This window comes from Ambystoma mexicanum, chromosome 2p (assembly GCF_040938575.1).
Source record: "Ambystoma mexicanum isolate Mex_15411 chromosome 2p, UKY_AmexF1_1, whole genome shotgun sequence".
Taxonomy (NCBI): Eukaryota; Metazoa; Chordata; class Amphibia; order Caudata; family Ambystomatidae; genus Ambystoma; species Ambystoma mexicanum.
Genome location: NC_090923.1, coordinates 1,497,492,338 through 1,498,069,053, shown reverse-complemented (window position 1 = coordinate 1,498,069,053; position 576,716 = coordinate 1,497,492,338).

Sequence of the window (576,716 nt, the reverse complement as noted above, 5' to 3'; positions counted from 1 at the left end):
TCCTTCCTATGACATGAGATGTGATATCCAAATCCTTCCCATTCCAATCCTGAGACCCTTCCTATAGCAAGAGATGTGATATCCAAATCCTTCCCATTCCAATCCTGAGACCCTTCCTATAACATGAGATGTGATATTCAACTCCTTCCCATTCCAACCTGAGACACTTCCTATAGCATGAGAAGGGATATCCAACTCCTTCCCAATCCAATCCTGAGAACCTTCCGATAGCAGAGATGTGATATCTCAATGCTTATACCAAACCTGAGACCCTTCCTATGGCATGAGATGTGATATCCAACTCCTTGCCATTCAAATCCTGAGACCCTTCCTATAGCATGAGATGTGATTTCTCAATGCTTCTACCAAACCTGAGACCCTTCCTTTAGCATGAGATGTGATATCCAAATCCTTCACATTCCAATCCTGAGACCCTTCATATAGCATGAGATGTGATATCTCAATGCTTCTAATACCAAACCTGAGATCCTTCCTATAACATGAGATGTGATATCCAATTCCTTCCCATTCCAAACCTGAGACCCTTCCTATTGGATGAGATGTGATATCCAACTCCTTCCCATTCCAACCCTGAGACCCTTCCTATACCATGAGATGTGATATCTCAATGCTTCTAATACCAAACCTGGGAACCGTCCTATAACATGAGATGTGATATCTCAATGTTTCTAATAAAAAACTTGAGACCCTTCCTATAACATGAGATGTGATATCCAATTCCTTCCCATTCCAAACCTGAGACCCTTCCTATTGGATGAGATGTGATATCCAAATCCTTCCCCTTCCAAACCTGAGACCCTTCCTTTAGCATGAGATGTGATATCCAAATACTTCCCATTCCAATCCTAAAACCCTTCCTATAGCATGAGATTTGATATCTCAAGGTTTCTAATAAAAAACCTGAGACCCTTCCTATAGCAAGAGATGTGATATCCAAATCCTTCCCATTCCAATCCTGAGACCCTTCCTGTATATAACATGAGATGTGATATCCAACTCCTTCCCATTCCAACCTGAGACCCTTCCTATAGCATGAGATGTGATATCCAACTCCTTACCATTCAAATCCTGAGACCCTCCTTATAACAAGAGATGTCATATCCAACTCCTTCCCATTCCAAACCTGAGACCCTTCCTATAACATGAGATGTGATATCCAACTCCTTCCCATTCCAAACCTGAGACCCTTCCGATAGCATGAGTTGTGATATCTCAATGCTTCAAAAACCAAACATGAGAACCATCCTATAACATGAGATGTGAAATCCAAATCCTTCCCTTCCCAAACCTGAGACTCTTCCTATAGCATGAGATGTGATATCTCAATGCTTCTACCAAACCTGAAACCCTTCCTATAGCATGAGATGTGATATCCAACTCCTTCCCATTCCAATCCTGAGACACATCCTATAGCATGAGATGTGATATCACAATGCTTCTAATACCAAACCTGAGACCCGTCCTATAACATGAGATGTGATATCCAAATCCTTCCCCTTCCAAACCTGAGACCCTTCCTTTAGCATGAGGTGTGATATCCAGCTCCTCCCATTCCAATCCTGAGTCCCTTCCGATAGCAGAGATGTGATATTTCAATGCTTATACCAAACCTGAGACCCTTCCCATAGCATGAGATGTGATATCCAACTCCTTCCCATTCCAATCCTGAGACCCTTCCTATAGCATGAGATGTGATATCTCAATGCTTCTAATACCAAACCTGAGATCCTTCCTATAACATGAGATGTGATATCCAACTCCTTCCCATTCCAATCCCGAGACCCTTCCTATAGCATGAGATGTGATATCTCAATGCTTCTAATACCAAACCTAAGGTCCTTCCTATAACATGAGATGTGATATCCAAATCCTTCCCATTCCAAACCTGAGACCCTCCCTTTAGCATGAGATGTGATATCCAACTCCTTCCCATTCCAATCCTGATACCCTTCTGATAGCATGAGATGTGATATCTCAATGCCTCTAATACCAAACCTGAGATCCTACCTCTAACATGAAATGTGATATCCAACTCCTTCCTTTTCCAAACCTGAGACCCTTCCTACAGCATGAGATGTGATATCCAAGTCCTTCCCATTCCAATCCTGAGACCCTTCCTATAACATGAGATGTGATATCCAACTCCTTCTATTCCAACTTGAGACCCTTCCTATAGCATGAGATGGGATATCCAACTCCTTCCAAATCCAATCCTGATACCCTTCCGATAGCATGAGATGTGATATCCCAATGCTTCTACAAAACCTGAGACCCATACCATGGCATGAGATGTGATATCAAACTCCCGTCCTATACCATGAGACTTGATATCTCAATGCTTCTAATACCAAACCTGAGACCGGTCCAATAACATGAGATGTGATATCCAAATCCTTCCCCTTCCAAACCTTAGACCCTTCCTTTATCATGAGATGTGATATCCAAGTCCTTCCCATTCCATTCCTGAGACCCTTCCTATAGCATGAGATGTGATATCTCAATGCTTCTAATACCAAACCTGAGACCCTTCCTATAACATGAGATGTGATATCTCAATGCTTCTAATACCAAACTGGAGACCCTTCCTATAACATGAATTGTGATATCCAAATCCTTCCCATTCCAATCCTGAGACCCTTCCGATAGCAGAGATGTGATATCTCAATGCTTATACCAAACCTAAGACCCTTCCGATAGCATGAGATGTGATATCTCAATGCTTCTAATACCAAACCTGAGATCCTTCCAATAACATGAGATATGATGTCCAAATCCCTCCCCTTCCAAACCTTAGACCATCCCTTTAGCATGAGATTTGATATCCAACTCCTTCCCATTCCAATCCTGAGACCCTTCTGATGGCATGAGATGTGATATCTCAATGCCTCTAAAACCAAACCTGAGATCCTACCTCTAACATGAAATGTGATATCCAACTCCTTTCCCTTCCAACCCTGAGAGCCTTCCTATAGAATGAGATGTGATATCCAAGTCCTTCCCATTCCAATCCTGAGACCCTTCCTATAACATGAGATGTGATATCCAACTCCTTCCCATTCCAATCATGAGACCCTTCCTATAGCTTGAGATGTGATATCCAACTCCTTCTCATTCCAATTCTGAGACCCGTCCTATACCATGAGACTTGATATCTCAATGCTTCAAATACCAAACCTGAGACCGGTCCTATAACATGAGATGTGATACCCAAATCCGTCCCCTTCCAAACCTTAGACCCTTCCTATAGCATGAGATGTGATATCTCATTGCTTCTAATACCAAACCTGAGACCCTTCCTATAACGAGATGGGATATACAACTCCTTCCCATTCCAATCCTGAGACCCTTCAGATAGCAGAGATGTGATATCCAACTCCTTCCCATTCCAAACCTGAGACCCTTCCTATAGCATGAGATGTTATAATTTAATGCTTCTAAAACCAAACCTGAGAACCATCCTATAACCTGTGAAATCCAAATCCTTCCCTTTCCAAACCTGAGACCCTTCCGATAGCATGAGATGTGATATCTCAATGCTTCTAAAACCAAACATGAGAACCATCCTATAACATGAGATGTGAAATCCAAATCCTTCCCTTTCCAAACCTGAGACCCTTCCTATAGCTTGAGATGAAATATCAAACTCCTTCCCATTCCAATCCTGAGATAGCTTGAGATGTGATATCCAACTCCATCCCATTCCAATCCTGAGACCCTTCCGATAGCATGAGATGTGATAGCTCAATGCTTCTAATATCAAAACTGAGACCCTCCCAATAGTATGAGATGTGAATTCTAAGTCCTTCCCATTCCTATCCTGAGACCCTTCCGATAGCAGAGATGTGATATCTCAATGCTTATACCAAACCTGATGACCCTTCCTATGGCATTAGATGTGATATCCAACTCCTTCCCATTCCAATCCTGAGTTCCTTCCTATAGCATGAGATGTGATATCTCAATGCTTCTATCAAACCTGATACCCTTCCTTTAGCATGAGATGTGATATTCAACTCCTTCCCATTCCAATCCTGAGACCCTTCCTATAACATGAGACGTGATATCCAACTCCTTCCCATTCCAATCCTGAGACTCCTCCTATAGCATGAGATGTGATATCCAACTCCTTCCCATTCCAATCATGAGACCCTTCCTATAGCTTGAGATGTGATATCTCAATGCTTCTAATACCAAACCTGGGACCCGTCCTATAACATGAGATACGTTCTATAACATGAGATATGATATCCAAATCCTTCCCCTTCCAAACCTGAGACCCTTCCTTTAGCATGAGATGTGATATCCAAATCCTTCCCATTCCAATACTGAAACCCTTCCTATAGCATGAGATGTCATATCTCAATGTTTCTAATAGAAAACCTGAGACCCTTCCTATAGCAAGAGATGTGATATCCAAATCCTTCCCATTTCAATCTTGAGACCCTTCCTATAACATGAGATGTGATATCCAACTCCTACCCATTCCAACCTGAGACCCTTCCTATAGCATGAGAAGGGATATCCAATTCCTTCCCAATCCAATCCTTAGACCCTTCCGATAGCAGAGATGTGATATCTCAATGCTTATACCAAACCTGAGACCCTTCCTTTAGCATGAGATGTGATATCCAAATCCTTCACATTCCAATCCTGAGACCCTTCCTATAGCATGAGATGTGATATCTCAATGCTTCTAATACAAAACCTGAGATCCTTCCTATAACATGAGATGTGATATCCAAGTCCTTCCCATTCCAATCCTGAGACCCTTCCTATAACATGAGATGTGATATCCAACTCCTTCTATTCCAACCTGAGACCCTTCCTATAACATGAGACGTGATATCCAACTCCTTCCCAATCCAATCCTTAGACCCTTCCGATAGCAGAGATGTGATATCTCAATGCTTATACCAAACCTGATGACCCTTCCTATGGCATTAGATGTGATATCCAACTCCTTCCCATTCCAATCCTGAGTTCCTTCCTATAGCATGAGATGTGATATCTGAATGCTTCTATCAAACCTGATACCCTTCCTTTAGCATGAGATGTGATATTCAACTCCTTCCCATTCCAATCCTGAGACCCTTCCTATAACATGAGACGTGATATCCAACTCCTTCCCATTCCAATCCTGAGACTCCTCCTATAGCATGAGATGTGATATCTCAATGCTTCTAATACCAGCCCTGGGACCGGTCCTATAACATGAGATATGATATCCAAATCCTTCCCCTTCCAAACCTGAGACCCTTCCTATAGCAAGAGATGTGATATCCAATTCCTTCCCATTCCAATCCTGAGACCCTTCCTATAACGAGATGTGATATCCAACTCCTTCCCATTCCAACCTGAGACCCTTCCTGTAGCATGAGAAGGGAGATCCAACTCCTTCCCATTCCAATCGTGAGACCCTTCCTATACCATGAGATGTGATATCTCAATGCTTCTAATACCAAACCTGGGACCCGTCCTATAACATGAGATACGTCCTATAACATGAGATATGATATCCAAATCCTTCCCCTTCCAAACCTGAGACCCTTCCTTTAGCATGAGATGTGATATCCAAATCCTTCCCATTCCAATACTGAAACCCTTCCTATAGCATGAGATGTCATATCACAATGTTTCTAATAGAAAACCTGAGACCCTTCCTATAGCAAGAGATGTGATATCCAAATCCTTCCCATTTCAATCTTGAGACCCTTCCTATAACATGAGATGTGATATCCAACTCCTACCCATTCCAACCTGAGACCCTTCCTATAGCATGAGAAGGGATATCCAATTCCTTCCCAATCCAATCCTTAGACCCTTCCGATAGCAGAGATGTGATATCTCAATGCTTATACCAAACCTGAGACCCTTCCTTTAGCATGAGATGTGATATCCAAATCCTTCACATTCCAATCCTGAGACCCTTCCTATAGCATGAGATGTGATATCTCAATGCTTCTAATACAAAACCTGAGATCCTTCCTATAACATGAGATGTGATATCCAAGTCCTTCCCATTCCAATCCTGAGACCCTTCCTATAACATGAGATGTGATATCCAACTCCTTCTATTCCAACCTGAGACCCTTCCTATAGCATGAGATGGGATATCCAACTCCTTCCAAATCCAATCCTGATACCCTTCCGATAGCATGAGATGTGATATCCCAATGCTTCTACAAAACCTGAGACCCATACCATGGCATGAGATGTGATATCAAACTCCCGTCCTATACCATGAGACTTGATATCTCAATGCTTCTAATACCAAACCTGAGACCGGTCCAATAACATGAGATGTGATATCCAAATCCTTCCCCTTCCAAACCTTAGACCCTTCCTTTATCATGAGATGTGATATCCAAGTCCTTCCCATTCCATTCCTGAGACCCTTCCTATAGCATGAGATGTGATATCTCAATGCTTCTAATACCAAACCTCAGATCCTTCCAATAACATGAGATGTGATGTCCAAATCCTTCCCCTTCCAAACCTTAGACCCTCCCTTTAGCATGAGATGTGATATCCAACTCCTTCCCATTCCAATCCTGAGACCCTTCTGATGGCATGAGATGTCATATCTCAATGCCTCTAATAGCAAACCTGAGATCCTACCTCTAACATGAGATGTGATATCAAACTCCTTCCCATTCCAAACCTGAGACCCTTCCGATAGCATGAGATGTGATATTTCAATGCTTCTAAAACCAAACATGAGAACCATCCTATAACATGAGATGTGAAATCCAAATCATTCCCTTTCCAAACCTGAGGCCCTTCCTATAGCTTGAGATGTGATATCAAACTCCTTCCCATTCAATGTGATATCCAACTCCTTCCCATTCCAATCCTGGGACCCTTCCTATACCATGAGATGTGATATTTCAATGCTTCTAATACCAAACCTGAGACCCGTCCTAAAACATGAGATGTGAGATCCAAATCCTTCCCCTTCCAGACCTGAGACCTTTCCTTTAGCATGAGATGTGATATCCAACTCCTTCCCATTCCAAACCTGAGACCCTTCCCATAGCATGAGATGTGATATCTCAATGCTTCTAAAACCAAACATGAGAACCATCCTATAACATGAGATGTGAAATCCAACTCCTTCCCGTTCCAAACCTGATACCCTTCCTATAGCATGAGATGTGATATCCAATTCCTTCCCATCCCAATCCTGAGACACCTCCGATAGCAGAGATGTGAAATCTCAATGCTTATACCAAACCTGAGACTCTTAATATAACATGAGATGTGATATCTAACTCCTTCCCGTTCCAAACCTGAGACCCTTCCTATAGCATGAGATGCAATATCCAACTCCTTCCCATTCCAATCCTGAGACCCTTCCCATAGCATGAGATGTGATATCTCAATGCTTCTAATACCAAACCTGTGAACCTTCCTATAACAAGAGATGTGATATCCAAATCCTTCCCCTTCCAAATCTGAGACCCTCCCTTTAGCATGAGATGTGATATCTCAATGCCTCTAATACCAAACCTGAGATCCTTCCGATAGCATGAGATGTGATATCTCAATGCTTCTAATACCAAACCTAAGATCCTTCCTATAACATGAGATGTAATATCCAAATCCTTCCCCTTCCATTCCTGAGACCCTCCTTTTAGCATGAGATGTTATATCCAACTCCTTCCCATTCCAATCCTGAGACCCTTCTGATAGCATGAGATGTGATATCTCAATGCCTCTAATACCAAACCTGAGATCCTACATCTAACATGAAATGTGATATCCAACTCCTTCCCTTTCCAAACGTGAGACCCTCCCTATAGAATGAGATGTGATATCCAAGTCCTTCCCATTCCAATCCTGAGACCCTTCCTATAGCATGAGATGTGATATCTCAATGCTTCTAATACCAAACCTGAGACCCTTCCTATAACGTAAGATGGGATATCCAACTCCTTCCCATTCCAATCCTGAGACCCTTCCGATAGCAGAGATGTGATATCTCAATGCTTATACCAAACCTGAGACCCTTCCTGTGGCATGAGATGTCATATACAACTCCTTCCCATTCCAATCCTGAGACCCTTCCTATAGCATGAGATGTGATATCTCAATGCTTCTAATACCAAACCTGAGACCCTTCCTATAACGTAAGATGGGATATCCAACTCCTTCCCATTCCAATCCTGAGACCCTTCCGATAGCAGAGATGTGATATCTCAATGCTTATACCAAACCTGAGACCCTTCCTGTGGCATGAGATGTCATATACAACTCCTTCCCATTCCAAACCTGAGACCCTTCCTATAGCATGAGATGTGATATCCAACTCCTTCCTATTCCAATCCTGAGACCCTTCCTATAACATGAGATGTTATGTCTCAATGCTTCTAATACCAAACCTGAGATCCTTCCTATGGCATGAGATGTCATATAAAACTCCTTCCCATTCCAATCCTGAGACCCTTCCCATAGCATGAGATGTGATATCCAACTCCTTCTCATTCCAATTCTGAGACCCGTCCTATACCATGAGACTTGATATCTCAATGCTTCAAATACCAAACCTGAGACCGGTCCTATAACATGAGATGTGATACCCAAATCCGTCCCCTTCCAAACCTTAGACCCTTCCTATAGCATGAGATGTGATATCTCATTGCTTCTAATACCAAACCTGAGACCCTTCCTATAACGAGATGGGATATACAACTCCTTCCCATTCCAATCCTGAGACCCTTCAGATAGCAGAGATGTGATATCCAACTCCTTCCCATTCCAAACCTGAGACCCTTCCTATAGCATGAGATGTTATAATTTAATGCTTCTAAAACCAAACCTGAGAACCATCCTATAACCTGTGAAATCCAAATCCTTCCCTTTCCAAACCTGAGACCCTTCCGATAGCATGAGATGTGATATCTCAATGCTTCTAAAACCAAACATGAGAACCATCCTATAACATGAGATGTGAAATCCAAATCCTTCCCTTTCCAAACCTGAGACCCTTCCTATAGCTTGAGATGAAATATCAAACTCCTTCCCATTCCAATCCTGAGATAGCTTGAGATGTGATATCCAACTCCATCCCATTCCAATCCTGAGACCCTTCCGATAGCATGAGATGTGATAGCTCAATGCTTCTAATATCAAAACTGAGACCCTCCCAATAGTATGAGATGTGAATTCTAAGTCCTTCCCATTCCTATCCTGAGACCCTTCCGATAGCAGAGATGTGATATCTCAATGCTTATACCAAACCTGATGACCCTTCCTATGGCATTAGATGTGATATCCAACTCCTTCCCATTCCAATCCTGAGTTCCTTCCTATAGCATGAGATGTGATATCTCAATGCTTCTATCAAACCTGATACCCTTCCTTTAGCATGAGATGTGATATTCAACTCCTTCCCATTCCAATCCTGAGACCCTTCCTATAACATGAGACGTGATATCCAACTCCTTCCCATTCCAATCCTGAGACTCCTCCTATAGCATGAGATGTGATATCCAACTCCTTCCCATTCCAATCATGAGACCCTTCCTATAGCTTGAGATGTGATATCTCAATGCTTCTAATACCAAACCTGGGACCCGTCCTATAACATGAGATACGTTCTATAACATGAGATATGATATCCAAATCCTTCCCCTTCCAAACCTGAGACCCTTCCTTTAGCATGAGATGTGATATCCAAATCCTTCCCATTCCAATACTGAAACCCTTCCTATAGCATGAGATGTCATATCTCAATGTTTCTAATAGAAAACCTGAGACCCTTCCTATAGCAAGAGATGTGATATCCAAATCCTTCCCATTTCAATCTTGAGACCCTTCCTATAACATGAGATGTGATATCCAACTCCTACCCATTCCAACCTGAGACCCTTCCTATAGCATGAGAAGGGATATCCAATTCCTTCCCAATCCAATCCTTAGACCCTTCCGATAGCAGAGATGTGATATCTCAATGCTTATACCAAACCTGAGACCCTTCCTTTAGCATGAGATGTGATATCCAAATCCTTCACATTCCAATCCTGAGACCCTTCCTATAGCATGAGATGTGATATCTCAATGCTTCTAATACAAAACCTGAGATCCTTCCTATAACATGAGATGTGATATCCAAGTCCTTCCCATTCCAATCCTGAGACCCTTCCTATAACATGAGATGTGATATCCAACTCCTTCTATTCCAACCTGAGACCCTTCCTATAACATGAGACGTGATATCCAACTCCTTCCCAATCCAATCCTTAGACCCTTCCGATAGCAGAGATGTGATATCTCAATGCTTATACCAAACCTGATGACCCTTCCTATGGCATTAGATGTGATATCCAACTCCTTCCCATTCCAATCCTGAGTTCCTTCCTATAGCATGAGATGTGATATCTGAATGCTTCTATCAAACCTGATACCCTTCCTTTAGCATGAGATGTGATATTCAACTCCTTCCCATTCCAATCCTGAGACCCTTCCTATAACATGAGACGTGATATCCAACTCCTTCCCATTCCAATCCTGAGACTCCTCCTATAGCATGAGATGTGATATCTCAATGCTTCTAATACCAGCCCTGGGACCGGTCCTATAACATGAGATATGATATCCAAATCCTTCCCCTTCCAAACCTGAGACCCTTCCTATAGCAAGAGATGTGATATCCAATTCCTTCCCATTCCAATCCTGAGACCCTTCCTATAACGAGATGTGATATCCAACTCCTTCCCATTCCAACCTGAGACCCTTCCTGTAGCATGAGAAGGGAGATCCAACTCCTTCCCATTCCAATCGTGAGACCCTTCCTATACCATGAGATGTGATATCTCAATGCTTCTAATACCAAACCTGGGACCCGTCCTATAACATGAGATACGTCCTATAACATGAGATATGATATCCAAATCCTTCCCCTTCCAAACCTGAGACCCTTCCTTTAGCATGAGATGTGATATCCAAATCCTTCCCATTCCAATACTGAAACCCTTCCTATAGCATGAGATGTCATATCACAATGTTTCTAATAGAAAACCTGAGACCCTTCCTATAGCAAGAGATGTGATATCCAAATCCTTCCCATTTCAATCTTGAGACCCTTCCTATAACATGAGATGTGATATCCAACTCCTACCCATTCCAACCTGAGACCCTTCCTATAGCATGAGAAGGGATATCCAATTCCTTCCCAATCCAATCCTTAGACCCTTCCGATAGCAGAGATGTGATATCTCAATGCTTATACCAAACCTGAGACCCTTCCTTTAGCATGAGATGTGATATCCAAATCCTTCACATTCCAATCCTGAGACCCTTCCTATAGCATGAGATGTGATATCTCAATGCTTCTAATACAAAACCTGAGATCCTTCCTATAACATGAGATGTGATATCCAAGTCCTTCCCATTCCAATCCTGAGACCCTTCCTATAACATGAGATGTGATATCCAACTCCTTCTATTCCAACCTGAGACCCTTCCTATAGCATGAGATGGGATATCCAACTCCTTCCAAATCCAATCCTGATACCCTTCCGATAGCATGAGATGTGATATCCCAATGCTTCTACAAAACCTGAGACCCATACCATGGCATGAGATGTGATATCAAACTCCCGTCCTATACCATGAGACTTGATATCTCAATGCTTCTAATACCAAACCTGAGACCGGTCCAATAACATGAGATGTGATATCCAAATCCTTCCCCTTCCAAACCTTAGACCCTTCCTTTATCATGAGATGTGATATCCAAGTCCTTCCCATTCCATTCCTGAGACCCTTCCTATAGCATGAGATGTGATATCTCAATGCTTCTAATACCAAACCTCAGATCCTTCCAATAACATGAGATGTGATGTCCAAATCCTTCCCCTTCCAAACCTTAGACCCTCCCTTTAGCATGAGATGTGATATCCAACTCCTTCCCATTCCAATCCTGAGACCCTTCTGATGGCATGAGATGTCATATCTCAATGCCTCTAATAGCAAACCTGAGATCCTACCTCTAACATGAGATGTGATATCAAACTCCTTCCCATTCCAAACCTGAGACCCTTCCGATAGCATGAGATGTGATATTTCAATGCTTCTAAAACCAAACATGAGAACCATCCTATAACATGAGATGTGAAATCCAAATCATTCCCTTTCCAAACCTGAGGCCCTTCCTATAGCTTGAGATGTGATATCAAACTCCTTCCCATTCAATGTGATATCCAACTCCTTCCCATTCCAATCCTGGGACCCTTCCTATACCATGAGATGTGATATTTCAATGCTTCTAATACCAAACCTGAGACCCGTCCTAAAACATGAGATGTGAGATCCAAATCCTTCCCCTTCCAGACCTGAGACCTTTCCTTTAGCATGAGATGTGATATCCAACTCCTTCCCATTCCAAACCTGAGACCCTTCCCATAGCATGAGATGTGATATCTCAATGCTTCTAAAACCAAACATGAGAACCATCCTATAACATGAGATGTGAAATCCAACTCCTTCCCGTTCCAAACCTGATACCCTTCCTATAGCATGAGATGTGATATCCAATTCCTTCCCATCCCAATCCTGAGACACCTCCGATAGCAGAGATGTGAAATCTCAATGCTTATACCAAACCTGAGACTCTTAATATAACATGAGATGTGATATCTAACTCCTTCCCGTTCCAAACCTGAGACCCTTCCTATAGCATGAGATGCAATATCCAACTCCTTCCCATTCCAATCCTGAGACCCTTCCCATAGCATGAGATGTGATATCTCAATGCTTCTAATACCAAACCTGTGAACCTTCCTATAACAAGAGATGTGATATCCAAATCCTTCCCCTTCCAAATCTGAGACCCTCCCTTTAGCATGAGATGTGATATCTCAATGCCTCTAATACCAAACCTGAGATCCTTCCGATAGCATGAGATGTGATATCTCAATGCTTCTAATACCAAACCTAAGATCCTTCCTATAACATGAGATGTAATATCCAAATCCTTCCCCTTCCATTCCTGAGACCCTCCTTTTAGCATGAGATGTTATATCCAACTCCTTCCCATTCCAATCCTGAGACCCTTCTGATAGCATGAGATGTGATATCTCAATGCCTCTAATACCAAACCTGAGATCCTACATCTAACATGAAATGTGATATCCAACTCCTTCCCTTTCCAAACGTGAGACCCTCCCTATAGAATGAGATGTGATATCCAAGTCCTTCCCATTCCAATCCTGAGACCCTTCCTATAGCATGAGATGTGATATCTCAATGCTTCTAATACCAAACCTGAGACCCTTCCTATAACGTAAGATGGGATATCCAACTCCTTCCCATTCCAATCCTGAGACCCTTCCGATAGCAGAGATGTGATATCTCAATGCTTATACCAAACCTGAGACCCTTCCTGTGGCATGAGATGTCATATACAACTCCTTCCCATTCCAATCCTGAGACCCTTCCTATAGCATGAGATGTGATATCTCAATGCTTCTAATACCAAACCTGAGACCCTTCCTATAACGTAAGATGGGATATCCAACTCCTTCCCATTCCAATCCTGAGACCCTTCCGATAGCAGAGATGTGATATCTCAATGCTTATACCAAACCTGAGACCCTTCCTGTGGCATGAGATGTCATATACAACTCCTTCCCATTCCAAACCTGAGACCCTTCCTATAGCATGAGATGTGATATCCAACTCCTTCCTATTCCAATCCTGAGACCCTTCCTATAACATGAGATGTTATGTCTCAATGCTTCTAATACCAAACCTGAGATCCTTCCTATGGCATGAGATGTCATATAAAACTCCTTCCCATTCCAATCCTGAGACCCTTCCCATAGCATGAGATGTGATATCGAACTCCTTCCCATTCCAATCCTGCGACCCTTCCTATAGCATGAGATTTGATATCTCAATGCTTCTAATACCAAACCTGAGATCCTTCCGATAGCATGAGATGTGATGTCTGAATGCTTCTAATACCAAACCTGAGATCATTCCTATAACACGAGATGTAATATCCAAATCCCTCCCCTTCCAAACCTGAGACCCTCCCTTTAGCATGAGATGTGATATTCAACTACTTTCCATTCCAATCCTGAGACCCTTCCTATAGCATGAGATGTGATGTCTCAATGCTTCTAATACCAAACCTGAGATCCTTCCTATAACATGAGATGTGATATCCAACTCCTTCCCATTCCAATCCTGAGACACTTCCTATAGCATGAGAAGTGATATCTCCATGCTTATACCAAACCTGAGACCCTTCCTATAGCATGAGATGTGATATCCAAATCCTTCCCATTCCAATCCTGAGACCCTTCCTATAGCATGAGATGTGATATCTCAATGCTTATACCAAACCTGAGAGCCTACCTATAGCATGAGATGTGATATCCAACTCCTTCCCGTTCCAAACCTGAGACCCTTCCTATAGCATATGTGATATCCAACTCCTTCCCATTCCAAACATGAGACCCTTCCTATAGCAAGAATGTAATATCCAACTCCTACCCATTCCAATCCTGAGACCATTCCAATAGCATGAGATGTGATATCTCAATGCTTCTAATACCAAACCTGAGATACTTCCTATGACATGAGATGTGATATCCAATTCCTTCCCATTCCAAACCTGAGATCCTTCCTACAGCATGCGATGTGATATCTCAATGCTTCAAATACCAAACCTGAGACCCGTCCTATAACATGAGATGGGATATCCAACTCCTTCCCGTTCCAAACCTGATACCCTTCCTGTAGCATGAGATGTGATATCCAACTCCTTCCCATCCCAATCCTGAGACACCTCCGATAGCAGAGATGTGATATCTCAATGCTTATACCAAACCTGAGACTCTTCCTTTAACATGAGATATGATATCCAACTCCTTCCCGTTCCAAACCTGAGACCCTTTCTATAGCATGAGATGTGATATCCAACTCCTTCCCATTCCAATCCTGAGACCCTTCTGATAGCATGATATGTGATATCTCAATGCTTCTAATACCAAACCTGTGATCCTTCCTATAGCATGAGATGTGATATCCAACTCCTTCCAATTCCAATCCTGAGACCCTTCCTACAGCATGAGATGTGATATCTCAATGCTTCTAATACAAAACCTGAGACCCTTCCTATAACATGAGATGGGAATATCCAACTCCTTCCCATTCCAATCCTGAGACCCTTCCGATAGCAGAGATGTGATATCTCAATGCTTATACCAAACCTGAGATCCTTCCTATAACATGAGATGTGATATCCAACTCCTTCCCTTTCCAATCCTGAGACCCTTCCTATAGTATGAGATGTGATATCTCACTGCTTATACCAAACCTGAGACCCTTCCTATAGCATGAGATGTGATATCCAACTCCTTCCCATTCCAATCCTGAGACCCTTCCTATAGCATGAGATGTGATATCTCAATGCTTCTAATATCAAACTTGAGACCCTCCCTATAGCATGAGATATGATATCCAAGTCCTTCCCATTCCAATCCTGAGACACTTCCTATAGCATGATATGTGATATCCAATGCTTCTAATACCAAACCTGAGACTCTTCCTATAACATGAGATGGGATATCCAACTCCTTCCCATTCCAATCCTGAGACCCTTCCGATAGCAGAGATGTGATATCTCAATGCTTATACGAAACCTGAGACCCTTCCTACGGCATGAGATGTCATATACAACTCCTTCCCATTCCAATCCTGAGACCCTTCCTATAGCATGAGATGTGATATCTCAATGCTTATACCAAACCTGAGACCCTTCCTATAGCATGAGATGTGATATCCAACTCCTTCCCATTCCAATCCTGAGACCCTTCCTATAGCATGAGATGTGATGTCTCAATGCTTCTAATACCAAACCTGAGATCCTTCCTATAACATGAGATGTGATATCCAACTCCTTCCATTCCAATCCTGAGACCCTTCCTATAGCATGAGATGTTATATCTAATACTTATACCAATCCTGAGACCCTTCCTATAGCATGAGATGTGATACCCAACTCCTTCCCATTCCAATCCTGAGACGCTTCCTATAGCATGAGATGTGATATCTCAATGCCTCTAATACCAAACCTGAGATCCTTCCTCTAACATGAAATGTGATATCCAACTCCTTCCCTTTCCAAATCTGAGAGCCTATCTATAGCATGAGATGTGATATCCAAGTCCTTCCCATTCCAATCCTTAGACCCTTCCTGCAGCGTGCAATATGATATCTCAATGATTCTAATAACAAACCTGAGACCCGTCCTATAACATGAGATGGGATATCCAACTCCTTCCCATTCCAATCTTGAGACACTTCTGATAGCAGAGATGTGATATCTCACTGCTTATACCAAACCTGAGACCCTTCCTATAACATGAGATCGGATATCCAACTCCTTCCCGTTCCAAACCTGAGACCCTTCCTATAGCATATGTGATATCCAACTCCTTCCCATTCCAAACATGAGACCCTTCCGATAGCATGAGATGTGATATCTGAATGCTTCTAATACCAAACCTGAGATCATTCCTATAACACGAGATGTAATATCCAAATCCTTCCCCTTCCAAACCTGAGACCCTCCCTTTAGCATGAGATGTGATATTCAACTACTTCCCATTCCAATCCTGAGACCCTTCCTATAGCATGAGATGTGATGTCTCAATGCTTCTAATACCAAACCTGAGATCCTTCCTATAACATGAGATGTGATATCCAACTCCTTCCCATTCCAATCCTGAGACACTTCCTATAGCATGAGAAGTGATATCTCCATGCTTATACCAAACCTGAGACCCTTCCTATAGCATGAGATGTGATATCCAAATCCTTCCCATTCCAATCCTGAGACCCTTCCTATAGCATGAGATGTGATATCTCAATGCTTATACCAAACCTGAGAGCCTACCTATAGCATGAGATGTGATATCCAACTCCTTCCCGTTCCAAACCTGAGACCCTTCCTATAGCATATGTGATATCCAACTCCTTCCCATTCCAAACATGAGACCCTTCCTATAGCAAGAATGTAATATCCAACTCCTACCCATTCCAATCCTGAGACCATTCCAATAGCATGAGATGTGATATCTCAATGCTTCTAATACCAAACCTGAGATACTTCCTATGACATGAGATGTGATATCCAATTCCTTCCCATTCCAAACCTGAGATCCTTCCTACAGCATGCGATGTGATATCTCAATGCTTCAAATACCAAACCTGAGACCCGTCCTATAACATGAGATGGGATATCCAACTCCTTCCCGTTCCAAACCTGAGACCCTTCCTATAGCATGAGATGTGATATCCAACTCCTTCCCATTCCAATCCTGAGACCCTTCTGATAGCATGAGATGTGATATCTCAATGCTTCTAATACCAAACCTGTGATCCTTCCTATAGCATGAGATGTGATATCCAACTCCTTCCAATTCCAATCCTGAGACCCTTCCTACAGCATGAGATGTGATATCTCAATGCTTCTAATACAAAACCTGAGACCCTTCCTATAACATGAGATGGGAATATCCAACTCCTTCCCATTCCAATCCTGAGACCCTTCCGATAGCAGAGATGTGATATCTCAATGCTTATACCAAACCTGAGATCCTTCCTATAACATGAGATGTGATATCCAACTCCTTCCCTTTCCAATCCTGAGACCCTTCCTATAGTATGAGATGTGATATCTCACTGCTTATACCAAACCTGAGACCCTTCCTATAGCATGAGATGTGATATCCAAGTCCTTCCCATTCCAATCCTGAGACACTTCCTATAGCATGATATGTGATATCCAATGCTTCTAATACCAAACCTGAGACTCTTCCTATAACATGAGATGGGATATCCAACTCCTTCCCATTCCAATCCTGAGACCCTTCCGATAGCAGAGATGTGATATCTCAATGCTTATACGAAACCTGAGACCCTTCCTACGGCATGAGATGTCATATACAACTCCTTCCCATTCCAATCCTGAGACCCTTCCTATAGCATGAGATGTGATATCTCAATGCTTATACCAAACCTGAGACCCTTCCTATAGCATGAGATGTGATATCCAACTCCTTCCCATTCCAATCCTGAGACCCTTCCTATAGCATGAGATGTGATGTCTCAATGCTTCTAATACCAAACCTGAGATCCTTCCTATAACATGAGATGTGATATCCAACTCCTTCCATTCCAATCCTGAGACCCTTCCTATAGCATGAGATGTTATATCTCAATACTTATACCAATCCTGAGACCCTTCCTATAGCATGAGATGTGATACCCAACTCCTTCCCATTCCAATCCTGAGACGCTTCCTATAGCATGAGATGTGATATCTCAATGCCTCTAATACCAAACCTGAGATCCTTCCTCTAACATGAAATGTGATATCCAACTCCTTCCCTTTCCAAATCTGAGAGCCTATCTATAGCATGAGATGTGATATCCAAGTCCTTCCCATTCCAATCCTTAGACCCTTCCTGCAGCGTGCAATATGATATCTCAATGATTCTAATAACAAACCTGAGACCCGTCCTATAACATGAGATGGGATATCCAACTCCTTCCCATTCCAATCTTGAGACACTTCTGATAGCAGAGATGTGATATCTCACTGCTTATACCAAACCTGAGACCCTTCCTATAACATGAGATCGGATATCCAACTCCTTCCCGTTCCAAACCTGAGACCCTTCCTATAGCATATGTGATATCCAACTCCTTCCCATTCCAAACATGAGACCCTTCCTATAGCAAGAATGTAATATCCAACTCCTTCCCATTCCAACCCTGAGACCATTCCTATAGCATGAGATGTGATATCTCAATGCTTCTAATACCAAACCTGAGATCCTTCCTATGACATGAGATGTGATATCCAATTCCTCCCCATTCCAAACCTGAGAACCTTCCTACAGCATGCGATGTGATATCTCAATGCTTCTAATACCAAACCTGAGACCAGTCCTATAACATGAGATTGGATATCCAACTCCTTCCCCTTCCAAACCTGAGACCCTTCCTATAGCATGAGATGTGATATCCAACTTCTTCCCATTCCAATCCTGAGACCCTTCCTATAACATGAGATGTGATGTCTCAATGCTTCTAATACCAAACCTGAGATCTTTCCTATAACATGAGATGTGATATCCAACTCCTTCCCATTCCAATCCTGAGACCCTTCCTATAGCATGAGATGTGATATCTCAATGCTTATACCAAACCTGAGACCCTTCCTATAGCTTGAGATGTGATATCCAACTCCTTCCCATTCCAATCCTGAGACCCTTCCTATAGCATGAGATGTGATATCTCAAGGCCTCTAATACCAAACCTGAGATCCTTCCTCTAACATGAAATGTGATATCCAACTCCTTCCCCTTCCAAACCTGAGTGCCTTCCTATAGCATGAGATATGATATCCAAGTCCTTCCCATTCCAATCCTGAGACCCTTCCTATAACATGAAATGTGATATCCAACTCCATCCCATTCCAACCTGAGACCTTTCCTATAGCATGAGATGGGATATCCAACTCCTTCCAAATCCAATACTGATACCATTCCGATAGCATGAGATGTGATATCCCAATGCTTCTACCAAATCTGAGACCCATACTATGGCATGAGATGTGATATCAAACTCCTTCCCATTCCAATCCTGAGACCCTTCCTATAGCTTGAGATGTGATATCCAACTTCTTCCCATTCCAATTCTGAGACCCTTCCTATACCATGAGACTTGATATCTCAATGCTTCTAATACCAAACCTGAGACCCGTCCTATAACATGAGATGTCATATCCAAATCCTTCCCCTTCCAAACCTTAGACCCTTCCTTTATCATGAGATGTGATATCCAACTCCTTCCCATTCCAATCCTGAGACCCTTCCGATATCATGACATTTGTTATCTCAATGCTTCTAATATCAAACTTGAGACCCTCCCTATAGCATGAGATGTGACATCCAAGTCCTCCCCATTCCAATCCTGAGACCCTTCCTATAGCATGAGATGTGATATCTCAATGCTTCTAATACCAAACCTGAGACCCTTCCTATAACATGAGATGGGATATCCAACTCAGATGGGATATCCAACTCCTTCCCATTCCAATCCTGAGACCCTTCCGATAGCAGAGATGTGATATCTCAATGCTTATATCAAACCTGAGACCCTTCCTATGGCCTGAGATGTCATATACAACTCCTTCCCATTCCAATCCTGAGACCGTTGCTATAGCATGAGATGTGATATCTCAATGCTTATACCAAATCTGAGACCCTTCCTATAGCATGAGATGTGATATCCAACTCCTTCCCATTCCAATCCTGAGACCCTTCCTATAGCATGAGATGTGATGTCTCAATGCTTCCAATACCAAACCTGAGATCCTTCCTATAACATGAGATGTGATATCCAACTCCTTCCCATTCCAATCCTGAGACCCTTATGATAGCATGAGATGTGATATCTCAATGCCTCTTATATCAAACCTGAGATCCTTCCGATAGCATGAGATGTGATATCTCAATGCTTCTAATACCAAACCTGAGATCCTTCCTATAATATGAGATGTGATTTCCAAATCCTTCCCCTTCCAAACCTGAGACCCTCCCTTTAGCATGAGATGTGATATCCAACTCCTTCCCATTCCATTCCTGAGACCCTTCTGATAGCATGAGATGTGATATCTCAATGCCTCTAATACCAAACCTGAGATCCTACCTCTAACATGAAATGTGATATCCATCTCCTTCCCTTTCCAAACCTGAGACCCTGCCTATAGCATGATATGTGATATCCAAGTCCTTCCCATTCCAATCCTGAGACCCTTCCTATAGCATGTGATGTGATATCTCAATGCTTATACCAAACCTGAGACCCTTCCTATGGCATGAGATGGCATATACAACTCCTTCCCATTCCAATCCTGAGACCCTTCCTATAGCATGAGATGTGATATCTCAATGCTTATACCAAACCTGAGACCCTTCCTATAGCATGAGATGTGATATCCAACTTCTTCCCATTCCAATCCTGAGACCCTTCCTATAGCATGAGATGTGATATCTCAATGCTTATACCAAACCTGAGACCCTTCCCATAGCTTGAGATGTGATATCCAACTCCTTCCCATTCCAATCCTGAGACCCTTCCTATAGCATGAGATATGATATCCAAGTCCTTCCCATTCCAATCCTGAGACCCTTCCGATATCATGAGATGTGATATCTCAATGCTTATACCAAATCTGAGACACTTCCTATGGCCTGAGATGTCATATACAACTCCTTCCCATTCCAATCCTGAGACCCTTCCTATAGCATGAGATGTGATATCTCAATGCTTATACCAAACCTGAGACCCTTCCTATAGCATAAGATGTGATATCCAAATCCTTCCCATTCCAATCCTGAGACCCTTCCTATAGCATGAGATGTGATATCTCAATGCTTATACCAAACCTGAGACCCTTCCTATAGCATGAGATGTGATATCCAACTCCTTCCCATTTCAATCCTGAGAACCTTCCTATAGCATGAGATGTGATGTCTCAATGCTTCTAATACCAAACCTGAGATCCTTCCTATAACATGAGATGTGATATCCAACTCCTTCCCATTCCAATCCTGAGACCCTTATGATAGCATGAGATGTGATATCTCAATGCCTCTTATACCAAACCTGAGATCCTTCCGATAGCATGAGATGTGATATCTTAATGCTTCTAATACCAAACCTGAGATCCTTCCTATAATATGATGTGATTTCCAAATCCTTCCCCTTCCAAACCTGAGACTCTCCCTTTAGCATGAAATGTGATATCCAACTCCTTCCCATTCCAATCCTGAGACCCTTCTGATAGCATGAGATGTGATATCTCAATGCCTCTAATACCAAACCTGAGATCCTACCTCTAACATGAAATGTGATATCCATCTCCTTCCCTTTCCAAACCGAGACCCTGCCTATAGCATGAGATGTGATATCCAAGTCCTTCCCATTCCAATCCTGAGACCCTTCTTATAGCATGTGATGTGATATCTCAATGCTTATACCAAACCTGAGACCCTTCCTATGGCATGAGATGTCATATACAACTCCTTCCCATTCCAACCCTGAGACCCTTCCTATAGCATGAGATGTGATATCTCAATGCTTATACCAAACCTGAGACCCTTCCTATAGCATGAGATGTGATATCCAACTTCTTCCCATTCCAATCCTGAGACCCTTCCTATAGCATGAGATGTGATATCTCAATGCTTATACCAAACCTGAGACCCTTCCTATAGCATAAGATGTGATATCTCAATGCTTATACCAAACCTGAGACCCTTCCTATAGCATGAGATGTGATATCCAACTCCTTCCCATTCCAATCCTGAGACCCTTCCTATAGCATGAGATGTGATATCTCAATGCTTATACCAAACCTGAGACCCTTCCTATAGCATGAGATGTGATATCCAACTCCTTCCCATTCCAATCCTGAGACCCTTCCTATAGCATGAGATGTGATGTCTCAATGCTTCTAATACCAAACCTGAGATCCTTCCTATAACATGAGATGTGATATCCAACTCCTTCCCATTCCAATCCTGAGACCCTTCCTATAGCATGAGATGTGATATCTCAATGCCTCTTATACCAAACCTGAGATCCTTCCGATAGCATGAGATGTGATATCTCAATGCTTCTAATACCAAACCTGAGATCCTTCCTATAATATGAGATGTGATTTCCAAATCCTTCCCCTTCCAAACCTGAGACCCTCCCTTTAGCATGAAATGTGATATCCAACTCCTTCCCATTCCAATCCTGAGACCCTTCTGATAGCATGAGATGTGATATCTCAATGCCTCTAATACCAAACGTGAGATCCTACCTCTAACATGAAATGTGATATCCATCTCCATCCCTTTCCAAACCTGAGACCCTGCCTATAGCATGAGATGTGATATCCAAGTCCTTCCCATTCCAATCCTGAGACCCTTCCTATAGCATGTGATGTGATATCTCAATGCTTATACCAAACCTGAGACCCTTCCTATGGCATGAGATGTCATATACAACTCCTTCCCATTCCAACCCTGAGACCCTTCCTATAGCATGAGATGTGATATCTCAATGCTTATACCAAACCTGAGACCCTTCCTATAGCATGAGATGTGATATCCAACTTCTTCCCATTCCAATCCTGAGACCCTTCCTATAGCATGAGATGTGATATCTCAATGCTTATACCAAACCTGAGACCCTTCCTATAGCTTGAGATGTGATATCCAACTCCTTCCCATTCAATCCTGAGACCCTTCCTATAGCATGAGATGTGATATCTCAAGGCCCCTAATACCAAACCTGAGATCCTTCCTCTAACATGAAATGTGATATCCAACTCCTTCCCCTTCCAAACCTGAGAGCCTTCCTATAGCATGAGATATGATATCCAAGTCCTTCCCATTCCAATCCTGAGACCCTTCCTATAACATGAAATGTGATATCCAACTCCTTCCCATTCTAACCTGAGACCCTTCCTATAGCATGAGATGGGATATCCAACTTCTTCCAAATCCAATACTGATACCCTTCCGATAGCATGAGATGTGATATCCCAATGCTTCTACCAAACCTGAGACCCATACTATGGCATGGGATGTGATATCAAACTCCTTCCCATTCCAATCCTGAGACGCTTCCTATAACTTGAGATGTGATATCCAACTCCTTCCCATTCCAATTCTGAGACCCTTCTTATACCATGAGACTTGATATCTCAATGCTTCTAATACCAAACCTGAGACCCGTCCTATAACATGAGATGTGATATCCAAATCCTTCCCCTTCCAAACCTTAGACCCTTCCTTTATCATGAGATGTGATATCCAACTCCTTCCCATTCCAATCCTGAGACCCTTCCGATATCATGAGATTTGTTATCTCAATGCTTCTAATATCAAACTTGAGACCCTCCCTATAGCATGAGATGTGACATCCAAGTCCTTCCCATTCCAATCCTGAGACCCTTCCTATAGCATGAGATGTGATATCTCAATGCTTCTAATACCAAACCTGAGACCCTTCCTATAACATGAGATGGGATATCCAACTCCTTCCCATTCCAATCCTGAGACCCTTCCGATAGCAGAGATGTGATATCTCAATGCTTATACCAAACCTGAGACCCTTCCTAAGGCCTGAGATGTCATATACAACTCCTTCCCATTCCAATCCTGAGACCCTTCCTATAGCATGAGATGTGATATCTCAATGCTTATACCAAATCTGAGACCCTTCCTATAGCATGAGATGTGATATCCAACACCTTCCCATTCCAATCCTGAGACCCTTCCTATAGCATGAGAAGTGATATCTCCATGCTTATACCAAACCTGAGACCCTTCCTATAGCATGAGATGTGATATCCAAATCCTTCCCATTCCAATCCTGAGACCCTTCCTATAGCATGAGATGTGATTTCTCAATGCTTATACCAAACCTGAGAGCCTACCTATAGCATGAGATGTGATATCCAAGTCCATCCCATTCCAATCCTTAGACCCTTCCTACAGCATGCGATGTGATATCTCAATGATTCTAATACCAAACCAGAGACCCGTCCTTTAACATGAGATGGGATATCCAACTCCTTCCCATTCCAATCCTGAGCCACTCCTGATAACAGAGATGTGATATCTCAATGCTTATACCAAACCTGAGACCCTTCCTATAACATGAGATGTGATATCCAACTCCTTCCCGTTCCAAACCTGAGACACTTCCTATAGCATATGTGATATCCAACTCCTTCCCATTCCAAACATGAGACCCTTCCTATAGCAAGAATGTAATATCCACCTCCTACCCATTCCAATCCTGAGACCATTCCTATAGCATGAGATGTGATATATCAATGCTTCTAATACCAAACCTGAGATCCTTCCTATGACATGAGATGTGATATCCATATCCTTCCCATTCCAATCCTGAGACCCTTCCTATAGCAAGAGATGTGATATCCAAATCCTTCCCATTCCAATCCTGAGACCCTTCCTATAACATGAGATGTGATATTCAACTCCTTCCCATTCCAACTTGAGACACTTCCTATAGCATGAGAAGGGATATCCAACTCCTTCCCAATCCAATCCTGAGAACCTTCCGATAGTAGAGATGTGATATCTCAATGCTTATACCAAACCTGAGACCCTTCCTATGGCATGAGATGTGATATCCAACTCCTTGCCATTCAAATCCTGAGACCCTTCCTATAGCATGAGATGTGATTTCTCAATGCTTCTACCAAACCTGAGACCCTTCCTTTAGCATGAGATGTGATATCCAAATCCTTCACATTCCAATCCTGAGACCCTTCCTATAGCATGAGATGTGATATCTCAATGCTTCTAATACCAAACCTGAGATCCTTCCTATAACATGAGATGTGATATCCAATTCCTTCCCATTCCAAACCTGAGACCCTTCCTATTGGATGAGATGTGATATCCAACTCCTTCCCATTCCAACCCTGAGACCCTTCCTATACCATGAGATGTGATATCTCAATGCTTCTAATACCAAACCTGGGAACCGTCCTATAACATGAGATGTGATATCTCAATGTTTCTAATAAAAAACCTGAGACCCTTCCTATAACAAGAGATGTGATATCCAATTCCTTCCCATTCCAAACCTGAGACCCTTCCTATTGGATGAGATGTGATATCCAAATCCTTCCCCTTCCAAACCTGAGACCCTTCCTTTAGCATGAGATGTGATATCCAAATACTTCCCATTCCAATCCTAAAACCCTTCCTATAGCATGAGATTTGATATCTCAATGTTTCTAATAAAAAACCTGAGACCCTTCCTATAGCAAGAGATGTGATATCCAAATCCTTCCCATTCCAATCCTGAGACCCTTCCTGTATATAACATGAGATGTGATATCCAACTCCTTCCCATTCCAACCTGAGACCCTTCCTATAGCATGAGATGTGATATCCAACTCCTTACCATTCAAATCCTGAGACCCTCCCTATAACAAGAGATGTCATATCCAACTCCTTCCCATTCCAAACCTGAGACCCTTCCTATAACATGAGATGTGATATCCAACTCCTTCCCTTTCCAAACCTGAGACCCTTCCGATAGCATGAGCTGTGATATCTCAATGCTTCAAAAACCAAACATGAGAACCATCCTATAACATGAGATGTGAAATCCAAATCCTTCCCTTCCCAAACCTGAGACTCTTCCTATAGCATGAGATGTGATATCTCAATGCTTCTACCAAACCTGAAACCCTTCCTATAGCATGAGATGTGATAACTCAATGCTTATACCAAACCTGAGACCCTTCCTATGGCATGAGATGTCATATACAACTCCTTCCCATTCCAACCCTGAGACCCTTCCTATAGCATGAGATGTGATATCTCAATGCTTATACCAAACCTGAGACCCTTCCTATAGCATGAGATGTGATATCCAACTTCTTCCCATTCCAATCCTGAGACCCTTCCTATAGCATGAGATGTGATATCACAATGCTTCTAATACCAAACCTGAGACCCGTCCTATAACATGAGATGTGATATCCAAATCCTTCCCCTTCCAAACCTGAGACCCTTCCTTTAGCATGAGGTGTGATATCCAGCTCCTCCTATTCCAATCCTGAGACCCTTCCGATAGCAGAGATGTGATATTTCAATGCTTATACCAAACCTGAGACCCTTCCCATAGCATGAGATGTGATATCCAACTCCTTCCCATTCCAATCCTGAGACCCTGCCTATAGCATGAGATGTGATATCCAAGTCCTTCCCATTCCAATCCTGAGACCCTTCCTATAGCATGTGATGTGATAACTCAATGCTTATACCAAACCTGAGACCCTTCCTATGGCATGAGATGTCATATACAACTCCTTCCCATTCCAACCCTGAGACCCTTCCTATAGCATGAGATGTGATATCTCAATGCTTATACCAAACCTGAGACCCTTCCTATAGCATGAGATGTGATATCCAACTTCTTCCCATTCCAATCCTGAGACCCTTCCTATAGCATGAGATGTGATATCTCAATGCTTATACCAAACCTGAGACCCTTCCTATAGCTTGAGATGTGATATCCAACTCCTTCCCATTCCAATCCTGAGACCCTTCCTATAACATGAGATGTGATATCTCAATGCTTCTAATACCAAACCTGAGACCCTTCCTATAACATGAGATGTGATATCCAATTCCTTCCCATTCCAAACCTGAGACCCTTCCTATTGGATGAGATGTGATATCCAAATCCTTCCCCTTCCAAACCTGAGACCCTTCCTTTAGCATGAGATGTGATATCCAAATACTTCCCATTCCAATCCTAAAACCCTTCCTATAGCATGAGATTTTATATCTCAATGTTTCTAATAAAAAACCTGAGACCCTTCCTATAGCAAGAGATGTGATATCCAAATCCTTCCCATTCCAATCCTGAGACCCTTCCTGTATATAACATGAGATGTGATATCCAACTCCTTCCCATTCCAACCTGAGACCCTTCCTATAGCATGAGATGTGATATCCAACTCCTTACCATTCAAATCCTGAGACCCTCCCTATAACAAGAGATGTCATATCCAACTCCTTCCCATTCCAAACCTGAGACCCTTCCTATAACATGAGATGTGATATCCAACTCCTTCCCATTCCAAACCTGAGACCCTTCCGATAGCATGAGCTGTGATATCTCAATGCTTCAAAAACCAAACATGAGAACCATCCTATAACATGAGATGTGAAATCCAAATCCTTCCCTTCCCAAACCTGAGACTCTTCCTATAGCATGAGATGTGATATCTCAATGCTTCTACCAAACCTGAAACCCTTCCTATAGCATGAGATGTGATAACTCAATGCTTATACCAAACCTGAGACCCTTCCTATGGCATGAGATGTCATATACAACTCCTTCCCATTCCAACCCTGAGACCCTTCCTATAGCATGAGATGTGATATCTCAATGCTTATACCAAACCTGAGACCCTTCCTATAGCATGAGATGTGATATCCAACTTCTTCCCATTCCAATCCTGAGACCCTTCCTATAGCATGAGATGTGATATCACAATGCTTCTAATACCAAACCTGAGACCCGTCCTATAACATGAGATGTGATATCCAAATCCTTCCCCTTCCAAACCTGAGACCCTTCCTTTAGCATGAGGTGTGATATCCAGCTCCTCCTATTCCAATCCTGAGACCCTTCCGATAGCAGAGATGTGATATTTCAATGCTTATACCAAACCTGAGACCCTTCCCATAGCATGAGATGTGATATCCAACTCCTTCCCATTCCAATCCTGAGACCCTGCCTATAGCATGAGATGTGATATCCAAGTCCTTCCCATTCCAATCCTGAGACCCTTCCTATAGCATGTGATGTGATAACTCAATGCTTATACCAAACCTGAGACCCTTCCTATGGCATGAGATGTCATATACAACTCCTTCCCATTCCAACCCTGAGACCCTTCCTATAGCATGAGATGTGATATCTCAATGCTTATACCAAACCTGAGACCCTTCCTATAGCATGAGATGTGATATCCAACTTCTTCCCATTCCAATCCTGAGACCCTTCCTATAGCATGAGATGTGATATCTCAATGCTTATACCAAACCTGAGACCCTTCCTATAGCTTGAGATGTGATATCCAACTCCTTCCCATTCCAATCCTGAGACCCTTCCTATAGCATGAGATGTGATATCTCAAGGCCCCTAATACCAAACCTGAGATCCTTCCTCTAACATGAAATGTGATATCCAACTCCTTCCCCTTCCAAACCTGAGAGCCTTCCTATAGCATGAGATATGATATCCAAGTCCTTCCCATTCCAATCCTGAGACCCTTCCTATAACATGAAATGTGATATCCAACTCCTTCCCATTCCAATCCTGAGACCCTTCCTATAACATGAGACGTGATATCCAACTCCTTCCCATTCCAATCCTGAGACTCCTCCTATAGCATAAGATGTGATATCCAACTCCTTCCCATTCCAATCATGAGACCCTTCCTATAGCTTGAGATGTGATATCTCAATGCTTCTAATACCAAACCTGGGACCCGTCCTATAACATGAGATACGTTCTATAACATGAGATATGATATCCAAATCCTTCCCCTTCCAAACCTGAGACCCTTCCTTTAGCATGAGATGTGATATCCAAATCCTTCCCATTCCAATACTGAAACCCTTCCTATAGCATGAGATGTCATATCTCAATGTTTCTAATAGAAAACCTGAGACCCTTCCTATAACATGAGATGTGATATCCAAATCCTTCCCATTTCAATCTTGAGACCCTTCCTATAACATGAGATGTGATATCCAACTCCTACCCATTCCAACCTGAGACCCTTCCTATAGCATGAGAAGGGATATCCAATTCCTTCCCAATCCAATCCTTAGACCCTTCCGATAGCAGAGATGTGATATCTCAATGCTTATACCAAACCTGAGACCCTTCCTTTAGCATGAGATGTGATATCCAAATCCTTCACATTCCAATCCTGAGACCCTTCCTATAGCATGAGATGTGATATCTCAATGCTTCTAATACAAAACCTGAGATCCTTCCTATAACATGAGATGTGATATCCAAGTCCTTCCCATTCCAATCCTGAGACCCTTCCTATAACATGAGATGTGATATCCAACTCCTTCTATTCCAACCTGAGACCCTTCCTATAACATGAGACGTGATATCCAACTCCTTCCCAATCCAATCCTTAGACCCTTCCGATAGCAGAGATGTGATATCTCAATGCTTATACCAAACCTGATGACCCTTCCTATGGCATTAGATGTGATATCCAACTCCTTCCCATTCCAATCCTGAGTTCCTTCCTATAGCATGAGATGTGATATCTGAATGCTTCTATCAAACCTGATACCCTTCCTTTAGCATGAGATGTGATATTCAACTCCTTCCCATTCCAATCCTGAGACCCTTCCTATAACATGAGACGTGATATCCAACTCCTTCCCATTCCAATCCTGAGACTCCTCCTATAGCATGAGATGTGATATCTCAATGCTTCTAATACCAGCCCTGGGACCGGTCCTATAACATGAGATATGATATCCAAATCCTTCCCCTTCCAAACCTGAGACCCTTCCTATAGCAAGAGATGTGATATCCAATTCCTTCCCATTCCAATCCTGAGACCCTTCCTATAACGAGATGTGATATCCAACTCCTTCCCATTCCAACCTGAGACCCTTCCTGTAGCATGAGAAGGGAGATCCAACTCCTTCCCATTCCAATCGTGAGACCCTTCCTATACCATGAGATGTGATATCTCAATGCTTCTAATACCAAACCTGGGACCCGTCCTATAACATGAGATACGTCCTATAACATGAGATATGATATCCAAATCCTTCCCCTTCCAAACCTGAGACCCTTCCTTTAGCATGAGATGTGATATCCAAATCCTTCCCATTCCAATACTGAAACCCTTCCTATAGCATGAGATGTCATATCACAATGTTTCTAATAGAAAACCTGAGACCCTTCCTATAGCAAGAGATGTGATATCCAAATCCTTCCCATTTCAATCTTGAGACCCTTCCTATAACATGAGATGTGATATCCAACTCCTACCCATTCCAACCTGAGACCCTTCCTATAGCATGAGAAGGGATATCCAATTCCTTCCCAATCCAATCCTTAGACCCTTCCGATAGCAGAGATGTGATATCTCAATGCTTATACCAAACCTGAGACCCTTCCTTTAGCATGAGATGTGATATCCAAATCCTTCACATTCCAATCCTGAGACCCTTCCTATAGCATGAGATGTGATATCTCAATGCTTCTAATACAAAACCTGAGATCCTTCCTATAACATGAGATGTGATATCCAAGTCCTTCCCATTCCAATCCTGAGACCCTTCCTATAACATGAGATGTGATATCCAACTCCTTCTATTCCAACCTGAGACCCTTCCTATAGCATGAGATGGGATATCCAACTCCTTCCAAATCCAATCCTGATACCCTTCCGATAGCATGAGATGTGATATCCCAATGCTTCTACAAAACCTGAGACCCATACCATGGCATGAGATGTGATATCAAACTCCCGTCCTATACCATGAGACTTGATATCTCAATGCTTCTAATACCAAACCTGAGACCGGTCCAATAACATGAGATGTGATATCCAAATCCTTCCCCTTCCAAACCTTAGACCCTTCCTTTATCATGAGATGTGATATCCAAGTCCTTCCCATTCCATTCCTGAGACCCTTCCTATAGCATGAGATGTGATATCTCAATGCTTCTAATACCAAACCTCAGATCCTTCCAATAACATGAGATGTGATGTCCAAATCCTTCCCCTTCCAAACCTTAGACCCTCCCTTTAGCATGAGATGTGATATCCAACTCCTTCCCATTCCAATCCTGAGACCCTTCTGATGGCATGAGATGTCATATCTCAATGCCTCTAATAGCAAACCTGAGATCCTACCTCTAACATGAGATGTGATATCAAACTCCTTCCCATTCCAAACCTGAGACCCTTCCGATAGCATGAGATGTGATATTTCAATGCTTCTAAAACCAAACATGAGAACCATCCTATAACATGAGATGTGAAATCCAAATCATTCCCTTTCCAAACCTGAGGCCCTTCCTATAGCTTGAGATGTGATATCAAACTCCTTCCCATTCAATGTGATATCCAACTCCTTCCCATTCCAATCCTGGGACCCTTCCTATACCATGAGATGTGATATTTCAATGCTTCTAATACCAAACCTGAGACCCGTCCTAAAACATGAGATGTGAGATCCAAATCCTTCCCCTTCCAGACCTGAGACCTTTCCTTTAGCATGAGATGTGATATCCAACTCCTTCCCATTCCAAACCTGAGACCCTTCCCATAGCATGAGATGTGATATCTCAATGCTTCTAAAACCAAACATGAGAACCATCCTATAACATGAGATGTGAAATCCAACTCCTTCCCGTTCCAAACCTGATACCCTTCCTATAGCATGAGATGTGATATCCAATTCCTTCCCATCCCAATCCTGAGACACCTCCGATAGCAGAGATGTGAAATCTCAATGCTTATACCAAACCTGAGACTCTTAATATAACATGAGATGTGATATCTAACTCCTTCCCGTTCCAAACCTGAGACCCTTCCTATAGCATGAGATGCAATATCCAACTCCTTCCCATTCCAATCCTGAGACCCTTCCCATAGCATGAGATGTGATATCTCAATGCTTCTAATACCAAACCTGTGAACCTTCCTATAACAAGAGATGTGATATCCAAATCCTTCCCCTTCCAAATCTGAGACCCTCCCTTTAGCATGAGATGTGATATCTCAATGCCTCTAATACCAAACCTGAGATCCTTCCGATAGCATGAGATGTGATATCTCAATGCTTCTAATACCAAACCTAAGATCCTTCCTATAACATGAGATGTAATATCCAAATCCTTCCCCTTCCATTCCTGAGACCCTCCTTTTAGCATGAGATGTTATATCCAACTCCTTCCCATTCCAATCCTGAGACCCTTCTGATAGCATGAGATGTGATATCTCAATGCCTCTAATACCAAACCTGAGATCCTACATCTAACATGAAATGTGATATCCAACTCCTTCCCTTTCCAAACGTGAGACCCTCCCTATAGAATGAGATGTGATATCCAAGTCCTTCCCATTCCAATCCTGAGACCCTTCCTATAGCATGAGATGTGATATCTCAATGCTTCTAATACCAAACCTGAGACCCTTCCTATAACGTAAGATGGGATATCCAACTCCTTCCCATTCCAATCCTGAGACCCTTCCGATAGCAGAGATGTGATATCTCAATGCTTATACCAAACCTGAGACCCTTCCTGTGGCATGAGATGTCATATACAACTCCTTCCCATTCCAATCCTGAGACCCTTCCTATAGCATGAGATGTGATATCTCAATGCTTCTAATACCAAACCTGAGACCCTTCCTATAACGTAAGATGGGATATCCAACTCCTTCCCATTCCAATCCTGAGACCCTTCCGATAGCAGAGATGTGATATCTCAATGCTTATACCAAACCTGAGACCCTTCCTGTGGCATGAGATGTCATATACAACTCCTTCCCATTCCAAACCTGAGACCCTTCCTATAGCATGAGATGTGATATCCAACTCCTTCCTATTCCAATCCTGAGACCCTTCCTATAACATGAGATGTTATGTCTCAATGCTTCTAATACCAAACCTGAGATCCTTCCTATGGCATGAGATGTCATATAAAACTCCTTCCCATTCCAATCCTGAGACCCTTCCCATAGCATGAGATGTGATATCGAACTCCTTCCCATTCCAATCCTGCGACCCTTCCTATAGCATGAGATTTGATATCTCAATGCTTCTAATACCAAACCTGAGATCCTTCCGATAGCATGAGATGTGATGTCTGAATGCTTCTAATACCAAACCTGAGATCATTCCTATAACACGAGATGTAATATCCAAATCCTTCCCCTTCCAAACCTGAGACCCTCCCTTTAGCATGAGATGTGATATTCAACTACTTTCCATTCCAATCCTGAGACCCTTCCTATAGCATGAGATGTGATGTCTCAATGCTTCTAATACCAAACCTGAGATCCTTCCTATAACATGAGATGTGATATCCAACTCCTTCCCATTCCAATCCTGAGACACTTCCTATAGCATGAGAAGTGATATCTCCATGCTTATACCAAACCTGAGACCCTTCCTATAGCATGAGATGTGATATCCAAATCCTTCCCATTCCAATCCTGAGACCCTTCCTATAGCATGAGATGTGATATCTCAATGCTTATACCAAACCTGAGAGCCTACCTATAGCATGAGATGTGATATCCAACTCCTTCCCGTTCCAAACCTGAGACCCTTCCTATAGCATATGTGATATCCAACTCCTTCCCATTCCAAACATGAGACCCTTCCTATAGCAAGAATGTAATATCCAACTCCTACCCATTCCAATCCTGAGACCATTCCAATAGCATGAGATGTGATATCTCAATGCTTCTAATACCAAACCTGAGATACTTCCTATGACATGAGATGTGATATCCAATTCCTTCCCATTCCAAACCTGAGATCCTTCCTACAGCATGCGATGTGATATCTCAATGCTTCAAATACCAAACCTGAGACCCGTCCTATAACATGAGATGGGATATCCAACTCCTTCCCGTTCCAAACCTGATACCCTTCCTGTAGCATGAGATGTGATATCCAACTCCTTCCCATCCCAATCCTGAGACACCTCCGATAGCAGAGATGTGATATCTCAATGCTTATACCAAACCTGAGACTCTTCCTTTAACATGAGATATGATATCCAACTCCTTCCCGTTCCAAACCTGAGACCCTTTCTATAGCATGAGATGTGATATCCAACTCCTTCCCATTCCAATCCTGAGACCCTTCTGATAGCATGAGATGTGATATCTCAATGCTTCTAATACCAAACCTGTGATCCTTCCTATAGCATGAGATGTGATATCCAACTCCTTCCAATTCCAATCCTGAGACCCTTCCTACAGCATGAGATGTGATATCTCAATGCTTCTAATACAAAACCTGAGACCCTTCCTATAACATGAGATGGGAATATCCAACTCCTTCCCATTCCAATCCTGAGACCCTTCCGATAGCAGAGATGTGATATCTCAATGCTTATACCAAACCTGAGATCCTTCCTATAACATGAGATGTGATATCCAACTCCTTCCCTTTCCAATCCTGAGACCCTTCCTATAGTATGAGATGTGATATCTCACTGCTTATACCAAACCTGAGACCCTTCCTATAGCATGAGATGTGATATCCAACTCCTTCCCATTCCAATCCTGAGACCCTTCCTATAGCATGAGATGTGATATCTCAATGCTTCTAATATCAAACTTGAGACCCTCCCTATAGCATGAGATATGATATCCAAGTCCTTCCCATTCCAATCCTGAGACACTTCCTATAGCATGATATGTGATATCCAATGCTTCTAATACCAAACCTGAGACTCTTCCTATAACATGAGATGGGATATCCAACTCCTTCCCATTCCAATCCTGAGACCCTTCCGATAGCAGAGATGTGATATCTCAATGCTTATACGAAACCTGAGACCCTTCCTACGGCATGAGATGTCATATACAACTCCTTCCCATTCCAATCCTGAGACCCTTCCTATAGCATGAGATGTGATATCTCAATGCTTATACCAAACCTGAGACCCTTCCTATAGCATGAGATGTGATATCCAACTCCTTCCCATTCCAATCCTGAGACCCTTCCTATAGCATGAGATGTGATGTCTCAATGCTTCTAATACCAAACCTGAGATCCTTCCTATAACATGAGATGTGATATCCAACTCCTTCCATTCCAATCCTGAGACCCTTCCTATAGCATGAGATGTTATATCTAATACTTATACCAATCCTGAGACCCTTCCTATAGCATGAGATGTGATACCCAACTCCTTCCCATTCCAATCCTGAGACGCTTCCTATAGCATGAGATGTGATATCTCAATGCCTCTAATACCAAACCTGAGATCCTTCCTCTAACATGAAATGTGATATCCAACTCCTTCCCTTTCCAAATCTGAGAGCCTATCTATAGCATGAGATGTGATATCCAAGTCCTTCCCATTCCAATCCTTAGACCCTTCCTGCAGCGTGCAATATGATATCTCAATGATTCTAATAACAAACCTGAGACCCGTCCTATAACATGAGATGGGATATCCAACTCCTTCCCATTCCAATCTTGAGACACTTCTGATAGCAGAGATGTGATATCTCACTGCTTATACCAAACCTGAGACCCTTCCTATAACATGAGATCGGATATCCAACTCCTTCCCGTTCCAAACCTGAGACCCTTCCTATAGCATATGTGATATCCAACTCCTTCCCATTCCAAACATGAGACCCTTCCGATAGCATGAGATGTGATATCTGAATGCTTCTAATACCAAACCTGAGATCATTCCTATAACACGAGATGTAATATCCAAATCCTTCCCCTTCCAAACCTGAGACCCTCCCTTTAGCATGAGATGTGATATTCAACTACTTCCCATTCCAATCCTGAGACCCTTCCTATAGCATGAGATGTGATGTCTCAATGCTTCTAATACCAAACCTGAGATCCTTCCTATAACATGAGATGTGATATCCAACTCCTTCCCATTCCAATCCTGAGACACTTCCTATAGCATGAGAAGTGATATCTCCATGCTTATACCAAACCTGAGACCCTTCCTATAGCATGAGATGTGATATCCAAATCCTTCCCATTCCAATCCTGAGACCCTTCCTATAGCATGAGATGTGATATCTCAATGCTTATACCAAACCTGAGAGCCTACCTATAGCATGAGATGTGATATCCAACTCCTTCCCGTTCCAAACCTGAGACCCTTCCTATAGCATATGTGATATGCAACTCCTTCCCATTCCAAACATGAGACCCTTCCTATAGCAAGAATGTAATATCCAACTCCTACCCATTCCAATCCTGAGACCATTCCAATAGCATGAGATGTGATATCTCAATGCTTCTAATACCAAACCTGAGATACTTCCTATGACATGAGATGTGATATCCAATTCCTTCCCATTCCAAACCTGAGATCCTTCCTACAGCATGCGATGTGATATCTCAATGCTTCAAATACCAAACCTGAGACCCGTCCTATAACATGAGATGGGATATCCAACTCCTTCCCGTTCCAAACCTGAGACCCTTCCTATAGCATGAGATGTGATATCCAACTCCTTCCCATTCCAATCCTGAGACCCTTCTGATAGCATGAGATGTGATATCTCAATGCTTCTAATACCAAACCTGTGATCCTTCCTATAGCATGAGATGTGATATCCAACTCCTTCCAATTCCAATCCTGAGACCCTTCCTACAGCATGAGATGTGATATCTCAATGCTTCTAATACAAAACCTGAGACCCTTCCTATAACATGAGATGGGAATATCCAACTCCTTCCCATTCCAATCCTGAGACCCTTCCGATAGCAGAGATGTGATATCTCAATGCTTATACCAAACCTGAGATCCTTCCTATAACATGAGATGTGATATCCAACTCCTTCCCTTTCCAATCCTGAGACCCTTCCTATAGTATGAGATGTGATATCTCACTGCTTATACCAAACCTGAGACCCTTCCTATAGCATGAGATGTGATATCCAAGTCCTTCCCATTCCAATCCTGAGACACTTCCTATAGCATGATATGTGATATCCAATGCTTCTAATACCAAACCTGAGACTCTTCCTATAACATGAGATGGGATATCCAACTCCTTCCCATTCCAATCCTGAGACCCTTCCGATAGCAGAGATGTGATATCTCAATGCTTATACGAAACCTGAGACCCTTCCTACGGCATGAGATGTCATATACAACTCCTTCCCATTCCAATCCTGAGACCCTTCCTATAGCATGAGATGTGATATCTCAATGCTTATACCAAACCTGAGACCCTTCCTATAGTATGAGATGTGATATCCAACTCCTTCCCATTCCAATCCTGAGACCCTTCCTATAGCATGAGATGTGATGTCTCAATGCTTCTAATACCAAACCTGAGATCCTTCCTATAACATGAGATGTGATATCCAACTCCTTCCATTCCAATCCTGAGACCCTTCCTATAGCATGAGATGTTATATCTCAATACTTATACCAATCCTGAGACCCTTCCTATAGCATGAGATGTGATACCCAACTCCTTCCCATTCCAATCCTGAGACGCTTCCTATAGCATGAGATGTGATATCTCAATGCCTCTAATACCAAACCTGAGATCCTTCCTCTAACATGAAATGTGATATCCAACTCCTTCCCTTTCCAAATCTGAGAGCCTATCTATAGCATGAGATGTGATATCCAAGTCCTTCCCATTCCAATCCTTAGACCCTTCCTGCAGCGTGCAATATGATATCTCAATGATTCTAATAACAAACCTGAGACCCGTCCTATAACATGAGATGGGATATCCAACTCCTTCCCATTCCAATCTTGAGACACTTCTGATAGCAGAGATGTGATATCTCACTGCTTATACCAAACCTGAGACCCTTCCTATAACATGAGATCGGATATCCAACTCCTTCCCGTTCCAAACCTGAGACCCTTCCTATAGCATATGTGATATCCAACTCCTTCCCATTCCAAACATGAGACCCTTCCTATAGCAAGAATGTAATATCCAACTCCTTCCCATTCCAACCCTGAGACCATTCCTATAGCATGAGATGTGATATCTCAATGCTTCTAATACCAAACCTGAGATCCTTCCTATGACATGAGATGTGATATCCAATTCCTCCCCATTCCAAACCTGAGAACCTTCCTACAGCATGCGATGTGATATCTCAATGCTTCTAATACCAAACCTGAGACCAGTCCTATAACATGAGATTGGATATCCAACTCCTTCCCCTTCCAAACCTGAGACCCTTCCTATAGCATGAGATGTGATATCCAACTTCTTCCCATTCCAATCCTGAGACCCTTCCTATAACATGAGATGTGATGTCTCAATGCTTCTAATACCAAACCTGAGATCTTTCCTATAACATGAGATGTGATATCCAACTCCTTCCCATTCCAATCCTGAGACCCTTCCTATAGCATGAGATGTGATATCTCAATGCTTATACCAAACCTGAGACCCTTCCTATAGCTTGAGATGTGATATCCAACTCCTTCCCATTCCAATCCTGAGACCCTTTCTATAGCATGAGATGTGATATCTCAAGGCCTCTAATACCAAACCTGAGATCCTTCCTCTAACATGAAATGTGATATCCAACTCCTTCCCCTTCCAAACCTGAGTGCCTTCCTATAGCATGAGATATGATATCCAAGTCCTTCCCATTCCAATCCTGAGACCCTTCCTATAACATGAAATGTGATATCCAACTCCATCCCATTCCAACCTGAGACCTTTCCTATAGCATGAGATGGGATATCCAACTCCTTCCAAATCCAATACTGATACCATTCCGATAGCATGAGATGTGATATCCCAATGCTTCTACCAAATCTGAGACCCATACTATGGCATGAGATGTGATATCAAACTCCTTCCCATTCCAATCCTGAGACCCTTCCTATAGCTTGAGATGTGATATCCAACTTCTTCCCATTCCAATTCTGAGACCCTTCCTATACCATGAGACTTGATATCTCAATGCTTCTAATACCAAACCTGAGACCCGTCCTATAACATGAGATGTCATATCCAAATCCTTCCCCTTCCAAACCTTAGACCCTTCCTTTATCATGAGATGTGATATCCAACTCCTTCCCATTCCAATCCTGAGACCCTTCCGATATCATGACATTTGTTATCTCAATGCTTCTAATATCAAACTTGAGACCCTCCCTATAGCATGAGATGTGACATCCAAGTCCTCCCCATTCCAATCCTGAGACCCTTCCTATAGCATGAGATGTGATATCTCAATGCTTCTAATACCAAACCTGAGACCCTTCCTATAACATGAGATGGGATATCCAACTCAGATGGGATATCCAACTCCTTCCCATTCCAATCCTGAGACCCTTCCGATAGCAGAGATGTGATATCTCAATGCTTATATCAAACCTGAGACCCTTCCTATGGCCTGAGATGTCATATACAACTCCTTCCCATTCCAATCCTGAGACCGTTGCTATAGCATGAGATGTGATATCTCAATGCTTATACCAAATCTGAGACCCTTCCTATAGCATGAGATGTGATATCCAACTCCTTCCCATTCCAATCCTGAGACCCTTCCTATAGCATGAGATGTGATGTCTCAATGCTTCCAATACCAAACCTGAGATCCTTCCTATAACATGAGATGTGATATCCAACTCCTTCCCATTCCAATCCTGAGACCCTTATGATAGCATGAGATGTGATATCTCAATGCCTCTTATATCAAACCTGAGATCCTTCCGATAGCATGAGATGTGATATCTCAATGCTTCTAATACCAAACCTGAGATCCTTCCTATAATATGAGATGTGATTTCCAAATCCTTCCCCTTCCAAACCTGAGACCCTCCCTTTAGCATGAGATGTGATATCCAACTCCTTCCCATTCCATTCCTGAGACCCTTCTGATAGCATGAGATGTGATATCTCAATGCCTCTAATACCAAACCTGAGATCCTACCTCTAACATGAAATGTGATATCCATCTCCTTCCCTTTCCAAACCTGAGACCCTGCCTATAGCATGATATGTGATATCCAAGTCCTTCCCATTCCAATCCTGAGACCCTTCCTATAGCATGTGATGTGATATCTCAATGCTTATACCAAACCTGAGACCCTTCCTATGGCATGAGATGGCATATACAACTCCTTCCCATTCCAATCCTGAGACCCTTCCTATAGCATGAGATGTGATATCTCAATGCTTATACCAAACCTGAGACCCTTCCTATAGCATGAGATGTGATATCCAACTTCTTCCCATTCCAATCCTGAGACCCTTCCTATAGCATGAGATGTGATATCTCAATGCTTATACCAAACCTGAGACCCTTCCCATAGCTTGAGATGTGATATCCAACTCCTTCCCATTCCAATCCTGAGACCCTTCCTATAGCATGAGATATGATATCCAAGTCCTTCCCATTCCAATCCTGAGACCCTTCCGATATCATGAGATGTGATATCTCAATGCTTATACCAAATCTGAGACACTTCCTATGGCCTGAGATGTCATATACAACTCCTTCCCATTCCAATCCTGAGACCCTTCCTATAGCATGAGATGTGATATCTCAATGCTTATACCAAACCTGAGACCCTTCCTATAGCATAAGATGTGATATCCAAATCCTTCCCATTCCAATCCTGAGACCCTTCCTATAGCATGAGATGTGATATCTCAATGCTTATACCAAACCTGAGACCCTTCCTATAGCATGAGATGTGATATCCAACTCCTTCCCATTTCAATCCTGAGAACCTTCCTATAGCATGAGATGTGATGTCTCAATGCTTCTAATACCAAACCTGAGATCCTTCCTATAACATGAGATGTGATATCCAACTCCTTCCCATTCCAATCCTGAGACCCTTATGATAGCATGAGATGTGATATCTCAATGCCTCTTATACCAAACCTGAGATCCTTCCGATAGCATGAGATGTGATATCTTAATGCTTCTAATACCAAACCTGAGATCCTTCCTATAATATGATGTGATTTCCAAATCCTTCCCCTTCCAAACCTGAGACTCTCCCTTTAGCATGAAATGTGATATCCAACTCCTTCCCATTCCAATCCTGAGACCCTTCTGATAGCATGAGATGTGATATCTCAATGCCTCTAATACCAAACCTGAGATCCTACCTCTAACATGAAATGTGATATCCATCTCCTTCCCTTTCCAAACCGAGACCCTGCCTATAGCATGAGATGTGATATCCAAGTCCTTCCCATTCCAATCCTGAGACCCTTCTTATAGCATGTGATGTGATATCTCAATGCTTATACCAAACCTGAGACCCTTCCTATGGCATGAGATGTCATATACAACTCCTTCCCATTCCAACCCTGAGACCCTTCCTATAGCATGAGATGTGATATCTCAATGCTTATACCAAACCTGAGACCCTTCCTATAGCATGAGATGTGATATCCAACTTCTTCCCATTCCAATCCTGAGACCCTTCCTATAGCATGAGATGTGATATCTCAATGCTTATACCAAACCTGAGACCCTTCCTATAGCATAAGATGTGATATCTCAATGCTTATACCAAACCTGAGACCCTTCCTATAGCATGAGATGTGATATCCAACTCCTTCCCATTCCAATCCTGAGACCCTTCCTATAGCATGAGATGTGATATCTCAATGCTTATACCAAACCTGAGACCCTTCCTATAGCATGAGATGTGATATCCAACTCCTTCCCATTCCAATCCTGAGACCCTTCCTATAGCATGAGATGTGATGTCTCAATGCTTCTAATACCAAACCTGAGATCCTTCCTATAACATGAGATGTGATATCCAACTCCTTCCCATTCCAATCCTGAGACCCTTCCTATAGCATGAGATGTGATATCTCAATGCCTCTTATACCAAACCTGAGATCCTTCCGATAGCATGAGATGTGATATCTCAATGCTTCTAATACCAAACCTGAGATCCTTCCTATAATATGAGATGTGATTTCCAAATCCTTCCCCTTCCAAACCTGAGACCCTCCCTTTAGCATGAAATGTGATATCCAACTCCTTCCCATTCCAATCCTGAGACCCTTCTGATAGCATGAGATGTGATATCTCAATGCCTCTAATACCAAACCTGAGATCCTACCTCTAACATGAAATGTGATATCCATCTCCATCCCTTTCCAAACCTGAGACCCTGCCTATAGCATGAGATGTGATATCCAAGTCCTTCCCATTCCAATCCTGAGACCCTTCCTATAGCATGTGATGTGATATCTCAATGCTTATACCAAACCTGAGACCCTTCCTATGGCATGAGATGTCATATACAACTCCTTCCCATTCCAACCCTGAGACCCTTCCTATAGCATGAGATGTGATATCTCAATGCTTATACCAAACCTGAGACCCTTCCTATAGCATGAGATGTGATATCCAACTTCTTCCCATTCCAATCCTGAGACCCTTCCTATAGCATGAGATGTGATATCTCAATGCTTATACCAAACCTGAGACCCTTCCTATAGCTTGAGATGTGATATCCAACTCCTTCCCATTCAATCCTGAGACCCTTCCTATAGCATGAGATGTGATATCTCAAGGCCCCTAATACCAAACCTGAGATCCTTCCTCTAACATGAAATGTGATATCCAACTCCTTCCCCTTCCAAACCTGAGAGCCTTCCTATAGCATGAGATATGATATCCAAGTCCTTCCCATTCCAATCCTGAGACCCTTCCTATAACATGAAATGTGATATCCAACTCCTTCCCATTCTAACCTGAGACCCTTCCTATAGCATGAGATGGGATATCCAACTTCTTCCAAATCCAATACTGATACCCTTCCGATAGCATGAGATGTGATATCCCAATGCTTCTACCAAACCTGAGACCCATACTATGGCATGAGATGTGATATCAAACTCCTTCCCATTCCAATCCTGAGACGCTTCCTATAACTTGAGATGTGATATCCAACTCCTTCCCATTCCAATTCTGAGACCCTTCTTATACCATGAGACTTGATATCTCAATGCTTCTAATACCAAACCTGAGACCCGTCCTATAACATGAGATGTGATATCCAAATCCTTCCCCTTCCAAACCTTAGACCCTTCCTTTATCATGAGATGTGATATCCAACTCCTTCCCATTCCAATCCTGAGACCCTTCCGATATCATGAGATTTGTTATCTCAATGCTTCTAATATCAAACTTGAGACCCTCCCTATAGCATGAGATGTGACATCCAAGTCCTTCCCATTCCAATCCTGAGACCCTTCCTATAGCATGAGATGTGATATCTCAATGCTTCTAATACCAAACCTGAGACCCTTCCTATAACATGAGATGGGATATCCAACTCCTTCCCATTCCAATCCTGAGACCCTTCCGATAGCAGAGATGTGATATCTCAATGCTTATACCAAACCTGAGACCCTTCCTAAGGCCTGAGATGTCATATACAACTCCTTCCCATTCCAATCCTGAGACCCTTCCTATAGCATGAGATGTGATATCTCAATGCTTATACCAAATCTGAGACCCTTCCTATAGCATGAGATGTGATATCCAACACCTTCCCATTCCAATCCTGAGACCCTTCCTATAGCATGAGAAGTGATATCTCCATGCTTATACCAAACCTGAGACCCTTCCTATAGCATGAGATGTGATATCCAAATCCTTCCCATTCCAATCCTGAGACCCTTCCTATAGCATGAGATGTGATTTCTCAATGCTTATACCAAACCTGAGAGCCTACCTATAGCATGAGATGTGATATCCAAGTCCATCCCATTCCAATCCTTAGACCCTTCCTACAGCATGCGATGTGATATCTCAATGATTCTAATACCAAACCAGAGACCCGTCCTTTAACATGAGATGGGATATCCAACTCCTTCCCATTCCAATCCTGAGCCACTCCTGATAACAGAGATGTGATATCTCAATGCTTATACCAAACCTGAGACCCTTCCTATAACATGAGATGTGATATCCAACTCCTTCCCGTTCCAAACCTGAGACACTTCCTATAGCATATGTGATATCCAACTCCTTCCCATTCCAAACATGAGACCCTTCCTATAGCAAGAATGTAATATCCACCTCCTACCCATTCCAATCCTGAGACCATTCCTATAGCATGAGATGTGATATATCAATGCTTCTAATACCAAACCTGAGATCCTTCCTATGACATGAGATGTGATATCCATATCCTTCCCATTCCAATCCTGAGACCCTTCCTATAGCAAGAGATGTGATATCCAAATCCTTCCCATTCCAATCCTGAGACCCTTCCTATAACATGAGATGTGATATTCAACTCCTTCCCATTCCAACTTGAGACACTTCCTATAGCATGAGAAGGGATATCCAACTCCTTCCCAATCCAATCCTGAGAACCTTCCGATAGTAGAGATGTGATATCTCAATGCTTATACCAAACCTGAGACCCTTCCTATGGCATGAGATGTGATATCCAACTCCTTGCCATTCAAATCCTGAGACCCTTCCTATAGCATGAGATGTGATTTCTCAATGCTTCTACCAAACCTGAGACCCTTCCTTTAGCATGAGATGTGATATCCAAATCCTTCACATTCCAATCCTGAGACCCTTCCTATAGCATGAGATGTGATATCTCAATGCTTCTAATACCAAACATGAGATCCTTCCTATAACATGAGATGTGATATCCAATTCCTTCCCATTCCAAACCTGAGACCCTTCCTATTGGATGAGATGTGATATCCAACTCCTTCCCATTCCAACCCTGAGACCCTTCCTATACCATGAGATGTGATATCTCAATGCTTCTAATACCAAACCTGGGAACCGTCCTATAACATGAGATGTGATATCTCAATGTTTCTAATAAAAAACCTGAGACCCTTCCTATAGCATGAGATGTGATATCCAATTCCTTCCCATTCCAAACCTGAGACCCTTCCTATTGGATGAGATGTGATATCCAAATCCTTCCCCTTCCAAACCTGAGACCCTTCCTTTAGCATGAGATGTGATATCCAAATACTTCCCATTCCAATCCTAAAACCCTTCCTATAGCATGAGATTTGATATCTCAATGTTTCTAATAAAAAACCTGAGACCCTTCCTATAGCAAGAGATGTGATATCCAAATCCTTCCCATTCCAATCCTGAGACCCTTCCTGTATATAACATGAGATGTGATATCCAACTCCTTCCCATTCCAACCTGAGACCCTTCCTATAGCATGAGATGTGATATCCAACTCCTTACCATTCAAATCCTGAGACCCTCCCTATAACAAGAGATGTCATATCCAACTCCTTCCCATTCCAAACCTGAGACCCTTCCTATAACATGAGATGTGATATCCAACTCCTTCCCATTCCAAACCTGAGACCCTTCCGATAGCATGAGCTGTGATATCTCAATGCTTCAAAAACCAAACATGAGAACCATCCTATAACATGAGATGTGAAATCCAAATCCTTCCCTTCCCAAACCTGAGACTCTTCCTATAGCATGAGATGTGATATCTCAATGCTTCTACCAAACCTGAAACCCTTCCTATAGCATGAGATGTGATAACTCAATGCTTATACCAAACCTGAGACCCTTCCTATGGCATGAGATGTCATATACAACTCCTTCCCATTCCAACCCTGAGACCCTTCCTATAGCATGAGATGTGATATCTCAATGCTTATACCAAACCTGAGACCCTTCCTATAGCATGAGATGTGATATCCAACTTCTTCCCATTCCAATCCTGAGACCCTTCCTATAGCATGAGATGTGATATCACAATGCTTCTAATACCAAACCTGAGACCCGTCCTATAACATGAGATGTGATATCCAAATCCTTCCCCTTCCAAACCTGAGACCCTTCCTTTAGCATGAGGTGTGATATCCAGCTCCTCCTATTCCAATCCTGAGACCCTTCCGATAGCAGAGATGTGATATTTCAATGCTTATACCAAACCTGAGACCCTTCCCATAGCATGAGATGTGATATCCAACTCCTTCCCATTCCAATCCTGAGACCCTGCCTATAGCATGAGATGTGATATCCAAGTCCTTCCCATTCCAATCCTGAGACCCTTCCTATAGCATGTGATGTGATAACTCAATGCTTATACCAAACCTGAGACCCTTCCTATGGCATGAGATGTCATATACAACTCCTTCCCATTCCAACCCTGAGACCCTTCCTATAGCATGAGATGTGATATCTCAATGCTTATACCAAACCTGAGACCCTTCCTATAGCATGAGATGTGATATCCAACTTCTTCCCATTCCAATCCTGAGACCCTTCCTATAGCATGAGATGTGATATCTCAATGCTTATACCAAACCTGAGACCCTTCCTATAGCTTGAGATGTGATATCCAACTCCTTCCCATTCCAATCCTGAGACCCTTCCTATAGCATGAGATGTGATATCTCAATGCTTCTAATACCAAACCTGGGAACCGTCCTATAACATGAGATGTGATATCTCAATGTTTCTAATAAAAAACCTGAGACCCTTCCTATAACATGAGATGTGATATCCAATTCCTTCCCATTCCAAACCTGAGACCCTTCCTATTGGATGAGATGTGATATCCAAATCCTTCCCCTTCCAAACCTGAGACCCTTCCTTTAGCATGAGATGTGATATCCAAATACTTCCCATTCCAATCCTAAAACCCTTCCTATAGCATGAGATTTGATATCTCAATGTTTCTAATAAAAAACCTGAGACCCTTCCTATAGCAAGAGATGTGATATCCAAATCCTTCCCATTCCAATCCTGAGACCCTTCCTGTATATAACATGAGATGTGATATCCAACTCCTTCCCATTCCAACCTGAGACCCTTCCTATAGCATGAGATGTGATATCCAACTCCTTACCATTCAAATCCTGAGACCCTCCCTATAACAAGAGATGTCATATCCAACTCCTTCCCATTCCAAACCTGAGACCCTTCCTATAACATGAGATGTGATATCCAACTCCTTCCCATTCCAAACCTGAGACCCTTCCGATAGCATGAGCTGTGATATCTCAATGCTTCAAAAACCAAACATGAGAACCATCCTATAACATGAGATGTGAAATCCAAATCCTTCCCTTCCCAAACCTGAGACTCTTCCTATAGCATGAGATGTGATATCTCAATGCTTCTACCAAACCTGAAACCCTTCCTATAGCATGAGATGTGATAACTCAATGCTTATACCAAACCTGAGACCCTTCCTATGGCATGAGATGTCATATACAACTCCTTCCCATTCCAACCCTGAGACCCTTCCTATAGCATGAGATGTGATATCTCAATGCTTATACCAAACCTGAGACCCTTCCTATAGCATGAGATGTGATATCCAACTTCTTCCCATTCCAATCCTGAGACCCTTCCTATAGCATGAGATGTGATATCACAATGCTTCTAATACCAAACCTGAGACCCGTCCTATAACATGAGATGTGATATCCAAATCCTTCCCCTTCCAAACCTGAGACCCTTCCTTTAGCATGAGGTGTGATATCCAGCTCCTCCTATTCCAATCCTGAGACCCTTCCGATAGCAGAGATGTGATATTTCAATGCTTATACCAAACCTGAGACCCTTCCCATAGCATGAGATGTGATATCCAACTCCTTCCCATTCCAATCCTGAGACCCTGCCTATAGCATGAGATGTGATATCCAAGTCCTTCCCATTCCAATCCTGAGACCCTTCCTATAGCATGTGATGTGATAACTCAATGCTTATACCAAACCTGAGACCCTTCCTATGGCATGAGATGTCATATACAACTCCTTCCCATTCCAACCCTGAGACCCTTCCTATAGCATGAGATGTGATATCTCAATGCTTATACCAAACCTGAGACCCTTCCTATAGCATGAGATGTGATATCCAACTTCTTCCCATTCCAATCCTGAGACCCTTCCTATAGCATGAGATGTGATATCTCAATGCTTATACCAAACCTGAGACCCTTCCTATAGCTTGAGATGTGATATCCAACTCCTTCCCATTCCAATCCTGAGACCCTTCCTATAGCATGAGATGTGATATCTCAAGGCCCCTAATACCAAACCTGAGATCCTTCCTCTAACATGAAATGTGATATCCAACTCCTTCCCCTTCCAAACCTGAGAGCCTTCCTATAGCATGAGATATGATATCCAAGTCCTTCCCATTCCAATCCTGAGACCCTTCCTATAACATGAAATGTGATATCCAACTCCTTCCCATTCTAACCTGAGACCCTTCCTATAGCATGAGATGGGATATCCAACTCCTTCCAAATCCAATACTGATACCCTTCCGATAGCATGAGATGTGATATCCCAATGCTTCTACCAAACCTGAGACCCATACTATGGCATGAGATGTGATATCAAACTCCTTCCCATTCCAATCCTGAGACGCTTCCTATAGCTTGAGATGTGATATCCAACTCCTTCCCATTCCAATTCTGAGACCCTTCTTATACCATGAGACTTGATATCTCAATGCTTCTAATACCAAACCTGAGACCCGTCCTATAACATGAGATGTGATATCCAAATCCTTCCCCTTCCAAACCTTAGACCCTTCCTTTATCATGAGATGTGATATCCAACTCCTTCCCATTCCAATCCTGAGACCCTTCCGATATCATGAGATTTGTTATCTCAATGCTTCTAATATCAAACTTGAGACCCTCCCTATAGCATGAGATTTGACATCCAAGTCCTTCCCATTCCAATCCTGAGACCCTTCCTATAGCATGAGATGTGATATCTCAATGCTTCTAATACCAAACCTGAGACCCTTCCTATAACATGAGATGGGATATCCAACTCCTTCCCATTCCAATCCTGAGACCCTTCCGATAGCAGAGATGTGATATCTCAATGCTTATACCAAACCTGAGACCCTTCCTATAGCATGAGATGTGATATCCAACTTCTTCCCATTCCAATCCTGAGACCCTTCCTATAGCATGAGATGTGATATCTCAATGCTTATACCAAATCTGAGACCCTTCCTATAGCATGAGATGCGATATCCAACACCTTCCCATTCCAATCCTGAGACCCTTCCTATAGCATGAGAAGTGATATCTCCATGCTTATACTAAACCTGAGACCCTTCCTATAGCATGAGATGTGATATCCATATCCTTCCCATTCCAATCCTGAGACCCTTCCTATAGCAAGAGATGTGATATCCAAATCCTTCCCATTCCAATCCTGAGACCCTTCCTATAACATGAGATGTGATATTCAACTCCTTCCCATTCCAACTTGAGACACTTCCTATAGCATGAGAAGGGATATCCAACTCCTTCCCAATCCAATCCTGAGAACCTTCCGATAGCAGAGATGTGATATCTCAATGCTTATACCAAACCTGAGACCCTTCCTATGGCATGAGATGTGATATCCAACTCCTTGCCATTCAAATCCTGAGACCCTTCCTATAGCATGAGATGTGATTTCTCAATGCTTCTACCAAACCTGAGACCCTTCCTTTAGCATGAGATGTGATATCCAAATCCTTCACATTCCAATCCTGAGACCCTTCCTATAGCATGAGATGTGATATCTCAATGCTTGTAATACCAAACCTGAGATCCTTCCTATAACATGAGATGTGATATCCAATTCCTTCCCATTCCAAACCTGAGACCCTTCCTATTGGATGAGATGTGATATCCAACTCCTTCCCATTCCAACCCTGAGACCCTTCCTATACCATGAGATGTGATATCTCAATGCTTCTAATACCAAACCTTGGAACCGTCCTATAACATGAGATGTGATATCTCAATGTTTCTAATAAAAAACCTGAGACCCTTCCTATAACATGAGATGTGATATCCAATTCCTTCCCATTCCAAACCTGAGACCCTTCCTATTGGATGAGATGTGATATCCAAATCCTTCCCCTTCCAAACCTGAGACCCTTCCTTTAGCATGAGATGTGATATCCAAATACTTCCCATTCCAATCCTAAAACCCTTCCTATAGCATGAGATTTGATATCTCAATGTTTCTAATAAAAAACCTGAGACCCTTCCTATAGCAAGAGATGTGATATCCAAATCCTTCCCATTCCAATCCTGAGACCCTTCCTGTATATAACATGAGATGTGATATCCAACTCCTTCCCATTCCAACCTGAGACCCTTCCTATAGCATGAAATGTGATATCCAACTCCTTACCATTCAAATCCTGAGACCCTCCCTATAACAAGAGATGTCATATCCAACTCCTTCCCATTCCAAACCTGAGACCCTTCCTATAACATGAGATGTGATATCCAACTCCTTCCCATTCCAACCTGAGACCCTTCCTATAGCATGAGATGTGATATCCAACTCCTTACCATTCAAATCCTGAGACCCTCCCTATAACAAGAGATGTCATATCCAACTCCTTCCCATTCCAAACCTGAGACCCTTCCTATAACATGAGATGTGATATCCAACTCCTTCCCATTCCAAACCTGAAACCCTTCCTATAGCATGAGATGTGATAACTCAATGCTTATACCAAACCTGAGACCCTTCCTATGGCATGAGATGTCATATACAACTCCTTCCCATTCCAACCCTGAGACCCTTCCTATAGCATGAGATGTGATATCTCAATGCTTATACCAAACCTGAGACCCTTCCTATAGCATGAGATGTGATATCCAACTCCTTCCCATTCCAATCCTGAGACCCTTCTGATAGCATGAGATGTGATATCTCAATGCCTCTAATACCAAACCTGAGATCCTACCTCTAACATGAAATGTGATATCCATCTCCTTCCCTTTCCAAACCGAGACCCTGCCTATAGCATGAGATGTGATATCCAAGTCCTTCCCATTCCAATCCTGAGACCCTTCTTATAGCATGTGATGTGATATCTCAATGCTTATACCAAACCTGAGACCCTTCCTATGGCATGAGATGTCATATACAACTCCTTCCCATTCGAACCCTGAGACCCTTCCTATAGCATGAGATGTGATATCTCAATGCTTATACCAAACCTGAGACCCTTCCTATAGCATGAGATGTGATATCCAACTTCTTCCCATTCCAATCCTGAGACCCTTCCTATAGCATGAGATGTGATATCTCAATGCTTATACCAAACCTGAGACCCTTCCTATAGCATAAGATGTGATATCTCAATGCTTATACCAAACCTGAGACCCTTCCTATAGCATGAGATGTGATATCCAACTCCTTCCCATTCCAATCCTGAGACCCTTCCTATAGCATGAGATGTGATATCTCAATGCTTATACCAAACCTGAGACCCTTCCTATAGCATGAGATGTGATATCCAACTCCTTCCCATTCCAATCCTGAGACCCTTCCTATAGCATGAGATGTGATGTCTCAATGCTTCTAATACCAAACCTGAGATCCTTCCTATAACATGAGATGTGATATCCAACTCCTTCCCATTCCAATCCTGAGACCCTTCCTATAGCATGAGATGTGATATCTCAATGCCTCTTATACCAAACCTGAGATCCTTCCGATAGCATGAGATGTGATATCTCAATGCTTCTAATACCAAACCTGAGATCCTTCCTATAATATGAGATGTGATTTCCAAATCCTTCCCCTTCCAAACCTGAGACCCTCCCTTTAGCATGAAATGTGATATCCAACTCCTTCCCATTCCAATCCTGAGACCCTTCTGATAGCATGAGATGTGATATCTCAATGCCTCTAATACCAAACCTGAGATCCTACCTCTAACATGAAATGTGATATCCATCTCCATCCCTTTCCAAACCTGAGACCCTGCCTATAGCATGAGATGTGATATCCAAGTCCTTCCCATTCCAATCCTGAGACCCTTCCTATAGCATGTGATGTGATATCTCAATGCTTATACCAAACCTGAGACCCTTCCTATGGCATGAGATGTCATATACAACTCCTTCCCATTCCAACCCTGAGACCCTTCCTATAGCATAAGATGTGATATCTCAATGCTTATACCAAACCTGAGACCCTTCCTATAGCATGAGATGTGATATCCAACTTCTTCCCATTCCAATCCTGAGACCCTTCCTATAGCATGAGATGTGATATCTCAATGCTTATACCAAACCTGAGACCCTTCCTATAGCTTGAGATGTGATATCCAACTCCTTCCCATTCAATCCTGAGACCCTTCCTATAGCATGAGATGTGATATCTCAAGGCCCCTAATACCAAACCTGAGATCCTTCCTCTAACATGAAATGTGATATCCAACTCCTTCCCCTTCAAAACCTGAGAGCCTTCCTATAGCATGAGATATGATATCCAAGTCCTTCCCATTCCAATCCTGAGACCCTTCCTATAACATGAAATGTGATATCCAACTCCTTCCCATTCTAACCTGAGACCCTTCCTATAGCATGAGATGGGATATCCAACTCCTTCCAAATCCAATACTGATACCCTTCCGATAGCATGAGATGTGATATCCCAATGCTTCTACCAAACCTGAGACCCATACTATGGCATGAGATGTGATATCAAACTCCTTCCCATTCCAATCCTGAGACGCTTCCTATAACTTGAGATGTGATATCCAACTCCTTCCCATTCCAATTCTGAGACCCTTCTTATACCATGAGACTTGATATCTCAATGCTTCTAATACCAAACCTGAGACCCGTCCTATAACATGAGATGTGATATCCAAATCCTTCCCCTTCCAAACCTTAGACCCTTCCTTTATCATGAGATGTGATATCCAACTCCTTCCCATTCCAATCCTGAGACCCTTCCGATATCATGAGATTTGTTATCTCAATGCTTCTAATATCAAACTTGAGACCCCACCTATAGCATGAGATGTGACATCCAAGTCCTTCCCATTCCAATCCTGAGACCCTTCCTATAGCATGAGATGTGATATCTCAATGCTTCTAATACCAAACCTGAGACCCTTCCTATAACATGAGATGGGATATCCAACTCCTTCCCATTCCAATCCTGAGACCCTTCCGATAGCAGAGATGTGATATCTCAATGCTTATACCAAACCTGAGACCCTTCCTAAGGCCTGAGATGTCATATACAACTCCTTCCCATTCCAATCCTGAGACCCTTCCTATAGCATGAGATGTGATATCTCAATGCTTATACCAAATCTGAGACCCTTCCTATAGCATGAGATGTGATATCCAACACCTTCCCATTCCAATCCTGAGACCCTTCCTATAGCATGAGAAGTGATATCTCCATGCTTATACCAAACCTGAGACCCTTCCTATAGCATGAGATGTGATATCCAACTCCTTCCCATTCCAATCCTGAGACCCTTCCGATATCATGAGATTTGTTATCTCAATGCTTCTAATATCAAACTTGAGACCCCACCTATAGCATGAGATGTGACATCCAAGTCCTTCCCATTCCAATCCTGAGACCCTTCCTATAGCATGAGATGTGATATCTCAATGCTTCTAATACCAAACCTGAGACCCTTCCTATAACATGAGATGGGATATCCAACTCCTTCCCATTCCAATCCTGAGACGCTTCCTATAACTTGAGATGTGATATCCAACTCCTTCCCATTCCAATTCTGAGACCCTTCTTATACCATGAGACTTGATATCTCAATGCTTCTAATACCAAACCTGAGACCCGTCCTATAACATGAGATGTGATATCCAAATCCTTCCCCTTCCAAACCTTAGACCCTTCCTTTATCATGAGATGTGATATCCAACTCCTTCCCATTCCAATCCTGAGACCCTTCCGATATCATGAGATTTGTTATCTCAATGCTTCTAATATCAAACTTGAGACCCCACCTATAGCATGAGATGTGACATCCAAGTCCTTCCCATTCCAATCCTGAGACCCTTCCTATAGCATGAGATGTGATATCTCAATGCTTCTAATACCAAACCTGAGACCCTTCCTATAACATGAGATGGGATATCCAACTCCTTCCCATTCCAATCCTGAGACCCTTCCGATAGCAGAGATGTGATATCTCAATGCTTATACCAAACCTGAGACCCTTCCTAAGGCCTGAGATGTCATATACAACTCCTTCCCATTCCAATCCTGAGACCCTTCCTATAGCATGAGATGTGATATCTCAATGCTTATACCAAATCTGAGACCCTTCCTATAGCATGAGATGTGATATCCAACACCTTCCCATTCCAATCCTGAGACCCTTCCTATAGCATGAGAAGTGATATCTCCATGCTTATACCAAACCTGAGACCCTTCCTATAGCATGAGATGTGATATCCAAATCCTTCCCATTCCAATCCTGAGACCCTTCCTATAGCATGTGATGTGATATCTCAATGCTTATACCAAACCTGAGAGCCTACCTATAGCATGAGATGTGATATCCAAGTCCATCCCATTCCAATCCTTAGACCCTTCCTACAGCATGCGATGTGATATCTCAATGATTCTAATACCAAACCAGAGACCCGTCCTTTAACATGAGATGGGATATCCAACTCCTTCCCATTCCAATCCTGAGCCACTCCTAATAGCAGAGATGTGATATCTCAATGCTTATACCAAACCTGAGACCCTTCCTATAACATGAGATGTGATATCCAACTCCTTCCCGTTCCAAACCTGAGACACTTCCTATAGCATATGTGATATCCAACTCCTTCCCATTCCAAACATGAGACCCTTCCTATAGCAAGAATGTAATATCCACCTCCTACCCATTCCAATCCTGAGACCATTCCTATAGCATGAGATGTGATATATCAATGCTTCTAATACCAAACCTGAGATCCTTCCTATGACATGAGATGTGATATCCATATCCTTCCCATTCCAATCCTGAGACCCTTCCTATAGCAAGAGATGTGATATCCAAATCCTTCCCATTCCAATCCTGAGACCCTTCCTATAACATGAGATGTGATATTCAACTCCTTCCCATTCCAACTTGAGACACTTCCTATAGCATGAGAAGGGATATCCAACTCCTTCCCAATCCAATCCTGAGAACCTTCCGATAGCAGAGATGTGATATCTCAATGCTTATACCAAACCTGAGACCCTTCCTATGGCATGAGATGTGATATCCAACTCCTTGCCATTCAAATCCTGAGACCCTTCCTATAGCATGAGATGTGATTTCTCAATGCTTCTACCAAACCTGAGACCCTTCCTTTAGCATGAGATGTGATATCCAAATCCTTCACATTCCAATCCTGAGACCCTTCCTATAGCATGAGATGTGATATCTCAATGCTTCTAATACCAAACCTGAGATCCTTCCTATAACATGAGATGTGATATCCAATTCCTTCCCATTCCAAACCTGAGACCCTTCCTATTGGATGAGATGTGATATCCAACTCCTTCCCATTCCAACCCTGAGACCCTTCCTATACCATGAGATGTGATATCTCAATGCTTCTAATACCAAACCTGGGAACCGTCCTATAACATGAGATGTGATATCTCAATGTTTCTAATAAAAAACCTGAGACCCTTCCTATAACATGAGATGTGATATCCAATTCCTTCCCATTCCAAACCTGAGACCCTTCCTATTGGATGAGATGTGATATCCAAATCCTTCCCCTTCCAAACCTGAGACCCTTCCTTTAGCATGAGATGTGATACCCAAATACTTCCCATTCCAATCCTAAAACCCTTCCTATAGCATGAGATTTGATATCTCAATGTTTCTAATAAAAAACCTGAGACCCTTCCTATAGCAAGAGATGTGATATCCAAATCCTTCCCATTCCAATCCTGAGACCCTTCCTGTATATAACATGAGATGTGATATCCAACTCCTTCCCATTCCAACCTGAGACCCTTCCTATAGCATGAGATGTGATATCCAACTCCTTACCATTCAAATCCTGAGACCCTCCCTATAACAAGAGATGTCATATCCAACTCCTTCCCATTCCAAACCTGAGACCCTTCCTATAACATGAGATGTGATATCCAACTCCTTCCCATTCCAAACCTGAGACCCTTCCGATAGCATGAGCTGTGATATCTCAATGCTTCAAAAACCAAACATGAGAACCATCCTATAACATGAGATGTGAAATCCAAATCCTTCCCTTCCCAAACCTGAGACTCTTCCTATAGCATGAGATGTGATATCTCAATGCTTCTACCAAACCTGAAACCCTTCCTATAGCATGAGATGTGATAACTCAATGCTTATACCAAACCTGAGACCCTTCCTATGGCATGGGATGTCATATACAACTCCTTCCCATTCCAACCCTGAGACCCTTCCTATAGCATGAGATGTGATATCTCAATGCTTATACCAAACCTGAGACCCTTCCTATAGCATGAGATGTGATATCCAACTCCTTCCCATTCCAATCCTGAGACCCTTCTGATAGCATGAGATGTGATATCTCAATGCCTCTAATACCAAACCTGAGATCCTACCTCTAACATGAAATGTGATATCCATCTCCTTCCCTTTCCAAACCGAGACCCTGCCTATAGCATGAGATGTGATATCCAAGTCCTTCCCATTCCAATCCTGAGACCCTTCTTATAGCATGTGATGTGATATCTCAATGCTTATACCAAACCTGAGACCCTTCCTATGGCATGAGATGTCATATACAACTCCTTCCCATTCCAACCCTGAGACCCTTCCTATAGCATGAGATGTGATATCTCAATGCTTATACCAAACCTGAGACCCTTCCTATAGCATGAGATGTGATATCCAACTTCTTCCCATTCCAATCCTGAGACCCTTCCTATAGCATGAGATGTGATATCTCAATGCTTATACCAAACCTGAGACCCTTCCTATAGCATAAGATGTGATATCTCAATGCTTATACCAAACCTGAGACCCTTCCTATAGCATGAGATGTGATATCCAACTGCTTCCCATTCCAATCCTGAGACCCTTCCTATAGCATGAGATGTGATATCTCAATGCTTATACCAAACCTGAGACCCTTCCTATAGCATGAGATGTGATATCCAACTCCTTCCCATTCCAATCCTGAGACCCTTCCTATAGCATGAGATGTGATGTCTCAATGCTTCTAATACCAAACCTGAGATCCTTCCTATAACATGAGATGTGATATCCAACTCCTTCCCATTCCAATCCTGAGACCCTTCCTATAGCATGAGATGTGATATCTCAATGCCTCTTATACCAAACCTGAGATCCTTCCGATAGCATGAGATGTGATATCTCAATGCTTCTAATACCAAACCTGAGATCCTTCCTATAATATGAGATGTGATTTCCAAATCCTTCCCCTTCCAAACCTGAGACCCTCCCTTTAGCATGAAATGTGATATCCAACTCCTTCCCATTCCAATCCTGAGACCCTTCTGATAGCATGAGATGTGATATCGCAATGCCTCTAATACCAAACCTGAGATCCTACCTCTAACATGAAATGTGATATCCATCTCCATCCCTTTCCAAACCTGAGACCCTGCCTATAGCATGAGATGTGATATCCAAGTCCTTCCCATTCCAATCCTGAGACCCTTCCTATAGCATGTGATGTGATATCTCAATGCTTATACCAAACCTGAGACCCTTCCTATGGCATGAGATGTCATATACAACTCCTTCCCATTCCAACCCTGAGACCCTTCCTATAGCATGAGATGTGATGTCTCAATGCTTCTAATACCAAACCTGAGATCCTTCCTATAACATGAGATGTGATATCCAACTCCTTCCCATTCCAATCCTGAGACCCTTCCTATAGCATGAGATGTGATATCTCAATGCCTCTTATACCAAACCTGAGATCCTTCCGATAGCATGAGATGTGATATCTCAATGCTTCTAATACCAAACCTGAGATCCTTCCTATAATATGAGATGTGATTTCCAAATCCTTCCCCTTCCAAACCTGAGACCCTCCCTTTAGCATGAAATGTGATATCCAACTCCTTCCCATTCCAATCCTGAGACCCTTCTGATAGCATGAGATGTGATATCGCAATGCCTCTAATACCAAACCTGAGATCCTACCTCTAACATGAAATGTGATATCCATCTCCATCCCTTTCCAAACCTGAGACCCTGCCTATAGCATGAGATGTGATATCCAAGTCCTTCCCATTCCAATCCTGAGACCCTTCCTATAGCATGTGATGTGATATCTCAATGCTTATACCAAACCTGAGACCCTTCCTATGGCATGAGATGTCATATACAACTCCTTCCCATTCCAACCCTGAGACCCTTCCTATAGCATGAGATGTGATATCTCAATGCTTATACCAAACCTGAGAGCCTACCTATAGCATGAGATGTGATATCCAAGTCCATCCCATTCCAATCCTTAGACCCTTCCTACAGCATGCGATGTGATATCTCAATGATTCTAATACCAAACCAGAGACCCGTCCTTTAACATGAGATGGGATATCCAACTCCTTCCCATTCCAATCCTGAGCCACTCCTGATAGCAGAGATGTGATATCTCAATGCTTATACCAAACCTGAGACCCTTCCTATAACATGAGATGTGATATCCAACTCCTTCCCGTTCCAAACCTGAGACACTTCAGATAGCATATGTGATATCCAACTCCTTCCCGTTCCAAACCTGAGACACTTCAGATAGCATATGTAATATCCAACTCCTACCCATTCCAATCCTGAGACCATTCCTATAGCATGAGATGTGATATATCAATGCTTCTAATACCAATCCTGAGATCCTTCCTATGACATGAGATGTGATATTCAAATCCTTCCCATTCCAATCCTGAGACCCTTCCTATAGCAAGAGATGTGATATCCAAATCCTTCCCATTCCAATCCTGAGACCCTTCCTATAACATGAGATGTGATATTCAACTCCTTCCCATTCCAACCTGAGACCCTTCTGATAGCATGAGATGTGATATCGCAATGCCTCTAATACCAAACCTGAGATCCTACCTCTAACATGAAATGTGATATCCATCTCCATCCCTTTCCAAACCTGAGACCCTGCCTATAGCATGAGATGTGATATCCAAGTCCTTCCCATTCCAATCCTGAGACCCTTCCTATAGCATGTGATGTGATATCTCAATGCTTATACCAAACCTGAGACCCTTCCTATGGCATGAGATGTCATATACAACTCCTTCCCATTCCAACCCTGAGACCCTTCCTATAGCATGAGATGTGATATCTCAATGCTTATACCAAACCTGAGACCCTTCCTATAGCATGAGATGTGATATCCAACTTCTTCCCATTCCAATCCTGAGACCCTTCCTATAGCATGAGATGTGATATCTCAATGCTTATACCAAACCTGAGACTCTTCCTATAGCTTGAGATGTGATATCCAACTCCTTCCCATTCAATCCTGAGACCCTTCCTATAGCATGAGATGTGATATCTCAAGGCCCCTAATACCAAACCTGAGATCCTTCCTCTAACATGAAATGTGATATCCAACTCCTTCCCCTTCCAAACCTGAGAGCCTTCCTATAGCATGAGATATGATATCCAAGTCCTTCCCATTCCAATCCTGAGACCCTTCCTATAACATGAAATGTGATATCCAACTCCTTCCCATTCTAACCTGAGACCCTTCCTATAGCATGAGATGGGATATCCAACTCCTTCCAAATCCAATACTGATACCCTTCCGATAGCATGAGATGTGATATCCCAATGCTTCTACCAAACCTGAGACCCATACTATGGCATGAGATGTGATATCAAACTCCTTCCCATTCCAATCCTGAGACGCTTCCTATAACTTGAGATGTGATATCCAACTCCTTCCCATTCCAATTCTGAGACCCTTCTTATACCATGAGACTTGATATCTCAATGCTTCTAATACCAAACCTGAGACCCGTCCTATAACATGAGATGTGATATCCAAATCCTTCCCCTTCCAAACCTTAGACCCTTCCTTTATCATGAGATGTGATATCCAACTCCTTCCCATTCCAATCCTGAGACCCTTCCGATATCATGAGATTTGTTATCTCAATGCTTCTAATATCAAACTTGAGACCCTCCCTATAACATGAGATGGGATATCCAACTCCTTCCCATTCCAATCCTGAGACCCTTCCGATAGCAGAGATGTGATATCTCAATGCTTATACCAAACCTGAGACCCTTCCTAAGGCCTGAGATGTCATATACAACTCCTTCCCATTCCAATCCTGAGACCCTTCCTATAGCATGAGATGTGATATCTCAATGCTTATACCAAATCTGAGACCCTTCCTATAGCATGAGATGTGATATCCAACACCTTCCCATTCCAATCCTGAGACCCTTCCTATAGCATGAGAAGTGATATCTCCATGCTTATACCAAACCTGAGACCCTTCCTATAGCATGAGATGTGATATCCAAATCCTTCCCATTCCAATCCTGAGACCCTTCCTATAGCATGAGATGTGATATCTCAATGCTTATACCAAACCTGAGAGCCTACCTATAGCATGAGATGTGATATCCAAGTCCATCCCATTCCAATCCTTAGACCCTTCCTACAGCATGCGATGTGATATCTCAATGATTCTAATACCAAACCAGAGACCCGTCCTTTAACATGAGATGGGATATCCAACTCCTTCCCATTCCAATCCTGAGCCACTCCTGATAGCAGAGATGTGATATCTCAATGCTTATACCAAACCTGAGACCCTTCCTATAACATGAGATGTGATATCCAACTCCTTCCGGTTCCAAACCTGAGACACTTCCTATAGCATATGTGATATCCAACTCCTTCCCATTCCAAACATGAGACCCTTCCTATAGCAAGAATGTAATATCCACCTCCTACCCATTCCAATCCTGAGACCATTCCTATAGCATGAGATGTGATATATCAATGCTTCTAATACCAAACCTGAGATCCTTCCTATGACATGAGATGTGATATCCATATCCTTCCCATTCCAATCCTGAGACCCTTCCTATAGCAAGAGATGTGATATCCAAATCCTTCCCATTCCAATCCTGAGACCCTTCCTATAACATGAGATGTGATATTCAACTCCTTCCCATTCCAACTTGAGACACTTCCTATAGCATGAGAAGGGATATCCAACTCCTTCCCAATCCAATCCTGAGAACCTTCCGATAGTAGAGATGTGATATCTCAATGCTTATACCAAACCTGAGACCCTTCCTATGGCATGAGATGTGATATCCAACTCCTTGCCATTCAAATCCTGAGACCCTTCCTATAGCATGAGATGTGATTTCTCAATGCTTCTACCAAACCTGAGACCCTTCCTTTAGCATGAGATGTGATATCCAAATCCTTCACATTCCAATCCTGAGACCCTTCCTATAGCATGAGGTGTGATATCTCAATGCTTCTAATACCAAACCTGAGATCCTTCCTATAACATGAGATGTGATATCCAATTCCTTCCCATTCCAAACCTGAGACCCTTCCTATTGGATGAGATGTGATATCCAACTCCTTCCCATTCCAACCCTGAGACCCTTCCTATACCATGAGATGTGATATCTCAATGCTTCTAATACCAAACCTGGGAACCGTCCTATAACATGAGATGTGATATCTCAATGTTTCTAATAAAAAACCTGAGACCCTTCCTATAACATGAGATGTGATATCCAATTCCTTCCCATTCCAAACCTGAGACCCTTCCTATTGGATGAGATGTGATATCCAAATCCTTCCCCTTCCAAACCTGAGACCCTTCCTTTAGCATGAGATGTGATATCCAAATACTTCCCATTCCAATCCTAAAACCCTTCCTATAGCATAAGATTTGATATCTCAATGTTTCTAATAAAAAACCTGAGACCCTTCCTATAGCAAGAGATGTGATATCCAAATCCTTCCCATTCCAATCCTGAGACCCTTCCTGTATATAACATGAGATGTGATATCCAACTCCTTCCCATTCCAACCTGAGACCCTTCCTATAGCATGAGATGTGATATCCAACTCCTTACCATTCAAATCCTGAGACCCTCCCTATAACAAGAGATGTCATATCCAACTCCTTCCCATTCCAAACCTGAGACCCTTCCTATAACATGAGATGTGATATCCAACTCCTTCCCATTCCAAACCTGAGACCCTTCCGATAGCATGAGCTGTGATATCTCAATGCTTCAAAAACCAAACATGAGAACCATCCTATAACATGAGATGTGAAATCCAAATCCTTCCCTTCCCAAACCTGAGACTCTTCCTATAGCATGAGATGTGACATCTCAATGCTTCTACCAAACCTGAAACCCTTCCTATAGCATGAGATGTGATAACTCAATGCTTATACCAAACCTGAGACCCTTCTTATGGCATGAGATGTCATATACAACTCCTTCCCATTCCAACCCTGAGACCCTTCCTATAGCATGAGATGTGATATCTCAATGCTTATACCAAACCTGAGACCCTTCCTATAGCATGAGATGTGATATCCAACTTCTTCCCATTCCAATCCTGAGACCCTTCCTATAGCATGAGATGTGATATCACAATGCTTCTAATACCAAACCTGAGACCCGTCCTATAACATGAGATGTGATATCCAAATCCTTCCCCTTCCAAACCTGAGACCCTTCCTTTAGCATGAGGTGTGATATCCAGCTCCTCCCATTCCAATCCTGAGACCCTTCCGATGGCAGAGATGTGATATTTCAATGCTTATACCAAACCTGAGACCCTTCCCATAGCATGAGATGTGATATCCAACTCCTTCCCATTCCAATCCTGAGACCCTGCCTATAGCATGAGATGTGATATCCAAGTCCTTCCCATTCCAATCCTGAGACCCTTCCTATAGCATGTGATGTGATAACTCAATGCTTATACCAAACCTGAGACCCTTCCTATGGCATGAGATGTCATATACAACTCCTTCCCATTCCAACCCTGAGACCCTTCCTATAGCATGAGATGTGATATCTCAATGCTTATACCAAACCTGAGACCCTTCCTATAGCATGAGATGTGATATCCAACTTCTTCCCATTCCAATCCTGAGACCCTTCCTATAGCATGAGATGTGATATCTCAATGCTTATACCAAACCTGAGACCCTTCCTATAGCTTGAGATGTGATATCCAACTCCTTCCCATTCCAATCCTGAGACCCTTCCTATAGCATGAGATGTGATATCTCAAGGCCCCTAATACCAAACCTGAGATCCTTCCTCTAACATGAAATGTGATATCCAACTCCTTCCCCTTCCAAACCTGAGAGCCTTCCTATAGCATGAGATATGATATCCAAGTCCTTCCCATTCCAATCCTGAGACCCTTCCTATAACATGAAATGTGATATCCAACTCCTTCCCATTCTAACCTGAGACCCTTCCTATAGCATGAGATGGGATATCCAACTCCTTCCAAATCCAATACTGATACCCTTCCGATAACATGAGATGTGATATCCCAATGCTTCTACCAAACCTGAGACCCATACTATGGCATGAGATGTGATATCAAACTCCTTCCCATTCCAATCCTGAGACGCTTCCTATAGCTTGAGATGTGATATCCAACTACTTCCCATTCCAATTCTGAGACCCTTCTTATACCATGAGACTTGATATCTCAATGCTTCTAATACCAAACCTGAGACCCGTCCTATAACATGAGATGTGGTATCCAAATCCTTCCCCTTCCAAACCTTAGACCCTTCCTTTATCATGAGATGTGATATCCAACTCCTTCCCATTCCAATCCTGAGACCCTTCCGATATCATGAGATTTGTTATCTCAATGCTTCTAATATCAAACTTGAGACCCTCCCTATAGCATGAGATGTGACATCCAAGTCCTTCCCATTCCAATCTTGAGACCCTTCCTATAGCATGAGATGTGATATCTCAATGCTTCTAATACCAAACCTGAGACCCTTCCTATAACATGAGATGGGATATCCAACTCCTTCCCATTCCAATCCTGAGACCCTTCCGATAGCAGAGATGTGATATCTCAATGCTTATACCAAACCTGAGACCCTTCCTAAGGCCTGAGATGTCATATACAACTCCTTCCCATTCCAATCCTGAGACCCTTCCTATAGCATGAGATGTGATATCTCAATGCTTATACCAAATCTGAGACCCTTCCTATAGCATGAGATGTGATATCCAACACCTTCCCATTCCAATCATGAGACCCTTCCTATAGCATGAGAAGTGATATCTCCATGCTTATACCAAACCTGAGACCCTTCCTATAGCATGAGATGTGATATCCAAATCCTTCCCATTCCAATCCTGAGACCCTTCCTATAGCATGAGATGTGATATCTCAATGCTTATACCAAACCTGAGAGCCTACCTATAGCATGAGATGTGATATCCAAGTCCATCCCATTCCAATCCTTAGACCCTTCCTACAGCATGCGATGTGATATCTCAATGATTCTAATACCAAACCAGAGACCCGTCCTTTAACATGAGATGGGATATCCAACTCCTTCCCATTCCAATCCTGAGCCACTCCTGATAGCAGAGATGTGATATCTCAATGCTTATACCAAACCTGAGACCCTTCCTATAACATGAGATGTGATATCCAACTCCTTCCCGTTCCAAACCTGAGACACTTCAGATAGCATATGTGATATCCAACTCCTTCCCATTCCAAACATGAGACCCTTCCTATAGCAAGAATGTAATATCCAACTCCTACCCATTCCAATCCTGAGACCATTCCTATAGCATGAGATGTGATATATCAATGCTTCTAATACCAATCCTGAGATCCTTCCTATGACATGAGATGTGATATTCAAATCCTTCCCATTCCAATCCTGAGACCCTTCCTATAGCAAGAGATGTGATATCCAAATCCTTCCCATTCCAATCCTGAGACCCTTCCTATAACATGAGATGTGATATTCAACTCCTTCCCATTCCAACTTGAGACACTTCCTATAGCATGAGAAGGGATATCCAACTCCTTCCCAATCCAATCCTGAGAACCTTCCGATAGTAGAGATGTGATATCTCAATGCTTATACCAAACCTGAGACCCTTCCTATGGCATGAGATGTGATATCCAACTCCTTGCCATTCAAATCCTGAGACCCTTCCTATAGCATGAGATGTGATTTCTCAATGCTTCTACCAAACCTGAGACCCTTCCTTTAGCATGAGATGTGATATCCAAATCCTTCACATTCCAATCCTGAGACCCTTCCTATTGGATGAGATGTGATATCCAAATCCTTCCCCTTCCAAACCTGAGACCCTTCCTTTAGCATGAGATGTGATATCCAAATACTTCCCATTCCAATCATAAAACCCTTCCTATAGCATGAGATTTGATATCTCAATGTTTCTAATAAAAAACCTGAGACCCTTCCTATAGCAAGAGATGTGATATCCAAATCCTTCCCATTCCAATCCTGAGACCCTTCCTATAGCATGAGATGTGATATCCAACTCCTTACCATTCAAATCCTGAGACCCTCCCTATAACAAGAGATGTCATATCCAACTCCTTCCCATTCCAAACCTGAGACCCTTCCTATAACATGAGATGTGATATCCAACTCCTTCCCATTCCAAACCTGAGACCCTTCCGATAGCATGAGCTGTGATATCTCAATGCTTCAAAAACCAAACATGAGAACCATCCTATAACATGAGATGTGAAATCCAAATCCTTCCCTTCCCAAACCTGAGACTCTTCCTATAGCATGAGATGTGATATCTCAATGCTTCTACCAAACCTGAAACCCTTCCTATAGCATGAGATGTGATAACTCAATGCTTATACCAAACCTGAGACCCTTCCTATGGCATGAGATGTCATATACAACTCCTTCCCATTCCAACCCTGAGACCCTTCCTATAGCATGAGATGTGATATCTCAATGCTTATACCAAACCTGAGACCCTTCCTATAGCATGAGATGTGATATCCAACTTCTTCCCATTCCAATCCTGAGACCCTTCCTATAGCATGAGATGTGATATCACAATGCTTCTAATACCAAACCTGAGACCCGTCCTATAACATGAGATGTGATATCCAAATCCTTCCCCTTCCAAACCTGAGACCCTTCCTTTAGCATGAGGTGTGATATCCAGCTCCTCCCATTCCAATCCTGAGACCCTTCCGATAGCAGAGATGTGATATTTCAATGCTTATACCAAACCTGAGACCCTTCCCATAGCATGAGATGTGATATCCAACTCCTTCCCATTCCAATCCTGAGACCCTGCCTATAGCATGAGATGTGATAACTCAATGCTTATACCAAACCTGAGACCCTTCCTATGGCATGAGATGTCATATACAACTCCTTCCCATTCCAACCCTGAGACCCTTCCTATAGCATGAGATGTGATATCTCAATGCTTATACCAAACCTGAGACCCTTCCTATAGCATGAGATGTGATATCCAACTTCTTCCCATTCCAATCCTGAGACCCTTCCTATAGCATGAGATGTGATATCTCAATGCTTATACCAAACCTGAGACCCTTCCTATAGCTTGAGATGTGATATCCAACTCCTTCCCATTCCAATCCTGAGACCCTTCCTATAGCATGAGATGTGATATCTCAAGGCCCCTAATACCAAACCTGAGATCCTTCCTCTAACATGAAATGTGATATCCAACTCCTTCCCCTTCCAAACCTGAGAGCCTTCCTATAGCATGAGATATGATATCCAAGTCCTTCCCATTCCAATCCTGAGACCCTTCCTATAACATGAAATGTGATATCCAACTCCTTCCCATTCTAACCTGAGACCCTTCCTATAGCATGAGATGGGATATCCAACTCCTTCCAAATCCAATACTGATACCCTTCCGATAGCATGAGATGTGATATCCCAATGCTTCTACCAAACCTGAGACCCATACTATGGCATGAGATGTGATATCAAACTCCTTCCCTTTCCAATCCTGAGACGCTTCCTATAGCTTGAGATGTGATATCCAACTACTTCCCATTCCAATTCTGAGACCCTTCTTATACCATGAGACTTGATATCTCAATGCTTCTAATACCAAACCTGAGACCCGTCCTATAACATGAGATGTGGTATCCAAATCCTTCCCCTTCCAAACCTTAGACCCTTCCTTTATCATGAGATGTGATATCCAACTCCTTCCCATTCCAATCCTGAGACCCTTCCGATATCATGAGATTTGTTATCTCAATGCTTCTAATATCAAACTTGAGACCCTCCCTATAGCATGAGATGTGACATCCAAGTCCTTCCCATTCCAATCTTGAGACCCTTCCTATAGCATGAGATGTGATATCTCAATGCTTCTAATACCAAACCTGAGACCCTTCCTATAACATGAGATGGGATATCCAACTCCTTCCCATTCCAATCCTGAGACCCTTCCGATAGCAGAGATGTGATATCTCAATGCTTATACCAAACCTGAGACCCTTCCTAAGGCCTGAGATGTCATATACAACTCCTTCCCATTCCAATCCTGAGACCCTTCCTATAGCATGAGATGTGATATCTCAATGCTTATACCAAATCTGAGACCCTTCCTATAGCATGAGATGTGATATCCAACACCTTCCCATTCCAATCCCGAGACCCTTCCTATAGCATAAGTGATATCTCCATGCTTATACCAAACCTGAGACCCTTCCTATAGCATGAGATGTGATATCCAAATCCTTCCCATTCCAATCCTGAGACCCTTCCTATAGCATGAGATGTGATATCTCAATGCTTATACCAAACCTGAGAGCCTACCTATAGCATGAGATGTGATATCCAAGTCCATCCCATTCCAATCCTTAGACCCTTCCTACAGCATGCGATGTGATATCTCAATGATTCTAATACCAAACCAGAGACCCGTCCTTTAACATGAGATGGGATATCCAACTCCTTCCCATTCCAATCCTGAGCCACTCCTGATAGCAGAGATGTGATATCTCAATGCTTATACCAAACCTGAGACCCTTCCTATAACATGAGATGTGATATCCAACTCCTTCCCGTTCCAAACCTGAGACACTTCAGATAGCATATGTGATATCCAACTCCTTCCCATTCCAAACATGAGACCCTTCCTATAGCAAGAATGTAATATCCAACTCCTACCCATTCCAATCCTGAGACCATTCCTATAGCATGAGATGTGATATATCAATGCTTCTAATACCAATCCTGAGATCCTTCCTATGACATGAGATGTGATATTCAAATCCTTCCCATTCCAATCCTGAGACCCTTCCTATAGCAAGAGATGTGATATCCAAATCCTTCCCATTCCAATCCTGAGACCCTTCCTATAACATGAGATGTGATATTCAACTCCTTCCCATTCCAACCTGAGACACTTCCTATAGCATGAGAAGGGATATCCAACTCCTTCCCAATCCAATCCTGAGAACCTTCCGATAGCAGAGATGTGATATCTCAATGCTTATACCAAACCTGAGACCCTTTCTATGGCATGAGATGTGATATCCAACTCCTTGCCATTCAAATCCTGAGACCCTTCCTATAGCATGAGATGTGATTTCTCAATGCTTCTACCAAACCTGAGACCCTTCCTTTAGCATGAGATGTGATATCCAAATCCTTCACATTCCAATCCTGAGACCCTTCCTATAGCATGAGATGTGATATCTCAATGCTTCTAATACCAAACCTGAGATCCTTCCTATAACATGAGATGTGATATCCAATTCCTTCCCATTCCAAACCTGAGACCCTTCCTATTGGATGAGATGTGATATCGAACTCCTTCCCATTCCAACCCTGAGACCCTTCCTATACCATGAGATGTGATATCTCAATGCTTCTAATACCAAACCTGGGAACCGTCCTATAACATGAGATGTGATATCTCAATGTTTCTAATAAAAAACTTGAGACCCTTCCTATAACATGAGATGTGATATCCAATTCCTTCCCATTCCAAACCTGAGACCCTTCCTATTGGATGAGATGTGATATCCAAATCCTTCCCCTTCCAAACCTGAGACCCTTCCTTTAGCATGAGATGTGATATCCAAATACTTCCCATTCCAATCCTAAAACCCTTCCTATAGCATGAGATTTGATATCTCAAGGTTTCTAATAAAAAACCTGAGACCCTTCCTATAGCAAGAGATGTGATATCCAAATCCTTCCCATTCCAATCCTGAGACCCTTCCTGTATATAACATGAGATGTGATGTCCAACTCCTTCCCATTCCAACCTGAGACCCTTCCTATAGCATGAGATGTGATATCCAACTCCTTGCCATTCAAATCCTGAGACCCTTCCTATAGCATGAGATGTGATTTCTCAATGCTTCTACCAAACCTGAGACCCTTCCTTTAGCATGAGATGTGATATCCAAATCCTTCACATTCCAATCCTGAGACCCTTCCTATAGCATGAGATGTGATATCTCAATGCTTCTAATACCAAACCTGAGATCATTCCTATAACATGAGATGTGATATCCAATTCCTTCCCATTCCAAACCTGAGACCCTTCCTATTGGATGAGATGTGATATCCAACTCCTTCCCATTCCAACCCTGAGACCCTTCCTATACCATGAGATGTGATATCTCAATGCTTCTAATACCAAACCTGGGAACCGTCCTATAACATGAGATGTGATATCTCAATGTTTCTAATAAAAAACTTGAGACCCTTCCTATAACATGAGATGTGATATCCAATTCCTTCCCATTCCAAACCTGAGACCCTTCCTATTGGATGAGATGTGATATCCAAATCCTTCCCCTTCCAAACCTGAGACCCTTCCTTTAGCATGAGATGTGATATCCAAATACTTCCCATTCCAATCCTAAAACCCTTCCTATAGCATGAGATTTGATATCTCAAGGTTTCTAATAAAAAACCTGAGACCCTTCCTATAGCAAGAGATGTGATATCCAAATCCTTCCCATTCCAATCCTGAGACCCTTCCTGTATATAACATGAGATGTGATATCCAACTCCTTCCCATTCCAACCTGAGACCCTTCCTATAGCATGAGATGTGATATCCAACTCCTTACCATTCAAATCCTGAGACCCTCCTTATAACAAGAGATGTCATATCCAACTCCTTCCCATTCCAAACCTGAGACCCTTCCTATAACATGAGATGTGATATCCAACTCCTTCCCATTCCAAACCTGAGACCCTTCCGATAGCATGAGCTGTGATATCTCAATGCTTCAAAAACCAAACATGAGAACCATCCTATAACATGAGATGTGAAATCCAAATCCTTCCCTTCCCAAACCTGAGACTCTTCCTATAGCATGAGATGTGATATCTCAATGCTTCTAATACCAAACCTGAGACCCGTCCTATAACATGAGATGTGATATCCAAATCCTTCCCCTTCCAAACCTGAGACCCTTCCTTTAGCATGAGGTGTGATATCCAGCTCCTCCCATTCCAATCCTGAGTCCCTTCCGATAGCAGAGATGTGATATTTCAATGCTTATACCAAACCTGAGACCCTTCCCATAGCATGAGATGTGATATCCAACTCCTTCCCATTCCAATCCTGAGACCCTTCCTATAGCATGAGATGTGATATCTCAATGCTTCTAATACCAAACCTGAGATCCTTCCTATAACATGAGATGTGATATCCAACTCCTTCCCATTCCAATCCCGAGACCCTTCCTATAGCATGAGATGTGATATCTCAATGCTTCTAATACCAAACCTAAGGTCCTTCCTATAACATGAGATGTGATATCCAAATCCTTCCCATTCCAAACCTGAGACCCTCCCTTTAGCATGAGATGTGATATCCAACTCCTTCCCATTCCAATCCTGATACCCTTCTGATAGCATGAGATGTGATATCTCAATGCCTCTAATACCAAACCTGAGATCCTACCTCTAACATGAAATGTGATATCCAACTCCTTCCCCTTCCAAACCTTAGACCCTTCCTTTATCATGAGATGTGATATCCAAGTCCTTCCCATTCCATTCCTGAGACCCTTCCTATAGCATGAGATGTGATATCTCAATGCTTCTAATACCAAACCTGAGACCCTTCCTATAACATGAGATGTGATATCCAAATCCTTCCCATTCCAATCCTGAGACCCTTCCGATAGCAGAGATGTGATATCTCAATGCTTATAACAAACCTGAGACCCTTCCGATAGCATGAGATGTGATATCTCAATGCTTCTAATACCAAACCTCAGATCCTTCCAATAACATGAGATGTGATGTCCAAATCCTTCCCCTTCCAAACCTTAGACCCTCCCTTTAGCATGAGATGTGATATCCAACTCCTTCCCATTCCAATCCCGAGACCCTTATGATGGCATGAGATGTCATATCTCAATGCCTCTAATACCAAACCTGAGATCCTACCTCTAACATGAGTTGTGATATCAAACTCCTTCCCATTCCAAACCTGAGACCCTTCCGATAGCATGAGATGTGATATTTCAATGCTTCTAAAACCAAACATGAGAACCATCCTATAACATGAGATGTGAAATCCAAATCATTCCCTTTCCAAACCTGAGGCCCTTCCTATAGCTTGAGATGTGATATCAAACTCCTTCCCATTCAATGTGATATCCAACTCCTTCCCATTCCAATCCTGGGACCCTTCCTATACCATGAGATGTGATATTTCAATGCTTCTAATACCAAACCTGAGACCCGTCCTAAAACATGAGATGTGAGATCCAAATCCTTCCCCTTCCAGACCTGAGACCTTTCCTTTAGCATGAGATGTGATATCCAACTCCTTCCCATTCCAAACCTGAGACCCTTCCCATAGCATGAGATGTGATATCTCAATGCTTCTAAAACCAAACATTAGAACCATCCTATAACACGAGATGTGAAATCCAAATCCTTCCCTTTCCAAACCTGAGACCCTTCCTATAGCTTGAGATGAAATATCAAACTCCTTCCCATTCCAATCCTGAGATAGCTTGAGATGTGAGATCCAAATCCTTCCCCTTCCAAACCTCAGACCCTTCCTATAGCTTGATATGTGATATCAAACTCCTTCCCATTACAATCCTGAGATAGCTTGAGATGTGATATCCAACTCCATCCCATTCCAATCCTGAGACCCTTCCGATAGCATGAGATGTGATAGCTCAATGCTTCTAATATCAAAACTGAGACCCTCCCTATAGTATGAGATGTGAAATCTAAGTCCTCCCCATTCCTATCCTGAGACCCTTCCTATAACATGAGACGTGATATCCAACTCCTTCCCATTCCAAACCTGAGACCTTTCCTTTAGCATATGTGATATCCAACTACTTCCCATTCCAATCCTGAGACCCTTCCGATAGCATGAGATGTGATATCCAACTCCTTCCAATTCCAATACTGAGACCCTCCCAATAGCATATGTGATATCTCAATGCTTCTAATATCAAAACTGAGACCCTCCCTATAACATGTGATGTGATATCCAACTCCTTCCCATTCCAATACTGAGACCCTTCCAATAGCATGTGATATCTCAATGCTTCTAATATCAAAACTGAGACCCTCCCTATAACATGAGATGTGATATCCAACTCCTTCCCGTTCCAATCGAGACCCTTCCTATAACATGAGATGTGATAACTCTATGCTTCTAATACCAAACCTGAGGCCCTTCCCGTAGTATATGTGAAATCCAACTCCTTCCCATTCCAAACTTGTGACCCTTCCTGTAGCATGAAATGTGATTTTTCACCCCTTCCAATACCATACCCGAGACCATTCCCACAGCCTGAGATTTGAAATCTCATTTCTTCCAATACCAAACCTGAGACCCTTCCGATAGGATGTGATTTGATATCTCAGTGCTTCTAATACCAAACCTGAGACCCTCCCTATAACAAGAGATATCATATCCAACTCCTTCCCATTCCAATCATGAGACTCTTCCTATAGCATGACATGTGATATCGAACTTCCCATTCAAATCCTGAGACTCAGACCTACCCGTCTAACCTCACCACTCCTAGCTCCCGGATTGATAATGCACTCCTGCTGTGTCTTCTCCCTTCTTCTGCTTCCTTTCCTCTCTCCTTCCTCATGTGCCCTAGGTCAGGCTCCTTCTACACCTCCGCAAGGATTACTGATTTGTACCCCTCCCCACTCTCAACTCTCACTCAGTTAACACTCATCTGACATCTGCCATTTCCTGGAAGAACCCGACCTTGATGTCCTTGGTCTAACCGAGACATGGATGACGGCCAGCGCTGTCTCGAGCTCTGACACTTTCCTCCCTGATGACAAGTTCCTCTCCATGCCCAGATCCAACCGTTCTTGAGGGGGAGTATCCTTGATTCCTGTAGTAAATTGCTTTCCTTTGCAGGCCGACTCCTCTCACGAATGCCTTGTCTGCATGCATTCTCTCTTTCCTGGCCATTCTCTCACCGTGGCTATTTGCCTACCGCCTTCCTCTCTCAGTGGTTGGACTTCTCCATCCTAGCCTCCTACCACTCAACTCCGCCTACTTGGAGAATTCAAAATGAACCTGTATGCTTCCTGACCTGGACTTTTACGAGATCTGCAACTCTTCATGTCTCTGGCCCTACACACTGCAGGGAATACTCAGGATTTTCTGATCTCAGACATCCCCCTATGTAACCCTCTCAACAATCCTCTCCCATGGTGATCAAGTTCTCATCTCCAAAGAAGGCTAACTACCAGCTGTTCCTCCTCAGTGGAGTTCTCCCTTTCTGTCCCTGCTCTCTGCACCGTTTCGCGTTGCAAACACTCGCTTCCCTGCTCTCTGGTTTAGACGCTTTTCCTTCTTCCTTTCTGTGCTTGTTCTCTGCATCGTTTCGCGTTGCAGAGAACAACTTGCTTCCCAGCTCTCTGGTTTAGACGTGTGTTCCCTGTCTTCTCTCCTCTTCCCGCTGCCTTCAAATCAACAAATGAGCTTCAAAAGATACACGGTGCTCAGAATGCTTTATAACACCCATTATTCAAGATATAGCTGTAACCCGCTAGACGTATTGAAAAGTGCTAAAAACTAGCAAAAATAGCTAGAACATGTTCTTTCCTCGCGTTTTGGTAAATACGAATTCTGGTGGATTCCCATTTTGTACTCTGTTCGTGCATTTGTTCAGTCGAATCCTGATGTTTTTAACCACTCGTCACCCATACAAGGGGGGGATCAAAATCTACTGTTCACAGGCTGAATGTATACTGCTGAAATCGTCAATGCATTATCGGGTAAACCGACTGTTCTGGAAAGTGTATTTGCCATCTGTTATTCCAGTCAGCATGTTTTCATCGTCCCTTCTTGTTTCAAGGCTGCACTCCCGTGGTGATCACATTCTCCTCTCCAGAGCAGGCTAACTACCAGCTGCTCCTCCTCAGAGGCGTTCCACCTTTCTGTCCCTGCTCCCTGCACCGTTTCGCGTTGCATGTACTCGCTTCCCAGCTCTCTGGTTTCGATGCGTGTTCCCTGCCTTCTCTCCTCTTCCCACAGCCTTCCAATGAGCTCCACAAGATAGTGTTCAGAATGCTTTATAAACCCATTATTCAACATATAGCTGTAACCCGCTAGACGTATTGAAACGTGCTAAAAACTAGCAAAAATAGCTAGAAAATGTACTTCCCTCGCGTTTTTGTAAATGCGAATTCTGGTGGGTTCCCATGTTGTATGTACTGTGTCCGTGCGTTTGTGTCGAATCCTGAAGTTTTTAACCACTGTTCTCCCATACTAGGGAGGGGGGGGTCAACATCTACTGCTGTTCACAGGCTGAATGTATACGGCTGAAATCTTCAAGGCATTATCAGCTTTCCTGACTGTTTTGGAACGTGTATTTGCCATCTGTTAATGCAGTCGCCCTTTGTTCATCGTTCCTTCTAGTTTACAGGCTGCACTCCCCTAGTGATCACATTCTTCTCTCCTATGCAGGCTAACTACCAGCTGCTCTTCCTCATAGGTTTTCATCCTTTCTGTCCCTGCTCCCTGCACCGTTTCGCGTTGCATGTACTCGCTTCCCAGCTCTCTGGTTGAGATGCGTGTTCCCTGCCTTCTCTCCTCTTGCTACAGCCTTCCAATTTGCTCCACAAGATACAGTGTTCAGAATGCTTTATAACACCCATTATTCAACATATAGCTGTAACCCGCTAGACGTATTGAAACGTGCTAAAAACTAGCAAAAACAGCTAGAAAATGTACTTCCCTCGCGTTTTGGTAAATGCAGGGTACACGCGTCTAAACCAGAGAGCAGGGAAGCGAGCATTTCAGCAGTATAAATTCAGCCTGTGAACAACACATTTTGACCCTCCCTTGTATGGGAGAAGAGTGGTTCAAAAGACCAGGATTCGACTGAACAAACGCACGAACAGAGTACAAAATGGGAATCCACCAGAATTCGCATTTACCAAAACGCGAGGAAAGTACATTTTCTAGCTGTTTCTGCTCGTTTTTAGCACGTTTCAATACGTCTAGCGGGTTACACCTATATGTTGAATAATGGGTGTTATAAAGCATTCTGAACACTGTATCTTGTGGAGCTCATTGGAAGGCTGTCGGAAGAGGAGAGAAGGCAGGGAACACGCATCTAAACCAGAGAGCTGGGAAGCGAGTACATGCAACGCGAAACGGTGCAGGGAGCAGGGACAGAAAGGATGAACGCCTATGAGGAGGAGCAGCTGGTAGTCAGCCTGCTCTGGAGAGGCGAATGTGATCACCAGGGGAGTGCAGCCTGTAAAGTAGAAGGGACGATGAACACAGGGCGACTGCATTAACAGATGGCAAATGCACGTTCCAAAACAGTCAGGAAAGCTGATAATGCCTTGAAGATTTCAGCCGTATACATTCAGCCTGTGAACAGCAGTAGACGTTGACCCCCCCCCGTGTATGGGAGAACAGTGGTTAAAAACTTCAGGATTCGACAACAAACGCACGGACAGTACATACATGGGAACCCATCAGAATTAGCATTTACAAAAACGCGAGGAAAGTACATTTTCTAGCTTTTTTTTGCTAGTTTACAGCACGTTTCAATACGTCTAGCGGGTTACGGCTATATGTTGAATAATGGGTGTTATAGAGCATTCTGAGCACTGTGTATCTTTTGGAGCTCATTTTTTGATTTGAAGGCAGCGGGAAGAGGAGAGAAGGCAGGGAACACGCGTCTAAACCAGAGAGCTGGGAAGAGAGTACTTGCAACGCGAAAAGGGCAGAAAGGAAGAAGGCCTCTGAGAAGGAAAAGCGTCTAAACCAGAGAGCAGGGAAGCGAGTGTTTGCAACGCGAAACGGTGCAGGGAGCAGGGACAGAAAGGGAGAACTCCTCTGAGGAGGAACAGCTGGCAGTTAGCCTTCTTTGGAGATGAGAACTTGATCACCACGGGAGAGGATTGTTGAGAGGGTTACAGAGGGGGAGGTCTGAGATCAGAAAATCCTGAGTATTCCCTGCAGTGTGTAGGGCCAGCGACATGAAGAGTTGCAGATCTCGTAAAAGTCCAGGTCAGGAAGCATACAGGTTCATGTTGAATTCTCCAAGTAGGCGGAGTTGAGTGGTAGGAGGCTAGGATGGAGAAGTCCATCCACTGAGAGAGGAAGGGGGTAGGCAAATAGCCACGCTGAGAGAATGGCCAGGAGAGAATGCATGCAGACAAGGCATTCGTGACAGGAGTCGGCCTGCAAAGGAAATCAATTTACTACAGGAATCAAGGATAAGCATTGAGATATCACATCTCATGCTATAGGAATGTCTCAGGATTGGAATGGGAAGGACTTAGATATCACATATGCTATAGGGAGGGTCTCAGTTTTGATATTTGAAGCAATGAGATATCACATCTCATGCTATCGGAAGTGTCTCAGGATTGGAATGGGAAGGAGCTGGATATCACATCTCATGCTAAAGGAAGGGTCTCAGGTTTGGAACGGGAAGGAGTTGGATATCACATCTCATGTTATAGGAAGGGTCTCAGGTTTGGTATAAACATTGAGATATCACATCTCTGCTATCGGAAGTGTCTCAGGATTGGAATGGGAAGGAGTTGGATATCCCATCTCATGTTATAGGACGGGTCTCAGGTTTTTTATTAAAATCATTGAGATATCATATTGCATGCTGTAGGAAGGGTCTAAGGATTGGAATGGGAAGGACTTGGATATCACATCTCATGCGATAGATAGGCTCTCAGGTTTGGAAATTGAAGGAGTTGGATATCACATTTCATGTTAGAGGAAGGATCTCAGGTTTGGTATTAGAGGCATTGAGATATCACATCTCAGGCTATAGGAAGGGTCTCAGGATTGGAATGGGAAGGAGTTGGATATCACATCTCATGCTATAGGAAGGGTCTCAGGTTTTGTTATAAGCATTGAGATATCACATCTCATGCTATAGGAAGGGTCTCAGGATTGGAATGGGAAGGACTTGGATATCACATCTCATGCTATAGATAGGCTCTCAGGTTTGGAAAGTGAAGGAGTTGGATATCACATTTCATGTTAGAGGAAGGATCTCAGGTTTGGTATTAGAGGCATTGAGATATCACATCTCAGGCTATAGGAAGGGTCTCAGGATTGGAATGGGAAGGAGTTGGATATCACATCTCATGCTATAGGAAGGGTCTCAGGTTTTGTTATAAGCATTGAGATATCACATCTCATGCTATAGGAAGGGTCTCAGGATTGGAATGGAAGGAGTTGGATATCACATCTCATGTTATAGGAAGGATCTCAGGTTTGGTATTAGAAGCATTGAGACATCACATCTCATGCTATAGGAAGGGTCTCAGGATTGGAATGGGAAGGAGTTGGATATCACATCTCATGCTATAGGAAGGGTCTCAGGATTGGAATGGGAAGGAGTTGTATATGACATCTCATGCCGTAGGGAGGGCCTCAGGTTTGGTATAAACATTGAGATATCACATCTCTGCTATCGAAAGGGTCTCAGGATTGGAATGGGAAGGAGTTGGATATCCCATCTCATGTTATAGGAAGAGTCTCAGGTTTGGTATTAGAAGCATTGAGATATCACATCTCATGCTATAGGAAGTGTCTCAGGATTGGAATGGGAAGGACTTGGGTATCACATCTCATGCTATAGGGAGGGTCTCAAGTTTGATATTAGAAGCATTGAGATATCACATCTCATGCTATAGGAAGGGTCTCAGGATTGGAATGGGAAGGAGTTGGATATCACATCTCATGCTATAGGAAGGGTCTCAGGTTTGGTATAAGCAGTGAGATATCACATCTCATGCTATAGGAAGTGTCTCAGGATTGGAATGGGAAGGAGTTGGATATCACATCTCATGTTATAGGAAGGATCTCAGGTTTGGTATAAGCATTGAGATATCAGATCTCTGCTATCGGAAGGGTCTCAGGACTGGAAAGGGAAGGAGTTGGATATTCCCATCTTATGTTATAGGAAGGGTCTCAGGTTTGGTATTAGAAGCATTGAGATATCACATCTCATGCTATAGAAAGGGTCTCAGGATTGGAATGGGAAGGACTTGGATATCACATCTCTTGCTATAGGGAGGGTCTCAAGTTTGATATTAGAAGCATTGAGGTATCACATTTCATGATATCGGAAGGGTCTCAAGATTGGAATGGGAAGGAGTTGGATATCACATCTCATGATAAAGGAAGGGTCTAAGGTTTGGAAGGGGAAGGATTTGGATATCACATCTCATGTTATAGGACGGGTCTCAGGTTTGGTATTAGAAGCATTGAGATATCAAGTCTCATGGTATAGGAAGGGTCTCAGGATTGGAATGGGATGGAGTTGGATATCACATCTCAAGCTATAGGAAGGGTCTCAGGATTAGAATGGGAAGGAGTTTGTTATCACATCTCATGCCATAGTATGGGTCTCAGGTTTGGTAGAAGCATTGGGATATCACATCTCATGCTATCGGAAGGGTATCGGGATTGGATTTGGAAGGAGTTGGATATCCCATCTCATGCTATAGGAAGGGTCTCAGGTTGGAATGGGAAGGAGTTGGATATCACATCTCATGTTATAGGAAGGGTCTCAGGATTGGAATGGGAAGTACTTGGATATCACATCTCATGCTATAGGAAGGCTCTCAGGTTTGCAAGGGGAAAGAGTTGGATATCACATTTCATGCTATCAGAAGGATCTCAGGTTTGGTATAGAAGCATTGAGATATCATATCTTATGCTATCAGAAGAGTCTCAGGATTGGAATGGGAAGGAGTTGGATATCACATCTCATGCTAAAGGGAGGGTCTCAGGTTTGGAAGATAAGGATTTGGATATCACATCTCATGTTATAGGAAGGATCTCAGGTTTGGTATTAGAAGTATTGAGATATCACATCTCATGCTATCGGAAGGATCTCAGGTTTGGTATACAAGCATTGAGATATATCTTATGCTATCAGAAGGGTCTCAGGATTGGAATGGGAAGGAGTTGGATATCACATCTCATGCTAAAGGGAGGGTCTCAGGTTTGGAAAGGGAAGGAGTTGGATATCACATTTCATGTTATAGGAAGGGTCTCAGGTTGGAATGGGAAGGAGTTGGATATCACATTTCATGTTATAGGAAGGGTCTCAGGATTGGAATGGGAAGGAGTTGGATATCACATCTCAAGCTTTAGGAAGGGTCTCAGGTTTGGTATAAGCATTGAGATAGCACATCCCATGCTATAGGAAGGGTCTCAGGATTGGAATGGGAAGGAGTTGGATATCACATCTCATGTTATAGGAAAGATCTCAGGTTTGGTATTCGAAGCATTGAGACATCACATCTCATGTTATAGGAAGGGTCTCAGGATTGGAATGGGAAGAAGTTGGATATCACATCTCATGCTATAGGAAGGGTCTCAGGTTTGGAAGGGGAAGGAGTTGGATATCCAATCTCATGTTATAGGACTGGTCTCAGGTTTGGTATTAGAAGCATTGAGATATCCCATCGCATGCTGTAGGAAGGTTCTCAGGTTTGGAATGGGGAGGAATTGTATATCACATCTCATGTCATAGGAAGGATCTCAGGTTTGGTATTAGAAGCATTGAGATATCACATCTCATGCTATAGGAATGGTCTCAGGATTGGAATGGGAAGGAGTTGGATATTACATTCCTGCTATAGGAAGGGTCTCATGTTTGGAATGGGAATGTGTTGGATATCACATATGCTATAGGAAGGGTCTCAGGTTTGGAACGGGAAGGAGTTGGATATCACATCTCATGTTATAGGAAGGGTCTCAGGTTTGGTATAAGCATTGAGATATCACATCTCTGCTATCGGAAGTGTCTCAGGATTGGAATGGGAAGGTGTTGGATATCCCATCTCATGTTATAGGACGGGTCTCAGGTTTGTTATTAGAATCATTGAGATATCATATTGCATGCTGTAGGAAGGGTCTAAGGATTGGAATGGGAAGGAGTTGGATATCCCATCTCATGTTATAGTAAGAGTCTCAAGTTTGGTATTAGAAGCATTTAGATATCACATCTCATGCTATAGGAAGTGTCTCAGGATTGGAATGGGAAGGAGTTGGATATCACATTTCATGTTAGAGGAAGGATCTCAGGTTTGGTATTAGAGGCATTGAGATATCACATCTCATGCTCTAGGAAGGGTCTCAGGATTGGAATGCGAAGGAGTTGGATATCACATCTCATGCTATAGGAAGGGTCTCAGGTTTGGTATAAGCATTGAGATATCACATCTCATGCTATAGGAAGGGTCTCAGGATTGGAATGGGAAGGAGTTGGATATCACATCTCATGTTATAGGAAGGATCTCAGGTTTGGTATTAGAAGCATTGAGACATCACATCTCATGCTATCGGAAGGGTCTCAGGATTGGAATGGGAAGGACTTGGATATCACATCTCATGCTATAGGGAGGGTCTCAAGTTTGATATTAGAAGCATTGAGATATCATATCTCATGCTATAGGAAGGGTCTCAGGATTGGAAAGGGAAGGAGTTGGATATCACATCTCATGCTATAGGAAGGGTCTCAGGTTTGGTATAAGCAGTGAGATATCACATCTCATGCTATAGGAAGTGTCTCAGGATTGGAATGGGAAGGAGTTGGATATCACATCTCATGTTATAGGAAGGATCTCAGGTTTGGTATAAGCATTGAGATATCACATCTCTACTATCGGAAGGGTCTCAGGATTGGAATGGGAAGGACTTGGATATCACATCTCATGCTATAGGAAGGGTCTCAGGTTTGGTATAAGCATTGAGATATCACATCTCATGCTATAGAAAGGGTCTCAGGATTGGAATGGGAAGGAGTTGGATATCACATCTCATGTTATAGGAAGGATCTCAGGTTTGGTATTAGAAGCATTGAGACATCACATCTCATGCTATCGGAAGGGTCTCAGGATTGGAATGGGAAGGACTTGGATATCACATCTCATGCTATAGGGAGGGTCTCAAGTTTGATATTAGAAGCATTGAGATATCACATCTCATGATTTGGGAAGGGTCTCAGGGATGGAATGGGAAGGAGTTGGATATCACATCTCATGCTATAGGAAGGGTCTCAGGTTTGGTATAAGCAGTGAGATATCACATCTCTGCTATCGGAAGTGTCTCAGGATTGGAATGGGAAGGAGTTGGATATCCCATCTCATGTTATAGGACGGGTCTCAGGTTTTTTATTAAAATCATTGAGATATCATATTGCATGCTGTAGGAAGGGTCTAAGGATTGGAATGGGAAGGACTTGGATATCACATCTCATGCTATAGATAGGCTCTCAGGTTTGGAAATTGAAGGAGTTGGATATCACATTTCATGTTAGAGGAAGGATCTCAGGTTTGGTATTAGAGGCATTGAGATATCACATCTCAGGCTATAGGAAGGGTCTCAGGATTGGAATGGGAAGGAGTTGGATATCACATCTCATGCTATAGGAAGGGTCTCAGGTTTTGTTATAAGCATTGAGATATCACATCTCATGCTATAGGAAGGGTCTCAGGATTGGAATGGGAAGGACTTGGATATCACATCTCATGCTATAGATAGGCTCTCAGGTTTGGAAAGTGAAGGAGTTGGATATCACATTTCATGTTAGAGGAAGGATCTCAGGTTTGGTATTAGAGGCATTGAGATATCACATCTCAGGCTATAGGAAGGGTCTCAGGATTGGAATGGGAAGGAGTTGGATATCACATCTCATGCTATAGGAAGGGTCTCAGGTTTTGTTATAAGCATTGAGATATCACATCTCATGCTATAGGAAGGGTCTCAGGATTGGAATGGAAGGAGTTGGATATCACATCTCATGTTATAGGAAGGATCTCAGGTTTGGTATTAGAAGCATTGAGACATCACATCTCATGCTATAGGAAGGGTCTCAGGATTGGAATGGGAAGGAGTTGTATATGACATCTCATGCCGTAGGGAGGGTCTCAGGTTTGGTATAAACATTGAGATATCACATCTCTGCTATCGAAAGGGTCTCAGGATTGGAATGGGAAGGAGTTGGATATCCCATCTCATGTTATAGGAAGAGTCTCAGGTTTGGTATTAGAAGCATTGAGATATCACATCTCATGCTATAGGAAGTGTCTCAGGATTGGAATGGGAAGGACTTGGGTATCACATCTCATGCTATAGGGAGGGTCTCAAGTTAGATATTAGAAGCATTGAGATATCACATCTCATGCTATAGGAAGGGTCTCAGGATTGGAATGGGAAGGAGTTGGATATCACATCTCATGCTATAGGAAGGGTCTCAGGTTTGGTATAAGCAGTGAGATATCACATCTCATGCTATAGGAAGTGTCTCAGGATTGGAATGGGAAGGAGTTGGATATCACATCTCATGTTATAGGAAGGATCTCAGGTTTGGTATAAGCATTGAGATATCAGATCTCTGCTATCGGAAGGGTCTCAGGATTGGAAAGGGAAGGAGTTGGATATTCCCATTTTATGTTATAGGAAGGGTCTCAGGTTTGGTATTAGAAGCATTGAGATATCACATCTCATGCTATAGAAAGGGTCTCAGGATTGGAATGGGAAGGACTTGGATATCACATCTCTTGCTATAGGGAGGGTCTCAAGTTTGATATTAGAAGCATTGAGGTATCACATCTCATGATATCGGAAGGGTCTCAAGATTGGAATGGGAAGGAGTTGGATATCACATCTCATGATAAAGGAAGGGTCTAAGGTTTGGAAGGGGAAGGATTTGGATATCACATCTCATGTTATAGGACGGGTCTCAGGTTTGGTATTAGAAGCATTGAGATATCAAGTCTCATGGTATAGGAAGGGTCTCAGGATTGGAATGGGATGGAGTTGGATATCACATCTCAAGCTATAGGAAGGGTCTCAGGATTAGAATGGGAAGGAGTTTGTTATCACATCTCATGCCATAGTATGGGTCTCAGGTTTGGTAGAAGCATTGGGATATCACATCTCATGCTATCGGAAGGGTATCGGGATTGGATTTGGAAGGAGTTGGATATCCCATCTCATGCTATAGGAAGGGTCTCAGGTTGGAATGGGAAGGAGTTGGATATCACATCTCATGTTATAGGAAGGGTCTCAGGATTGGAATGGGAAGTACTTGGATATCACATCTCATGCTATAGGAAGGCTCTCAGGTTTGCAAGGGGAAAGAGTTGGATATCACATTTCATGCTATCAGAAGGATCTCAGGTTTGGTATAGAAGCATTGAGATATCATATCTTATGCTATCAGAAGAGTCTCAGGATTGGAATGGGAAGGAGTTGGATATCACATCTCATGCTAAAGGGAGGGTCTCAGGTTTGGAAGATAAGGATTTGGATATCACATCTCATGTTATAGGAAGGATCTCAGGTTTGGTATTAGAAGTATTGAGATATCACATCTCATGCTATCGGAAGGATCTCAGGTTTGGTATAGAAGCATTGAGATATATCTTATGCTATCAGAAGGGTCTCAGGATTGGAATGGGAAGGAGTTGGATATCACATCTCATGCTAAAGGGAGGGTCTCAGGTTTGGAAAGGGAAGGAGTTGGATATCACATTTCATGTTATAGGAAGGGTCTCAGGTTGGAATGGGAAGGAGTTGGATATCACATTTCATGTTATAGGAAGGGTCTCAGGATTGGAATGGGAAGGAGTTGGATATCACATCTCAAGCTTTAGGAAGGGTCTCAGGTTTGGTATAAGCATTGAGATAGCACATCCCATGCTATAGGAAGGGTCTCAGGATTGGAATGGGAAGGAGTTGGATATCACATCTCATGTTATAGGAAAGATCTCAGGTTTGGTATTCGAAGCATTGAGACATCACATCTCATGTTATAGGAAGGGTCTCAGGATTGGAATGGGAAGAAGTTGGATATCACATCTCATGCTATAGGAAGGGTCTCAGGTTTGGAAGGGGAAGGAGTTGGATATCCAATCTCATGTTATAGGACTGGTCTCAGGTTTGGTATTAGAAGCATTGAGATATCCCATCGCATGCTGTAGGAAGGTTCTCAGGTTTGGAATGGGGAGGAATTGTATATCACATCTCATGTCATAGGAAGGATCTCAGGTTTGGTATTAGAAGCATTGAGATATCACATCTCATGCTATAGGAATGGTCTCAGGATTGGAATGGGAAGGAGTTGGATATTACATTCCTGCTATAGGAAGGGTCTCATGTTTGGAATGGGAATGTGTTGGATATCACATATGCTATAGGAAGGGTCTCAGGTTTGGAACGGGAAGGAGTTGGATATCACATCTCATGTTATAGGAAGGGTCTCAGGTTTGGTATAAGCATTGAGATATCACATCTCTGCTATCGGAAGTGTCTCAGGATTGGAATGGGAAGGTGTTGGATATCCCATCTCATGTTATAGGACGGGTCTCAGGTTTGTTATTAGAATCATTGAGATATCATATTGCATGCTGTAGGAAGGGTCTAAGGATTGGAATGGGAAGGAGTTGGATATCCCATCTCATGTTATAGTAAGAGTCTCAAGTTTGGTATTAGAAGCATTTAGATATCACATCTCATGCTATAGGAAGTGTCTCAGGATTGGAATGGGAAGGAGTTGGATATCACATTTCATGTTAGAGGAAGGATCTCAGGTTTGGTATTAGAGGCATTGAGATATAACATCTCATGCTCTAGGAAGGGTCTCAGGATTGGAATGGGAAGGAGTTGGATATCACATCTCATGCTATAGGAAGGGTCTCAGGTTTGGTATAAGCATTGAGATATCACATCTCATGCTATAGGAAGTGTCTCAGGATTGGAATGGGAAGGAGTTGGATATCACATCTCATGTTATAGGAAGGATCTCAGGTTTGGTATAAGCATTGAGATATCACATCTCTACTATCGGAAGGGTCTCAGGATTGGAATGGGAAGGACTTGGATATCACATCTCATGCTATAGGAAGGGTCTCAGGTTTGGTATAAGCATTGAGATATCACATCTCATGCTATAGAAAGGGTCTCAGGATTGGAATGGGAAGGAGTTGGATATCACATCTCATGTTATAGGAAGGATCTCAGGTTTGGTATTAGAAGCATTGAGACATCACATCTCATGCTATCGGAAGGGTCTCAGGATTGGAATGGGAAGGACTTGGATATCACATCTCATGCTATAGGGAGGGTCTCAAGTTTGATATTAGAAGCATTGAGATATCACATCTCATGATTTGGGAAGGGTCTCAGGGATGGAATGGGAAGGAGTTGGATATCACATCTCATGCTATAGGAAGGGTCTCAGGTTTGGTATAAGCAGTGAGATATCACATCTCTGCTATCGGAAGTGTCTCAGGATTGGAATGGGAAGGAGTTGGATATCCCATCTCATGTTATAGGACGGGTCTCAGGTTTTTTATTAAAATCATTGAGATATCATATTGCATGCTGTAGGAAGGGTCTAAGGATTGGAATGGGAAGGACTTGGATATCACATCTCATGCTATAGATAGGCTCTCAGGTTTGGAAATTGAAGGAGTTGGATATCACATTTCATGTTAGAGGAAGGATCTCAGGTTTGGTATTAGAGGCATTGAGATATCACATCTCAAGGCTATAGGAAGGGTCTCAGGATTGGAATGGGAAGGAGTTGGATATCACATCTCATGCTATAGGAAGGGTCTCAGGTTTTGTTATAAGCATTGAGATATCACATCTCATGCTATAGGAAGGGTCTCAGGATTGGAATGGGAAGGACTTGGATATCACATCTCATGCTATAGATAGGCTCTCAGGTTTGGAAAGTGAAGGAGTTGGATATCACATTTCATGTTAGAGAAAGGATCTCAGGTTTGGTATTAGAGGCATTGAGATATCACATCTCAGGCTATAGGAAGGGTCTCAGGATTGGAATGGGAAGGAGTTGGATATCACATCTCATGCTATAGGAAGGGTCTCAGGTTTTGTTATAAGCATTGAGATATCACATCTCATGCTATAGGAAGGGTCTCAGGATTGGAATGGAAGGAGTTGGATATCACATCTCATGTTATAGGAAGGATCTCAGGTTTGGTATTAGAAGCATTGAGACATCACATCTCATGCTATAGGAAGGGTCTCAGGATTGGAATGGGAAGGAGTTGGATATCACATCTCATGCTATAGGAAAGGTCTCAGGATTGGAATGGGAAGGAGTTGTATATGACATCTCATGCCGTAGGGAGGGCCTCAGGTTTGGTATAAACATTGAGATATCACATCTCTGCTATCGAAAGGGTCTCAGGATTGGAATGGGAAGGAGTTGGATATCCCATCTCATGTTATAGGAAGAGTCTCAGGTTTGGTATTAGAAGCATTGAGATATCACATCTCATGCTATAGGAAGTGTCTCAGGATTGGAATGGGAAGGACTTGGGTATCACATCTCATGCTATAGGGAGGGTCTCAAGTTTGATATTAGAAGCATTGAGATATCACATCTCATGCTATAGGAAGGGTCTCAGGATTGGAATGGGAAGGAGTTGGATATCACATCTCATGCTATAGGAAGGGTCTCAGGTTTGGTATAAGCAGTGAGATATCACATCTCATGCTATAGGAAGTGTCTCAGGATTGGAATGGGAAGGAGTTGGATATCACATCTCATGTTATAGGAAGGATCTCAGGTTTGGTATAAGCATTGAGATATCAGATCTCTGCTATCGGAAGGGTCTCAGGATTGGAAAGGGAAGGAGTTGGATATTCCCATCTTATGTTATAGGAAGGGTCTCAGGTTTGGTATTAGAAGCATTGAGATATCACATCTCATGCTATAGAAAGGGTCTCAGGATTGGAATGGGAAGGACTTGGATATCACATCTCTTGCTATAGGGAGGGTCTCAAGTTTGATATTAGAAGCATTGAGGTATCACATTTCATGATATCGGAAGGGTCTCAAGATTGGAATGGGAAGGAGTTGGATATCACATCTCATGATAAAGGAAGGGTCTAAGGTTTGGAAGGGGAAGGATTTGGATATCACATCTAATGTTATAGGACGGGTCTCAGGTTTGGTATTAGAAGCATTGAGATATCAAGTCTCATGGTATAGGAAGGGTCTCAGGATTGGAATGGGATGGAGTTGGATATCACATCTCAAGCTATAGGAAGGGTCTCAGGATTAGAATGGGAAGGAGTTTGTTATCACATCTCATGCCATAGTATGGGTCTCAGGTTTGGTAGAAGCATTGGGATATCACATCTCATGCTATCGGAAGGGTATCGGGATTGGATTTGGAAGGAGTTGGATATCCCATCTCATGCTATAGGAAGGGTCTCAGGTTGGAATGGGAAGGAGTTGGATATCACATCTCATGTTATTAGAAGGGTCTCAGGATTGGAATGGGAAGTACTTGGATATCACATCTCATGCTATAGGAAGGCTCTCAGGTTTGCAAGGGGAAAGAGTTGGATATCACATTTCATGCTATCAGAAGGATCTCAGGTTTGGTATAGAAGCATTGAGATATCATATCTTATGCTATCAGAAGAGTCTCAGGATTGGAATGGGAAGGAGTTGGATATCACATCTCATGCTAAAGGGAGGGTCTCAGGTTTGGAAGATAAGGATTTGGATATCACATCTCATGTTATAGGAAGGATCTCAGGTTTGGTATTAGAAGTATTGAGATATCACATCTCATGCTATCGGAAGGATCTCAGGTTTGGTATAGAAGCATTGAGATATATCTTATGCTATCAGAAGGGTCTCAGGATTGGAATGGGAAGGAGTTGGATATCACATCTCATGCTAAAGGGAGGGTCTCAGGTTTGGAAAGGGAAGGAGTTGGATATCACATTTCATGTTATAGGAAGGGTCTCAGGTTGGAATGGGAAGGAGTTGGATATCACATTTCATGTTATAGGAAGGGTCTCAGGATTGGAATGGGAAGGAGTTGGATATCACATCTCAAGCTTTAGGAAGGGTCTCAGGTTTGGTATAAGCATTGAGATAGCACATCCCATGCTATAGGAAGGGTCTCAGGATTGGAATGGGAAGGAGTTGGATATCACATCTCATGTTATAGGAAAGATCTCAGGTTTGGTATTCGAAGCATTGAGACATCACATCTCATGTTATAGGAAGGGTCTCAGGATTGGAATGGGAAGAAGTTGGATATCACATCTCATGCTATAGGAAGGGTCTCAGGTTTGGAAGGGGAAGGAGTTGGATATCCAATCTCATGTTATAGGACTGGTCTCAGGTTTGGTATTAGAAGCATTGAGATATCCCATCGCATGCTGTAGGAAGGTTCTCAGGTTTGGAATGGGGAGGAATTGTATATCACATCTCATGTCATAGGAAGGATCTCAGGTTTGGTATTAGAAGCATTGAGATATCACATCTCATGCTATAGGAATGGTCTCAGGATTGGAATGGGAAGGAGTTGGATATTACATTCCTGCTATAGGAAGGGTCTCATGTTTGGAATGGGAATGTGTTGGATATCACATATGCTATAGGAAGGGTCTCAGGTTTGGAACGGGAAGGAGTTGGATATCACATCTCATGTTATAGGAAGGGTCTCAGGTTTGGTATAAGCATTGAGATATCACATCTCTGCTATCGGAAGTGTCTCAGGATTGGAATGGGAAGGTGTTGGATATCCCATCTCATGTTATAGGACGGGTCTCAGGTTTGTTATTAGAATCATTGAGATATCATATTGCATGCTGTAGGAAGGGTCTAAGGATTGGAATGGGAAGGAGTTGGATATCCCATCTCATGCTATAGGAAGGGTCTCAGGATTGGAATGGGAAGGAGTTGGATATCACATTTCATGTTAGAGGAAGGATCTCAGGTTTGGTATTAGAGGCATTGAGATATCACATCTCATGCTCTAGGAAGGGTCTCAGGATTGGAATGGGAAGGAGTTGGATATCACATCTCATGCTATAGGAAGGGTCTCAGGTTTGGTATAAGCATTGAGATATCACATCTCATGCTATAGGAAGGGTCTCAGGATTGGAATGGGAAGGAGTTGGATATCACATCTCATGTTATAGGAAGGATCTCAGGTTTGGTATTAGAAGCATTGAGACATCACATCTCATGCTATCGGAAGGGTCTCAGGATTGGAATGGGAAGGACTTGGATATCACATCTCATGCTATAGGGAGGGTCTCAAGTTTGATATTAGAAGCATTGAGATATCATATCTCATGCTATAGGAAGGGTCTCAGGATTGGAAAGGGAAGGAGTTGGATATCACATCTCATGCTATAGGAAGGGTCTCAGGTTTGGTATAAGCAGTGAGATATCACATCTCATGCTATAGGAAGTGTCTCAGGATTGGAATGGGAAGGAGTTGGATATCACATCTCATGTTATAGGAAGGATCTCAGGTTTGGTATAAGCATTGAGATATCACATCTCTACTATCGGAAGGGTCTCAGGATTGGAATGGGAAGGACTTGGATATCACATCTCATGCTATAGGAAGGGTCTCAGGTTTGGTATAAGCATTGAGATATCACATCTCATGCTATAGAAAGGGTCTCAGGATTGGAATGGGAAGGAGTTGGATATCACATCTCATGTTATAGGAAGGATCTCAGGTTTGGTATTAGAAGCATTGAGACATCACATCTCATGCTATCGGAAGGGTCTCAGGATTGGAATGGGAAGGACTTGGATATCACATCTCATGCTATAGGGAGGGTCTCAAGTTTGATATTAGAAGCATTGAGATATCACATCTCATGATTTGGGAAGGGTCTCAGGGATGGAATGGGAAGGAGTTGGATATCACATCTCATGCTATAGGAAGGGTCTCAGGTTTGGTATAAGCAGTGAGATATCACATCTCTGCTATCGGAAGTGTCTCAGGATTGGAATGGGAAGGAGTTGGATATCCCATCTCATGTTATAGGACGGGTCTCAGGTTTTTTATTAAAATCATTGAGATATCATATTGCATGCTGTAGGAAGGGTCTAAGGATTGGAATGGGAAGGACTTGGATATCACATCTCATGCTATAGATAGGCTCTCAGGTTTGGAAATTGAAGGAGTTGGATATCACATTTCATGTTAGAGGAAGGATCTCAGGTTTGGTATTAGAGGCATTGAGATATCACATCTCAGGCTATAGGAAGGGTCTCAGGATTGGAATGGGAAGGAGTTGGATATCACATCTCATGCTATAGGAAGGGTCTCAGGTTTTGTTATAAGCATTGAGATATCACATCTCATGCTATAGGAAGGGTCTCAGGATTGGAATGGGAAGGACTTGGATATCACATCTCATGCTATAGATAGGCTCTCAGGTTTGGAAAGTGAAGGAGTTGGATATCACATTTCATGTTAGAGGAAGGATCTCAGGTTTGGTATTAGAGGCATTGAGATATCACATCTCAGGCTATAGGAAGGGTCTCAGGATTGGAATGGGAAGGAGTTGGATATCACATCTCATGCTATAGGAAGGGTCTCAGGTTTTGTTATAAGCATTGAGATATCACATCTCATGCTATAGGAAGGGTCTCAGGATTGGAATGGAAGGAGTTGGATATCACATCTCATGTTATAGGAAGGATCTCAGGTTTGGTATTAGAAGCATTGAGACATCACATCTCATGCTATAGGAAGGGTCTCAGGATTGGAATGGGAAGGAGTTGGATATCACATCTCATGCTATAGGAAGGGTCTCAGGATTGGAATGGGAAGGAGTTGTATATGACATCTCATGCCGTAGGGAGGGTCTCAGGTTTGGTATAAACATTGAGATATCACATCTCTGCTATCGAAAGGGTCTCAGGATTGGAATGGGAAGGAGTTGGATATCCCATCTCATGTTATAGGAAGAGTCTCAGGTTTGGTATTAGAAGCATTGAGATATCACATCTCATGCTATAGGAAGTGTCTCAGGATTGGAATGGGAAGGACTTGGGTATCACATCTCATGCTATAGGGAGGGTCTCAAGTTTGATATTAGAAGCATTGAGATATCACATCTCATGCTATAGGAAGGGTCTCAGGATTGGAATGGGAAGGAGTTGGATATCACATCTCATGCTATAGGAAGGGTCTCAGGTTTGGTATAAGCAGTGAGATATCACATCTCATGCTATAGGAAGTGTCTCAGGATTGGAATGGGAAGGAGTTGGATATCACATCTCATGTTATAGGAAGGATCTCAGGTTTGGTATAAGCATTGAGATATCAGATCTCTGCTATCGGAAGGGTCTCAGGATTGGAAAGGGAAGGAGTTGGATATTCCCATCTTATGTTATAGGAAGGGTCTCAGGTTTGGTATTAGAAGCATTGAGATATCACATCTCATGCTATAGAAAGGGTCTCAGGATTGGAATGGGAAGGACTTGGATATCACATCTCTTGCTATAGGGAGGGTCTCAAGTTTGATATTAGAAGCATTGAGGTATCACATTTCATGATATCGGAAGGGTCTCAAGATTGGAATGGGAAGGAGTTGGATATCACATCTCATGATAAAGGAAGGGTCTAAGGTTTGGAAGGGGAAGGATTTGGATATCACATCTCATGTTATAGGACGGGTCTCAGGTTTGGTATTAGAAGCATTGAGATATCAAGTCTCATGGTATAGGAAGGGTCTCAGGATTGGAATGGGATGGAGTTGGATATCACATCTCAAGCTATAGGAAGGGTCTCAGGATTAGAATGGGAAGGAGTTTGTTATCACATCTCATGCCATAGTATGGGTCTCAGGTTTGGTAGAAGCATTGGGATATCACATCTCATGCTATCGGAAGGGTATCGGGATTGGATTTGGAAGGAGTTGGATATCCCATCTCATGCTATAGGAAGGGTCTCAGGTTGGAATGGGAAGGAGTTGGATATCACATCTCATGTTATAGGAAGGGTCTCAGGATTGGAATGGGAAGTACTTGGATATCACATCTCATGCTATAGGAAGGCTCTCAGGTTTGCAAGGGGAAAGAGTTGGATATCACATTTCATGCTATCAGAAGGATCTCAGGTTTGGTATAGAAGCATTGAGATATCATATCTTATGCTATCAGAAGAGTCTCAGGATTGGAATGGGAAGGAGTTGGATATCACATCTCATGCTAAAGGGAGGGTCTCAGGTTTGGAAGATAAGGATTTGGATATCACATCTCATGTTATAGGAAGGATCTCAGGTTTGGTATTAGAAGTATTGAGATATCACATCTCATGCTATCGGAAGGATCTCAGGTTTGGTATAGAAGCATTGAGATATATCTTATGCTATCAGAAGGGTCTCAGGATTGGAATGGGAAGGAGTTGGATATCACATCTCATGCTAAAGGGAGGGTCTCAGGTTTGGAAAGGGAAGGAGTTGGATATCACATTTCATGTTATAGGAAGGGTCTCAGGTTGGAATGGGAAGGAGTTGGATATCACATTTCATGTTATAGGAAGGGTCTCAGGATTGGAATGGGAAGGAGTTGGATATCACATCTCAAGCTTTAGGAAGGGTCTCAGGTTTGGTATAAGCATTGAGATAGCACATCCCATGCTATAGGAAGGGTCTCAGGATTGGAATGGGAAGGAGTTGGATATCACATCTCATGTTATAGGAAAGATCTCAGGTTTGGTATTCGAAGCATTGAGACATCACATCTCATGTTATAGGAAGGGTCTCAGGATTGGAATGGGAAGAAGTTGGATATCACATCTCATGCTATAGGAAGGGTCTCAGGTTTGGAAGGGGAAGGAGTTGGATATCCAATCTCATGTTATAGGACTGGTCTCAGGTTTGGTATTAGAAGCATTGAGATATCCCATCGCATGCTGTAGGAAGGTTCTCAGGTTTGGAATGGGGAGGAATTGTATATCACATCTCATGTCATAGGAAGGATCTCAGGTTTGGTATTAGAAGCATTGAGATATCACATCCCATGCTATAGGAATGGTCTCAGGATTGGAATGGGAAGGAGTTGGATATTACATTCCTGCTATAGGAAGGGTCTCATGTTTGGAATGGGAATGTGTTGGATATCACATATGCTATAGGAAGGGTCTCAGGTTTGGAACGGGAAGGAGTTGGATATCACATCTCATGTTATAGGAAGGGTCTCAGGTTTGGTATAAGCATTGAGATATCACATCTCTGCTATCGGAAGTGTCTCAGGATTGGAATGGGAAGGTGTTGGATATCCCATCTCATGTTATAGGACGGGTCTCAGGTTTGTTATTAGAATCATTGAGATATCATATTGCATGCTGTAGGAAGGGTCTAAGGATTGGAATGGGAAGGAGTTGGATATCCCATCTCATGTTATAGTAAGAGTCTCAAGTTTGGTATTAGAAGCATTTAGATATAACATCTCATGCTATAGGAAGTGTCTCAGGATTGGAATGGGAAGGAGTTGGATATCACATTTCATGTTAGAGGAAGGATCTCAGGTTTGGTATTAGAGGCATTGAGATATCACATCTCATGCTCTAGGAAGGGTCTCAGGATTGGAATGGGAAGGAGTTGGATATCACATCTCATGCTATAGGAAGGGTCTCAGGTTTGGTATAAGCATTGAGATATCACATCTCAAGCTATAGGGAGGGTCTCAGGATTGGAATGGGAAGGAGTTGGATATCACATCTCATGTTATAGGAAGGATCTCAGGTTTGGTATTAGAAGCATTGAGACATCACATCTCATGCTATCGGAAGGGTCTCAGGATTGGAATGGGAAGGACTTGGATATCACATCTCATGCTATAGGGAGGATCTCAAGTTTGATATTAGAAGCATTGAGATATCATATCTCATGCTATAGGAAGGGTCTCAGGATTGGAAAGGGAAGGAGTTGGATATCACATCTCATGCTATAGGAAGGGTCTCAGGTTTGGTATAAGCAGTGAGATATCACATCTCATGCTATAGGAAGTGTCTCAGGATTGGAATGGGAAGGAGTTGGATATCACATCTCATGTTATAGGAAGGATCTCAGGTTTGGTATAAGCATTGAGATATCACATCTCTACTATCGGAAGGGTCTCAGGATTGGAATGGGAAGGACTTGGATATCACATCTCATGCTATAGGAAGGGTCTCAGGTTTGGTATAAGCATTGAGATATCACATCTCATGCTATAGAAAGGGTCTCAGGATTGGAATGGGAAGGAGTTGGATATCACATCTCATGTTATAGGAAGGATCTCAGGTTTGGTATTAGAAGCATTGAGACATCACATCTCATGCTATCGGAAGGGTCTCAGGATTGGAATGGGAAGGACTTGGATATCACATCTCATGCTATAGGGAGGGTCTCAAGTTTTATATTAGAAGCATTGAGATATCACATCTCATGATTTGGGAAGGGTCTCAGGGATGGAATGGGAAGGAGTTGGATATCACATCTCATGCTATAGGAAGGGTCTCAGGTTTGGTATAAGCAGTGAGATATCACATCTCTGCTATCGGAAGTGTCTCAGGATTGGAATGGGAAGGAGTTGGATATCCCATCTCATGTTATAGGACGGGTCTCAGGTTTTTTATTAAAATCATTGAGATATCATATTGCATGCTGTAGGAAGGGTCTAAGGATTGGAATGGGAAGGACTTGGATATCACATCTCATGCTATAGATAGGCTCTCAGGTTTGGAAATTGAAGGAGTTGGATATCACATTTCATGTTAGAGGAAGGATCTCAGGTTTGGTATTAGAGGCATTGAGATATCACATCTCAGGCTATAGGAAGGGTCTCAGGATTGGAATGGGAAGGAGTTGGATATCACATCTCATGCTATAGGAAGGGTCTCAGGTTTTGTTATAAGCATTGAGATATCACATCTCATGCTATAGGAAGGGTCTCAGGATTGGAATGGGAAGGACTTGGATATCACATCTCATGCTATAGATAGGCTCTCAGGTTTGGAAAGTGAAGGAGTTGGATATCACATTTCATGTTAGAGGAAGGATCTCAGGTTTGGTATTAGAGGCATTGAGATATCACATCTCAGGCTATAGGAAGGGTCTCAGGATTGGAATGGGAAGGAGTTGGATATCACATCTCATGCTATAGGAAGGGTCTCAGGTTTTGTTATAAGCATTGAGATATCACATCTCATGCTATAGGAAGGGTCTCAGGATTGGAATGGAAGGAGTTGGATATCACATCTCATGTTATAGGAAGGATCTCAGGTTTGGTATTAGAAGCATTGAGACATCACATCTCATGCTATAGGAAGGGTCTCAGGATTGGAATGGGAAGGAGTTGGATATCACATCTCATGCTATAGGAAGGGTCTCAGGATTGGAATGGGAAGGAGTTGTATATGACATCTCATGCCGTAGGGAGGGTCTCAGGTTTGGTATAAACATTGAGATATCACATCTCTGCTATCGAAAGGGTCTCAGGATTGGAATGGGAAGGAGTTGGATATCCCATCTCATGTTATAGGAAGAGTCTCAGGTTTGGTATTAGAAGCATTGAGATATCACATCTCATGCTATAGGAAGTGTCTCAGGATTGGAATGGGAAGGACTTGGGTATCACATCTCATGCTATAGGGAGGGTCTCAAGTTTGATATTAGAAGCATTGAGATATCACATCTCATGCTATAGGAAGGGTCTCAGGATTGGAATGGGAAGGAGTTGGATATCACATCTCATGCTATAGGAAGGGTCTCAGGTTTGGTATAAGCAGTGAGATATCACATCTCATGCTATAGGAAGTGTCTCAGGATTGGAATGGGAAGGAGTTGGATATCACATCTCATGTTATAGGAAGGATCTCAGGTTTGGTATAAGCATTGAGATATCAGATCTCTGCTATCGGAAGGGTCTCAGGATTGGAAAGGGAAGGAGTTGGATATTCCCATCTTATGTTATAGGAAGGGTCTCAGGTTTGGTATTAGAAGCATTGAGATATCACATCTCATGCTATAGAAAGGGTCTCAGGATTGGAATGGGAAGGACTTGGATATCACATCTCTTGCTATAGGGAGGGTCTCAAGTTTGATATTAGAAGCATTGAGGTATCACATTTCATGATATCGGAAGGGTCTCAAGATTGGAATGGGAAGGAGTTGGATATCACATCTCATGATAAAGGAAGGGTCTAAGGTTTGGAAGGGGAAGGATTTGGATATCACATCTCATGTTATAGGACGGGTCTCAGGTTTGGTATTAGAAGCATTGAGATATCAAGTCTCATGGTATAGGAAGGGTCTCAGGATTGGAATGGGATGGAGTTGGATATCACATCTCAAGCTATAGGAAGGGTCTCAGGATTAGAATGGGAAGGAGTTTGATATCACATCTCATGCCATAGTATGGGTCTCAGGTTTGGTAGAAGCATTGGGATATCACATCTCATGCTATCGGAAGGGTATCGGGATTGGATTTGGAAGGAGTTGGATATCCCATCTCATGCTATAGGAAGGGTCTCAGGTTGGAATGGGAAGGAGTTGGATATCACATCTCATGTTATAGGAAGGGTCTCAGGATTGGAATGGGAAGTACTTGGATGTCACATCTCATGCTATAGGAAGGCTCTCAGGTTTGCAAGGGGAAAGAGTTGGATATCACATTTCATGCTATCAGAAGGATCTCAGGTTTGGTATAGAAGCATTGAGATATCATATCTTATGCTATCAGAAGAGTCTCAGGATTGGAATGGGAAGGAGTTGGATATCACATCTCATGCTAAAGGGAGGGTCTCAGGTTTGGAAGATAAGGATTTGGATATCACATCTCATGTTATAGGAAGGATCTCAGGTTTGGTATTAGAAGTATTGAGATATCACATCTCATGCTATCGGAAGGATCTCAGGTTTGGTATAGAAGCATTGAGATATATCTTATGCTATCAGAAGGGTCTCAGGATTGGAATGGGAAGGAGTTGGATATCACATCTCATGCTAAAGGGAGGGTCTCGGGTTTGGAAAGGGAAGGAGTTGGATATCACATTTCATGTTATAGGAAGGGTCTCAGGTTGGAATGGGAAGGAGTTGGATATCACATTTCATGTTATAGGAAGGGTCTCAGGATTGGAATGGGAAGGAGTTGGATATCACATCTCAAGCTTTAGGAAGGGTCTCAGGTTTGGTATAAGCATTGAGATAGCACATCCCATGCTATAGGAAGGGTCTCAGGATTGGAATGGGAAGGAGTTGGATATCACATCTCATGTTATAGGAAAGATCTCAGGTTTGGTATTCGAAGCATTGAGACATCACATCTCATGTTATAGGAAGGGTCTCAGGATTGGAATGGGAAGAAGTTGGATATCACATCTCATGCTATAGGAAGGGTCTCAGGTTTGGAAGGGGAAGGAGTTGGATATCCAATCTCATGTTATAGGACTGGTCTCAGGTTTGGTATTAGAAGCATTGAGATATCCCATCGCATGCTGTAGGAAGGTTCTCAGGTTTGGAATGGGGAGGAATTGTATATCACATCTCATGTCATAGGAAGGATCTCAGGTTTGGTATTAGAAGCATTGAGATATCACATCTCATGCTATAGGAATGGTCTCAGGATTGGAATGGGAAGGAGTTGGATATTACATTCCTGCTATAGGAAGGGTCTCATGTTTGGAATGGGAATGTGTTGGATATCACATATGCTATAGGAAGGGTCTCAGGTTTGGAACGGGAAGGAGTTGGATATCACATCTCATGTTATAGGAAGGGTCTCAGGTTTGGAATAAGCATTGAGATATCACATCTCTGCTATCGGAAGTGTCTCAGGATTGGAATGGGAAGGTGTTGGATATCCCATCTCATGTTATAGGACGGGTCTCAGGTTTGTTATTAGAATCATTGAGATATCATATTGCATGCTGTAGGAAGGGTCTAAGGATTGGAATGGGAAGGAGTTGGATATCCCATCTCATGTTATAGTAAGAGTCTCAAGTTTGGTATTAGAAGCATTTAGATATCACATCTCATGCTATAGGAAGTGTCTCAGGATTGGAATGGGAAGGAGTTGGATATCACATTTCATGTTAGAGGAAGGATCTCAGGTTTGGTATTAGAGGCATTGAGATATCACATCTCATGCTCTAGGAAGGGTCTCAGGATTGGAATGGGAAGGAGTTGGATATCACATCTCATGCTATAGGAAGGGTCTCAGGTTTGGTATAAGCATTGAGATATCACATCTCATGCTATAGGAAGGGTCTCAGGATTGGAATGGGAAGGAGTTGGATATCACATCTCATGTTATAGGAAGGATCTCAGGTTTGGTATTAGAAGCATTGAGACATCACATCTCATGCTATCGGAAGGGTCTCAGGATTGGAATGGGAAGGACTTGGATATCACATCTCATGCTATAGGGAGGGTCTCAAGTTTGATATTAGAAGCATTGAGATATCATATCTCATGCTATAGGAAGGGTCTCAGGATTGGAAAGGGAAGGAGTTGGATATCACATCTCATGCTATAGGAAGGGTCTCAGGTTTGGTATAAGCAGTGAGATATCACATCTCATGCTATAGGAAGTGTCTCAGGATTGGAATGGGAAGGAGTTGGATATCACATCTCATGTTCTAGGAAGGATCTCAGGTTTGGTATAAGCATTGAGATATCACATCTCTACTATCGGAAGGGTCTCAGGATTGGAATGGGAAGGACTTGGATATCACATCTCATGCTATAGGAAGGGTCTCAGGTTTGGTATAAGCATTGAGATATCACATCTCATGCTATAGAAAGGGTCTCAGGATTGGAATGGGAAGGAGTTGGATATCACATCTCATGTTATAGGAAGGATCTCAGGTTTGGTATTAGAAGCATTGAGACATCACATCTCATGCTATCGGAAGGGTCTCAGGATTGGAATGGGAAGGACTTGGATATCACATCTCATGCTATAGGGAGGGTCTCAAGTTTGATATTAGAAGCATTGAGATATCACATCTCATGATTTGGGAAGGGTCTCAGGGATGGAATGGGAAGGAGTTGGATATCACATCTCATGCTATAGGAAGGGTCTCAGGTTTGGTATAAGCAGTGAGATATCACATCTCTGCTATCGGAAGTGTCTCAGGATTGGAATGGGAAGGAGTTGGATATCCCATCTCATGTTATAGGACGGGTCTCAGGTTTTTTATTAAAATCATTGAGATATCATATTGCATGCTGTAGGAAGGGTCTAAGGATTGGAATGGGAAGGACTTGGATATCACATCTCATGCTATAGATAGGCTCTCAGGTTTGGAAATTGAAGGAGTTGGATATCACATTTCATGTTAGAGGAAGGATCTCAGGTTTGGTATTAGAGGCATTGAGATATCACATCTCAGGCTATAGGAAGGGTCTCAGGATTGGAATGGGAAGGAGTTGGATATCACATCTCATGCTATAGGAAGGGTCTCAGGTTTTGTTATAAGCATTGAGATATCACATCTCATGCTATAGGAAGGGTCTCAGGATTGGAATGGGAAGGACCTGGATATCACATCTCATGCTATAGATAGGCTCTCAGGTTTGGAAAGTGAAGGAGTTGGATATCACATTTCATGTTAGAGGAAGGATCTCAGGTTTGGTATTAGAGGCATTGAGATATCACATCTCAGGCTATAGGAAGGGTCTCAGGATTGGAATGGGAAGGAGTTGGATATCACATCTCATGCTATAGGAAGGGTCTCAGGTTTTGTTATAAGCATTGAGATATCACATCTCATGCTATAGGAAGGGTCTCAGGATTGGAATGGAAGGAGTTGGATATCACATCTCATGTTATAGGAAGGATCTCAGGTTTGGTATTAGAAGCATTGAGACATCACATCTCATGCTATAGGAAGGGTCTCAGGATTGGAATGGGAAGGAGTTGGATATCACATCTCATGCTATAGGAAGGGTCTCAGGATTGGAATGGGAAGGAGTTGTATATGACATCTCATGCCGTAGGGAGGGTCTCAGGTTTGGTATAAACATTGAGATATCACATCTCTGCTATCGAAAGGGTCTCAGGATTGGAATGGGAAGGAGTTGGATATCCCATCTCATGTTATAGGAAGAGTCTCAGGTTTGGTATTAGAAGCATTGAGATATCACATCTCATGCTATAGGAAGTGTCTCAGGATTGGAATGGGAAGGACTTGGGTATCACATCTCATGCTATAGGGAGGGTCTCAAGTTTGATATTAGAAGCATTGAGATATCACATCTCATGCTATAGGAAGGGTCTCAGGATTGGAATGGGAAGGAGTTGGATATCACATCTCATGCTATAGGAAGGGTCTCAGGTTTGGTATAAGCAGTGAGATATCACATCTCATGCTATAGGAAGTGTCTCAGGATTGGAATGGGAAGGAGTTGGATATCACATCTCATGTTATAGGAAGGATCTCAGGTTTGGTATAAGCATTGAGATATCAGATCTCTGCTATCGGAAGGGTCTCAGGATTGGAAAGGGAAGGAGTTGGATATTCCCATCTTATGTTATAGGAAGGGTCTCAGGTTTGGTATTAGAAGCATTGAGATATCACATCTCATGCTATAGAAAGGGTCTCAGGATTGGAATGGGAAGGACTTGGATATCACATCTCTTGCTATAGGGAGGGTCTCAAGTTTGATATTAGAAGCATTGAGGTATCACATTTCATGATATCGGAAGGGTCTCAAGATTGGAATGGGAAGGAGTTGGATATCACATCTCATGATAAAGGAAGGGTCTAAGGTTTGGAAGGGGAAGGATTTGGATATCACATCTCATGTTATAGGACGGGTCTCAGGTTTGGTATTAGAAGCATTGAGATATCAAGTCTCATGGTATAGGAAGGGTCTCAGGATTGGAATGGGATGGAGTTGGATATCACATCTCAAGCTATAGGAAGGGTCTCAGGATTAGAATGGGAAGGAGTTTGATATCACATCTCATGCCATAGTATGGGTCTCAGGTTTGGTAGAAGCATTGGGATATCACATCTCATGCTATCGGAAGGGTATCGGGATTGGATTTGGAAGGAGTTGGATATCCCATCTCATGCTATAGGAAGGGTCTCAGGTTGGAATGGGAAGGAGTTGGATATCACATCTCATGTTATAGGAAGGGTCTCAGGATTGGAATGGGAAGTACTTGGATATCACATCTCATGCTATAGGAAGGCTCTCAGGTTTGCAAGGGGAAAGAGTTGGATATCACATTTCATGCTATCAGAAGGATCTCAGGTTTGGTATAGAAGCATTGAGATATCATATCTTATGCTATAGGAAGGGTCTCAGGATTGGAATGGGAAGAAGTTGGATATCACATCTCATGCTATAGGAAGGGTCTCAGGATTGGAATGGGAAGGACTTGGATATCACATCTCATGCTATAGGCAGGGTCTCGGTTTGGAAAGGGAAGGAGATGGATATCACATTTCATGTTAGAGGTAGGATCTCAGGTTTGGTATTAGAGGCATTGAGATATCACATCTCATGCTATCAGAAGGGTCTCAGGATTGGAATGGGAAGGAGTTGGATATCACATCTCATGCTATAGGAAGGGTCTCAGGTTTGGTATAAGCATTGAGATATCACATCTCATGCTATAGGAAGGGTCTCAGGGTTGGAATGGGAAGGAGTTGTATATGACATCTCATGCCATAGGAAGGGTCTCAGGTTTGGTATAAGCATTGAGTTATCACATCTCATGCTATAGGAAGGGTTTCAGGTTTGGTAGAAGCATTGAGATATCACATCTCATGCTATAGGAAGAGTCTCAGGTTTGGGAAGGGAAGGATTTGGATTTCACATCTCATGTTATAGGATGGTTCTCATGTTTGGTTTTTGAAGCATTGAGATATCACAGCTCATGCTATCGGAAGGGTCTCAGGTTTGGAATGGGAAGGAGTTGGATATCACATCTCATGTTATAGGAAGGGTCTCAGGTTTGGAATGGGAAGGAGTTGGATATGACATCTCTTGCTATAGGGAGGGTCTCAGGATTTGAATGGTAAGGAGTTGGATTTCACATCTCATGCTATAGGAAGGGTCTCAGGTTGGAATGGGAAGGAGTTGGATATCACATCTCATGTTATATACAGGAAGGGTCTCAGGATTGGAATGGGAAGGATTTGGATATCACATCTCTTGCTATAGGAAGGGTCTCAGGTTTTTTATTAGAAACATTGAGATATCAAATCTCATGCTATAGGAAGGGTTTTAGGATTGGAATGGGAAGTATTTGGATATCACATCTCATGCTAAAGGAAGGGTCTCAGGTTTGGAAGGGGAAGGATTTGGATATCACATCTCATCCAATAGGAAGGGTCTCAGGTTTGGAATGGGAAGGAATTGGATATCACATCTCATGTTATAGGAAGGGTCTCAGGTTTTTTATTAGAAACATTGAGATATCACATCTCATGTTATAGGACGGTTCCCAGGTTTGGTATTAGAAGCATTGAGATATCACATCTCATGGTATAGGAAGGGTCTCAGGGTTGGAATGGGAAGGAGTTGGATATCACATCTCATCCAATAGGAAGGGTCTCAGGTTTGGAATGGGAAGGAATTGGATATCACATCTCATGTTATAGGAAGGATCTCAGGTTTGGTATTAGAAGCATTGAGATATCACATCTCATGCTATAGGAAGGGTCTCAGGATTGGAATGTGAAGGATTTGGATATCACATCTCATGCTAAAGGAAGGGTCTCAGGTTTGGTTGAAGCATTGAGAAATCACATCTCATGCTATAGGAAGGGTCTCAGGATTTGAATGGCAAGGAGTTGGATATCACATCTCATGCCATAGGAAGGGTCTCAGGTTTGGTATAAGCATTGAGATATCACATCTCTGCTATCGGAAGGTTCTCAGGATTGGATTGGGAAGGAGTTGGATATCCCTTCTCATGCTATAGGAAGTGTCTCAAGTTGGAATGGGAAGGAGTTGAATATCACATCTCATGTTATAGGAAGGGTCTCAGGATTGGAATGGGAAGGATTTGGATATCACATCTCTTGCTATAGGAAGGGTCTCAGGATTGGAATGGGAAGGATATGGATATCACATCTCATGTCATAGGAAGGATCTCAGGTTTGGTATTAGAAGCATTGATATATCACATCTCATGCTATAGGAATGGTCTCAGGATTGGAATGGGTAGGAGGTGGATATTACATTCTTGCTATAGGAAGGGTCTCATGTTTGGAATGGGAAGGAGTTGGATATCACATATGCTATAGGAAGTGTCTCAGGTTTGGAACGGGAAGGAGTTGGATATCACATCTCATGTTATAGGAAGGGTCTCAGGTTTGGTATAAGCATTGAGATATCACATCTCTGCTATCAGGAGTGGCTCAGGATTGGAATGGGAAGGAGTTGGATATCCCATTTCATGTTAAAGGACGGGTCTCTGGTTTGGTATTAGAATCATTGAGATATCACATCACATGCTGTAGGAAGGGTCTAAGGATTGGAATGGGATGGACTTGGATATCACATCTCATGCTATAGGTAGGCTCTCAGGTTTGGTATAAGCATTGAGATATCACATCTCATGCTATAGGAAGGGTCTCAGGATTGGAATGGGAAGGATTTGGATATCACATCTCATGCTATAGGAAGGGTCTCAGGTTTGGTATAAGCATGGAGATATCACTTCTCATGCTATAGGAAGGGTCTCAGGATTGGAATGGGAAGGTGTTGGATATCACATCTCATGCTATAGGAAGGGTCTCAGATTTGGTATAAGCATTGAGATATCACATCTCATGCTATAGGAAGGGTCTCAGGATTGGAATGGGAAGGAGTTGTATATGACATCTCAGGCCTTAGGAAGGGTCTCAGGTTTGGTATAAGCATTGAGATATCACATCTCTGCTATCGGAAGGGTCTCAGGATTGGAATGGGAAGGAGTTGGATATCCCATCTCATGTTATAGGAAGGGTCTCAGGTTTGGTATTAGAAGCATTGAGATATCACATCTCATGCTATAGGAAGGGTCTCAGGATTGGAATGGGAAGGACTTGGATGTCACATCTCATGCTATAGGGAGGGTCTCAAGTTTGATATTAGAAGCATTGAGATAACAAATCTCATGATATCGGAAGGGTCTCAGGATTGGAATGGGAAGGAGTTGGATATCACATCTCATGATAAAGGAAGGGTCTAAGGTTTGGAAGGGGAAGGATTTGGATATCACATCTCATGTTATAGGACGGGTCTCAGGTTTGGTATTAGAAGCATTGAGATATCAAGTCTCATGGTATAAGAAGGGTCTCAGAATTGGAATGGGAAGGAGTTGGATATCACATCTCAAGTTATAGGAAGCGTCTCAGGATTGGAATGGGAAGGAGTTTGATATCACATCTCATGCCATAGTATGGGTCTCAGGTTTGGTAGAAGCATTGGGATATCACATCTCATGCTATCGGAAGGGTATCAGTATTGGATTTGGAAGGAGTTGGATATCCCATCTCATGCTATAGGAAGGGTTTCAGGTTAGAATGGGAAGGAGTTGGATATCACATTTCATGTTATAGGAAGGGTCTCAGGATTGGAATGGGAAGGACTTGGATATCATATCTCATGCTATAGGAAGGCTCTCAGGTTTGGAAGGGGAAGGAGTTGGATATCACATTTCATGTTAGAGGAAGGATCTCAGGTTTGGTATTAGGGGCCTTGAGATATCACATCTCATGCTATAGGAAGGGTCTCAGGATTGAATGGGAAGGAGTTGGATATCACATCTCAAGCTATAGGAAGGGTCTCAGGTTTGGTATAAGCATTGAGATATCACATCTCATGCTATAGGAAGGGTCTCAGGATTGGAATGGGAAGAAGTTGGATATCACATCTCATGCTATAGGAAGGGTCTCAGGTTTGGTATAAGCATTGAGATATCACATCTCATGCTATAGGAAGGGTCTCAGGATTGGAATGGGAAGGACTTGGATATCACATCTCATGCTATAGGCAGGGTCTCAGGTTTGGAAAGGGATGGAGATGGATATCACATTTCATGTTAGAGGTAGGATCTCAGGTTTGGTATTAGAGGCATTGAGATATCACATCTCATGCTATCAGAAGGGTCTCAGGATTGGAATGGGAAGGAGTTGGATATCACATTTCATGCTAAAGGGAGGGTCTCAGGTTTGGAAGGGGAAGGATTTGGAAATCACATCTCATATTATAGGAAGGATCTCAGGTTTGGTATTAGAAGCATTGAGATATCACATCTCATGCTATCGGAAGGATCTCAGGTTTGGTATAAGAGGCATTGAGATATCACATCTCATGCTATAGGAAGGGTCTCAGGATTGGAATGGGAAGGAGTTGGATATCACATCTCATGTTACAGGAAGGATCTCAGGTTTGGTATTAGAAGCATTGAGACATCACATCTCATGCTATAGGAAGGGTCTCAGGATTGGAATGGGAAGGAGTTGGATATCACATCTCATGCTATAGGAAGGGTCTCAGGTTTGGTATAAGCATTGAGATATCACATCTCATGCTATAGGAAGGGTCTCAGGATTGGAATGGGAAGGAGTTGGATATCACATCTCATGCTATAGGAAGGGTCTCAGGTTTGGTATAAGCATTGAGATATCACATCTTATGCTATAGGAAGGGTCTCAGGTTTGGTATAAGCATTGAGATATCACATCTCATGCTATAGGAAGGGTCTCAGGATTGGAATGGGAAGAAGTTGGATATCACATCTCATGCTATAGGAAGGGTCTCAGGTTTGGTATAAGCATTGAGATATCACATCTCATGCTATAGGAAGGGTCTCAGGGTTAGAATGGGAAGGAGTTGTATATGACATCTCATGCCATAGGAAGGGTCTCAGGTTTGGTATAAGCATTGAGATATCACATCACATGCTATAAGAAGGGTCTCAGGATTGGAATGGGAAGGACTTGGATATCACATCTCATGCTATAGGCAGGGTCTCGGTTTGAAAAGGGAAGGAGATGGATATCACATTTCATGTTAGAGGTAGGATCTCAGGTTTGGTATTAGAGGCATTGAGATATCACATCTCATGCTATCAGAAGGGTCTCAGGATTGGAATGGGAAGGAGTTGGATATCACATCTCATGCTATAGGAAGGGTCTCAGGTTTGGTATAAGCATTGAGATATCACATCTCATGCTATAGGAAGGGTCTCAGGGTTGGAATGGGAAGGAGTTGTATATGACATCTCATGCCATAGGAAGGGTCTCAGGTTTGGTATAAGCATTGAGTTATCACATCTCATGCTATAGGAAGGGTTTCAGGTTTGGTAGAAGCATTGAGATATCACATCTCATGCTATAGGAAGAGTCTCAGGTTTGGGAAGGGAAGGATTTGGATTTCACATCTCATGTTATAGGATGGTTCTCATGTTTGGTTTTTGAAGCATTGAGATATCACAGCTCATGCTATCGGAAGGGTCTCAGGTTTGGAATGGGAAGGAGTTGGATATCACATCTCATGTTATAGGAAGGGTCTCAGGTTTGGAATGGGAAGGAGTTGGATATGACATCTCTTGTTATAGGGAGGGTCTCAGGATTTGAATGGTAAGGAGTTGGATATCACATCTCATGCTATAGGAAGGGTCTCAGGTTGGAATGGGAAGGAGTTGGATATCACATCTCATGTTATATACAGGAAGGGTCTCAGGATTGGAATGGGAAGGATTTGGATATCACATCTCTTGCTATAGGAAGGGTCTCAGGTTTTTTATTAGAAACATTGAGATATCAAATCTCATGCTATAGGAAGGGTTTTAGGATTGGAATGGGAAGTATTTGGATATCACATCTCATGCTAAAGGAAGGGTCTCAGGTTTGGAAGGGGAAGGATTTGGATATCACATCTCATCCAATAGGAAGGGTCTCAGGTTTGGAATGGGAAGGAATTGGATATCACATCTCATGTTATAGGAAGGGTCTCAGGTTTTTTATTAGAAACATTGAGATATCACATCTCATGTTATAGGACGGTTCCCAGGTTTGGTATTAGAAGCATTGAGATATCACATCTCATGGTATAGGAAGGGTCTCAGGGTTGGAATGGGAAGGAGTTGGATATCACATCTCATCCAATAGGAAGGGTCTCAGGTTTGGAATGGGAAGGAATTGGATATCACATCTCATGTTATAGGAAGGATCTCAGGTTTGGTATTAGAAGCATTGAGATATCACATCTCATGCTATAGGAAGGGTCTCAGGATTGGAATGTGAAGGATTTGGATATCACATCTCATGCTAAAGGAAGGGTCTCAGGTTTGGTAGAAGCATTGAGAAATCACATCTCATGCTATAGGAAGGGTCTCAGGATTTGAATGGCAAGGAGTTGGATATCACATCTCATGCCATAGGAAGGGTCTCAGGTTTGGTATAAGCATTGAGATATCACATCTCTGCTATCGGAAGGTTCTCAGGATTGGATTGGGAAGGAGTTGGATATCCCTTCTCATGCTATAGGAAGTGTCTCAAGTTGGAATGGGAAGGAGTTGAATATCACATCTCATGTTATAGGAATGGTCTCAGGATTGGAATGGGAAGGATTTGGATATCACATCTCTTGCTATAGGAAGGGTCTCAGGATTGGAATGGGAAGGATATGGATATCACATCTCATGTCATAGGAAGGATCTCATGTTTGGTATTAGAAGCATTGATATATCACATCTCATGCTATAGGAATGGTCTCAGGATTGGAATGGGTAGGAGGTGGATATTACATTCTTGCTATAGGAAGGGTCTCATGTTTGGAATGGGAAGGAGTTGGATATCACATATGCTATAGGAAGTGTCTCAGGTTTGGAACGGGAAGGAGTTGGATATCACATCTCATGTTATAGGAAGGGTCTCAGGTTTGGTATAAGCATTGAGATATCACATCTCTGCTATCAGGAGTGGCTCAGGATTGGAATGGGAAGGAGTTGGATATCCCATCTCATGTTAAAGGACGGGTCTCTGGTTTGGTATTAGAATCATTGAGATATCACATCGCATGCTGTAGGAAGGGTCTAAGGATTGGAATGGGATGGACTTGGATATCACATCTCATGCTATAGGTAGGCTCTCAGGTTTGGTATAAGCATTGAGATATCACATCTCATGCTATAGGAAGGGTCTCAGGATTGGAATGGGAAGGATTTGGATATCACATCTCATGCTATAGGAAGGGTCTCAGGTTTGGTATAAGCATGGAGATATCACTTCTCATGCTATAGGAAGGGTCTCAGGATTGGAATGGGAAGGTGTTGGATATCACATCTCATGCTATAGGAAGGGTCTCAGATTTGGTATAAGCATTGAGATATCACATCTCATGCTATAGGAAGGGTCTCGGGATTGGAATGGGAAGGAGTTGTATATGACATCTCAGGCCTTAGGAAGGGTCTCAGGTTTGGTATAAGCATTGAGATATCACATCTCTGCTATCGGAAGGGTCTCAGGATTGGAATGGGAAGGAGTTGGATATCCCATCTCATGTTATAGGAAGGGTCTCAGGTTTGGTATTAGAAGCATTGAGATATCACATCTCATGCTATAGGAAGGGTCTCAGGATTGGAATGGGAAGGACTTGGATGTCACATCTCATGCTATAGGGAGGGTCTCAAGTTTGATATTAGAAGCATTGAGATAACAAATCTCATGATATCGGAAGGGTCTCAGGATTGGAATGGGAAGGAGTTGGATATCACATCTCATGATAAAGGAAGGGTCTAAGGTTTGGAAGGGGAAGGATTTGGATATCACATCTCATGTTATAGGACGGGTCTCAGGTTTGGTATTAGAAGCATTGAGATATCAAGTCTCATGGTATAAGAAGGGTCTCAGAATTGGAATGGGAAGGAGTTGGATATCACATCTCAAGTTATAGGAAGCGTCTCAGGATTGGAATGGGAAGGAGTTTGATATCACATCTCATGCCATAGTATGGGTCTCAGGTTTGGTAGAAGCATTGGGATATCACATCTCATGCTATCGGAAGGGTATCAGTATTGGATTTGGAAGGAGTTGGATATCCCATCTCATGCTATAGGAAGGGTCTCAGGTTAGAATGGGAAGGAGTTGGATATCACATTTCATGTTATAGGAAGGGTCTCAGGATTGGAATGGGAAGGACTTGGATATCATATCTCATGCTATAGGAAGGCTCTCAGGTTTTGAAGGGGAAGGAGTTGGATATCACATTTCATGTTAGAGGAAGGATCTCAGGTTTGGTATTAGGGGCCTTGAGATATCACATCTCATGCTATAGGAAGGGTCTCAGGATTGAATGGGAAGGAGTTGGATATCACATCTCAAGCTATAGGAAGGGTCTCAGGTTTGGTATAAGCATTGAGATATCACATCTCATGCTATAGGAAGGGTCTCAGGATTGGAATGGGAAGAAGTTGGATATCACATCTCATGCTATAGGAAGGGTCTCAGGTTTGGTATAAGCATTGAGATATCACATCTCATGCTATAGGAAGGGTCTCAGGGTTGGAATGGGAAGGAGTTGTATATGACATCTCATGCCATAGGAAGGGTCTCAGGTTTGGTATAAGCATTGAGATATCACATCACATGCTATAGGAAGGGTCTCAGGATTGGAATGGGAAGGACTTGGATATCACATCTCATGCTATAGGCAGGGTCTCAGGTTTGGAAAGGGATGGAGATGGATATCACATTTCATGTTAGAGGTAGGATCTCAGGTTTGGTATTAGAGGCATTGAGATATCACATCTCATGCTATCAGAAGGGTCTCAGGATTGGAATGGGAAGGAGTTGGATATCACATTTCATGTTAAAGGGAGGGTCTCAGGTTTGGAAGGGTAAGGATTTGGAAATCACATCTCATATTATAGGAAGGATCTCAGGTTTGGTATTAGAAGCATTGAGATATCACATCTCATGCTATCGGAAGGATCTCAGGTTTGGTATAAGAGGCATTGAGATATCACATCTCATGCTATAGGAAGGGTCTCAGGATTGGAATGGGAAGGAGTTGGATATCACATCTCATGTTATAGGAAGGATCTCAGGTTTGGTATTAGAAGCATTGAGACATCACATCTCATGCTATAGGAAGGGTCTCAGGATTGGAATGGGAAGGAGTTGGATATCACATCTCATGCTATAGGAAGGGTCTCAGGTTTGGTATAAGCATTGAGATATCACATCTCATGCTATAGGAAGGGTCTCAGGATTGGAATGGGAAGGAGTTGGATATCACATCTCATGCTATAGGAAGGGTCTCAGGTTTGGTATAAGCATTGAGATATCACATTTTATGCTATAGGAAGGGTCTCAGGTTTGGTATAAGCATTGAGATATCACATCTCATGCTATAGGAAGGGTCTCAGGATTGGAATGGGAAGAAGTTGGATATCACATCTCATGCTATAGGAAGGGTCTCAGGTTTGGTATAAGCATTGAGATATCTCATCTCATGCTATAGGAAGGGTCTCAGGGTTGGAATGGGAAGGAGTTGTATATGACATCTCATGCCATAGGAAGGGTCTCAGGTTTGGTATAAGCATTGAGATATCACATCACATGCTATAAGAAGGGTCTCAGGATTGGAATGGGAAGGACTTGGATATCACATCTCATGCTATAGGCAGGGTCTCGGTTTGGAAAGGGAAGGAGATGGATATCACATTTCATGTTAGAGGTAGGATCTCAGGTTTGGTATTAGAGGCATTGAGATATCACATCTCATGCTATCAGAAGGGTGTCAGGATTGGAATGGGAAGGAGTTGGATATCACATCTCATGCTATAGGAAGGGTCTCAGGTTTGGTATAAGCATTGAGATATCACATCTCATGCTATAGGAAGGGTCTCAGGGTTGGAATGGGAAGGAGTTGTATATGACATCTCATGCCATAGGAAGGGTCTCAGGTTTGGTATAAGCATTGAGTTATCACATCTCATGCTATAGGAAGGGTTTCAGGTTTGGTAGAAGCATTGAGATATCACATCTCATGCTATAGGAAGAGTCCCAGGTTTGGGAAGGGAAGGATTTGGATTTCACATCTCATGTTATAGGATGGTTCTCATGTTTGGTTTTTGAAGCATTGAGATATCACAGCTCATGCTATCGGAAGGGTCTCAGGTTTGGAATGGGAAGGAGTTGGATATCACATCTCATGTTATAGGAAGGGTCTCAGGTTTGGAATGGGAAGGAGTTGGATATGACATCTCTTGTTATAGGGAGGGTCTCAGGATTTGAATGGTAAGGAGTTGGATATCACATCTCATGCTATAGGAAGGGTCTCAGGTTGGAATGGGAAGGAGTTGGATATCACATCTCATGTTATATACAGGAAGGGTCTCAGGATTGGAATGGGAAGGATTTGGATATCACATCTCTTGCTATAGGAAGGGTCTCAGGTTTTTTATTAGAAACATTGAGATATCAAATCTCATGTTATAGGACGGTTCCCAGGTTTGGTATTAGAAGCATTGAGATATCACATCTCATGGTATAGGAAGGGTCTCAGGTTTGGAAGGGGAAGGATTTGGATATCACATCTCATCCAATAGGAAGGGTCTCAGGTTTGGAATGGGAAGGAATTGGATATCACATCTCATGTTATAGGAAGGGTCTCAGGTTTTTTATTAGAAACATTGAGATATCACATCTCATGTTATAGGACGGTTCCCAGGTTTGGTATTAGAAGCATTGAGATATCACATCTCATGGTATAGGAAGGGTCTCAGGGTTGGAATGGGAAGGAGTTGGATATCACATCTCATCCAATAGGAAGGGTCTCAGGTTTGGAATGGGAAGGAATTGGATATCACATCTCATGTTATAGGAAGGATCTCAGGTTTGGTATTAGAAGCATTGAGATATCACATCTCATGCTATAGGAAGGGTCTCAGGATTGGAATGTGAAGGATTTGGATATCACATCTCATGCTAAAGGAAGGGTCTCGGGTTTGGTAGAAGCATTGAGAAATCACATCTCATGCTATAGGAAGGGTCTCAGGATTTGAATGGCAAGGAGTTGGATATCACATCTCATGCCATAGGAAGGGTCTCAGGTTTGGTATAAGCATTGAGATATCACATCTCTGCTATCGGAAGGTTCTCAGGATTGGATTGGGAAGGAGTTGGATATCCCTTCTCATGCTATAGGAAGTGTCTCAAGTTGGAATGGGAAGGAGTTGAATATCACATCTCATGTTATAGGAAGGGTCTCAGGATTGGAATGGGAAGGATTTGGATATCACATCTCTTGCTATAGGAAGGGTCTCAGGATTGGAATGGGAAGGATATGGATATCACATCTCATGCTATAGGAAGGGTCTCAGGTTTGGTATAAGCATGGAGATATCACTTCTCATGCTATAGGAAGGGTCTCAGGATTGGAATGGGAAGGTGTTGGATATCACATCTCATGCTATAGGAAGGGTCTCAGATTTGGTATAAGCATTGAGATATCACATCTCATGCTATAGGAAGGGTCTCAGGATTGGAATGGGAAGGAGTTGTATATGACATCTCAGGCCTTAGGAAGGGTCTCAGGTTTGGTATAAGCATTGAGATATCACATCTCTGCTATCGGAAGGGTCTCAGGATTGGAATGGGAAGGAGTTGGATATCCCATCTCATGTTATAGGAAGGGTCTCAGGTTTGGTATTAGAAGCATTGAGATATCACATCTCATGCTATAGGAAGGGTCTCAGGATTGGAATGGGAAGGACTTGGATGTCACATCTCATGCTATAGGGAGGGTCTCAAGTTTGATATTAGAAGCATTGAGATAACAAATCTCATGATATCGGAAGGGTCTCAGGATTGGAATGGGAAGGAGTTGGATATCACATCTCATGATGAAGGAAGGGTCTAAGGTTTGGAAGGGGAAGGATTTGGATATCACATCTCATGTTATAGGACGGGTCTCAGGTTTGGTATTAGAAGCATTGAGATATCAAGTCTCATGGTATAAGAAGGGTCTCAGAATTGGAATGGGAAGGAGTTGGATATCACATCTCAAGCTATAGGAAGCGTCTCAGGATTGGAATGGGAAGGAGTTTGATATCACATCTCATGCCATAGTATGGGTCTCAGGTTTTGTAGAAGCATTGGGATATCACATCTCATGCTATCGGAAGGGTATCAGTATTGGATTTGGAAGGAGTTGGATATCCCATCTCATGCTATAGGAAGGGTCTCAGGTTAGAATGGGAAGGAGTTGGATATCACATTTCATGTTATAGGAAGGGTCTCAGGATTGGAATGGGAAGGACTTGGATATCATATCTCATGCTATAGGAAGGCTCTCAGGTTTGGAAGGGGAAGGAGTTGGATATCACATTTCATGTTAGAGGAAGGATCTCAGGTTTGGTATTAGGGGCCTTGAGATATCACATCTCATGCTATAGGAAGGGTCTCAGGATTGGAATGGGAAGGAGTTGGATATCACATCTCAAGCTATAGGAAGGGTCTCAGGTTTGGTATAAGCATTGAGATATCACATCTCATGCTATAGGAAGGGTCTCAGGATTGGAATGGGAAGAAGTTGGATATCACATCTCATGCTATAGGAAGGGTCTCAGGTTTGGTATAAGCATTGAGATATCACATCTCATGCTATAGGAAGGGTCTCAGGGTTGGAATGGGAAGGAGTTGTATATGACATCTCATGCCATAGGAAGGGTCTCAGGTTTGGTATAAGCATTGAGTTATCGCATCACATGCTATAGGAAGGGTCTCAGGATTGGAATGGGAAGGACTTGGATATCACATCTCATGCTATAGGCAGGGTCTCAGGATTGGAATGGGAAGGAGTTGGATATCACATCTCATGCTATGGGAAGGGTCTCAGGTTTGGTATAAGCATTGAAATATCACATCTCTGCTATCGGAAGGGACTCAGGATTGGAATGGGAGGAGCTGGATATCACACCTCATGCTAAAGGAAGGGTCTCAGGTTTGGAAGGGGAAGGATTTGGATATCACATCTCATGTTATAGGACGGGTCTCAGGTTTGGTATTAGAAGCATTGTGATATCACATCTCATGCTATAGGAAGGGTCTCAGGATTGGAATGGGAAGAAGTTGGATATCACATCTCATGCTATAGGAAGGGTCTCAGGTTTGGTATAAGCATTGAGATATCACATCTCATGCTATAGGAAGGGTCTCAGGGTTGGAATGGGAAGGAGTTGTATATGACATCTCATGCCATAGGAAGGGTCTCAGGTTTGGTATAAGCATTGAGTTATCACATCTCATGCTATAGGAAGGGTTTCAGGTTTGGTAGAAGCATTGAGATATCACATCTCATGCTATAGGAAGAGTCTCAGGTTTGGGAAGGGAAGGATTTGGATTTCACATCTCATGTTATAGGATGGTTCTCATGTTTGGTTTTTGAAGCATTGAGATATCACAGCTCATGCTATCGGAAGGGTCTCAGGTTTGGCATGGGAAGGAGTTGGATATCACATCTCATGTTATAGGAAGGGTCTCAGGTTTGGAATGGGAAGGAGTTGGATATGACATCTCTTGTTATAGGGAGGGTCTCAGGATTTGAATGGTAAGGAGTTGGATATCACATCTCATGCTATAGGAAGGGTCTCAGGTTGGAATGGGAAGGAGTTGGATATCACATCTCATGTTATATACAGGAAGGGTCTCAGGATTGGAATGGGAAGGATTTGGATATCACATCTCTTGCTATAGGAAGGGTCTCAGGTTTTTTATTAGAAACATTGAGATATCAAATCTCATGCTATAGGAAGGGTTTTAGGATTGGAATGAGAAGTATTTGGATATCACATCTCATGCTAAAGGAAGGGTCTCAGGTTTGGAAGGGGAAGGATTTGGATATCACATCTCATCCAATAGGAAGGGTCTCAGGTTTGGAATGGGAAGGAATTGGATATCACATCTCATGTTATAGGAAGGGTCTCAGGTTTTTTATTAGAAACATTGAGATATCACATCTCATGTTATAGGACGGTTCCCAGGTTTGGTATTAGAAGCATTGAGATATCACATCTCATGGTATAGGAAGGGTCTCAGGGTTGGAATGGGAAGGAGTTGGATATCACATCTCATCCAATAGGAAGGGTCTCAGGTTTGGAATGGGAAGGAATTGGATATCACATCTCATGTTATAGGAAGGATCTCAGGTTTGGTATTAGAAGCATTGAGATATCACATCTCATGCTATAGGAAGGGTCTCAGGATTGGAATGTGAAGGATTTGGATATCACATCTCATGCTAAAGGAAGGGTCTCAGGTTTGGTAGAAGCATTGAGAAATCACATCTCATGCTATAGGAAGGGTCTCAGGATTTGAATGGCAAGGAGTTGGATATCACATCTCATGCCATAGGAAGGGTCTCAGGTTTGGTATAAGCATTGAGATATCACATCTCTACTATCGGAAGGTTCTCAGGATTGGATTGGGAAGGAGTTGGATATCACGTTTTTCGCACTGAACCCAAAATGGTGGCCTGGCTCCCAAAATGGCCAGACCACGAGGCTCCTTTGTCTTGTCCACTGACCGTCTTGCTCCCGTCACCTTCCCCAGGTCGAGCGACCCGGGGCCTTCCTTATTTGGGCATGTACTTTCCCGCGAAACGTGGTTGCTTTCGCGGGCTTCTACATGTCGTTTGTGTGCCTCCAGGGTGTGCGCTGGGATGTCTGGTCCCAATACACATCCTGGGTGCCAGAGAGTCTAGGGTGGTGTGAATGCCTGGGACCACCGTGGTCCGTGATTGGTCCACGTATGGTATGTGTGTTGATGAGCGGATCTCCCATTGGCTCCCCTCCGTTTTGGCGCGAAGGGAACCGTGGATAAGAGGGGGCTGAAAACACCACTACCATGTCGATCTCCTGAGTTCTCACGAACGAAGGAATACAGGAGCCAAGTATCCTGCAACTACGAGGCTGGATCGAGGAATCGCTGGTGACCCGCTGAAGGAATCCTCCTTTGCACTGCTGTCGTCCTGTGAAACCCTTTCCTCCTTGGATCGAACCAGAAGGCCTGTACTGGTGCTTCGACCTTTGGAATAGCAGGAACAGCTATTCCCGGCGACTTCATCAACTCCTGCCAAGTAAGCCTTCGGAAGTGTCTCTGGGCCATCCAGTTGACTGACCAGCTTACAAGGGAGTCCTGCTCTGTAACTGCCGCCAGGTTGTGTTGTATTTCGAGTCCTGGTCACTCTCCCACGCTTCGTACGCTTAGCGTTCCCAAGTCTGAAGGGAGGAGTGTACATTTGGCTCGAATACACACGGCCGCTCCGTTGTCCTGCTGCGGCAACAAAACTGTGCTGGTTTCGTCGATTGGGACGTCTTTTTGCTCTACACGACTACGAGGCGTTCCCTGCTCTTCTGAACCTGCCAGCTGCTGAAACTAACGTGGAGAAGCCTGGGTCTGCTTGCTTCGGGGACCGGTGAGTAGCTTAGCTAGGATCTGGTCGCATTCCTGCAGTATCCCATTGCTTTTCCCTGCTGTGTAAAAACAGCACCCTTTTGGCCGTACTCGCGCTCTGCTTCTGCCCGCTGTGGAGGCTGCGCTTGAGTTGCGGAACCTGTTCTCCTTCTGCTGTGCACTAACCCGAACTGCCTGACTTCCTCCGAAGAGCTTCCCCTTTTGCCCGTTGGCACCGGCGTGGCAGGTACTTTGAGCACAAGGCTCCACTCTTCTCAGGGCTCGGACTTCCATCTAGTTAGGTGCCTCTGAAGGCGAACTGAGTCTAAAGCGTTATCGCACTGCCTGTTTTCCTTTCCTTTCAGGTGGACTGCATATTTCGTGCTTTAAACGCTTGCGACTGTGTATTTGTATATATATTGTGTTGATATGGTATGTGTTGGTTTAATATTGTGATATTGTGATTTTCTCGCTCCGGTCATTATTTTAAAGGCCTTAAAATAAATGTGTATCTATTTTTGATATAACAACTGTTTGGAGTAGTTTGTAAGCGCTAATGCTTTGTGTGCTCACTGCGGGCTTTCAGTCACAATCACCCCTCTTGAGACCTAGTCTTGACCGCCGCGATCGCTACCTTGATTGGTCTGGCTTGTCCAGAGGTTACCCTGTTCCAAGTAATTAGGTTGGCCTTCTGAACTTCTGCGCCACCAGGACAGAGTTCAGAAATCCGTCTTAACAGGAAGGGTCTCAGGATTGGAATGGGAAGGACTTGGATATCACATCTCATGCTATAGGCAGGGCCTCAGGTTTGGAAAGGGAAGGAGATGGATATCACATTTCATGTTAGAGATAGGATCTCAGGTTTGGTATTAGAGGCATTGAGATATCACATCTCATGCTATCAGAAGGGTCTCAGGATTGGAATGGGAAGGAGTTGTATATCACATCTCATGCTAAATGGAGGGTCTCAGGTTTGGAAGGGGAAGGATTTGGAAATCACATCTCATGTTATAGGAAGGATCTCAGGTTTGGTATTAGAAGCATTGAGATATCACATCTAATGCTATCGGAAGTATCTCAGGTTTGGTATTAGAGGCATTGAGATATCACATCTCATGCTATCATAAGGGTCTCAGGATTGGAATGGGAAGGCGTTGGATATCACATCTCATGTTATTGGAATGATCTCAGGTTTGGTATTAGAAGCATTGAGACATCACATCTCATGCTATAGGAAGGGTCTCAGGATTGGAATGGGAAGGAGTTGGATATCACATCTAATGCTATAGGAAGGGTCTCAGATTTGGTATAAGCATTGAGATATCACATCTCATGCTATAGGAAGGGTCTCAGGATTGGATTGGGAAGGAGTTGTATATGACATCTCATGTTATAGGAAGGGTCTCAGGTTTGGTATTAGAAGCATTGAGATATCACATCTCATGCTATAGGAAGGGTCTCAGGATTGCAATGGGGAGGACTTGGATGTCACATCTCATGCTATAGGGAGGGTCTCAAGTTTGATATTAGAAGCATTGAGATAACAAATCTCATGATATCGGAAGGGTCTCAGGATTGGAATGGGAAGGAGTTGGATATCACATCTCATGATAAAGGAAGGGTCTAAGGTTTGGAAGGGGAAAGATTTGGATATCACATCTCATGTTATAGGACGGGTCTCAGGTTTGGTATTAGAAGCATTGAGATATCAAGTCTCATGGCATAGGAAGGGTCTCAGAATTGGAATGGGAAGTAGTTGGATATCATATCTCATGCTATAGGAAGGCTCTCAGGTTTGGAAGGGGAAGGAGTTGGATATCACATTTCATGTTAGAGGAAGGATCTCAGGTTTGGTATTAGAAGCATTGAGACATCACATCTCATGTTATAGGAAGGGTCTCAGGATTGGAATGGGAAGGAGTTGGATATCACATTTCATGTTAGAGGAAGGATCTCAGGTTTGGTATTAGAGGCATTGAGATATCACATCTCATGCTCTAGGAAGGGTCTCAGGATTGGAATGGGAAGGAGTTGGATATCACATCTCATGCTATAGGAAGGGTCTCAGGTTTGGTATAAGCATTGAGATATCACATCTCAAGCTATAGGGAGGGTCTCAGGATTGGAATGGGAAGGAGTTGGATATCACATCTCATGTTATAGGAAGGATCTCAGGTTTGGTATTAGAAGCATTGAGACATCACATCTCATGCTATCGGAAGGGTCTCAGGATTGGAATGGGAAGGACTTGGATATCACATCTCATGCTATAGGGAGGATCTCAAGTTTGATATTAGAAGCATTGAGATATCATATCTCATGCTATAGGAAGGGTCTCAGGATTGGAAAGGGAAGGAGTTGGATATCACATCTCATGCTATAGGAAGGGTCTCAGGTTTGGTATAAGCAGTGAGATATCACATCTCATGCTATAGGAAGTGTCTCAGGATTGGAATGGGAAGGAGTTGGATATCACATCTCATGTTATAGGAAGGATCTCAGGTTTGGTATAAGCATTGAGATATCACATCTCTACTATCGGAAGGGTCTCAGGATTGGAATGGGAAGGACTTGGATATCACATCTCATGCTATAGGAAGGGTCTCAGGTTTGGTATAAGCATTGAGATATCACATCTCATGCTATAGAAAGGGTCTCAGGATTGGAATGGGAAGGAGTTGGATATCACATCTCATGTTATAGGAAGGATCTCAGGTTTGGTATTAGAAGCATTGAGACATCACATCTCATGCTATCGGAAGGGTCTCAGGATTGGAATGGGAAGGACTTGGATATCACATCTCATGCTATAGGGAGGGTCTCAAGTTTTATATTAGAAGCATTGAGATATCACATCTCATGATTTGGGAAGGGTCTCAGGGATGGAATGGGAAGGAGTTGGATATCACATCTCATGCTATAGGAAGGGTCTCAGGTTTGGTATAAGCAGTGAGATATCACATCTCTGCTATCGGAAGTGTCTCAGGATTGGAATGGGAAGGAGTTGGATATCCCATCTCATGTTATAGGACGGGTCTCAGGTTTTTTATTAAAATCATTGAGATATCATATTGCATGCTGTAGGAAGGGTCTAAGGATTGGAATGGGAAGGACTTGGATATCACATCTCATGCTATAGATAGGCTCTCAGGTTTGGAAATTGAAGGAGTTGGATATCACATTTCATGTTAGAGGAAGGATCTCAGGTTTGGTATTAGAGGCATTGAGATATCACATCTCAGGCTATAGGAAGGGTCTCAGGATTGGAATGGGAAGGAGTTGGATATCACATCTCATGCTATAGGAAGGGTCTCAGGTTTTGTTATAAGCATTGAGATATCACATCTCATGCTATAGGAAGGGTCTCAGGATTGGAATGGGAAGGACTTGGATATCACATCTCATGCTATAGATAGGCTCTCAGGTTTGGAAAGTGAAGGAGTTGGATATCACATTTCATGTTAGAGGAAGGATCTCAGGTTTGGTATTAGAGGCATTGAGATATCACATCTCAGGCTATAGGAAGGGTCTCAGGATTGGAATGGGAAGGAGTTGGATATCACATCTCATGCTATAGGAAGGGTCTCAGGTTTTGTTATAAGCATTGAGATATCACATCTCATGCTATAGGAAGGGTCTCAGGATTGGAATGGAAGGAGTTGGATATCACATCTCATGTTATAGGAAGGATCTCAGGTTTGGTATTAGAAGCATTGAGACATCACATCTCATGCTATAGGAAGGGTCTCAGGATTGGAATGGGAAGGAGTTGGATATCACATCTCATGCTATAGGAAGGGTCTCAGGATTGGAATGGGAAGGAGTTGTATATGACATCTCATGCCGTAGGGAGGGTCTCAGGTTTGGTATAAACATTGAGATATCACATCTCTGCTATCGAAAGGGTCTCAGGATTGGAATGGGAAGGAGTTGGATATCCCATCTCATGTTATAGGAAGAGTCTCAGGTTTGGTATTAGAAGCATTGAGATATCACATCTCATGCTATAGGAAGTGTCTCAGGATTGGAATGGGAAGGACTTGGGTATCACATCTCATGCTATAGGGAGGGTCTCAAGTTTGATATTAGAAGCATTGAGATATCACATCTCATGCTATAGGAAGGGTCTCAGGATTGGAATGGGAAGGAGTTGGATATCACATCTCATGCTATAGGAAGGGTCTCAGGTTTGGTATAAGCAGTGAGATATCACATCTCATGCTATAGGAAGTGTCTCAGGATTGGAATGGGAAGGAGTTGGATATCACATCTCATGTTATAGGAAGGATCTCAGGTTTGGTATAAGCATTGAGATATCAGATCTCTGCTATCGGAAGGGTCTCAGGATTGGAAAGGGAAGGAGTTGGATATTCCCATCTTATGTTATAGGAAGGGTCTCAGGTTTGGTATTAGAAGCATTGAGATATCACATCTCATGCTATAGAAAGGGTCTCAGGATTGGAATGGGAAGGACTTGGATATCACATCTCTTGCTATAGGGAGGGTCTCAAGTTTGATATTAGAAGCATTGAGGTATCACATTTCATGATATCGGAAGGGTCTCAAGATTGGAATGGGAAGGAGTTGGATATCACATCTCATGATAAAGGAAGGGTCTAAGGTTTGGAAGGGGAAGGATTTGGATATCACATCTCATGTTATAGGACGGGTCTCAGGTTTGGTATTAGAAGCATTGAGATATCAAGTCTCATGGTATAGGAAGGGTCTCAGGATTGGAATGGGATGGAGTTGGATATCACATCTCAAGCTATAGGAAGGGTCTCAGGATTAGAATGGGAAGGAGTTTGATATCACATCTCATGCCATAGTATGGGTCTCAGGTTTGGTAGAAGCATTGGGATATCACATCTCATGCTATCGGAAGGGTATCGGGATTGGATTTGGAAGGAGTTGGATATCCCATCTCATGCTATAGGAAGGGTCTCAGGTTGGAATGGGAAGGAGTTGGATATCACATCTCATGTTATAGGAAGGGTCTCAGGATTGGAATGGGAAGTACTTGGATGTCACATCTCATGCTATAGGAAGGCTCTCAGGTTTGCAAGGGGAAAGAGTTGGATATCACATTTCATGCTATCAGAAGGATCTCAGGTTTGGTATAGAAGCATTGAGATATCATATCTTATGCTATCAGAAGAGTCTCAGGATTGGAATGGGAAGGAGTTGGATATCACATCTCATGCTAAAGGGAGGGTCTCAGGTTTGGAAGATAAGGATTTGGATATCACATCTCATGTTATAGGAAGGATCTCAGGTTTGGTATTAGAAGTATTGAGATATCACATCTCATGCTATCGGAAGGATCTCAGGTTTGGTATAGAAGCATTGAGATATATCTTATGCTATCAGAAGGGTCTCAGGATTGGAATGGGAAGGAGTTGGATATCACATCTCATGCTAAAGGGAGGGTCTCGGGTTTGGAAAGGGAAGGAGTTGGATATCACATTTCATGTTATAGGAAGGGTCTCAGGTTGGAATGGGAAGGAGTTGGATATCACATTTCATGTTATAGGAAGGGTCTCAGGATTGGAATGGGAAGGAGTTGGATATCACATCTCAAGCTTTAGGAAGGGTCTCAGGTTTGGTATAAGCATTGAGATAGCACATCCCATGCTATAGGAAGGGTCTCAGGATTGGAATGGGAAGGAGTTGGATATCACATCTCATGTTATAGGAAAGATCTCAGGTTTGGTATTCGAAGCATTGAGACATCACATCTCATGTTATAGGAAGGGTCTCAGGATTGGAATGGGAAGAAGTTGGATATCACATCTCATGCTATAGGAAGGGTCTCAGGTTTGGAAGGGGAAGGAGTTGGATATCCAATCTCATGTTATAGGACTGGTCTCAGGTTTGGTATTAGAAGCATTGAGATATCCCATCGCATGCTGTAGGAAGGTTCTCAGGTTTGGAATGGGGAGGAATTGTATATCACATCTCATGTCATAGGAAGGATCTCAGGTTTGGTATTAGAAGCATTGAGATATCACATCTCATGCTATAGGAATGGTCTCAGGATTGGAATGGGAAGGAGTTGGATATTACATTCCTGCTATAGGAAGGGTCTCATGTTTGGAATGGGAATGTGTTGGATATCACATATGCTATAGGAAGGGTCTCAGGTTTGGAACGGGAAGGAGTTGGATATCACATCTCATGTTATAGGAAGGGTCTCAGGTTTGGAATAAGCATTGAGATATCACATCTCTGCTATCGGAAGTGTCTCAGGATTGGAATGGGAAGGTGTTGGATATCCCATCTCATGTTATAGGACGGGTCTCAGGTTTGTTATTAGAATCATTGAGATATCATATTGCATGCTGTAGGAAGGGTCTAAGGATTGGAATGGGAAGGAGTTGGATATCCCATCTCATGTTATAGTAAGAGTCTCAAGTTTGGTATTAGAAGCATTTAGATATCACATCTCATGCTATAGGAAGTGTCTCAGGATTGGAATGGGAAGGAGTTGGATATCACATTTCATGTTAGAGGAAGGATCTCAGGTTTGGTATTAGAGGCATTGAGATATCACATCTCATGCTCTAGGAAGGGTCTCAGGATTGGAATGGGAAGGAGTTGGATATCACATCTCATGCTATAGGAAGGGTCTCAGGTTTGGTATAAGCATTGAGATATCACATCTCATGCTATAGGAAGGGTCTCAGGATTGGAATGGGAAGGAGTTGGATATCACATCTCATGTTATAGGAAGGATCTCAGGTTTGGTATTAGAAGCATTGAGACATCACATCTCATGCTATCGGAAGGGTCTCAGGATTGGAATGGGAAGGACTTGGATATCACATCTCATGCTATAGGGAGGGTCTCAAGTTTGATATTAGAAGCATTGAGATATCATATCTCATGCTATAGGAAGGGTCTCAGGATTGGAAAGGGAAGGAGTTGGATATCACATCTCATGCTATAGGAAGGGTCTCAGGTTTGGTATAAGCAGTGAGATATCACATCTCATGCTATAGGAAGTGTCTCAGGATTGGAATGGGAAGGAGTTGGATATCACATCTCATGTTCTAGGAAGGATCTCAGGTTTGGTATAAGCATTGAGATATCACATCTCTACTATCGGAAGGGTCTCAGGATTGGAATGGGAAGGACTTGGATATCACATCTCATGCTATAGGAAGGGTCTCAGGTTTGGTATAAGCATTGAGATATCACATCTCATGCTATAGAAAGGGTCTCAGGATTGGAATGGGAAGGAGTTGGATATCACATCTCATGTTATAGGAAGGATCTCAGGTTTGGTATTAGAAGCATTGAGACATCACATCTCATGCTATCGGAAGGGTCTCAGGATTGGAATGGGAAGGACTTGGATATCACATCTCATGCTATAGGGAGGGTCTCAAGTTTGATATTAGAAGCATTGAGATATCACATCTCATGATTTGGGAAGGGTCTCAGGGATGGAATGGGAAGGAGTTGGATATCACATCTCATGCTATAGGAAGGGTCTCAGGTTTGGTATAAGCAGTGAGATATCACATCTCTGCTATCGGAAGTGTCTCAGGATTGGAATGGGAAGGAGTTGGATATCCCATCTCATGTTATAGGACGGGTCTCAGGTTTTTTATTAAAATCATTGAGATATCATATTGCATGCTGTAGGAAGGGTCTAAGGATTGGAATGGGAAGGACTTGGATATCACATCTCATGCTATAGATAGGCTCTCAGGTTTGGAAATTGAAGGAGTTGGATATCACATTTCATGTTAGAGGAAGGATCTCAGGTTTGGTATTAGAGGCATTGAGATATCACATCTCAGGCTATAGGAAGGGTCTCAGGATTGGAATGGGAAGGAGTTGGATATCACATCTCATGCTATAGGAAGGGTCTCAGGTTTTGTTATAAGCATTGAGATATCACATCTCATGCTATAGGAAGGGTCTCAGGATTGGAATGGGAAGGACCTGGATATCACATCTCATGCTATAGATAGGCTCTCAGGTTTGGAAAGTGAAGGAGTTGGATATCACATTTCATGTTAGAGGAAGGATCTCAGGTTTGGTATTAGAGGCATTGAGATATCACATCTCAGGCTATAGGAAGGGTCTCAGGATTGGAATGGGAAGGAGTTGGATATCACATCTCATGCTATAGGAAGGGTCTCAGGTTTTGTTATAAGCATTGAGATATCACATCTCATGCTATAGGAAGGGTCTCAGGATTGGAATGGAAGGAGTTGGATATCACATCTCATGTTATAGGAAGGATCTCAGGTTTGGTATTAGAAGCATTGAGACATCACATCTCATGCTATAGGAAGGGTCTCAGGATTGGAATGGGAAGGAGTTGGATATCACATCTCATGCTATAGGAAGGGTCTCAGGATTGGAATGGGAAGGAGTTGTATATGACATCTCATGCCGTAGGGAGGGTCTCAGGTTTGGTATAAACATTGAGATATCACATCTCTGCTATCGAAAGGGTCTCAGGATTGGAATGGGAAGGAGTTGGATATCCCATCTCATGTTATAGGAAGAGTCTCAGGTTTGGTATTAGAAGCATTGAGATATCACATCTCATGCTATAGGAAGTGTCTCAGGATTGGAATGGGAAGGACTTGGGTATCACATCTCATGCTATAGGGAGGGTCTCAAGTTTGATATTAGAAGCATTGAGATATCACATCTCATGCTATAGGAAGGGTCTCAGGATTGGAATGGGAAGGAGTTGGATATCACATCTCATGCTATAGGAAGGGTCTCAGGTTTGGTATAAGCAGTGAGATATCACATCTCATGCTATAGGAAGTGTCTCAGGATTGGAATGGGAAGGAGTTGGATATCACATCTCATGTTATAGGAAGGATCTCAGGTTTGGTATAAGCATTGAGATATCAGATCTCTGCTATCGGAAGGGTCTCAGGATTGGAAAGGGAAGGAGTTGGATATTCCCATCTTATGTTATAGGAAGGGTCTCAGGTTTGGTATTAGAAGCATTGAGATATCACATCTCATGCTATAGAAAGGGTCTCAGGATTGGAATGGGAAGGACTTGGATATCACATCTCTTGCTATAGGGAGGGTCTCAAGTTTGATATTAGAAGCATTGAGGTATCACATTTCATGATATCGGAAGGGTCTCAAGATTGGAATGGGAAGGAGTTGGATATCACATCTCATGATAAAGGAAGGGTCTAAGGTTTGGAAGGGGAAGGATTTGGATATCACATCTCATGTTATAGGACGGGTCTCAGGTTTGGTATTAGAAGCATTGAGATATCAAGTCTCATGGTATAGGAAGGGTCTCAGGATTGGAATGGGATGGAGTTGGATATCGCATCTCAAGCTATAGGAAGGGTCTCAGGATTAGAATGGGAAGGAGTTTGATATCACATCTCATGCCATAGTATGGGTCTCAGGTTTGGTAGAAGCATTGGGATATCACATCTCATGCTATCGGAAGGGTATCGGGATTGGATTTGGAAGGAGTTGGATATCCCATCTCATGCTATAGGAAGGGTCTCAGGTTGGAATGGGAAGGAGTTGGATATCACATCTCATGTTATAGGAAGGGTCTCAGGATTGGAATGGGAAGTACTTGGATATCACATCTCATGCTATAGGAAGGCTCTCAGGTTTGCAAGGGGAAAGAGTTGGATATCACATTTCATGCTATCAGAAGGATCTCAGGTTTGGTATAGAAGCATTGAGATATCATATCTTATGCTATAGGAAGGGTCTCAGGATTGGAATGGGAAGAAGTTGGATATCACATCTCATGCTATAGGAAGGGTCTCAGGATTGGAATGGGAAGGACTTGGATATCACATCTCATGCTATAGGCAGGGTCTCGGTTTGGAAAGGGAAGGAGATGGATATCACATTTCATGTTAGAGGTAGGATCTCAGGTTTGGTATTAGAGGCATTGAGATATCACATCTCATGCTATCAGAAGGGTCTCAGGATTGGAATGGGAAGGAGTTGGATATCACATCTCATGCTATAGGAAGGGTCTCAGGTTTGGTATAAGCATTGAGATATCACATCTCATGCTATAGGAAGGGTCTCAGGGTTGGAATGGGAAGGAGTTGTATATGACATCTCATGCCATAGGAAGGGTCTCAGGTTTGGTATAAGCATTGAGTTATCACATCTCATGCTATAGGAAGGGTTTCAGGTTTGGTAGAAGCATTGAGATATCACATCTCATGCTATAGGAAGAGTCTCAGGTTTGGGAAGGGAAGGATTTGGATTTCACATCTCATGTTATAGGATGGTTCTCATGTTTGGTTTTTGAAGCATTGAGATATCACAGCTCATGCTATCGGAAGGGTCTCAGGTTTGGAATGGGAAGGAGTTGGATATCACATCTCATGTTATAGGAAGGGTCTCAGGTTTGGAATGGGAAGGAGTTGGATATGACATCTCTTGCTATAGGGAGGGTCTCAGGATTTGAATGGTAAGGAGTTGGATTTCACATCTCATGCTATAGGAAGGGTCTCAGGTTGGAATGGGAAGGAGTTGGATATCACATCTCATGTTATATACAGGAAGGGTCTCAGGATTGGAATGGGAAGGATTTGGATATCACATCTCTTGCTATAGGAAGGGTCTCAGGTTTTTTATTAGAAACATTGAGATATCAAATCTCATGCTATAGGAAGGGTTTTAGGATTGGAATGGGAAGTATTTGGATATCACATCTCATGCTAAAGGAAGGGTCTCAGGTTTGGAAGGGGAAGGATTTGGATATCACATCTCATCCAATAGGAAGGGTCTCAGGTTTGGAATGGGAAGGAATTGGATATCACATCTCATGTTATAGGAAGGGTCTCAGGTTTTTTATTAGAAACATTGAGATATCACATCTCATGTTATAGGACGGTTCCCAGGTTTGGTATTAGAAGCATTGAGATATCACATCTCATGGTATAGGAAGGGTCTCAGGGTTGGAATGGGAAGGAGTTGGATATCACATCTCATCCAATAGGAAGGGTCTCAGGTTTGGAATGGGAAGGAATTGGATATCACATCTCATGTTATAGGAAGGATCTCAGGTTTGGTATTAGAAGCATTGAGATATCACATCTCATGCTATAGGAAGGGTCTCAGGATTGGAATGTGAAGGATTTGGATATCACATCTCATGCTAAAGGAAGGGTCTCAGGTTTGGTTGAAGCATTGAGAAATCACATCTCATGCTATAGGAAGGGTCTCAGGATTTGAATGGCAAGGAGTTGGATATCACATCTCATGCCATAGGAAGGGTCTCAGGTTTGGTATAAGCATTGAGATATCACATCTCTGCTATCGGAAGGTTCTCAGGATTGGATTGGGAAGGAGTTGGATATCCCTTCTCATGCTATAGGAAGTGTCTCAAGTTGGAATGGGAAGGAGTTGAATATCACATCTCATGTTATAGGAAGGGTCTCAGGATTGGAATGGGAAGGATTTGGATATCACATCTCTTGCTATAGGAAGGGTCTCAGGATTGGAATGGGAAGGATATGGATATCACATCTCATGTCATAGGAAGGATCTCAGGTTTGGTATTAGAAGCATTGATATATCACATCTCATGCTATAGGAATGGTCTCAGGATTGGAATGGGTAGGAGGTGGATATTACATTCTTGCTATAGGAAGGGTCTCATGTTTGGAATGGGAAGGAGTTGGATATCACATATGCTATAGGAAGTGTCTCAGGTTTGGAACGGGAAGGAGTTGGATATCACATCTCATGTTATAGGAAGGGTCTCAGGTTTGGTATAAGCATTGAGATATCACATCTCTGCTATCAGGAGTGGCTCAGGATTGGAATGGGAAGGAGTTGGATATCCCATTTCATGTTAAAGGACGGGTCTCTGGTTTGGTATTAGAATCATTGAGATATCACATCACATGCTGTAGGAAGGGTCTAAGGATTGGAATGGGATGGACTTGGATATCACATCTCATGCTATAGGTAGGCTCTCAGGTTTGGTATAAGCATTGAGATATCACATCTCATGCTATAGGAAGGGTCTCAGGATTGGAATGGGAAGGATTTGGATATCACATCTCATGCTATAGGAAGGGTCTCAGGTTTGGTATAAGCATGGAGATATCACTTCTCATGCTATAGGAAGGGTCTCAGCATTGGAATGGGAAGGTGTTGGATATCACATCTCATGCTATAGGAAGGGTCTCAGATTTGGTATAAGCATTGAGATATCACATCTCATGCTATAGGAAGGGTCTCAGGATTGGAATGGGAAGGAGTTGTATATGACATCTCAGGCCTTAGGAAGGGTCTCAGGTTTGGTATAAGCATTGAGATATCACATCTCTGCTATCGGAAGGGTCTCAGGATTGGAATGGGAAGGAGTTGGATATCCCATCTCATGTTATAGGAAGGGTCTCAGGTTTGGTATTAGAAGCATTGAGATATCACATCTCATGCTATAGGAAGGGTCTCAGGATTGGAATGGGAAGGACTTGGATGTCACATCTCATGCTATAGGGAGGGTCTCAAGTTTGATATTAGAAGCATTGAGATAACAAATCTCATGATATCGGAAGGGTCTCAGGATTGGAATGGGAAGGAGTTGGATATCACATCTCATGATAAAGGAAGGGTCTAAGGTTTGGAAGGGGAAGGATTTGGATATCACATCTCATGTTATAGGACGGGTCTCAGGTTTGGTATTAGAAGCATTGAGATATCAAGTCTCATGGTATAAGAAGGGTCTCAGAATTGGAATGGGAAGGAGTTGGATATCACATCTCAAGTTATAGGAAGCGTCTCAGGATTGGAATGGGAAGGAGTTTGATATCACATCTCATGCCATAGTATGGGTCTCAGGTTTGGTAGAAGCATTGGGATATCACATCTCATGCTATCGGAAGGGTATCAGTATTGGATTTGGAAGGAGTTGGATATCCCATCTCATGCTATAGGAAGGGTTTCAGGTTAGAATGGGAAGGAGTTGGATATCACATTTCATGTTATAGGAAGGGTCTCAGGATTGGAATGGGAAGGACTTGGATATCATATCTCATGCTATAGGAAGGCTCTCAGGTTTGGAAGGGGAAGGAGTTGGATATCACATTTCATGTTAGAGGAAGGATCTCAGGTTTGGTATTAGGGGCCTTGAGATATCACATCTCATGCTATAGGAAGGGTCTCAGGATTGAATGGGAAGGAGTTGGATATCACATCTCAAGCTATAGGAAGGGTCTCAGGTTTGGTATAAGCATTGAGATATCACATCTCATGCTATAGGAAGGGTCTCAGGATTGGAATGGGAAGAAGTTGGATATCACATCTCATGCTATAGGAAGGGTCTCAGGTTTGGTATAAGCATTGAGATATCACATCTCATGCTATAGGAAGGGTCTCAGGATTGGAATGGGAAGGACTTGGATATCACATCTCATGCTATAGGCAGGGTCTCAGGTTTGGAAAGGGATGGAGATGGATATCACATTTCATGTTAGAGGTAGGATCTCAGGTTTGGTATTAGAGGCATTGAGATATCACATCTCATGCTATCAGAAGGGTCTCAGGATTGGAATGGGAAGGAGTTGGATATCACATTTCATGCTAAAGGGAGGGTCTCAGGTTTGGAAGGGGAAGGATTTGGAAATCACATCTCATATTATAGGAAGGATCTCAGGTTTGGTATTAGAAGCATTGAGATATCACATCTCATGCTATCGGAAGGATCTCAGGTTTGGTATAAGAGGCATTGAGATATCACATCTCATGCTATAGGAAGGGTCTCAGGATTGGAATGGGAAGGAGTTGGATATCACATCTCATGTTACAGGAAGGATCTCAGGTTTGGTATTAGAAGCATTGAGACATCACATCTCATGCTATAGGAAGGGTCTCAGGATTGGAATGGGAAGGAGTTGGATATCACATCTCATGCTATAGGAAGGGTCTCAGGTTTGGTATAAGCATTGAGATATCACATCTCATGCTATAGGAAGGGTCTCAGGATTGGAATGGGAAGGAGTTGGATATCACATCTCATGCTATAGGAAGGGTCTCAGGTTTGGTATAAGCATTGAGATATCACATCTTATGCTATAGGAAGGGTCTCAGGTTTGGTATAAGCATTGAGATATCACATCTCATGCTATAGGAAGGGTCTCAGGATTGGAATGGGAAGAAGTTGGATATCACATCTCATGCTATAGGAAGGGTCTCAGGTTTGGTATAAGCATTGAGATATCACATCTCATGCTATAGGAAGGGTCTCAGGGTTAGAATGGGAAGGAGTTGTATATGACATCTCATGCCATAGGAAGGGTCTCAGGTTTGGTATAAGCATTGAGATATCACATCACATGCTATAAGAAGGGTCTCAGGATTGGAATGGGAAGGACTTGGATATCACATCTCATGCTATAGGCAGGGTCTCGGTTTGAAAAGGGAAGGAGATGGATATCACATTTCATGTTAGAGGTAGGATCTCAGGTTTGGTATTAGAGGCATTGAGATATCACATCTCATGCTATCAGAAGGGTCTCAGGATTGGAATGGGAAGGAGTTGGATATCACATCTCATGCTATAGGAAGGGTCTCAGGTTTGGTATAAGCATTGAGATATCACATCTCATGCTATAGGAAGGGTCTCAGGGTTGGAATGGGAAGGAGTTGTATATGACATCTCATGCCATAGGAAGGGTCTCAGGTTTGGTATAAGCATTGAGTTATCACATCTCATGCTATAGGAAGGGTTTCAGGTTTGGTAGAAGCATTGAGATATCACATCTCATGCTATAGGAAGAGTCTCAGGTTTGGGAAGGGAAGGATTTGGATTTCACATCTCATGTTATAGGATGGTTCTCATGTTTGGTTTTTGAAGCATTGAGATATCACAGCTCATGCTATCGGAAGGGTCTCAGGTTTGGAATGGGAAGGAGTTGGATATCACATCTCATGTTATAGGAAGGGTCTCAGGTTTGGAATGGGAAGGAGTTGGATATGACATCTCTTGTTATAGGGAGGGTCTCAGGATTTGAATGGTAAGGAGTTGGATATCACATCTCATGCTATAGGAAGGGTCTCAGGTTGGAATGGGAAGGAGTTGGATATCACATCTCATGTTATATACAGGAAGGGTCTCAGGATTGGAATGGGAAGGATTTGGATATCACATCTCTTGCTATAGGAAGGGTCTCAGGTTTTTTATTAGAAACATTGAGATATCAAATCTCATGCTATAGGAAGGGTTTTAGGATTGGAATGGGAAGTATTTGGATATCACATCTCATGCTAAAGGAAGGGTCTCAGGTTTGGAAGGGGAAGGATTTGGATATCACATCTCATCCAATAGGAAGGGTCTCAGGTTTGGAATGGGAAGGAATTGGATATCACATCTCATGTTATAGGAAGGGTCTCAGGTTTTTTATTAGAAACATTGAGATATCACATCTCATGTTATAGGACGGTTCCCAGGTTTGGTATTAGAAGCATTGAGATATCACATCTCATGGTATAGGAAGGGTCTCAGGGTTGGAATGGGAAGGAGTTGGATATCACATCTCATCCAATAGGAAGGGTCTCAGGTTTGGAATGGGAAGGAATTGGATATCACATCTCATGTTATAGGAAGGATCTCAGGTTTGGTATTAGAAGCATTGAGATATCACATCTCATGCTATAGGAAGGGTCTCAGGATTGGAATGTGAAGGATTTGGATATCACATCTCATGCTAAAGGAAGGGTCTCAGGTTTGGTAGAAGCATTGAGAAATCACATCTCATGCTATAGGAAGGGTCTCAGGATTTGAATGGCAAGGAGTTGGATATCACATCTCATGCCATAGGAAGGGTCTCAGGTTTGGTATAAGCATTGAGATATCACATCTCTGCTATCGGAAGGTTCTCAGGATTGGATTGGGAAGGAGTTGGATATCCCTTCTCATGCTATAGGAAGTGTCTCAAGTTGGAATGGGAAGGAGTTGAATATCACATCTCATGTTATAGGAAGGGTCTCAGGATTGGAATGGGAAGGATTTGGATATCACATCTCTTGCTATAGGAAGGGTCTCAGGATTGGAATGGGAAGGATATGGATATCACATCTCATGTCATAGGAAGGATCTCAGGTTTGGTATTAGAAGCATTGATATATCACATCTCATGCTATAGGAATGGTCTCAGGATTGGAATGGGTAGGAGGTGGATATTACATTCTTGCTATAGGAAGGGTCTCATGTTTGGAATGGGAAGGAGTTGGATATCACATATGCTATAGGAAGTGTCTCAGGTTTGGAACGGGAAGGAGTTGGATATCACATCTCATGTTATAGGAAGGGTCTCAGGTTTGGTATAAGCATTGAGATATCACATCTCTGCTATCAGGAGTGGCTCAGGATTGGAATGGGAAGGAGTTGGATATCCCATCTCATGTTAAAGGACGGGTCTCTGGTTTGGTATTAGAATCATTGAGATATCACATCGCATACTGTAGGAAGGGTCTAAGGATTGGAATGGGATGGACTTGGATATCACATCTCATGCTATAGGTAGGCTCTCAGGTTTGGTATAAGCATTGAGATATCACATCTCATGCTATAGGAAGGGTCTCAGGATTGGAATGGGAAGGATTTGGATATCACATCTCATGCTATAGGAAGGGTCTCAGGTTTGGTATAAGCATGGAGATATCACTTCTCATGCTATAGGAAGGGTCTCAGGATTGGAATGGGAAGGTGTTGGATATCACATCTCATGCTATAGGAAGGGTCTCAGATTTGGTATAAGCATTGAGATATCACATCTCATGCTATAGGAAGGGTCTCGGGATTGGAATGGGAAGGAGTTGTATATGACATCTCAGGCCTTAGGAAGGGTCTCAGGTTTGGTATAAGCATTGAGATATCACATCTCTGCTATCGGAAGGGTCTCAGGATTGGAATGGGAAGGAGTTGGATATCCCATCTCATGTTATAGGAAGGGTCTCAGGTTTGGTATTAGAAGCATTGAGATATCACATCTCATGCTATAGGAAGGGTCTCAGGATTGGAATGGGAAGGACTTGGATGTCACATCTCATGCTATAGGGAGGGTCTCAAGTTTGATATTAGAAGCATTGAGATAACAAATCTCATGATATCGGAAGGGTCTCAGGATTGGAATGGGAAGGAGTTGGATATCACATCTCATGATAAAGGAAGGGTCTAAGGTTTGGAAGGGGAAGGATTTGGATATCACATCTCATGTTATAGGACGGGTCTCAGGTTTGGTATTAGAAGCATTGAGATATCAAGTCTCATGGTATAAGAAGGGTCTCAGAATTGGAATGGGAAGGAGTTGGATATCACATCTCAAGTTATAGGAAGCGTCTCAGGATTGGAATGGGAAGGAGTTTGATATCACATCTCATGCCATAGTATGGGTCTCAGGTTTGGTAGAAGCATTGGGATATCACATCTCATGCTATCGGAAGGGTATCAGTATTGGATTTGGAAGGAGTTGGATATCCCATCTCATGCTATAGGAAGGGTCTCAGGTTAGAATGGGAAGGAGTTGGATATCACATTTCATGTTATAGGAAGGGTCTCAGGATTGGAATGGGAAGGACTTGGATATCATATCTCATGCTATAGGAAGGCTCTCAGGTTTTGAAGGGGAAGGAGTTGGATATCACATTTCATGTTAGAGGAAGGATCTCAGGTTTGGTATTAGGGGCCTTGAGATATCACATCTCATGCTATAGGAAGGGTCTCAGGATTGAATGGGAAGGAGTTGGATATCACATCTCAAGCTATAGGAAGGGTCTCAGGTTTGGTATAAGCATTGAGATATCACATCTCATGCTATAGGAAGGGTCTCAGGATTGGAATGGGAAGAAGTTGGATATCACATCTCATGCTATAGGAAGGGTCTCAGGTTTGGTATAAGCATTGAGATATCACATCTCATGCTATAGGAAGGGTCTCAGGGTTGGAATGGGAAGGAGTTGTATATGACATCTCATGCCATAGGAAGGGTCTCAGGTTTGGTATAAGCATTGAGATATCACATCACATGCTATAGGAAGGGTCTCAGGATTGGAATGGGAAGGACTTGGATATCACATCTCATGCTATAGGCAGGGTCTCAGGTTTGGAAAGGGATGGAGATGGATATCACATTTCATGTTAGAGGTAGGATCTCAGGTTTGGTATTAGAGGCATTGAGATATCACATCTCATGCTATCAGAAGGGTCTCAGGATTGGAATGGGAAGGAGTTGGATATCACATTTCATGTTAAAGGGAGGGTCTCAGGTTTGGAAGGGTAAGGATTTGGAAATCACATCTCATATTATAGGAAGGATCTCAGGTTTGGTATTAGAAGCATTGAGATATCACATCTCATGCTATCGGAAGGATCTCAGGTTTGGTATAAGAGGCATTGAGATATCACATCTCATGCTATAGGAAGGGTCTCAGGATTGGAATGGGAAGGAGTTGGATATCACATCTCATGTTATAGGAAGGATCTCAGGTTTGGTATTAGAAGCATTGAGACATCACATCTCATGCTATAGGAAGGGTCTCAGGATTGGAATGGGAAGGAGTTGGATATCACATCTCATGCTATAGGAAGGGTCTCAGGTTTGGTATAAGCATTGAGATATCACATCTCATGCTATAGGAAGGGTCTCAGGATTGGAATGGGAAGGAGTTGGATATCACATCTCATGCTATAGGAAGGGTCTCAGGTTTGGTATAAGCATTGAGATATCACATTTTATGCTATAGGAAGGGTCTCAGGTTTGGTATAAGCATTGAGATATCACATCTCATGCTATAGGAAGGGTCTCAGGATTGGAATGGGAAGAAGTTGGATATCACATCTCATGCTATAGGAAGGGTCTCAGGTTTGGTATAAGCATTGAGATATCTCATCTCATGCTATAGGAAGGGTCTCAGGGTTGGAATGGGAAGGAGTTGTATATGACATCTCATGCCATAGGAAGGGTCTCAGGTTTGGTATAAGCATTGAGATATCACATCACATGCTATAAGAAGGGTCTCAGGATTGGAATGGGAAGGACTTGGATATCACATCTCATGCTATAGGCAGGGTCTCGGTTTGGAAAGGGAAGGAGATGGATATCACATTTCATGTTAGAGGTAGGATCTCAGGTTTGGTATTAGAGGCATTGAGATATCACATCTCATGCTATCAGAAGGGTGTCAGGATTGGAATGGGAAGGAGTTGGATATCACATCTCATGCTATAGGAAGGGTCTCAGGTTTGGTATAAGCATTGAGATATCACATCTCATGCTATAGGAAGGGTCTCAGGGTTGGAATGGGAAGGAGTTGTATATGACATCTCATGCCATAGGAAGGGTCTCAGGTTTGGTATAAGCATTGAGTTATCACATCTCATGCTATAGGAAGGGTTTCAGGTTTGGTAGAAGCATTGAGATATCACATCTCATGCTATAGGAAGAGTCCCAGGTTTGGGAAGGGAAGGATTTGGATTTCACATCTCATGTTATAGGATGGTTCTCATGTTTGGTTTTTGAAGCATTGAGATATCACAGCTCATGCTATCGGAAGGGTCTCAGGTTTGGAATGGGAAGGAGTTGGATATCACATCTCATGTTATAGGAAGGGTCTCAGGTTTGGAATGGGAAGGAGTTGGATATGACATCTCTTGTTATAGGGAGGGTCTCAGGATTTGAATGGTAAGGAGTTGGATATCACATCTCATGCTATAGGAAGGGTCTCAGGTTGGAATGGGAAGGAGTTGGATATCACATCTCATGTTATATACAGGAAGGGTCTCAGGATTGGAATGGGAAGGATTTGGATATCACATCTCTTGCTATAGGAAGGGTCTCAGGTTTTTTATTAGAAACATTGAGATATCAAATCTCATGTTATAGGACGGTTCCCAGGTTTGGTATTAGAAGCATTGAGATATCACATCTCATGGTATAGGAAGGGTCTCAGGTTTGGAAGGGGAAGGATTTGGATATCACATCTCATCCAATAGGAAGGGTCTCAGGTTTGGAATGGGAAGGAATTGGATATCACATCTCATGTTATAGGAAGGGTCTCAGGTTTTTTATTAGAAACATTGAGATATCACATCTCATGTTATAGGACGGTTCCCAGGTTTGGTATTAGAAGCATTGAGATATCACATCTCATGGTATAGGAAGGGTCTCAGGGTTGGAATGGGAAGGAGTTGGATATCACATCTCATCCAATAGGAAGGGTCTCAGGTTTGGAATGGGAAGGAATTGGATATCACATCTCATGTTATAGGAAGGATCTCAGGTTTGGTATTAGAAGCATTGAGATATCACATCTCATGCTATAGGAAGGGTCTCAGGATTGGAATGTGAAGGATTTGGATATCACATCTCATGCTAAAGGAAGGGTCTCGGGTTTGGTAGAAGCATTGAGAAATCACATCTCATGCTATAGGAAGGGTCTCAGGATTTGAATGGCAAGGAGTTGGATATCACATCTCATGCCATAGGAAGGGTCTCAGGTTTGGTATAAGCATTGAGATATCACATCTCTGCTATCGGAAGGTTCTCAGGATTGGATTGGGAAGGAGTTGGATATCCCTTCTCATGCTATAGGAAGTGTCTCAAGTTGGAATGGGAAGGAGTTGAATATCACATCTCATGTTATAGGAAGGGTCTCAGGATTGGAATGGGAAGGATTTGGATATCACATCTCTTGCTATAGGAAGGGTCTCAGGATTGGAATGGGAAGGATATGGATATCACATCTCATGCTATAGGAAGGGTCTCAGGTTTGGTATAAGCATGGAGATATCACTTCTCATGCTATAGGAAGGGTCTCAGGATTGGAATGGGAAGGTGTTGGATATCACATCTCATGCTATAGGAAGGGTCTCAGATTTGGTATAAGCATTGAGATATCACATCTCATGCTATAGGAAGGGTCTCAGGATTGGAATGGGAAGGAGTTGTATATGACATCTCAGGCCTTAGGAAGGGTCTCAGGTTTGGTATAAGCATTGAGATATCACATCTCTGCTATCGGAAGGGTCTCAGGATTGGAATGGGAAGGAGTTGGATATCCCATCTCATGTTATAGGAAGGGTCTCAGGTTTGGTATTAGAAGCATTGAGATATCACATCTCATGCTATAGGAAGGGTCTCAGGATTGGAATGGGAAGGACTTGGATGTCACATCTCATGCTATAGGGAGGGTCTCAAGTTTGATATTAGAAGCATTGAGATAACAAATCTCATGATATCGGAAGGGTCTCAGGATTGGAATGGGAAGGAGTTGGATATCACATCTCATGATAAAGGAAGGGTCTAAGGTTTGGAAGGGGAAGGATTTGGATATCACATCTCATGTTATAGGACGGGTCTCAGGTTTGGTATTAGAAGCATTGAGATATCAAGTCTCATGGTATAAGAAGGGTCTCAGAATTGGAATGGGAAGGAGTTGGATATCACATCTCAAGCTATAGGAAGCGTCTCAGGATTGGAATGGGAAGGAGTTTGATATCACATCTCATGCCATAGTATGGGTCTCAGGTTTTGTAGAAGCATTGGGATATCACATCTCATGCTATCGGAAGGGTATCAGTATTGGATTTGGAAGGAGTTGGATATCCCATCTCATGCTATAGGAAGGGTCTCAGGTTAGAATGGGAAGGAGTTGGATATCACATTTCATGTTATAGGAAGGGTCTCAGGATTGGAATGGGAAGGACTTGGATATCATATCTCATGCTATAGGAAGGCTCTCAGGTTTGGAAGGGGAAGGAGTTGGATATCACATTTCATGTTAGAGGAAGGATCTCAGGTTTGGTATTAGGGGCCTTGAGATATCACATCTCATGCTATAGGAAGGGTCTCAGGATTGGAATGGGAAGGAGTTGGATATCACATCTCAAGCTATAGGAAGGGTCTCAGGTTTGGTATAAGCATTGAGATATCACATCTCATGCTATAGGAAGGGTCTCAGGATTGGAATGGGAAGAAGTTGGATATCACATCTCATGCTATAGGAAGGGTCTCAGGTTTGGTATAAGCATTGAGATATCACATCTCATGCTATAGGAAGGGTCTCAGGGTTGGAATGGGAAGGAGTTGTATATGACATCTCATGCCATAGGAAGGGTCTCAGGTTTGGTATAAGCATTGAGTTATCGCATCACATGCTATAGGAAGGGTCTCAGGATTGGAATGGGAAGGACTTGGATATCACATCTCATGCTATAGGCAGGGTCTCAGGATTGGAATGGGAAGGAGTTGGATATCACATCTCATGCTATGGGAAGGGTCTCAGGTTTGGTATAAGCATTGAAATATCACATCTCTGCTATCGGAAGGGACTCAGGATTGGAATGGGAGGAGCTGGATATCACACCTCATGCTAAAGGAAGGGTCTCAGGTTTGGAAGGGGAAGGATTTGGATATCACATCTCATGTTATAGGACGGGTCTCAGGTTTGGTATTAGAAGCATTGTGATATCACATCTCATGCTATAGGAAGGGTCTCAGGATTGGAATGGGAAGAAGTTGGATATCACATCTCATGCTATAGGAAGGGTCTCAGGTTTGGTATAAGCATTGAGATATCACATCTCATGCTATAGGAAGGGTCTCAGGGTTGGAATGGGAAGGAGTTGTATATGACATCTCATGCCATAGGAAGGGTCTCAGGTTTGGTATAAGCATTGAGTTATCACATCTCATGCTATAGGAAGGGTTTCAGGTTTGGTAGAAGCATTGAGATATCACATCTCATGCTATAGGAAGAGTCTCAGGTTTGGGAAGGGAAGGATTTGGATTTCACATCTCATGTTATAGGATGGTTCTCATGTTTGGTTTTTGAAGCATTGAGATATCACAGCTCATGCTATCGGAAGGGTCTCAGGTTTGGCATGGGAAGGAGTTGGATATCACATCTCATGTTATAGGAAGGGTCTCAGGTTTGGAATGGGAAGGAGTTGGATATGACATCTCTTGTTATAGGGAGGGTCTCAGGATTTGAATGGTAAGGAGTTGGATATCACATCTCATGCTATAGGAAGGGTCTCAGGTTGGAATGGGAAGGAGTTGGATATCACATCTCATGTTATATACAGGAAGGGTCTCAGGATTGGAATGGGAAGGATTTGGATATCACATCTCTTGCTATAGGAAGGGTCTCAGGTTTTTTATTAGAAACATTGAGATATCAAATCTCATGCTATAGGAAGGGTTTTAGGATTGGAATGAGAAGTATTTGGATATCACATCTCATGCTAAAGGAAGGGTCTCAGGTTTGGAAGGGGAAGGATTTGGATATCACATCTCATCCAATAGGAAGGGTCTCAGGTTTGGAATGGGAAGGAATTGGATATCACATCTCATGTTATAGGAAGGGTCTCAGGTTTTTTATTAGAAACATTGAGATATCACATCTCATGTTATAGGACGGTTCCCAGGTTTGGTATTAGAAGCATTGAGATATCACATCTCATGGTATAGGAAGGGTCTCAGGGTTGGAATGGGAAGGAGTTGGATATCACATCTCATCCAATAGGAAGGGTCTCAGGTTTGGAATGGGAAGGAATTGGATATCACATCTCATGTTATAGGAAGGATCTCAGGTTTGGTATTAGAAGCATTGAGATATCACATCTCATGCTATAGGAAGGGTCTCAGGATTGGAATGTGAAGGATTTGGATATCACATCTCATGCTAAAGGAAGGGTCTCAGGTTTGGTAGAAGCATTGAGAAATCACATCTCATGCTATAGGAAGGGTCTCAGGATTTGAATGGCAAGGAGTTGGATATCACATCTCATGCCATAGGAAGGGTCTCAGGTTTGGTATAAGCATTGAGATATCACATCTCTACTATCGGAAGGTTCTCAGGATTGGATTGGGAAGGAGTTGGATATCACGTTTTTCGCACTGAACCCAAAATGGTGGCCTGGCTCCCAAAATGGCCAGACCACGAGGCTCCTTTGTCTTGTCCACTGACCGTCTTGCTCCCGTCACCTTCCCCAGGTCGAGCGACCCGGGGCCTTCCTTATTTGGGCATGTACTTTCCCGCGAAACGTGGTTGCTTTCGCGGGCTTCTACATGTCGTTTGTGTGCCTCCAGGGTGTGCGCTGGGATGTCTGGTCCCAATACACATCCTGGGTGCCAGAGAGTCTAGGGTGGTGTGAATGCCTGGGACCACCGTGGTCCGTGATTGGTCCACGTATGGTATGTGTGTTGATGAGCGGATCTCCCATTGGCTCCCCTCCGTTTTGGCGCGAAGGGAACCGTGGATAAGAGGGGGCTGAAAACACCACTACCATGTCGATCTCCTGAGTTCTCACGAACGAAGGAATACAGGAGCCAAGTATCCTGCAACTACGAGGCTGGATCGAGGAATCGCTGGTGACCCGCTGAAGGAATCCTCCTTTGCACTGCTGTCGTCCTGTGAAACCCTTTCCTCCTTGGATCGAACCAGAAGGCCTGTACTGGTGCTTCGACCTTTGGAATAGCAGGAACAGCTATTCCCGGCGACTTCATCAACTCCTGCCAAGTAAGCCTTCGGAAGTGTCTCTGGGCCATCCAGTTGACTGACCAGCTTACAAGGGAGTCCTGCTCTGTAACTGCCGCCAGGTTGTGTTGTATTTCGAGTCCTGGTCACTCTCCCACGCTTCGTACGCTTAGCGTTCCCAAGTCTGAAGGGAGGAGTGTACATTTGGCTCGAATACACACGGCCGCTCCGTTGTCCTGCTGCGGCAACAAAACTGTGCTGGTTTCGTCGATTGGGACGTCTTTTTGCTCTACACGACTACGAGGCGTTCCCTGCTCTTCTGAACCTGCCAGCTGCTGAAACTAACGTGGAGAAGCCTGGGTCTGCTTGCTTCGGGGACCGGTGAGTAGCTTAGCTAGGATCTGGTCGCATTCCTGCAGTATCCCATTGCTTTTCCCTGCTGTGTAAAAACAGCACCCTTTTGGCCGTACTCGCGCTCTGCTTCTGCCCGCTGTGGAGGCTGCGCTTGAGTTGCGGAACCTGTTCTCCTTCTGCTGTGCACTAACCCGAACTGCCTGACTTCCTCCGAAGAGCTTCCCCTTTTGCCCGTTGGCACCGGCGTGGCAGGTACTTTGAGCACAAGGCTCCACTCTTCTCAGGGCTCGGACTTCCATCTAGTTAGGTGCCTCTGAAGGCGAACTGAGTCTAAAGCGTTATCGCACTGCCTGTTTTCCTTTCCTTTCAGGTGGACTGCATATTTCGTGCTTTAAACGCTTGCGACTGTGTATTTGTATATATATTGTGTTGATATGGTATGTGTTGGTTTAATATTGTGATATTGTGATTTTCTCGCTCCGGTCATTATTTTAAAGGCCTTAAAATAAATGTGTATCTATTTTTGATATAACAACTGTTTGGAGTAGTTTGTAAGCGCTAATGCTTTGTGTGCTCACTGCGGGCTTTCAGTCACAATCACCCCTCTTGAGACCTAGTCTTGACCGCCGCGATCGCTACCTTGATTGGTCTGGCTTGTCCAGAGGTTACCCTGTTCCAAGTAATTAGGTTGGCCTTCTGAACTTCTGCGCCACCAGGACAGAGTTCAGAAATCCGTCTTAACAGGAAGGGTCTCAGGATTGGAATGGGAAGGACTTGGATATCACATCTCATGCTATAGGCAGGGCCTCAGGTTTGGAAAGGGAAGGAGATGGATATCACATTTCATGTTAGAGATAGGATCTCAGGTTTGGTATTAGAGGCATTGAGATATCACATCTCATGCTATCAGAAGGGTCTCAGGATTGGAATGGGAAGGAGTTGTATATCACATCTCATGCTAAATGGAGGGTCTCAGGTTTGGAAGGGGAAGGATTTGGAAATCACATCTCATGTTATAGGAAGGATCTCAGGTTTGGTATTAGAAGCATTGAGATATCACATCTAATGCTATCGGAAGTATCTCAGGTTTGGTATTAGAGGCATTGAGATATCACATCTCATGCTATCATAAGGGTCTCAGGATTGGAATGGGAAGGCGTTGGATATCACATCTCATGTTATTGGAATGATCTCAGGTTTGGTATTAGAAGCATTGAGACATCACATCTCATGCTATAGGAAGGGTCTCAGGATTGGAATGGGAAGGAGTTGGATATCACATCTAATGCTATAGGAAGGGTCTCAGATTTGGTATAAGCATTGAGATATCACATCTCATGCTATAGGAAGGGTCTCAGGATTGGATTGGGAAGGAGTTGTATATGACATCTCATGTTATAGGAAGGGTCTCAGGTTTGGTATTAGAAGCATTGAGATATCACATCTCATGCTATAGGAAGGGTCTCAGGATTGCAATGGGGAGGACTTGGATGTCACATCTCATGCTATAGGGAGGGTCTCAAGTTTGATATTAGAAGCATTGAGATAACAAATCTCATGATATCGGAAGGGTCTCAGGATTGGAATGGGAAGGAGTTGGATATCACATCTCATGATAAAGGAAGGGTCTAAGGTTTGGAAGGGGAAAGATTTGGATATCACATCTCATGTTATAGGACGGGTCTCAGGTTTGGTATTAGAAGCATTGAGATATCAAGTCTCATGGCATAGGAAGGGTCTCAGAATTGGAATGGGAAGTAGTTGGATATCATATCTCATGCTATAGGAAGGCTCTCAGGTTTGGAAGGGGAAGGAGTTGGATATCACATTTCATGTTAGAGGAAGGATCTCAGGTTTGGTATTAGAAGCATTGAGACATCACATCTCATGTTATAGGAAGGGTCTCAGGATTGAAATGGGAAGAAGTTGGATATCACATCTCAAGCTATAGGAAGGGTCTCAGGTTTGGAAGGGGAAGGAGTTGGATATCCAATCTCTGGTTATAGGACTGGTCTCAGGTTTGGTATTAGAAGCATTGAGATATCACATCGCATGCTGTAGGAAGGTTCTCAGGTTTGGAATGGGGAGGAATTGGATATCACATCTCATGTCATAGGAAGGATCTCAGGTTTGGTATTAGAAGCATTGAGATATCACATCTCATGCTATAGGAATGGTCTCAGGATTGGAATGGGAAGGAGTTGGATATTACATTCTTGCTATAGGAAGGGTCTCATGTTTGGAATGGGAAGGAGTTGGATATCACATATGCTATAGGAAGGGTCTCAGGTTTTGGAAAAGCATTGAGATATCACATCTCTGCTATCGGAAGTGTCTCAGGATTGGAATGGGAAGGTGTTGGATATCCCATCTCATGTTATAGGACGGGTCTCAGGTTTGTTATTAGAATCATTGAGATATCATATTGCATGCTGTAGGAAGGGTCTAAGGATTGGAATGGGAAGGAGTTGGATATCCCATCTCATGTTATAGGAAGAGTCTCAAGTTTGATATTAGAAGCATTGAGACATCACATCTCATGCTATAGGAAGGGTCTCAGGATTGGAATGGGAAGGAGTTGGATATCACATCTCAGGCCATAGGAAGGGTCTCAGGTTTGGTATAAGCATTGAGATATCACATCTCTGCTATCAGAAGGGTCTCAGGATTGGAATGGGAAGGATTTGGAAATCACATCTCATGTTATAGGAAGGATCTCAGGTTTGGTATTAGAAGCACTGAGATATCACATCTCATGCTTTCATAAGGGTCTCAGGATTGGAATGGGAAGGAGTTGGATATCACATCTCATGTTCTAGGAAGGATCTCAGGTTTGGTATTAGAAGCATTGAGACATCACATCTCATGCTATAGGAAGGGTCTCAGGATTGGAATGGGAAGGAGTTGGATATCACATCTCAGGCCATAGGAAGGGTCTCAGGTTTGGTATAAGCATTGAGATATCACATCTCTGCTATCAGAAGGGTCTCAGGATTGGAATGGGAAGGAATTGGATATCACATCTCATGTTATAGGAAGGATCTCAGGTTTGGTATTAGAAGCATTGAGATATCCCTTCTCATGCTATAGGAAGGGTCTCAGGATTGGAATGTGAAGGATTTGGATATCACATCTCATGCTAAAGGAAGGGTCTCAGGTTTGGTAGAAGCATTGAGATATCACGTCTCTGCTATCGGAAGGGTCTCAGGATTGGATTGGGAAGGAGTTGGATATCACTTCTCATGCTATAGGAAGGGTCTCAGGTTTGGTATAAGCATTGAGATATCACATCTCTGCTATCGGAAGGGTCTCAGGATTGGATTGGGAAGGAGTTGGATATCCCTTCTCATGCTATAGGAAGTGTCTCAGGTTTGGTATAAGCATTGAGATATCACATCTCTGCTATCAGAAGGGTCTCAGGATTGGAATGGGAAGGAATTGGATATCACATCTCATGTTATAGGAAGGATCTCAGGTTTGGTATTAGAAGCATTGAGATATCCCTTCTCATGCTATAGGAAGGGTCTCAGGATTGGAATGTGAAGGATTTGGATATCACATCTCATGCTAAAGGAAGGGTCTCAGGTTTGGTAGAAGCATTGAGATATCACGTCTCTGCTATCGGAAGGGTCTCAGGATTGGATTGGGAAGGAGTTGGATATCACTTCTCATGCTATAGGAAGGGTCTCAGGTTTGGTATAAGCATTGAGATATCACATCTCTGCTATCGGAAGGGTCTCAGGATTGGATATGGAAGGAGTTGGATATCCCTTCTCATGCTATAGGAAGTGTCTCAGGTTGGAATGGGAAGGAGTTGGATATCACATCTCATGTTATAGGAAGGGTCTCAGGATTGGAATGGGAAGGATTTGGATATCACATCTCTTGCTATAGGAAGGGTCTCAGGATTGCAATGGGTAGGAGTTGGATATTACTTTCTTGCTATAGGAAGGGTCTCATGTTTGGAATAGGAAGGAGTTGGATATCACATATGCTATAGTTAGTGTCTCAGGTTTGGAACGGGAAGGAGTTGGATATCACATCTCATGTTATAGGAAGGGTCTCAGGTTTGGTATAAGCATTGAGATATCACATCTCTGCTATCGGAAGTGGCTCAGGATTGGAATGGGAAGGAGTTGGATATCCCATCTCATGTTATAGGACGAGTCTCTGGTTTGGTATTAGAATCATTGAGATATCACATTGCATGCTGTAGGAAGGGTCTAAGGATTGGAATGGGATGGACTTGGATATCACATCTCATGCTATAGGTAGGCTCTCAGGTTTGGTATAAGCATTGAGATATCACATCTCATGCTATAGGAAGGGTCTCAGGATTGGAATGGGAAGGAATTGGATATCACATCTCATGCTATAGGAAGGGTCTCAGATTTGGTATAAGCATTGAGATATCACATCTCATGCTATAGGAAGGGTCTCCAGATTGGAATGGGAAGGAGTTGTATATGACATCCCAGGCCATAGGAAGGGTCTCAGGTTTGGTATAAGCATTGAGATATCACATCTCTGCTATCGGAAGGGTCTCAGGATTGGAATGGGAAGGAGTTGGATATCACATTTCATGTTAGAGGAAGGATCTCAGATTTGGTATTAGAGGCATTGAGATATCACATCTCTGCTATCGGAAGTGTCTCAGGATTGGAATGGGAAGGTGTTGGATATCCCATCTCATGTTATAGGACGGGTCTCAGGTTTGTTATTAGAATCATTGAGATATCATATTGCATGCTGTAGGAAGGGTCTAAGGATTGGAATGGGAAGGAGTTGGATATCCCATCTCATGTTATAGGAAGAGTCTCAAGTTTGGTATTAGAAGCATTTAGATATCACATCTCATGCTATAGGAAGTGTCTCAGGATTGGAATGGGAAGGAGTTGGATATCACATTTCATGTTAGAGGAAGGATCTCAGGTTTGGTATTAGAGGCATTGAGATATCACATCTCATGCTATAGGAAGGGTCTCAGGATTGGAATGGGAAGGAGTTGGATATCACATCTCATGCTATAGGAAGGGTCTCAGGTTTGGTATAAGCATTGAGATATCATATCTCATGCTATAGGAAGGGTCTCAGGATTGGAATGGGAAGGAGTTGGATATCACATCTCATGTTATAGGAAGGATCTCAGGTTTGGTATTAGAAGCATTGAGACATCACATCTCATGCTATCGGAAGGGTCTCAGGATTGGAATGGGAAGGACTTGGATATCACATCTCATGCTATAGGGAGGGTCTCAAGTTTGATATTAGAAGCATTGAGGTATCATATCTCATGCTATAGGAAGGGTCTCAGGATTGGAATGGGAAGGAGTTGGATATCACATCTCATGCTATAGGAATGGTCTCAGGTTTGGTATAAGCAGTGAGATATCACATCTCATGCTATAGGAAGTGTCTCAGGATTGGAATGGGAAGGAGTTGGATATCACATCTCATGTTATAGGAAGGATCTCAGGTTTGGTATAAGCATTGAGATATCACATCTCTACTATCGGAAGGGTCTCAGGATTGGAATGGGAAGGAGTTGGATATTCCCATCTCATGTTATAGGAAGGGTCTCAGGTTTGGTATTAGAAGCATTGAGATATCACATCTCATGCTATAGGAAGGGTCTCAGGATTGGAATGGGAAGGACTTGGATATCACATCTCATGCTTTAAGGAGGGTCTCAAGTTTGATATTAGAAGCATTGAGATATCACATCTCATGATATCGGAAGGGTCTCAGGGATGGAATGGGAAGGAGTTGGATATCACATCTCATGATAAAGGAAGTGTCTAAGGTTTGGAAGGGGAAGGAGTTTGATATCACATCTCATGCCATAGTATGGGTCTCAGGTTTGGTAGAAGCATTGGGATATCAAATCTCATGCTATCGGAAGGGTATCAGGATTGGATTTGGAAGGAGTTGGATATCCCATCTCATGCTGTAGGAAGGGTCGCAGGTTGGAATGGGAAGGAGTTGGATATCACATCTCATGTTATAGGAAGGGTCTCAGGATTGGAATTAGAAGGACTTGGATATCACATCTCATGCTATAGGAAGGCTCTCAGGTTTGGACGGGGAAAGAGTTGGATATCACATTTCATGTTAGAGGTAGGATCTCAGGTTTGGTATTAGAGGCATTGAGATATCACATCTCATGCTATAGGAAGGGTCTCAGGATTGGAATGGGAAGAAGTTGGATATCACATCTCTTGCTATAGCAAGGGTCTCAGATTTGGTATAAGCATTGAGATATCACATCTCATGCTATAGGAAGGGTCTCAGGATTGGAATGGGAAGGAGTTGTATATGACATCTCATGCCATAGGAAGGGTCTCAGGTTTGGTATAAGCATTGAGATATCACATCACATGCTATAGGAAGGGTCTCAGGATTGGAATGGGAAGGACTTGGATATCACATCTCATGCTATAGGCAGTGTCTCAGGTTTGGAAAGGGAATGAGATGGATATCACATTTCATGTTAGAGGTAGGATCTCAGGTTTGGTATTAGAGGCATTGAGATATCACATCTCATGCTATCAGAAGGGTCTCAGGATTGGAATGGGAAGGAGTTGGATATCACATCTCATGCTAAAGGGAGGGTCTCAGGTTTGGAAGGGGAAGGATTTGGAAATCACATCTCATGTTATAGGAAGGATCTCAGGTTTGGTATTAGAAGCATTGAGATATCACATCTCATGCTTTCATAAGGGTCTCAGGATTGGAATGGGAAGGAGTTGGATATCACATCTCATGTTATAGGAAGGATCTCAGGTTTGGTATTAGAAGCATTGAGACATCACATCTCATGCTATAGGAAGGGTCTCAGGATTGGAATGGGAAGGAGTTGGATATCACATCTCATGCTATATGAAGGGTCTCAGATTTGGTATAAGCATTGAGATATCACACCTCATGCTATAGGAAGGGTCTCAGGATTGGAATGGGAAGGAGTTGTATATGACATCTCAGGCCATAGGAAGGGTCTCAGGTTTGGTATAAGCATTGAGATATCACATCTCTGCTATCGGAAGGGTCTCAGGATTGGAATGGGAAGGAATTGGATATCACATCTCATGTTATAGGAAGGATCTCAGGTTTGGTATTAGAAGCATTGAGATATCCCTTCTCATGCTATAGGAAGGGTCTCAGGATTGGAATGTGAAGGATTTGGATATCACATCTCATGCTAAAGGAAGGGTCTCAGGTTTGGTAGAAGCATTGAGATATCACGTCTCTGCTATCGGAAGGGTCTCAGGATTGGATTGGGAAGGAGTTGGATATCCCTTCTCATGCTATAGGAAGGGTCTCAGGTTTGGTATAAGCATTGAGATATCACATCTCTGTTATCGGAAGGGTCTCAGGATTGGATTGGGAAGGAGTTGGATATCCCTTCTCATGCTATAGGAAGTGTCTCAGGTTGGAATGGGAAGGAGTTGGATATCACATCTCATGTTATAGGAAGGGTCTCAGGATTGGAATGGGAAGGATTTGGATATCACATCTCTTGCTATAGGAAGGGTCTCAGGATTGCAATGGGTAGGAGTTGGATATTACTTTCTTGCTATAGGAAGGGTCTCATGTTTGGAATGGGAAGGAGTTGGATATCACATATGCTATAGTTAGTGTCTCAGGTTTGGAACGGGAAGGAGTTGGATATCACATCTCATGTTATAGGAAGGGTCTCAGGTTTGGTATAAGCATTGAGATATCACATCTCTGCTATCGGAAGTGGCTCAGGATTGGAATGGGAAGGAGTTGGATATCCCATCTCATGTTATAGGACGAGTCTCTGGTTTGGTATTAGAATCATTGAGATATCACATCGCATGCTGTAGGAAGGGTCTAAGGATTGGAATGGGATGGACTTGGATATCACATCTCATGCTATAGGTAGGCTCTCAGGTTTGGTATAAGCATTGAGATATCACATCTCATGCTATAGGAAGGGTCTCAGGATTGGAATGGGAAGGAATTGGATATCACATCTCATGCTATAGGAAGGGTCTCAGATTTGGTATAAGCATTGAGATATCACATCTCATGCTATAGGAAGGGTCTCAGGATTGGAATGGGAAGGAGTTGTATATGACATCCCAGGCCATAGGAAGGGTCTCAGGTTTGGTATTAGAAGCATAGAGATATCACATCTCATGCTATAGGAAGGGTCTCAGGATTGGAATGGGAAGGACTTGGATGTCACATCTCATGCTATAGGGAGGGTATCAAGTTTGATATTAGAAGCATTGAGATAACAAATCTCATGATATCGGAAGGGTCTCAGGATTGGAATGGGAAGGAGTTGGATATCACATCTCATGATAAAGGAACGGTCTGAGGTTTGGAAGGGGAAGGATTTGGATATCACATCTCATGTTATAGGACGGGTCTCAGGTTTGGTATTAGAAGCATTGAGATATCAAGTCTCATGGTATAAGAAGGGTCTCAGAATTGGAATGGGAAGGAGTTGGATATCACACCTCAAGCTATAGGAAGGGTCTCAGGATTGGAATGGGAAGGAGTTTGATATCACATCTCATGCCATAGTATGGGTCTCAGGTTTGGTAGAAGCATTGGGATATCACATCTCATGCTATCGGAAGGGTATCAGTATTGGATTTGGAAGGAGTTGGATATCCCATCTCATGCTGTAGGAAGGGTCTCAGGTTGGAATGGGAAGGAGTTGGATATCACATTTCATGTTATAGAAAGGGTCTCAGGATTGGAATGGGAAGGACTTGAATATCATATCTCATGCTATAGGAAGGCTCTCAGGTTTGGAAGGGGAAGGAGTTGGATGTCACATTTCATGTTAGAGGAAGGATCTCAGATTTGGTATTAGAGGCATTGAGATATCACATCTCTGCTATCGGAAGTGTCTCAGGATTGGAATGGGAAGGTGTTGGATATCCCATCTCATGTTATAGGACGGGTCTCAGGTTTGTTATTAGAATCATTGAGATATCATATTGCATGCTGTAGGAAGGGTCTAAGGATTGGAATGGGAAGGAGTTGGATATCCCATCTCATGTTATAGGAAGAGTCTCAAGTTTGGTATTAGAAGCATTTAGATATCACATCTCATGCTATAGGAAGTGTCTCAGGATTGGAATGGGAAGGAGTTGGATATCACATTTCATGTTAGAGGAAGGATCTCAGGTTTGGTATTAGAGGCATTGAGATATCACATCTCATGCTATAGGAAGGGTCTCAGGATTGGAATGGGAAGGAGTTGGATATCACATCTCATGCTATAGGAAGGGTCTCAGGTTTGGTATAAGCATTGAGATATCATATCTCATGCTATAGGAAGGGTCTCAGGATTGGAATGGGAAGGAGTTGGATATCACATCTCATGTTATAGGAAGGATCTCAGGTTTGGTATTAGAAGCATTGAGACATCACATCTCATGCTATCGGAAGGGTCTCAGGATTGGAATGGGAAGGACTTGGATATCACATCTCATGCTATAGGGAGGGTCTCAAGTTTGATATTAGAAGCATTGAGGTATCATATCTCATGCTATAGGAAGGGTCTCAGGATTGGAATGGGAAGGAGTTGGATATCACATCTCATGCTATAGGAATGGTCTCAGGTTTGGTATAAGCAGTGAGATATCACATCTCATGCTATAGGAAGTGTCTCAGGATTGGAATGGGAAGGTGTTGGATATCCCATCTCATGTTATAGGACGGGTCTCAGGTTTGTTATTAGAATCATTGAGATATCATATTGCATGCTGTAGGAAGGGTCTAAGGATTGGAATGGGAAGGAGTTGGATATCCCATCTCATGTTATAGGAAGAGTCTCAAGTTTGGTATTAGAGGCATTGAGATATCACATCTCATGCTATAGGAAGGGTCTCAGGATTGGAATGGGAAGGAGTTGGATATCACATCTCATGCTATAGGAAGGGTCTCAGGTTTGGTATAAGCATTGAGATATCATATCTCATGCTATAGGAAGGGTCTCAGGATTGGAATGGGAAGGAGTTGGATATCACATCTCATGTTATAGGAAGGATCTCAGGTTTGGTATTAGAAGCATTGAGACATCACATCTCATGCTATCGGAAGGGTCTCAGGATTGGAATGGGAAGGACTTGGATATCACATCTCATGCTATAGGGAGGGTCTCAAGTTTGATATTAGAAGCATTGAGGTATCATATCTCATGCTATAGGAAGGGTCTCAGGATTGGAATGGGAAGGAGTTGGATATCACATCTCATGCTATAGGAATGGTCTCAGGTTTGGTATAAGCAGCGAGATATCACATCTCATGCTATAGGAAGTGTCTCAGGATTGGAATGGGAAGGAGTTGGATATCACATCTCATGTTATAGGAAGGATCTCAGGTTTGGTATAAGCATTGAGATATCACATCTCTACTATCGGAAGGGTCTCAGGATTGGAATGGGAAGGAGTTGGATATTCCCATCTCATGTTATAGGAAGGGTCTCAGGTTTGGTATTAGAAGCATTGAGATATCACATCTCATGCTATAGGAAGGGTCTCAGGATTGGAATGGGAAGGACTTGGATATCACATCTCATGCTTTAAGGAGGGTCTCAAGTTTGATATTAGAAGCATTGAGATATCACATCTCATGATATCGGAAGGGTCTCAGGGATGGAATGGGAAGGAGTTGGATATCACATCTCATGATAAAGGAAGTGTCTAAGGTTTGGAAGGGGAAGGAGTTTGATATCACATCTCATGCCATAGTATGGGTCTCAGGTTTGGTAGAAGCATTGGGATATCAAATCTCATGCTATCGGAAGGGTATCAGGATTGGATTTGGAAGGAGTTGGATATCCCATCTCATGCTGTAGGAAGGGTCGCAGGTTGGAATGGGAAGGAGTTGGATATCACATCTCATGTTATAGGAAGGGTCTCAGGATTGGAATTAGAAGGACTTGGATATCACATCTCATGCTATAGGAAGGCTCTCAGGTTTGGACGGGGAAAGAGTTGGATATCACATTTCATGTTAGAGGTAGGATCTCAGGTTTGGTATTAGAGGCATTGAGATATCACATCTCATGCTATAGGAAGGGTCTCAGGATTGGAATGGGAAGAAGTTGGATATCACATCTCTTGCTATAGCAAGGGTCTCAGATTTGGTATAAGCATTGAGATATCACATCTCATGCTATAGGAAGGGTCTCAGGATTGGAATGGGAAGGAGTTGTATATGACATCTCATGCCATAGGAAGGGTCTCAGGTTTGGTATAAGCATTGAGATATCACATCACATGCTATAGGAAGGGTCTCAGGATTGGAATGGGAAGGACTTGGATATCACATCTCATGCTATAGGCAGGGTCTCAGGTTTGGAAAGGGAATGAGATGGATATCACATTTCATGTTAGAGGTAGGATCTCAGGTTTGGTATTAGAGGCATTGAGATATCACATCTCATGCTATCAGAAGGGTCTCAGGATTGGAATGGGAAGGAGTTGGATATCACATCTCATGCTAAAGGGAGGGTCTCAGGTTTGGAAGGGGAAGGATTTGGAAATCACATCTCATGTTATAGGAAGGATCTCAGGTTTGGTATTAGAAGCATTGAGATATCACATCTCATGCTTTCATAAGGGTCTCAGGATTGGAATGGGAAGGAGTTGGATATCACATCTCATGTTATAGGAAGGATCTCAGGTTTGGTATTAGAAGCATTGAGACATCACATCTCATGCTATAGGAAGGGTCTCAGGATTGGAATGGGAAGGAGTTGGATATCACATCTCATGCTATATGAAGGGTCTCAGATTTGGTATAAGCATTGAGATATCACACCTCATGCTATAGGAAGGGTCTCAGGATTGGAATGGGAAGGAGTTGTATATGACATCTCAGGCCATAGGAAGGGTCTCAGGTTTGGTATAAGCATTGAGATATCACATCTCTGCTATCGGAAGGGTCTCAGGATTGGAATGGGAAGGAATTGGATATCACATCTCATGTTATAGGAAGGATCTCAGGTTTGGTATTAGAAGCATTGAGATATCCCTTCTCATGCTATAGGAAGGGTCTCAGGATTGGAATGTGAAGGATTTGGATATCACATCTCATGCTAAAGGAAGGGTCTCAGGTTTGGTAGAAGCATTGAGATATCACGTCTCTGCTATCGGAAGGGTCTCAGGATTGGATTGGGAAGGAGTTGGATATCCCTTCTCATGCTATAGGAAGGGTCTCAGGTTTGGTATAAGCATTGAGATATCACATCTCTGTTATCGGAAGGGTCTCAGGATTGGATTGGGAAGGAGTTGGATATCCCTTCTCATGCTATAGGAAGTGTCTCAGGTTGGAATGGGAAGGAGTTGGATATCACATCTCATGTTATAGGAAGGGTCTCAGGATTGGAATGGGAAGGATTTGGATATCACATCTCTTGCTATAGGAAGGGTCTCAGGATTGCAATGGGTAGGAGTTGGATATTACTTTCTTGCTATAGGAAGGGTCTCATGTTTGGAATGGGAAGGAGTTGGATATCACATATGCTATAGTTAGTGTCTCAGGTTTGGAACGGGAAGGAGTTGGATATCACATCTCATGTTATAGGAAGGGTCTCAGATTTGGTATAAGCATTGAGATATCACATCTCATGCTATAGGAAGGGTCTCAGGATTGGAATGGGAAGGAGTTGTATATGACATCCCAGGCCATAGGAAGGGTCTCAGGTTTGGTATTAGAAGCATAGAGATATCACATCTCATGCTATAGGAAGGGTCTCAGGATTGGAATGGGAAGGACTTGGATGTCACATCTCATGCTATAGGGAGGGTATCAAGTTTGATATTAGAAGCATTGAGATAACAAATCTCATGATATCGGAAGGGCCTCAGGATTGGAATGGGAAGGAGTTGGATATCACATCTCATGATAAAGGAACGGTCTGAGGTTTGGAAGGGGAAGGATTTGGATATCACATCTCATGTTATAGGACGGGTCTCAGGTTTGGTATTAGAAGCATTGAGATATCAAGTCTCATGGTATAAGAAGGGTCTCAGAATTGGAATGGGAAGGAGTTGGATATCACACCTCAAGCTATAGGAAGGGTCTCAGGATTGGAATGGGAAGGAGTTTGATATCACATCTCATGCCATAGTATGGGTCTCAGGTTTGGTAGAAGCATTGGGATATCACATCTCATGCTATCGGAAGGGTATCAGTATTGGATTTGGAAGGAGTTGGATATCCCATCTCATGCTATAGGAAGGGTCTCAGGTTGGAATGGGAAGGAGTTGGATATCACATTTCATGTTATAGAAAGGGTCTCAGGATTGGAATGGGAAGGAATTGAATATCATATCTCATGCTATAGGAAGGCTCTCAGGTTTGGAAGGGGAAGGAGTTGGATGTCACATTTCATGTTAGAGGAAGGATCTCAGGTTTGGTATTAGAGGCCTTGAGATATCACATCTCATGCTATAGGAAGGGTCTCTGGATTGGAATGGGAAGGAGTTGGATATCACATCTCAAGCTATAGGAAGGGTCTCAGGTTTGGTATAAGCATTGAGATATCACATCTCATGCTATAGGAAGGGTCTCAAGATTGGAATGGGAAGGAGTTGGATATCACATCTCATATTATAGGAAATATCTCAGGTTTGGTATTAGAAGCATTGAGACATCACATCTCATGTTATAGGAAGGGTCTCAGGATTGGAATGGGAAGAAGTTGGATATCACATCTCATGCTATAGGAAGGGTCTCAGGTTTGTTAAATGCATTGAGATATCACATCTCATGCTATAGGAAGGGTCTCAGGATTGGAATGGGAAGGAGTTGTATATGACATCGCATGCCATAGGAAGGGTCTCAGGTTTGGTATAAGCATTGAGATATCACATCACATGCTATAGGAAGGGTCTCAGGATTGGAATGGGAAGGACTTGGATATCACATATCATGCTATAGGCAGGGTCTCAGGTTTGGAAAGGGAAGGAGATGGATATCACATTTCATGTTAGAGATAGGATCTCAGGTTTGGTATTACAGGCATTGAGATATCACATCTCATGCTATCAGAAGGGTCTCAGGATTGGAATGGGAAGGAGTTGTATATCACATCTCATGCTAAAGGGAGGGTCTCAGGTTTGGAAGGGGAAGGATTTGGAAATCACATCTCATGTTAAAGGAAGGGTTTCAGGTTTGGTATTAGAAGCATTGAGATATCACATCTCATGCTATAGGAAGCGTCTCAGGATTGGAATGGGGAGAACTTGGATGTCACATCTCATGCTATAGGGAGGGTCTCAAGTTTGATATTAGAAGCATTGAGATAACAAATCTCATGATATCGGAAGGGTCTCAGGATTGGAATGGGAAGGAGTTGGATATCACATCTCATGATAATGGAAGGGTCTAAGGTTTGGAAGGGGAAAGATTTGGATATCACATCTCATGTTATAGGACGGGTCTCAGGTTTGGTATTAGAAGCATTGAGATATCAAGTCTCATGGCACAGGAAGGGTCTCAGAATTGGAATGGGAAGGAGTTGGATATCACATCTCAAGCTATAGGAAGAGTCTCAGGATTGGAATGGGAATGAGTTTGATATCACATCTCATGCCATAGTATGGGTCTCAGGTTTGGTAGAAGCATTGGGATATCACATCACATGCTCTTGGAAGGGTATCAGTATTGGATTTGGAAGGAGTTGGATATCCCATCTCATGCTATAGTATGGGTCTCAGGTTTGGTAGAAGCATTGGAATATCACATCTCATGCTATTGGAAGGGTATCAGTATTGGATTTGAAAGGAGTTGGATATCCCATCTCATGCTATAGGAAGGGTCTCAGATTTGGTATAAGCATTGAGATATCACATCTCATGCTATAGGAAGGGTCTCAGGATTGGATTGGGAAGGAGTTGGATATCCCTTCTCATGCTATAGGAAGGGTCTCAGGTTTGGTATAAGCATTGAGATATCACATCTCTGCTATCGGAAGGGTCTCAGGATTGGATTGGGAAGGAGTTGGATATCCCTTCTCATGCTATAGGAAGTGTCTCAGGTTGGAATGGGAAGGAGTTGGATATCACATCTCATGTTATAGGAAGGGTCTCAGGATTGGAATGGGAAGGATTTGGATATCACATCTCTTGCTATAGGAAGGGTCTCAGGATTGCAATGGGTAGGAGTTGGATATTACTTTCTTGCTATAGGAAGGGTCTCATGTTTGGAATGGGAAGGAGTTGGATATCACATATGCTATAGTTAGTGTCTCAGGTTTGGAACGGGAAGGAGTTGGATATCACATCTCATGTTATAGGAAGGGTCTCAGGTTTGGTATAAGCATTGAGATATCACATCTCTGCTATCGGAAGTGGCTCAGGATTGGAATGGGAAGGAGTTGGATATCCCATCTCATGTTATAGGACGAGTCTCTGGTTTGGTATTAGAATCATTGAGATATCACATCGCATGCTGTAGGAAGGGTCTAAGGATTGGAATGGGATGGACTTGGATATCACATCTCATGCTATAGGTAGGCTCTCAGGTTTGGTATAAGCATTGAGATATCACATCTCATGCTATAGGAAGGGTCTCAGGATTGGAATGGGAAGGAATTGGATATCACATCTCATGCTATAGGAAGGGTCTCAGATTTGGTATAAGCATTGAGATATCACATCTCATGCTATAGGAAGGGTCTCAGGATTGGAATGGGAAGGAGTTGTATATGACATCCCAGGCCATAGGAAGGGTCTCAGGTTTGGTATAAGCATTGAGATATCACATCTCTGCTATCGGAAGGGTCTCAGGATTGGAATGGGAAGGAGTTGGATATCCCATCTCATGTTATAGGAAGGGTCTCAGGTTTGGTATTAGAAGCATAGAGATATCACATCTCATGCTATAGGAAGGGTCTCAGGATTGGAATGGGAAGGACTTGGATGTCACATCTCATGCTATAGGGAGGGTCTCAAGTTTGATATTAGAAGCATTGAGATAACAAATCTCATGATATCGGAAGGGTCTCAGGATTGGAATGGGAAGGAGTTGGATATCACATCTCATGATAAAGGAACAGTCTGAGGTTTGGAAGGGGAAGGATTTGGATATCACATCTCATGTTATAGGACGGGTCTCAGGTTTGGTATTAGAAGCATTGAGATATCAAGTCTCATGGTATAAGAAGGGTCTCAGAATTGGAATGGGAAGGAGTTGGATATCACACCTCAAGCTATAGGAAGGGTCTCAGGATTGGAATGGGAAGGAGTTTGATATCACATCTCATGCCATAGTATGGGTCTCAGGTTTGGTAGAAGCATTGGGATATCACATCTCATGCTATCGGAAGGGTATCAGTATTGGATTTGGAAGGAGTTGGATATCCCATCTCATGCTATAGGAAGGGTCTCAGGTTGGAATGGGAAGGAGTTGGATATCACATTTCATGTTATAGAAAGGGTCTCAGGATTGGAATGGGAAGGACTTGAATATCATATCTCATGCTATAGGAAGGCTCTCAGGTTTGGAAGGGGAAGGAGTTGGATGTCACATTTCATGTTAGAGGAAGGATCTCAGGTTTGGTATTAGAGGCCTTGAGATATCACATCTCATGCTATAGGAAGGGTCTCTGGATTGGAATGGGAAGGAGTTGGATATCACATCTCAAGCTATAGGAAGGGTCTCAGGTTTGGTATAAGCATTGAGATATCACATCTCATGCTATAGGAAGGGTCTCAAGATTGGAATGGGAAGGAGTTGGATATCACATCTCATATTATAGGAAATATCTCAGGTTTGGTATTAGAAGCATTGAGACATCACATCTCATGTTATAGGAAGGGTCTCAGGATTGGAATGGGAAGAAGTTGGATATCACATCTCATGCTATAGGAAGGGTCTCAGGTTTGTTATATGCATTGAGATATCACATCTCATGCTATAGGAAGGGTCTCAGGATTGGAATGGGAAGGAGTTGTATATGACATCTCATGCCATAGGAAGGGTCTCAGGTTTGGTATAAGCATTGAGATATCACATCACATGCTATAGGAAGGGTCTCAGGATTGGAATGGGAAGGACTTGGATATCACATATCATGCTATAGGCAGGGTCTCAGGTTTGGAAAGGGAAGGAGATGGATATCACATTTCATGTTAGAGATAGGATCTCAGGTTTGGTATTACAGGCATTGAGATATCACATCTCATGCTATCAGAAGGGTCTCAGGATTGGAATGGGAAGGAGTTGTATATCACATCTCATGCTAAAGGGAGGGTCTCAGGTTTGGAAGGGGAAGGATTTGGAAATCACATCTCATGTTAAAGGAAGGGTTTCAGGTTTGGTATTAGAAGCATTGAGATATCACATCTCATGCTATAGGAAGCGTCTCAGGATTGGAATGGGGAGAACTTGGATGTCACATCTCATGCTATAGGGAGGGTCTCAAGTTTGATATTAGAAGCATTGAGATAACAAATCTCATGATATCGGAAGGGTCTCAGGATTGGAATGGGAAGGAGTTGGATATCACATCTCATGATAATGGAAGGGTCTAAGGTTTGGAAGGGGAAAGATTTGGATATCACATCTCATGTTATAGGACGGGTCTCAGGTTTGGTATTAGAAGCATTGAGATATCAAGTCTCATGGCACAGGAAGGGTCTCAGAATTGGAATGGGAAGGAGTTGGATATCACATCTCAAGCTATAGGAAGAGTCTCAGGATTGGAATGGGAATGAGTTTGATATCACATCTCATGCCATAGTATGGGTCTCAGGTTTGGTAGAAGCATTGGGATATCACATCACATGCTCTTGGAAGGGTATCAGTATTGGATTTGGAAGGAGTTGGATATCCCATCTCATGCTATAGTATGGGTCTCAGGTTTGGTAGAAGCATTGGAATATCACATCTCATGCTATTGGAATGGTATCAGTATTGGATTTGAAAGGAGTTGGATATCCCATCTCATGCTATAGGAAGGGTCTCAGATTTGGTATAAGCATTGAGATATCACATCTCATGCTATAGGAAGGGTCTCAGGATTGGATTGGGAAGGAGTTGTATATGACATCTCAGGCCATAGGAAGGGTCTCAGGATTGGTATAAGCATTGAGATATCACATCTCTGCTATCCGAAGGGTCTCAGGATTGGAATGGGAAGGAGTTGGATATCCCATCTCATGTTATAGGAAGGGTCTCAGGTTTGGTATTAGAAGCATTGAGATATCACATCTCATGCTATAGGAAGGGTCTCAGGATTGGAATGGGGAGGACTTGGATGTCACATCTCATGCTATAGGGAGGGTCTCAAGTTTGATATTAGAAGCATTGAGATAACAAATCTCATGATATCGGAAGGGTCTCAGGATTGGAATGGGAAGGAGTTGGATATCACATCTCATGATAAAGGAAGGGTCTAAGGTCTGGAAGGGGAAAGATTTGGATATCACATCTCATGTTATAGGACGGGTCTCAGGTTTGGTATTAGAAGCATTGAGATATCAAGTCTCATGGCATAGGAAGGGTCTCAGAATTGGAATGGGAAGGAGTTGGATATCACATCTCAAGCTATAGGAAGAGTCTCAGGATTGGAATGGGAAGGAGTTTGATATCACATCTCATGCCATAGTATGGGTCTCAGGTTTGGTAGAAGCATTGGGATATCACATCTCATGCTATTGGAAGGGTATCAGTATTGGATTTGGAAGGAGTTGGATATCCCATCTCATGCTATAGGAAGGGTCTCAGGTTGGAATGGGAAGGAGTTGGATATCACATTTCATGTTATAGGAAGGGTCTCAGGATTGGAATGGGAAGGACTTGGATATCATATCTCATGCTATAGGAAGGCTCTCAGGTTTGGAAGGGGAAGGAGTTGGATATCACATTTCATGTTAGAGGAAGGATCTCAGGTTTGGTATTAGAGGCCTTGAGATATCACATCTCATGCTATAGGAAGGGTCTCAGGATTGGAATGGGAAGGAGTTGGATATCACATCTCAAGCTTTAGGAAGGGTCTCAGGTTTGGTATAAGCATTGAGATAGCACATCTCATGCTATAGGAAGGGTCTCAGGATTGGAATGGTAAGGAGTTGGATATCACATCTCATGTTATAGGAAAGATCTCCGGTTTGGTATTAGAAGCATTGAGACATCACATCTCATGTTATAGGAAGGGTCTCAGGATTGGAATGGGAAGAAGTTGGATATCACATCTCATGCTATAGGAAGGGTCCCAGGTTTGGAAGGGGAAGGAGTTGGATATCCAATCTCATGTTATAGGACTGGTCTCAGGTTTGGTATTAGAAGCATTGAGATATCACATCACATGCTGTAGGAAGGTTCTCAGGTTTGGTATTAGAAGCATTGAGACATCACATCTCATGCTATAGGAAGGGTCTCAGGATTGGAATGGGAAGGAGTTGGATATCACATCTCATGTTATAGGAAGGATCTCAGGTTTGGTATTAGAAGCATTGAGACATCACATCTCATGCTATAGGAAGGGTCTCAGGATTGGAATGGGAAGGAGTTGGATATCACATCTCATGCTATAGGAAGGGTCTCAGATTTGGTATAAGCATTGAGATATCACATCTCATGCTATAGGAAGGGTCTCAGGATTGGATTGGGAAGGAGTTGTATATGACATCTCAGGCCATAGGAAGGGTCTCAGGATTGGTATAAGCATTGAGATATCACATCTCTGCTATCGGAAGGGTCTCAGGATTGGAATGGGAAGGAGTTGGATATCCCATCTCATGTTATAGGAAGGGTCTCAGGTTTGGTATTAGAAGCATTGAGATATCACATCTCATGCTATAGGAAGGGTCTCAGGATTGGAATGGGGAGGACTTGGATGTCACATCTCATGCTATAGGGAGGGTCTCAAGTTTGATATTAGAAGCATTGAGATAACAAATCTCATGATATCGGAAGGGTCTCAGGATTGGAATGGGAAGGAGTTGGATATCACATCTCATGATAAAGGAAGGGTCTAAGGTTTGGAAGGGGAAAGATTTGGATATCACAGCTCATGTTATAGGACGGGTCTCAGGTTTGGTATTAGAAGCATTGAGATATCAAGTCTCATGGCATAGGAAGGGTCTCAGAATTGGAATGGGAAGGAGTTGGATATCACATCTCAAGCTATAGGAAGAGTCTCAAGATTGGAATGGGAAGGAGTTTGATATCACATCTCATGCCATAGTATGGGTCTCAGGTTTGGTAGAAGCATTGGGATATCACATCTCATGCTATTGGAAGGGTATCAGCATTGGATTTGGAAGGAGTTGGATATCCCATCTCATGCTATAGGAAGGGTCTCAGGTTGGAATGGGAAGGAGTTGGATATCACATTTCATGTTATAGGAAGGGTCTCAGGATTGGAATGGGAAGGACTTGGATATCATATCTCATGCTATAGGAAGGCTCTCAGGTTTGGAAGGGGAAGGAGTTGGATATCACATTTCATGTTAGAGGAAGGATCTCAGGTTTGGTATTAGAGGCCTTGAGATATCACATATCATGCTATAGGAAGGGTCTCAGGATTGGAATGGGAAGGAGTTGGATATCACATCTGAAGCTTTAGGAAGGGTCTCAGGTTTGGTATAAGCATTGAGATAGCACATCTCATGCTATAGGAAGGGTCTCAGGATTGGAATGGGAAGGAGTTGGATATTACATCTCATGTTATAGCAAAGATCTCAGGTTTGGTATTAGAAGCATTGAGACATCACATCTCATGTTATAGGAAGGGTCTCAGGATTGGAATGGGAAGAAGTTGGATATCACATCTCATGCTATAGGAAGGGTCTCAGGTTTGGAAAGGGAAGGAGTTGGATATCCAATCTCATGTTATAGGACTGGTCTCAGGTTTGGTATTAGAAGCATTGAGATATCACATCGCATGCTGTAGGAAGGTTCTCAGGTTTGGTATTAGAAGCATTGAGACATCACATCTCATGCTATAGGAAGGGTCTCAGGATTGGAATGGGAAGGAGTTGGATATCACATCTCATGTTATAGGAAGGATCTCAGGTTTGGTATTAGAAGCATTGAGACATCACATCTCATGCTATAGGAAGGGTCTCAGGATTGGAATGGGAAGGAGTTGGATATCACATCTCATGCTATAGGAAGGGTCTCAGATTTGGTATAAGCATTGAGATATCACATCTCATGCTATAGGAAGGGTCTCAGGATTGGATTGGGAAGGAGTTGTATATGACATCTCAGGCCATAGGAAGGGTCTCAGGATTGGTATAAGCATTGAGATATCACATCTCTGCTATCGGAAGGGTCTCAGGATTGGAATGGGAAGGAGTTGGATATCCCATCTCATGATAAAGGAAGGGTCTAAGGTTTGGAAGGGGAAAGATTTGGATATCACATCTCATGTTATAGGACGGGTCTCAATTTTGATATTAGAAGCATTGAGACAACAAATCTCATGATATCGGAAGGGTCTCAGGATTGGAATGGGAAGGAGTTGGATATCACATCTCATGATAAAGGAAGGGTCTAAGGTTTGGAAGGGGAAAGATTTGGATATCACATCTCATGTTATAGGACGGGTCTCAGGTTTGGTATTAGAAGCATTGAGATATCAAGTCTCATGGTATAGGAAGGGTCTCAGAATTGGAATGGGAAGGATTTCGGATATCACATCTCAAGCTATAGGAAGAGTCTCAGGATTGGAATGGGAAGGAGTTTGATATCACATCTCATGCCATAGTATGGTTCTCAGGTTTGGTAGAAGCATTGGGATATCACATCTCATGCTATTGGAAGGTTATCAGTATTGGATTTGGAAGGAGTTGGATATCCCATCTCATGCTATAGGAAGGGTCTCAGGTTGGAATGGGAAGGAGTTGGATATCACATTTCATGTTATAGGAAGGGTCTCAGGATTGGAATGGGAAGGAGTTGGATATCACATCTCAAGCTTTAGGAAGGGTCTCAGGTTTGGTATAAGCATTGAGATAGCACATCTCATGCTATAGGAAGGGTCTCAGGATTGGAATGGGAAGGAGTTGGATATCACATCCCATGTTATAGGAAAGATCTCAGGTTTGGTATTAGAAGCATTGAGACATCACATCTCATGTTATAGGAAGGGTCTCAGGATTGGAATGGGAAGAAGTTGGATATCACATCTCATGCTATAGGAAGGGTCTCAGGTTTGGAAGGGGAAGGAGTTGGATATCCAATCTCATGTTATAGGACTGGTCTCAGGTTTGGTATTAGAAGCATTGAGATATCACATCGCATGCTGTAGGAAGGTTCTCAGGTTTGGAATGGGGAGGAATTGGATATCACATCTCATGTCATAGGAAGGATCTCAGGTTTGGTATTAGAAGCATTGAGATATCACATCTCATGCTATAGGAATGGTCTCAGGATTGGAATGGGAAGGAGTTGGATATTACATTCTTGCTATAGGAAGGGTCTCATGTTTGGAATGGGAAGGAGTTGGATATCACATATGCTATAGGAAGGGTCTCAGGTTTGAAACGGGAAGGAGTTGGATATCACATCTCATGTTATAGGAAGGGTCTCAGGTTTGTTATAAGCATTGAGATATCACATCTCTGCTATCGGAAGTGTCTCAGGATTGGAATGGGAAGGTGTTGGATATCCCATCTCATGTTATAGGACGGGTCTCAGGTTTGTTATTAGAATCATTGAGATATCATATTGCATGCTGTAGGAAGGGTCTAAGGATTGGAATGGGAAGGACTTGGATATCACATCTCATGCTATAGGTAGGCTCTCAGGTTTGGAAAGGGAAGGAGTTCGATATCACATTTCATGTTAGAGGAGGGATCTCAGGTTTGGTATTAGAGGCATTGAGATATCACATATCATGCTATAGGAAGGGTCTCAGGATTGGAATGGGAAGGAGTTGGATATCACATCTCAAGCTTTAGGAAGGGTCTCAGGTTTGGTATAAGCATTGTGATAGCACATCTCATGCTATAGGAAGGGTCTCAGGATTGGAATGGGAAGGAGTTGGATATTACATCTCATGTTATAGGAAAGATCTCAGGTTTGGTATTAGAAGCATTGAGACATCACATCTCATGTTATAGGAAGGGTCTCAGGATTGGAATGGGAAGAAGTTGGATATCACATCTCATGCTATAGGAAGGGTCTCAGGTTTGGAAGGGGAAGGAGTTGGATATCCAATCTCATGTTATAGGACTGGTCTCAGGTTTGGTATTAGAAGCATTGAGATATCACATCGCATGCTGTAGGAAGGTTCTCAGGTTTGGTATTAGAAGCATTGAGACATCACATCTCATGCTATAGGAAGGGTCTCAGGATTGGAATGGGAAGGAGTTGGATATCACATCTCATGTTATAGGAAGGATCTCAGGTTTGGTATTAGAAGCATTGAGACATCACATCTCATGCTATAGGAAGGGTCTCAGGATTGGAATGGGAAGGAGTTGGATATCACATCTCATGCTATAGGAAGGGTCTCAGATTTGGTATAAGCATTGAGATATCACATCTCATGATATAGGAAGGGTCTCAGGATTGGAATGGGGAGGACTTGGATGTCACATCTCATGCTATAGGGAGGGTCTCAAGTTTGATATTAGAAGCATTGAGATAACAAATCTCATGATATCGGAAGGGTCTCAGGATTGGAATGGGAAGGAGTTGAATATCACATCTCATGATAAAGGAAGGGTCTAAGGTTTGGAAGGGGAAAGATTTGGATATCACAGCTCATGTTATAGGACGGGTCTCAGGTTTGGTATTAGAAGCATTGAGATATCAAGTCTCATGGCATAGGAAGGGTCTCAGAATTGGAATGGGAAGGAGTTGGATATCACATCTCAAGCTATAGGAAGAGTCTCAAGATTGGAATGGGAAGGAGTTTGATATCACATCTCATGCCATAGTATGGGTCTCAGGTTTGGTAGAAGCATTGGGATATCACATCTCATGCTATTGGAAGGGTATCAGTATTGGATTTGGAAGGAGTTGGATATCCCATCTCATGCTATAGGAAGGGTCTCAGGTTGGAATGGGAAGGAGTTGGATATCACATTTCATGTTATAGGAAGGGTCTCAGGATTGGAATGGGAAGGACTTGGATATCATATCTCATGCTATAGGAAGGCTCTCAGGTTTGGAAGGGGAAGGAGTTGGATATCACATTTCATGTTAGAGGAAGGATCTCAGGTTTGGTATTAGAGGCCTTGAGATATCACATATCATGCTATAGGAAGGGTCTCAGGATTGGAATGGGAAGGAGTTGGATATCACATCTCAAGCTTTAGGAAGGGTCTCAGGTTTGGTATAAGCATTGAGATAGCACATCTCATGCTATAGGAAGGGTCTCAGGATTGGAATGGGAAGGAGTTGGATATTACATCTCATGTTATAGGAAAGATCTCAGGTTTGGTATTAGAAGCATTGAGACATCACATCTCATGTTATAGGAAGGGTCTCAGGATTGGAATGGGAAGAAGTTGGATATCACATCTCATGCTATAGGAAGGGTCTCAGGTTTGGAAAGGGAAGGAGTTGGATATCCAATCTCATGTTATAGGACTGGTCTCAGGTTTGGTATTAGAAGCATTGAGATATCACATCGCATGCTGTAGGAAGGTTCTCAGGTTTGGTATTAGAAGCATTGAGACATCACATCTCATGCTATAGGAAGGGTCTCAGGATTGGAATGGGAAGGAGTTGGATATCACATCTCATGTTATAGAAAGGATCTCAGGTTTGGTATTAGAAGCATTGAGACATCACATCTCATGCTATAGGAAGGGTCTCAGGATTGGAATGGGAAGGAGTTGGATATCACATCTCATGCTATAGGAAGGGTCTCAGATTTGGTATAAGCATTGAGATATCACATCTCATGCTATAGGAAGGGTCTCAGGATTGGATTGGGAAGGAGTTGTATATGACATCTCAGGCCATAGGAAGGGTCTCAGGATTGGTATAAGCATTGAGATATCACATCTCTGCTATCGGAAGGGACTCAGGATTGGAATGGGAAGGAGTTGGATATCCCATCTCATGATAAAGGAAGGGTCTAAGGTTTGGAAGGGGAAAGATTTGGATATCACATCTCATGTTATAGGACGGGTCTCAATTTTGATATTAGAAGCATTGAGATAACAAATCTCATGATATCGGAAGGGTCTCAGGATTGGAATGGGAAGGAGTTGGATATCACATCTCATGATAAAGGAAGGGTCTAAGGTTTGGAAGGGGAAAGATTTGGATATCACATCTCATGTTATAGGACGGGTCTCAGGTTTGGTATTAGAAGCATTGAGATATCAAGTCTCATGGTATAGGAAGGGTCTCAGAATTGGAATGGGAAGGATTTCGGATATCACATCTCAAGCTATAGGAAGAGTCTCAGGATTGGAATGGGAAGGAGTTTGATATCACATCTCATGCCATAGTATGGTTCTCAGGTTTGGTAGAAGCATTGGGATATCACATCTCATGCTATTGGAAGGGTATCAGTATTGGATTTGGAAGGAGTTGGATATCCCATCTCATGCTATAGGAAGGGTCTCAGGTTGGAATGGGAAGGAGTTGGATATCACATTTCATGTTATAGGAAGGGTCTCAGGATTGGAATGGGAAGGAGTTGGATATCACATCTCAAGCTTTAGGAAGGGTCTCAGGTTTGGTATAAGCATTGAGATAGCACATCTCATGCTATAGGAAGGGTCTCAGGATTGGAATGGGAAGGAGTTGGATGTCACATCTCATGTTATAGGAAAGATCTCAGGTTTGGTATTAGAAGCATTGAGACATCACATCTCATGTTATAGGAAGGGTCTCAGGATTGGAATGGGAAGAAGTTGGATATCACATCTCATGCTATAGGAAGGGTCTCAGGTTTGGAAGGGGAAGGAGTTGGATATCCAATCTCATGTTATAGGACTGGTCTCAGGTTTGGTATTAGAAGCATTGAGATATCACATCGCATGCTGTAGGAAGGTTCTCAGGTTTGGAATGGGGAGGAATTGGATATCACATCTCATGTCATAGGAAGGATCTCAGGTTTGGTATTAGAAGCATTGAGATATCACATCTCATGCTATAGGAATGGTCTCAGGATTGGAATGGGAAGGAGTTGGATATTACATTCTTGCTATAGGAAGGGTCTCATGTTTGGAATGGGAAGGAGTTGGATATCACATATGCTATAGGAAGGGTCTCAGGTTTGAAACGGGAAGGAGTTGGATATCACATCTCATGTTATAGGAAGGGTCTCAGGTTTGTTATAAGCATTGAGATATCACATCTCTGCTATCGGAAGTGTCTCAGGATTGGAATGGGAAGGTGTTGGATATCCCATCTCATGTTATAGGACGGGTCTCAGGTTTGTTATTAGAATCATTGAGATATCATATTGCATGCTGTAGGAAGGGTCTAAGGATTGGAATGGGAAGGACTTGGATATCACATCTCATGCTATAGGTAGGCTCTCAGGTTTGGAAAGGGAAGGAGTTCGATATCACATTTCATGTTAGAGGAGGGATCTCAGGTTTGGTATTAGAGGCATTGAGATATCACATATCATGCTATAGGAAGGGTCTCAGGATTGGAATGGGAAGGAGTTGGATATCACATCTCAAGCTTTAGGAAGGGTCTCAGGTTTGGTATAAGCATTGCGATAGCACATCTCATGCTATAGGAAGGGTCTCAGGATTGGAATGGGAAGGAGTTGGATATTACATCTCATGTTATAGGAAAGATCTCAGGTTTGGTATTAGAAGCATTGAGACATCACATCTCATGTTATAGGAAGGGTCTCAGGATTGGAATGGGAAGAAGTTGGATATCACATCTCATGCTATAGGAAGGGTCTCAGGTTTGGAAGGGGAAGGAGTTGGATATCCAATCTCATGTTATAGGACTGGTCTCAGGTTTGGTATTAGAAGCATTGAGATATCACATCGCATGCTGTAGGAAGGTTCTCAGGTTTGGTATTAGAAGCATTGAGACATCACATCTCATGCTATAGGAAGGGTCTCAGGATTGGAATGGGAAGGAGTTGGATATCACATCTCATGTTATAGGAAGGATCTCAGGTTTGGTATCAGAAGCATTGAGACATCACATCTCATGCTATAGGAAGGGTCTCAGGATTGGAATGGGAAGGAGTTGGATATCACATCTCATGCTATAGGAAGGGTCTCAGATTTGGTATAAGCATTGAGATATCACATCTCATGATATAGGAAGGGTCTCAGGATTGGAATGGGGAGGACTTGGATGTCACATCTCATGCTATAGGGAGGGTCTCAAGTTTGATATTAGAAGCATTGAGATAACAAATCTCATGATATCGGAAGGGTCTCAGGATTGGAATGGGAAGGAGTTGGATATCACATCTCATGATAAAGGAAGGGTCTAAGGTTTGGAAGGGGAAAGATTTGGATATCACAGCTCATGTTATAGGACGGGTCTCAGGTTTGGTATTAGAAGCATTGAGATATCAAGTCTCATGGCATAGGAAGGGTCTCAGAATTGGAATGGGAAGGAGTTGGATATCACATCTCAAGCTATAGGAAGAGTCTCAAGATTGGAATGGGAAGGAGTTTGATATCACATCTCATGCCATAGTATGGGTCTCAGGTTTGGTAGAAGCATTGGGATATCACATCTCATGCTATTGGAAGGGTATCAGTATTGGATTTGGAAGGAGTTGGATATCCCATCTCATGCTATAGGAAGGGTCTCAGGTTGGAATGGGAAGGAGTTGGATATCACATTTCATGTTATAGGAAGGGTCTCAGGATTGGAATGGGAAGGACTTGGATATCATATCTCATGCTATAGGAAGGCTCTCAGGTTTGGAAGGGGAAGGAGTTGGATATCACATTTCATGTTAGAGGAAGGATCTCAGGTTTGGTATTAGAGGCCTTGAGATATTACATATCATGCTATAGGAAGGGTCTCAGGATTGGAATGCGAAGGAGTTGGATATCACATCTCAAGCTTTAGGAAGGGTCTCAGGTTTGGTATAAGCATTGAGATAGCACATCTCATGCTATAGGAAGGGTCTCAGGATTGGAATGGGAAGGAGTTGGATATTACATCTCATGTTATAGGAAAGATCTCAGGTTTGGTATTAGAAGCATTGAGACATCACATCTCATGTTATAGGAAGGGTCTCAGGATTGGAATGGGAAGAAGTTGGATATCACATCTCATGCTATAGGAAGGGTCTCAGTTTTGGAAAGGGAAGGAGTTGGATATCCAATCTCATGTTATAGGACTGGTCTCAGGTTTGGTATTAGAAGCATTGAGATATCACATCGCATGCTGTTGGAAGGTTCTCAGGTTTGGTATTAGAAGCATTGAGACATCACATCTCATGCTATAGGAAGGGTCTCAGGATTGGAATGGGAAGGAGTTGGATATCACATCTCATGCTATAGGAAGGGTCTCAGATTTGGTATAAGCATTGAGATATCACATCTCATGCTATAGGAAGGGTCTCAGGATTGGATTGGGAAGGAGTTGTATATGACATCTCAGGCCATAGGAAGGGTCTCAGGATTGGTATAAGCATTGAGATATCACATCTCTGCTATCGGAAGGGTCTCAGGATTGGAATGGGAAGGAGTTGGATATCCCATCTCATGATAAAGGAAGGGTCTAAGGTTTGGAAGGGGAAAGATTTGGATATCACATCTCATGTTATAGGACGGGTCTCAATTTTGATATTAGAAGCATTGAGATAACAAATCTCATGATATCGGAAGGGTCTCAGGATTGGAATGGGAAGGAGTTGGATATCACATCTCATGATAAAGGAAGGGTCTAAGGTTTGGAAGGGGAAAGATTTGGATATCACATCTCATGTTATAGGACGGGTCTCAGGTTTGGTATTAGAAGCATTGAGATATCAAGTCTCATGGTATAGGAAGGGTCTCAGAATTGGAATGGGAAGGATTTCGGATATCACATCTCAAGCTATAGGAAGAGTCTCAGGATTGGAATGGGAAGGAGTTTGATATCACATCTCATGCCATAGTATGGTTCTCAGGTTTGGTAGAAGCATTGGGATATCACATCTCATGCTATTGGAAGGGTATCAGTATTGGATTTGGAAGGAGTTGGATATCCCATCTCATGCTATAGGAAGGGTCTCAGGTTGGAATGGGAAGGAGTTGGATATCACATTTCATGTTATAGGAAGGGTCTCAGGATTGGAATGGGAAGGAGTTGGATATCACATCTCAAGCTTTAGGAAGGGTCTCAGGTTTGGTATAAGCATTGAGATAGCACATCTCATGCTATAGGAAGGGTCTCAGGATTGGAATGGGAAGGAGTTGGATATCACATCTCATGTTATAGGAAAGATCTCAGGTTTGGTATTAGAAGCATTGAGACATCACATCTCATGTTATAGGAAGGGTCTCAGGATTGGAATGGGAAGAAGTTGGATATCACATCTCATGCTATAGGAAGGGTCTCAGGTTTGGAAGGGGAAGGAGTTGGATATCCAATCTCATGTTATAGGACTGGTCTCAGGTTTGGTATTAGAAGCATTGAGATATCACATCGCATGCTGTAGGAAGGTTCTCAGGTTTGGAATGGGGAGGAATTGGATATCACATCTCATGTCATAGGAAGGATCTCAGGTTTGGTATTAGAAGCATTGAGATATCACATCTCATGCTATAGGAATGGTCTCAGGATTGGAATGGGAAGGAGTTGGATATTACATTCTTGCTATAGGAAGGGTCTCATGTTTGGAATGGGAAGGAGTTGGATATCACATATGCTATAGGAAGGGTCTCAGGTTTGAAACGGGAAGGAGTTGGATATCACATCTCATGTTATAGGAAGGGTCTCAGGTTTGTTATAAGCATTGAGATATCACATCTCTGCTATCGGAAGTGTCTCAGGATTGGAATGGGAAGGTGTTGGATATCCCATCTCATGTTATAGGACGGGTCTCAGGTTTGTTATTAGAATCATTGAGATATCATATTGCATGCTGTAGGAAGGGTCTAAGGATTGGAATGGGAAGGACTTGGATATCACATCTCATGCTATAGGTAGGCTCTCAGGTTTGGAAAGGGAAGGAGTTCGATATCACATTTCATGTTAGAGGAGGGATCTCAGGTTTGGTATTAGAGGCATTGAGATATCACATATCATGCTATAGGAAGGGTCTCAGGATTGGAATGGGAAGGAGTTGGATATCACATCTCAAGCTTTAGGAAGGGTCTCAGGTTTGGTATAAGCATTGCGATAGCACATCTCATGCTATAGGAAGGGTCTCAGGATTGGAATGGGAAGGAGTTGGATATTACATCTCATGTTATAGGAAAGATCTCAGGTTTGGTATTAGAAGCATTGAGACATCACATCTCATGTTATAGGAAGGGTCTCAGGATTGGAATGGGAAGAAGTTGGATATCACATCTCATGCTATAGGAAGGGTCTCAGGTTTGGAAGGGGAAGGAGTTGGATATCCAATCTCATGTTATAGGACTGGTCTCAGGTTTGGTATTAGAAGCATTGAGATATCACATCGCATGCTGTAGGAAGGTTCTCAGGTTTGGTATTAGAAGCATTGAGACATCACATCTCATGCTATAGGAAGGGTCTCAGGATTGGAATGGGAAGGAGTTGGATATCACATCTCATGTTATAGGAAGGATCTCAGGTTTGGTATAAGCATTGAGATATCACATCGCATGCTGTAGGAAGGTTCTCAGGTTTGGTATTAGAAGCATTGAGACATCACATCTCATGCTATAGGAAGGGTCTCAGGATTGGAATGGGAAGGAGTTGGATATCACATCTCATGCTATAGGAAGGGTCTCAGATTTGGTATAAGCATTGAGATATCACATCTCATGATATAGGAAGGGTCTCAGGATTGGATTGGGAAGGAGTTGTATATGACATCTCAGGCCATAGGAAGGGTCTCAGGATTGGTATAAGCATTGAGATATCACATCTCTGCTATCGGAAGGGTCTCAGGATTGGAATGGGAAGGAGTTGGATATCCCATCTCATGATAAAGGAAGGGTCTAAGGTTTGGAAGGGGAAAGATTTGGATATCACATCTCATGTTATAGGACGGGTCTCAATTTTGATATTAGAAGCATTGAGATAACAAATCTCATGATATTGGAAGAGTCTCAGGATTGGAATGGGAAGGAGTTGGATATCACATCTCATGATAAAGGAAGGGTCTAAGGTTTGGAAGGGGAAAGATTTGGATATCACATCTCATGTTATAGGACGGGTCTCAGGTTTGGTATTAGAAGCATTGAGATATCAAGTCTCATGGTATAGGAAGGGTCTCAGAATTGGAATGGGAAGGATTTGGATATCACATCTCAAGCTATAGGAAGAGTCTCAGGATTGGAATGGGAAGGAGTTTGATATCACATCTCATGCCATAGTATGGTTCTCAGGTTTGGTAGAAGCATTGGGATATCACATCTCATGCTATTGGAAGGGTATCAGTATTGGATGTGGAAGGAGTTGGATATCCCATCTCATGCTATAGGAAGGGTCTCAGGTTGGAATGGGAAGGAGTTGGATATCACATCTCATGCTAAAGGGAAGATCTCAGGTTTGGAACGGGAAGGATTTGGATCTCACATCTCATGTTTTAGGACGGGTGTCAGGTTTGGTATTAGAAGCATTGAGATATCACATCTCATGGTATAGGAAGGGTCTCAGGATTGGAATAGGAAGGAGTTGGATATCACATCTCAAGCTATCTCAGGATTGGAATGGGAAGGAGTTTGATATCACATCTCATGCAATCGGAAGGGTCTCAGGTTTGGAATGGGAAGGAGTTGGATATCACATCTCATGTTATAGGAAGGATCTCAGGTTTATTATTAGAAGCATTGAGATATCACATCTCATGCTATAGGAAGGGTCTCAGGATTGGAATCGGAAGGAGTTGTATTTGACATCTCATGCCATAGGAAGGGTCTCAGGTTTGGTATAAGCATTGAGATATCACATCTCTGCTATCGGAAGGGTCTCAGGATTGGAATGGGAAGGAGTTGGATATCCCATCTCATTATAGGAAGGGTCTCAGGTTTGGTATTAGAAGCATTGAGATATCACATCTCATGCTATAGGAAGGGTCTCAGGATTGGAATGGGAAGGACTTGAATATCACATCTCATGTTATAGCAAGGGTCTCAGGTTTGGTATTAGAAGCATTGAGATATCACATCTCATGCTATAAGAAGGGTCTCAAGATTGGAATGGGAACGACTTGGATATCACATCTCATGATAAAGGAAGGGTCTAAGGTTTGGAAGGGGAAGGATTTGGATATCACATCTCATGTTATAGGACCGGTCTCAGGTTTGGTATTAGAAGCATTGAGATATCAAGTCCCATGGTATAGGACGGGTCTCAGAATTGGAATGGGAAGGAGTTGGATATCACATCTCAAGCTATAGGAATGGTGTCAGGATTGGAATGGGAAGGAGTTTGATATCACATCTCATGCCATGGTATGGGAGTCAGGTTTTGTAGAAGCATTGGAATATCACATCTCATGCTATCGGAAGGGTATCAGGATTGGATTTGGAAGGAGTTGGATATCCCATCTCATGCTATAGGAAGGGTCTCAGGTTGGAATGGGAAGGAATTGGATATCACATCTCATGTTATAGGAAGGGTATCAGGATTGGAATGGGAAGGACTTGGATATCACATCTCATGCCATGGTATGGGTCTCAGGTTTTGTAGAAGCATTGGGATATCACATCTCATGCTATCAGAAGGGTATCAGGATTGGATTTGGAAGGAGTTGGATATCCCATCTCATGCTATAGGAAGGGTCTCAGGTTGGAATGGGAAGGAGTTGGATATCACATTTCATGTTATAGGAAGGGTCTCAGGATTGGAATGGGAAGGAGTTGGATATCACATCTCAAGCTTTAGGAAGGGTCTCAGGTTTGGTATAAGCATTGAGATAGCACATCTCATGCTATAGGAAGGGTCTCAGAATTAGAATGGGAAGGAGTTGGATATCACATCTCATGTTATAGGAAATATCTCAGGTTTGGTATTAGAAGCATTGAGACATCACATCTCATGTTATAGGAAGGGTCTCAGGATTGGAATGGGAAGAAGTTGGATATCACATCTCATGCTATAGGAAGGGTCTCAGGTTTGGAAGGGGAAGGAGTTGGATATCCAATCTCATGTTATAGGACTGGTCTCAGGTTTGGTATTAGAAGCATTGAGATATCACATCGCATGCTGTAGGAAGGTTCTCAGGTTTGGAATGGGGAGGAATTGGATATCACATCTCATGTCATAGGAAGGATCTCAGGTTTGGTATTAGAAGCATTGAGATATCACATCTCATGCTATAGGAAGGGTCTCAGGATTGGAATGGGAAGGAGTTGGATATCACATCTCAAGCTTTAGGAAGGGTCTCAGGTTTGGTATAAGCATTGAGATAGCACATCTCATGCTATAGGAAGGGTCTCAGGATTGGAATGGGAAGGAGTTGGATATTACATCTCATGTTATAGGAAAGATCTCAGGTTTGGTATTAGAAGCATTGAGATATCACATCTCATGCTATAGGAAGTGTCTCAGGATTGGAATGGGAAGGACTTGGGTATCACATCTCATGCTATAGGGAGGGTCTCAAGTTTGATATTAGAAGCATTGAGGTATCACATCTCATGCTATAGGAAGTGTCTCAGGATTGGAATGGGAAGGACTTGGGTATCACATCTCATGCTATAGGGAGGGTCTCAAGTTTGATATTAGAAGCATTGAGATATCACATCTCAAGCTTTAGGAAGGGTCTCAGGTTTGGTATAAGCATTGAGATAGCACATCTCATGCTATAGGAAGGGTCTCAGGATTGGAATGGGAAGGAGTTGGATATTACATCTCATGTTATAGGAAAGTTCTCAGGTTTGGTATTAGAAGCATTGAGACATCACATCTCATGTTATAGGAAGGGTCTCAGGATTGGAATGGGAAGAAGTTGGATATCACATCTCATGCTATAGGAAGGGTCTCAGGTTTGGAAGGGGAAGGAGTTGGATATCCAATCTCATGTTATAGGACTGGTCTCAGGTTTGGTATTAGAAGCATTGAGATATCACATCGCATGCTGTAGGAAGGTTCTCAGGTTTGGTATTAGAAGCATTGAGACATCACATCTCATGCTATAGGAAGGGTCTCAGGATTGGAATGGGAAGGAGTTGGATATCACATCTCATGTTATAGGAAGGATCTCAGGTTTGGTATTAGAAGCATTGAGACATCACATCTCATGCTATAGGAAGGGTCTCAGGATTGGAATGGGAAGGAGTTGGATATCACATCTCATGCTATAGGAAGGGTCTCAGATTTGGTATAAGCATTGAGATATCACATCTCATGCTATAGGAAGGGTCTCAGGATTGGATTGGGAAGGAGTTGTATATGACATCTCAGGCCATAGGAAGGGTCTCAGGATTGGTATAAGCATTGAGATATCACATCTCTGCTATCGGAAGGGTCTCAGGATTGGAATGGAAAGGAGTTGGATATCCCATCTCATGATAAAGGAAGGGTCTAAGGTTTGGAAGGGGAAAGATTTGGATATCACATCTCATGTTATAGAACGGGTCTCAGGTTTGGTATTAGAAGCATTGAGATATCAAGTCTCATGGTATAGGAAGGGTCTCAGAATTGGAATGGGAAGGATTTCGGATATCACATCTCAAGCTATAGGAAGAGTCTCAGGATTGGAATTGGAAGGAGTTTGATATCACATCTCATGCCATAGTATGGTTCTCAGGTTTGGTAGCAGCATTGGGATATCACATCTCATGCTATTGGAAGGGTATCAGTATTGGATTTGGAAGGAGTTGGATATCCCATCTCATGCTATAGGAAGGGTCTCAGGTTGGAATGGGAAGGAGTTGGATATCACATTTCATGTTATAGGAAGGGTCTCAGTATTGGAATGGGAAGGAGTTGGATATCACATCTCAAGCTTTAGGAAGGGTCTCAGGTTTGGTATAAGCATTGGGATAGCACATCTCATGCTATAGGAAGGGTCTCAGGATTGGAATGGGAAGGAGTTGGATATCACATCTCATGTTATAGGAAAGATCTCAGGTTTGGTATTAGAAGCATTGAGACATCACATCTCATGTTATAGGAAGGGTCTCAGGATTGGAATGGGAAGAAGTTGGATATCACATCTCATGCTATAGGAAGGGTCTCAGGTTTGGAAGGGGAAGGAGTTGGATATCCAATCTCATGTTATAGGACTGGTCTCAGGTTTGGTATTAGAAGCATTGAGATATCACATCGCATGCTGTAGGAAGGTTCTCAGGTTTGGAATGGGGAGGAATTGGATATCACATCTCATGTCATAGGAAGGATCTCAGTTTGGTATTAGAAGCATTGAGATATCACATCTCATGCTATAGGAATGGTCTCAGGATTGGAATGGGAAGGAGTTGGATATTACACTCTTGCTATAGGAAGGGTCTCATGTTTGGAATGGGAAGGAGTTGGATATCACATATGCCACAGGAAGGGTCTCAGGTTTGGTATAAGCATTGAGATATCACATCTCTGCTATCGGAAGGGTCTCAGGATTGGAATGGGAAGGAGTTGGATATCCCATCTTATGTTATAGGAAGGGTCTCAGGTTTGGTGTTAGAAGCATTGAGATATCACATCTCATGCTATCAGAAGGGACTCAGGATTGGAATGGGAAGGAGTCGGATATCACATCTCATGATAAAGGGAGGGTCTCAGGTTTGGTATTAGAAGCATTGAGATATCACATCTCATGTTATAGGAAGAATCTCTGGTTTGGTATTAGAGGCATTGAGATATCACATCTCATGCTATCAGAAGGGTCTCAGGATTGGAATGGGAAGGATTTGGATATCACATCTCTTGCTATAGGAAGAGTCTCAGGTTTTTTATTAGAAACATTGAGATATCACATCTCATGCTATAGGAAGGGTTTCAGGATTGGAATGGGACGGATTTGGATATCACATCTCATGCTAAAGGAAGGGTCTCAGGTTTGGAAGGGGAAGGATTTGGATATCATATCTCATGTTATAGGACGGGTCCCAAGTTTGGTATTAGAAGCTTTGAAACATCACATCTCATGCTATAGGAAGGGTCTCAGGATTGGAATGGGAAGGAGTTGGATATCACATCTCATGCTAAAGGAAGGGACTCAGGTTTGATAGAAGCATTGAGATATCACATCTCATGCTATAGGAAGGGTCTCAGGATTGGAATGGGAAGGAGTTGGATATCACATCTCATGTCATAGGAAGGGTCTCAGGTTTGGTCCAAGCATTGAGATATCACATCTCTGCTATCGGAAGGGTCTCAGGATAGGAATGGGAAGGACTTAGATATCACATCCCATGCTATAGGGAGGGTCTCAGGTTTGGAAATGGAAGGATTTGGATTTCACATCTCATGTTATAGGATGGTTCTCATGTTTGATTTTAGAAGCATTGAGATATCACATGTAATGCTATCGGAAGGGTCTCAGGTTTGGAAGGGGAAGGAGTTGGATATCCAATCTCATGTTATAGGACTGGTCTCAGGTTTGGTATTAGAAGCATTGAGATATCACATCGCATGCTGTAGGAAGGTTCTCAGGTTTGGTATTAGAAGCATTGAGACATCACATCTCATGCTATAGGAAGGGTCTCAGGATTGGAATGGGAAGGAGTTGGATATCACATCTCATGTTATAGGAAGGATCTCAGGTTTGGTATTAGAAGCATTGAGACATCACATCTCATGCTATAGGAAGGGTCTCAGGATTGGAATGGGAAGGAGTTGGATATCACATCTCATGCTATAGGAAGGGTCTCAGATTTGGTATAAGCATTGAGATATCACATCTCATGATATAGGAAGGGTCTCAGGATTGGAATGGGGAGGACTTGGATGTCACATCTCATGCTATAGGGAGGGTCTCAAGTTTGATATTAGAAGCATTGAGATAACAAATCTCATGATATCGGAAGGGTCTCAGGATTGGAATGGGAAGGAGTTGAATATCACATCTCATGATAAAGGAAGGGTCTAAGGTTTGGAAGGGGAAAGATTTGGATATCACAGCTCATGTTATAGGACGGGTCTCAGGTTTGGTATTAGAAGCATTGAGATATCAAGTCTCATGGCATAGGAAGGGTCTCAGAATTGGAATGGGAAGGAGTTGGATATCACATCTCAAGCTATAGGAAGAGTCTCAAGATTGGAATGGGAAGGAGTTTGATATCACATCTCATGCCATAGTATGGGTCTCAGGTTTGGTAGAAGCATTGGGATATCACATCTCATGCTATTGGAAGGGTATCAGTATTGGATTTGGAAGGAGTTGGATATCCCATCTCATGCTATAGGAAGGGTCTCAGGTTGGAATGGGAAGGAGTTGGATATCACATTTCATGTTATAGGAAGGGTCTCAGGATTGGAATGGGAAGGACTTGGATATCATATCTCATGCTATAGGAAGGCTCTCAGGTTTGGAAGGGGAAGGAGTTGGATATCACATTTCATGTTAGAGGAAGGATCTCAGGTTTGGTATTAGAGGCCTTGAGATATCACATATCATGCTATAGGAAGGGTCTCAGGATTGGAATGGGAAGGAGTTGGATATCACATCTCAAGCTTTAGGAAGGGTCTCAGGTTTGGTATAAGCATTGAGATAGCACATCTCATGCTATAGGAAGGGTCTCAGGATTGGAATGGGAAGGAGTTGGATATTACATCTCATGTTATAGGAAAGATCTCAGGTTTGGTATTAGAAGCATTGAGACATCACATCTCATGTTATAGGAAGGGTCTCAGGATTGGAATGGGAAGAAGTTGGATATCACATCTCATGCTATAGGAAGGGTCTCAGGTTTGGAAAGGGAAGGAGTTGGATATCCAATCTCATGTTATAGGACTGGTCTCAGGTTTGGTATTAGAAGCATTGAGATATCACATCGCATGCTGTAGGAAGGTTCTCAGGTTTGGTATTAGAAGCATTGAGACATCACATCTCATGCTATAGGAAGGGTCTCAGGATTGGAATGGGAAGGAGTTGGATATCACATCTCATGTTATAGAAAGGATCTCAGGTTTGGTATTAGAAGCATTGAGACATCACATCTCATGCTATAGGAAGGGTCTCAGGATTGGAATGGGAAGGAGTTGGATATCACATCTCATGCTATAGGAAGGGTCTCAGATTTGGTATAAGCATTGAGATATCACATCTCATGCTATAGGAAGGGTCTCAGGATTGGATTGGGAAGGAGTTGTATATGACATCTCAGGCCATAGGAAGGGTCTCAGGATTGGTATAAGCATTGAGATATCACATCTCTGCTATCGGAAGGGACTCAGGATTGGAATGGGAAGGAGTTGGATATCCCATCTCATGATAAAGGAAGGGTCTAAGGTTTGGAAGGGGAAAGATTTGGATATCACATCTCATGTTATAGGACGGGTCTCAATTTTGATATTAGAAGCATTGAGATAACAAATCTCATGATATCGGAAGGGTCTCAGGATTGGAATGGGAAGGAGTTGGATATCACATCTCATGATAAAGGAAGGGTCTAAGGTTTGGAAGGGGAAAGATTTGGATATCACATCTCATGTTATAGGACGGGTCTCAGGTTTGGTATTAGAAGCATTGAGATATCAAGTCTCATGGTATAGGAAGGGTCTCAGAATTGGAATGGGAAGGATTTCGGATATCACATCTCAAGCTATAGGAAGAGTCTCAGGATTGGAATGGGAAGGAGTTTGATATCACATCTCATGCCATAGTATGGTTCTCAGGTTTGGTAGAAGCATTGGGATATCACATCTCATGCTATTGGAAGGGTATCAGTATTGGATTTGGAAGGAGTTGGATATCCCATCTCATGCTATAGGAAGGGTCTCAGGTTGGAATGGGAAGGAGTTGGATATCACATTTCATGTTATAGGAAGGGTCTCAGGATTGGAATGGGAAGGAGTTGGATATCACATCTCAAGCTTTAGGAAGGGTCTCAGGTTTGGTATAAGCATTGAGATAGCACATCTCATGCTATAGGAAGGGTCTCAGGATTGGAATGGGAAGGAGTTGGATGTCACATCTCATGTTATAGGAAAGATCTCAGGTTTGGTATTAGAAGCATTGAGACATCACATCTCATGTTATAGGAAGGGTCTCAGGATTGGAATGGGAAGAAGTTGGATATCACATCTCATGCTATAGGAAGGGTCTCAGGTTTGGAAGGGGAAGGAGTTGGATATCCAATCTCATGTTATAGGACTGGTCTCAGGTTTGGTATTAGAAGCATTGAGATATCACATCGCATGCTGTAGGAAGGTTCTCAGGTTTGGAATGGGGAGGAATTGGATATCACATCTCATGTCATAGGAAGGATCTCAGGTTTGGTATTAGAAGCATTGAGATATCACATCTCATGCTATAGGAATGGTCTCAGGATTGGAATGGGAAGGAGTTGGATATTACATTCTTGCTATAGGAAGGGTCTCATGTTTGGAATGGGAAGGAGTTGGATATCACATATGCTATAGGAAGGGTCTCAGGTTTGAAACGGGAAGGAGTTGGATATCACATCTCATGTTATAGGAAGGGTCTCAGGTTTGTTATAAGCATTGAGATATCACATCTCTGCTATCGGAAGTGTCTCAGGATTGGAATGGGAAGGTGTTGGATATCCCATCTCATGTTATAGGACGGGTCTCAGGTTTGTTATTAGAATCATTGAGATATCATATTGCATGCTGTAGGAAGGGTCTAAGGATTGGAATGGGAAGGACTTGGATATCACATCTCATGCTATAGGTAGGCTCTCAGGTTTGGAAAGGGAAGGAGTTCGATATCACATTTCATGTTAGAGGAGGGATCTCAGGTTTGGTATTAGAGGCATTGAGATATCACATATCATGCTATAGGAAGGGTCTCAGGATTGGAATGGGAAGGAGTTGGATATCACATCTCAAGCTTTAGGAAGGGTCTCAGGTTTGGTATAAGCATTGCGATAGCACATCTCATGCTATAGGAAGGGTCTCAGGATTGGAATGGGAAGGAGTTGGATATTACATCTCATGTTATAGGAAAGATCTCAGGTTTGGTATTAGAAGCATTGAGACATCACATCTCATGTTATAGGAAGGGTCTCAGGATTGGAATGGGAAGAAGTTGGATATCACATCTCATGCTATAGGAAGGGTCTCAGGTTTGGAAGGGGAAGGAGTTGGATATCCAATCTCATGTTATAGGACTGGTCTCAGGTTTGGTATTAGAAGCATTGAGATATCACATCGCATGCTGTAGGAAGGTTCTCAGGTTTGGTATTAGAAGCATTGAGACATCACATCTCATGCTATAGGAAGGGTCTCAGGATTGGAATGGGAAGGAGTTGGATATCACATCTCATGTTATAGGAAGGATCTCAGGTTTGGTATCAGAAGCATTGAGACATCACATCTCATGCTATAGGAAGGGTCTCAGGATTGGAATGGGAAGGAGTTGGATATCACATCTCATGCTATAGGAAGGGTCTCAGATTTGGTATAAGCATTGAGATATCACATCTCATGATATAGGAAGGGTCTCAGGATTGGAATGGGGAGGACTTGGATGTCACATCTCATGCTATAGGGAGGGTCTCAAGTTTGATATTAGAAGCATTGAGATAACAAATCTCATGATATCGGAAGGGTCTCAGGATTGGAATGGGAAGGAGTTGGATATCACATCTCATGATAAAGGAAGGGTCTAAGGTTTGGAAGGGGAAAGATTTGGATATCACAGCTCATGTTATAGGACGGGTCTCAGGTTTGGTATTAGAAGCATTGAGATATCAAGTCTCATGGCATAGGAAGGGTCTCAGAATTGGAATGGGAAGGAGTTGGATATCACATCTCAAGCTATAGGAAGAGTCTCAAGATTGGAATGGGAAGGAGTTTGATATCACATCTCATGCCATAGTATGGGTCTCAGGTTTGGTAGAAGCATTGGGATATCACATCTCATGCTATTGGAAGGGTATCAGTATTGGATTTGGAAGGAGTTGGATATCCCATCTCATGCTATAGGAAGGGTCTCAGGTTGGAATGGGAAGGAGTTGGATATCACATTTCATGTTATAGGAAGGGTCTCAGGATTGGAATGGGAAGGACTTGGATATCATATCTCATGCTATAGGAAGGCTCTCAGGTTTGGAAGGGGAAGGAGTTGGATATCACATTTCATGTTAGAGGAAGGATCTCAGGTTTGGTATTAGAGGCCTTGAGATATCACATATCATGCTATAGGAAGGGTCTCAGGATTGGAATGGGAAGGAGTTGGATATCACATCTCAAGCTTTAGGAAGGGTCTCAGGTTTGGTATAAGCATTGAGATAGCACATCTCATGCTATAGGAAGGGTCTCAGGATTGGAATGGGAAGGAGTTGGATATTACATCTCATGTTATAGGAAAGATCTCAGGTTTGGTATTAGAAGCATTGAGACATCACATCTCATGTTATAGGAAGGGTCTCAGGATTGGAATGGGAAGAAGTTGGATATCACATCTCATGCTATAGGAAGGGTCTCAGGTTTGGAAAGGGAAGGAGTTGGATATCCAATCTCATGTTATAGGACTGGTCTCAGGTTTGGTATTAGAAGCATTGAGATATCACATCGCATGCTGTTGGAAGGTTCTCAGGTTTGGTATTAGAAGCATTGAGACATCACATCTCATGCTATAGGAAGGGTCTCAGGATTGGAATGGGAAGGAGTTGGATATCACATCTCATGCTATAGGAAGGGTCTCAGATTTGGTATAAGCATTGAGATATCACATCTCATGCTATAGGAAGGGTCTCAGGATTGGATTGGGAAGGAGTTGTATATGACATCTCAGGCCATAGGAAGGGTCTCAGGATTGGTATAAGCATTGAGATATCACATCTCTGCTATCGGAAGGGTCTCAGGATTGGAATGGGAAGGAGTTGGATATCCCATCTCATGATAAAGGAAGGGTCTAAGGTTTGGAAGGGGAAAGATTTGGATATCACATCTCATGTTATAGGACGGGTCTCAATTTTGATATTAGAAGCATTGAGATAACAAATCTCATGATATCGGAAGGGTCTCAGGATTGGAATGGGAAGGAGTTGGATATCACATCTCATGATAAAGGAAGGGTCTAAGGTTTGGAAGGGGAAAGATTTGGATATCACATCTCATGTTATAGGACGGGTCTCAGGTTTGGTATTAGAAGCATTGAGATATCAAGTCTCATGGTATAGGAAGGGTCTCAGAATTGGAATGGGAAGGATTTCGGATATCACATCTCAAGCTATAGGAAGAGTCTCAGGATTGGAATGGGAAGGAGTTTGATATCACATCTCATGCCATAGTATGGTTCTCAGGTTTGGTAGAAGCATTGGGATATCACATCTCATGCTATTGGAAGGGTATCAGTATTGGATTTGGAAGGAGTTGGATATCCCATCTCATGCTATAGGAAGGGTCTCAGGTTGGAATGGGAAGGAGTTGGATATCACATTTCATGTTATAGGAAGGGTCTCAGGATTGGAATGGGAAGGAGTTGGATATCACATCTCAAGCTTTAGGAAGGGTCTCAGGTTTGGTATAAGCATTGAGATAGCACATCTCATGCTATAGGAAGGGTCTCAGGATTGGAATGGGAAGGAGTTGGATATCACATCTCATGTTATAGGAAAGATCTCAGGTTTGGTATTAGAAGCATTGAGACATCACATCTCATGTTATAGGAAGGGTCTCAGGATTGGAATGGGAAGAAGTTGGATATCACATCTCATGCTATAGGAAGGGTCTCAGGTTTGGAAGGGGAAGGAGTTGGATATCCAATCTCATGTTATAGGACTGGTCTCAGGTTTGGTATTAGAAGCATTGAGATATCACATCGCATGCTGTAGGAAGGTTCTCAGGTTTGGAATGGGGAGGAATTGGATATCACATCTCATGTCATAGGAAGGATCTCAGGTTTGGTATTAGAAGCATTGAGATATCACATCTCATGCTATAGGAATGGTCTCAGGATTGGAATGGGAAGGAGTTGGATATTACATTCTTGCTATAGGAAGGGTCTCATGTTTGGAATGGGAAGGAGTTGGATATCACATATGCTATAGGAAGGGTCTCAGGTTTGAAACGGGAAGGAGTTGGATATCACATCTCATGTTATAGGAAGGGTCTCAGGTTTGTTATAAGCATTGAGATATCACATCTCTGCTATCGGAAGTGTCTCAGGATTGGAATGGGAAGGTGTTGGATATCCCATCTCATGTTATAGGACGGGTCTCAGGTTTGTTATTAGAATCATTGAGATATCATATTGCATGCTGTAGGAAGGGTCTAAGGATTGGAATGGGAAGGACTTGGATATCACATCTCATGCTATAGGTAGGCTCTCAGGTTTGGAAAGGGAAGGAGTTCGATATCACATTTCATGTTAGAGGAGGGATCTCAGGTTTGGTATTAGAGGCATTGAGATATCACATATCATGCTATAGGAAGGGTCTCAGGATTGGAATGGGAAGGAGTTGGATATCACATCTCAAGCTTTAGGAAGGGTCTCAGGTTTGGTATAAGCATTGCGATAGCACATCTCATGCTATAGGAAGGGTCTCAGGATTGGAATGGGAAGGAGTTGGATATTACATCTCATGTTATAGGAAAGATCTCAGGTTTGGTATTAGAAGCATTGAGACATCACATCTCATGTTATAGGAAGGGTCTCAGGATTGGAATGGGAAGAAGTTGGATATCACATCTCATGCTATAGGAAGGGTCTCAGGTTTGGAAGGGGAAGGAGTTGGATATCCAATCTCATGTTATAGGACTGGTCTCAGGTTTGGTATTAGAAGCATTGAGATATCACATCGCATGCTGTAGGAAGGTTCTCAGGTTTGGTATTAGAAGCATTGAGACATCACATCTCATGCTATAGGAAGGGTCTCAGGATTGGAATGGGAAGGAGTTGGATATCACATCTCATGTTATAGGAAGGATCTCAGGTTTGGTATTAGAAGCATTGAGACATCACATCTCATGCTATAGGAAGGGTCTCAGGATTGGAATGGGAAGGAGTTGGATATCACATCTCATGCTATAGGAAGGGTCTCAGATTTGGTATAAGCATTGAGATATCACATCTCATGCTATAGGAAGGGTCTCAGGATTGGATTGGGAAGGAGTTGTATATGACATCTCAGGCCATAGGAAGGGTCTCAGGATTGGTATAAGCATTGAGATATCACATCTCTGCTATCGGAAGGGTCTCAGGATTGGAATGGAAAGGAGTTGGATATCCCATCTCATGATAAAGGAAGGGTCTAAGGTTTGGAAGGGGAAAGATTTGGATATCACATCTCATGTTATAGAACGGGTCTCAGGTTTGGTATTAGAAGCATTGAGATATCAAGTCTCATGGTATAGGAAGGGTCTCAGAATTGGAATGGGAAGGATTTCGGATATCACATCTCAAGCTATAGGAAGAGTCTCAGGATTGGAATTGGAAGGAGTTTGATATCACATCTCATGCCATAGTATGGTTCTCAGGTTTGGTAGCAGCATTGGGATATCACATCTCATGCTATTGGAAGGGTATCAGTATTGGATTTGGAAGGAGTTGGATATCCCATCTCATGCTATAGGAAGGGTCTCAGGTTGGAATGGGAAGGAGTTGGATATCACATTTCATGTTATAGGAAGGGTCTCAGTATTGGAATGGGAAGGAGTTGGATATCACATCTCAAGCTTTAGGAAGGGTCTCAGGTTTGGTATAAGCATTGGGATAGCACATCTCATGCTATAGGAAGGGTCTCAGGATTGGAATGGGAAGGAGTTGGATATCACATCTCATGTTATAGGAAAGATCTCAGGTTTGGTATTAGAAGCATTGAGACATCACATCTCATGTTATAGGAAGGGTCTCAGGATTGGAATGGGAAGAAGTTGGATATCACATCTCATGCTATAGGAAGGGTCTCAGGTTTGGAAGGGGAAGAAGTTGGATATCCAATCTCATGTTATAGGACTGGTCTCAGGTTTGGTATTAGAAGCATTGAGATATCACATCGCATGCTGTAGGAAGGTTCTCAGGTTTGGAATGGGGAGGAATTGGATATCACATCTCATGTCATAGGAAGGATCTCAGTTTGGTATTAGAAGCATTGAGATATCACATCTCATGCTATAGGAATGGTCTCAGGATTGGAATGGGAAGGAGTTGGATATTACACTCTTGCTATAGGAAGGGTCTCATGTTTGGAATGGGAAGGAGTTGGATATCACATATGCCACAGGAAGGGTCTCAGGTTTGGTATAAGCATTGAGATATCACATCTCTGCTATCGGAAGGGTCTCAGGATTGGAATGGGAAGGAGTTGGATATCCCATCTTATGTTATAGGAAGGGTCTCAGGTTTGGTGTTAGAAGCATTGAGATATCACATCTCATGCTATCAGAAGGGACTCAGGATTGGAATGGGAAGGAGTCGGATATCACATCTCATGATAAAGGGAGGGTCTCAGGTTTGGTATTAGAAGCATTGAGATATCACATCTCATGTTATAGGAAGAATCTCTGGTTTGGTATTAGAGGCATTGAGATATCACATCTCATGCTATCAGAAGGGTCTCAGGATTGGAATGGGAAGGATTTGGATATCACATCTCTTGCTATAGGAAGAGTCTCAGGTTTTTTATTAGAAACATTGAGATATCACATCTCATGCTATAGGAAGGGTTTCAGGATTGGAATGGGACGGATTTGGATATCACATCTCATGCTAAAGGAAGGGTCTCAGGTTTGGAAGGGGAAGGATTTGGATATCATATCTCATGTTATAGGACGGGTCCCAAGTTTGGTATTAGAAGCTTTGAAACATCACATCTCATGCTATAGGAAGGGTCTCAGGATTGGAATGGGAAGGAGTTGGATATCACATCTCATGCTAAAGGAAGGGACTCAGGTTTGATAGAAGCATTGAGATATCACATCTCATGCTATAGGAAGGGTCTCAGGATTGGAATGGGAAGGAGTTGGATATCACATCTCATGTCATAGGAAGGGTCTCAGGTTTGGTCCAAGCATTGAGATATCACATCTCTGCTATCGGAAGGGTCTCAGGATAGGAATGGGAAGGACTTAGATATCACATCCCATGCTATAGGGAGGGTCTCAGGTTTGGAAATGGAAGGATTTGGATTTCACATCTCATGTTATAGGATGGTTCTCATGTTTGGTTTTAGAAGCATTGAGATATCACATGTAATGCTATCGGAAGGGTCTCAGGTTTGGAAAGGGAAGGATTTTGATTTCACATATGTTATTGGATGGTTCTCAAGTTTGGTTTTAGAAGCATTAAGATATCACATCTCAGGCTATAGGAAGGGTCTCAGGTTTGGAATGGGAAGGAGTTGGATACACATCTCATGTTATAGGAAGGATCTCAGGTTTGGTATTAGAAAAATTGTGATATCACATATCATGCTATAGGAAGGGTCTCAGGATTGGAATGGGAAGGAGTTGGATATCACATCTCATGCTAAAGGGAAGATCTCAGGTTTGGAACGGGAAGGATTTGGATCTCACATCTCATGTTTTAGGACGGGTGTCAGGTTTGGTATTAGAAGCATTGAGATATCACATCTCATGGTATAGGAAGGGTCTCAGGATTGGAATGGGAAGGAGTTGGATATCACATCTCAAGCTATCTCAGGATTGGAATGGGAAGGAGTTTGATATCACATCTCATGCAATCGGAAGGGTCTCAGGTTTGGAATGGGAAGGAGTTGGATATCACATCTCATGTTATAGGAAGGATCTCAGGTTTATTATTAGAAGCATTGAGATATCACATCTCATGCTATAGGAAGGGTCTCAGGATTGGAATCGGAAGGAGTTGTATTTGACATCTCATGCCATAGGAAGGGTCTCAGGTTTGGTATAAGCATTGAGATATCACATCTCTGCTATCGGAAGGGTCTCAGGATTGGAATGGGAAGGAGTTGGATATCCCATCTCATTATAGGAAGGGTCTCAGGTTTGGTATTATAAGCATTGAGATATCACATCTCATGCTATAGGAAGGGTCTCAGGATTGGAATGGGAAGGACTTGAATATCACATCTCATGTTATAGCAAGGGTCTCAGGTTTGGTATTAGAAGCATTGAGATATCACATCTCATGCTATAGGAAGGGTCTCAAGATTGGAATGGGAACGACTTGGATATCACATCTCATGATAAAGGAAGGGTCTAAGGTTTGGAAGGGGAAGGATTTGGATATCACATCTCATGTTATAGGACCGGTCTCAGGTTTGGTATTAGAAGCATTGAGATATCAAGTCCCATGGTATAGGACGGGTCTCAGAATTGGAATGGGAAGGAGTTGGATATCACATCTCAAGCTATAGGAATGGTGTCAGGATTGGAATGGGAAGGAGTTTGATATCACATCTCATGCCATGGTATGGGAGTCAGGTTTTGTAGAAGCATTGGAATATCACATCTCATGCTATCGGAAGGGTATCAGGATTGGATTTGGAAGGAGTTGGATATCCCATCTCATGCTATAGGAAGGGTCTCAGGTTGGAATGGGAAGGAATTGGATATCACATCTCATGTTATAGGAAGGGTATCAGGATTGGAATGGGAAGGACTTGGATATCACATCTCATGCCATGGTATGGGTCTCAGGTTTTGTAGAAGCATTGGGATATCACATCTCATGCTATCAGAAGGGTATCAGGATTGGATTTGGAAGGAGTTGGATATCCCATCTCATGCTATAGGAAGGGTCTCAGGTTGGAATGGGAAGGAGTTGGATATCACATTTCATGTTATAGGAAGGGTCTCAGGATTGGAATGGGAAGGAGTTGGATATCACATCTCAAGCTTTAGGAAGGGTCTCAGGTTTGGTATAAGCATTGAGATAGCACATCTCATGCTATAGGAAGGGTCTCAGGATTAGAATGGGAAGGAGTTGGATATCACATCTCATGTTATAGGAAATATCTCAGGTTTGGTATTAGAAGCATTGAGACATCACATCTCATGTTATAGGAAGGGTCTCAGGATTGGAATGGGAAGAAGTTGGATGTCACATCTCATGCTATAGGAAGGGTCTCAGGTTTGGAAGGGGAAGGAGTTGGATATCCAATCTCATGTTATAGGACTGGTCTCAAGTTTGGTATTAGAAGCATTGAGATATCACATCGCATGCTGTAGGAAGGTTCTCAGGTTTGGAATGGGGAGGAATTGGATATCACATCTCATGTCATAGGAAGGATCTCAGGTTTGGTATTAGAAGCATTGAGATATCACATCTCATGCTATAGGAATGGTCTCAGGATTGGAATGGGAAGGAGTTGGATATTACACTCTTGCTATAGGAAGGGTCTCATGTTTGGAATGGAAAGGAGTTGGATATCACATATGCCACAGGAAGGGTCTCAGGTTTGGTATAAGCATTGAGATATCACATCTCTGCTATCGGAAGGGTCTCAGGATTGGAATGGGAAGGAGTTGGATATCCCATCTTATGTTATAGGAAGGGTCTCAGGTTTGGTGTTAGAAGCATTGAGATATCACATCTCATGCTATCAGAAGGGTCTCAGGATTGGTATTAGAAGCATTGAGATATAACATCTCATGTTATAGGAAGAATCTCTGGTTTGGTATTAGAGGCATTGAGATATCATTCTCATGCTATCAGAAGGGTCTCAGGATTGGAATGGGAAGGAGTCGGATATCACATCTCATGCTAAAGGGAAGGTCTCAGGTTTGGTATTAGAAGCATTGAGATATCACATCTCATGTTATAGGAAGAATCTCTGGTTTGGTATTAGAGGCATTGAGATATCATTCTCATGCTATCAGAAGGGTCTCAGGATTGGAATGGGAAGGAGTCGGATATCACATCTCATGCTAAAGGGAAGGTCTCAGGTTTGGTATTAGAAGCATTGAGATATCACATCTCATGTTATAGGAAGAATCTCAGGTTTGGTATTAGAGGCATTGAGATATCACATCTCATGTTATAGGAAGGGTCTCAGGATTGGAATGGGAAGGATTTGGATATCACATCTCTTGCTATAGGAAGAGTCTCAGGTTTTTTATTAGAAACATTGAGATATCACATCTCATGCTATAGGAAGGGTTTCAGGATTTGAATGGGAAGGATTTGGATATCACATCTCATGCTAAAGGATGGGTCTCAGGTTTGGAAGGGGAAGGATTTGGATATCATATCTCATGTTATAGGACGGGTCCCAGGTTTGGTATTAGAAGCTTTGAAATATCACATCTCATGCTATAGGAAGGGTCTCAGGATTGGAATGGGAAGGAGTTGGATATCACTTCTCATGCTAAAGGAAGGGACTCAGGTTTGATAGAAGCATTGAGATATCACATCTCATGCTATAGGAAGGGTCTCAGGATTGGAATGGGAAGGAGTTGGATATCACATCTCATGTCATATGAAGGGTCTCAGGTTTGGTCCAAGCATTGAGATATCACATCTCTGCTATCGGAAGGGTCTCAGGATAGGAATGGGAAGGACTTAGATATCACATCCCATGCTATAGGGAGGGTCTAAGGTTTGGAAAGGGAAGGATTTGGATTTCACATCTCATGTTATAGGATGGTTCTCATGTTTGGTTTTAGAAGCATTGAGATATCACATGTAATGCTATCGGAAGGGTCTCAGGTTTGGAAAGGGAAGGATTTGGATTTCACATATGTTATTGGATGGTTCTCAGGTTTGGTTTTAGAAGCATTAAGATATCACATCTCGGGCTATAGGAAGGGTCTCAGGTTTGGAATGGGAAAGAGTTAGATACACATCTCATGTTATAGGAAGGATCTCAGGTTTGGTATTAGAAAAATTGTGATATCACATATCATGCTATAGGAAGGGTCTCAGGATTGGAATGGGAAGGAGTTGGATATCACATCTCATGCTAAAGGAAAGATCTCAGGTTTGGAAGGGGAAGGATTTGGATCTCACATCACATGTTTTAGGACGGGTGTCAGGTTTGGTATTAGAAGCATTGAGATATCACATCTCATGGTATAGGAAGGGTCTCAGGATTGGAATGGGAAGGAGTTGGATATCACATCTCAAGCTATCTCAGGATTGGAATGGGAAGGAGTTTGATATCACATCTCATGCAATCGGAAGGGTCTCAGGTTTGGAATGGGAAGGAGTTGGATATCACATCTCATGTTATAGGAAGGATCTCAGGTTTATTATTAGAAGCATTGAGATATCACATCTCATGCTATAGGAAGGGTCTCAGGATTGGAATCGGAAGGAGTTGTATTTGACATCTCATGCCATAGGAAGGGTCTCAGGTTTGGTGTAAGCATTGAGATATCACATCTCTGCTATCGGAAGGGTCTCAGGATTGGAATGGGAAGGAGTTGGATATCCCATCTCATTATAGGAAGGGTCTCTGGTTTGGTATTAGAAGCATTGAGATATCTCATCTCATGCTATAGGAAGGGTCTCAGGATTGGAATGGGAAGGACTTGAATATCACATCTCATGTTATAGCAAGGGTCTCAGGTTTGGTATTAGAAGCATTGAGATATCACATCTCATGCTATAGGAAGGGTCTCAGGATTGGAATGGGAACGACTTGGATATCACATCTAATGATAAAGGAAGGGTCTAAGGTTTGGAAGGGGAAGGATTTGGATATCACATCTCATGTTATAGGACCGGTCTCAGGTTTGGTATTAGAAGCATTGAGATATCAAGTCCCATGGTATAGGACGGGTCTCAGAATTGGAATGGGAAGGAGTTGGATATCACATCTCAAGCTATGGGAAGGGTGTCAGGATTGGAATGGGAAGGAGTTTGATATCACATCTCATGCCATGGTATGGGTCTCAGGTTTTGTAGAAGCATTGGGATATCACATCTCATGCTATCGGAAGGGTATCAGGATTGGATTTGGAAGGAGTTGGATATCCCATCTCATGCTATAGGAAGGGTCTCAGGTTGGAATGGGAAGGAATTGAATATCACATCTCATGTTATAGGAAGGGTATCAGGATTGGAATGGGAAGGACTTGGATATCACATCTCATGCTATAGGAAGGCTATCAGGTTTGGAAGGGGAAGGAGTTGCATATCAAATTTCATTTTAGAGGTAGGATCTCAGGTTTGGTATTAGAGGCATTGAGATATCACATCTCATGCTATAGGAAGGGTCTCAGGATTGGAATGGGAAGGAGTTGGATATCCCATCTCATTATAGGAAGGGTCTCAGGTTTGGTATTAGAAGCATTGAGATATCACATCTCATGCTATAGGAAGGGTCTCAGGATTGGAATGGGAAGGACTTGAATATCACATCTCATGTTATAGCAAGGGTCTCAGGTTTGGTATTAGAAGCATTGAGATATCACATCTCATGCTATAGGAAGGGTCTCAGGATTGGAATGGGAACGACTTGGAGATCACATCTCATGATAAAGCAAGGGTCTAAGGTTTGGAAGGGGAAGGATTTGGATATCACATCTCATGTTATAGGACCGGTCTCAGGTTTGGTATTAGAAGCATTGAGATATCAAGTCCCATGGTATAGGACGGGTCTCAGAATTGGAATGGGAAGGAGTTGGATATCACATCTCAAGCTATAGGAATGGTGTCAGGATTGAAATGGGAAGGAGTTTGATATCACATCTCATGCCATGGTATGGGTCTCAGGTTTTGTAGAAGCATTGGAATATCACATCTCATGCTATCGGAAGGGTATCAGGATTGGATTTGGAAGGAGTTGGATATCCCATCTCATGCTATAGGAAGGGTCTCAGGTTGGAATGGGAAGGAATTGGATATCACATCTCATGCCATGGTATGGGTCTCAGGTTTTGTAGAAGCATTGGGATATCACATCTCATGCTATCGGAAGGGTATCAGGATTGGATTTGGAAGGAGTTGGATATCCCATCTCATGCTATAGGAAGGGTCTCAGGTTGGAATGGGAAGGAGTTGGATATCACATTTCATGGTATAGGAAGGGTCTCAGGATTGGAATGGGAAGGAGTTGGATATCACATCTCAAGCTTTAGGAAGGGTCTCAGGTTTGGTATAAGCATTGAGATAGCACATCTCATGCTATAGGAAGGGTCTCAGGATTAGAATGGGAAGGAGTTGGATATCACATCTCATGTTATAGGAAATATCTCAGGTTTGGTATTAGAAGCATTGAGACATCACATCTCATGTTATAGGAAGGGTCTCAGGATTGGAATGGGAAGAAGTTGGATATCACATCTCATGCTATAGGAAGGGTCTCAGGTTTGGAAGGGGAAGGAGTTGGATATCCAATCTCATGTTATAGGACTGGTCTCAGGTTTGGTATTAGAAGCATTGAGATATCACATCGCATGCTGTAGGAAGGTTCTCAGGTTTGGAATGGGGAGGAATTGGATATCACATCTCATGTCATAGGAAGGATCTCAGGTTTGGTATTAGAAGCATTGAGATATCACATCTCATGCTATAGGAATGGTCTCAGGATTGGAATGGGAAGGAGTTGGATATTACACTCTTGCTATAGGAAGGGTCTCATGTTTGGAATGGGAAGGAGTTGGATATCACATATGCCAGAGGAAGGGTCTCAGGTTTGGTATAAGCATTGAGATATCACATCTCTGCTATCGGAAGGGTCTCAGGATTGGAATGGGAAGGAGTTGGATATCCCATCTTATGTTATAGGAAGGGTCTCAGGTTTGGTGTTAGAAGCATTGAGATATCACATCTCATGCTATCAGAAGGGTCTCAGGATTGGTATTAGAAGCATTGAGATATAACATCTCATGTTATAGGAAGAATCTCTGGTTTGGTATTAGAGGCATTGAGATATCATTCTCATGCTATCAGAAGGGTCTCAGGATTGGAATGGGAAGGAGTCGGATATCACATCTCATGCTAAAGGGAAGGTCTCAGGTTTGGTATTAGAAGCATTGAGATATCACATCTCATGTTATAGGAAGAATCTCTGGTTTGGTATTAGAGGCATTGAGATATCATTCTCATGCTATCAGAAGGGTCTCAGGATTGGAATGGGAAGGAGTCGGATATCACATCTCATGCTAAAGGGAAGGTCTCAAGTTTGGTATTAGAAGCATTGAGATATCACATCTCATGTTATAGGAAGAATCTCAGGTTTGGTATTAGAGGCATTGAGATATCACATCTCATGTTATAGGAAGGGTCTCAGGATTGGAATGGGAAGGATTTGGATATCACATCTCTTGCTATAGGAAGAGTCTCAGGTTTTTTATTAGAAACATTGAGATATCACATCTCATGCTATAGGAAGGGTTTCAGGATTTGAATGGGAAGGATTTGGATATCACATCTCATGCTAAAGGAAGGGTCTCAGGTTTGGAAGGGGAAGGATTTGGATATCATATCTCATGTTATAGGACGGGTCCCAGGTTTGGTATTAGAAGCTTTGAAATATCACATCTCATGCTATAGGAAGGGTCTCAGGATTGGAATGGGAAGGAGTTGGATATCACATCTCATGCTAAAGGAAGGGACTCAGGTTTGATAGAAGCATTGAGATATCACATCTCATGCTATAGGAAGGGTCTCAGGATTGGAATGGGAAGGAGTTGGATATCACATCTCATGCTAAAGGAAGGGACTCAGGTTTGATAGAAGCATTGAGATATCACATCTCATGTCATAGGAAGGGTCTCAGGTTTGGTCCAAGCATTGAGATATCACATCTCTGCTATCGGAAGGGTCTCAGGATAGGAATGGGAAGGACTTAGATATCACATCCCATGCTATAGGGAGGGTCTAAGGTTTGGAAAGGGAAGGATTTGGATTTCACATCTCATGTTATAGGATGGTTCTCATGTTTGGTTTTAGAAGCATTGAGATATCACATGTAATGCTATCGGAAGGGTCTCAGGTTTGGAAAGGGAAGGATTTGGATTTCACATATGTTATTGGATGGTTCTCAGGTTTGGTTTTAGAAGCATTAAGATATCACATCTCGGGCTATAGGAAGGGTCTCAGGTTTGGAATGGGAAAGAGTTAGATACACATCTCATGTTATAGGAAGGATCTCAGGTTTGGTATTAGAAAAATTGTGATATCACATATCATGCTATAGGAAGGGTCTCAGGATTGGAATGGGAAGGAGTTGGATATCACATCTCATGCTAAAGGAAAGATCTCAGGTTTGGAAGGGGAAGGATTTGGATCTCACATCTCATGTTTTAGGACGGGTGTCAGGTTTGGTATTAGAAGCATTGAGATATCACATCTCATGGTATAGGAAGGGTCTCAGGATTGGAATGGGAAGGAGTTGGATATCACATCTCAAGCTATCTCAGGATTGGAATGGGAAGGAGTTTGATATCACATCTCATGCAATCGGAAGGGTCTCAGGTTTGGAATGGGAAGGAGTTGGATATCACATCTCATGTTATAGGAAGGATCTCAGGTTTATTATTAGAAGCATTGAGATATCACATCTCATGCTATAGGAAGGGTCTCAGGATTGGAATCGGAAGGAGTTGTATTTGACATCTCATGCCATAGGAAGGGTCTCAGGTTTGGTGTAAGCATTGAGATATCACATCTCTGCTATCGGAAGGGTCTCAGGATTGGAATGGGAAGGAGTTGGATATCCCATCTCATTATAGGAAGGGTCTCAGGTTTGGTATTAGAAGCATTGAGATATCACATCTCATGCTATAGGAAGGGTCTCAGGATTGGAATGGGAAGGACTTGAATATCACATCTCATGTTATAGCAAGGGTCTCAGGTTTGGTATTAGAAGCATTGAGATATCACATCTCATGCTATAGGAAGGGTCTCAGGATTGGAATGGGAACGACTTGGATATCACATCTAATGATAAAGGAAGGGTCTCAGGTTTGGAAGGGGAAGGATTTGGATATCACATCTCATGTTATAGGACCGGTCTCAGGTTTGGTATTAGAAGCATTGAGATATCAAGTCCCATGGTATAGGACGGGTCTCAGAATTGGAATGGGAAGGAGTTGGATATCACATCTCAAGCTATGGGAAGGGTGTCAGGATTGGAATGGGAAGGAGTTTGATATCACATCTCATGCCATGGTATGGGTCTCAGGTTTTGTAGAAGCATTGGGATATCACATCTCATGCTATCGGAAGGGTATCAGGATTGGATTTGGAAGGAGTTGGATATCCCATCTCATGCTATAGGAAGGGTCTCAGGTTGGAATGGGAAGGAATTGAATATCACATCTCATGTTATAGGAAGGGTATCAGGATTGGAATGGGAAGGACTTGGATATCACATCTCATGCTATAGGAAGGCTATCAGGTTTGGAAGGGGAAGGAGTTGCATATCAAATTTCATTTTAGAGGTAGGATCTCAGGTTTGGTATTAGAGGCATTGAGATATCACATCTCATGCTATAGGAAGGGTCTCACGATTGGAATGGGAAGGATTTGGATATCACATCTCATGCTATAGGAAGGGTCTCAGGTTTGGTATAAGCATTGAGATATCACATCTCATGCTATAGAAACGGTCTCAAGATTGCAATGGGAAGGAGTTGGATATCACATCTCATGTTATAGGAAGGATCTCAGATTTGGTATTAGAAGCATTGAGACATCACATCTCATGCTATAGGAAGGGTCTCAGGATTGGAATGGGAAGGAGTTGGATATCACATCTCATGTTATAGGAAGGGTCTCAGGATTGGAATGGGAAGCACTTCGATATCACATCTCATGTTATAGGAAGGCTCCCAGGTTTAGAAGGAGAAGGAGTTGGATATCACATTTCATGTTAGAGGTAGGATCTCAGGTTTGGTATTAGAGGCATTGAGATATAACATCGCATGCTATCAGAAGGGTCTCAGGATTGGAATGGGAAGGAGTTGGATATCACATCTCATGCTAAAGGGAGGGTCTCAGGTTTGGAAGGGGAAGGATTTGGATATCACATCTCATGCTATAGGAAGGGTCTCAGGATTGGAATGGGAAGGATTTGGATATCACATCTCATGCTATAGGAAGGGTCTCAGGTTTGGTATAAGCATTGAGATATCACATCTCATGCTATAGGAAGGGTCTCAGGATTGGAATGGGAAGGAGTTGGATATCACATTTCATGCTATAGGTAGGCTCTCAGTTTTGGAAAGGGAAGGTTTTGGATATCACATCTCATGCTATTGGAAGGGTCTCACGATTGGAATGGGAAGGATTTGGATATCACATCTCATGCTATAGGAAGGGTCTCAGGATTGGAATGGGAAGGAGTTGGATATCACATCTCATGCTATACGAAGGGTCTCAGGAATGGAATGGGAAGGAGTTTTATATGACATCTCATGCCATAGGAAGGATCTCAGGTTTGGTATTAGAAGCATTGAGACATCACATCTCATGTTATAGGAAGGGTCTCAGGATTGGAATGGGAAGGAGTTGGATATCACATCTCATGCTATAGGAAGGGTCTCAGGTTTGGTATACGCATTGAGATATCACATCTCATGCTATAGGAAAGGTCTCAGGATTGGAATGGGAAGGAGTTGTATATGACATCTCATGCCATAGGAAGGGTCTCAGGTTTGGTATCAGCATTGAGATATCACATCTCTGCTATCGGAAGGGTCTCAGGATTGGAATGGGAAGGAGTTGGATATCCCATCTTATGTTATAGGAAGGGTCTCAGGTTTGGTATTAGAAGCATTGAGATATCACATCTCATGCTATAGGAAGGGTCTCAGGATTGGAATGGGAAGGACTTGAATATCCCATCTCATGCTATAGGGAGGCTCTCACGTTTGGAAAGGGAAGGAGTTGGATATCACATTTCATGTTAGAGGTAGGATCTCAGGTTTGGTATTAGAGGCATTGAATATCACATCTCATGCTATCAGAAGGGTCTCAGGATTGGAATGGGAAGGAGTTGGATATCACATCTCATGCTAAAGGGAGGGTCTCAGGTTTGGAAGGGGAAGGATTTTGATATCACATCTCATGTTATAGGAAGGATCTCAGGTTTGGTATTAGAGGGATTGAGATATCACATCTCATGCTATCGGAAGGGTATCAGGATTGGATTTGGAAGTAGTTGGATATCCCATCTCATGCTATAGGAAGGGTCTCAGGTTGGAATGGGAAGGAGTTGGATATCACATCTCATGTTATAGGAAGGGTCTCAGGATTGGAATGGGAAATACTTCGATATCACATCTCATGCTATAGGAAGGCTCTCAGGTTTGCAAGGGGAAGGAGTTGGATATCACATCTCATGTCATAGGAAGGATCTCAGGTTTGGTATTAGAAGCATTGAGATATCACATCTCATGCTATAGGAATGGTCTCGGGATTGGAATGGGAAGGAGTTGGATATTAGATTCTTGCTATAGAAAGGGTCTCAGGTTTGGAACGGGAAGGAGTTGGATATCACATCTCATGTTATAGGAAGGGTCTCAGGTTTGGTCTAAGCATTGAGATATCACATCTCTGCTATCAGAAGGTTCTCAGGATTGAAATGGGAAGGAGTTGGATATCCCATCTCATTATAGGAAGGGTCTCAGGTTTGGAATGGGAAGGACTTGAATATCACATCTCATGTTATAGCAAGGGTCTCAGGTTTGGTATTAGAAGCATTGAGATATCACATCTCATGCTATAGGAAGGGTCTGAGGATTGGAATGGGAACGACTTGAATATCACATCTAATGATAAAGGAAGGGTCTAAGGTTTGGAAGGGGAAGGATTTGGATATCACATCTCATGTTATAGGACCGGTCTCAGGTTTGGTATTAGAAGCATTGAGATATCAAGTCCCATGGTATAGGACGGGTCTCAGAATTGGAATGGGAAGGAGTTGGATATCACATCTCAAGCTATGGGAAGGGTGTCAGGATTGGAATGGGAAGGAGTTTGATATCACATCTCATGCCATGGTATGGGTCTCAGGTTTTGTAGAAGCATTGGGATATCACATCTCATGCTATCGGAAGGGTATCAGGATTGGATTTGGAAGGAGTTGGATATCCCATCTCATGCTATAGGAAGGGTCTCAGGTTGGAATGGGAAGGAATTGAATATCACATCTCATGTTATAGGAAGGGTATCAGGATTGGAATGGGAAGGACTTGGATATCACATCTCATGCTATAGGAAGGCTATCAGGTTTGGAAGGGGAAGGAGTTGCATATCAAATTTCATTTTAGAGGTAGGATCTCAGGTTTGGTATTAGAGGCATTGAGATATCACATCTCATGCTATAGGAAGGGTCTCACGATTGGAATGGGAAGGATTTGGATATCACATCTCATGCTATAGGAAGGGTCTCAGGTTTGGTATAAGCATTGAGATATCACATCTCATGCTATAGAAACGGTCTCAAGATTGCAATGGGAAGGAGTTGGATATCACATCTCATGTTATAGGAAGGATCTCAGATTTGGTATTAGAGGCATTGAGATATCACATCTCATGTTATAGGAAGGGTCTCAGGATTGGAATGGGAAGGATTTGGATATCACATCTCTTGCTATAGGAAGAGTCTCAGGTTTTTTATTAGAAACATTGAGATATCACATCTCATGCTATAGGAAGGGTTTCAGGATTTGAATGGGAAGGATTTGGATATCACATCTCATGCTAAAGGAAGGGTCTCAGGTTTGGAAGGGGAAGGATTTGGATATCATATCTCATGTTATAGGACGGGTCCCAGGTTTGGTATTAGAAGCTTTGAAATATCACATCTCATGCTATAGGAAGGGTCTCAGGATTGGAATGGGAAGGAGTTGGATATCACATCTCATGCTAAAGGAAGGGACTCAGGTTTGATAGAAGCATTGAGATATCACATCTCATGCTATAGGAAGGGTCTCAGGATTGGAATGGGAAGGAGTTGGATATCACATCTCATGCTAAAGGAAGGGACTCAGGTTTGATAGAAGCATTGAGATATCACATCTCATGTCATAGGAAGGGTCTCAGGTTTGGTCCAAGCATTGAGATATCACATCTCTGCTATCGGAAGGGTCTCAGGATAGGAATGGGAAGGACTTAGATATCACATCCCATGCTATAGGGAGGGTCTAAGGTTTGGAAAGGGAAGGATTTGGATTTCACATCTCATGTTATAGGATGGTTCTCATGTTTGGTTTTAGAAGCATTGAGATATCACATGTAATGCTATCGGAAGGGTCTCAGGTTTGGAAAGGGAAGGATTTGGATTTCACATATGTTATTGGATGGTTCTCAGGTTTGGTTTTAGAAGCATTAAGATATCACATCTCGGGCTATAGGAAGGGTCTCAGGTTTGGAATGGGAAAGAGTTAGATACACATCTCATGTTATAGGAAGGATCTCAGGTTTGGTATTAGAAAAATTGTGATATCACATATCATGCTATAGGAAGGGTCTCAGGATTGGAATGGGAAGGAGTTGGATATCACATCTCATGCTAAAGGAAAGATCTCAGGTTTGGAAGGGGAAGGATTTGGATCTCACATCTCATGTTTTAGGACGGGTGTCAGGTTTGGTATTAGAAGCATTGAGATATCACATCTCATGGTATAGGAAGGGTCTCAGGATTGGAATGGGAAGGAGTTGGATATCACATCTCAAGCTATCTCAGGATTGGAATGGGAAGGAGTTTGATATCACATCTCATGCAATCGGAAGGGTCTCAGGTTTGGAATGGGAAGGAGTTGGATATCACATCTCATGTTATAGGAAGGATCTCAGGTTTATTATTAGAAGCATTGAGATATCACATCTCATGCTATAGGAAGGGTCTCAGGATTGGAATCGGAAGGAGTTGTATTTGACATCTCATGCCATAGGAAGGGTCTCAGGTTTGGTGTAAGCATTGAGATATCACATCTCTGCTATCGGAAGGGTCTCAGGATTGGAATGGGAAGGAGTTGGATATCCCATCTCATTATAGGAAGGGTCTCAGGTTTGGTATTAGAAGCATTGAGATATCACATCTCATGCTATAGGAAGGGTCTCAGGATTGGAATGGGAAGGACTTGAATATCACATCTCATGTTATAGCAAGGGTCTCAGGTTTGGTATTAGAAGCATTGAGATATCACATCTCATGCTATAGGAAGGGTCTCAGGATTGGAATGGGAACGACTTGGATATCACATCTAATGATAAAGGAAGGGTCTAAGGTTTGGAAGGGGAAGGATTTGGATATCACATCTCATGTTATAGGACCGGTCTCAGGTTTGGTATTAGAAGCATTGAGATATCAAGTCCCATGGTATAGGACGGGTCTCAGAATTGGAATGGGAAGGAGTTGGATATCACATCTCAAGCTATGGGAAGGGTGTCAGGATTGGAATGGGAAGGAGTTTGATATCACATCTCATGCCATGGTATGGGTCTCAGGTTTTGTAGAAGCATTGGGATATCACATCTCATGCTATCGGAAGGGTATCAGGATTGGATTTGGAAGGAGTTGGATATCCCATCTCATGCTATAGGAAGGGTCTCAGGTTGGAATGGGAAGGAATTGAATATCACATCTCATGTTATAGGAAGGGTATCAGGATTGGAATGGGAAGGACTTGGATATCACATCTCATGCTATAGGAAGGCTATCAGGTTTGGAAGGGGAAGGAGTTGCATATCAAATTTCATTTTAGAGGTAGGATCTCAGGTTTGGTATTAGAGGCATTGAGATATCACATCTCATGCTATAGGAAGGGTCTCACGATTGGAATGGGAAGGATTTGGATATCACATCTCATGCTATAGGAAGGGTCTCAGGTTTGGTATAAGCATTGAGATATCACATCTCATGCTATAGAAACGGTCTCAAGATTGCAATGGGAAGGAGTTGGATATCACATCTCATGTTATAGGAAGGATCTCAGATTTGGTATTAGAAGCATTGAGACATCACATCTCATGCTATAGGAAGGGTCTCAGGATTGGAATGGGAAGGAGTTGGATATCACATCTCATGTTATAGGAAGGGTCTCAGGATTGGAATGGGAAGCACTTCGATATCACATCTCATGTTATAGGAAGGCTCCCAGGTTTAGAAGGAGAAGGAGTTGGATATCACATTTCATGTTAGAGGTAGGATCTCAGGTTTGGTATTAGAGGCATTGAGATATAACATCGCATGCTATCAGAAGGGTCTCAGGATTGGAATGGGAAGGAGTTGGATATCACATCTCATGCTAAAGGGAGGGTCTCAGGTTTGGAAGGGGAAGGATTTGGATATCACATCTCATGCTATAGGAAGGGTCTCAGGATTGGAATGGGAAGGATTTGGATATCACATCTCATGCTATAGGAAGGGTCTCAGGTTTGGTATAAGCATTGAGATATCACATCTCATGCTATAGGAAGGGTCTCAGGATTGGAATGGGAAGGAGTTGGATATCACATTTCATGCTATAGGTAGGCTCTCAGTTTTGGAAAGGGAAGGTTTTGGATATCACATCTCATGCTATTGGAAGGGTCTCACGATTGGAATGGGAAGGATTTGGATATCACATCTCATGCTATAGGAAGGGTCTCAGGATTGGAATGGGAAGGAGTTGGATATCACATCTCATGCTATACGAAGGGTCTCAGGAATGGAATGGGAAGGAGTTTTATATGACATCTCATGCCATAGGAAGGATCTCAGGTTTGGTATTAGAAGCATTGAGACATCACATCTCATGTTATAGGAAGGGTCTCAGGATTGGAATGGGAAGGAGTTGGATATCACATCTCATGCTATAGGAAGGGTCTCAGGTTTGGTATACGCATTGAGATATCACATCTCATGCTATAGGAAGGGTCTCAGGATTGGAATGGGAAGGAGTTGTATATGACATCTCATGCCATAGGAAGGGTCTCAGGTTTGGTATCAGCATTGAGATATCACATCTCTGCTATCGGAAGGGTCTCAGGATTGGAATGGGAAGGAGTTGGATATCCCATCTTATGTTATAGGAAGGGTCTCAGGTTTGGTATTAGAAGCATTGAGATATCACATCTCATGCTATAGGAAGGGTCTCAGGATTGGAATGGGAAGGACTTGAATATCCCATCTCATGCTATAGGGAGGCTCTCACGTTTGGAAAGGGAAGGAGTTGGATATCACATTTCATGTTAGAGGTAGGATCTCAGGTTTGGTATTAGAGGCATTGAATATCACATCTCATGCTATCAGAAGGGTCTCAGGATTGGAATGGGAAGGAGTTGGATATCACATCTCATGCTAAAGGGAGGGTCTCAGGTTTGGAAGGGGAAGGATTTTGATATCACATCTCATGTTATAGGAAGGATCTCAGGTTTGGTATTAGAGGGATTGAGATATCACATCTCATGCTATCGGAAGGGTATCAGGATTGGATTTGGAAGTAGTTGGATATCCCATCTCATGCTATAGGAAGGGTCTCAGGTTGGAATGGGAAGGAGTTGGATATCACATCTCATGTTATAGGAAGGGTCTCAGGATTGGAATGGGAAATACTTCGATATCACATCTCATGCTATAGGAAGGCTCTCAGGTTTGCAAGGGGAAGGAGTTGGATATCACATCTCATGTCATAGGAAGGATCTCAGGTTTGGTATTAGAAGCATTGAGATATCACATCTCATGCTATAGGAATGGTCTCGGGATTGGAATGGGAAGGAGTTGGATATTAGATTCTTGCTATAGAAAGGGTCTCAGGTTTGGAACGGGAAGGAGTTGGATATCACATCTCATGTTATAGGAAGGGTCTCAGGTTTGGTCTAAGCATTGAGATATCACATCTCTGCTATCAGAAGGTTCTCAGGATTGAAATGGGAAGGAGTTGGATATCCCATCTCATTATAGGAAGGGTCTCAGGTTTGGAATGGGAAGGACTTGAATATCACATCTCATGTTATAGCAAGGGTCTCAGGTTTGGTATTAGAAGCATTGAGATATCACATCTCATGCTATAGGAAGGGTCTGAGGATTGGAATGGGAACGACTTGAATATCACATCTAATGATAAAGGAAGGGTCTAAGGTTTGGAAGGGGAAGGATTTGGATATCACATCTCATGTTATAGGACCGGTCTCAGGTTTGGTATTAGAAGCATTGAGATATCAAGTCCCATGGTATAGGACGGGTCTCAGAATTGGAATGGGAAGGAGTTGGATATCACATCTCAAGCTATGGGAAGGGTGTCAGGATTGGAATGGGAAGGAGTTTGATATCACATCTCATGCCATGGTATGGGTCTCAGGTTTTGTAGAAGCATTGGGATATCACATCTCATGCTATCGGAAGGGTATCAGGATTGGATTTGGAAGGAGTTGGATATCCCATCTCATGCTATAGGAAGGGTCTCAGGTTGGAATGGGAAGGAATTGAATATCACATCTCATGTTATAGGAAGGGTATCAGGATTGGAATGGGAAGGACTTGGATATCACATCTCATGCTATAGGAAGGCTATCAGGTTTGGAAGGGGAAGGAGTTGCATATCAAATTTCATTTTAGAGGTAGGATCTCAGGTTTGGTATTAGAGGCATTGAGATATCACATCTCATGCTATAGGAAGGGTCTCACGATTGGAATGGGAAGGATTTGGATATCACATCTCATGCTATAGGAAGGGTCTCAGGTTTGGTATAAGCATTGAGATATCACATCTCATGCTATAGAAACGGTCTCAAGATTGCAATGGGAAGGAGTTGGATATCACATCTCATGTTATAGGAAGGATCTCAGATTTGGTATTAGAAGCATTGAGACATCACATCTCATGCTATAGGAAGGGTCTCAGGATTGGAATGGGAAGGAGTTGGATATCACATCTCATGTTATAGGAAGGGTCTCAGGATTGGAATGGGAAGCACTTCGATATCACATCTCATGTTATAGGAAGGCTCCCAGGTTTAGAAGGGGAAGGAGTTGGATATCACATTTCATGTTAGAGGTAGGATCTCAGGTTTGGTATTAGAGGCATTGAGATATAACATCGCATGCTATCAGAAGGGTCTCAGGATTGGAATAGGAAGGAGTTGGATATCACATCTCATGCTAAAGGGAGGGTCTCAGGTTTGGAAGGGGAAGGATTTGGATATCACATCTCATGCTATAGGAAGGGTCTCAGGATTGGAATGGGAAGGATTTGGATATCACATCTCATGCTATAGGAAGGGTCTCAGGTTTGGTATAAGCATTGAGATATCACATCTCATGCTATAGGAAGGGTCTCAGGATTGGAATGGGAAGGAGTTGGATATCACATTTCATGCTATAGGTAGGCTCTCAGTTTTGGAAAGGGAAGGTTTTGGATATCACATCTCATGCTATTGGAAGGGTCTCACGATTGGAATGGGAAGGATTTGGATATCACATCTCATGCTATAGGAAGGGTCTCAGGATTGGAATGGGAAGGAGTTGGATATCACATCTCATGCTATACGAAGGGTCTCAGGAATGGAATGGGAAGGAGTTTTATATGACATCTCATGCCATAGGAAGGATCTCAGGTTTGGTATTAGAAGCATTGAGACATCACATCTCATGTTATAGGAAGGGTCTCAGGATTGGAATGGGAAGGAGTTGGATATCACATCTCATGCTATAGGAAGGGTCTCAGGTTTGGTATACGCATTGAGATATCACATCTCATGCTATAGGAAGGGTCTCAGGATTGGAATGGGAAGGAGTTGTATATGACATCTCATGCCATAGGAAGGGTCTCAGGTTTGGTATCAGCATTGAGATATCACATCTCTGCTATCGGAAGGGTCTCAGGATTGGAATGGGAAGGAGTTGGATATCCCATCTTATGTTATAGGAAGGGTCTCAGGTTTGGTATTAGAAGCATTGAGATATCACATCTCATGCTATAGGAAGGGTCTCAGGATTGGAATGGGAAGGACTTGAATATCCCATCTCATGCTATAGGGAGGCTCTCACGTTTGGAAAGGGAAGGAGTTGGATATCACATTTCATGTTAGAGGTAGGATCTCAGGTTTGGTATTAGAGGCATTGAATATCACATCTCATGCTATCAGAAGGGTCTCAGGATTGGAATGGGAAGGAGTTGGATATCACATCTCATGCTAAAGGGAGGGTCTCAGGTTTGGAAGGGGAAGGATTTTGATATCACATCTCATGTTATAGGAAGGATCTCAGGTTTGGTATTAGAGGGATTGAGATATCACATCTCATGCTATCGGAAGGGTATCAGGATTGGATTTGGAAGTAGTTGGATATCCCATCTCATGCTATAGGAAGGGTCTCAGGTTGGAATGGGAAGGAGTTGGATATCACATCTCATGTTATAGGAAGGGTCTCAGGATTGGAATGGGAAATACTTCGATATCACATCTCATGCTATAGGAAGGCTCTCAGGTTTGCAAGGGGAAGGAGTTGGATATCACATCTCATGTCATAGGAAGGATCTCAGGTTTGGTATTAGAAGCATTGAGATATCACATCTCATGCTATAGGAATGGTCTCGGGATTGGAATGGGAAGGAGTTGGATATTAGATTCTTGCTATAGAAAGGGTCTCAGGTTTGGAACGGGAAGGAGTTGGATATCACATCTCATGTTATAGGAAGGGTCTCAGGTTTGGTCTAAGCATTGAGATATCACATCTCTGCTATCAGAAGTTTCTCAGGATTGAAATGGGAAGGAGTTGGATATCCCATCTCATGTTATAGGACGGGTCTCAGGTTTGGTAATAGAATCATTGAGATATCACATCTCATGCTGTAGGAAGTGTCTAAGGATTGGAATGGGAAGGACTTGGATATCACATCTCATGCTATAGGTAGACTCTCAGGCTTGGAAAGGGAAGGAGTGGGATATCACATTTCATGTTCAAGGAAGGATATCAGGTTTGGTATTAGAGGCATTGAGATATCACATCTCATACTATAGGAAGGGTCTCAGGATTGGAATGGGAAGGATTTGGATATCACATCTCATGCTATAGGAAGGGTCTCAGGTTTGGTATAAGCATTGAGATATCACATCTCATGCTATAGGAAGGGTCTCAGGATTGGAATGGGAAGGAGTTGGATATCACATCTCATGCCATAGGAAGGGTCTCAGGTTTGGTACAAGCATTGAGATATCACATCTCTGCTATCGGAAGGGTCTCAGGATAGGAATGGGAAGGAGTTGGATATCACATCTCAAGCTATCTCAGGATTGGAATGGGAAGGAGTTTGATATCACATCTCAAGCTATAGGAAGGTTCTCAGGTTTGGAGGGGGAAGGATTTGGATCTCACATCTCATGTTTTAGGACGGGTCTCAGGTTTGGTATTAGAAGCATTGAGATATCACATCTCATGGTATAGGAAGGGTCTCAGGATTGGAATGGGAAGGAGTTGGATATCACATCTCAAGCTATCACAGGATTGGAATGGGAAGGAGTTTGATATCACATCTCAAGCTATAGGAAGGGTCTCAGGTTTGGAAAGGGAAGGATTTGGATTTCACATCTCATGTTATAGGATGGTTCTCATGTTTGGTTTTAGAAGCATTGAGATATCACATCTAATGCTATCGGAAGGGTCTCAGGTTTGGAAAGGGAAGGATTTGGATTTCACATATGTTATTGGATGGTTCTCAGGTTTGGTTTTAGAAGCATTAAGATATCACATCTCATGCTATAGGAAGGGTCTCAGGTTTTGGAATGTGAAGGAGTTGGATACACATCTCATGTTATAGGAAGGATCTCAGGTTTGGTATTAGAAAAATTGTGATATCACATATCATGCTATAGGAAGGGTCTCAGGATTGGAATGGGAAGGAGTTGGATATGACATCTCATGCCACAGGAAGGGTCTCAGGTTTGGTATAAGCATTGAGATATCACATCTCTGCTATCGGAAGGGTTTTAGGATTGGAATGGGAAGGAGTTGGATATCCCATCTTATGTTATAGGAAGGGTCTCAGGTTTGGTATTAGAAGCATTGAGATATCACATCTCATGCTATCAGAAGGGTCTCAGGATTGGAATGGGAAGGAGTTGGATATCACATCTCATGCTATACGAAGGGTCTCAGGAATGGAATGGGAAGGAGTTTTATATGACATCTCATGCCATAGGAAGGATCTCAGGTTTGGTATTAGAAGCATTGAGACATCACATCTCATGTTATAGGAAGGGTCTCAGGATTGGAATGGGAAGGAGTTGGATATCACATCTCATGCTATAGGAAGGGTCTCAGGTTTGGTATACGCATTGAGATATCACATCTCATGCTATAGGAAGGGTCTCAGGATTGGAATGGGAAGGAGTTGTATATGACATCTCATGCCATAGGAAGGGTCTCAGGTTTGGTATCAGCATTGAGATATCACATCTCTGCTATCGGAAGGGTCTCAGGATTGGAATGGGAAGGAGTTGGATATCCCATCTTATGTTATAGGAAGGGTCTCAGGTTTGGTATTAGAAGCATTGAGATATCACATCTCATGCTATAGGAAGGGTCTCAGGATTGGAATGGGAAGGACTTGAATATCCCATCTCATGCTATAGGGAGGCTCTCACGTTTGGAAAGGGAAGGAGTTGGATATCACATTTCATGTTAGAGGTAGGATCTCAGGTTTGGTATTAGAGGCATTGAATATCACATCTCATGCTATCAGAAGGGTCTCAGGATTGGAATGGGAAGGAGTTGGATATCACATCTCATGCTAAAGGGAGGGTCTCAGGTTTGGAAGGGGAAGGATTTTGATATCACATCTCATGTTATAGGAAGGATCTCAGGTTTGGTATTAGAGGTATTGAGATATCACATCTCATGCTATCGGAAGGGTATCAGGATTGGATTTGGAAGTAGTTGGATATCCCATCTCATGCTATAGGAAGGGTCTCAGGTTGGAATGGGAAGGAGTTGGATATCACATCTCATGTTATAGGAAGGGTCTCAGGATTGGAATGGGAAATACTTCGATATCACATCTCATGCTATAGGAAGGCTCTCAGGTTTGCAAGGGGAAGGAGTTGGATATCACATCTCATGTCATAGGAAGGATCTCAGGTTTGGTATTAGAAGCATTGAGATATCACATCTCATGCTATAGGAATGGTCTCGGGATTGGAATGGGAAGGAGTTGGATATTAGATTCTTGCTATAGAAAGGGTCTCAGGTTTGGAACGGGAAGGAGTTGGATATCACATCTCATGTTATAGGAAGGGTCTCAGGTTTGGTCTAAGCATTGAGATATCACATCTCTGCTATCAGAAGTTTCTCAGGATTGAAATGGGAAGGAGTTGGATATCCCATCTCATGTTATAGGACGGGTCTCAGGTTTGGTAATAGAATCATTGAGATATCACATCTCATGCTGTAGGAAGTGTCTAAGGATTGGAATGGGAAGGACTTGGATATCACATCTCATGCTATAGGTAGACTCTCAGGCTTGGAAAGGGAAGGAGTGGGATATCACATTTCATGTTCAAGGAAGGATCTCAGGTTTGGTATTAGAGGCATTGAGATATCACATCTCATACTATAGGAAGGGTCTCAGGATTGGAATGGGAAGGATTTGGATATCACATCTCATGCTATAGGAAGGGTCTCAGGTTTGGTATAAGCATTGAGATATCACATCTCATGCTATAGGAAGGGTCTCAGGATTGGAATGGGAAGGAGTTGGATATCACATCTCATGCCATAGGAAGGGTCTCAGGTTTGGTACAAGCATTGAGATATCACATCTCTGCTATCGGAAGGGTCTCAGGATAGGAATGGGAAGGAGTTGGATATCACATCTCAAGCTATCTCAGGATTGGAATGGGAAGGAGTTTGATATCACATCTCAAGCTATAGGAAGGTTCTCAGGTTTGGAGGGGGAAGGATTTGGATCTCACATCTCATGTTTTAGAACGGGTCTCAGGTTTAGTATTAGAAGCATTGAGATATCACATCTCATGGTATAGGAAGGGTCTCAGGTTTGGAAAGGGAAGGATTTGGATTTCACATATGTTATTGGATGGTTCTCAGGTTTGGTTTTAGAAGCATTAAGATATCACATCTCATGCTATAGGAAGGGTCTCAGGTTTTGGAATGGGAAGGAGTTGGATATCCCATCTTATGTTATAGGAAGGATCTCAGGTTTGGTGTTAGAAGCATTGAGATATCACATCTCATGCTATCAGAAGGGTCTCAGGATTGGAATGGGAAGGAGTTGGATATGACATCTCATGCCACAGGAAGGGTCTCAGGTTTGGTATAAGCATTGAGATATCACATCTCTGCTATCGGAAGGGTCTCAGGATTGGAATGGGAAGGAGTTGGATATCCCATCTTATGTTATAGGAAGGGTCTCAGGTTTGGTATTAGAAGCATTGAGATATCACATCTCATGCTATCAGAAGGGTCTCAGGATTGGAATGGGAAGGAGTCGGATATCACATCTCATGCTAAAGGGAGGGTCTCAGGTTTGGTATTAGAAGCATTGAGATATCACATCTCATGTTATAGGAAGAATCTCTGGTTTGGTATTAGAGGCATTGAGATATCACATCTCATGCTATCAGAAGGGTCTCGGGATTGGAATGGGAAGGAGTCGGATATCACATCTCATGCTAAAGGGAGGGTCTCAGGTTTGGTATTAGAAGCATTGAGATATCACATCTCATGTTATAGGAAGAATCTCAGGTTTGGTATTAGAGGCATTGAGATATCACATCTCATGTTATAGGAAGGGTCTCAGGATTGGAATGGGAAGGATTTGGATATCACATCTCTTGCTATAGGAAGAGTCTCAGGTTTTTTATTAGAAACATTGAGATATCACATCTCATGCTAAAGGAAGGGTCTCAGGTTTGGAAGGGGAAGGATTTGGATATCATATCTCATGTTATAGGACGGGTCCCAGGTTTGGTATTAGAAGCTTTGAAATATCACATCTCATGCTATAGGAAGGGTCTCAGGATTGGAATGGGAAGGAGTTGGATATCACATCTCATGCTAAAGGAAGGGACTCAGGTTTGATAGAAGCATTGAGATATCACATCTCATGCTATAGGAAGGGTCTCAAGATTGGAATGGGAAGGAGTTGGATATCACATCTCATGCCATAGGAAGGGTCTCAGGTTTGGTCCAAACATCGAGATATCACATCTCTGCTATCGGAAGGGTCTCAGGATAGGAATGGGAAGGACTTAGATATCACATCTCATGCTATAGGGAGGGCCTCAGGTTTGGAAAGGGAAGGATTTGGATTTCACATCTCATGTTATAGGATGGTTCTCATGTTTGGTTTTAGAAGCATTGAGATATCACATCTAATGCTATCGGAAGGGTCTCAGGTTTGGAAAGGGAAGGATTTGGATTTCACATATGTTATTGGATGGTTCTCAGGTTTGGTTTTAGAAGCATTAAGATATCACATCGCAGGCTATAGGAAGGGTCTCAGGTTTGGAATGGGAAGGAGTTGGATACACATCTCATGTTATAGGAAGGATCTCAGGTTTGGTATTAGAAAAATTGTGATATCACATATCATGCTATAGGAAGGGTCTCAGGATTGGAATGGGAAGGAGTTGGATATCACATCTCATGCTAAAGGAAAGATCTCAGGTTTGGAAGGGGAAGGATTTGGACATCACATCTCATGTTTTAGGACGGGTGTCAGGTTTGGTATTAGAAGCATTGAGATATCACATCTCATGGTATAGGAAGGGTCTCAGGATTGGAATGGGAAGGAGTTGGATATCACATCTCATGCTAAAGGAAAGATCTCAGGTTTGGAAGGGGAAGGATTTGGACATCACATCTCATGTTTTAGGACGGGTGTCAGGTTTGGTATTAGAAGCATTGAGATATCACATCTCATGGTATAGGAAGGGTCTCAGGATTGGAATGGGAAGGAGTTTGATATCACATCTCATGCAATCGGAAGGGTCTCAGGTTTGGAATGGGAAGGAGTTGGATATCACATCTCATGTTATAGGAAGGATCTCAGGTTTATTATTAGAAGCATTGAGATATCACATCTCATGCTATAGGAAGGGTCTCAGGATTGGAATCAGAAGGAGTTGTATTTGACATCTCATGCCATAGGAAGGGTCTCGGGTTTGGTATAAGCATTGAGATATCACATCTCTGCTATCGGAAGGGTCTCAGGATTGGAATGGGAAGGAGTTGGATATCCCATCTCATTATAGGAAGGGTCTCAGGTTTGATATTAGAAGCATTGAGATATCAGATCTCATGCTATAGGAAGGGTCTCAGGATTGGAATGGGAAGGACTTGAATATCACATCTCATGTTATAGCAAGGGTCTCAGGTTTGGTATTAGAAGCATTGAGATATCACATCTCATGCTATAGGAAGGGTCTCAGGATTGGAATGGGAACGACTTGGATATCACATCTCATGATAAAGGAAGGGTCTAAGGTTTGGAAGGGGAAGGATTTGGATATCACATCTCATGTTATAGGACCGGTCTCAGGTTTGGTATGAGAAGCATTGATATATCAAGTCCCATGGTATAGGGCGGGTCTCAGAATTGGAATGGGAAGGAGTTGGATATCACATCTCAAGCTATAGGAAGGGTGTCAGGATTGGAATGGGAAGGAGTTTGATATCACATCTCATGCCATGGTATGGGTCTCAGGTTTTGTAGAAGCATTGGGATATCACATCTCATGCTATCGGAAGGGTATCAGGATTGGATTTGGAAGGAGTTGGATATCCCATCTCATGCTATAGGAAGGGTCTCAGGTTGGAATGGGAAGGAGTTGGATATCACATCTCATGTTATAGGAAGGGTATCAGGATTGGAATGGGAAGGAGTTGGATATCACATCTCATGCTATAGGAAGGCTATCAGGTTTGGAAGGGGAAGGAGTTGCATATCAAATTTCATTATAGAGGTAGGATCTCAGGTTTGGTATTAGAGGCATTGAGATATCACATCTCATGCTATAGGAAGGGTCTCACGATTGGAATGGGAAGGATTTGGATATCACATCTCATGCTATAGGAAGGGTCTCAGGTTTGGTATAAGCATTGAGATATCACATCTCATGCTATAGAAACGGTCTCAAGATTGCAATGGGAATCAGTTGGATATCACATCTCATGTTATAGGAAGGATCTCAGATTTGGTATTAGAAGCATTGAGACATCACATCTCATGCTATAGGAAGGGTCTCAGGATTGGAATGGGAAGGAGTTGGATATCACATCTCATGTTATAGGAAGGGTCTCAGGATTGGAATGGGAAGCACTTCGATATCACATCTCATGTTATAGGAAGGCTCCCAGGTTTAGAAGGGGAAGGAGTTGGATATCACATTTCATGTTAGAGGTAGGATCTCAGGTTTGGTATTAGAGGCATTGAGATATAACATCTCATGCTATCAGAAGGGTCTCAGGATTGGAATGGGAAGGAGTTGGATATCACATCTCATGCTAAAGGGAGGGTCTCAGGTTTGGAAGGGGAAGGATTTGGATATCACATCTCATGCTATAGGAAGGGTCTCAGGATTGGAATGGGAAGGATTTGGATATCACATCTCATGCTATAGGAAGGGTCTCAGGTTTGGTATAAGCATTGAGATATCACATCTCATGCTATAGGAAGGGTCTCAGGATTGGAATGGGAAGGAGTTGGATATCACATCTCATGCTATAGGTAGGCTCTCAGTTTTGGAAAGGGAAGGTTTTGGATATCACATCTCATGCTATAGGAAGGGTCTTACGATTGGAATGGGAAGGATTTGGATATCACATCTCATGCTATAGGAAGGGTCTCAGGATTGGAATGGGAAGGAGTTGGATATCACATCTCATGCTATAGGAAGGGTCTCAGGATTGGAATGGGAAGGAGTTGGATATCCCATCTTATGTTATAGGAAGGGTCTCAGGTTTGGCATTAGAAGCATTGAGATATCACATCTCATGCTATAGGAAGGGTCTCAGGATTGGAATGGGAAGGACTTGAATATCCCATCTCATGCTATAGGGAGGCTCTCACGTTTGGAAAGGGAAGGAGTTGGATATCACATTTCATGTTAGAGGTAGGATCTCAGGTTTGGTATTAGAGGCATTGAATATCACATCTCATGCTATCAGAAGGGTCTCAGGATTGGAATGGGAAGGAGTTGGATATCACATCTCATGCTAAAGGGAGGGTCTCAGGTTTGGAAGGGGAAGGATTTTGATATCACATCTCATGTTATAGGAAGGATCTCAGGTTTGGTATTAGAGGGATTGCGATATCACATCTCATGCTATCGGAAGGGTATCAGGATTGGATTTGGAAGTAGTTGGATATCCCATCTCATGCTATAGGAAGGGTCTCAGGTTGGAATGGGAAGGAGTTGGATATCACATCTCATGTTATAGGAAGGGTCTCAGGATTGGAATGGGAAATACTTCGATATCACATCTCATGCTATAGGAAGGCTCTCAGGTTTGCAAGGGGAAGGAGTTGGATATCACATTTCATGTTAGAGGTAGGATCTCAGGTTTGGTATTAGAGGCATTGAGATATCACATCTCATGCTATCAGAAATGTCTCAGGATTGGAATGGGAAGGAGTTGGATATCACATCTCATGCTAAAGGGAGGGTCTCTGGTTTGGAAGGGGAAGGATTTGGATATCACATCTCATGTTATAGGAAGGATCTCAGGTTTGGTATTAGAAGCATTGAGATATCACATCTCATGCTATAGGAAGGGTCTCAGGTTTGGAATGGGAAGGAATTGGATATCACATCTCATGTCATAGGAAGGATCTCAGGTTTGGTATTAGAAGCATTGAGATATCACATCTCATGCTATAGGAATGGTCTCAGGATTGGAATGGGAAGGAGTTGGATATTAGATTCTTGCTATAGAAAGGGTCTCAGGTTTGGAACGGGAAGGAGTTGGATATCACATCTCATGTTATAGGAAGGGTCTCAGGTTTGGTCTAAGCATTGAGATATCACATCTCTGCCATCGGAAGTTTCTCAGGATTGAAATGGGAAGGAGTTGGATATCCCATCTCATGTTATAGGACGGGTCTCAGGTTTGGTAATAGAATCATTGAGATATCACATCTCATGCTGTAGGAAGTGTCTAAGGATTGGAATGGGAAGGACTTGGATATCACATCTCATGCTATAGGTAGACTCTCAGGTTTGGAAAGGGAAGGAGTGGGATATCACATGTCATGTTCAAGGAAGGATCTCAGGTTTGGTATTAGAGGCATTGAGATATCACATCTCATGCTATAGGAAGGGTCTCAGGATTGGAATGGGAAGGATTTGGATATCACATCTCATGCTATAGGAAGGGTCTCAGGTTTGGTATAAGCATTGAGATATCACATCTCATGCTATAGGAAGAGTCTCAGGATTGGAATGGGAAGGAGTTGGATATCACATCTCATGCTATAGGTAGGCTCTCAGGTTTGGAAAGGGAAGGATTTGGATATCACATTTCATGTTAGAGGAAGGATCTCAGGTTTGGTATTAGAGGCATTGAGATATCACATCTCATGCTATCGGAAGGGTCTCACGATTGGAATGGGAAGGATTTGGATAGCACATCTCATGCTATAGGAAGGGTCTCAGGTTTGGTATAAGCATTGAAATATCACATCCCATGCTATAGGAAGGGTCTCAGGATTGGAATGGAAGGAGTTGGATATCACATCTCATGTTATAGGAAGGATCTCAGGTTTGGTATGAGAAGCATTGATATATCAAGTCCCATGGTATAGGACGGGTCTCAGAATTGGAATGGGAAGGAGTTGGATATCACATCTCAAGCTATAGGAAGGGTGTCAGGATTGGAATGGGAAGGAGTTTGATATCACATCTCATGCCATGGTATGGGTCTCAGGTTTTGTAGAAGCATTGGGATATCACATCTCATGCTATCGGAAGGGTATCAGGATTGGATTTGGAAGGAGTTGGATATCCCATCTCATGCTATAGGAAGGGTCTCAGGTTGGAATGGGAAGGAGTTGGATATCACATCTCATGTTATAGGAAGGGTATCAGGATTGGAATGGGAAGGACTTGGATATCACATCTCATGCTATAGGAAGGCTATCAGGTTTGGAAGGGGAAGGAGTTGCATATCAAATTTCATTATAGAGGTAGGATCTCAGGTTTGGTATTAGAGGCATTGAGATATCACATCTCATGCTATAGGAAGGGTCTCACGATTGGAATGGGAAGGATTTGGATATCACATCTCATGCTATAGGAAGGGTCTCAGGTTTGGTATAAGCATTGAGATATCACATCTCATGCTATAGAAACGGTCTCAAGATTGCAATGGGAATCAGTTGGATATCACATCTCATGTTATAGGAAGGATCTCAGATTTGGTATTAGAAGCATTGAGACATCACATCTCATGCTATAGGAAGGGTCTCAGGATTGGAATGGGAAGGAGTTGGATATCACATCTCATGTTATAGGAAGGGTCTCAGGATTGGAATGGGAAGCACTTCGATATCACATCTCATGTTATAGGAAGGCTCCCAGGTTTAGAAGGGGAAGGAGTTGGATATCACATTTCATGTTAGAGGTAGGATCTCAGGTTTGGTATTAGAGGCATTGAGATATAACATCTCATGCTATCAGAAGGGTCTCAGGATTGGAATGGGAAGGAGTTGGATATCACATCTCATGCTAAAGGGAGGGTCTCAGGTTTGGAAGGGGAAGGATTTGGATATCACATCTCATGCTATAGGAAGGGTCTCAGGATTGGAATGGGAAGGATTTGGATATCACATCTCATGCTATAGGAAGGGTCTCAGGTTTGGTATAAGCATTGAGATATCACATCTCATGCTATAGGAAGGGTCTCAGGATTGGAATGGGAAGGAGTTGGATATCACATCTCATGCTATAGGTAGGCTCTCAGTTTTGGAAAGGGAAGGTTTTGGATATCACATCTCATGCTATAGGAAGGGTCTCACGATTGGAATGGGAAGGATTTGGATATCACATCTCATGCTATAGGAAGGGTCTCAGGATTGGAATGGGAAGGAGTTGGATATCACATCTCATGCTATAGGAAGGGTCTCAGGATTGGAATGGGAAGGAGTTGGATATCCCATCTTATGTTATAGGAAGGGTCTCAGGTTTGGCATTAGAAGCATTGAGATATCACATCTCATGCTATAGGAAGGGTCTCAGGATTGGAATGGGAAGGACTTGAATATCCCATCTCATGCTATAGGGAGGCTCTCACGTTTGGAAAGGGAAGGAGTTGGATATCACATTTCATGTTAGAGGTAGGATCTCAGGTTTGGTATTAGAGGCATTGAATATCACATCTCATGCTATCAGAAGGGTCTCAGGATTGGAATGGGAAGGAGTTGGATATCACATCTCATGCTAAAGGGAGGGTCTCAGGTTTGGAAGGGGAAGGATTTTGATATCACATCTCATGTTATAGGAAGGATCTCAGGTTTGGTATTAGAGGGATTGCGATATCACATCTCATGCTATCGGAAGGGTATCAGGATTGGATTTGGAAGTAGTTGGATATCCCATCTCATGCTATAGGAAGGGTCTCAGGTTGGAATGGGAAGGAGTTGGATATCACATCTCATGTTATAGGAAGGGTCTCAGGATTGGAATGGGAAATACTTCGATATCACATCTCATGCTATAGGAAGGCTCTCAGGTTTGCAAGGGGAAGGAGTTGGATATCACATTTCATGTTAGAGGTAGGATCTCAGGTTTGGTATTAGAGGCATTGAGATATCACATCTCATGCTATCAGAAATGTCTCAGGATTGGAATGGGAAGGAGTTGGATATCACATCTCATGCTAAAGGGAGGGTCTCTGGTTTGGAAGGGGAAGGATTTGGATATCACATCTCATGTTATAGGAAGGATCTCAGGTTTGGTATTAGAAGCATTGAGATATCACATCTCATGCTATAGGAAGGGTCTCAGGTTTGGAATGGGAAGGAATTGGATATCACATCTCATGTCATAGGAAGGATCTCAGGTTTGGTATTAGAAGCATTGAGATATCACATCTCATGCTATAGGAATGGTCTCAGGATTGGAATGGGAAGGAGTTGGATATTAGATTCTTGCTATAGAAAGGGTCTCAGGTTTGGAACGGGAAGGAGTTGGATATCACATCTCATGTTATAGGAAGGGTCTCAGGTTTGGTCTAAGCATTGAGATATCACATCTCTGCCATCGGAAGTTTCTCAGGATTGAAATGGGAAGGAGTTGGATATCCCATCTCATGTTATAGGACGGGTCTCAGGTTTGGTAATAGAATCATTGAGATATCACATCTCATGCTGTAGGAAGTGTCTAAGGATTGGAATGGGAAGGACTTGGATATCACATCTCATGCTATAGGTAGACTCTCAGGTTTGGAAAGGGAAGGAGTGGGATATCACATGTCATGTTCAAGGAAGGATCTCAGGTTTGGTATTAGAGGCATTGAGATATCACATCTCATGCTATAGGAAGGGTCTCAGGATTGGAATGGGAAGGATTTGGATATCACATCTCATGCTATAGGAAGGGTCTCAGGTTTGGTATAAGCATTGAGATATCACATCTCATGCTATAGGAAGAGTCTCAGGATTGGAATGGGAAGGAGTTGGATATCACATCTCATGCTATAGGTAGGCTCTCAGGTTTGGAAAGGGAAGGATTTGGATATCACATTTCATGTTAGAGGAAGGATCTCAGGTTTGGTATTAGAGGCATTGAGATATCACATCTCATGCTATCGGAAGGGTCTCACGATTGGAATGGGAAGGATTTGGATAGCACATCTCATGCTATAGGAAGGGTCTCAGGTTTGGTATAAGCATTGAAATATCACATCCCATGCTATAGGAAGGGTCTCAGGATTGGAATGGAAGGAGTTGGATATCACATCTCATGTTATAGGAAGGATCTCAGATTTGGTATTAGAAGCATTGAGACATCACATCTCATGCTATAGGAAGGGTCTCAGGATTGGAATGGGAAGGAGTTGAATATCCCATCTCATGCTATAGGGAGGCTCTCACGTTTGGAAAGGGAAGAAGTTGGATATCACATTTCATGTTAGAGGTAGGATCTCAGGTTTGGTATTAGAGGCATTGAATATCACATCTCATGCTATCAGAAGGGTCTCAGGATTGGAATGGGAAGGAGTTGGATATCACATCTCATGCTAAAGGGAGGGTCTCAGGTTTGGAAGGGGAAGGATTTTGATATCACATCTCATGTTATAGGAAGGATCTCAGGTTTGGTATTAGAGGGATTGAGATATCACATCTCATGCTATCGGAAGGGTATCAGGATTGGATTTGGAAGTAGTTGGATATCCCATCTCATGCTATAGGAAGGGTCTCAGGTTGGAATGGGAAGGAGTTGGATATCACATCTCATGTTATAGGAAGGGTCTCAGGATTGGAATGGGAAATACTTCAATATCACATCTCATGCTATAGGAAGGCTCTCAGGTTTGCAAGGGGAAGGAGTTGGATATCACATTTCATGTTAGAGGTAGGATCTCAGGTTTGGTATTAGAGGCATTGAGATATCACATCTCATGCTATCAGAAATGTCTCAGGATTGGAATGGGAAGGAGTTGGATATCACATCTCATGCTAAAGGGAGGGTCTCTGGTTTGGAAGGGGAAGGATTTGGATATCACATCTCATGTTATAGGAAGGATCTCAGGTTTGGTATTAGAAGCATTGAGATATCACATCTCATGCTATAGGAAGGGTCTCAGGTTTGGAATGGGAAGGAATTGGATATCACATCTCATGTCATAGGAAGGATCTCAGGTTTGGTATTAGAAGCATTGAGATATCACATCTCATGCTATAGGAATGGTCTCAGGATTGGAATGGGAAGGAGTTGGATATTAGATTCTTGCTATAGAAAGGGTCTCAGGTTTGGAACGGGAAGGAGTTGGATATCACATCTCATGTTATAGGAAGGGTCTCAGGTTTGGTCTAAGCATTGAGATATCACATCTCTGCTATCGGAAGTTTCTCAGGATTGAAATGGGAAGGAGTTGGATATCCCATCTCATGTTATAGGACGGGTCTCAGGTTTGGTAATAGAATCATTGAGATATCACATCTCATGCTGTAGGAAGTGTCTAAGGATTGGAATGGGAAGGACTTGGATATCACATCTCATGCTATAGGTAGACTCTCAGGTTTGGAAAGGGAAGGAGTGGGATATCACATTTCATGTTCAAGGAAGGATCTCAGATTTGGTATTAGAGGCATTGAGATATCACATCTCATGCTATAGGAAGGGTCTCAGGATTGGAATGGGAAGGATTTGGATATCACATCTCATGCTATAGGAAGGGTCTCAGGTTTGGTATAAGCATTGAGATATCACATCTCATGCTATAGGAAGAGTCTCAGGATTGGAATGGGAAGGAGTTGGATATCACATCTCATGCTATAGGTAGGCTCTCAGGTTTGGAAAGGGAAGTATTTGGATATCACATTTCATGTTAGAGGAAGGATCTCAGGTTTGGTATTAGAGGCATTGAGATATCACATCTCATGCTATCGGAAGGGTCTCGCGATTGGAATGGGAAGGATTTGGATAGCACATCTCATGCTATAGGAAGGGTCTCAGGTTTGGTATAAGCATTGAAATATCACATCCCATGCTATAGGAAGGGTCTCAGGATTGGAATGGAAGGACTTTGATATCACATCTCATGTTATAGGAAGGCTCCCAGGTTTGGAAGGGGAAGGAGTTGGATATCACATTTCATGTTAGAGGTAGAATCTCAGGTTTGGTATTAGAGGCATTGAGATATAACATCTCATGCTATCAGAAGGGTCTCAGAATTGGAATGGGAAGGAGTTGGATATCACATCTCATGCTAAAGGGAGGGTCTCAGGTTTGGAAGAGGAAGGATTTGAATATCACATCTCGTGTTATAGGAAGGATCTCAGGTTTGGTATAAGAAGAATTGACATATCACATCTCATGCTATCGGAAGGATCTCAGGTTTGGTATTAGAAGCATTGAGATATCACATCTCATGCTATCAGAACAGTCTCAGGATTGGAATGGGAAGGAGTTGGATATCACATCTCATGCTAAAGGGAGGGTCTCTGGTTTGGAAGGGGAAGGATTTGGATATCACATCTCATGTTATAGGAAGGATCTCAGGTTTGTTATTAGAAGCATTGAGATATCACATCTCATGCTATAGGAAGGGTCTCAGGATTGGAATGGGAAGGAGTTTTATATGACATCTCATGCCATAGGAAGGATCTCATGTTTGGTATTAGAAGCATTGAGACATCACATCTCATGTTATAGGAAGGGTATCAGGATTGGAATGGGAAGGAGTTGGATATCACATCTCATGCTATAGGAAGGGTCTCAGGTTTGGTATAAGCATTGAGATATCACATCTCATGCTATAGAAAGGGTCTCAGGATTGGAATGGGAAGGAGTTGTATATGACATCTCATGCCATAGGAAGGGTCTCAGGTTTGCTATAAGCATTGAGATATCACATCTCTGCTATCGGAAGGGTCTCAGGATTGGAATGGGAAGGACTAGGATATCACATCTCATGCTATAGGAAGGGTCTCAGGATTGGAATGGGAAGGACTTGGATATCACATCTCATGTTATAGGAAGGGTCTCAGGTTTGGTATTAGAAGCATTGAGATATCACATCTCATGCTATAGGAAGGGTCTCAGGAATGGAATGGGAAGGACTTGGATATCACATCTCATGATAAAGGAAGGGTCTAAGGTTTAGAAGGGGAAGGATTTGGATATCACATCTCATGTTATAGGACGGGTCTCAGGTTTGGTATTAGAAGCATTGTGATATCACATCTCATGCTATAGGAAGTGTCTCAGGATTGGAATGGGAAGGAGTTAGATATCACATCTCATGCTATAGGAAGGGTTTCAGGTTTGGTAGAAGCATTGAGATATCACATCTCATGCTATAGGAAGAGTCTCAGGTTTGGGAAGGGAAGGATTTGGATTTCACATCTCATGTTATAGGATGGTTCTCATGTTTGGTTTTTGAAGCATTGAGATATCACATCTCATGCTATCGGAAGGGTCTCAGGTTTGGAATGGGAAGGAGTTGGATATCACATCTCATGTTATAGGAAGGATCTCATGTTTGGTATTAGAAGCATTGAGATATCACATCTCATGTTATAGGAAGGGTATCAGGATTGGAATGGGAAGGAGTTGGATATCACATCTCATGCTATAGGAAGGGTCTCAGGTTTGGTATAAGCATTGAGATATCACATCTCATGCTATAGGAAGGGTCTCAGGATTGGAATGGGAAGGAGTTGTATATGACATCTCATGCCATAGGAAGGGTCTCAGGTTTGCTATAAGCATTGAGATATCACATCTCTGCTATCGGAAGGGTCTCAGGATTGGAATGGGAAGGACTAGGATATCACATCTCATGCTTTAGGAAGGGTCTCAGGATTGGAATGGGAAGGACTTGGATATCACATCTCATGTTATAGGAAGGGTCTCAGGTTTGGTATTAGAAGCATTGAGATATCACATCTCATGCTATAGGAAGGGTCTCAGGAATGGAATGGGAAGGACTTGGATATCACATCTCATGATAAAGGAAGGGTCTAAGGTTTGGAAGGGGAAGGATTTGGATATCACATCTCATGTTATAGGACGGGTCTCAGGATTGGAATGGGAAGGAGTTAGATATCACATCTCATGCTATAGGAAGGGTTTCAGGTTTGGTAGAAGCATTGAGATATCACATCTCATGCTATAGGAAGAGTCTCAGGTTTGGGAAGGGAAGGATTTGGATTTCACATCTCATGTTATAGGATGGTTCTCATGTTTGGTTTTTGAAGCATTGAGATATCACATCTCATGCTATCGGAAGGGTCTCAGGTTTGGAATGGGAATTAGTTGGATATCACATCTCATGTTATAGGAAGGATCTCATGTTTGGTATTAGAAGCATTGAGATATCACATCTCATGCTATTGGAAGGGTCTCCGGATTGGAATGTGAAGGATTTGGATATTACATCTCATGCTAAAGGAAGGGTCTCAGGTTTGGAATGGGAAGGAGTTGGATATGACATCTCTTGTTATAGGGAGGGTCTCAGGATTTGAATGGCAAGGAGTTGGATATCACATCTCATGCCATAGGAAGGGTCTCAGGTTTGGTATAAGCATTGAGATATCACATCTCTGCTATCGGAAGGGTCTCAGGATTGGATTGGGAAGGAGTTGGATATCCCTTCTCATGCTATAGGAAGGGTCTCAGGTTGGAATGGGAAGGAGTTGGATATCACATCTCATGTTATAGGAACGGTCTCAGGATTGGAATGGGAAGGATTTGGATATCGCATCTCTTGCTATAGGAAGGGTCTCAGGTTTTTTATTAGAAACATTGAGATATCACATCTCATGCTATAGGAAGGGTTTTAGGATTGGAATGGGAAGTATTTGGATATCACATCTCATGCTAAAGGAAGGGTCTCAGGTTTGGAAGGGGAAGGATTTGGATATCATATCTCATGTTATAGGACGGGACCCAGGTTTGGTATTAGAAGCATTGAGATATCACATCTCATGGTATAGGAAGGGTCTCAGGGTTGGAATGGGAAGGAGTTGGATATCACATCTCATCCAATAGGAAGGGTCTCAGGTTTGGAATGGGAAGGAATTGGATATCACATCTCATGTTATAGGAAGGGTCTCAGGTTTGGTAGAAGCGTTGAGATATCACATCTCTGCTATCGGAAGGGTCTCAGGATTGGATTGGGAAGGAGTTGGATATCCCTTCTCATGCTATAGGAAGGGTCTCAGGATTTGAATGGCAAGGAGTTGGATATCACATATCATGCCATAGGAAGGGTCTCAGGTTTGGTATAAGCATTGAGATATCACATCTCTGCTAACGGAAGGGTCTCCGGATTGGATTGGGAAGGAGTTGGATATCCCTTCTCATGCTATAGGAAGTGTCTCAGGTTGGAATGGGAAGGAGTTGGATATCACATCTCATGTTATAGGAAGGGTCTCAGGATTGGAATGGGAAGGATTTGGATATCACATCTCTTGCTATAGGAAGGGTCTCAGGATTGGAATGGGTAGGAGTTGGATATTACATTCTTGCTATAGGAAGGGTCTCATGTTTGGAATGGGAAGGAGTTGGATATCACATATGCTATAGGAAGTGTCTCAGGTTTGGAACGGGAAGGAGTTGGATATCACATCTCATGTTAGAGGAAGGATCTCAGGTTTGGTATTAGAGGCCTTGAGATATCACATCTCATGCTATAGGAAGGGTCTCAGGTTTGGTATAAGCATTGAGATATCACATCTCATGCTATAGGAAGGGTCTCAGGATTGGAATGGGAAGAAGTTGGATATCACATCTCATGCTATAGGAAGGGTCTCAGGTTTGGTATAAGCATTGAGATATCACATCTCATGCTATAGGAAGGGTCTCAGGATTGGAATGGGAAGGAGTTGTATATGACATCTCATGCCATAAGAAGGGTCTCAGGTTTGGTATAAGCATTGAGATATCACATCACATGCTATAGGAAGGGTCTCAGGATTGGAATGGGAAGTACTTGGATATCACATCTCATGCTATAGGCAGGGTCTCAGGTTTGGAAAGGGAAGGAGATGGATATCACATTTCATGTTAGAGGTAGGATCTCAGGTTTGGTATTAGAGGCATTGAGATATCACATCTCATGCTAAAGGGAGGGTCTCAGGTTTGGAAGGGGAAGGATTTGGAAATCACATGTCATGTTATAGGAAGGATCTCAGGTTTGGTATTAGAAGCATTGAGATATCACATCTCATGCTATCGGAAGTATCTCAGGTTTGGTATTAGAGGCATTGAGATATCACATCTCATGCTATCATAAGGGTCTCAGGATTGGAATGGGAAGGAGTTGGATATCACATCTCATGTTATAGGAAGGATCTCAGGTTTGGTATTAGAAGCATTGAGATATCACATCTCATGCTATAGGAAGGGTCTCAGGATTGGAATGGGAAGGAGTTGGATATCACATCTCATGCTATAGGAAGGGTCTCAGATTTGGTATAAGCATTGAGATATCACATCTCATGCTATAGGAAGGGTCTCAGGATTGGATTGGGAAGGAGTTGTATATGACATCTCAGGCCATAGGAAGGGTCTCAGGTCTGGTATACGCATTGAGATATCACATCTCTGCTATCGAAAGGGTCTCAGGATTGGAATGGGAAGGAGTTGGATATCACATCTCATGATAAAGGAAGGGTCTAAGGTTTGGAAGGGGAAGGATTTGGATATCACATCTCATGTTATAGGACGGGTCTCAGGTTTGGTATTAGAAGCATTGAGATATCAAGTCTCATGGTATAGGAAGGGTCTCAGAATTGGAATGGGAAGGCGTTCGATATCACATCTCAAGCTATAGGAAGGGTCTCAGGATTGGAATGGGAAGGAGTTTGATATCACATCTTATGCCATAGTATGGGTCTCAGGTTTGGTAGAAGCATTGGGATATCACATCTCATGCTATTGGAAGGGTATCAGTATTGGATTTGGAAGGAGTTGGATATCCCATCTCATGCTATTGGAAGGGTCTCAGGTTGGAATGGGAAGGAGTTGGATATCACATCTCATGCTATAGGAAGGGTCTCAGGTTTGGTATAAGCATTGAGATATCACATCTCATGCTATAGGAAGGGTCTCAGGATTGGAATGGGAAGGAGTTGTATATGACATCTCATGCCATAAGAAGGGTCTCAGGTTTGGTATAAGCATTGAGATATCACATCACATGCTATAGGAAGGGTCTCAGGAGTGGAATGGGAAGAAGTTGGATATCACATCTCATGCTATAGGAAGGGTCTCAGGTTTGGTATAAGCATTGAGATATCACATCTCATGCTATAGGAAGGGTCTCAGGATTGGAATGGGAAGGAGTTGTATATGACATCTCATGCCATAAGAAGGGTCTCAGGTTTGGTATAAGCATTGAGATATCACATCACATGCTATAGGAAGGGTCTCAGGATTGGAATGGGAAGGACTTGGATATCACATCTCATGCTATAGGCAGGGTCTCAGGTTTGGAAAGGGAAGGAGATGGATATCACATTTCATGTTAGAGGTAGGATCTCAGGTTTGGTATTAGAGGCATTGAGATATCACATCTCATGCTAAAGGGAGGGTCTCAGGTTTGGAAGGGGAAGGATTTGGAAATCACATGTCATGTTATAGGAAGGATCTCAGATTTGGTATTAGAAGCATTGAGATATCACATCTCATGCTATCGGAAGTATCTCAGGTTTGGTATTAGAGGCATTGAGATATCACATCTCATGCTATCATAAGGGTCTCAGGATTGGAATGGGAAGGAGTTGGATATCACATCTCATGTTATAGGAAGGATCTCAGGTTTGGTATTAGAAGCATTGAGATATCACATCTCATGCTATAGGAAGGGTCTCAGGATTGGAATGGGAAGGAGTTGGATATCACATCTCATGCTATAGGAAGGGTCTCAGATTTGGTATAAGCATTGAGATATCACATCTCATGCTATAGGAAGGGTCTCAGGATTGGATTGGGAAGGAGTTGTATATGACATCTCAAGCCATAGGAAGGGTCTCAGGTTTGGTATACGCATTGAGATATCACATCTCTGCTATCGAAAGGGTCTCAGGATTGGAATGGGAAGGAGTTGGATATCACATCTCATGATAAAGGAAGGGTCTAAGGTTTGGAAGGGGAAGGATTTGGATATCACTACTCATGTTATAGGACGGGTCTCAGGTTTGGTATTAGAAGCATTGAGATATCAAGTCTCATGGTATAGGAAGGGTCTCAGAATTGGAATGGGAAGGAGTTGGATATCACATCTCAAGCTATAGGAAGGGTCTCAGGATTGGAATGGGAAGGAGTTTGATATCACATCTTATGCCATAGTATGGGTCTCAGGTTTGGTAGAAGCATTGGGATATCACATCTCATGCTATTGGAAGGGTATCAGTATTGGATTTGGAAGGAGTTGGATATCCCATCTCATGCTATTGGAAGGGTCTCAGGTTCGAATGGGAAGGAGTTGGATATCACATTTCATGTTATAGGAAGGGTCTCAGAATTGGAATGGGAAGGACGTGGATATCATATCTCATGCTATAGGAAGGCTCTCAGGTTTGGAAGGGGAAGGAGTTGGATATCACATTTCATGTTAGAGGAAGGATCTCAGGTTTGGTATTAGAGGCCTTGAGAAATCACATCTCATGCTATAGGAAGGGTCTCAGGATTGGAATGGGAAGGAGTTGGATATCACATCTCAAGCAATAGGAAGGGTCTCAGGTTTGGTATACGCATTGAGATATCACATCTCATGCTATAGGAAGGGTCTCAGGATTGGATTGGGAAGGAGTTGTATATGACATCTCAGGCCATAGGAAGGGTCTCAGGTTTGCTATACGCATTGAGATATCACATCTCTGCTATCGGAAGGGTCTCAGGATTGGAATGGGAAGGAGTTGGATATCCCATCTCATGTTATAGGAAGGGTCTCAGGTTTGGTATTAGAAGCATTGAGATATCACATCTCATGCTATAGGAAGGGTCTCAGGATTGGAATGGGGAGGACTTGGATGTCACATCTCATGCTATAGGGAGGGTCTCAAGTTTGATATTAGAAGCATTGAGATAACAAATCTCATGATATCGGAAGGGTCTCAGGATTGGAATGGGAAGGAGTTGGATATCACATCTCATGATAAAGGAAGGGTCTAAGGTTTGGAAGGGGAAGGATTTGGATATCACATCTCATGTTATAGGACGGGTCTCAGGTTTGGTATTAGAAGCATTGAGATATCAAGTCTCATGGTATAGGAAGGGTCTCAGAATTGGAATGGGAAGGAGTTGGATATCACATCTCAAGCTATAGGAAGGGTCTCAGGATTGGAATGGGAAGGAGTTTGATATCACATCTTATGCCATAGTATGGGTCTCAGGTTTGGTAGAAGCATTGGGATATCACATCTCATGCTATTGGAAGGGTATCAGTATTGGATTTGGAAGGAGTTGGATATCCCATCTCATGCTATAGGAAGGGTCTCAGGTTGGAATGGGAAGGAGTTGGATATCACATTTCATGTTATAGGAAGGGTCTTAGGATTGGAATGGGAAGGACTTGGATATCATATCTCATGCTATAGGAAGGCTCTCAGGTTTGGAAGGGGAAGGAGTTGGATATCACATTTCATGTTAGAGGAAGGATCTCAGGTTTGGTATTAGAGGCCTTGAGATATCACATCTCATGCTATAGGAAGGGTCTCAGGATTGGAATGGGAAGGAGTTGGATATCACATCTCAAGCTTTAGGAAGGGTCTCAGGTTTGGTATAAGTATTGAGATAGCACATCTCATGCTATAGGAAGGGTCTCAGGATTGGAATGGGAAGGAGTTGGATATCACATCTCATGTTATAGGAAAGATCTCAGGTTTGGTATTAGAAGCATTGAGACATCACATCTCATGTTATAGGAAGGGTCTCAGGATTGGAATGGGAAGGAGTTGGATATCACATCTCATGCTATAGGAAGGGTCTCAGGTTTGGAACGGGAAGGAGTTAGATATCACATCTCATGTTATAGGAAGAGTCTCAGGTTTGGTATAAGCATTGAGATATCACATCTCTGCTATCGGAGAAGTCTCAGGATTGGGATGGGAAGGAGTTGGATATCCCTTCTCATGCTATAGGAAGGGTCTCAGGATTTGAATGGCAAGGAGTTGGATATCACATCTCATGCTATAGGAAGGGTCTCAGGTTTGGAACGGGAAGGAGTTAGATATCACATCTCATGTTATAGGAAGAGTCTCAGGTTTGGTATAAGCATTGAGATATCACATCTCTGCTATCGGAGAAGTCTCAGGATTGGGATGGGAAGGAGTTGGATATCCCTTCTCATGTTATAGGAAGGGTCTCAGGATTGGAATGGGAAGGATTTGGATATCACATCTCTTGATATAGGAAGGGTCTCAGGATTGGAATGGGTAGGAGTTGGATATTACATTCTTGCTATAGGAAGGGCCTCATGTTTGGAATGGGAAGGAGTTGGATATCACATATGCTATAGGAAGTGTCTCAGGTTTGGAACGGGAAGGAGTTGGATATCACATCTCATGTTAGAGGAAGGATCTCAGGTTTGGTATTAGAGGCCTTGAGATATCACATCTCATGCTATAGGAAGGGTCTAAGGTTTGGTATAAGCATTGAGATATCACATCTCATGCTATAGGAAGGGTCTCAGGATTGGAATGGGAAGAAGTTGGATATCACATCTCATGCTATAGGAAGGGCCTCAGGTTTGGTATAAGCATTGAGATATCACATCTCATGCTATAGGAAGGGTCTCAGGTTGGAATGGGAAGGAGTTGGATATCACATCTCATGTTATAGGAAGGGTATCAGGATTGGAATGGGAAGGACTTGGATATCACATCTCATGCTATAGGAAGGCTATCAGGTTTGGAAGGGGAAGGAGTTGCATATCAAATTTCATTTTAGAGGTAGGATCTCAGGTTTGGTATTAGAGGCATTGAGATATCACATCTCATGCTATAGGAAGGGTCTCACGATTGGAATGGGAAGGATTTGGATATCACATCTCATGCTATAGGAAGGGTCTCAGGTTTGGTATAAGCATTGAGATATCACATCTCATGCTATAGGAAGGGTCTCAGGATTGGAATGGGAAGGAGTTGTATATGACATCTCATGCCATAGGAAGGGTCTCAGGTTTGGTATCAGCATTGAGATATCACATCTCTGCTATCGGAAGGGTCTCAGGATTGGAATGGGAAGGAGTTGGATATCCCATCTTATGTTATAGGAAGGGTCTCAGGTTTGGTATTAGAAGCATTGAGATATCACATCTCATGCTATAGGAAGGGTCTCAGGATTGGAATGGGAAGGACTTGAATATCCCATCTCATGCTATAGGGAGGCTCTCACGTTTGGAAAGGGAAGGAGTTGGATATCACATTTCATGTTAGAGGTAGGATCTCAGGTTTGGTATTAGAGGCATTGAATATCACATCTCATGCTATCAGAAGGGTCTCAGGATTGGAATGGGAAGGAGTTGGATATCACATCTCATGCTAAAGGGAGGGTCTCAGGTTTGGAAGGGGAAGGATTTTGATATCACATCTCATGTTATAGGAAGGATCTCAGGTTTGGTATTAGAGGGATTGAGATATCACATCTCATGCTATCGGAAGGGTATCAGGATTGGATTTGGAAGTAGTTGGATATCCCATCTCATGCTATAGGAAGGGTCTCAGGTTGGAATGGGAAGGAGTTGGATATCACATCTCATGTTATAGAAAGGGTCTCAGGATTGGAATGGGAAATACTTCGATATCACATCTCATGCTATAGGAAGGCTCTCAGGTTTGCAAGGGGAAGGAGTTGGATATCACATTTCATGTTAGAGGTCGGATCTCAGGTTTGGTATTAGAGGCATTGAGATATCACATCTCATGCTATCAGAAATGTCTCAGGATTGGAATGGGAAGGAGTTGGATATCACATCTCATGCTAAAGGGAGGGTCTCTGGTTTGGAAGGGGAAGGATTTGGATATCACATCTCATGTTATAGGAAGGATCTCAGGTTTGGTATTAGAAGCATTGAGATATCACATCTGATGCTATAGGAAGGGTCTCAGGTTTGGAATGGGAAGGAATTGGATATCACATCTCATGTCATAGGAAGGATCTCAGGTTTGGTATTAGAAGCATTGAGATATCACATCTCATGCTATAGGAATGGTCTCAGGATTGGAATGGGAAGAAGTTGGATATTAGATTCTTGCTATAGAAAGGGTCTCAGGTTTGGAACGGGAAGGAGTTGGATATCACATCTCATGTTATAGGAAGGGTCTCAGGTTTGGTCTAAGCATTGAGATATCACATCTCTGCTATCGGATGTTTCTCAGGATTGAAATGGGAAGGAGTTGGATATCCCATCTCATGTTATAGGACGGGTCTCAGGTTTGGTAATAGAATCATTGAGATATCACATCTCATGCTGTAGGAAGTGTCTAAGGATTGGAATGGGAAGGACTTGGATATCACATCTCATGCTATAGGTAGACTCTCAGGTTTGGAAAGGGAAGGAGTGGGATATCACATTTCATGTTCAAGGAAGGATCTCAGGTTTGGTATAAGCATTGAGATATCACATCTCATGCTATAGGAAGGGTCTCAGGATTGGAATGGGAAGGAGTTGGATATCACATCTCATGCTATAGGTAGGCTCTCAGGTTTGGAAAGGGAAGGATTTGGATATCACATTTCATGTTAGAGGAAGGATCTCAGGTTTGGTATTAGAGGCATTGAGATATCACATCTCATGCTATAGGAAGGGTCTCACGATTGGAATGGGAAGGATTTGGATATCACATCTCATGCTATAGGAAGGGTCTCAGGTTTGGTATAAGCATTGAAATATCACATCCCATGCTATAGGAAGGGTCTCAGGATTGGAATGGAAGGAGTTGGATATCACATCTCATGTTATAGGAAAGATCTCAGGTATGGTATTAGAAGCATTGAGACATCACATCTCATGTTATAGGAAGGGTCTCAGGATTGGAATGGGAAGGAGTTGGATATCACATCTCATGCTATAGGAAGGGTCTCAGGTTTGGAACGGGAAGGAGTTAGATATCACATCTCATGTTATAGGAAGAGTCTCAGGTTTGGTATAAGCATTGAGATATCACATCTCTGCTATCGGAGAAGTCTCAGGATTGGGATGGGAAGGAGTTGGATACCCCTTCTCATGCTATAGGAAGGGTCTCAGGATTTGAATGGCAAGGAGTTGGATATCACATATCATGCCATAGGAAGGGTCTCAGGTTTCGTATAAGCATTGAAATATCACATCTCTGCTATCGGAAGGGTCTCCGGATTGGATTGGGAAGGAGTTGGATATCCCTTCTCATGCTATAGGAAGTGTCTCAGGTTGGAATGGGAAGGAGTTGGATATCACATCTCATGTTATAGGAAGGGTCTCAGGATTGGAATAGGAAGGATTTGGATATCACATCTCTTGATATAGGAAGGGTCTCAGGATTGGAATGGGTAGGAGTTGGATATTACATTCTTGCTATAGGAAGGGCCTCATGTTTGGAATGGGAAGGAGTTGGATATCACATATGCTATAGGAAGTGTCTCAGGTTTGGAACGGGAAGGAGTTGGATATCACATCTCATGTTAGAGGAAGGATCTCAGGTTTGGTATTAGAGGCCTTGAGATATCACATCTCATGCTATAGAAAGGGTCTCAGGTTTGGTATAAGCATTGAGATATCACATCTCATTCTATAGGAAGGGTCTCAGGATTGGAATGGGAAGAAGTTGGATATCACATCTCATGCTATAGGAAGGGCCTCAGGTTTGGTATAAGCATTGAGATATCACATCTCATGCTATAGGAGGGTCTCAGGTTGGAATGGGAAGGAGTTGGATATCACATCTTATGTTATAGGAAGGGTATCAGGATTGGAATGGGAAGGACTTGGATATCACATCTCATGCTATAGGAAGGCTATCAGGTTTGGAAGGGGAAGGAGTTGCATATCAAATTTCATTTTAGAGGTAGGATCTCAGGTTTGGTATTAGAGGCATTGAGATATCACATCTCATGCTATAGGAAGGGTCTCACGATTGGAATGGGAAGGATTTGGATATCACATCTCATGCTATAGGAAGGGTCTCAGGTTTGGTATAAGCATTGAGATATCACATCTCATGCTATAGGAAGGGTCTCAGGATTGGAATGGGAAGGAGTTGTATATGACATCTCATGCCATAGGAAGGGTCTCAGGTTTGGTATCAGCATTGAGATATCACATCTCTGCTATCGGAAGGGTCTCAGGATTGGAATGGGAAGGAGTTGGATATCCCATCTTATGTTATAGGAAGGGTCTCAGGTTTGGTATTAGAAGCATTGAGATATCACATCTCATGCTATAGGAAGGGTCCCAGGATTGGAATGGGAAGGACTTGAATATCCCATCTCATGCTATAGGGAGGATCTCAGGTTTGGTATTAGAAGCATTGAGATATCACATCTCATGCTATAGGAAGGGTCTCAGGATTGGAATGGGAAGGAGTTGGATATCACATCTCATGCTATAGGAAGGGTCTCAGATTTGGTATAAGCATTGAGATATCACATCTCATGCTATAGGAAGGGTCTCAGGATTGGATTGGGAAGGAGTTGTATATGACATCTCAAGCCATAGGAAGGGTCTCAGGTTTGGTATACGCATTGAGATATCACATCTCTGCTATCGAAAGGGTCTCAGGATTGGAATGGGAAGGAGTTGGATATCACATCTCATGATAAAGGAAGGGTCTAAGGTTTGGAAGGGGAAGGATTTGGATATCACTACTCATGTTATAGGACGGGTCTCAGGTTTGGTATTAGAAGCATTGAGATATCAAGTCTCATGGTATAGGAAGGGTCTCAGAATTGGAATGGGAAGGAGTTGGATATCACATCTCAAGCTATAGGAAGGGTCTCAGGATTGGAATGGGAAGGAGTTTGATATCACATCTTATGCCATAGTATGGGTCTCAGGTTTGGTAGAAGCATTGGGATATCACATCTCATGCTATTGGAAGGGTATCAGTATTGGATTTGGAAGGAGTTGGATATCCCATCTCATGCTATTGGAAGGGTCTCAGGTTCGAATGGGAAGGAGTTGGATATCACATTTCATGTTATAGGAAGGGTCTCAGAATTGGAATGGGAAGGACGTGGATATCATATCTCATGCTATAGGAAGGCTCTCAGGTTTGGAAGGGGAAGGAGTTGGATATCACATTTCATGTTAGAGGAAGGATCTCAGGTTTGGTATTAGAGGCCTTGAGAAATCACATCTCATGCTATAGGAAGGGTCTCAGGATTGGAATGGGAAGGAGTTGGATATCACATCTCAAGCAATAGGAAGGGTCTCAGGTTTGGTATACGCATTGAGATATCACATCTCATGCTATAGGAAGGGTCTCAGGATTGGATTGGGAACGAGTTGTATATGACATCTCAGGCCATAGGAAGGGTCTCAGGTTTGCTATACGCATTGAGATATCACATCTCTGCTATCGGAAGGGTCTCAGGATTGGAATGGGAAGGAGTTGGATATCCCATCTCATGTTATAGGAAGGGTCTCAGGTTTGGTATTAGAAGCATTGAGATATCACATCTCATGCTATAGGAAGGGTCTCAGGATTGGAATGGGGAGGACTTGGATGTCACATCTCATGCTATAGGGAGGGTCTCAAGTTTGATATTAGAAGCATTGAGATAACAAATCTCATGATATCGGAAGGGTCTCAGGATTGGAATGGGAAGGAGTTGGATATCACATCTCATGATAAAGGAAGGGTCTAAGGTTTGGAAGGGGAAGGATTTGGATATCACATCTCATGTTATAGGACGGGTCTCAGGTTTGGTATTAGAAGCATTGAGATATCAAGTCTCATGGTATAGGAAGGGTCTCAGAATTGGAATGGGAAGGAGTTGGATATCACATCTCAAGCTATAGGAAGGGTCTCAGGATTGGAATGGGAAGGAGTTTGATATCACATCTTATGCCATAGTATGGGTCTCAGGTTTGGTAGAAGCATTGGGATATCACATCTCATGCTATTGGAAGGGTATCAGTATTGGATTTGGAAGGAGTTGGATATCCCATCTCATGCTATAGGAAGGGTCTCAGGTTGGAATGGGAAGGAGTTGGATATCACATTTCATGTTATAGGAAGGGTCTTAGGATTGGAATGGGAAGGACTTGGATATCATATCTCATGCTATAGGAAGGCTCTCAGGTTTGGAAGGGGAAGGAGTTGGATATCACATTTCATGTTAGAGGAAGGATCTCAGGTTTGGTATTAGAGGCCTTGAGATATCACATCTCATGCTATAGGAAGGGTCTCAGGATTGGAATGGGAAGGAGTTGGATATCACATCTCAAGCTTTAGGAAGGGTCTCAGGTTTGGTATAAGTATTGAGATAGCACATCTCATGCTATAGGAAGGGTCTCAGGATTGGAATGGGAAGGAGTTGGATATCACATCTCATGTTATAGGAAAGATCTCAGGTTTGGTATTAGAAGCATTGAGACATCACATCTCATGTTATAGGAAGGGTCTCAGGATTGGAATGGGAAGGAGTTGGATATCACATCTCATGCTATAGGAAGGGTCTCAGGTTTGGAACGGGAAGGAGTTAGATATCACATCTCATGTTATAGGAAGAGTCTCAGGTTTGGTATAAGCATTGAGATATCACATCTCTGCTATCGGAGAAGTCTCAGGATTGGGATGGGAAGGAGTTGGATATCCCTTCTCATGCTATAGGAAGGGTCTCAGGATTTGAATGGCAAGGAGTTGGATATCACATATCATGCCATGGGAAGGGTCTCAGGTTTCGTATAAGCATTGAAATATCACATCTCTGCTATCGGAAGGGTCTCCGGATTGGATTGGGAAGGAGTTGGATATCCCTTCTCATGCTATAGGAAGTGTCTCAGGTTGGAATGGGAAGGAGTTGGATATCACATCTCATGTTATAGGAAGGGTCTCAGGATTGGAATGGGAAGGATTTGGATATCACATCTCTTGATATAGGAAGGGTCTCAGGATTGGAATGGGTAGGAGTTGGATATTACATTCTTGCTATAGGAAGGGCCTCATGTTTGGAATGGGAAGGAGTTGGATATCACATATGCTATAGGAAGTGTCTCAGGTTTGGAACGGGAAGGAGTTGGATATCACATCTCATGTTAGAGGAAGGATCTCAGGTTTGGTATTAGAGGCCTTGAGATATCACATCTCATGCTATAGGAAGGGTCTCAGGTTTGGTATAAGCATTGAGATATCACATCTCATGCTATAGGAAGGGTCTCAGGATTGGAATGGGAAGAAGTTGGATATCACATCTCATGCTATAGGAAGGGCCTCAGGTTTGGTATAAGCATTGAGATATCACATCTCATGCTATAGGAAGGGTCTCAGGTTGGAATGGGAAGGAGTTGGATATCACATCTCATGTTATAGGAAGGGTATCAGGATTGGAATGGGAAGGACTTGGATATCACATCTCATGCTATAGGAAGGCTATCAGGTTTGGAAGGGGAAGGAGTTGCATATCAAATTTCATTTTAGAGGTAGGATCTCAGGTTTGGTATTAGAGGCATTGAGATATCACATCTCATGCTATAGGAAGGGTCTCACGATTGGAATGGGAAGGATTTGGATATCACATCTCATGCTATAGGAAGGGTCTCAGGTTTGGTATAAGCATTGAGATATCACATCTCATGCTATAGGAAGGGTCTCAGGATTGGAATGGGAAGGAGTTGTATATGACATCTCATGCCATAGGAAGGGTCTCAGGTTTGGTATCAGCATTGAGATATCACATCTCTGCTATCGGAAGGGTCTCAGGATTGGAATGGGAAGGAGTTGGATATCCCATCTTATGTTATAGGAAGGGTCTCAGGTTTGGTATTAGAAGCATTGAGATATCACATCTCATGCTATAGGAAGGGTCTCAGGATTGGAATGGGAAGGACTTGAATATCCCATCTCATGCTATAGGGAGGCTCTCACGTTTGGAAAGGGAAGGAGTTGGATATCACATTTCATGTTAGAGGTAGGATCTCAGGTTTGGTATTAGAGGCATTGAATATCACATCTCATGCTATCAGAAGGGTCTCAGGATTGGAATGGGAAGGAGTTGGATATCACATCTCATGCTAAAGGGAGGGTCTCAGGTTTGGAAGGGGAAGGATTTTGATATCACATCTCATGTTATAGGAAGGATCTCAGGTTTGGTATTAGAGGGATTGAGATATCACATCTCATGCTATCGGAAGGGTATCAGGATTGGATTTGGAAGTAGTTGGATATCCCATCTCATGCTATAGGAAGGGTCTCAGGTTGGAATGGGAAGGAGTTGGATATCACATCTCATGTTATAGAAAGGGTCTCAGGATTGGAATGGGAAATACTTCGATATCACATCTCATGCTATAGGAAGGCTCTCAGGTTTGCAAGGGGAAGGAGTTGGATATCACATTTCATGTTAGAGGTCGGATCTCAGGTTTGGTATTAGAGGCATTGAGATATCACATCTCATGCTATCAGAAATGTCTCAGGATTGGAATGGGAAGGAGTTGGATATCACATCTCATGCTAAAGGGAGGGTCTCTGGTTTGGAAGGGGAAGGATTTGGATATCACATCTCATGTTATAGGAAGGATCTCAGGTTTGGTATTAGAAGCATTGAGATATCACATCTGATGCTATAGGAAGGGTCTCAGGTTTGGAATGGGAAGGAATTGGATATCACATCTCATGTCATAGGAAGGATCTCAGGTTTGGTATTAGAAGCATTGAGATATCACATCTCATGCTATAGGAATGGTCTCAGGATTGGAATGGGAAGAAGTTGGATATTAGATTCTTGCTATAGAAAGGGTCTCAGGTTTGGAACGGGAAGGAGTTGGATATCACATCTCATGTTATAGGAAGGGTCTCAGGTTTGGTCTAAGCATTGAGATATCACATCTCTGCTATCGGAAGTTTCTCAGGATTGAAATGGGAAGGAGTTGGATATCCCATCTCATGTTATAGGACGGGTCTCAGGTTTGGTAATAGAATCATTGAGATATCACATCTCATGCTGTAGGAAGTGTCTAAGGATTGGAATGGGAAGGACTTGGATATCACATCTCATGCTATAGGTAGACTCTCAGGTTTGGAAAGGGAAGGAGTGGGATATCACATTTCATGTTCAAGGAAGGATCTCAGGTTTGGTATAAGCATTGAGATATCACATCTCATGCTATAGGAAGGGTCTCAGGATTGGAATGGGAAGGAGTTGGATATCACATCTCATGCTATAGGTAGGCTCTCAGGTTTGGAAAGGGAAGGATTTGGATATCACATTTCATGTTAGAGGAAGGATCTCAGGTTTGGTATTAGAGGCATTGAGATATCACATCTCATGCTATAGGAAGGGTCTCACGATTGGAATGGGAAGGATTTGGATATCACATCTCATGCTATAGGAAGGGTCTCAGGTTTGGTATAAGCATTGAAATATCACATCCCATGCTATAGGAAGGGTCTCAGGATTGGAATGGAAGGAGTTGGATATCACATCTCATGTTATAGGAAAGATCTCAGGTATGGTATTAGAAGCATTGAGACATCACATCTCATGTTATAGGAAGGGTCTCAGGATTGGAATGGGAAGGAGTTGGATATCACATCTCATGCTATAGGAAGGGTCTCAGGTTTGGAACGGGAAGGAGTTAGATATCACATCTCATGTTATAGGAAGAGTCTCAGGTTTGGTATAAGCATTGAGATATCACATCTCTGCTATCGGAGAAGTCTCAGGATTGGGATGGGAAGGAGTTGGATACCCCTTCTCATGCTATAGGAAGGGTCTCAGGATTTGAATGGCAAGGAGTTGGATATCACATATCATGCCATAGGAAGGGTCTCAGGTTTCGTATAAGCATTGAAATATCACATCTCTGCTATCGGAAGGGTCTCCGGATTGGATTGGGAAGGAGTTGGATATCCCTTCTCATGCTATAGGAAGTGTCTCAGGTTGGAATGGGAAGGAGTTGGATATCACATCTCATGTTATAGGAAGGGTCTCAGGATTGGAATAGGAAGGATTTGGATATCACATCTCTTGATATAGGAAGGGTCTCAGGATTGGAATGGGTAGGAGTTGGATATTACATTCTTGCTATAGGAAGGGCCTCATGTTTGGAATGGGAAGGAGTTGGATATCACATATGCTATAGGAAGTGTCTCAGGTTTGGAACGGGAAGGAGTTGGATATCACATCTCATGTTAGAGGAAGGATCTCAGGTTTGGTATAAGCATTGAGATATCACATCTCATTCTATAGGAAGGGTCTCAGGATTGGAATGGGAAGAAGTTGGATATCACATCTCATGCTATAGGAAGGGCCTCAGGTTTGGTATAAGCATTGAGATATCACATCTCATGCTATAGGAGGGTCTCAGGTTGGAATGGGAAGGAGTTGGATATCACATCTTATGTTATAGGAAGGGTATCAGGATTGGAATGGGAAGGACTTGGATATCACATCTCATGCTATAGGAAGGCTATCAGGTTTGGAAGGGGAAGGAGTTGCATATCAAATTTCATTTTAGAGGTAGGATCTCAGGTTTGGTATTAGAGGCATTGAGATATCACATCTCATGCTATAGGAAGGGTCTCACGATTGGAATGGGAAGGATTTGGATATCACATCTCATGCTATAGGAAGGGTCTCAGGTTTGGTATAAGCATTGAGATATCACATCTCATGCTATAGGAAGGGTCTCAGGATTGGAATGGGAAGGAGTTGTATATGACATCTCATGCCATAGGAAGGGTCTCAGGTTTGGTATCAGCATTGAGATATCACATCTCTGCTATCGGAAGGGTCTCAGGATTGGAATGGGAAGGAGTTGGATATCCCATCTTATGTTATAGGAAGGGTCTCAGGTTTGGTATTAGAAGCATTGAGATATCACATCTCATGCTATAGGAAGGGTCCCAGGATTGGAATGGGAAGGACTTGAATATCCCATCTCATGCTATAGGGAGGCTCTCACGTTTGGAAAGGGAAGGAGTTGGATATCACATTTCATGTTAGAGGTAGGATCTCAGGTTTGGTATTAGAGGCATTGAATATCACATCTCATGCTATCAGAAGGGTCTCAGGATTGGAATGGGAAGGAGTTGGATATCACATCTCATGCTAAAGGGAGGGTCTCAGGTTTGGAAGGGGAAGGATTTTGATATCACATCTCATGTTATAGGAAGGATCTCAGGTTTGGTATTAGAGGGATTGAGATATCACATCTCATGCTATCGGAAGGGTATCAGGATTGGATTTGGAAGTAGTTGGATATCCCATCTCATGCTATAGGAAGGGTCTCAGGTTGGAATGGGAAGGAGTTGGATATCACATCTCATGTTATAGGAAGGGTCTCAGGATTGGAATGGGAAATACTTCGATATCACATCTCATGCTATAGGAAGGCTCTCAGGTTTGCAAGGGGAAGGAGTTGGATATCACATTTCATGTTAGAGGTCGGATCTCAGGTTTGGTATTAGAAGCATTGAGATATCACATCTCATGCTATAGGAATGGTCTCAGGATTGGAATGGGAAGGAGTTGGATATTAGATTCTTGCTATAGAAAGGGTCTCAGGTTTGGAACGGGAAGGAGTTGGATATCACATCTCATGTTATAGGAAGGGTCTCAGGTTTGGTCTAAGCATTGAGATATCACATCTCATGCTATCAGAAATGTCTCAGGATTGGAATGGGAAGGAGTTGGATATCACATCTCATGCTAAAGGGAGGGTCTCTGGTTTGGAAGGGGAAGGATTTGGATATCACATCTCATGTTATAGGAAGGATCTCAGGTTTGGTATTAGAAGCATTGAGATATCACATCTGATGCTATAGGAAGGGTCTCAGGTTTGGAATGGGAAGGAATTGGATATCACATCTCATGTCATAGGAAGGATCTCAGGTTTGGTATTAGAAGCATTGAGATATCACATCTCATGCTATAGGAATGGTCTCAGGATTGGAATGGGAAGGAGTTGGATATTAGATTATTGCTATAGAAAGGGTCTCAGGTTTGGAAGGGGAAGGAGTTGGATATCACATCTCATGTTATAGGAAGGGTCTCAGGTTTGGTCTAAGCATTGAGATATCACATCTCTGCTATCGGAAGTTTCTCAGGATTGAAATGGGAAGGAGTTGGATATCACATCTCATGCTATAGGTAGACTCTCAGGTTTGGAAAGGGAAGGAGTGGGATATCACATTTCATGTTCAAGGAAGGATCTCAGGTTTGGTAATAGAATCATTGAGATATCACATCTCATGCTGTAGGAAGTGTCTAAGGATTGGAATGGGAAGGACTTGGATATCACATCTCATGCTATAGGTAGACTCTCAGGTTTGGAAAGGGAAGGAGTGGGATATCACATTTCATGTTCAAGGAAGGATCTCAGGTTTGGTATTAGAGGCATTGAGATATCACATCTCATGCTATAGGAAGGGTCTCAGGATTGGAATGGGAAGGATTTGGATATCACATCTCATGCTATAGGAAGGGTCTCAGGTTTGGTATAAGCATTGAGATATCACATCTCATGCTATAGGAAGGGTCTCAGGATTGGAATGGGAAGGAGTTGGATATCACATCTCATGCTATAGGTAGGCTCTCAGGTTTGGAAAGGGAAGGAGTTGGATATCACATTTCATGTTAGAGGAAGGATCTCAGGTTTGGTATTAGAGGCATTGAGATATCACATCTCATGCTATAGGAAGGGTCTCACGATTGGAATGGGAAGGATTTGGATATCACATCTCATGCTATAGGAAGGGTCTCAGGTTTGGTATAAGCATTGAAAAATCACATCCCATGCTATAGGAAGGGTCTCAGGATTGGAATGGAAGGAGTTGGATATCACATCTCATGTTATAGGAAGGATCTCAGATTTGGTATTAGAAGCATTGAGACATCACATCTCATGCTATAGGAAGGGTCTCAGGATTGGAATGGGAAGGAGTTGGATATCACATCTCATGTTATAGGAAGGGTCTCAGGTTTGGTATAAGCATTGAGATATCACATCTCATGCTATAGGAAGGGTCTCAGGATTGGAATGGGAAGGAGTTGGATATCACATCTCATGCTATAGGTAGGCTCTCAGGTTTGGAAAGGGAAGGATTTGGATATCACATTTCATGTTAGAGGAAGGCTCCCAGGTTTGGAAGGGGAAGGAGTTGGATATCACATCTCATGTTATAGGAAGGATCTCAGATTTGGTATTAGAAGCATTGAGACATCACATCTCATGCTACAGGAAAGGTCTCAGGATTGGAATGGGAAGGAGTTGGATATCACATCTCATGTTATAGGAAGGGTCTCAGGATTGGAATGGGAAGGACTTCGATATCACATCTCATGTTATAGGAAGGCTCCCAGGTTTGGAAGGGGAAGGAGTTGGATATCACATTTCATGTTAGAGGTAGAATCTCAGGTTTGGTATTAGAGGCATTGAGATATAACATCTCATGCTATCAGAAGGGTCTCAGGACTGGAATGGGAAGGAGTTGGATATAACATCTCATGCTAAAGGGAGGGTCTCAGGTTTGGAAGGGGAAGGATTTGAATATCACATCTCGTGTTATAGGAAGGATCTCAGGTTTGGTATTAGAAGAATTGAAATATCACATCTCATGCTATCGGAAGGATCTCAGGTTTGGTATTAGAAGCATTGAGATATCACATCTCATGCTATCAGAACGGTCTCAGGATTGGAATGGGAAGGAGTTGGATATCACATCTCATGCTAAAGGGAGGGTCTCTGGTTTGGAAGGGGAAGGATTTGGATATCACATCTCATGTTATAGGAAGGATCTCAGGTTTGTTATTAGAAGCATTGAGATATCACATCTCATGCTATAGGAAGGGTCTCAGGATTGGAATGGGAAGGAGTTGGATATCATATCTCATGCTATAGGAAGGGTCTCAGGAATGGAATGGGAAGGAGTTTTATATGATATCTCATGCCATAGGAAGGATCTCATGTTTGGTATTAGAAGCATTGAGACATCACATCTCATGTTATAGGAAGGGTATCAGGATTGGAATGGGAAGGAGTTGGATATCACATCTCATGCTATAGGAAGGGTCTCAGGTTTGGTATAGGCATTGAGATATCACATCTCATGCTATAGGAAGGGTCTCAGGATTGGAATGGGAAGGAGTTGTATATGACATCTCATGCCATAGGAAGGGTCTCAGGTTTGGTATAAGCATTGAGATATCACATCTCTGCTATCGGAAGGGTCTCAGGATTGGAATGGGAAGGACTAGGATATCACATCTCATGCTTTAGGAAGGGTCTCAGGATTGGAATGGGAAGGACTTGGATATCACATCTCATGTTATAGGAAGGGTCTCAGGTTTGGTATTAGAAGCATTGAGATATCACATCTCATGCTATAGGAAGGGTCTCAGGAATGGAATGGGAAGGACTTGGATATCACATCTCATGATAAAGGAAGGGTCTAAGGTTTGGAAGGGGAAGGATTTGGATATCACATCTCATTTTATAGGACGGGTCTCAGGTTTGGTATTAGAAGCATTGTGATATCACATCTCATGCTATAGGAAGTGTCTCAGGATTGGAATGGGAAGGAGTTGGATATCACATCTCATGCTATAGGAAGGGTTTCAGGTTTGGTAGAAGCATTGAGATATCACATCTCATGCTATAGGAAGAGTCTCAGGTTTGGGAAGGGAAGGATTTGGATTTCACATCTCATGTTATAGGATGGTTCTCATGTTTGGTTTTTGAAGCATTGAGATATCACATCTCATGCTATCGGAAGGGTCTCAGGTTTGGAATGGGAAGGAGTTGGATATCACATCTCATGTTTTAGGAAGGATCTCATGTTTGGTATTAGAAGCATTGAGATATCACATCTTATGCTATAGGAAGGGTCTCCGGATTGGAATGTGAAGGATTTGGATATTACATCTCATGCTAAAGGAAGGGTCTCAGGTTTGGAATGGGAAGGAGTTGGATATGACATCTCTTGTTATAGGGAGGGTCTCAGGATTTGAATGGCAAGGAGTTGGATATCACATCTCATGCCATAGGAAGGGTCTCAGGTTTGGTATAAGCATTGAGATATCACATCTCTGCTATCGGAAGGGTCTCAGGATTGGATTGGGAAGGAGTTGGATATCCCTTCTCATGCTATAGGAAGGGTCTCAGGATTGGAATGGGAAGGATTTGGATATCGCATCTCTTGCTATAGGAAGGGTCTCAGGTTTTTTTTTAGAAACATTGAGATATCACATCTCATGCTATAGGATGGGTTTTAGGATTGGAATGGGAAGTATTTGGATATCACATCTCATGCTAAAGGAAGGGTCTCAGGTTTGGAAGGGGAAGGATTTGGATATCACATCTCTTGCTATAGGAAGGGTCTCAGGATTGGAATGGGTAGGAGTTGGATATTACATTCTTTCTATAGGAAGGGTCTCATGTTTGGAATGGGAAGGAGTTGGATATCACATATGCTATAGGAAGTGTCTCAGGTTTGGAACGGGAAGGAGTTGGATATCACATCTCATGTTAGAGGAAGGATCTCAGGTTTGGTATTAGAGGCCTTGAGATATCACATCTCATGCTATAGGAAGGGTCCCAGGTTTGGTATAAGCATTGAGATATCACATCTCATGCTATAGGAAGGGTCTCAGGATTGGAATGGGAAGAAGTTGGATATCACATCTCATGCTATAGGAAGGGTCTCAGGTTTGGTATAAGCATTGAGATATCACATCTCATGCTATAGGAAGGGTCTCAGGATTGGAATGGGAAGGAGTTGTATATGACATCTCATGCCATAAGAAGGGTCTCAGGTTTGGTATAAGCATTGAGATATCACATCACATGCTATAGGAAGGGTCTCAGGATTGGAATGGGAAGGACTTGGATATCACATCTCATGCTATAGGCAGGGTCTCAGGTTTGGAAAGGGAAGGAGATGGATATCACATTTCATGTTAGAGGTAGGATCTCAGGTTTGGTATTAGAGGCATTGAGATATCACATCTCATGCTAAAGGGAGGGTCTCAGGTTTGGAAGGGGAAGGATTTGGAAATCACATGTCATGTTATAGGAAGGATCTCAGGTTTGGTATTAGAAGCATTGAGATATCACATCTCATGCTATCGGAAGTATCTCAGGTTTGGTATTAGAGGCATTGAGATATCACATCTCATGCTATCATAAGGGTCTCAGGATTGGAATGGGAAGGAGTTGGATATCACATCTCATGTTATAGGGAGGATCTCAGGTTTGGTATTAGAAGCATTGAGATATCACATCTCATGCTGTAGGAAGGGTCTCAGGATTGGAATGGGAAGGAGTTGGATATCACATCTCATGCTATAGGAAGGGTCTCAGATTTGGTATAAGCATTGAGATATCACATCTCATGCTATAGGAAGGGTCTCAGGATTTGATTGGGAAGGAGTTGTATATGACATCTCAGGCCATAGGAAGGGTCTCAGGTTTGGTATACGCATTGAGATATCACATCTCTGCTATCGAAAGGGTCTCAGGATTGGAATGGGAAGGAGTTGGATATCCCATCTCATGTTATAGGAAGGGTCTCAGGTTTGGTATTAGAAGCATTGAGATATCACATCTCATGCTATAGGGAAGGTCTCAAGTTTGATATTAGAAGCATTGAGATAACAAATCTCATGATATCGGAAGGGTCTCAGGATTGGAATGGAAAGGAGTTGGATATCACATCTCATGATAAAGGAAGGGTCTAAGGTTTGGAAGGGGAAGGATTTGGATATCACATCTCATGTTATAGGACGGGTCTCAGGTTTGGTGTTAGAAGCATTGAGATATCAAGTCTCATGGTATAGGAAGGGTCTCAGAATTGGAATGGGAAGGAGTTGGATATCACATCTCAAGCTATAGGAAGGGTCTCAATATCCAACTCCTTCCCATTCCAATCCTGAGACCCTTCCTATAGCATGAGATGTGATGTCTCAATGCTTCTAATACCAAATCTGAGATCCTTCCTATAACATGAAATGTGATATCCAACTCCTTCCCATTGCAATCTTGAGACCGTTTCTATAGCATGAGATGTGATATCTCAATGCTTATACCAAACCTGAGACCCTTCCTATAGCATGAGATGTGATATCCAAATCCTTCCCATTCCAATCGTGAGACCCTTCCTATAGCATGAGATGTGATATCTCAATGCCTCTAATACCAAACCTGAGATCCTACCTCTAAAATGAAATTTGATATGCAACTCCTTCCCCTTCCAAACCTGATAGCCTTCCTATAGCATGAGATGTGATATCCAAGTCCTTCCCATTCCAATCCTGATACCCTTCCTATAACATGAGATGTGATATCCAACTCCTTCCCATTCCAACCTGAGACCCTTCCTATAGCATGAGATGTGATATCTCAATGCTTATACCAAACCTGAGGCCCTTCCTATAGCATGAGATGTGATATCCAACTTCTTCCCATTCCAATCCTGAGACTCTTCCTATAGCATGAGATGTGATATCTCAATGCTTTTACCAAACCTGAGACCCTTCCTATAGCATGAGATGTGATATCTCAAGGCCTCTAATACCAAACCTGAGATCCTTCCTCTAACATGAGATGTGATATCCAAATCCTTCCCGTTCCAAACCTGAGACACTTCCTATAGCATATGTGATATCCAACTCCTTCCCATTCCAAACATGAGGCCCTTCCTATAGCAAGAATGTAATATCCAACTCCTACCCATTCCAATCCTGAGACCCTTCCTATAGCAAGAGATGTGATATCCAAATCCTTCCCATTCCAATCCTGAGACCCTTCCTATAACATGAGATGTGATATCCAACTCCTTCCCATTCCAACCTGAGACACTTCCTATAGCATGAGAAGGGATATCCAACTCCTTCCCAATCCAATCTGGAGACCCTTCCGATAGCAGATATGTGATATTTCAATGCTTATACGAAACCTGAGACCCTTCCTATGGCATGATATGTGATATCCAACTCCTTGCCATTCAAATCCTGAGACCCTTCCTATAGCATGAGAAGGGATATCCAACTCCTTCCCATCCCAATCCTGAGACTTCTCCGATAGCAGAGATGTGATATCTCAATGCTTATACCAAACCTGAGACTCTTCCTATAACATGAGATGTGATATCTAACTCCTTCCCGTTCCAAACCTGAGACCCTTCCTATAGCTTGAGATGTGATATCCAACTCCTTCCCATTCCAATCCTGAGACCCTTCCTATAACATGAGATGTGATGTCTCAATGCTTCTAATACCAAACCTGAGATCTTTCCTATAACATGAGATGTGATATCCAACTCCTTCCCATTCCAATCCTGAGACCCTTCCTATAGCATGAGATGTGCTATCTCAATGCTTATACCAAACCTGAGACCCTTCCTAAAGCTTGAGATGTGATATCCAACTCCTTCCCATTCCAATCCTGAGACCCTTCCTATAGCATGAGATGTGATATCTCAAGGCCTCTAATACCAAACCTGAGATCCTTCCTCTAACATGAAATGTGATATCCAACTCCTTCCCCTTCCAAACCTGAGAGCCTTCCTATAGCATGAGATATGATATCCAAGTCCTTCCCATTCCAATCCTGAGACCCTTCCTATAACATGAAATGTGATATCCAACTCCTTCCCATTCCAACCTGAGACCCTTCCTATAGCATGAGATGGGATATCCAACTCCTTCCAAATCCAATACTGATACCCTTCCAATAGCATGAGATGTGATATCCCAATGCTTCTACCAAACCTGAGACCCATACTATGGCAGAAGATGTGATATCAAACTCCTTCCCATTCCAATCCTGAGACCCTTCCTATAGGTTGAGATGTGATATCCAACTCCTTCCCATTCCAATTCTGAGACCCTTCCTATACCATGAGACTTGATATCTCAATGCTTCTAATACCAAACCTGAGACCCGTCCTATAACATGAGATGTGATATCCAAATCCTTCCCCTTCCAAACCTTAGACCCTTCCTTTATCATGAGATGTGATATCCAACTCCTTCCCATTCCAATCCTGAGACTCTTCCGATATCATGAGAGTTGTTATCTCAATGCTTCTAATATCAAACTTGAGACCCTCCCTATAGCATGAGATGTGACATCCAAGTCCTCCCCATTCCAATCCTGAGACCCTTCCTATAGCATGAGATGTGATATCTCAATGCTTCTAATACCAAACCTGAGACCCTTCCTATAACATGAGATGGGATATCCAACTCCTTCCCATTCCAATCCTGAGACCCTTCCGATAGCAGAGATGTGATATCTCAATGCGTATAGCAAACCTGAGACCCTTCCTATGGCCTGAGATGTCATATACAACTCCTTCCCAATCCAATCCTGAGACCCTTCCTATAGCATGAGATGTGATATCTCAATGCTTATACCAAATCTGAGACCCTTCCTATAGCATGAGATGTGATATCCAACTCCTTCCCATTCCAATCCTGAGACCCTTCCTATAGCATGAGATGTGATATCTCAATGCTTCTAATACCAAACCTGAGATCCTTCCTATAACATGAGATGTGATATCCAACTCCTTCCCATTCCAATTCTGAGACCCTTATGATAGCATGAGATGTGATATCTCAATGCCTCTAATACCAAACCTGAGATACTTCCGATAGCATGAGATGTGATATCTCAATGCTTCTAATACCAAACCTGAGATCCTTCCTATAACATGAGATGTGATTTCCAAATCCTTCCCCTTCCAAACCTGAGACCCTCCCTTTAGCATGAGATGTGATATACAACTCCTTCCCATTCCAATCCTGAGACCCTTCTGATAGCATGAGATGTGATATCTCAATGCCTCTAATACCAAACCTGAGATCCTACCTCTAACATGAAATGTGATATCCATCTCCTTCCCTTTCCAAACCTGAGACCCTGCCCATAGCATGAGATGTGATATCCAAGTCCTTCTCATTCCAATCCTGAGACCCTTCCTATAGCATGTGATGTGATATCTCAATGCTTATATCAAACCTGAGACCCTTCCTATGGCATGAGATGTCATATACAACTCCTTCCCATTCCAATCCTGAGACCCTTCCTATAGCATGAGATGTGATATCTCAATGCTTATACCAAACCTGAGACCCTTCCTATAGCATGAGATGTGATATCCAACTTCTTCCCATTCCAATCCTAAGACCCTTCCTATAACATGAGATGTGATGTCTCAATGCTTCTAATACCAAACCTGAGATCTTTCCTATAACATGAGATGTGATATCCAACTCCTTCCCATTCCAATCCTGAGACCCTTCCTATAGCATGAGATGTGATATCTCAATGCGTATACCAAACCTGAGACCCTTCTTATAGCTTGAGATGTGATATCCAACTCCTTCCCATTCCAATCCTGAGACCCTTCCTATAGCATGAGATGTGATATCTCAAGGCCTCTAATACCGAACCTGAGATCCTTCCTCTAACATGAAATGTGATATCCAACTCCTTCCCCTTCCAAACCTGAGAGCCTTCCTATAGCATGAGATATGATATCCACGTCCTTCCCATTCCAATCCTGAGACCCTTCCTATAACATGAAATGTGATATCCAACTCCTTCCCATTCCAACCTGAGACCCTTCCAATAGCATGAGATGGGATATCCAACTCCTTCCAAATCCAATACTGATACCCTTCCAATAGCATGAGATGTGATATCCCAATGCTTCTACCAAACCTGAGACCCATACTATGGCATAAGATGTGATATCAAACTCCTTCCCATTCCAATCCTGAGACCCTTCCTATAGCTTGAGATGTGATATCCAACTCCTTCCCATTCCAATTCTGAGACCCTTCCTATACCATGAGACTTGATATCTCAATGCTTCTAATACCAAACCTGAGACCCGTCCTATAACATGAGATGTGATATCCAAATCCTTCCCCTTCCAAACCTTAGACCCTTCCTTTATCATGAGATGTGATATCCAACTCCTTCCCATTCCAATCCTGAGACCCTTCCGATATCATGAGATTTGTTATCTCAATGCTTCTAATATCAAACTTGAGACCTTCCCTATAGCATGAGATGTGATATCTCAATGCTTCTAATACCAAACCTGAGACGCTTCCTATAACATGAGATGGGATATCCAACTCCTTCCCATTCCAATCCTGAGACCCTTTCGATAGCAGAGATGTGATATCTCAATGCATATACCAAACCTGAGACCCTTCCTATGGCCTGAGATGTCATATACAACTCCTTCCCAATCCAATCCTGAGACCCTTCCTATAGCATGAGCTGTGATATCTCAAAGCTTATACCAAATCTGAGACCCTTCCTATAGCATGAGATGTGATATCCAACTCCTTCCCATTCCAATCCTGAGACCCTTCCTATAGCATGAGATGTGATATCTCACTGCTTCTAATACCAAACCTGAGATCCTTCCTATAACATGAGATGTGATATCCAACTCCTTCCCATTCCAATCCTGAGACCCTTATGATAGCATGAGATGTGATATCTCAATGCTTCTAATACCAAACCTGAGATACTTCCGATAGCATGAGATGTGATATCTCAATGCTTCTAATACCAAACCTGAGATACTTCCTATAGCATGAGATGTGATATCTCAAGGCCTCTAATACCAAACCTGAGATCCTTCCTCTAACATGAGATGTGATATCCAACTCCTTCCCGTTCCAAACCTGAGACACTTCCTATAGCATATGTGATATCCAACTCCTTCCCATTCCAAACATGAGACCCTTCCTATAGCAAGAATGTAATATCCAACTCCTACCCATTCCAATCCTGAGACCCTTCCTATAGCAAGAGATGTGATATCCAAATCCTTCCCATTCCAATCCTGAGACCCTTCCTATAACATGAGATGTGATATCCAACTCCTTCCCATTCCAACCTGAGACACTTCCTATAGCATGAGAAGGGATATCCAACTCGTTCCCAATCCAATCCGGAGACCCTTCCGATAGCAGAGATGTGATATCTCAATGCTTATACCAAACCTGAGACCCTTCCTATGGCATGATATGTGATATCCAACTCCTTGCCATTCAAATCCTGAGACCCTTCCTATAGCATGAGAAGGGATATCCAACTCCTTCCCAATCCAATCCTGAGACCCTTCCGATAGCAGAGATGTGATATCTCAACGCTTCTACCAAACCTGAGACTCTTCCTATAACATGAGATGTGATATCCAATTCCTTCCCATTCCAAACCTGAGACCCTTCCTATTGGAAGAGATGTGATATCCAACTCCTTCCCATTCCAACCCTGAGACCCTTCCTATACCATGAGATGTGATATCTCAATGCTTCTAATACCAAACCTGGGTCCCGTCCTATAACATGAGATTTGATATCCAAATCCTTCCCCTTCCAAACCTGAGACCCTTCCTTTAGCATGAGATGTGATATCCAAATACTTCCCATTCCAATCCTAAAACCCTTCCTATAGCATGAGATGTGATATCTCAATGTTTCTAATAAAAAACCTGAGACCCTTCCTATAGCAAGAGATGCGATATCCAAATCCTTCCCATTCCAATCCTGAGACCCTTCCTATAACATGAGATGTGATATCCAACTCCTTCCCATTCCAACCTGAGACCCTTCCTATAGCATGAGAAGGGATATCCAACTCCTTCCCAATCCAATCCTGAGACCCTTCCGATAGCAGAGATGTGATATCTCAATGCTTATACCAAACCTGAGACCCTTCCTATGGCATGAGATGTGATATCCAACTCCTTGCCATTCAAATCCTGAGACCCTCCCTATAACAAGAGATGTCATATCCAACTCCTTCCCATTCCAAACCTGAGACCCTTCCTTTAGCATGAGATGTAATATCCAAATTATTCACATTCCAATCCGGAGACCCTTCCTATAGCATGAGATGTGATATCTCAATGCTTCTAATACCAAACATGAGATCCTTCCTATAACATGAGATGTGATATCCAACTCCTTCCCATTCCAAACCTGAGACCCTTCCGATAGCATGAGATGTGATATCTCAATGCTTCTACCAAACCTGAAACCCTTCCTATAGCATGAGATGTGATATCCAACTCCTTCCCATTCCAATCCTGAGACACTTCCTATAGCATGAGATGTGATATCACAATGCTTCTAATACCAAACCTGAGACCCGTCCTATAAGATGAGATGTGATATCCAAATCCTTCCCCTTCCAAACCTTAGACCCTTCCTTTATCATGAGATGTGATATCAAAGTCCTTCCCATTCCATTCCTGAGACCCTTCCTATAGCATGAGATGTGATATCTCACTGCTTCTAATACCAAACCTGAGATCCTTCCTATAACATGAGATGTGATATCCAACTCCTTCCCATTCCAATCCTGAGACCCTTATGATAGCATGAGATGTGATATCTCAATGCTTCTACCAAACCTGAAACCCTTCCTATAGCATGAGATGTGATATCCAACTCCTTCCCATTCCAATCCTGAGACCCTTCCGATAGCAGAGATGTGATATCACAATGCTTCTAATACCAAACCTGAGACCCTTCCTATGGCCTGAGATGTCATATGCAACTCCTTCCCATTCCAATCCTGAGACCCTTCCTATAGCATTAGATGTGATATCTCAATGCTTATACCAAATCTGAGACCCTTCCTATAGCATGAGATGTGATATCTCAATGCTTCTAATACCAAACCTGAGACCCTTCCTATAACATGAGATGTGATATCCAAGTCCTTCCCATTCCAATCCTGAGACCCTTCCTATAGCATGAGATGTGATATCCTATTCCTTCCCATTCCAATCCTGAGACCCTGCCTATAGCATGAGATGTGATATCCAAGTCCTTCCCATTCCAATCCTGAGACCCTTCCTATAGCATGTGATGTGATATCTCAATGCTTATACCAAATCTGAGACCCTTCCTATAGCATGAGATGTGATATCCAACTCCTTCCCATTCCAATCCTGAGACCCTTCCTATAGCATGAGATGTGATGTCTCAATGCTTCTAATACCAAACCTGAGATCCTTCCCATTCCAATGCTATATCCTTTCCATTCCAATCCTGAGACCCTTCCTATAGCATGTGATGTGATATCTCAATGCTTATACCAAACCTGAGACCCTTCCTATGGCATGAGATGTCATATACAACTCCTTCCCATTCCAATCCTGAGACCCTTCCTATAGCATGAGATGTGATATCTCAATGCTTATACCAATCCTGAGACCCTTCCTATAGCATGAGATGTGATATCTCAATGCTTATACCAAACCTGAGACCCTTCCTATAGCTTGAGATGTGATATCCAACTTCTTCCCATTCCAATCCTGAGACCCTTCCTATAGCATGAGATGTGATATCTCAAGGCCTCTAATACCAAACCTGAGATCCTTCCTCTAACATAAAATATGATATATCCAACTCCTTCCCCTTCCAAACCTGAGAGCCTTCCTATAGCATGAGATATGATATCCAAGTCCTTCCCATCCAATCCTGAGACCCTTCCTATAACATGAAATGTGATATCCAACTCCTTCCCATTCCAACCTGAGACCCTTCCTATAGCATGAGATGGGATATCCAACTCCTTCCAAATCCAAACTGATAAGGAAAGATCTCAGGTTTGGTATTAGAAGCATTGCGACATCCCATCTCATGTTATAGGAAGGGTCTCAAGATTGGAATGGGAAGAAGTTGGATATCACATCTCATGCTATAGGAAGGGTCTCAGGTTTGGTATAAGCATTGAGATATCACATCTCATGCTATAGGAAGGGTCTCAGGATTGGAATGGGAAGGAGTTGTATATGACATCTCATGCCATAGGAAGGGTCTCAGGTTTGGTATAAGCATTGAGATATCACATCACATGCTATAGGAAGGGTCTCAGGATTGGAATGGAAAGGACTTGGATATCACATCTCATGCTAAAGGGAGGGTCTCAGGTTTGGAAGGGGAAGGATTTGGAAATCACATCTCATGTTATAGGAAGGATCTCAGGTTTGGTATTAGAAGCATTGAGATATCACATCTCATGCTATCGGAAGTATCTCAGGTTTGGTATTAGAGGCATTGAGATATCACATCTCATGCTATCATAAGGGTCTCAGGATTGGAATGGGAAGGAGTTGGATATCACATCTCATGTTATAGGAAGGATCTCAGGTTTGGTATTAGAAGCATTGAGACATCACATCTCATGCTATAGGAAGGGTCTCAGGATTGGAATGGGAAGGAGTTGGATATCACATCTCATGCTATAGGAAGGGTCTCAGATTTGGTATAAGCATTGAGATATCACATCACATGCTATAGGAAGGGTCTCAGGATTGGAATGGGAAGGACTTGGATATCACATCTCATGCTATAGGCAGGGTCTCAGGTTTGGAAAGGGAAGGAGATGGATATCACATTTCATGTTAGAGGTAGGATCTCAGGTTTGGTATTAGAGGCATTGAAATATCACATCTCATGCTATCAGAAGGGTCTCAGGATTGGAATGGGAAGGAGTTGGATATCACATCTCATGCTATAGGAAGGGTCTCAGGTTTGGTATAAGCATTGAGATATCACATCTAATGCTATAGGAAGGGTCTCAGGATTGGAATGGGAAGGAGTTGCATATGACATCTCAGGCCATAGGAAGGGTCTCAGGTTTGGTATAAGCATTGAGATATCACATCTCTGCTATCGGAAGGGTCTCAGGATTGGAATGGGAAGGAGTTGGATATCCCAAATCATGTTATAGGAAGGGTCTCAGGTTTGGTATTAGAAGCATTGAGATATCACATCTCATGCTATAGGAAGGGTCTCAGGATTGGAATGGGGAGGACTTGGATGTCACATCTCATGTTATAGGGAGGGTCTCAAGTTTGATATTAGAAGCATTGAGATAACAAATCTCATGATATCGGAAGGGTCTCAGGATTGGAATGGGAAGGAATTGGATATCACATCTCATGATAAAGGAAGGGTCTAAGGTTTGGAAGGGGAAGGATTTGGATATCACATCTCATGTTATAGGACGGGTCTCAGGTTTGGAATGGGAAGGAGTTGGATATCACATCTCAAGCTATAGGTAGGGTCTCAGGATTGGAATGGGAAGGAGTTTGATATCACATCTCATGCCATAGTATGGGTCTCAGGTTTGGTAGAAGCATTGGGATATCACATCTCATGCTATCGGAAGTGTATCAGTATTGGATTTGGAAGGAGTTGGATATCCCATCTCATGCTATAGGAAGGGTCTCAGGTTGGAATGGGAAGGAATTGGATATCACATTTCATGTTATAGGAAGGCTCTCAGGTTTGGAAGGGGAAGGAGTTGGATATCACATTTCATGTTAGAGGAAGGATCTCAGGTTTGGTATTAGAGGCCTTGAGATATCACATCTCATGCTATAGGAAGGGTCTCAGGATTGGAATGGGAAGGAGTTGGATATCACATCTCAAGCTATAGGAAGGGTCTCAGGTTTGGTATAAGCATTGAGATATCACATCTCATGCTATAGGAAGGGTCTCAGGATTGGAATGGGAAGGAGTTGGATATCACATCTCATGTTATAGGAAAGATCTCAGGTTTGGTATTAGAAGCATTGAGACATCACATCTCATGTTATAGGAAGGGTCTCAGGATGGAATGGGAAGAAGTTGGATATCACATCTCATGCTATAGGAAGAGTCTCAGGTTTGGAAGGGGAAGGAGTTGGATATCCAATCTCATGTTATAGGACTGGTCTCGGGTTTGGTATTAGAAGCATTGAGATATCACATCGCATGCTGTAGGAAGGTTTTCAGGTTTGGAATGGGGAGGAATTGGATATCACATCTCATGTCATAGGAAGGATCTCAGGTTTGGTATTAGAAGCATTGAGATATCACATCTCATGCTATAGGAATGGTCTCAGGATTGGAATGGGAAGGAGTTGGATATTACACTCTTGCTATAGGAAGGGTCTCATGTTTGGAATGGGAAGGAGTTGGATATCACATATGCTATAGGAAGGGTCTCAGGTTTGGACCGGGAAGGAGTTGGATATCACATCTCATGTTATAGGAAGGGTCTCAGGTTTGGTATAAGCATTGAGATATCACATCTCTGCTATCAGAAGTGTCTCAGGATTGGAATGGGAAGGAGTTGGATATCCCATCTCATGTTATAGGACGGGTCTCAGGTTTGTTATTAGAATCATTGAGATATCATATTGCATGCTGTAGGAAGGGTCTAAGGATTGGAATGGGAAGGACTTGGATATCACATCTCATGCTATAGGTAGGCTCTCAGGTTTGGAAAGGGAAGGAGTTGGATATCACATTTCATGTTAGAGGAAGGATCTCAGGTTTGGTATTAGAGGCATTGAGATATCACATCTCATGCTATAGGAAGAGTCTCAGGATTGGAATGGGAAGGAGTTGGATATCACATCTCATGCTATAGGAAGGGTCTCAGGTTTGGTATAAGCATTGAGATATCACATCTCATGCTATAGGAAGGGTCTCAGGATTGGAATGGGAAGGAGTTGGATATCACATCTCATGTTATAGGAAGGATCTCAGGTTTGGTATTAGAAGCATTGAGACATCACATCTCATGCTATAGGAAGGGTCTCAGGATTGGAATGGGAAGGAGTTGGATATCACATCTCATGCTATAGGAAGGGTCTCAGGTTTGGTATAAGCATTGAGATATCACATCTCATGCTATAGGAAGGGTCTCAGGATTGGAATGGGAAGGAGTTGTATATGACATCTCATGCCATAGGAAGGGTCTTAGGTTTGGTATAAGCATTGAGATATCACATCTCTGCTATCGGAAGGGTCTCAGGATTGGAATGGGAAGGAGTTGGATATCCCATCTCATGTTATAGGAAGAGTCTCAGGTTTGGTATTAGAAGCATTGAGACATCACATCGCATGCTGTAGGAAGGGTCTCAGGATTGGAATGGGAAGGACTTGGGTATCACATCTCATGCTATAGGGAGGGTCTCAAGTTTGATATTAGAAGCATTGAGATATCACATCTCATGCTATAGGAAGGGTCTCAGGATTGGAATGGGAAGGAGTTGGATATCACATCTCATGCTATAGGAAGGGTCTCAGGTTTGGTATAAGCAGTGAGATATCACATCTCATGCTATAGGAAGTGTCTCAGGATTGGAATGGGAAGGAGTTGGATATCACATCTCATGTTATAGGAAGGATCTCAGGTTTGGTATAAGCATTGAGATATCACATCTCTGCTATCGGAAGGGTCTCAGGATTGGAATGGGAAGGAGTTGGATATTCCCATCTCATGTTATAGGAAGGGTCTCAGGTTTGGTATTAGAAGCATTGAGATATCACATCTCATGCTATAGGAAGGGTCTCAGGATTGGAATGGGAAGGACTTGGATATCACATCTCATGCTATAGGGAGGGTCTCAAGTTTGATATTAGAAGCATTGAGATATCACATCTCATGATATCGGAAGAGTCTCAGGATTGGAATGGGAAGGAGTTGGATATCACATCTCATGATAAAGGAAGGGTCTAAGGTTTGGAAGGGGAAGGATTTGGATATCACATCTCATGTTATAGGACGGGTCTCAGGTTTGGTATTAGAAGCATTGAGATATCAAGTCTCATTGTATAGGATGGGTCTCAGAATTGGAATGGGAAGGAGTTGGATATCACATCTCAAGCTATAGGAAGGGTCTCAGGATTGGAATGGGAAGGAGTTTGATATCACTTCTCATGCCATAGTATGGGTCTCAGGTTTGGTAGAAGCATTGGGATATCACATCTCATGCTATCGGAAGGGTATCAGGATTGGATTTGGAAGGAGTTGGATATCCCATCTCATGCTATAGGAAGGGTGTCAGGTTGGAATGGGAAGGAGTTGGATATCACATCTCATGTTATAGGAAGGGTCTCAGGATTGGAATGGGAAGGACTTGGATATCACATCTCATGCTATAGGAAGGCTCTCAGGTTTGCAACGGGAAAGAGTTGGATATCACATTTCATGTTAGAGGTAGGATCTCAGGTTTGGTATTAGAGGCATTGAGATATCACATCTCATGCTATCAGAAGAGTCTCAGAATTGGAATGGGAAGGAGTTGGATATCACATCTCATGCCATAGTATGGGTCTCAGGTTTGGTAGAAGCATTGGGATATCACATCTCATGCTATCGGAAGGGTATCAGGATTGGATTTGGAAGGAGTTGGATATCCCATCTCATGCTATAGGAAGGGTCTCAGGTTGGAATGGGAAGGAGTTGGATATCACATCTCATGTTATAGGAAGGGTCTCAGGATTGGAATGGAAAGGACTTGGATATCATATCTCATGCTATAGGAAGGCTCTCAGGTTTGGAAGGGGAAGGAGTTGGATATCACATTTCATGTTAGAGGAAGGATCTCAGGTTTGGTATTAGAGACATTGAGATATCACATCTCATGCTATAGGAAGGGTCTCAGGATTGGAATGGGAAGGAGTTGGATATCACATCTCAAGCTATAGGAAGGGTCTCAGGTTTGGTATAAGCATTGAGATATCACATCTCATGCTATAGGAATGGTCTCAGGATTGGAATGGGAAGGAGTTGGATATCACATCTCATGTTATAGGAAAGATCTCAGGTTTGGTATTAGAAGCATTGAGATATCACATCTCATGCTATAAGCAGGGTCTCAGGATTGGAATGGGAAGGAGTTGTATATGGCATCTCATGCCATAGGAAGGGTCTCAGGTTTGGTATAAGCATTGAGATATCACATCTCATGCTATAGGAAGGGTCTCAGGATTGGGATGGGAAGGACTTGGATATCACATCTCATGCTATAGACAGGATCTCAGGTTTGGAAAGGGAAGGAGTTGGATATCATATTTCATGTTAGAGGTAGGATCTCAGGTTTGGTATTAGAGGCATTGAGATATCACATCTCATGCTATCAGAAGGGTCTCAGGATTGGAATGGGAAGGAGTTGGATATCACATCTCATGCTAAAGGGAGGGTCTCAGGTTTGGAAGGGGAAGGATTTGGATATCACATCTCATGTTATAGGAAGGATCTCAGGTTTGGTATTAGAAGCATTGAGATATCACATCTCATGCTATCGGAAGTATCTCAGGTTTGGTATTAGAGGCATTGAGATATCACATCTCATGCTATCATAAGGGTCTCAGGATTGGAATGGGAAGGAGTTGGATATCACATTTCATGCTAAAGGGAGGGTCTCAGGTTTGGAAGGGGAAGGATTTGGATATCACACCACATGTTATAAGAAGGATCTCAGGTTTGGTATTAGAAGCATTGAGATATCACATCTCATGCTATCGGAAGGGTCTCAGGATTGGAATGGGAAGGAGTTGGATATCACATCTTATGCTATAGGAAGGGTCTCAGGTTTGGAACGGGAAGGAGTTGGATATCACATCTCATGTTATAGGAAGAGTCTCAGGTTTGGTATAAGCATTGAGATATCACATCTCTGCAATCGGAAGTGTCTCAGGATTGGGATGGGAAGGAGTTGGATATCACATCTCATGCTATAGGAAGGGTCTCAGGTTTGGAACGGGAAGGAGTTGGATATCCCATCTCATGTTATAGGACGGGTCTCAGGTTTGGTATTAGAAGCATTGAGATATCACATCGCATGCTGTAGGAAGGGTCTCAGGATTGGAATGGGAAGGAGTTGGATATTACATTCTTGCTATAGGAAGGGTCTCATGTTTGGAATGGGAAGGAGTTGGATATCACATATGCTATAGGAAGGGTCTCAGGTTTGGAACGGGAAGGAGTTGGATATCACATCTCATGCTATAGGAAGGGTCTCAGTTTTGGAATAAGCATTGAGATATCACATCTCTGCTATCGGAAGTGTCTCAGGATTGGAATGGGAAGGAGTTGGATATCACATCTCATGTTATAGGACGGGTCTCAGGTTTGTTATTAGAATCATTGAGATATCATATTGTATGCTGTAGGAAGGGTCTAAGGATTGGAATGGGAAGGTCTTGGATATCACATCTCATGCTATAGGTAGGCTCTCAGGTTTGGAAAGGGAAGGAGTTGGATATCACATTTCATGTTAGAGGAAGGATCTCAGGTTTGGTATTAGAGGCATTGAGATATCACATCTCATGCTATAGGAAGGGTCTCAGGATTTGAATGGGAAGGAGTTGGATATCACATCTCATGCTATAGGAAGGGTCTCATGTTTGGAATGGGAAGGAGTTGGATATCACATATGCTATAGGAAGGGTCTCAGGTTTGGAACGGGAAGGAGTTGGATATCACATCTCATGCTATAGGAAGGGTCTCAGGTTTGGAATAAGCATTGAGATATCACATCTCTGCTATTGGAAGTGTCTCAGGATTGGAATGGGAAGGAGTTGGATATCACATCTCATGTTATAGGACGGGTCTCAGGTTTGTTATTAGAATCATTGAGATATCATATTGTATGCTGTAGGAAGGGTCTAAGGATTGGAATGGGAAGGTCTTGGATATCACATCTCATGCTATAGGTAGGCTCTCAGGTTTGGAAAGGGAAGGAGTTGGATATCACATTTCATGTTAGAGGAAGGATCTCAGATTTGGTATTAGAGGCATTGAGATATCACATTTCATGCTATAGGAAGGGTCTCAGGATTGGAATGGGAAGGAGTTGGATATCACATCTCATGCTATAGGAAGGGTCTCAGGTTTGGTATAAACATTGAGATATCACATCTCATGCTATAGGAAGGGTCTCAGGATTGGAATGGGAAGGAGTTGGATATCACATCTGATGTTATAGGAAGGATCTCAGGTTTGGTATTAGAAGCATTGAGACATCACATCTCATGCTATAGGAAGGGTCTCAGGATTGAAATGGGAAGGAGTTGGATATCACATCTCATGCTATAGGAAGGGTCTCAGGTTTGGTATAAGCATTGAGATATCACATCTCATGCTATAGGAAGGGTCTCAGGATTGGAATGGGAAGGAGTTGTATATGACATCTCATGCCATAGGAAGGGTCTCAGGTTTGGTATAAGCATTGAGATATACCATCTCTGCTATCGGAAGGGTCTCAGGATTGGAATGGGAAGGAGTTGGATATCCCATCTCATGTTATAGGAAGAGTCTCAGGTTTGGTATAAGAAGCATTGAGATATCACATCTCATGCTATAGGAAGGGTCTCAGGATTGGAATGGGAAGGAGTTGTATATGACATCTCATGCCATAGGAAGGGTCTCAGGTTTGGTATAAGCATTGAGATATCACATCACATGCTATAGGAAGGGTCTCAGGATTGGAATGGAAAGGACTTGGATATCACATCTCATGCTAAAGGGAGGGTCTCAGGTTTGGAAGGGGAAGGATTTGGAAATCACATCTCATGTTATAGGAAGGATCTCAGGTTTGGTATTAGAAGCATTGAGATATCACATCTCATGCTATCGGAAGTATCTCAGGTTTGGTATTAGAGGCATTGAGATATCACATCTCATGCTATCATAAGGGTCTCAGGATTGGAATGGGAAGGAGTTGGATATCACATCTCATGTTATAGGAAGGATCTCAGGTTTGGTATTAGAAGCATTGAGACATCACATCTCATGCTATAGGAAGGGTCTCAGGATTGGAATGGGAAGGAGTTGGATATCACATCTCATGCTATAGGAAGGGTCTCAGATTTGGTATAAGCATTGAGATATCACATCACATGCTATAGGAATGGTCTCAGGATTGGAATGGGAAGGACTTGGATATCACATCTCATGCTATAGGCAGGGTCTCAGGTTTGGAAAGGGAAGGAGATGGATATCACATTTCATGTTAGAGGTAGGATCTCAGGTTTGGTATTAGAGGCATTGAAATATCACATCTCATGCTATCAGAAGGGTCTCAGGATTGGAATGGGAAGGAGTTGGATATCACATCTCATGCTATAGGAAGGGTCTCAGATTTGGTATAAGCATTGAGATATCACATCTAATGCTATAGGAAGGGTCTCAGGATTGGAATGGGAAGGAGTTGCATATGACATCTCAGGCCATAGGAAGGGTCTCAGGTTTGGTATAAGCATTGAGATATCACATCTCTGCTATCGGAAGGGTCTCAGGATTGGAATGGGAAGGAGTTGGATATCCCAAATCATGTTATAGGAAGGGTCTCAGGTTTGGTATTAGAAGCATTGAGATATCACATCTCATGCTATAGGAAGGGTCTCAGGATTGGAATGGGGAGGACTTGGATGTCACATCTCATGTTATAGGGAGGGTCTCAAGTTTGATATTAGAAGCATTGAGATAACAAATCTCATGATATCGGAAGGGTCTCAGGATTGGAATGGGAAGGAATTGGATATCACATCTCATGATAAAGGAAGGGTCTAAGGTTTGGAAGGGGAAGGATTTGGATATCACATCTCATGTTATAGGACGGGTCTCAGGTTTGGAATGGGAAGGAGTTGGATATCACATCTCAAGCTATAGGTAGGGTCTCAGGATTGGAATGGGAAGGAGTTTGATATCACATCTCATGCCATAGTATGGGTCTCAGGTTTGGTAGAAGCATTGGGATATCACATCTCATGCTATCGGAAGGGTATCAGTATTGGATTTGGAAGGAGTTGGATATCCCATCTCATGCTATAGGAAGGGTCTCAGGTTGGAATGGGAAGGAATTGGATATCACATTTCATGTTATAGGAAGGCTCTCAGGTTTGGAAGGGGAAGGAGTTGGATATCACATTTCATGTTAGAGGAAGGATCTCAGGTTTGGTATTAGAGGCCTTGAGATATCACATCTCATGCTATAGGAAGGGTCTCAGGATTGGAATGGGAAGGAGTTGGATATCACATCTCAAGCTATAGGAAGGGTCTCAGGTTTGGTATAAGCATTGAGATATCACATCTCATGCTATAGGAAGGGTCTCAGGATTGGAATGGGAAGGAGTTGGATATCACATCTCATGTTATAGGAAAGATCTCAGGTTTGGTATTAGAAGCATTGAGACATCACATCTCATGTTATAGGAAGGGTCTCAGGATTGGAATGGGAAGAAGTTGGATATCACATCTCATGCTATAGGAAGAGTCTCAGGTTTGGAAGGGGAAGGAGTTGGATATCCAATCTCATGTTATAGGACTGGTCTCGGGTTTGGTATTAGAAGCATTGAGATATCACATCGCATGCTGTAGGAAGGTTTTCAGGTTTGGAATGGGGAGGAATTGGATATCACATCTCATGTCATAGGAAGGATCTCAGGTTTGGTATTAGAAGCATTGAGATATCACATCTCATGCTATAGGAATGGTCTCAGGATTGGAATGGGAAGGAGTTGGATATTACACTCTTGCTATAGGAAGGGTCTCATGTTTGGAATGGGAAGGAGTTGGATATCACATATGCTATAGGAAGGGTCTCAGGTTTGGACCGGGAAGGAGTTGGATATCACATCTCATGTTATAGGAAGGGTCTCAGGTTTGGTATAAGCATTGAGATATCACATCTCTGCTATCAGAAGTGTCTCAGGATTGGAATGGGAAGGAGTTGGATATCCCATCTCATGTTATAGGACGGGTCTCAGGTTTGTTATTAGAATCATTGAGATATCATATTGCATGCTGTAGGAAGGGTCTAAGGATTGGAATGGGAAGGACTTGGATATCACATCTCATGCTATAGGTAGGCTCTCAGGTTTGGAAAGGGAAGGAGTTGGATATCACATTTCATGTTAGAGGAAGGATCTCAGGTTTGGTATTAGAGGCATTGAGATATCACATCTCATGCTATAGGAAGAGTCTCAGGATTGGAATGGGAAGGAGTTGGATATCACATCTCATGCTATAGGAAGGGTCTCAGGTTTGGTATAAGCATTGAGATATCACATCTCATGCTATAGGAAGGGTCTCGGGATTGGAATGGGAAGGAGTTGGATATCACATCTCATGTTATAGGAAGGATCTCAGGTTTGGTATTAGAAGCATTGAGACATCACATCTCATGCTATAGGAAGGGTCTCAGGATTAGAATGGGAAGGAGTTGGATATCACATCTCATGCTATAGGAAGGGTCTCAGGTTTGGTATAAGCATTGAGATATCACATCTCATGCTATAGGAAGGGTCTCAGGATTGGAATGGGAAGGAGTTGTATATGACATCTCATGCCATAGGAAGGGTCTTAGGTTTGGTATAAGCATTGAGATATCACATCTCTGCTATCGGAAGGGTCTCAGGATTGGAATGGGAAGGAGTTGGATATCCCATCTCATGTTATAGGAAGAGTCTCAGGTTTGGTATTAGAAGCATTGAGACATCACATCGCATGCTGTAGGAAGGGTCTCAGGATTGGAATGGGAAGGACTTGGGTATCACATCTCATGCTATAGGGAGGGTCTCAAGTTTGATATTAGAAGCATTGAGATATCACATCTCATGCTATAGGAAGGGTCTCAGGATTGGAATGGGAAGGAGTTGGATATCACATCTCATGCTATAGGAAGGGTCTCAGGTTTGGTATAAGCAGTGAGATATCACATCTCATGCTATAGGAAGTGTCTCAGGATTGGAATGGGAAGGAGTTGGATATCACATCTCATGTTATAGGAAGGATCTCAGGTTTGGTATAAGCATTGAGATATCACATCTCTGCTATCGGAAGGGTCTCAGGATTGGAATGGGAAGGAGTTGGATATTCCCATCTCATGTTATAGGAAGGGTCTCAGGTTTGGTATTAGAAGCATTGAGATATCACATCTCATGCTATAGGAAGGGTCTCAGGATTGGAATGGGAAGGACTTGGATATCACATCTCATGCTATAGGGAGGGTCTCAAGTTTGATATTAGAAGCATTGAGATATCACATCTCATGATATCGGAAGAGTCTCAGGATTGGAATGGGAAGGAGTTGGATATCACATCTCATGATAAAGGAAGGGTCTAAGGTTTGGAAGGGGAAGGATTTGGATATCACATCTCATGTTATAGGACGGGTCTCAGGTTTGGTATTAGAAGCATTGAGATATCAAGTCTCATTGTATAGGATGGGTCTCAGAATTGGAATGGGAAGGAGTTGGATATCACATCTCAAGCTATAGGAAGGGTCTCAGGATTGGAATGGGAAGGAGTTTGATATCACATCTCATGCCATAGTATGGGTCTCAGGTTTGGTAGAAGCATTGGGATATCACATCTCATGCTATCGGAAGGGTATCAGGATTGGATTTGGAAGGAGTTGGATATCCCATCTCATGCTATAGGAAGGGTGTCAGGTTGGAATGGGAAGGAGTTGGATATCACATCTCATGTTATAGGAAGGGTCTCAGGATTGGAATGGGAAGGACTTGGATATCACATCTCATGCTATAGGAAGGCTCTCAGGTTTGCAACGGGAAAGAGTTGGATATCACATTTCATGTTAGAGGTAGGATCTCAGGTTTGGTATTAGAGGCATTGAGATATCACATCTCATGCTATCAGAAGAGTCTCAGAATTGGAATGGGAAGGAGTTGGATATCACATCTCATGCCATAGTATGGGTCTCAGGTTTGGTAGAAGCATTGGGATATCACATCTCATGCTATCGGAAGGGTATCAGGATTGGATTTGGAAGGAGTTGGATATCCCATCTCATGCTATAGGAAGGGTGTCAGGTTGGAATGGGAAGGAGTTGGATATCACATCTCATGTTATAGGAAGGGTCTCAGGATTGGAATGGAAAGGACTTGGATATCATATCTCATGCTATAGGAAGGCTCTCAGGTTTGGAAGGGGAAGGAGTTGGATATCACATTTCATGTTAGAGGAAGGATCTCAGGTTTGGTATTAGAGACATTGAGATATCACATCTCATGCTATAGGAAGGGTCTCAGGATTGGAATGGGAAGGAGTTGGATATCACATCTCAAGCTATAGGAAGGGTCTCAGGTTTGGTATAAGCATTGAGATATCACATCTCATGCTATAGGAATGGTCTCAGGATTGGAATGGGAAGGAGTTGGATATCACATCTCATGTTATAGGAAAGATCTCAGGTTTGGTATTAGAAGCATTGAGATATCACATCTCATGCTATAAGCAGGGTCTCAGGATTGGAATGGGAAGGAGTTGTATATGGCATCTCATGCCATAGGAAGGGTCTCAGGTTTGGTATAAGCATTGAGATATCACATCTCATGCTATAGGAAGGGTCTCAGGATTGGGATGGGAAGGACTTGGATATCACATCTCATGCTATAGACAGGATCTCAGGTTTGGAAAGGGAAGGAGTTGGATATCATATTTCATGTTAGAGGTAGGATCTCAGGTTTGGTATTAGAGGCATTGAGATATCACATCTCATGCTATCAGAAGGGTCTCAGGATTGGAATGGGAAGGAGTTGGATATCACATCTCATGCTAAAGGGAGGGTCTCAGGTTTGGAAGGGGAAGGATTTGGATATCACATCTCATGTTATAGGAAGGATCTCAGGTTTGGTATTAGAAGCATTGAGATATCACATCTCATGCTATCGGAAGTATCTCAGGTTTGGTATTAGAGGCATTGAGATATCACATCTCATGCTATCATAAGGGTCTCAGGATTGGAATGGGAAGGAGTTGGATATCACATTTCATGCTAAAGGGAGGGTCTCAGGTTTGGAAGGGGAAGGATTTGGATATCACACCACATGTTATAAGAAGGATCTCAGGTTTGGTATTAGAAGCATTGAGATATCACATCTCATGCTATCGGAAGGGTCTCAGGATTGGAATGGGAAGGAGTTGGATATCACATCTTATGCTATAGGAAGGGTCTCAGGTTTGGAACGGGAAGGAGTTGGATATCACATCTCATGTTATAGGAAGAGTCTCAGGTTTGGTATAAGCATTGAGATATCACATCTCTGCAATCGGAAGTGTCTCAGGATTGGGATGGGAAGGAGTTGGATATCACATCTCATGCTATAGGAAGGGTCTCAGGTTTGGAACGGGAAGGAGTTGGATATCCCATCTCATGTTATAGGACGGGTCTCAGGTTTGGTATTAGAAGCATTGAGATATCACATCGCATGCTGTAGGAAGGGTCTCAGGATTGGAATGGGAAGGAGTTGGATATTACATTCTTGCTATAGGAAGGGTCTCATGTTTGGAATGGGAAGGAGTTGGATATCACATATGCTATAGGAAGGGTCTCAGGTTTGGAACGGGAAGGAGTTGGATATCACATCTCATGCTATAGGAAGGGTCTCAGTTTTGGAATAAGCATTGAGATATCACATCTCTGCTATCGGAAGTGTCTCAGGATTGGAATGGGAAGGAGTTGGATATCACATCTCATGTTATAGGACGGGTCTCAGGTTTGTTATTAGAATCATTGAGATATCATATTGTATGCTGTAGGAAGGGTCTAAGGATTGGAATGGGAAGGTCTTGGAAATCACATCTCATGCTATAGGTAGGCTCTCAGGTTTGGAAAGGGAAGGAGTTGGATATCACATTTCATGTTAGAGGAAGGATCTCAGATTTGGTATTAGAGGCATTGAGATATCACAGCTCATGCTATAGGAAGGGTCTCAGGATTGGAATGGGAAGGAGTTGGATATCACATCTCATGCTATAGGAAGGGTCTCATGTTTGGAATGGGAAGGAGTTGGATATCACATATGCTATAGGAAGGGTCTCAGGTTTGGAACGGGAAGGAGTTGGATATCACATCTCATGCTATAGGAAGGGTCTCAGGTTTGGAATAAGCATTGAGATATCACATCTCTGCTATTGGAAGTGTCTCAGGATTGGAATGGGAAGGAGTTGGATATCACATCTCATGTTATAGGACGGGTCTCAGGTTTGTTATTAGAATCATTGAGATATCATATTGTATGCTGTAGGAAGGGTCTAAGGATTGGAATGGGAAGGTCTTGGATATCACATCTCATGCTATAGGTAGGCTCTCAGGTTTGGAAAGGGAAGGAGTTGGATATCACATTTCATGTTAGAGGAAGGATCTCAGATTTGGTATTAGAGGCATTGAGATATCACATCTCATGCTATAGGAAGGGTCTCAGGATTGGAATGGGAAGGAGTTGGATATCACATCTCATGCTATAGGAAGGGTCTCAGGTTTGGTATAAACATTGAGATATCACATCTCATGCTATAGGAAGGGTCTCAGGATTGGAATGGGAAGGAGTTGGATATCACATCTGATGTTATAGGAAGGATCTCAGGTTTGGTATTAGAAGCATTGAGACATCACATCTCATGCTATAGGAAGGGTCTCAGGATTGAAATGGGAAGGAGTTGGATATCACATCTCATGCTATAGGAAGGGTCTCAGGTTTGGTATAAGCATTGAGATATCACATCTCACGCTATAGGAAGGGTCTCAGGATTGGAATGGGAAGGAGTTGTATATGACATCTCATGCCATAGGAAGGGTCTCAGGTTTGGTATAAGCATTGAGATATACCATCTCTGCTATCGGAAGGGTCTCAGGATTGGAATGGGAAGGAGTTGGATATCCCATCTCATGTTATAGGAAGAGTCTCAGGTTTGGTATAAGAAGCATTGAGATATCACATCTCATGCTATAGGAATGGTCTCAGTATTGGAATGGGAAGGAGTTTGATATCACATCTCATGCCATGTATGGGTCTCAGGTTTGGTATAAGCATTGAGATATCACATCTCATGCTATAGGAAGGGTCTCAGGATTGGAATGGGAAGGAGTTGTATATGACATCTCATGCCATAGGAAGGGTCTCAGGTTTGGTATAAGCATTGAGATATCACATCTCTGCTATCGGAAGGGTCTCAGGATTGGAATGGGAAGGAGTTGGATATCCCATCTCATGTTATAGGAAGAGTCTCAGGTTTGGTATTAGAAGCATTGAGATATCACATCTCATGCTATAGGAAGTGTCTCAGGATTGGAATGGGAAGGAGTTTGATATCACATCTCATGCCATGTATGGGTCTCAGGTTTTGTAGAAGCATTGGGATATCACATCTCATGCTATCGGAAGGGTATCAGGATTGGATTTGGAAGGATTTGGATATCACATTTCATGTTATAGGAAGGATCTCAGGTTTGGTATTAGAAGCATTGAGATATCACATCTCATGCTATCGGAAGGATCTCAGGTTTGGTAATATAGGCATTGAGATATCACATCTCATGCTATCAGAAGGGTCTCAGGATTGGAATGGGAAGGAGTCGGATATCACATCTCATGCTAAAGGGAGGGTCTCAGGTTTGGAAGTGGAAGGATTTGGATGTCACATCTCATGTTATAGGAAGGATCTCAGGTTTGGTATTAGAAGCATTGAGATATCACATCTATATAGTCTCAGGATTGGAATGGGAAGGAGTTGGATATCACATCTCAAGCTATAGGAAGGGTCTCAGGATTGGAATGAGAAGGAGTTGGATATCACATCTCATGCTATAGGAAGGGTCTCAGGTCTGGAATCGGAAGGAGTTGTATATGACATTTCATGCCATAGGAAGGGTCTCAGGTTTGGTATAAGCATTGAGATATGACATCTCTGCTATTGGAAGGGTCTCAGGATTGGAATGGGAAGGAGTTGGATATCCCATCTCATTATAGGAAGGGTCTCAGGTTTGGTATTAGAAGCATTGAGATATCACATCTCATGGTATAGGACGGGTCTCAGGATTGGAATGGGAAGGACATGGATATCACATCTCTTGTTATAGGAAGGGTCTCAGGTTTGGTATTAGAAGCATTGAGATATCACATCTCATGCTATAGGAAGGGTCTCAGGATTGGAATGGGAAGGACTTGGATATCCCATCTCATGTTATAGGAAGGGTCCCAGGTTTGGTATTAGAAGCATTGAGATATCACATCTCATGCTATAGGAAGGGTCTCAGAATTGGAATGGGGAGGAGTTGGATATCACATCTCAAGCTATAGGAAGGGTCTCAGGATTGGAATGGGAAGGACTTGGATATCACATCTCATGCTATAGGAAGGCTCTCAGGTTTGGAAGGGGAAGGAGTTGGATATCACATTTCATGTTAGAGGTAGGATCTCAGGTTTGGTATTAGAGGCATTGAGATATCACATCTCATGCTATCAGAAGGATCTCAGGATTGGAATGGAAAGGAGTTGGATATCACATCTCATGCTAAAGGGAGGGTCTCAGGTTTGGAAGGGGAAGGATTTGGATATTACATCTCGTGTTATAGGAATGATCTCAGGTTTGGTATTAGAAGCATTGAGATATCACATCTCATGCTATCGGAAGGATCTCAGGTTTGGTGTTAGAAGCATTGAGATATCAAATCTCATGCTATAGGAAGGGTCTCAGGATTGGAATGGGAAGGAGTTGGATATCACATCTCATGCTATAGGAAGGGTCTCAGGATTGGAATGGGAAGGAGTTGTATATGACATCTCATGCCACAGGAAGGGTCTCAGGTTTGGTATAAGCATTGAGATATCACATCTCTGCTATCGGAAGGGTCTCAGGATTGGAATGGGAAGGAGTTGGATATCCCATCTTATGTTATAGGAAGGGTCTCAGGTTTGGTATTAGAAGCATTGAGATATCACATCTCATGCTATCAGAAGGGTCTCAGGATTGGAATGGGAAGGAGTCGGATATCACATCTCATGCTAAAGGGAGGGTCTCAGGTTTGGTATTAGAAGCATTGAGATACCACATCTCATGTTATAGGAAGAATCTCAGGTTTGGTATTAGAGGCATTGAGATATCACATCTCATGCTATAGGAAGGGTCTCAGGATTGGAATGGGAAGGAGTTGGATATCACATCTCATGCTAAAGGAAGGGTCTCAGTTTTGGTAGAAGCATTGAGATATCACATCTCATGGTATAGGAAGGGTCTCAGTATTGGAATGGGAGGAAGTTGGATATCACATCTCATCCAATAGGAAGGATCTCAGGATTGGAATGGGAAGGATTTGGATGTCACATCTCTTGCTATAGGAAGGGTCTCAGTTTTTTTATTAGAAACATTGAGATATCACATCTCATGCTATAGGAAGGGTTTCAGGATTGGAATGGGAAGGATTTGTATATCACATCTCATGCTAAAGGAAGGGTCTCAGGTTTGGAAGGGGAACGATTTGGATATCATATCTCATGTTATAGGACGGGTCGCAGGTTTGGTATTAGAAGCTTTGAGATATCACATCTCATGCTATAGGAAGGTCTCAGGATTGGAATGGGAAGGAGTTGGATATCCCTTCTCATGCTATAGGAAGGTTCTCAGGTTGGAATGGGAAGGAGTTGGATATCACATCTCATGTTATAGGAAGGGTCTCAGGATTGGAATGGGAAGGATTTGGATATCACATCTCTTGCTATAGGAAGGGTCTCAGGTTTTTTATTAGAAACATTGAGATATCACATCTCATGCTATAGGAAGGGCTTCAGGTTTGGAAGGGGAAGGATTTGGATATCATATCTCATGTTATAGGACGGGTCCCAGGTTTTGTATTAGAAGCTTTGAGATATCACATCTCATGCTATAGTAATTGTCTCAGGATTGGAATGGGAAGGAGTTGGATATCACATCTCATGCTAAAGGAAGGGACTCAGGTTTGATAGAAGCATTGAGATATCACATCTCATGCTATAGGAAGGGTCTCAGGATTGGAATGGGAAGGAGTTGGATATCACATCTCATGCCATAGGAAGGGTCTCAGGTTTGGTACAAGCATTGAGATATCACATCTCTGCTATCGGAAGGGTCTCAGGATAGGAATGGGAAGGAGTTGGATATCACATCTCAAGCTATCTCAGGATTGGAATGGGAAGGAGTTTGATATCACATCTCAAGCTATAGGAAGGTTCTCAGGTTTGGAAGGGGAAGGATTTGGATCTCACATCTCATGTTTTAGGACGGGTCTCAGGTTTGGTATTAGAAGCATTGAGATATCACATCTCATGGTATAGGAAGGGTCTCAGGATTGGAATGGGAAGGAGTTGGATATCACATCTCAAGCTATCACAGGATTGGAATGGGAAGGAGTTTGATATCACATCTCAAGCTATAGGAAGGGTCTCAGGTTTGGAAAGGGAAGGATTTGGATTTCACATCTCATGTTATAGGATGGTTCTCATGTTTGGTTTTAGAAGCATTGAGATATCACATCTAATGCTATCGGAAGGGTCTCAGGTTTGGAAAGGGAAGGATTTGGATTTCACATATGTTATTGGATGGTTCTCAGGTTTGGTTTTAGAAGCATTAATATATCACATCTCATGCTATAGGAAGGGTCTCAGGTTTTGGAATGGGAAGGAGTTGGATACACATCTCATGTTATAGGAAGGATCTCAGGTTTGGTATTAGAAAAATTGTGATATCACATATCATGCTATAGGAAGGGTCTCAGGATTGGAATGGGAAGGAGTTGGATATGACATCTCATGCCACAGGAAGGGTCTCAGGTTTGGTATAAGCATTGAGATAACACATCTCTGCTATCGGAAGGGTCTCAGGATTGGAATGGGAAGGAGTTGGATATCCCATCTTATGTTATAGGAAGGGTCTCAGGTTTGGTGTTAGAAGCATTGAGATATCACATCTCATGCTATCAGAAGGGTCTCAGGATTGGTATGGGAAGGAGTCGGATATCACATCTCATGCTAAAGGGAGAGTCTCAGGTTTGGTATTAGAAGCATTGAGATATCACATCTCATGTTATAGGAAGAATCTCAGGTTTGGTATTAGAGGCATTGAGATATCACATCTCATGCTATAGGAAGGGTCTCAGGATTGGAATGGGAAGGAGTTGGATATCACATCTCATGCTAAAGGAAGGGTCTCAGTTTTGGTAGAAGCATTGAGATATCACATCTCATGTTATAGGAAGAATCTCAGGTTTGGTATTAGAGGCATTGAGATATCACATCTCATGTTATAGGAAGGGTCTCAGGATTGGAATGGGAAGGATTTGGATATCACATCTCTTGCTATAGGAAGAGTCTCAGGTTTTTTATTAGAAACATTGAGATATCACATCTCATGCTATAGGAAGGGTTTCAGGATTGGAATGGGAAGGATTTGGATATCACATCTCATGCTAAAGGAAGGGTCTCAGGTTTGGAAGGGGAAGGATTTGGATATCATATCTCATGTTATAGGACGGGTCCCAGGTTTGGTATTAGAAGCTTTGAAATATCACATCTCATGCTATAGGAAGGGTCTCAGGATTGGAATGGGAAGGAGTTGGATATCACATCTCATGCTAAAGGAAGGGACTCAGGTTTGATAGAAGCATTGAGATATCACATCTCATGCTATAGGAAGGGTCTCAGGATTGGAATGGGAAGGAGTTGGATATCACATCTCATGTCATAGGAAGGGTCTCAGGTTTGGTCCAAGCATTGAGATATCACATCTCTGCTATCGAAAGGGTCTCAGGATAGGAATGGGAAGGACTTAGATATCACATCCCATGCTATAGGGAGGGTCTCAGGTTTGGAAAGGGAAGGATTTGGATTTCACATCTCATGTTATAGGATGGTTCTCATGTTTGGTTTTAGAAGCATTGAGATATCACATGTAATGCTATCGGAAGGGTCTCAGGTTTGGAAAGGGAAGGATTTGGATTTCACATATGTTATTGGATGGTTCTCAGGTTTGGTTTTAGAAGCATTAAGATATCACATCTCAGGCTATAGGAAGGGTCTCAGGTTTGGAATGGGAAGGAGTTGGATACGCATCTCATGTTATAGGAAGGATCTCAGGTTTGGTATTAGAAAAATTGTGATATCACATATCATGCTATAGGAAGGGTCTCAGGATTGGAATGGGAAGGAGTTGGATATCACATCTCATGCTAAAGGAAAGATCTCAGGTTTGGAAGGGGAAGGATTTGGATCTCACATCTCATGTTTTAGGACAGGTGTCAAGTTTGGTATTAGAAGCATTGAGATATCACATCTCATGGTATAGGAAGGGTCTCAGGATTGGAATGGGAAGGAGTTGGATATCACATCTCAAGCTATCTCAGGATTGGAATGGGAAGGAGTTTGATATCACATCTCATGCAATCGGAAGGGTCTCAGGTTTGGAATGGGAAGGAGTTGGATATCACATCTCATGTTATAGGAAGGATCTCAGGTTTATTATTAGAAGCATTGAGATATCACATCTCATGCTATAGGAAGGGTCTCAGGATTGGAATCGGAAGGAGTTGTATTTGACATCTCATGCCATAGGAAGGGTCTCAGGTTTGGTATAAGCATTGAGATATCACATCTCTGCTATCGGAAGGGTCTCAGGATTGGAATGGGAAGGAGTTGGATATCCCATCTCATTATAGGAAGGGTCTCAGGTTTGGTATTAGAAGCATTGAGATATCACATCTCATGCTATCGGAAGGGTATCAGGATTGGATTTGGAAGGAGTTGGATATCCCATCTCATGCTATAGGAAGGGTCTCAGGTTGGAATGGGAAGGAATTGGATATCACATCTCATGTTATAGGAAGGGTATCAGGATTGGAATGGGAAGGACTTGGATATCACATCTCATGCTATAGGAAGGCTATCAGGTTTGTAAGGGGAAGGAGTTGCATATCAAATTTCATTTTAGAGGTAGGATCTCAGGTTTGGTATTAGAGGCATTGAGATATCACATCTCATGCTATAGGAAGGGTCTCACGATTGGAATGGGAAGGATTTGGATATCACATCTCATGCTATAGGAAGGGTCTCAGGTTTGGTATAAGCATTGAGATATCACATCTCATGCTATAGAAACGGTCTCAAGATTGCAAAGGGAAGGAGTTGGATATCACATCTCATGTTATAGGAAGGATCTCAGATTTGGTATTAGAAGCATTGAGACATCACATCTCATGCTATAGTAAGGGTCTCAGGATTGGAATGGGAAGGAGTTGGATATCACATCTCATGTTATAGGAAGGCTCCCAGGTTTAGAAGGGGAAGGAGTTGGATATCACATTTCATGTTAGAGGTAGGATCTCAGGTTTGGTATTAGAGGCATTGAGATATAACATCTCATGCTATCAGAAGGGTCTCAGGATTGGAATGGGAAGGAGTTGGATATCACATCTCATGCTAAAGGGAGGGTCTCAGGTTTGGAAGGGGAAGGATTTGGATATCACATCTCATGCTATAGGAAGGGTCTCAGGATTGGAATGGGAAGGATTTGGATATCACATCTCATGCTATAGGAAGGGTCTCAGGTTTGGTATAAGCATTGAGATATCACATCTCATGCTATAGGAAGGGTCTCAGGATTGGAATGGGAAGGAGTTGGATATCACATCTCATGCTATAGGTAGGCTCTCAGTTTTGGAAAGGGAAGGTTTTGGATATCACATCTCATGCTATAGGAAGGGTCTCACGATTGGAATGGGAAGGATTTGGATATCACATCTCATGCTATAGGATGGGTCTCAGGATTGGAATGGGAAGGAGTTGGATATCACATCTCATGCTATAGGAAGGGTCTCAGGAATGGAATGGGAAGGAGTTTTATATGACATCTCATGCCATAGGAAGGATCTCAGGTTTGGTATTAGAAGCATTGAGACATCACATCTCATGTTATAGGAAGGGTCTCAGGATTGGAATGGGAAGGAGTTGGATATCACATCTCATGCTAAAGGAAAGATCTCAGGTTTGGAAGGGGAAGGATTTGGATCTCACATCTCATGTTTTAGGACGGGTGTCAGGTTTGGTATTAGAAGCATTGAGATATCACATCTCATGGTATAGGAAGGGTCTCAGGATTGGAATGGGAAGGAGTTGGATATCACATCTCAAGCTATCTCAGGATTGGAATGGGAAGGAGTTTGATATCACATCTCATGCAATCGGAAGGGTCTCAGGTTTGGAATGGGAAGGAGTTGGATATCACATCTCATGTTATAGAAAGGATCTCAGGTTTATTATTAGAAGCATTGAGATATCACATCTCATGCTATAGGAAGGGTCTCAGGATTGGAATCGGAAGGAGTTGTATTTGACATCTCATGCCATAGGAAGGGTCTCAGGTTTGGTATAAGCATTGAGATATCACATCTCTGCTATCGGAAGGGTCTCAGGATTGGAATGGGAAGGAGTTGGATATCCCATCTCATTATAGGAAGGGTCTCAGGTTTGGTATTAGAAGCATTGAGATATCACATCTCATGCTATAGGAAGGGTCTCAGGATTGGAATGGGAAGGACTTGAATATCACATCTCATGTTATAGCAAGGGTCTCAGGTTTGGTATTAGAAGCATTGAGATATCACATCTCATGCTATAGGAAGGGTCTCAGGATTGGAATGGGAACGACTTGGATATCACATCTCATGATAAAGGAAGGGTCTAAGGTTTGGAAGGGGAAGGATTTGGATATCACATCTCATGTTATAGGACCGGTCTCAGGTTTGGTATTAGAAGCATTGAGATATCAAGTCCCATGGTATAGGACGGGTCTCAGAATTGGAATGGGAAGGAGCTGGATATCACATCTCAAGCTATAGGAAGGGTGTCAGGATTGGAATGGGAAGGAGTTTGATATCACATCTCATGCCATGGTATGGGTCTCAGGTTTTGTAGAAGCATTGGGATATCACATCTCATGCTATCGGAAGGGTATCAGGATTGGATTTGGAAGGAGTTGGATATCCCATCTCATGCTATAGGAAGGGTCTCAGGTTGGAATGGGAAGGAATTGGATATCACATCTCATGTTATAGGAAGGGTATCAGGATTGGAATGGGAAGGACTTGGATATCACATCTCATGCTATAGGAAGGCTATCAGGTTTGTAAGGGGAAGGAGTTGCATATCAAATTTCATTTTAGAGGTAGGATCTCAGGTTTGGTATTAGAGGCATTGAGATATCACATCTCATGCTATAGGAAGGGTCTCACGATTGGAATGGGAAGGATTTGGATATCACATCTCATGCTATAGGAAGGGTCTCAGGTTTGGTATAAGCATTGAGATATCACATCTCATGCTATAGAAACGGTCTCAAGATTGCAAAGGGAAGGAGTTGGATATCACATCTCATGTTATAGGAAGGATCTCAGATTTGGTATTAGAAGCATTGAGACATCACATCTCATGCTATAGTAAGGGTCTCAGGATTGGAATGGGAAGGAGTTGGATATCACATCTCATGTTATAGGAAGGCTCCCAGGTTTAGAAGGGGAAGGAGTTGGATATCACATTTCATGTTAGAGGTAGGATCTCAGGTTTGGTATTAGAGGCATTGAGATATAACATCTCATGCTATCAGAAGGGTCTCAGGATTGGAATGGGAAGGAGTTGGATATCACATCTCATGCTAAAGGGAGGGTCTCAGGTTTGGAAGGGGAAGGATTTGGATATCACATCTCATGCTATAGGAAGGGTCTCAGGATTGGAATGGGAAGGATTTGGATATCACATCTCATGCTATAGGAAGGGTCTCAGGTTTGGTATAAGCATTGAGATATCACATCTCATGCTATAGGAAGGGTCTCAGGATTGGAATGGGAAGGAGTTGGATATCACATCTCATGCTATAGGTAGGCTCTCAGTTTTGGAAAGGGAAGGTTTTGGATATCACATCTCATGCTATAGGAAGGGTCTCACGATTGGAATGGGAAGGATTTGGATATCACATCTCATGCTATAGGAAGGGTCTCAGGATTGGAATGGGAAGGAGTTGGATATCACATCTCATGCTATAGGAAGGGTCTCAGGAATGGAATGGGAAGGAGTTTTATATGACATCTCATGCCATAGGAAGGATCTCAGGTTTGGTATTAGAAGCATTGAGACATCACATCTCATGTTATAGGAAGGGTCTCAGGATTGGAATGGGAAGGAGTTGGATATCACATCTCATGCTAAAGGAAAGATCTCAGGTTTGGAAGGGGAAGGATTTGGATCTCACATCTCATGTTTTAGGACGGGTGTCAGGTTTGGTATTAGAAGCATTGAGATATCACATCTCATGGTATAGGAAGGGTCTCAGGATTGGAATGGGAAGGAGTTGGATATCACATCTCAAGCTATCTCAGGATTGGAATGGGAAGGAGTTTGATATCACATCTCATGCAATCGGAAGGGTCTCAGGTTTGGAATGGGAAGGAGTTGGATATCACATCTCATGTTATAGGAAGGATCTCAGGTTTATTATTAGAAGCATTGAGATATCACATCTCATGCTATAGGAAGGGTCTCAGGATTGGAATCGGAAGGAGTTGTATTTGACATCTCATGCCATAGGAAGGGTCTCAGGTTTGGTATAAGCATTGAGATATCACATCTCTGCTATCGGAAGGGTCTCAGGATTGGAATGGGAAGGAGTTGGATATCCCATCTCATTATAGGAAGGGTCTCAGGTTTGGTATTAGAAGCATTGAGATATCACATCTCATGCTATAGGAAGGGTCTCAGGATTGGAATGGGAAGGACTTGAATATCACATCTCATGTTATAGCAAGGGTCTCAGGTTTGGTATTAGAAGCATTGAGATATCACATCTCATGCTATAGCAAGGGTCTCAGGATTGGAATGGGAACGACTTGGATATCACATCTCATGATAAAGGAAGGGTCTAAGGTTTGGAAGGGGAAGGATTTGGATATCACATCTCATGTTATAGGACCGGTCTCAGGTTTGGTATTAGAAGCATTGAGATATCAAGTCCCATGGTATAGGACGGGTCTCAGAATTGGAATGGGAAGGAGCTGGATATCACATCTCAAGCTATAGGAAGGGTGTCAGGATTGGAATGGGAAGGAGTTTGATATCACATCTCATGCCATGGTATGGGTCTCAGGTTTTGTAGAAGCATTGGGATATCACATCTCATGCTATCGGAAGGGTATCAGGATTGGATTTGGAAGGAGTTGGATATCCCATCTCATGCTATAGGAAGGGTCTCAGGTTGGAATGGGAAGGAATTGGATATCACATCTCATGTTATAGGAAGGGTATCAGGATTGGAATGGGAAGGACTTGGATATCACATCTCATGCTATAGGAAGGCTATCAGGTTTGTAAGGGGAAGGAGTTGCATATCAAATTTCATTTTAGAGGTAGGATCTCAGGTTTGGTATTAGAGGCATTGAGATATCACATCTCATGCTATAGGAAGGGTCTCACGATTGGAATGGGAAGGATTTGGATATCACATCTCATGCTATAGGAAGGGTCTCAGGTTTGGTATAAGCATTGAGATATCACATCTCATGCTATAGAAACGGTCTCAAGATTGCAAAGGGAAGGAGTTGGATATCACATCTCATGTTATAGGAAGGATCTCAGATTTGGTATTAGAAGCATTGAGACATCACATCTCATGCTATAGTAAGGGTCTCAGGATTGGAATGGGAAGGAGTTGGATATCACATCTCATGTTATAGGAAGGCTCCCAGGTTTAGAAGGGGAAGGAGTTGGATATCACATTTCATGTTAGAGGTAGGATCTCAGGTTTGGTATTAGAGGCATTGAGATATAACATCTCATGCTATCAGAAGGGTCTCAGGATTGGAATGGGAAGGAGTTGGATATCACATCTCATGCTAAAGGGAGGGTCTCAGGTTTGGAAGGGGAAGGATTTGGATATCACATCTCATGCTATAGGAAGGGTCTCAGAATTGGAATGGGAAGGATTTGGATATCACATCTCATGCTATAAGAAGGGTCTCAGGTTTGGTATAAGCATTGAGATATCACATCTCATGCTATAGGAAGGGTCTCAGGATTGGAATGGGAAGGAGTTGGATATCACATCTCATGCTATAGGTAGGCTCTCAGTTTTGGAAAGGGAAGGTTTTGGATATCACATCTCATGCTATAGGAAGGGTCTCACGATTGGAATGGGAAGGATTTGGATATCACATCTCATGCTATAGGAAGGGTCTCAGGATTGGAATGGGAAGGAGTTGGATATCACATCTCATGCTATAGGAAGGGTCTCAGGAATGGAATGGGAAGGAGTTTTATATGACATCTCATGCCATAGGAAGGATCTCAGGTTTGGTATTAGAAGCATTGAGACATCACATCTCATGTTATAGGAAGGGTCTCAGGATTGGAATGGGAAGGAGTTGGATATCACATCTCATGCTATAGGAAGGGTCTCAGGTTTGGTATAAGCATTGAGATATCACATCTCATGCTATAGGAAGGGTCTCAGGATTAGAATGGGAAGGAGTTGTATATGACATCTCATGCCATAGGAAGGGTCTCAGGTTTGGTATCAGCATTGAGATATCACATCTCTGCTATCGGAAGGGTCTCAGGATTGGAATGGGAAGGAGTTGGATATCCCATCCTATGTTATAGGAAGGGTCTCAGGTTTGGTATTAGAAGCATTGAGATATCACATCTCATGCTATAGGAAGGGTCTCAGGATTGGAATGGGAAGGAGTTGGATATCACATCTCATGCTATAGGTAGGCTCTCAGTTTTGGAAAGGGAAGGTTTTGGATATCACATCTCATGCTATAGGAAGGGTCTCACGATTGGAATGGGAAGGATTTGGATATCACATCTCATGCTATAGGAAGGGTCTCAGGATTGGAATGGGAAGGAGTTGGATATCACATCTCATGCTATAGGAAGGGTCTCAGGAATGGAATGGGAAGGAGTTTTATATGACATCTCATGCCATAGGAAGGATCTCAGGTTTGGTATTAGAAGCATTGAGACATCACATCTCATGTTATAGAAAGGGTCTCAGGATTGGAATGGGAAGGAGTTGGATATCACATCTCATGCTATAGGAAGGGTCTCAGGTTTGGTATAAGCATTGAGATATCACATCTCATGCTATAGGAAGGGTCTCAGGATTGGAATGGGAAGGAGTTGTATATGACATCTCATGCCATAGGAAGGGTCTCAGGTTTGGTATCAGCATTGAGATATCACATCTCTGCTATCGGAAGGGTCTCGGGATTGGAATGGGAAGGAGTTGGATATCCCATCTTATGTTATAGGAAGGGTCTCAGGTTTGGTATTAGAAGCATTGAGATATCACATCTCATGCTATAGGAAGGGTCTCAGGATTGGAATGGGAAGGACTTGAATATCCCATCTCATGCTATAGGGAGGCTCTCACGTTTGGAAAGGGAAGGAGTTGGATATCACATTTCATGTTAGAGGTAGGATCTCAGGTTTGGTATTAGAGGCATTGAATATCACATCTCATGCTATCAGAAGGGTCTCAGGATTGGAATGGGAAGGAGTTGGATATCACATCTCATGCTAAAGGGAGGGTATCAGGTTTGGAAGGGGAAGGATTTTGATATCACATCTCATGTTATAGGAAGGATCTCAGGTTTGGTATTAGAGGGATTGAGATATCACATCTCATGCTAGCGGAAGGGTATCAGGATTGGATTTGGAAGTAGTTGGATATCCCATCTCATGCTATAGGAAGGGTCTCAGGTTGGAATGGGAAGGAGTTGGATATCACATCTCATGTTATAGGAAGGGTCTCAGGATTGGAATGGGAAATACTTCGATATCACATCTCATGCTATAGGAAGGCTCTCAGGTTTGCAAGGGGAAGGAGTTGGATATCACATTTCATGTTAGAGGTAGGATCTCAGGTTTGGTATTAGAGGCATTGAGATATCACATCTCATGCTATCAGAAATGTCTCAGGATTGGAATGGGAAGGAGTTGGATATCACATCTCATGCTAAAGGGAGGGTCTCTGGTTTGGAAGGGGAAGGATTTGGATATCACATCTCATGTTATAGGAAGGATCTCATGTTTGGTATTAGAAGCATTGAGATATCACATCTCATGCTATAGGAAGGGTCTCAGGTTTGGAATGGGAAGTAATTGGATATCACATCTCATGTCATAGGAAGGATCTCAGGTTTGGTATTAGAAGCATTGAGATATCACATCTCAGGCTATAGGAAGGGTCTCAGGTTTGGAATGGGAAGGATTTGGATACACATCTCATGTTATAGGAAGGATCTCAGGTTTGGTATTAGAAAAATTGTGATATCACATATCATGCTATAGGAAGGGTCTCAGGATTGGAATGGGAAGGAGTTGGATATCACATCTCATGCTAAAGGAAAGATCTCAGGTTTGGAAGGGGAAGGATTTGGATCTCACATCTCATGTTTTAGGACGGGTGTCAGGTTTGGTATTAGAAGCATTGAGATATCACATCTCATGGTATAGGAAGGGTCTCAGGATTGGAATGGGAAGGAGTTGGATATCACATCTCAAGCTATCTCAGGATTGGAATGGGAAGGAGTTTGATATCACATCTCATGCAATCGGAAGGGTCTCAGGTTTGGAATGGGAAGGAGTTGGATATCACATCTCATGTTATAGGAAGGATCTCAGGTTTATTATTAGAAATATTGAGATATCACATCTCATGCTATAGGAAGGGTCTCAGGATTGGAATCGGAAGGAGTTGTATTTGACATCTCATGCCATAGGAAGGGTCTCAGGTTTGGTATAAGCATTGAGATATCACATCTCTGCTATCGGAAGGGTCTCAGGATTGGAATGGGAAGGAGTTGGATATCCCATCTCATTATAGGAAGGGTCTCAGGTTTGGTATTAGAAGCATTGAGATATCACATCTCATGCTACAGGAAGGGTCTCAGGATTGGAATGGGAAGGACTTGAATATCACATCTCATGTTATAGCAAGGGTCTCAGGTTTGGTATTAGAAGCATTGAGATATCACATCTCATGCTATAGGAAGGGTCTCAGGATTGGAATGGGAACGACTTGGATACGACATCTCATGATAAAGGAAGGGTCTAAGGTTTGGAAGGGGAAGGATTTGGATATCACATCTCATGTTATAGGACCGGTCTGAGGTTTGGTATTAGAAGCATTGAGATATCAAGTCCCATGGTATAGGACGGGTCTCAGAATTGGAATGGGAAGGAGCTGGATATCACATCTCAAGCTATAGGAAGGGTGTCAGGATTGGAATGGGAAGGAGTTTGATATCACATCTCATGCCATGGTATGGGTCTCAGGTTTTGTAGAAGCATTGGGATATCACATCTCATGCTATCGGAAGGGTACCAGGATTGGATTTGGAAGGAGTTGGATATCCCATCTCATGCTATAGGAAGGGTCTCAGGTTGGAATGGGAAGGAATTGGATATCACATCTCATGTTATAGGAAGGGTATCAGGATTGGAATGGGAAGGACTTGGATATCACATCTCATGCTATAGGAAGGCTATCAGGTTTGGAAGGGGAAGGAGTTGCATGTCAAATTTCATTTTAGAGGTAGGATCTCAGGTTTGGTATTAGAGGCATTGAGATATCACATCTCATGCTATAGGAAGGGTCTCACGATTGGAATGGGAAGGATTTGGATATCACATCTCATGCTATAGGAAGGGTCTCAGGTTTGGTATAAGCATTGAGATATCACATCTCATGCTATAGAAACGGTCTCAAGATTGCAAAGGGAAGGAGTTGGATATCACATCTCATGTTATAGGACGGATCTCAGATTTGGTATTAGAAGCATTGAGACATCACATCTCATGCTATAGTAAGGGTCTCAGTATTGGAATGGGAAGGAGTTGGATATCACATCTCATGTTATAGGAAGGCTCTCGGGATTGGAATGGGAAGCACTTCGATATCACATCTCATGTTATAGGAAGGCTCCCAGGTTTAGAAGGGGAAGGAGTTGGATATCACATTTCATGTTAGAGGTAGGATCTCAGGTTTGGTATTAGAGGCATTGAGATATAACATCTCATGCTATCAGAAGGGTCTCAGGATTGGAATGGGAAGGAGTTGGATATCACATCTCATGCTAAAGGGAGGGTCTCAGGTTTGGAAGGGGAAGGATTTGGATATCACATCTCATGCTATAGGAAGGGTCTCAGGATTGGAATGGGAAGGATTTGGATATCACATCTCATGCTATAGGAAGGGTCTCAGGTTTGGTATAAGCATTGAGATATCACATCTCATGCTATAGGAAGGGTCTCAGGATTGGAATGGGAAGGAGTTGGATATCACATCTCATGCTATAGGTAGGCTCTCAGTTTTGGAAAGGGAAGGTTTTGTATATCACATCTCATGCTATAGGAAGGGTCTCACGATTGGAATGGGAAGGATTTGGATATCACATCTCATGCTATAGGAAGGGTCTCAGGATTGGAATGGGAAGGAGTTGGATATCACATCTCATGCTATAGGAAGGGTCTCAGGAATGGAATGGGAAGGAGTTTTATATGACATCTCATGCCATAGGAAGGATCTCAGGTTTGGTATTAGAAGCATTGAGACATCACATCTCATGTTATAGGAAGGGTCTCAGGATTGGAATGGGAAGGAGTTGGATATCACATCTCATGCTATAGGAAGGGTCTCAGGTTTGGCATAAGCATTGAGATATCACATCTCATGCTATAGGAAGGGTCTCAGGATTGGAATGGGAAGGAGTTGTATATGACATCTCATGCCATAGGAAGGGTCTCAGGTTTGGTATCAGCATTGAGATATCACATCTCTGCTATCGGAAGGGTCTCAGGATTGGAATGGGAAGGAGTTGGATATCCCATCTTATGTTATAGGAAGGGTCTCAGGTTTGGTATTAGAACCATTGAGATATCACATCTCATGCTATAGGAAGGGTCTCAGGATTGGAATGGGAAGGAGTTGGATATCACATCTCATGCTATAGGTAGGCTCTCAGTTTTGGAAAGGGAAGGTTTTGGATATCACATCTCATGCTATAGGAAGGGTCTCACGATTGGAATGGGAAGGATTTGGATATCACATCTCATGCTATAGGAAGGGTCTCAGTATTGGAATGGGAAGGAGTTGGATATCACATCTCATGCTATAGGAAGGGTCTCAGGAATGGAATGGGAAGGAGTTTTATATGACATCTCATGCCATAGGAAGGATCTCAGGTTTGGTATTAGAAGCATTGAGACATCACATCTCATGTTATAGAAAGGGTCTCAGGATTGGAATGGGAAGGAGTTGGATATCACATCTCATGCTATAGGAAGGGTCTCAGGTTTGGTATAAGCATTGAGATATCACATCTCATGCTATAGGAAGGGTCTCAGGATTGGAATGGGAAGGAGTTGTATATGACATCTCATGCCATAGGAAGGGTCTCAGGTTTGGTATCAGCATTGAGATATCACATCTCTGCTATCAGAAGGGTCTTGGGATTGGAATGGGAAGGAGTTGGATATCCCATCTTATGTTATAGGAAGGGTCTCAGGTTTGGTATTAGAAGCATTGAGATATCACATCTCATGCTATAGGAAGGGTCTCAGGATTGGAATGGGAAGGACTTGAATATCCCATCTCATGCTATAGGGAGGCTCTCACGTTTGGAAAGGGAAGGAGTTGGATATCACATTTCATGTTAGAGGTAGGATCTCAGGTTTGGTATTAGAGGCATTGAATATCACATCTCATGCTATCAGAAGGGTCTCAGGATTGGAATGGGAAGGAGTTGGATATCACATCTCATGCTAAAGGGAGGGTCTCAGGTTTGGAAGGGGAAGGATTTTGATATCACATCTCATGTTATAGGAAGGATCTCAGGTTTGGTATTAGAGGGATTGAGATATCACATCTCATGCTATCGGAAGGGTATCAGGATTGGATTTGGAAGTAGTTGGATATCCCATCTCATGCTATAGGAAGGGTCTCAGGTTGGAATGGGAAGGAGTTGGATATCACATCTCATGTTATAGGAAGGGTCTCAGGATTGGAATGGGAAATACTTCGATATCACATCTCATGCTATAGGAAGGCTCTCAGGTTTGCAAGGGGAAGGAGTTGGATATCACATTTCATGTTAGAGGTAGGATCTCAGGTTTGGTATTAGAGGCATTGAGATATCACATCTCATGCTATCAGAAATGTCTCAGGATTGGAATGGGAAGGAGTTGGATATCACATCTCATGCTAAAGGGAGGGTCTCTGGTTTGGAAGGGGAAGGATTTGGATATCACATCTCATGTTATAGGAAGGATCTCAGGTTTGGTATTAGAAGCATTGAGATATCACATCTCATGCTATAGGAAGGGTCTCAGGTTTGGAATGGGAAGGAATTCGGATATCACATCTCATGTCATAGGAAGGATCTCAGGTTTGGTATTAGAAGCATTGAGATATCACATCTCAGGCTATAGGAAGGGTCTCAGGTTTGGAATGGGAAGGAGTTGGATACACATCTCATGTTATAGGAAGGATCTCAGGTTTGGTATTAGAAAAATTGTGATATCACATATCATGCTATAGGAAGGGTCTCAGGATTGGAATGGGAAGGAGTTGGATATCACATCTCATGCTAAAGGAAAGATCTCAGGTTTGGAAGGGGAAGGATTTGGATCTCACATCTCATGTTTTAGGACGGGTGTCAGGTTTGGTATTAGAAGCATTGAGATATCACATCTCATGGTATAGGAAGGGTCTCAGGATTGGAATGGGAAGGAGTTGGATATCACATCTCAAGCTATCTCAGGATTGGAATGGGAAGGAGTTTGATATCACATCTCATGCAATCGGAAGGGTCTCAGGTTTGGAATGGGAAGGAGTTGGATATCACATCTCATGTTATAGGAAGGATCTCAGGTTTATTATTAGAAGCATTGAGATATCACATCCCATGCTATAGGAAGGGTCTCAGGATTGGAATCGGAAGGAGTTGTATTTGACATCTCATGCCATAGGAAGGGTCTCAGGTTTGGTATAAGCATTGAGATATCACATCTCTGCTATCGGAAGGGTCTCAGGATTGGAATGGGAAGGAGTTGGATATCCCATCTCATTATAGGAAGGGTCTCAGGTTTGGTATTAGAAGCATTGAGATATCACATCTCATGCTATAGGAAGGGTCTCAGGATTGGAATGGGAAGGACTTGAATATCACATCTCATGTTATAGCAAGGGTCTCAGGTTTGGTATTAGAAGCATTGAGATATCACATCTCATGCTATAGGAAGGGTCTCAGGATTGGAATGGGAACGACTTGGATATCACATCTCATGATAAAGGAAGGGTCTAAGGTTTGGAAGGGGAAGGATTTGGATATCACATCTCATGTTATAGGACCGGTCTCAGGTTTGGTATTAGAAGCATTGAGATATCAAGTCCCATGGTATAGGACGGGTCTCAGAATTGGAATGGGAAGGAGCTGGATGTCACATCTCAAGCTATAGGAAGGGTGTCAGGATTGGAATGGGAAGGAGTTTGATATCACATCTCATGCCATGGTATGGGTCTCAGGTTTTGTAGAAGCATTGGGATATCACATCTCATGCTATCGGAAGGGTATCAGGATTGGATTTGGAAGGAGTTGAATATCCAATCTCATGCTATAGGAAGGGTCTCAGGTTGGAATGGGAAGGAATTGGATATCACATCTCATGTTATAGGAAGGGTATCAGGATTGGAATGGGAAGGACTTGGATATCACATCTCATGCTATAGGAAGGCTATCAGGTTTGGAAGGGGAAGGAGTTGCATATCAAATTTCATTTTAGAGGTAGGATCTCAGGTTTGGTATTAGAGGCATTGAGATATCACATCTCATGCTATAGGAAGGGTCTCACGATTGGAATGGGAAGGATTTGGATATCACATCTCATGCTATAGGAAGGGTCTCAGGTTTGGTATAAGCATTGAGATATCACATCTCATGCTATAGAAACGGTCTCAATATTGCAAAGGGAACGAGTTGGATATCACATCTCATGTTATAGGAAGGATCTCAGATTTGGTATTAGAAGCATTGAGACATCACATCTCATGCTATAGTAAGGGTCTCAGGATTGGAATGGGAAGGAGTTGGATATCACATCTCATGTTATAGGAAGGCTCTCAGGATTGGAATGGGAAGCACTTCGATATCACATCTCATGTTATAGGAAGGCTCCCAGGTTTAGAAGGGGAAGGAGTTGGATATCACATTTCATGTTAGAGGTAGGATCTCAGGTTTGGTATTAGAGGCATTGAGATATAACATCTCATGCTATCAGAAGGGTCTCAGGATTGGAATGGGAAGGAGTTGGATATCACAACTCATGCTAAAGGGAGGGTCTCAGGTTTGGAAGGGGAAGGATTTGGATATCACATCTCATGCTATAGGAAGGGTCTCAGGATTGGAATGGGAAGGATTTGGATATCACATCTCATGCTATAGGAAGGGTCTCAGGTTTGGTATAAGCATTGAGATATCACATCTCATGCTATAGGAAGGGTCTCAGGATTGGAATGGGAAGGAGTTGGATATCACATCTCATGCTATAGGTAGGCTCTCAGTTTTGGAAAGGGAAGGTTTTGGATATCACATCTCATGCTATAGGAAGGGTCTCACGATTGGAATGGGAAGGATTTGGATATCACATCTCATGCTATAGGAAGGGTCTCAGGATTGGAATGGGAAGGAGTTGGATATCACATCTCATGCTATAGGAAGGGTCTCAGGAATGGAATGGGAAGGAGTTTTATATGACATCTCATGCCATAGGAAGGATCTCAGGTTTGGTATTAGAAGCATTGAGACATCACATCTCATGTTATAGGAAGGGTCTCAGGATTGGAATGGGAAGGAGTTGGATATCACATCTCATGCTATAGGAAGGGTCTCAGGTTTGGTATAAGCATTGAGATATCACATCTCATGCTATAGGAAGGGTCTCAGGATTGGAATGGGAAGGAGTTGTATATGACATCTCATGCCATAGGAAGGGTCTCAGGTTTGGTATCAGCATTGAGATATCACATCTCTGCTATCGGAAGGGTATCAGGATTGGAATGGGAAGGAGTTGGATATCCCATCTTATGTTATAGGAAGGGTCTCAGGTTTGGTATTAGAAGCATTGAGATATCACATCTCATGCTATAGGAAGGGTCTCAGGATTGGAATGGGAAGGAGTTGGATATCACATCTCATGCTATAGGAAGGGTCTCAGGATTGGAATGGGAAGGAGTTGTATATGACATCTCATGCCATAGGAAGGGTCTCAGGTTTGGTATCAGCATTGAGATATCACATCTCTGCTATCAGAAGGGTCTCGGGATTGGAATGGGAAGGAGTTGAATATCCCATCTCATGCTATAGGGAGGCTCTCACGTTTGGAAAGGGAAGGAGTTGGATATCACATTTCATGTTAGAGGTAAGATCTCAGGTTTGGTATAAGCATTGAGATATCACATCTCATGCTATAGGAAGGGTCTCAGGATTGGAATGGGAAGGAGTTGTATATGACATCTCATGCCATAGGAAGGGTCTCAGGTTTGGTATCAGCATTGAGATATCACATCTCTGCTATCAGAAGGGTCTCGGGATTGGAATGGGAAGGACTTGAATATCCCATCTCATGCTATAGGGAGGCTCTCACGTTTGGAAAGGGAAGGAGTTGGATATCACATTTCATGTTAGAGGTAAGATCTCAGGTTTGGTATTAGAGGCATTGAATATCACATCTCATGCTATCAGAAGGGTCTCAGGATTGGAATGGGAAGGAGTTGGATATCACATCTCATGCTAAAGGGAGGGTCTCAGGTTTGGAAGGGGAAGGATTTTGATATCACATCTCATGTTATAGGAAGGATCTCAGGTTTGGTATTAGAGGGATTGAGATATCACATCTCATGCTATCGGAAGGGTATCAGGATTGGATTTGGAAGTAGTTGGATATCCCATCTCATGCTATTGGAAGGGTCTCAGGTTGGAATGGGAAGGAGTTGGATATCACATCTCATGTTATAGGAAGGGTCTCAGGATTGGAATGGGAAATAATTCGATATCACATCTCATGCTATAGGAAGGCTCTCAGGTTTGCAAGGGGAAGGAGTTGGATATCACATTTCATGTTAGAGGTAGGATCTCAGGTTTGGTATTAGAGGCATTGAGATATCACATCTCATGCTATCAGAAATGTCTCAGGATTGGAATGGGAAGGAGTTGGATATCACATCTCATGCTAAAGGGAGGGTCTCTGGTTTGGAAGGGGAAGGATTTGGATATCACATCTCATGTTATAGGAAGGATCTCAGGTTTGGTATTAGAAGCATTGAGATATCACATCTCATGCTATAGGAAGGGTCTCAGGTTTGGAATGGGAAGGAATTGGATATCACATCTCATGTCATAGGAAGGATCTCAGGTTTGGTATTAGAAGCATTGAGATATCACATCTCATGCTATAGGAATGGTCTCAGGATTGGAATGGGAAGGAGTTGGATATTAGATTCTTGCTATAGAAAGGGTCTCAGGTTTGGAACGGGAAGGAGTTGGATATCACATCTCATGTTATAGGAAGGGTCTCAGGTTTGGTCTAAGCATTGAGATATCACATCTCTGCTATCAGAAGTTTCTCAGGATTGAAATGGGAAGGAGTTGGATATCCCATCTCATGTTATAGGACGGGTCTCAGGTTTGGTAATAGAATCATTGAGATATCACATCTCATGCTGTAGGAAGTGTCTAAGGATTGGAATGGGAAGGACTTGGATATCACATCTCATGCTATAGGTAGACTCTCAGGTTTGGAAAGCGAAGGAGTGGGATATCACATTTCATGTTCAAGGAAGGATCTCAGGTTTGGTATTAGAGGCATTGAGATATCACATCTCATGCTATAGGAAGGGTCTCAGGATTGGAATGGGAAGGATTTGGATATCACATCTCATGCTATAGGAAGGGTCTCAGGTTTGGTATAAGCATTGAGATATCACATCTCATGCTATAGGAAGGGTCTCAGGATTGGAATGGGAAGGAGTTGGATATCACATCTCATGCTATAGGTAGGCTCTCAGGTTTGGAAAGGGAAGGGTTTGGATATCACATTTCATGTTAGAGGAAGGATCTCAGGTTTGGTATTAGAGGCATTGAGATATCACATCTCATGCTATAGGAAGGGTCTCACGATTGGAATGGGAAGGATTTGGATATCACATCTCATGCTATAGGAAGGGTCTCAGGTTTGGTATAAGCATTGAAATATCACATCCCATGCTATAGGAAGGGTCTCAGGATTGGAATGGAAGGAGTTGGATATCACATCTCATGTTATAGGAAGGATCTCAGATTTGGTATTAGAAGCATTGAGACATCACATCTCATGCTATAGGAAGGGTCTCAGGATTGGAATGGGAAGGAGTTGGATATCACATCTCATGTTATAGGAAGGGTCTCAGGATTGGAATGGGAAGGACTTCGATATCACATCTCATGTTATAGGAAGGCTCCCAGGTTTGGAAGGGGAAGGAGTTGATTATCACATTTCATGTTAGAGGTAAAATCTCAGGTTTGGTATTAGAGGCATTGAGATATAACATCTCATGCTATCAGAAGGGTCTCAGGATTGGAATGGGAAGGAGTTGGATATCACATCTCATGCTAAAGGGAGGGTCTCAGGTTTGGAAGGGGAAGGATTTGAATATCACATCTCGTGTTATAGGAAGGATCTCAGGTTTGGTATTAGAAGAATTGAAATATCACATCTCATGCTATCGGAAGGATCTCAGGTTTGGTATTAGAAGCATTGAGATATCACATCTCATGCTATCGGAACGGTCTCAGGATTGGAATGGGAAGGAGTTGGATATCACATCTCATGCTAAAGGGAGGGTCTCTGGTTTGGAAGGGGAAGGATTTGGATATCACATCTCATGTTATAGGAAGGATCTCAGGTTTGTTATTAGAAGCATTGAGATATCACATCTCATGCTATAGGAAGGGTCTCAGGATTGGAATGGGAAGGAGTTGGATATCATATCTCATGCTATAGGAAGGGTCTCAGGAATGGAATGGGAAGGAGTTTTATATGACATCTCATGCCATAGGAAGGATCTCACCTTTGGTATTAGAAGCATTGAGACATCACATCTCATGTTATAGGAAGGGTATCAGGATTGGAATGGGAAGGAGTTGGATATCACATCTCATGCTATAGGAAGGGTCTCAGGTTTGGTATAAGCATTGAGATATCACATCTCATGCTATAGGAAGGGTCTCAGGATTGGAATGGGAAGGAGTTGTATATGACATCTCATGCCATAGGAAGGGTCTCAGGTTTGGTATAAGCATTGAGATATCACATCTCATGCTATAGGAAGGGTCTCAGGAATGGAATGGGAAGGACTTGGATATCACATCTCATGATAAAGGAAGGGTCTAAGGTTTGGAAGGGGAAGGATTTGGATATCACATCTCATGTTATAGGACGGGTCTCAGGTTTGGTATTAGAAGCATTGTGATATCACATCTCATGCTATAGTAAGTGTCTCAGGATTGGAATGGGAAGGAGTTAGATATCACATCTCATGCTATAGGAAGGGTTTCAGGTTTGGTAGAAGCATTGAGATATCACATCTCATGCTATAGGAAGAGTCTCAGGTTTGGGAAGGGAAGGATTTGGATTTCACATCTCATGTTATAGGATGGTTCTCATGTTTGGTTTTTGAAGCATTGAGATATCACATCTCATGCTATCAGAAGGGTCTCAGGATTGGAATGGGAAGGACTAGGATATCACATCTCATGCTATAGGAAGGGTCTCAGGATTGGAATGGGAAGGACTTGGATATCACATCTCATGTTATAGGAAGGGTCTCAGGTTTGGTATTAGAAGCATTGAGATATCACATCTCATGCTATAGGAAGGGTCTCAGGAATGGAATGGGAAGGACTTGGATATCACATCTCATGATAAAGGAAGGGTCTAAGGTTTGGAAGGGGAAGGATTTGGATATCACATCTCATGTTATAGGACGGGTCTCAGGTTTGGTATTAGAAGCATTGTGATATCACATCTCATGCTATAGGAAGAGTCTCAGGTTTGGGAAGGGAAGGATTTGGATTTCACATCTCATGCTATAGGAAGGGTTTCAGGTTTGGTAGAAGCATTGAGATATCACATCTCATGCTATAGGAAGAGTCTCAGGTTTGGGAAGGGAAGGATTTGGATTTCACATCTCATGTTATAGGATGGTTCTCATGTTTGGTTTTTGAAGCATTGAGATATCACATCTCATGCTATCGGAAGGGTCTCAGGTTTGGAATGGGAAGGAGTTGGATATCACATCTCATGTTATAGGAAGGATCTCATGTTTGGTATTAGAAGCATTGAGATATCACATCTCATGCTATAGGAAGGGTCTCCAGATTGGAATGTGAAGGATTTGGATATTACATCTCATGCTAAAGGAAGGGTCTCAGGTTTGGAATGGGAAGGAGTTGGATATGACATCTCTTGTTATAGGGAGGGTCTCAGGATTTGAATGGCAAGGAGTTGGATATCACATCTCATGCCATAGGAAGGGTCTCAGGTTTGGTATAAGCATTGAGATATCACATCTCATGTTATAGGAAGGGTCTCAGGTTTGGTATTAGAAGCATTGAGATATCACATCTCATGCTATAGGAAGGGTCTCAGGAATGGAATGGGAAGGACTTGGATATCACATCTCATGATAAAGGAAGGGTCTAAGGTTTGGAAGGGGAAGGATTTGGATATCACATCTCATGTTATAGGACGGGTCTCAGGTTTGGTATTAGAAGCATTGTGATATCACATCTCATGCTATAGGAAGTGTCTCAGGATTGGAATGGGAAGGAGTTAGATATCACATCTCATGCTATAGGAAGGGTTTCAGGTTTGGTAGAAGCATTGAGATATCACATCTCATGCTATAGGAAGAGTCTCAGGTTTGGGAAGGGAAGGATTTGGATTTCACATCTCATGTTATAGGATGGTTCTCATGTTTGGTTTTTGAAGCATTGAGATATCACATCTCATGCTATCGGAAGGGTCTCAGGTTTGGAATGGGAAGGAGTTGGATATCACATCTCATGTTATAGGAAGGATCTCATGTTTGGTATTAGAAGCATTGAGATATCACATCTCATGCTATAGGAAGGGTCTCCGGATTGGAATGTGAAGGATTTGGATATTACATCTCATGCTAAAGGAAGGGTCTCAGGATTGGAATGGGAAGGAGTTGGATATGACATCTCTTGTTATAGGGAGGGTCTCAGGATTTGAATGGCAAGGAGTTGGATATCACATCTCATGCCATAGGAAGGGTCTCAGGTTTGGTATAAGCATTGAGATATCACATCTCTGCTATCGGAAGGGTCTCAGGATTGGATTGGGAAGGAGTTGGATATCCCTTCTCATGCTATAGGAAGGGTCTCAGGTTGGAATGGGAAGGAGTTGGATATCACATCTCATGTTATAGGAAGGGTCTCAGGATTGGAATGGGAAGGATTTGGATATCGCATCTCTTGCTATAGGAAGGGTCTCAGGTTTTTTATTAGAAACATTGAGATATCACATCTCATGCTATAGGAAGGGTTTTAGGATTGGAATGGGAAGTATTTGGATATCACATCTCATGCTAAAGGAAGGGTCTCAGGTTTGGAAGGGGAAGGATTTGGATATCATATCTCATGTTATAGGACGGGACCCAGGTTTGGTATTAGAAGCATTGAGATATCACATCTCATGGTATAGGAAGGGTCTCAGGGTTGGAATGGGAAGGAGTTGGATATCACATCTCATTCAATAGGAAGGGTCTCAGGTTTGGAATGGGAAGGAATTGGATATCACATCTCATGCTAAAGGAAGGGTCTCAGGTTTGGCAGAAGCGTTGAGATATCACATCTCTGCTATCGGAAGGGTCTCAGGATTGGATTGGGAAGGAGTTGGATATCCCTTCTCATGCTATAGGAAGGGTCTCAGGATTTGAATGGCAAGGAGTTGGATATCACATATCATGCCATAGGAAGGGTCTCAGGTTTGGTATAAGCATTGAGATATCACATCTCTGCTATCGGAAGGGTCTCCGGATTGGATTGGGAAGGAGTTGGATATCCCTTCTCATGCTATAGGAAGTGTCTCAGGTTGGAATGGGAAGGAGTTGGATATCACATCTCATGTTATAGGAAGGGTCTCAGGATTGGAATGGGAAGGATTTGGATATCAAATCTCTTGCTATAGGAAGGGTCTCAGGATTGGAATGGGTAGGAGTTGGATATTACATTCTTGGTATAGGAAGGGTCTCATGTTTGGAATGGGAAGGAGTTGGATATCACATATGCTATAGGAAGTGTCTCAGGTTTGGTACGGGAAGGAGTTGGATATCACATCTCATGTTAGAGGAAGGATCTCAGGTTTGGTATTAGAGGCCTTGAGATATCACATCTCATGCTATAGGAAGGGTCTCAGGTTTGGTATAAGCATTGAGATATCACATCTCATGCTATAGGAAGGGTCTCAGGTTTGGAATGGGAAGGAATTGGATATCACATCTCATGCTAAAGGAAGGGTCTCAGGTTTGGCAGAAGCGTTGAGATATCACATCTCTGCTATCGGAAGGGTCTCAGGATTGGATTGGGAAGGAGTTGGATATCCCTTCTCATGCTATAGGAAGGGTCTCAGGATTTGAATGGCAAGGAGTTGGATATCACATATCATGCCATAGGAAGGGTCTCAGGTTTGTTATAAGCATTGAGATATCACATCTCTGCTATCGGAAGGGTCTCCGGATTGGATTGGGAAGGAGTTGGATATCCCTTCTCATGCTATAGGAAGTGTCTCAGGTTGGAATGGGAAGGAGTTGGATATCACATCTCATGTTATAGGAAGGGTCTCAGAATTGGAATGGGAAGGAGTTGGATATCACATCTCAAGCTATAGGAAGGGTCTCAGGATTGGAATGGGAAGGAGTTTGATATCACATCTTATGCCATAGTATGGGTCTCAGGTTTGGTAGAAACATTGGGATATCACATCTCATGCTATTGGAAGGGTATCAGTATTGGATTTGGAAGGAGTTGGATATCCCATCTCATGCTATTGGAAGGGTCTCAGGTTGGAATGGGAAGGAGTTGGATATCACATTTCATGTTATAGGAAGGGTCTCAGAATTGGAATGGGAAGGACGTGGATATCATATCTCATGCTATAGGAAGGCTCTCAGGTTTGGAAGGGGAAGGAGTTGGATATCACATTTCATGTTAGAGGAAGGATCTCAGGTTTGGTATTAGAGGCCTTGAGATATCACATCTCATGCTATAGGAAGGGTCTCAGGATTGGAATGGGAAGGAGTTGGATATCACATCTCAAGCTATAGGAAGGGTCTCAGGTTTGGTATACGCATTGAGATATCACATCTCATGCTATAGGAAGGGTCTCAGGATTGGAATGGGAAGGAGTTGGATATCACATCTCATGTTATAGGAAAGATCTCAGGTTTGGTATTAGAAGCATTGAGACATCACATCTCATGTTATAGGAAGGGTCTTAGGATTGGAATGGGAAGAAGTTGGATATCACATCTCATGCTATAGGAAGGGTCTCAGGTTTGGTATAAGCATTGAGATATCACATCTCATGCTATAGGAAGGGTCTCAGGATTGGAATGGGAAGGAGTTGTATATGACATCTCATGCCATAGGAAGGGTCTCAGGTTTGGTATAAGCATTGAGATATCACATCACATGCTATAGGAAGGGTCTCAGGATTGGAATGAGAAGGACTTGGATATCACATCTCATGCTATAGGCAGGGTCTCAGGTTTGGAAAGGGAAGGAGATGGATATCACATTTCATGTTAGAGGTAGGATCTCAGGTTTGGTATTAGAGGCATTGAGATATCACATCTCATGCTATCGGAAGTATCTCAGGTTTGGTATTAGAGGCATTGAGATATCACATCTCATGCTATCATAAGGGTCTCAGTATTGGAATGGGAAGGAGTTGGATATCACATCTCATGTTATAGGAAGGATCTCAGGTTTGGTATTAGAAGCATTGAGATATCACATCTCATGCTATAGGAAGGGTCTCAGGATTGGAATGGGAAGGAGTTGGATATCACATCTCATGCTATAGGAAGGGTCTCAGATTTGGTATAAGCATTGAGATATCACATCTCATGCTATAGGAAGGGTCTCAGGTTTGGAATGGGAAGGAATTGGATATCACATCTCATGCTAAAGGAAGGGTCTCAGGTTTGGCAGAAGCGTTGAGATATCACATCTCTGCTATCGGAAGGGTCTCAGGATTGGATTGGGAAGGAGTTGGATATCCCTTCTCATGCTATAGGAAGGGTCTCAGGATTTGAATGGCAAGGAGTTGGATATCACATATCATGCCATAGGAAGGGTCTCAGGTTTGGTATAAGCATTGAGATATCACATCTCTGCTATCGGAAGGGTCTCCGGATTGGATTGGGAAGGAGTTGGATATCCCTTCTCATGCTATAGGAAGTGTCTCAGGTTGGAATGGGAAGGAGTTGGATATCACATCTCATGTTATAGGAAGGGTCTCAGAATTGGAATGGGAAGGAGTTGGATATCACATCTCAAGCTATAGGAAGGGTCTCAGGATTGGAATGGGAAGGAGTTTGATATCACATCTTATGCCATAGTATGGGTCTCAGGTTTGGTAGAAACATTGGGATATCACATCTCATGCTATTGGAAGGGTATCAGTATTGGATTTGGAAGGAGTTGGATATCCCATCTCATGCTATTGGAAGGGTCTCAGGTTGGAATGGGAAGGAGTTGGATATCACATTTCATGTTATAGGAAGGGTCTCAGAATTGGAATGGGAAGGACGTGGATATCATATCTCATGCTATAGGAAGGCTCTCAGGTTTGGAAGGGGAAGGAGTTGGATATCACATTTCATGTTAGAGGAAGGATCTCAGGTTTGGTATTAGAGGCCTTGAGATATCACATCTCATGCTATAGGAAGGGTCTCAGGATTGGAATGGGAAGGAGTTGGATATCACATCTCAAGCTATAGGAAGGGTCTCAGGTTTGGTATACGCATTGAGATATCACATCTCATGCTATAGGAAGGGTCTCAGGATTGGAATGGGAAGGAGTTGGATATCACATCTCATGTTATAGGAAAGATCTCAGGTTTGGTATTAGAAGCATTGAGACATCACATCTCATGTTATAGGAAGGGTCTTAGGATTGGAATGGGAAGAAGTTGGATATCACATCTCATGCTATAGGAAGGGTCTCAGGTTTGGTATAAGCATTGAGATATCACATCTCATGCTATAGGAAGGGTCTCGGGATTGGAATGGGAAGGAGTTGTATATGACATCTCATGCCATAGGAAGGGTCTCAGGTTTGGTATAAGCATTGAGATATCACATCACATGCTATAGGAAGGGTCTCAGGATTGGAATGAGAAGGACTTGGATATCACATCTCATGCTATAGGCAGGGTCTCAGGTTTGGAAAGGGAAGGAGATGGATATCACATTTCATGTTAGAGGTAGGATCTCAGGTTTGGTATTAGAGGCATTGAGATATCACATCTCATGCTATCGGAAGTATCTCAGGTTTGATATTAGAGGCATTGAGATATCACATCTCATGCTATCATAAGGGTCTCAGTATTGGAATGGGAAGGAGTTGGATATCACATCTCATGTTATAGGAAGGATCTCAGGTTTGGTATTAGAAGCATTGAGATATCACATCTCATGCTATAGGAAGGGTCTCAGGATTGGAATGAGAAGGACTTGGATATCACATCTCATGCTATAGGCAGGGTCTCAGGTTTGGAAAGGGAAGGAGATGGATATCACATTTCATGTTAGAGGTAGGATCTCAGGTTTGGTATTAGAGGCATTGAGATATCACATCTCATGCTATCGGAAGTATCTCAGGTTTGGTATTAGAGGCATTGAGATATCACATCTCATGCTATCATAAGGGTCTCAGTATTGGAATGGGAAGGAGTTGGATATCACATCTCATGTTATAGGAAGGATCTCAGGTTTGGTATTAGAAGCATTGAGATATCACATCTCATGCTATAGGAAGGGTCTCAGGATTGGAATGGGAAGGAGTTGTATATGACATCTCATGCCATAGGAAGGGTCTCAGGTTTGGTATAAGCATTGAGATATCACATCACATGCTATAGGAAGGGTCTCAGGATTGGAATGAGAAGGACTTGGATATCACATCTCATGCTATAGGCAGGGTCTCAGGTTTGGAAAGGGAAGGAGATGGATATCACATTTCATGTTAGAGGTAGGATCTCAGGTTTGGTATTAGAGGCATTGAGATATCACATCTCATGCTATCGGAAGTATCTCAGGTTTGGTATTAGAGGCATTGAGATATCACATCTCATGCTATCATAAGGGTCTCAGTATTGGAATGGGAAGGAGTTGGATATCACATCTCATGTTATAGGAAGGATCTCAGGTTTGGTATTAGAAGCATTGAGATATCACATCTCATGCTATAGGAAGGGTCTCGGGATTGGAATGGGAAGGAGTTGGATATCACATCTCATGCTAAAGGGAGGGTCTCAGGTTTGGAAGGGGAAGGAATTGAATATCACATCACATGTTATAGGAAGGATCTCAGGTTTGGTATTAGAGGCATTGAGATATCACATCTCATGCTATCGGAAGGGTCTCAGGATTGGAATGGGAAGGAGTTGGATATCACATCTCATGCTATAGGAAGGGTCTTAGGTTTGGAACGGGAAGGAGTTGTATATCACATCTCATGTTATAGGAAGAGTCTCAGGTTTGGTATAAGCATTGAGATATCACATCTCTGCAATCGGAAGTGTCTCAGGATTGGAACGGGAAGGAGTTGGATATCCCATCTCATGTTATAGGACTGGTCTCAGGTTTGGTATTAGAAGCATTGAGATATCACATCGCATGCTGTAGGAAGGGTCTCAGGTTTGGAATGGAAGGAATTGGATATCACATCTCATGTCATAGGAAGGATCTCAGGTTTGGTATTAGAAGCATTGAGATATCACATCTCATGCTATCGGAAGTATCTCAGGTTTTGTATTAGAGGCATTGAGATATCACATCTCATGCTATCATAAGGGTCTCAGGATTGGAATGGGAAGGAGTTGTATATCACATCTCATGCTAAAGGGAGGGTCTCAGGTTTGGAAGGGGAAGGATTTGGAAATCACATCTCATGTTATAGGAAGGATCTCAGGTTTGGTATTAGAAGCATTGAGATATCACATCTCATGCTATCGGAAGTATCTCAGGTTTGGTATTAGAGGCATTGAGATATCACATCTCATGCTATCATAAGGGTCTCAGTATTGGAATGGGAAGGAGTTGGATATCACATCTCATGTTATAGGAAGGATCTCAGGTTTGGTATTAGAAGCATTGAGATATCACATCTCATGCTATAGGAAGGGTCTCAGGATTGGAATGGGAAGGAGTTGGATATCACATCTCATGCTATAGGAAGGGTCTCAGATTTGGTATAAGCATTGAGATATCACATCTCATGCTATAGGAAGGGTCTCAGGATTGGATTGGGAAGGAGTTGTATATGACATCTCAGGCCATAGGAAGGGTCTCAGGTTTGCTATACGCATTGAGATATCACATCTCTGCTATCGGAAGGGTCTCAGGATTGGAATGGGAAGGAGTTGGATATCCCATCTCATGTTATAGGAAGGGTCTCAGGTTTGGTATTAGAAGCATTGAGATATCACATCTCATGCTATAGGAAGGGTCTCAGGATTGGAATGGGGAGGACTTGGATGTCACATCTCATGCTATAGGGAGGGTCTCAAGTTTGATATTAGAAGCATTGAGATAACAAATCTCATGATATCGGAAGGGTCTCAGGATTGGAATGGGAAGGAGTTGGATATCACATCTCATGATAAAGGAAGGGTTTAAGGTTTGGAAGGGGAAGGATTTGGATATCACATCTCATGTTATAGGACGGGTCTCAGGTTTGGTATTAGAAGCATTGAGATATCAAGTCTCATGGTATAGGAAGGGTCTCAGAATTGGAATGGGAAGGAGTTGGATATCACATCTCAAGCTATAGGAAGGGTCTCAGGATTGGAATGGGAAGGAGTTTGATATCACATCTTATGCCATAGTATGGGTCTCAGGTTTGGTAGAAGCATTGGGATATCGCATCTCATGCTATTGGAAGGGTATCAGTATTGGATTTGGAAGGAGTTGGATATCCCATCTCATGCTATAGGAAGGGTCTCAGGTTGGAATGGGAAGGAGTTGGATATCACATTTCATGTTATAGGAAGGGTCTCAGGATTGGAATGGGAAGGACTTGGATATCATATCTCATGCTATAGGAAGGCTCTCAGGTTTGGAAGGGGAAGGAGTTGGATATCACATTTCATGTTAGAGGAAGGATCTCAGGTTTGGTATTAGAGGCCTTGAGATATCACATCTCATGCTATAGGAAGGGTCTCAGGATTGGAATGGGAAGGAGTTGGATATCAAATCTCATGCTATAGGAAGGGTCTCAGGTTTGGAACGGGAAGGAGTTAGATATCACATATCATGCCATAGGAAGGGTCTCAGGTTTCGTATAAGCATTGAAATATCACATCTCTGCTATCGGAGAAGTCTCAGGATTGGGATGGGAAGGAGTTGGATATCCCTTCTCATGCTATAGGAAGGGTCTCAGGATTTGAATGGCAAGGAGTTGGATATCAGATATCATGCCATAGGAAGGGTCTCAGGTTTCGTATAAGCATTGAAATATCACATCTCTGCTATCGGAAGGGTCTCCGGATTGGATTGGGAAGGAGTTGGATATCCCTTCTCATGCTATAGGAAGTGTCTCAGGTTGGAATGGGAAGGAGTTGGATATCACATCTCATGTTATAGGAAGGGTCTCAGGATTGGAATGGGAAGGATTTGGATATCACATCTCTTGCTATAGGAAGGGTCTCAGGATTGGAATGGGTAGGAGTTGGATATTACATTCTTGCTATAGGAAGGGCCTCATGTTTGGAATGGAAAGGAGTTGGATATCACATATGCTATAGGAAGTGTCTCAGGTTTGGAACGGGAAGGAGTTGGATATCACATCTCATGTTAAAGGAAGGATCTCAGGTTTGGTATTAGAGGCCTTGAGATATCACATCTCATGCTATAGGAAGGGTCTCAGGTTTGGTAGAAGCATTGAGATATCACATCTCATGCTATAGGAAGGGTCTCAGGTTGGAATGGGAAGTAGTTGGATATCACATCTCATGTTATAGGAAGGGTATCAGGATTGGAATGGGAAGTACTTGGATATCACATCTCATGCTATAGGAAGGCTATCAGGTTTGGAAGGGGAAGGAGTTGCATATCAAATTTCATTTTAGAGGTAGGATCTCAGGTTTGGTATTAGAGGCATTGAGATATCACATCTCATGCTATAGGAAGGGTCTCACGATTGGAATGGGAAGGATTTGGATATCACATCTCATGCTATAGGAAGGGTCTCAGGTTTGGTATAAGCATTGAGATATCACATCTCATGCTATAGGAAGGGTCTCAGGATTGGAATGGGAAGGAGTTGTATATGACATCTCATGCCATAGGAAGGGTCTCAGGTTTGGTATCAGCATTGAGATATCACATCTCTGCTATCGAAAGGGTCTCAGGATTGGAATGGGAAGGAGTTGGATATCCCATCTTATGTTATAGGAAGGGTCTCAGGTTTGGTATTAGAAGAATTGAGATATCACATCTCATGCTATAGGAAGGGTCTCCGGATTGGAATGGGAAGGACTTGAATATCCCATCTCATGCTATAGGGAGGCTCTCACGTTTGGAAAGGGAAGGAGTTGGAAATCACATTTCATGTTAGAGGTAGGATCTCAGGTTTGGTATTAGAGGCATTGAATATCACATCTCATGCTATCAGAAGGGTCTCAGGATTGGAATGGGAAGGAGTTGGATATCACATCTCATGCTAAAGGGAGGGTCTCAGGTTTGGAAGGGGAAGGATTTTGATATCACATCTCATGTTATAGGAAGGATCTCAGGTTTGGTATTAGAGGGATTGAGATATCACATCTCATGCTATCGGAAGGGTATCAGGATTGGATTTGGAAGTAGTTGGATATCCCATCTCATGCTATAGGAAGGGTCTCATGTTGGAATGGGAAGGAGTTGGATATCACATCTCATGTTATAGGAAGGGTCTCAGGATTGGAATGGGAAATACTCCGATATCACATCTCATGCTATAGGAAGGCTCTCAGGTTTGCAAGGGGAAGGAGTTGGATATCACATTTCATGTTAGAGGTAGGATCTCAGGTTTGGTACTAGAGGCATTGAGATATCACATCTCATGCTATCAGAAATGTCTCAGGATTGGAATGGGAAGGAGTTGGATATCACATCTCATGCTATAGGAAGGGTCTCAGGTTTGGTATAAGCATTGAGATATCACATCTCATGCTATAGGAAGGGTCTCAGGATTGGAATGGGAAGGAGTTGTATATGACATCTCATGCCATAGGAAGGGTCTCAGGTTTGGTATCAGCATTGAGATATCACATCTCTGCTATCGAAAGGGTCTCAGGATTGGAATGGGAAGGAGTTGGATATCCCATCTTATGTTATAGGAAGGGTCTCAGGTTTGGTATTAGAAGAATTGAGATATCACATCTCATGCTATAGGAAGGGTCTCAGGATTGGAATGGGAAGGACTTGAATATCCCATCTCATGCTATAGGGAGGCTCTCACGTTTGGAAAGGGAAGGAGTTGGAAATCACATTTCATGTTAGAGGTAGGATCTCAGGTTTGGTATTAGAGGCATTGAATATCACATCTCATGCTATCAGAAGGGTCTCAGGATTGGAATGGGAAGGAGTTGGATATCACATCTCATGCTAAAGGGAGGGTCTCAGGTTTGGAAGGGGAAGGATTTTGATATCACATCTCATGTTATAGGAAGGATCTCAGGTTTGGTATTAGAGGGATTGAGATATCACATCTCATGCTATCGGAAGGGTATCAGGATTGGATTTGGAAGTAGTTGGATATCCCATCTCATGCTATAGGAAGGGTCTCATGTTGGAATGGGAAGGAGTTGGATATCACATCTCATGTTATAGGAAGGGTCTCAGGATTGGAATGGGAAATACTCCGATATCACATCTCATGCTATAGGAAGGCTCTCAGGTTTGCAAGGGGAAGGAGTTGGATATCACATTTCATGTTAGAGGTAGGATCTCAGGTTTGGTATTAGAGGCATTGAGATATCACATCTCATGCTATCAGAAATGTCTCAGGATTGGAATGGGAAGGAGTTGGATATCACATCTCATGCTAAAGGGAGGGTCTCTGGTTTGGAAGGGGAAGGATTTGAATATCACATCTCATGTTATAGGAAGGATCTCAGGTTTGGTATTAGAAGCATTGAGATATCACATCTCATGCTATAGGAAGGGTCTCAGGTTTGGAATGGGAAGGAATTGGATATCACATCTCATGTCATAGGAAGGATCTCAGGTTTGGTATTAGAAGCATTGAGATATCACATCTCATGCTATAGGAATGGTCTCAGGATTGGAATGGGAAGGAGTTGGATATTAGATTCTTGCTATAGAAAGGGTCTCAGGTTTGGAACGGGAAGGAGTTGGATATCACATCTCATGTTATAGGAAGGGTCTCAGGTTTGGTCTAAGCATTGAGATATCACATCTCTGCTATCGGACGTTTCTCAGGATTGAAATGGGAAGGAGTTGGATATCCCATCTCATGTTATAGGACGGGTCTCAGGTTTGGTAATAGAATCATTGAGATATCACATCTCATGCTATAGGAAGGGTCTCAGGATTGGAATGGGAAGGACTTGAATATCCCATCTCATGCTATAGGGAGGCTCTCACGTTTGGAAAGGGAAGGAGTTGGAAATCACATTTCATGTTAGAGGTAGGATCTCAGGTTTGGTATTAGAGGCATTGAATATCACATCTCATGCTATCAGAAGGGTCTCAGGATTGGAATGGGAAGGAGTTGGATATCACATCTCATGCTAAAGGGAGGGTCTCAGGTTTGGAAGGGGAAGGATTTTGATATCACATCTCATGTTATAGGAAGGATCTCAGGTTTGGTATTAGAGGGATTGAGATATCACATCTCATGCTATCGGAAGGGTATCAGGATTGGATTTGGAAGTAGTTGGATATCCCATCTCATGCTATAGGAAGGGTCTCATGTTGGAATGGGAAGGAGTTGGATATCACATCTCATGTTATAGGAAGGGTCTCAGGATTGGAATGGGAAATACTCCGATATCACATCTCATGCTATAGGAAGGCTCTCAGGTTTGCAAGGGGAAGGAGTTGGATATCACATTTCATGTTAGAGGTAGGATCTCAGGTTTGGTATTAGAGGCATTGAGATATCACATCTCATGCTATCAGAAATGTCTCAGGATTGGAATGGGAAGGAGTTGGATATCACATCTCATGCTAAAGGGAGGGTCTCTGGTTTGGAAGGGGAAGGATTTGAATATCACATCTCATGTTATAGGAAGGATCTCAGGTTTGGTATTAGAAGCATTGAGATATCACATCTCATGCTATAGGAAGGGTCTCAGGTTTGGAATGGGAAGGAATTGGATATCACATCTCATGTCATAGGAAGGATCTCAGGTTTGGTATTAGAAGCATTGAGATATCACATCTCATGCTATAGGAATGGTCTCAGGATTGGAATGGGAAGGAGTTGGATATTAGATTCTTGCTATAGAAAGGGTCTCAGGTTTGGAACGGGAAGGAGTTGGATATCACATCTCATGTTATAGGAAGGGTCTCAGGTTTGGTCTAAGCATTGAGATATCACATCTCTGCTATCGGACGTTTCTCAGGATTGAAATGGGAAGGAGTTGGATATCCCATCTCATGTTATAGGACGGGTCTCAGGTTTGGTAATAGAATCATTGAGATATCACATCTCATGCTGTAGGAAGTGTCTAAGGATTGGAATGGGAAGGACTTGGATATCACATCTCATGCTATAGGTAGACTCTCAGGTTTGGAAAGGGAAGGAGTGGGATATCACATTTCATGTTCGAGGAAGGATCTCAGGTTTGGTATTAGAGGCATTGAGATATCACATCTCATGCTATAGGAAGGGTCTCAGGATTGGAATGGGAAGGATTTGGATATCACATCTCATGCTGTAGGAAGGGTCTCAGGTTTGGTATAAGCATTGAGATATCACATCTCATGCTATAGGAAGGGTCTCAGGATTGGAATGGGAAGGAGTTGGATATCACATCTCATGCTATAGGTAGGCTCTCAGGTTTGGAAAGGGAAGGATTTGGATATCACATTTCATGTTAGAGGAAGGATCTCAGGTTTGGTATTAGAGGCATTGAGATATCACATCTCATGCTATAGGAAGGGTCTCACGATTGGAATGGGAAGGATTTGGATATCACATCTCATGCTATAGGAAGGGTCTCAGGTTTGGTATAAGCATTGAAATATCACATCCCATGCTATAGGAAGGGTCTCAGGATTGGAATGGAAGGAGTTGGATATCACATCTCATGTTATAGGAAGGATCTCAGATTTGGTATTAGAAGCATTGAGACATCACATCTCATGCTATAGGAAGGGTCTCAGGATTGGAATGGGAAGGAGTTGGATATCACATCTCATGTTATAGGAAGGCTCCCAGGTTTGGAAGGGGAAGGAGTTTGATATCACATTTCATGTTAGAGGTAGAATCTCAGGTTTGGTATTAGAGGCATTGAGATATAACATCTCATGCTATCAGAAGGGTCTAAAGATTTGAATGGGAAGGAGTTGGATATCACATCTCATGCTAACGGGAGGGTCTCAGGTTTGGAAGGGGAAGGATTTGAATATCACATCTCGTGTTATAGGAAGGATCTCAGGTTTGGTATTAGAAGAATTGAAATATCACATCTCATGCTATCGGAAGGATCTCAGGTTTGGTATTAGAAGCATTGAGATATCACATCTCATGCTATCAGAACGGTCTCAGGATTGGAATGGGAAGGAGTTGGATATCACATCTCATGCTAAAGGGAGGGTCTCTGGTTTGGAAGGGGAAGGATTTGGATATCACATCTCATGTTATAGAAAGGATCTCAGGTTTGTTATTAGAAGCATTGAGATATCACATCTCATGCTATAGGAAGGGTCTCAGGATTGGAATGGGAAGGAGTTGGATATCACATCTCATGCTATAGGAAGGGTCTCAGGTTTGGTATAAGCATTGAGATATCACATCTCATGCTATAGGAAGGGTCTCAGGATTGGAATGGGAAGGAGTTGTATATGACATCTCATGCCATAGGAAGGGTCTCAGGTTTGGTATAAGCATTGGGATATCACATCTCTGCTATCGGAAGCGTCTCAGGATTGGAATGGGAAGGACTAGGATATCACATCTCATGCTATAGGAAGGGTCTCAGGATTGGAATGGGAAGGACTTGGATATCACATCTCATGTTATAGGAAGGGTCTCAGGTTTGGTATTAGAAGCATTGAGATATCACATCTCATGCTATAGGAAGGGTCTCAGGAATGGAATGGGAAGGACTTGGATATCACATCTCATGATAAAGGAAGGGTCTAAGGTTTGGAAGGGGAAGGATTTGGATATCACATCTCATGTTATAGGACGGGTCTCAGGTTTGGTATTAGAAGCATTGTGATATCACATCTCATGCTATAGGAAGTGTCTCAGGATTGGAATGGGAAGGAGTTGGATATCACATCTCATGCTATAGGAAGGGTTTCAGGTTTGGTAGAAGCATTGAGATATCACATCTCATGCTATCGGAAGGGTCTCAGGTTTGGAATGGGAAGGAGTTGGATATCACATCTCATGTTATAGGAAGGATCTCATGTTTGGTATTAGAAGCATTGAGATATCACATCTCATGCTATAGGAAGGGTCTCCGGATTGGAATGTGAAGGATTTGGATATTACATCTCATGCTAAAGGAAGGGTCTCAGGTTTGGAATGGGAAGGAGTTGGATATGACATCTCTTGTTATAGGGAGGGTCTCAGGATTTGAATGGCAAGGAGTTGGATATCACATCTCATGCCATAGGAAGGGTCTCAGGATTGGAATGGGAAGGAGTTGGATATCACATCTCATGATAAAGGAAGGGTCTAAGGTTTGGAAGGGGAAGGATTTGGATATCACATCTCATGTTATAGGACGGGTCTCAGGTTTGGTATTAGAAGCATTGAGATATCAAGTCTCATGGTATAGGAAGGGTCTCAGAATTGGAATGGGAAGGAGTTGGATATCACATCTCAAGCTATAGGAAGGGTCTCAGGATTGGAATGGGAAGGAGTTTGATATCACATCTTATGCCATAGTATGGGTCTCAGGTTTGGTAGAAGCATTGGGATATCACATCTCATGCTATTGGAAGGGTATCAGTATTGGATTTGGAAGGAGTTGGATATCCCATCTCATGCTATAGGAAGGGTCTCAGGTTGGAATGGGAAGGAGTTGGATATCATATCTCATGCTATAGGAAGGCTCTCAGGTTTGGAAGGGGAAGGAGTTGGATATCACATTTCATGTTAGAGGAAGGATCTCAGGTTTGGTATTAGAGGCCTTGAGATATCACATCTCATGCTATAGGAAGGGTCTCAGGATTGGAATGGGAAGGAGTTGGATATCACATCTCAAGCTTTAGGAAGGGTCTCAGGTTTGGTATAAGCATTGAGATAGCACATCTCATGCTATAGGAAGGGTCTCAGGATTGGAATGGGAAGGAGTTGGATATCACATCTCATGTTATAGGAAAGATCTCAGGTTTGGTATTAGAAGCATTGAGACATCACATCTCATGTTATAGGAAGGGTCTCAGGATTGGAATGGGAAGGAGTTGGATATCACATCTCATGCTATAGGAAGGGTCTCAGGTTTGGAACGGGAAGGAGTTAGATATCACATCTCATGTTATAGGAAGAGTCTCAGGTTTGGTATAAGCATTGAGATATCACATCTCTGCTATCGGAGAAGTCTCAGGATTGGGATGGGAAGGAGTTGGATATCCCTTCTCATGCTATAGGAAGGGTCTCAGGATTTGAATGGCAAGGAGTTGGATATCACATATCATGCCATAGGAAGGGTCTCAGGTTTCGTATAAGCATTGAAATATCATATCTCTGCTATCGGAAGGGTCTCCGGATTGGATTGGGAAGGAGTTGGATATCCCTTCTCATGCTATAGGAAGTGTCTCAGGTTGGAATGGGAAGGAGTTGGATATCACATCTCATGTTATAGGAAGGGTCTCAGGATTGGAATGGGAAGGATTTGGATATCACATCTCTTGCTATAGGAAGGGTCTCAGGATTGGAATGGGTAGGAGTTGGATATTACATTCTTGCTATAGGAAGGGCCTCATGTTTGGAATGGGAAGGAGTTGGATATCACATATGCTATAGGAAGTGTCTCAGGTTTGGAACGGGAAGGAGTTGGATATCACATCTCATGTTAGAGGAAGGATCTCAGGTTTGGTATTAGAGGCCTTGAGATATCACATCTCATGCTATAGGAAGGGTCTCAGGTTTGGTATAAGCATTGAGATATCACATCTCATGCTATAGGAAGGGTCTCAGGATTGGAATGGGAAGAAGTTGGATATCACATCTCATGCTATAGGAAGGGCCTCAGGTTTGGTATAAGCATTGAGATATCACATCTCATGCTATAGGAAGGGTCTCAGGTTGGAATGGGAAGGAGTTGGATATCACATCTCATGTTATAGGAAGGGTATCAGGATTGGAATGGGAAGGACTTGGATATCACATCTCATGCTATAGGAAGGCTATCAGGTTTGGAAGGGGAAGGAGTTGCATATCAAATTTCATTTTAGAGGTAGGATCTCAGGTTTGGTATTAGAGGCATTGAGATATCACATCTCATGCTATAGGAAGGGTCTCACGATTGGAATGGGAAGGATTTGGATATCACATCTCATGCTATAGGAAGGGTCTCAGGTTTGGTATAAGCATTGAGATATCACATCTCATGCTATAGGAAGGGTCTCAGGATTGGAATGGGAAGGAGTTGTATATGACATCTCATGCCATAGGAAGGGTCTCAGGTTTGGTATCAGCATTGAGATATCACATCTCTGCTATCGGAAGGGTCTCAGGATTGGAATGGGAAGGAGTTGGATATCCCATCTTATGTTATAGGAAGGGTCTCAGGTTTGGTATTAGAAGCATTGAGATATCACATCTCATGCTATAGGAAGGGTCTCAGGATTGGAATGGGAAGGACTTGAATATCCCATCTCATGCTATAGGGAGGCTCTCACGTTTGGAAAGGGAAGGAGTTGGATATCACATTTCATGTTAGAGGTAGGATCTCAGGTTTGGTATTAGAGGCATTGAATATCACAACTCATGCTATCAGAAGGGTCTCAGGATTGGAATGGGAAGGAGTTGGATATCACATCTCATGCTAAAGGGAGGGTCTCAGGTTTGGAAGGGGAAGGATTTTGATATCACATCTCATGTTATAGGAAGGATCTCAGGTTTGGTATTAGAGGGATTGAGATATCACATCTCATGCTATCGGAAGGGTATCAGGATTGGATTTGGAAGTAGTTGGATATCCCATCTCATGCTATAGGAAGGGTCTCAGGTTGGAATGGGAAGGAGTTGGATATCACATCTCATGTTATAGGAAGGGTCTCAGGATTGGAATGGGAAATACTTCGATATCACATCTCATGCTATAGGAAGGCTCTCAGGTTTGCAAGGGGAAGGAGTTGGATATCACATTTCATGTTAGAGGTAGGATCTCAGGTTTGGTATTAGAGGCATTGAGATATCACATCTCATGCTATCAGAAATGTCTCAGGATTGGAATGGGAAGGAGTTGGATATCACATCTCATGCTAAAGGGAGGGTCTCTGGTTTGGAAGGGGAAGGATTTGGATATCACATCTCATGTTATAGGAAGGATCTCAGGTTTGGTATTAGAAGCATTGAGATATCACATCTCATGCTATAGGAAGGGTCTCAGGTTTGGAATGGGAAGGAATTGGATATCACATCTCATGTCATAGGAAAGATCTCAGGTTTGGTATTAGAAGCATTGAGATATCACATCTCATGCTATAGGAATGGTCTCAGGATTGGAATGGGAAGGAGTTGGATATTAGATTCTTGCTATAGAAAGGGTCTCAGGTTTGGAACGGGAAGGAGTTGGATATCACATCTCATGTTATAGGAAGGGTCTCAGGTTTGGTCTAAGCATTGAGATATCACATCTCTGCTATCGGACGTTTCTCAGGATTGAAATGGGAAGGAGTTGGATATCCCATCTCATGTTATAGGACGGGTCTCAGGTTTGGTAATAGAATCATTGAGATATCACATCTCATGCTGTAGGAAGTGTCTAAGGATTGGAATGGGAAGGACTTGGATATCACATCTCATGCTATAGGTAGACTCTTAGGTTTGGAAAGGGAAGGAGTGGGATATCACATTTCATGTTCGAGGAAGGATCTCAGGTTTGGTATTAGAGGCATTGAGATATCACATCTCATGCTATAGGAAGGGTCTCAGGATTGGAATGGGAAGGATTTGGATATCACATCTCATGCTGTAGGAAGGGTCTCAGGTTTGGTATAAGCATTGAGATATCACATCTCATGCTATAGGAAGGGTCTCAGGATTGGAATGGGAAGGAGTTGGATATCACATCTCATGCTATAGGTAGGCTCTCAGGTTTGGAAAGGGAAGGATTTGGATATCACATTTCATGTTAGAGGAAGGATCTCAGGTTTGGTATTAGAGGCATTGAGATATCACATCTCATGCTATAGGAAGGGTCTCACGGTTGGAATGGGAAGGATTTGGATATCACATCTCATGCTATAGGAAGGGTCTCAGGTTTGGTATAAGCATTGAAATATCACATCCCATGCTATAGGAAGGGTCTCAGGATTGGAATGGAAGGAGTTGGATATCACATCTCATTTTATAGGAAGGATCTCAGATTTGGTATTAGAAGCATTGAGACATCACATCTCATGCTATAGGAAGGGTCTCAGGATTGGAATGGGAAGGAGTTGGATATCACATCTCATGTTATAGGAAGGGTCTCAGGATTGGAATGGGAAGGACTTCGATATCACATCTCATGTTATAGGAAGGCTCCCAGGTTTGGAAGGGGAAGGAGTTGGATATCACATTTCATGTTAGAGGTAGAATCTCAGGTTTGGTATTAGAGGCATTGAGATATAACATCTCATGCTATCAGAAGGGTCTCAGGATTGGAATGGGAAGGAGTTGAATATCACATCTCATGCTAAAGGGTGGGTCTCAGGTTTGGAAGGGGAAGGATTTGAATATCACATCTCGTGTTATAGGAAGGATCTCAGGTTTGGTATTAGAAGAATTGAAATATCACATCTCATGCTATCGGAAGGATCTCAGGTTTGGTATTAGAAGCATTGTGATATCACATCTCATGCTATCAGAACGGTCTCAGGATTGGAATGGGAAGGAGTTGGATATCACATCTCATGCTAAAGGGAGGGTCTCTGGTTTGGAAGGGGAAGGATTTGGATATCACATCTCATGTTATAGGAAGGATCTCAGGTTTGTTATTAGAAGCATTGAGATATCACATCTCATGCTATAGGAAGGGTCTCAGGATTGGAATGGGAAGGAGTTGGATATCATATCTCATGCTATAGGAAGGGTCTCAGGAATGGAATGGGAAGGAGTTTTATATGACATCTCATGCCATAGGAAGGATCTCATGTTTGGTATTAGAAGCATTGAGACATCACATCTCATGTTATAGGAAGGGTATCAGGATTGGAATGGGAAGGAGTTGGATATCACGTCTCATGCTATAGGAAGGGTCTCAGGTTTGGTATAAGCATTGAGATATCACATCTCATGCTATAGGAAGGGTCTCAGGATTGGAATGGGAAGGAGTTGTATATGACATCTCATGCCATAGGAAGGGTCTCAGGTTTGGTATAAACATTGAGATATCACATCTCTGCTATCGGAAGGGTCTCAGGATTGGAATGGGAAGGAATAGGATATCACATCTCATGCTATAGGAAGGGTCTCAGGATTGGAATGGGAAGGACTTGGATATCACATCTCATGTTATAGGAAGGGTCTCAGGTTTGGTATTAGAAGCATTGAGATATCACATCTCATGCTATAGGAAGGGTCTCAGGAATGGAATGGGAAGGACTTTGATATCACATCTCATGATAAAGGAAGGGTCTAAGGTTTGGAAGGGGAAGGATTTGGATATCACATCTCATGTTATAGGACGGGTCTCAGGTTTGGTATTAGAAGCATTGTGATATCACATCTCATGCTATAGGAAGTGTCTCAGGATTGGAATGGGAAGGAGTTGGATATCACATCTCATGCTATAGGAAGGGTTTCAGGTTTGGTAGAAGCATTGAGATATCACATCTCATGCTATCGGAAGGGTCTCAGGTTTGGAATGGGAAGGAGTTGGATATCACATCTCATGTTATAGGAAGGATCTCATGTTTGGTATTAGAAGCATTGAGATATCACATCTCATGCTATAGGAAGGGTCTCCGGATTGGAATGTGAATAATTTGGATATTACATCTCATGCTAAAGGAAGGGTCTCAGGTTTGGAATGGGAAGGAGTTGGATATGACATCTCTTGTTATAGGGAGGGTCTCAGGATTTGAATGGCAAGGAGTTGGATATCAGATCTCATGCCATAGGAAGGGTCTCAGGTTTGGTATAAGCATTGAGATATCACATCTCTGCTATCGGAAGGGTCTCAGGATTGGATTGGGAAGGAGTTGGATATCCCTTCTCATGCTATAGGAAGGGTCTCAGGTTGGAATGGGAAGGAGTTGGATATCACATCTCATGTTATAGGAAGGGTCTCAGGATTGGAATGGGAAGGATTTGGATATCGCATCTCTTGCTATAGGAAGGGTCTCAGGTTTTTTATTAGAAACATTGAGATATCACATCTCATGCTATAGGAAGGGTTTTAGGATTGGAATGGGAAGTATTTGGATATCACATCTCATGCTAAAGGAAGGGTCTCAGGTTTGGAAGGGGAAGGATTTGGATATCAAATCTCATGTTATAGGACGGGACCCAGGTTTGGTATTAGAAGCATTGAGATATCACATCTCATGGTATAGGAAGGGTCTCAGGGTTGGAATGGGAAGGAGTTGGATATCACATCTCATCCAATAGGAAGGGTCTCAGGTTTGGAATGGGAAGGAATTGGATATCACATCTCATGTTATAGGAAGAGTCTCAGGTTTGGTAGAAGCGTTGAGATATCACATCTCTGCTATCGGAAGGGTCTCAGGATTGGATTGGGAAGGAGTTGGATATCCCTTCTCATGCTATAGGAAGGGTCTCAGGATTTGAATGGCAAGGAGTTGGATATCACATATCATGCCATAGGAAGGGTCTCAGGTTTGGTATAAGCATTGAGATATCACATCTCTGCTATCGGAAGGGTCTCCGGATTGGATTGGGAACGAGTTGGATATCCCTTCTCATGCTATAGGAAGTGTCTCAGGTTGGAATGGGAAGGAGTTGGATATCACATCTCATGTTATAGGAAGGGTCTCAGGATTGGAATGGGAAGGATTTGGATATCACATCTCTTGCTATAGGAAGGGTCTCAGGATTGGAATGGGTAGGAGTTGGATATTACATTCTTGCTATAGGAAGGGTCTCATGTTTGGAATGGGAAGGAGTTGGATATCACATATGCTATAGGAAGTGTCTCAGGTTTGGAACGGGAAGGAGTTGGATATCACATCTCATGTTAGAGGAAGGATCTCAGGTTTGGTATTAGAGGCCTTGAGATATCACATCTCATGCTATAGGAAGTATCTCAGGTTTGGTATTAGAAGCATTGAGATATCACATCTCATGCTATCGGAAGTATCTCAGGTTTGGTATTAGAAGCATTGAGATATCACATCTCATGCTATCATAAGGGTCTCAGGATTGGAATGGGAAGGAGTTGGATATCACATCTCATGTTATAGGAAGGATCTCAGGTTTGGTATTAGAAGCAGTGAGATATCACATCTCATGCTATAGGAAGGGTCTCAGGATTGGAATGGGAAGGAGTTGGATATCACATCTCATGCTATAGGAAGGGTCTCAGATTTGGTATAAGCATTGAGATATCACATCTCATGCTATAGGAAGGGTCTCAGGATTGGATTGGGAAGGAGTTGTATATGACATCTCAGGCCATAGGAAGGGTCTCAGGTTTGGTATATGCATTGAGATATCACATCTCTGCTATCGAAAGGGTCTCAGGATTGGAATGGGAAGGAGTTGGATATCCCATCTCATGTTATAGGAAGCGTCTCAGGTTTGGTATTAGAAGCATTGAGATATCACATCTCATGCTATAGGGAAGGTCTCAAGTTTGACATTAGAAGCATTGAGATAACAAATCTCATGATATCGGAAGGGTCTCAGGATTGGAATGGGAAGGAGTTGGATATCACATCTCATGATAAAGGAAGGGTCTAAGGTTTGGAAGGGGAAGGATTTGGATATCACATCTCATGTTATAGGACGGGTCTCAGGTTTGGTATTAGAAGCATTGAGATATCAAGTCTCATGGTATAGGAAGGGTCTCAGAATTGGAATGGGAAGGAGTTGGATATCACATCTCAAGCTATAGGAAGGGTCTCAGGATTGGAATGGGAAGGAGTTTGATATCACATCTTATGCCATAGTATGGGTCTCAGGTTTGGTAGAAGCATTGGGATATCACATCTCATGCTATTGGAAGAGTATCAGTATTGGATTTGGAAGGAGTTGGATATCCCATCTCATGCTATTGGAAGGGTCTCAGGTTGGAATGGGAAGGAGTTGGATATCACATTTCATGTTATAGGAAGGGTCTCAGGATTGTAATGGGAAGGACGTGGATATCATATCTCATGCTATAGGAAGGCTCTCAGGTTTGGAAGGGGAAGGAGTTGGATATCACATTTCATGTTAGAGGAAGGATCTCAGGTTCGGTATTAGAGGCCTTGAGATATCACATCTCATGCTATAGGAAGGGTCTCAGGATTGGAATGGGAAGGAGTTGGATATCACATCTCAAGCTATAAGAAGGGTCTCAGGTTTGGTATACGCATTGAGATATCACATCTCATGCTATAGGAAGGGTCTCAGGATTGGAATGGGAAGGAGTTGGATATCACATCTCATGTTATAGGAAAGATCTCAGGTTTGGTATTAGAAGCATTGAGACATCACATCTCATGTTATAGGAAGGGTCTTAGGATTGGAATGGGAAGAAGTTGGATATCACATCTCATGCTATAGGAAGGGTCTCAGGTTTGGTATAAGCATTGAGATATCACATCTCATGCTATAGGAAGGGTCTCAGGATTGGAATGGGAAGGAGTTGTATATGACATCTCATGCCATAGGAAGGGTCTCAGGTTTGATATAAGCATTGAGATATCACATCACATGCTATAGGAAGGGTCTCAGGATTGGAATGAGAAGGACTTGGATATCACATCTCATGCTATAGGCAGGGTCTCAGGTTTGGAAAGGGAAGGAGATGGATATCACATTTCATGTTAGAGGTAGGATCTCAGGTTTGGTATTAGAGGCATTGAGATATCACATCTCATGCTATCAGAAGGGTCTCAGGATTGGAATGGGAAGGAGTTGTATATCACATCTCATGCTATCAGAAGGGTCTCAGGTTTGGAAGGGGAAGGATTTGGAAATCACATCTCATGTTATAGGAAGGATCTCAGGTTTGGTATTAGAAGCATTGAGATATCACATCTCATGCTATCGGAAGTATCTCAGGTTTGGTATTAGAGGCATTGAGATATCACATCTCATGCTATCATAAGGGTCTCAGAATTGGAATGGGAAGGAGTTGGATATCACATCTCATGTTATAGGAAGGATCTCAGGTTTGGTATTAGAAGCATTGAGATATCACATCTCATGCTATAGGAAGGGTCTCAGGATTGGAATGGGAAGGAGTTGGATATCACATCTCATGCTATAGGAAGGGTCTCAGATTTGGTATAAGCATTGAGATATCACATCTCATGCTATAGGAAGGGTCTCAGGATTGGATTGGGAAGGAGTTGTATATGACATCTCAGGCCATAGGAAGGGTCTCAGGTTTGCTATACGCATTGAGATATCACATCTCTGCTATCGGAAGGGTCTCAGGATTGGAATGGGAAGGAGTTGGATATCCCATCTCATGTTATAGGAAGGGTCTCAGGTTTGGTATTAGAAGCATTGAGATATCACATCTCATGCTATAGGAAGGGTCTCAGGATTGGAATGGGGAGGACTTGGATGTCACATCTCATGCTATAGGGAGGGTCTCAAGTTTGATATTAGAAGCATTGAGATAACAACTCTCATGATATCGGAAGGGTCTCAGGATTGGAATGGGAAGGAGTTGGATATCACATCTCATGATAAAGGAAGGGTCTAAGGTTTGGAAGGGGAAGGATTTGGATATCACATCTCATGTTATAGGACGGGTCTCAGGTTTGGCATTAGAAGCATTGAGATATCAAGTCTCATAGTATAGGAAGGGTCTCAGAATTGGAATGGGAAGGAGTTGGATATCACATCTCAACCTATAGGAAGGGTCTCAGGATTGGAATGGGAAGGAGTTTGATATCACATCTTCTGCCATAGTATGGGTCTCAGGTTTGGGAGAAGCATTGGGATATCACATCTCATGCTATTGGAAGGGTATCAGTATTGGATTTGGAAGGAGTTGGATATCCCATCTCATGCTATAGGAAGGGTCTCAGGTTGGAATGGGAAGGAGTTGGATATCACATTTCATGTTATAGGAAGGGTCTCAGGATTGGAATGGGAAGGACTTGGATATCATATCTCATGCTATAGGAAGGCTCTCAGGTTTGGAAGGGGAAGGAGTTGGATATCACATTTCATGTTAGAGGAAGGATCTCAGGTTTGGTATTAGAGGCCTTGAGATATCACATCTCATGCTATAGGAAGGGTCTCAGGATTGGAATGGGAAGGAGTTGGATATCACATCTCAAGCTTTAGGAAGGGTCTCAGGTTTGGTATAAGCATTGAGATAGCACATCTCATGCTATAGGAAGGGTCTCAGGATTGGAATGGGAAGGAGTTGGATATCACATCTCATGTTATAGGAAAGATCTCAGGTTTGGTATTAGAAGCATTGAGACATCACATCTCATGTTATAGGAAGGGTCTCAGGATTGGAATGGGAAGGAGTTGGATATCACATCTCAAGCTATAGGAAGGGTCTCAGGTTTGGAACGGGAAGGAGTTAGATATCACATCTCATGTTATAGGAAGAGTCTCAGGTTTGGTATAAGCATTGAGATATCACATCTCTGCTATCGGAGAAGTCTCAGGATTGGGATGGGAAGGAGTTGGATATCCCTTCTCATGCTATAGGAAGGGTCTCAGGATTTGAATGGCAAGGAGTTGGATATCACATATCATGCCATAGGAAGGGTCTCAGGTTTCGTATAAGCATTGAAATATCACATATCTGCTATCGGAAGGGTCTCCGGATTGGATTGGGAAGGAGTTGGATATCCCTTCTCATGCTATAGGAAGTGTCTCAGGTTGGAATGGGAAGGAGTTGGATATCACATCTCATGTTATAGGAAGGGTCTCAGGATTGGAATGGGAAGGATTTGGATATCACATCTCTTGCTATAGGAAGGGTCTCAGGATTGGAATGGGTAGGAGTTGGATATTACATTCTTGCTATAGGAAGGGCCTCATGTTTGGAATGGGAAGGAGTTGGATATCACATATGCTATAGGAAGTGTCTCAGGTTTGGAACGGGAAGGATTTGGATATCACATCTCATGTTAGAGGAAGGATCTCAGGTTTGGTATTAGAGGCCTTGAGATATCACATCTCATGCTATAGGAAGGGTCTCAGGTTTGGTATAAGCATTGAGATATCACATCTCATGCTATAGGAAGAGTCTCAGGATTGGAATGGGAAGAAGTTGGATATCACATCTCATGCTATAGGAAGGGCCTCAGGTTTGGTATAAGCATTGAGATATCACATCTCATGCTATAGGAAGGGTCTCAGGTTGGAATGGGAAGGAGTTGGATATCACATCTCATGTTATAGGAAGGGTATCAGGATTGGAATGGGAAGGACTTGGATATCACATCTCATGCTATAGGAAGGCTATCAGGTTTGGAAGGGGAAGGAGTTGCATATCAAATTTCATTTTAGAGGTAGGATCTCAGGTTTGGTATTAGAGGCATTGAGATATCACATCTCATGCTATAGGAAGGGTCTCACGATTGGAATGGGAAGGATTTGGATATCACATCTCATGCTATAGGAAGGGTCTCAGGTTTGGTATAAGCATTGAGATATCACATCTCATGCTATAGAAACGGTCTCAAGATTGCAATGGGAAGGAGTTGGATATCACATTTCATGTTATAGGAAGGATCTCAGATTTGGTATTAGAAGCATTGAGACATCACATCTCATGCTATAGGAAGGGTCTCAGGATTGGAATGGGAAGGAGTTGGATATTGAGACCCTTCCTATAGCTTGAGATGTGATATCCAACTCCTTCCCATTCCAATTCTGAGACCCTTCCTATACCATGAGACTTGATATCTCAATGCTTCTAACACCAAACCTGAGACCCGTCCTATAACATGAGATGTGATATCCAAATCCTTCCCCTTCCAAACCTTAGACCCTTCCTTTATCATGAGATGTGATATCCAACTCCTTCCCATTCCAATCCTGAGACCCTTCCGATATCATGAGATTTGTTATCTCAATGCTTCTAATATCAAACTTGAGACCTTCCCTATAGCATGAGATGTGATATCTCAATGCTTCTAATACCAAACCTGAGACCCTTCCTATAACATGAGATGGGATATCCAACTCCTTCCCATTCCAATCCTGAGACCCTTTCGATAGCAGAGATGTGATTTCTCAATGCGTATACCAAACCTGAGACCCTTCCTATGGCCTGAGATGTCATATACAACTCCTTCCCAATCAAATCCTGAGACCCTTCCTATAGCATGAGATGTGATATCTCAATGCTTATACCAAATCTGAGACCCTTCCTATAGCATGAGATGTGATATCCAACTCCTTCCCATTCCAATCCTGAGACCCTTCCTACAGCATGAGATGTGATATCTCAATGCTTCTAATACCAAACCTGAGATCCTCCCTATAACATGAGATGTGATATCCAACTCCTTCCCATTCCAATCCTGAGACTCTTATGATAGCATGAGATGTGATATCTCAATGCCTCTAATACCAAACCTGAGATACTTCCGATAGCATGAGATGTGATATCTCAATGCTTCTAATACCAAACCTGAGATCCTTCCTATAACATGACATGTGATTTCCAAATCCTTCCCCTTCCAAACCTGAGACCCTCCCTTTAGCATGAGATGTGATATCTCAATGCCTCTAATACCAAACCTGAGATCCTACCTCTAACATGAAATGTGATATCCATCTCCTTCCCTTTCCAAACCTGAGACCCTGCCTATAGCATGAGATGTGATATCCAAGTCCTTCCCATTCCAATCCTGAGACCCTTCCTATAGCATGTGATGTGATATCTCAATGCTTATACCAAACCTGAGACCCTTCTTATGGCATGAGATGTCATATACAACTCCTTCCCATTCCAATCCTGAGACCCTTCCTATAGCATGAGATGTGATATCTCAATGCTTATACCAAACCTGAGACCCTTCCTATAGCATGAGATGTGATATCCAACTTCTTCCCATTCCAATCCTGAGACCCTTCCTATAGCATGAGATGTGATATCTCAATGCTTATACCAAACCTGAGACCCTTCCTATAGCATGAGATGTGATATCTCAAGGCCTCTAATACCAAACCTGAGATCCTTCCTCTAACATGAGATGTGATATCCAACTCCTTCCCGTTCCAAACCTGAGACACTTCCTATAGCATATATGATATCCAACTCCTTCCCATTCCAAACATGAGACCCTTCCTATAGCAAGAATGTAATATCCAACTCCTACCCATTCCAATCCTGAGACCCTTCCTATAGCAAGAGATGTGATATCAAAATCCTTCCCCTTCCAAACCTGAGACCCTTCCTTTAGCATGAGATGTGATATCCAAATACTTCCCATTCCAATCCTAAAACCCATCCTATAGCATGAGATGTGATATCTCAATGTTTCTAAAAAAAAACCTGAGACCCTTCCTATAGCAAGAGATGCGATATCCAAATCCTTCCCATTCCAATCCTGAGACCCTTCCTATAGCATGAGAAGGGATATCCAACTCCTTCCCAATCCAATCCTGAGACCCTTCCGATAGCAGAGATGTGATATCTCAATGCTTATACCAAACCTGAGACCCTTCCTATGGCATGAGATGTGATATCCAACTCCTTGCCATTCAAATCCTGAGACCCTCCCTATAACAAGAGATGTCATATCCAACTCCTTCCCATTCCAAACCTGAGACCCTTCCTTTAGCATGAGATGTAATATCCAAATCCTTCACATTCCAATCCGGAGACCCTTCCTATAGCATGAGATGTGATATCTCAATGCTTCTAATACCAAACATGAGATCCTTCCTATAACATGAGATGTGATATCCAACTCCTTCCCATTCCAAACCTGAGACCCTTCCGATAGCATGAGATGTGATATCTCAATGCTTCAAAAACCAAACATGAGAACCATCCTATAACATGAGATGTGAAATCCAAATCCTTCCCTTCCCAAACCTGAGACTCTTCCTATAGCATGAGATGTGATATCTCAATGCTTCTACCAAACCTGAAACCCTTCCTATAGCATGAGATGTGATATCCAACTCCTTCCCATTCCAATCCTGAGACACTTCCTATAGCATGAGATGTGATATCACAATGCTTCTAATACCAAACCTGAGACCCGTCCTATAACATGAGATGTGATATCCAAATCCTTCCCCTTCCAAACCTTAGACCCTTCCTTTATCATGAGATGTGATATCCAAGTCCTTCCCATTCCATTCCTGAGACCCTTCCTATAGCATGAGATGTGATATCTCAATGCTTCTAATACCAAACCTGAGACCCTTCCTATAACATGAGATGTGATATCCAAGTCCTTCCCATTCCAATCCTGAGACCCTTCCTATAGCATGAGATGTGATATCCTAGTCCTTCCCATTCCAATCCTGAGACCCTTCCGATAGCAGAGATGTGATATCTCAATGCTTATACCAAACCTGAGACCCTTCCTATGGCATGAGATGTCATATACAACTCCTTCCCATTCCAATCCTGAGACCCTTCCTATAGCATGAGATGTGATATCTCAATGCCTATACCAAACCTGAGACCCTTCCTATAGCATGAGATGTGATATCCAACTCCTTCCCATTCCAATCCTGATACCCTTCCTATAACATGAGATGTGATGTCTCAATGCTTCTAATACCAAACATGAGATCCTTCCTATGGCATGAGATATCATATAAAACTCCTTCCCATTCCATTCCTGAGACCCTTCCTATAGCATGAGATATGATATCCAACTCCTTCCCATTCCAATCCTGAGACCCTTCCTATAGCATGAGATGTGATATCTCAATGCTTCTAATAACAAACCTGAGATCCTTCCTATAACATGAGATGTGATATCCAAATCCTTCCCCTTCCAAACCAGAGACCCTCCCTTTAGCATGAGATGTGATATCCAACTCCTTCCCATTCCAATCCTGAGACCGTTCTGATAGCATGAGATGTGATATCTCAATGCTTCTAATACCAAACCTGAGATCCTTCCGATAGCATGAGATGTGATATTTCAATTCTTCTAATACCAAACCTGAGATCCTTCCTATAACACGAGATGTGATATTCAAATCCTTCCCCTTCCAAACCTGAGACCCTCCCTTTAGCATGAGATGTTATATCCAACTCCTTCCCATTCCAGTCCTGAGACCCTTCTGATAGCATGAGATGTTATATCTCAATGCCTCTAATACCAAACCTGAGATTCTACCTCTAACATGAAATGTGATATCCAACTCCTTCCCCTTCCAAACCTGGGAGCCTTCCTATAACATGAGATGTGATATCGAAGTCCTTCCCATTCCAATCCTGAGACCCTTCCTATAACATGAGATGTGATATCCAACTCCTTCCCATTCCAATCCTGAGACCCTTCCTATAGCATGAGATGTGATGTCTCAATGCTTCTAATACCAAATCTGAGATCCTTCCTATAACATGAGATGTGATATCCAACTCCTTCCATTCCAATCCTGAGACCCTTCCTATAGCATGGGATGTGATTTTTCAATGCTTATACCAAACCTGAGACCCTTCCTATAGCATGAGATGTGATATCCAAATCCTTCCCATTCCAATCGTGAGACCCTTCCTATAGCATGAGATGTGATATCTCAATGCCTCTAATACCAAACCTGAGATCCTTCCTCTAACATGAAATGTGATATCCAAATCCTTCCCTTTCCAAACCTGAGAGCCTACCTATAGCATGAGATGTGATATCCAACTCCTTCCCATTCCAATCCTGAGACCCTTCCTATAGCATGAGATGTGATATCTCAATGCTTATACCAAACCTGAGACCCTTCCTATAACATGAGATGTGATATCCAACTCCTTCCCATTCCAATCCTGAGACCCTTCCTATAGCATGAGATGTGATGTCTCAATGCTTCTAATACCAAATCTGAGATCCTTCCTATAACATGAGATGTGATATCCAACTCCTTCCATTCCAATCCTGAGACCCTTCCTATAGCATGGGATGTGATTTTTCAATGCTTATACCAAACCTGAGACCCTTCCTATAGCATGAGATGTGATATCCAAATCCTTCCCATTCCAATCGTGAGACCCTTCCTATAGCATGAGATGTGATATCTCAATGCCTCTAATACCAAACCTGAGATCCTTCCTCTAACATGAAATGTGATATCCAACTCCTTCCCTTTCCAAACCTGAGAGCCTACCTATAGCATGAGATGTGATATCCAACTCCTTCCCATTCCAATCCTGAGACCCTTCCTATAGCATGAGATGTGATATCTCAATGCTTATACCAAACCTGAGACCCTTCCTATAGCATGAGATGTGATATCCAAATCCTTCCCATTCCAATCCTGAGACCCTTCCTATAGCATGAGATGTGATATCTCAATGCCTCTAATACCAAACCTGAGATCCTTCCTTGAACATGAAATGTGATATCCCACTCCTTCCCTTTCCAAACCTGAGAGTCTACCTATAGCATGAGATGTGATATCCAAGTCCTTCCCATTCCAATCCTTAGACACTTCCTACAGCATGAGATGTGATATCTCAATGATTCTATTACCAAACCTGAGATCCTTCCTTGAACATGAAATGTGATATCCCACTCCTTCCCTTTCCAAACCTGAGTGTCTACCTATAGCATGAGATGTGATATCCAACTCCTTCCCATTTCAATCCTGAGAAACTTCCGATAGCAGAGATGTGATATCTCAATGCTTAGACCAAACCTGAGACCCTTCCTATAACATGAGATGTGATATCCAACTCCTTCCCGTTCCAAACCTGAGACCCTTTCTATAGCAAGAATCTAATATCCAACTCCTTCCCATTCCAATCCTGAGACCATTCCTATAGCATGAGATGTGATATCTCAATGCTTCTAATACCAAACCTGAGATCCTTCCTATGACATGAGATGTGATATCCAATTCCTTCCCATTCCAAACCTGAGACCCTTCCTATAGCATCAGATGTGATATCTCAATGCTTCTAATACCAAACCTGAGATCCTTCCTATAACATGAGATGTGATATCCAAATCCTTCCCCTTCCAAACCAGAGACCCTCCCTTTAGCATGAGATGTGATATCCAACTCCTTCCCATTCCAATCCTGAGACATTTCTGATAGCATGAGATGTGATATCTCAATGCTTAGACCAAACCTGAGACCCTTCCTATAACATGAGATGTGATATCCAACTCCTTCCCGTTCCAAACCTGAGACCCTTTCTATAGCAAGAATCTAATATCCAACTCCTTCCCATTCCAATCCTGAGACCATTCCTATAGCATGAGATGTGATATCTCAATGCTTCTAATACCAAACCTGAGATCCGACCTCTAACATGAAATGTGATATCCAACTCCTTCCCCTTGCAAACCTGAGAGCCTTCCTATAGCATGAGATGTGATATCGAAGTATTTCCCATTCCAATCCTGAGACCCTTCCTATAACATGAGATGTGATATCCAACTCCTTCCCATTCCAACCTGAGACCCTTCCTATAGCATGAGATGGGATATCCAACTACTTCCAAATCCAATCCTGATACCCTTCCTATAGCATGAGATGTGATATCTCAATCCCTCTAATACCAAACCTGAGATCCTTCCTATAACATGAGATGTGATATCAAAATCCTTCCCCTTCCAAACCTGAGACCCTCCCTTTAGCATGAGATGTGATATCCAACTCCTTCCCATTCCAATCATGAGACCCTTCTGATAGCATGAGATGTGATATTCAATGCCTCTAATACCAAACCTGAGATCCTACCTCTAACATGAAATGTGATATCCAACTCCTTCCCTTTCCAAACGTGAGAGCCTCCCTATAGCATGAGATGGGATATTCAAGTCCTTCCCATTCCAATCCTGAGACCCTTCCTATAGCATGAGATGTGATATCTCAATGCTTCTAATACCAAACCTGAGACCCTTCCTATAACATAAGATGGGATATCCAACTCCTTCCCATTCCAATCCTGAGACCCTTCCGATAGCAGAGATGTGATATCTCAATGCTGATACCAAACCTGAGACCCTTCCTATGGCATGAGATGTCATATACAACTCCTTCCCATTCCAATCCTGAGACCCTTCCTATAGCATGAGATGTGATATCTCAATGCTTATACCAAACCTGAGACCCTTCCTATAGCATGAGATGTGATATCCAAATCCTTCCCATTCCAATCGTGAGACCCTTCCTATAGCATGAGATGTGATATCTCAATGCCTCTAATACCAAACCTGAGATCCTACCTCTAAAATGAAATTTGATATGCAACTCCTTCCCCTTCCAAACCTGATAGCCTTCCTATAGCATGAGATGTGATATCCAAGTCCTTCCCATTCCAATCCTGATACCCTTCCTATAACATGAGATGTGATATCCAACTCCTTCCCATTCCAACCTGAGACCCTCCTATAGCATGAGATGTGATATCTCAATGCTTATACCAAACCTGAGGCCCTTCCTATAGCATGAGATGTGATATCCAACTTCTTCCCATTCCAATCCTGAGACCCTTCCTATAGAATGAGATGTGATATCTCAATGCTTATACCAAACCTGAGACCCTTCCTATAGCATGAGATGTGATATCTCAAGGCCTCTAATACCAAACCTGAGATCCTTCCTCTAACATGAGATGTGATATCCAACTCCTTCCGGTTCCAAACCTGAGACACTTCCTATAGCATATGTGATATCCAACTCCTTCCCATTCCAAACATGAGGCCCTTCCTATAGCAAGAATGTAATATCCAACTCCTACCCATTCCAATCCTGAGACCCTTCCTATATCAAGAGATGTGATATCCAAATCCTTCCCATTCCAATCCTGAGACCCTTCCTATAACATGAGATGTGATATCCAACTCCTTCCCATTCCAACCTGAGACACTTCCTATAGCATGAGAAGGGATATCCAACTCCTTCCCAATCCAATCCGGAGACCCTTCCGATAGCAGAGATGTGATATTTCAATGCTTATACGAAACCTGAGACCCTTCCTATGGCATGATATGTGATATCCAACTCCTTGCCATTCAAATCCTGAGACCCTTCCTATAGCATGAGAAGGGGTATCCAACTCCTTCCCATCCCAATCCTGAGACTTCTCCGATAGCAGAGATGTGATATCTCAATGCTTATACCAAACCTGAGACTCTTCCTATAACATGAGATGTGATATCTAACTCCTTCCCGTTCCAAACCTGAGACCCTTCCTATAGCATGAGATGTGATATCCAACTCCTTCCCATTCCAATCCTGAGACCCTTCCTATAACATGAGATGTGATGTCTCAATGCTTCTAATACCAAACCTGAGATCTTTCCTATAACATGAGATGTGATATCCAACTCCTTCCATTCCAATCCTGAGACCCTTCCTATAGCATGGGATGTGATATTTCAATGCTTATACCAAACCTGAGACCCTTCCTATAGCATGAGATGTGATATCCAAATCCTTCCCATTCCAATCGTGAGACCCTTCCTATAGCATGAGATGTGATATCTCAATGCCTCTAATACCAAACCTGAGATCCTTCCTCTAACATGAAATGTGATATCCAAATCCTTCCCTTTCCAAACCTGAGAGCCTACCTATAGCATGAGATGTGATATCTCAATGCTTATAAAAAACCTGAGATCCTTCCTTGAACATGAAATGTGATATCCCACTCCTTCCCTTTCCAAACCTGAGAGTCTACCTATAGCATGAGATGTGATATCCAAGTCCTTCCCATTCCAATCCTTAGACACTTCCTACAGCATGAGATGTGATATCTCAATGATTCTATTACCAAACCTGAGACCCGTCCTATAACATGAGATGGGATATCCAACTCCTTCCCATTTCAATCCTGAGAAACTTCCGATAGCAGAGATGTGATATCTCAATGCTTAGACCAAACCTGAGACCCTTCCTATAACATGAGATGTGATATCCAACTCCTTCCCGTTCCAAACCTGAGACCCTTTCTATAGCAAGAATCTAATATCCAACTCCTTCCCATTCCAATCCTGAGACCATTCCTATAGCATGAGATGTGATATCTCAATGCTTCTAATACCAAACCTGAGATCCTTCCTATGACATGAGATGTGATATCCAATTCCTTCCCATTCCAAACCTGAGACCCTTCCTATAGCATCAGATGTGATATCTCAATGCTTCTAATACCAAACCTGAGATCCTTCCTATAACATGAGATGTGATATCCAAATCCTTCCCCTTCCAAACCAGAGACCCTCCCTTTAGCATGAGATGTGATATCCAACTCCTTCCCATTCCAATCCTGAGACATTTCTGATAGCATGAGATGTGATATCTCAATGCCTCTAATACCAAACCTGAGATCCGACCTCTAACATGAAATGTGATATCCAACTCCTTCCCCTTGCAAACCTGAGAGCCTTCCTATAGCATGAGATGTGATATCGAAGTATTTCCCATTCCAATCCTGAGACCCTTTCTATAACATGAGATGTGATATCCAACTCCTTCCCATTCCAACCTGAGACCCTTCCTATAGCATGAGATGGGATATCCAACTACTTCCAAATCCAATCCTGATACCCTTCCGATAGCATGAGATGTGATACCTCAATCCCTCTAATACCAAACCTGAGATCCTTCCTATAACATGAGATGTGATATCAAAATCCTTCCCCTTCCAAACCTGAGACCCTCCCTTTAGCATGAGATGTGATATCCAACTCCTTCCCATTCCAATCCTGAGACCCTTCTGATAGCATGAGATGTGATATTCAATGCCTCTAATACCAAACCTGAGATCCTACCTCTAACATGAAATGTGATATCCAACTCCTTCCCTTTCCAAACGTGAGAGCCTCCCTATAGCATGAGATGGGATATTCAAGTCCTTCCCATTCCAATCCTGAGACCCTTCCTATAGCATGAGATGTGATATCTCAATGCTTCTAATACCAAACCTGAGACCCTTCCTATAACATAAGATGGGATATCCAACTCCTTCCCATTCCAATCCTGAGACCCTTCAGATAGCAGAGATGTGATATCTCAATGCTGATACCAAACCTGAGACCCTTCCTATGCCATGAGATGTCATATACAATTCCTTCCCATTCCAATCCTGAGACCCTTCCTATAGCATGAGATGTGATATCTCAATGCTTATACCAAACCTGAGACCCTTCCTATAGCATGAGATGTGATATCCAAATCCTTCCCATTCCAATCGTGAGACCCTTCCTATAGCATGAGATATGATATCTCAATGCCTCTAATACCAAACCTGAGATCCTACCTCTAAAATGAAATTTGATATGCAACTCCTTCCCCTTCCAAACCTGATAGCCTTCCTATAGCATGAGATGTGATATCCAAGTCCTTCCCATTCCAATCCTGATACCCTTCCTATAACATGAGATGTGATATCCAACTCCTTCCCATTCCAACCTGAGACCCTTCCTATAGCATGAGATGTGATATCTCAATGCTTATACCAAACCTGAGGCCCTTCCTATAGCATGAGATGTGATATCCAACTTCTTCCCATTCCAATCCTGAGACCCTTCCTATAGCATGAGATGTGATATCTCAATGCTTATACCAAACCTGAGACCCTTCCTATAGCATGAGATGTGATATCTCAAGGCCTCTAATACCAAACCTGAGATCCTTCCTCTAACATGAGATGTGATATCCAACTCCTTCCCGTTCCAAACTTGAGACACTTCCTATAGCATATGTGATATCCAACTCCTTCCCATTCCAAACATGAGGCCCTTCCTATAGCAAGAATGTAATATCCAACTCCTACCCATTCCAATCCTGAGACCCTTCCTATATCAAGAGATGTGATATCCAAATCCTTCCCATTCCAATCCTGAGACCCTTCCTATAACATGAGATGTGATATCCAACTCCTTCCCATTCCAACCTGAGACACTTCCTATAGCATGAGAAGGGATATCCAACTCCTTCCCAATCCAATCCGGAGACCCTTCCGATAGCAGAGATGTGATATTTCAATGCTTATACGAAACCTGAGACCCTTCCTATGGCATGATATGTGATATCCAACTCCTTGCCATTCAAATCCTGAGACCCTTCCTATAGCATGAGAAGGGATATCCAACTCCTTCCCATCCCAATCCTGAGACTTCTCCGATAGCAGAGATGTGATATCTCAATGCTTATACCAAACCTGAGACTCTTCCTATAACATGAGATGTGATATCTAACTCCTTCCCGTTCCAAACCTGAGACCCTTCCTATAGCATGAGATGTGATATCCAACTCCTTCCCATTCCAATCCTGAGACCCTTCCTATAACATGAGATGTGATGTCTCAATGCTTCTAATACCAAACCTGAGATCTTTCCTATAACATGAGATGTGATATCCAACTCCTTCCCATTCCAATCCTGAGACCCTTCCTATAGCATGAGATGTGCTATCTCAATACTTATACCAAACCTGAGACCCTTCCTAAAGCTTGAGATGTGATATCCAACTCCTTCCCATTCCAATCCTGAGACCCTTCCTATAGCATGAGATGTGATATCTCAAGGCCTCTAATACCAAACCTGAGATCCTTCCTCTAACAGGAAATGTGATATCCAACTCCTTCCCCTTCCAAACCTGAGAGCCTTCCTATAGCATGAGATATGATATCCAAGTCCTTCCCATTCCAATCCTAAGACCCTTCCTATAACATGAAATGTGATATCCAACTCCTTCCCATTCCAACCTGAGACCCTTCCTATAGCATGAGATGGGATATCCAACTCCTTCCAAATCCAATACTGATACCCTTCCAATAGCATGAGATGTGATATCCCAATGCTTCTACCAAACCTGAGACCCTTCCGTTATCATGAGATGTGATATCCAACTCATTCCCATTCCAATCCTGAGACCCTTCCGATATCATGAGATTTGTTATCTCAATGCTTCTAATATCAAACTTGAGACCCTCCCTATAGCATGAGATGTGACATCCAAGTCCTCCCCATTCCAATCCTGAGACCCTTCCTATAGCATGAGATGTGATATCTCAATGCTTCTAATACCAAACCTGAGACCCTTCCTATAATATGAGATGGGATATCCAACTCCTTCCCATTCCAATCCTGAGACCCTTCCGATAGCAGAGATGTGATATCTCAATGCGTATAGCAAACCTGAGACCCTTCCTATGGCCTGAGATGTCATATACAACTCCTTCCCAATCCAATCCTGAGACCCTTCCTATAGCATGAGATGTGATATCTCAATGCTTATACCAAATCTGAGACCCTTCCTATAGCATGAGATGTGATATCTCAAGGCCTCTAATACCAAACCTGAGATCCTTCCTCTAACATGAAATGTGATATCCAACTCCTTCCCCTTCCAAACCTGAGAGCCTTCCTATAGCATGAGATATGATATCCACGTCCTTCCCATTCCAATTCTGAGACCCTTCCTATAACATGAAATGTGATATCCAACTCCTTCCCATTCCAACCTGAGACCCTTCCAATAGCATGAGATGGGATATCCAACTCCTTCCAAATCCAATACTGATACCCTTCCAATAACATGAGATGTGATATCCCAATGCTTCTACCAAACCTGAGACCCATACTATGGCATAAGATGTGATATCAAACTCCTTCCCATTCCAATCCTGAGACCCTTCCTATAGCTTGAGATGTGATATCCAACTCCTTCCCATTCCAATTCTGAGACCCTTCCTATACCATGAGACTTGATATCTCAATGCTTCTAATACCAAACCTGAGACCCGTCCTATAACATGAGATGTGATATCCAAATCCTTCCCCTTCCAAGCCTTAGACCCTTCCTTTATCATGAGATGTGATATCCAACTCCTTCCCATTCCAATCCTGAGACCCTTTCGATAGCAGAGATGTGATATCTCAATGCGTATACCAAACCTGAGACCCTTCCTATGGCCTGAGATGTCATATACAACTCCTTCCCAATCCAATCCTGAGACCCTTCCTATAGCATGAGATGTGATATCTCAATGCTTATACCAAATCTGAGACCCTTCCTATAGCATGAGATGTGATATCCAACTCCTTCCCATTCCAATCCTGAGACCCTTCCTATAGCATGAGATGTGATATCTCAATGCTTCTAATACCAAACCTGAGATCCTTCCTATAACATGAGATGTGATATCCAACTCCTTCCCATTCCAATCCTGAGACCCTTATGATAGCATGAGATGTGATATCTCAATGCCTCTAATACCAAACCTGAGATACTTCCGATAGCATGAGATGTGATATCTCAATGCTTCTAATACCAAACCTGAGATCCTTCCTATAACATGACATGTGATTTCCAAATCCTTCCCCTTCCAAACCTGAGACCCTCCCTTTAGCATGAGATGTGATATCTCAATGCCTCTAATACCAAACCTGAGATCCTACCTATAACATGAAATGTGATATCCATCTCCTTCCCTTTCCAAACCTGAGACCCTTCCTATAGCATGAGATGTGATATCTCAAGGCCTCTAATACCAAACCTGAGATCCTTCCTCTAACATGAGATGTGATATCCAACTCCTTCCCGTTCCAAACCTGAGACACTTCCTATAGCATATGTGATATCCAACTCCTTCCCATTCCAAACATGAGACCCTTCCTATAGCAAGAATGTAATATCCAACTCCTACCCATTCCAATCCTGAGACCCTTCCTATAGCAAGAGATGTGATATCCAAATCCTTCCCATTCCAATCCTGAGACCCTTCCTATAACATGAGATGTGATATCCAACTCCTTCCCATTCCAACCTGAGACACTTCCTAAAGCATGAGAAGGGATATCCAACTCCTTCCCAATCCAATCCGGAGACCCTTCCGATAGCAGAGATGTGATATCTCAATGCTTATACCAAACCTGAGACCCTTCCTATGGCATGATATGTGATATCCAACTCCTTGCCATTCAAATCCTGAGACCCTTCCTATAGCATGAGAAGGGATATCCAACTCCTTCCCAATCCAATCCTGAGACCCTTCCGATAGCAGAGATGTGATATCTCAATGCTTCTAATACCAAACCTGAGATCCTTCCTATAACATGAGATGTGATATCCAATTCCTTCCCATTCCAATCCTGAGACCCTTATGATAGCATGAGATGTGATATCTCAATGCCTCTAATACCAAACCTGAGATACTTCCGATAGCATGAGATGTGATATCTCAATGCTTCTAATACCAAACCTGAGATCCTTCCTATAACATGAGATGTGATTTCCAAATCCTTCCCCTTCCAAACCTGAGACCCTCCCTTTAGCATGAGATGTGATATACAACTCCTTCCCATTCCAATCCTGAGACCCTTCTGATAGCATGAGATGTGATATCTCAATGCCTCTAATACCAAACCTGAGATCCTACCTCTAACATGAAATGTGATATCCATCTCCTTCCCTTTCCAAACCTGAGACCCTGCCTATAGCATGAGATGTGATATCCAAGTCCTTCTCATTCCAAACCTGAGACCCTTCCTATAGCATGTGATGTGATATCTCAATGCTTATACCAAACCTGAGACCCTTCCTATGGCATGAGATGTCATATACAACTCCTTCCCATTCCAATCCTGAGACCCTTCCTATAGCATGAGATGTGATATCTCAATGCTTATACCAAACCTGAGACCCTTCCTAAAGCATGAGATGTGATATCCAACTTCTTCCCATTCCAATCCTAAGACCCTTCCTATAACATGAGATGTGATGTCTCAATGCTTCTCATACCAAACCTGAGATCTTTCCTATAACATGAGATGTGATATCCAACTCCTTCCCATTCCAATCCTGAGACCCTTCCTATAGCATGAGATGTGATATCTCAATGCGTATACCAAACCTGAGACCCTTCCTATAGCTTGAGATGTGATATCCAACTCCTTCCCATTCCAATCCTGAGACCCTTCCTATAGCATGAGATGTGATTTCTCAAGGCCTCTAATACCAAACCTGAGATCCTTCCTCTAACATGAAATGTGATATCCAACTCCTTCCCCTTCCAAACCTGAGAGCCTTCCTATAGCATGAGATATGATATCCACGTCCTTCCCATTCCAATTCTGAGACCCTTCCTATAACATGAAATGTGATATCCAACTCCTTCCCATTCCAACCTGAGACCCTTCCAATAGCATGAGATGGGATATCCAACTCCTTCCAAATCCAATACTGATACCCTTCCAATAGCATGAGATGTGATATCCCAATGCTTCTACCAAACCTGAGACCCATACTATGGCATAAGATGTGATATCAAACTCCTTCCCATTCCAATCCTGAGACCCTTCCTATAGCTTGAGATGTGATATCCAACTCCTTCCCATTCCAATTCTGAGACCCTTCCTATACCATGAGACTTGATATCTCAATGCTTCTAATACCAAACCTGAGACCCGTCCTATAACATGAGATGTGATATCCAAATCCTTCCCCTTCCAAACCTTAGACCCTTCCTTTATCATGAGATGTGATATCCAACTCCTTCCCATTCCAATCCTGAGACCCTTTCGATAGCAGAGATGTGATATCTCAATGCGTATACCAAACCTGAGACCCTTCCTATGGCCTGAGATGTCATATACAACTCCTTCCCAATCCAATCCTGAGACCCTTCCTATAGCATGAGATGTGATATCTCAATGCTTATACCAAATCTGAGACCCTTCCTATAGCATGAGATGTGATATCCAACTCCTTCCCATTCCAATCCTGAGACCCTTCCTATAGCATGAGATGTGATATCTCAATGCTTCTAATACCAAACCTGAGATCCTTCCTATAACATGAGATGTGATATCCAACTCCTTCCCATTCCAATCCTGAGACCCTTATGATAGCATGAGATGTGATATCTCAATTCCTCTAATACCAAACCTGAGATACTTCCGATAGCATGAGATGTGATATCTCAATGCTTCTAATACCAAACCTGAGATCCTTCCTATAACATGACATGTGATTTCCAAATCCTTCCCCTTCCAAACCTGAGACCCTCCCTTTAGCATGAGATGTGATATCTCAATGCCTCTAATACCAAACCTGAGATCCTACCTCTAACATGAAATGTGATATCCATCTCCTTCCCTTTCCAAACCTGAGACCCTGCCTATAGCATGAGATGTGATATCCAAGTCCTTCCCATTCCAATCCTGAGACCCTTCCTATAGCATGTGATGTGATATCTCAATGCTTATACCAAACCTGAGACCCTTCTTATGGCATGAGATGTCATATACAACTCCTTCCCATTCCAATCCTGAGACCCTTCCCATAGCATGAGATGTGATATCTCAATGCTTATACCAAACCTGAGACCCTTCCTATAGCATGAGAAGGGATATCCAACTCCTTCCCAATCCAATCCGGAGACCCTTCCGATAGCAGAGATGTGATATCTCAATGCTTATACCAAACCTGAGACCCTTCCTATGGCATGATATGTGATATCCAACTCCTTGCCATTCAAATCCTGAGACCCTTCCTATAGCATGAGAAGGGATATCCAACTCCTTCCCAATCCAATCCTGAGACCCTTCCGATAGCAGAGATGTGATATCTCAATGCTTCTAATACCAAACCTGAGATCCTTCCTATAACATGAGATGTGATATCCAATTCCTTCCCATTCCAACCTGAGACACTTCCTAAAGCATGAGAAGGGATATCCAACTCCTTCCCAATCCAATCCGGAGACCCTTCCGATAGCAGAGATGTGATATCTCAATGCTTATACCAAACCTGAGACCCTTCCTATGGCATGATATGTGATATCCAACTCCTTGCCATTCAAATCCTGAGACCCTTCCTATAGCATGAGAAGGGATATCCAACTCCTTCCCAATCCAATCCTGAGACCCTTCCGATAGCAGAGATGTGATATCTCAATGCTTCTAATACCAAACCTGAGATCCTTCCTATAACATGAGATGTGATATCCAATTCCTTCCCATTCCAATCCTGAGACCCTTATGATAGCATGAGATGTGATATCTCAATGCCTCTAATACCAAACCTGAGATACTTCCGATAGCATGAGATGTGATATCTCAATGCTTCTAATACCAAACCTGAGATCCTTCCTATAACATGAGATGTGATTTCCAAATCCTTCCCCTTCCAAACCTGAGACCCTCCCTTTAGCATGAGATGTGATATACAACTCCTTCCCATTCCAATCCTGAGACCCTTCTGATAGCATGAGATGTGATATCTCAATGCCTCTAATACCAAACCTGAGATCCTACCTCTAACTTGAAATGTGATATCCATCTCCTTCCCTTTCCAAACCTGAGACCCTGCCTATAGCATGAGATGTGATATCCAAGTCCTTCTCATTCCAAACCTGAGACCCTTCCTATAGCATGTGATGTGATATCTCAATGCTTATACCAAACCTGAGACCCTTCCTATGGCATGAGATGTCATATACAACTCCTTCCCATTCCAATCCTGAGACCCTTCCTATAGCATGAGATGTGATATCTCAATGCTTATACCAAACCTGAGACCCTTCCTAAAGCATGAGATGTGATATCCAACTTCTTCCCATTCCAATCCTAAGACCCTTCCTATAACATGAGATGTGATGTCTCAATGCTTCTCATACCAAACCTGAGATCTTTCCTATAACATGAGATGTGATATCCAACTCATTCCCATTCCAATCCTGAGACCCTTCCTATAGCATGAGATGTGATATCTCAATGCGTATACCAAACCTGAGACCCTTCCTATAGCTTGAGATGTGATATCCAACTCCTTCCCATTCCAATCCTGAGACCCTTCCTATAGCATGAGATGTGATTTCTCAAGGCCTCTAATACCAAACCTGAGATCCTTCCTCTAACATGAAATGTGATATCCAACTCCTTCCCCTTCCAAACCTGAGAGCCTTCCTATAGCATGAGATATGATATCCACGTCCTTCCCATTCCAATTCTGAGACCCTTCCTATAACATGAAATGTGATATCCAACTCCTTCCCATTCCAACCTGAGACCCTTCCAATAGCATGAGATGGGATATCCAACTCCTTCCAAATCCAATACTGATACCCTTCCAATAGCATGAGATGTGATATCCCAATGCTTCTACCAAACCTGAGACCCATACTATGGCATAAGATGTGATATCAAACTCCTTCCCATTCCAATCCTGAGACCCTTCCTATAGCTTGAGATTTGATATCCAACTCCTTCCCATTCCAATTCTGAGACCCTTCCTATACCATGAGACTTGATATCTCAATGCTTCTAATACCAAACCTGAGACCCGTCCTATAACATGAGATGTGATATCCAAATCCTTCCCCTTCCAAACCTTAGACCCTTCCTTTATCATGAGATGTGATATCCAACTCCTTCCCATTCCAATCCTGAGACCCTTTCGATAGCAGAGATGTGATATCTCAAGGCGTCTACCAAACCTGAGACCCTTCCTATGGCCTGAGATGTCATATACAACTCCTTCCCAATCCAATCCTGAGACCCTTCCTATAGCATGAGATGTGATATCTCAATGCTTATACCAAATCTGAGACCCTTCCTATAGCATGAGATGTGATATCCAACTCCTTCCCATTCCAATCCTGAGACCCTTCCTATAGCATGAGATGTGATATCTCAATGCTTCTAATACCAAACCTGAGATCCTTCCTATAACATGAGATGTGATATCCAACTCCTTCCCATTCCAATCCTGAGACCCTTATGATAGCATGAGATGTGATATCTCAATTCCTCTAATACCAAACCTGAGATACTTCCGATAGCATGAGATGTGATATCTCAATGCTTCTAATACCAAACCTGAGATCCTTCCTATAACATGACATGTGATTTCCAAATCCTTCCCCTTCCAAACCTGAGACCCTCCCTTTAGCATGAGATGTGATATCTCAATGCCTCTAATACCAAACCTGAGATCCTACCTCTAACATGAAATGTGATATCCATCTCCTTCCCTTTCCAAACCTGAGACCCTGCCTATAGCATGAGATGTGATATCCAAGTCCTTCCCATTCCAATCCTGAGACCCTTCCTATAGCATGTGATGTGATATCTCAATGCTTATACCAAACCTGAGACCCTTCTTATGGCATGAGATGTCATATACAACTCCTTCCCATTCCAATCCTGAGACCCTTCCTATAGCATGAGATGTGATATCTCAATGCTTATACCAAACCTGAGACCCTTCCTATAGCATGAGATGTGATATCCAACTTCTTCCCATTCCACTCCTGAGACCCTTCCTATAGCATGTGATGTGATATCTCAATGCTTATACCAAACCTGAGACCTTCTTATGGCATGAGATGTCATATACAACTCCTTCCCATTCCAATCCTGAGACCCTTCCTATAGCATGAGATGTGATATCTCAATGCTTATACCAAACCTGAGACCCTTCCTATAGCATGAGATGTGATATCCAACTCCTTCCCATTCCAACCTGAGACCCTTCCAATAGCATGAGATGGGATATCCAACTCCTTCCAAATCCAATACTGATACCCTTCCAATAGCATGAGATGTGATATCCCAATGCTTCTACCAAACCTGAGACCCATACTATGGCATAAGATGTGATATCAAACTCCTTCCCATTCCAATCCTGAGACCCTTCCTATAGCTTGAGATGTGATATCCAACGCCTTCCCATTCCAATTCTGAGACCCTTCCTATACCATGAGACTTGATATCTCAATGCTTCTAATACCAAACCTGAGACCCGTCCTATAACATGAGATGTGATATCCAAATCCTTCCCCTTCCAAACCTTAGACCCTTCCTTTATCATGAGATGTGATATCCAACTCCTTCCCATTCCAATCCTGAGACCCTTTCGATAGCAGAGATGTGATATCTCAATGCGTATACCAAACCTGAGACCCTTCCTATGGCCTGAGATGTCATATACAACTCCTTCCCAATCCAATCCTGAGACCCTTCCTATAGCATGAGATGTGATATCTCAATGCTTATACCAAATCTGAGACCCTTCCTATAGCATGAGATGTGATATCCAACTCCTTCCCATTCCAATCCTGAGACCCTTCCTATAGCATGAGATGTGATATCTCAATGCTTCTAATACCAAACCTGAGATCCTTCCTATAACATGAGATGTGATATCCAACTCCTTCCCATTCCAATCCTGAGACCCTTATGATAGCATGAGATGTGATATCTCAATGCCTCTAATACCAAACCTGAGATACTTCCGATAGCATGAGATGTGATATCTCAATGCTTCTAATACCAAACCTGAGATCCTTCCTATAACATGACATGTGATTTCCAAATCCTTCCCCTTCCAAACCTGAGACCCTCCCTTTAGCATGAGATGTGATATCTCAATGCCTCTAATACCAAACCTGAGATCCTACCTCTAACATGAAATGTGATATCCATCTCCTTCCCTTTCCAAACCTGAGACCCTGCCTATAGCATGAGATGTGATATCCAAGTCCTTCCCATTCCAATCCTGAGACCCTTCCTATAGCATGTGATGTGATATCTCAATGCTTATACCAAACCTGAGACCCTTCTTATGGCATGAGATGTCATATACAACTCCTTCCCATTCCAATCCTGAGACCCTTCCTATAGCATGAGATGTGATATCTCAATGCTTATACCAAACCTGAGACCCTTCCTATAGCATGAGATGTGATATCCAACTTCTTCCCATTCCAATCCTGAGACCCTTCCTATAGCATGAGATGTGATATCTCAATGCTTCTAATAACAAACCTGAGATCCTTCCTATAACATGAGATGTGATATCCAAATCCTTCCCCTTCCAAACCAGAGACCCTCCCTTTAGCATGAGATGTGATATCCAACTCCTTCCCATTCCAATCCTGAGACCGTTCTGATAGCATGAGATGTGATATCTCAATGCTTCTAATACCAAACCTGAGATCCTTCCGATAGCATGAGATGTGATATTTCAATTCTTCTTATACCAAACCTGAGATCCTTCCTATAACACGAGATGTGATATTCAAATCCTTCCTCTTCCAAACCTGAGACCCTCCCTTTAGCATGAGATGTGATATCCAACTCCTTCCCATTCCAATTCTGAGACCCTTCTGATAGCATGAGATGTTATATCTCAATGCCTCAAATACCAAACCTGAGATTCTACCTCTAACATGAAATGTGATATCCAACTCCTTCCCCTTCCAAACCTGGGAGCCTTCCTATAACATGAGATGTGATATCGAAGTCCTTCCATTCCAATCCTGAGACCCTTCCTATAGCATGGGATGTGATATTTCAATGCTTATACCAAACCTGAGACCCTTCCTATAGCATGAGATGTGCTATCCAAATCCTTCCCATTCCAATCGTGAGACCCTTCCGATAGCATGAGATGTGATATCTCAATGCCTCTAATACCAAACCTGAGATCCTTCCTCTAACATGAAATGTGATATCCAAATCCTTCCCTTTCCAAACCTGAGAGCCTACCTATAGCATGAGATGTGATATCCAACTCCTTCCCATTCCAATCCTGAGACTCTTCCTATAGCATGAGATGTGATATCTCAATGCTTATACCAAACCTGAGACCCTTCCTATAACATGAGATGTGATATCCAAATCCTTCCCATTCCAATCCTGAGACCCTTCCTATAGCATGAGATGTGATATCTCAATGCCTCTAATACCAAATCTGAGATCCTTCCTACAGCATGAGATGTGATATCTCAATGATTCTATTACCAAACCTGAGACCCGTCCTATAACATGAGATGAGATATCCAACTCCTTCCCATTTCAATCCTGAGAAACTTCCGATAGCAGAGATGTGATATCTCAATGCTTAGACCAAACCTGAGACCCTTCCTATAACATGAGATGTGATATCCAACTCCTTCCCGTTCCAAACCTGAGACCCTTTCTATAGCAAGAATCTAATATCCAACTCCTTCCCATTCCAATCCTGAGACCATTCCTATAGCATGAGATGTGATATCTCAATGCTTCTAATACCAAACCTGAGATCCTTCCTAGGACATGAGATGTGATATCCAATTCCTTCCCATTCCAAACCTGAAACCCTTCCTATAGCATGAGATGTGATATCTCAATGCTTCTAATACCAAACCTGAGATCCTTCCTATAACATGAGATGTGATATCCAAATCCTTCCCCTTCCAAACCAGAGACCCTCCCTTTAGCATGAGATGTGATATCCAACTCCTTCCCATTCCAATCCTGAGACATTTCTGATAGCATGAGATGCGATATCTCAATGCCTCTAATACCAAACCTGAGATCCTACCTCTAACATGAAATGTGATATCCAACTCCTTCCCCTTGCAAACCTGAGAGCCTTCCTATAGCATGAGATGTGATATCGAAGTATTTCCCATTCCAATCCTGAGACCCTTCCTATAACATGAGATGTGATATCCAACTCCTTCCCATTCCAACCTGAGACCCTTCCTATAGCATGAGATGGGATATCCAACTACTTCCAAATCCAATCCTGATACCCTTCCGATAGCATGAGATGTGATATCTCAATCCCTCTAATACCAAACCTGAGATCCTTCCTATAACATGAGATGTGATATCAAAATCCTTCCCCTTCCAAACCTGAGACCCTCCCTTTAGCATGAGATGTGATATCCAACTCCTTCCCATTCCAATCCTGAGACCCTTCTGATAGCATGAGATGTGATATTCAATGCCTCTAATACCAAACCTGAGATCCTACCTCTAACATGAAATGTGATATCCAACTCCTTCCCTTTCCAAACGTGAGAGCCTCCCTATAGCATGAGATGGGATATTCAACTCCTTCCCATTCCAATCCTGAGACCCTTCCTATAGCATGAGATGTGATGTCTCAATGCTTCTAATACCAAATCTGAGATCCTTCCTATAACATGAGATGTGATATCCAACTCCTTCCATTCCAATCCTGAGACCCTTCCTATAGCATGGGATGTGATATTTCAATGCTTATACCAAACCTGAGACCCTTCCTATAGCATGAGATGTGCTATCCAAATCCTTCCCATTCCAATCGTGAGACCCTTCCGATAGCATGAGATGTGATATCTCAATGCCTCTAATACCAAACCTGAGATCCTTCCTCTAACATGAAATGTGATATCCAAATCCTTCCCTTTCCAAACCTGAGAGCCTACCTATAGCATGAGATGTGATATCCAACTCCTTCCCATTCCAATCCTGAGACTCTTCCTATAGCATGAGATGTGATATCTCAATGCTTATACCAAACCTGAGACCCTTCCTATAGCATGAGATGTGATATCCAAATCCTTCCCATTCCAATCCTGAGACCCTTCCTATAGCATGAGATGTGATATCTCAATGCCTCTAATACCAAACCTGAGATCCTTCCTTGAACATGAAATGTGATATCCCACTCCTTCCCTTTCCAAACCTGAGAGTCTACCTATAGCATGAGATGTGATATCCAAGTCCTTCCCATTCCAATCCTTAGACACTTCCTACAGCATGAGATGTGATATCTCAATGATTCTATTACCAAACCTGAGACCCGTCCTATAACATGAGATGGGATATCCAACTCCTTCCCATTTCAATCCTGAGAAACTTCAGATGGCAGAGATGTGATATCTCAATGCTTAGACCAAACCTGAGACCCTTCCTATAACATGAGATGTGATATCCAACTCCTTCCCGTTCCAAACCTGAGACCCTTTCTATAGCAAGAATCTAATATCCAACTCCTTCCCATTCCAATCCTGAGACCATTCCTATAGCATGAGATGTGATATCTCAATGCTTCTAATACCAAACCTGAGATCCTTACTATAACATGAGATGTGATATCCAAATCCTTCCCCTTCCAAACCAGAGACCCTCCCTTTAGCATGAGATGTGATATCCAACTCCTTCCCATTCCAATCCTGAGACATTTCTGATAGCATGAGATGTGATATCTCAATGCCTCTAATACCAAACCTGAGATCCTACCTCTAACATGAAATGTGATATCCAACTCCTTCCCCTTGCAAACCTGAGAGCCTTCCTATAGCATGAGATGTGATATCGAAGTATTTCCCATTCCAATCCTGAGACCCTTCCTATAACATGAGATGTGATATCCAACTCCTTCCCATTCCAACCTGAGACCCTTCCTATAGCATGAGATGGGATATCCAACTACTTCCAAATCCAATCCTGATACCCTTCCGATAGCATGAGATGTGATATCGCAATCCCTCTAATACCAAACCTGAGATCCTTCCTATAACATGAGATGTGATATCAAAATCCTTCCCCTTCCAAACCTGAGACCCTCCCTTTAGCATGAGATGTGATATCCAACTCCTTCCCATTCCAATCCTGAGACCCTTCTGATAGCATGAGATGTGATATTCAATGCCTCTAATACCAAACCTGAGATCCTACCTCTAACATGAAATGTGATATCCAACTCCTTCCCTTTCCAAACGTGAGAGCCTCCCTATAGCATGAGATGGGATATTCAAGTCCTTCCCATTCCAATCCTGAGACCCTTCCTATAGCATGAGATGTGATATCTCAATGCTTCTAATACCAAACCTGAGACTCTTCCTATAGCAAGAGATGTGATATCCAAATCCTTCCCATTCCAATCCTGAGACCCTTCCTATAACATGAGATGTGATATCTCAATGCCTCTAATACCAAACCTGAGATTCTTCCTATAACATGAGATGTGATATTTCAATGCTTCTAATACCAAACCTGAGACCCTCCCTTTAGCATGAGATGTGATATCCGACTCCTTCCCATTCCAATCCCGAGACCCTTCTGATAGCATGAGATGTGATATCTCAATGCCTCTAATACCAAACCAGAGATTCTTCCTATAACATGAGATGTGATATCTCAATGCTTCTAATACCAAACCTGAGACCCTCCCTTTAGCATGAGATGTGATATCCGACTCCTTCCCATTCCAATCCTGAGACCCTTCTGATAGCATGAGATGTGATATCTCAATGCTTCTAATACCAAACCTGAGACCCTTCCTATAACATAAGATGGGATATCCAACTCCTTCCCATTCCAATCCTGAGACCCTTCCGATAGCAGAGATGTGATATCTCAATGCTTATACCAAACCTGAGACCCTTCCTGTGGCATGAGATGTCATATCCAACTCCTTCCCATTCCAATCCTGAGACCCTTCCTATAGCATGATATGTGATATCACAATTTTTCTAATACCAAACCTGAGATCCTTCCTATAACATGAGATGTGTATCCAACTCCTTCCCATTCCAAAACCTGAGACCCTTCCTATAGCATGAGATGTGATATCTTAATGCTTCTAAAACCAAACCTGAGAACCATCCAATAACATATGTGAAATCCAAATCCTTCCCTTTCCAAACCTGAGACCCTTCCTATACCATGAGATGTGATATCTCAATGCTTCTAATACCAAACCTGAGACCCGTCCTAAAACATGAGATGTGAGATCCAAATCCTTCCCCCTCCAAACCTGAGAACCTTCCTTTAGCTTGAGATGTGATATCAAACTCCTTCCCATTCCAATCCTGAGATAGCTTGAGATGTGATATCCAACTCCTTCCCATTCCTATCCTGAGACCCTTCCGATAGCAGAGATGTGATATCTCAATGCTTGTACCAAACCTGAGACCCTTCCTATGGCATGAGATGTGATATCCAACTCCTTCCCATTCCAATCCTGAGACCCTTCCTATAGCATGAGATGTGATATCTCAATGCTTATACCAAACCTGAGACCCTTCCTATAGCATGAGATGTGATATCCAAATCCTTCCCATTCCAATCCTGAGACCCTTCCTATAGTATGAGATGTGATATCTCAATGCCTCTAATACCAAACCTGAGATCCTTCCTTGAACATGAAATGTGATATCCCACTCCTTCCCTTTCCAAGCCTGAGAGTCTACCTATAGCATGAGATGTGATATCCAAGTCCTTCCCATTCCAATCCTTAGACACTTCCTACAGCATGAGATGTGATATCTCAATGATTCTATTACCAAACCTGAGACCCGTCCTATAACATGAGATGGGATATCCAACTCCTTACCATTTCAATCCTGAGAAACTTCTGATAGCAGAGATGTGATATCTCAATGCTTAGACCAAACCTGAGACCCTTCCTATAACATGAGATGTGATATCCAACTCCTTCCCGTTCCAAACCTGAGACCCTTTCTATAGCAAGAATCTAATATCCAACTCCTTCCCATTCCAATTCCGAGACCATTCCTATAGCATGAGATGTGATATCTCAATGCTTCTAATACCAAACCTGAGATCCTTCCTATGACATGAGATGTGATATCCAACTCCTTCCCCTTGCAAACCTGAGAGCCTTCCTATAGCATGAGATGTGATATCGAAGTATTTCCCATTCCAATCCTGAGACCCTTCCTATAACATGAGATGTGATATCCAACTCCTTCCCATTCCAACCTGAGACCCTTCCTATAGCATGAGATGGGATATCCAACTACTTCCAAATCCAATTCTGATACCCTTCCGATAGCATGAGATGTGATATCTCAATCCCTCTAATACCAAACCTGAGATCCTTCCTATAACATGAGATGTGATATCAAAATCCTTCCCCTTCCAAACCTGAGACCCTCCCTTTAGCATGAGATGTGATATCCAACTCCTTCCCATTCCAATCCTGAGACCCTTCTGATAGCATGAGATGTGATATTCAATGCCTCTAATACCAAACCTGAGATCCTACCTCTAACATGAAATGTGATATCCAACTCCTTCCCTTTCCAAACGTGAGAGCCTCCCTATAGCATGAGATGGGATATTCAAGTCCTTCCCATTCCAATCCTGAGACCCTTCCTATAGCATGAGATGTGATATCTCAATGCTTCTAATACCAAACCTGAGACCCTTCCTATAACATAAGATGGGATATCCAACTCCTTCCCATTCCAATCCTGAGACCCTTCCGATAGCAGAGATGTGATATCTCAATGCTGATACCAAACCTGAGACCCTTCCTATGGCATGAGATGTCATATACAACTCCTTCCCATTCCAATCCTGAGACCCTTCCTATAGCATGAGATGTGATATCTCAATGCGTATACCAAATCTGAGACCCTTCCTATAGCATGAGATGTGATATCCAACTCCTTCCCATTCCAATCCTGAGACCCTTCCTATAACATGAGATGTGATGTCTCAATGCTTCTAATACCAAACCTGAGATCCTTCCTATGGCATGAGATGTCATATAAAACTCCTTCCCATTCCATTCCTGAGACCCTTCGTATAGCATGAGATGTGATATCCAACTCCTTCCCATTCCAATCCTGAGACCCTTCCTATAGCATGAGATGTGATATCCAAATCCTTCCCATTCCAATCGTGAGACCCTTCCTATAGCATGAGATGTGATATCCAAAACCTTCCCTTTCCAAAACTGAGAGCCTACCTATAGCATGAAATGTGATATCCAACTCCTTCCCATTCCAATCCTGAGACCCTTCCTATAGCATGAGATGTGATATCTCAATGCTTATACCAAACCTGAGACCCTTCCTATAGCATGAGATGTGATATCCAAATCCTTCCCATTCCAATCCTGAGACCCTTCCTATAGCATGAGATGTGATATCCAAATCCTTCCCCTTCCAAACCTGAGACCCTCCCTTTAGCATGAGATGTGATATCCGACTCCTTCCCATTCCAATCCCGAGACCCTTCTGATAGCATGAGATGTGATATCTCAATGCCTCTAATACCAAACCAGAGATTCTTCCTATAACATGAGATGTGATATCTCAATGCTTCTAATACCAAACCTGAGACCCTCCCTTTAGCATGAGATGTGATATCCGACTCCTTCCCATTCCAATCCTGAGACCCTTCTGATAGCATGAGATGTGATATCTCAATGCTTCTAATACCAAACCTGAGACCCTTCCTATAACATAAGATGGGATATCCAACTCCTTCCCATTCCAATCCTAAAACCCTTCCGATAGCAGAGATGTGATATCTCAATGCTTATACCAAACCTGAGACCCTACCTGTGGCATGAGATGTCATATCCAACTCCTTCCCATTCCAATCCTGAGACCCTTCCTATAGCATGATATGTGATATCACAATTTTTCTAATACCAAACCTGAGATCCTTCCTATAACATGAGATGTGTATCCAACTCCTTCCCATTCCAAAACCTGAGACCCTTCCTATAGCATGAGATGTGATATCTTAATGCTTCTAAAACCAAACCTGAGAACCATCCAATAACATATGTGAAATCCAAATCCTTCCCTTTCCAAACCTGAGACCCTTCCGATAGCATTAGATGTGATATCTCAATGCTTCTAAAACCAAACATGAGAACCATCCTATAACATGAGATGTGAAATCCAAATCCTTCCCTTTCCAAACCTGAGACCCTTCCTATAGCTTGAGATGTGATATCAAACTCCTTCCCATTCCAATCCTGTGATAGCTTGAGATGTGATATCCAACTCCTTCCCATTCCAATCCTGAGACCCTTCCTATACCATGAGATGTGATATCTCAATGCTTCTAATACCAAATCTGAGACCCGTCCTAAAACATGAGATGTGATATCCAAATCCTTCCCCTTCCAAACCTTAGACCCTTCCTTTATCATGAGATGTGATATCCAATTCCTTCCCATTCCAATCCTGAGACCCTTCCGATATCATGAGATTTGTTATCTCAATGCTTCTAATATCAAACTTGAGACCCTCCCTATAACATGAGATGTGACATCCAAGTCCTCCCCATTCCAATCCTGAGACCCTTCCTATAGCATGAGATGTGATATCTCAATGCTTCTAATACCAAACCTGAGACCCTTCCTATAACATGATTTGGGATATCCAACTCCTTCCCATTCCAATCCTGAGACCCTTCCGATAGCAGAGATGTGATATCTCAATGCTTATACCAAACCTGAGACCCTTCCTATGGCCTGAGATGTCATATGCAACTCCTTCCCATTCCAATCCTGAGACCCTTCCTATAGCATTAGATGTGATATCTCAATGCTTATACCAAATCTGAGACCCTTCCTATAGCATGAGATGTGATATCCAAATCCTTCCCATTCCAATCCTGAGACCCTTCTGATAGCATGAGATGTGATATTTCAATGCCTCTAATACCAAACCTGAGATCCTACCTCTAACATGAAATGTGATATCCATCTCCTTCCCTTTCCAAACCTGAGACCCTGCCTATAGCATGAGATGTGATATCCAAGTCCTTCCCATTCCAATCCTGAGACCCTTCCTATAGCATGTGATGTGATATCTCAATGCTTATACCAAATCTGAGACCCTTCCTATAGCATGAGATGTGATATCCAACTCCTTCCCATTCCAATCCTGAGACCCTTCCTATAGCATGAGATGTGATGTCTCAATGCTTCTAATACCAAACCTGAGATCCTTCCTATAACATGAGATGTGATATCCAACTCCTTCCCATTCCAATCCTGAGACCCTTATGATAGCATGAGATGTGATATCTCAATGCCTCTAATACCAAACCTGAGATACTTCCGATAGCATGAGATGTGATATCTCAATGCTTCTAATACCAAACCTGAGATCCTTCCTATAACATGAGATGTGATTTCCAAATCCTTCCCCTTCCAAACCTGAGACCCTCCCTTTAGCATGAGATGTGATATCCAAGTCCTTTCCATTCCAATCCTGAGACCCTTCCTATAGCATGTGATGTGATATCTCAATGCTTATACCAAACCTGAGACCCTTCCTATGGCATGAGATGTCATATACAACTCCTTCCCATTCCAATCCTGAGACCCTTCCTATAGCATGAGATGTGATATCTCAATGCTTATACCAAACCTGAGACCCTTCCTATAGCATGAGATGTGATATCCAACTTCTTCCCATTCCAATCTTGAGACCCTTCCTATAACATGAGATGGGATGTCGCAATGCTTCTAATACCAAACCTGAGATCTTTCCTATAACATGAGATGTGATATCCAACTCCTTCCCATTCCAATCCTGAGACCCTTCCTATAGCATGAGATGTGATATCACAATGCTTATACCAAACCTGAGACCGTTCCTATAGCTTGAGATGTGATATCCAACTCCTTCCCATTCCAATCCTGAGACCCTTCCTATAGCATGAGATGTGATATCTCAAGGCCTCTAATATCAAACCTGAGATCGTTCCTCTAACATGAAATGTGATATCCAACTCCTTCCCCTTTCAAACCTGAGAGCCTTCCTATAACATGAGATGTGACATCCAAGTCCTCCCCATTCCAATCCTGAGACCCTTCCTATAGCATGAGATGTGATATCTCAATGCTTCTAATACCAAACCTGAGACCCTTCCTATAACATGATTTGGGATATCCAACTCCTTCCCATTCCAATCCTGAGACCCTTCCGATAGCAGAGATGTGATATCTCAATGCTTATACCAAACCTGAGACCCTTCCTATGGCCTGAGATGTCATATGCAACTCCTTCCCATTCCAATCCTGAGACCCTTCCTATAGCATTAGATGTGATATCTCAATGCTTATACCAAATCTGAGACCCTTCCTATAGCATGAGATGTGATATCCAACTTCTTCCCATTCCAATCCTGAGACCCTTCCTATAGCATGAGATGTGATGTCTCAATTCTTCTAATACCAAACCTGAGATCCTTCCTATAACATGAGATGTGATATCCAACTCCTTCCCATTCCAATCCTGAGACCCTTATGATAGCATGAGATGTGATATCTCAATGCCTCTAATACCAAACCTGAGATACTTCTGATAGCATGAGATGTGATATCTCAATGCTTCTAATACCAAACCTGAGATCCTTCCTATAACATGAGATGTGATTTCCAAATCCTTCCACTTCCAAACCTGAGACCCTCCCTTTAGCATGAGATGTGATATCCAACTCCTTCCCTTTCCAATCCTGAGACCCTTCTGATAGCATGAGATGTGATATTTCAATGCCTCTAATACCAAACCTGAGATCCTACCTCTAACATGAAATGTGATATCCATCTCCTTCCCTTTCCAAACCTGAGACCCTGCCTATAGCATGAGATGTGATATCCAAGTCCTTCCCATTCCAATCCTGAGACCCTTCCTATAGCATGTGATGTGATATCTCAATGCTTATACCAAACCTGAGACCCTTCCTATGGCATGAGATGTCATATACAACTCCTTCCCATTCCAATCCTGAGACCCTTCCTATAGCATGAGATGTGATATCTCAATGCTTATACCAAACCTGAGACCCTTCCTATAGCATGAGATGTGATATCCAACTTCTTCCCATTCCAATCCTGAGACCCTTCCTATAACATGAGATGTGATGTCTCAATGCTTCTAATACCAAACCTGAGACCCTTCCTATAACATGAGATGGGATATCCAACTCCTTCCCATTCCAATCCTGAGACCCTTCCGATAGCAGAGATGTGATATCTCAATGCTTTTACAAAACCTGAGACCCTTCCTATGGCCTGAGATGTCATATACAACTCCTTCCCATTCCAATCCTGAGACCCTTCCTATAGCATGAGATGTGATATCTCAATGCTTATACCAAATCTGAGACCCTTCCTATAGCATGAGATGTGATATCCAACTCCTTCCCATTCCAATCCTGAGACCCTTCCTATAGCATGAGATGTGATGTCTCAATGCTTATAATACCAAACCTGAGATCCTTCCTATAACATGAGATGTGATATCCAACTCCTTCCCATTCCAATCCTGAAACCCTTATGATAGCATGAGATGTGATATCTCAATGCCTCTAATACCAAACCTGAGATAATTCCGATAGCATGAGATGTGATATCTCAATGCTTCTAATACCAAACCTGAGATCCTTCCTATAACATGAGATGTGATTTCCAAATCCTTCCCCTTCCAAACCTGAGACCCTCCCTTTAGCATGAGATGTGATATCCAACTCCTTCCCATTCCAATCCTGAGACCAATCTGATAGCATGAGATGTGATATTTCAATGCCTCTAATACCAAACCTGAGATCCTACCTCTAACATGAAATGTGATATCCATCTCCTTCCCTTTCCAAACCTGAGACCCTGCCTATAGCATGAGATGTGATATCCAAGTCCTTTTCATTCCAATCCTGAGACCCTTCCTATAGCATGTGATGTGATATCTCAATGCTTATACCAAACCTGAGACCCTTCCTATGGCATGAGATGTCATATACAACTCCTTCCCATTCCAATCCTGAGACCCTTCCTATAGCATGAGATGTGATATCTCAATGCTTATACCAAACCTGAGACCCTTCCTATAGCATGAGATGTGATATCCAACTTCTTCCCATTCCAATCCTGAGACCCTTCCTATAACATGAGATGTGATGTCGCAATGCTTCTAATACCAAACCTGAGATCTTTCCTATAACATGAGATGTGATATCCAACTCCTTCCCATTCCAATCCCGAGACCCTTCCTATAGCATGAGATGTGATATCTCAATGCTTATACCAAACCTGAGACCCTTCCTATAGCATGAGATGTGATATCCAACTCCTTCCCATTCCAATCCTGAGACTCTTCCTATAGCATGAGATGTGATATCTCAATGCCTCTAATACCAAACCTGAGATCCTTCCTCTAACATGAAATGTGATATCCAACTCCTTCCCTTTCCAAACCTGAGAGCCTACCTATAGCATGAGATGTGATATCCAACTCCTTCCCATTCCAATCCTGAGACTCTTCCTATAGCATGAGATGTGATATCTCAATGCCTCTAATACCAAACCTGAGATCCTTCCTCTAACATGAAATGTGATATCCAACTCCTTCCCTTTCCAAACCTGAGAGCCTACCTATAGCATGAGATGTGATATCCAACTCCTTCCCATTCCAATCCTGAGACACTTCCGATAGCAGAGATGTGATATCTCAATGCTTATACCAAACCTGAGACCCTTCCTATAACATGAGATGTGATATCCAACTCCTTCCCGGTCCAAACCTGAGACCCTTCATATAGCATATGTGATATCCAACTCCTTCCCATTCCAAACATGAGACCCTTCCTATAGCAAGAGTGTAATATCCAACTCCTTCCCATTCCAATCCTGAGACCATTCCTATAGCATGAGATGTGATATCTCAATGCTTCTAATACCAAACCTGAGATCCTTCCTATGACATGAGATGTGATATCCAATTCCTCCCCATTCCAAACCTGAAAACCTTCCTACAGCATGCGATGTGATATCTCAATGCTTCTAGTACCAAACCCGAGACCAGTCCTATAACATGAGATTGGATATCCAACTCCTTCCCCTTCCAAACCTGAGACTCTTCCTATAGCATGAGATGTGATATCCAACTTCTTCCCATTCCAATCCTGAGACCCTTCCTATAACATGAGATGTGATGTCTCAATGCTTCTAATACCAAACCTGAGATCTTTCCTATAACATGAGATGTGATATCCAACTCCTTCCCATTCCAATCCTGAGACCCTTCCTATAGCATGAGATGTGATATCTCAATGCTTATACCAAACCTGAGACCCTTCCTATAGCTTGAGATGTGATATCCAACTCCTTCCCATTCCAATCCTGAGACCCTTCCTATAGCATGAGATGTGATATCTCAAGGCCTCTAATACCAAACCTGAGATCCTTCCTCTAACATGAAATGTGATATCCAACTCCTTCCCCTTCCAAACCTGAGAGCCTTCCTATAACATGAAATGTGATATCCAATTCCTTCCCATTCCAACCTGAGACCCTTCCTATAGCATGAGATGGGATATCCAACTCCTTCCAAATCCAATACTGATACCCTTCCGATAGCATGAGATGTGATATCCCAATGCTTCTACCAAACCTGAGACCCATACTATGGCATGAGATGTGATATCAAACTCCTTCCCATTCCAATCCTGAGACCCTACCTATAGCTTGAGATGTGATATCCAACTCCTTCCCATTCCAATTCTGAGACCCTTCCTATACCATGAGACTTGATATCTCAATGCTTCTAATACCAAACCTGAGACCCGTCCTATAACATGAGATGTGATATCCAAATCCTTCCCCTTCCAAACCTTAGACCCTTCCTTTATCATGAGATGTGATATCCAATTCCTTCCCATTCCAATCCTGAGACCCTTCCGATATCATGAGATTTGTTATCTCAATGCTTCTAATATCAAACTTGAGACCCTCCCTATAACATGAGATGTGACATCCAAGTCCTCCCCATTCCAATCCTGAGACCCTTCCTATAGCATGAGATGTGATATCTCAATGCTTCTAATACCAAACCTGAGACCCTTCCTATAACATGATTTGGGATATCCAACTCCTTCCCATTCCAATCCTGAGACCCTTCCGATAGCAGAGATGTGATATCTCAATGCTTATACCAAACCTGAGACCCTTCCTATGGCCTGAGATGTCATATGCAACTCCTTCCCATTCCAATCCTGAGACCCTTCCTATAGCATTAGATGTGATATCTCAATGCTTATGCCAAATCTGAGACCCTTCCTATAGCATGAGATGTGATATCCAACTTCTTCCAATTCCAATCCTGAGACCCTTCCTATAGCATGAGATGTGATGTCTCAATTCTTCTAATACCAAACCTGAGATGCTTCCTATAACATGAGATGTGATATCCAACTCCTTCCCATTCCAATCCTGAGACCCTTATGATAGCATGAGATGTGATATCTCAATGCCTCTAATACCAAACCTGAGATACTTCTGATAGCATGAGATGTGATATCTCAATGCTTCTAATACCAAACCTGAGATCCTTCCTATAACATGAGATGTGATTTCCAAATCCTTCCACTTCCAAACCTGAGACCCTCCCTTTAGCATGAGATGTGATATCCAACTCCTTCCCATTCCAATCCTGAGACCCTTCTGATAGCATGAGATGTGATATTTCAATGCCTCTAATACCAAACCTGAGATCCTACCTCTAACATGAAATGTGATATCCATCTCCTTCCCTTTCCAAACCTGAGACCCTGCCTATAGCATGAGATGTGATATCCAAGTCCTTCCCATTCCAATCCTGAGACCCTTCCTATAGCATGTGATGTGATATCTCAATGCTTATTCCAAATCTGAGACCCTTCCTATAGCATGAGATGTGATATCCAACTCCTTCCCATTCCAATCCTGAGACCCTTCCTATAGCATGAGATGTGATGTCTCAATGCTTCTAATACCAAACCTGAGATCCTTTCTATAACATGAGATGTGATATCCAACTCCTTCCCATTCCAATCCTGAGACCCTTATGATAGCATGAGATGTGATATCTCAATGCCTCTAATACCAAACCTGAGATACTTCCGATAGCATGAGATGTGATATCTCAATGCTTCTAATACCAAACCTGAGATCCTTCCTATAACATGAGATGTGATTTCCAAATCCTTCCCCTTCCAAACCTGAGACCCTCCCTTTAGCATGAGATGTGATATCCAACTCCTTCCCATTCGAATCCTGAGACCCATCTGATAGCATGAGATGTGATATTTCAATGCCTCTAATACCAAACCTGAGATCCTACCTCTAACATGAAATGTGATATCCATCTCCTTCCCTTTCCAAACCTGAGACCCTGCCTATAGCATGAGATGTGATATCCAAGTCCTTTCCATTCCAATCCTGAGACCCTTCCTATAGCATGTGATGTGATATCTCAATGCTTATACCAAACCTGAGACCCTTCCTATGGCATGGGATGTCATATACAACTCCTTCCCATTCCAATCCTGAGACCCTTCCTATAGCATGAGATGTGATATCTCAATGCTTATACCAAACCTGAGACCCTTCCTATAGCATGAGATGTGATATCCAACTTCTTCCCATTCCAATCTTGAGACCCTTCCTATAACATGAGATGGGATGTCGCAATGCTTCTAATACCAAACCTGAGATCTTTCCTATAACATGAGATGTGATATCCAACTCCTTCCCATTCCAATCCCGAGACCCTTCCTATAGCATGAGATGTGATATCACAATGCTTATACCAAACCTGAGACCGTTCCTATAGCTTGAGATGTGATATCCAACTCCTTCCCATTCCAATCCTGAGACCCTTCCTATAGCATGAGATGTGATATCTCAAGGCCTCTAATACCAAACCTGAGATCGTTCCTCTAACATGAAATGTGATATCCAACTCCTTCCCCTTCCAAACCTGAGAGCCTTCCTATAACATGAGATGTGACATCCAAGTCCTCCCCATTCCAATCCTGAGACCCTTCCTATAGCATGAGATGTGATATCTCAATGCTTCTAATACCAAACCTGAGACCCTTCCTATAACATGATTTGGGATATCCAACTCCTTCCCATTCCAATCCTGAGACCCTTCCGATAGCAGAGATGTGATATCTCAATGCTTATACCAAACCTGAGACCCTTCCTATGGCCTGAGATGTCATATGCAACTCCTTCCCATTCCAATCCTGAGACCCTTCCTATAGCATTAGATGTGATATCTCAATGCTTATACCAAATCTGAGACCCTTCCTATAGCATGAGATGTGATATCCAACTTCTTCCCATTCCAATCCTGAGACCCTTCCTATAGCATGAGATGTGATGTCTCAATTCTTCTAATACCAAACCTGAGATCCTTCCTATAACATGAGATGTGATATCCAACTCCTTCCCATTCCAATCCTGAGACCCTTATGATAGCATGAGATGTGATATCTCAATGCCTCTAATACCAAACCTGAGATACTTCTGATAGCATGAGATGTGATATCTCAATGATTCTAATACCAAACCTGAGATCCTTCCTATAACATGAGATGTGATTTCCAAATCCTTCCACTTCCAAACCTGAGACCCTCCCTTTAGCATGAGATGTGATATCCAACTCCTTCCCATTCCAATCCTGAGACCCTTCTGATAGCATGAGATGTGATATTTCAATGCCTCTAATACCAAACCTGAGATCCTACCTCTAACATGAAATGTGATATCCATCTCCTTCCCTTTCCAAACCTGAGACCCTGCCTATAGCATGAGATGTGATATCCAAGTCCTTCCCATTCCAATCCTGAGACCCTTCCTATAGCATGTGATGTGATATCTCAATGCTTATACCAAATCTGAGACCCTTCCTATAGCATGAGATGTGATATCCAACTCCTTCCCATTCCAATCCTGAGACCCTTCCTATAGCATGAGATGTGATGTCTCAATGCTTCTAATACCAAACCTGAGATCCTTCCTATAACATGAGATGTGATATCCAACTCCTTCCCATTCCAATCCTGAGACCCTTATGATAGCATGAGATGTGATATCTCAATGCCTCTAATACCAAACCTGAGATACTTCCGATAGCATGAGATGTGATATCTCAATGCTTCTAATACCAAACCTGAGATCCTTCCTATAACATGAGATGTGATTTCCAAATCCTTCCCCTTCCAAACCTGAGACCCTCCCTTTAGCATGAGATGTGATATCCAACTCCTTCCCATTCGAATCCTGAGACCCATCTGATAGCATGAGATGTGATATTTCAATGCCTCTAATACCAAACCTGAGATCCTACCTCTAACATGAAATGTGATATCCATCTCCTTCCCTTTCCAAACCTGAGACCCTGCCTATAGCATGAGATGTGATATCCAAGTCCTTTCCATTCCAATCCTGAGACCCTTCCTATAGCATGTGATGTGATATCTCAATGCTTATACCAAACCTGAGACCCTTCCTATGGCATGAGATGTCATATACAACTCCTTCCCATTCCAATCCTGAGACCCTTCCTATAGCATGAGATGTGATATCTCAATGCTTATACCAAACCTGAGACCCTTCCTATAGCATGAGATGTGATATCCAACTTCTTCCCATTCCAAACTTGAGACCCTTCCTATAACATGAGATGGGATGTCGCAATGCTTCTAATACCAAACCTGAGATCTTTCCTATAACATGAGATGTGATATCCAACTCCTTCCCATTCCAATCCTGAGACCCTTCCTATAGCATGAGATGTGATATCACAATGCTTATACCAAACCTGAGACCGTTCCTATAGCTTGAGATGTGATATCCAACTCCTTCCCATTCCAATCCTGAGACCCTTCCTATAGCATGAGATGTGATATCTCAAGGCCTCTGATACCAAACCTGAGATCGTTCCTCTAACATGAAATGTGATATCCAACTCCTTCCCCTTCCAAACCTGAGAGCCTTCCTATAACATGAGATGTGACATCCAAGTCCTCCCCATTCCAATCCTGAGACCCTTCCTATAGCATGAGATGTGATATCTCAATGCTTCTAATACCAAACCTGAGACCCTTCCTATAACATGATTTGGGATATCCAACTCCTTCCCATTCCAATCCTGAGACCCTTCCGATAGCAGAGAAGTGATATCTCAATGCTTATACCAAACCTGAGACCCTTCCTATGGCCTGAGATGTCATATGCAACTCCTTCCCATTCCAATCCTGAGACCCTTCCTATAGCATTAGATGTGATATCTCAATGCTTATACCAAATCTGAGACCCTTCCTATAGCATGAGATGTGATATCCAACTTCTTCCCATTCCAATCCTGAGACCCTTCCTATAGCATGAGATGTGATGTCTCAATTCTTCTAATACCAAACCTGAGATCCTTCCTATAACATGAGATGTGATATCCAACTCCTTCCCATTCCAATCCTGAGACCCTTATGATAGCATGAGATGTGATATCTCAATGCCTCTAATACCAAACCTGAGATACTTCTGATAGCATGAGATGTGATATCTCAATGCTTCTAATACCAAACCTGAGATCCTTCCTATAACATGAGATGTGATTTCCAAATCCTTCCACTTCCAAACCTGAGACCCTCCCTTTAGCATGAGATGTGATATCCAACTCCTTCCCATTCCAATCCTGAGACCCTTCTGATAGCATGAGATGTGATATTTCAATGCCTCTAATACCAAACCTGAGATCCTACCTCTAACATGAAATGTGATATCCATCTCCTTCCCTTTCCAAACCTGAGACCCTGCCTATAGCATGAGATGTGATATCCAAGTCCTTCCCATTCCAATCCTGAGACCCTTCCTATAGCATGTGATGTGATATCTCAATGCTTATACCAAACCTGAGACCCTTCCTATGGCATGAGATGTCATATACAACTCCTTCCCATTCCAATCCTGAGACCCTTCCTATAGCATGAGATGTGATATCTCAATGCTTATACCAAACCTGAGACCCTTCCTATAGCATGAGATGTGATATCCAACTCCTTCCCATTCCAATCCTGAGACCCTTCCTATAACATGAGATGTGATGTCTCAATGCTTCTAATACCAAACCTGAGACCCTTCCTATAACATGGAATGGGATATCCAACTCCTTCCCATTCCAATCCTGAGACCCTTCCGATAGCAGAGATGTGATATCTCAATGCTTTTACCAAACCTGAGACCCTTCCTATGGCCTGAGATGTCATATACAACTCCTTCCCATTCCAATCCTGAGACCCTTCCTATAGCATGAGATGTGATATCTCAATGCTTATACCAAATCTGAGACCCTTCCTATAGCATGAGATGTGATATCCAACTCCTTCCCATTCCAATCCTGAGACCCTTCCTATAGCATGAGATGTGATGTCTCAATGCTTCTAATACCAAACCTGAGATCCTTCCTATAACATGAGATGTGATATCCAACTCCTTCCCATTCCAATCCTGAGACCCTTATGATAGCATGAGATGTGATATCTCAATGCCTCTAATACCAAACCTGAGATACTTCCGATAGCATGAGATGTGATATCTCAATGCTTCTAATACCAAACCTGAGATCCTTCCTATAACATGAGATGTGATTTCCAAATCCTTCCCCTTCCAAACCTGAGACCCTCCCTTTAGCATGAGATGTGATATCCAACTCCTTCCCATTCCAATCCTGAGACCAATCTGATAGCATGAGATGTGATATTTCAATGCCTCTAATACCAAACCTGAGATCCTACCTCTAACATGAAATGTGATATCCATCTCCTTCCCTTTCCAAACCTGAGACCCTGCCTATAGCATGAGATGTGATATCCAAGTCCTTTCCATTCCAATCCTGAGACCCTTCCTATAGCATGTGATGTGATATCTCAATGCTTATACCAAACCTGAGACCCTTCCTATGGCATGAGATGTCATATACAACTCCTTCCCATTCCAATCCTGAGACCCTTCCTATAGCATGAGATGTGATATCTCAATGCTTATACCAAACCTGAGACCCTTCCTATAGCATGAGATGTGATATCCAACTTCTTCCCATTCCAATCCTGAGACCCTTCCTATAACATGAGATGTGATGTCGCAATGCTTCTAATACCAAACCTGAGATCTTTCCTATAACATGAGATGTGATATCCAACTCCTTCCCATTCCAATCCTGAGACCCTTCCTATAGCATGAGATGTGATATCACAATGCTTATACCAAACCTTAGACCGTTCCTATAGCTTGAGATGTGATATCCAACTCCTTCCCATTCCAATCCTGAGACCCTTCCTATAGCATGAGATGTGATTTCTCAAGGCCTCTAATACCAAACCTGAGATCGTTCCTCTAACATGAAATGTGATATCCAACTCCTTCCCCTTCCAAACCTGAGAGCCTTCCTATAACATGAGATGTGATATCCAACTCCTTCCCATTCCAATCCTGAGACCCTTATGATAGCATGAGATGTGATATCTCAATGCCTCTAATACCAAACCTGAGATACTTCCGATAGCATGAGATGTGATATCTCAATGCTTCTAATACCAAACCTGAGATCCTTCCTATAACATGAGATGTGATTTCCAAATCCTTCCCCTACCAAACCTCAGACCCTCCCTTTAGCATGAGATGTGATATCCAACTCCTTCCCATTCCAATCCTGAGACCCTTCTGATAGCATGAGATGTGATATTTCAATGCCTCTAATACCAAACCTGAGATCCTACCTCTAACATGAAATGTGATATCCATCTCCTTCCCTTTCCAAACCTGAGACCCTTCCTATGGCATGAGATGTCATATACAACTCCTTCCCATTCCAAACCTGAGACCCTTCCTATAGCATGAGATGTGATATCTCAATGCTTATACCAAACCTGAGACCCTTCCTATAACATGAGATGTGATATCCAACTCCTTCCCATTCCAATCCCGAGACCCTTCCTATAGCATGAGATGTGATATCTCAATGCTTATACCAAACCTGAGACCCTTCCTATAGCATGAGATGTGATATCCAACTCCTTCCCATTCCAATCCTGAGACTCTTCCTATAGCATGAGATGTGATATCTCAATGCCTCTAATACCAAACCTGAGATCCTTCCTCTAACATGAAATGTGATATCCAACTCGTTCCCTTTCCAAACCTGAGAGCCTACCTATAGCATGAGATGTGATATCCAAGTCCTTCCCATTCCAATCCTTAGATCCTTCCTACAGCATGCAATATGATATCTCAATGATTCTAATAACAAACCTGAGACCCGTCCTATAACATGAGATGGGATATCCAACTCCTTCCCATTCCAATCCTGAGACACTTCCGATAGCAGAGATGTGATATCTCAATGCTTATACCAAACCTGAGACCCTTCCTATAACATGAGATGTGATATCCAACTATTTCCCGGTCCAAACCTGAGACCCTTCCTATAGCATATGTGATATCCAACTCCTTCCCATTCCAAACATGAGACCCTTCCTATAGCAAGAGTGTAATATCCAACTCCTTCCCATTCCAATCCTGAGACCATTCCTATAGCATGAGATGTGATATCTCAATGCTTCTATTACCAAACCTGAGATCCTTCCTATGACATGAGATGTGATATCCAATTCCTCCCCATTCCAAACCTGAAAACCTTCCTACAGCATGCGATGTGATATCTCAATGCTTCTAATACCAAACCCGAGACCAGTCCTATAACATGAGATTGGATATCCAACTCCTTCCCCTTCCAAACCTGAGACTCTTCCTATAGCATGAGATGTGATATCCAACTTCTTCCCATTCCAATCCTGAGACCCTTCCTATAACATGAGATGTGATGTCTCAATGCTTCTAATACCAAACCTGAGATCTTTCCTATAACATGAGATGTGATATCCAACTCCTTCCCATTCCAATCCTGAGACCCTTCCTATAGCATGAGATGTGATATATCAATGCTTATACCAAATCTGAGACCCTTCCTATAGCATGAGATGTGATATCCAACTCCTTCCCATTCCAATCCTGAGACCCTTCCTATAGCATGAGATGTGATGTCTCAATGCTTCTAATACCAAACCTGAGATCCTTCCTATAACATGAGATGTGATATCCAACTCCTTCCCATTCCAATCCTGAGACCCTTATGATAGCATGAGATGTGATATCTCAATGCCTCTAATACCAAACCTGAGATACTTCCGATAGCATGAGATGTGATATCTCAATGCTTCTAATACCAAACCTGAGATCCTTCCTATAACATGAGATGTGATATCCAACTCCTTCCCATTCCAATCCTGAGACCCTTATGATAGCATGAGATGTGATATCTCAATGCCTCTAATACCAAACCTGAGATACTTCTGATAGCATGAGATGTGATATCTCAATGCTTCTAATACCAAACCTGAGATCCTTCCTATAACATGAGATGTGATTTCCAAATCCTTCCCCTTCCAAACCTGAGACCCTCCCTTTAGCATGAAATGTGATATCCAACTCCTTCCCATTCCAATCCTGAGACCAATCTGATAGCATGAGATGTGATATTTCAATGCCTCTAATACCAAACCTGAGATCCTACCTCTAACATGAAATGTGATATCCATCTCCTTCCCTTTCCAAACCTGAGACCCTGCCTATAGCATGAGATGTGATATCCAAGTCTTTTCCATTCCAATCCTTAGACCCTTCCTATAGCATGTGATGTGATATCTCAATGCTTATACCAAACCTGAGACCCTTCCTATGGCATGAGATGTCATATACAACTCCTTCCCATTCCAATCCTGAGACCCTTCCTATAGCATGAGATGTGATATCTCAATGCTTATACCAAACCTGAGACCCTTCCTATAGCATGAGATGTGATATCCAACTTCTTCCCATTCCAATCCTGAGACCCTTCCTATAACATGAGATGTGATGTCGCAATGCTTCTAATACCAAACCTGAGATCTTTCCTAAAACATGAGATGTGATATCCAACTCCTTCCCATTCCAATCCTGAGACCCTTCCTATAGCATGAGATGTGATATCACAATGCTTATACCAAACCTTAGACCGTTCCTATAGCTTGAGATGTGATATCAAACTCCTTCCCATTCCAATCCTGAGACCCTTCCTATAGCATGAGATGTGATATCTCAAGGCCTCTAATACCAAACCTGAGATCGTTCCTCTAACATGAAATGTGATATCCAACTCCTTCCCCTTCCAAACCTGAGAGCCTTCCTATAACATGAGATGTGATATCCAACTCCTTCCCATTCCAATCCTGAGACCCTTATGATAGCATGAGATGTGATATCTCAATGCCTCTAATACCAAACCTGAGATACTTCCGATAGCATGAGATGTGATATCTCAATGCTTCTAATACCAAACCTGAGATCCTTCCTATAACATGAGATGTGCGTTTCCAAATCCTTCCCCTTCCAAACCTGAGACCCTCCCTTTAGCATGAGATGTGATATCCAACTCCTTCCCATTCCAATCCTGAGACCCTTCTGATAGCATGAGATGTGATATTTCAATGCCTCTAATACCAAACCTGAGATCCTACCTCTAACATGAAATGTGATATCCATCTCCTTCCCTTTCCAAACCTGAGACCCTGCCTATAGCATGAGATGTGATATCCAAGTCCTTTCCATTCCAATGCTGAGACCCTTCCTATAGCATGTAATGTGATATCTCAATGCTTATACCAAACCTGAGACCCTTCCTATGGCATGAGATGTCATATACAACTCCTTCCCATTCCAAACCTGAGACCCTTCCTATAGCATGAGATGTGATATCTCAATGCTTATACCAAACCTGAGACCCTTCCTATAACATGAGATGTGATATCCAACTCCTTCCCATTCCAATCCCGAGACCCTTCCTATAGCATGAGATGTGATATCTCAATGCTTATACCAAACCTGAGACCCTTCCTATAGCATGAGATGTGATATCCAACTCCTTCCCATTCCAATCCTGAGACTCTTCCTATAGCATGAGATGTGATATCTCAATGCCTCTAATACCAAACCTGAGATCATTCCTCTAACATGAAATGTGATATCCAACTCCTTCCCTTTCCAAACCTGAGACCCTGCCTATAGCATGAGATGTGATATCCAAGTCCTTTCCATTCCAATCCTGAGACCCTTCCTATAGCATGTGATGTGATATCTCAATGCTTATACCAAACCTGAGACCCTTCCTATGGCATGAGATGTCATATACAACGCCTTCCCATTCCAAACCTGAGACCCTTCCTATAGCATGAGATGTGATATCTCAATGCTTATACCAAACCTGAGACCCTTCCTATAACATGAGATGTGATATCCAACTCCTTCCCATTACAATCCCGAGACCCTTCCTATAGCATGAGATGTGATATCTCAATGCTTATACCAAACCTGAGACCCTTCCTATAGCATGAGATGTGATATCCAACTCCTTCCCATTCCAATCCTGAGACTCTTCCTATAGCATGAGATGTGATATCTCAATGCCTCTAATACCAAACCTGAGATCCTTCCTCTAACATGAAATGTGATATCAAACTCCTTCCCTTTCCAAACCTGAGAGCCTACCTATAGCATGAGATGGAATATCCAAGTCCTTCCCATTCCAATCCTTAGACCCTTCCTACAGCATGCAATATGATATCTCAATGATTCTAATAACAAACCTGAGACCCGTCCTATAACATGAGATGGGATATCCAACTCCTTCCCATTCCAATCCTGAGACACTTCCGATAGCAGAGATGTGATATCTCAATGCTTATACCAAACCTGAGACCCTTCCTATAACATGAGATGTGATATCCAACTATTTCCCGGTCCAAACCTGAGACCCTTCCTATAGGATATGTGATATCCAACTCCTTCCCATTCCAAACATGAGACCCTTCCTATAGCAAGAGTGTAATATCCAACTCCTTCCCATTCCAATCCTGAGACCATTCCTATAGCATGAGATGTGATATCTCAATGCTTCTAATACCAAACCTGAGATCCTTCCTATGACATGAGATGTGATATCCAATTCCTCCCCATTCCAAACCTGAAAACCTTCCTATAGCATGAGATGTGATATCACAATGCTTATACCAAACCTTAGACCGTTCCTATAGCTTGAGATGTGATATCCAACTCCTTCCCATTCCAATCCTGAGACCCTTCCTATAGCATGAGATGTGATATCTCAAGGCCTCTAATACCAAACCTGAGATCGTTCCTCTAACATGAAATGTGATATCCAACTCCTTCCCATTCCAATCCTGAGACCCTTATGATAGCATGAGATGTGATATCTCAATGCCTCTAATACCAAACCTGAGATACTTCCGATAGCATGAGATGTGATATCTCAATGCTTCTAATACCAAACCTGAGATCCTTCCTATAACATGAGATGTGATTTCCAAATCCTTCCCCTTCCAAACCTGAGACCCTCCCTTTAGCATGAGATGTGATATCCAACTCCTTCCCCTTCCAATCCTGAGACCCTTCTGATAGCATGAGATGTGATATTTCAATGCCTCTAATACCAAACCTGAGATCCTACCTCTAACATGAAATGTGATATCCATCTCCTCCCCTTTCCAAAACTGAGACCCTGCCTATAGCATGAGATGTGATATCCAAGTCCTTTCCATTCCAATCCTGAGACCCTTCCTATAGCATGTGATGTGATATCTCAATGCTTATACCAAACCTGAGACCCTTCCTATGGCATGAGATGTCATATACAACTCCTTCCCATTCCAAACCTGAGACCCTTCCTATAGCATGAGATGTGATATCCCAATTTGCTTATACCAAACCTGAGACCCTTCCTATAACATGAGATGTGATATCCAACTCCTTCCCATTCCAATCCCGAGACCCTTCCTATAGCATGAGATGTGATATCTCAATGCTTATACCAAACCTGAGACCCTTCCTATAGCATGAGATGTGATATCCAACTCCTTCCCATTCCAATCCTGAGACTCTTCCTATAGCATGAGATGTGATATCTCAATGCCTCTAATACCAAACCTGAGATCCTTCCTCTAACATGAAATGTGATATCCAACTCCTTCCCTTTCCAAACCTGAGAGCCTACCTATAGCATGAGATGTGATATCCAAGTCCTTCCCATTCCAATCCTTAGACCCTTCCTACAGCATGCAATATGATATCTCAATGATTCTAATAACAAACCTGAGACCCGTCCTATAACATGAGATGGGATATCCAACTCCTTCCCATTCCAATCCTGAGACACTTCCGATAGCAGAGATGTGATATCTCAATGCTTATACCAAACCTGAGACCCTTCCTATAACATGAGATGTGATATCCAACTATTTCCCGGACCAAACCTGAGACCCTTCCTATAGCATATGTGATATCCAACTCCTTCCCATTCCAAACATGAGAACCTTCCTATAGCAAGAGTGTAATATCCAACTCCTTCCCATTCCAATCCTGAGACCATTCCTATAGCATGAGATGTGATATCTCAATGCTTCTAATACCAAACCTGAGATCCTTCCTATGACATGAGATGTGATATCCAATTCCTCCCCATTCCAAACCTGAAAACCTTCCTACAGCATGCGATGTGATATCTCAATGCTTCTAATACCAAACCCGAGACCAGTCCTATAACATGAGATTGGATATCCAACTCCTTCCCCTTCCAAACCTGAGACTCTTCCTATAGCATGAGATGTGATATCCAACTTCTTCCCATTCCAATCCTGAGACCCTTCCTATAACATGAGATGTGATGTCTCAATGCTTCTAATACCAAACCTGAGATCTTTCCTATAACATGAGATGTGATATCCAACTCCTTCCCATTCCAATCCTGAGACCCTTCCTATAGCATGAGATGTGATATCTCAATGCTTATACCAAATCTGAGACCCTTCCTATAGCATGAGATGTGATATCCAACTCCTTCCCATTCCAATCCTGAGACCCTTCCTATAGCATGAGATGTGATGTCTCAATGCTTCTAATACCAAACCTGAGATCCTTCCTATAACATGAGATGTGATATCCAACTCCTTCCCATTCCAATCCTGAGACCCTTATGATAGCATGAGATGTGATATCTCAATGCCTCTAATACCAAACCTGAGATACTTCCGATAGCATGAGATGTGATATCTCAATGCTTCTAATACCAAACCTGAGATCCTTCCTATAACATGAGATGTGATTTCCAAATCCTTCCCCTTCCAAACCTGAGACCCTCCCTTTAGCATGAGATGTGATATCCAACTCCTTCCCATTCCAATCCTGAGACCAATCTGATAGCATGAGATGTGATATTTCAATGCCTCTAATACCAAACCTGAGATCCTACCTCTAACATGAAATGTGATATCCATCTCCTTCCCTTTCCAAACCTGAGACCCTGCCTATAGCATGAGATGTGATATCCAAGTCCTTTCCATTCCAATCCTGAGACCCTTCCTATAGCATGTGATGTGATATCTCAATGCTTATACCAAACCTGAGACCCTTCCTATGGCATGAGATGTCATATACAACTCCTTCCCATTCCAATCCTGAGACCCTTCCTATAGCATGAGATGTGATATCTCAATGCTTATACCAAACCTGAGACCCTTCCTATAGCATGAGATGTGATATCCAACTTCTTCCCATTCCAATCCTGAGACCCTTCCTATAACATGAGATGTGATGTCGCAATGCTTCTAATACCAAACCTGAGATCTTTCCTATAACATGAGATGTGATATCCAACTCCTTCCCATTCCAATCCTGAGACCCGTCCTATAGCATGAGATGTGATATCACAATGCTTATACCAAACCTTAGACCGTTCCTATAGCTTGAGATGTGATATCCAACTCCTTCCCATTCCAATCCTGAGACCCTTCCTATAGCATGAGATGTGATATCTCAAGGCCTCCAATACCAAACCTGAGATCGTTCCTCTAACATGAAATGTGATATCCAACTCCTTCCCCTTCCAAACCTGAGAGCCTTCCTATAACATGAGATGTGATATCCAACTCCTTCCCATTCCAATCCTGAGACCCTTATGATAGCATGAGATGTGATATCTCAATGCCTCTAATACCAAACCTGAGATACTTCCGATAGCATGAGATGTGATATCTCAATGCTTCTAATACCAAACCTGAGATCCTTCCTATAACATGAGATGTGATTTCCAAATCCTTCCCCTTCCAAACCTCAGACCCTCCCTTTAGCATGAGATGTGATATCCAACTCCTTCCCATTCCAATCCTGAGACCCTTCTGATAGCATGAGATGTGATATTTCAATGCCTCTAATACCAAACCTGAGATCCTACCTCTAACATGAAATGTGATATCCATCTCCTTCCCTTTCCAAACCTGAGACCCTGCCTATAGCATGAGATGTGATATCCAAGTCCTTTCCATTCCAATCCTGAGACCCTTCCTATAGCATGTGATGTGATATCTCAATGCTTATACCAAACCTGAGACCCTTCCTATGGCATGAGATGTCATATACAACTCCTTCCCATTCCAAACCTGAGACCCTTCCTATAGCATGAGATGTGATATCTCAATGCTTATACCAAACCTGAGACCCTTCCTATAACATGAGATGTGATATCCAACTCCTTCCCATTCCAATCCCGAGACCCTTCCTATAGCATGAGATGTGATATCTCAATGCTTATACCAAACCTGAGACCCTTCCTATAGCATGAGATGTGATATCCAACTCCTTCCCATTCCAATCCTGAGACTCTTCCTATAGCATGAGATGTGATATCTCAATGCCTCTAATACCAAACCTGAGATCCTTCCTCTAACATGAAATGTGATATCCAACTCGTTCCCTTTCCAAACCTGAGAGCCTACCTATAGCATGAGATGTGATATCCAAGTCCTTCCCATTCCAATCCTTAGACCCTTCCTACAGCATGCAATATGATATCTCAATGATTCTAATAACAAACCTGAGACCCGTCCTATAACATGAGATGGGATATCCAACTCCTTCCCATTCCAATCCTGAGACACTTCCGATAGCAGAGATGTGATATCTCAATGCTTATACCAAACCTGAGACCCTTCCTATAACATGAGATGTGATATCCAACTATTTCCCGGTCCAAACCTGAGACCCTTCCTATAGCATATGTGATATCCAACTCCTTCCCATTCCAAACATGAGACCCTTCCTATAGCAAGAGTGTAATATCCAACTCCTTCCCATTCCAATCCTGAGACCATTCCTATAGCATGAGATGTGATATCTCAATGCTTCTAATACCAAACCTGAGATCCTTCCTATGACATGAGATGTGATATCCAATTCCTCCCCATTCCAAACCTGAAAACCTTCCTACAGCATGCGATGTGATATCTCAATGCTTCTAATACCAAACCCGAGACCAGTCCTATAACATGAGATTGGATATCCAACTCCTTCCCCTTCCAAACCTGAGACTCTTCCTATAGCATGAGATGTGATATCCAACTTCTTCCTATTCCAATCCTGAGACCCTTCCTATAACATGAGATGTGATGTCTCAATGCTTCTAATACCAAACCTGAGATCTTTCCTATAACATGAGATGTGATATCCAACTCCTTCCCATTCCAATCCTGAGACCCTTCCTATAGCATGAGATGTGATATCTCAATGCTTATACCAAATCTGAGACCCTTCCTATAGCATGAGATGTGATATCCAACTCCTTCCCATTCCAATCCTGAGACCCTTCCTATAGCATGAGATGTGATGTCTCAATGCTTCTAATACCAAACCTGAGATCCTTCCTATAACATGAGATGTGATATCCAACTCCTTCCCATTCCAATCCTGAGACCCTTATGATAGCATGAGATGTGATATCTCAATGCCTCTAATACCAAACCTGAGATACTTCCGATAGCATGAGATGTGATATCTCAATGCTTCTAATACCAAACCTGAGATCCTTCCTATAACATGAGATGTGATATCCAACTCCTTCCCATTCCAATCCTGAGACCCTTATGATAGCATGAGATGTGATATCTCAATGCCTCTAATTCCAAACCTGAGATCCTACCTCTAACATGAAATGTGATATCCATCTCCTTCCCTTTCCAAACCTGAGACCCTGCCTATAGCATGAGATGTGATATCCAAGTCCTTCCCATTCCAATCCTGAGACCCTTCCTATAACATGAGATGTGATGTCTCAATGCTTCTAATACCAAAGCTGAGATCTTTCCTATAACATGAGATGTGATATCCAACTCCTTCCCATTCCAATCCTGAGACCCTTCCTATAGCATGAGATGTGATATCACAATGCTTATACCAAACCTGAGACCGTTCCTATAGCTTGAGATGTGATATCCAACTCCTTCCCATTCCAATCCTGAGACCCTTCCTATAGCATGAGATGTGATATCTCAAGGCCACTAATACCAAACCTGAGATCCTTCCTCTAACATGAAATGTGATATCCAACTCCTTCCCCTTCCAAACCTGAGACCCTTCCTATAGCATATGTGATATCCAACTCCTTCCCATTCCAAACATGAGACCCTTCCTATAGCAAGAGTGTAATATCCAACTCCTTCCCATTCCAATCCTGAGACCATTCCTATAGCATGAGATGTGATATCTCAATGCTTCTAATACCAAACCTGAGATCCTTCCTATGACATGAGATGTGATATCCAATTCCTCCCCATTCCAAACCTGAAAACCTTCCTATAGCATGAGATGTGATATCACAATGCTTATACCAAACCTTAGACCGTTCCTATAGCTTGAGATGTGATATCCAACTCCTTCCCATTCCAATCCTGAGACCCTTCCTATAGCATGAGATGTGATATCTCAAGGCCTCTAATACCAAACCTGAGATCGTTCCTCTAACATGAAATGTGATATCCAACTCCTTCCCCTTCCAAACCTGAGAGCCTTCCTATAACATGAGATGTGATATCCAACTCCTTGCCATTCCAATCCTGAGACCCTTATGATAGCATGAGATGTGATATCTCAATGCCTCTAATACCAAACCTGAGATACTTCCGATAGCATGAGATGTGATATCTCAATGCTTCTAATACCAAACCTGAGATCCTTCCTATAACATGAGATGTGATTTCCAAATCCTTCCCCTTCCAAACCTGAGACCCTCCCTTTAGCATGAGATGTGATATCCAACTCCTTCCCATTCCAATCCTGAGACCCTTCTGATAGCATGAGATGTGATATTTCAATGCCTCTAATACCAAACCTGAGATCCTACCTCTAACATGAAATGTGATATCCATCTCCTTCCCTTTCCAAAACTGAGACCCTGCCTATAGCATGAGATGTGATATCCAAGTCCTTTCCATTCCAATCCTGAGACCCTTCCTATAGCATGTGATGTGATATCTCAATGCTTATACCAAACCTGAGACCCTTCCTATGGCATGAGATGTCAAATACAACTCCTTCCCATTCCAAACCTGAGACCCTTCCTATAGCATGGGATGTGATATCTCAATGCTTATACCAAACCTGAGACCCTTCCTATAACATGAGATGTGATATCCAACTCCTTCCCATTCCAATCCCGAGACCCTTCCTATAGCATGAGATGTGATATCTCAATGCTTATACCAAACCTGAGACCCTTCCTATAGCATGAGATGTGATATCCAACTCCTTCCCATTCCAATCCAGAGACTCTTCCTATAGCATGAGATGTGATATCTCAATGCCTCTAATACCAAACCTGAGATCCTTCCTCTAACATGAAATGTGATATCCAACTCCTTCCCTTTCCAAACCTGAGAGCCTACCTATAGCATGAGATGTGATATCCAAGTCCTTCCCATTCCAATCCTTAGACCCTTCCTACAGCATGCAATATGATATCTCAATGATTCTAATAACAAACCTGAGACCCGTCCTATAACATGAGATGGGATATCCAACTCCTTCCCATTCCAATCCTGAGACACTTCCGATAGCAGAGATGTGATATCTCAATGCTTATAACAAACCTGAGACCCTTCCTATAACATGAGATGTGATATCCAACTATTTCCCGGTCCAAACCTGAGACCCTTCCTATAGCATATGTGATATCCAACTCCTTCCCATTCCAAACATGAGACCCTTCCTATAGCAAGAGTGTAATATCCAACTCCTTCCCATTCCAATCCTGAGACCATTCCTATAGCATGAGATGTGATATCTCAATGCTTCTAATACCAAACCTGAGATCCTTCCTATGACATGAGATGTGATATCCAATTCCTCCCCATTCCAAACCTGAAAACCTTCCTACAGCATGCGATGTGATATCTCAATGCTTCTAATACCAAACCCGAGACCAGTCCTATAACATGAGATTGGATATCCAACTCCTTCCCCTTCCAAACCTGAGACTCTTCCTATAGCATGAGATGTGATATCCAACTTCTTCCCATTCCAATCCTGAGACCCTTCCTATAACATGAGATGTGATGTCTCAATGCTTCTAATACCAAACCTGAGATCTTTCCTATAACATGAGATGTGATATCCAACTCCTTCCCATTCCAATCCTGAGACCCTTCCTATAGCATGAGATGTGATATCTCAATGCTTATACCAAATCTGAGACCCTTCCTATAGCATGAGATGTGATATCCAACTCCTTCCCATTCCAATCCTGAGACCCTTCCCATAGCATGAGATGTGATGTCTCAATGCTTCTAATACCAAACCTGAGATCCTTCCTATAACATGAGATGTGATATCCAACTCCTTCCCATTCCAATCCTGAGACCCTTATGATAGCATGAGATGTGATATCTCAATGCCTCTAATACCAAACCTGAGATACTTCCGATAGCATGAGATGTGATATCTCAATGCTTCTAATACCAAACCTGAGATCCTTCCTATAACATGAGATGTGATATCCAACTCCTTCCCATTCCAATCCTGAGACCCTTATGATAGCATGAGATGTGATATCTCAATGCCTCTAATACCAAACCTGAGATACTTCCTATAACATGAGATGTGATTTCCAAATCCTTCCCCTTCCAAACCTGAGACCCTCCCTTTAGCATGAGATGTGTTATCCAACTCCTTCCCATTCCAATCCTGAGACCAATCTGATAGCATGAGATGTGATATTTCAATGCCTCTAATACCAAACCTGAGATCCTACCTCTAACATGAAATGTGATATCCATCTCCTTCCCTTTCCAAACCTGAGACCCTGCCTATAGCATGAGATGTGATATCCAAGTCCTTTCCATTCCAATCCTGAGACCCTTCCTATAGCATGTGATGTGATATCTCAATGCTTATACCAAACCTGACACCCTTCCTATGGCATGAGATGTCATATACAACTCCTTCCCATTCCAATCCTGAGACCCTTCCTATAGCATGAGATGTGATATCTCAATGCTTATACCAAACCTGAGACCCTTCCTATAGCATGAGATGTGATATCCAACTTCTTCCCATTCCAATCCTGAGACCCTTCCTATAACATGAGATGTGATGTCGCAATGCTTCTAATACCAAACCTGAGATCTTTCCTATAACATGAGATGTGATATCCAACTCCTTCCCATTCCAATCCTGAGACCCTTCCTATAGCATGAGATGTGATATCACAATGCTTATACCAAACCTGAGACCCGTCCTATAACATGAGATGGGATATCCAACTCCTTCCCATTCCAATCCTGAGACACTTCCGATAGCAGAGATGTGATATCTCAATGCTTATACCAAACCTGAGACCCTTCCTATAACATGAGATGTGATATCCAACTATTTCCCGGTCCAAACCTGAGACCCTTCCTATAGCATATGTGATATCCAACTCCTTCCCATTCCAAACATGAGACCCTTCCTATAGCAAGAGTGTAATATCCAACTCCTTCCCATTCCAATCCTGAGAGCATTCCTATAGCATGAGATGTGATATCTCAATGCTTCTAATACCAAACCTGAGATCCTTCCTATGACATGAGATGTGATATCCAATTCCTCCCCATTCCAAACCTGAAAACCTTCCTACAGCATGCGATGTGATATCTCAATGCTTCTAATACCAAACCCGAGACCAGTCCTATAACATGAGATTGGATATCCAACTCCTTCCCCTTCCAAACCTGAGACTCTTCCTATAGCATGAGATGTGATATCCAACTTCTTCCCATTCCAATCCTGAGACCCTTCGTGTAACATGAGATGTGATGTCTCAATGCTTCTAATACCAAACCTGAGATCTTTCCTATAACATGAGATGTGATATCCAACTCCTTCCCATTCCAATCCTGAGACCCTTCCTATAGCATGAGATGTGACATCTCAATGCTTATACCAAACCTGAGACCCTTCCTATAGCTTGAGATGTGATATCCAACTCCTTCCCATTCCAATCCTGAGACCCTTCCTATAGCATGAGATGTGATATCTCAAGGCCTCTAATACCAAACCTGAGATCCTTCCTCTAACATGAAATGTGATATCCAACTCCTTCCCCTTCCAAACCTGAGAGCCTTCCTATAACATGAAATGTGATATCCAATTCCTTCCCATTCCAACCTGAGACCCTTCCTATAGCATGAGATGGGATATCCAACTCCTTCCAAATCCAATACTGATACCCTTCCGATAGCATGAGATGTGATATTCCAATGCTTCTACCAAACCTGAGACCCATACTATGGCATGAGATGTGATATCAAACTCCTTCCCATTCCAATCCTGAGACCCTACCTATAGCTTGAGATGTGATATCCAACTCCTTCCCATTCCAATTCTGAGACCCTTCCTATACCATGAGACTTGATATCTCAATGCTTCTAATACCAAACCTGAGACCCGTCCTATAACATGAGATGTGATATCCAAATCCTTCCCCTTCCAAACCTTAGACCCTTCCTTTATCATGAGATGTGATATCCAATTCCTTCCCATTCCAATCCTGAGACCCTTCCGATATCATGAGATTTGTTATCTCAATGCTTCTAATATCAAACTTGAGACCCTCCCTATAACATGAGATGTGACATCCAAGTCCTCCCCATTCCAATCCTGAGACCCTTCCTATAGCATGAGATGTGATATCTCAATGCTTCTAATACCAAACCTGAGACCCTTCCTATAACATGATTTGGGATATCCAACTCCTTCCCATTCCAATCCTGAGACCCTTCCGATAGCAGAGATGTGATATCTCAATGCTTATACCAAACCTGAGACCCTTCCTATGGCATGAGATGTCATATGCAACTCCTTCCCATTCCAATCCTGAGACCCTTCCTATAGCATTAGATGTGATATCTCAATGCTTATACCAAATCTGAGACCCTTCCTATAGCATGAGATGTGATATCCAACTTCTTCCCATTCCAATCCTGAGACCCTTCCTATAGCATGAGATGTGATGTCTCAATTCTTCTAATACCAAACCTGAGATCCTTCCTATAACATGAGATGTGATTTCCAAATCCTTCCACTTCCAAACCTGAGACCCTCCCTTTAGCATGAGATGTGATATCCAACTCCTTCCCATTCCAATCCTGAGACCCTTCTGATAGCATGAGATGTGATATTTCAATGCCTCTAATACCAAACCTGAGATCCTACCTCTAACATGAAATGTGATATCCATCTCCTTCCCTTTCCAAACCTGAGACCCTGCCTATAGCATGAGATGTGATATCCAAGTCCTTCCCATTCCAATCCTGAGACCCTTCCTATAGCATGTGATGTGATATCTCAATGCTTATACCAAATCTGAGACCCTTCCTATAGCATGAGATGTGATATCCAACTCCTTCCCATTCCAATCCTGAGACCCTTCCTATAGCATGAGATGTGATGTCTCAATGCTTCTAATACCAAACCTGAGATCCTTCCTATAACATGAGATGTGATATCCAACTCCTTCCCATTCCAATCCTGAGACCCTCATGATAGCATGAGATGTGATATCTCAATGCCTCTAATACCAAACCTGAGATACTTCCGATAGCATGAGATGTGATATCTCAATGCTTCTAATACCAAACCTGAGATCCTTCCTATAACATGAGATGTGATTTCCAAATCCTTCCCCTTCCAAACCTGAGACCCTCCCTTTAGCATGAGATGTGATATCCAACTCCTTCCCATTCCAATCCTGAGACCCATCTGATAGCATGAGATGTGATATTTCAATGCCTCTAATACCAAACCTGAGATCCTACCTCTAACATGAAATGTGATATCCATCTCCTTCCCTTTCCAAACCTGAGACCCTGCCTATAGCATGAGATGTGATATCCAAGTCCTTTCCATTCCAATCCTGAGACCCTTCCTATAGCATGTGATGGGATATCTCAATGCTTATACCAAACCTGAGACCCTTCCTATGGCATGAGATATCATATACAACTCCTTCCCATTCCAATCCTGAGACCCTTCCTATAGCATGAGATGTGATATCTCAATGCTTATACCAAACCTGAGACCCTTCCTATAGCATGAGATGTGATATCCAACTTCTTCCCATTCCAATCCTGAGACCCTTCCTATAACATGAGATGTGATGTCGCAATGCTTCTAATACCAAACCTGAGATCTTTCCTATAACATGAGATGTGATATCCAACTCCTTCCCATTCCAATCCTGAGACCCTTCCTATAGCATGAGATGTGATATCACAATGCTTATACCAAACCTGAGACCGTTCCTATAGCTTGAGATGTGATATCCAACTCCTTCCCATTCCAATCCTGAGACCCTTCCTATAGCATGAGATGTGATATCTCAAGGCCTCTAATACCAAACCTGAGATCGTTCCTCTAACATGAAATGTGATATCCAACTCCTTCCCCTTCCAAACCTGAGAGCCTTCCTATAACATGAGATGTGACATCCAAGTCCTCCCCATTCCAATCCTGAGACCCTTCCTATAGCATGAGATGTGATATCTCAATGCTTCTAATACCAAACCTGAGACCCTTCCTATAACATGATTTGGGATATCCAACTCCTTCCCATTCCAATCCTGAGATCCTTCCGATAGCAGAGATGTGATATCTCAATGCTTATACCAAACCTGAGACCCTTGCTATGGCCTGAGATGTCATATGCAACTCCTTCCCATTCCAATCCTGAGACCCTTCCTATAGCATTAGATGTGATATCTCAATGCTTATACCAAATCTGAGACCCTTCCTATAGCATGAGATGTGATATCCAACTTCTTCCCATTCCAATCCTGAGACCCTTCCTATAGCATGAGATGTGATGTCTCAATTCTTCTAATACCAAACCTGAGATCCTTCCTATAACATGAGATGTGATATCCAACTCCTTCCCATTCCAATCCTGAGACCCTTATGATAGCATGAGATGTGATATCTCAATGCCTCTAATACCAAACCTGAGATACTTCTGATAGCATGAGATGTGATATCTCAATGCTTCTAATACCAAACCTGAGATCCTTCCTATAACATGAGATGTGATTTCCAAATCCTTCCACTTCCAAACCTGAGACCCTCCCTTTAGCATGAGATGTGATATCCAACTCCTTCCCATTCCAATCCTGAGACCCTTCTGATAGCATGAGATGTGATATTTCAATGCCTCTAATACCAAACCTGAGATCTTTCCTATAACATGAGATGTGATATCCAACTCCTTCCCATTCCAATCCTGAGACCCTTCCTATAGCATGAGATGTGATATCACAATGCTTATACCAAACCTGAGACCGTTCCTATAGCTTGAGATGTGATATCCAACTCCTTCCCATTCCAATCCTGAGACCCTTCCTATAGCATGAGATGTGATATCTCAAGGCCTCTAATACAAAACCTGAGATCGTTCCTCTAACATGAAATGTGATATCCAACTCCTTCCCCTTCCAAACCTGAGAGCCTTCCTATAACATGAGATGTGACATCCAAGTCCTCCCCATTCCAATCCTGAGACCCTTCCTATAGCATGAGATGTGATATCTCAATGCTTCTAATACCAAACCTGAGACCCTTCCTATAACATGATTTGGGATATCCAACTCCTTCCCATTCCAATCCTGAGACCCTTCCGATAGCAGAGATGTGATATCTCAATGCTTATACCAAACCTGAGACCCTTCCTATGGCCTGAGATGTCATATGCAACTCCTTCCCATTCCAATCCTGAGACCCTTCCTATAGCATTAGATGTGATATCTCAATGCTTATACCAAATCTGAGACCCTTCCTATAGCATGAGATGTGATATCCAACTTCTTCCCATTCCAATCCTGAGACCCTTCCTATAGCATGAGATGTGATGTCTCAATTCTTCTAATACCAAACCTGAGATCCTTCCTATAACATGAGATGTGATATCCAACTCCTTCCCATTCCAATCCTGAGACCCTTATGATAGCATGAGATGTGATATCTCAATGCCTCTAATACCAAACCTGAGATACTTCTGATAGCATGAGATGTGATATCTCAATGCTTCTAATACCAAACCTGAGATCCTTCCTATAACATGAGATGTGATTTCCAAATCCTTCCACTTCCAAACCTGAGACCCTCCCTTTAGCATGAGATGTGATATCCAACTCCTTCCCATTCCAATCCTGAGACCCTTCTGATAGCATGAGATGTGATATTTCAATGCCTCTAATACCAAACCTAAGATCCTACCTCTAACATGAAATGTGATATCCATCTCCTTCCCTTTCCAAACCCGAGACCCTGCCTATAGAATGAGATGTGATATCCAAGTCCTTCCCATTCCAATCCTGAGACCCTTCCTATAGCATGTGATGTGATATCTCAATGCTTATACCAAACCTGAGACCCTTCCTATGGCATGAGATGTCATATACAACTCCTTCCCATTCCAATCCTGAGACCCTTCCTATAGCATGAGATGTGATATCTCAATGCTTATACCAAACCTGAGACCCTTCCTATAGCATGAGATGTGATATCCAACTTCTTCCCATTCCAATCCTGAGACCCTTCCTATAACATGAGATGTGATGTCTCAATGCTTCTAATACCAAACCTGAGACCCTTCCTATAACATGAGATGGGATATCCAACTCCTCCCCATTCCAATCCTGAGACCCTTCCGATAGCAGAGATGTGATATCTCAATGCTTTTACCAAACCTGAGACCCTTCCTATGGCCTGAGATGTCATATACAACTCCTTCCCATTCCAATCCTGAGACCCTTCCTATAGCATGAGATGTGATATCTCAATGTTTATACCAAATCTGAGACCCTTCCTATAGCATGAGATGTGATATCCAACTCCTTCCCATTCCAATCCTGAGACCCTTCTTATAGCATGAGATGTGATGTCTCAATGCTTCTAATACCAAACCTGAGATCCTTCCTATAACATGAGATGTGATATCCAACTCCTTCCCATTCCAATCCTGAGACCCTTATGATAGCATGAGATGTGATATCTCAATGCCTCTAATACCAAACCTGAGATACTTCCGATAGCATGAGATGTGATATCTCAATGCTTCTAATACCAAACCTGAGATCCTTCCTATAACATGAGATGTGATTTCCAAATCCTTCCCCTTCCAAACCTGAGACCCTCCCTTTAGCATGAGATGTGATATCCAACTCCTTCCCATTCCAATCCTGAGACCAATCTGATAGCATGAGATGTGATATTTCAATGCCTCTAATACCAAACCTGAGATCCTACCTCTAACATGAAATGTGAGATCCATCTCCTTCCCTTTCCAAACCTGAGACCCTGCCTATAGCATGAGATGTGATATCCAAGTCCTTTCCATTCCAATCCTGAGACCCTTCCTATAGCATGTGATGTGATATCTCAATGCTTATACCAAACCTGAGACCCTTCCTATGGCATGAGATGTCATATACAACTCCTTCCCATTCCAATCCTGAGACCCTTCCTATAGCATGAGATGTGATATCTCAATGCTTATACCAAACCTGAGACCCTTCCTATAGCATGAGATGTGATATCCAACTTCTTCCCATTCCAATCCTGAGACCCTTCCTATAACATGAGATGTGATGTCGCAATGCTTCTAATACCAAACCTGAGATCTTTCCTATAACATGAGATGTGATATCCAACTCCTTCCCATTCCAATCCTGAGACCCTTCCTATAGCATGAGATGTGATATCACAATGCTTATACCAAACCTGAGACCGTTCCTATAGCTTGAGATGTGATATCCAACTCCTTCCCATTCCAATCCTGAGACCCTTCCTATAGCATGAGATGTGATATCTCAAGGCCTCTAATACCAAACCTGAGATCGTTCCTCTAACATGAAATGTGATATCCAACTCCTTCCCCTTCCAAACCTGAGAGCCTTCCTATAACATGAGATGTGATATCCAACTCCTTCCCATTCCAATCCTGAGACCCTTATGATAGCATGAGATGTGATATCTCAATGCCTCTAATACCAAACCTGAGATACTTCCGATAGCATGAGATGTGATATCTCAATGCTTCTAATACCAAACCTGAGATCCTTCCTATAACATGAGATGTGATTTCCAAATCCTTCCCCTTCCAAACCTGAGACCCTCCCTTTAGCATGAGATGTGATATCCAACTCCTTCCCATTCCAATCCTGAGACCCTTCTGATAGCATGAGATGTGATATTTCAATGCCTCTAATACCAAACCTGAGATCCTACCTCTAACATGAAATGTGATATCCATCTCCTTCCCTTTCCAAACCTGGGACCCTGCCTATAGCATGAGATGTGATATCCAAGTCCTTTCCATTCCAATCCTGAGACCCTTCCTATAGCATGTGATGTGATATCTCAATGCTTATACCAAACCTGAGACCCTTCCTATGGCATGAGATGTCATATACAACTCCTTCCCATTCCAAACCTGAGACCCTTCCTATAGCATGAGATGTGATATCTCAATGCTTATACCAAACCTGAGACCCTTCCTATAGCATGAGATGTGATATCCAACTTCTTCCCATTCCAATCCTGAGACCCTTCCTATAACATGAGATGTGATGTTGCAATGCTTCTAATACCAAACCTGAGATCTTTCCTATAACATGAGATGTGATATCCAACTCCTTCCCATTCCAATCCTGAGACCCTTACTATAGCATGAGATGTGATATCACAATGCTTATACCAAACCTGAGACCGTTCCTATAGCTTGAGATGTGATATCCAACTCCTTCCCATTACAATCCTGAGACCCTTCCTATAGCATGAGATGTGATATCTCAAGGCCTCTAATACCAAACCTGAGATCGTTCCTCTAACATGAAATGTGATATCCAACTCCTTCCCCTTCCAAACCTGAGAGCCTTCCTATAGCATGAGATATGATAGCCAAGTCCTTCCAATTCCAATCCTGAGACCCTTCCTATAACATGAAATGTGATATCCAACTCCTTCCCATTCCAACCTGAGACCCTTCCTATAGCATGAGATGGGATATCTCAATGCTTCTAATACCAAACCTGAGACTCTTCCTATAACATGAGATGGGATATCCAACTCATTCCCATTCCAATCCTGAGACCCTTCCGATAGCAGAGATGTGATATCTCAATGCTTATACCAAACCTGAGACCCTTCCTATGGCCTGAGATGTCATATACAACTCCTTCCCATTCCAATCCTGAGACCCTTCCTATAGCATGAGATGTGATATCTCAATGCTTATACCAAATCTGAGACCCTTCCTATAGCATGAGATGTGATATCCAACTCCTTCCCATTCCAATCCTGAGACCCTTCCTATAGCATGAGATGTGATGTCTCAATGCTTCTAATACCAAACCTGAGATCCTTCCTATAACATGAGATGTGATATCCAACTCCTTCCCATTCCAATCCTGAGACCCTTATGATAGCATGAGATGTGATATCTCAATGCCTCTAATACCAAACCTGAGATACTTCCGATAGCATGAGATGGAATGGGAAGGAGTTGGATATCACATCTCATGCTATAGGAAGGGTCTCAGATTTGGTATAAGCATTGAGATATCACATCTCATGCTATAGGAAGGGTCTCAGGATTGGATTGGGAAGGAGTTGTATATGACATCTCAGGCCATAGGAAGGGTCTCAGGATTGGTATAAGCATTGAGATATCACTTCTCTGCTATCGGAACGGTCTCAGGATTGGAATGGGAAGGAGTTGGATATCCCATCTCATGATAAAGGAAGGGTCTAAGGTTTGGAAGGGTAAAGATTAGAAGCATTGAGACATCACATCTCATGTTATAGGAAGGGTCTCAGGATTGGAATGGGAAGAAGTTGGATATCACATCTCATGCTATAGGAAGGGTCTCAGGTTTGGAAGGGGAAGGAGTTGGATATCCAATCTCATGTTATAGGACTGGTCTCAGGTTTGGTATTAGAAGCATTTAGATATCACATCGCATGCTGTAGGAAGGTTCTCAGGTTTGGAATGGGGAGGAATTGGATATCACATCTCATGTCATAGGAAGGATCTCAGGTTTGGTATTAGAAGCATTGAGATATCACATCTCATGCTATAGGAATGGTCTCAGGATTGGAATGGGAAGGAGTTGGATATTACATTCTTGCTATAGGAAGGGTCTCATGTTTGGAATGGGAAGGAGTTGGATATCACATATACTATAGGAAGGGTCTCAGGTTTGAAACGGGAAGGAGTTGGATATCACATCTCATGTTATAGGAAGGGTCTCAGGTTTGAAACGGGAAGGAGTTGGATATCACATCTCATGTTATAGGACGGATCTCAGGTTTGTTATTAGAATCATTGAGATATCATATTGCATGCTGTAGGAAGGGTCTAAGGATTGGAATGGGAAGGACTTGGATATCACATCTCATGCTATAGGTAGGCTCTGAGACCCTTCCTATAGCATGAGATGTGATATCCAACTTCTTCCCATTCCAATCCTGAGACCCTTCCTATAACATGAGATGTGATGTCTCAATGCTTCTAATACCAAACCTGAGATCTTTCCTATAACATGAGATGTGATATCCAACTCCTTCCCATTCCAATCCTGAGACCCTTCCTATAGCATGAGATGTGATATCTCAATGCTTATACCAAACCTGAGACCCTTCCTATAGCTTGAGATGTGATATCCAACTTCTTCCCATTCCAATCCTGAGACCCTTCCTATAGCATGAGATGTGATATCTCAAGGCCTCTAATACCAAACCTGAGATCCTTCCTCTAACATAAAATATGATATATCCAACTCCTTCCCCTTCCAAACCTGAGAGCCTTCCTATAGCATGAGATATGATATCCAAGTCCTTCCCATCCAATCCTGAGACCCTTCCTATAACATGAAATGTGATATCCAACTCCTTCCCATTCCAACCTGAGACCCTTCCTATAGCATGAGATGGGATATCCAACTCCTTCCAAATCCAAACTGATACCCTTCCGATAGCATGAGATGTGATATCCCAATGCTTCTACCAAACCTGAGACCCATACTATGGCATGAGATGTGATATCAAACTCCTTCCCATTCCAATCCTGAGACCCTACCTATAGCTTGAGATGTGATATCCAACTCCTTCCCATTCCAATTCTCAGACCCTTCCTATACCATGAGACTTGATATCTCAATGCTTCTAATACAAAACCTGCGACCCGTCCTATAACATGAGATGTGATATCCAAATCCTTCCCCTTCCAAACCTTAGACCCTTCCTTTATCATGAGATGTGATATCCAATTCTTTCCCATTCCAATCCTGAGACCCTTCCGATATCATGATATTTGTTATCTCAATGCTTCTAATATCAAACTTGAGACCCTCCCTATAGCATGAGATGTGACATCCAAGTCCTCCCCATTCCAATCCTGAGACTCTTCCTATAGCATGAGATGTGATATCTCAATGCTTCTAATACCAAACCTGAGACCCTTCCTATAACATGAGATGGGATATCCAACTCCTTCCCATTCCAATCCTGAGACCCTTCCGATAGCAGAGATGTGATATCTCAATGCTTATACCAAACCTGAGACCCTTCCTATGGCCTGATTTGTCATATACAACTCCTTCCCATTCCAATCCTGAGACCCTTCCTATAGCATGAGATGTGATATCTCAATGCTTATACCAAATCCGAGACCCTTCCTATAGCATGAGATGTGATATCCAACTCCTTCCCATTCCAATCCTGAGACCCTTCCTATAGCATGAGATGTGATGTCTCAATGCTTCTAATACCAAACCTGAGATCCTTCCTATAACATGAGATGTGATATCCAACCCCTTCCCATTCCAATCCTGAGACCCTTATGATAGCATGAGATGTGATATCTCAATGCCTCTAATACCAAATCTGAGATACTTCTGATAGCATGAGATGTGATATCTCAATGCTTCTAGTACCAAACCTGAGATCCTTCCTATAACATGAGATGTGATTTCCAAATCCTTCCACTTCCAAACCTGAGACCCTCCCTTTAGCATGAGATGTGATATCCAACTCCTTCCCATTCCAATCCTGAGACCCTTCTGATAGCATGAGATGTGATATTTCAATGCCTCTAATACCAAACCTGAGATCCTACCTCTAACATGAAATGTGATATCCATCTCCTTCCCTTTCCAAACCTGAGACCCTGCCTATAGCATGAGATGTGATATCAAAAGTCCTTCCCATTCCAATCCTGAGACCCTTCCTATAGCATGTGATGTGATATCTCAATGCTTATACCAAACCTGAGACCCTTCCTATGGCATGAGATGTCATATACAACTCCTTCCCATTCCAATCCTGAGACCCTTCCTATAACATGAGATGTGATATCTCAATGCTTATACCAAACCTGAGACCCTTCCTATAGCATGAGATGTGATATCCAACTTCTTCCCATTCCAATCCTGAGACCCTTCCTATAACATGAGATGTGATGTCTCAATGCTTCTAATACCAAACCTGAGACCCTTCCTATAACATGAGATGGGATATCCAACTCCTTCCCATTCCAATCCTGAGACTCTTCCGATAGCAGAGATGTGATATCTCAATGCTTATACCAAACCTGAGACCCTTCCTATGGCCTGAGATGTCATATACAACTCCTTCCCATTCCAATCCTGAGACCGTTCCTATAGCATGAGATGTGATGTCTCAATGCTTCTAATACTAAACCTGAGATCCTTCCTATAACATGAGATGTGATATCCAACTCCTTCCCATTCCAATCCTGAGACCCTTATGATAGCATGAGATGTGATATCTCAATGCCTCTAATACCAAACCTGAGATACTTCCGATAGCATGAGATGTGATATCTCAAAGCTTCTAATACCAAACCTGAGATCCTTCCTATAACATGAGATGTGATTTCCAAATCCTTCCCCTTCCAAACCTGAGACCCTCCCTTTAGCATGAGATGTGATATCCAACTCCTTCCCATTCCAATCCTGAGACCCTTCCGATAGCAGAGATGTGATATCTCAATGCTTATACCAAACCTGAGACCCTTCCTATGGCATGAAATGTCATATACAACTCCTTCCCATTCCAATCCTGAGACCCTTCCTATAGCATGAGATGTGATATCTCAATGCTTATACCAAAGCTGAGACCCTTCCTATAGCATGAGATGTGATATCCAACTTTTTCCCATTCCAATCCTGAGACCCTTCCTATAACATGAGATGTGATATCTCAATGCTTCTAATACCAAACCTGAGATCTTTCCTATAACATGAGATGTGATATCCAACTCCTTCCCATTCCAATCCTGAGACCCTTCCTATAGCATGAGATGTGATATCACAATGCTTATACATAACCTGAGACCGTTCCTATAGCTTGAGATGTGATATCCAACTCCTTCCCATTCCAATCCTGAGACCCTTCCTATAGCATGAGATGTGATATCTCAAGACCTCTAATACCAAACCTGAGATCGTTCCTCTAACATGAAATGTGATATCCAACTCCTTCCCCTTCCAAACCTGAGAGCCTTCCTATAGCATGAGATATGATAGCCAAGTCCTTCCAATTCCAATCCTGAGACCCTTCCTATAACATGAAATGTGATATCCAACTCCTTCCCATTCCAACCTGAGACCCTTCCTATAGCATGAGATGGGATATCTCAATGCTTCTAATACCAAACCTGAGACTCTTCCTATAACATGAAATGTGATATCCATCTCCTTCCCTTTCCAAACCTGAGACCCTGTCTATAGCATGAGATGTCATATACAACTCCTTCCCATTCCAATCCTGAGACCCTTCCTATAGCACGAGATGTGATATCTCAATGCTTATACCAAACCTGAGACCCTTCCTATAGCATGAGATGTGATATCCAACTCCTTCCCATTCCAATCCTGAGACCCTTCCTATAGCCTGAGATGTGATATCTCAATGCCTCTGATACCAAACCTGAGATCCTTCCTCTAACATGAAATGTGATATCCAACTCCTTCCCTTTCCAAACCTGAGAGCCTATCTATAGCATGAGATGTGATATCCAAGTCCTTCCCATTCCAATCCTGAGACACTTCCGATAGCAGAGATGTGATATCTCAATGCTTATACCAAACCTGAGACCCTTCCTATAACATGAGATGTGATATCCAACTCCTTCCCGTTCCAAACCTGAGACCCTTCCTTTAGCATGAGATGTGATATCCAGCTCCTTCACATTCCAATCCTGAGACCCTTCCTATAGCATGAGATGTGATATCTCAATGCTTATACCAAACGTGAGACCCTTCCTATAGCTTGAGATGTGATATCCAACTTCTTCCCATTCCAATCCTGAGACCCTTCCTATAGCATGAGATGTGATATCTCAAGGCCTCTAATACCAAACCTGAGATCCTTCCTCTAACATAAAATATGATATATCCAACTCCTTCCCCTTCCAAACCTGAGAGCCTTCCTATAGCATGAGATATGATATCCAAGTCCTTCCCATCCAATCCTGAGACCCTTCCTATAACATGAAATGTGATATCCAACTCCTTCCCATTCCAACCTGAGACCCTTCCTATAGCATGAGATGGGATATCCAACTCCTTCCAAATCCAAACTGATACCCTTCCGATAGCATGAGATGTGATATCCCAATGCTTCTACCAAACCTGAGACCCATACTATGGCATGAGATGTGATATCAAACTCCTTCCCATTCCAATCCTGAGACCCTACCTATAGCTTGAGATGTGATATCCAACTCCTTCCCATTCCAATTCTCAGACCCTTCCTATACCATGAGACTTGATATCTCAATGCTTCTAATACAAAACCTGCGACCCGTCCTATAACATGAGATGTGATATCCAAATCCTTCCCCTTCCAAACCTTAGACCCTTCCTTTATCATGAGATGTGATATCCAATTCTTTCCCATTCCAATCCTGAGACCCTTCCGATATCATGATATTTGTTATCTCAATGCTTCTAATATCAAACTTGAGACCCTCCCTATAGCATGAGATGTGACATCCAAGTCCTCCCCATTCCAATCCTGAGACTCTTCCTATAGCATGAGATGTGATATCTCAATGCTTCTAATACCAAACCTGAGACCCTTCCTATAACATGAGATGGGATATCCAACTCCTTCCCATTCCAATCCTGAGACCCTTCCGATAGCAGAGATGTGATATCTCAATGCTTATACCAAACCTGAGACCCTTCCTATGGCCTGATTTGTCATATACAACTCCTTCCCATTCCAATCCTGAGACCCTTCCTATAGCATGAGATGTGATATCTCAATGCTTATACCAAATCCGAGACCCTTCCTATAGCATGAGATGTGATATCCAACTCCTTCCCATTCCAATCCTGAGACCCTTCCTATAGCATGAGATGTGATGTCTCAATGCTTCTAATACCAAACCTGAGATCCTTCCTATAACATGAGATGTGATATCCAACCCCTTCCCATTCCAATCCTGAGACCCTTATGATAGCATGAGATGTGATATCTCAATGCCTCTAATACCAAACCTGAGATACTTCTGATAGCATGAGATGTGATATCTCAATGCTTCTAGTACCAAACCTGAGATCCTTCCTATAACATGAGATGTGATTTCCAAATCCTTCCACTTCCAAACCTGAGACCCTCCCTTTAGCATGAGATGTGATATCCAACTCCTTCCCATTCCAATCCTGAGACCCTTCTGATAGCATGAGATGTGATATTTCAATGCCTCTAATACCAAACCTGAGATCCTACCTCTAACATGAAATGTGATATCCATCTCCTTCCCTTTCCAAACCTGAGACCCTGCCTATAGCATGAGATGTGATATCAAAAGTCCTTCCCATTCCAATCCTGAGACCCTTCCTATAGCATGTGATGTGATATCTAAATGCTTATACCAAACCTGAGACCCTTCCTATGGCATGAGATGTCATATACAACTCCTTCCCATTCCAATCCTGAGACCCTTCCTATAACATGAGATGTGATATCTCAATGCTTATACCAAACCTGAGACCCTTCCTATAGCATGAGATGTGATATCCAACTTCTTCCCATTCCAATCCTGAGACCCTTCCTATAACATGAGATGTGATGTCTCAATGCTTCTAATACCAAACCTGAGACCCTTCCTATAACATGAGATGGGATATCCAACTCCTTCCCATTCCAATCCTGAGACTCTTCCGATAGCAGAGATGTGATATCTCAATGCTTATACCAAACCTGAGACCCTTCCTATGGCCTGAGATGTCATATAGAACTCCTTCCCATTCCAATCCTGAGACCGTTCCTATAGCATGAGATGTGATGTCTCAATGCTTCTAATACCAAACCTGAGATCCTTCCTATAACATGAGATGTGATATCCAACTCCTTCCCATTCCAATCCTGAGACCCTTATGATAGCATGAGATGTGATATCTCAATGCCTCTAATACCAAACCTGAGATACTTCCGATAGCATGAGATGTGATATCTCAAAGCTTCTAATACCAAACCTGAGATCCTTCCTATAACATGAGATGTGATTTCCAAATCCTTCCCCTTCCAAACCTGAGACCCTCCCTTTAGCATGAGATGTGATATCCAACTCCTTCCCATTCCAATCCTGAGACCCTTCCGATAGCAGAGATGTGATATCTCAATGCTTATACCAAACCTGAGACCCTTCCTATGGCATGAAATGTCATATACAACTCCTTCCCATTCCAATCCTGAGACCCTTCCTATAGCATGAGATGTGATATCTCAATGCTTATACCAAAGCTGAGACCCTTCCTATAGCATGAGATGTGATATCCAACTTTTTCCCATTCCAATCCTGAGACCCTTCCTATAACATGAGATGTGATATCTCAATGCTTCTAATACCAAACCTGAGATCTTTCCTATAACATGAGATGTGATATCCAACTCCTTCCCATTCCAATCCTGAGACCCTTCCTATAGCATGAGATGTGATATCACAATGCTTATACATAACCTGAGACCGTTCCTATAGCTTGAGATGTGATATCCAACTCCTTCCCATTCCAATCCTGAGACCCTTCCTATAGCATGAGATGTGATATCTCAAGACCTCTAATACCAAACCTGAGATCGTTCCTCTAACATGAAATGTGATATCCAACTCCTTCCCCTTCCAAACCTGAGAGCCTTCCTATAGCATGAGATATGATAGCCAAGTCCTTCCAATTCCAATCCTGAGACCCTTCCTATAACATGAAATGTGATATCCAACTCCTTCCCATTCCAACCTGAGACCCTTCCTATAGCATGAGATGGGATATCTCAATGCTTCTAATACCAAACCTGAGACTCTTCCTATAACATGAAATGTGATATCCATCTCCTTCCCTTTCCAAACCTGAGACCCTGTCTATAGCATGAGATGTCATATACAACTCCTTCCCATTCCAATCCTGAGACCCTTCCTATAGCACGAGATGTGATATCTCAATGCTTATACCAAACCTGAGACCCTTCCTATAGCATGAGATGTGATATCCAACTCCTTCCCATTCCAATCCTGAGACCCTTCCTATAGCCTGAGATGTGATATCTCAATGCCTCTGATACCAAACCTGAGATCCTTCCTCTAACATGAAATGTGATATCCAACTCCTTCCCTTTCCAAACCTGAGAGCCTATCTATAGCATGAGATGTGATATCCAAGTCCTTCCCATTCCAATCCTGAGACACTTCCGATAGCAGAGATGTGATATCTCAATGCTTATACCAAACCTGAGACCCTTCCTATAACATGAGATGTGATATCCAACTCCTTCCCGTTCCAAACCTGAGACCCTTCCTTTAGCATGAGATGTGATATCCAGCTCCTTCCCATTCCAATCCTGAGACACTTCCGATAGCATGAGATGTGATATCTCAATGCTTCTAATATCAAAACTGAGACCCTCCCTATAGCATGATATGTGATATCTAAGTCCTTCCCATTCCAATCCTGAGACCCTTCCTATAGCATGAGATGTGATATCTCAATGCTTCTACCAAACCTGAGACCCTTCCTTTAGCATGAGATGTGATAACCAACTCCTTCCCATTCCAATCCTGAGACCCTTCCTATAGCATGAGATGTGATATCTCAATACTTCTAATACCAAACCTGAGATCCTTCCGATAACATGAGATGTGATATCCAAATCCTTCCCCTTCCAAACCTGAGACCCTCCCTTTAGCATGAGATGTGATATCCAACTCCTTCCCATTCCAATCCTGAGACCCTTCTGATAGCATGAGATGTGATATCTCAATGCTTCTATACCAAACCTGAGATCCTTCCGATAGCATGAGATGTGATATCTCAATGCTTCTAATACCAAACCTGAGATCCTTCCTATAACATGAGATGTGATATCCAAATCCTTCCCCTTCCAAACCTGAGACCCTCCCTTTAGCATGAGATGTGATATCCAACTCCTTCCCATTCCAATCCTGAGACTCTTCTGATAGCATGAGATGTGATATCTCAATGCCTCTAATACCAAACCTGAGATCCTACCTCTAACATGAAATGTGATATCCAACTCTTTCCCCTTCCAAACCTGAGAGCCTTCCTATAGCATGAGATGTGATATCCAAGTCCTTCCCATTCCAATCCTGAGACCCTTCCTATAACATGAGATGTGATATCCAACTCCTTCCCATTCCAACCTGAGACCCTTCCTATAGCATGAGATGGGATATCCAACTCCTTCCAAATCCAATCCTGATACCCTTCCGATAGCATGAGATGTGATATCCCAATGCTTCTACCAAACCTGAGACCCATACTATGGCATGAGATGTGATATCAAACTCCTTCCCCTTCCAAACCTTAGACCCTTCCTTTATCATGAGATGTGATATCCAACTCCTTCCCATTCCATCCCTGAGACCCTCCCGATATCATGAGATGTGATATCTCAATGCTTCTAATATCAAACTTGAGACCCTCCCTATAGCATGAGATGTGATATCCACGTGCTTCCCATTCCAATCCTGAGACCCTTCCTATAGCATGAGATGTGATATCTCAATGCTTCTAATACCAAACCTGAGACCCTTCCTATAACATGAGATGGGAATATCCAACTCCTTCCCATTCCAATCCTGAGACCCTTCCGATAGCAGAGATGTGATATCTCAATGCTTATACCAAACGTGAGATCCTTCCTATAACATGAGATGTGATATCCAACTCCTTCCCATTCCAATCCTGAGACACTTCCTATAGCATGAGATGTGATATCTCACTGCTTATACCAAACCTGAGACCCTTCCTATAGCAAGAGATGTGATATCCAACTCCTTCCCATTCCAATCCTGAGACCCTTCCTATAGCATGAGATGTGATATCTCAATGCTTCTAATATCAAACTTGAGACCCTCCCTATAGCATGAGATGTGATATCCAAGTCCTTCCGATTCCAATCCTGAGACACTTCCTATAGCATGAGATGTGATATCTCAATGCTTCTAATACCAAACCTGAGACTCTTCCTATAACATGAGATGGGATATCCAACTCCTTCCCATTCCAATCCTGAGACCCTTCCGATAGCATGAGATGTGATGTCTCAATGCTTCTAATACCAAACCTGAGATCCTTCCTATAACATGAGATGTGATATCCAACTCCTTCCCATTCCAATCCTGAGACCCTTCCTATAGCATGAGATGTGATATCTCAATGCTTATACCAAACCTGAGACCCTTCCTATAGCATGAGATGTGATATCCAACTCCTTCCCATTCCAATCCTGAGACCCTTCCTATAGCATGAGATGTGATATCTCAATGCCTCTAATACCAAACCTGAGATCCTTCCTCTAACATGAAATGTGATATCGAACTCCTTCCCTTTCCAAACCTGAGAGCCTACCTATAGCATGAGATGTGATATCCAAGTCCTTCCCATTCCAATCCTTAGACCCTTCCTACAGCATGCAATATGATATCTCAATGATTCTAATAACAAACCTGAGACCCGTCCTATAACATGAGATGGGATATCCAACACCTTCCCATTCCAATCCTGAGACACTTCCGATAGCAGAGATGTGATATCTCAATGCTTATACCAAACCTGAGACCCTTCCTATAACATGAGATGTGATATCCAACTCCTTCCCGTTTCAAACCTGAGACCCTTCCTATAGCATATGTGATATCCAACTCCTTCCCATTCCAAACAAGAGACCCTTCCTATAGCAAGAATGTAATATCCAACTCCTTCCCATTCCAATCCTGAGACCATTCCTATAGCATGAGATGTGATATCTCAATGCTTCTAATACCAAACCTGAGATCCTTCCTATGACATGAGATGTGATATCCAATTCCTCCCCATTCCAAACCTGAGAACCTTCCTACAGCATGCGATGTGATATCTCAATGCTTCTAATACCAAACCTGAGACCAGTCCTATAACATGAGATTGGATATCCAACTCCTTCCCCTTCCAAACCTGAGACCCTTCCTATAGCATGAGATGTGATATCCAACTTCTTCCCATTCCAATCCTGAAACCCTTCCTATAACATGAGATGTGATGTCTCAATGCTTCTAATACCAAACCTGAGATCTTTCCTATAACATGAGATGTGATATCCAACTGCTTCCCATTCCAATCCTGAGACCCTTCCTATAGCATGAGATGTGCTATCTCAATGCTTATACCAAACCTGAGACCCTTCCTAAAGCTTGAGATGTGATATCCAACTCCTTCCCATTCCAATCCTGAGACCCTTCCTATAACATGAAATGTGATATCCAACTCCTTCCCATTCCAACCTGAGACCCTTCCTATAGCATGAGATGGGATATCCAACTCCTTCCAAATCCAATACTGATACCCTTCCAATAGCATGAGATGTGATATCCCAATGCTTCTACCAAATCTGAGAACCATACTATGGCATGAGATGTGATATCAAACTCCTTCCCATTCCAATCCTGAGACTCTTCCTATAGCTTGAGATGTGATATCCAAATCCTTCCCATTCCAATTCTGAGACCTTTCCTATACCATGAGACTTGATATCTCAATGCTTCTAATACCAAACCTGAGACCCGTCCTATAACATGAGATGTGATATCCAAATCTTTCCCCTTCCAAACCTTAGACCCTTCCTTTATCATGAGATGTGATATCCAACTCCTTCCCATTCCAATCCTGAGACCCTTCCGATATCATGAGATTTGTTATCTCAATGCTTCTAATATCAAAATTGAGACCCGTCCTATAACATGAGATGTGATATCCAAATCTTTCCCCTTCCAAACCTTAGACCCTTCCTTTATCATGAGATGGGATATCCAACTCCTTCCCATTCCAATCCTGAGACCCTTCCGATAGCAGAGATGTGATATCTCAATGCTTATACCAATCCTGAGACCCTTCCTATGGCCTGAGATGTCATATACAACTCCTTCCCAATCCAATCCTGAGACCCTTCCTATATCATGAAATGTGATATCTCAATGCTTATACCAAACCTGAGACCCTTCCTATAGCATGAGATGTGATATCCAACTTCTTCCCATTCCAATCCTGAGACCCTTCCTATAACATGAGATGTGATGTCTCAATGCTTCTAATACCAAACCTGAGACCCTTCCTATAACATGAGATGGGATATCCAACTCCTTCCCATTCCAATCCTGAGACTCTTCCGATAGCAGAGATGTGATATCTCAATGCTTATACCAAACCTGAGACCCTTCCTATGGCCTGAGATGTCATATACAACTCCTTCCCATTCCAATCCTGAGCCCGTTCCTATAGCATGAGATGTGATGTCTCAATGCTTCTAATACCAAACCTGAGATCCTTCCTATAACATGAGATGTGATATCCAACTCCTTCCCATTCCAATCCTGAGACCCTTATGATAGCATGAGATGTGATATCTCAATGCCTCTAATACCAAACCTGAGATACTTCCGATAGCATGATATGTGATATCTCAAAGCTTCTAATACCAAACCTGAGATCCTTCCTATAACATGAGATGGGATATCTCAATGCTTCTAATACCAAACCTGAGACTCTTCCTATAACATGAAATGTGATATCCATCTCCTTCCCTTTCCAAACCTGAGACCCTGTCTATAGCATGAGATGTCATATACAACTCCTTCCCATTCCAATCCTGAGACCCTTCCTATAGCACGAGATGTGATATCTCAATGCTTATACCAAACCTGAGACCCTTCCTATAGCATGAGATATGATATCCAACTCCTTCCCATTCCAATCCTGAGACCCTTCCTATAGCCTGAGATGTGATATCTCAATGCCTCTGATACCAAACCTGAGATCCTTCCTCTAACATGAAATGTGATATCCAACTCCTTCCCTTTCCAAACCTGAGAGCCTATCTATAGCATGAGATGTGATATCCAAGTCCTTCCCATTCCAATCCTGAGACACTTCCGATAGCAGAGATGTGATATCTCAATGCTTATACCAAACCTGAGACCCTTCCTATAACATGAGATGTGATATCCAACTCCTTCCCGTTCCAAACCTGAGACCCTTCCTTTAGCATGAGATGTGATATCCAGCTCCTTCCCATTCCAATCCTGAGACACTTCCGATAGCATGAGATGTGATATCTCAATGCTTCTAATATCAAAACTGAGACCCTCCCTATAGCATGATATGTGATATCTAAGTCCTTCCCATTCCAATCCTGAGACCCTTCCTATAGCATGAGATGTGATATCTCAATGCTTCTACCAAACCTGAGACCCTTCCTTTAGCATGAGATGTGATAACCAACTCCTTCCCATTCCAATCCTGAGACCCTTCCTATAGCATGAGATGTGATATCTCAATACTTCTAATACCAAACCTGAGATCCTTCCGATAACATGAGATGTGATATCCAAATCCTTCCCCTTCCAAACCTGAGACCCTCCCTTTAGCATGAGATGTGATATCCAACTCCTTCCCATTCCAATCCTGAGACCCTTCTGATAGCATGAGATGTGATATCTCAATGCTTCTATACCAAACCTGAGATCCTTCCGATAGCATGAGATGTGATATCTCAATGCTTCTAATACCAAACCTGAGATCCTTCCTATAACATGAGATGTGATATCCAAATCCTTCCCCTTCCAAACCTGAGACCCTCCCTTTAGCATGAGATGTGATATCCAACTCCTTCCCATTCCAATCCTGAGACTCTTCTGATAGCATGAGATGTGATATCTCAATGCCTCTAATACCAAACCTGAGATCCTACCTCTAACATGAAATGTGATATCCAACTCTTTCCCCTTCCAAACCTGAGAGCCTTCCTATAGCATGAGATGTGATATCCAAGTCCTTCCCATTCCAATCCTGAGACCCTTCCTATAACATGAGATGTGATATCCAACTCCTTCCCATTCCAACCTGAGACCCTTCCTATAGCATGAGATGGGATATCCAACTCCTTCCAAATCCAATCCTGATACCCTTCCGATAGCATGAGATGTGATATCCCAATGCTTCTACCAAACCTGAGACCCATACTATGGCATGAGATGTGATATCAAACTCCTTCCCCTTCCAAACCTTAGACCCTTCCTTTATCATGAGATGTGATATCCAACTCCTTCCCATTCCATCCCTGAGACCCTCCCGATATCATGAGATGTGATATCTCAATGCTTCTAATATCAAACTTGAGACCCTCCCTATAGCATGAGATGTGATATCCAAGTCCTTCCCATTCCAATCCTGAGACCCTTCCTATAGCATGAGATGTGATATCTCAATGCTTCTAATACCAAACCTGAGACCCTTCCTATAACATGAGATGGGAATATCCAACTCCTTCCCATTCCAATCCTGAGACCCTTCCGATAGCAGAGATGTGATATCTCAATGCTTATACCAAACGTGAGATCCTTCCTATAACATGAGATGTGATATCCAACTCCTTCCCATTCCAATCCTGAGACACTTCCTATAGCATGAGATGTGATATCTCACTGCTTATACCAAACCTGAGACCCTTCCTATAGCAAGAGATGTGATATCCAACTCCTTCCCATTCCAATCCTGAGACCCTTCCTATAGCATGAGATGTGATATCTCAATGCTTCTAATATCAAACTTGAGACCCTCCCTATAGCATGAGATGTGATATCCAAGTCCTTCCGATTCCAATCCTGAGACACTTCCTATAGCATGAGATGTGATATCTCAATGCTTCTAATACCAAACCTGAGACTCTTCCTATAACATGAGATGGGATATCCAACTCCTTCCCATTCCAATCCTGAGACCCTTCCGATAGCATGAGATGTGATGTCTCAATGCTTCTAATACCAAACCTGAGATCCTTCCTATAACATGAGATGTGATATCCAACTCCTTCCCATTCCAATCCTGAGACCCTTCCTATATCATGAGATGTGATATCTCAATGCTTATACCAAACCTGAGACCCTTCCTATAGCATGAGATGTGATATCCAACTCCTTCCCATTCCAATCCTGAGACCCTTCCTATAGCATGAGATGTGATATCTCAATGCCTCTAATACCAAACCTGAGATCCTTCCTCTAACATGAAATGTGATATCGAACTCCTTCCCTTTCCAAACCTGAGAGCCTACCTATAGCATGAGATGTGATATCCAAGTCCTTCCCATTCCAATCTTTAGACCCTTCCTACAGCATGCAATATGATATCTCAATGATTCTAATAACAAACCTGAGACCCGTCCTATAACATGAGATGGGATATCCAACACCTTCCCATTCCAATCCTGAGACACTTCCGATAGCAGAGATGTGATATCTCAATGCTTATACCAAACCTGAGACCCTTCCTATAACATGAGATGTGATATCCAACTCCTTCCCGTTTCAAACCTGAGACCCTTCCTATAGCATATGTGATATCCAACTCCTTCCCATTCCAAACAAGAGACCCTTCCTATAGCAAGAATGTAATATCCAACTCCTTCCCATTCCAATCCTGAGACCATTCCTATAGCATGAGATGTGATATCTCAATGCTTCTAATACCAAACCTGAGATCCTTCCTATGACATGAGATGTGATATCCAATTCCTCCCCATTCCAAACCTGAGAACCTTCCTACAGCATGCGATGTGATATCTCAATGCTTCTAATACCAAACCTGAGACCAGTCCTATAACATGAGATTGGATATCCAACTCCTTCCCCTTCCAAACCTGAGACCCTTCCTATAGCATGAGATGTGATATCCAACTTCTTCCCATTCCAATCCTGAAACCCTTCCTATAACATGAGATGTGATGTCTCAATGCTTCTAATACCAAACCTGAGATCTTTCCTATAACATGAGATGTGATATCCAACTGCTTCCCATTCCAATCCTGAGACCCTTCCTATAGCATGAGATGTGCTATCTCAATGCTTATACCAAACCTGAGACCCTTCCTAAAGCTTGAGATGTGATATCCAACTCCTTCCCATTCCAATCCTGAGACCCTTCCTATAACATGAAATGTGATATCCAACTCCTTCCCATTCCAACCTGAGACCCTTCCTATAGCATGAGATGGGATATCCAACTCCTTCCAAATCCAATACTGATACCCTTCCAATAGCATGAGATGTGATATCCCAATGCTTCTACCAAATCTGAGAACCATACTATGGCATGAGATGTGATATCAAACTCCTTCCCATTCCAATCCTGAGACTCTTCCTATAGCTTGAGATGTGATATCCAAATCCTTCCCATTCCAATTCTGAGACCCTTCCTATACCATGAGACTTGATATCTCAATGCTTCTAATACCAAACCTGAGACCCGTCCTATAACATGAGATGTGATATCCAAATCTTTCCCCTTCCAAACCTTAGACCCTTCCTTTATCATGAGATGTGATATCCAACTCCTTCCCATTCCAATCCTGAGACCCTTCCGATATCATGAGATTTGTTATCTCAATGCTTCTAATATCAAAATTGAGACCCGTCCTATAACATGAGATGTGATATCCAAATCTTTCCCCTTCCAAACCTTAGACCCTTCCTTTATCATGAGATGGGATATCCAACTCCTTCCCATTCCAATCCTGAGACCCTTCCGATAGCAGAGATGTGATATCTCAATGCTTATACCAATCCTGAGACCCTTCCTATGGCCTGAGATGTCATATACAACTCCTTCCCAATCCAATCCTGAGACCCTTCCTATATCATGAAATGTGATATCTCAATGCTTATACCAAACCTGAGACCCTTCCTATAGCATGAGATGTGATATCCAACTTCTTCCCATTCCAATCCTGAGACCCTTCCTATAACATGAGATGTGATGTCTCAATGCTTCTAATACCAAACCTGAGACCCTTCCTATAACATGAGATGGGATATCCAACTCCTTCCCATTCCAATCCTGAGACTCTTCCGATAGCAGAGATGTGATATCTCAATGCTTATACCAAACCTGAGACCCTTCCTATGGCCTGAGATGTCATATACAACTCCTTCCCATTCCAATCCTGAGACCGTTCCTATAGCATGAGATGTGATGTCTCAATGCTTCTAATACCAAACCTGAGATCCTTCCTATAACATGAGATGTGATATCCAACTCCTTCCCATTCCAATCCTGAGACCCTTATGATAGCATGAGATGTGATATCTCAATGCCTCTAATACCAAACCTGAGATACTTCCGATAGCATGAGATGTGATATCTCAAAGCTTCTAATACCAAACCTGAGATCCTTCCTATAACATGAGATGTGATTTCCAAATCCTTCCCCTTCCAAACCTGAGACCCTCCCTTTAGCATGAGATGTGATATCCAACTCCTTCCCATTCCAATCCTGAGACCCTTCCGATAGCAGAGATGTGATATCTCAATGCTTATACCAAACCTGAGACCCTTCCTATGGCATGAAATGTCATATACAACTCCTTCCCATTCCAATCCTGAGACCCTTCCTATAGCATGAGATGTGATATCTCAATGCTTATACCAAAGCTGAGACCCTTCCTATAGCATGAGATGTGATATCCAACTTTTTCCCATTCCAATCCTGAGACCCTTCCTATAACATGAGATGTGATATCTCAATGCTTCTAATACCAAACCTGAGATCTTTCCTATAACATGAGATGTGATATCCAACTCCTTCCCATTCCAATCCTGAGACCCTTCCTATAGCATGAGATGTGATATCACAATGCTTATACATAACCTGAGACCGTTCCTATAGCTTGAGATGTGATATCCAACTCCTTCCCATTCCAATCCTGAGACCCTTCCTATAGCATGAGATGTGATATCTCAAGACCTCTAATACCAAACCTGAGATCGTTCCTCTAACATGAAATGTGATATCCAACTCCTTCCCCTTCCAAACCTGAGAGCCTTCCTATAGCATGAGATATGATAGCCAAGTCCTTCCAATTCCAATCCTGAGACCCTTCCTATAACATGAAATGTGATATCCAACTCCTTCCCATTCCAACCTGAGACCCTTCCTATAGCATGAGATGGGATATCTCAATGCTTCTAATACCAAACCTGAGACTCTTCCTATAACATGAAATGTGATATCCATCTCCTTCCCTTTCCAAACCTGAGACCCTGTCTATAGCATGAGATGTCATATACAACTCCTTCCCATTCCAATCCTGAGACCCTTCCTATAGCACGAGATGTGATATCTCAATGCTTATACCAAACCTGAGACCCTTCCTATAGCATGAGATGTGATATCCAACTCCTTCCCATTCCAATCCTGAGACCCTTCCTATAGCCTGAGATGTGATATCTCAATGCCTCTGATACCAAACCTGAGATCCTTCCTCTAACATGAAATGTGATATCCAACTCCTTCCCTTTCCAAACCTGAGAGCCTATCTATAGCATGAGATGTGATATCCAAGTCCTTCCCATTCCAATCCTGAGACACTTCCGATAGCAGAGATGTGATATCTCAATGCTTATACCAAACCTGAGACCCTTCCTATAACATGAGATGTGATATCCAACTCCTTCCCGTTCCAAACCTGAGACCCTTCCTTTAGCATGAGATGTTATTCCAGCTCCTTCCCATTCCAATCCTGAGACACTTCCGATAGCATGAGATGTGATATCTCAATGCTTCTAATATCAAAACTGAGACCCTCCCTATAGCATGATATGTGATATCTAAGTCCTTCCCATTCCAATCCTGAGACCCTTCCTATAGCATGAGATGTGATATCTCAATGCTTCTACCAAACCTGAGACCCTTCCTTTAGCATGAGATGTGATAACCAACTCCTTCCCATTCCAATCCTGAGACCCTTCCTATAGCATGAGATGTGATATCTCAATACTTCTAATACCAAACCTGTGATCCTTCCGATAACATGAGATGTGATATCCAAATCCTTCCCCTTCCAAACCTGAGACCCTCCCTTTAGCATGAGATGTGATATCCAACTCCTTCCCATTCCAATCCTGAGACCCTTCTGATAGCATGAGATGTGATATCTCAATGCTTCTATACCAAACCTGAGATCCTTCCGATAGCATGAGATGTGATATCTCAATGCTTCTAATACCAAACCTGAGATCCTTCCTATAACATGAGATGTGATATCCAACTCCTTCCCATTCCAATCCTGAGACTCTTCTGATAGCATGAGATGTGATATCTCAATGCCTCTAATACCAAACCTGAGATCCTACCTCTAACATGAAATGTGATATCCAACTCTTTCCCCTTCCAAACCTGAGAGCCTTCCTATAGCATGAGATGTGATATCCAAGTCCTTCCCATTCCAATCCTGAGACCCTTCCTATAACATGAGATGTGATATCCAACTCCTTCCCATTCCAACCTGAGACCCTTCCTATAGCATGAGATGGGATATCCAACTCCTTCCAAATCCAATCCTGATACCCTTCCGATAGCATGAGATGTGATATCCCAATGCTTCTACCAAACCTGAGACCCATACTATGGCATGAGATGTGATATCAAACTCCTTCCCCTTCCAAACCTTAGACCCTTCCTTTATCATGAGATGTGATATCCAACTCCTTCCCATTCCATCCCTGAGACCCTCCCGATATCATGAGATGTGATATCTCAATGCTTCTAATATCAAACTTGAGACCCTCCCTATAGCATGAGATGTGATATCCAAGTCCTTCCCATTCCAATCCTGATACCCTTCCTATAGCATGAGATGTGATATCTCAATGCTTCTAATACCAAACCTGAGACCCTTCCTATAACATGAGATGGGAATATCCAACTCCTTCCCATTCCAATCCTGAGACCCTTCCGATAGCAGAGATGTGATATCTCAATGCTTATACCAAACGTGAGATCCTTCCTATAACATGAGATGTGATATCCAACTCCTTCCCATTCCAATCCTGAGACACTTCCTATAGCATGAGATATGATATCTCACTGCTTATACCAAACCTGAGACCCTTCCTATAGCAAGAGATGTGATATCCAACTCCTTCCCATTCCAATCCTGAGACCCTTCCTATAGCATGAGATGTGATATCTCAATGCTTCTAATATCAAACTTGAGACCCTCCCTATAGCATGAGATGTGATATCCAAGTCCTTCCGATTCCAATCCTGAGACACTTCCTATAGCATGAGATGTGATATCTCAATGCTTCTAATACCAAACCTGAGACTCTTCCTATAACATGAGATGGGATATCCAACTCCTTCCCATTCCAATCCTGAGACCCTTCCGATAGCATGAGATGTGATGTCTCAATGCTTCTAATACCAAACCTGAGATCCTTCCTATAACATGAGATGTGATATCCAACTCCTTCCCATTCCAATCCTGAGACCCTTCTTATAGCATGAGATGTGATATCTCAATGCTTATACCAAACCTGAGACCCTTCCTATAGCATGAGATGTGATATCCAACTCCTTCCCATTCCAATCCTGAGACCCTTCCTATAGCATGAGATGTGATATCTCAATGCCTCTAATACCAAACCTGAGATCCTTCCTCTAACATGAAATGTGATATCGAACTCCTTCCCTTTCCAAACCTGAGAGCCTACCTATAGCATGAGATGTGATATCCAAGTCCTTCCCATTCCAATCTTTAGACCCTTCCTACAGCATGCAATATGATATCTCAATGATTCTAATAACAAACCTGAGACCCGTCCTATAACATGAGATGGGATATCCAACACCTTCCCATTCCAATCCTGAGACACTTCCGATAGCAGAGATGTGATATCTCAATGCTTATACCAAACCTGAGACCCTTCCTATAACATGAGATGTGATATCCAACTCCTTCCCGTTTCAAACCTGAGACCCTTCCTATAGCATATGTGATATCCAACTCCTTCCCATTCCAAACAAGAGACCCTTCCTATAGCAAGAATGTAATATCCAACTCCTTCCCATTCCAATCCTGAGACCATTCCTATAGCATGAGATGTGATATCTCAATGCTTCTAATACCAAACCTGAGATCCTTCCTATGACATGAGATGTGATATCCAATTCCTCCCCATTCCAAACCTGAGAACCTTCCTACAGCATGCGATGTGATATCTCAATGCTTCTAATACCAAACCTGAGACCAGTCCTATAACATGAGATTGGATATCCAACTCCTTCCCCTTCCAAACCTGAGACCCTTCCTATAGCATGAGATGTGATATCCAACTTCTTCCCATTCCAATCCTGAAACCCTTCCTATAACATGAGATGTGATGTCTCAATGCTTCTAATACCAAACCTGAGATCTTTCCTATAACATGAGATGTGATATCCAACTGCTTCCCATTCCAATCCTGAGACCCTTCCTATAGCATGAGATGTGCTATCTCAATGCTTATACCAAACCTGAGACCCTTCCTAAAGCTTGAGATGTGATATCCAACTCCTTCCCATTCCAATCCTGAGACCCTTCCTATAACATGAAATGTGATATCCAACTCCTTCCCATTCCAACCTGAGACCGTTCCTATAGCATGAGATGGGATATCCAACTCCTTCCAAATCCAATACTGATACCCTTCCAATAGCATGAGATGTGATATCCCAATGCTTCTACCAAATCTGAGAACCATACTATGGCATGAGATGTGATATCAAACTCCTTCCCATTCCAATCCTGAGACTCTTCCTATAGCTTGAGATGTGATATCCAAATCCTTCCCATTCCAATTCTGAGACCCTTCCTATACCATGAGACTTGATATCTCAATGCTTCTAATACCAAACCTGAGACCCGTCCTATAACATGAGATGTGATATCCAAATCTTTCCCCTTCCAAACCTTAGACCCTTCCTTTATCATGAGATGTGATATCCAACTCCTTCCCATTACAATCCTGAGACCCTTCCGATATCATGAGATTTGTTATCTCAATGCTTCTAATATCAACATTGAGACCCGTCCTATAACATGAGATGTGATATCCAAATCTTTCCCCTTCCAAACCTTAGACCCTTCCTTTATCATGAGATGGGATATCCAACTCCTTCCCATTCCAATCCTGAGACCCTTCCGATAGCAGAGATGTGATATCTCAATGCTTATACCAATCCTGAGACCCTTCCTATGGCCTGAGATGTCATATACAACTCCTTCCCAATCCAATCCTGAGACCCTTCCTATATCATGAAATGTGATATCTCAATGCTTATACCAAATCTGAGACCCTTCCTATAGCATGAGATGTGATATCCAACTCCTTCCCATTCCAATCCTGAGACCCTTCCTATAGCATGAGATGTGATGTCTCAATGCTTCTAATACCAAACCTGAGATCCTTCCTATAACATGAGATGTGATATCCAACTCCTTCCCATTCCAATCCTGAGACCCTTCCTATAGCATGAGATGTGATGTCTCAATGCTTCTAATACCAAACCTGAGAACCTTCCTACAGCATGCGATGTGATATATCAATGCTTCTAATACCAAACCTGAGACCAGTCCTATAACATGAGATTGGATATCCAACTCCTTCCCCTTCCAAACCTGAGACCCTTCCTATAGCATGAGATGTGATATCCAACTTCTTCCCATTCCAATCCTGAGACCCTTCCTATAACATGAGATGTGATGTCTCAATGCTTCTAATACCAAACCTGAGATCTTTCCTATAACATGAGAATTAATATCCAACTCCTTCCCATTCCAATCCTGAGACCCTTCCTATAGCATGAGATGTGCTATCGCAATGCTTATACCAAACCTGAGACCCTTCCTAAAGCTTGAGATGTGATATCCAACTCCTTCCCATTCCAATCCTGAGACCCTTCCTATAGCATGATATGTGATATCTCAATGCCTCTAATACCAAACCTGAGATCCTTCCTCTAACATGAGATGTGATATCCAAGTCCTTCCCATTCCAATCCTTAGACCCTTCCTACAGCATGCAATATGATATCTCAATGATTCTAATAACAAACCTGAGACCCGTCCTATAACATGAGATGGGATATCCAACACCTTCCCATTCCAATCCTGAGACACTTCCGATAGCAGAGATGTGATATCTCAATGCTTATAACAAACCTGAGACCCTTCCTATAACATGAGATGTGATATCTCAATGCTTATACCAAACCTGAGACCCTTCCTATAACATGAGATGTGATATCCAACTCCTTCCCATTCCAATCCCGAGACCCTTCCTATAGCATGAGATGTGATATCTCAATGCTTATACCAAACCTGAGACCCTTCCTATAGCATGAGATGTGATATCCAACTCCTTCCCTTTCCAATCCTGAGACCCTTCCTATAGCATGAGATGTGATATCTCAATGCCTCTAATACCAAACCTGAGATCCTTCCTCTAACATGAAATGTGATATCGAACTCCTTCCCTTTCCAAACCTGAGAGCCTACCTATAGCATGAGATGTGATATCCAAGTCCTTCCCATTCCAATCTTTAGACCCTTCCTACAGCATGCAATATGATATCTCAATGATTCTAATAACAAACCTGAGACCCGTCCTATAACATGAGATGGGATATCCAACACCTTCCCATTCCAATCCTGAGACACTTCCGATAGCAGAGATGTGATATCTCAATGCTTATACCAAACCTGAGACCCTTCCTATAACATGAGATGTGATATCCAACTCCTTCCCGTTTCAAACCTGAGACCCTTCCTATAGCATATGTGATATCCAACTCCTTCCCATTCCAAACAAGAGACCCTTCCTATAGCAAGAATGTAATATCCAACTCCTTCCCATTCCAATCCTGAGACCATTCCTATAGCATGAGATGTGATATCTCAATGCTTCTAATACCAAACCTGAGATCCTTCCTATGACATGAGATGTGATATCCAATTCCTCCCCATTCCAAACCTGAGAACCTTCCTACAGCATGCGATGTGATATCTCAATGCTTCTAATACCAAACCTGAGACCAGTCCTATAACATGAGATTGGATATCCAACTCCTTCCCCTTCCAAACCTGAGACCCTTCCTATAGCATGAGATGTGATATCCAACTTCTTCCCATTCCAATCCTGAGACCCTTCCTATAACATGAGATGTGATGTCTCAATGCTTCTAATACCAAACCTGAGATCTTTCCTATAACATGAGATGTAATATCCAACTCCTTCCCATTCCAATCCTGAGACCCTTCCTATAGCATGAGATGTGCTATCGCAATGCTTATACCAAATCTGAGACCCTTCCTAAAGCTTGAGATGTGATATCCAACTCCTTCCCATTCCAATCCTGAGACCCTTCCTATAGCATGATATGTGATATCTCAATGCCTCTAATACCAAACCTGAGATCCTTCCTCTAACATGAGATGTGATATCCAAGTCCTTCCCATTCCAATCCTTAGACCCTTCCTACAGCATGCAATATGATATCTCAATGATTCTAATAATAAACCTGAGACCCGTCCTAAAACATGAGATGGGATATCCAACACCTTCCCATTCCAATCCTGAGACACTTCCGATAGCAGAGATGTGATATCTCAATGCTTATAACAAACCTGAGACCCTTCCTATAACATGAGATGTGATATCTCAATGCTTATACCAAACCTGAGACCCTTCCTATAACATGAGATGTGATATCCAACTCCTTCCCATTCCAATCCCGAGACCCTTCCTATAGCATGAGATGTGATATCTCAATGCTTATACCAAACCTGAGACCCTTCCTATAGCATGAGATGTGATATCCAACTCCTTCCCATTCCAATCCTGAGACCCTTCCTATAGCATGAGATGTGATATCTCAATGCCTCTAATACCAAACCTGAGATCCTTCCTCTAACATGAAATGTGATATCGAACTCCTTCCCTTTCCAAACCTGAGAGCCTACCTATAGCATGAGATGTGATATCCAAGTCCTTCCCATTCCAATCTTTAGACCCTTCCTACAGCATGCAATATGATATCTCAATGATTCTAATAACAAACCTGAGACCCGTCCTATAACATGAGATGGGATATCCAACACCTTCCCATTCCAATCCTGAGACACTTCCGATAGCAGAGATGTGATATCTCAATGCTTATACCAAACCTGAGACCCTTCCTATAACATGAGATGTGATATCCAATTCCTTCCCGTTTCAAACCTGAGACCCTTCCTATAGCATATGTGATATCCAACTCCTTCCCATTCCAAACAAGAGACCCTTCCTATAGCAAGAATGTAATATCCAACTCCTTCCCATTCCAATCCTGAGACCATTCCTATAGCATGAGATGTGATATCTCAATGCTTCTAATACCAAACCTGAGATCCTTCCTATGACATGAGATGTGATATCCAATTCCTCCCCATTCCAAACCTGAGAACCTTCCTACAGCATGCGATGTGATATCTCAATGCTTCTAATACCAAACCTGAGACCAGTCCTATAACATGAGATTGGATATCCAACTCCTTCCCCTTCCAAACCTGAGACCCTTCCTATAGCATGAGATGTGATATCCAACTTCTTCCCATTCCAATCCTGAAACCCTTCCTATAACATGAGATGTGATGTCTCAATGCTTCTAATACCAAACCTGAGATCTTTCCTATAACATGAGATGTGATATCCAACTGCTTCCCATTCCAATCCTGAGACCCTTCCTATAGCATGAGATGTGCTATCTCAATGCTTATACCAAACCTGAGACCCTTCCTAAAGCTTGAGATGTGATATCCAACTCCTTCCCATTCCAATCCTGAGACCCTTCCTATAACATGAAATGTGATATCCAACTCCTTCCCATTCCAACCTGAGACCCTTCCTATAGCATGAGATGGGATATCCAACTCCTTCCAAATCCAATACTGATACCCTTCCAATAGCATGAGATGTGATATCCCAATGCTTCTACCAAATCTGAGAACCATACTATGGCATGAGATGTGATATCAAACTCCTTCCCATTCCAATCCTGAGACTCTTCCTATAGCTTGAGATGTGATATCCAAATCCTTCCCATTCCAATTCTGAGACCCTTCCTATACCATGAGACTTGATATCTCAATGCTTCTAATACCAAACCTGAGACCCGTCCTATAACATGAGATGTGATATCCAAATCTTTCCCCTTCCAAACCTTAGACCCTTCCTTTATCATGAGATGTGATATCCAACTCCTTCCCATTCCAATCCTGAGACCCTTCCGATATCATGAGATTTGTTATCTCAATGCTTCTAATATCAAAATTGAGACCCGTCCTATAACATGAGATGTGATATCCAAATCTTTCCCCTTCCAAACCTTAGACCCTTCCTTTATCATGAGATGGGATATCCAACTCCTTCCCATTCCAATCCTGAGACCCTTCCGATAGCAGAGATGTGATATCTCAATGCTTATACCAATCCTGAGACCCTTCCTATGGCCTGAGATGTCATATACAACTCCTTCCCAATCCAATCCTGAGACCCTTCCTATATCATGAAATGTGATATCTCAATGCTTATACCAAATCTGAGACCCTTCCTATAGCATGAGATGTGATATCCAACTCCTTCCCATTCCAATCCTGAGACCCTTCCTATAGCATGAGATGTGATGTCTCAATGCTTCTAATACCAAACCTGAGATCCTTCCTATAACATGAGATGTGATATCCAACTCCTTCCCATTCCAATCCTGAGACCCTTCCTATAGCATGAGATGTGATGTCTCAATGCTTCTAATACCAAACCTGAGAACCTTCCTACAGCATGCGATGTGATATCTCAATGCTTCTAATACCAAACCTGAGACCAGTCCTATAACATGAGATTGGATATCCAACTCCTTCCCCTTCCAAACCTGAGACCCTTCCTATAGCATGAGATGTGATATCCAACTTCTTCCCATTCCAATCCTGAGACCCTTCCTATAACATGAGATGTGATGTCTCAATGCTTCTAATACCAAACCTGAGATCTTTCCTATAACATGAGATGTAATATCCAACTCCTTCCCATTCCAATCCTGAGACCCTTCCTATAGCATGAGATGTGCTATCGCAATGCTTATACCAAACCTGAGACCCTTCCTAAAGCTTGAGATGTGATATCCAACTCCTTCCCATTCCAATCCTGAGACCCTTCCTATAGCATGATATGTGATATCTCAATGCCTCTAATACCAAACCTGAGATCCTTCCTCTAACATGAGATGTGATATCCAAGTCCTTCCCATTCCAATCCTTAGACCCTTCCTACAGCATGCAATATGATATCTCAATGATTCTAATAACAAACCTGAGACCCGTCCTATAACATGAGATGGGATATCCAACACCTTCCCATTCCAATCCTGAGACACTTCCGATAGCAGAGATGTGATATCTCAATGCTTATAACAAACCTGAGACCCTTCCTATAACATGAGATGTGATATCCAACTCCTTCCCGTTTCAAACCTGAGACCCTTCCTATAGCATATGTGATATCCAACTCCTTCCCATTCCAAACCTGAGAACCTTCCTACAGCATGCGATGTGATATCTCAATGCTTCTAATACCAAACCTGAGACCAGTCCTATAACATGAGATTGGATATCCAACTCCTTCCCCTTCCAAACCTGAGAAACCTTCCTATAGCATGAGATGTGATATCCAACTTCTTCCCATTCCAATCCTGAGACCCTTCCTATAACATGAGATGTGATGTCTCAATGCTTCTAATACCAAACCTGAGATCTTTCCTATAACATGAGATGTGATATCCAACTCCTTCCCATTCCAATCCTGAGACCCTTCTGATAGCATGAGATGTGATATTTCAATGTCTCTAATACCAAACCTGAGATCCTACCTCTAACATGAAATGTGATATCCATCTCCTTCCCATTCCAATCCTGAGACCCTTCCGATAGCAGAGATGTGATATCTCAATGCTTATACCAAACGTGAGATCCTTCCTATAACATGAGATGTGATATCCAACTCCTTCCCATTCCAATCCTGAGACACTTCCTATAGCATGAGATATGATATCTCACTGCTTATACCAAACCTGAGACCCTTCCTATAGCAAGAGATGTGATATCCAACTCCTTCCCATTCCAATCCTGAGACCCTTCCTATAGCATGAGATGTGATATCTCAATGCTTCTAATATCAAACTTGAGACCCTCCCTATAGCATGAGATGTGATATCCAAGTCCTTCCGATTCCAATCCTGAGACACTTCCTATAGCATGAGATGTGATATCTCAATGCTTCTAATACCAAACCTGAGACTCTTCCTATAACATGAGATGGGATATCCAACTCCTTCCCATTCCAATCCTGAGACCCTTCCGATAGCATGAGATGTGATGTCTCAATGCTTCTAATACCAAACCTGAGATCCTTCCTATAACATGAGATGTGATATCCAACTCCTTCCCATTCCAATCCTGAGACCCTTCTTATAGCATGAGATGTGATATCTCAATGCTTATACCAAACCTGAGACCCTTCCTATAGCATGAGATGTGATATCCAACTCCTTCCCATTCCAATCCTGAGACCCTTCCTATAGCATGAGATGTGATATCTCAATGCCTCTAATACCAAACCTGAGATCCTTCCTCTAACATGAAATGTGATATCGAACTCCTTCCCTTTCCAAACCTGAGAGCCTACCTATAGCATGAGATGTGATATCCAAGTCCTTCCCATTCCAATCTTTAGACCCTTCCTACAGCATGCAATATGATATCTCAATGATTCTAATAACAAACCTGAGACCCGTCCTATAACATGAGATGGGATATCCAACACCTTCCCATTCCAATCCTGAGACACTTCCGATAGCAGAGATGTGATATCTCAATGCTTATACCAAACCTGAGACCCTTCCTATAACATGAGATGTGATATCCAACTCCTTCCCGTTTCAAACCTGAGACCCTTCCTATAGCATATGTGATATCCAACTCCTTCCCATTCCAAACAAGAGACCCTTCCTATAGCAAGAATGTAATATCCAACTCCTTCCCATTCCAATCCTGAGACCATTCCTATAGCATGAGATGTGATATCTCAATGCTTCTAATACCAAACCTGAGATCCTTCCTATGACATGAGATGTGATATCCAATTCCTCCCCATTCCAAACCTGAGAACCTTCCTACAGCATGCGATGTGATATCTCAATGCTTCTAATACCAAACCTGAGACCAGTCCTATAACATGAGATTGGATATCCAACTCCTTCCCCTTCCAAACCTGAGACCCTTCCTATAGCATGAGATGTGATATCCAACTTCTTCCCATTCCAATCCTGAAACCCTTCCTATAACATGAGATGTGATGTCTCAATGCTTCTAATACCAAACCTGAGATCTTTCCTATAACATGAGATGTGATATCCAACTGCTTCCCATTCCAATCCTGAGACCCTTCCTATAGCATGAGATGTGCTATCTCAATGCTTATACCAAACCTGAGACCCTTCCTAAAGCTTGAGATGTGATATCCAACTCCTTCCCATTCCAATCCTGAGACCCTTCCTATAACATGAAATGTGATATCCAACTCCTTCCCATTCCAACCTGAGACCGTTCCTATAGCATGAGATGGGATATCCAACTCCTTCCAAATCCAATACTGATACCCTTCCAATAGCATGAGATGTGATATCCCAATGCTTCTACCAAATCTGAGAACCATACTATGGCATGAGATGTGATATCAAACTCCTTCCCATTCCAATCCTGAGACTCTTCCTATAGCTTGAGATGTGATATCCAAATCCTTCCCATTCCAATTCTGAGACCCTTCCTATACCATGAGACTTGATATCTCAATGCTTCTAATACCAAACCTGAGACCCGTCCTATAACATGAGATGTGATATCCAAATCTTTCCCCTTCCAAACCTTAGACCCTTCCTTTATCATGAGATGTGATATCCAACTCCTTCCCATTACAATCCTGAGACCCTTCCGATATCATGAGATTTGTTATCTCAATGCTTCTAATATCAACATTGAGACCCGTCCTATAACATGAGATGTGATATCCAAATCTTTCCCCTTCCAAACCTTAGACCCTTCCTTTATCATGAGATGGGATATCCAACTCCTTCCCATTCCAATCCTGAGACCCTTCCGATAGCAGAGATGTGATATCTCAATGCTTATACCAATCCTGAGACCCTTCCTATGGCCTGAGATGTCATATACAACTCCTTCCCAATCCAATCCTGAGACCCTTCCTATATCATGAAATGTGATATCTCAATGCTTATACCAAATCTGAGACCCTTCCTATAGCATGAGATGTGATATCCAACTCCTTCCCATTCCAATCCTGAGACCCTTCCTATAGCATGAGATGTGATGTCTCAATGCTTCTAATACCAAACCTGAGATCCTTCCTATAACATGAGATGTGATATCCAACTCCTTCCCATTCCAATCCTGAGACCCTTCCTATAGCATGAGATGTGATGTCTCAATGCTTCTAATACCAAACCTGAGAACCTTCCTACAGCATGCGATGTGATATATCAATGCTTCTAATACCAAACCTGAGACCAGTCCTATAACATGAGATTGGATATCCAACTCCTTCCCCTTCCAAACCTGAGACCCTTCCTATAGCATGAGATGTGATATCCAACTTCTTCCCATTCCAATCCTGAGACCCTTCCTATAACATGAGATGTGATGTCTCAATGCTTCTAATACCAAACCTGAGATCTTTCCTATAACATGAGAATTAATATCCAACTCCTTCCCATTCCAATCCTGAGACCCTTCCTATAGCATGAGATGTGCTATCGCAATGCTTATACCAAACCTGAGACCCTTCCTAAAGCTTGAGATGTGATATCCAACTCCTTCCCATTCCAATCCTGAGACCCTTCCTATAGCATGATATGTGATATCTCAATGCCTCTAATACCAAACCTGAGATCCTTCCTCTAACATGAGATGTGATATCCAAGTCCTTCCCATTCCAATCCTTAGACCCTTCCTACAGCATGCAATATGATATCTCAATGATTCTAATAACAAACCTGAGACCCGTCCTATAACATGAGATGGGATATCCAACACCTTCCCATTCCAATCCTGAGACACTTCCGATAGCAGAGATGTGATATCTCAATGCTTATAACAAACCTGAGACCCTTCCTATAACATGAGATGTGATATCTCAATGCTTATACCAAACCTGAGACCCTTCCTATAACATGAGATGTGATATCCAACTCCTTCCCATTCCAATCCCGAGACCCTTCCTATAGCATGAGATGTGATATCTCAATGCTTATACCAAACCTGAGACCCTTCCTATAGCATGAGATGTGATATCCAACTCCTTCCCTTTCCAATCCTGAGACCCTTCCTATAGCATGAGATGTGATATCTCAATGCCTCTAATACCAAACCTGAGATCCTTCCTCTAACATGAAATGTGATATCGAACTCCTTCCCTTTCCAAACCTGAGAGCCTACCTATAGCATGAGATGTGATATCCAAGTCCTTCCCATTCCAATCTTTAGACCCTTCCTACAGCATGCAATATGATATCTCAATGATTCTAATAACAAACCTGAGACCCGTCCTATAACATGAGATGGGATATCCAACACCTTCCCATTCCAATCCTGAGACACTTCCGATAGCAGAGATGTGATATCTCAATGCTTATACCAAACCTGAGACCCTTCCTATAACATGAGATGTGATATCCAACTCCTTCCCGTTTCAAACCTGAGACCCTTCCTATAGCATATGTGATATCCAACTCCTTCCCATTCCAAACAAGAGACCCTTCCTATAGCAAGAATGTAATATCCAACTCCTTCCCATTCCAATCCTGAGACCATTCCTATAGCATGAGATGTGATATCTCAATGCTTCTAATACCAAACCTGAGATCCTTCCTATGACATGAGATGTGATATCCAATTCCTCCCCATTCCAAACCTGAGAACCTTCCTACAGCATGCGATGTGATATCTCAATGCTTCTAATACCAAACCTGAGACCAGTCCTATAACATGAGATTGGATATCCAACTCCTTCCCCTTCCAAACCTGAGACCCTTCCTATAGCATGAGATGTGATATCCAACTTCTTCCCATTCCAATCCTGAGACCCTTCCTATAACATGAGATGTGATGTCTCAATGCTTCTAATACCAAACCTGAGATCTTTCCTATAACATGAGATGTAATATCCAACTCCTTCCCATTCCAATCCTGAGACCCTTCCTATAGCATGAGATGTGCTATCGCAATGCTTATACCAAATCTGAGACCCTTCCTAAAGCTTGAGATGTGATATCCAACTCCTTCCCATTCCAATCCTGAGACCCTTCCTATAGCATGATATGTGATATCTCAATGCCTCTAATACCAAACCTGAGATCCTTCCTCTAACATGAGATGTGATATCCAAGTCCTTCCCATTCCAATCCTTAGACCCTTCCTACAGCATGCAATATGATATCTCAATGATTCTAATAATAAACCTGAGACCCGTCCTAAAACATGAGATGGGATATCCAACACCTTCCCATTCCAATCCTGAGACACTTCCGATAGCAGAGATGTGATATCTCAATGCTTATAACAAACCTGAGACCCTTCCTATAACATGAGATGTGATATCTCAATGCTTATACCAAACCTGAGACCCTTCCTATAACATGAGATGTGATATCCAACTCCTTCCCATTCCAATCCCGAGACCCTTCCTATAGCATGAGATGTGATATCTCAATGCTTATACCAAACCTGAGACCCTTCCTATAGCATGAGATGTGATATCCAACTCCTTCCCATTCCAATCCTGAGACCCTTCCTATAGCATGAGATGTGATATCTCAATGCCTCTAATACCAAACCTGAGATCCTTCCTCTAACATGAAATGTGATATCGAACTCCTTCCCTTTCCAAACCTGAGAGCCTACCTATAGCATGAGATGTGATATCCAAGTCCTTCCCATTCCAATCTTTAGACCCTTCCTACAGCATGCAATATGATATCTCAATGATTCTAATAACAAACCTGAGACCCGTCCTATAACATGAGATGGGATATCCAACACCTTCCCATTCCAATCCTGAGACACTTCCGATAGCAGAGATGTGATATCTCAATGCTTATACCAAACCTGAGACCCTTCCTATAACATGAGATGTGATATCCAATTCCTTCCCGTTTCAAACCTGAGACCCTTCCTATAGCATATGTGATATCCAACTCCTTCCCATTCCAAACAAGAGACCCTTCCTATAGCAAGAATGTAATATCCAACTCCTTCCCATTCCAATCCTGAGACCATTCCTATAGCATGAGATGTGATATCTCAATGCTTCTAATACCAAACCTGAGATCCTTCCTATGACATGAGATGTGATATCCAATTCCTCCCCATTCCAAACCTGAGAACCTTCCTACAGCATGCGATGTGATATCTCAATGCTTCTAATACCAAACCTGAGACCAGTCCTATAACATGAGATTGGATATCCAACTCCTTCCCCTTCCAAACCTGAGACCCTTCCTATAGCATGAGATGTGATATCCAACTTCTTCCCATTCCAATCCTGAAACCCTTCCTATAACATGAGATGTGATGTCTCAATGCTTCTAATACCAAACCTGAGATCTTTCCTATAACATGAGATGTGATATCCAACTGCTTCCCATTCCAATCCTGAGACCCTTCCTATAGCATGAGATGTGCTATCTCAATGCTTATACCAAACCTGAGACCCTTCCTAAAGCTTGAGATGTGATATCCAACTCCTTCCCATTCCAATCCTGAGACCCTTCCTATAACATGAAATGTGATATCCAACTCCTTCCCATTCCAACCTGAGACCCTTCCTATAGCATGAGATGGGATATCCAACTCCTTCCAAATCCAATACTGATACCCTTCCAATAGCATGAGATGTGATATCCCAATGCTTCTACCAAATCTGAGAACCATACTATGGCATGAGATGTGATATCAAACTCCTTCCCATTCCAATCCTGAGACTCTTCCTATAGCTTGAGATGTGATATCCAAATCCTTCCCATTCCAATTCTGAGACCCTTCCTATACCATGAGACTTGATATCTCAATGCTTCTAATACCAAACCTGAGACCCGTCCTATAACATGAGATGTGATATCCAAATCTTTCCCCTTCCAAACCTTAGACCCTTCCTTTATCATGAGATGTGATATCCAACTCCTTCCCATTCCAATCCTGAGACCCTTCCGATATCATGAGATTTGTTATCTCAATGCTTCTAATATCAAAATTGAGACCCGTCCTATAACATGAGATGTGATATCCAAATCTTTCCCCTTCCAAACCTTAGACCCTTCCTTTATCATGAGATGGGATATCCAACTCCTTCCCATTCCAATCCTGAGACCCTTCCGATAGCAGAGATGTGATATCTCAATGCTTATACCAATCCTGAGACCCTTCCTATGGCCTGAGATGTCATATACAACTCCTTCCCAATCCAATCCTGAGACCCTTCCTATATCATGAAATGTGATATCTCAATGCTTATACCAAATCTGAGACCCTTCCTATAGCATGAGATGTGATATCCAACTCCTTCCCATTCCAATCCTGAGACCCTTCCTATAGCATGAGATGTGATGTCTCAATGCTTCTAATACCAAACCTGAGATCCTTCCTATAACATGAGATGTGATATCCAACTCCTTCCCATTCCAATCCTGAGACCCTTCCTATAGCATGAGATGTGATGTCTCAATGCTTCTAATACCAAACCTGAGAACCTTCCTACAGCATGCGATGTGATATCTCAATGCTTCTAATACCAAACCTGAGACCAGTCCTATAACATGAGATTGGATATCCAACTCCTTCCCCTTCCAAACCTGAGACCCTTCCTATAGCATGAGATGTGATATCCAACTTCTTCCCATTCCAATCCTGAGACCCTTCCTATAACATGAGATGTGATGTCTCAATGCTTCTAATACCAAACCTGAGATCTTTCCTATAACATGAGATGTAATATCCAACTCCTTCCCATTCCAATCCTGAGACCCTTCCTATAGCATGAGATGTGCTATCGCAATGCTTATACCAAACCTGAGACCCTTCCTAAAGCTTGAGATGTGATATCCAACTCCTTCCCATTCCAATCCTGAGACCCTTCCTATAGCATGATATGTGATATCTCAATGCCTCTAATACCAAACCTGAGATCCTTCCTCTAACATGAGATGTGATATCCAAGTCCTTCCCATTCCAATCCTTAGACCCTTCCTACAGCATGCAATATGATATCTCAATGATTCTAATAACAAACCTGAGACCCGTCCTATAACATGAGATGGGATATCCAACACCTTCCCATTCCAATCCTGAGACACTTCCGATAGCAGAGATGTGATATCTCAATGCTTATAACAAACCTGAGACCCTTCCTATAACATGAGATGTGATATCCAACTCCTTCCCGTTTCAAACCTGAGACCCTTCCTATAGCATATGTGATATCCAACTCCTTCCCATTCCAAACCTGAGAACCTTCCTACAGCATGCGATGTGATATCTCAATGCTTCTAATACCAAACCTGAGACCAGTCCTATAACATGAGATTGGATATCCAACTCCTTCCCCTTCCAAACCTGAGAAACCTTCCTATAGCATGAGATGTGATATCCAACTTCTTCCCATTCCAATCCTGAGACCCTTCCTATAACATGAGATGTGATGTCTCAATGCTTCTAATACCAAACCTGAGATCTTTCCTATAACATGAGATGTGATATCCAACTCCTTCCCATTCCAATCCTGAGACCCTTCTGATAGCATGAGATGTGATATTTCAATGTCTCTAATACCAAACCTGAGATCCTACCTCTAACATGAAATGTGATATCCATCTCCTTCCCTTTCCAAACCTGAGACCCTGCCTATAGCATGAGATGTGATATCCAAGTCCTTTCCATTCCAATCCTGAGACCCTTCCTATAGCATGTGATGTGATATCTCAATGCTTATACCAAACCTGAGACCCTTCCTATGGCATGAGATGTCATATACAACTCCTTCCCATTCCAAACCTGAGACCCTTCCTATAGCATGAGATGTGATATCTCAATGCTTATACCAAACCTGAGACCCTTCCTATAGCATGAGATGTGATATCCAACTTCTTCCCATTCCAATCCTGAGACCCTTCCTATAACATGAGATGTTATGTCGCAATGCTTCTAATACCAAACCTGAGATCTTCCCTATAACATGAGATGTGATATCCAACTCCTTCCCATTCCAATCCTGAGACCCTTCCTATAGCATGAGATGTGATATCACAATGCTTATACCAAACCTGAGACCGTTCCTATAGCTTGAGATGTGATATCCAACTCCTTCCCATTCCAATCCTGAGACCCTTCCTATAGCATGAGATGTGATATCTCAAGGCCTCTAATACCAAACCTGAGATCGTTCCTCTAACATGAAATGTGATATCCAACTCCTTCCCCTTCCAAACCTGAGAGCCTTCCTATAGCATGAGATATGATAGCCAAGTCCTTCCAATTCCAATCCTGAGACCCTTCCTATAACATGAGATGGGATATCCAACTCATTCCCATTCCAATCCTGAGACCCTTCCGATAGCAGAGATGTGATATCTCAATGCTTATACCAAACCTGAGACCCTTCCTATGGCCTGAGATGTCATATACAACTCCTTCCCATTCCAATCCTGAGACCCTTCCTATAGCATGAGATGTGATATCTCAATGCTTATACCAAATCTGAGACCCTTCCTATAGCATGAGATGTGATATCCAACTCCTTCCCATTCCAATCCTGAGACCCTTCCTATAGCATGAGATGTGATGTCTCAATGCTTCTAATACCAAACCTGAGATCCTTCCTATAACATGAGATGTGATATCCAACTCCTTCCCATTCCAATCCTGAGACCCTTATGATAGCATGAGATGTGATATCTCAATGCCTCTAATACCAAACCTGAGATACTTCCGAATGCATGATATGTGATATCTCAATGCTTCTAATACCAAACCTGAGATCCTTCCTATAACATGAGATGTGATTTCCAAATCCTCCCCCTTCCAAACCTGAGACCCTCCCTTTAGCATGAGATGTGATATCCAACTCCTTCCCATTCCAATCCTGAGACCCTTCTGATAGCATGAGATGTGATATCTCAATGCCTCTAATTCCAAACCTGAGATCCTACCTCTAACATGAAATGTGATATCCATCTCCTTCCCTTTCCAAACCTGAGACCCTGCCTATAGCATGAGATGTGATATCCAAGTCCTTCCCATTCCAATCCTGAGACCCTTCCTATAGCATGTGATGTGATATCTCAATGCTTATACCAAACCTGAGACCCTTCCTATGGCATGAGATGTCATATACAACTCCTTCCCATTCCAATCCTGAGACCCTTCCTATAGCATGAGATGTGATATCTCAATGCTTATACCAAACCTGAGACCCTTCCTATAGCATGAGATGTGATATCCAACTTCTTCCCATTCCAATCCTGAGACCCTTCCTATAACATGAGATGTGATGTCTCAATGCTTCTAATACCAAAGCTGAGATCTTTCCTATAACATGAGATGTGATATCCAACTCCTTCCGATTCCAATCCTGAGACCCTTCCTATAGCATGAGATGTGATATCACAATGCTTATACCAAACCTGAGACCGTTCCTATAGCTTGAGATGTGATATCCAACTCCTTCCCATTCCAATCCTGAGACCCTTCCTATAGCATGAGATGTGATATCTCAAGGCCACTAATACCAAACCTGAGATCCTTCCTCTAACATGAAATGTGATATCCAACTCCTTCCCCTTCCAAACCTGAGAGCCTTCCTATAGCATGAGATATGATATCCAAGTCCTTCCCATTCCAATCCTGAGACCCTTCCTAGAAACATGAAATGTGATATCCTACTCCTTCCCATTCCAACCTGGGACCCTTCCTATATCATGAGATGGGATATCTCAATGCTTCTAATACCAAACCCGAGACCCTTCCTATAACATGAGATGGGAATATCCAACTCCTTCCCATTCCAATCCTGAGACCCTTCCGATAGCAGAGATGTGATATCTCAATGCTTATACCAAACCTGAGATCCTTCCTATAACATGAGATGTGATATCCAACTCCTTCCCATTCCAATCCTGAGACACTTCCTATAGCATGGGATGTGATATCTCACTGCTTATACCAAACCTGAGACCCTTCCTATAGAATGAGATGTGATATCCAACTCCTTCCCATTCCAATCCTGAGACCCTCCCTATAGCATGAGATGTGATATCTCAATGCTTCTAATATCAAACTTGAGACCCTCCCTATAGCATGAGATGTGATACCCAAGTCCTTCCCATTCCAATCCTGAGACACTTCCTATAGCATGAGATGTGATATCTCAATGCTTCTAATACCAAACCTGAGACTCTTCCTATAACATGAGATGGGATATCCAACTCCTTCCCATTCCAATCCTGAGACCCTTCCAATAGCAGAGATGTGATATCTCAATGCTTATACCAAACCTAAGACCCTTCCTATGGCATGAGATGTGATATCCAACTCCTTCCCATTCCAATCCCGAGACCCTTCCTATAACATGAGATGTGATATCTCGATGCTTATACCAAATCTGAGACCCTTCCTATAGCATGAGATGTGATATCCAACTCCTTCCCATTCCAATCCTGAGGCCCTTCCTATAGCATGAGATGTGATGTCTCAATGCTTCTAATACCAAACCTGAGATCCTTCCTATAACATGAGATGTGATATCCAACTCCTTCCCATTCCAATCCTGAGACCCTTCCTATAGCATGAGATGTGATGTCTCAATGCTTCTAATACCAAACCTGAGAACCTTCCTACAGCATGCGATGTGATATCTCAATGCTTCTAATACCAAACCTGAGACCAGTCCTATAACATGAGATTGGATATCCAACTCCTTCCCCTTCCAAACCTGAGACCCTTACTATAGCATGAGATGTGATATCCAACTTCTTCCCATTCCAATCCTGAGACCCTTCCTATAACATGAGATGTGATGTCTCAATGCTTCTAATACCAAACCTGAGATCTTTCCTATAACATGAGATGTAATATCCAACTCCTTCCCATTCCAATCCTGAGACCCTTCCTATAGCATGAGATGTGCTATCTCAATGCTTATACCAAACCTGAGACCCTTCCTAAAGCTTGAGATGTGATATCCAACTCCTTCCCATTCCAATCCAGAGACCCTTCCTTTAGCATGATATGTGATATCTCAATGCATCTAATACCAAACCTGAGATCCTTCCTCTAACATGAAATGTGATATCGAACTCCTTCCCTTTCCAAACCTGAGAGCCTACCTATAGCATGAGATGTGATATCCAAGTCCTTCCCATTCCAATCCTTAGACCCTTCCTACAGCATGCAATATGATATCTCAATGATTCTAATAACAAACCTGAGACCCGTCCTATAACATGAGATGTGATATCCAACTCCTTCCGGTTTCAAACCTGAGACCCTTCCTATAACATGAGATGTGATATCCAACTCCTTCCCGTTTCAAACCTGAGACCCTTCCTATAGCATATGTGATATCCAACTCCTTCCCATTCCAAACATGAGACCCTTCCTATAGCAAGAATGTAATATCCAACTCCTTCCCATTCCAATCCTGAGACCATTCCTATAGCATGAGATGTGATATCTCAATGCTTCTAATACCAAACCTGAGATCCTTCCTATGACATGAGATGTGATATCCAATTCCTTCCCATTCCAAACCTGAGAACCTTCCTACAGCATGCGATGTGATATCTCAATGCTTCTAATACCAAACCTGAGACCAGTCCTATAACATGAGATTGGATATCCAACTCCTTCCCCTTCCAAACCTGAGACCCTTCCTATAGCATGAGATGTGATATCCAACTTCTTCTCATTCCAATCCTGAGACCCTTCCTATAACATGAGATGTGATGTCTCAATGCTTCTAATACCAAACCTGAGATCTTTCCTATAACATGAGATGTGATATCCAACTCCTTCCCATTCCAATCCTGAGACCCTTCCTATAGCATGAGATGTGCTATCTCAATGCTTATACCAAACATGAGACCCTTCCTAAAGCTTGAGATGTGATATCCAACTCCTTCCCATTCCAATCCTGAGACCCTTCCTATAACATGAAATGTGATATCCAACTCCTTCCCATTCCAACCTGAGACCCTTCCTATAGCATGAGATGGGATATCCAACTCCTTCCAAATCCAATACTGATACCCTTCCAATGGCATGAGATGTGATATCCCAATGCTTCTACCAAACCTGAGAACCATACTATGGCATGAGATGTGATATCAAACTCCTTCCCATTCCAATCCTGAGACTCTTCCTATAGCTTGAGATGTGATATCCGAAATCCTTCCCATTCCAATTCTGAGACCCTTCCTATACCATGAGACTTGATATCTCAATGCTTCTAATACCAAACCTGAGACCCGTCCTATAACATGAGATGTGATATCCAAATCTTTCCCCTTCCAAACCTTAGACCCTTCCTTTATCATGAGATGTGATATCCAACTCCTTCCCATTCCAATCCTGAGACCCTTACGATATCATGAGATTTGTTATCTCAATGCTTCTAATATCAAAATTGAGACCCGCCTATAACATGAGATGTGATATCCAAATCTTTCCCCTTCCAAACCTTAGACCCTTCCTTTATCATGAGATGGGATATCCAACTCCTTCCCATTCCAATCCTGAGACCCTTCCGATAGCAGAGATGTGATATCTCAATGCTTATACCAATCCTGAGACCCTTCCTATGGCCTGAGATGTCATATACAACTCCTTCCCAATCCAATCCTGAGACCCTTCCTATAGCATGAGATGTGATATCTCAATGCTTATACCAAATCTGAGACCCTTCCTATAGCATGAGATGTGATATCCAACTCCTTCCCATTCCAATCCTGAGACCCTTCCTATAGCATGAGATGTGATGTCTCAATGCTTCTAATACCAAACCTGAGATCCTTCCTATAACATGAGATGTGATATCCAACTCCTTCCCATTCCAATCCTGAGACCCTTCCTATAGCATGAGATGTGATGTCTCAATGCTTCTAATACCAAACCTGAGAACCTTCCTACAGCATGCGATGTGATATCTCAATGCTTCTAATACCAAACCTGAGACCAGTCCTATAACATGAGATTGGATATCCAACTCCTTCCCCTTCCAAACCTGAGACCCTTCCTATAGCATGAGATGTGATATCCAACTTCTTCCCATTCCAATCCTGAGACCCTTCCTATAACATGAGATGTGATGTCTCAATGCTTCTAATACCAAACCTGAGAACTTTCCTATAACATGAGATGTAATATCCAACTCCTTCCCATTCCAATCCTGAGACCCTTCCTATAGCATGAGATGTGCTATCTCAATGCTTATACCAAACCTGAGACCCTTCCTAAAGCTTGAGATGTGATATCTCAATGCTTCTAATATCAAACTTGAGACCCTCCCTATAGCATGAGATGTGATACCCAAGTCCTTCCCATTCCAATCCTGAGACACTTCCTATAGCATGAGATGTGATACCTCAATGCTTCTAATATCAAACTTGAGACCCTCCCTATAGCATGAGATGTGATACCCAAGTCCTTCCCATTCCAATCCTGAGACACTTCCTATAGCATGAGATGTGATATCTCAATGCTTCTAATACCAAACCTGAGATCTTTCCTATAACATGAGATGTAATATCCAACTCCTTCCCATTCCAATCCTGAGACCCTTCCTATAGCATGAGATGTGCTATCTCAATGCTTATACCAAACCTGAGACCCTTCCTAAAGCTTGAGATGTGATATCCAACTCCTTCCCATTCCAATCCTGAGACCCTTCCTATAGCATGAGATGTGATATCTCAATGCTTCTAATATCAAACTTGAGACCCTCCCTATAGCATGAGATGTGATACCCAAGTCCTTCCCATTCCAATCCTGAGACACTTCCTATAGCATGAGATGTGATATCTCAATGCTTATACCAAACCTGAGACCCTTCCTATAGCATGAGATGTGATATCCAACTCCTTCCCATTCCAATCCTGAGACCCTTCCTATAACATGAGATGTGATGTCTCAATGCTTCTAATACCAAACCTGAGATCTTTCCTATAACATGAGATGTAATATCCAACTCCTTCCCATTCCAATCCTGAGACCCTTCCTATAGCATGAGATGTGCTATCTCAATGCTTATACCAAACCTGAGACCCTTCCTAAAGCTTGAGATGTGATATCCAACTCCTTCCCATTCCAATCCTGAGACCCGTTCTATAGCATGAGATGTGATATCTCAATGCTTCTAATATCAAACTTGAGACCCTCCCTATAGGATGAGATGTGATACCCAAGTCCTTCCCATTCCAATCCTGAGACACTTCCTATAGCATGAGATGTGATATCTCAATGCTTATACCAAACCTGAGACCCTTCCTATAGCATGAGATGTGATATCCAACTCCTTCCCATTCCAATCCTGAGACCCTTCCTATAGCATGAGATGTGATGTCTCAATGCTTCTAATACCAAACCTGAGATCCTTCCTATAACATGAGATGTGATATCCAACTCCTTCCCATTCCAATCCCGAGACCCTTCCTATAGCATGAGATGTGATATCTCGATGCTTATACCAAACCTGAGACCCTTCCTATAGCATGAGATGTGATATCCAACTCCTTCCCATTCCAATCCTGAGACCCTTCCTATAGCATGAGATGTGATATCTCAATGCCTCTAATACCAAACCTGAGATCCTTCCTCTAACATGAAATGTGATATCCAACTCCTTCCCTTTTTCCAAACCTGAGAGCCTACCTATAGCATGAGATGTGATATCCAAGTCCTTCCCATTCCAATCCTTAGACCCTTCCTACAGCATGCAATATGATATCTCAATGATTCTAATAACAAACCTGAGACCCATCCTATAACATGAGATGGGATATCCAACTCCTTCCCATTCCAATCCTGAGACACTTCCGATAGCAGAGATGTGATATCTCAATGCTTATACCAAACCTGAGACCCTTCCTATAACATGAGATGTGATATACAACTCCTTCCCGGTCCAAACCTGAGACCCTTCCTATAGCATATGTGATATCCAACTCCTTCCCATTCCAAACATGAGACCCTTCCTATAGCAAGAATGTAATATCCAACTCCTTCCCATTCCAATCCTGAGACCATTCCTATAGCATGAGATGTGATATCTCAATGCTTCTAATACCAAACCTGAGATCCTTCCTATGACATGAGATGTGATATCCAACTTCTTCCCATTCCACTCCTGAGACCCTTCCTATAACATGAGATGTGATGTCTCAATGCTTCTAATACCAAACCTGAGATCTTTCCTATAACATGAGATGTGATATCCAACTCCTTCCCATTCCAATCCTGAGACCCTTCCTATAGCATGAGATGTGATATCTCAATGCTTATACCAAACCTGAGACCCTTCCTATAGCTTGAGATGTGATATCAACTCCTTCCCATTCCAATCCTGAGACCCTTCCTATAGCATGAGATGTGATATCTCAAGGCCTCTAATACCAAACCTGAGATCCTTCCTCTAACATGAAATGTGATATCCAACTCCTTCCCCTTCCAAACCTGAGAGCCTTCCTATAGCATGAGATATGATATCCAAGTCCTTCCCATCCAATCCTGAGACCCTTCCTATAACATGAAATGTGATATCCAACTCCTTCCCATTCCAACCTGAGACCCTTCCTATAGCATGAGATGGGATATCCAACTCCTTCCAAATCCAATACTGATACCCTTCCGATAGCATGAGATGTGATATCCCAATGCTTCTACCAAACCTGAGACCCATACTATGGCATGAGATTTGATATCAAACTCCTTCCCATTCCAATCCTGAGACCCTACCTATAGCTTGAGATGTGATATCCAACTCCTTCCCATTCCAATTCTGAGACCCTTCCTATACCATGAGACTTGATATCTCAATGCTTCTAATACAAAACCTGAGACCCGTCCTATAACATGAGATGTGATATCCAAATCCTTCCCCTTCCAAACCTTAGACCCTTCCTTTATCATGAGATGTGATATCCAATTCCTTCCCATTCCAATCCTGAGACCCTTCCGATATCATGAGATTTGTTATCTCAATGCTTCTAATATCAAACTTGAGACCCTCCCTATAGCATGAGATGTGACATCCAAGTCCTCCCCATTCCAATCCTGAGACTCTTCCTATAGCATGAGATGTGATATCTCAATGCTTCTAATACCAAACCTGAGACCCTTCCTATAACATGAGATGGGATATCCAACTCCTTCCCATTCCAATCCTGAGACCCTTCCGATAGCAGAGATGTGATATCTCAATGCTTATACCAAACCTGAGACCCTTCCTATGGCCTGATTTGTCATATACAACTCCTTCCCATTCCAATCCTGAGACCCTTCCTATAGCATGAGATGTGATATCTCAATGCTTATACCAAATCCGAGACCCTTCCTATAGCATGAGATGTGATATCCAACTCCTTCCCATTCCAATCCTGAGACCCTTCCTATAGCATGAGATGTGATGTCTCAATGCTTCTAATACAAACCTGAGATCCTTCCTATAACATGAGATGTGATATCCAACCCCTTCCCATTCCAATCCTGAGACCCTTATGATAGCATGAGATGTGATATCTCAATGCCTCTAATACCAAACCTGAGATACTTCTGATAGCATGAGATGTGATATCTCAATGCTTCTAGTACCAAACCTGAGATCCTTCCTATAACATGAGATGTGATTTCCAAATCCTTCCACTTCCAAACCTGTGACCCTCCCTTTAGCATGAGATGTGATATCCAACTCCTTCCCATTCCAATCCTGAGACCCTTCTGATAGCATGAGATGTGATATTTCAATGCCTCTAATACCAAACCTGAGATCCTACCTCTAACATGAAATGTGATATCCATCTCCTTCCCTTTCCAAACCTGAGACCCTGCCTATAGCATGAGATGGGATATCAAAAGTCCTTCCCATTCCAATCCTGAGACCCTTCCTATAGCATGTGATGTGATATCTCAATGCTTATACCAAACCTGAGACCCTTCCTATAGCATGAGATGTGATATCCAACTCCTTCCCATTCCAATCCTGAGACACTTCCTATAGCATGAGATGTGATATCTCACTGCTTATACCAAACCTGAGACCCTTCCTATAGCATGAGATGTGATATCCAACTCCTTCCCATTCCAATCCTGAGACCCTTCCTATAGCATGAGATGTGATATCTCAATGCTTCTAATATCAAACTTGAGACCCTCCCTATAGCATGAGATGTGATATCCAAGTCCTTCCGATTCCAATCCTGAGACACTTCCTATAGCATGAGATGTGATATCTCAATGCTTCTAATACCAAACCTGAGACTCTTCCTATAACATGAGATGGGATATCCAACTCCTTCCCATTCCAATCCTGAGACCCTTCCGATAGCATGAGATGTGATGTCTCAATGCTTCTAATACCAAACCTGAGATCCTTCCTATAACATGAGATGTGATATCCAACTCCTTCCCATTCCAATCCTGAGACCCTTCCTATAGCATGAGATGTGATATCTCAATGCTTATACCAAACCTGAGACCCTTCCTATAGCATGAGATGTGATATCCAACTCCTTCCCATTCCAATCCTGAGACCCTTCCTATAGCATGAGATGTGATATCTCAATGCCTCTAATACCAAACCTGAGATCCTTCCTCTAACATGAAATGTGATATCGAACTCCTTCCCTTTCCAAACCTGAGAGCCTACCTATAGCATGAGATGTGATATCCAAGTCCTTCCCATTCCAATCCTTAGACCCTTCCTACAGCATGCAATATGATATCTCAATGATTCTAATAACAAACCTGAGACCCGTCCTATAACATGAGATGGGATATCCAACACCTTCCCATTCCAATCCTGAGACACTTCCGATAGCAGAGATGTGATATCTCAATGCTTATACCAAACCTGAGACCCTTCCTATAACATGAGATGTGATATCCAACTCCTTCCCGTTTCAAACCTGAGACCCTTCCTATAGCATATGTGATATCCAACTCCTTCCCATTCCAAACAAGAGACCCTTCCTATAGCAAGAATGTAATATCCAACTCCTTCCCATTCCAATCCTGAGACCATTCCTATAGCATGAGATGTGATATCTCAATGCTTCTAATACCAAACCTGAGATCCTTCCTATGACATGAGATGTGATATCCAATTCCTCCCCATTCCAAACCTGAGAACCTTCCTACAGCATGCGATGTGATATCTCAATGCTTCTAATACCAAACCTGAGACCAGTCCTATAACATGAGATTGGATATCCAACTCCTTCCCCTTCCAAACCTGAGACCCTTCCTATAGCATGAGATGTGATATCCAACTTCTTCCCATTCCAATCCTGAGACCCTTCCTATAACATGAGATGTGATGTCTCAATGCTTCTAATACCAAACCTGAGATCTTTCCTATAACATGAGATGTGATATCCAACTCCTTCCCATTCCAATCCTGAGACCCTTCCTATAGCATGAGATGTGCTATCTCAATGCTTATACCAAACCTGAGACCCTTCTTAAAGCTTGAGATGTGATATCCAACTCCTTCCCATTCCAATCCTGAGACCCTTCCTATAACATGAAATGTGATATCCAACTCCTTCCAATTCCAACCTGAGACCCTTCCTATAGCATGAGATGGGATATCCAACTCCTTCCAAATCCAATACTGATACCCTTCCAATAGCATGAGATGTGATATCCCAATGCTTCTACCAAACCTGAGAACCATACTATGGCATGAGATGTCATATCAAACTCCTTCCCATTCCAATCCTGAGACTCTTCCTATAGCTTGAGATGTGATATCCGAAATCCTTCCCATTCCAATTCTGAGACCCTTCCTATACCATGAGACTTGATATCTCAATGCTTCTAATACCAAACCTGAGACCTGTCCTATAACATGAGATGTGATATCCAAATCTTTCCCCTTCCAAACCTTAGACCCTTCCTTTATCATGAGATGTGATATCCAACTCCTTCCCATTCCAATCCTGAGACCCTTCCGATATCATGAGATTTGTTATCTCAATGCTTCTAATATCAAAATTGAGACCCGTCCTATAACATGAGATGTGATATCCAAATCTTTCTCCTTCCAAACCTTAGACCCTTCCTTTATCATGAGATGGGATATCCAACTCCTTCCCATTCCAATCCTGAGACTCTTCCGATAGCAGAGATGTGATATCTCAATGCTTATACCAATCCTGAGACCCTTCCTATGGCTTGAGATGTCATATACAACTCCTTCCCAATCCAATCCTGAGACCCTTCCTATAGCATGAAATGTGATATCTCAATGCTTATACCAAATCTGAGACCCTTCCTATAGCATGAGATGTGATATCCAACTCCTTCCCATTCCAATCCTGAGACCCTTCCTATAGCATGAGATGTGATGTCTCAATGCTTCTAATACCAAACCTGAGATCCTTCCTATAACATGAGATGTGATATCCAACTCCTTCCCATTCCAATCCTGAGACCCTTCCTATAGCATGAGATGTGATGTCTCAATGCTTCTAATACCAAACCTGAGAACCTTCCTACAGCATGCGATGTGATATCTCAATGCTTCTAATACCAAACCTGAGACCAGTCCTATAACATGAGATTGGATATCCAACTCCTTCCCTTTCCAAACCTGAGACCCTTCCTATAGCATGAGATGTGATATCCAACTTCTTCCCATTCCAATCCTGAGACCCTTCCTATAACATGAGATGTGATGTCTCAATGCTTCTAATACCAAACCTGAGATCTTTCCTATAACATGAGATGTAATATCCAACTCCTTCCCATTCCAATCCTGAGACCCTTCCTATAGCATGAGATGTGCTATCTCAATGCTTATACCAAACCTGAGACCCTTCCTAAAGCTTGAGATGTGATATCCAACTCCTTCCCATTCCAATCCTGAGACCCTTCCTATAGCATGATATGTGATATCTCAAGGCCTCTAATACCAAACCTGAGATCCTTCCTCTAACATGAAATGTGATATCCAACTCCTTCCCCTTCCAAACCTGAGAGCCTTCCTATAGCATGAGATATGATATCCAAGTCCTTCCCATTCCAATCCTGAGACCCTTCCTATAACATGAAATGTGATATCCAACTCCTTCCCATTCCAACCTGAGACCCTTCCTATAGCATGAGATGGGATATCCAACTCCTTCCAAATCCAATACTGATACCCTTCCAATAGCATGAGATGTGATATCCCAATGCTTCTACCAAACCTGAGACCCATACTATGGCATGAGATGTGATATCAAACTCCTTCCTATTCCAATCTTGAGACTCTTCCTATAGCTTGAGATGTGATATCCAACTCCTTCCCATTCCAATCCTGAGACCCTTCCGATATCATGAGATTTGTTATCTCAATGCTTCTAATATCAAACTTGAGACCCTCCCTATAGCATGAGATGTGACATCCAAGTCCTCCCCATTCCAATCCTGAGACCCTTCCTATAGCATGAGATGTGATATCTCAATGCTTCTAATACCAAACTGAGACCCTTCCTATAACATGAGATGGGATATCCAACTCCTTCCAATTCCAATCCTGAGACCCTTCCGATAGCAGAGATGTCATATCTCAATGCTTATACCAATCCTGAGACCCTTCCTATGGCCTGAGATGTCATATACAACTCCTTCCCATTCCAATCCTGAGACCTTTCCTATAGCATGAGATGTGATATCTCAATGCTTATACCAAATCCGAGACCCTTCCTATAGCATGAGATGTGATATCCAACTCCTTCCCATTCCAATCCTGAGACCCTTCCTATAGCATGAGATGTGATGTCTCAATGCTTCTAATACCAAACCTGAGATCCTTCCTATAACATGAGATGTGATATCCAACCCCTTCCCATTCCAATCCTGAGACCCTTATGATAGCATGAGATGTGATATCTCAATGCCTCTAATACCAAACCTGAGATACTTCTGATAGCATGAGATGTGATATCTCAATGCTTCTAGTACCAAACCTGAGATCCTTCCTATAACATGAGATGTGATTTCCAAATCCTTCCACTTCCAAACCTGTGACCCTCCCTTTAGCATGAGATGTGATATCCAACTTCTTCCCATTCCAATCCTGAGACCCTTCCTATAACATGAGATGTGATGTCTCAATGCTTCTAATACCAAACCTGAGATCTTTCCTATAACATGAGATGTAATATCCAACTCCTTCCCATTCCAATCCTGAGACCCTTCCTATAGCATGAGATGTGCTATCTCAATGCTTATACCAAACCTGAGACCCTTCCTAAAGCTTGAGATGTGATATCCAACTCCTTCCCATTCCAATCCTGAGACCCTTCCTATAGCATGATATGTGATATCTCAAGGCCTCTAATACCAAACCTGAGATCCTTCCTCTAACATGAAATGTGATATCCAACTCCTTCCCCTTCCAAACCTGAGAGCCTTCCTATAGCATGAGATATGATATCCAAGTCCTTCCCATTCCAATCCTGAGACCCTTCCTATAACATGAAATGTGATATCCAACTCCTTCCCATTCCAACCTGAGACCCTTCCTATAGCATGAGATGGGATATCCAACTCCTTCCAAATCCAATACTGATACCCTTCCAATAGCATGAGATGTGATATCCCAATGCTTCTACCAAACCTGAGACCCATACTATGGCATGAGATGTGATATCAAACTCCTTCCTATTCCAATCTTGAGACTCTTCCTATAGCTTGAGATGTGATATCCAACTCCTTCCCATTCCAATCCTGAGACCCTTCCGATATCATGAGATTTGTTATCTCAATGCTTCTAATATCAAACTTGAGACCCTCCCTATAGCATGAGATGTGACATCCAAGTCCTCCCCATTCCAATCCTGAGACCCTTCCTATAGCATGAGATGTGATATCTCAATGCTTCTAATACCAAACTGAGACCCTTCCTATAACATGAGATGGGATATCCAACTCCTTCCAATTCCAATCCTGAGACCCTTCCGATAGCAGAGATGTCATATCTCAATGCTTATACCAATCCTGAGACCCTTCCTATGGCCTGAGATGTCATATACAACTCCTTCCCATTCCAATCCTGAGACCTTTCCTATAGCATGAGATGTGATATCTCAATGCTTATACCAAATCCGAGACCCTTCCTATAGCATGAGATGTGATATCCAACTCCTTCCCATTCCAATCCTGAGACCCTTCCTATAGCATGAGATGTGATGTCTCAATGCTTCTAATACCAAACCTGAGATCCTTCCTATAACATGAGATGTGATATCCAACCCCTTCCCATTCCAATCCTGAGACCCTTATGATAGCATGAGATGTGATATCTCAATGCCTCTAATACCAAACCTGAGATACTTCTGATAGCATGAGATGTGATATCTCAATGCTTCTAGTACCAAACCTGAGATCCTTCCTATAACATGAGATGTGATTTCCAAATCCTTCCACTTCCAAACCTGTGACCCTCCCTTTAGCATGAGATGTGATATCCAACTCCTTCCCATTCCAATCCTGAGACCCTTCTGATAGCATGAGATGTGATATTTCAATGCCTCTAATACCAAACCTGAGATCCTACCTCTAACATGAAATGTGATATCCATCTCCTTCCCTTTCCAAACCTGAGACCCTGCCTATAGCATGAGATGTGATATCAAAAGTCCTTCCCATTCCAATCCTGAGACCCTTCCTATAGCATGTGATGTGATATCTCAATGCTTATACCAAACCTGAGACCCTTCCTATGGCATGAGATGTCATATACAACTCCTTCCCATTCCAATCCTGAGACCCTTCCTATAACATGAGATGTGATATCTCAATGCTTATACCAAACCTGAGACCCTTCCTATAGCATGAGATGTGATATCCAACTTCTTCCCATTCCAATCCTGAGACCCTTCCTATAACATGAGATGTGATGTCTCAATGCTTCTAATACCAAATCTGAGACCCTTCCTATAACATGAGATGGGATATCCAACTTCTTCCCATTCCAATCCTGAGACCCTTCCTATAACATGAGATGTGATGTCTCAATGCTTCTAATACCAAACCTGAGATCTTTCCTATAACATGAGATGTGATATCCAACTCCTTCCCATTCCAATCCTGAGACCCTTCCTATAGCATGAGATGTGCTATCTCAATGCTTATACCAAACCTGAGACCCTTCCTAAAGCTTGAGATGTGATATCCAACTCCTTCCCCTTCCAAACCTGAGACCCTTCCTATAGCATGAGATGTGATATCCAACTTCTTCCCATTCCAATCCTGAGACCCTTCCTATAACATGAGATGTGATGTCTCAATGCTTCTAATACCAAACCTGAGATCTTTCCTATAACATGAGATGTGATATCCAACTCCTTCCCATTCCAATCCTGAGACCCTTCCTATAGCATGAGATGTGCTATCTCAATGCTTATACCAAACCTGAGACCCTTCCTAAAGCTTGAGATGTGATATCCAACTCCTTCCCATTCCAATCCTGAGACCCTTCCTATAACATGAAATGTGATATCCAACTCCTTCCAATTCCAACCTGAGACCCTTCCTATAGCATGAGATGGGATATCCAACTCCTTCCAAATCCAATACTGATACCCTTCCAATAGCATGAGATGTGATATCCCAATGCTTCTACCAAACCTGAGAACCATACTATGGCATGAGATGTCATATCAAACTCCTTCCCATTCCAATCCTGAGACTCTTCCTATAGCTTGAGATGTGATATCCGAAATCCTTCCCATTCCAATTCTGAGACCCTTCCTATACCATGAGACTTGATATCTCAATGCTTCTAATACCAAACCTGAGACCCGTCCTATAACATGAGATGTGATATCCAAATCTTTCCCCTTCCAAACCTTAGACCCTTCCTTTATCATGAGATGTGATATCCAACTCCTTCCCATTCCAATCCTGAGACCCTTCCGATATCATGAGATTTGTTATCTCAATGCTTCTAATATCAAAATTGAGACCCGTCCTATAACATGAGATGTGATATCCAAATCTTTCTCCTTCCAAACCTTAGACCCTTCCTTTATCATGAGATGGGATATCCAACTCCTTCCCATTCCAATCCTGAGACCCTTCCGATAGCAGAGATGTGATATCTCAATGCTTATACCAATCCTGAGACCCTTCCTATGGCCTGAGATGTCATATACAACTCCTTCCCAATCCAATCCTGAGACCCTTCCTATAGCATGAGATGTGATATCTCAATGCTTATAACAAATCTGAGACCCTTCCTATAGCATGAGATGTGATATCCAACTCCTTCCCATTCCAATCCTGAGACCCTTCCTATAGCATGAGATGTGATGTCTCAATGTTTCTAATACCAAACCTGAGATCCTTCCTATAACATGAGATGTGATATCCAACTCCTTCCCATTCCAATCCTGAGACCCTTCCTATAGCATGAGATGTGATGTCTCAATGCTTCTAATACCAAACCTGAGAACCTTCCTACAGCATGCGATGTGATATCTCAATGCTTCTAATACCAAACCTGAGACCAGTCCTATAACATGAGATTGGATATCCAACTCCTTCCCTTTCCAAACCTGAGACCCTTCCTATAGCATGAGATGTGATATCCAACTTCTTCCCATTCCAATCCTGAGACCCTTCCTATAACATGAGATGTGATGTCTCAATGCTTCTAATACCAAACCTGAGATCTTTCCTATAACATGAGATGTAATATCCAACTCCTTCCCATTCCAATCCTGAGACCCTTCCTATAGCATGAGATGTGCTATCTCAATGCTTATACCAAACCTGAGACCCTTCCTAAAGCTTGAGATGTGATATCCAACTCCTTCCCATTCCAATCCTGAGACCCTTCCTATAGCATGATATGTGATATCTCAAGGCCTCTAATACCAAACCTGAGATCCTTCCTCTAACATGAAATGTGATATCCAACTCCTTCCCCTTCCAAACCTGAGAGCCTTCCTATAGCATGAGATATGATATCCAAGTCCTTCCCATTCCAATCCTGAGACCCTTCCTATAACATGAAATGTGATATCCAACTCCTTCCCATTCCAACCTGAGACCCTTCCTATAGCATGAGATGGGATATCCAACTCCTTCCAAATCCAATACTGATACCCTTCCAATAGCATGAGATGTGATATCCCAATGCTTCTACCAAACCTGAGACCCATACTATGGCATGAGATGTGATATCAAACTCCTTCCTATTCCAATCTTGAGACTCTTCCTATAGCTTGAGATGTGATATCCAACTCCTTCCCATTCCAATCCTGAGACCCTTCCGATATCATGAGATTTGTTATCTCAATGCTTCTAATATCAAACTTGAGACCCTCCCTATAGCATGAGATGGGATATCCAACTCCTTCCAATTCCAATCCTGAGACCCTTCCGATAGCAGAGATGTCATATCTCAATGCTTATACCAATCCTGAGACCCTTCCTATGGCCTGAGATGTCATATACAACTCCTTCCCATTCCAATCCTGAGACCTTTCCTATAGCATGAGATGTGATATCTCAATGCTTATACCAAATCCGAGACCCTTCCTATAGCATGAGATGTGATATCCAACTCCTTCCCATTCCAATCCTGAGACCCTTCCTATAGCATGAGATGTGATGTCTCAATGCTTCTAATACCAAACCTGAGATCCTTCCTATAACATGAGATGTGATATCCAACCCCTTCCCATTCCAATCCTGAGACCCTTATGATAGCATGAGATGTGATATCTCAATGCCTCTAATACCAAACCTGAGATACTTCTGATAGCATGAGATGTGATATCTCAATGCTTCTAGTACCAAACCTGAGATCCTTCCTATAACATGAGATGTGATTTCCAAATCCTTCCACTTCCAAACCTGTGACCCTCCCTTTAGCATGAGATGTGATATCCAACTCCTTCCCATTCCAATCCTGAGACCCTTCTGATAGCATGAGATGTGATATTTCAATGCCTCTAATACCAAACCTGAGATCCTACCTCTAACATGAAATGTGATATCCATCTCCTTCCCTTTCCAAACCTGAGACCCTGCCTATAGCATGAGATGTGATATCAAAAGTCCTTCCCATTCCAATCCTGAGACCCTTCCTATAGCATGTGATGTGATATCTCAATGCTTATACCAAACCTGAGACCCTTCCTATGGCATGAGATGTCATATACAACTCCTTCCCATTCCAATCCTGAGACCCTTCCTATAACATGAGATGTGATATCTCAATGCTTATACCAAATCTGAGACCCTTCCTATAGCATGAGATGTGATATCCAACTTCTTCCCATTCCAATCCTGAGACCCTTCCTATAACATGAGATGTGATGTCTCAATGCTTCTAATACCAAATCTGAGACCCTTCCTATAACATGAGATGGGATATCCAACTCCTTCCCATTCCAATCCTGAGACCCTTCCGATAGCAGAGATGTGATATCTCAATGCTTATACCAAACCTGAGACCCTTCCTATGGCCTGAGATGTCATATACAACTCCTTCCCATTCCAATCCTGAGACCGTTCCTATAGCATTAGATGTGATCTCTCAATGCTTCTAATACCAAACCTGAGATCCTTCCTATAACATGAGATGTGATATCCAACTCCTTCCCATTCCAATCCTGAGACCCTTATGATAGCATGAGATGTGATATCTCAATGCCTCTAATACCAAACCTGAGATACTTCCGATAGCATGAGATGTGATATCTCAATGCTTCTAATACCAAACCTGAGATCCTTCCTATAACATGAGATGTGATTTCCAAATCCTTCCCCTTCCAAACCTGAGACCCTCCCTTTAGCATGAGATATGATATCCAACTCCTTCCCATTCCAATCCTGAGACCCTTCCGATAGCAGAGATGTGATATCTCAATGCTTATACCAAACCTGAGACCCTTCCTATGACATGAGATGTGATATCTCAATGCTTATACCAAACCTGAGACCCTTCCTATAGCATGAGATGTGATATACAACTCCTGCCCATTCCAATCCTGAGACCCTTCCTATAGCATGAGATGTGATATCTCAATGCTTATACCAAACCTGAGACCCTTCCTATAGCATGAGATGTGATATCCAACTTCTTCCCATTCCAATCCTGAGACCCTTCCTATAACATGAGATGTGATATCCAACTCCTTCCCATTCCAATCCTGAGACCCTTATTATAGCATGAGATGTGATATCACAATGCTTATACCAAACCTGAGACCGTTCCTATAGCTTGAGATGTGATATCCAACTCCTTCCCATTCCAATCCTGAGACCCTTCCTATAGCATGAGATGTGATATCTCAAGACCTCTAATACCAAACCTGAGATCGTTCCTCTAACATGAAATGTGATATCCAACTCCTTCCCCTTCCAAACCTGAGAGCCTTCCTATAGCATGAGATATGATAGCCAAGTCCTTCCAATTCCAATCCTGAGACCCTTCCTATAACATGAAATGTGATATCCAACTCCTTCCCATTCCAACCTGAGACCCTTCCTATAGCATGAGATGGGATATCTCAATGCTTCTAATACCAAACCTGAGACTCTTCCTATAACATGAGATGGGATATCCAACTCCTTCCCATTCCAATCCTGAGACCCTTCCGATAGCAGAGATGTGATATCTCAATGCTTATACCAAACCTGAGACCCTTCCTATGGCCTGAGATGTGATATCCAACTGCTTCCCATTCCAATCCTGAGACCCTTCCTATAGCATGAGATGTGATATCTCAATGCTTATACCAAATCTGAGACCCTTCCTATAGCATGAGATGTGATATCCAACTCCTTCCCATTCCAATCCTGAGACCCTTCCTATAGCATGAGATGTGATGTCTCAATGCTTCTAATACCAAACCTGAGATCCTTCCTATAACATGAGATGTGATATCCAACTCCTTCCGATTCCAATCCTGAGATCCTTATGATAGCATGAGATGTGATATCTCAATGCTTCTAATACCAAACCTGAGATCCTTCCTATAACATGAGATGTGATTTCCAAATCCTTCCCCTTCCACACCTGAGACCCTGTCTATAGCATGAGATGTCATATACAACTCCTTCCCATTCCAATCCTGAGACCCTTCCTATAGCACGAGATGTGATATCTCAATGCTTATACCAAACCTGAGACCCTTCCTATAGCATGAGATGTGATATCCAACTCCTTCCCATTCCAATCCTGAGACCCTTCCTATAGCATGAGATGTGATATCCAACTCCTTCCCATTCCAATCCTGAGACCCTTCCTATAGCCTGAGATGTGATATCTCAATGCCTCTAATACCAAACCTGAGATCCTTCCTCTAACATGAAATGTGATATCCAACTCCTTCCCTTTCCAAACCTGAGAGCCTATCTATAGCATGAGATGTGATATCCAAGTCCTTCCCATTCCAATCCTGAGACACTTCCGATAGCAGAGATGTGATATCTCAATGCTTATACCAAACCTGAGACCCTTCCTATAACATGAGATGTGATATCCAACTCCTTCCCGTTCCAAACCTGAGACCCTTCCTTTAGCATGAGATGTGATATCCAGCTCCTTCCCATTCCAATCCTGAGACACTTCCGATAGCATGAGATGTGATATCTCAATGCTTCTAATATCAAAACTGAGACCCTCCCTATAGCATGATATGTGATATCTAAGTCCTTCCCATTCCAATCCTGAGACCCTTCCTATAGCATGAGATGTGATATCTCAATGCTTCTACCAAACCTGAGACCCTTCCTTTAGCATGAGATGTGATAACCAACTCCTTCCCATTCCAATCCTGAGACCCTTCCTATAGCATGAGATGTGATATCTCAATACTTCTAATACCAAACCTGAGATCCTTCCGATAACATGAGATGTGATATCCAAATCCTTCCCCTTCCAAACCTGAGACCTTCCCTTTAGCATGAGATGTGATATCCAACTCCTTCCCATTCCAATCCTGAGACCCTTCTGATAGCATGAGATGTGATATCTCAATGCTTCTATACCAAACCTGAGATCCTTCCGATAGCATGAGATGTGATATCTCAATGCTTCTAATACCAAACCTGAGATCCTCTCTATAACATGAGATGTGATATCCAAATCCTTCCCCTTCCAAACCTGAGACCCTCCCTTTAGCATGAGATGTGATATCCAACTCCTTCCCATTCCAATCCTGAGACTCTTCTGATAGCATGAGATGTGATATCTCAATGCCTCTAATACCAAACCTGAGATCCTACCTCTAACATGAAATGTGATATCCAACTCTTTCCCCTTCCAAACCTGAGAGCCTTCCTATAGCATGAGATGTGATATCCAAGTCCTTCCCATTCCAATCCTGAGACCCTTCCTATAACATGAGATGTGATATCCAACTCCTTCCCATTCCAACCTGAGACCCTTCCTATAGCATGAGATGGGATATCCAACTCCTTCCAAATCCAATCCTGATACCCTTTCGATAGCATGAGATGTGATATCCCAATGCTTCTACCAAACCTGAGACCCATACTATGGCATGAGATGTGATATCAAACTCCTTCCCCTTCCAAACCTTAGACCCTTCCTTTATCATGAGATGTGATATCCAACTCCTTCCCATTCCATCCCTGAGACCCTTCCGATATCATGAGATGTGATATCTCAATGCTTCTAATATCAAACTTGAGACCCTCCCTATAGCATGAGATTTGATATCCAAGTCCTTCCCATTCCAATCCTGAGACCCTTCCTATAGCATGAGATGTGATATCTCAATGCTTCTAATACCAAACCTGAGACCCTTCCTATAACATGAGATGGGAATATCCAACTCCTTCCCATTCCAATCCTGAGACCCTTCCGATAGCAGAGATGTGATATCTCAATGTTTCTAATATCAAACTTGAGACCCTCCCTATAGCATGAGATGTGATATCCAAGTCCTTCCGATTCCAATCCTGAGACACTTCCTATAGCATGAGATGTGATATCTCAATGCTTCTAATACCAAACCTGAGACTCTTCCTATAACATGAGATGGGATATCCAACTCCTTCCCATTCCAATCCTGAGACCCTTCCGATAGCATGAGATGTGAGGTCTCAATGCTTCTAATACCAAACCTGAGATCCTTCCTATAACATGAGATGTGATATCCAACTCCTTCCCATTCCAATCCTGAGACCCTTCCTATAGCATGAGATGTGATATCTCAATGCTTATACCAAACCTGAGACCCTTCCTATAGCATGAGATGTGATATCCAACTCCTTCCCATTCCAATCCTGAGATCCTTCCTATGACATGAGATGTGATATCCAATTCCTCCCCATTCCAAACCTGAGAACCTTCCTACAGCATGCGATGTGATATCTCAATGCTTCTAATACCAAACCTGAGACCAGTCCTATAACATGAGATTGGATATCCAACTCCTTCCCCTTCCAAACCTGAGACCCTTCCTATAGCATGAGATGTGATATCCAACTTCTTCCCATTCCAATCCTGAGACCCTTCCTATAACATGAGATGTGATGTCTCAATGCTTCTAATACCAAACCTGAGATCTTTCCTATAACATGAGATGTGATATCCAACTCCTTCCCATTCCAATCCTGAGACCCTTCCTATAGCATGAGATGTGCTATCTCAATGCTTATACCAAACCTGAGACCCTTCCTAAAGCTTGAGATGTGATATCCAACTCCTTCCCATTCCAATCCTGAGACCCTTCCTATAACATGAAATGTGATATCCAACTCCTTCCAATTCCAACCTGAGACCCTTCCTATAGCATGAGATGGGATATCCAACTCCTTCCAAATCCAATACTGATACCCTTCCAATAGCATGAGATGTGATATCCCAATGCTTCTACCAAACCTGAGAACCATACTATGGCATGAGATGTGATATCAAACTCCTTCCCATTCCAATCCTGAGACTCTTCCTATAGCTTGAGATGTGATATCCGAAATCCTTCCCATTCCAATTCTGAGACCCTTCCTATACCATGAGACTTGATATCTCAATGCTTCTAATACCAAACCTGAGACCCGTCCTATAACATGAGATGTGATATCCAAATCTTTCCCCTTCCAAACCTTAGACCCTTCCTTTATCATGAGATGTGATATCCAACTCCTTCCCATTCCAATCCTGAGACCCTTCCGATATCATGAGATTTGTTATCTCAATGCTTCTAATATCAAAATTGAGACCCGTCCTATAACATGAGATGTGATATCCAAATCTTTCTCCTTCCAAACCTTAGACCCTTCCTTTATCATGAGATGGGATATCCAACTCCTTCCCATTCCAATCCTGAGAGCCTTCCGATAGCAGAGATGTGATATCTCAATGCTTATACCAATCCTGAGACCCTTCCTATGGCCTGAGATGTCATATACAACTCCTTCCCAATCCAATCCTGAGACCCTTCCTATAGCATGAGATGTGATATCTCAATGCTTATACCAAATCTGAGACCCTTCCTATAGCATGAGATGTGATATCCAACTCCTTCCCATTCCAATCCTGAGACCCTTCCTATAGCATGAGATGTGATGTCTCAATGCTTCTAATACCAAACCTGAGATCCTTCCTATAACATGAGATGTGATATCCAACTCCTTCCCATTCCAATCCTGAGACCCTTCCTATAGCATGAGATGTGATGTCTCAATGCTTCTAATACCAAACCTGAGAACCTTCCTACAGCATGCGATGTGATATCTCAATGCTTCTAATACCAAACCTGAGACCAGTCCTATAACATGAGATTGGATATCCAACTCCTTCCCTTTCCAAACCTGAGACCCTTCCTATAGCATGAGATGTGATATCCAACTTCTTCCCATTCCAATCCTGAGACCCTTCCTATAACATGAGATGTGATGTCTCAATGCTTCTAATACCAAACCCAGGGCTTTAAGTGGGCCGGGGCCTGCCGGGGCTGGGCCCCGGCAGTCTCCAAAAAGTGGGACTGAGCCGGGGCCCTGCCGGGGCCCCCGTCCCACCACACGCAACATTGGCGGGATGCATTATCCCGTCGCGGCAGCAGCCGCGACGGGATATGCGCCTGCCATGAAGTCAGGCGATCTGACAGAAGTGGCAGCCAGCCACAGCAATGCTGTGGCTGGCTGCCACTTCTGTAAATCATAGTAACTGCCTCTGGTGACCTCTCGCACGAGGGGTCACCAGAGGCAGTTACTGTCCCTTTGTTTCCCCAGGTCGCCGAGGCGTCTTTAACCCTCGGCGAACCTGGGGATTCCTTGATATTTTTCGAGGTTTATGAAAGATGGCTTGAAAAGTACACAATTCAAGCCATCTTTTATAAAGCTTTGCCGACGGACAATTTTGTCCGTAGTCAAAGCTTTATAAAAGATGGCTTGAATTGTGTACTTTCAAAGCCATCTTTTATAAAACCGAAATGTTTTTTTAAAAAAATGGCCTGAAAAGTAGGCAAACCGTAAGGTATGCACACACACACATATATGCATGTTATATATCTGTGTGCGTACCTTACTATGGTTTGTGTTCTTTGCAAGCCATCTTTTCTAAACATAAAAATACATATTTCTATGTTTAGAAAAGATGGCTTGCAAAGTACACAAACCATAGTAAGGTACGCACACAGATATATAACATGCATATATATGTGTGTGTGCATACCTTACGATTTGCGTACGTTTTAGGCCACGCCCCCCACAAGCCACGCCCCCAAATGAGGGCCCCCCTCGATTTCTTACCCCACTTAAAGCCCTGACCAAACCTGAGATCATTCCTATAACATGAGATGTAATATCCAACTCCTTCCCATTCCAATCCTGAGACCCTTCCTATAGCATGAGATGTGCTATCTCAATGCTTATACCAAACCTGAGACCCTTCCTAAAGCTTGAGATGTGATATCCAACTCCTTCCCATTCCAATCCTGAGACCCTTCCTATAGCATGATATGTGATATCTCAAGGCCTCTAATACCAAACCTGAGATCCTTCCTCTAACATGAAATGTGATATCCAACTCCTTCCCCTTCCAAACCTGAGAGCCTTCCTATAGCATGAGATATGATATCCAAGTCCTTCCCATTCCAATCCTGAGACCCTTCCTATAACATGAAATGTGATATCCAACTCCTTCCCATTCCAACCTGAGACCCTTCCTATAGCATGAGATGGGATATCCAACTCCTTCCAAATCCAATACTGATACCCTTCCAATAGCATGAGATGTGATATCCCAATGCTTCTACCAAACCTGAGAACCATACTATGGCATGAGATGTGATATCAAACTCCTTCCCATTCCAATCCTGAGACTCTTCCTATAGCTTGAGATGTGATATCCGAAATCCTTCCCATTCCAATTCTGAGACCCTTCCTATACCATGAGACTTGATATCTCAATGCTTCTAATACCAAACCTGAGACCCGTCCTATAACATGAGATGTGATATCCAAATCTTTCCCCTTCCAAACCTTAGACCCTTCCTTTATCATGAGATGTGATATCCAACTCCTTCCCATTCCAATCCTGAGACCCTTCCGATATCATGAGATTTGTTATCTCAATGCTTCTAATATCAAAATTGAGACCCGTCCTATAACATGAGATGTGATATCCAAATCTTTCTCCTTCCAAACCTTAGACCCTTCCTTTATCATGAGATGGGATATCCAACTCCTTCCCATTCCAATCCTGAGAGCCTTCCGATAGCAGAGATGTGATATCTCAATGCTTATACCAATCCTGAGACCCTTCCTATGGCCTGAGATGTCATATACAACTCCTTCCCAATCCAATCCTGAGACCCTTCCTATAGCATGAGATGTGATATCTCAATGCTTATACCAAATCTGAGACCCTTCCTATAGCATGAGATGTGATATCCAACTCCTTCCCATTCCAATCCTGAGACCCTTCCTATAGCATGAGATGTGATGTCTCAATGCTTCTAATACCAAACCTGAGATCCTTCCTATAACATGAGATGTGATATCCAACTCCTTCCCATTCCAATCCTGAGACCCTTCCTATAGCATGAGATGTGATGTCTCAATGCTTCTAATACCAAACCTGAGAACCTTCCTACAGCATGCGATGTGATATCTCAATGCTTCTAATACCAAACCTGAGACCAGTCCTATAACATGAGATTGGATATCCAACTCCTTCCCTTTCCAAACCTGAGACCCTTCCTATAGCATGAGATGTGATATCCAACTTCTTCCCATTCCAATCCTGAGACCCTTCCTATAACATGAGATGTGATGTCTCAATGCTTCTAATACCAAACCCAGGGCTTTAAGTGGGCCGGGGCCTGCCGGGGCTGGGCCCCGGCAGTCTCCAAAAAGTGGGACTGAGCCGGGGCCCTGCCGGGGCCCCCGTCCCACCACACGCAACATTGGCGGGATGCATTATCCCGTCGCGGCAGCAGCCGCGACGGGATATGCGCCTGCCATGAAGTCAGGCGATCTGACAGAAGTGGCAGCCAGCCACAGCAATGCTGTGGCTGGCTGCCACTTCTGTAAATCATAGTAACTGCCTCTGGTGACCTCTCGCACGAGGGGTCACCAGAGGCAGTTACTGTCCCTTTGTTTCCCCAGGTCGCCGAGGCGTCTTTAACCCTCGGCGAACCTGGGGATTCCTTGATATTTTTCGAGGTTTATGAAAGATGGCTTGAAAAGTACACAATTCAAGCCATCTTTTATAAAGCTTTGCCGACGGACAATTTTGTCCGTAGTCAAAGCTTTATAAAAGATGGCTTGAATTGTGTACTTTCAAAGCCATCTTTTATAAAACCGAAATGTTTTTTTAAAAAAATGGCCTGAAAAGTAGGCAAACCGTAAGGTATGCACACACACACATATATGCATGTTATATATCTGTGTGCGTACCTTACTATGGTTTGTGTTCTTTGCAAGCCATCTTTTCTAAACATAAAAATACATATTTCTATGTTTAGAAAAGATGGCTTGCAAAGTACACAAACCATAGTAAGGTACGCACACAGATATATAACATGCATATATATGTGTGTGTGCATACCTTACGATTTGCGTACGTTTTAGGCCACGCCCCCCACAAGCCACGCCCCCAAATGAGGGCCCCCCCTCGATTTCTTACCCCACTTAAAGCCCTGACCAAACCTGAGATCTTTCCTATAACATGAGATGTAATATCCAACTCCTTCCCATTCCAATCCTGAGACCCTTCCTATAGCTTGAGATGTGCTATCTCAATGCTTATACCAAACCTGAGACCCTTCCTAAAGCTTGAGATGTGATATATCCAACTCCTTCCCATTCCAATCCTGAGACCCTTCCTATAGCATGATATGTGATATCTCAAGGCCTCTAATACCAAACCTGAGATCCTTCCTCTAACATGAAATGTGATATCCAACTCCTTCCCCTTCCAAACCTGAGAGCCTTCCTATAGCATGAGATATGATATCCAAGTCCTTCCCATTCCAATCCTGAGACCCTTCCTATAACATGAAATGTGATATCCAACTCCTTCCCATTCCAACCTGAGACCCTTCCTATAGCATGAGATGGGATATCCAACTCCTTCCAAATCCAATACTGATACCCTTCCAATAGCATGAGATGTGATATCCCAATGCTTCTACCAAACCTGAGACCCATACTATGGCATGAGATGTGATATCAAACTCCTTCCCATTCCAATCTTGAGACTCTTCCTATAGCTTGAGATGTGATATCCAACTCCTTCCCATTCCAATCCTGAGACCCTTCCGATATCATGAGATTTGTTATCTCAATGCTTCTAATATCAAACTTGAGACCCTCCCTATAGCATGAGATGTGACATCCAAGTCCTCCCCATTCCAATCCTGAGACCCTTCCTATAGCATGAGATGTGATATCTCAATGCTTCTAATACCAAACCTGAGACCCTTCCTATAACATGAGATGGGATATCCAACTCCTTCCCATTCCAATCCTGAGACCCTTCCGATAGCAGAGATGTCATATCTCAATGCTTATACCAATCCTGAGACCCTTCCTATGGCCTGAGATGTCATATACAACTCCTTCCCAATCCAATCCTGAGACCCTTCCTATAGCATGAGATGTGATATCTCAATGCTTATACCAAATCTGAGACCCTTCCTATAGCATGAGATGTGATATCCAACTCCTTCCCATTCCAATCCTGAGACCCTTCCTATAGCATGAGATGTGATGTCTCAATGCTTCTAATACCAAACCTGAGATCCTTCCTATAACATGAGATGTGATATCCAACTCCTTCCCATTCCAATCCTGAGACCCTTCCTATAGCATGAGATGTGATGTCTCAATGCTTCTAATACCAAACCTGAGAACCTTCCTAAAGCATGCGATTTGATATCTCAATGCTTCTAATACCAAACCTGAGACCAGTCCTATAACATGAGATTGGATATCCAACTCCTTCCCCTTCCAAACCTGGGACCCTTCCTATAGCATGAGATGTGATATCCAACTTCTTCCCATTCCAATCCTGAGACCCTTCCTATAACATGAGATGTGATGTCTCAATGCTTCTAATACCAAACCGGAGATCTTTCCTATAACATGAGATGTGATATCCAACTCCTTCCCATTCCAATCCTGAGACCCTTCCTATAGCATGAGATGTGCTATCTCAATGCTTATACCAAACCTGAGACCCTTCCTAAAGCTTGAGATGTGATATCCAACTCCTTCCCATTCCAATCCTGAGACCCTTCCTATAGCATGAGATGTGATATCTCAAGGCCTCTAATACCAAACCTGAGATCCTTCCTCTAACATGAAATGTGATATCCAACTCCTTCCCCTTCCAAACCTGAGAGCCTTCCTATAGCATGAGATATGATATCCAAGTCCTTCCCATTCCAATCCTGAGACTCTTCCTATAACATGAAATGTGATATCCAACTCCTTCCCATTCCAACCTGAGACCCTTCCTATAGCATGAGATGGGATATCCAACTCCTTCCAAATCCAATACTGATACCCTTCCCATTCCAATCCTGAGACTCTTCCTATAGCTTGAGATGTGATATCCAACTCCTTCCCATTCCAATTCTGAGACCCTTCCTATGCCATGAGACTTGATATCTCAATGCTTCTAATACCAAACCTGAGACCCGTCCTATAACATGAGATGTGATATCCAAATCTTTCCCCTTCCAAACCTTAGACCCTTCCTTTATCATGAGATGTGATATCCAACTCCTTCCCATTCCAATCCTGAGACCCTTCCGATATCATGAGATTTGTTATCTCAATGCTTCTAATATCAAACTTGAGACCCTCCCTATAGCATGAGATGTGACATCCAAGTCCTCCCCATTCCAATCCTGAGACCCTTCCTATAGCATGAGATGTGATATCTCAATGCTTCTAATACCAAACCTGAGACCCTTCCTATAACATGAGATGGGATATCCAATTCCTTCCCATTCCAATCCTGAGACCCTTCCGATAGCAGAGATGTGATATCTCAATGCTTATACCAATCCTGAGACCCTTCCTATGGCCTGAGATGTCATATACAACTCCATCCCAATCCAATCCTGAGACCCTTCCTATAGCATGAGATGTGATATCTCAATGCTTATACCTAATCTGAGACCCTTCCTATAGCATGAGATGGGATATCCAACTCCTTCCAAATCCAATACTGATACCCTTCCAATAGCATGAGATGTGTGATCCCAATGCTTCTACCAAACCTGAGACCCATACTATAGCATGAGATGGGATATCCAACTCCTTCCAAATCCAATACTGATACCCTTCCAATAGCATGTGATGTGATATCCCAAGGCTTCTACCAAACCTGAGACCCATACTATGGCATGAGATGTGATATCAAACTCATTCCCATTCCAATCCTGAGACTCTTCCTATAGCTTGAGATGTGATATCCAACTCCTTCCCATTCCAACCTGAGACCCTTCCTATAGCATGAGATGGGATATCCAACTCCTTCCAAATCCAATACTGATACCCTTCCAATAGCATGAGATGTGATATCCCAATGCTTCTACCAAACCTGAGAACCATACTATGGCATGAGATGTGATATCAAACTCCTTCCCATTCCAATCCTGAGACTCTTCCTATAGCTTGAGATGTGATATCCGAAATCCTTCCCATTCCAATTCTGAGACCCTTCCTATACCATGAGACTTGATATCTCAATGCTTCTAATACCAAACCTGAGACCCGTCCTATAACATGAGATGTGATATCCAAATCTTTCCCCTTCCAAACCTTAGACCCTTCCTTTATCATGAGATGTGATATCCAACTCCTTCCCATTCCAATCCTGAGACCCTTCCGATATCATGAGATTTGTTATCTCAATGCTTCTAATATCAAAATTGAGACCCGTCCTATAACATGAGATGTGATATCCAAATCTTTCTCCTTCCAAACCTTAGACCCTTCCTTTATCATGAGATGGGATATCCAACTCCTTCCCATTCCAATCCTGAGAGCCTTCCGATAGCAGAGATGTGATATCTCAATGCTTATACCAATCCTGAGACCCTTCCTATGGCCTGAGATGTCATATACAACTCCTTCCCAATCCAATCCTGAGACCCTTCCTATAGCATGAGATGTGATATCTCAATGCTTATACCAAATCTGAGACCCTTCCTATAGCATGAGATGTGATATCCAACTCCTTCCCATTCCAATCCTGAGACCCTTCCTATAGCATGAGATGTGATGTCTCAATGCTTCTAATACCAAACCTGAGATCCTTCCTATAACATGAGATGTGATATCCAACTCCTTCCCATTCCAATCCTGAGACCCTTCCTATAGCATGAGATGTGATGTCTCAATGCTTCTAATACCAAACCTGAGAACCTTCCTACAGCATGCGATGTGATATCTCAATGCTTCTAATACCAAACCTGAGACCAGTCCTATAACATGAGATTGGATATCCAACTCCTTCCCTTTCCAAACCTGAGACCCTTCCTATAGCATGAGATGTGATATCCAACTTCTTCCCATTCCAATCCTGAGACCCTTCCTATAACATGAGATGTGATGTCTCAATGCTTCTAATACCAAACCCAGGGCTTTAAGTGGGCCGGGGCCTGCCGGGGCTGGGCCCCGGCAGTCTCCAAAAAGTGGGACTGAGCCGGGGCCCTGCCGGGGCCCCCGTCCCACCACACGCAACATTGGCGGGATGCATTATCCCGTCGCGGCAGCAGCCGCGACGGGATATGCGCCTGCCATGAAGTCAGGCGATCTGACAGAAGTGGCAGCCAGCCACAGCAATGCTGTGGCTGGCTGCCACTTCTGTAAATCATAGTAACTGCCTCTGGTGACCTCTCGCACGAGGGGTCACCAGAGGCAGTTACTGTCCCTTTGTTTCCCCAGGTCGCCGAGGCGTCTTTAACCCTCGGCGAACCTGGGGATTCCTTGATATTTTTCGAGGTTTATGAAAGATGGCTTGAAAAGTACACAATTCAAGCCATCTTTTATAAAGCTTTGCCGACGGACAATTTTGTCCGTAGTCAAAGCTTTATAAAAGATGGCTTGAATTGTGTACTTTCAAAGCCATCTTTTATAAAACCGAAATGTTTTTTTAAAAAAATGGCCTGAAAAGTAGGCAAACCGTAAGGTATGCACACACACACATATATGCATGTTATATATCTGTGTGCGTACCTTACTATGGTTTGTGTTCTTTGCAAGCCATCTTTTCTAAACATAAAAATACATATTTCTATGTTTAGAAAAGATGGCTTGCAAAGTACACAAACCATAGTAAGGTACGCACACAGATTTATAACATGCATATATATGTGTGTGTGCATACCTTACGATTTGCGTACGTTTTAGGCCACGCCCCCCACAAGCCACGCCCCCAAATGAGGGCCCCCCCTCGATTTCTTACCCCACTTAAAGCCCTGACCAAACCTGAGATCTTTCCTATAACATGAGATGTAATATCCAACTCCTTCCCATTCCAATCCTGAGACCCTTCCTATAGCATGAGATGTGCTATCTCAATGCTTATACCAAACCTGAGACCCTTCCTAAAGCTTGAGATGTGATATATCCAACTCCTTCCCATTCCAATCCTGAGACCCTTCCTATAGCATGATATGTGATATCTCAAGGCCTCTAATACCAAACCTGAGATCCTTCCTCTAACATGAAATGTGATATCCAACTCCTTCCCCTTCCAAACCTGAGAGCCTTCCTATAGCATGAGATATGATATCCAAGTCCTTCCCATTCCAATCCTGAGACCCTTCCTATAACATGAAATGTGATATCCAACTCCTTCCCATTCCAACCTGAGACCCTTCCTATAGCATGAGATGGGATATCCAACTCCTTCCAAATCCAATACTGATACCCTTCCAATAGCATGAGATGTGATATCCCAATGCTTCTACCAAACCTGAGACCCATACTATGGCATGAGATGTGATATCAAACTCCTTCCCATTCCAATCTTGAGACTCTTCCTATAGCTTGAGATGTGATATCCAACTCCTTCCCATTCCAATCCTGAGACCCTTCCGATATCATGAGATTTGTTATCTCAATGCTTCTAATATCAAACTTGAGACCCTCCCTATAGCATGAGATGTGACATCCAAGTCCTCCCCATTCCAATCCTGAGACCCTTCCTATAGCATGAGATGTGATATCTCAATGCTTCTAATACCAAACCTGAGACCCTTCCTATAACATGAGATGGGATATCCAACTCCTTCCCATTCCAATCCTGAGACCCTTCCGATAGCAGAGATGTCATATCTCAAAGCTTATACCAATCCTGAGACCCTTCCTATGGCCTGAGATGTCATATACAACTCCTTCCCAATCCAATCCTGAGACCCTTCCTATAGCATGAGATGTGATATCTCAATGCTTATACCAAATCTGAGACCCTTCCTATAGCATGAGATGTGATATCCAACTCCTTCCCATTCCAATCCTGAGACCCTTCCTATAGCATGAGATGTGATGTCTCAATGCTTCTAATACCAAACCTGAGATCCTTCCTATAACATGAGATGTGATATCCAACTCCTTCCCATTCCAATCCTGAGACCCTTCCTATAGCATGAGATGTGATGTCTCAATGCTTCTAATACCAAACCTGAGAACCTTCCTAAAGCATGCGATTTGATATCTCAATGCTTCTAATACCAAACCTGAGACCAGTCCTATAACATGAGATTGGATATCCAACTCCTTCCCCTTCCAAACCTGGGACCCTTCCTATAGCATGAGATGTGATATCCAACTTCTTCCCATTCCAATCCTGAGACCCTTCCTATAACATGAGATGTGATGTCTCAATGCTTCTAATACCAAACCGGAGATCTTTCCTATAACATGAGATGTGATATCCAACTCCTTCCCATTCCAATCCTGAGACCCTTCCTATAGCATGAGATGTGCTATCTCAATGCTTATACCAAACCTGAGACCCTTCCTAAAGCTTGAGATGTGATATCCAACTCCTTCCCATTCCAATCCTGAGACCCTTCCTATAGCATGAGATGTGATATCTCAAGGCCTCTAATACCAAACCTGAGATCCTTCCTCTAACATGAAATGTGATATCCAACTCCTTCCCCTTCCAAACCTGAGAGCCTTCCTATAGCATGAGATATGATATCCAAGTCCTTCCCATTCCAATCCTGAGACTCTTCCTATAACATGAAATGTGATATCCAACTCCTTCCCATTCCAACCTGAGACCCTTCCTATAGCATGAGATGGGATATCCAACTCCTTCCAAATCCAATACTGATACCCTTCCCATTCCAATCCTGAGACTCTTCCTATAGCTTGAGATGTGATATCCAACTCCTTCCCATTCCAATTCTGAGACCCTTCCTATGCCATGAGACTTGATATCTCAATGCTTCTAATACCAAACCTGAGACCCGTCCTATAACATGAGATGTGATATCCAAATCTTTCCCCTTCCAAACCTTAGACCCTTCCTTTATCATGAGATGTGATATCCAACTCCTTCCCATTCCAATCCTGAGACCCTTCCGATATCATGAGATTTGTTATCTCAATGCTTCTAATATCAAACTTGAGACCCTCCCTATAGCATGAGATGTGACATCCAAGTCCTCCCCATTCCAATCCTGAGACCCTTCCTATAGCATGAGATGTGATATCTCAATGCTTCTAATACCAAACCTGAGACCCTTCCTATAACATGAGATGGGATATCCAATTCCTTCCCATTCCAATCCTGAGACCCTTCCGATAGCAGAGATGTGATATCTCAATGCTTATACCAATCCTGAGACCCTTCCTATGGCCTGAGATGTCATATACAACTCCATCCCAATCCAATCCTGAGACCCTTCCTATAGCATGAGATGTGATATCTCAATGCTTATACCTAATCTGAGACCCTTCCTATAGCATGAGATGGGATATCCAACTCCTTCCAAATCCAATACTGATACCCTTCCAATAGCATGAGATGTGTGATCCAAATGCTTCTACCAAACCTGAGACCCATACTATAGCATGAGATGGGATATCCAACTCCTTCCAAATCCAATACTGATACCCTTCCAATAGCATGTGATGTGATATCCCAAGGCTTCTACCAAACCTGAGACCCATACTATGGCATGAGATGTGATATCAAACTCATTCCCATTCCAATCCTGAGACTCTTCCTATAGCTTGAGATGTGATATCCAACTCCTTCCCATTCCAATTCTGAGACCCTTCCTATGCCATGAGACTTGATATCTCAATGCTTCTAATACCGAACCTGAGACCCTCCCTATAGCATGAGATGTGACATCCAAGTCCTCCCCATTCCAATCCTGAGACCCTTCCTATAGCATGAGATGTGATATCTCAATGCTTCTAATACCAAACCTGAGACCCTTCCTATAACATGAGATGTGATTTCCAAATCCTTCCCCTTCCAAACCTGAGACCCTCCCTTTAGCATGAGATGTGATATACAACTCCTTCCCATTCCAATCCTGAGACCCTTCTGATAGCATGAGATGTGATATCTCAATGCCTCTAATACCAAACCTGAGATCCTATCTCTAACATGAAATTTGATATCCACCTCCTTCCCTTTCGAAACCTGAGACCCTGCCTATAGCATGAGATGTGATATCCAAGTCCTTCCCATTCCAATCCTGAGACCCTTCCTATAGCATGTGATGTGATATCTCAATGCTTATTCCAAACCTGAGACCCTTCCTATGGCATGAGATGTCATATACAACTCCTTCCCATTCCAATCCTGAGACCCTTCCTATAGCATGAGATGTGATATCTCAATGCATATACCAAACCTGAGACCCTTCCTATAGCATGAGATGTGATATCCAACTTCTTCCCATTCCAATCCTGAGACCCTTCCTATAACATGAGATGTGATGTCTCAATGCTTCTAATACCAAACCTGAGATATTTCCTATAATATGAGATGTGATATCCAACTCCTTCCCATTCCAATCCTGAGACCCTTCCTATAGCATGAGATGTGATATCTCAATGCTTATACCAAACCTGAGACCCTTCCTATAGCTTGAGATGTGATATCCAACTCCTTCCCATTCCAATCCAGAGACCCTTCCTATAGCATGAGATGTGATATCTCAAGGCCTCTAATACCAAACCTGAGATCCTTCCTCTAACATGAAATGTGATATCCAACTCCTTCCCCTTCCAAACCTGAGAGCCTTCCTATAGCATGAGATATGATATCCAAGTCCTTCCCATTCCAATCCTGAGACCCTTTCTATAACATGAAATGTGATATCCAACTCCTTCCCATTCCAACCTGAGACCCTTCCTATAGCATGAGATGGGATATCCAACTCCTTCCAAATCCAATACTGATACCCTTCCGATAGCATGAGATGTGATATCCCAATGCTTCTACCAAACCTGAGACCCATACTATGGCATGAGATGTGATATCAAACTCCTTCCCATTCCAATCCTGAGACCCTTCCTATAGCTTGAGGTGTGATATCCAACACCTTCCCATTCCAATTCTGAGACCCTTCTTATACCATGAGACTTGATATCTCAATGCTTCTAATACCAAACCTGAGACCTGTCCTATAACATGAGATGTGATATCCAAATCCTTCCCCTTCCAAACCTCAGACCCTTCCTTTTTCATGAGATGTGATATCCAACTCCTTCCCATTCCAATCCTGAGACCCTTATGATATCATGAGATTTGTTATCTCAATGCTTCTAATATCAAACTTGAGACCCTCCCTATAGCATGAGATGTGACATCCAAGTCCTTCCCATTCCAATCCTGAGACCCTTCCTATAGCATGAGATGTGATATCTCTATGCTTCTAATACCAAACCTGAGACCCTTCCTATAACATGAGATGGGATATCCAACTCCTTCCCATTCCAATCCTGAGACCCTTCTGATAGCAGAGATGTGATATCTCAATGCTTATACCAAATCTGAGACCCTTCCTATAGCATGAGATGTGATATCCAATTCCTTCCCATTCCAATCCTGAGACCCTTCCTATAGCATGAGATGTGATATCTCAATGCTTATACCAAACCTGAGAGCCTACCTATAGCATGAGATGTGATATCCAAGTCCATCCCATTCCAATCCTTAGACCCTTCCTACAGCATGCGATGTGATATCTCAATGATTCTAATACCAAACCAGAGACTCGTCCTATAACATGAGATGGGATATCCAACTCCTTCCCATTCCAATCCTGAGCCACTTCCGATAGCAGAGATGTGATATCTCAATGTTTATACCAAACCTGAGACCCTTCCTATAACATGAGATGTGATGTCCAACTCCTTCCCGTTCCAAACCTGAAACACTAACTATAGCATATGTGATATCCAACTCCTTCCCATTCCAAACATGAGACTCTTCCTAAAGCAAGAAAGTAATATCCAACTCCTACCCATTCCAATCCTGAGACCCTTCCCATAGCAAGAGATGTGATATCCAAATCCTTCCAATTCCAATCCTGAGACCCTTCCTATAACATGAGATGTGATATCCAACTCCTTCCCATTCCAACCTGAGACCCTTCCGATAGCAGAGATGTGATATCTCAATGCTTATACCAAACCTGAGACCCTTCCTATAGCATGAGAAGGGATATCCAACTCCTTCCCAATCCAATCCTGAGACCCTTCCGATAGCAGAGACGTGATATCTCAATGCTTCTACCAAACCTGAGACCCTTCCTTTAGCATGAGATGTGATATCCAAATCCTTCACATTCTAATCCTGAGACCCCTCCTATAGCATGAGAAGGGATATCTCAATGCTTCTAATACCAAACCTGAGATCCTTCCTATAACATGAGATGTGATATCCAATTCCTTCCCATTCCAATCCTGAGACCCTTCCGATAGCAGAGATGTGATATCTCAATGCTTATACCAAACCTGATACCCTTCCTATGGCCTGAGATGTCATATACAACTCCTTCCCATTCCAATCCTGAGACCCTTCCTATAGCATGAGATGTGATATCTCAATGCTTATACCAAATCTGAGACCCTTCCTATAACATGAGATGTGATATCCAACTCCTTCCCATTCCAACCTGAGACACTTCCTATAGCATGAGAAGGGATATCCAACTCCTTCCCAATCCAATCCTGAGACCCTTCCGATAGCAGAGATGTGATATCTCAATGCTTATACCAAACCTGAGACCCTTCCTATAGCATGAGAAGGGATATCCAACTCCTTCCCAATCCAATCCTGAGACCCTTCCGATAGCAGAGACGTGATATCTCAATGCTTCTACCAAACCTGAGACCCTTCCTTTAGCATGAGATGTGATATCCAAATCCTTCACATTCCAATCCTGAGACCCTTCCTATAGCATGAGAAGGGATATCTCAATGCTTCTAATACCAAACCTGAGATCCTTCCTATAACATGAGATGTGATATCCAATTCCTTCCCATTCCAATCCTGAGACCCTTCCGATAGCAGAGATGTGATATCTCAATGCTTATACCAAACCTGAGACCCTTCCTATGGCCTGAGATGTCATATACAACTCCTTCCCATTCCAATCCTGAGACCCTTCCTATAGCATGAGATGTGATATCTCAATGCTTATACCAAATCTGAGACCCTTCCTATAGCATGAGATGTGATATCCAACTCCTTCCCTTTAAAATCCTGAGACCCTTCCTATAGCATGAGATGTGATGTCTCAATCCTTCTAATACCAAACCTGAGATCCTTCCTATAACATGAGATGTGATATCCAACTCCTTCCCATTCCAATCCTGAGACCCTTATGAAAGCATGAGATGTGATATCTCAATGCTTCTAATACCAAACCTGAGATCCTTCCTATAACATGAGATGTGATTTCCAAATCCTTCCCCTTCCAAACCTGAGACCCTCCCTTTAGCATGAGATGTGATATCCAACTCCTTCCAATTCCAATCCTGAGACCCTTCTGATAGCATGAGATGTGATATCTCAATGCCTCTAATACAAAACCTGAGATCCTACCTCTAACATGAAATGTGATATCCATCTCATTCCCTTTCCAAACCTGAGACCCTGCCTATAGCATGAGATGTGATATCCAAGTCCTTCCCATTCCAATCCTGAGACCCTTTCTATAGCATGTGATGTGATATCTGAATGCTTATACCAAACCTGAGACCCTTCCTATGGCATGAGATGTCATATACAACTCCTTCCCATTCCAATCCTGAGACCCTTCCTATAGCATGAGATGTGATATCTCAATGCTTATACCAAATCTGAGACCCTTCCTATAGCAAGAGATGTGATATCCAACTTCTTCCCATTCCAATCCTGAGACCCTTCCTATAACATGAGATGTGATGTCTAAATGCTTCTAATACCAAACCTGAGATCTTTCCTATAACATGAGATGTGATATCCAACTCCTTCCCATTCCAATCCTGAGACCCTTCCTATAGCATGAGATGTGATATCACAATGTTTATACCAAACCTGAGACCGTTCCTATAGCTTGAGATGTGATATCCAACTCCTTCCCATTCCAATCCTGAGACCCTTCCTATAGCATGAGATGTGATATCTCAAGGCCTCTAATACCAAACCTGAGATCCTTCCTCTAACATGAAATGTGATATCCAACTCCTTCCCCTTCCAAACCTGAGAGCCTTCCTATAGCATGGGATATGATATCCAAGTCCTTCCCATTCCAATCCTGAGACCCTTCCTATAACATGAAATGTGATATCCAACTCCTTCCCATTCCAACCTGAGACCCTTCCTATATCATGAGATGGGATATCTCAATGCTTCTAATACCAAACCTGAGACTCTTCCTATAACATGAGATGGGATATCCAACTCCTTCCCATTCCAATCCTAAGACCCTTTCGATAGCAGAGATGTGATATCTCAATGCTTATACCAAACCTGAGACCCTTCCTATGGCCTGAGATGTCATATACAACTCCTTCCCATTCCAATCCTGAGACCCTTCCTATAGCATGAGATGTGATATCTCAATGCTTATACCAAATCTGAGACCCTTCCTATAGCATGAGATGTGATATCCAACTCCTTCCCATTAAAATCCTGAGACCCTTCCTATAGCATGAGATGTGATGTCTCAATCCTTCTAATACCAAACCTGAGATCCTTCCTATAACATGAGATGTGATATCCAACTCCTTCCCATTCCAATCCTGAGACCCTTATGAAAGCATGAGATGTGATATCTCAATGCTTCTAATACCAAACCTGAGATCCTTCCTATAACATGAGATGTGATTTCCAAATCCTTCCCCTTCCAAACCTGAGACCCTCCCTTTAGCATGAGATGTGATATCCAACTCCTTCCCATTCCAATCCTGAGACCCTTCTGATAGCATGAGATGTGATATCTCAATGCCTCTAATACAAAACCTGAGATCCTACCTCTAACATGAAATGTGATATCCATCTCATTCCCTTTCCAAACCTGAGACCCTGCCTATAGCATGAGATGTGATATCCAAGTCCTTCCCATTCCAATCCTGAGACCCTTTCTATAGCATGTGATGTGATATCTGAATGCTTATACCAAACCTGAGACCCTTCCTATGGCATGAGATGTCATATACAACTCCTTCCCATTCCAATCCTGAGACCCTTCCTATAGCATGAGATGTGATATCTCAATGCTTATACCAAATCTGAGACCCTTCCTATAGCAAGAGATGTGATATCCAACTTCTTCCCATTCCAATCCTGAGACCCTTCCTATAACATGAGATGTGATGTCTAAATGCTTCTAATACCAAACCTGAGATCTTTCCTATAACATGAGATGTGATATCCAACTCCTTCCCATTCCAATCCTGAGACCCTTCCTATAGCATGAGATGTGATATCACAATGCTTATACCAAAACTGAGACCGTTCCTATAGCTTGAGATGTGATATCCAACTCCTTCCCATTCCAATCCTGAGACCCTTCCTATAGCATGAGATGTGATATCTCAAGGCCTCTAATACCAAACCTGAGATCCTTCCTCTAACATGAAATGTGATATCCAACTCCTTCCCCTTCCAAACCTGAGAGCCTTCCTATAGCATGGGATATGATATCCAAGTCCTTCCCATTCCAATCCTGAGACCCTTCCTATAACATGAAATGTGATATCCATCTCCTTCCCATTCCAACCTGAGACCCTTCCTATATCATGAGATGGGATATCTCAATGCTTCTAATACCAAACCTGAGACTCTTCCTATAACATGAGATGGGATATCCAACTCCTTCCCATTCCAATCCTAAGACCCTTTCGATAGCAGAGATGTGATATCTCAATGCTTATACCAAACCTGAGACCCTTCCTACGGCATGAGATGTCATATACAACTCCTTCCCATTCCAATCCTGAGGCCCTTCCTATAGCATGAGATGTGATATCCAACACCTTCCCATTCCAATCCTGAGACCCTTCCTATAGCATGAGATGTGATAGCCAACTCCTTCCCATTCCAATCCTGAGACCCTTCCTATAGCCTGAGATCTGATATCTCAATGCCTCTAATACCAAACCTGAGATCCTTCCTCTAACATGAAATGTGATATCCAACTCCTTCCCTTTCCAAACCTGAGAGCCTATCTATAGCATGAGATGTGATATCCAAGTCCTTCCCATTCCAATCCTGAGACACTTCCGATAGCAGAGATGTGATATCTCAATGCTTATACCAAACCTGAGACCCTTCCTATAACATGAAATGTGATATCCAACTCCTTCCCGTTCCAAACCTGAGACCCTTCCTATAGCATGGGATATGATATCCAAGTCCTTCCCATTCCAATCCTGAGACCCTTCCTATAACATGAAATGTGATATCCAACTCCTTCCCATTCCAACCTGAGACCCTTCCTATATCATGAGATGGGATATCTCAATGCTTCTAATACCAAACCTGAGACTCTTCCTATAACATGAGATGTGATATCCAGCTCCTTCCCATTCCAATCCTGAGACACTTCCGATAGCATGAGATGTGATATCTCAATGCTTCTAATATCAAAACTGAGACCCTCCCTATAGCATGATATGTGATATCTAAGTCCTTCCCATTCCAATCCTGAGACCCTTCCTATAGCATGAGATGTGATATCTCAATGCTTCTACCAAACCTGAGACCCTTCCTTTAGCATGAGATGTGATAACCAACTCCTTCCCATTCCAATCCTGAGACCCTTCCTATAGCATGAGATGTGATATCTCAATACTTCTAATACCAAACCTGAGATCCTTCCGATAACGTGAGATGTGATATCCAAATCCTTCCCCTTCCAAACCTGAGACCCTCCCTTTAGCATGAGATGTGATATCCAACTCCTTCCCATTCCAATCCTGAGAACCTTCTGATAGCATGAGATGTGATATCTCAATGCTTCTATACCAAACCTGAGATCCTTCCGATAGCATGAGATGTGATATCTCAATGCTTCTAATACCAAACCTGAGATCCTTCCTATAACATGAGATGTGATATCCAAATCCTTCCCCTTCCAAACCTGAGACCCTCCCTTTAGCATGAGATGTGATATCCAACTCCTTCCCATTCCAATCCTGAGACTCTTCTGATAGCATGAGATGTGATATCTCAATGCCTCTAATACCAAACCTGAGATCCTACCTCTAACATGAAATGTGATATCCAACTCTTTCCCCTTCCAAACCTGAGAGCCTTCCTATAGCATGAGATGTGATATCCAAGTCCTTCTAATTCCAATCCTGAGACCCTTCCTATAACATGAGATGTGATATCCAACTCCTTCCCATTCCAACCTGAGACCCTTCCTATAGCATGAGATGGGATATCCAACTCCTTCCAAATCCAATCCTGATACCCTTCCGATAGCATGAGATGTGATATCCCAATGCTTCTACCAAACCTTAGACCCATACTATGGCATGAGATGTGATATCAAACTCCTTCCCCTTCCAAACCTTAGACACTTCCTTTATCATGAGATGTGATATCCAACTCCTTCCCATTCCATCCCTGAGACCCTTCCGATATCATGAGATGTGATATCTCAATGCTTCTAATATCAAACTTGAGACCCTCCTTATAGCATGAGATGTGATATTCAAGTCCTTCCCATTCCAATCCTGAGACCCTTCCTATAGCATGAGATGTGATATCTCAATGCTTCTAATACCAAACCTGAGACCCTTCCTATAACATGAGATGGGAATATCCAACTCCTTCCCATTCCAATCCTGAGACCCTTCCGATAGTAGAGATGTGATATCTTAATGCTTATACCAAACCTGAGATCCTTCCTATAACATGAGATGTGATATCCAACTCCTTCCCATTCCAATCCTGAGACACTTCCTATAGCATGAGATGTGATATCTCACTGCTTATACCAAACCTGAGACCCTTCCTTTAGCATGAGATGTGATATCCAAGTCCTTCCCATTCCAATCCTGAGACCCTTCCGATAGCATGAGATGTGATGTCTCAATGCTTCTAATACCAAACCTGAGATCCTTCCTATAACATGAAATGTGATATCCAACTCCTTCCCATTCCAATCCTGAGACCCTTCCTATAGCATTAGATGTGATATCTCAAAGCTTATACCAAACCTGAGACCCTTCCTATAGCATGAGATGTGATATCCAACTCCTTCCCATTCCAATCCTGAGACCCTTCCTATAGCATGAGATGTGATATCTCAATGCCTCTAATACCAAACCTGAGATCCTTCCTCTAACATGAAATGTGATATCCAACTCCTTCCCATTCCAATCCTGAGACACTTCCTATAGCATGAGATGTGATATCTAAATGCTTCTAATACCAAACTTGAGACTCTTCCTATAACATGAGATGGGATATCCAACTCCTTCCCATTCCAATCCTTAGAACCTTCCTACAGCATGCAATATGATATCTCAATGATTCTAATAACAAACCTGAGACCCGTCCTATAACATGAGATGGGATATCCAACACCTTCCCATTCCAATCCTGAGACACTTCCGATAGCAGAGATGTGATATCTCAATGCTTATACCAAACCTGAGACCCTTCCTATAACATGAGATGTGATATCCAACTCCTTCCCGTTCCAAACCTGAGACCCTTCCTATAGCATATGTGATATCCAACACATTCCCATTCCAAACATGAGACCCTTCCTATAGCAGGAATGTAATATCCAACTCCTTCCCATTTCAATCCTGAGACCATTCCTATAGCATGAGATGTGATATCTCAATGCTTCTAATACCAAACCTGAGATCCTTCCTATGACATGAGATGTGATATCCAATTACTCCCCATTCCAAACCTGAGAACCTTCCTACAGCATGTGATGTGATATCTCAATGCTTCTAATACCAAACCTGAGACCAGTCCTATAACATGAGATTGGATATCCAACTCCTTCCCCTTCCAAACCTGAGACCCTTCCTATAGCATGAGATGTGATATCCAACTTCTTCCCATTCCAATCCTGAGACCCTTCCTATAACATGAGATGTGATGTCTCAATGCTTCTAATACCAAACCTGAGATCTTTCCTATAACATGAGATGTGATATCCACCTCCTTCCCATTCCAATCCTGAGACCCTTCCCATAGCATGAGATGTGCTATCTCAATGCTTATACCAAACCTGAGACCCTTCCTAAAGCTTGAGATGTGATATCCAACTCCTTCCCATTCCAATCCTGAGACCCTTCCTATAACATGAAATGTGATATCCAACTCCTTCCCATTCCAATCTGAGACCCTTCCTATAGCATGAGATGTGATATCTCAAGGCCTCTAATACCAAACCTGAGATCCTTCCTCTAACATGAAATGTGATATCCAACTCCTTCTCCTTCCAAACCTGAGAGCCTTCCTATAGCATGAGATATGATATCCAAGTCCTTCCCATTCCAATCCTGAGACCCTTCCTATAACATGAAATGTGATATCCAACTCCTTCCCATTCCAACCTGAGACCCTTCCTATAGCATGAGATGTGATATCCAACTCCTTCCCATTCCAATCCTGAGACCCTTCTGATAGCATGAGATGTGATATCTCAATGCCTCTAATACAAAACCTGAGATCCTACCTCTAACATGAAATGTGATATCCATCTCATTCCCTTTCCAAACCTGAGACCCTGCCTATAGCATGAGATGTGATATCCAAGTCCTTCCCATTCCAATCCTGAGACCCTTTCTATAGCATGTGATGTGATATCTGAATGCTTATACCAAACCTGAGACCCTTCCTACGGCATGAGATGTCATATACAACTCCTTCCCATTCCAATCCTGAGGCCCTTCCTATAGCACGAGATGTGATATCTCAATGCTTATACCAAACCTGAGACCCTTCCTCTAGCATGAGATGTGATATCCAACTCCTTCCCATTCCAATCCTGAGACCCTTCCTATAGCATGAGATGTGATAGCCAACTCCTTCCCATTCCAATCCTGAGACCCTTCCTATAGCCTGAGATCTGATATCTCAATGCCTCTAATACCAAACCTGAGATCCTTCCTCTAACATGAAATGTGATATCCAACTCCTTCCCTTTCCAAACCTGAGAGCCTATCTATAGCATGAGATGTGATATCCAAGTCCTTCCCATTCCAATCCTGAGACACTTCCGATAGCAGAGATGTGATATCTCAATTCTTATACCAAACCTGAGACCCTTCCTATAACATGAAATGTGATATCCAACTCCTTCCCGTTCCAAACCTGAGACCCTTCCTATAGCATCGGATATGATATCCAAGTCCTTCCCATTCCAATCCTGAGACCCTTCCTATAACATGAAATGTGATATCCAACTCCTTCCCATTCCAACCTGAGACCCTTCCTATATCATGAGATGGGATATCTCAATGCTTCTAATACCAAACCTGAGACTCTTCCTATAACATGAGATGTGATATCCAGCTCCTTCCCATTCCAATCCTGAGACACTTCCGATAGCATGAGATGTGATATCTCAATGCTTCTAATATCAAAACTGAGACCCTCCCTATAGCATGATATGTGATATCTAAGTCCTTCCCATTCCAATCCTGAGACCCTTCCTATAGCATGAGATGTGATATCTCAATGCTTCTACCAAACCTGAGACCCTTCCTTTAGCATGAGATGTGATAACCAACTCCTTCCCATTCCAATCCTGAGACCCTTCCTATAGCATGAGATGTGATATCTCAATACTTCTAATACCAAACCTGAGATCCTTCCGATAACGTGAGATGTGATATCCAAATCCTTCCCCTTCCAAACCTGAGACCCTCCCTTTAGCATGAGATGTGATATCCAACTCCTTCCCATTCCAATCCTGAGAACCTTCTGATAGCATGAGATGTGATATCTCAATGCTTCTATACCAAACCTGAGATCCTTCCGATAGCATGAGATGTGATATCTCAATGCTTCTAATACCAAACCTGAGATCCTTCCTGTAACATGAGATGTGATATCCAAATCCTTCCCCTTCCAAACCTTAGACCCTCCCTTTAGCATGAGATGTGATATCCAACTCCTTCCCATTCCAATCCTGAGACTCTTCTGATAGCATGAGATGTGATATCTCAATGCTTCTATACCAAACCTGAGATCCTTCCGATAGCATGAGATGTGATATCTCAATGCTTCTAATACCAAACCTGAGATCCTTCCTGTAACATGAGATGTGATATCCAACTCTTTCCCCTTTCCAAACCTGAGAGCCTTCCTATAGCATGAGATGTGATATCCAAGTCCTTCTAATTCCAATCCTGAGACCCTTCCTATAGCATGAGATGGGATATCCAACTCCTTCCAAATCCAATCCTGATACCCTTCCGATAGCATGAGATGTGATATCCCAATGCTTCTACCAAACCTGAGACCCATACTATGGCATGAGATGTGATATCAAACTCCTTCCCCTTCCAAACCTTAGACACTTCCTTTATCATGAGATGTGATATCCAACTCCTTCCCATTCCAATCCTGAGACCCTTCCGATATCATGAGATGTGATATCTCAAAGCTTCTAATATCAAACTTGAGACCCTCCCTATAGCATGAGATGTGATATCCAAGTCCTTCCCATTCCAATCCTGAGACCCTTCCTATAGCATGAGATGTGATATCTCAATGCTTCTAATACCAAACCTGAGACCCTTCCTATAACATGAGATGGGAATATCCAACTCCTTCCCATTCCAATCCTGAGACCCTTCCGATAGTAGAGATGTGATATCTTAATGCTTATACCAAACCTGAGACACTTCCTATAGCATGAGATGTGATATCTCACTGCTTATACCAAACCTGAGACCCTTCCTATAGCATGAGATGTGATATCCAACTCCTTCCCGTTCCAAACCTGAGACCCTTCCTATAGCATATGTGATATCCAACACATTCCCATTCCAAACATGAGACCCTTCCTATAGCAGGAATGTAATATCCAACTCCTTCCCATTCCAATCCTGAGACCATTCCTATAGCATGAGATGTGATATCTCAATGCTTCTAATACCAAACCTGAGATCCTTCCTATGACATGAGATGTGATATCCAATTCCTCCCCATTCCAAACCTGAGAACCTTCCTACAGCATGCGATGTGATATCTCAATGCTTCTAATACCAAACCTGAGACCAGTCCTATAACATGAGATTGGATATCCAACTCCTTCCCATTCCAATCCTGAGACCCTTCCTATAGCATGAGATGTGATATCTCAATGCCTCTAATACCAAACCTGAGATCCTTCCTCTAACATGAAATGTGATATCCAACTCCTTCCCATTCCAATCCTGAGACACTTCCTATAGCATGAGATGTGATATCTAAATGCTTCTAATACCAAACGTGAGACTCTTCCTATAACATGAGATGGGATATCCAACTCCTTCCCATTCCAATCCTTAGACCCTTCCTACAGCATGCAATATGATATCTCAATGATTCTAATAACAAACCTGAGACCCGTCCTATAACATGAGATGGGATATCCAACACCTTCCCATTCCAATCCTGAGACACTTCCGATAGCAGAGATGTGATATCTCAATGCTTATACCAAACCTGAGACCCTTCCTATAACATGAGATGTGATATCCAACTCCTTCCCGTTCCAAACCTGAGACCCTTCCTATAGCATATGTGATATCCAACACATTCCCATTCCAAACATGAGACCCTTCCTATAGCAGGAATGTAATATCCAACTCCTTCCCATTCCAATCCTGAGACCATTCCTATAGCATGAGATGTGATATCTCAATGCTTCTAATACCAAACCTGAGATCCTTCCTATGACATGAGATGTGATATCCAATTCCTCCCCATTCCAAACCTGAGAACCTTCCTACAGCATGCGATGTGATATCTCAATGCTTCTAATACCAAACCTGAGACCAGTCCTATAACATGAGATTGGATATCCAACTCCTTCCCCTTCCAAACCTGAGACCCTTCCTATAGCATGAGATGTGATATCCAACTCCTTCCCATTCCAATCCTGAGACCCTTCCGATATCATGAGATTTGTTATCTCAATGCTTCTAATATCAAACTTGAGACCCTCCCTATAGCATGAGATGTGACATCCAAGTCCTCCCCATTCCAATCCTGAGACCCTTCCTATAGCATGAGATGTGATATCTCAATGCTTCTAATACCAAACCTGAGACCCTTCCTATAACATGAGATGGGATATCCAACTCCTTCCCATTCCAATCCTGAGACCCTTCCGATAGCAGAGATGTGATATCTCAATGCTTATACCAATCCTGAGACCCTTCCTATGGCCTGAGATGTCATATACAACTCCTTCCCAATCCAATCCTGAGACCCTTCCTATAGCATGAGATGTGATATCTCAATGCTTATACCAAATCTGAGACCCTTCCTATAGCATGAGATGTGATATCCAACTCCTTCCCATTCCAATCCTGAGACCCTTCCTATAGCATGAGATGTGATGTCTCAATGCTTCTAATACCAAACCTGAGATCCTTCCAATAACATGAGATGTGATATCACATCTCATGCTATAGGAAGGGTCTCAGGATTGGAATGGGAAGGAGTTGTATATGACATCTCATGCCATAGGAAGGGTCTCAGGTTTGGTATAAGCATTGAGATATCACATCACATGCTATAGGAAGGGTCTCAGGATTGGAATGGGAAGGACTTGGATATCACATCTCATGCTATAGGCAGGGCCTCAGGTTTGGAAAGGGAAGGAGATGGATATCACATTTCATGTTAGAGATAGGATCTCAGGTTTGGTATTAGAGGCATTGAGATATCACATCTCATGCTATCAGAAGGGTCTCAGGATTGGAATGGGAAGGAGTTGTATATCACATCTCATGCTAAATGGAGGGTCTCAGGTTTGGAAGGGGAAGGATTTGGCAATCACATCTCATGTTATAGGAAGGATCTCAGGTTTGGTATTAGAGGCATTGAGATATCACATCTCATGCTATCATAAGGGTCTCAGGATTGGAATGGGAAGCTCTCAGGTTTGGAAGGTGAAAGAGTTGGATATCACATTTCATGTTAGAGGTAGGATCTCAGGTTGGTATTAGAGGCATTGAGATATCACATCTCATGCTATCAGAAGGGTCTCAGGAATGGAATGGGAAGGAGTTGGATATCACATCTCATGCTAAAGGGAGGGTCTCAGGTTTGGAAGGGGAAGGATTTGGATATCACAACTCATGTTATAGGAAGGATCTCAGGTTTGGTATTAGAAGCATTGAGATATCACATCTCATGCTATCGGAAGGATCTCAGGTTTGGTATTAGAAGCATTGAGATATCACATCTCATGCTATCAGAAGGGTCTCAGGATTGGAATGGGAAGGAGTTGGATATCACATCTCATGCTAAAGGGAGGGTCTCAGGTTTGGAAGGGGAAGGATTTGCATATCACATCTCATGTTATCGGAAGGATCTCACGTTTGGTATTAGAAGTATTGAGATATCATATCTCATGCTATAGGAAGGGTCTCAAGTTTGATATTAGAAGCATTGAGATATCACATCTCATGCTATAGGAAGGGTCTGAGGATTGGAATGGGAAGGAGTTGGATATCACATCTCATGCTATGGGAAGGGTCTCAGGTTTGGTATAAGCAGTGAGATATCACATCTCATGCTATAGGAAGTGTCTCAGGATTGGAATGGGAAGGACTTGGATATCACATCTCATGCTATAGGTAGGGTCTCAAGTTTGATATTAGAAGCATTGAGATATCACATCTCATGCTATAGGAAGGGTCTGAGGATTGGAATGGGAAGGAGTTGGATATCACATCTCATGCTATGGGAAGGGTCTCAGGTTTGGTATAAGCAGTGAGATATCACATCTCATGCTATAGGAAGTGTCTCAGGATTGGAATGGGAAGGAGTTGGATATCACATCTCATGTTATAGGAAGGATCTCAGGTTTGGTATAAGCATTGAGATATCACATCTCTGCTATCGGAAGGGTCTCAGGATTGGAATGGGAAGGAGTTGGATATTCCCATCTCATGTTATAGGAAGGGTCTCAGGTTTGGTATTAGAAGCATTGAGATATCACATCTCATGCTATAGGAAGGGTCTCAGGATTGGAATGGGAAGGACTTGGATATCAAATCTCATGCTATAGGGAGGGTCTCAAGTTTGATATTAGAAGCTTTGAGATATCACATCTCATGATATCGGAAGGGTCTCAGGATTGGAATGGGAAGGAGATGGATATCACATTTCATGTTAGAGATAGGATCTCAGGTTTGGTATTAGAGGCATTGAGATATCACATCTCATGCTATCAGAAGGGTCTCAGGATTGGAATGGGAAGGAGTTGTATATCACATCTCATGCTAAATGGAGGGTCTCAGGTTTGGAAGGGGAAGGATTTGGCAATCACATCTCATGTTATAGGAAGGATCTCAGGTTTGGTATTAGAGGCATTGAGATATCACATCTCATGCTATCATAAGGGTCTCAGGATTGGAATGGGAAGCTCTCAGGTTTGGAAGGGGAAAGAGTTGGATATCACATTTCATGTTAGAGGTAGGATCTCAGGTTTGGTATTAGAGGCATTGAGATATCACATCTCATGCTATCAGAAGGGTCTCAGGAATGGAATGGGAAGGAGTTGGATATCACATCTCATGCTAAAGGGAGGGTCTCAGGTTTGGAAGGGGAAGGATTTGGATATCACAACTCATGTTATAGGAAGGATCTCAGGTTTGGTATTAGAAGCATTGAGATATCACATCTCATGCTATCGGAAGGATCTCAGGTTTGGTATTAGAAGCATTGAGATATCACATCTCATGCTATCAGAAGGGTCTCAGGATTGGAATGGGAAGGAGTTGGATATCACATCTCATGCTAAATGGAGGGTCTCAGGTTTGGAAGGGGAAGGATTTGCATATCACATCTCATGTTATCGGAAGGATCTCACGTTTGGTATTAGAAGTATTGAGATATCATATCTCATGCTATAGGAAGGGTCTCAGGATTGGAATGGGAAGGAAGTGGATATCACATCTCATGCTATAGGAAGTGTCTCAGGATTGGAATGGGAAGGACTTGGATATCACATCTCATGCTATAGGTAGGGTCTCAAGTTTGATATTAGAAGCATTGAGATATCACATCTCATGCTATAGAGGATTGGAATGGGAAGGAGTTGGATATCACATCTCATGCTATGGGAAGGGTCTCAGGTTTGGTATAAGCAGTGAGATATCACATCTCATGCTATAGGAAGTGTCTCAGGATTGGAATGGGAAGGAGTTGGATATCACATCTCATGTTATAGGAAGGATCTCAGGTTTGGTATAAGCATTGAGATATCACATCTCTGCTATCGGAAGGGTCTCAGGATTGGAATGGGAAGGAGTTGGATATTCCCATCTCATGTTATAGGAAGGGTCTCAGGTTTGGTATTAGAAGCATTGAGATATCACATCTCATGCTATAGGAAGGGTCTCAGGATTGGAATGGGAAGGACTTGGATATCACATCTCATGCTATAGGGAGGGTCTCAAGTTTGATATTAGAAGCTTTGAGATATCACATCTCATGATATCGGAAGGGTCTCAGGATTGGAATGGGAAGGAGTTGGATATCACATCTCATGATAAAGGAAGGGTCTAAGGTTTGGAAGGGGAAGGATTTGGATATCACATCTCATGTTATATTACGGGTCTCACGTTTGGTATTAGAAGCATTGAGATATCAAGTCTCATAGTATAGGAAGGGTCTCAGAATTGGAATGGGAAGGAGTTGGATATCACATCTCAAGCTATAGGAAGGGTCTCAGGATTGGAATGGGAAGGACTTGGATATCACATCTCATGCTATAGGAAGGCTCTCAGGTTTGGAAGGGGAAAGAGTTGGATATCACATTTCATGTTAGAGGCAGGATCTCAGGTTTGGTATTAGAAGCATTGAGATATCACATCTCATGCTATCGGAAGGATCTCAGGTTTGGTATTAGAAGCATTGAGATATCACATCTCATGCTATCAGAAGAGTCTCAGGATTGGAATAAGAAGGAGTTGGATATCACATCTCCTGCTAAAGGGAGGGTCTCAGGTTTGGAAGGGGAAGGATTTGGATATCACATCTCATGTTATCGGAAGGATCTCACGTTTGGTATTAGAAGTATTGAGATATCATATCTCATGCTATAGGAAGGGTCTCAGGATTGGAATGGGAAGGAGTTGGATATCACATCTCATGCTATAGGGAGGGTCTCAGGATTGGAATGGGAAGGACTTAGATATCACATATCATGCTATAGGGAGGGTCTCAGTTTTGATATTAGAAGCATTGAGATATCACATCTCATGCTATCGGAAGTGTCTCAGGATTGGAATGGGAAGGTGCTGGATATCACATCTCATGCTAAAGGAAGGGTCTCAGGTTTGGAACGGGAAGGATTTGGATATCACATCTCATGTTATAGGAAGGGTCTCAGGTTTGGTATAAGCATTGAGATATCACATCTCTGCTATCGGAAGTGTCTCAGGATTGGAATGGGAAGGAGTTGGATATCCCATCTCATGTTATAGGACGGGTCTCAGGTTTGTTATTAGAATCATTGAGATATCATATTGCATGCTGTAGGAAGGGTCTAAGGGTTGGAATGGGAAGGACTTGGATATCACATCTCATGCTATAGATAGGCTCTTAGGTTTGGAAAGGGAAGGAGTTGGATGTCACATTTCATGTTAGAGGAAGGATCTCAGGTTTGGTTTTAGAAGCATTGAGATATCACATCTCATGCTATAGGAAGGGTCTCAGGATTGGAATTGGAAGCAGTTGGATATCACATCTCATGCTATAGGAAGGGTCTCAGATTTGGTATAAGCATTGAGATATCACAACTCATGCTATAGGACGGGTCTCAGGATTGGAATGGAAGGAGTTGGATATCACATCTCATGTTATAGGAAGGATCTCAGGTTTGGTATTAGAAGCATTGAGACATCACATCTCATGCTATAGGAAGGGTCTCAGGGTTGGAATGGGAAGGAGTTGGATATCACATCTCATCCAATAGGAAGGGTCTCAGGTTTGGAATGGGAAGGAATTGGATATCACATCTCATGTTATAGGAAGGATCTCAGGTTTGGTATTAGAAGCATTGAGATATCACATCTCATGCTAAAGGAAGGGTCTCAGGATTGGAATGGGAAGGAGTTGTATATGACATCTCAGGCCATAGGAAGGTTCTCAGGTTTGGTATAAGCATTGAGATATCACATCTCTGCTATCGGAAGGGTCTCAGGATTGGAATGGGAAGGAGTTGGATATCCCATCTCATGTTATAGGAAGGGTCTCAGGTTTGGTATTAGAAGCATAGAGATATCACATCTCATGCTATAGGAAGGGTCTCAGGATTTGAATGGCAAGGAGTTGGATATCACATCTCATGCCATAGGAGGGGTCTCAGGTTTGGTATAAGCATTGAGATATCACATCTCTGCTATCGGAAGGGTCTCAGGATTGGATTGGGAAGGAGTTGGATATCCCTTCTCATGCTATAGGAAGTGTCTCAGGTTGGAATGGGAAGGAGTTGGATATCACATCTCATGTTATAGGAAGGGTCTCAGGATTGGAATGGGAAGGATTTGGATATCACATCTCTTGCTATAGGAAGGGTCTCAGGATTGGAATGGGTAGGAGTTGGATATTACTTTCTTGCTATAGGAAGGGTCTCATGTTTGGAATGGGAAGGAGTTGGATATCACATATGCTATAGTTAGTGTCTCAGGTTTGGAACGGGAAGGAGTTGGATATCACATCTCATGTTATAGGAAGGGTCTCAGGTTTGGTATAAGCATTGAGATATCACATCTCTGCTATCGGAAGCGGCTCAGGATTGGAATGGGAAGGAGTTGGATATCCCATCTCATGTTATAGGAAGAGTCTCTGGTTTGGTATTAGAATCATTGAGATATCACATCGCATGCTGTAGGAAGGGTCTAAGGATTGGAATGGGATGGACTTGGATATCACATCTCATGCTATAGGTAGGCTCTCAGGTTTGGTATAAGCATTGAGATATCACATCTCATGCTATAGGAAGGGTCTCAGGATTGGAATGGGAAGGAATTGGATATCACATCTCATGCTATAGGAAGGGTCTCAGATTTGGTATAAGCATTGAGATATCACATCTCATGCTAAAGGAAGGGTCTCAGGATTGGAATGGGAAGGAGTTGTATATGACATCTCAGGCCATAGGAAGGTTCTCAGGTTTGGTATAAGCATTGAGATATCACATCTCTGCTATCGGAAGGGTCTCAGGATTGGAATGGGAAGGAGTTGGATATCCCATCTCATGTTATAGGAAGGGTCTCAGGTTTGGTATTAGAAGCATAGAGATATCACATCTCATGCTATAGGAAGGGTCTCAGGATTTGAATGGCAAGGAGTTGGATATCACATCTCATGCCATAGGAGGGGTCTCAGGTTTGGTATAAGCATTGAGATATCACATCTCTGCTATCGGAAGGGTCTCAGGATTGGATTGGGAAGGAGTTGGATATCCCTTCTCATGCTATAGGAAGTGTCTCAGGTTGGAATGGGAAGGAGTTGGATATCACATCTCTTGCTATAGGAAGGGTCTCAGGATTGGAATGGGTAGGAGTTGGATATTACTTTCTTGCTATAGGAAGGCTCTCAGGTTTGGAAGGGGAAAGAGTTGGATATCACATATGCTATAGTTAGTGTCTCAGGTTTGGAACGGGAAGGAGTTGGATATCACATCTCATGTTATAGGAAGGGTCTCAGGTTTGGTATAAGCATTGAGATATCACATCTCTGCTATCGGAAGCGGCTCAGGATTGGAATGGGAAGGAGTTGGATATCCCATCTCATGTTATAGGAAGAGTCTCTGGTTTGGTATTAGAATCATTGAGATATCACATCTCATGCTATAGGAAGGGTCTCAGGATTGGAATGGGAAGCAGTTGGATATCACATCTCATGCTATAGGAAGGGTCTCAGATTTGGTATAAGCATTGAGATATCACAACTCATGCTATAGGACGGGTCTCAGGATTGGAATGGAAGGAGTTGGATATCACATCTCATGTTATAGGAAGGATCTCAGGTTTGGTATTACAAGCATTGAGACATCACATCTCATGCTATAGGAAGGGTCTCAGGGTTGGAATGGGAAGGAGTTGGATATCACATCTCATCCAATAGGAAGGGTCTCAGGTTTGGAATGGGAAGGAATTGGATATCACATCTCATGTTATAGGAAGGATCTCAGGTTTGGTATTAGAAGCATTGAGATATCACGTCTCTGCTATCGGAAGGGTCTCAGGATTGGATTGGGAAGGACTTGGATATCACATCTCATGCCATAGGAAGGGTCTCAGGTTTGGTATAAGCATTGAGATATCACATCTCTGCTATCGGAAGGGTTTCAGGATTGGATTGGGAAGGAGTTGGATATCCCTTCTCATGCTATAGGAAGTGTCTCAGGTTGGAATGGGAAGGAGTTGGATATCACATCTCATGTTATAGGAAGGGTCTCAGGATTGGAATGGGAAGGATTTGGATATCACATCTCTTGCTATAGGAAGGGTCTCAGGATTGGAATGGGTAGGAGTTGGATATTACTTTCTTGCTATAGGAAGGGTCTCATGTTTGGAATGGGAAGGAGTTGGATATCACATATGCTATAGTTAGTGTCTCAGGTTTGGAACGGGAAGGAGTTGGATATCACATCTCATGTTATAGCAAGGGTCTCAGGTTTGGTATAAGCATTGAGATATCACATCTCTGCTATCGGAAGCGGCTCAGGATTGGAATGGGAAGGAGTTGGATATCCCATCTCATGTTATAGGAAGAGTCTCTGGTTTGGTATTAGAATCATTGAGATATCACATCGCATGCTGTAGGAAGGGTCTAAGGATTGGAATGGGATGGACTTGGATATCACATCTCATGCTATAGGTAGGCTCTCAGGTTTGGTATAAGCATTGAGATATCACATCTCATGCTATAGGAAGGGTCTCAGGATTGGAATGGGAAGGAATTGGATATCACATCTCATGCTATAGGAAGGGTCTCAGATTTGGTATAAGCATTGAGATATCACATCTCATGCTAAAGGAAGGGTCTCAGGATTGGAATGGGAAGGAGTTGTATATGACATCTCAGGCCATAGGAAGGTTCTCAGGTTTGGTATAAGCATTGAGATATCACATCTCTGCTATCGGAAGGGTCTCAGGATTGGAATGGGAAGGAGTTGGATATCCCATCTCATGTTATAGGAAGGGTCTCAGGTTTGGTATTAGAAGCATAGAGATATCACATCTCATGCTATAGGAAGGGTCTCAGGATTTGAATGGCAAGGAGTTGGATATCACATCTCATGCCATAGGAGGGGTCTCAGGTTTGGTATAAGCATTGAGATATCACATCTCTGCTATCGGAAGGGTCTCAGGATTGGATTGGGAAGGAGTTGGATATCCCTTCTCATGCTATAGGAAGTGTCTCAGGTTGGAATGGGAAGGAGTTGGATATCACATCTCATGTTATAGGAAGGGTCTCAGGATTGGAATGGGAAGGATTTGGATATCACATCTCTTGCTATAGGAAGGGTCTCAGGATTGGAATGGGTAGGAGTTGGATATTACTTTCTTGCTATAGGAAGGGTCTCATGTTTGGAATGGGAAGGAGTTGGATATCACATATGCTATAGTTAGTGTCTCAGGTTTGGAACGGGAAGGAGTTGGATATCACATCTCATGTTATAGGAAGGGTCTCAGGTTTGGTATAAGCATTGAGATATCACATCTCTGCTATCGGAAGCGGCTCAGGATTGGAATGGGAAGGAGTTGGATATCCCATCTCATGTTATAGGAAGAGTCTCTGGTTTGGTATTAGAATCATTGAGATATCACATCGCATGCTGTAGGAAGGGTCTAAGGATTGGAATGGGATGGACTTGGATATCACATCTCATGCTATAGGTAGGCTCTCAGGTTTGGTATAAGCATTGAGATATCACATCTCATGCTATAGGAAGGGTCTCAGGATTGGAATGGGAAGGAATTGGATATCACATCTCATGCTATAGGAAGGGTCTCAGATTTGGTATAAGCATTGAGATATCACATCTCATGCTAAAGGAAGGGTCTCAGGATTGGAATGGGAAGGAGTTGTATATGACATCTCAGGCCATAGGAAGGTTCTCAGGTTTGGTATAAGCATTGAGATATCACATCTCTGCTATCGGAAGGGTCTCAGGATTGGAATGGGAAGGAGTTGGATATCCCATCTCATGTTATAGGAAGGGTCTCAGGTTTGGTATTAGAAGCATAGAGATATCACATCTCATGCTATAGGAAGGGTCTCAGGATTTGAATGGCAAGGAGTTGGATATCACATCTCATGCCATAGGAGGGGTCTCAGGTTTGGTATAAGCATTGAGATATCACATCTCTGCTATCGGAAGGGTCTCAGGATTGGATTGGGAAGGAGTTGGATATCCCTTCTCATGCTATAGGAAGTGTCTCAGGTTGGAATGGGAAGGAGTTGGATATCACATCTCATGTTATAGGAAGGGTCTCAGGATTGGAATGGGAAGGATTTGGATATCACATCTCTTGCTATAGGAAGGGTCTCAGGATTGGAATGGGTAGGAGTTGGATATTACTTTCTTGCTATAGGAAGGCTCTCAGGTTTGGAAGGGGAAAGAGTTGGATATCACATATGCTATAGTTAGTGTCTCAGGTTTGGAACGGGAAGGAGTTGGATATCACATCTCATGTTATAGGAAGGGTCTCAGGTTTGGTATAAGCATTGAGATATCACATCTCTGCTATCGGAAGCGGCTCAGGATTGGAATGGGAAGGAGTTGGATATCCCATCTCATGTTATAGGAAGAGCCTCTGGTTTGGTATTAGAATCATTGAGATATCACATCGCATGCTGTAGGAAGGGTCTAAGGATTGAAATGGGATGGACTTGGATATCACATCTCATGCTATAGGTAGGCTCTCAGGTTTGGTATAAGCATTGAGATATCACATCTCATGCTATAGGAAGGGTCTCAGGATTGGAATGGGAAGGAATTGGATATCACATCTCATGCTATAGGAAGGGTCTCAGATTTGGTATAAGCATTGAGATATCACATCTCATGCTAAAGGAAGGGTCTCAGGATTGAAATGGGAAGGAGTTGTATATGACATCTCAGGCCATAGGAAGGTTCTCAGGTTTGGTATAAGCATTGAGATATCACATCTCTGCTATCGGAAGGGTCTCAGGATTGGAATAGGAAGGAGTTGGATATCCCATCTCATGTTATAGGAAGGGTCTCAGGTTTGGTATTAGAAGCATAGAGATATCACATCTCATGCTATAGGAAGGGTCTCAGGATTGGAATGGGAAGGACTTGGATGTCACATCTCATGCTATAGGGAGGGTCTCAAGTTTGATATTAGAAGCATTGAGATAACAAATCTCATGATATCGGAAGGGTCTCAGGATTGGAATGGGAAGGTGTTGGATATCACATCTCATGATAAAGGAAGGGTCTAAGGTTTGGAAGGGGAAGGATTTGGATATCACATCTCATGTTATAGGACGGGTCTCAGGTTTGGTATTAGAAGCATTGAGATATCAAGTCTCATGGTATAAGAAGGGTCTCAGAATTGGAATGGGAAGGAGTTGGATATCACACCTCAAGCTATAGGAAGGGTCTCAGGATTGGAATGGGAAGGAGTTTGATATCACATTTCATGTTATAGGAAGGGTCTCAGGATTGGAATGGGAAGGACTTGGATATCATATCTCATGCTATAGGACGGGTCTCAGGTTTGTTATTAGAATCATTGAGATATCATATTGCATGCTGTAGGAAGGGTCTAAGTATTGGAATGGGAAGGACTTGGATATCACATCTCATGCTATAGATAGGCTCTTAGGTTTGGAAAGGAAAGGAGTTGGATATCACATTTCATGTTAGAGGAAGGATCTTAGGTTTGGTATTAGAAGCATTGAGATATCACATCTCATGCTATAGGAAGGGTCTCAGGATTGGAATGGGAAGTAGTTGGATATCACATCTCATGCTATAGGAAGGGTCTCAGGTTTGGTATAAGCATTGAGATATCACATCTCATGCTATAGGACGGGTCTCAGGATTGGAATGGAAGGAGTTGGATATCACATCTCATGTTATAGGAAGGATCTCAGGTTTGGTATTAGAAGCATTGAGACATCACATCTCATGCTATAGGAAGGGTCTCAGGGTTGGAATGGGAAGGAGTTGGATATCACATCTCATCCAATAGGAAGGGTCTCAGGTTTGGAATGGTAAGGAATTGGATATCACATCTCATGTTATAGGAAGGATCTCAGGTTTGGTATTAGAAGCATTGAGATATCACATCTCATGCTATAGGAAGGGTCTCAGGATTGGAATGTGAAGGATTTGGATATCACATCTCATGCTAAAGGAAGGGTCTCAGGTTTGGTAGAAGCATTGAGATATCACGTCTCTGCTATCGGAAGGGTCTCAGGATTGGATTGGGAAGGAGTTGGATATCCCTTCTCATGCTATTGGAAGGGTCTCAGGATTTGAATGGCAAGGAGTTGGATATCACATCTCATGCCATTGGAAGGGTCTCAGGTTTGGTATAAGCATTGAGATATCACATCTCTGCTATCGGAAGGGTCTCAGGATTGGAATGGGAAGGAGTTGGATATTCCCATCTCATGTTATAGGAAGAGTCTCAGGTTTGGTATTAGAAGCATTGAGATATCACATCTCATGCTATAGGAAGGGTCTCAGGATTGGAATGGGAAGGACTTGGATATCACATCTCATGCTATAGGGAGGGTCTCAAGTTTGATATTAGAAGCTTTGAGATATCACATCTCATGATATCGGAAGGGTCTCAGGATTGGAATGGGAAGGAGTTGGATATCACATCTCATGATAAAGGAAGGGTCTAAGGTTTGGAAGGGGAAGGATTTGGATATCACATCTGATGTTATATTACGGGTCTCAGGTTTGGTATTAGAAGCATTGAGATATCAAGTCTCAGAGTATAGGAAGGGTCTCAGAATTGGAATGGGAAGGAGTTGGATATCAGATCTCAAGCTATAGGAAGGGTCTCAGGATTGGAATGGGAAGGACTTGGATATCACATCTCATGCTATAGGAAGGCTCTCAGGTTTGGAAGGGGAAAGAGTTGGATATCACATTTCATGTTAGAGGTAGGATCTCAGGTTTGGTATTAGAGGCATTGAGATATCACATCTCATGCTATCAGAAGGGTCTCAGGAATGGAATAGGAAGGAGTTGGATATCACATCTCATGCTAAAGGGAGGGTCTCAGGTTTGGAAGGGGAAGGATTTGGATATCACATCTCATGTTATAGGAAGGATCTCAGGTTTGGTATTAGAAGCATTGAGATATCACATCTCATGCTATCAGAAGGGTCTCAGGATTGGAATGGGAAGGAGTTGGATATCACATCTCATGCTAAAGGGAGGGTCTCAGGTTTGGAAGGGGAAGGATTTGGATATCACATCTCATGTTATCGGAAGGATCTCACGTTTGGTATTAGAAGTATTGAGATATCACATATCATGCTATAGGGAGGGTCTCAGTTTTGATATTAGAAGCATTGAGATATCACATCTCATGCTATCGGAAGTGTCTCAGGATTGGAATGGGAAGCAGCTGGATATCACATCTCATGCTAAAGGAAGGGTCTCAGGTTTGGAACGGGAAGGATTTGGATATCACATCTCATGTTATAGGAAGGGTCTCAGGTTTGGTATAAGCATTGAGATATCACATCTCTGCTATCGGAAGTGTCTCAGGATTGGAATGGGAAGGAGTTGGATATCCCATCTCATGTTATAGGACGGGTCTCAGGTTTGTTATTAGAATCATTGAGATATCATATTGCATGCTGTAGGAAGGGTCTAAGGGTTGGAATGGGAAGGACTTGGATATCACATCTCATGCTATAGATAGGATCTTAGGTTTGGAAAGGGAAGGAGTTGGATATCACATTTCATGTTAGAGGAAGGATCTCAGGTTTGGTATTAGAAGCATTGAGATATCACATCTCATGCTATAGGAAGGGTCTCAGGATTGGAATGGGAAGTAGTTGGATATCACATCTCATGCTATAGGAAGGGTCTCAGGTTTGGTATAAGCATTGAGATATCACATCTCATGCTATAGGACGGGTCTCAGGATTGGAATGGAAGGAGTTGGATATCACATCTCATGTTATAGGAAGGATCTCAGGTTTGGTATCAGAAGCATTGAGACATCACATCTCATGCTATAGGAAGGGTCTCAGGGTTGGAATGGGAAGGAGTTGGATATCCCATCTCATCCAATAGGAAGGGTCTCAGGTTTGGAATGGGAAGGAATTGGATATCACATCTCATGTTATAGGAAGGATCTCAGGTTTGGTATTAGAAGCATTGAGATATCACATCTCATGCTATAGGAAGGGTCTCAGGATTGGAATGTGAAGGATTTGGATATCACATCTCATGCTAAAGGAAGGGTCTCAGGTTTGGTAGAAGCATTGAGATATTACGTCTCTGCTATCGGAAGGGTCTCAGGATTGGATTGGGAAGGAGTTGGATATCCCTTCTCATGCTATAGGAAGGGTCTCAGGATTTGAATGGCAAGGAGTTGGATATCACATCTCATGCCATAGGAAGGGTCTCAGGTTTGGTATAAGCATTGAGATATCACATCTCTGCTATCGGAAGGGTCTCAGGATTGGATTGGGAAGGAGTTGGATATCCCTTCTCATGCTATAGGAAGTGTCTCAGGTTGGAATGGGAAGGAGTTGGATATCACATCTCATGTTATAGGAAGGGTCTCAGGATAGGAATGGGAAGGATTTGGATATCACATCTCTTGCTATAGGAAGGGTCTCAGGATTGGAATGGGTAGGAGTTGGATATTACTTTCTTGCTATAGGAAGGGTCTCATGTTTGGAATGGGAAGGAGTTGGATATCACATATGCTATAGTTAGTGTCTCAGGTTTGGAACGGGAAGGAGTTGGATATCACATCTCATGTTATAGGAAGGGTCTCAGGTTTGGTATAAGCATTGAGATATCACATCTCTGCTATCGGAAGTGGCTCAGGATTGGAATGGGAAGGAGTTGGATATCCCATCTCATGTTATAGTAAGAGTCTCTGGTTTGGTATTAGAATCATTGAGATATCAAATCGCATGCTGTAGGAAGGGTCTAAGGATTGGAATGGGATGGAATTGGATATCACATCTCATGCTATAGGTAGGCTCTCAGGTTTGGTATAAGCATTGAGATATCACATCTCATGCTATAGGAAGGGTCTCAGATTTGGTATAAGCATTGAGATATCACATCTCATGCTAAAGGAAGGGTCTCAGGATTGGAATGGGAAGGAGTTGTATATGACATCTCAGGCCATAGGAAGGGTCTCAGGTTTGGTATAAGCATTGAGATATCACATCTCTGCTATCGGAAGGGTCTCAGGATTGGAATGGGAAGGAGTTGGATATCCCATCTCATGTTATAGGAAGGGTCTCAGGTTTGGTATTAGAAGCATAGAGATATCACATCTCATGCTATAGGAAGGGTCTCAGGATTGGAATGGGAAGGACTTGGATGTCACATCTCATGCTATAGGGAGGGTCTCAAGTTTGATATTAGAAGCATTGAGATAACAAATCTCATGATATCGGAAGGGTCTCAGGATTGGAATGGGAAGGAGTTGGATACCACATCTCATGCTATAGGAAGGGTCTAAGGTTTGGAAGGGGAAGGATTTGGATATCACATCTCATGCTATAGGACGGGTCTCAGGATTGGAATGGAAGGAGTTGGATATCACATCTCATGTTATAGGAAGGATCTCAGGTTTGGTATCAGAAGCATTGAGACATCACATCTCATGCTATAGGAAGGGTCTCAGGGTTGGAATGGGAAGGAGTTGGATATCCCATCTCATCCAATAGGAAGGGTCTCAGGTTTGGAATGGGAAGGAATTGGATATCACATCTCATGTTATAGGAAGGATCTCAGGTTTGGTATTAGAAGCATTGAGATATCACATCTCATGCTATAGGAAGGGTCTCAGGATTGGAATGTGAAGGATTTGGATATCACATCTCATGCTAAAGGAAGGGTCTCAGGTTTGGTAGAAGCATTGAGATATTACGTCTCTGCTATCGGAAGGGTCTCAGGATTGGATTGGGAAGGAGTTGGATATCCCTTCTCATGCTATAGGAAGGGTCTCAGGATTTGAATGGCAAGGAGTTGGATATCACATCTCATGCCATAGGAAGGGTCTCAGGTTTGGTATAAGCATTGAGATATCACATCTCTGCTATCGGAAGGGTCTCAGGATTGGATTGGGAAGGAGTTGGATATCCCTTCTCATGCTATAGGAAGTGTCTCAGGTTGGAATGGGAAGGAGTTGGATATCACATCTCATGTTATAGGAAGGGTCTCAGGATAGGAATGGGAAGGATTTGGATATCACATCTCTTGCTATAGGAAGGGTCTCAGGATTGGAATGGGTAGGAGTTGGATATTACTTTCTTGCTATAGGAAGGGTCTCATGTTTGGAATGGGAAGGAGTTGGATATCACATATGCTATAGTTAGTGTCTCAGGTTTGGAACGGGAAGGAGTTGGATATCACATCTCATGTTATAGGAAGGGTCTCAGGTTTGGTATAAGCATTGAGATATCACATCTCTGCTATCGGAAGTGGCTCAGGATTGGAATGGGAAGGAGTTGGATATCCCATCTCATGTTATAGTAAGAGTCTCTGGTTTGGTATTAGAATCATTGAGATATCAAATCGCATGCTGTAGGAAGGGTCTAAGGATTGGAATGGGATGGAATTGGATATCACATCTCATGCTATAGGTAGGCTCTCAGGTTTGGTATAAGCATTGAGATATCACATCTCATGCTATAGGAAGGGTCTCAGATTTGGTATAAGCATTGAGATATCACATCTCATGCTAAAGGAAGGGTCTCAGGATTGGAATGGGAAGGAGTTGTATATGACATCTCAGGCCATAGGAAGGGTCTCAGGTTTGGTATAAGCATTGAGATATCACATCTCTGCTATCGGAAGGGTCTCAGGATTGGAATGGGAAGGAGTTGGATATCCCATCTCATGTTATAGGAAGGGTCTCAGGTTTGGTATTAGAAGCATAGAGATATCACATCTCATGCTATAGGAAGGGTCTCAGGATTGGAATGGGAAGGACTTGGATGTCACATCTCATGCTATAGGGAGGGTCTCAAGTTTGATATTAGAAGCATTGAGATAACAAATCTCATGATATCGGAAGGGTCTCAGGATTGGAATGGGAAGGAGTTGGATACCACATCTCATGATAAAGGAAGGGTCTAAGGTTTGGAAGGGGAAGGATTTGGATATCACATCTCATGTTATAGGACGGGTCTCAGGTTTGGTATTAGAAGCATTGAGATATCAAGTCTCATGGTATAAGAAGGGTCTCAGAATTGGAATGGGAAGGAGTTGGATATCACACCTCAAGCTATAGGAAGGGTCTCAGGATTGGAATGGGAAGGAGTTTGATATCACATCTCATGCCATAGTATGGGTCTCAGGTTTGGTAGAAGCATTGGGATATCACATCTCATGCTATCGGAAGGGTATCAGTATTGGATTTGGAAGAAGTTGGATATCCCATCTCATGCTATAGGAAGGGTCTCAGGTTTGAATGGGAAGGAGTTGGATATCACATTTCATGTTATAGGAAGGGTCTCAGGATTGGAATGGGAAGGACTTGGATATCATATCTCATGCTATAGGACGGGTCTCAGGTTTGTTATTAGAATCATTGAGATATCATATTGCATGCTGTAGGAAGGGTCTAAGGATTGGAATGGGAAGGACTTGGATATCTCATCTCATGCTATAGATAGGCTCTTAGGTTTGGAAAGGGAAGGAGTTGGATATCACATTTCATGTTAGAGGAAGGATCTCAGGTTTGGTATTAGAAGCATTGAGATATCACATCTCATGCTATAGGAAGGGTCTCAGGATTGGAATGGGAAGTAGTTGGATATCACATCTCATGCTATAGGAAGGGTCTCAGGTTTGGTATAAGCATTGAGATATCACATCTCATGCTATAGGACGGGTCTCAGGATTGGAATGGAAGGAGTTGGATATCACATCTCATGTTATAGGAAGGATCTCAGGTTTGGTATTAGAAGCATTGAGACATCACATCTCATCCAATAGGAAGGGTCTCAGGTTTGGAATGGGAAGGAATTGGATATCACATCTCATGTTATAGGAAGGATCTCAGGTTTGGTATTAGAAGCATTGAGATATCACATCTCATGCTATAGGAAGGGTCTCAGGATTGGAATGTGAAGGATTTGGATATCACATCTCATGCTAAAGGAAGGGTGTCAGGTTTGGTAGAAGCATTGAGATATCACGTCTCTGCTATCGGAAGGGTCTCAGGATTGGATTGGGAAGGAGTTGGATATCCCTTCTCATGCTATAGGAAGGGTCTCAGGATTGGAATGGCAAGGAGTTGGATATCACATCTCATGCTATAGGGAGGGTCTCAAGTTTGATATTAGAAGCTTTGAGATATCACATCTCATGATATCGGAAGGGTCTCAGGATTGGAATGGGAAGGAGTTGGATATCACATCTCATGATAAAGGAAGGGTCTAAGGTTTGGAAGGGGAAGGATTTGGATATCACATCTCATGTTATATTACGGGTCTCAGGTTTGGTATTAGAGGCATTGAGATATCAAGTCTCAGAGTATAGGAAGGGTCTCAGAATTAGAATGGGAAGGAGTTGGATATCACATCTCAAGCTATAGGAAGGGTCTCAGGATTGGAATGGGAAGGACTTGGATATCACATCTCATGCTATAGGAAGGCTCTCAGGTTTGGAAGGGGAAAGAGTTGGATATCACATTTCATGTTAGAGGTAGGATCTCAGGTTTGGTATTAGAGGCATTGAGATATCACATCTCATGCTATCAGAAGGGTCTCTGGAATGGAATGGGAAGGAGTTGGATATCACATCTCATGCTAAAGGGAGGGTCTCATGTTTGGAAGGGGAAGGATTTGGATATCACATCTCATGTTATAGGAAGGATCTCAGGTTTGGTATTAGAAGCATTGAGATATCACATCTCATGCTATCGGAAGGATCTCAGGTTTGGTATTAGAAGCATTGAGATATCACATCTCATGCTATCAGAAGGGTCTCAGGATTGGAATGGGAAGGAGTTGGATATCACATCTCATGCTAAAGGGAGGGTCTCAGGTTTGGAAGGGGAAGGATTTGGATATCACATCTCATGTTATCAGAAGGATCTCACGTTTGGTATTAGAAGTATTGAGATATCATATCTCATGCTATAGGAAGGGTCTCAGGATTGGAATGGGAAAGAGTTGGATATCACATCTCATGCTATAGGGAGTGTCTCAGGATTGGAATGGGAAGGACTTAGATATCACATATCATGCTATAGGGAGGGTCTCAGTTTTGATATTAGAAGCATTGAGATATCACATCTCATGCTATCGGAAGTGTCTCAGGATTGGAATGGGAAGGAGCTGGATATCACATCTCATGCTAAAGGAAGGGTCTCAGGTTTGGAACGGGAAGGATTTGGATATCACATCTCATGTTATAGGAAGGGTCTCAGGTTTGGTATAAGCATTGAGATATCACATCTCTGCTATCGGAAGTGTCTCAGGATTGGAATGGGAAGGAGTTGGATATCCCATCTCATGTTATAGGACGGGTCTCAGGTTTGTTATTAGAATCATTGAGATATCATATTGCATGCTGTAGGAAGGGTCTAAGGGTTGGAATGGGAAGGACTTGGATATCACATCTCATGCTATAGATAGGCTCTTAGGTTTGGAAAGGGAAGGAGTTGGATATCACATTTCATGTTAGAGGAAGGATCTCAGGTTTGGTATTAGAAGCATTGAGATATCACATCTCATGCTATAGGAAGGGTCTCAGGATTGGAATGGGAAGTAGTTGGATATCACATCTCATGCTATAGGAAGAGTCTCAGGTTTGGTATAAGCATTGAGATATCACATCTCATGCTATAGGACGGGTCTCAGGATTGGAATGGAAGGAGTTGGATATCACATCTCATGTTATAGGAAGGATCTCAGGTTTGGTATTAGAAGCATTGAGACATCACATCTCATGCTATAGGAAGGGTCTCAGGGTTGGAATGGGAAGGAGTTGGATATCACATCTCATCCAATAGGAAGGGTCTCAGGTTTGGAATGGGAAGGAATTGGATATCACATCTCATGTTATAGGAAGGATCTCAGGTTTGGTATTAGAAGCATTGAGATATCACATCTCATGCTATAGGAAGGGTCTCAGGATTGGAATGTGAAGGATTTGGATATCACATCTCATGCTAAAGGAAGGGTCTCAGGTTTGGTAGAAGCATTGAGATATCACGTCTCTGCTATCAGAAGGGTCTCAGGATTGGATTGGGAAGGAGTTGGATATCCCTTCTCATGCTATAGGAAGGGTCTCAGGATTTAAATGGCAAGGAGTTGGATATCACATCTCATGCCATAGGAAGGGTCTCAGGTTTGGTATAAGCATTGAGATATCACATCTCTGCTATCGGAAGGGTCTCAGGATTGGATTGGGAAGGAGTTGGATATCCCTTCTCATGCTATAGGAAGTGTCTCAGGTTGGAATGGGAAGGAGTTGGATATCACATCTCATGTTATAGGAAGGGTCTCAGGATTGGAATGGGAAGGATTTGGATATCACATCTCTTGCTATAGGAAGGGTCTCAGGATTGGAATGGGTAGGCGTTGGATATTACTTTCTTGCTATAGGAAGGGTCTCATGTTTGGAATGGGAAGGAGTTGGATATCACATATGCTATAGTTAGTGTCTCAGGTTTGGAACGGGAAGGAGTTGGATATCACATCTCATGTTATAGGAAGGGTCTCAGGTTTGGTATAAGCATTGAGATATCACATCTCTGCTATCGGAAGCGGCTCAGGATTGGAATGGGAAGGAGTTGGATATCCCATCTCATGTTATAGTAAGAGTCTCTGGTTTGGTATTAGAATCATTGAGATATCACATCGCATGCTGTAGGAAGGGTCTAAGGATTGGAATGGGATGGACTTGGATATCACATCTCATGCTATAGGTAGGCTCTCAGGTTTGGTATAAGCATTGAGATATCACATCCCATGCTATAGGAAGGGTCTCAGGATTGGAATGGGAAGGATTTGGATATCACATCTCATGCTATAGGAAGGGTCTCAGATTTGGTATAAGCATTGAGATATCACATCTCATGCTAAAGGAAGGGTCTCAGGATTGGAATGGGAAGGAGTTGTATATGACATCTCAGGCCATAGGAAGGGTCTCAGGTTTGGTATAAGCATTGAGATATCACATCTCTGCTATCGGAAGGGTCTCAGGATTGGAATGGGAAGGAGTTGGATATCCCATCTCATGTTATAGGAAGGGTCTCAGGTTTGGTATTAGAAGCATAGAGATATCACATCTCATGCTATAGGAAGGGTCTCAGGATTGGAATGGGAAGGACTTGGATGTCAGATCTCATGCTATAGGGAGGGTCTCAAGTTTGATATTAGAAGCATTGAGATAACAAATCTCATGATATCGGAAGGGTCTCAGGATTGGAATGGGAAGGAGTTGGATACCACATCTCATGATAAAGGAAGGGTCTAAGGTTTGGAAGGGGAAGGATTTGGATATCACATCTCATGTTATAGGACGGGTCTCAGGTTTGGTATTAGAAGCATTGAGATATCAAGTCTCATGGTATAAGAAGGGTCTCAGAATTGGAATGGGAAGGAGTTGGATATCACACCTCAAGCTATAGGAACGGTCTCAGGATTGGAATGGGAAGGAGTTTGATATCACATCTCATGCCATTGTATGGGCCTCAGGTTTGGTAGAAGCATTGGGATATCACATCTCATGCTATCGGAAGGGTATCAGTATTGGATTTGGAAGAAGTTGGATATCCCATCTCATGCTATAGGAAGGGTCTCAGGTTGGAATGGGAAGGAGTTGGATATCACATTTCATGTTATAGGGAGGGTCTCAGGATTGGAATGGGAAGGACTTGGATATCATATCTCATGCTATAGGACGGGTCTCAGGTTTGTTATTAGAATCATTGAGATATATTGCATGCTGTAGGAAGGGTCTAAGGATTGGAATGGGAAGGACTTGGATATCACATCTCATGCTATAGATAGGCTCTTAGGTTTGGAAAGGGAGGAGTTGGATATCACATTTCATGTTAGAGGAAGGATCTCAGGTTTGGTATTAGAAGCATTGAGATATCACATCTCATGCTATAGGAAGGGTCTCAGGATTGGAATGGGAAGTAGTTGGATATCACATTTCATGCTATAGGAAGGGTCTCAGGTTTGGTATAAGCATTGAGATATCACATCTCATGCTATAGGATGGGTCTCAGGATTGGAATGGAAGGAGTTGGATATCACATCTCATGTTATAGGAAGGATCTCAGGTTTGGTATTAGAAGCATTGAGACATCACATCTCATGCTATAGGAAGGGTCTCAGGGTTGGAATGGGAAGGAGTTGAATATCACCTCTCATCCAATAGGAAGGGTCTCAGGTTTGGAATGGGAAGGAATTGGATATCACATCTCATGCTAAAGGAAGGGTCTCAGGTTTGGTAGAAGCATTGAGATATCACGTCTCTGCAATCGGAAGGGTCTCAGGATTGGATTGGGAAGGAGTTGGATATCCCTTCTCATGCTATAGGTAGGGTCTCAGGATTTGAATGGGAAGGAGTTGGATATCACATCTCATGTTATAGGAAGGGTCTCAGGATTGGAATGGGAAGGATTTGGATATCACATCTCTTGCTATAGGAAGGGTCTCAGGATTGGAATGGGTAGGAGTTGGATATTACTTTCTTGCTATAGGAAGGGTCTCATGTTTGGAATGGGAAGCAGTTGGATATCACATATGCTATAGTTAGTGTCTCAGGTTTGGAACGGAAAGGAGTTGGATATCACATCTCATGTTATAGGAAGGGTCTCAGGTTTGGTATAAGCATTGAGATATCACATCTCTGCTATCGGAAGCGGCTCAGGATTGGAATGGGAAGGAGTTGGATATCCCATCTCACGTTATAGGAAGAGTCTCTGGTTTGGTATTAGAATCATTGAGATATCACATCGCATGCTGTAGGAAGGGTCTAAGGATTGGAATGTGATGGACTTGGATATCACATCTCATGCTACAGGTAGGCTCTCAGGTTTGGTATAAGCATTGAGATATCACATCTCATGCTATATGAAGGGTCTCAGGATTGGAATGGGAAGGAATTGGATATCACATCTCATGCTATAGGAAGGGTCTCAGATTTGGTATAAGCATTGAGATATCACATCTCATGCTAAAGGAAGGGTCTCAGGATTGGAATGGGAAGGAGTTGTATATGACATCTCAGGCCATAGGAAGGGTCTCAGGTTTGGTATAAGCATTGAGATATCACATCTCTGCTATCGGAAGGGTCTCAGGATTGGAATGGGAAGGAGTTGGATATCCCATCTCATGTTATAGGAATGGTCTCAGGTTTGGTATTAGAAGCATAGAGATATCACATCTCATGCTATAGGAAGGGTCTCAGGATTGGAATGGGAAGGACTTGGATGTCACATCTCATGCTATAGAGAGGGTCTCAAGTTTGATATTAGAAGCATTGAGATAACAAATCTCATGATATCGGAAGGGTCTCAGGATTGGAATGGGAAGGAGTTGGATATCACATCTCATGATAAAGGAAGGGTCTAAGGTTTGGAAGGGGAAGGATTTGGATATCACATCTCATGTTATAGGACGGGTCTCAGGTTTGGTATTAGAAGCATTGAGATATCAAGTCTCATGGTATAAGAAGGGTCTCAGAATTGGAATGGGAAGGAGTTGGATATCACACCTCAAGCTATAGGATGGGTCTCAGGATTGGAATGGGAAGGAGTTTGATATCACATCTCATGCCATAGTATGGGTCTCAGGTTTGGTAGAAGCATTGGGATATCACATCTCATGCTATCGGAAGGGTATAAGTATTGGATTTGGAAGAAGTTGGATATCCCATCTCATGCTATAGGAAGGGTCTCAGGTTGGAATGGGAAGGAGTTGGATATCACATTTCATGTTATAGGAAGGGTCTCAGGATTGGATTGGGAAGGAGTTGTATATGACATCTCATGTTATAGGAAGGGTCTCAGGTTTGGTATTAGAAGCATTGAGATATCACATCTCATGCTATAGGAAGGGTCTCAGGATTGGAATGGGGAGGACTTGGATGTCACATCTCATGCTATAGGGAGGGTCTCCAGTTTGATATTAGAAGCATTGAGATAACAAATCTCATGATATCGGAAGGGTCTCAGGATTGGAATGGGAAGGAGTTGGATATCACATCTCATGATAAAGGAAGGGTCTAAGGTTTGGAAGGGGAAAGATTTGGATATCACATCTCATGTTATAGGACGGGTCTCAGGTTTGGTATTAGAAGCATTGAGATATCAAGTCTCATGGCATAGGAAGGGTCTCAGAATTGGAATGGGAAGGAGTTGGATATCACATCTCAAGCTATAGGAAGTGTCTCAGGATTGGAATGGGAATGAGTTTGATATCACATCTCATGCCATAGTATGGGTCTCAGGTTTGGTAGAAGCATTGGGATATCACAATTCATGCTATTGGAAGGGTATCAGTATTGGATTTGGAAGGAGTTGGATATCCCATCTCATGCTATAGGAAGGGTCTCAGGTTGGAATGGGAAGGAGTTGGATATCACATTTCATGTTATAGGAAGGGTCTCAGGATTGGAATGGGAAGGACTTGGATATCATATCTCATGCTATAGGAAGGCTCTCAGGTTTGGAAGGGGAAGGAGTTGGATATCACATTTCATGTTAGAGGAAGGATCTCAGGTTTGGTATTAGAGGCCCTGAGATATCACATCTCATGCTATAGGAAGGGTCTCAGGATTGGAATGGGAAGGAGTTGGATATCACATCTCAAGCTTTAGGAAGGGTCTCAGGTTTGGTATAAGCATTGAGATAGCACATCTCATGCTATAGGAAGGGTCTCAGGATTGGAATGGGAAGGAGTTGGATATCACATCTCATGTTATAGGAAAGATCTCAGGTTTGGTATTAGAAGCATTGAGACATCACATCTCATGTTATAGGAAGGGTCTCAGGATTGGAATGGGAAGAAGTTGGATATCACATCTCATGCTATAGGAAGGGTCTCAGGTTTGGAAGGGGAAGGAGTTGGATATCCAATCTCATGTTATAGGACTGGTCTCAAGTTTGGTATTAGAAGCATTGAGATATCACATCGCATGCTGTAGGAAGGTTCTCAGGTTTGGTATTAGAAGCATTGAGACATCACATCTCATGCTATAGGAAGGGTCTCAGGATTGGAATGGGAAGGAGTTGGATATCACATCTCATGTTATAGGAAGGATCTCAGGTTTGGTATTAGAAGCATTGAGACATCACATCTCATGCTATAGGAAGGGTCTCAGGATTGGAATGGGAAGGAGTTGGATATCACATCTCATGCTATAGGAAGGGTCTCACATTTGGTATAAGCATTGAGATATCACATCTCATGCTATAGGAAGGGTCTCAGGATTGGATTGGGAAGGAGTTGTATTTGACATCTCAGGCCATAGGAAGGGTCTCAGGATTGGTATAAGCATTGAGATATCACATCTCTGCTATCGGAAGGGTCTCAGGATTGGAATGGGAAGGAGTTGGATATCCCATCTCATGTTATAGGAAGGGTCTCAGGTTTGGTATTAGAAGCATTGAGATATCACATCTCATGCTATAGGAAGGGTCTCAGGATTGGAATGGGGAGGACTTGGATGTCACATCTCATGCTATAGGGAGGGTCTCAAGTTTGATATTAGAAGCATTGAGATAACAAATCTCATGATATCGGAAGGGTCTCAGGATTGGAATGGGAAGGAGTTGGATATCACATCTCATGATAAAGGAAGGGTCTAAGGTTTGGAAGGGGAAAGATTTGGATATCACATCTCATGTTATAGGACGGGTCTCAGGTTTGGTATTAGAAGCATTGAGATATCAAGTCTCATGGCATAGGAAGGGTCTCAGAATTGGAATGTGAAGGAGTTGGATATCACATCTCAAGCTATAGGAAGAGTCTCAGGATTGGAATGGGAAGGAGTTTGATATCACATCTCATGCCATAGTATGGGTCTTAGGTTTGGTAGAAGCATTGGGATATCACATCTCATGCTATTGGAAGGGTATCAGTATTGGATTTGGAAGGAGTTGGATATCCCATCTCATGCTATAGGAAGGGTCTCAGGTTGGAATGGGAAGGAGTTGGATATCACATGTCATGTTATAGGAAGGGTCTCAGGATTGGAATGGGAAGGACTTGGATATCATATCTCATGCTATAGGAAGGCTCTCAGGTTTGGAAGGGGAAGGAGTTGGATATCACATTTCATGTTAGAGGAAGGATCTCAGGTTTGGTATTAGAGGCCTTGAGATATCACATCTCATGCTATAGGACGGGTCTCAGGATTGGAATGGGAAGGAGTTGGATATCACATCTCAAGCTTTAGGAAGGGTCTCAGGTTTGGTATAAGCATTGAGATAGCACATCTCATGCTATAGGAAGGGTCTCAGGATTGGAATGGGAAGGAGTTGGATATCACATCTCATGTTATAGGAAGGATCTCAGGTTTGGTATTAGAAGCATTGAGACATCACATCTCATGCTATAGGAAGGGTCTCAGGATTGGAATGGGAAGGAGTTGGATATCACATCTCATGCTATAGGAAGGGTCTCAGATTTGGTATAAGCATTGAGATATCACATCTCTGCTATCGGAAGGGTCTCAGGATTGGAATGGGAAGGAGTTGGATATCCCATCTCATGCTATAGGGAGGGTCTCAATTTTGATATTTGAAGCATTGAGATAACAAATCTCATGATATCGGAAGGGTCTCAGGATTGGAATGGGAAGGAGTTGGATATCACATCTCATGATAAAGGAAGGGTCTAAGGTTTGGAAGGGGAAAGATTTGGATATCACATCTCATGTTATAGGACGGGTCTCAGGTTTGGTATTAGAAGCATTGAGATATCAAGTCTCATGGTATAGGAAGGGTCTCAGAATTGGAATGGGAAGGAGTTGGATATCACATCTCAAGCTATAGGAAGAGTCTCAGTATTGGAATGGGAAGGAGTTTGATATCACATCTCATGCCATAGTATGGTTCTCAGGTTTGATAGAAGCATTGGGATATCACATCTCATGCTATTGGAAGGGTATCAGTATTGGATTTGGAAGGAGTTGGATATCCCATCTCATGCTATAGGAAGGGTCTCAGGTTGGAATGGGAAGAAGTTGGATATCACATTTCATGTTATAGGAAGGGTCTCATGATTGGAATGGGAAGGAGTTGGATATCACATCTCAAGCTTTAGGAAGGGTCTCAGGTTTGGTATAAGCATTGAGATATCACATCTCATGCTATAGGAAGGGTCTCAGGTTGGAATGCGAAGGAGTTGGATATCACATTTCATGTTATAGGAAGGGTCTCAGGATTGGAATGGGAAGGAGTTGGATATCACATCTCAAGCTTTAGGAAGGGTCTCAGGTTTGGTATAAGCATTGAGATAGCACATCTCATGCTATAGGAAGGGTCTCAGGGTTGGAATGGGAAGGAGTTGGATATCACATCTCATGTTATAGGAAAGATCTCAGGTTTGGTATTAGAAGCATTGAGACATCACATCTCATGTTATAGGAAGGGTCTCAGGATTGGAATGGGAAGAAGTTGGATATCACATCTCATGCTATAGGAAGGGTCTCAGGTTTGGAAGGGGAAGGAGTTGGATATCCAATCTCATGTTATAGGACTGGTCTCAGGTTTGGTATTAGAAGCATTGAGATATCACATTGCATGCTGTAGGAAGGTTCTCAGGTTTGGAATGGGGAGGAATTGGATATCACATCTCATGTCATAGGAAGGATCTCAGGTTTGGTATTAGAAGCATTGAGATATCACATCTCATGCTATAGGAATGGTCTCAGGATTGGAATGGGAATGTGTTGGATATCACATATGCTATAGGAAGGGTCTCAGGTTTGGAACGGGAAGGAGTTGGATATCACTTCTCATGTTATAGGAAGGGTCTCAGGTTTGGTATAAGCATTGAGATATCACATCTCTGCTATCGGAAGTGTCTCAGGATTGGAATGGGAAGGTGTTGGATATCCCATCTCATGTTATAGGACGGGTCTCAGGTTTGTTATTAGAATCATTGAGATATCATATTGCATGCTGTAGGAAGGGTCTAAGGATTGGAATGGGAAGGAGTTGGATATCCCATCTCATGTTATAGGAAGAGTCTCAAGTTTGGTATTAGAAGCATTTAGATATCACATCTCATGCTATAGGAAGTGTCTCAGGATTGGAATGGGAAGGAGTTGGATATCATATTTCATGTTAGACGAAGGATCTCAGGTTTGGTATTAGAGGCATTGAGATATCACATCTCATGCTATAGGAAGGGTCTCAGGATTGGAATGGGAAGGAGTTGGATATCACATCTCATGCTATAGGAAGGGTCTCAGGTTTGGTATAAGCATTGAGATATCACATCTCATGCTATAAAAAGGGTCTCAGGATTGGAATGGGAAGGAGTTGGATATCACATCTCATGTTATAGGAAGGATCTCAGATTTGGTATTAGAAGCATTGAGACATCACATCTCATGCTATCGGAAGGGTCTCAGGATTGGAATGGGAAGGAGTTGGATATCACATCTCATGCTATAGGAAGGGTCTCAGGTTTGATATTAGAAGCATTGAGATATCATATCTCATGCTATAGGAAGGGTCTCAGGATTGGAATGGGAAGGAGTTGGATATCACATCTCATGCTATAGGAAGGGTCTCAGGTTTGGTATAAGCAGTGAGATATCACATCTCATGCTATAGGAAGTGTCTCAGGATTGGAATGGGAAGGAGTTGGATATCACATCTCATGTTATAGGAAGGATCTCAGGTTTGGTATAAGCATTGAGATATCACATCTCTACTATCGGAAGGGTCACAGGATTGGAATGGGAAGGAGTTGGATATTCCCATCTCATGTTATAGGAAGGGTCTCAGGTTTGGTATTAGAAGCATTGGGATATCACATCTCATGCTATAGGAAGGGTCTCAGGATTGGAATGGGAAGGACTTGGATATCACATCTCATGCTATAAGGAGGGTCTCAAGTTTGATATTAGAAGCATTGAGATATCACATCTCATGATATCGGAACGGTCTCAGGGATGGAATGGGAAGGAGTTGGATATCACATCTCATGATAAAGGAAGTGTCTAAGGTTTGGAAGGGGAAGGAGTTTGATATCACATCTCATGCCATAGTGTGGGTCTCAGGTTTGGTAGAAGCATTGGGATATCACATCTCATGCTATCGGAAGGGTATCAGGATTGGATTTGGAAGGAGTTGGATATCCCATCTCATGCTATAGGAAGGGTCTCAGGTTGGAATGGGAAGGAGTTGGATATCACATCTCATGTTGTAGGAAGGGTCTCAGGATTGGAATTAGAAGGACTTGGATATCACATCTCATGCTGTAGGAAGGCTCTCAGGTTTGGAAGGGGAAAGAGTTGGATATCACATTTCATGTTAGAGGTAGGATCTCAGGTTTGGTATTAGAGGCATTGAGATATCACATCTCATGCTATCAGAAGAGTCTCAGGATTGGAAGGGGAAGGATTTGGATATCACATCTCATGTTATAGGAAGGATCTCAGGTTTGGTATTAGAAGCATTGAGATATCACATCTCATGCTATCGGAAGGATCTCAGGTTTGGTATAGAAGCATTGAGATATCACATCTCATGCTATCAGAAGGTTCTCAGGATTGGAATGGGAAGGAGTTGGATATCACATCTCATGCTAAAGGGAGGGTCTCAGGTTTGGAAGGGGAAGGATTTGGATATCACATCTCATGTTATAGGAAGGATCTCAGGTTTGGTATTAGAAGCATTGAGATATCACATCTCATGCTATCGGAAGGATCTCAGGTTTGGTATAGAAGCATTGAGATATCACATCTCATGCTATCAGAAGGTTCTCAGGATTGGAATGGGAAGGAGTTGGATATCACATCTCATGCTAAAGGGAGGGTCTCAGGTTTGGAAGGGGAAGGATTTGGATATCACATCTCATGTTATCGGAAGGATCTCAGGTTTGGTATTAGAAGTATTGAGATATCACATCTCATGCTATAGGAAGGGTCTCAGGATTGGAATGGGAAGGAGTTGTTTATCACATCTCATGCTAAAGGAAGGGTCTCAGGTTTGGTAGAAGCATTGAGATATCACATCTCATGCTATAGGAAGGGTCTCAGGATTGGAATGGGAAGGACTTAGATATCACATATCATGCTATAGGGAGGGTCTCAGTTTTGATATTAGAAGCATTGAGATATCACATCTCATGCTATCAGAAGGGTCTCAGGATTGGAATGGGAAGGAGCTGGATATCACATCTCATGCTAAAGGAAGGGTCTCAGGTTTGGAACGGGAAGGAGTTGGATATCACATCTCATGTTATAGGAAGGGTCTCAGGTTTGGTATAAGCATTGAGATATCACATCTCTGCTATCGGAAGTGTCTCAGGATTGGAATGGGAAGGACTTGGATATCACATCTCATGCTATAGATAGGCTCTCAGGTTTGGAAAGGGAAGGAGTTGGATATCACATTTCATGTTAGAGGAAGGATCTCAGGTTTGGTATTAGAGGCATTGAGATATCAGATCTCAGGCTATAGGAAGGGTCTCAGGATTGGAATGGGAAGGAGTTGGATATCACATCTCATGCTATAGGAAGGGTCTCAGGATTGGAATGGGAAGGAGTTGGATATCACATCTCATGCTAGAGGAAGGGTCTCAGGTTTGGTATAAGCATTGAGATATCACATCTCGTGCTATAGGAAGGGTCTCAGGATTGGAATGGGAAGGAGTTGTATATGACATCTCATGCCGTAGGAAGGGTCTCAGGTTTGGTATAAGCATTGAGATATCACATCTCTGCTATCGAAAGGGTCTTAGGATTGGAATGGGAAGGAGTTGGATATCCCATCTCATGTTATAGGAAGAGTCTCAGGTTGGAATGGGAAGGAGTTGGATATCGCATTTCATGTTATAGGAAGGGTCTCAGGATTGGAATGGGAAGGACTTGGATATCATATCCCATGCTATAGGAAGGCTCTCAGGTTTGGAAGGGGAAGGAGTTGGATATCACATTTCATGTTAGAGGAAGGATCTCAGGTTTGGTATTAGAGGCCTTGAGATATCACATCTCATGCTATAGGAAGGGTCTCAGGATTGGAATGGGAAGGAGTTGGATATCACATCTCAAGCTATAGGAACGGTCTCAGGTTTGGTATAAGCATTGTGATATCACATCTCATGCTATAGGAAGGGTCTCAGGATTGGAATGGGAAGGAGTTGGATATCACATCTCATGTTATAGGAAAGATCTCAGGTTTGGTATTAGAAGCATTGAGACATCACATCTCATGTTATAGGAAGGGTCTCAGGATTGGAATGGGAAGAAGTTGGATATCACATCTCATGCTATAGGAAGGGTCTCAGGTTTGGTATAAGCATTGAGATATCACATCTCATGCTATAGGAAGGGTCTCAGGATTGGAATGGGAAGGAGTTGTATATGACATCTCATGCCATAGGAAGGGTCTCAGGTTTGGTATAAGCATTGAGATATCACATCACATGCTATAGGAAGGGTCTCAGGATTGGAATGGGAAGGACTTGGATATCACATCTCATGCTATAGGCAGGGTCTCAGGTTTGGAAAGGGAATGAGATGGATATCACATTTCATGTTAGAGGTAGGATCTCAGGTTTGGTATTAGAGGCATTGAGATATCACATCTCATGCTATCAGAAGGGTCTCAGGATTGGAATGGGAAGGAGTTGGATATCACATCTCATGCTAAAGGGAGGGTCTCAGGTTTGGAAGGGGAAGGATTTGGAAATCACATCTCATGTTATAGGAAGGATCTCAGGTTTGGTATTAGAAGCATTGAGATAACACATCTCATGCTTTCATAAGGGTCTCAGGATTGGAATGGGAAGGAGTTGGATATCACATCTCATGTTATAGGAAGGATCTCAGGTTTGGTATTAGAAGCATTGAGACATCACATCTCATGCTATAGGAAGGGTCTCAGGATTGGAATGGGAAGGAGTTGGATATCACATCTCATGCTATAGGAAGGGTCTCAGATTTGGTATAAGCATTGAGATATCACATCTCATGCTATAGGAAGGGTCTCAGGATTGGAATGGGAAGGAGTTGTATATGACATCTCAGGCCATAGGAAGGGTCTCAGGTTTGGTATAAGCATTGAGATATCACATCTCTGCTATCGGAAGGGTCTCAGGATTGGAATGGGAAGGAATTGGATATCACATCTCATGTTATAGGAAGGATCTCAGGTTTGGTATTAGAAGCATTGAGATATCCCTTCTCATGCTATAGGAAGGGTCTCAGGATTGGAATGTGAAGGATTTGGATATCACATCTCATGCTAAAGGAAGGGTCTCAGGTTTGGTAGAAGCATTGAGATATCACGTCTCTGCTATCGGAAGGGTCTCAGGATTGGATTGGGAAGGAGTTGGATATCCCTTCTCATGCTATAGGAAGGGTCTCAGGTTTGGTATAAGCATTGAGATATCACATCTCTGCTATCGGAAGGGTCTCAGGATTGGATTGGGAAGGAGTTGGATATCCCTTCTCATGCTATAGGAAGTGTCTCAGGTTGGAATGGGAAGGAGTTGGATATCACATCACATGTTATAGGAAGGGTCTCAGGATTGGAATGGGAAGGATTTGGATATCACATCTCTTGCTATAGGAAGGGTCTCAGGATTGGAATGGGTAGGAGTTGGATATTACTTTCTTGCTATAGGAAGGGTCTCATGTTTGGAATGGGAAGGAGTTGGATATCACATATGCTATAGTTAGTGTCTCAGGTTTGGAACGGGAAGGAGTTGGATATCACATTTCATGTTAGAGGAAGGATCTCAGGTTTGGTATTAGAAGCATTGAGATATCACATCTCATGCTATAGGAAGGGTCTCAGGATTGGAATGGGAAGGAGCTGGATATCACATCTCATGCTAAAGGAAGGGTCTCAGGTTTGGAACGGGAAGGATTTGGATATCACATCTCATGTTATAGGAAGGGTCTCAGGTTTGGTATAAGCATTGAGATATCACATCTCTGCTATCGGAAGTGTCTCAGGATTGGAATGGGAAGGAGTTGGATATCCCATCTCATGTTATAGGACGGGTCTCAGGTTTGTTATTAGAATCATTGAGATATCATATTGCATGCTGTAGGAAGGGTCTAAGGGTTGGAATGGGAAGGACTTGGATATCACATCTCATGCTATAGATAGGCTCTTAGGTTTGGAAAGGGAAGGAGTTGGATTTCACATTTCATGTTAGAGGAAGGATCTCAGGTTTGGTATTAGAAGCATTGAGATATCACATCTCATGCTATAGGAAGGGTCTCAGGATTGGAATGGGAAGTAGTTGGATATCACATCTCATGCTATAGGAAGGGTCTCAGGTTTGGTATAAGCATTGAGATATCACATCTCATGCTATAGGACGGGTCTCAGGATTGGAATGGAAGGAGTTGGATATCACATCTCATGTTATAGGAAGGATCTCAGGTTTGGTATTAGAAGCATTGAGACATCACATCTCATGCTATAGGAAGGGTCTCAGGGTTGGAATGGGAAGGAGTTGGATATCACATCTCATCCAATAGGAAGGGTCTCAGGTTTGGAATGGGAAGGAATTGGATATCACATCTCATGTTATAGGAAGGATCTCAGGTTTGGTATTAGAAGCATTGAGATATCACATCTCATGCTATAGGAAGGGTATCAGTATTGGATTTGGAAGAAGTTGGATATCCCATCTCATGCTATAGGAAGGGTCTCAGGTTGGAATGGGAAGGAGTTGGATATCACATTTCATGTTATAGGGAGGGTCTCAGGATTGGAATGGGAAGGACTTGGATATCATATCTCATGCTATAGGACGGGTCTCAGGTTTGTTATTAGAATCATTGAGATATATTGCATGCTGTAGGAAGGGTCTAAGGATTGGAATGGGAAGGACTTGGATATCACATCTCATGCTATAGATAGGCTCTTAGGTTTGGAAAGGGAGGAGTTGGATATCACATTTCATGTTAGAGGAAGGATCTCAGGTTTGGTATTAGAAGCATTGAGATATCACATCTCATGCTATAGGAAGGGTCTCAGGATTGGAATGGGAAGTAGTTGGATATCACATTTCATGCTATAGGAAGGGTCTCAGGTTTGGTATAAGCATTGAGATATCACATCTCATGCTATAGGATGGGTCTCAGGATTGGAATGGAAGGAGTTGGATATCACATCTCATGTTATAGGAAGGATCTCAGGTTTGGTATTAGAAGCATTGAGACATCACATCTCATGCTATAGGAAGGGTCTCAGGGTTGGAATGGGAAGGAGTTGAATATCACCTCTCATCCAATAGGAAGGGTCTCAGGTTTGGAATGGGAAGGAATTGGATATCACATCTCATGCTAAAGGAAGGGTCTCAGGTTTGGTAGAAGCATTGAGATATCACGTCTCTGCTATCGGAAGGGTCTCAGGATTGGATTGGGAAGGAGTTGGATATCCCTTCTCATGCTATAGGTAGGGTCTCAGGATTTGAATGGGAAGGAGTTGGATATCACATCTCATGTTATAGGAAGGGTCTCAGGATTGGAATGGGAAGGATTTGGATATCACATCTCTTGCTATAGGAAGGGTCTCAGGATTGGAATGGGTAGGAGTTGGATATTACTTTCTTGCTATAGGAAGGGTCTCATGTTTGGAATGGGAAGCAGTTGGATATCACATATGCTATAGTTAGTGTCTCAGGTTTGGAACGGAAAGGAGTTGGATATCACATCTCATGTTATAGGAAGGGTCTCAGGTTTGGTATAAGCATTGAGATATCACATCTCTGCTATCGGAAGCGGCTCAGGATTGGAATGGGAAGGAGTTGGATATCCCATCTCACGTTATAGGAAGAGTCTCTGGTTTGGTATTAGAATCATTGAGATATCACATCGCATGCTGTAGGAAGGGTCTAAGGATTGGAATGTGATGGACTTGGATATCACATCTCATGCTACAGGTAGGCTCTCAGGTTTGGTATAAGCATTGAGATATCACATCTCATGCTATAGGAAGGGTCTCAGGATTGGAATGGGAAGGAATTGGATATCACATCTCATGCTATAGGAAGGGTCTCAGATTTGGTATAAGCATTGAGATATCACATCTCATGCTAAAGGAAGGGTCTCAGGATTGGAATGGGAAGGAGTTGTATATGACATCTCAGGCCATAGGAAGGGTCTCAGGTTTGGTATAAGCATTGAGATATCACATCTCTGCTATCGGAAGGGTCTCAGGATTGGAATGGGAAGGAGTTGGATATCCCATCTCATGTTATAGGAATGGTCTCAGGTTTGGTATTAGAAGCATAGAGATATCACATCTCATGCTATAGGAAGGGTCTCAGGATTGGAATGGGAAGGACTTGGATGTCACATCTCATGCTATAGAGAGGGTCTCAAGTTTGATATTAGAAGCATTGAGATAACAAATCTCATGATATCGGAAGGGTCTCAGGATTGGAATGGGAAGGAGTTGGATATCACATCTCATGATAAAGGAAGGGTCTAAGGTTTGGAAGGGGAAGGATTTGGATATCACATCTCATGTTATAGGACGGGTCTCAGGTTTGGTATTAGAAGCATTGAGATATCAAGTCTCATGGTATAAGAAGGGTCTCAGAATTGGAATGGGAAGGAGTTGGATATCACACCTCAAGCTATAGGAAGGGTCTCAGGATTGGAATGGGAAGGAGTTTGATATCACATCTCATGCCATAGTATGGGTCTCAGGTTTGGTAGAAGCATTGGGATATCACATCTCATGCTATCGGAAGGGTATAAGTATTGGATTTGGAAGAAGTTGGATATCCCATCTCATGCTATAGGAAGGGTCTCAGGTTGGAATGGGAAGGAGTTGGATATCACATTTCATGTTATAGGAAGGGTCTCAGGATTGGATTGGGAAGGAGTTGTATATGACATCTCATGTTATAGGAAGGGTCTCAGGTTTGGTATTAGAAGCATTGAGATATCACATCTCATGCTATAGGAAGGGTCTCAGGATTGGAATGGGGAGGACTTGGATGTCACATCTCATGCTATAGGGAGGGTCTCCAGTTTGATATTAGAAGCATTGAGATAACAAATCTCATGATATCGGAAGGGTCTCAGGATTGGAATGGGAAGGAGTTGGATATCACATCTCATGATAAAGGAAGGGTCTAAGGTTTGGAAGGGGAAAGATTTGGATATCACATCTCATGTTATAGGACGGGTCTCAGGTTTGGTATTAGAAGCATTGAGATATCAAGTCTCATGGCATAGGAAGGGTCTCAGAATTGGAATGGGAAGGAGTTGGATATCACATCTCAAGCTATAGGAAGTGTCTCAGGATTGGAATGGGAATGAGTTTGATATCACATCTCATGCCATAGTATGGGTCTCAGGTTTGGTAGAAGCATTGGGATATCACAATTCATGCTATTGGAAGGGTATCAGTATTGGATTTGGAAGGAGTTGGATATCCCATCTCATGCTATAGGAAGGGTCTCAGGTTGGAATGGGAAGGAGTTGGATATCACATTTCATGTTATAGGAAGGGTCTCAGGATTGGAATGGGAAGGACTTGGATATCATATCTCATGCTATAGGAAGGCTCTCAGGTTTGGAAGGGGAAGGAGTTGGATATCACATTTCATGTTAGAGGAAGGATCTCAGGTTTGGTATTAGAGGCCCTGAGATATCACATCTCATGCTATAGGAAGGGTCTCAGGATTGGAATGGGAAGGAGTTGGATATCACATCTCAAGCTTTAGGAAGGGTCTCAGGTTTGGTATAAGCATTGAGATAGCACATCTCATGCTATAGGAAGGGTCTCAGGATTGGAATGGGAAGGAGTTGGATATCACATCTCATGTTATAGGAAAGATCTCAGGTTTGGTATTAGAAGCATTGAGACATCACATCTCATGTTATAGGAAGGGTCTCAGGATTGGAATGGGAAGAAGTTGGATATCACATCTCATGCTATAGGAAGGGTCTCAGGTTTGGAAGGGGAAGGAGTTGGATATCCAATCTCATGTTATAGGACTGGTCTCAAGTTTGGTATTAGAAGCATTGAGATATCACATCGCATGCTGTAGGAAGGTTCTCAGGTTTGGTATTAGAAGCATTGAGACATCACATCTCATGCTATAGGAAGGGTCTCAGGATTGGAATGGGAAGGAGTTGGATATCACATCTCATGTTATAGGAAGGATCTCAGGTTTGGTATTAGAAGCATTGAGACATCACATCTCATGCTATAGGAAGGGTCTCAGGATTGGAATGGGAAGGAGTTGGATATCACATCTCATGCTATAGGAAGGGTCTCACATTTGGTATAAGCATTGAGATATCACATCTCATGCTATAGGAAGGGTCTCAGGATTGGATTGGGAAGGAGTTGTATTTGACATCTCAGGCCATAGGAAGGGTCTCAGGATTGGTATAAGCATTGAGATATCACATCTCTGCTATCGGAAGGGTCTCAGGATTGGAATGGGAAGGAGTTGGATATCCCATCTCATGTTATAGGAAGGGTCTCAGGTTTGGTATTAGAAGCATTGAGATATCACATCTCATGCTATAGGAAGGGTCTCAGGATTGGAATGGGGAGGACTTGGATGTCACATCTCATGCTATAGGGAGGGTCTCAAGTTTGATATTAGAAGCATTGAGATAACAAATCTCATGATATCGGAAGGGTCTCAGGATTGGAATGGGAAGGAGTTGGATATCACATCTCATGATAAAGGAAGGGTCTAAGGTTTGGAAGGGGAAAGATTTGGATATCACATCTCATGTTATAGGACGGGTCTCAGGTTTGGTATTAGAAGCATTGAGATATCAAGTCTCATGGCATAGGAAGGGTCTCAGAATTGGAATGTGAAGGAGTTGGATATCACATCTCAAGCTATAGGAAGAGTCTCAGGATTGGAATGGGAAGGAGTTTGATATCACATCTCATGCCATAGTATGGGTCTTAGGTTTGGTAGAAGCATTGGGATATCACATCTCATGCTATTGGAAGGGTATCAGTATTGGATTTGGAAGGAGTTGGATATCCCATCTCATGCTATAGGAAGGGTCTCAGGTTGGAATGGGAAGGAGTTGGATATCACATGTCATGTTATAGGAAGGGTCTCAGGATTGGAATGGGAAGGACTTGGATATCATATCTCATGCTATAGGAAGGCTCTCAGGTTTGGAAGGGGAAGGAGTTGGATATCACATTTCATGTTAGAGGAAGGATCTCAGGTTTGGTATTAGAGGCCTTGAGATATCACATCTCATGCTATAGGACGGGTCTCAGGATTGGAATGGGAAGGAGTTGGATATCACATCTCAAGCTTTAGGAAGGGTCTCAGGTTTGGTATAAGCATTGAGATAGCACATCTCATGCTATAGGAAGGGTCTCAGGATTGGAATGGGAAGGAGTTGGATATCACATCTCATGTTATAGGAAGGATCTCAGGTTTGGTATTAGAAGCATTGAGACATCACATCTCATGCTATAGGAAGGGTCTCAGGATTGGAATGGGAAGGAGTTGGATATCACATCTCATGCTATAGGAAGGGTCTCAGATTTGGTATAAGCATTGAGATATCACATCTCTGCTATCGGAAGGGTCTCAGGATTGGAATGGGAAGGAGTTGGATATCCCATCTCATGCTATAGGGAGGGTCTCAATTTTGATATTTGAAGCATTGAGATAACAAATCTCATGATATCGGAAGGGTCTCAGGATTGGAATGGGAAGGAGTTGGATATCACATCTCATGATAAAGGAAGGGTCTAAGGTTTGGAAGGGGAAAGATTTGGATATCACATCTCATGTTATAGGACGGGTCTCAGGTTTGGTATTAGAAGCATTGAGATATCAAGTCTCATGGTATAGGAAGGGTCTCAGAATTGGAATGGGAAGGAGTTGGATATCACATCTCAAGCTATAGGAAGAGTCTCAGGATTGGAATGGGAAGGAGTTTGATATCACATCTCATGCCATAGTATGGTTCTCAGGTTTGATAGAAGCATTGGGATATCACATCTCATGCTATTGGAAGGGTATCAGTATTGGATTTGGAAGGAGTTGGATATCCCATCTCATGCTATAGGAAGGGTCTCAGGTTGGAATGGGAAGGATTTGGATATCACATCTCTTGCTATAGGAAGGGTCTCAGGATTGGAATGGGTAGGAGTTGGATATTACTTTCTTGCTATAGGAAGGGTCTCATGTTTGGAATGGGAAGCAGTTGGATATCACATATGCTATAGTTAGTGTCTCAGGTTTGGAACGGAAAGGAGTTGGATATCACATCTCATGTTATAGGAAGGGTCTCAGGTTTGGTATAAGCATTGAGATATCACATCTCTGCTATCGGAAGCGGCTCAGGATTGGAATGGGAAGGAGTTGGATATCCCATCTCACGTTATAGGAAGAGTCTCTGGTTTGGTATTAGAATCATTGAGATATCACATCGCATGCTGTAGGAAGGGTCTAAGGATTGGAATGTGATGGACTTGGATATCACATCTCATGCTACAGGTAGGCTCTCAGGTTTGGTATAAGCATTGAGATATCACATCTCATGCTATAGGAAGGGTCTCAGGATTGGAATGGGAAGGAATTGGATATCACATCTCATGCTATAGGAAGGGTCTCAGATTTGGTATAAGCATTGAGATATCACATCTCATGCTAAAGGAAGGGTCTCAGGATTGGAATGGGAAGGAGTTGTATATGACATCTCAGGCCATAGGAAGGGTCTCAGGTTTGGTATAAGCATTGAGATATCACATCTCTGCTATCGGAAGGGTCTCAGGATTGGAATGGGAAGGAGTTGGATATCCCATCTCATGTTATAGGAATGGTCTCAGGTTTGGTATTAGAAGCATAGAGATATCACATCTCATGCTATAGGAAGGGTCTCAGGATTGGAATGGGAAGGACTTGGATGTCACATCTCATGCTATAGAGAGGGTCTCAAGTTTGATATTAGAAGCATTGAGATAACAAATCTCATGATATCGGAAGGGTCTCAGGATTGGAATGGGAAGGAGTTGGATATCACATCTCATGATAAAGGAAGGGTCTAAGGTTTGGAAGGGGAAGGATTTGGATATCACATCTCATGTTATAGGACGGGTCTCAGGTTTGGTATTAGAAGCATTGAGATATCAAGTCTCATGGTATAAGAAGGGTCTCAGAATTGGAATGGGAAGGAGTTGGATATCACACCTCAAGCTATAGGAAGGGTCTCAGGATTGGAATGGGAAGGAGTTTGATATCACATCTCATGCCATAGTATGGGTCTCAGGTTTGGTAGAAGCATTGGGATATCACATCTCATGCTATCGGAAGGGTATAAGTATTGGATTTGGAAGAAGTTGGATATCCCATCTCATGCTATAGGAAGGGTCTCAGGTTGGAATGGGAAGGAGTTGGATATCACATTTCATGTTATAGGAAGGGTCTCAGGATTGGATTGGGAAGGAGTTGTATATGACATCTCATGTTATAGGAAGGGTCTCAGGTTTGGTATTAGAAGCATTGAGATATCACATCTCATGCTATAGGAAGGGTCTCAGGATTGGAATGGGGAGGACTTGGATGTCACATCTCATGCTATAGGGAGGGTCTCCAGTTTGATATTAGAAGCATTGAGATAACAAATCTCATGATATCGGAAGGGTCTCAGGATTGGAATGGGAAGGAGTTGGATATCACATCTCATGATAAAGGAAGGGTCTAAGGTTTGGAAGGGGAAAGATTTGGATATCACATCTCATGTTATAGGACGGGTCTCAGGTTTGGTATTAGAAGCATTGAAATATCAAGTCTCATGGCATAGGAAGGGTCTCAGAATTGGAATGGGAAGGAGTTGGATATCACATCTCAAGCTATAGGAAGTGTCTCAGGATTGGAATGGGAATGAGTTTGATATCACATCTCATGCCATAGTATGGGTCTCAGGTTTGGTAGAAGCATTGGGATATCACAATTCATGCTATTGGAAGGGTATCAGTATTGGATTTGGAAGGAGTTGGATATCCCATCTCATGCTATAGGAAGGGTCTCAGGTTGGAATGGGAAGGAGTTGGATATCACATTTCATGTTATAGGAAGGGTCTCAGGATTGGAATGGGAAGGACTTGGATATCATATCTCATGCTATAGGAAGGCTCTCAGGTTTGGAAGGGGAAGGAGTTGGATATCACATTTCATGTTAGAGGAAGGATCTCAGGTTTGGTATTAGAGGCCCTGAGATATCACATCTCATGCTATAGGAAGGGTCTCAGGATTGGAATGGGAAGGAGTTGGATATCACATCTCAAGCTTTAGGAAGGGTCTCAGGTTTGGTATAAGCATTGAGATAGCACATCTCATGCTATAGGAAGGGTCTCAGGATTGGAATGGGAAGGAGTTGGATATCACATCTCATGTTATAGGAAAGATCTCAGGTTTGGTATTAGAAGCATTGAGACATCACATCTCATGTTATAGGAAGGGTCTCAGGATTGGAATGGGAAGAAGTTGGATATCACATCTCATGCTATAGGAAGGGTCTCAGGTTTGGAAGGGGAAGGAGTTGGATATCCAATCTCATGTTATAGGACTGGTCTCAAGTTTGGTATTAGAAGCATTGAGATATCACATCGCATGCTGTAGGAAGGTTCTCAGGTTTGGTATTAGAAGCATTGAGACATCACATCTCATGCTATAGGAAGGGTCTCAGGATTGGAATGGGAAGGAGTTGGATATCACATCTCATGTTATAGGAAGGATCTCAGGTTTGGTATTAGAAGCATTGAGACATCACATCTCATGCTATAGGAAGGGTCTCAGGATTGGAATGGGAAGGAGTTGGATATCACATCTCATGCTATAGGAAGGGTCTCACATTTGGTATAAGCATTGAGATATCACATCTCATGCTATAGGAAGGGTCTCAGGATTGGATTGGGAAGGAGTTGTATTTGACATCTCAGGCCATAGGAAGGGTCTCAGGATTGGTATAAGCATTGAGATATCACATCTCTGCTATCGGAAGGGTCTCAGGATTGGAATGGGAAGGAGTTGGATATCCCATCTCATGTTATAGGAAGGGTCTCAGGTTTGGTATTAGAAGCATTGAGATATCACATCTCATGCTATAGGAAGGGTCTCAGGATTGGAATGGGGAGGACTTGGATGTCACATCTCATGCTATAGGGAGGGTCTCAAGTTTGATATTAGAAGCATTGAGATAACAAATCTCATGATATCGGAAGGGTCTCAGGATTGGAATGGGAAGGAGTTGGATATCACATCTCATGATAAAGGAAGGGTCTAAGGTTTGGAAGGGGAAAGATTTGGATATCACATCTCATGTTATAGGACGGGTCTCAGGTTTGGTATTAGAAGCATTGAGATATCAAGTCTCATGGCATAGGAAGGGTCTCAGAATTGGAATGTGAAGGAGTTGGATATCACATCTCAAGCTATAGGAAGAGTCTCAGGATTGGAATGGGAAGGAGTTTGATATCACATCTCATGCCATAGTATGGGTCTTAGGTTTGGTAGAAGCATTGGGATATCACATCTCATGCTATTGGAAGGGTATCAGTATTGGAGGATTTGGAAGGAGTTGGATATCCCATCTCATGCTATAGGAAGGGTCTCAGGTTGGAATGGGAAGGAGTTGGATATCACATGTCATGTTATAGGAAGGGTCTCAGGATTGGAATGGGAAGGACTTGGATATCATATCTCATGCTATAGGAAGGCTCTCAGGTTTGGAAGGGGAAGGAGTTGGATATCACATTTCATGTTAGAGGAAGGATCTCAGGTTTGGTATTAGAGGCCTTGAGATATCACATCTCATGCTATAGGACGGGTCTCAGGATTGGAATGGGAAGGAGTTGGATATCACATCTCAAGCTTTAGGAAGGGTCTCAGGTTTGGTATAAGCATTGAGATAGCACATCTCATGCTATAGGAAGGGTCTCAGGATTGGAATGGGAAGGAGTTGGATATCACATCTCATGTTATAGGAAGGATCTCAGGTTTGGTATTAGAAGCATTGAGACATCACATCTCATGCTATAGGAAGGGTCTCAGGATTGGAATGGGAAGGAGTTGGATATCACATCTCATGCTATAGGAAGGGTCTCAGATTTGGTATAAGCATTGAGATATCACATCTCTGCTATCGGAAGGGTCTCAGGATTGGAATGGGAAGGAGTTGGATATCCCATCTCATGCTATAGGGAGGGTCTCAATTTTGATATTTGAAGCATTGAGATAACAAATCTCATGATATCGGAAGGGTCTCAGGATTGGAATGGGAAGGAGTTGGATATCACATCTCATGATAAAGGAAGGGTCTAAGGTTTGGAAGGGGAAAGATTTGGATATCACATCTCATGTTATAGGACGGGTCTCAGGTTTGGTATTAGAAGCATTGAGATATCAAGTCTCATGGTATAGGAAGGGTCTCAGAATTGGAATGGGAAGGAGTTGGATATCACATCTCAAGCTATAGGAAGAGTCTCAGGATTGGAATGGGAAGGAGTTTGATATCACATCTCATGCCATAGTATGGTTCTCAGGTTTGATAGAAGCATTGGGATATCACATCTCATGCTATTGGAAGGGTATCAGTATTGGATTTGGAAGGAGTTGGATATCCCATCTCATGCTATAGGAAGGGTCTCAGGTTGGAATGGGAAGAAGTTGGATATCACATTTCATGTTATAGGAAGGGTCTCATGATTGGAATGGGAAGGAGTTGGATATCACATCTCAAGCTTTAGGAAGGGTCTCAGGTTTGGTATAAGCATTGAGATATCACATCTCATGCTATAGGAAGGGTCTCAGGTTGGAATGCGAAGGAGTTGGATATCACATTTCATGTTATAGGAAGGGTCTCAGGATTGGAATGGGAAGGAGTTGGATATCACATCTCAAGCTTTAGGAAGGGTCTCAGGTTTGGTATAAGCATTGAGATAGCACATCTCATGTTATAGGAAAGATCTCAGGTTTGGTATTAGAAGCATTGAGACATCACATCTCATGTTATAGGAAGGGTCTCAGGATTGGAATGGGAAGAAGTTGGATATCACATCTCATGCTATAGGAAGGGTCTCAGGTTTGGAAGGGGAAGGAGTTGGATATCCAATCTCATGTTATAGGACTGGTCTCAGGTTTGGTATTAGAAGCATTGAGATATCACATTGCATGCTGTAGGAAGGTTCTCAGGTTTGGAATGGGGAGGAATTGGATATCACATCTCATGTCATAGGAAGGATCTCAGGTTTGGTATTAGAAGCATTGAGATATCACATCTCATGCTATAGGAATGGTCTCAGGATTGGAATGGGAATGTGTTGGATATCACATATGCTATAGGAAGGGTCTCAGGTTTGGAACGGGAAGGAGTTGGATATCACTTCTCATGTTATAGGAAGGGTCTCAGGTTTGGTATAAGCATTGAGATATCACATCTCTGCTATCGGAAGTGTCTCAGGATTGGAATGGGAAGGTGTTGGATATCCCATCTCATGTTATAGGACGGGTCTCAGGTTTGTTATTAGAATCATTGAGATATCATATTGCATGCTGTAGGAAGGGTCTAAGGATTGGAATGGGAAGGAGTTGGATATCCCATCTCATGTTATAGGAAGAGTCTCAAGTTTGGTATTAGAAGCATTTAGATATCACATCTCATGCTATAGGAAGTGTCTCAGGATTGGAATGGGAAGGAGTTGGATATCATATTTCATGTTAGACGAAGGATCTCAGGTTTGGTATTAGAGGCATTGAGATATCACATCTCATGCTATAGGAAGGGTCTCAGGATTGGAATGGGAAGGAGTTGGATATCACATCTCATGCTATAGGAAGGGTCTCAGGTTTGGTATAAGCATTGAGATATCACATCTCATGCTATAAAAAGGGTCTCAGGATTGGAATGGGAAGGAGTTGGATATCACATCTCATGTTATAGGAAGGATCTCAGATTTGGTATTAGAAGCATTGAGACATCACATCTCATGCTATCGGAAGGGTCTCAGGATTGGAATGGGAAGGAGTTGGATATCACATCTCATGCTATAGGAAGGGTCTCAGGTTTGATATTAGAAGCATTGAGATATCATATCTCATGCTATAGGAAGGGTCTCAGGATTGGAATGGGAAGGAGTTGGATATCACATCTCATGCTATAGGAAGGGTCTCAGGTTTGGTATAAGCAGTGAGATATCACATCTCATGCTATAGGAAGTGTCTCAGGATTGGAATGGGAAGGAGTTGGATATCACATCTCATGTTATAGGAAGGATCTCAGGTTTGGTATAAGCATTGAGATATCACATCTCTACTATCGGAAGGGTCTCAGGATTGGAATGGGAAGGAGTTGGATATTCCCATCTCATGTTATAGGAAGGGTCTCAGGTTTGGTATTAGAAGCATTGGGATATCACATCTCATGCTATAGGAAGGGTCTCAGGATTGGAATGGGAAGGACTTGGATATCACATCTCATGCTATAAGGAGGGTCTCAAGTTTGATATTAGAAGCATTGAGATATCACATCTCATGATATCGGAAGGGTCTCAGGGATGGAATGGGAAGGAGTTGGATATCACATCTCATGATAAAGGAAGTGTCTAAGGTTTGGAAGGGGAAGGAGTTTGATATCACATCTCATGCCATAGTGTGGGTCTCAGGTTTGGTAGAAGCATTGGGATATCACATCTCATGCTATCGGAAGGGTATCAGGATTGGATTTGGAAGGAGTTGGATATCCCATCTCATGCTATAGGAAGGGTCTCAGGTTGGAATGGGAAGGAGTTGGATATCACATCTCATGTTGTAGGAAGGGTCTCAGGATTGGAATTAGAAGGACTTGGATATCACATCTCATGCTGTAGGAAGGCTCTCAGGTTTGGAAGGGGAAAGAGTTGGATATCACATTTCATGTTAGAGGTAGGATCTCAGGTTTGGTATTAGAGGCATTGAGATATCACATCTCATGCTATCAGAAGAGTCTCAGGATTGGAAGGGGAAGGATTTGGATATCACATCTCATGTTATAGGAAGGATCTCAGGTTTGGTATTAGAAGCATTGAGATATCACATCTCATGCTATCGGAAGGATCTCAGGTTTGGTATAGAAGCATTGAGATATCACATCTCATGCTATCAGAAGGTTCTCAGGATTGGAATGGGAAGGAGTTGGATATCACATCTCATGCTAAAGGGAGGGTCTCAGGTTTGGAAGGGGAAGGATTTGGATATCACATCTCATGTTATAGGAAGGATCTCAGGTTTGGTATTAGAAGCATTGAGATATCACATCTCATGCTATCGGAAGGATCTCAGGTTTGGTATAGAAGCATTGAGATATCACATCTCATGCTATCAGAAGGTTCTCAGGATTGGAATGGGAAGGAGTTGGATATCACATCTCATGCTAAAGGGAGGGTCTCAGGTTTGGAAGGGGAAGGATTTGGATATCACATCTCATGTTATCGGAAGGATCTCAGGTTTGGTATTAGAAGTATTGAGACATCACATCTCATGCTATAGGAAGGGTCTCAGGATTGGAATGGGAAGGAGTTGGATATCACATCTCATGCTATAGGAAGGGTCTCAGATTTGGTATAAGCATTGAGATATCACATCTCTGCTATCGGAAGGGTCTCAGGATTGGAATGGGAAGGAGTTGGATATCCCATCTCATGCTATAGGGAGGGTCTCAATTTTGATATTTGAAGCATTGAGATAACAAATCTCATGATATCGGAAGGGTCCCAGGATTGGAATGGGAAGGAGTTGGATATCACATCTCATGATAAAGGAAGGGTCTAAGGTTTGGAAGGGGAAAGATTTGGATATCACATCTCATGTTATAGGACGGGTCTCAGGTTTGGTATTAGAAGCATTGAGATATCAAGTCTCATGGTATAGGAAGGGTCTCAGAATTGGAATGGGAAGGAGTTGGATATCACATCTCAAGCTATAGGAAGAGTCTCAGGATTGGAATGGGAAGGAGTTTGATATCACATCTCATGCCATAGTATGGTTCTCAGGTTTGATAGAAGCATTGGGATATCACATCTCATGCTATTGGAAGGGTATCAGTATTGGATTTGGAAGGAGTTGGATATCCCATCTCATGCTATAGGAAGGGTCTCAGGTTGGAATGGGAAGAAGTTGGATATCACATTTCATGTTATAGGAAGGGTCTCATGATTGGAATGGGAAGGAGTTGGATATCACATCTCAAGCTTTAGGAAGGGTCTCAGGTTTGGTATAAGCATTGAGATATCACATCTCATGCTATAGGAAGGGTCTCAGGTTGGAATGCGAAGGAGTTGGATATCACATTTCATGTTATAGGAAGGGTCTCAGGATTGGAATGGGAAGGAGTTGGATATCACATCTCAAGCTTTAGGAAGGGTCTCAGGTTTGGTATAAGCATTGAGATAGCACATCTCATGTTATAGGAAAGATCTCAGGTTTGGTATTAGAAGCATTGAGACATCACATCTCATGTTATAGGAAGGGTCTCAGGATTGGAATGGGAAGAAGTTGGATATCACATCTCATGCTATAGGAAGGGTCTCAGGTTTGGAAGGGGAAGGAGTTGGATATCCAATCTCATGTTATAGGACTGGTCTCAGGTTTGGTATTAGAAGCATTGAGATATCACATTGCATGCTGTAGGAAGGTTCTCAGGTTTGGAATGGGGAGGAATTGGATATCACATCTCATGTCATAGGAAGGATCTCAGGTTTGGTATTAGAAGCATTGAGATATCACATCTCATGCTATAGGAATGGTCTCAGGATTGGAATGGGAATGTGTTGGATATCACATATGCTATAGGAAGGGTCTCAGGTTTGGAACGGGAAGGAGTTGGATATCACTTCTCATGTTATAGGAAGGGTCTCAGGTTTGGTATAAGCATTGAGATATCACATCTCTGCTATCGGAAGTGTCTCAGGATTGGAATGGGAAGGTGTTGGATATCCCATCTCATGTTATAGGACGGGTCTCAGGTTTGTTATTAGAATCATTGAGATATCATATTGCATGCTGTAGGAAGGGTCTAAGGATTGGAATGGGAAGGAGTTGGATATCCCATCTCATGTTATAGGAAGAGTCTCAAGTTTGGTATCAGAAGCATTTAGATATCACATCTCATGCTATAGGAAGTGTCTCAGGATTGGAATGGGAAGGAGTTGGATATCATATTTCATGTTAGACGAAGGATCTCAGGTTTGGTATTAGAGGCATTGAGATATCACATCTCATGCTATAGGAAGGGTCTCAGGATTGGAATGGGAAGGAGTTGGATATCACATCTCATGCTATAGGAAGGGTCTCAGGTTTGGTATAAGCATTGAGATATCACATCTCATGCTATAAAAAGGGTCTCAGGATTGGAATGGGAAGGAGTTGGATATCACATCTCATGTTATAGGAAGGATCTCAGATTTGGTATTAGAAGCATTGAGACATCACATCTCATGCTATCGGAAGGGTCTCAGGATTGGAATGGGAAGGAGTTGGATATCACATCTCATGCTATAGGAAGGGTCTCAGGTTTGATATTAGAAGCATTGAGATATCATATCTCATGCTATAGGAAGGGTCTCAGGATTGGAATGGGAAGGAGTTGGATATCACATCTCATGCTATAGGAAGGGTCTCAGGTTTGGTATAAGCAGTGAGATATCACATCTCATGCTATAGGAAGTGTCTCAGGATTGGAATGGGAAGGAGTTGGATATCACATCTCATGTTATAGGAAGGATCTCAGGTTTGGTATAAGCATTGAGATATCACATCTCTACTATCGGAAGGGTCTCAGGATTGGAATGGGAAGGAGTTGGATATTCCCATCTCATGTTATAGGAAGGGTCTCAGGTTTGGTATTAGAAGCATTGGGATATCACATCTCATGCTATAGGAAGGGTCTCAGGATTGGAATGGGAAGGACTTGGATATCACATCTCATGCTATAAGGAGGGTCTCAAGTTTGATATTAGAAGCATTGAGATATCACATCTCATGATATCGGAAGGGTCTCAGGGATGGAATGGGAAGGAGTTGGATATCACATCTCATGATAAAGGAAGTGTCTAAGGTTTGGAAGGGGAAGGAGTTTGATATCACATCTCATGCCATAGTGTGGGTCTCAGGTTTGGTAGAAGCATTGGGATATCACATCTCATGCTATCGGAAGGGTATCAGGATTGGATTTGGAAGGAGTTGGATATCCCATCTCATGCTATAGGAAGGGTCTCAGGTTGGAATGGGAAGGAGTTGGATATCACATCTCATGTTGTAGGAAGGGTCTCAGGATTGGAATTAGAAGGACTTGGATATCACATCTCATGCTGTAGGAAGGCTCTCAGGTTTGGAAGGGGAAAGAGTTGGATATCACATTTCATGTTAGAGGTAGGATCTCAGGTTTGGTATTAGAGGCATTGAGATATCACATCTCATGCTATCAGAAGAGTCTCAGGATTGGAAGGGGAAGGATTTGGATATCACATCTCATGTTATAGGAAGGATCTCAGGTTTGGTATTAGAAGCATTGAGATATCACATCTCATGCTATCGGAAGGATCTCAGGTTTGGTATAGAAGCATTGAGATATCACATCTCATGCTATCAGAAGGTTCTCAGGATTGGAATGGGAAGGAGTTGGATATCACATCTCATGCTAAAGGGAGGGTCTCAGGTTTGGAAGGGGAAGGATTTGGATATCACATCTCATGTTATAGGAAGGATCTCAGGTTTGGTATTAGAAGCATTGAGATATCACATCTCATGCTATCGGAAGGATCTCAGGTTTGGTATAGAAGCATTGAGATATCACATCTCATGCTATCAGAAGGTTCTCAGGATTGGAATGGGAAGGAGTTGGATATCACATCTCATGCTAAAGGGAGGGTCTCAGGTTTGGAAGGGGAAGGATTTGGATATCACATCTCATGTTATCGGAAGGATCTCAGGTTTGGTATTAGAAGTATTGAGATATCACATCTCATGCTATAGGAAGGGTCTCAGGATTGGAATGGGAAGGAGTTGTTTATCACATCTCATGCTAAAGGAAGGGTCTCAGGTTTGGTAGAAGCATTGAGATATCACATCTCATGCTATAGGAAGGGTCTCAGGATTGGAATGGGAAGGACTTAGATATCACATATCATGCTATAGGGAGGGTCTCAGTTTTGATATTAGAAGCATTGAGATATCACATCTCATGCTATCAGAAGGGTCTCAGGATTGGAATGGGAAGGAGCTGGATATCACATCTCATGCTAAAGGAAGGGTCTCAGGTTTGGAACGGGAAGGAGTTGGATATCACATCTCATGTTATAGGAAGGGTCTCAGGTTTGGTATAAGCATTGAGATATCACATCTCTGCTATCGGAAGTGTCTCAGGATTGGAATGGGAAGGACTTGGATATCACATCTCATGCTATAGATAGGCTCTCAGGTTTGGAAAGGGAAGGAGTTGGATATCACATTTCATGTTAGAGGAAGGATCTCAGGTTTGGTATTAGAGGCATTGAGATATCAGATCTCAGGCTATAGGAAGGGTCTCAGGATTGGAATGGGAAGGAGTTGGATATCACATCTCATGCTATAGGAAGGGTCTCAGGATTGGAATGGGAAGGAGTTGGATATCACATCTCATGCTAGAGGAAGGGTCTCAGGTTTGGTATAAGCATTGAGATATCACATCTCGTGCTATAGGAAGGGTCTCAGGATTGGAATGGGAAGGAGTTGTATATGACATCTCATGCCGTAGGAAGGGTCTCAGGTTTGGTATAAGCATTGAGATATCACATCTCTGCTATCGAAAGGGTCTTAGGATTGGAATGGGAAGGAGTTGGATATCCCATCTCATGTTATAGGAAGAGTCTCAGGTTGGAATGGGAAGGAGTTGGATATCGCATTTCATGTTATAGGAAGGGTCTCAGGATTGGAATGGGAAGGACTTGGATATCATATCCCATGCTATAGGAAGGCTCTCAGGTTTGGAAGGGGAAGGAGTTGGATATCACATTTCATGTTAGAGGAAGGATCTCAGGTTTGGTATTAGAGGCCTTGAGATATCACATCTCATGCTATAGGAAGGGTCTCAGGATTGGAATGGGAAGGAGTTGGATATCACATCTCAAGCTATAGGAACGGTCTCAGGTTTGGTATAAGCATTGTGATATCACATCTCATGCTATAGGAAGGGTCTCAGGATTGGAATGGGAAGGAGTTGGATATCACATCTCATGTTATAGGAAAGATCTCAGGTTTGGTATTAGAAGCATTGAGACATCACATCTCATGTTATAGGAAGGGTCTCAGGATTGGAATGGGAAGAAGTTGGATATCACATCTCATGCTATAGGAAGGGTCTCAGGTTTGGTATAAGCATTGAGATATCACATCTCATGCTATAGGAAGGGTCTCAGGATTGGAATGGGAAGGAGTTGTATATGGCATCTCATGCCATAGGAAGGGTCTCAGGTTTGGTATAAGCATTGAGATATCACATCACATGCTATAGGAAGGGTCTCAGGATTGGAATGGGAAGGACTTGGATATCACATCTCATGCTATAGGCAGGGTCTCAGGTTTGGAAAGGGAATGAGATGGATATCACATTTCATGTTAGAGGTAGGATCTCAGGTTTGGTATTAGAGGCATTGAGATATCACATCTCATGCTATCAGAAGGGTCTCAGGATTGGAATGGGAAGGAGTTGGATATCACATCTCATGCTAAAGGGAGGGTCTCAGGTTTGGAAGGGGAAGGATTTGGAAATCACATCTCATGTTATAGGAAGGATCTCAGGTTTGGTATTAGAAGCATTGAGATAACACATCTCATGCTTTCATAAGGGTCTCAGGATTGGAATGGGAAGGAGTTGGATATCACATCTCATGTTATAGGAAGGATCTCAGGTTTGGTATTAGAAGCATTGAGACATCACATCTCATGCTATAGGAAGGGTCTCAGGATTGGAATGGGAAGGAGTTGGATATCACATCTCATGCTATAGGAAGGGTCTCAGATTTGGTATAAGCATTGAGATATCACATCTCATGCTATAGGAAGGGTCTCAGGATTGGAATGGGAAGGAGTTGTATATGACATCTCAGGCCATAGGAAGGGTCTCAGGTTTGGTATAAGCATTGAGATATCACATCTCTGCTATCGGAAGGGTCTCAGGATTGGAATGGGAAGGAATTGGATATCACATCTCATGTTATAGGAAGGATCTCAGGTTTGGTATTAGAAGCATTGAGATATCCCTTCTCATGCTATAGGAAGGGTCTCAGGATTGGAATGTGAAGGATTTGGATATCACATCTCATGCTAAAGGAAGGGTCTCAGGTTTGGTAGAAGCATTGAGATATCACGTCTCTGCTATCGGAAGGGTCTCAGGATTGGATTGGGAAGGAGTTGGATATCCCTTCTCATGCTATAGGAAGGGTCTCAGGTTTGGTATAAGCATTGAGATATCACATCTCTGCTATCGGAAGGGTCTCAGGATTGGATTGGGAAGGAGTTGGATATCCCTTCTCATGCTATAGGAAGTGTCTCAGGTTGGAATGGGAAGGAGTTGGATATCACATCACATGTTATAGGAAGGGTCTCAGGATTGGAATGGGAAGGATTTGGATATCACATCTCTTGCTATAGGAAGGGTCTCAGGATTGGAATGGGTAGGAGTTGGATATTACTTTCTTGCTATAGGAAGGGTCTCATGTTTGGAATGGGAAGGAGTTGGATATCACATATGCTATAGTTAGTGTCTCAGGTTTGGAACGGGAAGGAGTTGGATATCACATTTCATGTTAGAGGAAGGATCTCAGGTTTGGTATTAGAAGCATTGAGATATCACATCTCATGCTATAGGAAGGGTCTCAGGATTGGAATGGGAAGGAGCTGGATATCACATCTCATGCTAAAGGAAGGGTCTCAGGTTTGGAACGGGAAGGATTTGGATATCACATCTCATGTTATAGGAAGGGTCTCAGGTTTGGTATAAGCATTGAGATATCACATCTCTGCTATCGGAAGTGTCTCAGGATTGGAATGGGAAGGAGTTGGATATCCCATCTCATGTTATAGGACGGGTCTCAGGTTTGTTATTAGAATCATTGAGATATCATATTGCATGCTGTAGGAAGGGTCTAAGGGTTGGAATGGGAAGGACTTGGATATCACATCTCATGCTATAGATAGGCTCTTAGGTTTGGAAAGGGAAGGAGTTGGATTTCATATTTCATGTTAGAGGAAGGATCTCAGGTTTGGTATTAGAAGCATTGAGATATCACATCTCATGCTATAGGAAGGGTCTCAGGATTGGAATGGGAAGTAGTTGGATATCACATCTCATGCTATAGGAAGGGTCTCAGGTTTGGTATAAGCATTGAGATATCACATCTCATGCTATAGGACGGGTCTCAGGATTGGAATGGAAGGAGTTGGATATCACATCTCATGTTATAGGAAGGATCTCAGGTTTGGTATTAGAAGCATTGAGACATCACATCTCATGCTATAGGAAGGGTCTCAGGGTTGGAATGGGAAGGAGTTGGATATCACATCTCATCCAATAGGAAGGGTCTCAGGTTTGGAATGGGAAGGAATTGGATATCACATCTCATGTTATAGGAAGGATCTCAGGTTTGGTATTAGAAGCATTGAGATATCACATCTCATGCTATAGGAAGGGTCTCAGGATTGGAATGTGAAGGATTTGGATATCACATCTCATGCTAAAGGAAGGGTCTCAGGTTTGGTAGAAGCATTGAGATATCACGTCTCTGCTATCGGAAGGGTCTCAGGATTGGATTGGGAAGGAGTTGGATATCCCTTCTCATGCTATAGGAAGGGTCTCAGGATTTGAATGGCAAGGAGTTGGATATCACATCTCATGCCATAGGAAGGGTCTCAGGTTTGGTATACGCATTGAGATATCACATCTCTGCTATCGGAAGGGTCTCAGGATTGGATTGGGAAGGAGTTGGATATCCCTTCTCATGCTATAGGAAGTGTCTCAGGTTGGAATGGGAAGGAGTTGGATATCACATCTCATGTTATAGGAAGGGTCTCAGGATTGGAATGGGAAGGATTTGGATATCACATCTCTTGCTATAGGAAGGGTCTCAGGATTGGAATGGGTAGAAGTTGGATATTACTTTCTTGCTATAGGAAGGGTCTCATGTTTGGAATGGGAAGGAGTTGGATATCACATATGCTATAGTTAGTGTCTCAGGTTTGGAACGGGAAGGAGTTGGATATCACATCTCATGTTATAGGAAGGGTCTCAGGTTTGGTATAAGCATTGAGATATCATATCTCTGCTATCGGAAGCGGCTCAGGATTGGAATGGGAAGGAGTTGGATATCCCATCTCATGTTATAGGAAGAGTCTCTGGTTTGGTATTAGAATCATTGAGATATCACATCGCATGCTGTAAGAAGGGTCTAAGGATTGGAATGGGATGGACTTGGATATCACATCTCATGCTATAGGTAGGCTCTCAGGTTTGGTATAAGCATTGAGATATCACATCTCATGCTATAGGAAGGGTCTCAGGATTGGAATGGGAAGGATTTGGATATCACATCTCATGCTATAGGAAGGGTCTCAGATTTGGTATAAGCATTGAGATATCACATCTCATGCTAAAGGAAGGGTCTCAGGATTGGAATGGGAAGGAGTTGTATATGACATCTCAGGCCATAGGAAGGGTCTCGGGTTTGGTATAAGCATTGAGATATCACATCTCTGCTATCGGAAGGGTCTCAGGATTGCAATGGGAAGGAGTTGGATATCCCATCTCATCTTATAGGAAGGGTCTCAGGTTTGGTATTAGAAGCATAGAGATATCACATCTCATGCTATAGGAAGGGTCTCAGGATTGGAGTGGGAAGGACTTGGATGTCACATCTCATGCTATAGGGAGGGTCTCAAGTTTGATATTAGAAGCATTGAGATACCAAATCTCATGATATCGGAAGGGTCTCAGGATTGGAAGGGGAAGGATTTGGATATCACATCTCATGTTATAGGACGGGTCTCAGGTTTGGTATTAGAAGCATTGAGATATCACATCTCTGCTATCGGAAGGGTCTCAGGATTGGAATGGGAAGGAATTGGATATCACATCTCATGTTATAGGAAGGATCTCAGGTTTGGTATTAGAAGCATTGAGATATCACATCTCATGCTATAGGAAGGGTCTCAGGATTAGAATGTAAAGGATTTGGATATCACATCTCATGCTAAAGGAAGGGTCTCAGGTTTGGTAGAAGCATTGAGATATCACGTCTCTGCTATCGGAAGGGTCTCAGGATTGGATTGGGAAGGAGTTGGATATCCCTTCTCATGCTATAGGAAGGGTCTCAGGATTTGAATGGGAAGGAGTTGGATATCACATCTCATGTTATAGGAAGGGTCTCAGGATTGGAATGGGGAGGATTTGGATATCACATCTCTTGCTATAGTTAGTGTCTCAGGTTTGGAACGGGAAGGAGTTGGATATCACATCTCATGTTATAGGAAGGGTCTTAGGTTTGGTATAAGCATTGAGATATCACATCTCTGCTATCGGAAGCGGCTCAGGATTGGAATGGGAAGGAGTTGGATATCCCATCTCATGTTATAGGAAGAGTCTCTGGTTTGGTATTAGAATCATTGAGATATCACATTGCATGCTGTAGGAAGGGTCTAAGGATTGGAATGGGATGGACTTGGATATCACATCTCATGCTATAGGTAGGCTCTCAGATTTGGTATAAGCATTGAGATATCACATCTCATGCTAAAGAAAGGTTCTCAGGATTGGAATGGGAAGGAGTTGTATATGACATCCTAGGCCATAGGAAGGGTCTCAGGTTTGGTATAAGCATTGAGATATCACATCTCTGCTATCGGAAGGGTCTCAGGATTGGAATGGGAAGGAGTTGGATATCCCATCTCATGTTATAGGAATGGTCTCAGGTTTGGTATTAGAAGCATAGAGATATCACATCTCATGCTATAGGAAGGGTCTCAGGATTGGAATGGGAAGGACTTGGATGTCACATCTCATGCTATACGGAGGGTCTCAAGTTTGATATTAGAAGCATTGAGATATCACATCTCATGCTATAGGAAGGGTCTCAGGTTGGAATGGGAAGGAGTTGGATATCACATTTCATGTTATAGGAAGGGTCTCAGGATTGGAATGGGAAGGAGTTGGATATCACATCTCAAGCTATAGGAAGGGTCTCAGGTTTGGTATAAGCATTGAGATATCACATCTCATGCTATAGGAAGGGTCTCAGGATTGGAATGGGAAGGAGTTGGTTATCACATCTCATGTTATAGGAAATATCTCAGGTTTGGTATTATAAGCATTGAGACATCACATCTCATGTTATAGGAAGGGTCTCAGGATTGGAATGGGAAGAAGTTGGATATCACATCTCATGCTATAGGAAGGGTCTCAGGTTTGGTATAAGCATTGAGATATCACATCTCATGCTATAGGAAGGGTCTCAGGATTGGAATGGGAAGGAGTTGTATATGACATCTCATGCCATAGGAAGGGTCTCAGGTTTGGTATAAGCATTGAGATATCACATCACATGCTATAGGAAGGGTCTCAGGATTGGAATGGGAAGGACTTGGATATCACATCTCATGCTATAGGCAGGGCCTCAGGTTTGGAAAGGGAAGGAGATGGATATCACATTTCATGTTAGAGATAGGATCTCAGGTTTGGTATTAGAGGCATTGAGATATCACATCTCATGCTATCAGAAGGGTCTCAGGATTGGAATGGGAAGAAGTTGTATATCACATCTCATGCTAAATGGAGGGTCTCAGGTTTGGAAGGGGAAGGATTTGGAAATCACATCTCATGTTATAGGAAGGATCTCAGGTTTGGTATTAGAAGCATTGAGATATCACATCTCATGCTATCGGAAGTATCTCAGGTTTGGTATTAGAGGCATTGAGATATCACATCTCATGCTATCATAAGGGTCTCATGATTGGAATGGGAAGGAGTTGGATATCACATCTCATGTTATTGGAAGGATCTCAGGTTTGGTATTAGAAGCATTGAGACATCACATCTCATGCTATAGGAAGGGTCTCAGGATTGGAATGGGAAGGAGTTGGATATCACATCTCATGCTATAGGAAGGGTCTCAGATTTGGTATAAGCATTGAGATATCACATCTCATGCTATAGGAAGGGTCTCAGGATTGGAATGGGAAGGAGTTGTATATGACATCTCAGGCCATAGGAAGGGTCTCAGGTTTGGTATAAGCATTGAGATATCACATCTCTGCTATCGGAAGGGTCTCAGGATTGGAATGGGAAGGAATTGGATATCACATCTCATGTTATAGGAAGGATCTCAGGTTTGGTATTAGAAGCATTGAGATATCCCTTCTCATGCTATAGGAAGGGTCTCAGGATTGGAATGTGAAGGATTTGGATATCACATCTCATGCTAAAGGAAGGGTCTCAGGTTTGGTAGAAGCATTGAGATATCACGTCTCTGCTATCGGAAGGGTCTCAGGATTGGATTGGGAAGGAGTTGGATATCCCTTCTCATGCTATAGGAAGGGTCTCAGGTTTGGTATAAGCATTGAGATATCACATCTCTGCTATCGGAAGGGTCCCAGGATTGGATTGGGAAGGAGTTGGATATCCCTTCTCATGCTATAGGAAGTGTCTCAGGTTGGAATGGGAAGGAGTTGGATATCACATCACATGTTATAGGAAGGGTCTCAGGATTGGAATGGGAAGGATTTGGATATCACATCTCTTGCTATAGGAAGGGTCTCGGGATTGGAATGGGTAGGAGTTGGATATTACTTTCTTGCTATAGGAAGGGTCTCATGTTTGGAATGGGAAGGAGTTGGATATCACATATGCTATAGTTAGTGTCTCAGGTTTGGAACGGGAAGGAGTTGGATATCACATTTCATGTTAGAGGAAGGATCTCAGGTTTGGTATTAGAAGCATTGAGATATCACATCTCATGCTATAGGAAGGGTCTCAGGATTGGAATGGGAAGGAGCTGGATATCACATCTCATGCTAAAGGAAGGGTCTCAGGTTTGGAACGGGAAGGATTTGGATATCACATCTCATGTTATAGGAAAGGTCTCAGGTTTGGTATAAGCATTGAGATATCACATCTCTGCTATCGGAAGTGTCTCAGGATTGGAATGGGAAGGAGTTGGATATCCCATCTCATGTTATAGGACGGGTCTCAGGTTTGTTATTAGAATCATTGAGATATCATATTGCATGCTGTAGGAAGGGTCTAAGGGTTGGAATGGGAAGGACTTGGATATCACATCTCATGCTATAGATAGGCTCTTAGGTTTGGAAAGGGAAGGAGTTGGATATCACATTTCATGTTAGAGGAAGGATCTCAGGTTTGGTATTAGAAGCATTGAGACATCACATCTCATGCTATAGGAAGGGTCTCAGGGTTGGAATGGGAAGGAGTTGGATATCACATCTCATCCAATAGGAAGGGTCTCAGGTTTGGAATGGGAAGGAATTGGATATCACATCTCATGTTATAGGAAGGATCTCAGGTTTGGTATTAGAAGCATTGAGATATCACATCTCATGCTATAGGAAGGGTCTCAGGATTGGAATGTGAAGGATTTGGATATCACATCTCATGCTAAAGGAAGGGTCTCAGGTTTGGTAGAAGCATTGAGATATCACGTCTCTGCTATCGGAAGGGTCTCAGGATTGGATTGGGAAGGAGTTGGATATCCCTTCTCATGCTATAGAAAGGGTCTCAGGATTTGAATGGCAAGGAGTTGGATATCACATCTCATGCCATAGGAAGGGTCTCAGGTTTGGTATACGCATTGAGATATCACATCTCTGCTATCGGAAGGGTCTCAGGATTGGATTGGGAAGGAGTTGGATATCCCTTCTCATGCTATAGGAAGTGTCTCAGGTTGGAATGGGAAGGAGTTGGATATCACATCTCATGTTATAGGAAGGGTCTCAGGATTGGAATGGGAAGGATTTGGATATCACATCTCTTGCTATAGGAAGGGTCTCAGGATTGGAATGGGTAGGCGTTGGATATTACTTTCTTGCTATAGGAAGGGTCTCATGTTTGGAATGGGAAGGAGTTGGATATCACATATGCTTTAGTTAGTGTCTCAGGTTTGGAACGGGAAGGAGTTGGATATCACATCTCATGTTATAGGAAGGGTCTCAGGTTTGGTATAAGCATTGAGATATCATATCTCTGCTATCGGAAGCGGCTCAGGATTGGAATGGGAAGGAGTTGGATATCCCATCTCATGTTATAGGAAGAGTCTCTGGTTTGGTATTAGAATCATTGAGATATCACATCGCATGCTGTAGGAAGGGTCTAAGGATTGGAATGGGATGGACTTGGATATCACATCTCATGCTATAGGTAGGCTCTCAGGTTTGGTATAAGCATTGAGATATCACATCTCATGCTATAGGAAGGGTCTCAGGATTGGAATGGGAAGGATTTGGATATCACATCTCATGCTATAGGAAGGGTCTCAGATTTGGTATAAGCATTGAGATATCATATCTCTGCTATCGGAAGCGGCTCAGGATTGGAATGGGAAGGAGTTGGATATCCCATCTCATGTTATAGGAAGAGTCTCTGGTTTGGTATTAGAATCATTGAGATATCACATCGCATGCTGTAGGAAGGGTCTAAGGATTGGAATGGGATGGACTTGGATATCACATCTCATGCTATAGGTAGGCTCTCAGGTTTGGTATAAGCATTGAGATATCACATCTCATGCTATAGGAAGGGTCTCAGGATTGGAATGGGAAGGATTTGGATATCACATCTCATGCTATAGGAAGGGTCTCAGATTTGGTATAAGCATTGAGATATCACATCTCATGCTAAAGGAAGGGTCTCAGGATTGGAATGGGAAGGAGTTGTATATGACATCTCAGGCCATAGGAAGGGTCTCAGGTTTGGTATAAGCATTGAGATATCACATCTCTGCTATCGGAAGGGTCTCAGGATTGCAATGGGAAGGAGTTGGATATCCCATCTCATCTTATAGGAAGGGTCTCAGGTTTGGTATTAGAAGCATAGAGATATCACATCTCATGCTATAGGAAGGGTCTCAGGATTGGAATGGGAAGGACTTGGATGTCACATCTCATGCTATAGGGAGGGTCTCAAGTTTGATATTAGAAGCATTGAGATACCAAATCTCATGATATCGGAAGGGTCTCAGGATTGGAATGGGAAGGAGTTGGATACCACATCTCATGATAAAGGAAGGGTCTAAGGTTTGGAAGGGGAAGGATTTGGATATCACATCTCATGTTATAGGACGGGTCTCAGGTTTGGTATTAGAAGCATTGAGATATCAAGTCTCATGGCATAAGAAGGGTCTCAGAATTGGAATGGGCAGGAGTTGGATATCACACCTCAAGCTATAGGAAGGGTCTCAGGATTGGAATGGGAAGGAGTTGTATATGACATCTCAGGCCATAGGAAGGGTCTCAGGTTTGGTATAAGCATTGAGATATCACATCTCTGCTATCGGAAGGGTCTCAGGATTGGAATGGGAAGGAATTGGATATCACATCTCATGTTATAGGAAGGATCTCAGGTTTGGTATTAGAAGCATTGAGATATCCCTTCTCATGCTATAGGAAGGGTCTCAGGATTGGAATTTGAAGGATTTGGATATCACATCTCATGCTAAAGGAAGGGTCTCAGGTTTGGTAGAAGCATTGAGATATCACGTCTCTGCTATCGGAAGGGTCTCAGGATTGGATTGGGAAGGAGTTGGATATCCCTTCTCATGCTATAGGAAGGGTCGCAGGTTTGGTATAAGCATTGAGATATCACATCTCTGCTATCGGAAGGGTCTCAGGATTGGATTGGGAAGGAGTTGGATATCCCTTCTCATGCTATAGGAAGTGTCTCAGGTTGGAATGGGAAGGAGTTGGATATCACATCACATGTTATAGGAAGGGTCTCAGGATTGGAATGGGAAGGATTTGGATATCACATCTCTTGCTATAGGAAGGGTCTCAGGATTGGAATGGGTAGGAGTTGGATATTACTTTCTTGCTATAGGAAGGGTCTCATGTTTGGAATGGGAAGGAGTTGGATATCACATATGCTATAGTTAGTGTCTCAGGTTTGGAACGGGAAGGAGTTGGATATCACATTTCATGTTAGAGGAAGGATCTCAGGTTTGGTATTAGAAGCATTGAGATATCACATCTCATGCTATAGGAAGGGTCTCAGGTTTGGAACGGGAAGGATTTGTATATCACATCTCAGGTTTGGTATAAGCATTGAGATATCACATCTCTGCTATCGGAAGTGTCTCAGGATTGGAATGGGAAGGAGTTGGATATCCCATCTCATGTTATAGGACGGGTCTCAGGTTTGTTATTAGAATCATTGAGATATCATATTGCATGCTGTAGGAAGGGTCTAAGGGTTGGAATGGGAAGGACTTGGATATCACATCTCATGCTATAGATAGGCTCTTAGGTTTGGAAAGGGAAGGATTTGGATATCACATCTCATGCTAAAGGAAGGGTCTCAGGTTTGGTAGAAGCATTGAGATATCACGTCTCTGCTATCGGAAGGGTCTCAGGATTGGATTGGGAAGGAGTTGGATATCCCTTCTCATGCTATAGGAAGGGTCTCAGGATTTGAATGGGAAGGAGTTGGATATCACATCTCATGTTATCGGAAGGGTCTCAGGATTGGAATGGGAAGGATTTGGATATCACATCTCTTGCTATAGGAAGGGTCTCAGGATTGGAATGGGTAGGAGCTGGATATTACTTTCTTGCTATAGGACGGGTCTCATGTTTGGAATGGGAAGCAGTTGGATATCACATATGCTATAGTTAGTGTCTCAGGTTTGGAACGGGAAGGAGTTGGATATCACATCTCATGTTATAGGAAGGGTCTCAGGTTTGGTATAAGCATTGAGATATCACATCTCTGCTATCGGAAGCGGCTCAGGATTGGAATGGGAAGGAGTTGGATATCCCATCTCATGTTATAGGAAGAGTCGCAGGTTTGGTATAAGCATTGAGATATCACATCTCTGCTATCGGAAGGGTCTCAGGATTGGATTGGGAAGGAGTTGGATATCCCTTCTCATGCTATAGGAAGTGTCTCAGGTTGGAATGGGAAGGAGTTGGATATCACATCACATGTTATAGGAAGGGTCTCAGGATTGGAATGGGAAGGATTTGGATATCACATCTCTTGCTATAGGAAGGGTCTCAGGATTGGAATGGGTAGGAGTTGGATATTACTTTCTTGCTATAGGAAGGGTCTCATGTTTGGAATGGGAAGGAGTTGGATATCACATATGCTATAGTTAGTGTCTCAGGTTTGGAACGGGAAGGAGTTGGATATCACATTTCATGTTAGAGGAAGGATCTCAGGTTTGGTATTAGAAGCATTGAGATATCACATCTCATGCTATAGGAAGGGTCTCAGGTTTGGAACGGGAAGGATTTGTATATCACATCTCAGGTTTGGTATAAGCATTGAGATATCACATCTCTGCTATCGGAAGTGTCTCAGGATTGGAATGGGAAGGAGTTGGATATCCCATCTCATGTTATAGGACGGGTCTCAGGTTTGTTATTAGAATCATTGAGATATCATATTGCATGCTGTAGGAAGGGTCTAAGGGTTGGAATGGGAAGGACTTGGATATCACATCTCATGCTATAGATAGGCTCTTAGGTTTGGAAAGGGAAGGATTTGGATATCACATCTCATGCTAAAGGAAGGGTCTCAGGTTTGGTAGAAGCATTGAGATATCACGTCTCTGCTATCGGAAGGGTCTCAGGATTGGATTGGGAAGGAGTTGGATATCCCTTCTCATGCTATAGGAAGGGTCTCAGGATTTGAATGGGAAGGAGTTGGATATCACATCTCATGTGTTAGGAAGGGTCTCAGGATTGGAATGGGAAGGATTTGGATATCACATCTCTTGCTATAGGAAGGGTCTCAGGATTGGAATGGGTAGGAGCTGGATATTACTTTCTTGCTATAGGACGGGTCTCATGTTTGGAATGGGAAGCAGTTGGATATCACATATGCTATAGTTAGTGTCTCAGGTTTGGAACGGGAAGGAGTTGGATATCACATCTCATGTTATAGGAAGGGTCTCAGGTTTGGTATAAGCATTGAGATATCACATCTCTGCTATCGGAAGCGGCTCAGGATTGGAATGGGAAGGAGTTGGATATCCCATCTCATGTTATAGGAAGAGTCTCTGGTTTGGTATTAGAATCATTGAGATATCACATCGCATGCTGTAGGAAGGGTCTAAGGATTGGAATGGGATGGACTTGGATATCACATCTCATGCTATAGATAGGCTCTTAGGTTTGGAAAGGGAAGGATTTGGATATCACATCTCATGCTAAAGGAAGGGTCTCAGGTTTGGTAGAAGCATTGAGATATCACGTCTCTGCTATCGGAAGGGTCTCAGGATTGGATTGGGAAGGAGTTGGATATCCCTTCTCATGCTATAGGAAGGGTCTCAGGATTTGAATGGGAAGGAGTTGGATATCACATCTCATGTTATAGGAAGGGTCTCAGGATTGGAATGGGAAGGATTTGGATATCACATCTCTTGCTATAGGAAGGGTCTCAGGATTGGAATGGGTAGGAGTTGGATATTACTTTCTTGCTATAGGACGGGTCTCATGTTTGGAATGGGAAGCAGTTGGATATCACATATGCTATAGTTAGTGTCTCAGGTTTGGAACGGGAAGGAGTTGGATATCACATCTCATGTTATAGGAAGGGTCTCAGGTTTGGTATAAGCATTGAGATATCACATCTCTGCTATCGGAAGCGGCTCAGGATTGGAATGGGAAGGAGTTGGATATCCCATCTCATGTTATAGTCTCTGGTTTGGTATTAGAATCATTGAGATATCACATCGCATGCTGTAGGAAGGGTCTAAGGATTGGAATGGGATGGACTTGGATATCACATCTCATGCTATAGGTAGGCTCTCAGGTTTGGTATAAGCATTGAGATATCACATATCATGCTATAGGAAGGGTCTCAGGATTGGAATGGGAAGGAATTGGATATCACATCTCATGCTATAGGAAGGGTCTCAGGTTTGGAACGGGAAGGATTTGTATATCACATCTCAGGTTTGGTATAAGCATTGAGATATCACATCTCTGCTATCGGAAGTGTCTCAGGATTGGAATGGGAAGGAGTTGGATATCCCATCTCATGTTATAGGACGGGTCTCAGGTTTGTTATTAGAATCATTGAGATATCATATTGCATGCTGTAGGAAGGGTCTAAGGGTTGGAATGGGAAGGACTTGGATATCACATCTCATGCTATAGATAGGCTCTTAGGTTTGGAAAGGGAAGGATTTGGATATCACATCTCATGCTAAAGGAAGGGTCTCAGGTTTGGTAGAAGCATTGAGATATCACGTCTCTGCTATCGGAAGGGTCTCAGGATTGGATTGGGAAGGAGTTGGATATCCCTTCTCATGCTATAGGAAGGGTCTCAGGATTTGAATGGGAAGGAGTTGGATATCACATCTCATGTTATAGGAAGGGTCTCAGGATTGGAATGGGAAGGATTTGGATATCACATCTCTTGCTATAGGAAGGGTCTCAGGATTGGAATGGGTAGGAGCTGGATATTACTTTCTTGCTATAGGACGGGTCTCATGTTTGGAATGGGAAGCAGTTGGATATCACATATGCTATAGTTAGTGTCTCAGGTTTGGAACGGGAAGGAGTTGGATATCACATCTCATGTTATAGGAAGGGTCTCAGGTTTGGTATAAGCATTGAGATATCACATCTCTGCTATCGGAAGCGGCTCAGGATTGGAATGGGAAGGAGTTGGATATCCCATCTCATGTTATAGGAAGAGTCTCTGGTTTGGTATTAGAATCATTGAGATATCACATCGCATGCTGTAGGAAGGGTCTAAGGATTGGAATGGGATGGACTTGGATATCACATCTCATGCTATAGATAGGCTCTTAGGTTTGGAAAGGAAAGGATTTGGATATCACATCTCATGCTAAAGGAAGGGTCTCAGGTTTGGTAGAAGCATTGAGATATCACGTCTCTGCTATCGGAAGGGTCTCAGGATTGGATTGGGAAGGAGTTGGATATCCCTTCTCATGCTATAGGAAGGGTCTCAGGATTTGAATGGGAAGGAGTTGGATATCACATCTCATGTTATAGGAAGGGTCTCAGGATTGGAATGGGAAGGATTTGGATATCACATCTCTTGCTATAGGAAGGGTCTCAGGATTGGAATGGGTAGGAGTTGGATATTACTTTCTTGCTATAGGACGGGTCTCATGTTTGGAATGGGAAGCAGTTGGATATCACATATGCTATAGTTAGTGTCTCAGGTTTGGAACGGGAAGGAGTTGGATATCACATCTCATGTTATAGGAAGGGTCTCAGGTTTGGTATAAGCATTGAGATATCACATCTCTGCTATCGGAAGCGGCTCAGGATTGGAATGGGAAGGAGTTGGATATCCCATCTCATGTTATAGGAAGAGTCTCTGGTTTGGTATTAGAATCATTGAGATATCACATCGCATGCTGTAGGAAGGGTCTAAGGATTGGAATGGGATGGACTTGGATATCACATCTCATGCTATAGGTAGGCTCTCAGGTTTGGTATAAGCATTGAGATATCACATATCATGCTATAGGAAGGGTCTCAGGATTGGAATGGGAAGGAATTGGATATCACATCTCATGCTATAGGAAGGGTCTCAGATTTGGTATAAGCATTGAGATATCACATCTCATGCTAAAGAAAGGTTCTCAGGATTGGAATGGGAAGGAGTTGTATATGACATCTCAGGCCATAGGAAGGGTCTCAGGTTTGGTATAAGCATTGAGATATCACATCTCTGCTATCGGAAGGGTCTCAGGATTGGAATGGGAAGGAGTTGGATATCCCATCTCATGTTATAGGAATTGTTAGGAAAGATTTCGTAATTGTAGGGAATTTTCCTTCCATGTGGCAACCCCTAAACTTTTTGCTATTGTTTTTAACCTTGTTCTTGACTTTGCCAGAGAAGTACAGCCTTCTGCCGCACTTCTCTGGGCTTTCGCTCCTTTCTTACGGGGAAACTGACATGCCCTTAAGACAGTCAGTACCGGGGAACGTGGTTTCCCGTAGTTTCTTTTATCGTGTCGCAGCTTTAGTGCAACACGACACAAGAGGGCACTGTAAGCTAAGTTACAGCTCTCTTGGGTCTCTAGCCTTCTACGGGCCCTAGATACTCTTTTAGGATGGTATTTGATCGGTGCAAGTCATTCAGGGACTGGAATGGTGGCAGCGATCGTTTTGTTTATTTTGAGCTCCTTTTGGCGTTCTGAGCACGTTTTTGCACTGAACCCAAAATGGTGGCCTGGCTCCCAAAATGGCCAGGCCGCGAGGCTCCTTTGTCCTGTCCACTGTCCGTCTTGCTCCCTTCACCTTCCCCAGGTCCGGCGACCCGGGGCCTTCCTTATTTGGGCATGTACTTTCCCGCGAAACGTGGTTGCTTTCGCGGGCTTCTACATGTCGTTTGTGTGCCTCCAGGGTGTGGGCTGGGATGTCTGGTCCCAATACACATCCTGGGTGCCAGAGAGTCTAGGGTGGTGTGAATGCCTGGGACCACCGTGGTCCGTGATTGGTCCACGTATGGTATGTGTTTTGATGAGCGGATCTCCCATTGGCTCCCCTCCGTTTTGGCGCGAAGGGAACCGTGGATAAGAGGGGGCTGGAAACACCACTACCAGGTCGATCTCCTGAGTTCTCACGAACGAAGGAATACAGGAGCCAAGTATCCTGCAACCAAGAGGCTGGACCGAGGAATCGCTGGTGACCCGCTGAAGGAATCCTCCTTTGCACTGCTGTCGTCCTGTGAAACCCTTTCCTCCTTTGATCGAACCAGAAGGCCTGTACTGGTGCTTCGACCTTTGGAATAGCAGGAACAGCTATTCCCGGCGACTTCATCAACTCCTGCCAAGTAAGCCTTCGGAAGTGTCTCTGGGCCATCCAGTTGACTGACCAGCTTACAAGGGAGTCCTGCTCTGTAACTGCCGCCAGGTTGTGTTGTATTTCGAGTCCTGGTCACTCTCCCACGCTTCGTACGCTTGGCGTCCCCAGGTCTGAAGGGAGGAGTGTACATTTGGCTTGAATACACACGGCCGCTCCGTTGTCCTGCTGCGGCAACAAAACTGTGCTGGTTTCGTCGATTGGGACGTCTTTTTGCTCTACACGACTACGAGGCGTTCCCTGCTCTTCTGAACCTGCCAGCTGCTGAAACTAACGTGGAGAAGCCTGGGTCTGCTTGCTTCGGGGACCGGTGAGTAGTTAGCTAGGATCTGGTCGCCCTCCTGCAGTATCCCATTGCTTTTCCCTGCTGTGTAAAAACAGCACCCTTTTGGCCGTACTCGCGCTCTGCTTCTGCCCGCTGTGGAGGCTGCGCTTGAGTTGCGGAACCTGTTCTCCTTCTGCTGTGCACTAACCCGAACTGCCTGACTTCCTCCGAAGAGCTTCCCCTTTTGCCCGTTGGCACCGGCGTGGCAGGTACTTTGAGCACAAGGCTCCACTCTTCGCAGGGCTCGGACTTCCATCTAGTTAGGTGCCTCTGAAGGCGAACTGAGTCTAAAGCGTTATCGCACTGCCTGTTTTACTTTCCTTTCAGGTGGACTACATATTTCGTGCTTTAAACGCTTGCGACTGTGTATTTGTATATATATTGTGTTGATATGGTATGTGTTGGTTTAATATTGTGATATTGTGATTTTCTCGCTACGGTCATTGTTTTAAAGGCCTTAAAATAAATGTGTTTATATTTTTGATATAACAACTGTTTGGGGTAGTTTGTAAGCGCTCTTGCTTTGTGTGCTCACTGCGGGCTTTCAGTCACCCTCACCCCTCTTGAGACCTAGTCTTGACCGCCGCGATCGCTACCTTGATTGGTCTGGCTTGTCCAGAGGTTACCCTGTTCCAAGTAATTAGGTTGGCCTTCTGAACTTCTGCGCCACCAGGACAGAGTTCAGAAATCCGTCTTAACAGATTGGTGTACAGCGGTGGGATACGACTGAAGGTATCCAGTGTTGGGCTCGAACTAAGGCATTTCAGGTTATTCCAAACAGTACACGTAGTGAATTGTTATAGTATAACTTTAAAAAGGCCATAGTCCTATCAAACAGTATGGAAACAAATACGTTGTTAACTTTAAATGCTTCCAAATCAGAAACGCTGAAAAAGATGTGTGCGGAGAGAGGTGTTTCCTCTCAAGGCACAAAATTGGAAATGATCCAGAGTATCGTGGCGTGGCCAGAAGCGCAGCTTGACGCTATAACTTCCGAGGACAGTGCAGAAGGTGGTGGGGCTGCTCTCACTGGCAGAACCGACGGTTCTGCCGCTGCACTGATCCATCGCGACCACGAGGACAGGGAGGATGTAATGTCTAATGTTTCCTCTGCCAGTGCTGATGGGGAGGCTATGCTTGAATTCAAGAAGCAAGAGCTGCGGTTTAGGCAGCAGGAGCTTGAATTCAGCATAGCCAAACTAAAAATCGAACAGGCAGAAAAACAGAAAGACAGGGATCACCAGTTGGAACTGGCCAAGCTTCAGGTTGCAAATGGGTCCAAGGGTCCTGGACATGGGTCTGGGGCCTCCTCTCATCCACGGTTTCCAAAAGATCTGCTCAGTGTGTATGAAGAGAGGAATGACATTATGGACTGGCTGAATGCGTTTGAGTATGCATGCGAGGTCCAGGAAGTTGACAATGCTGATAAGATTGCGTGGTTGCTCAGTAGACTGCCCCATTCTGGCTGTAGTGCCATTATGGAAATGTCGAAGGCTGAGCGGGCTGATTTCGCAATGTTAAAGCAGACTCTCATTTTAAAGTTTGGGAAGACTCCGGCCCAATATTTAAAGCGTTTTCGAGAGTATAAGAAAAAGGAAGGTGGTACTTGGGTATCTTATGTCGCTGAATCTTTGAAAAACTTAACTGGCTGGGTCGAAGGCTATAAGGTTTCTACCTTCGACGGCCTGATAAATCTTGTCATGCTGGAACACATTTTTGCTTCTTCTTCCCCGGAGCTTAAGCAGCATTTGGCCGATTCGAAGGAGATAGATCCTAAGAAGCTGGCCATTGCAGCAGACTTATGGGTGTCACATCGAGTGTCCCATTAGGACAAAACTCATCCTGGTAAGCAGGAGGAGGGGAAAAAGTCCAAAGATATGGAGGGTGGGGAATCTGCTAAATCTTCTTCCCAAAAGGGCCACAAAAAGAAAAATAAGGGTAAGACACAAGAGAACTCACAGGGTAGTGGAGGTGCGCCTCCGAAACAGAACTCTGGTTATAATAAGCCTCCCTGCGTAAACAGACCCAATGGGGCTTGTTTTTCTTGTGGAGCAACTGACCATGTGAAGGGGGATCCCCGTTGTAAGGTTAGACCTTTGGGGGTCCACTCCGCTAATCTGGCCTTCTCCTCCTACGAGGAAGAAGAGATTACAGGAGCATCCTTCTCCTCGGACTCATTTCCCAGCGGAATAGAGGCCGAGGTAGTTTTAGTGTCCCTGGGTTCCTGGGAGCCTAAAGTCGCAGAGGCGTATGCTAGGATTCCGGATAATACCAAGCACTACTTTAAAGACAGTGTGCTGATCAATGGAGTGGATACTCCAGCTCTTAGGGATAGTGGGTGCAGTCGAACTGTAGTGGATTCTACCTTGGTAGACTCAGAGGAAGTTGCCAGAGCTACTCTGATGCCCACTAAGTTGGCTGACGGCCCCCTCCGTATGTTTCCCGTGATCCCTGTTAATCTAACTTTAAATGGTACAGCAGTCAGGATTCCAGTGAGCATTCAGAGAAACGTCCCGGGAAAGGTCTTATTAGGTAATGATCTCAGAGCTTTAGGGCTCGTAGGAGACACTGCCGAACGACCCTACACACGGTCTCAAGCACGGGCAGCATTGGCCAAGTCCAATACGCCGCCCCAGCCGAAGGGGCAACCCAAGGCGAAAGGAGTCTACAAGTCAAGACGGGGGAAAGAGAATATTCCCCCGAGCTCGCCTACCACTGCGGTGGAGGAAGTTGGTCAATCGCCCGAGCCTGCGAGGAAGTGGCGATGCCTGAAATATTCGACCCCAACGATCATCCTGAACTAAAAGACTTGTTAGTTGAAGGAGGTCCTGATAGGGACGAATTCAGTAAAGGCCAACGTGAGTGCCCATCTCTGGAAGGCCTAAGGAGACAGGCCTGCTCCCAGCTTGAGGGTGAACCTCCTGGGAAGCATAGGATTTACTGGGAAGGTGGACTCCTGTATAGTGAGCCCACAGAGTCTACAGAAGGAGACCATAGGAGGTTGGTGGTTCCCCTTGCTGTTAGGCCCTTCCTCCTGCAGTTGGCGCATGAAGTTCCCCTTGCTGGTCACCTTGGTATGAAGAGGACCAAGCAAAGGTTATCCATGCACTTCTACTGGCCCAAGATGGGGGTGCAAGTAGAAAGTCACTGCAGGAGTTGTGCCTCCTGCCAGTTGTCTGGAAAGGTTGGCGCGACAATCCAAGCTCCGTTGGTACCGCTCCCAGTTGTGGGGGTACCATTTGAAAGGGTAGGGATCGACATCGTTGGTCCCCTTGACCCGCAAACATCCTCGGGCAATAGGTTTATCCTGGTGCTGGTCGACCATGCAACCAGGTATCCTGAGGCCATCCCATTGAAAACTGTAACTGCCAAGTCAGTTGCAAAAGCTTTACTCGGCATATTTACTAGGGTTGGCTTCCCTAAAGAAGTTGTGTCAGATCGTGGCAGCAACTTTATGTCGAAGTATATGCAGGCTATGTGGAAAGAATGTGGGGTCACCTACAAGTTCTCTTCTGCATACCACCCCCAGACCAATGGTCTGGTGGAACGCTTCAACAGAACGTTAAAGAGCATGATTGGGGCTCTGGAGGAGCCCCAGAGAAGAAAATGGGATCTTCTTTTACCATGCTTGCTGTTTGCCTACCGAGAGGTACCACAGGAGGGTGTTGGCTTCAGCCCCTTCGAACTTCTGTTCGGTCATCCCGTACGGGGACCCTTAGCCATTGTCAAGGAGGGATGGGAGATGCCCACTCCCCCTGTTACTACCAATGTAGTTGACTATGTGCTAGGGCTCAGAAAAAGGATGGTACTTCTGATGGGCTTGGCTAGTGATAAATTGAAGGCAGGGCAAGCGCTGGTGAAACATTGGTACGACCAGAAAGCTTCCCTCATCAACTTTACACCTGGTCAGCAAGTCCTGATCATGAATCCAATAAGGCCTCGCGCTTTACAGGACAAATGGTCAGGCCCTTACACAGTGGTGGAGCCCCTGGGTGAGGTGAACTATTTAGTGGACCTTGGAAGGCCTGGACAGGCTCCAAAAGTGTTTCACGTGAATAGGCTGAAGGCTTTCGTCCCAAGAGTCGAAATCGCAGCACTGCTACTGGCGTCAGACGTTGAGGAAGAGGAGTCAGAACCTCTCCCCGACCTGTTCCACAGCGGTCCTTCAGATAGCTCCGTTGAGGGTGTCCGAGTGGCCCCTCACCTGACTTCTGATCAGCAGGCTGAGGTGAAAAGTTTGCTTAGGCAGTTTTCCCCCCTGTTTTCACAGTCCCCTGGTTTGACACCTTGGTGCAAACATAACATTGACACAGGAGACAGTGTACCTACCAAAAGTAGGGGATACAGGATGTCAGATAAAGTACGGTCTTATATTAAGACCGAGGTCAACAAGATGTTAGATCTTGGGGTGATTGAACCCTCTAGTAGTCCTTGGTCCAGTCCTGTGGTGTTGGTTCCAAAGGCAGGCACTTCTGAATTGAGGTTCTGCGTGGATTACAGGGCTCTGAATGCTGTCACCAAGACAGATGCACACCCCTTGCCTCGAACAGATGAGCTGGTGGATACTTTGGGTGCCTCCAAGTACCTCAGCACGTTTGACCTCACTGCTGGCTATTGGCAAATAGCTTTAGCAGAACATGCCAAGGAGAAGACAGCATTTTCTACTCCAGACGGCCTTTACCAATTCCGGGTAATGCCGTTCGGGTTGAAGAATGCACCTGCCACTTTCCAGAGGCTTGTGAATCATGTGTTGAATGGGTTGGACGAATTCTGTCTTGCATATCTGGACGATATAGCAGTTTTCAGTGCCACCTGGGAAGACCATGTGAAACACCTCGGGATTGTGCTCCAGGCTCTTCGGAAAGCCCACTTGACCATAAAGGCTAGTAAAGGTTTGGAAAGGGAAGGAGATGGATATCACATTTCATGTTAGAGGTAGGATCTTAGGTTTGGTATTAGAGGCATTGAAATATCACATCTCATGCTATCAGAAGGGTCTCAGGATTGGAATGGGAAGGAGTTGGATATCACATCTCATGCTAAAGGGAGGGTCTCAGGTTTGGAAGTGGAAGGATTTGGAAATCACATCTCATGTTATAGGAAAGATCTCAGGTTTGGTATTAGAAGCATTGAGATATCACATCTCATGCTATCAGAAGTATCTCAGGTTTGGTATTAGAGGCATTGAGATATCACATCTCATGCTATCATAAGGGTCTCAGGATTGGAATGGGAAGGAGTTGGATATCACATCTCATGTTAGAGGAAGGATCTCAGGTTTGGTATTAGAAGCATTGAGATATCACATCTCATGCTATAGGAAGGGTCTCAGGATTGGAATGGGAAGTAGTTGGATATCACATCTCATGCTATAGGAAGGGTCTCAGGTTTGGTATAAGCATTGAGATATCACATCTCATGCTATAGGACGGGTCTCAGGATTGGAATGGAAGGAGTTGGATATCACATCTCATGTTATAGGAAGGATCTCAGGTTTGGTATTAGAAGCATTGAGACATCACATCTCATGCTATAGGAAGGGTCTCAGGGTTGGAATGGGAAGGAGTTGGATATCACATCTCATCCAATAGGAAGGGTCTCAGGTTTGGAATGGGAAGGAATTGGATATCACATCTCATGTTATAGGAAGGATCTCAGGTTTGGTATTAGAAGCATTGAGATATCACATCTCATGCTATAGGAAGGGTCTCAGGATTGGAATGTGAAGGATTTGGATATCACATCTCATGCTAAAGGAAGGGTCTCAGGTTTGGTAGAAGCATTGAGATATCACGTCTCTGCTATCGGAAGGGTCTCAGGATTGGATTGGGAAGGAGTTGGATATCCCTTCTCATGCTATAGGAAGGGTCTCAGGATTTGAATGGCAAGGAGTTGGATATCACATCTCATGCCATAGGAAGGGTCTCAGGTTTGGTATACGCATTGAGATATCACATCTCTGCTATCGGAAGGGTCTCAGGATTGGATTGGGAAGGAGTTGGATATCCCTTCTCATGCTATAGGAAGTGTCTCAGGTTGGAATGGGAAGGAGTTGGATATCACATCTCATGTTATAGGAAGGGTCTCAGGATTGGAATGGGAAGGATTTGGATATCACATCTCTTGCTATAGGAAGGGTCTCAGGATTGGAATGGGTAGGCGTTGGATATTACTTTCTTGCTATAGGAAGGGTCTCATGTTTGGAATGGGAAGGAGTTGGATATCACATATGCTTTAGTTAGTGTCTCAGGTTTGGAACGGGAAGGAGTTGGATATCACATCTCATGTTATAGGAAGGGTCTCAGGTTTGGTATAAGCATTGAGATATCATATCTCTGCTATCGGAAGCGGCTCATGATTGGAATGGGAAGGAGTTGGATATCCCATCTCATGTTATAGGAAGAGTCTCTGGTTTGGTATTAGAATCATTGAGATATCACATCGCATGCTGTAGGAAGGGTCTAAGGATTGGAATGGGATGGACTTGGATATCACATCTCATGCTATAGGTAGGCTCTCAGGTTTGGTATAAGCATTGAGATATCACATCTCATGCTATAGGAAGGGTCTCAGGATTGGAATGGGAAGGATTTGTATATCACATCTCATGCTATAGGAAGGGTCTCAGATTTGGTATAAGCATTGAGATATCATATCTCTGCTATCGGAAGCGGCTCAGGATTGGAATGGGAAGGAGTTGGATATCCCATCTCATGTTATAGGAAGAGTCTCTGGTTTGGTATTAGAATCATTGAGATATCACATCACATGCTGTAGGAAGGGTCTAAGGATTGGAATGGGATGGACTTGGATATCACATCTCATGCTATAGGTAGGCTCTCAGGTTTGGTATAAGCATTGAGATATATGCTCAATATCCCTTCTCATGCTATAGGAAGTGTCTCAGGTTGGAATGGGAAGGAGTTGGATATCACATCACATGTTATAGGAAGGGTCTCAGGATTGGAATGGGAAGGATTTGGATATCACATCTCTTGCTATAGGACTATAACATGAGATGTGATATCCAATTCCTTCCATTCCAAACCTGAGACCCTTCCTATTGGATGAGATGTGATATCCAACTCCTTCCCATTCCAACCCTGAGACCCTTCCTATACCATGAGATGTGATATCTCAATGCTTCTAATACCAAACCTGGGTCCCGTCCTATAACATGAGATATGATATCCAAATCCTTCCCCTTCCAAACCTGAGACCCTTCCTTTAGCATGAGATGTGATATCCAAATACTTCCCATTCCAATCCTAAAACCCTTCCTATAGCATGAGATGTGATATCTCAATGTTTCTAATAAAAAACCTGAGACCCTTCCTATAGCAAGAGATGCGATATCCAAATCCTTCCCATTCCAATCCTGAGACCCTTCCTATAACATGAGATGTGATATCCAACTCCTTCCCATTCCAACCTGAGACCCTTCCTATAGCATGAGAAGGGATATCCAACTCCTTCCCAATCCAATCCGGAGACCCTTCCGATAGCAGAGATGTGATATCTCAATGCTTATACCAAACCTGAGACCCTTCCTATGGCATGATATGTGATATCCAACTCCTTGCCATTCAAATCCTGAGACCCTTCCTATAGCATGAGAAGGGATATCCAACTCCTTCCATATCCAATCCTGAGACCCTTCCGATAGCAGAGATGTGATATCTCAACGCTTCTACCAAACCTGAGACCCTTCCTATAACATGAGATGTGATATCCAATTCCTTCCCATTCCAAACCTGAGACCCTTCCTATTGGATGAGATGTGATATCCAACTCCTTCCCATTCCAACCCTGAGACCCTTCCTATACCATGAGATGTGATATCTCAATGCTTCTAATACCAAACCTGGGTCCCGTCCTATAACATGAGATATGATATCCAAATCCTTCCCCTTCCAAACCTGAGACCCTTCCTTTAGCATGAGATGTGATATCCAAATACTTCCCATTCCAATCCTAAAACCCTTCCTATAGCATGAGATGTGATATCTCAATGTTTCTAATAAAAAACCTGAGACCCTTCCTATAGCAAGAGATGCGATATCCAAATCCTTCCCATTCCAATCCTGAGACCCTTCCTATAACATGAGATGTGATATCCAACTCCTTCCCATTCCAACCTGAGACCCTTCCTATAGCATGAGAAGGGATATCCAACTCCTTCCCAATCCAATCCTGAGACCCTTCCGATAGCAGAGATGTGATATCTCAATGCTTATACCAAACCTGAGACCCTTCCTATGGCATGAGATGTGATATCCAACTCCTTGCCATTCAAATCCTGAGACCCTCCCTATAACAAGAGATGTCATATCCAACTCCTTCCCATTCCAAACCTGAGACCCTTCCTTTAGCATGAGATGTAATATCCAAATCCTTCACATTCCAATCCGGAGACCCTTCCTATAGCATGAGATGTGATATCTCAATGCTTCTAATACCAAACATGAGATCCTTCCTATAACATGAGATGTGATATCCAACTAATTCCCATTCCAAACCTGAGACCCTTCCGATAGCATGAGATGTGATATCTCAATGCTTCAAAAACCAAACATGAGAACCATCCTATAACATGAGATGTGAAATCCAAATCCTTCCCTTCCCAAACCTGAGACTCTTCCTATAGCATGAGATGTGATATCTCAATGCTTCTACCAAACCTGAAACCCTTCCTATAGCATGAGATGTGATATCTAACTCCTTCCCATTCCAATCCTGAGACACTTCCTATAGCATGAGATGTGATATCACAATGCTTCTAATACCAAACCTGAGACCCGTCCTATAACATGAGATGTGATATCCAAATCCTTCCCCTTCCAAACCTTAGACCCTTCCTTTATCATGAGATGTGATATCCAAGTCCTTCCCATTCCATTCCTGAGACCCTTCCTATAGCATGAGATGTGATATCTCAATGCTTCTAATACCAAACCTGAGACCCTTCCTATAACATGAGATGTGATATCCAAGTCCTTCCCATTCCAATCCTGAGATCCTTCCTATAGCATGAGATGTGATATCTCAATGCTTCTAATAACAATTGTTCGTGGAAGTGGAGTTTGTGGCGGGACCCACTTTCTCCTGCGCACCCTTTATTTGATTGTTGGTTGAATAAAACCTGCAGCCAGAGTCGTACTTTGTCAAGGAACCAACTCCGTGGTTCCTCTGTCTAGAAGAATTGTGGGGAGTGACAAACTTATGGACTGGAAAGGCGCTGGTTGGATTTGATAGTCCAGTACCTGTTTGTAGGCAGTTTACACACAAAATATAGACGATCCAGGCTGTTGATTGGTCAAAAACGAGTGATTTAAAGGTTTTTATTCCTTGTTGTAATCAGCAGCAATGAAAGACATTCTTGTATGTAAATATACTAATCATAGCATGATGATATGTTACACAGCCTACAAACAGGTACTGGACTATCAAATCCAACCAGCGCCTTTCCAGTCCATAAGTTTGTCACTCCCCACAATGCTTCTAATAACAAACCTGAGATCCTTCCTATAACATGAGATGTGATATCCAAATCCTTCCCCTTCCAAACCAGAGACCCTCCCTTTAGCATGAGATGTGATATCCAACTCCTTCCCATTCCAATCCTGAGACCGTTCTGATAGCATGAGATGTGATATCTCAATGCTTCTAATACCAAACCTGAGATCCTTCCGATAGCATGAGATGTGATATTTCAATTCTTCTTATACCAAACCTGAGATCCTTCCTATAACACGAGATGTGATATTCAAATCCTTCCTCTTCCAAACCTGAGACCCTCCCTTTAGCATGAGATGTGATATCCAACTCCTTCCCATTCCAATTCTGAGACCCTTCTGATAGCATGAGATGTTATATCTCAATGCCTCTAATACCAAACCTGAGATTCTACCTCTAACATGAAATGTGATATCCAACTCCTTCCCCTTCCAAACCTGGGAGCCTTCCTATAACATGAGATGTGATATCGAAGTCCTTCCATTCCAATCCTGAGACCCTTCCTATAGCATGGGATGTGATATTTCAATGCTTATACCAAACCTGAGACCCTTCCTATAGCATGAGATGTGCTATCCAAATCCTTCCCATTCCAATCGTGAGACCCTTCCGATAGCATGAGATGTGATATCTCAATGCCTCTAATACCAAACCTGAGATCCTTCCTCTAACATGAAATGTGATATCCAAATCCTTCCCTTTCCAAACCTGAGAGCCTACCTATAGCATGAGATGTGATATCCAACTCCTTCCCATTCCAATCCTGAGACTCTTCCTATAGCATGAGATGTGATATCTCAATGCTTATACCAAACCTGAGACCCTTCCTATAGCATGAGATGTGATATCCAAATCCTTCCCATTCCAATCCTGAGACCCTTCCTATAGCATGAGATGTGATATCTCAATGCCTCTAATACCAAATCTGAGATCCTTCCTTGAACATGAAATGTGATATCCCACTCCTTCCCTTTCCAATCCTGAGAGTCTACCTATAGCATGAGATGTGATATCCAAGTCCTTCCCATTCCAATCCTTAGACACTTCCTACAGCATGAGATGTGATATCTCAATGATTCTATTACCAAACCTGAGACCCGTCCTATAACATGAGATGGGATATCCAACTCCTTCCCATTTCAATCCTGAGAAACTTCCGATAGAAGAGATGTGATATCTCAATGCTTAGACCAAACCTGAGACCCTTCCTATAACATGAGATGTGATATCCAACTCCTTCCCGTTCCAAACCTGAGACCCTTTCTATAGCAAGAATCTAATATCCAACTCCTTCCCATTCCAATCCTGAGACCATTCCTATAGCATGAGATGTGATATCTCAATGCTTCTAATACCAAACCTGAGATCCTTCCTATGACATGAGATGTGATATCCAATTCCTTCCCATTCCAATCCTGAGACCCTTCCTATAGCATGAGATGTGATATCTCAATGCTTCTAATACCAAACCTGAGATCCTTCCTATAACATGAGATGTGATATCCAAATCCTTCCCCTTCCAAACCAGAGACCCTCCCTTTAGCATGAGATGTGATATCCAACTCCTTCCCATTCCAATCCTGAGACATTTCTGATAGCATGAGATGTGATATCTCAATGCCTCTAATACCAAACCTGAGATCCTACCTCTAACATGAAATGTGATATCCAACTCCTTCCCCTTGCAAACCTGAGAGCCTTCCTATAGCATGAGATGTGATATCGAAGTATTTCCCATTCCAATCCTGAGACCCTTCCTATAACATGAGATGTGATATCCAACTCCTTCCCATTCCAACCTGAGACCCTTCCTATAGCATGAGATGGGATATCCAACTACTTCCAAATCCAATCCTGATACCCTTCCGATAGCATGAGATGTGATATCTCAATCCCTCTAATACCAAACCTGAGATCCTTCCTATAACATGAGATGTGATATCAAAATCCTTCCCCTTCCAAACCTGAGACCCTCCCTTTAGCATGAGATGTGATATCCAACTCCTTCCCATTCCAATCCTGAGACCCTTCTGATAGCTTGAGATGTGATATTCAATGCCTCTAATACCAAACCTGAGATCCTACCTCTAACATGAAATGTGATATCCAACTCCTTCCCTTTCCAAACGTGAGAGCCTCCCTATAGCATGAGATGTGATATTCAACTCCTTCCCATTCCAATCCTGAGACCCTTCCTATAGCATGAGATGTGATGTCTCAATGCTTCTAATACCAAATCTGAGATCCTACCTCTAACATGAAATGTGATATCCAACTCCTTCCCTTTCCAAACGTGAGAGCCTCCCTATAGCATGAGATGTGATATTCAACTCCTTCCCATTCCAATCCTGAGACCCTTCCTATAGCATGAGATGTGATGTCTCAATGCTTCTAATACCAAATCTGAGATCCTTCCTATAACATGAGATGTGATATCCAACTCCTTCCATTCCAATCCTGAGACCCTTCCTATAGCATGGGATGTGATATTTCAATGCTTATACCAAACCTGAGACCCTTCCTATAGCATGAGATGTGCTATCCAAATCCTTCCCATTCCAATCGTGAGACCCTTCCGATAGCATGAGATGTGAAATCTCAATGCCTCTAATACCAAACCTGAGATCCTTCCTCTAACATGAAATGTGATATCCAAATCCTTCCCTTTCCAAACCTGAGAGCCTACCTATAGCATGAGATGTGATATCCAACTCCTTCCCATTCCAATCCTGAGACTCTTCCTATAGCATGAGATGTGATATCTCAATGCTTATACCAAACCTGAGACCCTTCCTATAGCATGAGATGTGATATCCAAATCCTTCCCATTCCAATCCTGAGACCCTTCCTATAGCATGAGATGTGATATCTCAATGCCTCTAATACCAAACCTGAGATCCTTCCTTGAACATGAAATGTGATATCCCACTCCTTCCCTTTCCAAACCTGAGAGTCTACCTATAGCATGAGATGTGATATCCAAGTCCTTCCCATTCCAATCCTTAGACACTTCCTACAGCATGAGATGTGATATCTCAATGATTCTATTACCAAACCTGAGACCCGTCCTATAACATGAGATGGGATATCCAACTCCTTCCCATTTCAATCCTGAGAAACTTCCGATGGCAGAGATGTGATATCTCAATGCTTAGACCAAACCTGAGACCCTTCCTATAACATGAGATGTGATATCCAACTCCTTCCCGTTCCAAACCTGAGACCCTTTCTATAGCAAGAATCTAATATCCAACTCCTTCCCATTCCAATCCTGAGACCATTCCTATAGCATGAGATGTGATATCTCAATGCTTCTAATACCAAACCTGAGATCCTTCCTATGACATGAGATGTGATATCCAATTCCTTCCCATTCCAAACCTGAGACCCTTCCTATAGCATGAGATGTGATATCTCAATGCTTCTAATACCAAACCTGAGATCCTTCCTATAACATGAGATGTGATATCCAACTCCTTCCCATTCCAATCCTGAGACATTTCTGATAGCATGAGATGTGATATCTCAATGCCTCTAATACCAAACCTGAGATCCTACCTCTAACATGAAATGTGATATCCAACTCCTTCCCCTTGCAAACCTGAGAGCCTTCCTATAGCATGAGATGTGATATCGAAGTATTTCCCATTCCAATCCTGAGACCCTTCCTATAACATGAGATGTGATATCCAACTCCTTCCCATTCCAACCTGAGACCCTTCCTATAGCATGAGATGGGATATCCAACTACTTCCAAATCCAATCCTGATACCCTTCCGATAGCATGAGATGTGATATCGCAATCCCTCTAATACCAAACCTGAGATCCTTCCTATAACATGAGATGTGATATCAAAATCCTTCTCCTTCCAAACCTGAGACCCTCCCTTTAGCATGAGATGTGATATCCAACTCCTTCCCATTCCAATCCTGAGACCCTTCTGATAGCATGAGATGTGATATTCAATGCCTCTAATACCAAACCTGAGATCCTACCTCTAACATGAAATGTGATATCCAACTCCTTCCCTTTCCAAACGTGAGAGCCTCCCTATAGCATGAGATGGGATATTCAAGTCCTTCCCATTCCAATCCTGAGACCCTTCCTATAGCATGAGATGTGATATCTCAATGCTTCCAATACCAAACCTGAGACCCTTCCTATAACATAAGATGGGATATCCAACTCCTTCCCATTCCAATCCTGAGACCCTTCCTATAGCATGAGATGTGATATCCAACTCCTTCCCATTCCAATCCTGAGACCCTTCCTATAGCATGAGATGTGATATCCAAATCCTTCCCATTCCAATCGTGAGACCCTTCCTATAGCATGAGATGTGATATCCAAAACCTTCCCTTTCCAAAACTGAGAGCCTACCTATAGCATGAGATGTGATATCCAACTCCTTCCCATTCCAATCCTGAGACCCTTCCTATAGCATGAGATGTGATATCTCAATGCTTATACCAAACCTGAGACCCTTCCTATAGCATGAGATGTGATATCCAAATCCTTCCCATTCCAATCCTGAGACCCTTCCTATAGCATGAGATGTGATATCCAAATCCTTCCCCTTCCAAACCTGAGACCCTCCCTTTAGCATGAGATGTGATATCCAACTCCTTCCCATTCCAATCCTGAGACCCTTCTGATAGCATGAGATGTTATATCTCAATGCCTCTAATACCAAACCTGAGATCCTACCTCTAACATGAAATGTGATATCCAACTCCTTCCCCTTCTAAACCTGGGAGCCTTCCTATAACATGAGATGTGATATCGAAGTGCTTCCCATTCCAATCCTGAGACCCTTCCTATAACATGAGATGTGATATCCAACTCCTTCCCATTCCAATCCTAAGACCCTTCCTATAGCATGAGATGTGATGTCTCAATGCTTCTAATACCAAATCTGAGATCCTTCCTATAACATGAGATGTGATATCCAACTCCTTCCCATTGCAATCTTGAGACCGTTTCTATAGCATGAGATGTGATATCTCAATGCTTATACCAAACCTGAGACCCTTCCTATAGCATGAGATGTGATATCCAAATCCTTCCCATTCCAATCGTGAGACCCTTCCTATAGCATGAGATGTGATATCTCAATGCCTCTAATACCAAACCTGAGATCCTACCTCTATAATGAAATTTGATATGCAACTCCTTCCCCTTCCAAACCTGATAGCCTTCCTATAGCATGAGATGTGATATCCAAGTCCTTCCCATTCCAATCCTGATACCCTTCCTATAACATGAGATGTGATATCCAACTCCTTCCCATTCCAACCTGAGACCCTTCCTATAGCATGAGATGGGATATCCAACTCCTTCCAAATCCAATCCTGATACCCTTCCGATAGCATGAGATGTGATATCCCAATGCTTCTACAAAACCTGAGACCCATACCATGGCATGAGATGTGATATCAAACTCCTTCCCATTCCAATCCTGACACCCTTCCTATAGCTTGAGATGTGATATCCAACTCCTTCCCATTCCAATTCTGAGACCCGTCCTATACCATGGGACTTGATATATCAATGCTTCTCATACCAAACCTGAGACCGGTCCTATAACATGAGATGTGATATCCAAATCCTTCCCCTTCCAAACCTTAGACCCTTCCTTTATCATGAGATGTGATATCCAAGTCGTTCCCATTCCAATCCTGAGACCCTTCCTATAGCATGAGATGTGATATCTCAATGCTTCTAATACCAAACCTGAGACCCTTGCTATAACATGAGATGTGATATTCAAGTCCTTCCCATTCCAATCCTGAGACCCTTCCTATAGCATGAGATGTGATATCTCAATGCTTCTAATATCAAACCTGAGACCCTTCCTATAATGAGAAGGGATATCCAACTCCTTCCCATTCCAATCCTGAGACCCTTCCGATAGCAGAGATGTGATATCTCAATGCTTATACCAAACCTGAGACCCTTCCTATGGCATGAGATGTCAAATACAACTCCTTCCGATTCCAATCCTGAGACCCTTCCTATAGCATGAGATGTGATATCTCAATGCTTCTAATAATAAACCTGAGATCCTTCCTATAACATGAGATGTGATATCCAACTCCTTCCCATTCCAAACCTGAGACCCTTCCGATTGCATGAGATGTGATATCAAACTCCTTCCCATTCCAATCCTGAGACCCTTCCTATACCATGAGATGTGATATCTCAATGCTTCTAATACCAAACCTGACACCCGTCCTAAAACTTGAGATGTGATGTCCAAATCCTTCCCCTTCCAAACCTGAGATCTTTCCTTTAGCATGAGATGTGATATCCAACTCCTTCCCATTCCAATCCTGAGACCCTTCCTATACCATGAGATGTGATATCTCAATGCTTCTAATACCAAACCTGACACCCGTCCTAAAACATGAGATGTGATGTCCAAATCCTTCCCCTTCCAAACCTGAGATCTTTCCTTTAGCATGAGATGTGATATCCAACTCCTTCCCATTCCAATCCTGAGACCCTTCCTATACCATGAGATGTGATATCTCAATGCTTCTAATACCAAACCTGACACCCGTCCTAAAACATGAGATGTGATGTCCAAATCCTTCCCCTTCCAAACCTGAGATCTTTCCTTTAGCATGAGATGTGATATCCAACTCCTTCCCATTCCAATCCTGAGACCCTTCCTATAGCATGATATGTGATATCACAATTTTTCTAATACCAAACCTGAGATCCTTCCTATAACATGAGATGTGTATCCAACTCCTTCCCATTCCAAACCTGAGACCCTTCCTATAGCCTGCGATGTGATATCTTAATGCTTCTAAAACCAAACCTGAGAACCATCCAATAACATATGTGAAATCCAAATCCTTCCCTTTCCAAACCTGAGACCCTTCCGATAGCATTAGATGTGATATCTCAATGCTTCTAAAACCAAACATGAGAACCATCCTATAACATGAGATGTGAAATCCAAATCCTTCCCTTTCCAAACCTGAGACCCTCCCTATAGCATGAGATGTGATATCTAAGTCCTTCCCATTCCTATCCTGAGACCCTTCCGATAGCAGAGATGTGATATCTCAATGCTTGGACCAAACCTGAGACCCTTCCTATGGCATGAGATGTGATATCCAACTCCTTCCCATTCCAATCTTGAGACCCTTCCTATAGCATGAGATGTGATATCTCAATGCTTCTATCAAACCTGAGTCCCTTCCTTTAGCATGAGATGTGATATCCAACTCCTTCCCATTCCAATCCTGAGACCCTTCCTATAGCATGAGATGTGATATTTCAAAGCTTCTAATACCAAACCTGGGACCCGTCCTATAACATGAGATATGATATCCAAATCCTTCCCCTTCCAAACCTGAGACCCTTCCTTTAGCATGAGATGTGATATCTCAATGTTTCTAATAAAAAACCTGAGACTCTTCCTATAGCAAGAGATGTGATATCCAAATCCTTCCCATTCCAATCCTGAGACCCTTCCTATAACATGAGATGTGATATCTCAATGCCTCTAATACCAAACCTGAGATTCTTCCTATAACATGAGATGTGATATCTCAATGCTTCTAATACCAAACCTGAGACCCTCCCTTTAGCATGAGATGTGATATCCGACTCCTTCCCATTCCAATCCCGAGACCCTTCTGATAGCATGAGATGTGATATCTCAATGCCTCTAATACCAAACCAGAGATTCTTCCTATAACATGAGATGTGATATCTCAATGCTTCTAATACCAAACCTGAGACCCTCCCTTTAGCATGAGATGTGATATCCGACTCCTTCCCATTCCAATCCTGAGACCCTTCTGATAGCATGAGATGTGATATCTCAATGCTTCTAATACCAATCCTGAGACCCTTCCTATAACATAAGATGGGATATCCAACTCCTTCCCATTCCAATCCTGAGACCCTTCCGATAGCAGAGATGTGATATCTCAATGCTTATACCAAACCTGAGACCCTTCCTGTGGCATGAGATGTCATATCCAACTCCTTCCCATTCCAAAACCTGAGACCCTTCCTATAGCATGAGATGTGATATCTTAATGCTTCTAAAACCAAACCTGAGAACCATCCAATAACATATGTGAAATCCAAATCCTTCCCTTTCCAAACCTGAGACCCTTCCTATACCATGAGATGTGATATCTCAATGCTTCTAATACCAAACCTGAGACCCGTCCTAAAACATGAGATGTGAGATCCAAATCCTTCCCCCTCCAAACCTGAGAACCTTCCTATAGCTTGAGATGTGATATCAAACTCCTTCCCATTCCAATCCTGAGATAGCTTGAGATGTGATATCCAACTCCTTCCCATTCCTATCCTGAGACCCTTCCGATAGCAGAGATGTGATATCTCAATGCTTGTACCAAACCTGAGACCCTTCCTATGGCATGAGATGTGATATCCAACTCCTTCCCATTCCAATCCTGAGACCCTTCCTATAGCAGGAGATGTGATATCTCAATGCTTATACCAAACCTGAGACCCTTCCTATAGCATGAGATGTGATATCCAAATCCTTCCCATTCCAATCCTGAGACCCTTCCTATAGTATGAGATGTGATATCTCAATATCTCTAATACCAAACCTGAGATACTTCCTTGAACATGAAATGTGATATCCCACTCCTTCCCTTTCCAAGCCTGAGAGTCTACCTATAGCATGAGATGTGATATCCAAGTCCTTCCCATTCCAATCCTTAGACACTTCCTGTTAGGAAAGATTTCGTAATTGTAGGGAATTTTCCTTCCATGTGGCAACCCCTAAACTTTTTGCTATTGTTTTTAACCTTGTTATTGACTTTGCCAGAGAAGTACAGCCTTCTGCCGCACTTCTCTGGGCTTTCGCTCCTTTCTTACGGGGAAACTGACATGCCCTTAAGACAGTCAGTACCGGGGAACGTGGTTTCCCGTAGTTTCTTTTATCGTGTCGCAGCTTTAGTGCAACACGACACAAGAGGGCACTGTAAGCTAAGTTAGAGCTCTCTTGGGTCTCTAGCCTTCTACAGGCCCTAGATACTCTTTTAGGATGGTATTTGATCGGTGCAAGTCATTCAGGGACTGGAATGGTGGCAGCGATCGTTTTGTTTATTTTGAGCTCCTTTTGGCGTTCTGAGCACGTTTTTGCACTGAACCCAAAATGGTGGCCTGGCTCCCAAAATGGCCAGGCCGCGAGGCTCCTTTGTCCTGTCCACTGTCCGTCTTGCTCCCTTCACCTTCCCCAGGTCCGGCGACCCGGGGCCTTCCTTATTTGGGCATGTACTTTCCCGCGAAACGTGGTTGCTTTCGCGGGCTTCTACATGTCGTTTGTGTGCCTCCAGGGTGTGGGCTGGGATGTCTGGTCCCAATACACATCCTGGGTGCCAGAGAGTCTAGGGTGGTGTGAATGCCTGGGACCACCGTGGTCCGTGATTGGTCCACGTATGGTATGTGTTTTGATGAGCGGATCTCCCATTGGCTCCCCTCCGTTTTGGCGCGAAGGGAACCGTGGATAAGAGGGGGCTGGAAACACCACTACCATGTCGATCTCCTGAGTTCTCACGAACGAAGGAATACAGGAGCCAAGTATCCTGCAACTACGAGGCTGGACCGAGGAATCGCTGGTGACCCGCTGAAGGAATCCTCCTTTGCACTGCTGTCGTCCGGAGAGCCCCTGTCCTCCTTTGATCGAACCAGAAGGCCTGTACTGGTGCTTCGACCTTTGGAATAGCAGGAACAGCTATTCCCGGCATCTTCAACCATCTCCTGCCAAGTAAGCCTTCGGAAGCGTCTCTGGGCCATCCAGTTGACTGACCAGCTTACCAAGGAGTTTGGCTCTGCAACCGCCGCCAGGTTGTGTTGTATTGCGAGTCCTTGTCCCTCTCCCACGCTTCGTACGCTTGGTGTCCCCAGGTCTGAAGGGAGGAGGGTTCATTTGGCTCGAATACGCACGGCCGCTCCGTTGTCCTGTGCGGCAACAAAACTGTGCCGGTTTCGTCGATTGGGACGTCTTTTTGCTCTACACGACTACAAAGCGTTCCCTGCTCTTCTGAACCTGCCAGCTGCTGAAACTATCGTGGAGAAGCCTGGGTCTGCTTGCTTCGGGGACCGGTGAGTAGTATATCTAGGATCTGGTCGCCCTCCTGCAGTATCCCATTGCTTTTCCCTGCTGTGTAAAAACAGCACCCTTTTGCCGCGCTCGCGCTCTGCTTCTGCCCGCTGTGGAGGCTGCGCTTGAGCTGCGGAACCTGTTCTTCTTCTGCTGTGCACTAACGTGAACCGCCTGACTTCCTCCAAAGAGCTTCCCCTTGTGCCCGTCGGCACCGGCGTGGCAGGTACTTTGAGCACAAGGCTCCACTCTTCGCAGGGCTCGGACTTCCATCTAGTTAGGTGCCTATGAAGGCGAACTGAGTCGAAAGCATTATCGCACTGCCTGTTTTCCTTCCCTGGCAGGTGGACTACATATTTCGTGCTTTAAACGCTTGCGACTGTGTATTTGTATATATATTGTGTTGATATGGTATGTGTTGGTTTAATATTGTGATATTGTGATTTTCTCGCTACGGTCATTATTTTAAAGGCCTTAAAATAAATGTGTATCTATTTTTGATATAACAACTGTTTGGAGTAGTTTGTCAGCGCTCTTGCTTTGTGTGCTCACTGCGGGCTTTCAGTCACCCTCACCCCTCTTGAGACCTAGTCTTGACCGCCGCGATCGCTACCTTGATTGGTCTGGCTTGTCCAGAGGTTACCCTGTTCCAAGTAATTAGGTTGGCCTTCTGAACTTCTGCGCCACCAGGACAGAGTTCAGAAATCCGTCTTAACAAATTGGTGTACAGCGGTGGGATACGACTGAAGGTATCCAGTGTTGCGCTCGAACTAAGGCATTTCAGGTTATTCCAAACAGTACACGTAGTGAATTGTTATAGTATAACTTTAAAAAGGCCATAGTCCTATCAAACAGTATGGAAACAAGTACGTTGTTAACTTTAAATGCTTCCAAATCAGAAACGCTGAAAAAGATGTGTGCGGAGAGAGGTGTTTCCTCTCAAGGCACGAAATTGGAAATGATCCAAAGAATCGTGGCGTGGCAAGAAGCGCAGCTTGACGCTATTACTTCTGAGGACAGTGCGGAAGGTGGTGGGGCTGCTCTCACTGGCAGAACCGACGGTTCTGCCGCTGCACTGATCCATCACGACCACAAGGACAGGGAGGATGTAATGTCTAATGTTTCCTCTGCCAGTGCTGATGGGGAGGCTATGCTTGAATTCAAGAAGCAAGAGCTGCGGTTTAGGCAGCAGGAGCTTGAATTCAGCATAGCCAAACTAAAAATCGAACAGGCAGAAAAACAAAAAGACAGGGATCACCAGTTGGAACTGGCCAAGCTTCAGGTTGCAAATGGATCCAAGGGTCCTGGACATGGTTCTGGGGCTTCCTCTCATCCACGGTTTCCAAAAGATCTGCTCAGTGTGTATGAAGAAAGGAATGACATTATGGACTGGCTGAATGCGTTTGAGTATGCATGCGAGGTTCAAAAAGTTGACAGTGCTGATAAGATTGCGTGGTTGCTCAGTAGACTGCCCCATTCTGGCTGTAGTGCCATTATGGAAATGTCGAAGGCTGAGCGGGCTGATTTCGCAATGTTAAAGCAGACTCTCATTTTAAAGTTTGGGAAGACTCCGGCCCAATATTTAAAGCGTTTTCGAGAGTATAAGAAAAAGGAAGGTGGTACTTGGGTATCTTATGTCGCTGAATCTTTGAAAAACTTAACTGGCTGGGTCGAAGGCTATAAGGTTTCTACCTTCGACGGCATGATAAATCTTGTCATGCTGGAACACATTTTTGCTTCTTCTTCCCCGGAGCTTAAGCAGCATTTGGCCGATTCGAAGGAGATAGATCCTAAGAAGCTGGCCATTGCAGCAGACTTATGGGTGTCACATCGAGTGTCCCATAAGGACAAAACTCATCCTGGTAAGCAGGAGGAGGGGAAAAAGTCCAAAGATATGGAGGGTGGGGAATCTGCTAAATCTTCTTCCCAAAAGGGCCACAAAAAGAAAAACAAGGGTAAGACACAAGAGAACTCACAGGGTAGTGGAGGTCAGCCTCCGAAACAGAACTCTGGTTACAATAAGCCTCCCTACGTAAACAGACCCACTGGGGCTTGTTTTTCTTGTGGAGCAACTGACCATGTGAAGGGGGATCCCCGGTGTAAGGTTAGACCTTTGGGGGTCCACTCCGCTAATCTGGCCTTCTCCTCCTACGAGGAAGAAGAGATTACAGGAGCATCCTTCTCCTCGGACTCATTTCCCAGCGGAATAGAGGCCGAGGTAGTTTTAGTGTCCCTGGGTTCCTGGGAGCCTAAAGTCGCAGAGGCGTATGCTAGGATTCCGGATAATACCAAGCACTACTTTAAAGACAGTGTGCTGATCAATGGAGTGGATACTCCAGCTCTTAGGGATAGTGGGTGCAGTCGAACTGTAGTGGATTCTACCTTGGTAGACTCAGAGGAAGTTGCCAGAGCTACTCTGATGCCCACTAAGTTGGCTGACGGCCCCCTCCGTATGTTTCCCGTGATCCCTGTTAATCTAACTTTAAATGGTACAGCAGTCAGGATTCCAGTGAGCATTCAGAGAAACGTCCCGGGAAAGGTCTTATTAGGTAATGATCTCAGAGCTTTAGGGCTCGTAGGAGACACTGCCGAACGACCCTACACACGGTCTCTAGCACGGGCAGCATTGGCCAAGTCCAATACGCCGCCCCAGCCGAAGGGGCAACCCAAGGCGAAAGGAGTCTACAAGTCAAGACGGGGGAAAGAGAATATTCCCCCGAGCTCGCCTACCACTGCGGTGGAGGAAGTTGGTCAATCGCCCGAGCCTGACGAGGAGGTGGCGATGCCTGAAGTATTCGACCCCAACGATCATCCTGAACTAAAAGACTTGTTAGTTGAAGGAGGTCCTGATAGGGACGAATTCAGTAAAGGCCAACGTGAGTGCCCATCTCTGGAAGGCCTAAGGAGACAGGCCTGCTCCCAGCTTGAGGGTGAACCTCCTGGGAAGCATAGGATTTATTGGGAAGGTGGACTCCTGTATAGTGAGCCCACAGAGTCTACAGAAGGAGACCATAGGAGGTTGGTGGTTCCCCTTGCTGTTAGACCCTTCCTCCTGCAGTTGGCGCATGAAGTTCCCCTTGCTGGTCACCTTGGTATGAAGAGGACCAAGCAAAGGTTATCCATGCACTTCTACTGGCCCAAGATGGGGGTGCAAGTAGAAAGTCACTGCAGGAGTTGCGCCTCCTGCCAGTTGTCTGGTAAGGTTGGCGCGACAATCCAAGCTCCGTTGGTACCGCTCCCAGTTGTGGGGGTACCATTTGAAAGGGTAGGGATCGACATCGTCGGTCCCCTTGACCCGCAAACATCCTCGGGCAATAGGTTTATCCTGGTGCTGGTCGACCATGCAACCAGGTATCCTGAGGCCATCCCATTGAAGACTGTAACTGCCAAGTCAGTTGCAAAAGCTTTACTCGGCATATTTACTAGGGTTGGCTTCCCTAAAGAAGTTGTGTCAGATCGTGGCAGCAACTTTATGTCGAAGTATATGCAGGCTATGTGGAAAGAATGTGGGGTCACCTACAAGTTCTCTTCTGCATACCACCCCCAGACCAATGGTCTGGTGGAACGTTTCAACAGAACGTTAAAGAGCATGATTGGGGCTCTGGAGGAGCCTCAGAGAAGAAAATGGGATCTTCTTTTACCATGCTTGCTGTTTGCCTACCGAGAGGTACCACAGGAGGGTGTTGGCTTCAGCCCCTTCGAACTTCTGTTCGGTCATCCCGTACGGGGACCCTTAGCCATTGTCAAGGAGGGATGGGAGATGCCCACTCCCCCTGTCACTACCAATGTAGTTGACTATGTGCTAGGGCTCAGAAAACGGATGGTACTTCTGATGGGCTTGGCTAGTGATAAATTGAAGGCAGGGCAAGCGCTGGTGAAACATTGGTACGACCAGAAAGCTTCCCTCATCAACTTTACACCTGGTCAGCAAGTCCTGATCATGAATCCAATAAGGCCTCGCGCTTTACAGGACAAATGGTCAGGCCCTTACACAGTGGTGGAGCCCCTGGGTGAGGTAAACTATTTAGTGGACCTTGGAAGGCCTGGACAGGCTCCAAAAGTGTTCCACGTAAATAGGCTGAAGGCTTTCGTCCCAAGAGTCGAAATCGCAGCACTGCTACTGGCGTCAGACGTTGAGGAAGAGGAGTCAGAACCTCTCCCCGACCTGTTCCAGAGCGGTCCTTCAGATAGCTCCGTTGAGGGTGTCCGAGTGGCCCCTCACCTGACTTCTGATCAGCAGGCTGAGGTGAAAAGTTTGCTTAGGCAGTTTTCCCCCCTGTTTTCACAGTCCCCTGGTTTGACACCTTGGTGCAAACATAACATTGACACAGGAGACAGTGTACCTACCAAAAGTAGGGGATACAGGATGTCGGATAAAGTACGGTCTTATATTAAGACCGAGGTCAACAAAATGTTAGACCTTGGGGTGATTGAACCCTCTAGTAGTCCTTGGTCCAGTCCTGTGGTTCTGGTTCCAAAGGCAGGCACTTCTGAATTGAGGTTCTGCGTGGATTACAGGGCTTTGAATGCTGTCACCAAGACAGATGCCCACCCCTTGCCTCGAACAGATGAGCTGGTGGATACTTTGGGTGCCTCCAAGTACCTCAGCACGTTTGACCTCACTGCTGGCTATTGGCAAATAGCGTTAGCAGAACATGACAGGGAGAAGACAGCATTTTCTACACCAGACGGCCTTTACCAATTCCGGGTAATGCCGTTCGGGTTGAAGAATGCACCTGCCACTTTCCAGAGGCTTGTGAATCATGTGTTGAATGGGTTGGACGAATTCTGTCTTGCATATCTGGACGATATAGCAGTTTTCAGTGCCACCTGGGAAGACCATGTGAAACACCTCAGGATTGTGCTCCAGGCTCTTCAGAAAGCCCACTTGACCATAAAGGCTAGTAAGTGCCAGATTGGACAAGGCTCAGTGGTTTACCTTGGACATGAAGTAGGTGGAGGGAGGATACAGCCTGTACCCAGTAAAGTACAAGCAGTACAAGACTGGCCTACCCCCACTACGCAAACCCAAGTGAGAGCCTTTTTAGGACTCACGGGGTATTACCGCAATTTTGTGGCAGACTATGGTACCATAGCTGCTCCTCTGACTGCCCTCACAACTCCGAAGAAACCCAAGAAGGTAACTTGGACCGACGAGTGTGAGAAGGCCTTCAATGGCTTAAAAGACTCCTTGTGCCAGGCGCCTGTGCTAAGGGCCCCTGATTATTAAAGACCTTTTATCGTGCAGACGGATGCCTCTGACACTGGGATAGGAGCTTGACTATCACAAGTAGATGAGAAGGGTAAGGAACACCCTATCGGTTTTATTAGTCGCCAGCTTAAGGACAGAGAGCTCAGGTGGTCCACGGTAGAGAAAGAATGTTTCTCTGTTGTGTGGGCCCTAAGGAAGCTGAGGCCCTACCTCTATGGGACCCACTTCACTGTGCAGACTGACCATAAGCCGTTAAAGTGGCTAATGAACATGAAGGGGGAGAATCCAAAGTTGCTTAGGTGGTCCATAAGTCTTCAAGGCTTCGACTTCACTATTGAGCATAGGCCAGGTGTCCAACATAGCAATGCTGATGGGTTGTCCAGAATGTTTAACCGACCTGAACAAGAGACTCATCCAGGGGTGGATTAGTTCCCCCTGTCCATAGTCTGGGAGGGGCGAGTGTTAGGAAAGATTTCGTAATTGTAGGGAATTTTCCTTCCATGTGGCAACCCCTAAACTTTTTGCTATTGTTTTTAACCTTGTTATTGACTTTGCCAGAGAAGTACAGCCTTCTGCCGCACTTCTCTGGGCTTTCGCTCCTTTCTTACGGGGAAACTGACATGCCCTTAAGACAGTCAGTACCGGGGAACGTGGTTTCCCGTAGTTTCTTTTATCGTGTCGCAGCTTTAGTGCAACACGACACAAGAGGGCACTGTAAGCTAAGTTACAGCTCTCTTGGGTCTCTAGCCTTCTACAGGCCCTAGATACTCTTTTAGGATGGTATTTGATCGGTGCAAGTCATTCAGGGACTGGAATGGTGGCAGCAATCGTTTTGTTTATTTTGAGCTCCTTTTGGCGTTCTGAGCACGTTTTTGCACTGAACCCAAAATGGTGGCCTGGCTCCCAAAATGGCCAGGCCGCGAGGCTCCTTTGTCCTGTCCACTGTCCGTCTTGCTCCCTTCACCTTCCCCAGGTCCGGCAACCCGGGGCCTTCCTTATTTGGGCATGTACTTTCCCACGAAACGTGGTTGCTTTCGCGGGCTTCTACATGTCGTTTGTGTGCCTCCAGGGTGTGGGCTGGGATGTCTGGTCCCAATACACATCCTGGGTGCCAGAGAGTCTAGGGTGGTGTGAATGCCTGGGACCACCGTGGTCCGTGATTGGTCCACGTATGGTATGTGTTTTGATGAGCGGATCTCCCATTGGCTCCCCTCCGTTTTGGCGCGAAGGGAACCGTGGATAAGAGGGGGCTGGAAACACCACTACCATGTCGATCTCCTGAGTTCTCACGAACGAAGGAATACAGGAGCCAAGTATCCTGCAACTACGAGGCTGGACCGAGGAATCGCTGGTGACCCGCTGAAGGAATCCTCCTTTGCACTGCTGTCGTCCGGAGAGCCCCTGTCCTCCTTTGATCGAACCAGAAGGCCTGTACTGGTGCTTCGACCTTTGGAATAGCAGGAACAGCTATTCCCGGCATCTTCAACCATCTCCTGCCAAGTAAGCCTTCGGAAGCGTCTCTGGGCCATCCAGTTGACTGACCAGCTTACCAAGGAGTTTGGCTCTGCAACCGCCGCCAGGTTGTGTTGTATTGCGAGTCCTTGTCCCTCTCCCACGCTTCGTACGCTTGGCGTCCCCAGGTCTGAAGGGAGGAGGGTTCATTTGGCTCGAATACGCACGGCCGCTCCGTTGTCCTGTGCGGCAACAAAACTGTGCCGGTTTCGTCGATTGGGACGTCTTTTTGCTCTACACGACTACAAAGCGTTCCCTGCTCTTCTGAACCTGCCAGCTGCTGAAACTATCGTGGAGAAGCCTGGGTCTGCTTGCTTCGGGGACCGGTGAGTAGTATATCTAGGATCTGGTCGCCCTCCTGCAGTATCCCATTGCTTTTCCCTGCTGTGTAAAAACAGCACCCTTTTGCCGCGCTCGCGCTCTGCTTCTGCCCGCTGTGGAGGCTGCGCTTGAGCTGCGGAACCTGTTCTTCTTCTGCTGTGCACTAACGTGAACCGCCTGACTTCCTCCAAAGAGCTTCCCCTTGTGCCCGTCGGCACCGGCGTGGCAGGTACTTTGAGCACAAGGCTCCACTCTTCGCAGGGCTCGGACTTCCATCTAGTTAGGTGCCTATGAAGGCGAACTGAGTCGAAAGCATTATCGCACTGCCTGTTTTCCTTCCCTGGCAGGTGGACTACATATTTCGTGCTTTAAACGCTTGCGACTGTGTATTTGTATATATATTGTGTTGATATGGTATGTGTTGGTTTAATATTGTGATATTGTGATTTTCTCGCTACGGTCATTATTTTAAAGGCCTTAAAATAAATGTGTATCTATTTTTGATATAACAACTGTTTGGAGTAGTTTGTCAGCGCTCTTGCTTTGTGTGCTCACTGCGGGCTTTCAGTCACCCTCACCCCTCTTGAGACCTAGTCTTGACCGCCGCGATCGCTACCTTGATTGGTCTGGCTTGTCCAGAGGTTACCCTGTTCCAAGTAATTAGGTTGGCCTTCTGAACTTCTGCGCCACCAGGACAGAGTTCAGAAATCCGTCTTAACACTTCCTACAGCATGAGATGTGATATCTCAATGATTCTATTACCAAACCTGAGACCCGTCCTATAACATGAGATGGGATATCCAACTCCTTCCCATTTCAATCCTGAGAAACTTCTGATAGCAGAGATGTGATATCTCAATGCTTAGACCAAACCTGAGACCCTTCCTATAACATGAGATGTGATATCCAACTCCTTCCCGTTCCAAACCTGAGACCCTTTCTATAGCAAGAATCTAATATCCAACTCCTTCCCATTCCAATCCCGAGACCATTCCTATAGCATGAGATGTGATATCTCAATGCTTCTAATACCAAACCTGAGATCCTTCCTATGACATGAGATGTGATATCCAACTCCTTCCCCTTGCAAACCTGAGAGCCTTCCTATAGCATGAGATGTGATATCGAAGTATTTCCCATTCCAATCCTGAGACCCTTCCTATAACATGAGATGTGATATCCAACTCCTTCCCATTCCAACCTGAGACCCTTCCTATAGCATGAGATGGGATATCCAACTACTTCCAAATCTAATCCTGATACCCTTCCGATAGCATGAGATGTGATATCTCAATCCCTCTAATACCAAACCTGAGATCCTTCCTATAACATGAGATGTGATATCAAAATCCTTCCCCTTCCAAACCTGAGACCCTCCCTTTAGCATGAGATGTGATATCCAACTCCTTCCCATTCCAATCCTGAGACCCTTCTGATAGCATGAGATGTGATATTCAATGCCTCTAATACCAAACCTGAGATCCTACCTCTAACATGAAATGTGATATCCAACTCCTTCCCTTTCCAAACGTGAGAGCCTCCCTATAGCATGAGATGGGATATTCAAGTCCTTCCCATTCCAATCCTGAGACCCTTCCTATAGCATGAGATGTGATATCTCAATGCTTCTAATACCAAACCTGAGACCCTTCCTATAACATAAGATGGGATATCCAACTCCTTCCCATTCCAATCCTGAGACCCTTCCGATAGCAGAGATGTGATATCTCAATGCTGATACCAAACCTGAGACCCTTCCTATGGCATGAGATGTCATATACAACTCCTTCCCATTCCAATCCTGAGACCCTTCCTATAGCATGAGATGTGATATCTCAATGCGTATACCAAACCTGAGACCCTTCCTATAGCATGAGATGTGATATCCAACTCCTTCCCATTCCAATCTTGAGACCCTTCCTATAACATGAGATGTGATGTCTCAATGCTTCTAATACCAAACCTGAGATCCTTCCTATGGCATGAGATGTCATATAAAACTCCTTCCCATTCCATTCCTGAGACCCTTCGTATAGCATGAGATGTGATATCCAACTCCTTCCCATTCCAATCCTGAGACCCTTCCTATAGCATGAGATGTGATATCCAAATCCTTCCCATTCCAATCGTGAGACCCTTCCTATAGCATGAGATGTGATATCCAAAACCTTCCCTTTCCAAAACTGAGAGCCTACCTATAGCATGAAATGTGATATCCAACTCCTTCCCATTCCAATCCTGAGACCCTTCCTATAGCATGAGATGTGATATCTCAATGCTTATACCAAACCTGAGACCCTTCCTATAGCATGAGATGTGATATCCAAATCCTTCCCATTCCAATCCTGAGACCCTTCCTATAGCATGAGATGTGATATCCAAATCCTTCCCCTTCCAAACCTGAGACCCTCCCTTTAGCATGAGATGTGATATCCGACTCCTTCCCATTCCAATCCCGAGACCCTTCTTATAGCATGAGATGTGATATCTCAATGCCTCTAATACCAAACCAGAGATTCTTCCTATAACATGAGATGTGATATCTCAATGCTTCTAATACCAAACCTGAGACCCTTCCTATAACATAAGATGGGATATCCAACTCCTTCCCATTCCAATCCTAAAACCCTTCCGATAGCAGAGATGTGATATCTCAATGCTTATACCAAACCTGAGACTCTTCCTGTGGCATGAGATGTCATATCCAACTCCTTCCCATTCCAATCCTGAGACCCTTCCTATAGCATGATATGTGATATCACAATTTTTCTAATACCAAACCTGAGATCCTTCCTATAACATGAGATGTGTATCCAACTCCTTCCCATTCCAAAACCTGAGACCCTTCCTATAGCATGAGATGTGATATCTTAATGCTTCTAAAACCAAACCTGAGAACCATCCAATAACATATGTGAAATCCAAATCCTTCCCTTTCCAAACCTGAGACCCTTCCGATAGCATTAGATGTGATATCTCAATGCTTCTAAAACCAAACATGAGAACCATCCTATAACATGAGATGTGAAATCCAAATCCTTCCCTTTCCAAACCTGAGACCCTTCCTATAGCTTGAGATGTGATATCAAACTCCTTCCCATTCCAATCCTGTGATAGCTTGAGATGTGATATCCAACTCCTTCCCATTCCAATCCTGAGACCCTTCCTATACCATGAGATGTGATATCTCAATACTTCTAATACCAAACCTGAGACCCGTCCTAAAACATGAGATGTGAGATCCAAATCCTTCCCCCTCCAAACCTGAGAACCTTCCTATAGCTTGAGATGTGATATCAAACTCCTTCCCATTCCAATCCTGAGATAGCTTGAGATGTGATATCCAACTCCTTCCCATTCCTATCCTGAGACCCTTCCGATAGCAGAGATGTGATATCTCAATGCTTGTACCAAACCTGAGACCCTTCCTATGGCATGAGATGTGATATCCAACTCCTTCCCATTCCAATCCTGAGACCCTTCCTATAGCATGAGATGTGATATCTCAATGCTTATACCAAACCTGAGACCCTTCCTATAGCATGAGATGTGATATCCAAATCCTTCCCATTCCAATCCTGAGACCCTTCCTATAGTATGAGATGTGATATCTCAATGCCTCTAATACCAAACCTGATATCCTTCCTTGAACATGAAATGTGATATCCCACTCCTTCCCTTTCCAAGCCTGAGAGTCTACCTATAGCATGAGATGTGATATCCAAGTCCTTCCCATTCCAATCCTTAGACACTTCCTACAGCATGAGATGTGATATCTCAATGATTCTATTACCAAACCTGAGACCCGTCCTATAACATGAGATGGGATATCCAACTCCTTCCCATTTCAATCCTGAGAAACTTCTGATAGCAGAGATGTGATATCTCAATGCTTAGACCAAACCTGAGACCCTTCCTATAACATGAGATGTGATATCCAACTCCTTCCCGTTCCAAACCTGAGACCCTTTCTATAGCAAGAATCTAATATCCAACTCCTTCCCATTCCAATCCCGAGACCATTCCTATAGCATGAGATGTGATATCTCAATGCTTCTAATACCAAACCTGAGATCCTTCCTATGACATGAGATGTGATATCCAACTCCTTCCCCTTTCAAACCTGAGAGCCTTCCTATAGCATGAGATGTGATAACAAAGTATTTCCCATTCCAATCCTGAGACCCTTCTGATAGCATGAGATGTGATATCTCAATGCTTCTAATACCAAACCTGAGATCCTTCCTATGACATGAAATGTGATATCCAACTCCTTCCCCTTGCAAACCTGAGAGCCTTCCTATAACATGAGATGTGATATCCAACTCCTTCCCATTCCAACCTGAGACCCTTCCTATAGCATGAGATGGGATATCCAACTACTTCCAAATCCAATCCTGATACCCTTCCGATAGCATGAGATGTGATATCTCAATCCCTCTAATACCAAACCTGAGATCCTTCCTATAACATGAGATGTGATATCAAAATCCTTCCCCTTCCAAACCTGAGACCCTCCCTTTAGCATGAGATGTGATATCCAACTCCTTCCCATTCCAATCCTGAGACCCTTCTGATAGCATGAGATGTGATATTCAATGCCTCTAATACCAAACCTGAGATCCTACCTCTAACATGAAATGTGATATCCAACTCCTTCCCTTTCCAAACGTGAGAGCCTCCCTATAGCATGAGATGGGATATTCAAGTCCTTCCCATTCCAATCCTGAGACCCTTCCTATAGCATGAGATGTGATATCTCAATGCTTCTAATACCAAACCTGAGACCCTTCCTATAACATAAGATGGGATATCCAACTCCTTCCCATTCCAATCCTGAGACCCTTCCGATAGCAGAGATGTGATATCTCAATGCTGATACCAAACCTGAGACCCTTCCTATGGCATGAGATGTCATATACAACTCCTTCCCATTCCAATCCTGAGACCCTTCCTATAGCATGAGATGTGATATCTCAATGCGTATACCAAACCTGAGACCCTTCCTATAGCATGAGATGTGATATCCAACTCCTTCCCATTCCAATCCTGAGACCCTTCCTATAACATGAGATGTGATGTCTCAATGCTTCTAATACCAAACCTGAGATCCTTCCTATGGCATGAGATGTCATATAAAACTCCTTCCCATTCCATTCCTGAGACCCTTCGTATAGCATGAGATGTGATATCCAACTCCTTCCCATTCCAATCCTGAGACCCTTCCTATAGCATGAGATGTGATATCCAAATCCTTCCCATTCCAATCGTGAGACCCTTCCAATTGCATGAGATGTGATATCCAAAACCTTCCCTTTCCAAAACTGAGAGCCTACCTATAGCAAGAAATGTGATATCCAACTCCTTCCCATTCCAATCCTGAGACCCTTCCTATAGCATGAGATGTGATATCTTAATGCTTATACCAAACCTGAGACCCTTCCTATAGCATGAGATGTGATATCCAAATCCTTCCCATTCCAATCCTGAGACCCTTCCTATAGCATGAGATGTGATATCCAAATCCTTCCCCTTCCAAACCTGAGACCCTCCCTTTAGCATGAGATGTGATATCCAACTCCTTCCCATTCCAATCCTGAGACCCTTCTGATAGCATGCGATGTTATATCTCAATGCCTCTAATACCAAACCTGAGATCCTACCTCTAACATGAAATGTGATATCCAACTCCTTCCCCTTCTAAACCTGGGAGCCTTCCTATAACATGAGATGTGATATCGAAGTGCTTCCCATTCCAATCCTGAGACCCTTCCTATAACATGAGATGTGATATCCAACTCCTTCCCATTCCAATCCTGAGACCCTTCCTATAGCATGAGATGTGATGTCTCAATGCTTCTAATACCAAATCTGAGATCCTTCCTATAACATGAGATGTGATATCCAACTCCTTCCCATTGCAATCTTGAGACCGTTTCTATAGCATGAGATGTGATATCTCAATGCTTATACCAAACCTGAGACCCTTCCTATAGCATGAGATGTGATATCCAAATCCTTCCCATTCCAATCGTGAGACCCTTCCTATAGCATGAGATGTGATATCTCAATGCCTCTAATACCAAACCTGAGATCCTACCTCTAAAATGAAATTTGATATGCAACTCCTTCCCCTTCCAAACCTGACAGCCTTCCTATAGCATGAGATGTGATATCCAAGTCCTTCCCATTCCAATCCTGATACCCTTCCTATAACATGAGATGTGATATTCAATTCCTTCCCATTCCAACCTGAGACCCTTCCTATAGCATGAGATGGGATATCCAACTCCTTCCAAATCCAATCCTGATACCCTTCCGATAGCATGAGATGTGATATCCCAATGCTTCTACAAAACCTGAGACCCATACCATGGCATGAGATGTGATATCAAACTCCTTCCCATTCCAATCCTCACACCCTTCCCATAGCTTGAGATGTGATATCCAACTCCTTCCCATTCCAATTCTGAGACCCGTCCTATACCATGGGACTTGATATCTCAATGCTTCTAATACCAAACCTGAGACCGGTCCTATAACATGAGATGTGATATCCAAATCCTTCCCCTTCCAAACCTTAGACCCTTCCTTTATCAATAGATGTGATATCCAAGTCATTCCCATTCCAATCCTGAGACCCTTCCTATAGCATGAGATGTGATATCTCAATGCTTCTAATACCAAACCTGAGACCCTTGCTATAACATGAGATGTGATATTCAAGTCCTTCCCATTCCAATCCTGAAACCCTTCCTATAGCATGAGATGTGATATCTCAATGCTTCTAATACCAAACCTGAGACCCTTCCTATAATGAGATGGGATATCCAACTCCTTCCCATTCCAATCCTGAGACCCTTCCGATAGCAGAGATGTGATATCTCAATGCTTACACCAAACCTGAGACCCTTCCTATGGCATGAGATGTCAAATACAACTCCTTCCGATTCCAATCCTGAGACCCTTCCTATAGCATGAGATGTGATATCTCAATGCTTCTAATAATAAACCTGAGATCCTTCCTATAACATGAGATGTGATATCCAACTCCTTCCCATTCCAAACCTTAGACCCTTCCGATTGCATGAGATGTGATATCAAACTCCTTCCCATTCCAATCCTGAGATAGCTTGAGATGTGATATCCAACTCCTTCCCATTCCAATCCTGAGACCCTTCCCATACCATGAGATGTGATATCTCAATGCTTCTAATACCAAACCTGACACCCGTCCTAAAACATGAGATGTGAGATCCAAATCCTTCCCCTTCCAAACCTGAGATCTTTCCTTTAGCATGAGATGTGATATCCAACTCCTTCCCATTCCAATCCTGAGACCCTTCCTATAGCATGATATGTGATATCACAATTTTTCTAATACCAAACCTGAGACCCTTCCTATAGCCCGAGATGTGATATCTTAATGCTTCTAAAACCAAACCTGAGAACCATCCAATAACATATGTGAAATCCAAATCCTTCCCTTTCCAAACCTGAGACCCTTCCGATAGCACTACATGTGATATCTCAATGCTTCTAAAACCAAACATGAGAACCATCCTATAACATGAGATGTGAAATCCAAATCCTTCCCTTTCCAAACCTTAGACCCTCCCTATAGCATGGGATGTGATATCTAAGTCCTTCCCATTCCTATCCTGAGACCCTTCCGATAGCAGAGATGTGATATCTCAATGCTTGGACCAAACCTGAGACCCTTCCTATGACATGAGATGTGATATCCAACTCCTTCCCATTCCAATCCTGAGACCCTTCCTATAGCATGAGATGTGATATCTCAATGCTTCTATCAAACCTGAGTCCCTTCCTTTAGCATGAGATGTGATATCCAACTCCTTCCCATTCCAATCCTGAGACCCTTCCTATAGCATGAGATGTGATATTTCAAAGCTTCTAATACCAAACCTGGGACCCGTCCTATAACATGAGATATGATATCCAAATCCTTCCCCTTCCAAACATGAGACCCTTCCTTTAGCATGAGATGTGATATCCAAATCCTTCCCATTCAAATCCTGAAACCCTTCCTATAGCATGAGATGTGATATCTCAATGTTTCTAATAAAAAACCTGAGACTCTTCCTATAGCAAGAGATGTGATATCCAAATCCTTCCCATTCCAATCCTGAGACCCTTCCTATAACATGAGATGTGATATCTCAATGCCTCTAATACCAAACCTGAGATTCTTCCTATAACATGAGATGTGATATCTCAATGCTTCTAATACCAAACCTGAGACCTTCCCTTTAGCATGAGATGTGATATCCGACTCCTTCCCATTCCAATCCTGAGACCCTTCTGATAGCATGAGAATGATATCTCAATGCCTCTAATACCAAACCAGAGATTCTTCCTATAACATGAGATGTGATATCTCAATGCTTCTAATACCAAACCTGAGACCTTCCCTTTAGCATGAGATGTGATATCCGACTCCTTCCCATTCCAATCCTGAGACCCTTCTGATAGCATGAGAATGATATCTCAATGCCTCTAATACCAAACCAGAGATTCTTCCTATAACATGAGATGTTATATCTCAATGCTTCTAATACCAATCCTGAGACCCTTCTGATAGCATGAGATGTGATATCTCAATGCTTCTAACACCAAACCTGAGACCCTTCCTATAACATAAGATGGGATATCCAACTCCTTCCCATTCCAATCCTGAGACCCTTCCGATAGCAGAGATGTGATATCTCAATGCTTATACCAAACCTGAGACCCTTCCTGTGGCATATGTGATATCCAACTCCTTCCCATTCCAAACATGAGACCCTTCCTATAGCAAGAGTGTAATATCCAACTCCTTCCCATTCCAATCCTGAGACCATTCCTATAGCATGAGATGTGATATCTCAATGCTTCTAATACCAAACCTGAGATCCTTCCTATGACATGAGATGTGATATCCAATTCCTCCCCATTCCAAACCTGAGAACCTTCCTACAGCATGCGATGTGATATCTCAATGCTTCTAATACCAAACCTGAGACCAGTCCTATAACATGAGATTGGATATCCAACTCCTTCCCATTCCAATCCTGAGACCCTTCCTATAACATGAGATGTGATATCCAACTCCTTCCCATTCCAACCTGAGACCCTTCCTATAGCATGAGATGGGATATCCAACTACTTCCAAATCTAATCCTGATACCCTTCCGATAGCATGAGATGTGATATCTCAATCCCTCTAATACCAAACCTGAGATCCTTCCTATAACATGAGATGTGATATCAAAATCCTTCCCCTTCCAAACCTGAGACCCTCCCTTTAGCATGAGATGTGATATCCAACTCCTTCCCATTCCAATCCTGAGACCCTTCTGATAGCATGAGATGTGATATTCAATGCCTCTAATACCAAACCTGAGATCCTACCTCTAACATGAAATGTGATATCCAACTCCTTCCCTTTCCAAACGTGAGAGCCTCCCTATAGCATGAGATGGGATATTCAAGTCCTTCCCATTCCAATCCTGAGACCCTTCCTATAGCATGAGATGTGATATCTCAATGCTTCTAATACCAAACCTGAGACCCTTCCTATAACATAAGATGGGATATCCAACTCCTTCCCATTCCAATCCTGAGACCCTTCCGATAGCAGAGATGTGATATCTCAATGCTGATACCAAACCTGAGACCCTTCCTATGGCATGAGATGTCATATACAACTCCTTCCCATTCCAATCCTGAGACCCTTCCTATAGCATGAGATGTGATATCTCAATGCGTATACCAAACCTGAGACCCTTCCTATAGCATGAGATGTGATATCCAACTCCTTCCCATTCCAATCCTGAGACCCTTCCTATAACATGAGATGTGATGTCTCAATGCTTCTAATACCAAACCTGAGATCCTTCCTATGGCATGAGATGTCATATAAAACTCCTTCCCATTCCATTCCTGAGACCCTTCGTATAGCATGAGATGTGATATCCAACTCCTTCCCATTCCAATCCTGAGACCCTTCCTATAGCATGAGATGTGATATCCAAATCCTTCCCATTCCAATCGTGAGACCCTTCCTATAGCATGAGATGTGATATCCAAAACCTTCCCTTTCCAAAACTGAGAGCCTACCTATAGCATGAAATGTGATATCCAACTCCTTCCCATTCCAATCCTGAGACCCTTCCTATAGCATGAGATGTGATATCTCAATGCTTATACCAAACCTGAGACCCTTCCTATAGCATGAGATGTGATATCCAAATCCTTCCCATTCCAATCCTGAGACCCTTCCTATAGCATGAGATGTGATATCCAAATCCTTCCCCTTCCAAACCTGAGACCCTCCCTTTAGCATGAGATGTGATATCCGACTCCTTCCCATTCCAATCCCGAGACCCTTCTGATAGCATGAGATGTGATATCTCAATGCCTCTAATACCAAACCAGAGATTCTTCCTACAACATGAGATGTGATATCTCAATGCTTCTAATACCAAACCTGAGACCCTTCCTATAACATAAGATGGGATATCCAACTCCTTCCCATTCCAATCCTAAAACCCTTCCGATAGCAGAGATGTGATATCTCAATGCTTATACCAAACCTGAGACCCTTCCTGTGGCATGAGATGTCATATCCAACTCCTTCCCATTCCAATCCTGAGACCCTTCCTATAGCATGATATGTGATATCACAATTTTTCTAATACCAAACCTGAGATCCTTCCTATAACATGAGATGTGTATCCAACTCCTTCCCATTCCAAAACCTGAGACCCTTCCTATAGCATGAGATGTGATATCTTAATGCTTCTAAAACCAAACCTGAGAACCATCCAATAACATATGTGAAATCCAAATCCTTCCCTTTCCAAACCTGAGACCCTTCCGATAGCATTAGATGTGATATCTCAATGCTTCTAAAACCAAACATGAGAACCATCCTATAACATGAGATGTGAAATCCAAATCCTTCCCTTTCCAAACCTGAGACCCTTCCTATAGCTTGAGATGTGATATCAAACTCCTTCCCATTCCAATCCTGTGATAGCTTGAGATGTGATATCCAACTCCTTCCCATTCCAATCCTGAGACCCTTCCTATACCATGAGATGTGATATCTCAATGCTTCTAATACCAAACCTGAGACCCGTCCTAAAACATGAGATGTGAGATCCAAATCCTTCCCCCTCCAAACCTGAGAACCTTCCTATAGCTTGAGATGTGATATCAAACTCCTTCCTATTCCAATCCTGAGATAGCTTGAGATGTGATATCCAACTCCTTCCCATTCCTATCCTGAGACCCTTCCGATAGCAGAGATGTGATATCTCAATGCTTGTACCAAACCTGAGACCCTTCCTATGGCATGAGATGTGATATCCAACTCCTTCCCATTCCAATCCTGAGACCCTTCCTATAGCATGAGATGTGATATCTCAATGCTTATACCAAACCTGAGACCCTTCCTATAGCATGAGATGTGATATCCAAATCCTTCCCATTCCAATCCTGAGACCCTTCCTATAGTATGAGATGTGATATCTCAATGCCTCTAATACCAAACCTGATATCCTTCCTTGAACATGAAATGTGATATCCCACTCCTTCCCTTTCCAAGCCTGAGAGTCTACCTATAGCATGAGATGTGATATCCAAGTCCTTCCCATTCCAATCCTTAGACACTTCCTACAGCATGAGATGTGATATCTCAATGATTCTATTACCAAACCTGAGACCCGTCCTATAACATGAGATGGGATATCCAACTCCTTCCCATTTCAATCCTGAGAAACTTCTGATAGCAGAGATGTGATATCTCAATGCTTAGACCAAACCTGAGACCCTTCCTATAACATGAGATGTGATATCCAACTCCTTCCCGTTCCAAACCTGAGACCCTTTCTATAGCAAGAATCTAATATCCAACTCCTTCCCATTCCAATCCCGAGACCATTCCTATAGCATGAGATGTGATATCTCAATGCTTCTAATACCAAACCTGAGATCCTTCCTATGACATGAGATGTGATATCCAACTCCTTCCCCTTTCAAACCTGAGAGCCTTCCTATAGCATGAGATGTGATATCGAAGTATTTCCCATTCCAATCCTGAGACCCTTCTGATAGCATGAGATGTGATATCTCAATGCTTCTAATACCAAACCTGAGATCCTTCCTATGACATGAGATGTGATATCCAACTCCTTCCCCTTGCAAACCTGAGAGCCTTCCTATAACATGAGATGTGATATCCAACTCCTTCCCATTCCAACCTGAGACCCTTCCTATAGCATGAGATGGGATATCCAACTACTTCCAAATCCAATCCTGATACCCTTCCGATAGCATGAGATGTGATATCTCAATCCCTCTAATACCAAACCTGAGATCCTTCCTATAACATGAGATGTGATATCAAAATCCTTCCCCTTCCAAACCTGAGACCCTCCCTTTAGCATGAGATGTGATATCCAACTCCTTCCCATTCCAATCCTGAGACCCTTCTGATAGCATGAGATGTGATATTCAATGCCTCTAATACCAAACCTGAGATCCTACCTCTAACATGAAATGTGATATCCAACTCCTTCCCTTTCCAAACGTGAGAGCCTCCCTATAGCATGAGATGGGATATTCAAGTCCTTCCCATTCCAATCCTGAGACCCTTCCTATAGCATGAGATGTGATATCTCAATGCTTCTAATACCAAACCTGAGACCCTTCCTATAACATAAGATGGGATATCCAACTCCTTCCCATTCCAATCCTGAGACCCTTCCGATAGCAGAGATGTGATATCTCAATGCTGATACCAAACCTGAGACCCTTCCTATGGCATGAGATGTCATATACAACTCCTTCCCATTCCAATCCTGAGACCCTTCCTATAGCATGAGATGTGATATCTCAATGCGTATACCAAACCTGAGACCCTTCCTATAGCATGAGATGTGATATCCAACTCCTTCCCATTCCAATCCTGAGACCCTTCCTATAACATGAGATGTGATGTCTCAATGCTTCTAATACCAAACCTGAGATCCTTCCTATGGCATGAGATGACATATAAAACTCCTTCCCATTCCATTCCTGAGACCCTTCGTATAGCATGAGATGTGATATCCAACTCCTTCCCATTCCAATCCTGAGACCCTTCCTATAGCATGAGATGTGATATCCAAATCCTTCCCATTCCAATCGTGAGACCCTTCCAATAGCATGAGATGTGATATCCAAAACCTTCCCTTTCCAAAACTGAGAGCCTACCTATAGCATGAAATGTGATATCCAACTCCTTCCCATTCCAATCCTGAGACCCTTCCTATAGCATGAGATGTGATATCTTAATGCTTATACCAAACCTGAGACCCTTCCTATAGCATGAGATGTGATATCCAAATCCTTCCCATTCCAATCCTGAGACCCTTCCTATAGCATGAGATGTGATATCCAAATCCTTCCCCTTCCAAACCTGAGACCCTCCCTTTAGCATGAGATGTGATATCCAACTCCTTCCAATTCCAATCCTGAGACCCTTCTGATAGCATGCGATGTTATATCTCAATGCCTCTAATACCAAACCTGAGATCCTACCTCTAACATGAAATGTGATATCCAACTCCTTCCCCTTCTAAACCTGGGAGCCTTCCTATAACATGAGATGTGATATCGAAGTGCTTCCCATTCCAATCCTGAGACCCTTCCTATAACATGAGATGTGATATCCAACTCCTTCCCATTCCAATCCTGAGACCCTTCCTATAGCATGAGATGTGATGTCTCAATGCTTCTAATACCAAATCTGAGATCCTTCCTATAACATGAGATGTGATATCCAACTCCTTCCCATTGCAATCTTGAGACCGTTTCTATAGCATGAGATGTGATATCTCAATGCTTATACCAAACCTGAGACCCTTCCTATAGCATGAGATGTGATATCCAAATCCTTCCCATTCCAATCGTGAGACCCTTCCTATAGCATGAGATGTGATATCTCAATGCCTCTAATACCAAACCTGAGATCCTACCTCTAAAATGAAATTTGATATGCAACTCCTTCCCCTTCCAAACCTGATAGCCTTCCTATAGCATGAGATGTGATATCCAAGTCCTTCCCATTCCAATCCTGATACCCTTCCTATAACATGAGATGTGATATTCAATTCCTTCCCATTCCAACCTGAGACCCTTCCTATAGCATGAGATGGGATATCCAACTCCTTCCAAATCCAATCCTGATACCCTTCCGATAGCATGAGATGTGATATCCCAATGCTTCTACAAAACCTGAGACCCATACCATGGCATGAGATGTGATATCAAACTCCTTCCCATTCCAATCCTCACACCCTTCCCATAGCTTGAGATGTGATATCCAACTCCTTCCCATTCCAATTCTGAGACCCGTCCTATACCATGGGACTTGATATCTCAATGCTTCTAATACCAAACCTGAGACCGGTCCTATAACATGAGATGTGATATCCAAATCCTTCCCCTTCCAAACCTTAGACCCTTCCTTTATCATTAGATGTGATATCCAAGTCATTCCCATTCCAATCCTGAGACCCTTCCTATAGCATGAGATGTGATATCTCAATGCTTCTAATACCAAACCTGAGACCCTTGCTATAACATGAGATGTGATATTCAAGTCCTTCCCATTCCAATCCTGAAACCCTTCCTATAGCATGAGATGTGATATCTCAATGCTTCTAATACCAAACCTGAGACCCTTCCTATAATGAGATGGGATATCCAACTCCTTCCCATTCCAATCCTGAGACCCTTCCGATAGCAGAGATGTGATATCTCAATGCTTACACCAAACCTGAGACCCTTCCTATGGCATGAGATGTCAAATACAACTCCTTCCGATTCCAATCCTGAGACCCTTCCTATAGCATGAGATGTGATATCTCAATGCTTCTAATAATAAACCTGAGATCCTTCCTATAACATGAGATGTGATATCCAACTCCTTCCCATTCCAAACCTGAGACCCTTCCGATTGCATGAGATGTGATATCAAACTCCTTCCCATTCCAATCCTGAGATAGCTTGAGATGTGATATCCAACTCCTTCCCATTCCAATCCTGAGACCCTTCCTATACCATGAGATGTGATATCTCAATGCTTCTAATACCAAACCTGACACCCGTCCTAAAACATGAGATGTGAGATCCAAATCCTTCCCCTTCCAAACCTGAGATCTTTCCTTTAGCATGAGATGTGATATCCAACTCCTTCCCATTCCAATCCTGAGACCCTTCCTATAGCATGATATGTGATATCACAATTTTTCTAATACCAAACCTGAGATCCTTCCTATAACATGAGATGTGTATCTAACTCTTTCCCATTCCAAACCTGAGACCCTTCCTATAGCCCGAGATGTGATATCTTAATGCTTCTAAAACCAAACCTGAGAACCATCCAATAACATATGTGAAATCCAAATCCTTCCCTTTCCAAACCTGAGACCCTTCCGATAGCATTACATGTGATATCTCAATGCTTCTAAAACCAAACATGAGAACCATCCTATAACATGAGATGTGAAATCCAAATCCTTCCCTTTCCAAACCTTAGACCCTCCCTATAGCATGGGATGTGATATCTAAGTCCTTCCCATTCCTATCCTGAGACCCTTCCGATAGCAGAGATGTGATATCTCAATGCTTGGACCAAACCTGAGACCCTTCCTATGACATGAGATGTGATATCCAACTCCTTCCCATTCCAATCCTGAGACCCATCCTATAGCATGAGATGTGATATCTCAATGCTTCTATCAAACCTGAGTCCCTTCCTTTAGCATGAGATGTGATATCCAACTCCTTCCCATTCCAATCCTGAGACCCTTCCTATAGCATGAGATGTCATATTTCAAAGCTTCTAATACCAAACCTGGGACCCGTCCTATAACATGAGATATGATATCCAAATCCTTCCCCTTCCAAACCTGAGACCCTTCCTTTAGCATGAGATGTGATATCCAAATCCTTCCCATTCAAATCCTGAAACCCTTCCTATAGCATGAGATGTGATATCTCAATGTTTCTAATAAAAAACCTGAGACTCTTCCTATAGCAAGAGATGTGATATCCAAATCCTTCCCATTCCAATCCTGAGACCCTTCCTATAACATGAGATGTGATATCTCAATGCCTCTAATACCAAACCTGAGATTCTTCCTATAACATGAGATGTGATATCTCAATGCTTCTAATACCAAACCTGAGACCTTCCCTTTAGCATGAGATGTGATATCCGACTCCTTCCCATTCCAATCCTGAGACCCTTCTGATAGCATGAGAATGATATCTCAATGCCTCTAATACCAAACCAGAGATTCTTCCTATAACATGAGATGTGATATCTCAATGCTTCTAATACCAAACCTGAGACCTTCCCTTTAGCATGAGATGTGATATCCGACTCCTTCCCATTCCAATCCTGAGACCCTTCTGATAGCATGAGAATGATATCTCAATGCCTCTAATACCAAACCAGAGATTCTTCCTATAACATGAGATGTTATATCTCAATGCTTCTAACACCAAACCTGAGACCCTTCCTATAACATAAGATGGGATATCCAACTCCTTCCCATTCCAATCCTGAGACCCTTCCGATAGCAGAGATGTGATATCTCAATGCTTATACCAAACCTGAGACCCTTCCTGTGGCATATGTGATATCCAACTCCTTCCCATTCCAAACATGAGACCCTTCCTATAGCAAGAGTGTAATATCCAACTCCTTCCCATTCCAATCCTGAGACCATTCCTATAGCATGAGATGTGATATCTCAATGCTTCTAATACCAAACCTGAGATCCTTCCTATGACATGAGATGTGATATCCAATTCCTCCCCATTCCAAACCTGAGAACCTTCCTACAGCATGCGATGTGATATCTCAATGCTTCTAATACCAAACCTGAGACCAGTCCTATAACATGAGATTGGATATCCAACTCCTTCCCCTTCCAAACCTGAGACCCTTCCTATAGCATGAGATGTGATATCCAACTTCTTCCCATTCCAATCCTGAGACCCTTCCTATAACATGAGATGTGATGTCTCAATGCTTCTAATACCAAACCTGAGATATTTCCTATAACATGAGATGTGATATCCAACTCCTTCCCATTCTAATCCTGAGACCCTTCCTATAGCATGAGATGTGCTATCTCAATGCTTATACCAAACCTGAGACCCTTCCTAAAGCTTGAGATGTGATATCCAACTCCTTCCCATTCCAATCCTGAGACCCTTCCTATAACATGAAATGTGATATCCAACTCCTTCCCATTCCAACCTGAGACCCTTCCTATAGCATGAGATGGGATATCCAACTCCTTCC